Below are 485,952 nucleotides of genomic sequence, written 5' to 3'. Positions count from 1 at the left end.
GCAGAGCCCAGCAGATATTGCTGGCATGGGTTCCCTGGCTTATCAGCAACATCTGCATCACTGACTTGCTCTCTTGGGTGCTGTTCAGTAACGATGTAGATAATTGAAGCAGAGAGGCAAAACCACAGAGCCAGGCATGGTTGGCAGAGATATGGGCAGCAGGCTGAAGACCTCAAATAAGTGCTTGAACATCTCCACCTGGACCATCAGCCGGGGTTCTCCTCTCCCTGTGCTTCCCACCAGTACCCTGGCACAGTCTGGTGCTGTTGCGAGCACCTGGATCCCTTCTTACACCTCTCACAGCAGAGGAGCCCTGCCTCTGGCCACAGCTTCCCCTTCCCAGGGTGTGCTGGCACTCAGGTGCTACCCGGAGAAAGTGAAGGGCCACTGGGGGCTGAATCCCCACTGGTGCCCTCCAGTAGGGAGGCAGCACTATAGGGGAGAGGGTGCCAGCAATGGAGGAGGGGCAAAAGGAGGCTTTGCTCACATGAGGATCTCAGAAATTGCTTTGACATATGTCAAAGAAAATGAAAAGGGAGGAGGAAGAGCAGGACAAGAAGGAGGAGGAGGAGAAGATGGAGGAAGAGGAGGAAGAAAAGAAAGAAGAGAAGGGTAAGGAAGAGATGGGGGAGGAGAAAGAGGAGGATAAAGAAGAAAGGGGAGAAGTCTCTTTTATTGTGGTCCCCGAGTGGGACATGTCAAGATAAATGACAAACCGATTTCCACAAAAGTGGAAAGGTTCCCAGGGCAAAAAAGCCCTGTGTGCTTTTGGGGGCATTTGGGCTTTTGGGGCTTTGCCCTCCACATGCACTTCAAGCAGCAAGGCCTCAACTTCAAGTCCCATCCTGCAAGTCAAAGGCCTCAGCTCTGTGGGTCTGTGCAGCCCACACAGCTCACACTCCACTCTGGAGCGGAGACAACCCCGGGAGCAGGCAGCGGAGAAGCAGATCTGCTCCCTAGGGGGAGTGGCCATGTTGGTGGCCTTGCAGAAGGCATTGACAGGAAGGAAGCTCTCAGCAGCGCGAACGGCCAGGGATTTCTGTAGTCCCCTGAAAAACGTGCTCGAGAGGGTGGCTTGGGGCACAGCCAGGCTACGCCCAGTGCCACCGCCCTGCAGTGAGAACTAGCTCCAAAGCAAGGCAAAGCCTCGTACGCCTCCCAGGCAAACACTTGCTTCTCTCCCCAAACAAATGCTTCCCTGCTCCATGGCCTTCCTGCACCTGAGGAGCTCTTCTCCCACACCTGTCTACTTTCTCCTGCAGGATCTCCTGGCCATATTATACAGGGAAGGACCTGCCACGGAGGGCATATTCCACAAAGCTGCCAGCGAGAAGGCCCCCAGGGACTTGAGGAAGGCCCTCAACAAAGGAGGGGCCGTAGATTTGCAAAGCAAGCCTGTGCACCTCTTGGCAGGAGTCTTGAAGGTGAATTTCTTCTGACTTGCAGCTCAGAGAGCACCCTGCCCACCTGCAGGCGGGCACCACGCGAGTGCCTAGCTGGGCCCAGGGGGCACTCCAAGCTGAATCCATAGGGAAGCCAAACGACAGCTTTTCAGGGGGAGGAAAGTTTGGCCTTTGGGTTTATCATCTGATTTTCCGTTCCCCTGCTTCCGCCCCTGATTTCCTGCCTGCCCGGGGAAAGTCACCTCCGCCTCCTCCGCCTCCTCTTCCGCCTCCTCTTCCTCCTCCTCCTGCTCATCCTCTTTCGCCCCAGCCCCCTCCTCAGGGAGGAAGGCTGAGGTTTCTGGGTGGACTCGAGGCTGATAGGCCCTAGGGCCTCTTCGTGCACTCCCACAAGTGTGCCCAAGCGGGGCAGTACTCGCGCAGCCCACTGCTCGCTCTGTCAGCAGCCAGGAGCTCCTTTGAGAGCGGGGAGCTCCAAGCAATCTGCCTCCTGGGGAGCCCAAGGGCCGCTGGATGCACCCTCTGGCCTCAGGGCTCGTGTCCAAAGCCTCATCTCTGGATCTCGGCCTTGCAGGACTTCCTGCGAAATATCCCCTCCAGGCTCCTCTCGGCAGCCCTGTTCGAGAGCTGGATGCTGGCTCTGGAGAAGCCAAGCAGGCAGGAGAAGATCGAAGATCGGAAAGAGTGAGTGTTGTGGCCAGTCCCACCATTACAGAGTGGCTGAAAGAGGCCCGGCCTGCCCTGGACATGAGGAGACTCATGCAAAAGCCTGTCCTTTCGATCAGCTGACTAGTGCTGATACTCTGCCACACAGCCACAGGCTTTCACGGGCCTTTGCAAAGCCTGCTGGCACATCTCCTGACAAGCTCACCTTTATTCAGGCTGTCGAACTCCTGGAAAACAGGGATTGCGCTGAAAGGCTCGCCTTTCCATCATGGTCTGGTAACTCCAGCTCTTGTACTTAACCACATGCGCAGCTGCCCTTGGGAATTTCTCCATAGCGCTTGTATAAAGTAGTGAAAGCAAGCTCAGCGATCCTCTCTTTGGAGGATGCCCCATCCATGCGAGGTTACTGCAGGCTTGCTCACAGTAAGAGGCAGTAGCCGCTGCCCCTGGAATTCATGACACATTTTGTTTGTGTGCACTTAGGGTGGCTGGCCGACTGCCCAGGCCAAATCTCCTCCTGCTCAAGCCCTTGCTCGCAGCGCTCCACCGCATCAGCCAAAACGTGGAGAACGCCAAGATGGGCTCCAGAAACCTGTCCATCTGCTTCGGTACCTGCATGCTGAGCCCAGGCACGGACAGCACGCTCCTGCTGCAAGTGCTGGAAGAGATCAACGACGAGGTATATTGAACTCAGCAGCTGGCTACCTCTTTCGGGGCACGGCCAAACCACCCCCACACATCCCACAGCCATCGCAAAAGCAAAACACCTGGGAGCACCTGGGAGCATCGGGGGCGCCCCTCAGCTGGGCTAGCCCCAAGGTCACAGGCCAGTCTCTTAGTGGAGCTGCAGCCACGCAGCTACAGCTTTCCGGACAGAAAAAACAATGAGGAGCAGGAAAGACTACTAAGCAGGTTCTCAGCCCCTTGCCCTGATGTCCCTGGTTTTCTGTGTGCAGGTGATGAGGCTGGTGGAGTTCCTCATTGACAACTGGGCAGCGATATTTGGGGAGGACATGGCCTTGGCCGGCAGCCCCTGGGCCGAGGAGGCCCCCAAGCACGCAGGCAGCTCCGCAGGTAGGACGATGCACTGAGGATTGGCATCGCCCAGGGCTGTTGGTTCCAATTCACGAGCTGCCTATCGGAAGACATCTGTGGTGCAGAGGGCTCAATACCTTATGGCAGTGCTTTCCTCCCGCCACACTTTCCAGAAGCTCAGAATGACAATGCCTGCTCAACAAAAGGCATCCCACATGTTAAACAGCTGTACACCTACCTCTGCACCTCACAGCACTGCTCAATATGCACTGGACCTGCACTCTCCCCACGCAGGATTTTGCCCCCAGCGGTAGCTGTGTTGCCTGATTGGCTGCTTACATCCAGAGGTGCTAAGGCTGCACCTTGCCATGTGCCCGGGCTGCGCGCTCCCACCAGGAAAGTCCCCTTGTTCCCCTTCAGAGGCCAGAAACAACTAGCTAACAGGCTCTTTCTCCCCACAGCACAGCCTAGTGCTGCTCAGGAGGACGCTGCTGCCCACCACAGCCCAGAGGTAGAAGGTGCCTCCGGCCCCCCAGCCTCTGAGATACAGCAGCCCCCAGGCAGAAGCTCCAGCGGGAGCCACAGATAGGCCACATGCCACTCTGCCCCTCCCCTGCTTCATGGGGAAAGGCATCTCAGCTGCATTAGGATGCACAGGAGCTACTCAGAGCCAGCCCTGTCCTTCCAGGAGTGCCAGAAAACCTGCAGAAGGGACCACAAATGGAGCCCAAGTGCAGGCAGTTTTCCTGTTGGGCAGCAACAGCTGAGCTTGGAGAAGGAGGCACTGGAAACACCACCTGCCCTTGTGCCTGCACAGTCCTCAAGTGGCTCTGCACCCCAAATGCCCTGCAGGTGCTGCCTGGAGAGCTCCCATCCTGCTTCACAGGGTCCCTGCCTGCTCCCCCTGGGACCCGCTGCCGTTGCCCCTTCCTGCTTGCAGACCATGAGAACCCTCTGACCAGCCAGCAGCGTTACTATTGCAGGCTGAACTGGGCTCGAGAGCCATCAGAGCCCCACAAGGTGGTTGTGGGCAGGGGTCAGGGAAGAGTTGCCTGGCCAGAGGTGCTTTTAGCCTCCAAAGAGGGGACAGGCTGTGGGGAAGGAATCAGGAGCTTCAGGCTTCTTTGGATGAGCAAAAAAGCCATCACACCGGTGCGGAAATTTTGTGAATTCCTGTTTGAAACAGCTAAACCAGGACCTAATCAGTAAAAAGAGGAAAGAGAAGAAAAAAAAAAGGAAAGGGAAAAGAAAGAAAGAGAAAAAGGGAAAGAGAAAAGCAAGAAAAAAGGAAAGAAAAGAGAAAAAAGAAAAAAGAAAGAAAAGAGGGAAGAGAAGAAAGTAAACTGAAATAAAAGAAAAGGAAAAAAGGGAAGCAAAAAAAGGAAAGTGAAAAAGGAGGAAACGAAAAAGGGAAGTGAAAAAAGGAAAGAAAAGCAATGAAAGAAGGGGAAAAGCAATAAAAAAGAGGAAAGAAAAGAGATAAAAGACGAGGAAAAAGGAAACCGGCAAAAAGGAAAGACAAAAGTGAAAAGGGGAGGAGAAAAAGGGAGGAGAAAAGGGGAAAGGAAAGGGGGAGGAGAAAGGAAAGAGACGAAGAAGGAAAGAGATAAAAAAGAAAAAACAAAGTAAAAAGGAAAAAGATAGGAAAGAGGAAAAAGATGTAAAGAGAAAAAAGGAAAGGAAAAAGTAGAGAAAAGGAAATTGAAAAAAGGAAGGAGAAAAAATAGAAAAAAGGAAATTGAAAAAGGAAAGAAAAGAAATGAACAAAGAGAAAAGGGGAAAGAAAAGGAAAGAATGAAAATAGAGAAAATGAAAGAGAAGGAAAGAAAAAAGAAAAAGAAAAGGGAATTGAGAAAAGGAAAGAAGACAGGAAACAAGACATGAAAGAGAGAATAGGGAAGAGAAAATAGGGAAGACAAAACAGGGAAGAGAAGGAAAGAGAAAAAGAGAAAAAAGGGAAAGATAAGAAATGCAAGAGAAAAAAGGAAAGTGAAAATGGGAAGAGAAAGAGGAAAGAAAAAAGAACAAAAGGAAAGAAAAAAGGAAAGAAGGCAAGAGAAAAAAGAAAGGAAAAGGAAAAAGGGAAAGAAAAAAAGGAAAGAAGAACAGAAAAGGAAAGAGGAAAATGGGAAGAGAAAGAAGGAAACAGAAAAAAGGACAGAAGGAAAGAAAAAGAAAGAAGGAAAAAGAAAAAAGGAAAGAAAAAGGTAAGAAAAGGGATAGGAGGAAAGAGAAAAAGGGACAAAAGGGAAGGAAAAGGAAAGAAGGAAAGAGAAAAAAGGGACAAAAGGAAAGAGAAAGGAAAGAGAAAGAAGGAAAGAAAAAAGGACAAAGGAAAGAGAAAGGAAAGAGAAAGGAGGAAAGAGAAAGGAAAGAAAGAAGGAAAGATCACAAATCACAGAATGGTTGAGGTTGGAAGGGACCTCTGGAGATCATCTAGTCCAACCCCCCTGCTCAAGCAGGGTCCTCTAGAGCATATTGCCCAGGATCGCGTCCAGACGGGTTTTGAATATCTCCAGGGAAGGAGACTCCACAACCTCCCCGGGCAGCCTGCTCCAGTGCTCTGTCACCCTCACATGAAAGAAGTTTTTCCTCATCTTCAGATGCAACTGCCTGTGGTTCAGTTTGTGCCCGTTGCCTCTTGTCCTGTCACTGGGCACCACGGAGATGGAACTGCCTGTGGTTCAGTTTCTGCCCGTTGCCTCTTGTCCTGTCGCTGGGCACCAAGGAGAAGAGACTAGCCTCATCCTCTTGAAACCCCCCCTTCAGATACTTGTACACGTTGATCAGATCCCCTCTCAGTCTTCTCTTCTCCAGGCTCAGCAGGCCCAGCTCTCGCAGCCTTTCTTCACAGGAGAGATGCTCCAGTCCCCTCTTCCTCTTTGTAGCCCTCCGCTGGACTCTCTCCAGGAGCGCCATGCCTCTCTTGCACTGGGGAGCCCGCAGCTGGACACAGTACTCCAGGTGAGGCCTCCCCAGGGCTGAGGAGAGGGGCAGCATCACCTCCCTCCACCTGCTGGCAACACTCTGCCTAATGCACCCCAGAAGACCATTGGCCTTCTTGGCCACAAGGGCACACTGCTGGCTCATGCTCAACTCATTGTCCACCAGCACTCCCAGGTCCTTCTCTGCAGAGCTGCTTTCCAGCAGGTCAGCCCCCAGCCTGTCCTGGGGCATCGAGGTGAGGCTGACAGGCCTGTAGTTTCCTGGCTCCTCCTTCTGGTCCTTTTTGAAGACTGGCGTGACATTGGCTTTCTTCCAGTCCTCAGGCACTTCTCCTGTTCTCCAGGACCTTTCAAAGATGATGGAGAGTGGCCTAACGATAACATCCGCCAGCTCCCTCAGCACTCGGGGGTGCATCCCGTCAGGGCCCATGGAATTGTGGATGTCAAGTTTGGACAAAAGATCTCTAACCCGATCCTCCTCCACCAAGGGAGAGTCTTCCTTTCTCCAGACTTCCTCCCTTGTCCCCAAGGTCTGGAATTCCTGAGGACTGGCCTTAGCAGTGAAGACTGAAGCAAAGGCAGCATTCAATAACTCTGCCTTCTCTGTATCCTTTGTCACCAGGGCACCTGCCCCATTCAGCAGCGGGCCCACATTTTCCCTAGTCTTCCTTTTGCTATTGATGTATTTGAAGAACCCCTTCTTGTTGTCCTTGACATCTCTTGCCAGGTTGAATTCCAAATGGGCCTTAGCCTTCCTTGTCACATCCCTGCACACTCTGACAACGTCCCTGTATTCCTCCCAAGTGGCCTGTCCCCTTTTCCACATTCTGTAGACTTCCTTCTTCTGTTGGAGTTTTGCCAGGAGTTCCTTGCACATCCATGCAGGTCTCCTGCCCGCTTTGCTCGACTTCTTACTCGGAGGGATGCACCTGTCTTGAGCCTGGAGGAGGTGATGCTTGAATATTAACCAGCTTTCTTGGACCTCTCTTCCTTCTAGGACCCTACCCCATGAGATTCCTCCAAGTAGGTCCCTGAAGAGGCCAAAGTTTGCTCTCCTGAAGTCCAGGGTTGTGATCCTATTTATTGCCCTGCTTCCTCCTCGCAGGATCCTGGACTCCACCATCTCATGATGATCTCAAGATAAAAAAGGACAAAAGGAAAAAGAAAGCAGGAAAGAGAAAAAAGGACAAAAGGAAAGAGAAAGGAAAAAGAAAGCAGGAAAGAAAAAAGGACAAAAGGAAAGAGAAAGGAAAGAGAAAGAAGGAAAGATAAAGGGCAAAAAGAAAGAAAAAGGAAAGAAAAAAGGAAATAACTAAAAGGAAAGAAAAATGAGGAAAAATAGAAAATCAAAAAAAGGGAAAGAGAAAAGGGAAGAGAAATGGAGAAAGAAAATGGAGAAAGAGAAAATGGAGAAAGAGCAAATTGAAAGAGAAAATGAAAAGAGAGAAAAAAGACAAAGAAAGACAAAAGACAAAGAAAAAGAAAAAAGGAAAAAATGACATAAAGAAAAGAAAAAAGGTAAGAAAAATGAGGAAAGAGAAACAATGAGAAGGACAGAAGAAAAGAGAAAAAAAGAAAGAGAAAAAGGAAAGAGGAAAAAAGGAAGACTAGGAAAGGAAAGAGAGAAAAAAAAGCCTTGTGGCGTTGTAGTGACCGTGCCCCTGCCAGGACGTGCTGTGTGGCTTTACGTGTTGGAAGTTGTCTGTGGTGAGCGCTTAACTGCCCGCTTAGGGCTCAGGCTAGCCTGGCACCAGGAGCAGGGGGACTTGTGATTTGCGCCCACCTAACTTCCCTACAATAAAGCACTTTTCTGCAGGACTATTGGACTGCTCCTTGTCTCTCTTCCAAACCCTCCGGCACCACATGGCTGACAGCGACTTTTCCACAGCTCTGCAGGCCCAGCAGGGCTCTGGGAGCGACCTGGCGTACCGACCTAGCAGGAGGGGAGGTGACTGAGCAGCCGCAGCAGTTCTGCTTGTGCTGTTGTGGGAGACTGCAAGCTAGATTTGGGGGAGAAATGCCTCTCTGTCGGGGAATCCAGGGCCACCCCCAGAGAGCAGCAGGTTCCTGTGCTGGGGGCAGAGCAGTTACACAGAGGTGAGGCTGCTCCCAGAGAGGCTAACGAGAAAGGCAGCATGCAGACACGGCAGGTGTGCTGTTTCCCTAATGCACTTTTGTCCCTATTGTATTTCTCCCTAATGCACACAGATGTGATGTTAAATAGTACATTTCTGTCATTCTGATAAATCAAAAGATAAAAAATTTATGTATCCAGAACTATAGAGCCACAGTATTGTGTTAGAACCTCCATATTGCAACAGTTCCATTTAGCTATTGAGATTGTAAGGTATTGTATCTGTTTTCAACCATAACACTGTCACACAGAGAAAAGCTAAGTATTTCCACCTATTAAAAAGTTTTGGCAAAATTAAGTATCCATCTGTTTTTTCAGAGGGACTTCACAAAACACCATGGACGTAAAATAAAAATATTTTGTCTTCAATTGAATAGCCGTGTCATTTGCTGCCTTCTGGTGCAGTAAAAAAGAAAAGTAATTTATAATAAAAACTTTTAGGATCTAGAATAAAGGAACTAAGTAAACTGCTAAGTTTTCTTAATTTTGAAAAATACTCAGTAACCCTCACATTTATGCTAGCCAGTGCATAAGGCATCCACATTAGCAAGAGAACGGTAACAATCATAATTAAAAATGAAGGTGCCCTTTTATGGTAATATTTTCTAGATCAAGTGTATCCTGTTTATAAGTAAAATAAACCATCTTAACATCAAGCTTTGCATACTTTTCCTATAAAAGTCAAGTCTGGTTCTTCCTGTCTTGAATGATCCGTAACTAAGATATTGGAAGCAAACCTTTCCCATTATCTATACCTGCCATCCTCATAATTCTCAATGTATTTGTAAATCTTATCTTAGTCATTTGGGTACCCTATGTTTAGGTAAGCAGACACAATACACTATATATAACATCTGTTAGAATTTTGTAAATCAATGTGTCAACAAAATAGTGCATATAACAACTGTTAGAAGCTATCTGAACTTTGTCTCTTGAAAACTAGACAGTAAGGAGAGTTTAGTGAAAAAACTTTCCGAAATTTTGTAGATCAAGATCATGCTATGGATTTGAAACGGGTAATGAAGAGTTATTTTGCAATAATAGCATATACACAATAACCATAGCTTAATTCAGGGAGGCATCTATGCTGATTTTGTTATAATGGTTGGAGCTTGGAATTGGAAGATTTAGATTAGTGAGACTGTGTATGGGAAAATGCAGAAGAATGTCAAGGAGATGGGCTGTGGAAGCTACTCAGACTGTTCCATGGGAAAAGGAACATCTACAGGGCACGTTGACCCATAGTCACATGGCTGAGCCTGTGCCAGTGTGGCGCTACACCTGGGCTTTGAATTGAGATTAGCGATGAGCTCAATAGGCTTACTGCACATGTGTATAGCCCATAAAAACCTCATATTGTGCCTCCCCCAGCATTCCTCATCATGGACTTATGCTCAGCAGTGCCAGGGACTCTCCTGCTCCATTATTGCCTCGATTGGGAAACCACCAGGGAACCTCTGCTCAGACACAAGGTAATAAATGCTCAGTATTGACCGTACTGTGTCTTCTGTTTGTGTTTGTGTATGTGGCTTACATACCAGAAGGCTGTGCTGCCGTTCAGAGGGACCTGGACAGGCTGGAGAGTTGGGCGGAGAGGAACCTCATGAAGTTGAACAAAGGCAAGGGCAGGGTCCTGCACCTGGGGAGGAATAACCCCATGCCCCAGGACAGGCTGCGGGCTGACCTGCTGGAAAGCAGCTCTGCAGAGAAGGACCTGGGAGTGCTGGTGGACAACGAGTTAAGCATGAGCCAGCAGTGTGCCCTTGTGGCCAAGAAGGCCAATGGTCTCCTGGGGTGCATTAGGCAAGAGTGTTGCCAGCAGGTGGAGGGAGGTGATGCTGCCCCTCTCCTCAGCCCTGGGGAGGCCTCACCTGGAGTACTGTGTCCAGCTGTGGGCTCCCCAGTGCAAGAGAGACATGGCACCCCTGGAGAGAGTCCAGCGGAGGGCTACAAAGAGGAAGAGGGGACTGGAGCATCTCTCCTGTGAAGAAAGGCTGCGAGAGCTGGGCCTGCTGAGCCTGGAGAAGAAAAGACTGAGAGGGGATCTCATCAACATGTACAAGTATCTGAAAAGGGGGTGTCGAGAGGATGAGGCTAGTCTCTTCTCCGTGGTGCCCAGTGACAGGACAAGAGGCAACGGGCACAAACTGAACCACAGGCAGTTGCATCTGAAGATGAGGGAAAACTTCTTTCGTGTGAGGGTGACAGAGCACTGGAGCAGGCTGCCCGGGGAGGTTGTGGAGTCTCCTTCCCTGGAGATATTCAAAACCCGTCTGGACGTGATCCTGGGAAATATGCTCTAGAGGACCCTGCTTGAGCAGGGAGGTTGGACTAGATGATCTCCAGAGGTCCCTTCCAACCTCAACCATTCTGTGATTCGGTGATCTGTCCCTGCCAGGAGTCCAGGCGTTGCTCCCACCTTACCCTGACTGTGTGTGAATTATACAAGTTTTTTAAACTTTTTTCTGAAAACGAGAAAAAAATATGGGAGCTAGAAAATTAACAGAGATTAGCAGCCCAAGATTGGGTGAATTCTTATTTTGGAAATAGTTTATATTTCTCACACTTCACTCTACTTGAAATTGAGCTCTAAAGATTCAGGAAAATGCATCAGGGATCATGGTGGGAAGCCCAATTAAAACCATACTGCTTGGATGTAGAGAGCACGTAACACTGCAAATGTTATGCCAATTTGTAAATGAATAGTACCCTTCATCTATGCATCAGGATAGAGGTAAAAAACAGATGCATCCCAGTGGGACTGATCACAACCTCTATTCTTAGGATGCTTTACACCTTCCAAAATGAAAATCCTAAGAGCTCACCAGCTTCATTGTTTTTAAACACGTTTTTAAATTTAGGAATACCATACGCCAGAAATACCCTGTTCTGTGTCTCCCAACTCTATCCAAGTTTGACTGCAATTTCTGTGAAATTTAACTTCTTTTATTTGCATTCCTTAATAAAATGTTTGCAATGTTTCACAACCAGAACTCTAAAAGCCTTGACTGGCCATGCTAAAACAAAGGCATGCACTTAATTGAGATTCCAGTGAGTAGACACAACAAAAGGACAAATTTACTCACCGTGTAACACTCGCTTACCCCTGAAGGCTGTCCGGCCTTTTAAATGAAGAGGCGGCCTGCAAGAGGGAGTCAGCCTTTACTTGCGTATCATATACCTGCTGTTCACATAAGAGGGTAACAACACACTGTAAATGCAATCTTAATCTGCATTTCTCATCTTTAAAAGACATGACTTTGCAACAAAAGCACTATTCTCAACATTTTAAAACACACTATGAAAAATCAGAATATTCAGGGTTAGAACTAATTGTTAGCAGTTCATATTCAAAATCTCCCTTGAAAATTATTTAGGTCAAAATTTATCCAGGAGTGGGTATAAGTTGCATAGGCTCTGTTTTTCCCTCAGAGTAAGCAAATCTAGACTTGTTTTCCCAAACAGTGCAACTGCAATTTCTAACTCGTTACAAAAGCTTCTCTGTTCTCACTCCATATCTTCTAGTTTCTGAATCCAAGCACTGAGGCCCAAGGTCCTTTGTCAACAGTAAATTAACCACAGTATTGCTGTCTGTTGCACACGTATTATATACCAATTGCATATTGACTTCCAGCAGACATGACACCTGATGAAATTTGTCACAGGATAATGTAATATAATGACTCCTGCTTCTATTTTTTTTTTTCTGGATGGACTAGCTGCAGCGTATACAAGGCAGGAGAAACAGGAACAACAGCTCTCCCAACGTGATTCTCCCATGCAACCCTTTTTCATGAAGCATGCAGCTTATCCACCCAAACTTGCACAGTTAAGATTTTAGTCGTAGAACAAATTAGTGACAAGAAACATCCTTGATTTACATATGACTTTTGCAAGACTGCACTGCTGGATTCAGTTACAGAAAGCCTTTTTCAAATAAGGTTCCTCAGTTTGTGAGGAACAGATGCTCTTCAAATGAACTTTTAATTTACACATGTATTTCATGTCATTCTGCTAGGAGATAAGTTTGATGTACCAAAGGCTCCAAAGAATACCACTTTCAAAGATGGATTCCTGAAAAATGCCTAACAACAGTAGCTTTCTACAAATGGCCCTCATTTCTCGCAAACTGCCGCAGTTCCTCACAAATCTTGCAGGTAACGTTTAGCTAGGATCACTTCATCCTTGCCTCCGTCTTACTGTGTGCAATAGTCAAAAGTGCTGTCTTTGAATTCTTTAGAAGATGGATCTACTGGTACCAGGAACTGACATACTTTTTCCTAAATTATTACAGTATTATGGGTGACAGTTTTATAGGGCTCAGTAAAGAGTATGAGAAATTTTTCACTCAAAAGTTTTGAGACGAGTGATTTAAGAAAACATTATTATTAAGCTTGCATACAGTTTTAACAGGATCAGACAATACTAATGTTTCCTCTCCAGTGTAAAAATACGCACTTAGACTGCTCCAGGTTTGAAATGGGGCTTTAAAATTACACCTTAACTTCCCTAAGCAATCTAAGTTTTAGCCCAAGGTCTTGCCATTCATTAGAAGTCAAAATTTATTCCTACTCTGACAAATGAGGAGAAAGAACATTTTAGGTGAAAAACCAAAAAATCAGTTCTGATTGCAAACTGACCTGACATTTTGTCACCTCAAGATGATTTAGGTTGCTAAGCACTTTACTTCAAAACAGTAACAAGTAACCTCTATTTTCCTTTTGGGGAGGGGAGGCTTAATTCTTGCCTTTGGGAAGGAAAAATAACTTTGGAGAAATCATCTGACAAAATGGTTTAGTTTGTCCCTGGCCTCATCACCTAGTCCATGTTTACAGGGCTCAGCATCCACATTCACACACTTGATTAGTGTACTCTTAAGAGAAGTTTTTAGCACTAGAGGCCTAGATAGCATTAGTAAAAAAGCAACAGTAATTTGGAACAGAGATATTCAAGATTTGGAAAATTCAAAGCACAGATGAGAAGATAATGTAAAAAAGTTATTTAAAGCAAAGACATTTTGGAGTTTTAGGGCACTGGAGCAATCATCTTATGTTGTGCAACAAATCACTCTAAATAATAAATGCTAATTACAAGTCAAGCCTTTTGAGTGCCAGCAAGCTTCCCCCAACCCTCCCTAAAACTGTTTTGGTAAGCAGGTATCAGCCAACTAGGCTGAGGAAAATGCTACCTTTAGAATATCTAAAACTTAGATTAAGAAAGGTTGCATGGAAATATTTAACATATCAATAAGCACTGCCTTTCAAACAAGAGATCTAATTCTAATCAGCATATTAGCAGACGAAACATTAAAAATGCCCAGTACGTTTTAATTCCACATTAAAAAAAAAAAGTTATACAATTAAGAGAAATGAAGCTGTCCAAAAGTAGACATGTTACAAAAGCGGTCCCTGTGAAAGTCCTTTGATGCAACATAATAAGGACACAAAAGGACCACGAGCACTGAAGGACAGGAGACCCATGCGTTCCCCACTGCACTGAGAGGCGGTTACAGGAGCAGCTCCTACGGTCTCTCTCCACAGGAGCAATCACAGTTCAGCGGTGCCGGCCTCGTTCTCATAGTTCACAGGCAAGAGATTTCAGCGGAGTCTTGCTCGGAGACCTACCGCACCCCGCAAAAAGGGAAGGGCCTTCACGCACCTCCCGCTCGCTCCGGCGAAGGCGCACCCACCGCGCGGTGCCTCGGGGCCTCCGCCGACCCCGCTCCCCTCCTCCCCGGGGCCAGGCGGCGGCCGACCCCAGGGCAGGGAGCCTGGTGGGGCGGGTTAAGACTCGTCGGGCTTGTCGGCAGGCGGCCCGCAGGGCTGCAGCATCTTCTCCATGAGGTTGAAGCGCACGCGCGCCTTGCTCTCGTTCTCGGCGATGGCGAAGTAGTTGAGCAGGTCGAAGTGGCCCATGTAGGAGCAGTACGAGTCCCGGTGCTGGTTCACCAGCCACTCCCACTTCGTGGTGTCGGCATGGCCCGTCCCGATGTACTTGGACTGCAGGTGCTCCAGCTGGCTGTGGATGGTGTAACGGTCCGTCATGGCGGCACCGGCGGCAAGAACGCAGCGAGCCCCGAGCCTCCCCGCAGCGCGAAATGGCGAGCGGAAGTGACGTTCCCTCGCGCCCTTTACCCCTTCCGCTCTCCCTCACTACAGGAGAAAAGCTACTTTTTTAGCTTACTCTTTGAGTCTCAAGCGTTCATTTCTTACTCTAGCGTTTGCTTTAAGCAGGGGGGGGGAAAAAAAAAACCCTCCAGCTAGCTATTTACTTTCGTGCCGCGGGGCATGATGGGAGGGCGCCTACCGACGGAAGGAAGTGCGCGTGCGCACGCCCGCCAAGGCATGCTGGGAGCTGTAGTGCGCCGGGTCCCCGCCCGCACGGGGCGGCGGCAGCGGGGCGGGCCCGGCGGCGGGGCGGGGCGGGGCGGAGCCCGGCGCGGCCCGGCGGCCCTCGGAGGCGGCGGAGCGGCGCCTGCGGCAGTGCGGTGGTTTCCCAGCGGGCTGGCTGCACGGGCTGATAACCCCTCCGGGCAGTAGTGAATGAATATCGCGTGCATTTGGGCGTCAATACTGCGTCAGATACGTGCAGAAATTCGAGCGGTAAAGTTGCTTTCGTAGCGGAAGCATTTAAATAAGGGAGGAAAAGGAGAGGGTTTTGCAGAGCTTCTTAGTTTACTCCCTGGAATCTAAATTAAGCAGCAGAAGGCAAGGCAAGCCCTGAGGTGGTGAGGGAGTTAAAAAGTCTCCTAAAGTTATCTGAAATCCATCGAGCCATTAGCTACCTGGTGTAATAGCGTATCACTTAAAGGGAATGACTGAAGCCTCAAATTTCAACAAATGTTCGGTTAGGTAGATTCCTTGAAGAATTCTAGTCAAAGCTGGGATAAATTTTAGCCTCTGAAATAATTAAATATTAATACACTGTGTAATGAAATCATTTACTGCTGTTTTAATTACTTTAATTGAATAATCTAGTAGTAAGCCAAATTATAGAGCTCCAGGCCAAGATCTGTAATACATCAGTGTTTGGAAAATACATGCTTGAGGATCTCCTATTCTCAAGCCAGATACCAGGCTGCGTAGCTTTGATATTGTAGTTATTCCTTAGTTCACCTATCGGAGAATCAGATAAGCAAAACTCTATAAAATCTGACTATAAAATATCTCAGTAATAGGTTTTTGGGAACAAAACTAGAAAGTCTTTATTTGTCAGGAGACTTTAGGAAACAGGAAAGCAAAACCAGTGAAGTGGTTCTTAAAGCTAGTGCTGTAGGGCACAGTTTCTCTCTGTAAAATTGCATCTCTTTTTTGCTTTCTAAGCAAGTGATACAGGAAGACTGACTTGGAAGAGACAAGCTACAACAAAAATAGCCATGAGGAGCCAAGAGCAAGCCAAAACTCTCTTTTTCATTAGCTCTTTACTCAATTAAAACATAGCACAGCACTTTTTGTGGTAGGTCTCATGTAGGGACTCCATATAGAGAAAGACTTTTAAAAATGCACAGAATTTGAGGGTCCTCCCAAAATAAGTGTTTGGTAAGGTTAGTTCTGTTACATGAACTGAGAAAAACTACTATAGGTTTCACACCATTTTCTTGGCGCAGTGCAGAGTTCTTGCCTAGTTCTTCCCAGGTAGGCTTTGCAGCTGAGCAGGGTCGAGGGTAGATTCAAGCCAAAATTACGTGCTGCTGTTGAACAAGATTTTTGTGACAGCACAGGTAATACTTTAATATTCACTTCACAAGCAGATGTAAAAATACAGAAATTACAAATGGTATTGTCTATCTTAGTCAAACTACAGCTTGAAATAAATATTATCCATCAAAAGCAGTTTTTCTTCTCCATCTCTCTTAAAGCGTTCACATAATGTTAAATTTGAAATGTCTGAAATTATATATGCTTTCATATGATAGTAATAGTTATAATTACTTGTCTTAAGATAGGAAAGGCACGTTGTCAGAAATTTTCCAATAGGGCAGGCTATTTTGTGATCTGTTCCTTCCTGCCCTTGTAGGCACCTTTACACCTGCCAGTTGGATTTCAAAGGAAATCCAAAGAAATGTTTTATGAAAACCTAGACGATTCAAAACCCTGTATTTAAAATTGAGCACCATATGAAATGAAGGACACAGCAGTCTCAAAGCAATATCCTAAAGTGTAAGGGAGTGCAAAGATCTAAATGAGGACTATAAATTTCTTTACTAGGATCTGCTGAGTTATTGTTCTCAAGGCTTACTTAGCAGGAAGCAGTTTTACACACGTGGAAACAGCAATAGTATTCTGTAGTTGCCTCCAGAGAGACCAAGAGAAAAAAAAAATCTCCTGCAGGAAAATGCAGAGGCATTTCAGATTTGGGAGCTTGACAACATTAGGACAAACTTTACTTGATTTCCAGATTTTACAGATCAAAGTGCATCACGGAGGTAACTCACTGAAGTAACAGAGAATAAGAAGTGAGGTATGCATTTAGAGGCTAGCACACAGCAGGGCTGAGAGGAAGCAAATTGGTTTAATTTTCCTGAAGAAAAACTGAGGTTAAGCAAATGAAAGAATTCTGTGGAAAGCGCAGTAAGCACTTAAGATACCAACAGAACTAGAGAGACTGAACCATTCAGATACTCATCAAGACTTCAGAGAGATGATGTAATATACATGAGAAAAGAATTACATTTAGAGGTAGCAGAATCACAGAATCACAGAATCGTTGAGGTTGGAAGGGACCTCTGGAGATCATCTAGTCCAACCTCCCTGCTCAGGCAGGGACCTCTAGAGCATATTGCCCAGGATCACATCCAGACGGGTTTTGAATATCTCCAGGGAAGGAGACTCCACTACCTAAGAGGAGCAGATAGCTCCTCTTTCAGAAGTCTGCTCCAAACTTTCAAATATTTGAAAGTCTCCAGTTTCATCAAAAAATGTTTATTTTTTTAACATGATTTTGTGGTTTACAACTTGTTTTAAAATGTCTTCATTCTCATTACAGCCTCAACCTTAATCCTACAAGTACTGCAGTTTAAAACACTGCAGTTTAATACACAGAGACTGTGTATGTGGTTATGGAGGGTGAATAGGGATGATCTTTGTCAGGCAAAAGCAAAATGTTGTTTTATTTTGCTAGAATAAACTACTTTGGAATGTTTGAGAGAAACCTGTTTTGTAGTGAAGGGATGTGCCAGATGCTGAGGGAAGGACAGAGAAGGACATTTTCTGGCTATAGGAAAGCTTTCATTTCTTTGTAAAATGGTACCTTTATAAAGAGCAGGGCTGTATTGGGGCACTAACTTTTGATAGGTATTCAGGGACAACACAATGACACGTAGGGCTGATCTCAGAGTTCCTTTCCGATTGCCATCTTTGATGCTCTAAGCTGGGAGATTTATTGATTAAAATCATCAGTCAGTCTTCAGAATAGAAAAGATGCCCGGAAGCATGTCCATTTCTTGCAGCTACTGCAGGAGTTTGTAAAAGTAATAGTTAAACTAAACCAAGCAAACGTTAGAATTCTAGTTCAAAACAAACATCCGAAAAGGGAAGTTTCGTCCTGAAGTTTGCAGCAAGATTGATAGTGGGCCAGACCAGAACACTGAATTCAGACATTTAGAACCCTGGGAAAAAGTGGGCAAAAACTACATAGTACGTTGGCTTTGTTCAAAAACACATTGGAAAACAGGACAAGCTAGCCAACACTAGGAAGAAAGAATAGATAATAAAATTACTAGTTAACAGGCAAGTTAAAATTCTATATAAGCAGTTGCCTAAATGTAAGTTTCATGTGAAAAATACAGAGTTTCAGCTCCTGGTTTTGAAGGATTGCATTAAATTATACTCAGTTAATCTTCATTTCTTCTTCCACCGAAAAATAAAATCTATTGTAAGGCTATGGTTTTCTTGTTAGGCAGATCCTGTGCAAAGCAGATTGCTGGAGCTAGGTACTTACATTTTTACGATCAGAAGCTTAGAAAATTACAGGGCCGAGTAGGGGGATATATGTATGTATGCATGCATGCATAGATGTAGAGGGATATAGAGAGAATTATCACTGAGATGTAACCAGCGTGTGTGCTTAATATTTCTCAATAATTTAGTATTCTAGGATATTTCAAGTTTTTTCTACTGAATATTATCAAATATAATTATCAAAATATTGTGTATTTGTCTTGGTCTCTGAAGTCATTATATGTTGATAAATAATTAGTGTCTGAAACAACTGATGTTTACATATGGAAATTTCATAAATGTATTTACTTACATGCTGAAATACTCTATCTGGAAATGAAAGCCAAATCATTTCAAACCAAGCGTCAAATGCTCGGGAAAACAGGAGATTGGATGCATGCAATGAATAGCAGTTGCCACTGGATGTCAGAATTGGACCCTGCATGAACTCAATTACCTCTAAAACGTTAGTGCTTGGCTGCTACTGCAAAGTTAAGGGAAATAGTGGTGAGGCAGCTGAACCAACAAAGTGAGTGATGGTGACTGTCCACTTCAAGATATACCTGAGTTTTTAAATTTTGCCCTAGTCTTTCTGTAGTAGGCATGAATAACACCCTGTTTCTTCAATAGACCGCATTATTCACACTTAGGCATAAATACCACAAAACAAGGGAATGGAATAATTTTCATATATAAATGCAACATACACACAGAATGTGTGTGATAAGATGGAGATGAGAAGGTGGAGAAGAGGGGGATGTCATTTTTTTCAGAAATTCCTCTATTCTTTGCTATATTTATTTATCTTACAAAAATAATTTAATGGTGAAAAAATTATTCGAGATTGCTTTAGCTGGAAAGAATGGTGATTCTGTCTGTTAGAATTAAATATTGATAAGAAAATCGTGCCTTTATGCAGAAAATGATCATATTTGTAAATATATATATATATTTTCTATATATAATATGCATTTTCTTTAGAAATACGTAGCTTCTGCTGTAGCAGCGTTCTTTAACCATTGCTTGCAGAAGTCATATTACCACTTAGCAATTTTAGGCTGCAAAAATTACCTTTCTTTAGTTGTATTGTCTTTTTTTTTTTCTCAAGCTTCCCATGTCATCCCATACACTGTGGCAGTCTCTTTGTAATTTAAAGAGTTTGTCAAATGCTATTATAGCCTACAAACATTAGTAGCCTTAGGATGTCCGTGCTTTGGCCCTGTAACAGGTGAAAGATCTTTTTACTGCTTTCCTGAGAGATCCCATGAAACCCTTTTCATAGGCAAGTATCTTTCTCCATCTTGATTTGCATAAGCAGCTTCAATTTTTTCTTTCTTCAGAATTTTGATTCTGCTTCTGTAAAAGAATATGCCTTAACACCACAACTGCTTGCCGTCTTCAGGACTGATTCTGAAGTGGAGGAAATACAGTCAGTAGAAGCATGGTAAATTTTAAACATTGTTTTCTAGACTACTTGCTGTAATTATTGCTTTGAAATACAATTTTGTAGTGTGTAAATACCTGATTTTTGAAAGCTTTTCATAAGGTTGTCCCACAGTCAAAGCTGTAAGATAGAAGAACATAGAATAAACAGTAGGAAAAGAAACAATACCGTGTATCCTACCATTCGGAGCATGCTCTTCAAGCTGCTCTCTGTGTATCGATGTTCCTTTCTGGAGAAGGAAGTCATGTTATTTTAAATCAGCCTGCAACTGGAGTGTTTCTTTTCTCACTCAGATATGAAAATCTCTGCTGAAAAATAATCTTGGCCTGAGGCTCAGGACAGGCATCACTTAGTACTGGGCAGTGGCACGCTTAGGATTTGATATGTCATCGTGCATCAAGACTTGGAACAGGAGGCTTTTGTACGGTAACAGTGATTTGCAACTTCATGGACGTGAAAGTTTGGACTCAAAATCATGAACTACTTTTTCTAATGTCAGTTTCAAAGTTTTTAGGATATTTTTGTTTTGTCTTCATTGCATCCTATACTGCCAAGACTTACGGACTAAGCTTTATTAAAATTCCCTAAAGCATTCCAAAATAATGTTGCTTAGAACATTATTCCAGAATAATGTTACGCACTGTTACTGCGTGATGGCAGAGTGAAAACATACAGGTCCTGATCATGTTAACAAGCCCTGTGTTGCCCACTTCCTCATTGAACTGTGTAGATCTGTGGATGGCTGTGACTATCTCTTGCCTAGGAGCAGTTTTTAGAATGCAAGGATTCCTTCTAATAGCTTCACGCTGCATTGCTTACCCGTGAATATTACCATGTTACAGTATCCCTTGTTCCACATATGTTTGCATAACAGCTATGTGCCTTAGGTGTGCACTCAAGTTTATTTAGGTTAATTTAGAGGTCACAGATAATTTCCTAGTGTGGTGCAGGAGTACCTGACAAGTAGAGTCACAGTAGGGGGTCACTGGTACAGCACTTATAGACAGGACCTTGAAATAAAGTGATCTGAGAAGTGTAGAGCAAACTGAGAAAACAGAGCACCTCTACCAAGAGCACATCAGACCTCTGGGAGAGGTAGCTATCACTTGCTATTTAGAAGGAAGTTCTGTATTCCAAGGCCATCACTTTGAAAATAAAAGTCCCTCTGCTAATGTGATTAGTTACTGCTTCACGCTAAAAATAGAGCTAATAGTCTGTCAGGTGAATTGAAACTGCTTGTGTCCGTATACATTTTTGTAATGGCAAAGGTTTGTTCTCTTCCTGCATTTTGGAATAAAGTGAAGTAGTGACAGTAAACGCAAAAAAACTAGGGAAGACTACAGGATTATCTAAGATGCAACTATACTCTGTCCACCTTTTTTCAGGGTGTCTTTGTGTCATTCATCCCAGATAAAATGTTGCAGCTAATACAAAACTGAGGAAAAAAAGATTTGTGTTCAATAAGTAATAGAGAGGTAGGGATGCTAAAAGGTAAATCTTTGAAAAAGCCCTAGAGAAGGTATCAGAGGTGTATGTTAGCTTAAATTAGAAAAAATCGATTTGACCAATGAGTAGCTCTGTGTGTCATATCACTATCTTTCTGTGTACAGGGCACAGGACACAGGAGGTGACGTTCATTTTTTAAGTTTGACTTGGGAAGCTGCTTAATGCAGCTGTTTCTTTTTTATCTGCCTTTTTAAGTATCACATTTTTATAATACTGATTTTTTTCAGAGCAGTACTTAACGTTCTCTGCAAAGAAGCCTATCTTAACTAGCCTTTTTCGCCAACAACTTCCGCTCTCCACACATGTGCACAAGTATTTATCACATGTCCACAAGTATTTATCATTTCACCTCCCTTTCTGCAGTAAGCACTGAGAACAGTCGTGTCATAATCCTTATCTTGACAGAACTCTAACGTCTGTATTTTGCAGAGGGCAAAACTCATCTATAAACATTCAGCAAGTCAATAGGTAAGAGTGAAAAGAGCAGGAGAAGCATGGAGATACTGATACCAGGGAGTCATCAAATGATCTATTTGATGCTCGCATAATGTATTATACTAAGTCACGTTATGGAATTTCAATCTGTGGATTGCTGACATAGCAGACAGCAGAGGAAGGAGGGAGCAGCAGTGGATATTTAGGAAATTAGCATAATTAATGAAGAAAGAATATAACTGTGTGCATCTCTAGGAACAGGCACATCCGTAACTGCCAGTTAACCACTTATTTCTCAACTTGGGTTGGGAACTTCCTTGTTTGAAATGTGAAATGTACCTGACCCTCTTGTATTTGCTGTAAAAGTAAAACTTAAGATTTTGGTAATAAGGCTATACAATGTATCCCACTTGCAGCTTTATTACGTTAATCCTATTTATTAAATTTAAGATAGATGTGTCATTACTTTTCACAATATCAAGCACCATCAACAAATACACGTGCTCAAAGCACAGCTCTTGATAATTCAAGATAAACATCTTCTTGCTTGCTGGTTTCATTCTTAGGAATGTCTTACTTGTCACAAGCTGAACATTTTGGAATGCAACCTAGATTGGCAAGGAATAAGCCACTGAAATCAAGGTATTTATAATCAGGATTGGGCAGTATTAGTAATGGATGATGATATCTACCTCACCTATGCATTTTGATGTGTGATTTGAGAGCTTGAAAGAGATTTGTTTATTTTGAAATGCAACATATACAAGGAGTACAGCAGAAAGATTTTACCTGTTTTAAATTGTTAGAATTTTCCACACCTCCACAGCATCATGCAGACTGAGAAACCTTGAACTGGACAAAATCCAAAACATGCTGGACAAAGTATTGTCAGACCAGGGCACTCACAAATCATCTGCGCCTGGAAAATCTTAAGTAAGCTTTTAAAATCATGATTTTTTGTTATTGTTTTTTAAGTAACATATATTCTCTTCTCTCTCTTTTTTTTTTTTTTTTTTTTACATTTCAAGCTTCCAGGTTTCACGTAGTTCGCTTAGTTTGTTTTTCTCCATAAATATGATATTTAAAAGTATTTATTTTTAAAAAATAAAAGCTGAGATTTTCACGTGCTCAAATAGTTGCAGGGACAGAGGATTTAAGAAAAGCACCAATTATTGTGAAAATTGTCAACACTAGGGTTGTGATCTAGAGACCTAACTGTATGTACATAAATTATATAAAGACAGTTGATATATTGCTCAGAATAATCTTTGTGAAGAATAGGTAATTGTGTATTCACATGTAACAGCCACTATATCCACCTGAGTATTTAAACCCTTTTTTGATGTTTTAGAAAAGCCACTAGTACCAAATTACAACATTTGCAAACCATAACTCTGTTCTCTTTTCCCTATCTTTTTCAGTCTCTTGGAGCTTAACTATTAACTCTCCTTGGCTAAAATGTTGTCTTACAGTTTGTTACAGTGTTTGTACTGTAATTCACCAGGTGGGGTCTCATTCCTGGCTCCACTGTAGGATTATTATAATAAAAACTGATGTGGCTGTTGGTGAAATTCACTTCTGGGCTTGGGGCATAAAGATTCCTTTTTTAAACAAGACCAATGGGATACGCTTTCTCAAAAGCAGAGGGAGCGAAGTAGTGGCCAATCTGCCTAGTGTGTTCTTAGTTTTCTGCTGCAAAAAAAAAGGCCTAAAAGTTCTGCCACTTGGCATTAAGCGTTAGATATTTCAAGTGCTAAGACGACTGGTAACAGTCATTCATACGTGGCACCTCAAAAGGATCGAGTCTGAAGGGTGAGGAAAGATTAATGTTAGTTCCAGATGTGCCAGAAAGCAATCAGCATTCCAAGAACAGAATGGGATAGAAATTGCCGTGACAAAGCGTATATCAGTTTATAATTGCCTTTTTGATAAAATATTTGTACTCAGTCCATGTGACACTAAAATGTAGGAAATTATTTTTGACCCTTGCAAGAAAAATCAAAGACAATTAAAGAAATTACATCCAGACTACAATTACAATTACAGCAAATTGCCAGTTGATTTATAAACAAGGGATGAATGCACATTAGTACTAATGGAAAATGCTGCTGGCAAGAAAACTTAATCTGTTTTAGTTAAAGGATCACAAGCACTAATCAGTCTAATCCCATGACAGCTTTTTCCCCCATGCACTTAGTTTCTTGTGTGAAGATGAATTCAGATCTTTCTCCTTTAAAATGTATTTGCCCTAGTTCACATAAGAAACTGCACCCAGAATAAAGGATCCACAGTCTTTTCCATACCTCAGCTGCTTGCTGAATTTAGCGCTGTGAAAAGGGTAGCTCTGACTAACTCTACTGCAGAACTAATTTGTCTTTTCATCAGAGAATAGACTTGTGTAGATGCCGAGTCATAAATTTGCTTGCATAATTGAAAGGGTGAAACAAGCTTGTGCAGTGACTCAATGTGCAGTTTGATACTAGTCTCATTCCCAAAAGCACATGCACCTGTATTTTGGAACAGCAATGGTAGTTCATTACAATTTGAATCATTTCACTGGTATCCATGGAATGTCTCCTTCAGAAATGCTCTTGTCCAATTTTCTCTTCCACAGTCCTTGATGTCTTCTTAAGTATTTTTTCTTTCATACAAGAGAAAAAAATCTGTATTTTCCTTTACTTCTTAAAACAATAAACATTACTATCTTAACTGATCGTAAAGCAGAACTTAAAAAAACAACATCTATGCTTTTCACTTTTTTAAGGGACTATTACTATCCTATTTAAGGAACTCAGAAAGCAATAAGCTATTTCCAGGGCTAAGGGAGATTTATTCCAAAACAATGGCATAGAAATCATAGGCCAAAATCCACCCACAAATATGAGTATGTAGTTTCCACTGCTTTTAGCAGAAGAAAAAATTGACTGTATAGCTCAGATCTGCTGCTCAAGAGAAATTTAGGAAAAACTTCTTTTCATTAAGAGACTGTAGTTTGTCCAATGCTCCGTTAATCAAAGAAATAGTAGCATGTAACTACGCTTTTAAAAAGCTAGCCATAAATATAGAGGAAAAAATAGTTTTGAGGGCAGTCATCTACTTCATGGATGCCATAGCTTCCTTCATAAAACATATTTGTAAGTTTTTTCAGCTGAAAACCTTATAGTATCCTATGAGCACTAACTCTTGACAGCTTTACTAAGAAAGGAAAATAGTATTCGCCTTACTGTAGATTAGGAAGTTGATGGAAGTAGTAATGAAATTACTTGCCAGAAGTCCTATGCTGAACTAGTGACAGAGCAGGCCCCTCCACTGTGCTAATCATCCAGCTGTGCCTCCAGTTCTCTATGAAGATTTCTCTCTGAGTCAGCGCATCATATCTAGATGAGACTTGTTTATGACTGATTGTAACGGTTTGCTTTGAGTAAATTAGCCCTTCGGAAAATTTCATTGTCGGTTAAGTTTCTGTTTCCTCCTACGTTCTTGAGTAGACTCTGAGCTGAGCTCACGCTAACATTCATACCTTTCTCACACTTTCACACAGTAAACCGTGGAGCTTCTCTGAAAGCTGCATTTTGATCTGTATGCAGAGATAGTCATTTGTTGAATTCCACCAAGTTCTAACACTGTTATAGAAATCTGAAAAGTGTCACTTTCTTGCCCAAACAGAAATGTAGCTTTATTTGCCCAGGAGAGGGGGTTCATTGAATACACTTTTAAAGTACTTCTACCGGTATGCTGTGTGCAAACAGCGACTTGTGTGTACTGGCGATGACAATACATTTTCAGCAGCTTGAATGAAACCTCTATCTCAGAAATCCTGCAACTACCGCTTATTAGTGGACTATATCAAGACAAAGATCACATTGTTCAGCGTGTTTCTTATGCTCTTCTCCTGAGTGTTGTTAATGGCTTATGAAAGACACATACTTTGGTCTTGGGCAGTCCTTTGGTAGTAGTTCTCTTCTAAGGAATGACGGTACTCTGGTGCAAAGCATTTATTATAGATGTGTAGTAGTAAGGGGTTTGGATTGCTACACCTGGATCCGGGTGTGGACCCATACTTCCTCAAGGTTTGGGGCATCAGAGTTGGGATTTTGGATCACTGGTTAGGAAGATGGGACAGTCATGAAACTCTGGCTGTGATCTGCAGTTTTATAGGCATCTGACTCCTAGATGCTAGTTTGGACTTGTCTTCAGTATCTGAGAAGCATTTCATTAAGAGTACATGCTGTTACTGCCAAAGCCAGCTGCTAGAGCATTTGTAGAATTAATTTCAAATTGCTTTCTGGTTCTTGTCTTAAGGACGTTGGCTAGAGGACATATATGGTCTATTCGTGTATCTAAATCACTTACCTGGACACGACTGTTACGTTTTGATTCTCCTCTAAACTAGTATCAAAACAGTCCACTGCTTATCCTCCATCTCAGGCTTCCTATGTTTTATAACTTCCATTGATTTTACTGAAAGAAGAATATGTCAGTTAATTTTAACTAGCATATCCTTCTTATTAAGTAGCACACAATATTTTCTATGCCAACTGTATAGTATTCTCATTTAGGAAATTACTTAAGAAGTAAAAAGATGCCTGTATAGAGGCATAAGCATAAGCTTTATGAGAAACAAAATTCTATGGGAAAGGGCGCAGAGACAAGAGGAGACAGGCACTCTTTTGGTGAAAGGAGAGGGCTAACATTCATGGGATTTGGATGCGACTTCTAGGTAGATCAGGGCTTCCTGTACACCTGTAGGCACTTTGACACTTCCTATGATTTCTTTCTGATCTATAAAGTAGATGTACAGTGATGTACAAGTTTTTAAAGTAATTGCTTGCAAATTGCTTCAGAAAGGCTGAAATGGAACATGGTTTTTAAATAAAATGTACTGTTATTTTTGTTGTCATATTAATTGAAAACCTGGCTTAGTCCCTCAGCTTAATTTAACTGTCACCAAAGCCACATGTATGGCAAGTTTTCTAACATTACTTGGAAAACGTGCTTGCAGTGAAAACGTTTTCCTTCAAGAAATGGCACATCTATCTCCTTTCTTCTGTAGGGAGTAAGAATTTGGAATTTTCCACACAGTACAGGTTTGAAGGCTGATGGGCCTGTTACTGCGTGTGTAACATAATTTGGAGAGAGTTTCTATGCATCTAATCAATCTGTCTTTATGACTTGTAGCACACTGCAAATACTTGTTACAGTTTTAAACTGCCTGCTAAAATTCTATGACCAAAACAAAACCAGCTTAAATACACCTTAGCACCTAATAAGACACTATCAGTTTTGCAACATACACTGACAGGCCACAAACTGGTGCCAGATATGAGTGTTTCATGTCTTGCACAAACATATAAGAGTGTAGGGAGTTCCAGCCAGGCACCTAAATTAAGATACAGTTGTTTTCAAAGAAAGCCATACACTGTTGAACTGCAGATATGTACGATTAGAAACAACAGATCTCTGGAAAATAAACTCAATGAATTCGTAACCAAGATGAAAACAAAGTTTAAGTGTGTGGCAGTGAGAATGCTGACTAATGAAGAATTGGCCCTGCTGTAGTGGCTAATGAGTCTATCTTAGACTCTACTCTGGCAGTAGCAGGCGCTAGATTGTGAGTCTGGCTGCTCTTGCACTGGGGAATGTGAGATTGAAAGGCTTCCTATTTAGAGGCATCTTTCAGAGCCGAGATTTGGACTGTACAACTGTTGATTTTGGACTACCTTAGAATCACAGTCATTCAGGTCAGAAGAGACCTCAGGAGGTTATCTTGTTCAACCTTCCGCACAAAGCAGATGATTTCTGACTAGGTAGATCAGGGCTTTGTCCAGCTGGGTCTTGAAAATCTCCAAGGACAGAGATTGCACAGCCTCTCTAGGCAACCTGTTCCAATGCTTAATTATCCTCATAATGTTTTTTTTTTTTCTTTATATCCTGTTGAAAGCTCCCCTGTTTTGATTTATAAGCATTATCTCTCATTCTTCTGCTTGCACTTGAGCAACTTGATGTTCTCAGTAACGTCTTCTTCAGTACCGTGAGGCTCCTGTTAGGTCTCCCAAATCTTATCTTTCCTAGACTAAAGAAGCCCAGTGCCCTCAGCTTCTCCTCATAGTTCATGTGCTCCAGTTGTCTGACCATCTTGGTGGCTCTCTGCTGGACTTGCTCAAGTTCACCTACATCCTTCTCATGCTTCCCAAAACTGTTTACTGTGTTCCACACAAGGAAAGGAAAGAGAGTAAGAACTCTTCTTTTACCTGTAATGAACAGGTAATATCTGAGTCATATCGCTCTGCAGCAGGAGGGAGGGTTATTTATCTGCTTCTCTTTCCCAAGAGCAGACAAATTGTAAAAGAGCAGAAAGGACACTACTAAGGTTTCCAAACCTTACTCCTGTACATTCTCACTGACCGGAGTAACCCCATACTTTGGCTGGGATTTTGAATTGCGAGAGTAATTACAGTCTTCTCAGTGTTCCACGAGAAGCTAAATTCTATGTAGAGAATCCAGTCAGAGGGAGACACAGGAGTAGAGGCATATAGGGGGGGAAAAAAAAAGATAACTGTATATTCCAGGGTGGCTGGAGATCAAAAAGTACAGAACCTCTCGTGTCTGTGCAGTCTTTTGGCCCTTCATGTTTGCTCTAAGATTTAAAGGAAAGGACTGCACACCATCAGTTGGGCAGCTGACCTGACCCTCTTGAGGAATGGAGGAGGAGAAAATGCCAGTATAAAGAAGGATTGCCTTATATATAGTTCATTTAACTGTCAATAAGCTGCAGATATGGCAGTATTTCAAATATTACTTGGAAATTTTTCTTGCCAAATCATGTAAAAGAAACATTTTTGTTTCATGTTTTCATGTACTATTAATTTTTCTTTTCTTATAGCTAAAACACTGCTCTGTAAAATGCAAACATAAAAATGACTTTGTTTCATTAAAAGTGATCCATGGAAATCTGCCATGCTATTATTTTGCCATCTATAAACTACTTATATACCATCTACTTTCCCATTCTGTGAGACAGCAATTGGTCATGGATGGGCTGTGAAATATATTGCTCTCTGGTTGTATGTTCCCAGCTTAATTATACCAAATGATTCTTCCTTCACCTTCAGCTAACCAAAAAACTGTTCTTTTTCTTTTAGATGCACAGCACACCACTGCCATGTTCCTGTTAGATAAGACTGTTACAGAGCATTTAGGTCTAGCCACAAAGCCACCTCAATGGTTTCCATTTGTGTAGCATGCCTTCTGAGGAAGGCAGCCTGCATGGTAAAGAAACATGCTGTGCAGTTTGTGCAGGCTTCCAACTCCTTTCTGGATGAGTATTGTTATGCTGCTTGTGGAAAAGTACTGTCAGCATGAATAAGATGATCCGTCGACATGGCTCTGTAAAACATACACTTACACAATTCTAGTATAGAATTGTTCTGTTTCATTGAAACTTGTTTTTAGAATATAATTGTTTCTCTGAAAGACTGATTGTTTGAAAAGGATGCTCCAAGAATCCATGGAAACATTCTAATTTTCTGATGGCTATTTCTGTAAAGGTGTGGCTATTCTCTACAGCACTCTTAGCAGGCCATCCATGCTCTTAACCCCTTGCAACTTCTCCCTTCAGTCCTGATATACAGCCTGGCTCTTTCCTGCTTAGAGTGTTGTTGAGGGAAGAAAGAGGCATGGAATTTTTCGTAATACAAACTTGCCTCTAGACTCTGCTAGTTACTAAAACTATACCCAAATCTGAACTCCTGGTATGTGTCTTCATGTCCAGGCTTTTTGTTCCATCTTGACTGTTACAAAGATTTCTTTGTCTCTGCGCTGTGAAGTTACAAAGTGTTGCATCCTCTATATTTCAGAGACTAACTGGTGTTAATCTAAAGGCACGCAAATGTACAGAATAGATGCCTCATTCTTACCTGATAGAGGTTTTAGATTAAATGTCTTTATTATAGTTTAGAAATAGGATTCGGTAATACCTCTCATTAGGCCAGCTCATGTGACTAGAAAACAAACAAACAAACAGAAATAATCCAGATGATAGAATCTCTGTCATATTGTATATATGGGCGGTACTCGTGCATTCAAAGGTTATGACAACAGCATAGCCATTCAGTGGCTTATTTCATAATGAGCCAGGCCTTCAGCTCATGGAAATCAGTATTGCTTCATTGGCTTCAGCTGAACTATACTTATTTAGGTCTATTATGTGAAAATATTTTGAATTTGTTCATTTATCAGTTACTAGGTTAATAAAACATGCTGGCAGCTGCCATCATCATCTGCATCAACACAAGACCCAGGGCTATTGTCTTTCCATCCAATCTGACCTTTAATACAATCTTAACTATATTTGCAGCTCTTTAAGAACTCAAGTATGTGTAATGAACCTTCAAAGCCATGCATGAGTGCCAAGTTGTTCACAAGGAATTCAGAGGCATTAAACCTGGGGCTGGCTTCACATGCCTTTCAGGCATAATTGGAAAAGGATAAATTCTTTCCTAAGTAAGCAAGAGAAAAGGCCCTAAGGTGGGGACATTCTCTAACACTGGAGCATTTATCTCTGTATAGCTTTCAGCAGTGCATTCTTTTCTGACAACTTTCTTCATTCCTAATGATTGAGAGAAAAGAGGCAAGTGAAAATAAAAACATCTGTAGGGCTGAATATTGCTTTCTGTTATCACTTGTAAATCCAAATAACTCCACAGGCTTCGACAAAGAATTAAGCTGGATTGAGCTAGCTGCAGAAATATTTGGCTTCTGAATTCTTTTCAATAGTCCGTTCCTCATACAACCAACTAGGATTTTTTTACATCATCAAAGTTTAGTGAGGAGGTTGTTCAGTCATGTCAGTAGATTTTGCCAGAGGCTAAAAGAAAATGTGAAAGACTCAGTGTAGGAGTGCTTGCTGGTCCTTACTCAAGGTGGAAATATGGAAGTTTTGTAGCTGAAGACTCACTTTCCCTGGCAAACTAATAAATGAAAGAATTTCATAGCACGAGTCTCTTATTGTATCCCTCCACTAATCTTGGCAATTAATAAATCATTCAATTTCAGGAACATTTAAAGGCTCATGAGGTTAAAAAGTAAAAAGTTGGTATTAGTATAAAGCTATTTGTCCAGGACTATGAAATGGTAATTTCATTGATATGATGCATGCTAGATTCTAGCTTAAAAGAGGCAAGTGTCTTTCATGTGTAGGATGACATGACAGTCTTTGTTATATGACTTAGCTGCTTTTTTTTTTCTCGTAACACTGCAAATAGCCAGCCTTTGTAGGATCTAGCAACATGTGTTCAAGCACTTCAGATTCTTTGTTTGTCAATGGTGAACTTTTTTAGCTAGCTATTCAGGTTTCTTAATTAGTTAGCTATCTCTGAAATTTTTCAACCTTCTTTAATTTTGGTAACTGTAAGTGACAGAATTTATAGAAATAAAGTCCTCTCACTCTTCACATCTTTCTTGCATGGTTAATGATTTAACAGTAGTGCTACCTTGCACCTACTCAGCTGTTGAGGAAGTAACAAAAAGTTTCTCCCATAGAAGAGGAGGCTCGCTGCTCATTTATTTGGTCTTCCATACCCTCTTCACAAACTATATAGCAGATACCAGATGTTCCGAGACAAGCATTTTGTTCTTGAATGGATCATTGGGCACATCAACTAATACACTGACAACTGCTTTTGCTGGAACAGCAGCAGGTTAATTTGCAATTGTTGTTCTGCGTCATACAAAGTAGAATATATCTTTGATTACCCATGAAGTTGCATTAACATGCAGTTCTATTTTCAGCTCTGATTGCGTTAACAACGCTGAGGTCCCATTTGTTTTCTGCAGTCCAGTGGCAAGGAGAAAGCTATCTGCCTGGAAGTTTGGAATGCTGTAGTCAATCTTACAGAGCAGCACCTTGGAAAAGAAGAGAAAAAACCAAAAATGCTTCAATGCCTTCCAGTAGTTTTAGAGGACTGATGGAACCCACTAACTTCAGTTCCAGAATCAAGGACGAAGAGAAAAATTCCAGCAAAGACTCCAAATGCAAAGAATACATACATACATACATATATATATATGAAATACCAAAAGGGTAAGACTCAGAATCAGCTTAGCTGCATAAGAATATAGCCATTTTGAGCTGTAAAAATGAACATCCGCTGATAAGCAAAGATTGTTGTATTAATTCAAAGCCTTCTAATTTGCTTAGATTTTTGTAGGAATGGTGTGGCTTAAAGGGCGCTCTCCAAGTCTTGCAGTTTGCCCCATTCCAAAGTGAATAGTAGTTAGAACTATCTGGAAGGGCACCACAGTTTTGTTTTGTTTTTGGTAGGTGAAGAATGTACTTTTTCCCAGCTGTATTCCCAGAAATGCCTGGACTGCTCTGCTGAAATCTGCCCCAAAACATGCAAAGAAACAACAGAAGGCACACTTGGTACTTTTTGGCAAAGTTATAAACAGAGAAATTCTTCATGCTTGCAGAGAAGAGGATTCCCTTGCCAGAGGAAGGGGTTGGAAATGTATATTAAAAAAAAAAAAGTGCCTATGGATTACAGGTAAAAAATGAGTGACTATTTTACAAATGGAGAAACGCACAACTTGAGCTATGGCTTTGGGTTTTTTCCCTTTTTTTCAGGAAGAAAGAGTCACTGTGTCAAATATATTTTTTAACTGATCATCAACCATAAAACCTCAAATCTTCCCAAAGTTTTTTTCCTGAAACAAGAGCAACAATAGAAAATAAGGAGGGAGGAAGTTTTGTACCTCTTTGCAACAGTCTCCATCATCAATACCTTTTCTCTTGTCATGCCCAGGATTGGATTGATGCTATTAAAAAGAAATTTTGGAGCCCTGTTATTTATAAATGAGAATGGTCCTGGAAAGCACAGATGCTCTTTCAGTTACTCTTTGGCACCAATAAAAACCTAACTTCTTTATTTTAAATTTTCCAGATTGAAATTATCTCTAACTTTTGTGGTGAATGGGAGAAAAAAAATACACATAAAAAAATGGGTCTTAAAGAAAGGAAAAGCTTCATTTCACAGAAAGATTTAAACAACCTCTTTAGCTAGTTTTAATAGCTTTGTGGCTTCACGAGAGTTTTTGTACTAATATTGGGGAAAATGTCTTTCAGGAAGGGCCGGAGTTATCAGAGATCAAATCACCACCCCAAAATGGGCTAAATTTGACCCCTACTCTTTGAAGGATTGTGCAAAGAGCACATCTTCTTTTTCACACACTGAACAGAGAAGTAATTTGTTTGATGTACGTTCCCAGATGCTCCTTTGACATCGTATTTCAGCACGCACACACTGAAGCCAGCGGGACCCGACAGGCCTTGCCGTGCCAGGACAGCCATGGGGGCGATTCTGGCAGACTGTCCTCGCAGGTGAGGGTGAGCGTGGAGGCGGCCGGTGCGCCGGGGTGGCGCAGAGCATGGTGAGCCGCGCAGGCTAAGGCCTGACAGAGCAAGCAGCACCGCCTGGAAGACGGCGTTAGGGCTGCCCGTCCAGACGGGAGAAAAGCCAAGCAGGTTACATGCGGGCAGCGCGCGTCAGGGCAGGGCTCCACCTGAGGCTAAACGCTGCGACAGGAACCCACTTATTAGCCGGAGTGAGTGTGTGCGGACCTGTGCCGTGCCCCACGTTATGACGGTGACCACAGTGCATGGGTTACCGAGCAGCTCCCTGCCACATAGTCCGGGCTTGAGAAGCGCCCAGGGCTGTGGCGGCTGGAGGGTCTGGGAGGCAGCTGCGCCGCCCAGTTTGCCCCACAGGCCCCAGGACGCCCCGTCGGCACTGGCTCCTCCTCATCCCGGGGAGCCACCGCTTGTCCGTGGGGGCAGGAAAGGGCAGGCTCGCTCCGTGTGAGGGTTGGCCACAAGGGCTAGGCAGGCCCACCCACGCTTCCCAGCACCGACGGGGCGGGCTCCCCCCACCCCCTCGCGAGGAGGAGGAGGAGGAGGAGGCAGGGGTTAGCGCCGCTCCGCGGCCGCCCGCCCCTCGACTCGACGGCCCTGATGGACAGCCCGCGGGGCGGGCCGAACCGGCCGCTATGCAAATCGCCCCGCCCTCGCAGCCAATGGGCGGGCGAGGCGAGCGGCGGAGGCGGGGCGCCCCGCGGAGATTAGCGCTGCCCTGACGGCGCGGGCTCTCCGGCGGCACCGGCACCTTTGGGAGCACCGCGGGCCGAGCCGAGCCGAGCCGAGCCGAGCCGAGCCGAGCCGAGCCGTCCCGTCCTGCCTGGGCGGTGAGTACCTGCTGGGCAACAGGGGTTGCGGGGGAGACGGCGCCTTCTTCGGGGGCGGGGAGCGGGTTGCGGCTGAGCTCCTTCACCCGACGGGCGCGCCTCCGTCAGCAGCGGGGAGATGCTGCCGGATCCCAGCACCGGAGCCCTTTTCGCACCCCCGAGCCCCGCTCAACATCGGCCGGCGCCCCTGGCCGGCCCGGCCCGCCCCGTCGGGGCAGAGGGTGACTGAGGGCCGTGCCGGGGCCCGGACGCCGCGGCGGCGGCGGTCAGTCCCATCCCTTTCTGTCGGGGAGGGAGCCGCAGCTCCTGCCGTCACTTGCGCCTAGTCTAGCCAGTAAGCGAGGAGGAAACGTGGTTTTCGGAGCGCTTTGCAATACGGTTTTGCGTAAGAGTAAGCGAAACTGCCCCATTTCAGCACGGTCGCCCGGCCGTCGCGGAGGGGAAGTTGCAGGGGAGCGCGGTTGCTGTCTGAAGCCCCGCAGCTTTAGCTACCGTGTTACAGCTGTAGTCTCTCCTAAGGAGAAAAAGGGATTGCTGTTGGTTTTTCATGGTGTAGCAGGACGAGCAAAAACCAAAGGCGTTTGTAATGCCGAGCCCCTGAGGGTCTCTTCATGCCGGCTGAACGCTTGTCTGAATTTCCAGCTGCCTTGATTGTCTGACTCAAAAGTCAAACTTATTCATAGTTCTCATATGTCATTACGAATAGCTGCAGAGCAGACTTTATAGATAGTTGGTTTTATACGCAAAATATAATAGCTTTTACGCCTTTCTTCTGCATCAGAATGGCCAGATCTGCGAGTGACTGCAGAAGTTAGCATTCTTTGATTGTTTCCTAGTAATTGATACTAATTTTCTTTCCTGCGAAGTACTCGTGTATGCCTGAGATAACTGCATGCAAGCAACTGTGTGGTACCAGGAAAGGAAATGACTAGAATAACAGCATTGGCCTAAAATGGACATTCAAAGTTCTTGTTCCTGTTTTTAGATAGTATTTTTTGAACTATTGTGAAGCTTTTAAAAAGGGATTCAAATGGGAATATGTAGCTCTTTAAGGTGAGAGTACAATTTAAGGGATACTGTTTTCCTAATAATAGTGTTACTTGCTATTTAAATAGTTTTATATGGAAGTGGTATAGACGACTACAATTTTTCTTCATTCAGAAGAACAGACTGAAGTTAGACACCTAAAAAAAGGGAGGCTGAGATGCCCCACACCCCAACGTGTGAACACCATTTTCTCACCTCTGTTTTTTTCACTAACTACATGGAATCACCACTACTCTGAAACTGAAATTGCATGTTAAGTCATATGGCACATACATCTGCTTTTTGGCTGAGACTAAAACTGTAAGTTAACCTCTGTTGTCGTAAGACAGCCTTATCACGAAAACAAGCATTTTCTGAAGATCTCGTGACATGTTACAAGAGGGATAGTGCGATAACATTGACTTCTGGGCACTGCAAATAAACATAATGAGTTGCATATTATATCACATAGCCATGGAGATTTCTGATGTTGTGGGGTTAGGCTCCATATCTAAGGCATTTTAAAATTTTTTGAAATCGTTTTCTGTTTTGCACTATGCTGTTTTTGGAAAGTGAGAGGGAACGTTTTGTGAGACAAAATGCAATGATAATATAACAATAACTAAGACCTGCTCTAAAAGGAGGAATGCTAGTTGCCATTGGTACAAAAATAGTAGGGAGTAGGGTAAAGAGTAGGATACTGGGTAAAATAAATTACCAGAATTCTTCCCTAGCATAGGCACGCACTTACACTATGCTAGACGTGCAATGAGACAGGGACTAAGAGGGAGTTTAGCGTTAAAGCAGAAAATCATGCAAACATAGGGTCACAAAGAGATTTTAAGACATTACTTAATCCATTCTGGTGCATTGTAGCAGTGCATGTAAACCAGACCTGAAAGAGATTTTTTTAGCCTGTCTTCATTCTCTAAGGAAGAGAGTTCCACAATGTTCCCATGGAGAACTGGTCCAATTTTCAGCTCCTCTCCCAGTAAGAAAGTGTTTCCTGCTAAATGTCATATGTGAATCAAATTGATTGCTTCGTGTGTTTCTGATGGGAACAGGGATCCAGGGAAAAAACTGATCATTTCTCTTTTGGTAAACCTCTTTAACATACTGGAGTACTGTGTCTCTCTCCCTGGTTGTCTACATAAAGTCATTTGTAGACAGTTTCTAGTTATTTTGCAATGTTCCTAGTTTGGTGCTGGATGTAGTCTTCCAGTTGAGGCCTTGCCTATGCCAAGCAGTGCAGAATCAGTACTTTCCTTGCTATCGGTTATATAAGGCACATCAGCCCAGATGTGATTTTTTTTTTTTTTTAAGCAGCATGGTATCGTGAACTTATTTTTTAGCTTGCAATCTGCCGTAGCCCCACTGATGCTTTCCTGCTACCAAACTAGGTATTCCCTATTTCCTATCTGTGCAAATAATATCTTCTAAATAGGCCATCCCAGGTTTGTCTCTCTACTGAATTTCCTTTTATTTTTGTAATCGCTTTTCACGCTTGCCAAGATCATCTGAATTCTAATTATTTCTCCTCTCTGTCACCAAATGCTTGTTTATTTCCCTTTCCAGTTCAGTGTGCAGACTGTACAGGTTTATGCTTGGTTTCATCCTCCAAGTTGCTAATAAAAAATATGGATAACCTCCTAGTTTGACAGAAAATCATCATAATATTGGCATATTCAAAAACAGTCATGATAGTTCGAAGATAACTGGTGTGTCAAATATGAAAGTGCTTGACCAGATAGCCCCTCTATTATCTTTTATCTGGTCCATTTGCTTTCTTTGACTCTTTGGTCATCTCTGTAGTGCTGAGATGACAAAACATGATGCAGAAATTGCTAAGGTAGTGTTAATTTAGTCCAACAAACTCATCTCAGCACCAAATGCAGGATTTGCATACACTTTTATGCATTTTTGCAAAGAAGCTATTCCTGGTTACACTTGCGTGTTGGGCTGCTCCCTGAGACTTTGCCTTTGCGTGAGCCATTTCTAGTCAGAAACAGCATTATTGAAGAGTGACTGTGCTGCTCCTGACTAGAGCTGGCTCATGGGAGCCACTTCTTGGGAACAGTATGTGAAACTATTACCATGGTGCATTTTTACATCTATTTTGATAGCTTTTGCTGACTGTGTCAAACATCATGATATCTCATCTAGCCTGCCAAACAAAGTGTTTGGCACTTCTGGTCTAGACCATATTTCTGTAGTTTATCACAGAGGGAATGATATCACATATCTTGACTTTAGTAAGGCTTATCATGTGTGCAGCTTTTGCCTTATCTACTGTGTCAGTCAACCTGTCAGAAAAAAAAGTTGAGTTGGTTTGATGTGAGAGTATTCGTGACAAACGCATATTGACTAAAGCCAAGAAAGCACTGAATGCTTCAGCTTTTTCTGCTGTCTTTCTTTTGTGCCGTATCTGTGTTAGTAACAAATCACTTCTTTTTTGCAAACAAGAATAAAGTCTGCTTGAGCTTTGTATATGCCCAGTTAGGAAAAGAATCTCCAAGTACCACTGGCCAGCATATCTGTAATTACATTTGTACTTTGTCTCAACTTCACTGGTACTTTGAACAGGCCTGTAAACACCAATGGGCTGCTAAGCAGTGTAGGATAATTGTCTAAAGTCTTCCAGTGCCTGGCATGTCCCTGGGGCTGAGGATGTGGGTACGTATGTGTGCTGTGGGGATTATCTCCTGGCTGAAACTGTTTTGGTCCAGTTACAGTTGTGTAGATTTTGCAGTAGAACCCAGAACTAAGCCTCAAGTGTACTGCTCCTCTTGACCAAATACCAATTAAAATAACCCTTTTTAATCTGAAAGGGATTTTTCTGAGTAGAGTACTAGATCTCAGATTGTAACACTATATTATGAGCTGAAGATACATGTATATTTACGAAAATAAACGCTGTTGTGCTAATTTAAGATGTCTGTGGAACATGTGGCTTCTGACTGATGATCATATGCAACCTCATATTTCTATTCAGATGCCAATATAATGTCTTAACCACTTCTACATACCATTGCGTACTAGCAATAGTCGTTACACAAATGCGGTACGTACATAGCTATTCAGTTGCGCCAATGTGCTTCAGGGAAGCCGAGGTGATTAATTGGAGAATGTATATACTCAAAGCGCTGGAGCAGCAGCACCACGTGTGAGTGAGTAGTCTGATTTCCTTGCCTAATGACTCATAATGATACTGAACCGTAGTAATTGCCAATAAATGCATGGATGGCTGTCTCACTGTTTATGCTAGTGTTATGTTTCTGTGTTACTATTTGCAACGCTATAATGTGCCTGATGAGGTTTAGTATACACTCCCCTTGTTTCTATCGAGGCCAATTTTACCTGAAGATTTTAATTTTGCCTATCAATCACAGGAAGAAAGGATATACTGGTAACCTACGTACACTAAATAAGATATCAGAGTACTGAATGGAGAACTATGGTGGGATTTTTTTCTTTCTCTCTGGTAAAATACAATCACAAGCATGTTCATCTCTTCTTTATAATACCATTCGGTTTTTAAAAAGCTGTGCACATTAAAATTGATCAGAATGAGTTTGCAGGTCTCAGCAAACTCTTTGCAGGTTTTCAAAACTTAAAGTTGCTAACTATGTTCTGTGTCTAGTACCCTTTGGAAATTGAAGTGGGTAAATTTGGGATATGCATTAGACTTTCCTGTCCTTAATGTCTGCTTGAATAGAAAAGCATGATCGCTGTTCAAGAGAGTTAGCAATTTCAGGAAGGGATTCAAATAGTATGTGTGAAGATTAACACTTTTTAATGGACCATGCAGAGAAAACAGAGAAAGCTTTCTGGCTTCCTGGTACTGACCCCCACAAACCAAAGAGAAACAAATGTAGTTGCAGTTTTTCATCAGTATGACTTATGAGAGAAATGCAAGAGAAGATACCGAGAATTACTGACTATCCAGGACTGAAAACTCGCAGTGGTCATGTACAGCTTGCCCAAGGAAATCTAGACAACTCAGTAAATAGGAGCAGTCCACCTGTATACAAGAGACCATGCTTTCCAGGGCAATAGCATCTACTTAGTATGTGCTATTGTGTAGTAACAAGAAGCTTAAAACTTCAGGGGTTTTGCCTGTCTCTTAAATGAATATGTGGATAATGAGATGGCTTTCCTTTGTGCATGTAATGTATGCCAGCAGCTTCTCCTAGTTTTGTTACTGGTATCTGGAAAAACTGATAACCAGTCTATGGAAAGTACCAGGATAGGTAACCTTCTGCAGTAAGTCTGGAGATTATGAGATGCATACTAGATTCTGAAATATATAATATGCTATGGTGCAGCAATTGAGAGTTGCTTTGTGTTGAAGAGATCCAACACTGTTAAAGAAAACTTGGACAAGTCAAAAGGAAATCACAAAAGCAGTCAATATTCAAGAAATTATTGCCTTATTACGAGAAGTTAGAGGCAACAAACTATTTGCATGTTATTTTTTTTTGTAGGCCTTTTTAACTAGCCTTCTTTGTAGAAAAGAAACCAATGGATACATAGAGATTCAGACAACTGTATAAACAGTCTCCAAAGAATGGAGCTATCACTAGTTCTCTGAATATATCCGCTTGTAGTAAACAACTTGTTCTAGTACGAAAAGCATGTCGCTGGGATCCTAGCTGAGCTGATGGACTAAAATACATGACTGAGAGTAGTTATGTGTATGGCCTTTAAAAGGCTGCTCTGTAAGAAAAAAACTAAATAGAATCATGCTCTTGAAGAAGAGAAAAGAGAAGTTGACAATTCATTTAAGCTTTTGAAAGAAACTGCCCTGAGACATTTGCAATTGTATATGCTTTCCACTAGTGTGATTGAAAGTATAAAAGAGGTATTCTGCTGTAAACGGGCTTTGACTACAATATGAAGGAGATAATGTCTAATATTCTTCAGATACATTTGTTACTTCTTGCTAGATTTCTGTAGCTTTTTAACTGGTGCTTCAGTGTTAACAGATATCTTTTCACTCCTGAATACATTCTGTATATTTTTAAACATTGTCAAATACAGGAAACTGTAGAGAAAATGATAGCCTCTTTTCTGTGAGGCTAGAAAAAGATTTTGATGTGCTGATCTCTGTCTGTTAATCCAGATGTTAATATTGGAGCAGAATATGCAGTTCTTAAAGCAGCTTCAGAAGGCACGGTGTCCTATTCACTAGATTAGGATTTTTGGGGTTGCCTAAAGCTCTTGTAGATGAGAAGCAAGAAACAGAGAAGCGATTTGAAGGATTCAAGCCTACAGTTCCAGCAGTGACAGACATGATGAAGGGGGTAATTTGTCTGAAAAGATGATGATCATTGCGCTGTAAGAGTCAATTAGAACCTCCTCCTTTGTCAAGAGGAAAACACATTGCAAATAATAGTGAGTTCTCCAAGTCAATATCGTCTGAATTGTTATTGGAAAATAGATACCAGGCAAAATGGTTCAATCTGCAAAATATAGTTATTTCCAAAACAGAAATATGCTAGAAAATAATGAGTGTGTCTGAGACTCCATCTCTTAAATGAAAGCCTTTAGTTATATTTAACACTTCTTTTTTCCTATAAACGATTCAGACTTCTGTGCAGTGTCAGCAGATTATTTGATTATTTGTCTTGTAATGGAATGTACTAGGCTCAGCCAACCTATCTCAGTTAATGTCCATCAGTACTGCGTGGTCCATAAACAGTACGGAAAACTACTGGAATGTGATGATACACAGTTGACTATGAGGTAATTCTGCCTATGAGCAGGTTATTTCCTAATTGTTCAGTGTCACATCTGTCATGTGTCATGCAACCAATAGCACCTGTCACTCCAGAGAGAGGATATTAGCCCAGGTGATCCGTGTGGGTTCATAGTGGAACAAGTATTGCTTTTTACCTTTGGAGGGAGAGGGGAACTGCAGGTGAAAGAAATGAGTTATAAATGACTGGTTTTGAATTATCTGTTGCTCCTCAAATAGACTATTTCAATGGAAGTAAATTTCATTTTGTAAGTCTTATTCAAGAATGAGAAGATTACAGCCTAGACTTAATCCACAAATTGATATTAACTAGCAACTGCCTTAAATGAAGGCTGTAAGAAGAAACATACACTGGCTACCTTCCCTGCTGCCTGTGTTACAAATCTGGACGCTGTGCTGAAAATCCTGGGTTATTTCACCCTGTTCCCAAACTCAGTGATGTGGACATACAGATGTTAATGCTGAAACAAATGTAGCTGTGCAACTAGCTTGTTTCTATAGAAATAATTCTACTCAGACAGCAGGATGCAAAACATCAGTGCAGTGGAAATAAATGCAATAATGTGCATAACATGTCCTTACTGCTAAATTCTGTTACTGCAAATGGCTTGTTACGTCAGGCATCTTATATTACAGGAGTTCAGGACTCCTCTTGGTATGTGGAAAGGGTTGCTTGGCTATTGGAAAGGGTTTTTATGTGTATGTAAAGTTTTTGACTTTCAAAATGGAGCTCCTTTTCTGTGTGAAGTCAGATGTTACATAGAGTTGCATGTGGCTGCAGTCTTATTGCAACAAGATTGTCTGCATCCTTCTCATGCGTCGGAGGAAAGCTATTTGTAGTGATGATTAATACCAAGCAGTAGCATGCTAACATGAAGAAATAAATACTGAACATATCCTCAGCTGACTATACCTGGTGGCTGTCTGACTTCAAAGTTGTAATCCTTGCTGTCATAACCTAGCCCATGTTTTCTGTCTCTGTGTGTGTGTGCGTGTGCATGTGTATACACAGTGATGAACTGCATAAGGAACTTGATTTTTTACAAGGACAGATTTATGTTGCTAAAAAACACAAATATGGAAGTACATGTTCCAGTTCAAATATCCACAGTATTTTAGAAGAAAATCAAACTGACACCTTTTCTATCAAAATACACCCTCTCAGAGTTAAGGTATACATACTCTCCAGGCTATTATGCCAGAATACAGAGTAGCTGGTGCTCTGAAATTGCGATGTGGGAGATGCATCTTAAATAACCCTGTGCAAGTAGTTAAATATGTTTAGCTCTTATGTTCCAATCATCTAACTTTTAACCTAAGGCTGAATCACGGAATCATAGAATAACTAGAAGAGACCTCTGGAAATCATTTGGTCCAACAATGCCCCTTCAAAGCACATCCTGTTAGATCAGGTTGCTGAGGGCTGTGTCCACCTGAGTTTTGAATATGTCCAAAGATGCAGATTCCACAGCTTCTCTGGGCCTCTGTTCCAGTGTTTGTAAAAGGTGTTTGTGTTTGTTTCTTTTCCTCGACTATTTAGTCAGAATTTTTCTTATTCTCACTTGGATCCATTGCCTCTCATGCTGTCACTGTGCCTCCATGAAGAGTCTATACCCTCACATTAAGTAGCTGCAGTCAGCAGTAAGGTCTCCCCTGAGCCTTCTGTTTTCCAGGCTGAACAATGCCAGCTCTCAGCCTCTCCCCACATTGCAGGTGCTCCAACCCCCTGACCAGCTCGGTGGCCTTTGCTGGATGCACTCCAGTGTGTCCACGTCTCTCCTGCTCTGGGGAGCCACAGAGTGGACACAGCACTCCAGATGCAGTTTCTCAAGTGTCAGGTAGAAGGGAGGGAATCATTTCTCTCGACCTGCTGCTAATGCAGCCCAGGATGCTGTGGGCCTTCTTCGCCCCAAGGGCGCATTGCTGGCTTATGTTCAACTTGGTGTCCACTAGCAACCCCAGGTCCTTTTCTGCCAGGTTGTTTTCCAATCAGTGGGCCCCAGTTTGTACTGCGGCATGGGGCCCTGTATTAGGAAGGGCATTGCCATTGATTTTAAAGAATGAGTGCTGAGCCTATTCCTAGCAAATAGTGATGTCTTATGTATTCATAAGTTACTGTTTTAATTACAAGTGGCATTTTCAACATATAAATAAATGTAATTACACGTGCCTGACTGACAACAGCATCTAACAAAGGAGATAAACTATTCTAAATACTGAACAGTTAAGCTGAATTTTTTCAGCTGCCTGGTCCCCCCTGCTTTTCCATTGTTGTTTGTTCATTTGTTTTGGTATATAGTACCGATTCTGTCACAGACACTGGGAATGCCCAGAAGTCCTTGTCTTTTTCTGGGAAGATCTAGTTCCCCTTTGCTTGAAACAGGAATTTGAGACGGAAGAAGACTGCTGTACTAGTATTGCATTAGAGTCTGGTTTTTTTTCCTATATGAAAATTTAGCGAAATTTTGCCAAATTCTAAGTTTCTGGATGCTGCAGTTTGCAAATGCCCAAAATAAGTTTAACGTGTTCCTTGAGCAAAAGGTGTTGTCAGAAGATTGAACTCTAAACATGTTCTGTTCCGTCACAGGTCCCGTACTTTGGCCCAATATTGCACATGCCAACCTCGAGAGCAGCTGAACGTGCTCTAGTATGAAGCTGAATAGGTCTCCTCTGCAATTTGTGCTTTGTGGCCTGATACGGTCCTGAAATACAGGTAAAAAGTCATTTCTTTCCTGTTCTCCATTCTATTCAAGCACTGTATGTCGATAAGGAAGAGCATCTTACTTGAAAATGTGAGGATAAGATGGGAAGCAGGCTTGGGGATGCTCTTTAGAAGCAGAAAGGGACAGACTCGGGGAGAATGGAAGAGGCAGCTTATAAAAAGTCACTGATTGTCCAGGGCTCTGAAGTGAGGCTTGAAGAGAAGGCATCTATTTGTTAAGACAAAAGGGTGGTCACTTTACCTGTAGAGCCATTACCCTGACTGATGCAGGTCTTCAAGGCAGAGTTAAAAGATCCTAATCACCTTGAATGTAATTTTTGGTATGTATTTTCAAATAATGTATGCTTTTAGAGCTAAGCATTCAGAAGCTGGGAAATCCCAGGCCGAAGATTGTCTGTGCAACTTTAAATTGATCCCTTTGTGCATATTTAGAATTGGATCGTGTTGGATCACAGAGTTCCTGAGCGATGCTGTTTGCATCATTGGAGCCAAACTTGTCACAAGTTCCTTAGAGTCTTGTGTTCATCTGCTGATGTCCAGCCTCTTTCTTTGGGATCTTACTCAGCAAAGTGCCTGAGGCTTGCAACAATGACTGAAGTCAGAGGGAGCTGACTTCTGAACTTACGAGGTACAAAGAACTATGCTGCAGGTGTCTTAAACTGGCATCATAACTCATCGAGAGAAATGGTTTTATCCTCAGTCATTCTGTCCTGAAATCCCTGTCTGTAAAATGGGCTGTTGGCACTGCCTTTCTCCACAAGATTATTCAGAGTTTATGAAGCATTCCAAAGATATCGGAGAGAGCCCCGAGGAAACGAACAGTAGTAACTTAGTAAATGAGCTATCTGACCATAAACTGAATGGCAAATATTAAATTTTACCTTGTACAGCTTATATTCAGTGCATACAGACCATAGGCAGAGACTTAGTGGAAGTGATAGTACGTAGGCCAGTGCTTAATTACATCATCTTCGTGGGTGTACACAACATCACAGTGCAATCTGAGACTACACTTGACTGCTCCTTACTCGTCTTCTAACACTTGACCTTTTAATCTTCATGCTGCATTAAAAAAATATTATAGGTAATTTTACAAGGATGTTCTAGAATTAGTAGACACATTAACTTACTACAGCACTGGTATTTTCATTCTGTGATTTACCATACTTTTGCTTCTCTATATCTGCTTATCTTTATTTTATCTAACCTCTTAAAATAATTGTGGGTGAGGAAGACAAATTGCAAGGTTACTCTTCTGGGAGTGGGGGAAAGGAAGTGTAGACCTTTTCCTACAAAACTGAGGTTATTGTGCAGGAGTTCTCACTCAGTGTGGTTTTCTATTTAAATGTAAACTTTCCCCGCTCTTGTCGTAGAACTCTTGCTTCAATAATTAACAAACAAAAATGATTTATTACATTTGTACCAAGCTCTCCATATGAGTTTTATACATACTTGAGCATCTCTGCATTAAAATTGTTGGAAGTTTTAGATGCCTATAATCCCTGGAGTTTGGAAGAACAAGATGCAATACAGTACCTCTTAGATCTAAACATTCCTCACACATTTTTCCAGAGCAGTGCACCATCTTTGTCAAGCACATAAAAAAAAAAAAAACATAATTATTGATAAGCCAGTTGTCAGACTGCTCTCCATGGAGGTTTTTTTTAGAGGGTCTGATGAAATTTCTTTTCCTTCAAGTTCTGGGAATGGTAAGCACAGAGGCAACACAGGCCTGTACACAAACTGTTTTGAAATGATTTTGTTCTACATGAATGGCATTTTGCTGCTGTGGATTGTCATTTTAAGGTTTGGTCATAACAAACACTGGCTGTTGTTTCCAAATGTAGATGCAAAACATAAAAAGAATGAACTGCTGAACACAACGCATGGCATTTCCAAGGGAGGATCATAAACTCTAAGGGTCAGGAATGCAGCCAGGTTAGGGGCTGTGCTAGGTTTTCAGAACCACATCTATATTTCAGGTGAAAAGCATCTGAGAAACAATTGGTGATCAGAAGAGATAGAAATAATCCTGTGATTGCTAGATGCCTCTTTGCTTGTTGCTTTTCTTCCATGCTTTCTAGAACATGTCCCATTAAGTATTCCAGACATGAAATGCAGATGTTCTTGCAGCAGTGTCTCTAAGTCAACTTGGCTGTGCAGCTTTAAAGTCCAGTAAACCTGTCTTTAGCACTCACCCCCACATTTTTGTTTACTTTTTAGATGGGGATTTTTGTCTTGGTGTTTTTGCAGCATTAATCAAAAAAATCTTGATTTTTATTAATGCTGAGGGAGGAGATGGAAAATTTTTCGTTTTCTAAAGCTTTCTCTGTATGATTGAGTTGCAGCTATGTGGCTTATGGTTTGGAGTCCAACAGACCTATTTTACAGGTATAGATTCCTACATGAATGTTCCTCTCTCAGGAGAGTAATGAACTTTCTTGGCTTGTGTTGCTTGGAAAAGTGTTGGTTAAAGTTTAAATTCACTTTTTGCACAAGTGTAAATGCGATCATAATCAGGATACTTCCCAGAACCAATATACCTAGCCCGATTAACTATGTCCGCCCAAGATGCTGTGTGTGATGGAATCTTTTTTTCTGGCTCCTCCACAACCTCTTTAATACATCCATCCAACCATCCCATGAAGCAGATCATAAACTTGCATCCTTAATTCACATTGGATCTAGGTATATTATGCTGGGTATGTTCACATGGGATTTTCCTAACCTGGAGATCCTATGAGTTGATGCATTCACAGTGGATGGCATGTTTGTAAAGGCTTGTGAGGTTACTTAAATCCTTGAAAAACAAAAATGAATCTCCCAGATACAGAGATCTAGGGGGTGTCATGCTTGATGTTGCTTCTTAATTTAGTTCTCTTTCTTAATAATTTAAATGATGTCATGGGATGTACGGGTTTGTGATGGGAAATTTTTAGCTTCCTGCTTGCTGTAACAGTTAATACAAGATTCTTGCTGAAGTTTTCAGATTTCACTTTCTACCAAGTTTTTAAGTCTAGAGTTTCAAGTAAACAGCATGCTTGAAGGAGATTTATGTTTCATTACCATGTAACTGGTCTGTACAAATTACTCATTCTGTTGCTGTTGTAGTGAAATCTGTAATCCAGGATGTCTGAGGCAAATGCAGAAAACAGATCTTAATCTATAACAACTGTGGTACTTGATTTCTTCAGTGGGGTGTTTCCATGGTACAAAAATGAAGAAGGGGTTGGTTGGATGGTTTTACTTACAAAAATGCTGTTACTACTGTGTTGTTTTGCTTGATGCCTAGTGCACCGTGATCAATGATAGCATCTGGGGACCCTAAACTTGTTTGTTTGTTTTTCTAAAATACTATCTGGTTGCTTTCTACACCTTTCCACACTTTTCTTTCCAAACTATACTGGTAAATGGTATTTCTGTTCCTGAGAGACTTCTACCCTTCTTCCAGGAAAAGCAAGCGTAGTATGAAAGGACCTGTAATCATTTGTGGTAGTTGACATAAGGAAGGGCTGGCTACGCATAATGATAACTGAATGCTTCCTATCAATTTGCTCACAAGTATTTTTTTTTTTTCTCTAAGTGAAAAACTGGAATTTTTAGGGGTTGTAGATTGTCTTACTACTCTTTTGGATTTGTCTCCAGGATTGCTTGTCTTCTGTCTTGCATTTTTTAAGTTCCTAAGCTTTGTAGTTTCTAGAAGGGTACTCTAGCACCACAGTTTTGCATCAGAGAGTCATCACTATATGAAATACTGTGAACAAATTTAAAATCTGATATTCTCCATTTCTTTCATGTAGGATTAGCTGTGAACTTTCAACTCCTGTAAACCAATGTTTTATTCACTTTTTTCCTCCTTTTCTCATTCCTCTGTTTACAGGCAGGATGAAAGACCGGCTAAACGAGCTGTATGAATTTGCCAGGTTACATAATGAAGAGTTTCCTGACAGTGAGAATGATGAAAATTCACCCCATGACACTCTCCTTTATGAGACTGATTATGCCTTGGCAACTCTTCATAAAGACATACAGAGCATCCGAACAGAAAATAGCCACCTAAAAGAAGATGTCAAGAGGCTCCGAAAACAAAACAGCCGCTTCCTTACTTCCATGCGTCGTCTTAGTAGCATCAAACGAGACACTAATAGTATTGCCAGAGACATCAAGGCCCGTGGAGAAGGCATCCATAGGAAACTCCAAATAATGAGAGATTTCAGTGAAGATGCAGTAACAAAATATGGTGCCACATCTGTCATTGCCAGGGTAGCAAAGAACCATTATGTTGACCTCATGCACACCTTTCAGGAAGCCATGTTTGAGTACAACGCGGCAGAGATGAACCAACGGGAGAACTGCAAGATTCGGATTCAGCGGCAGCTAGAGATTATGGGCAAAGATGTTTCTGGCAACCAGATTGAGGAGATGATCGAGCAAGGCAAGTGGGATGTCTTCTCTGAGAATCTCCTGTCGGATGTTAAGGGGGCTCGCTCAGCCTTGAATGAGATAGAGACGCGTCATAAAGAGCTGGTGAAGTTAGAAAGTCGCATCAAGGAAGTTCACGAGCTCTTTCTGCAGGTGGCTCTGCTAGTGGAGGAACAGGCAGACACCTTCAACATCATTGAGCTAAATATGCAAAATGTTGAAGACTATGTAGGAGAAGCCAAAGAACAAGTTAAAAAAGCTTTAGAATACAGAAGAAAACACCCTCTCAGAACAATCCTCTGCTGCTGCTTATCATGTTGCAGAAGGTGATTATCCTACTGAAGCTATCGTGGACCAACTTGAATGTCTTCAAAATCTTTCCAGCGATTTTTCTTTAATGACAACCCCTAGAACTTTGAGGGGTTGTTGTGTGGTGGTACTGAAGGTACTTCTATTTATGGGCTACTAGAAATGATGGTAAAACTGTTTTGTATTTGTTTTTATTTGAGATGTATTCTGTTGCTGTAACTAGAGGTGCAAGTGTTAGGAAGCTCTCTGTGCAATGATACTTGTTTCAGATGGGCACTAAAGAAGAATGAATGATGGGCTGCTAGCTTGGCCCAGGGAAAATGAGAAATTCCAGAGAAGTAACTTTATTCTTATTTGTCAAAGTGAGATTGCAGGCAGTGCAGACATACTGCCTGTGGTGACACAATACAGCACAGAATCAGAAGTTTTGAATTTTAACTAGTTTGGAGCTTGCTTGATGCAAATGCTGGAGCAGATTTTGCTCTGTTCCTTTGACAAAATATTGAACCTGCTAGCAATTTAGCAGAAGACACAGAACTAGTTACAATTTCAACCTGATTTCCATCTTTCCCTGGCCTTAACGAGAGTAAACCGCACATTAAATTATAAGTACCTTTTGCTCTGTTTGTGTGTAAATGATTGATTTACTCCATTTTAAAGCCCACAGCCTTGCTAGAAGCACTGCAACATTGTCGCATCTCACTGACTCTTTTTTAAATTGAGCCACTGTCTGATACTCTTAATTTCACAACTGCTAAGCCTTTAAGCTTCTAATATATTTTTCTGCCAAGTAACACATCAGCCAGTAGAAGACATGCATGCGGTAGCCTTCTATAGAAGCACCCATAAAAATACAACAGTTTAGAGTCTTTTGTGCTGGCACATACACGCTTGCAGTTTAGTGGAAGGCTTCCCCTGTCAATAGACTTTTTTTTATAAGCATTGATTTAATATTTTTATATATTTTAAATAATGTGAAGGATTAAATTTATTAACATTCAATTTCACTGATGTACAAAAGTTAAGGTTTTTCTCCCATTGCTAGGAAATTTCTGTGTGCGAAAGCAAACAGGCATGTTTCTTCAGTATACCTGAAGAAGGCAACATTTTAACGTCATTTCAATCATTTTTTCAAGCTTAAAAATAATCTTTTTTCCTCCAAGGGGAGTCTGGCCACGGTAGGTTTGGAATGCAAGGAGGAAAAAGAAAATATTTGCAGCTGTAGAAACCACTGAGCATTGTCAGTGAAGCACGTATTCATAAGTTCTTGGGAGTGATTTTAGCTCCCACTTCAGGAGGTTCTCCAACTATTACTAGGTGGCTTCCTGATACACTGTGATCTATTGCTATCCTTTGAATTAATGCAGGTCATTTTTTCAAAAGTAGTGACTTTTATTTTAACTGCTCCTGTTTGTATGTATTGTAATAAATATATTTAAACATTTCAAATATTTTGTATTTGAGAGTTTTCATCAGGAGATGTGCATTGCCATCTTCCTGCACCAGTCACAATTAAACTTCTCTCTTTTGGTCTTTTGCACGCTAATTTTATATGTAAAAAAAACCAAACCCCCACCATTTCTTACTATTTATATTAATGTAACAAAACAGTGAAATAATTTCAACTTCCAAGTTTTCCTATCCTAGTAGGAAATGCTTTTGTGCTAGACAGGCCTTTTCACACAAATAGAAGCTAAATAGATACAGAACACTTCTCAGAAACTGAAAGCCTTTTTAGTTGAAGCACCTGTCTGTGATAACATGGAAGAGTGAGAAATACTGATCTTCTAAACTAGAAGATATTTGGATATTCAATGCTGTCCTAATGACATCAGTATTACACTTGCTTGAGGACTTCTCAAACAACTCAAAATCCATACTTGAAGTGGGAGAAAGGAGGGTATTGAGCTGGCACCATTACTATTGTTGTGGTGCTACTCAGGAAGAGTCATTTTACTCCATAGGTACTGACATGCAAGTCGGTCGAACTGTGCATTTGAAGAGAATATCCTGAACATCAGGGGGTCAGAACGTGGGCCTAAATCAATGCAGCATAAATTATGTATTTTATTTAGTCTGTATATTCTTGGCACTCACCAATGCTTTTGATAAGGATGTGTAAATTTTTTTTTGTTCATGTCTTTTTTGCACATACGTATGTCAACAAATGCAATAAAATATTTAATTACAACACTGCATTTTCAGTTCTTCATTGAAGCAACAATTCTGAAGGGTTTCTTACATTGTGAGTTTCGTTTAAAAGGTGCAGGACTAAACTGTTAAGTTGGTGAAAGGAAGTTAGACAGTTTGTGAGGAAAATGTCCTCCTAATATTTGCTGCCACAGTAAATCAAGTGTATTGCATATTGAGACAGACTTAGCATAATTTTGTCCTGTAAAAAAACATGAAAAAGGTTTCATATATTCTTAAATGATTCTCTACTGCAAGAAAAAAATGCAAATTTACTGTTGTAGTTCTGAGAAATCTTAATTATTTCATTATTAGAGGCGTGAAGCTTATATTCAAATCTTGTGTCCAACCTGGGGCACATGGAGAGAGTGGAAGCATGAGGAGAAAGCTAATTAGAGGCCGTATCTCTTTAGGCTCTTGCTGTGGAGAAGAAACTAGATCTAGGAATCATTGATACACCAGCTTGGAACCCTTTAAAACCATTTTTCTGTCCTGTTGTAGAAACACTTGAAAAATTACTTCTAGAAACTAAAGAAACCATTCTCTTCCTTTTAAGCATGTGTTCATTGCTTAATACTCTGGGGGTTTTTTCTACTGCTGAGTCGTGTAAGAACTCAAGTTTTACCAGGCAATGAACTTGCCTAGTCACAGTTAAACAGACTTTTTAAAAAAACTGATCACATTATAGTCGCAAAGAATAATGCCACACAGGATGAGTGGAAGAAGATGATAAAAGTAGCTCGATAAAACATTTACATACTAATAAAAGAAGTAACAAAATGGTTGGCTTTGTGCTTGCTAAGGAAAGCAGCCTTTTCATTCTTGAAGTCAACACTATTCCTATGGAGATGCACGGAGCATATTGTATGGATTTTTTTTTCCAGTCTACATTGTAACAAATCACGTAGCTGAATTTGAAGAAGGAAGTCATTCAAAAGTGAAAGGCGCTGCTGTAGCTTTTAGGGCTGCTATTATTTTTTTTTTCCTACTTAAAGCAACAGAAGCTTCAGGAAAAAACAAGAATATCAGATCTTTCTGATGATGAGAAAGGAGAACTGGCAACCAGGCACACCCTGCTCCTTGAAACGTAAGAGAGCATTGCATAAATATAAAGAGCAAGAAATCCCTTATTACAAAGCGTAATGGTTAGCGTATAATGCTGAACTGCCTGAGTAAGTGGATAATGTGTATGTGCATGCGTGTCCACTTCACCTTACAGGATTTCAGCATTACTTTTCTTTTGAAACATAGGAATTATTTTAGAGAAATGGTAGTGGAACCCTTGTTACTCTCACATGAGGAACTCAGGCTACGGACACACTTGACTGGGCATCTTGCTGGCAAGTGACTTTGGGAAAACTTCTTGAAGTAAAGGTACAGCTCTTAGTTCATGTCACAGATAACCGTTTAAAATTTTAGAGAAGAAAACCTGAGGTTGAACTGAGTTGCTAAGCCAAACGGTTGCTGATCAAATGTGAGGAAGACAACCTGCATTACAAACATTCTCTTTTGAAAGCACAGCCTGAGTTATATTTCACAATTTTTTGAAAATAAAATAGGTTCTCTTGATTTTTGAACCATAGCAGATATTTGGAAGTGGTTTGACAGAGGAAAGAGCTACACGTGGTTGTGTTTATATCTTTAGGAAAACACTGAACATATGATTAAGACAGGAGACATAGTCATTTAATATATACTGTTTGTGGTGACTACAGTTAATGTATTTCGTATGTAATATGATTTTCACATGAAGCCATTGTATTTGTTTCTTTTGTTCAGCTATGTAAGAAGGCAGTCATAGATATATCTTCCAGCTTTCTATCATATTATGTAGTGTTTTAATAATAGCTGAGTGTGTTAAAGCCAATAACAGCCAGTGGAATCATGAGGGCTTTTTTGACCTTTGGTCAATTCTGTGGCAGGACCAGCATGCTGGGATAGATGCTTATACCCTTATAGATGCTTATACCCTTATAGATGCTTATACCCTTATAGATGCTTGACTAACAATTTGTTCTTAAAAATTCCTTCGGATCAGGATTCCACAGTCTTCTTGGATAATACATTCCATATCTGTGGTTGTTAGGAAGTTTGTCGTCACTCCTATTGAAGCCTCTCTTAAACCAAGTGAACCATGACATGCTGTGCTGTTGTCCTCTTTGTAAAAACTTCCCTTCTCCGACATAGTCCTCAACATTTTATACAGTTAGTTCAATGATGCTATTGCCTTGACAAGAGGTTAGAAATGATCATGGCCTGGGCCAGAAGTCTTTTCAACGCAGCTGCTTTCTGAAGAGCATCTGATCTCGGAAGCAGAAAACTCTTCTGGCAGAGGATGCCTCGCAGCATGGTTTATAGCATAACCGGTCATCAAAACACGGGCCGGCTCACCCTGTAAGAGAAGTAGTTTCCTCTTAGCCAAGAAAGAGCATACAGAAAGTCTTAACAGGAAAAAGTAACAGTTTACTATGTGTCTTGGAAATAAATTTAGCCATGAATATAGAATGAGACAACCTAACTAATGACATTTCTCTCCTGTACGTTTGCTCAAAGGCGTGACCATACTGAACAGAGGGCAGTAATATCCCATTTCCAGCAAATAATATAGGCTAGTAAATTTTAGTCAGTTGTTCTTTCATCAATGAGCTCCAGAGCATGGATAAACTTAAGAAAAAAGAGGGTGTTAGCATCTGTTTTTCATGCAGGTAAAATGTTAACAATCTGCTTTTATTTTATGTGTGAACTATTTCATTTAATAGCATAGCTAACTTACGGCAGGGCTCTGAGCACTAATAGCTCAAGAGGTTAGGCACCTGAGCACGTCTGTATTCCTCAAATTTAAGGCCCAGATCCCTTTGCTAAAGAAAGCTACCTACAACCAGGGTATAAAACAACCAAGCACTTTATGTACTCACATTTCACTTATTCCGATTCCATGCAAAAGGGAGATTGCCTTTACCTACCTGCTGTAAATTGCTGGAAGTCATCGTGGTTCAATATCCTTAGTCTATGTAGTATCCAGCATTTGTCTCTCAGCACGCAGGAGTAGATCCAAACATTATAAGGTTTGGTGGGACGGAGCGTGTCCACTTTCTCATCTGGAAGAAGGACAGCAAAGGAGGCAGGAACAGGAGCCAGCGAGGAGGGAAGGGCAGAGAGGGTTCATTTTTCCATCCCCCTTCTGAAGCTGGGCAGTTCTAACCAGGGATGTCATTAATATGCACTTTCGTAGATTTTGCATCCAGTGGTAATTGGGAAGGAATTTTTCCTCTGCATTATTTTCCTCCTAATGAGGCATAATTAACAGCTTCGGGTTTTGTTGTTTAATTTTTTTCTTCTATTAGCAAGGGAGGATATATTCTAGAAGACAACTGGAGAGGAATAAGCAAAACTTCATTACGTTAACACTGATTTTCCCTAAGGTCATTCGTTAGTTGACAGTTCAACAGGTAGTATTGTTGATTGAAAAAAGAAAGAAAATTAAAAAGGAGAATTGTTTTCCTCTTTGGTGGTCTCACACTCTCTTCATCACTGAGCATTACTGGGGCAATTTCTCAACAGCTTTTTTATTTCATTTGCACCACAGAGCTTCCTTTGCCTTGGCGCAGCCGACAGGCCGCCGGTTCAGTTTTAGAGCACTCCTAAAACGCGCGAAGCACAAACGAAACGTGAACTTGCTCGGATGCGGAGCAACGACGGGCGAGTTTCCTGCTCTTTAACCTTTTCCCCCGTTGATGGCGGTGCCCTTTCGGAGCCAGGGCCGCCAAGGCAGCGCGCTCGGGCGCCCACCAGACCTCAGGACGCCGCTTCAGCCGCGACGCGGCCACGGGCCTCCTCCCGCCCCGCAGCGCCGCCCGCTCTGCACGAAGCGCCTCGGCGTGGCGGTGGGTGTGCCCACGCAGGTGCCCGCCACGCCGCGCGCCCCCACAGCGCGTGTCCGCGTGGGGGGGGAGTCGCCCCCTCCCTCGGGCACCGCCCTCGCCGCTCGGGGGCGGGTCCGCGCCGGCCCCGCGCACCTCCGCCCGCTCCCCCGCCGGGAGAGCCGCCGGCCGCCCCCTGCCCGCGCCGGGGCCAGGCGGGCGGGCGGGCGCGGGGTGCGGGAGCGCGGCGCCGAGGCGGGGCCTGGGCCTGGCTCCCCACCGGCCTCCGCCCGCTTCCCTCTGCCGCCGAGCGAGGTCGCCCGCGCTTGTCGCCCGCGCGCGCTCGGCGCCCCCCCGCGCCGGAAACAGAAATAAAGGCGGGAGGGCGCGGCGCGGCGGGAGCGGGGGTGGTTGGGGCTGGGGAGGGGGCGGTTGCGGCGCCAGGCTGAGGGTCGCCGGTGCTCGGGAGCCGCTGCTGTATGTAGGGGTGGCTGCGTGCGCTACCTGTATCTGCACCAGGATGGCCGAGTGGTTAAGGCGTTGGACTTAAGATCCAATGGACGTATGTCCGCGTGGGTTCGAACCCCACTCCTGGTAAGTAGCCTTTTTTTTCCGGAGCCCCGTTAAATTGCCGGGGAGGGCGTAGGGCCGAGGCGGAAGCTGGCCCGGCTCGGTTGGGCCCGGCCCGGCCGCAGGGAGCCGGGCGCCGCGGGAGGGGGCGGCGCGGCGCGGCGGCAGGGGCCCTTCGCGGAGTGCGGCGCAGCGCAGCTTCGGCCGATCCTGCCAGGCGGCGGCAGCGGCGTAAACCGGCTCGGGAGGAAGCCGGCTTGCAGGGCCGGAGGCTCCGTTCAGCGGTGCTGGCAGCGGCGGCGCTACCGGCTGCTTTAAACGAGATCCGCAGCTTGAAGTCGTTCCCGGCGTTGGCGAGGCCGCGGGGAGAGCCGGGCCCGGCAGGCAGCCCTGCCGAGGACGCTTTCCGTGGGGCCGGGCGCCGGCGCCCGTTGCGGCCTGGGCGGCCGCCGCCGGGAGCCCCGGTGACTCGAGGTGGCGCGGGCGGGCGGCGGCGCGGGCCCGAGGAGAGGCGGAGGCGGGCGGCCGCCGCAGCGCCGGGCCGTCGTCGTGGCGCTGCTCTTCGGCCCGGCCTCCCGGGGGCTCCGGCGGCTGCTCGGGGCTCGGCAGGCCCTTTTTGTGTCCCCTCCCCCCCCCCTTCCAAGTCCCTTAATTAATTTGAGGGCAGTATCACAGCTATGCCCGTGTATTTATAGCGGGATACTGAGGGCGAGTGCTGCGTGCGTTAGGGCTTGGGGTAAGGGACGCCGGAGGGTGTCAGGCCTGCTGCGATGTCACTGGGGGACCCCGAAGGACGGCGGGAAGACAAACCTGGTCCTTCCTGGGAATGGTCCCCAGTGCTGGCTGTAGCCTAACCGCTGCCAGGGGCCGAGCTAACAGCTAAGCAGAACGGATGAGCAGTGTTTTCCAACTAACCTCTTGGCTTTGTTTTGTTTAGTGGGGCAGATGTAGCTGTTGTTGTGCGTGTTGGAGTGTTTAATTTGCTATAACATAATTTTGCTTTTTTGACAGGGCAATATGTTGCGGTATATCTGAAGTGTCAGAAGTACCAATCGAGCACAGACTGACACGTTTTAAAATATCAGTGTTTGCCAGAGCTTCCTCACCAAATGCTCATAAAGGTAAATGTAGTTTTTCTTAGCCACAGTTCTCCCTATGATTTGAGATGAAAAAATGATTCTAAACTTTCAGTCCAAAAATATTGTATGATACAGAGAATAAGGAAATAAAGGATAAACTGCCAAGAGACGACAGAGATTGATATGTGCTTTCAATGCTATCTGAAATCCAAGATGAAACAGACAGGATATTTTATTATGTGCTACATAAGAAGATCTGGTATCACAAACATGGGCATGGTATAAACACAGAAATATGGTAGCCAGGGGGGAGTTAAGAAGAGGAAAGTGGTATGCTGGTGATTTCTAAGAAATGTAAGCACCTATATTGTCATCTCTTCTGACTCTTCTCACAGACAAATTGCAAATGCAAAACATTCTGTGCTTTCTAGAATTGTTCATTAAAAAGCAGTAATGACAGGTTCAAATCTTTTGTTAAAGAAACTTTAGTTCCTATTATTCATTAAGGTACAAATAAGTAAAAAAGGTGCATATTTGAATATACATTTTACTGGTTATATCATAATGGAAATCGTCTGCCTTCAGAAACCCACATCTTTGCATACAAATTGGGTAATTCTGCCAATGTGCCTGTTCACATGCCTGTGTATATACAATTAGTGCTCATGTAGATTTTGTGGATGCATTGTTGATCCTGATGAAAAGTTGGTCCCAACTATGTCAGCCACAAAATGAATTAGTGGCAGCTATTCAGTGTCGTAAGAAAGAAAAACGAAAAGTAAAAGTGATTTCAGTTTCTGCAAGAACACTGATTTAAAAAAAAAAAAAAAAGAACCTTTTATGTTAAAGCAATATAGAAGAACCAGAGCTCCTGGTTAGAAGTGCTTCTGTTACAGGCTGAACCATTCCCGTAAGAAATTTCCTTTGCAGTAAATTTAACTCAGCCCTTTGGTGAAACTGTGTTCCTGACTTTTTATCGAAACGTGTTAGAGCATATGCAGATATAGATTCCCCTGCTGGAACACGAGATTCTTGAACTTTACCATTTTCCTGCTCTCAAGAAAAATTTATAAAAAACTGCTGGCAACAAATATGTCCCAACATATGGGACATATGTCTTTACATGCACCTGTAAAGAAAAGGATAAGCTATTAGGGGTACTGCTTTCTATTTTAGGTGAAGTGACAGAGTGGTGTGATGTGAATATACCTTTCAGCTCTGGAGCTGGCCATGACTGTGATTAAAGATTTTTATTTTATCAAGCAAGCTGTTTGTTTCTTTGTTTTTAGTAGTTTCCTTGTGAAAATCATGAATTACTGGTGGTTGCCTTTGCAGTTTGACGTTCTGGTATACAGGCATTATGCTCCAGCCTTTACTTCATACACTTTTGCTTTCCATAGGATTCCATTCTCTGGAGGAGTTGTTTTCCTAAGGAGGTCATTATCTACAGGGTACTTGCCTCATTTGTTGAAGAAACTGGAAAATGTATAGCAAATAATAGTAGAAACTTTGCAATGAGAGAAGAGCTTCATATGAAGACAGCTGAATGCTGCTCTAGAGAGCTACAAGCTTTGCTTTTGCCACTGGTTGTCTTCCTCCTGATGAGGAACAAGTCGTTAAAATGGATGTTTTTCATAAGCAATCACTTATGTACTGCTCACTTTGTGGAATCCATCTTGAGAACCTCAGTCTAGTTTGTAGAAATGTAGAGCTTTCACAGACACAGGTGAAATCAGTAGACCTGTATTTTGATGTGATATTATATGTTTCTGAATGAGCAGCCAAATTTACTGGACCTATTTAATATTAATCTTTCTGTTTCTCAGTTTCCCATCATGGAAAATGGGGATAATAGAAGTACACCATCTGCAGAATAGGTTGCTATGACATAAATTCATTCTTGTTTGTGAAGCGATCAGATACTTAATCTGGTCATGCCCCTGAGTAGACTATCAATGAATTCAGAAAATAACATGAAATAAATCAAGTGTGGAGCCACACTTCAAACTGTGAAGCTCTCACAAAATACTGAACAGCTGGTTAGCTAGCAAGCACTGCACAATGTGTGTGCTGAACAAGGCAGGAAAACGTTAAGCCATGAATTAACTCGGAATTGTGTCTTACTTTGATCCCTTACTTAAAGGGACCAAATCCATAAGAAGAAGACGCGTTGGTGGAATAGTATTGAGGCCACACTTCAATATATTTTAATTCTTTTCAAAAACTTCCAGCAGCTATCTCTCTTTCAGTTACTTCTCATGTATGAGAGAGGCACATCATTTGCTTCTTTAGGTCAGACCATTTTTCCATCGTTCCCAGTGACCAGAACCTTGTGTTGAGGAAAATGGTGTAAAAAAATATGAAGTTTTTGATCTTTTGTATAATGCTGTATTTAGGATGAAAAATATTTCCTCTAATTCTCGTGGGAGACCAATTTAAAGTCCGAAAAGTAAGATGTGTGTAAGTTATACTTGCTAATATAATGTTACTGGTTGTAAAACAGTCTGACCTGTTTTAAGTCTATCTACAGTTTTGACTTTGTGACCTACAGAGAGTATCACGGATTGACCTTCCAAAACGTGAAGTATTTTCCTTCATTCTGGAGTTGTTCTCATTGTAGTGTCTGTGTGGAAAAAGAGGGATTTGTCCTTTTTCCTCAGGTGTTCAGAATGCCCCCCTACTTAGCCCATGCCGTCCAAGTCTTTTGGCTTGTTTCAGCTCTAATAACTGTCATTTCCCTTGTTTGGATAGTGTTGCTGGCTAAAAACTTCACTCACTTTTCAAAAGGCTGCATGCTATTGGCCAAAATCCTGCTATGATACCATGCTATTGCTGCAGCTCTTGCCTTATTTTATATCGCTCATGAATTACATCTTTCTTTTTTCTTGCTGTTGCACAAGGCCTGGCATCTTTAAAGACTACCACTTTTTTCTCACCATTCTCACAACACTTGTGCAAAGATTACCACTGTAAGAGTATAGACAATTTTGTTAGTGTGTATACACATTTCTTCGTACAAGTTCACTGTCAACAGTTGCCGTGTTGATCATCTGCTGACAGTGTCTGATCTAATCAGCAGTTTCTTAAAATTGTTTCTAAAGGACTTGAGCGCTACAGCAAGCGAGTGTCATTAGCAATGTTAGCCAATTCTTTTCTGCCTCTTCCTCCAAGGTATTACAACACAAACTTCCAAACAGATCCTTGCAACATTGATTGCTTAACTGTTTTTCTTGGTTTTGATGAGCAAAGAGGAAAGTTTTTCAGTTATATTCGTTCAGTCTTTTCAATTATGTTCATTCAATCCAAGCAGCAAATTCTGAGGAATCTTGCTGCAGTGGTGTAGGGAGCTCAGCTGCTCTGACTGCAAAGTTGGTAACACAGAGCAAGGGTCTATGTATTGCTGCAGTGCAAAACCCAGCAACTTAAACTGCTGAGGGAGATAGGTTTCCTCTGACAGGTGAGCCCTGGCAAGTCTTTGCACTCGAGTACCAAGGTGGGGACACACTTTCCCTTCTGTCAGTCCTTCTTATTAGAAGGAATATCTGCTTTTGAGAACACTTCACATCAGCACAGCATTATTACCAATGGATGTTTCTGGAAGTCTTAAAAGACAGTACTCGATTGTCATCAGTTTGGGTCCGTTTTCCCTTGTGCTGGTTTTGCTACAGTAGCAGTAGCCTCTAGGAGAATAGAGCAGTCAAGTGATCATTTACATCACAACGTTAAGATTTACATCACAGTACCTCTGTTAGTGCCCTAAAACCAAAGTGGCAAAATGTGGAACATCTGGTAGCTTAAAATCTCTGGGAATTCCTGCCTTGGCTTAAAGCGTGTTAACATATGTTTTACTGGGATTTTTTTTTTTGCTTACATTAAACAGATCTGAATGAATTAATTTTTTTTTCCTATCAGGAAAGAGCTTTTGTTTTTAAGACAGCAGAAAATGTGCACAGTCTTCTGGAGATGGTCTGGTTAAATATGCAATTACAAAAATGTCTTCCTTTAATGAATTTGAGGAGAAGAATTCACTTTCAAGATTTCTTTACTTTCCTTGATTGCTGCTTCTCCTTCACCATCTGCTCGACTGTGACCCTCTTTCTTTTGGAAGTGCTACGAGCTCTTTCCTTCAGACCTCATCTGCCTCATTTCTAACTGTTGGCTAAAGTGGTTCATACAGTTCTTGGGAAGAGATTACTCCCTGAATGTGTGACCTCAATGGATTTCTAACACTTGTCTCTTACTATTTCATTATTTCTTGCAGAATTTTTCATGTGAGCGGAATGACTGGTAGAAAGTATAGATTGCATTAATGAGTTCTGTCTTGCAGCTAATACCTGTTTAATGGTTGACCTGCATATATGTTTTAGTTTCACATGTCTCACCTTTTGCTTTTTATATGCTTATCAAGAAACACATCAGTTGGTCTAGCAGCTAGCTGCTGCTGAAAGCTGCAGACATACTGTCTCTTCCCTGCCCTGGCTGTACATTCCCACTGCTTCCCTCATGTGTCCCTCAATCTTGAATTGTAAAGAAATGTGTAACAAAACCTAAATAATTTCCCATTACTTGGATCTAAACTTAATCTCTGAGATTGTTTCTGGTTCCTTGTTTCTTTGCAGAAAAATTCGATTCTTATGATGAGATAATTTCTTATGTGTTCTAGGCTCCCTAACACGCACAATACAGATCAGTTAACTGTTTTTAATCGTCACAAATTCATAGAAGAGTTGGCATTGGAAGGGACCTCTGGAGATCATCTGGTCCAACCCTCCTGCTCAAGTAGGGTCACCTAGAGTAGGTTACTCAGGGCTGTGTCCAGCAGGGGTTTGAATATCTCCAAGGACGGAGACCACAACCTCTCTGAGCAACTGGTTCAGTTTTTGATCCACCCTTAAAGGAAAAAAGTGAAAAATCCAGTAAAGACATGACACAGTAAAAAAGTTTTTACTTTGTTTAATTTTTTCCTTATGTTTAAGCTTATCTCAGGCTTACAGATCCTGACTATACCCGCTTGTAAACCTCAAATTATTATGTGTTTTCTGTGTGCTTAAATTTTTGTTGCTAAACATGGTGAGATAAAAACGAAGAAACTACATATGCCACCGCTCATACTAGAACATCCCCTGGATACGTGGGTTTGCTGCCATGTACATTTTACTAACAGCTCTTTTGAGAGAAAAACAAAGCCTATGCAAAGATCTAAGCAGATGCCACTGAAAGCTGTTCTTTGTGTTTTATTTTGTTCACATAAAGGCCAAGGGAATGCAATTTTTTTTAAATAATATGTGCAATTTCTTTCCTATAAGAAATGGGGACCTGTGTTTGGCCTGAGCTTATTGAAAGCCAAAGTCCTGTTAGAGCGTTGATTATTGGAAGACCATTGCTGTATCGTGATTAAAGTTCGTGATCTACCAGGTTAACCTACTGTAATTTGATACGAGTTTTCCTTTAAAATGGTACCTGGGAGCTGGCGTATTAACAAATAGTGTTTGTCCATTGAGTAGAGATAAGGTAAGGTTAACTGAGCGCTCTCACCTTCATCCGGTGCTCTTTTCTGGTAACCCAACAGCTACAGGTAAAAATTTTTACTTCTGTATTTACAAAGGTGTTAATGGTCTCTCTCTCCTGAAGAACCTTTGCTTACTGGCTGTAGCTAATTATTCCTTGCCCTATATCTGGAGGCTCCCTGGGAATGAGGAAGCAGGAAGAACCAATATAGTTCAGAAATCCCATTTATTTAATGCTTTCCAAATCCTTTTGTTAGTATCTTCAGCACACAAGTAATTGATTAATTTAATTACCGTGACTGCTATCATAATCTTTTGGTTTACTTTTGAATGTTTTACAGAATGTTTTGCTTTGCTATGAGGATAGCTGATTTCTCTGGAAACTTGGCTAAATCCAGTTTTAGTTTTTATGAGCTAGCTTAGTAGCCAAGGTTTCCACAATCTGTGCTTTGACAGAACTATGACAGTGCAGAATGTATGTATGCCAGATAACAAATCCTGTAGTGTTCTGTGACTGAAAACAAACAGACATGCCCAACCTGTTGTACTGCATTCGTTCAGCTGACCTGCCCCAAAAGATATTTCACACATCAGTAAAGAAGAGATACTGAAAGTAACTGGATCCAGTTTCTGTGATATTTCTGCCTGCCCAGCCTCCCTGAGCAAAATATTTTTTCTACAAAAAATAATATCAGGTAGGTTCATTCCAATCTCAACCGTTCTGTGATTCTATGATAGGGTAAGAAATTTATGGTATGAATCCATGGATCAAAGAATTTAAGAGGAGAAAGCGGTTGATGCCTCCCAATATATAGCACAGAGAGACGTCATGTATGAGAAGTTTCTGCACTGTATGAAGTTGTTAAGGGGAGAGCTCAGCCATTGACACATGAAGGACTTGTGTGACAAAGAAGGTAGGATGACTGTATCCAGTTGAAATATAAATAAACCTCAGAGTGATAGGAAATTTGAGATAAGAATAGGTTGGGATTGAGCATCTCAGAACTGTAGTTAAAATGCCCTGAAAGCTTTTTTTTTTTTCTGTGGTTAGAAATTCTTTTCCTATGCCTGTTTCAGTTGCTTTTTTTGGTGTGTTGTCTTAAGCATTTAAGTAGCGTTTCAGAGTGCTCCTGTTTTACATTGGGCTCTGCAGAGAATGTGTCAGGAGCTCTTAAGGTGCAGGGTGGCACCCATGTTCCCCACAAAGGGCATCTTTTGAGCCAGAGTTAGAAACATGACTAACATTCATCTGGAATTACTTGTTTTGGTCATATATGGGACTAAGCAGCTGTGTCCTTGACAGACTGTTGCCTCAATAACCAGGAACGGGCCTAGAGTGTAATATTAACAGCCTCAGATTTTTTTTATTATTATTATTTTTAACCAAAATTACTAGACTAAGGTAGTCTTAACTGTCGTACTGGGATGTGTGTGCCTTACAGTATACGTTGTTTCCTTTTCTGTTACTGCTTTACAGTACTGATATTACTGTTTCCCAGATGGTTAGTGTATTCTGGTATAATTAAAGTAGTTTAACACCTTTTGTGGACAAAGCCTTAGAGCTGATACCTCTGGAGGGAGACACTGGGAGCTAAACTAACTGTAAACTTGTACATTTGGAAGCATCTTTCTGTATCAGCATCCCTGACCACTATTGTATTCACATTTACCGTGACCTGCTCGGGTATGTATAGGTCATTACTTTGGCAATTACTTCGTAAAAGTTCTGGTGACAAACAGCAGGCAATGTAATTTTGAATGATGCCCTGACCATTGGTTTAAAATGAACAGTGTCCTTCACAGACAGACACTTTAGTAGACCATAATTCAGTCTATTAGTTTGTTGATCCCATTCCTTCTTGGAGACCTGCAACTACATACAAAAGATAAATTGAGAGAGTTGCAAAAAATGACTGTGTTTTACCAGGTTATTTTGCCAGCTAATTATGTATGCTCAGCTAAAAAGAAGTGAGAGAGAAAACGCATGGACTTTGAAAACTTGTATGTCTTTCATGAAAAAATCCACGTAAACTCAATGTGACTCAGTTCACTCTTGAAAAGATAGCTGACTTCCCTTAGCAACTAGCCATAGGGGATGCACTTCTGAGAATGCACATAATAAACATTGGCCGCAGCAGCAGAAATAACAGACATAAATTCCCACAGCTGACTCTGTGTAAGTAGATTTTTTTTATCACTGAGATGTTGAACAGTCACAGAAACCTGCTGGTATAAAGAAAGTAGTAGGGTCTGCACAATAGTTATACACTTGTAATTATTGTGCACCTCCCTCTATTGATCTTCAAACCAGCACAAAACAAAATATAAAATACAAACAGTTCCAGGAAAAAAACTCTATTAGGGCTCTTAATGAGGATAGGATTCTGCAGTGTACCTAGTGCAGGAGTGAGGCTACAATATTTTTCCTTTCTCACAGGAATGTCATAAGAGGTGTCTGAATATTATGTGATGGGAAGGGAAATAAATGTATATGGATAAAATAAATATATCCCTAAGCAGTCAGCCTCTGCAGAAGAAGAGACATAGGTTGTAAACTCCTTGGAAAGCCCTTCTCAGATGCCACCAAATCATTTAAATTACTGAATATTCTGCTGGTAACTTTAGATCTGCAAAACTAGCATGTTCATAACTTTATGTAAGGATGTATAACTTTTGACTTTTTGAAAAAGGCCCTGTTTGCCTAATAAGCTTGAGTGGGACCTGACTCCTTTTGGAAAAGACTAAAACACTTGGGTTTTTTTTTCCTGTATTTAACAAAAAAAAAAAAAGAGAGATTTCAGGTCACTTTTTACTGCATTCTCTATTTGAGCCTTTATTTGACAAAATATTCGGGGATGTGAAATTCAAATACAAATGTTTAGAGATTTTTTTTTTTTTTTATTTCCAAGACAAATATTATTAAATGAATTTGAAAGAGAGCCATCCAGAGGTGAATTACCAATAACGGAAAACCTTTCAAAATGGAGTGCCGCTTATCATGCGTAATCAGTATGCCTAAACAGATGCTATTTAGAGAGATGTCTGAGCTTATAACTAACGATAACAGAAATTTGTATTCCTCAGTTATCCAGATGAAATGTAGATTTGATTTGACTTCTCATTTTATTTATGTTAAACTCCTTTAGGAGTGAAATAGCATTCTGCATTGCCTCTTTCTCATGTATTCTGTTAAGCGGCAGTGTCCATTTTATGACTGGTGTGGCTATTGCAGCTGAAAATGAGGCTGGAGCCCTAAAATATTGACTCCTCTTTAAGAGCCTAATGCAAGGACTTGGGGTGTGGTGGGGCTCAGCCCACTTGGGAAGCGGTGGGTGGGCAGGCAAGTGGTGCCCTGCCCTGGCAGTGGCAGGTCCACTGCTGCCCTCCCGAAGGGTGCATGAAGGTTGGTGCTGGGTGGGCCAACTGCAGGAAAGCTCAAACTCTGAGTGTGCGAACAAATCCACATTCCCTAGCGCTTCAATACACACTAACTTTTGAGATGGGATTCTTCTCCTCCCCGTTTCTTTCTTTGTCTTTCCAAGGATTGATTTAGCCATTTTGATACTGTGTGCTAAAACCAAAATTGTTGTTCTACAGGGCCAGAGACACTTCCTGAAGGGAATGAAGTGGCTTACAGGCAGCAACCTCCTCCACAGATAAATAACCATTTCCTATGTAAAAAGTAGAACAGAGCAGTGGAGAGGAGAGGCAGGCTGGATGATGTGACTCTTCATTTTAGAAGCCGCACGTCTGGTTAGATGACTGAATCATTCCACTATTTCTCTGTTAGGTGGCAGAAGTGTATTTCTCTCAGGGTTTGCATCATGAAACAAATACTGTGGCTTGTTTATCATGTCTGGGGAGAGCTTTCCAAGCAGGCTAGCTTGGGAGGTGAGATTAAACCCCTAATGTGCTTTTATCAGTGTTTCATTTTTTGTATGTTCCTGCTCTTAGAAAAGTCGGTGGGAGAATTCTCCATTTAAATGGTGCTTTCATTGCCATGGCTCGCATTAATTTTTATCATGTTGATTTACCTTTCTTTTTGCCCAGAGGTCACCTGATTGATGGCTAGTGGACGTCCTCAGCTGCAGGAAGCAGACAGTGTGGAAGTTTAAAGGGACCTCCGATAATCCAACAGTTTCACGGTTAGCCCAGAAAGCTTCAGAGAAGAGGAAGAGGGAAATCAGGGTCAAGCTGCCAGGCTTACTGAGCAGTTTACATGTTCTAGCCATTTGATAGGAGAAATGATCAGGGTGTAGTTTAAAGTGCGAAGCTGATACCGGCACGATTCCCCAAGATTTAGGGTTGTGTGGCCATACTTCAAAGGGGGTCCGAAGGCTGCTTGTGTATTAAGAATATTGGCACAAAGTTTGGGAATCACTCAAAGCTTTAGGCATGTTCTGCATTACACAGAAGCAGAGAGCCACCCCTGGGACTAAAACAAACCGATCAAACTCAGCTGAACACTGTTTATGGGAAGCTTTCTGTGCTCTCTTGTGACTTGTGGATGTTGTCTCGTGTTCACCAAGGCTTTTAGCCCTATTTACAATTAAATATAGCTTTCCCAGGTTTTCAAATCTGCTATTTTCTCAAGGGGATGTTCGCTCCTGGCACATAGCCCTCCTTCTCTTTTATCGTACTAAAAAAATCTCGCTCTCTGAGTGTGGGTGCCTTTTGGTAGGTGACCAGCAGCTTAAAGATTGCCAGCTACTAAACTCCCTACTCTCTGCTGTCACATCAACGGCATCAAGGTGCATTGATCCTACCTTTTCTAATGCTCTGTGTCTCCTTGTTTCCTCCTCCTAGCCTTTGCCATGATCCTGAAATATCTTGCCGAGTACAGAGCGATGGAGGAGGTATGCCTTCCTTACAGCCTGAGGCAGTTGGTGTTAGGGATCACAGAAGTAAGTGTGTGCAGAAAGTGCATTGTTGTGGTGTGTGATGCCTACATCTATCCAGTTTTCATATGCCTAATTGTCAAGGACAGTGCCTAAGAGCACGTGCCAAAGCTGTCAAGAACAAGTACTGTTTTTATATATGCTCGGCAACTTATCTAAATACTGCACTCCCAGGAAAGCTTTCTCAAGAGTGTAGACTAAATAATGTCCATAAATGGCACCTTGAATACAGATATACAGCATTTTGTGTAACCTCGTAATTAATAAGTGATGTGGGTACTAGAAAAAACATCTTTTTGCATGCTGTTCTTTCAATGGTGGTAAATTAAATTCCTATGAACAACTTGATTCCGTATGATTCAGGTCTCGCATCAAGCCTTAACACTTGCATAATTTTTTGAATCATTCAGAACTGTAATACGCTTATACATTTGTTATTGTAAATTTACCATGGCTAATGACATTTAACTATTGTCTCCTGAGGTCTGTTGTTGTCACTTGAAGCCAGAGAGATCAAAGGTCTGAAGGACCTTTGAGGAATTTGCCACATTTACATAAAACACTTTGCATTCCAGGAATGTCTAGTCTCTAAAGATAAGGAGGGAGCAATACAGTAAAACCCTGATATCCCTATAGAAAGGATAGTCAGAATTTAAATTGCCTAAGTACCTTGTATGGTAGTTGTTTGCATTCTTCAGTGTACTTTTTTTCCCCCTACTTCTTATAAAGCGTTTTGCACTTATATTTGTACTGATTACATTAACATTTGATGCTTGCTGCTGTGAAGATTTTGTCATTAAAACAATTGCTTCTGGAGCATTTCAATTCTTCTGACAGATTCCTATCAATGGTTATAGGTTTCAGGGCTTTAAACTGGTGTTATTTTAACATATGGTAATGGTATTTGCTGGTTTCCTTTGGGAATCCCACCCACTGTGTTAGCTGCAAGCAGCTATATGAAGAATGCTGTTCTCATGGTTTAAACACTTGTAATACTATCCCACCAGCCTAACCTCAGTTTGAGAATGACTTCTAATCCATAAACTAAATAAGCAGTGGAACTATATGCTACTCCGTCTCTGATTTAAAGGTATTTCTTCCAAGCAAGTTAGTATTTAACTTTCTTTATTCTAGTCTAACAACTTGTATATACAATACAATTAATATGATTATAAATAAGACAGGTGTTCAGTCTGTTGTTGTACAAAAGAAATCTACCACTTTAATTTGCTGAGGAAGGGCAATATAGAATTCTGTCAGTGCAATCAAATAAAATGTGGAGTATAAAAGTATACATAAGTAAAATAGGAAATTGGCTTACGTAAGGCTAAACATCAGTGACAATGTCACTAAAGTGAAATGTTCTTAGTGCTGGAATTCTTTGCATCTGCACTGTGATTTAAAACTAGAAACCATCTAGCAATTCATCCTAGCATGATAGCAGGCCTATTTTTAAGAAGCATTAGTTTTGTCGTGCATGTACGTGGATGGCCAAATTCCAGAAGTATCCTAAGTTATCCCATCATGATAATGCAAGATTTTTTTGTTTGATGAGAATCTTTGGATGATTTATTCCTTGATGCTTTTTCCCCTCATTTTCATACTGCTGCTGCCAGCGTTTTGTGCCATAGGTAGGCTGTTCTGTCATGAAAGCATCTGTTTCTTGAGTTCTCGCACTTGAAAACTTGTCCGCTTTTTCCAGTGTGTGAGTTGGTCCAATAAAATCTACTCATCTCTTCAGATTTTGCTCTTTTTCTATCATTAGGCCATCCCAACTACAGCATTACTGTTACAAGTACCTTTTATTGCTCCACAACTGAAATAATCCGTTATTATTTTTGCTTAAAGATGGTACTATCCTTATGCATGCCAAATGTGGCTAATTGAGGTGTGGCATAGATCCAGCACTATTTTATTAATTTGCTATCTCCAGGTGTTAGGAATATAAATACAAACAGACCCCCCATCTTAAAAATTTGTTAAAGTGGAGCATGATAATATAAGAGGGTAGCTGGCCCCATTACCTACAGATCTCTAAACAGAGAGAGAAAGAACCTGTTCCAGATCAAAGAAATAATGAACTTCTGCTTTCTCGGTAGAATTAGAGAGAAACTATTCCATGATATGTAACAAAAATATGAACTTGTTATCAGCTGATAATATTGCCCTTTATCTCCCCTTGCCTATAGCAGCAAGTAGATGGATGGAGGCTGTGGGCGTTCGTCTGTTTGCCAGGTGACTTTCCTCTCTCCTGGGCAATCCAGGTGTTTAACAAATCCAGGTTGGTATCTGAAGCTTCAGGTGGGACTCTACTGCCTGCACGTAGTCATTTGGTGCTATCTGAGATGCCCTGGGGTAGTCTGCCTACTAAATGCCTGCAGTATGCCCTACCAGAAGGGCTTGGGTGCCTACAGGTCCAGCATCTCATCATCCTTGTGTTCAGCTCTTCTTGGGTGGCTGAGACAGGACTAGGTACCCATGTTTAGGTAACCAAATCCTTTTCCTTTGTCTGAAAACAATACCAAAAAAAAGTCCAAGGTCACCTCCACTAGTTTTGTTGCCTGGATCCATTCACCCATCTGCTTTGGGCTCTCTTCTGGCTCTCATCCTACTTCCATGGTGCGTTTTACATTACAGTTGACAAGGCTTAATGGTGGCTAAAAGGGTCATTCCTTTTTTGTTCTTTGCCCTTGGCCTCGCTCTCCCCCTGCTTCTCTTTGTGCCCATTTAGGGAGCTAAAATAGTTTACTACAGAGTCAGCTGAACAACAGTATTAGAACAACAGACTCGGTGGGAACATGCAAGTGAGAAAGAACAGTGTCCATTTAACTGGCAGCTACCCTTTCGCCGAGCCACATCACAGAACTGTCTGTTTAGGTGACTGACCTGGCCTTGTATGTTATCTACTCTTTGGTTCTACGGTTCCTAAATAATTGAGCTCTTCAGGAGTAATGTGGATCACAAGGGCCAAAAAAGGAAAATGTCACCTGAAGTTGAAGCATGTGCAGTTAAAGGAATTGCAGCTGTGGAGTTAATTTTCAGACTAAAAGAATCGGGGAATCAAACCATTTTGAAGATAGCCTACAACATGTGTTCTTTCATAAAATGCTTCAGCTAGAGCTCTGGCAATCTGCAGAACTCCCCAGACTGAACCAAAGGACTTTCCTTTAAATAAAGAAGGGACAGGCTCTGGAGGCTATCTGGATGTCTGTGAAAAGCCTCGTTGCGCCAGTATATGAAGGCTGGAAACTTCTTAGGTAGCAGAATTATGGATGTTAATAGGAATTCCTCCAGCTGGTTAGAAATAGAGGAAACAGAAACACAGTTTGGCTTCTGATGAAAGAGAGAGTGGCTTGCCCTTGTGGTGATTCTGAGACCCCATACCCCTCAGCTTAGGGATATTGGCAAAGCTACAAGGGCATGTGGGAAATACAAAGCCTTACATAATGTTTGGGGCTGTTTCTCCCTAACCACTTTCTGCCTTTGCTGGTGCAGAAAAGTGGATGGTTTCCAGCTGAAATAGCTGCTGGAAAATTCCCTCTAGGGAAGAAAAAGTAGAGGCTGGTTAAAGGCTTTAATGATGAGCTGGAGTCGAACCTAGTAAGAAGTTGGTGGGCCAGAGCACAGGGTGGTGCCATCCTGCTGCTGTCGATGAAAGATGCAGAGATGTTTCTGCTGCCATCAGGCAGGTGGGTGCTGAATCATTGATCTTCACTGTTTCCCTGGTAGCTCTCTTGACGTTGCACCAAGTGCAGCTGAGAAACAAGTCAGAACTCACCACGGAGGCCAAGCTGAGAATGGTTAGTATTTGAAGGACAGGCCCCTTGAGGAGAAAGTAGAGAATGTCTGAATCACTTCAACAACCACTGAAATACTCTAAAAATAAAGATTTGTTGTTTGATTATAAAATGCGTGCTGGAGTGGTATAATTCTGAATGTATATGAGGAGAGCACCCAAAAAGCATTATTACATTGGAGTAATCATCCGTGACAGCTTTGCCTGAAATTGAAAGGGCATCCTAGAGGTGAAAAGCAATCCTTGGATTAACAGGGTTTCTGAACGAGCTCTAGGTTTGTAGGCCTACTCAGTCATTGTTGAAAAGGTTTTGTTTTTCTTCATTTTTCATATTCTAATTTGGTAAAGTTTCTTTCCCGTTGCTAGTGTTACCATGCTTCTGTTTACTGCTTGCTATTCCTAAAAACAAATCCAGGCTTAAATAGAGGTTCGTGGGAAAAAGATGTAAAGTAGGGAAGTAGAGGAAGGCCCTTTGGAAGATTTGTGGTATTTGATAATGTTGCAAATGAGGCCAATGTCTATTTTAAAAACAACTATTCAAGTGATTTATTTATGGCAGAAGTGGGGGAGGCCAAAGAAACACTCTTACTCACTTCATTCTAAGGCTCAGGATATTCCTCCTGTTGTACTTACTCTTCTGCTGCATACTTTATCTTCTGCTTCACACTGTTTATTTCACTCTGTTGCTCTGAGATCTTCGTGCAGCTTTGCACTTTGAATATTTATAAATAAATCATTAGCTTTCTCAAATGTATCATCTATTGTTTGAGGTGAACAGAATATTTTAATAGCATGTAAGTTAAGATGATTTCTAAATGTTTGTTTTATATTTTGGAGCTACTCTTGTTACAATTTATGTCCAAGGTGGTTATTATAAAGAAGAAATATGACAAAAAGCCTCACTGACCTGCAGTCATAACTGAGACACATGCATCCTCATTATTGTTATTCATGACTCCTGGTGTAACTGTAGCACAGAGGAGTGACATTCTTTGGCAGCTGAGGTGCTAGGCGCTGCTTAAATACAGATCTGAAATGGCCCAAAGCTTTTACCTGACCACAAATAACAAGCAGAGATAGATAGTAGAGCACAAGGAAACGGTGAGATGTCATGACTTGAAGAGCCACTTATGTACCTAGTGCTTACCTGTTTTTCTAGCTGTATCAACTCATCCTCTGAAAGCTGTTCCTGTTCCCTAAAAATCTTGTCTCAAGCATATCCAGAGGCAATCTCACTTGCAACACATCTACCTCGATATTTGTCAGTGTGGTGGGCTATGGACATCTCAACATATATCTCAGAACTTACTGTGATATTCCTATCTAAAATATTTTAGTAGCTTTCTCTGTGTTGTATGAAGAACACATAATTGAGGGCTTCCTGATTCTTTTTAGCAACAACAACAACAACAAAAAAAAACTTAAAAAGATTCACAGGGCTCAAGCACTGGACTGGGGAGACATCCAGGGTTTTGCTTTATGCTCTTGTTAAGAGTGGGGCCTACAGGAACAGTCATACACATTCTTCCACACTCAAAATAGCAAAGCTCTTTGTGTGGAAAAGCGAACTCCCAGTTTCTGAGGAAAAGAAATACTACTAAAAACTATTATGCGGACTTTAATACAGTGCATATGACAGTGAGGACAAGCTTCAAGATACAAAAGAAAGAATTTAAATATTGTTTTAGAATAATTGATAAATGGGATAGATTAAGCATGAGTAAAAACATTGTGCTAATAAGAAACAAGGTGCAGAGGTCTTCCATCTCCATTCTGTGCTTTCTCTCGATTCTTCTCTCACTGTTGCAGAAACAACTTAGTCCTGCTTCAACCCCTCATTCTTAGGGCAGCAAAATTCAATAATGCCCTTTTTTTCCTTTCCTATATCTGCTACTGCCATACCAGTGTCTTTTCTTCAAACCACATCCTTCTTCTCCTGTGCAGCACCACCGTGTTGGCTGAGGGTGAGCTAAGAGGCAGGATCGGCTGCACAGGAAAGGCAGAAACAAACACAAGTATTGGAAATGGGGACGTGTGGGCCCATAGGGTCACAGATTCAGTGTCTATGTGGTCACTGAATCCCACCCAGAGAGTCCAAAGAATGTGTCTCAGTGAATTTAATATTTATATGAATAATATGCATTTATAGGAATTAATAAATTACATGAACATAATGCAAATGCATTAAGCAAGCATTGTGAGGAAAACGGAGGGTTTGATCCTGCATCTTTGCTGAGAACTTGTCTGTTGTATTTAGCAGGATCAGTGATTTCAGAAAAATTTTGCCATGAACATTTGCTACCGTAGCACACTATATAGTCTCTTAAATCTGTTTTCTGCTGTGCTCCCCTGCTTCACATCCCTTGTCAGGACCGTTTCTGTTCTGATGCTGACAAAATGTTGCCAGCTGGTGATTGCTACTTTAGGGCAAGGAAAGATCATTTTGTATTTCCAAACAAATATTTCACAAGATCTAATAAAATTAAGTTTTGTTCCCAGCTAGCTTTCATAATCATACAATTCTGGTTTACTCTTAAATATCTTTTTTTTTTGTATGTTTCCTGCATCATGTTTCAGACTAGATTTAATCTCTTAATTTGCCAGGCTTTGATATATGTGCATTTTAAGTATATATTTGTCCTTTCACCAGTAGTTACAACATTTGTTAGATTACATTAACAAAACAAAGTTTTAAAACGTACCTTCTGTCCCAGCCCAGACACAAACTCTTTGGGTGAGGGACTTCATTGCTCAGTGTTTACGTACTGTCTAGCTCAGTGGCACCTGATCCTGACTAAGGCCTTTGATACTACTGTGCTATAAATATACAATCTTTGTGTACTTTGTAAATGTTTTTAAGATCAGTCTGTAAGTGCTTGAAGTATAAGTGCTTAAATATTATGTTATGATTATGTTATAATGACATTCCGAGTAGACTCTTGCTCATATGCTTAGAAAATTCTTTTACTATGTTAGTAAGGTCTTATTTTCTGAAATGCATTACTAGTGTGAGTTCTTTCCTAGCAAGAACAAATCGCAACATTGTTCCCTTTTCAAGCACTTGGCCTCTGTGTGTCACCTCCAGTTAGATACATCAGTGATGTATTAAGGTTCTTTGTTGTTCCCTCCTTTTTGTCTGACAGTACCTCCAAAAAAGGCTTTTCCAGAGTAGGAAAATTGTTTCAATCATCTTTTCATTCAGTTTTGTGGTCTCTTTCTTCATTTCAATGATTAAGTACTTGGCAGGGCTGGACTTTTCTGGGTTGTAGGATAGCTTTGGTTTGGAACATCCCAAAGTAAATGACGTCCAAAAGTTTCCTCTTTGTCTGCTATGAGTTCAAAGCAATTTTCATGGCTCAGTTCAGGGCTGCTTAATAGAAAAAAATTGAACAATAATTACTCCCTGCAGAAATTCTAGCACAGCAGTTACTTGAATTATTTTGCAGCTAGTTATTTAACCATGAAATGTCTCTTAGAAAACTTCTTGTTCCCTTAAGAAATATATACTTTGAGCCAAACACTTTTCCTTGAATTGGGCATGTAATTCTCATTGCAGTCAGACAGCAGTAGCGGGCCCAGCATGCCAAGGGAAGGAAGAGCAAGCACACCCTTCAAGAATCTGCTTTTCTGGAGTGTGAAGCTCATGCCCGTTAATATTGCCTGGAGTGCTGGGTGTTGTGGATTCCCATCGCTTCTGAAAATTTTAACACCGTACACCCATTTCAAACACTCCCAACAGCATAAATTAGACTACTCATCTACTGTGAAACCCACAGTACTTACTAGGTTCAAACCTCAGTCTTGGCCCCAGCTGTGTAAAGCAGACAGCAAGCTGCCCGAAAGGAGCAGCCAAGATTTCCCTCAAGGAAATCTTTCTTTTTGCCCTTTCACACAAGGGCAAATTTCCATTTCATAAGAAACACAGCTAGCCAGGCATCAGCATGGTGGGGGCAGGGCAAAGCAGCTCCTCTGGGTCTTCCTGTGGGCAGTGTAACTGATGCCTGTTGTAAGATTAAATTTGGGAGGGGGATGAGAGACTTCAGTCAAGATGGTTTGGACCACTAATTGAAATAGGTTTAATTATATCTTAAGTTAATTGACTTCATTCAGGCTGAATTTTCATAAAAGAAATGTGAAAAGGTGAACCAATGCAGAGTCAGATTAAATATGCAGTGCAGAGATCTACAAATGCACTTTGTTAAATGCCACTGCTTGTAGAACATCTTGTTTCATTTTACAGATATATCAACAGAAAACCAAGACACTGCAAAATAAACCTGTATGTAAATTCTTTTGTGGGTATATAACTTTACTTGTGTAATTTATTTCACTGACTGAAAAGTGCCATTCATTTGCTCAAAATTAAAAATGTATACAAGCATTTGTAGTGCTCAGGTCTAATGTGATCAGGATGACTTTATTTATTTTAGTTAAAAGCCTAAATCCTTATCATTTCAAAACAAAACACTCAGTGATAGTAATTAAAAGTTACTCAGGCTTTCAGTACATTAACAGAATTATACACGTTTTGAAAACAGGAGGCTAACGGTAGTCTTATAAACCCATATTGAGTCACTTAAGAGTGGGGATTTCTAAAGTGTCCAAGAGCATGCTCACAGTAGCAGGTATGGAAAAACCTAATCAAACATCATCCTTACTATATATTCTGCCCAGCCGTGGTCTAGAAGCAGAATATGTGAATATTTGATCAGGACTGTGAGAGCACTGCTTACATAGCTTCTTGACTGCAGCTATCTTGCATCTAGACAGATTAGTGCAAAAGAATTTCTAGCCTAGCTCTTGTCTCACACATGGTAAACTACCTAGTTCCACCTTATTTAGGTGCGTAAAACCCACAGACTACAAACTGTAAACCCTAGCGTAAGAGCATGAGCTGATGGAGAATGGTCAGTAGGTAGGAAACTGGGACACATCATCCATAGCATGGGCTTTTTGCTTATATGCTTAGTGTTTCATGGTGTGCTGCTATCCCAATAAAGAAGTTAATGAATGGTATTTCTCAGCAGAGATGGATGTTACTAACACTTGTGCAACTCTGTATTTAAAATCTTACATTCTGCTTTAATCACGTTGTTGCATAAAGGGCCAAGTGCAAAACATCCACTTTGATCATTTAACAGGTAACAGCAAAGAAGTACTGACGTGTACCTAATTGTCTGATCGAAAATGAGGCAAATAAATGTAAAAAAAAAAAAAAAAACAACTGTGAAAATACGATTTTATTTCATTTTTCTTTTTTAAGTTGTTTTCTATTCTTTCCATGTTGGGAAGGTTCACAGAGTAGGAAAGAGTTACTTCTAAAGTCAGATAAGAATAAACTTCTTCCACTGCTCACCCTTAAAATAAAAAGACTTGCAAAGAAACACCCTGTGTTTTATGAACTTTCCACTGATAACTATTTTTTGCAAAGAGTGGTGAATGCTTTCATTTTTTAAATGTTTCCAAATTGTCTTTGTGCTGCTATCATATTATTTCACTGAATTATTGATGCCCCCGAGATGGAAGATGTTATTTTTTTCCTACTGCAAAGAATGAATTAAGTTACTAAAAAATCAAGTTATTCAAGTTTATGTATTGTGTTAATGCAGGAACCCATTTCCCTATTCTAACCACTAACTAATAAACTTGTTTAAAAGTGTACTTATACTGGAATTGTCCAAGCATTATGTATTTATGTGTCGAGCCACTAAACAAATCTACTTTGATATATAGCATAGGTTATTCAAGTGAGAGCAGAAGAGCACTGAAAAAATAGAGGTGAGTGAATGAAATAAATAAATAAATGACAAACAAAAACAATTTGTACTAAGAGTGACTTTAACTAACAACTTACACCTGCCCTTGCAGATTATTGCATCAGTGTTGACCAAAGGTTCCTGTCTTGCAAAAGCATTTTTTGTCGTTGATGGTTTTCTTTTTTCTAATTCCTGCTGCAGCTAAGAAAGAGAGTTATGCTGGGAGGGTAAAATTGCTTACTATAATTGTTCAGTAATGCACTCTTATTTAATGTACTTTTAGGGGTTATAATCTTCAAAATGATGATAAATTATGGTAGCTTCAATTAATGTCACTGTAGTTAAGGGGATGTCAGCATTTCTATTAAAACAGTGCAATTTTCTGGGGTTTTATAATGAAGCTATAAAAAATGGCTCAAAGTTAAGCTACAAGGTTCCAGCATATTTTATGCACACAATATTTCCTTGAACCTAAACTAATCAATAGATATATTGAATCTAATGAGATAAAAATAGAGTGAAGAGAATCTACTCAAACTACAAATCCTACCTCATAGAAATGAAAATATATTATTGTGAAAATACTGCTTTCTGTTTGGATTAAAAAGAAGGAGAACGAGCAGATGCAGAGACAATCAAATAGAATTGAAGTGTCACAGGTGACAGGCATTTTCCTTGTGGTACTTCATATTCTTAGGCCTTGTCTATTTATTATGATTCCCTGTTAACTCTCTCCCCCAGTCCATCTCTCTCATTTTTCTATATCTGATGCCTCTTGACATATGGTTAATTGTGTGTGGCAAAAAAGCCTTAGATTTCTTGAGATATTTTACAGTGCCTACTACAATGGGACTCTGATTCTTGATGGAAGGCTTTGCAAGTAGAAGATGGGTAATAAACACTTATCTTTCAGAGTGGTGACTTTGGGTCATTGCCTGGTTTTATGTTACTGTGCAGCAAGGGTCTGTGGAAATGCTAGTGGGTTTGAGGAAGGTGAAAGCCATTTGGTCAGAAGCCTTTCACCTGTGCCAAAGCTGTGTTCTGAGGTTGCTTTCCCCTTGCCTTGAGTTTCCAATGGGACCAGACTGAGATTTCTCCTAGGGCCTGTCTCTGCATTCAGGTCCTCATCACAGAAGACAGCTACAGAAAGATGGACTGGGCAGCACGGGTGCTGTCTGGTGGATAGGACATCTACCGGGCAAAGAGAGAAGTGGACGTGCCTTTCTTACTCCAGCCTCTTTGCTGGGCAGCAAAGTCTCTTAGCACTTGAGAGGAGAGGCAGTGTGGGAAGTGCTTGCTCCTGTGAGGCGCGCAGGAGAGTGGAAGGTGCAGAGTGCTCCCTCTCATACATGTCCCAGGTGGCCCAACCTCGGCCACCCAGTCTGGCCATGGCCCAGCCACGGTGAAAGCACCAGCAGAAAGAGGTGGGGGCTTGCTGGACTGCGACCAAGTGAAGGGAATGGTTTAGAATAATGTGCATTATTGAAACTAAATAATTTCTTTGTATCAAACTAACAAAAAAATATTTTGCAGGTTCCTACCTCAGACCTTTTCTTTGCTGATAGTAAAGGTGAGGCACTAGCAGGAACAGTGGAAAAAGTGATGGAACAAAAATACATTAAATATTAACAAGACGGGTGATACATGGAGGAGTTTTGAAGGAGCTTACAGACAAAGGTGGCTGAGCTTTGAATAAAAATATATACTCTAACATTAAAATCAGATACCAAACTAAGGAGTTGAGGGCAGAAAATGCTGTGTCCACCTCTAAAAATTGTGCTAGGGCTGATGCTGAATATTTTAGTTCCAGATAATTTAGCTATCAATAAAGAGAACTCTAAAGCACTTAGACTACAGCAAATGAAAGGAAAAGAAATGGCTAAATCTGTTTATGCAGTGTACTAAATTCTTATAAAGATATCGACAGAGGAGGAGTAGATAAAATTGACTCAAACTTTTAGAAAAACTTGATCAATTTCCTCACAAGAGAAACATACAGGAAGATAATTCTATTTATTATGTCTTGTCACGTATTTTTTCTCCTCAGATAAGAGATTATGAAAATAGTAAGGGACTTGTACTAACAGGTTTTTGCAATACACGAGCATAGAAGCACTAAATAATGGTGTTAGCTGAATTCAGATTTCTGAAAGGAAAGGAAGTTCTGCAGGAAAAAAAAGTCTGCTGAGTAACAGTCTGTCAGATATGTTAACTGAAAGTGACAACATGATGTGATCTGCAGAAAGAGACAATAAAGACATTCTACTTGCAAAGCAATCCATTTGGTATCCCATGTCGTTACAGAATGGTTTCCTGAAATCATGACAAAACATTGATGAATAGGTATTTGCATTATTATAGCAGTCAATCAAAAGGTAATGAGATACATGAAACTCTTGGTTATATTGTGATCCTATCAATTATGAGTATATTCTAAAAATAGAAATACCAAGACAAAGACAAGACAAGGAGACAAGGTAAGATGAGCTCAGAGTCATGCAACTGCATTGTTTTCTTGCATTAAGGAATGAAGTATTTATTTACTTGGGCCAAAGTTCAAGGACTCTGCATCTTCTCAGCCAATTTCTTTGTAGTTTCTTTTTCTGTATTCTCCTTATCTTTCCTTTCTTATCTTTGTGTAAGGGCTTCATGGACTTTTCCTTTATTTTCCTAATTTCGCATTATACAGAAAGGTAAGCTGTGTCGCACAGTCCACATCATATTAACGGTCTGCAGCAACCAAGACATTTGAATAACCCTTCTGCTGGCGCTCTGCAGTTCAGCTACTTCTGTCTAAAACAGAAAAAAAAAAATCAGGAAAAAAAATCCTGTCAGGTTAAACTAAAATGTGTTTCTTTTTGGAGAAATCATTTTTAGGTGGTTTCAGAATCAGATTATAAAAAATCAGGACCTCAGGCTGATACACAGGGATTTGAAATGGGATATAGCAGCTTTGTACTCTAGCTTATCAGGTTGACTGCAGCTTTCAGTGATCAAAGTTATTGTTATCTGATAGCATCCTTCAGTAACCTCTGTGAAATGACTAATCCTGTCAGCGCAGTTTACAAAAGAAACGCCTTTCTTCCACTTAGTATTTGCTTTCATGAGTCAAGGCAATACAGAATTTTGGAATTACCGGGCCCAACACTAGTGCTAAATAACTATTTTGCAGCAGTAGTGAAAATGGCATTTGCATTCTGTGCTGACTGTTGAATACTGGGGTCATATGTTTGTCGTCTTCAGTCTTCATATTCATGGAAATTCTGTTTTAAAAGCAGCTGTGTTACATCTGGATTCTGATATTCCATTCTTTGGGTACGTTTGGTGACTACGCATGATCTAGTATGCACTATGGATCCATGGTGGAAATGCCATCTATTCAGTCAAGAGCAGCAAGGCAAAAGGCAACAAATTGTGCTCCTTTTAACCACAGAGGTTATGTTTGTAGTACAAGTTTATCAGTATAACATAAACAAGCCGACATAAACACACACCATACTTACCCAGCAAAAAGTCTACTGCTTAGTATTACATTACAATCAGACACTGACTTATATTGCTGGTTTTAGTGTTTGTCATCTGTGATTTGCAATTTCTCAAGAGATTCACAGTTTAAGTCATCACAGCACTCAGGAGATGTACTTTATTATTATTTACACGTAAGAGCCACTAATGAATTCATGTGGTTTGGATGAAGCAGATCGAGGATGAATTAATTAATTTGGACCAGATCACACAGGAAATCTATTGAATAATCAGGAATAGGAGTCTTCATTTTCTGCATTCATTCTAAGTGCAAAAATATATAGGGCTATCTGTGAGGACCTCCTCCTGTGATGCACAACAATGACGTTAAGACCCAGTCCCTGTTATACACAGATAAAACAGCCTAAGGATGAGGATGATTGTAAAATACAGGGAGAACTATGATGATCATAATTTACAGATAGCTTTTTTGTTTGTTTCAGGTATCTCTTTTTTACTGTGTAGAGGAGGCATTAAGATATGAGTAAGTACCAAAGTTAGCTCAAGTTAAAATAGACATGTTAGAAGTTTATTATTATCTGTACTCCCTAGTAAATTTGTAAGGTAAGCAAAATGACTTTCAAAGACAAATCTTCCTCAGTTCATTGCCACCGATTTCTGTTCACGTGAAGATACAGAATAAATATGCTGCCAAGCCTGGTCTCTCTCCTTCCTTCCAGTTAATAAATTCTGTGCTTTCATTTCTGCAAACTGTTGGCCAGTATCTTTTTTATCATTAAGGCACAAAGATACCTGATGTTGCGAGTATATTTACCCCTGAAAACATTCAGGGCCAGATGGCTGAGCATTGACAGGTAACGCTGAGGAATTACTCACCTAGATTGTCCCTCTGACACCAGTGAAACTTCAGACTAATGCTTACCAAGGTAAATAAGGGCCACATGTTAAGCAACTTTGCAATATAAAAGAGTAAAATTACTTGCCTTGAGCAAATATGAGGACGTCCATTCCCAGATTGCAAATATGGTAATAAATTAATTAGTGCTATCTAAATTACATTTACTAATATATGTCTGTTCCTACATAAAAAATGACTGCAGGTACCCAGTGTCCAGTGTGGCATATTTTTACTTACACATATTGTTCTTTTGCTGTGTGACTCAAACCCTCATCCAGGGTCTTCTGTCAAGCAACTCCGTGCAATACGGCTAGAACAACCGACCAAAAATCCGTCAAATTTCGAGAGAACAATCTCCGGCTCATAGTATATGCACTTCCTGAATCCCCGCCCACCCCCAAGTTTCGTTTCAATCCCTTGCCACACAACCCCGACATGAATTGTAAACCACACAGAAAAGCAAGTGATCGAAAGGCGCCCTGGGGGGCTGCCGGCCTGCCAGGCAGCCCCCTCCGCCCCACGTCCTGCGGCAGCCCGCCGGCGGCACTACTACCTTAGCGCCTCCTCTCGCATTTCATTGCTTTTCTAAAATGGTGCCATCAGTCCTTACGCGCGTCTTTTGGCCGGGGGAAACGTCCACCATGAACTACCCCCTCTCTAGCAGCCGCGGGCTGGTATTTGTGTGTGTGGCGGGGCGGAGGCAGAGAGGGGCAGCGCACAGGTGGGGAGGGGAGAGGCCCCGGCCCCCCCCCCCGGGTCCCCCCCCGGGCCACCAGTCCCCCTGCCGCGACGGCCGCCGCTTTCCCTGCGGAGGCGCCCCCGCCTTTGCCCTGACAGCAGCTCCCGCGGGGCGCTGGGTCGGGCCGGGAGCCCCGGGGCGCGGGGCGGCGCCAGGCCGCGCTCCGCTGCGCACCGGCCGGGCCCAGGTGGGCGGCGGGCGGGCGCAGCCCCCGCCGCGCCGCGCCGCCTCTCCCGCCCCCTGGGAGACCCGGGGCCGGCGCTGGCCGCAGCCCCGCCGCGGCTAACAAAGGGGGCTCGAGGGGCCGGGGGAGGAGCCGCGGCCGGCAGGGCAGGGAGGAGGAGGAGGAGGAGGAGGAGGGACGGCAACGGCTCGCACAAAAAGTTGTGGGTCGGCCAGCGCTGGGGAGTTGCCGCCGGGGGACGGAGCGCGGGGAGGAGCCGGCGGGCGGGCCGGGGCGCCGCGGAGAAGCGGGTCCGCCTCCCGGCCGCGGCTTGCCAGGGGTGAGTAACCGCGGCGGCGGGGTGCTGCCGCCGGGGGCGAGGGGCTGCCCGGCGCGGGCCCGGACGAGCGAAGTTTGTTCCCCAGCTCCGCGGGGCAGGGGGAAGGGAGGTGCGTAAAATGCGCGGCGCACCTGCGGGCTAGGACGGGCGGGCGGGCTGCTTCCTCTGCCCGGCGCGCCGGGAGGAAGTTGGTGCCGGCGCTCCCAGTGCGCCCGCCGGGTCAAAATCCCGGGGGGGAGGGGGCGTGCGCCGCCGGCCGGGAGCCGTTGCCGCGGGAGCGCGCGGCGAGCCGTTGGCGCCCGTTGGGCCGGCCGTTAGGTGGGTCCCCGCGGCGCGGCTCGGGGCGGGCTGGGGTCCCCAGGGGGGACACGTTCGCGTCCCGCGTGACTTTTATGCGGCTCAGACGTGAAACACCTCTTGTATGTAGTTCGTGCTGTTACAGTTACGCCCACGCACTCTTTAACTGGGCAAAGAATTTCTTGTTTGTTTGTTTGTTTGTTTTGCCACCCGTCCTGGAGCAACGCTGCAGCGTTGCGCGCCGCTGGGGTGACCGGAGGGACGGTGGTGTCAGGCCCGGGTGGGGTGGAGGCCGGGGTGGCCTGTCACGCCGCAAGCCAGCAGGAACTGCTGAAGCTTCGTTTTCATAGCTAGGGTTAAATCGCTGGTACCGTCTCGCTCTTCCGCCGCCCGAGGTGGCCCTAGTGTAGCGGGAGGCGTGCGGGGCGGGCGGGCTGCCCGGCCACGCGTGGGCATCGCGCGCCGGCAGCTGTCGTGGCGTGCCTGCCCAGGACTGAGTCACTTTTGGTGTAGCCTGAGGAGTTACTCTGCTGCTTTGCTTTTTTGGCTTTAGGTGCTGATGCTGACCCAAGCTCGCCTATGGAAACCTTTCCTGTGAGGGTTTAGGGTGTACCAGAGGGGAGTTCTCGAGTTGTGCGAGGATGGCCCGAGTTTCGGACCAAGAGGAAGGACCCGGAGGGGGGCACAGTGAATTCAGTGACATCATCAAGTCCAGATCAGGTAAGCTGTAGAGAAAAGCAGCATTTTATGGTTTTCTGTTCTTTCTGTAGCTTCTGACATGAGATGGTAATTTTAAACAGCACGTTTTTGCAACTTTTTTTCTTGACGTTTATTGTTAGTACAGTGAGTGACTGAGGCTGTTGATGCAGCCATTGTACAATTAAATAATAGTAATTGTATGTGTCTCTTTTTCTCAGTGTTAGTCAAGTGTATTTGTTTAGGATCCACTGCCTGCATTATAATTACCTCAGCTTTTGTAAATAAGCATGCACTTAAAGTGCTCTTATGCAACCCAGTGCTGGCGGCTTCTTTTGTGTTTATGTGCAAACTTTTAAAATGGCAACTGTGACTGTAATACTGCACTTACCAAAAAAAAAGTGTCTGAACAGTACTTTTGCAGTAAATTAATCTCTTTCCTTCCTAATGTAAAACAGTTGTCTAAAGCTCAAGCGTTTCCTTTGCCAAAACATTGATGTAACAGCCTTTAAGGTTATTGAAAAAATATATTTTCTGTTGCATACCACAGAAAGACTCAAACATACAAGTATTTCACAAAAGTTGCTTCTGACAGATGCTAGAGGGTTAAGGAGCTATTCTTATTTTAGAAATAGGAAAGCTGGTGCTTGGTAAGGGTGGAAATAAGTTGTTTAAACCTTGATAGAAATTTGTGTTGCATCCAGAGCCTGAATGCTCACTTATTCTTTAGCCTAAAAGACTGTCTTTTCTCTCTTACATGCAAAATGTTCCTGTTGTCACAAGAAGACTTTTCTTTAATATCTGAAACCTAACAGCATATGTTCTTCCCTCCCCCCCCCCCCCACCAAATATTCCATACAGTGGTAGAACTGTTGCTCTTCAGTTGGTGGTGATTTTTATATGCCAGATTAAGTAGGGTGTGGGTTTGGATCTGGATCATGTTGATCTTTGAATAGTTTGTTTCCTAGAAATATTTTTCTTTATAATGAATGAAATCTTTGGTGGATGGAATGCTTCTCTTAACTTGCAAAAGTGTAACTGGTAAAGCAAAGGGCTTGTGCTTTTAAATCTTGAATTCTGTAGTGGTTCTCCCCCCCCCCCCCCCCCATTATTTTGAAACCTCTGGACCTGACTTTATTGGTTTATAAGCAGGTAGTCAGAAATGCCAAGGGCTTGATTTGTGGGATAGCTTGCAGACAGTTTATATGTATATGTGTACACAAGTGCTATGCTTTCAGAGGCTGTATGAGGAAACATGGCTGTATTTGAAGTTTTTCTTGGATGAACAGATTATGCAGCTACTTTTGTTGTTTTGGATAGGGCAGAAAACTAATTTTTATGACAGTCATTTTAATTTTCTTCTTTTCTGTTAATGAGGGAAATTACGTATATTCTAGAATTTAGAAGACTAAAAGACTTGTGCATTAAATTAAGAACAATGAATAAGGGTTGATCTAAACTGAAAAGCAAAAAAAGTGTTTTCTAAATAATAAACTAGTTTAGATTTGGATCTAGATGTGTAATTTTCTAAACTTAATTATTATACTACGTAGCTCATACTGAACCATTCCCTGCAAGCGAACCTGTGGGAGCGATTCCCTGATGAAAGGGCTGAAGTTCACCAGTGTACAGACGGCAGCAAATTAAAGGCTAGCTCTCAGGACTGGAGCAAAAAAAAATCCCGTACCCTATGCTTCTATTTTTTGATGGGCATTTGAGAAAGAGAATGTTTATGTTGATGTGGAAGAATGATCATTTTGATACTTGAAGAGAAAGCTGAGTTGTTGATTGGTAGGAAGATTTCTCCCACATAAGGTGATCTTCACAGTGTAAGTGATTGGAGTACCGTAGAAGTGTTACCATAGAACTTTTTAATACTTGGTGTAGTTAGGAGTCTGTTTTGTTTTTGAGAGTACATAGAGGAGAACAAGCTGAGTTTTGTAATTTATACTTTCTTTTGTAATAGAAAATGGGTTAATTTTCTGTGTCTTGCTACTCTGCAAGTTCATCACCAGTGGTATGGGTGTCTCTAATGCTTTCATCCAAGAGCTTGTGAATAAAAATTTGATTTTTTTCCACCCTTAACAAATAAAAGCAAAAACAGCCTCTAGTGGGTGAAAATCCTTAAGTGATATAATATGTCATAACATTTTAAAGTGCATGTTATTCCTATGCATTTTTTTTAGAACCAATTATTTCCAATGTTCTTATTTTATGTTTGTAAATAAAGGAAGACAATATGTAGTGTCCTGTGTAAAGATCCTTTCCTCTCTCTCAGTGCTCTTTTAGGCAATCTTCTTTCTTTTTCAGTATGTTTTCTTGAACTTTTCGGAACAGATCACCAAGCTGTTGGGATATAATGATTATTTAAAACTATTCATGATCTAAGAACAGTTGTTAAGACATATGACTAAATCTTATATTTTACTGTATTTTGTAAATTTTATAATTTGGAATACAAGAATCTTTCAAAGTTCAGCCTTTAATAAAGATTGGAACTAGTAATGATATTCATATCATTTAGCTATAACTGGAAACTTCATCCTTTAGTAGCCAATCAAACTGAATATATTATCTCTCCTTGTAGTATGTGCTGCTCAGCTAGAAAGTCTTGAAGATGGAAATATTTCTAACAGAGTGATTGGTTATTGAAAAATTTTGATCTAAAATTGTACTTATAAGTACAAGTCACATGAAGTTTTACTGCTCCTCAGGGCTGTGTGGTGCTTATCTATGTCTGTTCTTATAAGCAGAACTAGCTGTGTGATTTTTTTTTTCTTCCTTTTTTTGTTTCCTTTCTTTTATTAACTTGCAATTGGAAAGCTAACATACCGTATGAGGGATATTGGAGAATTGCAGCAAATTATTTTTTGTAGAGCAACCAAAATAATAAAAAAACTCCAACCTATTGATAGTGTCACTTGCGCAAAGAAAAAGAATCTATGTCACAAGACAACTGTGGTAGCTGTTGTAGGTCATGAACACTTGATTATCCAAAGTAAAACAGTGGGGTTTATTCAGTGATCTTTCTTTTGTGAAGTATGATATTTTAAAAAAAAAAAAAAAAGAGCTAGACTTTTCTTGGTTCAATTAGCATTTATTATTTTCTGTTTTTGATTTGACTCTAATTATATAACTTATTAATGTTGTTCTGTCCCTTAGAATATGGGTGATCAAAGCTGCCTTTAAAATAACTGTTGGCTATGATAATGGTGAATGAGGCTACTTTTCATTCACAGAAGAACTAAGTTTACTTTTTACCTCTCTGTTGCTGGACCAGTAATGGCTGTTGATGGTTCTGTTTAAATCTGCTGTTTAGGTGATAGGATACTTGCTAATTTATGGTTTCTGTGAGTTTGTAAGTAAAATATTTAGCATTTATGTAGTCTGTGCTATACTGGTGCGTCCATATAACTTCTTGCTATGAAAACCAGTTTCCCCTTTCTGCTTCCCTATGTATGAAGTTATGTGTGCATGTTTGTGTGTATATATATACACATATAAAAACTTTAGTTTATATGTGTGAAAGGCATCTTGTGCAAATAGGTGATCTTTTTTCTCTGCAGTAGCTTTCAGGAAGGAATGCTGTGGGATGACTACATTACGGTGGTGAAAACAGTGCTGTCATCACTCTGCTTGAAGAACAGATGAATCTTTGCCATGATTAATCATGGAAAAAAGAAAACTCGCTTGAAATCTGTCATGGTAGTTTGGAATGGTAATATATAATTAAACAGTAAGACATGACAGGAAAAACATTTCTTGAAGATTACTCTATGCCTCTGATGCATTTTTAGATATGAGTTCCTGTCGAAATTGAGGGGAACTTAATTCTCCTGATCTACCTTTGATTGCATTGAATGTGTTTGGCTGACAGAGTGTTTTAAGAAATTGTAACTTATTTTGAGAATTCTTGGGCAAGGCTTGTTTGAGAAATGCTGCTGTTGTCTCTCCCCATGAAGCAATGTTTAGCTGGTCAACAGCTCCCTTGCTCTGGGATCTCCCTGCCCTGAGGCATGTGTTGCGTTTGGAACCATGTGTTGCGTTTGGAACCAGTTCCTTAAGTAATGTGTCTTTGCCATCAAAGAGCTGTGGGCCAAATATAGTATTTCTCATTTGTCATTGTGGCTCCATCAGTGTGAAATGGACAGAAATAATTATAGTTGCAGGCAGACCTTTAGGATTTGTCAAATGGACACAAATTGGCATACCCGGTTTTGCACCATGTGAACCTTTCAGGGGTATTTGTGCAGAGTGTGCACAAGGTGTTAAAAGACAAATGACTAATTTGCTGCTCCTTGTTCCTAGCCATTAAAATGACTGTTTTTGAAAACAAACCTTTTGTTTGATTGCTTTAGCCTGGCTCCTTTCAGTTGATCTTATCACCTCCTTCTCTTGGGTTGTCTGCTGAGGGCAGTTTGGATGCTGTGATGAAGACAGTTCTAGGGTATTGCCTGGCATTTATGAAATGGCAACTTTGTAAGTAGTAAGCTAGTTTCCTCTAGTCTCTTGATTGGTAGGTGCAAAAATAACATAGGCTGTTCCATTTGTTTGAAGTATGACTCCGCTTTGGAATAGAAATCAAGGCTCCCTGCGGGAAGAAAAGTCCCCAAACCATTAAAAGCAACCCATTGATTTGAGAGTGCTTTGCCAGGAAATTAAAAAAAAAAAAAAAAACAACAGTGGACAAGCGCTGTTACAGGAGGTGTTCCATATACTGTTTTAAGAGCTCCTGAAGAGCTTCTAAAAAAATTGTGGGAGGAGAAGCAGCTGATGAGTGTAACTGCTGATGTAAGAACACCCTACTGATGATGCCCCTTGGAGAAGAAGCTCCTAAATGACAGGCAGATGTGAAGGAATGTAAAACTTGGAAGTGTGGCCAGGGTATCTGGGTGCACCTCTGATGTTCTTTGTTATTCTCCTGTCCGCTACTCTGCCCGTGGATCTGGATTAAGAAGGAAGAATCTCAGTGGAAAGAAGATGTTTTGAAGTGCAAAGAAATTCTCAGAGTTCAGAGCATCAAGCAGTTTAGCAAAGAATTAGCTGTGTTGTCCTAATGCCTGTTAGAAAATTGCTCATAATTATCCTGCCTCTCCTTGAACATTCCTCCTAAAAGACACAAATGTGTGTTTCTGTGGCATATGTATGATTGGGCTGATTCTTATAAACAGGTAAGAGTGGAATAGTGTTTTTATTAATATCTTTGACTATGAAGGAGTGCAGAGAAAAACTGGAAAAACCACTTCTTCCCATTGTGTATGGAAGAAGTGGTGAAGAACTGCTGAGTCTCATAGGCCCCTTCAGTTGACAGGAGATAAGGTGATTGTGAGTTTTGAGAAAACTGACTTCTGTGTTAAAAATCCAAGGTACCTATTAGTAGCAAAAGCTATGTCTAAATCACATGCAGGTTGAATATGTATCCTTAACGTTTCTTTTGCTGGTGGCTATGGGAAATGTGCAGCAATACTTTTCAGTCAGGAGTTACTGCTAGTGAAGGTTCTTTCTGGACTTCAACAACTTTTCCCCTTACCTTAGAGATAACAGAGAGAGGACCCAACAACCAAAAACTTAGAAAGCTTCCTAATGATTTTGGTGACAAATATGGACAGTGACTGGCTCATTCTATTTAACTGTGGAGAAACATACGCTTAGACCATGAAACAAAATGCTTTGAAGAGTCTATGTAATTCATTTCAAAAAAAAAAAAAATTAGTTCTTTTATACTCTGTTTTTGTTGTCTAGCATCAGTTGTGGTTTTTACTCCTCTCCCAGTTTAGTTTGTGGGAGAGAACCAAAGGTAGAACATGCTCCTAAAATGATATATTGCAAATTATTGATCAGAGAAAAGTGATGAGATGGATAACTTTAAAATATTTTGCTTGATCTCACTAGATTTTATTTGTATTATTATTAAATTACCATGCTACCTTGGATGAATGAAGTACTGTGTGCATGAATAACAAATGGGAGAGATTTATTTGAAATTTTATGAGAAGGTACTGGGAAGAAGGTGCAACCTTTTGGTATTTGTCTTATTTTAATAGTTTTAATGTAATCATATTTTGGAATATAAAAAGAGAATGAGTAAAGTAGTATTTAAATGCCAACAGACCTTTCTGTTCCCTCCTTCTGGGCTTTTACTTCTGTTATAACTTAATAATGAACAACAGCTATGGTCAGCATAAATCACTTCCAGAGAGAGTTCATTGCTCTCCTTTTGGTTTCTAGATGTACATCTTGTTCTTGGATGAGTCTTTTTGCGGAACTTCGTGGAAACAGATTTTGTTAACGGGAGACCTCTTTCTTGAGAAAAAGACTTTTTTTTTTTTTAATTTAAAGTTGCAAGTCTATCTGGTAGTTTTTTTCTGACTATAGTTTTGCTCTCTCTGGGAAGGCAGTATGCAATCCTGCTTTGAAAGTTTTTCCTCTGTGCTTGGGAATTTTTCTTTTGGACCTGGCTGTAGTGCCCATTTTAGAGCTTGTTAGTTTGATTATTGAGCTATACTTTTCTAAATCTACTTTTAGCTAATTTAAAGTACTACTTATTAGGAATAGAGTTTATTGAACTTAGTCTGAGGGTAACTAAATGTTGCAATATGAATGTGAAGTATTCACTGTGGTCTTTCTGTTCAAAAAAGATATTCATGCACTCTAGGATGCTGGATAATTATCTGGGTCAAAGTAGTAGTTTTAGTGGTGTGTCAAACTTGTGCAATGTGCAGGTACTCACTGGTGAAGATGCAGTTTATTCCTTGGGACACCTGAGGATGGAAGCAAACGCTCCAGATTCGCTGCAGGTTCCCAGCAGATTGAGAAGTTATGATCCTGTTGTAGTCTTTGTACTCCCTGTGCTGCCTCTTGCTGAGTATTGACTGGTACCTCAGGAGAAGCTGTGCATCAGGGATTTCCTCTGCTTTAGTTTTTGTCTCTGTTGTTCTTGTGCCCCCCCCTTCTTTTTTTTTTTAAATTTGCCCTTTAGTGTATGAATATTGAGATAATTCATGACAAAAGGACTCTATTTTTTAAAAACAAAAACAGTCAAAACATCTATTCTGGGTTCACTGAGCATTTGAGAACTTATTGAAGCTATTAAACTTGCCATAATTTTCAAAAGATTATACTGCTACCTTGAAATGCAAAGTCAAGTGTTAATCATCGTATTAATGTGTAACTGAGTTTTGTACTGACCTACTATAACCAGCACTTCCAAGACTGAACAGGGGAAAGAGGAAGGAGTAGTTCCAGTTAGAGTTGCTCTCATTGTAACAAATGGCTATTCGTTGGTGCAAAAAAAAAAAAAAAGTAACAGAAGGTGTAATTACAGTTCATTATTTGCACTCTGAATATAAACAGAAAGTTCCCTCTTGATTACAGAAAAATAAGGTTGAAAGGAAAGGGAAATTATGGATAGCAAAGAAAACTTAATCTACTGAGGTGCTTTACAGGCTTTCTGTAGATTCCAGGCTCCATACCTGGTATTCTGTGCTGCTGCCTCAACAAATCCATCTTTCCCTGTTCTTTTCAAAATGAGCTGACCTTCTCCAGAGCAAGGCTAGAGATGTATTTCTAGCAAACATAGTCCAGCTCTAGTGAGACAGAGCTTCAAATGCCTTGAAATCATGACTGGGAAAAATTTTTCTTACCTTTTATAGGCATGATTGCATCTATTTGCAGCATATTTCTATGTGGATTTTTTTTTCTTTTTCTGTCCTCTCTGATCTAAAGATGATTGGGTCAGTTGAGACTTCTGGTGATCTGCTGATGTTGGAGAAGAGTAACTACTGCCCAAATTGTGGTGGTGGTTATTAGAGTTCTACAGCAGAGCCTCCCTTTTGAACAAGACCTCTTCAGAGTTGTATAAAATGCCTTTTTTTCTTTCTTTTTTTTTTTTAAACTTGCCAAAAGGATTAGTGCACTGAGTGCATCTTTCTTCCATGTTTGTTTGTGCATGTCACAAGATCCTGCCATGAAGTGTCAGAACTGACTTCTTAGTGACTTTACATAGACCCTAATTTAGAGAAGGAGTGAGATATGGCCCTGAGAGGAATCAAACTTAAGATTTTTATTGATCTAGTACAGCTCTTTAGAAACATTTTCATTTAGCCAGTAAAGAAAGAAGTAGTTCTAGAATTTAGGAATCTTGATGAATTCCATGTGAATTTTTATTCATTTAAGAGGGAAATAGTTTCCATGTTAGGTCATGAAGGCTATTTGTCTTTCCAGATGTTTCTGAGCAAAAATTACATGACAATTCTTTGAGGCCTTTTTCACCTGTAAACTGTTGGAGAAGGTTTTCTATCACTGTATAGTAATCCATCCTCTTATCAGCAGATAGCATTAAATAGTTAATCATTTGTTTAAGGACAGCAATACTAACCATAGTGACTAAATGTACTGGGTGTGTTCATCTGCAGAAAGAAGATACAGAGACAAAACCACCCTTCTTGATTTGAAAAACAAACAAACAAACAAAAAATCCCTACCTTCTAATTGAAAACCTCAAAATTCTTTGGTTTTAAAAAAAACACTTAATTTTGAGCGAAGCGCGCAAAACAGTTGCTGCGTGATAGAGCATTTTGCATGTCAGAGGGTTCAAGAATTGTAAAGAAAGGAATTTGTGTTATTTTAAACATTTTTGCTACTCTTAAGTAAGCAGATGGAATGGGAGGAAAGAAAAGTAGAGGTTCTTATGAAATGGGTTGCTTTTTGGGAATGATTACCCACAGATTGCCTGCGGTTAGAGTAAGCTGGAATCTTACTCCCTCTCAGAGAAATGATGATGATGAACAGTGGACTTAATGCCAGAAATGCAGTGGGAAAAGTGAAGTTCTGTGGTCTGGCTGATCTGATTCCTTAAGTGAAACACAATCTTGGTGGTAATGTATGTTGTTTTCACATGTGTGTCACAATATAAAACAAGCAGGCCCCAGAATGGGAGGACCAAATTAAAAGAACATAATCTGGACAGAAGAGAACTCTATTAGTAATATTTTCTCATCCTGCTCCTATTGTTCTGTTGCCAGTCTATGATCAGTTGTCGAAGCTGAGATATTTATATTTATACAGTTTCATTTTAGCCTCCATGTTTCAAAAATAAAATATGATAGCCTTTTCTCTGCCTGAGTGTTTAAATATGCCTCACTATATATGTCTGGTATTTTTGGCTGGGCTAACAGAATTTGGACTTGAAAGAAGACATAAAAAATATTTTGGAGTAACTAAAGTTGAGATGTGATTTCTTGAGTCTGATGTGATATAGTCCGTTTTACGCGAGAAAGGTATTGTAGAATATACAAACCAAGAATTGGTAGGCTTACATAAAAATTGATTTCGGCGTAGAATGGTCAAACAAACTAATTTATAGACAGGGTGACTTTGTAATTGTTTGTAACACACTTGATCTGCATTGGTTTGTCTTGTCTCTATGGATGATTTGAGACCAATGAATAATATTTAAAAATAGATGTCCTGTTGATTCAAGTATGAGGATAATTATTTCTGAACATGATATGCAGCTAAAAATAATTACTCAAAGGAAACTGAAAAGTCCCAAACATTGCTTTTTGAAAACCGTTATTTCCATTATTCCCAGCAGTTGCTCAGTTTATTCTGTGTTCTGTTCCTTCTGCATCTTATTCAGCGTCATGGTCCTCCTTTCAGTTGGAGAACAATAGTAGTGACTGCATCACTGTTTGCTGCATGGTGTATGTATGAAGAGTTAAAAGAACCGGAGATGCTTCTTTCCTTCCTACTCATCCCAATTTGAGGGAAGGGTGAGAGGACTAATGCGGCATTGCTGGCTCCTCTTGCCCTGGGACGTGGAACTACAGACTCTGTCCCTGTGCATGGCAGGGATATGTTCATGTGGTCTGACACCTGGGGACCTCTGTGCTGGTATTTTTCAGGCAGCATCTCTTCAATGCTCTGAACAACAAGCAGTGCAGTGAGGTAGTCTAAAAATCCAGTGAAATGGGTGGAAAATGTCCTGATGTTTTTTTCGCGCTGAGCTCTGCCTCTCTCACTTCACCTCCTTGACCTGACAGGTGTTTACGGAAGGAAAAGAAAAAGTGTTCCTTGAGGATTTAGTCACTGCTCTAATTATTTTCACTGTAGCTGTCTTCTCTGCAAGCAATTTTATCATCACAGATGCTTGCATGAATACATGTACTGAGAAGACCTGATGGAAAATGGGCTTTGAGGACAATAACTACTCAGGCCTAGATTAGGAAATGTTTTAGGTATTTGATGACAAACTCAAGGATGTGGTGTTGGCAGAGCAATTAAGGGGGGGATAGTACTTAGCTCTCTACAATGGCACCTAGATATATTGAGGTATTTTCCTCAAAACTTAGTTTAGTTGCTACAGTTTGCTGCTAAAGTGTAATAGTTTCCTGCAGTGCTTGTTCAGAAATGCTCAGGAGCTAGGGTGAGCCTCTTGGTGTCTATTCTAGTTGAAGTCTATGCAACACCCCTATTTCTATGTCATTTCAAGAGCCTAATTTGTCAGGCTTAACCAAAAACGTGCAGATGTCACTTCTTCCAAAACGCAGTCATAGGAGGGGGGATTTGCCCCTTAAATAGGGCTTTCCTACAGACCTGCTAGTCTTGAAGTGCCACTTCAAATTTAAAGGATTCAAACCACTGACCATTACCCTGAACAGCCTGCTGGAGCATAGGGCAGGACATGGTCTATTCTTCATGCATTCTTTCTAACATGTCTTGAGTCTTCACAGTGTGCAATGTAAGAGATCAGAGAACGATATCAACATTTCTTAATAAGTCAGGCACCAAATCCCAACAGATTCTGGGGGGGAAACAAGGTTTGTAAGTATTTCTGCAGTAGAAATGTATTGCTTGATGACCATGTCCAAGACCTTAAAGTCAAAAAAGATGTTAAGAAGCTTGTCCGTGTGCCAAAGTTTACATCGACACATCAGTACCAAAGCTTGGCACTGAGAGATGCTGATCTAAGCTGAAGAGCAGTCTTGCAGTGAGTTTTGATCTTTTTCTCAGAAGAAAGACATTATAACGTCAGTAATCAAGACCTGGAAAGAAGGAGCTGTTGCATTGCACTCCCTCTCCCTTCTAAAAATAAACAACCGACTCAAACTCTTGTGTTACTGGTATTAGCAACCATGCAGCCACCGTTATCTGGTTGATGGTTGCAAGAATTTTACATTAGTATGATAAACAGCCATTGTATTGCAAGGGTAGCTGGCTTGTGTACAGGGATGTTTCTAATGAAGTTTTGAACCAAAACTTACTGCAGGAGAAAGAGGGATTTATTTGGTCACCATAGTCCATTACCTCATATGAGATTATGGTCCATAAGGGTATGTCAGTGTAAGTGTCCAAATAACTGAGATGCCTACAAGGAAAGGACCATAGGCAGGGCTATATGTAGAAGAGAGTTAAGTCACCACATAAATAACTGTGGATCCTTTTAAGAAGAAATTGCTTGACTGGAAAAAACATGAGGGAAATGATGGGAGAGCTGTTTCCTTTAAGTTCCTGGGTGCTGATCTAAGAGCACTAACTCTGATGCAGGATATGCAAGATACAGAGCTTGTTAGCTCAGGCATGTGGTGCTTTTGTACCTGACCTTGAGCTGGGAAGTGTCCTCACTGATGCCTTATGCAGGCTTATCTTGGTTTTATGCCTCCTGACTTTGTTCACTGCTTCATATTTGTTTATATATTTGTGTATGTATATATAATTGTGTGTGTGTATGTATATATATAGATAGATATATATGTACTCAGTCATACAAAATGAACAACGTGGCATGTTGTAGTTGGAGCAGTAAAGGTCTGATTCTTACTGACTTGCTGGATGGGGTTGCTGTCATTCTGTACTCCTAAATTCCTGCAAGAATCATATGCTACTTATGTGTTGCATCAGTAAATGCAGTTGAGAAAGGTACCTGCTGTGTGGAGGACTGTATGAGGGGAACTTATGCTCCAGGGCACCTCTGCGTTGCTGTAGCTACTGCTTCTTGCAGCTACTTTTTGTGTTCTCCTTGAAACTTTCTCTTATTGGTTCACTTGATGCTACATATAATTTAGGGTTCGCAGGGGTTACTAGGTTATGTCAAGGGTCATGCTAGCATATAATTCCATTTTTGAGGCAGAATAAACTTTCTCCCACAGGAACTGGGGTAGAAGAGGAGCATATAACACCTAGTGAATCTCACAGTTTGCTGATTTATGAAAAGAACACAGTTCAAGTCTTGATACATGTATTTTCTTCTGGACATAATATCACATGGGATGGAGTGGTTGCACTGTCTACTGACTGAATTGTACCACTGGACATGAAGCCTTCAGCTCTGAGGAAGCTAGTATGAAAGCAATAAAGGGCCCTAGAGCCCTGACCTCTTGTAAATCCATCAAGTCTGCTCTTGCTTTGTCATCTCCCAATAGGATACTGAAATTCTGGACTGTTGTCTTGATCCTTAAGGAATTCAGTGGCCTTGGCTTAGGCAACTGAAGTCTCAGGATGAAGAGGACTTTGCTGTCAGCCACAGACTAAGAGCTAATCTGAATCTGTTGAATAGGCCCTTGGAGAAAGTAGGAGCCATTGCAAACCTTTGGCTATGAAAAGGTAATTCAGATTGGGTAATGTATTTGTATGGAGATTTTGGTTTTAGTCTGAGGCAGAAAAAAAGCCTTGGAATTTGGTGTGGAATATTGCCTTGGAAGTTTTGAGGGGTCCTTTCCTCCATAGTGCTGCCTCAGCTGCCAACAGGGGGAGAGGATAGGGAGAGAGAGGGAACTGCCAGGTGTCTCACAGAAGCTGTTAGCCAGGTGGTTTAAAAATTGTGCCTGGCTTGTATCAGTGCTGTTGAAAATGAACTTTGTCTATGTAACGTTTAGATAAATAGAGTAACTGCTGAGAAAAGTCTTACTTTTCTTCCCTCCCCCCCCCCCCCCCCCCCCGACACCTTGCCACCTCTTGCCGCCTCTTGTTACAGAACCTTGTTTTGGCCCTACTGCCTCTCTAACTTACCTTTGTGTGCCCGTACAATAAATACATTTGAAAATGTAACGTTCCATTGTAGTCACTTTTGCCGTCTTAGGAAAGAAGGAAACAATTAAAGAGCATGAGTTTTTGTGATGTAATGCACTACTGAAAGGTGCTCACATACTGTAGTGGTCATCTGGGACAAAAATCAGTGTGGTCTAGGACTAGCATAACCTGATTTTGAAAATAATTGGTGTAATTTGTGTGGGTACGAGAAGGAGGAGAAAAATAATGAAATGACTTGTAACTCTTCATACTTTTAATTCCTTACAGCTTAAAAAAAGGTGGCCTGTCTTATGGCTTTGGGTCCTTGTGTCCACTAACCCACTAACCTGACTTTTTTTTTCTCCTTTCTGCCAAAATGTATGCTTTTTTTTTTGTCCACCTACTGATTGGAAGAGAAAAGGCAGAAAAAGGGTTTTTTGTTCTTTACAAGCTGTTATGTCTGCCTGATATTCTCATTTCCAATAAGGCTCCTGTCATACTATTCCAGTACTCTAAAAGGACCTTAACTCACTGTCTTATTAAGATCCTCTTGTGCTGCCAGAAAAATGTAAAGAAGCTGTAGACATTTGGAGCTCAACTCTCACTTAAAATACAATGAAGAAAAGGTAATAATATATTCTTGGCTATCCTGAATTTAGCGGAGCCAAAAGGTTATCGGATGACAGACTAAATGAGTTGTGATTATCATTACTTATTTTATTGGAAGTATTTGAAAAGCAATTGAATTAATCATGTTTAATCTTGATGAGAATCTATGGCTTTTGTGATGGATTTCAATTTGGATCTATTAATTGGGATGCAGTACACTAGTAAGTAGGGAAAAAAGTAGTGTGTGTGTGAATTGTATGGGGACTCTATATGCTTTGCGTCTGTGTTGTGGCATACTTTAATAAAGAATATTCTCCCCTCCCCTCCCCTCCTCTTTTTTTTTTGGTCTTATTTCTCTCTTTGGATGAATAAATTGAACTGCAGTTTGGCATCTGCAAAATATCAGTGATAGCTTTTTTTCCTCAAAGTCTGGCAAACTGTAAAATCTAGTTTCAGTGAGGATTACATTATTTGATATAGAATTTGCCTCTTGCTGTACGAGATGGATGTAATTTAAAACGTGTCTAAAAATTTTTATAACTAAGTATTCCATTAATGCACAAAGTGAAATAGGAACAAAAAAGAATTTCTAGTTAAACTGCTATTTTAAGTAGGGTAATCTTTCTCTATTTTAGTCAAGAAGGACAAGATAAAATATTTATTTTATATAACATTATTTCCTGGTTCCTCTAGACATTTTTAAAAAAACTCCTTTTGCAGGAGTTAAGAGAAAAGATGGAGTCTGAGAAGAGTGAGTTGGTCAGCCAGATTACATCTTCAAGGGTCACCCAGCTCATATTACAAATAATAATCTGCTTTTTGTTTAAATACTGGTAGCATAAGTATTTAACCTACTGTTATACAATTCCAATGCAGAAAGCACCCTGCACTCTTTGCAAAGTAAGAGCAGGCAGGTTTAATTATAACCCTGTAATGAAAGATGGTGTAATAGTACAAGGTGACTGAATTTTTTTTTTTTTTGCTAACAACTTAAAGAGAGCTGATCCTGTGATTATAATTTATCTTTTTTTATAGTAAGCAGAACTAGTTAAACAAGTCCTTTCTCTTTAAATTTTTCAAGTCCTTTCTCAGTTTTCCTTTATTGTAGAATAAACAACTAAATTCAGTGTGAATAACCACATATTTAATTTTGAAAAGGATAAATTGTGTTAAATACCTATTCAAATAACAACAAATATGTAAGAGAGACTACTCCTACTTTGACATCCACAAAGCGAATAAATTTATTAACTGTAAAAGCTAAATGAAATAATGGTGGAAAAATCACCTTGGCCTTGAGGTTTCTTTAATCTATAAAATGTAAAGGTTTAACTCTCAACAGTAGATGAAAAATACGAAGAGAATAGCATCTGTTCTCCTTTTTTTTTTTTTCTCCTCCTTTAATGCCTACAACTGTCTCAGATTCTCTGTATTAGCATAAAACAAGTCCATCTGTTCCCAAACTGGTTTTTACTCTGAGCTGATGTGTATGGTGTTTGACCAGGCAGTCAGCTGCAGAGAATGAGGATGGCTACCTTGAGCCTTGTTTAGCATCTCTACTTTGCTGTGATGTCACGTTGTAAGCTCTTGTGATGGTCTTTTTGTCAGTATTTGAAGTATCCTAAAAGTACAGGGTGACAACCTTTCCCTCTGTTCCCTTGCAACTATTTATGATGGTTGTACTGACCTGTGTTTTTCAGGTGTGTTTTTGATACTTTGTTGGCTAAAAAAATGTGGAAGCCCTAGCTACTTTGTACTAAATGGAGATTTATGCTCAATCTACAAGGAAAATTAGGCAGTTCTTGCTTTACTCTAGGTAGCTAAATTACTTAGGCTAACAGTGCCCTGTGCTGGCCAACATCACCTACCTTTTATTGTTTTTCTGTCCTAATGGAGCTTTCCTGAATTCTCAGAAGTTTTCTTAGAACCTGACTTTGCACTTCCACCATGGGTGGAGCCACAGTGCACAAGTTAAGCAGTGATGTGGCTGTATAGCTACAGAACGAGAGTATTCCTATGTGGCAGTTACTCAAGAATATGCTTGAACAGTTATATGGTGAGCTAACACCATAGCATAGGGGAGGTTTAGCAGAGAATCAGGATCTTGCAAGCTGCTCCATGCAAAGTTAATAGTTTCTTTGCAAAAGCATGTACCTGTTCTATTATTTAAACACAAATAAAGGACATTTAGATTTAAATCCTGCAGTGACTGATTCTGCAAAAGCATCTTGTGTTATGAATTGTTTGATCAGCTCTTTAGTTTGAAAACCACTTATGTGGTCAAAAGCCTTGTACTTCCTCAGGTGGATATCTCCGTTTCATTAAAATTGTAATAGTTATATTTAATAAATCTTTAAAAATAAGAAGTATTTCTAAAGACTCTTCATAAATTGCAAGCTGATCTCAGCTTTGATAGCTGTCCATTAGTCTGTTCTGAGTTGTTCTTCTGCTATTCTGTGTTGTTGGAAGAGGAAGTCGATGAGACCTTCTACAGACAGCTGGAAGTAGCCTCACGATCACAGGCCCTGGTTCTCATGGGAGACTTCAACCACCCTCACATCTGCTGGGAAGACAGCACAGCTAGGCACAAACAGTCAAAGAGGTTCCTGCAGAGCACTGAGGATAATTTATTGACACAGGTGGTGGAGAAGCCAAGGAGAGGTGTGCTACTGGACCTTGCACTAAGAAACAAAGAAGGTCTAGTTGGAGATGTGAAGGTTGGAGGCAGCCTTGGCTGCAGTGACCATGAGATGGTGGAGTTCAGGATCCTGCGAGGAGGGAGCAGGGCAATGAGTGGGATCGCAACGCTGGACTTCAGGAGAGCTAACTTTGGCCTCTTCAGGGACCTACTTGGAGGAATCTCATGGGGTAGGGCCCTAGAAGGAAGAGGGGGGTCCAGGAGAGCTGGTTAATATTCAAGCATCACCTCCTCCAGGCTCACAATCGGTGCATCCCTCCGAGTAAGAAGTCGAGCAAAGCGGGCAGGAGACCTGCCTGGATGTGCAAGGAACTCCCGGCAAGACTCCAACAGAAGAAGGAAGTCTACAGAATGTGGAAAAGGGGACAGGCCACTTGGGAGGAATACAGGGACGTTGTCAGAGTGTGCAGGGATGTGACAAGGAAGGCTAAGGCCCATTTGGAATTCTACCTGGCAAGGGATGTCAAGGACAACAAGAAGGGGTTCTTCAAATACATCAATAGCAAAAGGAAGACTAGGGAAAATGTGGGCCCGCTGCTGAATGGGGCGGGTGCCCTGGTAACAAAGGATACAGAGAAAGCAGAGTTATTGAACGCCACCTTTGCCTCAGTCTTCACTGCTAAGGCCAGTCCTCAGGAATGCCAAATCCTGGGGACAAGAGAGGAAGGTTGGAGAAAGGAAGACTCTCCCTTGGTGGAGGAGGATCGGGTTAGAGATCTTTTGTCCAAACTTGACATCCACAATTCCATGGGCCCTGACAGGATGCACCCCCGAGTGCTGAGGGAGCTGGTGGATGTCATTGCTAGGCCACTCTCCATCATCTTGGAAAGGTCCTGGAGATCAGGAGAGGTGCCTGAGGACTGGAAGAAAGCCAATGTCACCCCAGTCTTCAAAAAGGGCAAGAAGGAGGAGCCAGGAAACTACAGACCTGTCAGCCTCACCTCCATCCCGGGAAAGGTGATGGAGCAGCTCCTCCTGGAGGTCCTCACTAAGCATGTGGAGGACAAGAAGGTGGTCAGGAGTAGTCAGCATGGATTCACCACAGGGAAATCATGCTTGACCAACCTGATAGCCTTCTGTGATGGGATGACTGGCTGGGTAGAGGAGGGGAGAGCAGTGGATGTTGTCTCCCCGGACTTCAGCAAGGCTTTGGACACTGTCTCCCCTCAAATCCTTGTAGGGAAACTCAGGAAGTGTGGATTGGATGAGTGGACAGTGAGGTGGATTGAGAACTGGCTGGATGGCAGAGCTCAGAGGGTTGTGGTCAGTGGCACAGAGTCTGGCTGGAGGCCTGTAGCTAGCGGTGTCCCCCAGGGGTCAGTCCTGGGTCCAGTCTTGTTCAATATATTCATCAATGACCTGGAGGAAGGGACAGAGTGCACCCTCAGCAAGTTTGCTGAGGATACTAAACTGGGGGGGAGTGGCTGACATACGTACCAGAAGGCTGTGTTGCCATTCAGAGGGACCTGGACAGGCTGGAGAGCTGGGCGGAGAGGCACCTCCTGAAGTGGAACAAAGGCAAGGGCAGGGTCCTGCACCTGGGGAGAAATAATCCCATGCACCAGGACAGGCTGAGGGTTGACCTGCTGGAAAGTAGCTCTACAGAGAAGGACCTGGGAGTGCTGGTGGACAATGAGTTGAGCATGAGCCAGCAGTGTGCCCTTGTGGCCAAGAAGGCCAATGGTCTCCTGGGGTGCATTAGGCAGAGTGTTGCCAGCAGGTGGAGGGAGGTGATGCTGCCCCTCTCCTCAGCCCTGGGGAGGCCTCACCTGGAGTACTGTGTCCAATTGTGGGCTCCCCAGTGCAAGAGAGGCATGGCCCTACTGGAGAGAGTCCAGCGGAGGGCTACAAAGAGGAAGAGGGGACTGGAGCATCTCTCCTGTGAAGAAAGGCTGTGGGAGCTGGGCCTGCTGAGCCTGGAGAAGAGAAGACTGAGAGGGGATCTCATCAACGTGTACAAGTATCTGAAGGGAGGGTGTCAAGAGGATGGGGCCAGTCTCTTCTCCATGGTGCCCAGCGACAGGACAAGAGGCAATGGGCAGAAACTGAACCACAGGCATTTCTGTCTGGAACCTGAGGAAAAACTTCTTTCATGTGAGGGTGACAGAGCACTGGAGCAGGCTGCCCGGGGAGGTTGTGGAGTCTCCTTCCCTGGAGATATTCAAAACCCGTCTGGACACAATCCTGGAAAACATGGTTTAGATGACCCTGCTCGAGCAGGGGGATTGGACTAGTCCAGAGGTCCCTTCCAACCTCAGACATTCTGTGATTCTGTGATACTGAAGAAGGAAAGATTCTCTTTTCCAGTTAAGAGTAAAATTCTTAATCTCGTGGAGAGATTTAAAGAGAGCTTGTACTTGCTTGCTTTACTTAATTTTTTTCAAGCTGACTTTCTTTTCAAAATGACCTTGTTCTTTCGTGGCAACGTGCCCAGACTGAAGGGAGCCAACATTAGGAGTGAAAAATAACTCATTTTGGAGAATAAAGGTTGACAAATCTAGAAGAGCAATAAACATCATAAAAGTCAGAAGAACAGAGCTGGTTAAAACAGCTTTATTTGTAGTGAATGCAGTGTTGCTGAGTGGAAGTCTTCAACTTCATATCTACAGAATAATTCCGACTTAACATGTATCTCTGTTTCTTTGCCTGTGCATGTGAGTTACACTTGACCCACTGCTCTGCTTAACCTGATACAGGATGTGTAGCAGGTAAAACATTGGCACAGCAGCAGGATGAATGAAATACCAGAGACACTTCTTACCCATGTTATGTAAGGCTGAGAGAGAGATTATTCATGCGTATCCTTTTAAGTGGAAAGGTAGGACTAAATTTAACAGTGTATATGCAATTAAAATTCATGACTGAAGATCAGGATATTATACCCTCTGTCAGTCATTGTTTCATTAACCAAACCTGTACAAATATAACCTGATCTGTTAAAATTTAACCTGAAGTGATGACTTCTCCACGAGCTTCGAAGTTTGCAAGTATCAGTGGTGATGCATAAAAACAGGCAATAGGTGGAAATGCCTGAAATGCTTTAGAAAACTCTTCCAATTATAACATGGCTGCAAAAGCTCAGTAGCTGAAAGAATGTACTTTTTGCACATAACATCTCAAGTGTTTAGTATGCAGTTTTTGTATCTGGCAGGTACTGGGCAGTGGAACTGGCTGAGAGACACATCACGTGCATATAGTGCCTTTATATATTTTTAATGAATTTGGATCTCCTTTGTTAGATCATACAAACATTTTTAGAATCATCTTGTTTTACTTAGTATTTAAACCTAATCTAGATGCTGACTTCTAATACAGATTATTTTTCCCTTGTGTGTGTTGTTTCTTTGGTCCCTCTCCTGTTTTGCGTCTTTTTTTTTTTCTTGTTATTTCCTATAGTTACTTCTGCTGCTAGATGGTGACTGTGAAGCTGTTGTTATGTTTTATTTTTATTTATTTTCTGCCTTTGCCTGTGTGTGTTTGTTTTTGTTTGTTTGTTTTTTGAACTTGGTTCCTAGCTGATGGAATTTCTTGGACCACTGAACAGTTCGGTGCAATCTGTCAGTATGGCTGACTGCTTGTTCATCTCTTGTGATCAGTCTGATATGTGCTTTCATTCCTTAAATGAAGAATGCAGTGTGTGTTAAAGGGTTAATAATTTGAAAAACACAGTAAGTCAAGAAAAACGTTATGTAGCTCCTAAAGATTGATGATATTAGAAGGCTTTGATATTACTCTATGAGGGAAGGGTGTTCTCTATGACACATCCAGCTGAAATTTGAAATACTAAAGGCCTCTTGATGCTGTAATTATATTTTTGGGACACTTTATTACAGTGTTAGCTGTCAATTTGTAAAGAATTATTTTCTCTGCAGATGAGACTTGTTTATATTGCAGAATAGTGTTTTCGCCATCTCTCTTAATTGGAAAGGAAGACTAAGAAATAATTTTCCTCTTTCTCTTTCTTCTGCAGTATTGATTGTCACAGACCTTGGACTTGATGGCCACATGTAATGTTCATGTCTTTGTCAGGTGAAATATCAAGAACATCTAGGAAGATCGCTGTAGATTGGTTTTCCTTTATAAGTACAATAAAGAAAAAACTAATAAACAGAAAAAGCTTACTATGACTTCCTGCTGCTTTTCCTGTTCCCCCTTCCTCCCCCCCGCCCACTGCAGATGTTTGAATTCCTTGGCTCATGCATTTCAAAATTGAAAGAAAGTAGAGGCTTCAAAGATAACATACACACCAAAAATAAAGGAATGCAATTTTAAGCAGTAACAGGGTAGAGAAGAGTCTCTCACGATTGTAACCTCCTTTGGGGGAAAAGACAAGGAAATTTCTGCTGTCTGGCAGTAATGGACCCCGTAAAATACAGAATACTACATGTGTGAGTCCAGGACACGTCTGGTGTGTGTTATCTTGTACCCCCTAGAGTACTCATAGTGATAGTGGAATTGAGATGAGAGTGTTTTGGGAAAGAAAACAGTGATATTTTTGAAAAAGTAGGTTTCATGAGTTTCAGCCCTCAGGGGAAGATAGATTAAGACTTACAAAAACTCATACTCCTGCTCCCCTATTACTAAAGTAAAGAAAAGTCAACCTAGCTGCATCCTGATCCAGTACTTAGCCACAGAATAAGACCATATGTGTATTTTTTTAATACATCACAAAGAAACATCCAGACCGAAGAGGCATGTAGGTGTGTTTTTGTTGTCATCTTTATAATACATACTTAAACATAAGAGACAAAGATATATGTATATGCCTATGAATATATGTGTATGTATATATAAGTGTGTGTGTGTATATATATATATATATACAAATAAAAATAAAATTTCCTCTCTCTTCTGGGACTCCTATTTGGAAACGGTGAAATTCCTGAGAGTTATCCAATTCTTCCAAGTTGATGATAATTGTACAGCAATGTGGAGGATTTGAGATTTTCATTAGAAGTCTATTCTTTAAAATAATATGTCCAATTGTTTGCTTGGATGGACGATAAACCATCTCTTTCTGCACTTGTTTGTCTGTGATTCCTTCATATTTTACTGGGGTTTAAATTCTTAAGAGACCCTTCCTTAGCCACCAAACACACTCCGGCTAGAACTAGTGAAAGCTTTCCTACCTGACTGCCTCAGTAGTCCCCAGGTGACAAGGGTAACTCGTAACTCAGAGGCAGCCAGCCAAGGACATGTGTGTGTCCCCAAGAGAGAGCTCATGCTATCGATGATAACAGCTGTACCACTCTAAGGGGGTGGATTTATCTTCTTGTTGCATCCAGGCTGTGGCTTGATGCTGGGGGCTTCTGTGACTTAGCTATCTAAGAGATGTGACTGTTGAAAACCTCGAACCTAGTCAATTAATATAAACTTGGTGACTTATGTATTTTTTTCTCTTAGTAAACTATCTGAAATGATTTAATTAATGTATGCTATCCTAAAGTCCTCTAATTTTTGCAGAGCTTATCTTTGGTCTTGAGTGGTAATTTTGTAGGTTGACTGGAATTTTTTCTTTCATTCTTGAGGGGGGGAAAAATGCTGAGTGGAAAATATGTATTCTCTTTTATTCACTTTTTTTAAAAATGAGTTTTAAAAGTAGTACTTTAAAACTTATTTTTAAAAAGTAACACCATGACTAAGCTAAAATTAAATCTTCTGAAGCATCTAGAAAAAGATTTATAAGGAGGGAAAGATACAGGATAAAAGTGGCAGATAGAAGATGTTCTTGTTGCTAATTGCTAGCTGGAACATAGGTTTAGATCTTTATGTTACCAGATACTGTGGTGGAGATGCAGACAAGAAAAACTGTATCTCTTTAGAAAGAGACTTCAGACACCTGGCCTTCAATGGATAACCACTACTGACACTTTTTTTCCTGCCTTTGCTTTCCTAACCATTTCTGCTACCTAAAATGAAAAGTAATCTTGATCGTTTCTCCTAACTGCTTACGGATGTTGAGTTCAGCTACCTACAGACCTGTGAAGAGTCACTCTTAAGGTTTCTTGTGGTTCACTTTCTCACATCTATCAGCTTCTGTTTCATATATGTGATATCTGGATGTTGATGTCTGGATTTTAAGCCGCAGGTAGGTTCACTGTTTCCTTCTGCTTCTATGGGAGAAAATCTGGTAATTGGTTTTGTAATCTGTCTGAGAAATGCTCTTTCTCTTCCTGTGGTCTGGATCTGAATTTGTAAGTTCCTAGCTGTTTTTTCCAGTGCTTCTGCATGTTTCTGTCTCTTTTCTTGTCCATGTGCTTTCTTACTTGTGTGGTTGTGAAAGTTGTGATCCAGTTGCTCCAATGAATGAGCAGTGATCGGGGTGATTTCAAGAACCTGCTCAAATAACTTAGTTTTGGTCTTGAGGACCAGAGGTCTCAATGCTGCTAGGCAACCACTGAGAGGCCTGCACAGTTCTGTGGCAGTGGCTCGCTAGGCTTACCCCCATGAGTTTAATTTCATTGAAATGAAAACTTAACATAGCCTTTAAGCATCATTTATATAGTTTCCTTGCAGTTCCTGTCTGAACTCTGATATAAGCTTGCCAGGTCTACCGTGTGCTGTGCTTTTTAGACAGGAGGTAGTTGTTTTGGTGGTTCCCTCCCACCCCGTTTCCTGTATCTGTTCTTCCTAAGTCTTAGTCAAAGATCTGGCAATAACTTGTTAATACAGACATGAGCCATACTTGTTCTAGTATATGTAACTGCCTTTCCCATTGATAATGGATTTTGTACACAGACAGACATAAGGGATATTCAGTCTCTCCCCCTCCTTCCTTGTCCATCCTTTTCTGCTATTTGCACTGTTCTCTATGCTTAAAGAGAGGAGAGATTGACTCTGGACGCCTAAACTCCATACAGTGTTTAGTAGGAAGCTGCTTGAATTTTACAGTGGCAGCCATCTAGAAGACTTTTTTGATAAAGATCAACTTTGCAATGCGAGTTTCCTAACCTGCATTGTGTAACAAGACATGTCAGTTATTCCAAAATCATTTCGAGAAATTTCTGTTCGGGCTGACAGTGCTGAAATACTTCCATTATATTTCTGTGAAGCTGTGTCTGAGATCTCCATTATGCGCTTGCAAGGTTTACCCATCTTTTCTAACATTATCCTGATGCTCTTTAAGGGCAACATGACACTCTTTGGCGTGAAATTTAATATCCATCTATTTTCTAACAGGAAGTGAAGAATGTCTGTTAAAACTGAAGTGGCACAGGGGCTTTGGGTAGGAATTGCTGTGATTGTAGACTCCTGGCGATTGAACTGGGAACTCTGAGGGTAAAGCAAGTTGAAGCAAATGAAATGTGAACTTCTGTATTTTTATAGCAATTTTAGTCGTGAAGCTCAAGTTTGACCTTTCTCCCTTTGGAAAAACACCTTCCTGGAACTGTAGAACTCTTGGACTCCTGCAGGAGCCCAATTTAACTTCTGCAAGCAGCAGAATGGTTGACCTACTCCCTTTATGCTTGCCTGTCAAACCCTGCATCACTTTAGGGTTGCTGCTGCTGCTGCTTGAACCTTACTGCATCCCTGCAATGGAAGATGCAATCTGAATCTAACCATGCCTTGTATCTCCCCAAATCATAATTAATCTCTTGGCTCTTCTGCTTTGTAACAGAAGGTAGAATTCAGGATGAAGGAAGACGTAAGAATAAGCTCAAAGCATGTCTGTGATCCATCTCTGGGTGTTGAGAGACAAGTAGGCATTAAGATCAGTCACAGCCAGATGCCGTGGCTCAAAAGTAAAAAATGTCAGGAATTCCTTCCCGTCGGCACTACTGCTCTGACATGACTTTTAAGCAGACTTCCTCGTTGTAGTGGTGGTTTTAATTTGCCCAGCCTTTTTGGAAGTAGGCTGTTGCTGAAACAGTGGAACAAATGGCAAACTCGCTCAGAATGTTCTTCCCCCTTGTGTTTGCCCTTACCTATTTTTATTTGCTATTGGGGAGTTCTGTGGTCCTGAGCTGATGCTGTCTTCAAAGGCATATGCTGTTCTCTGTTGCTTCTCAATGTCAGCTTTCTGGTCTTTTTGCGTGAGAGAGGCAAAGCCAGAGGGACATGCAATATTTACCTTGAACATTGAGAAGGATTTATACCCACTTAAGTGGGACTGTGCTGGGGTGCAATGAACTTGTCTGCCTCATTGATTATGACCCTAATGATGGAGGGTGAAAGTCATTTAACAACCATATATTCCAGTGGTAGAACAAGACAAGGATGACAAAGTTTATTGTGGTTCAATGGGAGGTGCAAGATTGTTAGTGTGACCGCAACTGATGATGATGATATGGGAATGGGGAGACCAAATGAACTGTCTCATCAGCTCTGAGAGCTGATGGTGTCCTTTTTTAAGTTGTAGTGAGTTTTTTTTTTTTCTTTTGCAGAAAGAGTAATTGAGTGTATGGAGGGAAGTGGGAAGAAAGAAGAGACTGTTAGAAGACAGCAGGATTGGGGCCTATTTAGTTGAATGTAAAGGATTTAGAGTCAAAGTAGATATCTAAAAACTGTCACGTAACAGTTGCAATTTCCTGACTCTTTGTGGTCATTTGACTGTATCTGTGCTAGATCTGCTGTTAAATGACCTAAGGCCTCACAAACACTCGGTAGCATAAGTTTTACCAAAGGCCTGTTGGTTTTTGGCATTATTAAGCAACATCACCAACACTTTCACTAAATCTGCACAAAGTTCCTCTGATCTGCCACAAACCTGGCCAGTCTTGTCCTAAACTGCTTTCTTGTCATCTTGTACTTACCTTGCAATCTAAACTGACAAGGTCTTTATTGTGTAAGCACCCCCACTTTTGTTTATTAATGTGTTTATGAAGAATACACTTTTTTTTTTTTTTTCCTTCCCTCTTGTGGCTGTTCTGGGGTACTCGTGTGATTAGGGATTTTTATACAAACTTATGTTACAGAAAGTGGGATATGTCAGAGGTCAAAGTGATAACAAAAACTATAAGCAGATTAAACAAAACCAAAAAACATTGGGTTTGTTCTATGGTCATGACAAGAAGTGAAAAAACAAAGTAGCATAATGCAGTAAAATTTTGAAATGCTTCATTCATATGACTATCTTAAAAACTAACAGCTAGCTGGAATGATGGAAACTGCGTATAAATAATACAGAAGCTTATGTGAAAGTATAAATGTGAATGGGAACACCACAGTTAACGTAGTAAATTATTGGTAATGAATGCTGTCTGACATTTTACTGAGTATAAGTATCGTACTGAAATGCTCAGACCTAAGGCGAGTTGAAAGCAGAGTAACAAAGAACCTAGAGGGCTACACACTTGTGTGTGCGTGTTTGGGTGGGGGGGAACGTGTGTTTTTATTTTGTTTTTTATTTTTTTGTGTGTGTGTGAATTACAGATGGCATGCACTTTGTTTCTGTGCTTTAGTCTCTTTCTCCCCGCCCTCCCATCCTCTCTTTGTATTGAGATTTTACCAACATATAAATAACTGAGAAGTATACCTCTAAATGACTGTATGTTACTTTCTAATATGCAGCTTGCCTCATCATTAGCTTTGTCTGTTTCAAGAAAATGTGGCTTTGCCTGTATACATTGACAAACTTGTGGGGGAAAGTGCAGTGCACTTGGCAGTATCCTATTGCTGTTGAAGAAAGCTGGTTATAATAAAATAAGTCTATCTGAGCACCTACTCAGTGCTTGGTAGCAGCCAGTAAGGCAAGCAGGGTGGTAGAAAAGATCACATGAAGTAAGGAGCACCAGCAACATCGTTACGGCATTAAGAATACTTTACTTTGCGCTCTCAGGTGATTGTTATAAAATGGAATGGAAGGAGAGTCTTGAAATACAAGAGAGTATGTGATATTTCAGAATCTTAATAGTATCAGTGTTGTGTTTGTATCAGTAAAGCATTTTCTTCAGAGTTACTATTTCATGTAGTCGTATATTACTTACTCATGTATTCATTAAAAATGTATATAGTGAGTGTACTCATAATTAAAATACGTTAAAGTCATCAGTGTTCTAGTCAAGCAAGGGAGGGCTAAGCTACTTAAAGATTTGCTTTTTGCTTTGAATTTAAAGGTTTCCGCTTCAAAATGTTTTCGTAAAAGCAAGGTAAAATTTTACTTAGCTGTTGTAAGGTTAATTTCAGTAGATGTCGGGTGGGATTCGTAACAAATAGTACAAAATGGATGAGAGAGAATGACTAGCAGTAAACATTGATTAGAATGTTTTTTTGCTAACATTTGAAGTTTAGGGTGTGATCCTTCAGTTAAGGTGATCAATAATGTTGCTAGTATAGTGTGTGCATTTTTTATATAACCCTCTGAGGGTTGAAATTAGGCAGTAAATATGTATATTGTTGACATTAAATATTTGTCAGAGTGCTGTATTGCATCACAGTAATTCTGAAGCAGAAATTATATTTTGAGGCTCTGTCTCTCTGACTTGGAGATGTGTGTGATTTGTATGACAATGTCTTGTGCAGGAGGACTTTTGGGAACTCGTACCTTTGGCTTGTATCTCGAACTTTGCATTCAGTTTAAGCTTTTAATTCAACTAATATCCAGTTCTGTTGGTGACAAAACCAAACTGATGACAATACTAGCAGTGTTCAAGTATCATTGTACCATAGTAATTTTGAGAGGGATAGATGGCGTGTTGTGGAAAAGGTACTGTGTAAGTGCAGGCTACCTTCTGTATAGTGTACGGTAGGTTTGATGAGAGGGTTTCTGGGAGTTTAATTACACTTTCTTGGTGGGTGGTGGCATGTGGAGAATGAAAGTATGCAGTCCTTCTGTCCAGTGAAGCTTTGGTAATTACTCCTCCACACACTTGAGCTTAAATAACTGAGCCTAGTGTTTTCCATTAGACCCGATAGAAGCATGCAAAGGATATGCACAAAAAGCTTGCTGATAATTCTTATTGAAAAAAAACCTGAGGGTGTAAATGACTGTTCTTTTGCTGGCTTGCAACTCTGCTGATTGGATTGGTTGTTGCTCCTTAGCTGCTTACCTTTGCCCTCCATATCTCTGCTGGTGGTACAGTTTGTGTGAGCTTTCCTTGACTAGCGTTGAGCCAAATGAGGTGTCTTCTAACTCAGCTATTATTTAAACAGTTCAGCTGATGTGCTGGATGGGGCAGTCCCCAACCTCTGTGTGGGTACCAAGGCAAGTGGTTTCAGGTAGTAGACTGCACTTGGAAAAGGATGAGAACCTATCTTTCACTGCTTTTGGAACTCTCCTCGTGATGTTGTGTACACTGATGTTTGAAGAGACTTGATTTCCATCTTTAAGTTCCACCTGAACCTGAGAAAAAACTTCTTCCTGTGAGGGTGACAGAGCACTGGCACAGGTTGCCCAGAGAGGTGGTGGAGTCTCCTTTGCTGGAGTTATTCAAAACCTGTCTGGACACGATCCTGTGCAATGTGCTCTAGCTGACCCTGCTTGAGCAGGGGGGTTGGACTAGATGATCTCCAGAGGTCCCTTCCAACCTAAACGATTCTGTGATTCTGTGATTTCTTTCCAGATAATAGTTCAGTTGCCTCATATGCTTCAACTTTTGTCTCTTTTACCCCTCTTTCCTTCCTTAATGCATTGATGCATGTAAATGCTGTGCTAGACTGAAGAGCTCTCTCTCTGAGAGCTTTAATTCTGCTTTGTGACCCTTAAAAAATGAGTTGATGATATTTGTTGCTTTGCTGTATGTTTTTATTTGTTGGCAGTGCAGCATGTGGTGATTCTGTGTTGCCATAGCCGTTTAATGATGGTCCTCTGTAACTTGACCTTGGCTACAGATGAGTTTAATAATCAGTTATTTTGCAGGTTCCAGTAGACTCCATATTTAACCAAGAGCATGGTTTTACCTCACTGATTTTTCTTGCCGCACTGATTGTGGAAGGGAAGGAGGAAACACATTAATTCTAACAGTGGTTTTAATGATGCAGTTCTAGTACCTGACAACTGAGATGTACACGTTTTGTTCCTGCTCATTGCTGACACACAGCAACAATTATTATTATTTTTTCCTTAATATAAAGCCTTTGCAGAGTATTACACTTAGCAAAACACCTGATGTTGGAGTATCTGTTGAATTATGTTCTCTGGCTTTGTTGCAGTCTCCACAAACTTAAACAAGCACACGGTGATTTGCAGTTTGTGGTTGTTTTGAGATCAATGGCTGGCAGTTCTGAATTAGTGTGTAAGTTTTTAGCATTGAGGACTAAACTACTGGGACAAATTTAACAGGAGAGATAAGGTGTAGTAAATTTTCAGTTACCTAGAGCCTTTCTTAGAGAAGATTGAAATGGAGCATGTTTTGCACGTGGATTTTTGGGTGTGTGCACGTGTGTGTGTGTGTGAAAAGAGCCTGTTGTGAAATGAAAGCCTCTTATTGTGGCAGCAGGTTGGGACACTTTCAGATGGTTCTCTCTGGGTTTTAAAATTTTCAGGCAAGGCTCCATCATGCAGGAGAGTGAATTTGTGCTGAAAGTGGAGCAAGTGAACAGCATCTGAGCAGTGCAGCGCCTGCCCTTATCAGTTTGGGTGCAGTGCGGTCCCAGGTGCCTGGACTGTGCGTGTGCATCCGTGCTCTTGTTCTCAAGCTCTGTGCTCTGCAGCTGGACTGGGTCACTCAAACCTAGTGTGATATTTCCTCACTGAGCTGAGTAGGCATACTTCTTGACTCTGATAATAGCAGTGCTATTTTAGAAAGAGGGATGCTTTAGTTGGATTCTTGGCAGAATTGTGCTCCAGGGTATTGCGAGTGGACTCCAGAGCATAATGCAGCAGTTCAGCTGATTTGGGCTAGTTACTAACTAAGGAAATTACTTGAATGGGTTGGGAACTGTGTGTGTGTAAGAATACCTTTGTCTCTTCAGTTAATCAATCCTGCTCACCTTGTGATGAGAAGAGAATCACAAAATGAACATCAGCTTCCTGTAGACCGACTAGAAAAGAATCTTCCTGAACACATTGTTTACTTATACGTTTATTGTAGACTATGTAGTTAAAGTCCCACTCAGCATAAAAAGGTACTTTGTGGCTTGAAGAGGAGGAGTGATTCTTGGACAACAGTTTTTTTCTAGGATTCTCTTTTCTTCTCTGTAAACTAACCTATTCTTTGACTTCCATTGGAAACCTGGTGTGCTTGGAAACCTTATTTGGTTGCTAGATTTATTTTTATATGCATGTGTCTATATATATGTGTGTGTGTGTGTATATGTGTGTATAAAATAAAATTAGCAACCAGATACAGTTTAGAGGGGTGTGTTTGTGTGTATATACACACATATATAAAAACTGAGAACATTTTGGATTGAGAAAAAAGTTTGTCTCTCTCTCTCTCTCTCTGGTGTGCCTCATGGGTTCTAAAGAAGAAATTAACGAATCAAATGTAACATTTCATGTAACCTTTCTGTATGCTTCTTGTAGAGGTGTAAAGCATGAAAACTCAAATGCACTATAAATCTAAATTGAGGAAGCTGTTTACTAGGCATTTTATCTGCAGGAAAATCCCTTTGTTATTTTCGGAAGGGATATTCTTTCAGAGGTAGAAATCTGCAGATAGAAAATGAATCAAGTGGTATGTAGATAGTTGAGACAAGTCTGTCTTTTGGGGAGAGAAAAGTTGAACTGGAGATGTGTTTATGTAGACACGTTAACTCTGTCCTCTCTAATTGCAGTGTTTATTCTTAAAAAATTAACTCTGCTAGGCACAAACGAAACAAACTTTTCGTATGTGTTTGTCAGAATGTGCTAATGGACAAGAAGCTGCTTGTAGCACGGCTCTCCCTGAGCTGCATGTAATCAGCTATATAATCATAGTGTGCAGGTACTTTTTGAATAGTTTTGTGGTGCCTTTGATAGTTTCTTGCTGGCTTTTGGCTTTCTGGGCTAAGAAAAAACAGCCTGTTCAGTTTAGGGAGCTCTTTGCAATAATACTCTTGCTGTTCAAGGAAGGAATAGAGACATGAGGGGCGCCTAATTGCTTTCTGCATTTCTGTAGACCCTTATTTTCTTAGTTAACAAAACTCCCCATCCACGGCTTGGGTGACTGTGGGAAGTTCTAAATACTTTGATACTGGTTCCTATAGAAGACGAAAGAGCTTTGCACAATTTTGTTCTTCTGTTTGCCATGTGTATTTTTTTTCTTGGAAAGCAAAGAGTAAAATAGATTGTTGTAAGTGGGAAATGGATATAGACTGTCTGGGTGGGAGAAACTTAATACTCATTTTAAAAAGATTCAGAATAAATATGTATACTTATATTGTGACAGAGCTCAGTGGCAACACAGAAATAATTTTTTTTCTCTGAATCTTCCAGCTGAAGTTAATGGCCTACTGTAGGGACTCTCTGATCTTCTATGCGTAGTCACAGGACGTACTGAACAGACTTTTAGATATTTGATGCTGCAGTTGTTCATGGTACTTTGCTAATTGTACCAGTGATTGTGTTGCTGCTGAAATGTACCTGTGATAAATATACCTGTGATTTTCTTCCCTTCTTCCCCTTCTCCTTCAGCAGTAGAAGATGACAGTGTGTGGTTTTAGCTTTCAGGATAAAGGCTGTAGTTGCAGCCTTAGCTGATAGAGGCTCCTTAGCTAAGGCCTGAGCACTTTGACTAGTGGAGCGCCATTTGCTTGTTCCAGACTGATTCACTAGACTTTCTAGTGTGCCATCCTTCCCCTATTCCCCTGAGGCCAACCCTGCTTGGTTTGAGTGGGGAGAGCTGGGAGGGGTTGGCTGTTCCTGTCCACTGGAAACTGTTAATAAGGTCTATTCAGAGTGTGCCTACATATATATTTTATCCCATATTGTCATACCTAAATTTGGGAGTTAGGTAGCACCTTGCTGCTGTAGCTAGTGGAGAGGGAGGGAGAGATTCCTTCCGCATAGGATCTGTCTCCTTCAGGACCCTGGGTATTTTATATATCAACATACAGCCTTTGGAGTGCTTTTGATGTTGTTACTCTTTTTTACATTGCTTTCTCCCCAAACCCCAGAGTGTATGAGCAACTCCCAGAGACTTCTTTTTCTTTTATAGGAATATTCTATGAAGCCTCAATAGAATCTAATAGGAATGAAATCAGCAGGATCTTGCAAGTAGCTGTTACTCAGTGAAACACTGAAAAATGCCAAAATTCCCATTAACTTTGAACTTCTAAGATTCAGTGCATTGCTGTGTCAGTGTCTCTATCAGGTAACACAGAAACTGTTGTAGAACCCTGTAAAATATTAATAAATTCCTTTCTCTATCGATTTTTTTTTAATCAACCTGTAGAACTGCAAATAAGAATAACATTCAATAAGGTTCCCATTTGTCCACCTGTATATTCAAGACTGAAAAGATGCATATCAAAGGATACTTTCTGCTCAGTTTCATAGGGATTTTTCATAAAATAAATTCTGAGATGTTTCTCTTCTTGGAGAAGGAAACTCTCATTTGTGAAATGAGAGACAAAAAGGTACAAATGAAATTAATTATTATACATGTGAGTGTCTCAGCTACTGTTTCCCAGGTTTTTGGGTCGCTCCCTGGCCTAAAGGATAGGGTGCAGTGAGAAGTGTTTTGGAGATGGGGCATTGTCCTGTAGCAGTTCCCAAAGCTGCTGAGTGCTAGTAGGGCTGGGCTCTGAGCCTGTGTCTGTGCTGCTGCCCTGGTACCCGATGCCCCCTCTGGCCCTCACTGCTGTGTCTCTGCTGGCTGCTCTTGGTTGCCACTGGACACCTACTGCAGATCTTCAAGAAGCTGAGCTATGTAAGAGTGGAAACATCAGTGCAGGAGGTAATGACAGGACACTTCCTTGTGCATGCAGTACAGCGTTTAGGTGGCAGCGGAGGTGCATGTTTAGGTGGCATACCTGACTGTAGTAGCTTGTACAGGAGTGGCTGTTGAGCGTGTTCTGTGGTAACAGTGTTATTTCTGGAGTCCTGCCAGTAGGTGTTGGAACACCTCCTGTTTCGCTTGCAGCCAGATGAAGTCAGACTTGAAGTCAGATTGAAGTCAGACTGAGAATGGCTCCTCAGTCTGTCCCTCCAGCAACAGAACAATATGCACTATTAAAGTGGCTTAGATATTTGAAATTGTAAACAGCCAGCAAACCAGCAAGAACGGCTGCTCAGATGGCTTACAGACCCATCCCATCCTTCCCTCCGGGAAGTGGGCTTGACAAGGAAAGAGGAAGTGATTACTCCTATTCCTGCACCGTGGAATTTGGGTGCACTGCGACTTAGTGGCCGAGAGCAGGTGCAGGGCTCCCATGGAAATAAAAGTTCATCAGTATTACATCCTAGCATGCAAAACACTAATGTTAGGAAAAAGGTAGGTTAGAGCCATGCATCTGCTGTCTGTTCTCTATCCCGGATTCATCATGACTTAACATATTTCTGGAAGATTTTAATGTGCTCCAGAAGTTTTCTGATTATTTACATTTGAAATATTTCCCCCCCATCCCTGGATATAACAGAATAACTTTGAAAAAGCGTAACTAAAACTGTGGAGACTCTTGAAAGGTGTCATATTTTGTTTTCTATGATTACTGTTGTTATTTCTCTTGCAGATGAGTCAGTTGGTTAGTTGCTGCCGCACAGCCACATAGGTGCTATTTTAATAGAACCAAATCTGTCGAGCACAGTATTACTAAAACTCTTTGCATGCTGAGCCTTTTGTGCAAGCATTAAGATGATATTTGTATGTTATCCATAGAGCTCTAATAGCTGTAATACTTGAAACAATGTGTGTTCTTCTCCCCCCCACTCCACCCCACAGTAGCAAAGGCTTAACTATTACTATACTGTTAATTCACTTTTCAAAAGAATGTTTCATGCTGACACAAACCTGCTGTGTGAAAGAAGGTTTCGAAAGAGATGCTAGAAGTTCTTTGTTATCCATCCAAAGTTGTTGCTGCTCTGGGTTTTCTGGGAGTAGGGGGTTGAATTAATTACCAATTTCCACCAAAATTAGACAGGCACTTGAAACATTACTTTCTGTTTCAGTTCCTGTCGCTGCCTTTTCAGCATCCTTCTCTTTAACATTGTCCTCTAAGCTCTTTTATTTGCTTACTGAAGTTCCAGAATTGTTTGATCTGCTAATTCAAAACGTGTTTGTTGGGCCAGTGAAAAAAATCTTGTCATGTTGTTGTGGTGAAATAAAACCTTGTGAATAAAATTATGGGTTATTAATATCACACAGCATGAGAAATGCTTAACTAGAAGCTCATTATAGCAGTGTTATAAAGTGGAGGCCTAGAGAGGTAGTATAAAAACCTTGCAGAAGAGCATGCTCCTTCTCTAGGAAGGAACAAGTCCTTGGCTTTAGCATGACGAACAGGGGAGGAAGGTTATGGAGGAACTCTACATCTACTTGTTCTTCTCCTATAAGAAATCTTATACATTTTTTTTTGTTTGTTTTCTTCCTCGGTAAAACAAGCCTTTCTTTGCAGACTTGTCTGGATGGGTAGAAGTTCAGAGAAGGGTTAACCCAGGCCTACTTGGAATGAGGCTACAAGAAGGGAGGCGGTGAAAAAGTAGCCAATTTCCTCTTCACTGAGTCAAGGCATTAAAGGGACTTGGAAAGCTCCCAGGACCAGAAAGCAAAGAAGAGATGGAAACCAATCGTATTCAACACTGTATTGTTTACAGAGGATTTTATAATTAAAGGATGTTGCCTTCCACTCCCATTATTGTTTGCAACTGTGAACTTAATTTCGTTTTGGACCTGGTGCTGACTTCGTGTCTGCTGGGACCAGGATAGAGAAGTGATCTTATGTGTTTATGAACTCACCTTCAAATGACCAGATGCAATCGTTTTTCTGTTTTTCCTCTACTTTTTCTCACTTTCCTATTCCCTATTTTATGATCTGAGCTATTGATATATGATGTTTTCATGTATTAAGTTTATAATTCAGGTTCTTCTAGAAGAACTGAGGTGCCATTTAAGCTGCAGTCCTTCTGAAAACTTGAAGTGACTTTTGTTTTGTGTTGGCCCTAGCCTTGTTCTTCTCCATGCTTTGTAGTATGCAGGTGAATATTAAAACATATGATTTCTGCTCACTAGGCTTTTACTCAGCCTTCACTCTACTTTTATTTTTCCACTGTAGTTTCAGCTGGTCTGTTTGGCTGGTCTTTTTATCTTACATGACGGTAAGAAGGCTAGGGCAGGCAGCCAGTTGCTGTTGAGCTATAATAGAGGCAGTGGTATGTACAAAATTTCATTACTGCTGTCAACACCAGAGTGAATAAAAGAAAGCACATACTCTAGACAGAGAGCTGCTAAATAAATCGCCTATTGAATTCAGTAGTGGTAGGAATGAGACCGTCTTCCCCTAATGAATGAAGTGTTTTATGGATGGTATGTTGAACTCTTGCATTTGTTTAAAAAACTGAAAATCCTCTTTTGCCTTCTTCTAGGATTACTTTCCCCATGGCTACCACTTCTCTCTTGCTTATCAGTTCTTGTGGTTAACACATGGGTTTCACATCCAATACATTAGATTATGGCAGAGGCCCAAGCCTCACTATTAAAAAATATTTCTGCCATTCTAAAGCTAACTTCTTTATGGATGAGTTCTGATGTGAAACTAACTTATACCCATAATTCTGCCTCTATCTGAATAAGAAATTTATTTTGTTCAAAAAAAATCTTTCATAAAGCAGTAAATGTTCTCAATGTATATTATTATTAAAGTGTTGGATTTTTGAAGTAAAACTTGGTGTTGGATGAAACCAGTTTCACTAAGATGTGCTATCGAATTACTGCTGGTAAGAAAAACTCAAGAGTTCAGGTTCTGTGAAAGCTCTCTGGTGAATTAACGTTTTCCCCTCATCCCCTCCCTGCCCCCCCATGCCTTAATACTGAAATTCCAGGAGTAATGAAGGCTCAGAGGGGTACTCAGTGTTGCTCTAACTTCTCTTACTGACTGCACCATCCTTTATTAAGGAATGGAAAGGGTGAAAGTGTTGTACCAAAACAATTAATTCCTGAAACTTAAACAACATAACCTTTAGTCTTGGCAAGTATCCGATGAGCAGAGTCTTAATGTGTTTGTGTATGGGGCTTATTGTTCAGTAGGCAAGGGCTATGTGCGGTAGGTGAGATGAAACGTTGGATCAGCGGAAGGGCTGTCTCTTAAGGAACGCAAATCAGTCTCATTAGGACCTGAAGAAAGAGTTTAGGTGCTGTTTATAATGTTTAGCATATGTACCTGACCTCCTGCTAATTTTGATTCTATATTCCCTAGAATTGGCAACATCTTTTTGTTGTGTGCTTGTAAATTGCTTGAACCAACAAGGTTTGGATTTGTATTTGCCATTGCAAAATACATCATTGTTGCTTGTTCATAAATATCTTTATGTGAATCCTGGTTTTAATATTTTATTTCCCTTCCCTATTGCTCGTTTGTTGTACAGGCCACAGAAAAGTTTGGATACAAATGTCTGGTTTAGCCCTGTGTATGTATGGCTGTCTTTATTCATGGAAACAAGACGCTTTTGTGCAAATGTTTCAGGCTTCAACTATGAAGAATTGTTAAAATAGAAAAATCCAAAGTAAGACCAACTAACCGAAAGGGGTTAAAAGAAAAATCTTATCTTGAGCTCTTCCCCCCTCCCCCACCCCCCCCAACCTTGCCCTCAGTGTCTATCTGGTATGTGACACAGTAAACTTTCCCAGCTGAATATGCATAAAGAGATAAAAGCAGAATTTAGAACAGTTGCCTTACAACACAGTGCGCCAACACAGATAAACCAAATAGCATCCCTGTCTTACTGCTTTTGAAAAAATTCTATATGTAACTCTTCTCTGGTTGTAATGCTTGTACTTCCATGTTATTTTTATTCCTGCCTTGCATTACTTTTTTTGTGACTAGTGGAAATCTATACAGTTTAATATCCTAAAATGGATCATTTTGAATCGCATACACTTCACAACTACAGGATTAAAAAAAATCTCAATTTGATTCTAAAGTTGACAACAGGATATTGAAGGGGGAGGGATTGGTTTTGCCTTCTGTCATCATGGTCAAAGAAGTTTAAAGGCCTTCTTCTAAAATAACTGACATACCCTTACATTATGCAGCTTCTGCCTTACTGTACTGTGGCATGTTTTGTTTGCAATTACTGCACAATGGAAATTGCATACCGAATCAGAGTTTGTAACTGTTGCATTGGCATAGAGGTTTATCTGCAGATCTTGCTTTTTGTGCTGAAACCTTGCATTACAATTTCCATGTGCTTTGTTAAAATACCAGTAAAAGATGTGGATACTTACCAGGATTGATGTTCTGTCAAATGCGTAGAAAAAGTGTTGCAGTAATATTATAAGCTTTTTGCAGAGTTACTGTTAAATGCACAGGAAAATTGCTAATGTATTTCCTACTTTCTGTACATAGAAACTTGTGAATGCTTTGAAAGCCTAGAAGCACTCAATTTTCATAAAGATGGAGAAAGCGAAGTGAAATAGTCATCTGTGCATTTTTCTTTCTTTTCTTTTTTTTTTTTTGAAACTGTTAATTAGCCTTAAGTCTATTGTTGTTTATTTACAGTCTTTAACTGTAAAAAGTTTGTTTCCTGACTGGTTTGTCAGTCACTCTATGGCTGAATATGTCAAACTCTCTGAGGAAAACCAATGCTTCCCTCCCCCTCAAATCCCAGCATGCACTTCTTGTGTGGGTATTAGTGTGTACTTCCTCTACATCTTCATTTTCCTGTTTCTGAACAGTAAGCTTGGTCATGAATGTTCAAACAGCCAAAAAAGCTGTATGGAAAAAGCACAAGCTTGCTATGCCTTGGAATACTGTCACACAGACTTGTTATCCTCCACCGGGTGAGTGCATGTTTAAATATGTTTTCAAGGCTATGATGGATAAAGGGATCTAACCATGTGCGTCTGTTTTTGTCTTCTATACCTGATGCAAACTGCTTTTATTAACTTGATTCAAGTTTGCCGAACCTAATAGCAACAGGTTGTCAAAGACGTGGTAAGAAACAGTCCGAAGGAGAGACCGTTTGCAGTCTGTTTTTTGTGGCACTCCTCCATTGCGAGCTCTGTACTAATTGTGGCTGTTTAACATCTACAAGAGGCACTTGGTAGTGCTTTTGTCGTGGGTTTCCTTTTTACATAAAGGGTATTATTTTTTTTCCTCCACAGTGATTCTGCCTACTTCTTCATTTTTTTCTCCCTTTCTAAGAATAGGTTCTTAAACAATGGAAACATGATATGACAGCATTGGAAGCCTTAATGTCCCTACTTCTCTGAAACTGTACATCACGTCAGTGATTTCAATATTTAATTGTATTTATTCTCTGCAGTTCTGCTTACTATACTTCCTGAGACTGTTGGATGTACATACTTATAACAGTTCCAGCCCCCCTTACAGTACAGCATATGATCATGGTGGGATTTTTCTTTTGAGTCAAAACTGGGGAAAGGAGGGGTGTGTGTGTGTGTGTGTGTGTGTGTGTGTATCTGTTCTAAGTTTGGAATGTCCTGGGAGCAATATTTCCTGTAATTTGGAAAGAATTTTTGTGGGGCTTTGAGGAAGAAGAAATTGGGAATGTTTCTCTTTCCTTTTCTTCATTCCGTCCCTTCCTACTCACCCTGGTTGAAATTTCATGGGCTCAATATTCATCTGCTTCATGATGGCCAGGGCCAGATAAGCTAGATTGGCATGATGAACAGGATTTGAAGATTCTGAATACTTGTGAATATGCCTTAGAGACACAGTAATTGACAAATAGGGACTGATTATTTTGTGAATTGGTGTCAGGGCTTCATTGATGCAGAACCTACTGATCAGTAGATTTATTATTATTATTTTTTTTTTTGAAAAAGCTATAGTCTGAGTATAGGTTTATAGAGCAAGACAACAATTCACTTAAGCCTTAGAAGCAGAATTACTAATTTTAAATAGAACAAAATGATGCGCTGAGACTCTAGTCTTACTTATGCTTGCTTCTGGTAACGCTGAGGTGGATTTGGAGATATGCCAGTTTATATAAGATCAGAAACTTTTCCTTTAAGGGCCAATCCAAACGGTTAAAGTTGAGAAAAATGTCAAGAAAACTCATTACCATTAATGGATTTGCTTTTGTCAATGAGTTTGCAGTTTTCACTAAAAGTACAGGTCAGAGAGCCATTTGATGTTGTTCAGAATCTCTAGCATGCGTTCAGCCTGCTGGTGAGATGCAACTTATTTTAGTTGACTCTCTTTTTAGAAGGTTGGAACTAGGAAAATGTCAGTATGCTTTTTTTTGTGTGTTATTTTCTATTTTTGTTTTTAACCTGGGCACATGTTCAGAAGAAACATTTGATCTGTGGTGTATGTTGTTTCTTTTTGAGAACTATTTCTGGGATTTTCTTCTTCTTTTGTAGAAGTTTGTTTTTTAGGGGAACTTAATCTTGGGAGAGGAAAGTAAGTGTTTTAACCAACCATACAATTAATTGATGAACATTAGGGTTGTGAAACCTTTAAAAAGTTTGTCTGTGGAATAACAGGAGGTGTATCCTTCTGAGCCTTTCCTTTTCAGTCCTTCAGGTATTTCTAGTAGGTAAGTGTCAGTGGGTGTACACAGCTAAGGCTGTGATATTTGTTTGTGTGTGGATGATTTATTGTAAGGGTGCCTGTTAAAATTGGGGCCAGGCTAATATATAAATTTTCCTAGGTAAGTTGCAGCTACTTGCTTGTTCAAGTGCTTTATATGCATGTGCAGATAGCACTTAATGGCCAATTCTTAAGTCCTGTTTAATTCTCTCTGAGCTGAGAGCTCTCTGTTTAGAAAAAAAAGATTGCAATATATCAGCCACAATAGAAGTGCTTTTAAGCAAGTGGCAGGGTTTTTCTATGAAATTCCCTGCATTATAATGTTCCTAACTTATCATAAACTGTAGGACTATGATCTGCTTTTTGAGGGCACTCCCATGCTGTGGGAATGACTCTGTTCTTCCAGGCAAAACCTTTCCAGCATAGCAAGCATAGCAGTATTTGACTTGATTTGTGTGTGTGCTTTTCTTTTTTTTGATTTCTTTCTCCCTTAATTGCCTGATTGTTCAGATGGATGTCACCATGTCGCTTGAGGGGATGTTCCTTACCGTGCTTTAAGGGACTAGAAAAAGATGTCAGTTATATGAAACCTTCTGAAAGGGGCTGCCCTTACAGCACTGTTTCTATAAAATGCCAACTCTTGAAGCCAATTAGGCGCTCTACGGTAATCGAATAATCTTTGTTGGCATCTTAGCAGTATACCACTGCTTATTTATTTTGCTAATTTTTCACGTAATTTTCAGCAGAAGCAAAACAAAGCAATTCACATTGTATTGCAAGCAGATTATTGTACAAAATTCCCCTCTCAATTGATTAAAATTATTGCTATTTTTTATAGCAATAGGAAATAATGATAGTGACATGAGGCATTTTGCAAACTAATATTTTAACAACGTCTCTTTTGAATTTGTGCATTTAGCTTGTATTAGCATTTCCTTCTAGCTCAGATAGCCTTGCTTTGGAAATACCAGGAACATTAGACTATAAATTAAAAACTTCCTTTCAGGTGGGAAGTAATTTATCTGTTCCCACAAGATATATGCAGTGAAAGCAGGTTGGAGTTATTTTGTCATGAGGCAAAAAGCTATTATAAAAATAAATATATTGTTTGTGTTCTTGTAAGCAATTGTGAAGCCCTGAGTCGGCTGATTTGCTTAGTAGAGCTGTGCTTGGAGTATCAGTTTCAAATGTGCTTTTTGAAACAGCTCTGGCACTTAACAACACACAAAAATGTATGTTTCCCTTTTGGCAGCAGGTGATGATGAGTCTGTTTTGAAATAGCATAGTTTTAGATGAAATGCACAAGAACAGATAGTTTTCTCATTGCATAGTTACCCTTTGAGCCTTCCCACGAACTGTGGTTAAGGTTCTGCGTTACTTTTTTTCCTCCTAACTGTTTCCTCTCTCAATGTGTAGTATATTATTAAATACAAGTACTGAAAAAGTCTTATAGTAGAGTAATTTTTGTACATAGCAGGGTTTTGGTATGGAGGATGTTCTTTGCTTTTGGTTTTGTTTTTGTGTGTTTTTTGTTTTTTGGAAGTAAACTGTGCCCCTTTGCATTGTGTTGCATACAGCGGTGTCTGTGACTCACTTTTGCCATGTGGAGAAACTGCATTTTCTCTAGCGGGTGAATAATGTGATGTCGGTTCACTATTATGTTTTCACTGAAATGTTCTGACCCTTAACTTGAGGGTGCCATATGCTTCCTGTTCTAGTCCCTTATGAATAGGACAGGAATTGGCAGGAATGTGGTCTGTTATGTGAACTAATTTATATGGCGTCTGTATGGAGCACATTGTAATCTTCCCTAAGCAAGTGACTGAGAAAGTGAGTTGGAGTAGTTCCCTAGTTGATCCTTCCAGGAGGTAAAAAATGCAGTTGTTTCATGGGGGATGGAGTTGCATTGTAGTTTCACAGTTAGTATGTGCTGAGGTGAATTTTTATCTGAACATTCAGAAAAGCAGCAAAGTAAATGATGAAAGGGAATTTTCTTTAAAAATTCTTAGATGGTCTTTGTGGGGTGGAATCAGGACTCCTCACACCCCTCTGCTTCATGTATTATAAATAATGGTAGGTGTATACTGCCATGTATTTTTTTTTTTAACCTTTGGTTTGTCTTCTGAAAAAAATCAGTTATTGAAACTTCAATTTTTCTGTATATCTAAGCTGATTTGGTTGAGTTAGGGGAAAGCCATTTGAATAATGTAATTTCTGTATGATAAATGAGATAAGTAGCTGGGGAACGCGTTATTTAGCTTGAGAAAGATTAAGTTTCTCAGATTAATTTGTTCAATGGTAGTAATTCATTTTGTAAGGCTGACATCCTAGTTTTTTTCACTTGTGTCTACCCTGATCAAACCTAGCATCAAACCTACTTGTTAGTATTCACTAACAAGTTTGTTCTGCTTGGCAGTTAAAAGAGCATTTAGCATCATTTGTACAGATGCTACCAGAATGGTTGTAACTATCTTGCTAAGTTTTGCTAAAGCATAGATTTCCTGCTGCAGCTATGAAATATATCTCCTTTTTTACTGAGGTGAAATATTGTCCAGCCTGGCTTAACTGTTCTGGATCTGACTTGACTTGAAGTTAGGGCCTGAGACATACTAATTTCTAACATTGTAGGTGCAATGTTAAATTTTATGCCTGGAATAGGAAGTGGGCTGGGCAGATATTTGAATTGTGAACATGTTAGTAAAAGATCATGTATTTCCTGTTGTTCTAGTAAACTGTCTAAAACGAGGACGATTATTCGTCTCTCTGCACCTCTTTGTCCCCTCTCTCTTTCTGTGCTTCTCTGTCTGTCTGTCTCTCTCTGCACTTCTAACTCGCTTCGTAAACACATAGCGTGTGCTGACTAGGCAGGTCATGTACCCCATCTGTTACCTCTAGTGCTGGTGGCTCGTTCCAGCTCAAGTGCTTTTGTGGGACTGAGTCTGAGTGTCTGACATCTGAACAAACACCTCAGGACCACCTTCCGCAAGCAGAAACGGAGAATCATGCTTTGTCAGATGGACTGGTGAAATGATGTAGCCTTTAAATGCCACTTTTCTTCTTCCTCTCAGATACACCTTTCCCCCTATTAGAACTGCAGAGCTCAATCATTTAAGCTTCAGCTTATTTTGAAAGGTTCTTATCAGGTTTAATACATTGTAAAATACGATAATTTGAAAGCAATTTACAAAACACTTTGTGCAGACCATTGAAATTAGCTTCTGCTTTAAGCTCAGCTATAATAAAATCAATGTTTATTTGGCCTCTGTGACCATAGTCTTTTTATGTATAAGGAAAACAAATATTTCCGCTGCTGCATTTAAGGTAGTGGAGAGATAATAAAATCCGTAGTTCTTGAAAGTGGAACAGTAGATCCCTTCTAAATAGAGGACTCTCTAAGCTACATTATCGCTCATACAGACAGTCCATATACAGCATTTTGTCAAACTTCTGTCAGGCATACAGTTTTCTACAGACAAGGTTAGTTGCTGCTTCCCCAGTCCTACCCAGGAAGCGACTAAATAAGATTACAGTCTTTCTAGTTCCTGAAATATAAACATAGATTTTATTTAATTATATTGATTAGTTTTCAAATATTTAATTATGTTTTCTTTTCTCTGCTTTTTCTGTAATAAAGATTTTAAATTGTTTGATCATACATTTAAATATCATGTGTCTCAATTCTTGTTGCAACTTTCCTTTCAATGTATATGTTTTAAGCTTCAGCCTGCTCACAATAAAGTGTTTGAGGCTGACGATTATGTAGTGGAGTTCTTAGAACTTGTAAAAAGTAAAATGCAGTCACTTGATGTCTCATCATTCCCTTAACTGTTATCTTAACATTTCATGTGAGCCTTCTTTATCTAATCTACAGAAACTCTAGTACCTTTAAAAAAATAAATACATACAATCAAATGTGGGTTACACAGATAATTTTCCTGTAGGGACATGCCTCAACCTTTCATTTAGCAATCTTGCGTGCATACGGAGTCTCCCATACTAACAAAAGTCACTTGACAGTTTAAGAAATATGAGAGGAAATGTTATTAATAAACTTCATTATCGAATGATGACTTACTGATGGTATATTTTGCTGTAGTAAGCAGTAAACGAGATGGACTGTTAAATGGAAGTGAATATACTTTCTCCTCCTTTTTCTTTTGACCTGTAGACAACACTAATTATATCGAAGTTAATGTGAGCAGTATGAGTTGCAAATGCTGATACATAGACAGGATTAAACCATTTGGAATATACCTTGTGCATTTTTAGTTAATTCTAGTATATATTCATTGCTGTCTTGAAAATAATCAAACAGTATATTATTGAAAGTAATAAAACAGTGTATTTTCCCATTTCAACATGGAACTAACCTGCTATTGAAAATATTTTGGTATTTGAAAGACTTAATAACTAAGGAGAAAAACATGCCTGCTTTAACTCTTTATTGTTTTTTATGATTAAAAGATAAACTTAAAATTTTGCTGGCAGCACAACAAATGTTGCCGGTCTGAGATGTATCATTTTAGCAATGAATGCATATTAGAAAACAATCTTATTTAATTCGGTTAGGATCAAATGATTTATATGAATGATTGTGTGCAATACTATATGCTTTCCTTGCACATAGAGCATCCATTGTGAATCTGTGTTTTTTTTTTTTTAAAGTCCATAGCAGTAAAAATACCTTCAAGAGTTTTGTTGTCAGAAGTTATGCTGATTTTTTTTCTTTTTTTTTAAAATGGCCTGCTAAATTAGCTTGCTATCTTATCTGATATTCTGCCCTGAGCTATAAGGGAACACTTTTCTGCATTAACTTCAGTAAGGAATCCTTATGGTAGTTAGTACAGTCACCACTGACTTTACCACTCAACTTGCAGCAGGGCAGGTGCAGTGTGGTTTGGTTTGAGGGGTGAGGGCGGGTTATAGTTTGGCTTGCAGATGGTCTCTGTGGGAATATAACTTGACCAGCTAAAATACGTAAGTGCTGCTTGAATTTGACCTTTGCCTCTGATCATTCTGCCTCTTCTGCTGTACAGAGGGCTAAGAGCAGCTTTGCCTCATGCCTGTAGTAAACACAGGGAGTAAAATCCTTTTTAGACATTTAACCTTTTGGCACACAAGGTAATCATAGCTGTTCTTCTTCTAGGTAGATTAGAGCTACCATGAAAATGTATCTTTTTGCATTTTAGTGGTAAATGGAGTTTTTTCCAACATAGTTTGTAAAGAATTTTTATAGTATTTATATTAAATACACAGTATAAAAGTCAGCTGTGGCTTTTAGACTGGAGACCTAGGAACTGAACTCAAACCACTGGTGTGAAGAAATGAAGCAGCCAAAGCAAGGCAGCGCAGGTTAGTCAGGACTTCATAGAGGCATCAGTGTGGGTTGTGACAGTGTTTGCGATGTGCTGGGTGCCTGTGGCTTTTGGAGTCGGGAGGAAGCAGGCAGGGCAGAAGAGTCTCAAACCCCAGTTACTCTCTGAAGCACCCATATCTTGTTCTGAATGCAAAAGGATCTATGCTTCTCTTTTCCAGTGACATCTTAAGACCTTATCTGCAGCTATGTTAATATATTGTAACATTTTGAAGCTAATTTTGGTCATCTGGTTTGCAGTGTAGCAGCTTGAACTGTGATGTAGGGATGAAAAGAAATGGCAAAAAGGAGGAGAGGAGATCATCTTAAAGGAGACTGGCTATAAAAAGTGGTGTGCTAGACCTGACAGAAAGTGGGCTGATCAGTAAAGCTAGAATCCCCCCTTCCCCGTCCCAAAAAACCTAGTGTCTCTTTCCAGATAAGACCCAAAGGTTTAAAATTTACAAAGTAAACATTAGGAAAAAGTGCAGAGAAAGGAGACAAAACCACAACTTGTAACCTTTTTTTCCAGGTTACTTGCAAGCTTACTAGCCAACTATAGATGATACCTCTAGCAGGAGTTGAATAAAGCATGAAGGGAAATGTAGGGAGTGTTGATCCCAGGGCAGTGCATCTGAATAGTATCTGGGTCAGATTATCACAGGCCTTGTACGTTCAGGTGAATTAAAGCAGAAATCTTCTTTTCCGTTTTAGGCTTAACTCCTGTTCCTGTTCACAATGTAAACTATATTTCATGCTGCTGGTCTTGCAGAGTTGTTGTTGTGGAGTATGTATATACGGTTGAGATGTGTATGTGCATGGAGAAACCTTTTTTTGTATTAGCTTTTGATTGACTCTGTAGCAACAACTTTTGCTTGCATAGAAATAGTGAATTTTTAAGCAGGCTGTGCTCATTTGGTTTATCTTGATAGCAGAAGGTATTTTAGGAGTTTGTCCTGTAAGGGATTTAGGGAATTAGAAAGTCAGTGAGAATTAAAGAGCTTATTTAAATAAAAATCTTTAAATACAGTTGTTCTTATGTTTTTTTTTTTAACTTCAGAAAAGCTGTCTTTTTTTACTCTGCTAATGTGTGCAGTCAACCCTCAGCAAAGTGCCTGAGCTTAAAAACCCAAGGTCTGAAAATTTCCATCTGATAAAAATGGGCTCTTGCTCTGAAATGAACCTGATTTAAGTAGATCTGAAAGGAATTCAAAAATGTTTTTTAACAGCTTCACCGAAGTAGCCTGCAGGAGCAGTAGGACTGCTATACAGTAAGCATGTACAGAAGAAATAGATGTTTTCTAACCCTTCTTGCTAAAGTCCCAACATGGCATTCCTTATTCCTTCTCACTCCCGGTTTCCAGTCCCTACTGCAGCACGCACAAGCCTGCATACCTGAAAAAATAGCACATTCCGGGGAGACAGGGAGCGGGTCAGGTCATGTTGGCAAAATTTTTGTATTCTAATAATGACATTATCCTAGAGAATATCCTTGAACATTATACACAGCAGAGTCTTCACCAGTAAATAACTAGCCATTGTTTTGAGAGCATTACAGCGCTCTTCATCTGTAAGGTAGGAGACGGTTTGGCTAGTCTAAAAAAATTCACTCTAGCCATTTAAAAAGCATATCCTTCTGTATTACGTAACACACATTATCGATGTCTGGAGGATTTGAGAAAAAGACATTTTCTTCATCACCTCAGTAGTTTAGCATCCAGTCCTGCTTCAGCTGCTCATCCTAGTTCAGTTACTAATTGGATGTTGCACTATGAATCACTTTTCATAGTGTAGTCCGTGGGAGCGCAACAAAGATGATACTAGTGTTAGCAGAAGTTTCGGTACAACAGCTCAGGCAGCTCAGAGAGCAGTAGGTTTCCTTGGAAAAGTTCTATTGGCTTAGTTCTTCCTTAAAACAGTAGGGCTTAGTGGCTTTTGGGGCAACTAGATCAACTAGTTGACTTATATTATTACTGATTGTTTTACAATGGAAGTGTTACCTGTATATATTTATATATATATGTGTGTGTGTGTATGTATATATAATGGAAGCTTTTTTCCTTGTTTCTACATCTTTGTACATTCATTCTTCTGTAGTGTTTTGCTGCCAGCGTAAGTGAATTCTTGAGCCTTCATCTTTGTGATAAACATATACCAAATATGTGATGGAGAAAGTCAAAATGTGAAGTTCTGTTGTCAAATAAATTTTTGGGGAGAGATAGCTCCCTGATGTGATTAATTGATGGTTTTCTTAACTGTCCTCAAATATGACATTACCACTAGCTTGATGGAGTGTGTTTTAGAGGGGGCAGATTTTTTTGGCTTCGTCTCTTTCCTTTCCTTTATCTTATGTTGAAGTACTTTGAAGTGCTTTGATAAATAACTTAAATTTTGCAGGCCCTTATTTCCTTTACTCCTTTTTGATATTGGAGTAATATGACATTTATGTATTTCTATCTTAACTGTGTAAGGTTTTGTGTCTTAATTTGTGTCTGTTCCCCACATCTGTCTTAATTCCTTGCTGCTGTTCTGTGATTTGGAGGCTGACGTATTCCAGAAGCCAGATGATGAATTTTAGTCAGAAGATTGGAGAATACATGGTCATCTAAACGTGAACGTCATACTTCACTTTTGCTCCCCCTTAACCTTTTGTAAATAATGTGTGCATACACTCCCATACTGCTAATATACTGCTCTGTTGTATGACTTTTTGTCCTCACTGCTAGTGGGTATGGAATAAAAGGTAGAAATTTATTCTTTTTGGAAGACCTTCAACTTTTCCATAATAATTGCCAGAAGGTGCAGGTACTGCAGCTTGGTGGGTGGAGTTCTGTGTCATCTTCTAATGCTCCCTTATTGAACCCAAATTACATCCTCCATTTGAAGGGCAAGAGGTTAATAGTCACCCTTTGTAATTCTTTTCTTCCTACGGCTGTGTAGAGACTTGAGGAATTATAATGGAGCATCATGGTGTGAATAGAAAGACTGGAGAAATGTGACTCTGATTATAGGCAAGGCTGAAGCTTCTGAGTTGTCAGTTGTTTATTTTTTGGCAATTTTTTTTCATTGTATACTTCTCTCTGCAGGAGAGTATACTGTAGACAAGCCTCCTGCATGTAGAAGGCTGTAATTAAGTATACCAAAATTCAAACCAGTATAATAGGTTAAGTCAGTGCTTAGTCACACTAATTCTATTGAGAGCAAAAAATCTTGATGTTGTCTTCTTTCTCCTAGCCTTCCTGGCAGTGTTCTCTTCAACACTCTGGTGATCCCTCCTTACATTCTTTCTTTTCACTGAGTTTTTGCCTGTTACCCTAAAAATCTGAGGCTTCTATATTTGAATAAACAGAGGTCTGCAAAAGTCTTTGTGAAGCCAGTTATGTCAGCCTGCAGTTGGACTGAAAAGATGCTGTAGGATAGTTCCAGGAAGCCTTATTCCAGCCCATATTGCCTTTTTAGCATTCTCCAAGCCCTTGTAAACTGAGCCATGTAATTTTGAGGGGGACTTATAGCAGTGGTTAGTAGCATAACTGTATAAAAAAAGGAAAGACTTTTTAGCTTCTGGCCATCTCAGTTATCCTTCAAACATAAATTCTCCTTTCCAGAAATGTTGAACAATGATGATCTTAATGTTCCTCATGCTATTTGAGCAAATAGCAGGTAGGTGACTGTGATATTTAAAGTGCTTTTGGTCCTGCTAAGGTCACCTTGTAAACTAAAAGTGCAGTTGCAGGAATTCCTTCCTTTTGACTTTGATGTGGTAGGTTTCATGAATACTTGGATTTTGTAACTCATCCTCCTTCTGTCACAGGTTGGTCATGTGTTAGCACTGGAGAATTTGAAATATGCACAGAATATTGCAGCTTGCTTTGTGGTATTTCAGCCAGCCTTGTGCATGAGTTCATGTGTTCTTCCATGTATTGTTAATACTGTTTCCCAGTTCCTTGCTTCTTCCAGATTATTAAATTTTATATTCTTTTCTGTCCGACAGCTTTGTTTGTATATTAGGGCTCACAAAATATTATGTATTTAAAGAGTAGCCTTAGAATAGAAGCAGCAATGTGGAAAACTACAAATGGTAGGGAACATCAAATTAGAGAGATGTTCAAATGTAAAGATCTCATCAGCGTTATGTGAGTTAAACTTTTTATGCCATTGTTATAGACCAGAGAGATTTTGTTTTTTAAAATCTATGTGATTTTATGATTTCCTTTTGGGACTGTTGTCCAAAGTAACAAACAGCTGAAGAGAAATCTTGGTTTTGGCTGTTTAATATTAAGATGTTTAAGGTATTCGTAACATGATAGTTTAAGAAGTTACTGTGTGGTAAAGAGGGCCAATTTAAAAGAGCTGTAGAGGTAGAAAATGGAATTTGGCTGAATTACAGGTATGATTACATTGTTAGTGGTGTAAGTATCAGGCAAGTTTACTGATGATACTAAACTGGGAGGAGTGGCTGATACACCAGAAGGCTGTGCTGCCATTCAGAGGGACCTGGACAGGCTGGAGAGCTGGGCGGAGAGGCACCTCCTGAAGTTCAACAAAGGCAAGGGCAGGGTCCTGTACCTGGGGAGGAATAACCCCATGCCCCAGGACAGGCTGGGGGCTGACCTGCTGGAAAGCAGCTCTACAGAGAAGGACCTGGGAGTGCTGGTGGACAACGAGTTGAGCATGAGCCAGCAGTGTGGCCTTGTGGCCAAGAAGGCCAATGGTCTCCTGGGGTGCATTAGGCAGAGTGTTGCCAGCAGGTGGAGGGAGGTGATGCTGCCCCTCTCCTCAGCCCTGGGGAGGCCTCACCTGGGAGTACTGTGTCCAGCTGTGGGCTCCCCAGTGCAAGAGAGGCATGGCCCTACTGGAGAGAGTCCAGCGGAGGGCTACAAAGAGGAAGAGGGGACTGGAGCATCTCTCCTGTGAAGAAAGGCTGCGAGAGCTGGGCCTGTTGAGGCTGGAGAAGAGAAGACTGAGAGGGGATCTGATCAACGTGTACAAGTATCTGAAGGGAGGTTGTCGAGAGGATGAGGCTAGTCTCTTCTCCGTGGTGCCCAGCGACAGGACAAGAGGCAACGAGCAGAAACTGAACCACAGGCAGTTGCATCTGAAGATGAGGAAAAACTTCTTCACTGTGAGGGTGACAGAGCACTGGCACAGGTTTCCCAGAGAGGTTGTGGAGTCTCCATCCTTGGATGGATTCCCAAGGCATCTGGACACAATCCTGGGCAAAGTGCTCCAGATGACCCTGCTTGAGCAGGGAGGTTGGACTAGATGATCTCCAGAGGTCCCTTTCAACCTCAACCACTCTGTGATTCTGTAATTATTAAGCAGTCGGGGACTAGCTCTGTTCTTGAATGTCACATCTTCCTCTCCACTTCATTTTGAAGGCAGAAGTGCCAACTGTCCCCTGCCAGTTTAGCATACCTAATTTTTTCCCAGTATGCACATCTTTGTGTCAGCACAGCTTCACATTGCTGTGAATTTGTGGGTGGAATTAAAACAAAAAACAACAAAAAACACCCCTGCTTTCTGGTGAACTAAAGAAGATGCAGAGTGCTCCTCATTCATTGTACTGCCCTCATTAGTTTAGGCAGGAGGAGAAACCTTGGTGAGAGCAGTAAGCAACAGTATGCATTGCCTAATTCAGGACAACTATATCATGTGTTTAGTCAAGGTTCTCTGACCTGTTATTGCTGTCTCTCTTGACCCATTAGGAAGACACATAAAGGTATTTCTCTTTTCTTTGATGGACAGCTGGTCTTTTTGGTATGTTTCTAGGATTGTATCTGTGCTTTATCCCTTGTCCTTTCCCTCCCTTTTTGACCCTTCACCTCCAAACAAAGAAACATTAATCCAGACTCTTTGCAACCTACTCACGTATGCCTGAATAATCTGGTTCATCCTCAGCAGAGCTGGTCGATACTTGGGGGTATTTATCAGCAGGTCTGAAGAGATTGTAGCCTCTGGCTGGCTCTAGGTAGAGCCAGAGATGTGCAGATAAGGTACTAATCTCCTATCTTAGTCTAAGATGTGATTTTTAACCATGTCTTTAAGCACAGTGCTTGCTTTAGATGTGCTTGTATCGTATATTTGTTTTGGGAGGTCTACTGGAAATACTTATTCAGTATTAGCTGCTTATGGTTAAGAACCATTGTTTAATGCTACTAGCAATTACTTTCCCTTTCGGAGGGAGAGGGCAGGTAGGTAAAAGCTTCTGAAGAAACTTCTCCCACTGTATTAGAAAAGCATGTGTGACCTAGCAATGGTGATACTGTCCAATGGCTTTTTGTTTATTTAAGTGCTGTTTGAGTGATTTTAGTCCAATACTACACTGAAAAAGTGTAAATATTTTTGTTTCTAAAGTACCTCAGGTCAAATGCTCTGAAGTTCCTGTATAAACCTTTACATTGAGAAATTAATCAAGTTTACTATTACATTTCATGCTTTTGTCAGCTACAGAGATTGTATTTTGTGTTCTTCTGTTGCTCTGCTGTATAGCCTCCCTTCTCTACTGGGAGAAAGAATTGATTTGCATGTGGTTATGCTCTTTTGCCCAGAATACATGAATTAAGCCAGCAAAAGTGCTTTCTTCTTGACACAGCTGTGGCTATGCCAGAGGTTTTGTTGAATAGTGATGTCCGTGCAAAATTTTCACATACCAAGATAATGTAGTTGTGCCAGCAAAACTTAGTAGCGTACATCCGCTCTTAGATACTGACTTTTGCCCTTTGGTGGTAAAACTTTTTCAGACCAAATCTCACAATGTTTTTTCTTTTGATGCAAGCTAGTTTTCATTATAGACTATTCAAGACACAAAGGCCTGTACAGGGAGAAATTACTAAGCAGCGTTTAAAACGTTACTATCTAGTCAAATCAAAATTGCTATGCAGGTCTAATTTTAAAGGATCTTGACCACTGTTTACTGAAGTAGTCTCAAGATAATCTGTGTTAGCTGTTTTAACTTTGAAATTGGTCTGATGAACTGTTTATGCTACTTAAATCTCTTCAAAATGTATGTTCTGATTAACAGTTCCTGTTGGATTTAGTTTTGGTGCCTGAGCAAAGAAGGTCCCAGAAGCAGAGCAGCACTGGGTCAGATAAAAGGTCTGTGTAGCCCAGCGTGAAGCCTTTGATAGTATCCACAGCTAGATACCAGGTCTCCAGTGTCGCTTCCTCTAACGTACCTTACTTTGCTGTGGTTCACAGTACGGGGATTTCTTCAGCCAGAAATTATCCACCTTTTTGTGGACTTTTAACTCCGTAAACTTATGTAACTGCTTTTTCAGCCCATGTATACTCGCACCCTCATTTGTCTTGCTTTCACTGTTGATTACTGTCATTAATTTTGATATTCAAGCTACCAGTATTCAGGCTGCAGACCTCAGTCATTGAGGCATAGACACCACCTGCTATGTTGCAGGAACATTAGCCTTTGGCAAAGGACGAAGTGGAAAGTGGGGGGCTTTAAATTCTTTGCTTGCCTCAGCTGAGCAGTCAAGGACTGTGAATCCTGAGCCTACATGGCATGCAACTTTAAAATTTGGGAAGATGTGTCAGAACAAATTCAGAAAATGTACCCAGGAAAGGATTGTGTCTCTTACATCTGAGGTGTTGCTGGAGGCAGCTGCAATTATCTGACTTGTAATTACTTGCTTTCGTTAGGTGATTTTTCTTTCTGTGTAACCAATTTCTATGTAGGTAAAGGTGATGTCTCTATTCAAATTTCATATGCCCTCAGAAAACCTTTCCAGTATTAGAGTGGCAGTATTCAAACTCCATATTTGTTCTGGTTTCATCACAGTCCTAACGGAAGTTGGTAATGAAATAATAAAAGCACAAGGTATGTGTACACACAATTCTTTATCTCCTGAAACCTCTTGGTTCAGGATCTGCAAAAGTCTTGATGCACTTCAGTGAACCTTGTTTGCTCTGCTTTTGACTGTTCTGTTTCTATATCTTGTTTGTCTGTTCTGGGGCCGCCAGTTTGGAATGGTATGTCCTGATGAGAGAAGGCTGCTGCAGTGAAATGAGATGTCGTCTGTGGGCTCACACTGATTAGATGCTCAGTGACTTGTTTGATTGCATAAATACCTGTTTCAGTGCATTCCAGATATTTATTCTGCAATTGTGAGAACAGAATTTATGTACTCTCAAAGCAGTTAATCATGGAGGGCGTTCAACTTTGGGGTCTAATTAATGACTAAGCCAAGGAAGGAAATGGGAGCTTAATTAGGATATAGGACTAGCTCTGTCTAGACCTACAGCTATTCTGAACAAATGACAAAGAAAAATTCTTGTCTTTGCCAGAAGCCATAAGAAGGGACATCCGTAATACTTTACTCCAATTTCTCTTTTATTCTTTCCTCATTATAAGGAAAGTCTCACTAAATACATGAATTGGATAAAGCACACTTGTATGAATGTGTTACTTCTTGCCTCTAGAGAAAGAACAGTAATTTCTGCATAGACCGAGTGTTCAAAGCTTTGTTTAGGATCACATTTTTTCTGCACAAGGGTTCTTTCTCCCCCAGTGGTACTTTTCCTTGGCCAGTAAAGGGATGTGACTGAGAAATGTATTATTCATTGTCTCAAGACACAGACATGCCTTCTTGATATTCCTGACTATTACTTAGTAACAATACGAAACACTTAAAATATTTTGGTTAGGTGATGCAGAGACAGGAGCTGGTTAATTTGTAGTGGTGATTTTTGTGTTGGACTTGCTGGAACATTTTAGGGATAGAAATAAGTGTTTGTTTTACCAAATATTTTGGATTTTAATTCATCAGTGTCTGGCTGATAGTGGTTACTTAATCTCTTCTACTTTTTTTTTTTTTTTTTTTTTAAACTCCTTCTTCTTTAGAGCACCACTAGAGCAAATTAATTTTATGGACTTACTTTAAACCTTCCACATTCCAGGTTCCTTCTTAGTAATTTCAAAGGTTAATAGGCTGAGGTAAATAATTTACAGGCATCAGCATGATTCTGATCCTTGACAAAATAATGGGATAGCTGTTGAAGCTCAGACTTAGCCTGTCTGGAAACAAAATAAAAAACTTTTTAAATTTGTCCATGTGATTTGTGTGTTAACATGGGGCTTAGCTTTGTTGCTTAGTTGAGTATGTAACAGTTTGAGCTGAGAAATATTTTCTCTTTGGGCTTTGCTTATCTGTTTCCATTTTTTATTCTGTCTTCCAAGCGTTGCCTGCCCCGGGATTTGTAAAAGTAACAGAGTTTGGTGCAAGTCTTGGATTGTGCAGAATATAAACATGTTAGTGTATGAATAAATGGTTATAATCTGGTCACAAAACAATATAGAAGCGTTCTAATACCTAGTCTGTCAAGAGAAACTGTGTAAATGAACAGTTTTCCAGCAAGTGATTGAATTAGCTCTACGGTAGATGCTGGCAAGTTTGTGAAAGAGAACCGTGCAACATACTGGTCTGCAGTAACAGAAACAGTACTCAGTGAACCAGTAGGTTGCTTCCATCCTTCTTCTTTCATTCATTCCTTTTCTTTACTATGAGCATGTGGCATCATCTTAGACATACTCCCATCTACTAAGCCCTGGTGAGGACATAGCTAGAGTGCTGGGTCCAGTTCTGGGCTCCTCAGTACAAAAGAGACAGGAATTTACTGGAGTGAGTCCAGCAGAGGGCCACAAAGGTAATGAAGGTCCTGGAGCGTCTCTGATATGAGGACAGGCCGAGAGAGCTGGAGCTGTTCAGCCTGGAAAAGAGAAGGCTCGAGGGAACCTGATCAATGTATATAAATATCTGAAAGGGGAATGTAAAGAAGATGAGGCCAGACTCTTCTCAGCGGTGCCCAGTGGCAGGGCAAGAGGCAATGTGCGCAAATTGAAATACTGGAATTTTAATTTAAGCACAAGAAAAAGCTTTTTTACTGTAAGGCTGGTTGAACACTGGAGCAGGTTGTCCAGAGAGGTTGGAGTCTCCATCCTTGGAGCTATTTAGAAGCTGTCTAGACACAGTGCTGGGCAGCCTGCTCTAGGTGACCCTGCTCTGAGCAGGGGGCTTGGTCCAGACGATCTCTAGAGATCCCTTCCAACTTCAGCTGTTTGAGCCTGTGAAAACACTTTAATGCAAAAGTTTATTAATCTTCCCGGTAGCAAAATGAGCAGTGTTGTGTTCATGTGAGTGGTCAAGCTTGCGACACTTGTGGGATGGCTTGAGGTGTTCATATGAGAGTGCTAGAAGTCGTTTACTGTTGTTGCAGTGGTTATAACATTTATGAAGTTTATAAGGGATATATTGAATACGATCTGTTGTCTATTTTTTGTCTAGAAATTTAGTTCGAAGTGGGAAAAAGTTTATTGTTTTCTAATACAATTCTTTATTGTATTAGATGTATTAGATACGTTTTCTAAATCCATGAGTTAGTACTGGAAGATAAAGCTTATATTACGTTTTATGGAGGAGACCCAGGTATATGTATGTTATTCCTTCTCTTAAAATGAGACTTCTAAATAACGTCAGAAATCTGATATTTAAACATAGCAAACCTACACCTTTACTTAGCAACTTTGGCAATTGAGTTATAGTAAGTTATGAGTGTCTTATACCAGACTACTAGGAAAGATTTAAATTCCATGTGGTTATAAATTCCATTTGTTTTTGAATAACTCTAGTCTGTATGTTGCTGTTGCTGAAATGACACTGTATCAGGTGATAGTTAGCTCATTTGCAGGTGAATTTAAATAGTATTTTTGTAACTTTTTAAAACAGTTTTTGCTGTTTTTGGTTAATAACGTATAACTTTTTCCTTTAAATCCATTAATTAATCTCATTTCCTGAGGAAAAGATGACACTGATTATGCTTGTTTTTCCTTTTCTTCCTGCAAAATCTGGTCAAAACTGGACTAACTAGTTGGGCATTTGATACAATTTTCATGTCACAAAGCCTATTAAATAGCTACAGGTTCTGTGAAAACCAGTAGCTGGAGGAAGAAGAGGCACCCAACACAGTACCTCCACTGTAGAAGAGATGTTTTATAGTATCTGTAGTTATCGTTTCTATTGTCTGGTGGCTTACTAGTCAGCCTGTGTGTGTGTACCATGTAGTGCATAACCAGCTCTGCACCACCTGTACCTTGCAGGCTGGGGAAGATGGGAGGTTGCACTGAGAGGTCAGAGAAGGCACAGGGAGGAGCTGAGGTCACTCCTGTGGCACATACGCATATGTAAGAAGCCAAGCATTATTAATTTACTTCTCAGGAAATTGGAGTGCATAGTAATATGTAGGAGCCAAGCATTATTAGCCTGTTTCTCAGGAAATGACTTTTATTTGTATGGAAAAGCTATTGACCTAGAGCAGTTTAGAGCAGTAGCGATGAAGGACTGTGGGGAAAGGAGATTTTGGGCAAGGTGGAAAGCAATGTATGGAAGAGCCTAGAAAAAAGATAGGCAGCTCTGAAGGGATGTGTCAGGAAAGGTTTCAGGATTTTGGAGTGAGAAGATCATGGAATTAAGGGACTTTGGGTTTACGGTCTTTGGGTTTTGGGAAAAGTAATGTAGAAAAACCAACAGAGTTGGTCTGTCTGCTGCAACAGAGTTGGGACGAAAGACTCTGGAATATGAGTGGGGGAGACTCTGATTCAATGTTTTTAATGAGAATCTTAGAGTACTACTTTCTTTACTTGCTTGGCATAGAGAAGGATATAATCTGTCTGATCAGTTTGTTTTTATTATATGAAATGTGACTATCTTGTCCATATTGCATATAGCAACTCAGCCTTTGTCTTACTCAGATATTCCGGGCCCTGGGAAGAACTTCAGAACTATGCAGAGCAGTGCATGGATTATATTATGTCCCTAGTTTGTTGAGATGTTACTTTATCTCCTTCTGCTGTATCAGATCTGTTTTTCTAGTCAGTTACTAAAACTTCTGAAAAGTTGACTCCTGTGTAAATTTTCTTTTGTTTCAAGAAAGTTGGCCATGCAGTACTACATAGTAGCATGTGGAAAATAATGCAAATCTTTTGAACTCTTAACACTGTTTCCTGAAGATGTTGAACAATGTTGTTTGCCATGTCTTTCTGTTTTGAAACTTTGTTACCATAAGAGATTTGCAAATATGTTGTTTATGGCTGGGTTTCCATCTATGCTCTGGCGATGTTGCTTACCCTGTTCTGTACAGAGTTTCTAACATCTGTTGTGTGTGTCTGCTTCTGGTATGCAGCTGGGCTGTATGTGGGAAATACTTTATGTGATTCTACGGCCTGTGTTTTGCAGGAGATTAGACCAGATAATCACAATGATTCCTCTGGCCTTATATCCCGTGAATCATCTCCACAAATGCAAGTGAGCCTAATAGAAGTTTTGATTTGGAAAGAGAAAGAAGAGCAGATGGCTAACACGAACTTGTGGAAAGCAATTCTGTTTTCTTTGTAACTAGTCAGAAATGCAAAGACCTAATTGTTGTAACAAAAGTTGTAGCAAGTTTAGTTTGTAATTGTTACTCAGACTAAATCTTAGATAAAAGGTATCTCTTTAAGTGCCCTGCTGTTTGCCTGCTTATGAACAGGATAAATGACCAGATTTTGGAGAAGAATCCTTCCCACTCCACACCTCTCTTTCCACTTGCCAGTCTTGTTGGTTGGGATCTTGGAGATGGGGAGAGGGAACTTGTCTTCCTGTCCACTGTGAGTGAGGTTTTTCCTTTCTTATCTACTGGGCACGTATCACACATGACAGAATGGATTGGATAATAACTTAATTTCTCTCATTCTTCTGTAGTGCACTTTCCTGATAGTGGAAATGCTTTGCTGTAATTAAATATTTTGGTAAAAACTTTTCCAGCTTGAAGCACTAGTGTGTGATGACTGGCAGTTTGTGAAGTACATGTCAAAATGTAATTTTGTTACGCACTAAGGCTTAGCAAGGCTGTCTTGCACTCCCTGAGAAGTGCTGAATGTAGATTGTGGTTGATTTGCCCAAAAGGTTTAGAAGTTGTCATTACTGGTTATTGGAGTGAAATGAGGAGCCTGTGATTAGAGAGATCTGGCTGAATGATCTGGGGCTTCCTTGTGGCCTTAGTGCTGCCTGTGGTGCTGTTTCTGCCGACCTAGTATCTCTGTTTTCTCTATTACATCTGGGTTACCACAGGCAGTCTGTATGAGTTTCTAAAGCTGTGACAAGAGTTTGACTTGGGAGGCGTAGCTGCAGTAGGAGAGAGCCAGAACTGCAGGTCTTTCCTTTCTCCATCTCCTTTGCCCTTCCTCGGTACTTCTGCCCATTCTTTGTTTAGCATCTCTCTGTTCCTGTCAGTTGTCTGGAACCTTGGGGGCCGTGGTGACTCACAGCAGCCCTATATGCTTGAATGTTGACCTGTCACTCAGACAATAGGTATGCTGGAGGTGTTGTGACACTTGGTCTGGAATTTTTAGTTTTGCAATGTCATTATGTGAAAACAGTACAGTAGTTGACTGATAAATGTGGGTGTTGGAGAAGGCCTATTGTGTGGTGTCACAGCGTTATTTCTGTGTCCGAGAGCTTTTGTTCTCTATAGTTTCCTTTTAAATATCATTCCAATGTGCTGAGGCTGGCGGCATAGTATGTTGGATTGTGTTTGCTGGGAGGTATGGAAACGGCTATTTTAATATTGTCTCAGCTGTGAGCATGCCTTCTCCTAAGTTATCAGTTACTGGGGGATTTTTTTTATTGTGAAGTAAATACAGTTTAGTCTTGACTCACAGCAAGCTTTAGTGAGAACCGGAGGGGTTCCTCGTTACTCTTCTGTGGTGCTGTGTTTCAGATGACGTCTGCTGGTGGGAAACACCAGTGATTGAGGTTCAGGGCTCTCTCTAGAGAAAATATTATGCTGGTTTTATTTTTGTCCAGCTGAACTTTGGAGAGGGAGGGGAAGAGAATGGAGGAAAACGTTGTACTTGCCACTAATTGCAGGAATTAAAATTGCAATATGAAAATGAAAGCTTACAAAAAGCCAGTTGCTTGTTGCTGGAACCATTTGTTCTGATCATAACATTGCAAGAGAAGAGGTGATCTGTAGAACAATCTTAAATTTTACTTTGTTTCTTTTTGATAAAATGGAGCTGCTAATTGAATTTGTTTTGTTAGTACGAAACAAATTGTTAGTCATGGCCCAGTACTCATGATAAGCATCAGAGGTTGTTCTGTGAACTGAGCAGGCACGAACTCTATGCTTTGTAGTTTATTTGGCTTTATGCCTCTTGCTAAGAGGGAGAAATACTACACTGGTGTCCATCCTCAAATTTTGGACACTAATTTTGTGCCATTTTATATGTGAATTAGTCTTTGAATTTGGAGGTGGGGGGAAGAAAAAAAAGGTATCTACTTACTGAATGCTTTTTCTATCCAGAAAAGCCTGCACACAAAAACTCGCTCCCCTCTCCTTACTGTTGACAGGCTCCCGGGTGCAGGCGAGGCCTGGGTGGGGCGATGTCTGTCATAGATGCACTTTTGCTTGCCTAAAGGCTTAGGCAAAGGGATGTTTCTAACTTTGTTGCATTCCTGGTGTCTTAATTGAAGCCCACAGGCTAATTCCTTTGCTACGGAAAAAGAGAACTTACACTTGCCTTCCCCACGTCTTTATTTACACCTGAAAATGTAAGATGACCCTTGGTAGTTTCTGCTAGAACTGTTGGCAGACAGAGCACAGGAATTACCCAGTCCAGTCCGTAAACTTCTCCAGGGCATTCTCACTATAGTGCTCTCTGCCAGCTCTTCTGGGTGTGATAACTTTTGTCTTTCAAAAACTAAATAACATAGTTCTGTCAAGTAAGCATGTAATGCGTTTTGGGAAAATGAGAAAGCTGGCTCTCAATATGATGCAGAGGTTAAGTGAAGGGCAAACCACAGCCCAGTTTGGTTTTTGTCTTTTATTTCTCTTCTATATTTAGATCAGTTAAATTTCTTCCTGCTCCTGAACACTCTAATCACAAACCAATAGGTTGGAACTGAACTGCAGTTTGACAGTGCCCTAATATAATTAGGGGACCGTGTTCAGGGTGGAGGAGGTACGTAAGGCTGTAGAAGTGACTAGTGGTAGTGTCTGAATGCCAGGACAAAGTTTGGGCGTTTAGTCACAAGCGATGTTTGTTTTGAGTATACTCTTGTTTTCTAGACATGCATCATGTTGTACAACAGAAACAAGCAAGATTGAACAAACAGGATTCCAGAACAGGAAGCTTTTCTTTTCTCTGTTGTCATCACAAGAGTTTGTGTGTTTGTTTTTTGTTTGCTTTTTTTAAAATTTCCTCTTAAAGGAACAAACTGTTCTGACTGTCAGCCATTATAAGTCCATTAAATGACTTGAGGGCAGATGATACCATACTTCTCAGAAGAAACAATCTGTGTAACGATGAAGCAGAATTTGGCTCATGGTCAGTCCTCTGCCTTTATGCAGCCCTACGCACTTTGAGGCTGCAGCAGTGTGAAAGGAAGCACAGATATTTTAGTGACTGTGAATTTTTCTCGCTTGTCTATGACTTGCTGACATTTTTAATGTCTTGCTTGAGAAGTTGTATGTGTGTAGTGCCACATACTCTACTGAATGGTAATACTGTTTTTTGACTGCAATCTGAATTTGCATTCAGATTTATTTATCTAAATCATTATTCAGATAAATAATTATTCAGATAAATCTAAATCATTTTTGGCCTCCAGGGGTTACCTTTATAGACTCACAGAATTCTAGGGAAAATTAATTTGATGCATAAAAAGTACTTATCACTGTTGTTAACAAGGTATCGGCGTTTCATTTGCAAACTTCACTTTCCAGGGGTGTGTAACAGAAAGTTTGACTAGCTGTAATGGCCAATCACTAAAATTGTAGTTTCAGGGACTTATAAAGCAAACACGAAAGTGTAGCCTGACTGGAGAAGTAGTCTGTAAGTCTTACAACCAAATAGAATTCTTTGGGAAGACTTGGAACAATAACTGTATGGCCTCTGTTTGTTTATTTGTTTAATTGAAGTAGAAAGGATGCTCTGATACTGAAGAGATGATATGTGTGTATAAATTCATAATGTCTTTCTGTTTCCCACAAAGACTAAGTAGACCTGCTCACTTTTTCTGCTGCACCAGTAGCCCTGTGTGAGAGAGATACGTGGCTAGTTATATCAGATGAGGCATGGTGGCATCAGTTTCATATGCAAATTTGACATGAAAGAGCAAGCTTTTGAGATCTCCTACTTGAGGCAACTTCTGGTAGAATTTAGGGATTTTTGTAAATGCAGTCTGAATTTTGTAGGCAAACCTTCACTGTAAAACAGTCTCAACTGCTGCTGTTCGAGGCCTATAGTCTTTTCAGCAATGCCTTTTGATTATAATCTGATTTCTCTGCAGACTTGTATAAATTTTTTTCCTTTTCATGATTTCATTAAATGGAACACTTGCAAGTTGCAACCCAGGTTTTTGTGGCTTCGTCCCAATGAAGGGACAGATGGTCTGAATACTGTGCTGGTGTTTGTTGTGGTAAGGGGCTTGGACAAATGGATGCCAGCTGACACTAAAGAGGTTCTGCAAGACAGCATCCAGGGCAGCAGCTTGCTGTGGCACCTGAACCGTATCTCAGAACTGACCTGTCAAGAAATTTATGAAGTCTTGAAGGTCTTTGTGGAGATTATGTTCTAGGATGTAACTGTCAAATTAAGTTTGCCAAATGGAAGATTGCCTGCTATGGATATGGTCTGCCACATGGGCTTGGAGGTTAAATCCTTTGACAGGCCACATGTATCCAATTCCTTTCTGGTTGGCTGCAGCAAGCATGTCTGAAAATCCACGGTAGGTGAATTTCCTTTGCCTAATGTCTTGTCAGCAGGTAGTCTACTGCCATTCATGGGCAGATGATGAGGCGTAGCCTGGCCTGTAGCTCAGTGCAGTTCACCTGAGAGGTGACCTATGATAAGGACAGGGTTGTGCTGGAGGTGATCCAGCCAGTTGTGCTGGAGGTGGTTCAGATATTTCTTATAATAGTGAGATAGGCTTTATAAAATTGCAGTTGACTGGCAAACGGCTGTCTCAAAAGAGCATGAGATGCAGATTTTACTCTGTTTAGCTGGTGGCCGCTGCTTTTTCCCCGTGCTTTAACCTGGAAGTGCTCTCCCATAATCCTTCATTGTACCTCCTGGGTCCATCTGGCTGATGCCTGGACCCTAGGTAATATTTCTTTGGTGCCATACCCGTAGTGCCTGTCTGGGTGCCCAGCCCTTCCCATATGTTCAGTCTGTGACTGATCACTGACGTGGTTCCTAACCAAGGAGTAAAGCCAGACTGAGGGTGGTTAAAAATGCAAGTGCTTTGAAGGTTGTTCCAGCAGCTTTGGTAGTGCAGTTGTGCTCTTTCCTGAAGGAAGCAAGCAATTACTTGCATCAGAAGTTCGAATAAGGATCTCGACAACTTTTGCAGTAATACATCTAGGCAAAGAGATGCTGAGAAAGTCTGTTGATTAAGAGCCCATGATCTCCTATGCTGATTTTTAGCAGGAAGCCTGTAAATCTGATGTATAGGTGTCCTTCCTAGAAAGTGCTGAGAGAGGCTGATTCAAATGCAAAGGAGACTGCATGCTTGCTATCAAAGTTGAAACCTTTGTGTGGCTCTGCAAACCTATACAAAACTCTGGTATCTGAACAGCTTTATTGATAGATTAGGCAAAAATTTCCTCTCACTGAGACTGAGTACTGCTTGAAATGATCTGTTTTGAACAATCTAGGATTAAGAAGATTGCATTGTCACTCATTCTTTTCCTATTTTATCTTTTCAGATGAACATAATGACGTACAGAAAAAGACCTTTACAAAATGGATAAATGCTCGTTTTTCCAAGGTAACACTGTTTTGAAAACATTTCTGTATTTTCTTTCTGATTCGTCATTCAAAAGAGTACTGGCAAAATATACTTTACTCCTAATTTTGCAGAATACTTCTAGTAAAACATGTCAGAATATATAACAAAAACACGTCTCTCCTAGATAAAACGCTGTAATCTTTCCTCCTTCCTGTCTTTCCTTTCCCCATACACACGAACACTTTTTCCTAAGAAGAAAAACACTACATTAGTGTCTTGTTTAAGAACTCAAAATGAAAGATTCCATTTATTGTTATGTTGAAACATACAGTTATCTGTGTGATGGTGTCTGTTTGATTTTTACTCCTTACTTTATACAGTTTTTTCTACATGCTGTTTTCTCAGTGTATTAAAACAGATTCTGAATGTTAGTGACTTTATTTGATCTCGGTAGTGCTGAGTCAGCTTTACTCATCCAAAGTATTCAGCAAGCGTCCAGTTGAAGCCGCCTAGTGTTGTCATCTTGAGTCTTGACTGTAGAATTTTGAATAGTTACATGTTCATTTTGTATTTTCCTAGGCTCTTCTGCTGTGCGTTTCTTGTTTTAACTCTCTTTACTAACTTAAAGCTTACTGAGGATATAGTTTTGGGATGGGAAAGGAAGCAGAAGGTGCTGTAATATGTGGTTTAAAACTTACTGTTATGATGTTTTGCTGATGGCACCTTACCCGCAAGTGCTGTGGCTGCGGGAAGTTTCCTCGATTTGCAGTCTGAATGTGCAAAGGAACCCCGACTAGTATCAGAGGAAATTCATGTCTTTTCTGTCCAGAATGGTGCTGAAAGTGGGATAAGCCAGTGACCATACTGTGGCAATGGATGGCTGCCTCTGGAACATTGCCCTTCTGAAGTTCTTGGTCAGCAGAATAAGGAAGTTCTACCTTCCTTCCCTTCCTGTGCAATAGGACACTGAGCAATGCAAGGCTTGTGGCCTTGACTGATTCATCTTGGCTTAGATTTGTTTTGCTTGAAAGCTGATATTCCTCATATTTTTCTCGAATGCATTCTCGGCTAGTTTCCCCTCCAGGGGAAGAATGTGTATACGTAACTGGTTATTCTGCACTCTGACTGCTGCTGAATGGAAAAATGGTGATTGGGGGTGGAGAAGAAATAGGCAGGGGGAGGATCAAGTACGGAGTGAAAACTTGGTGAGGAAAAACAGGCCTATTATGAGGAGGCATAAAGATGGTATGAATATGGAAATGACAGTGACACTGAGAATATGTTTGTACAAGTTACGTACTTTGTATTTTATATTGAAACAGATAAAATCACTTTCAGTTTTTGTGTTTGGACACCTATGTGTAAAGTCGCTTTTCCTTTCATAGTATGTATTCAATGCAAGACCTGCTCAATCCCTGGAATTCCCTGCTGCAGGGTATATAGTCTGATGCTAGTTGGATTTGAAATAACTTGGTAAATTCATGGCCCTTTAAACCACCTGAAGCTATACAAGCCGTGTTAATGATTGAAAAGACTCAGACTCAGGGACGTACTCCTTACTAGTGCACTTCCGGTTCTATCTTGAGCATGGCTACTTTGCCATGACAAGATCTAGATTTATGAAGACTAGCGTGTTCAGATCCCATGGAAATTGCTGTTAGGCGTGAAGTTACGTCTTATTTGAGCTTTTGCATTTATCAAGTCATTTGAGTTACCTAAAATTCCTTTTCTCTGAAGTAGATTGATTCAGCTGTTTAGTAGGATACTGGTGCGTTAGAAATAGGGTAAAGGTATGTGAGCTATGTTGCAGAAAACAAAATAGTAAAGCTGAGGAACTGTGCACACAGTTGCAGTGTTCACTCTAAGAATTTTAACTGTTCTTCCACATTAATTATACTGTAGTTCATCTTCATTTAAATGTGTAAATAAAAATTAATCAGCTGAGGCTGTATAAACTACTCTAGCGTACAAAACCCCCAACGTTTTGGTTGTGTATGCACTCAAAATTGTTTGAACTTGATTTAAATCAATTCAGTCTGGGTTTGCAAAGGATCTAGAAACAAAAATTTCCCTTCTCTCATCAGAAAATAGGTAGAGAAATGAAATGGTTGAGTTTTGAGTGTGCTGTGATGTGCTGCTATCTGCCTTGGACAGTTACTCAATGAGCTGTAAGTTCTCGCTGTAGGTTTCAGTATAGTAACTTGTTTTTTTGAACTGTTCTGGAACTTGCATTTTATTTGCACTTGTATTCGAAATTAAGGTAAGTACATTTAAAATGGCTTGAGTCATAAGGCCAATAAATGTTCTCAGTCAAGCCTCTGCTTGCTGTAGAAATCTTTAGCAGAGTAATATATACTACAGCTCACAAGCCTACGATGCTTGTGTAGTAGGGACGTAGAGGATACTCAGTTAAAATGAAAGAGAATCCATCTGTTCTTAAATTATAGCTACTCTAAAATTGTTAAATACCTCTTTTACTTGATTTCAACAAACAGGAAAGCGAACATTCAAACAGTTCTAAGTACAGAGCACTTGAGCATACTTTTATAGTAAGCCACATGCAGTTTTTTCCTTGTTATAGGCTTTTCTATTGCTCTCTCCAGTCTAATTTTGAGAGAGAGATTTAGCAGTTTTTCCTGTGGTATAGCCCCTCAGTTACTGCTTCTAGTTGTATGGAGAGTTCAAGTTGTATGCTCTTCAAACACTGTAAAACTTTATTTTCTATCCCTTTTTCATTCCTATGTCACCTCCTATATTAGCTTTTTTTTGTAGATGTGTATTTATAGGCATAGATTGAAAAAAGGCTATTCAGTTTTCAAAGTCAAGAATGAAGGAGTGTTACAGTTAATGTTCCTGACCTGTATGCTTTATTTATTATGTTTTTTCTAAGTGGTAGGAATTATGTACTCCTTCTCCTACTGGACTCTGGTCTCATTCAGCATACAGAATGGATTATAGTCAATAAATTATCTGTTTTTTTCCTCCTTGCTGAGTATATGGCCACATGCCTTCTTTTACTAAACACTGCATTACCAGACCTTGTTCTGATGATGAAGGTAGATTTTCTTCCAAATTTTCTTTGTGCGAGGACTTCAGGGTTTACTAGTTCTCAAGTATTAATGGATTTATTATCCATACCTTTTTGCAATCCAAGAGTATTTTCTGCTGTGTTTACAGCCACTGCAAATAAAGGTTAATATCGGAAGAATCTACTAATTTTGAGTGCTCAGTGTGAGACTTTTGTAGAGTTAAATTTCTGAGAGCATTTGACCTTTCTGCAATATATTTATATGATACAGAGCTCTCATTGAGTCTGTTGTGGTTCAGAGGACTCCTGTCTTCTGCGAACCCAAACAAACTGTCTAAAATATTTAATAGGACTTCAGATGGAGCTTGATCCGTGTAGAGATGGGACTTCAAGAAGGTGATGCCTATGTCAGCCAGGACTGGTCTTAGTGATCTAGTGGGGTCTCTTAGTCTTATATACTGTTAGTGATCAGCTATAAAATGCTGCTTTAAAAAACTTTGGTTAGCACTACAGGAGAACTCTTTGGAAAAAGTAGATTTGGAATCCAGTTTCCCTGGAGAGCTTTCTGTTCCATTAACCTTGGTACCAGTCCTTTCCTTTTCTTGCAATCTTCACCTACACTTAATAGGTACTTTTTAACTTCTGCTACCAGGCAGAATGAAGCAGGTTCTTCAGATATTTCTTCCTCTGCACAGTACTGACCTATTCCATTAGCTGATGCAATCTGTGCACAGATTAAGTCGGGTATCCCAGGACAAGGTAGAAGATCTGTTTGATAATGTGAATAGATACAGTATTGTCATATGTAGGTAAAAGGATGTTGAGTAAAAATTTTTGCAATCAACCTTAATTTTGATTTTTCTAGACTTCTGGTTACTTTTAATCTGTGTCTACTTGGACGACTTATGAGCAGGCCTGTGGTTTTTAGATCCATCATACAGACCTCTGGCATTTCAAGTGATGATTAAATAGCATAGTGGTAGTATGTTTGCATTTTCAGTGTAGACAGCTCTAGAAGGACTCTAGAAGGTTTCTAGAAGACTTTATAGACATGTTAAGAGTTTCAGGAGTCTTGTGTCCTGTTCTAGATCCAGACCCTGCAAGTACCTATCTGCCCTGTTTCTTCACAGCTTCTGCCTGGTTTCTGTACTTACTGTCTTCTCCTCATTTACTATCATAGTCTTTCTTCTCTTTAGATCTGGTGTCTCCATCCCTCTGCCTCTCTCTTTACCGTTTCTGTCCTTGTCACTTAGTTGCTTACTCGGCCAGACATGTTCTTTCTTTTCATAGCTCCAAATGTGGTTTGTCTTTCCTTCCTTTCCTTTTCTCCTAATATGGTATCTACTCACTTTCCTCTTACAGGATCTGATCCTTGTATGAACTGCTCTGGTTTTGCAAGTCTTTGTCTAAGTAGTCCTAGTCTTAGCCTCTCCTTATCTGCTTGCAAGAATCGATCTTTGCTGTCTTTCATGTTCCCATTTTCCAGTGTGTTTCAAGTTTACTTTCCAGCTGGGTACTCTGCTTCTCTGCTGTTCCTGAACTTGGCAGGTAGGGATCAGGGTCAGCTTGAAAAATATACCTCCCTTTTTCTTCACTTAACTCCATGGAGTCAGGCCTGGCACAGCCTGTAGCAGCTTAGTGCTGTCACTGCAGAGAAAGTTGTCAGATCCAGCATAGGCAAAACAGGACTCTTTCTTTTCCCCAAAGAATCAAATCCTCATTACCTTTGGGAAGTTTTCCTACAAGGATCGTAAAAACACTTTAAAGCTAGATTCATTGAAAAGGATAGCAGATTGTTTTTTCTGAGATGAACAAAAACATATACTTTCCCTAGCCTTAGGTACGGCTAAATGTTGAATCCTTATATGAAAAGGAGACTGCCGTGGTCATTTTTCCAAGGTGTCAGAATGGCATCCAAAGCCTCTACCTGCCTGAGAGCAGGTGCCTCTCTCTGCTTTTTGTCATGTACTCCCATTTCTTTCTAAACTAAGCTCCCTATTTCATTCTACTTATATACTGAAGCCTATCTCATTCCTGCATCTGGTGTTCTTGTTGCATGTGTTTCTGTGATCCTGACCCTGCAGGTCCTCTGCCAGAGCTTTGGTGTTTGCATTGGTCAGCACCTGCAGCACTGGCTGGGCTGGGAGCTGGGACCTACTAACATGGGTAGATCCAGACCTGCCATGCTTCGAGTATCTGTAATCCTGTGAAATGCATTACAGTATAGGCCCCAAGAGTAAAGAAAAGGCTGAGATGTAGCTTGGGAGCTGGCTGCATCCAGCGGGATGAAGCTCAGATGAAGCCTGCTAGAAGGCGAATGTTCAGTGCTGGGGCCCCTATGCATTTCACTCCACTAGAGGTACACCGAATAAAGTAAAAATGAGAGAAGACAGGGGTATAGAAACTGATAAGCTGTGCCTGCAGTGTTTTGTCACATGATGATTTTATATAGGTGTCTTAAAATGGCTCTGTGCCCTCCCCATGGCCTCAGGCATTTTTTAATGTGACAACTGTAAAGTCTTATCTAGTTTTCTAGGCAGTGTGATGTACAGATTTTTTTTTCAGCATTTGCTCGTTTATTTTTTTTTTCCTTCTCTCTGAGTTTGTTTTATTGTATAGTAAATGTCAGATCCCATACTTATGAAGACATTTTACCACTGCATTGCTGTCTCTTAGCAAATCTGATAAAATCTTTGTAGTTATCTTGAATAGGCCTGTTTTTTGTCTTTAATTTCACATGACCTAGGATACCTGAAGCCAAAGACATTTCAGAAGCCATTTTCTGGGCAGGAGAATTATGGAGTTTAATATATTAGTCATGCAAGAAGAAAGCAAAAATATTCACTGGATAATTTTATCTGTCCAAGGCAACATCACCTAAGATGCTCTGTAGTCCTTTTTCCAATTCAGTTTTTGAGCGCCATGAGCAAGGAAACATTTGTAAAGTATTCTACAGTGTAATTCTTCTGTCTTCCTTTGCTAAATTAAGCTGTAAGATATAGTCTCACTCAGAAAAGATTGCCAGAGCTTATAAAATATTTGGCATTAACCTGAGGAACAACCTGTATGGAAAATGATCCATGTTTGTCTCAAAGGCCTTGAAAAATTCCATTTGTTTTCAATCTGCTTTTTTTATTTCTTAACTGGGTTACTTAGCTCTTCTCTCTTAGAAGAGCTCAAATAGTACATGAATTAACCAAGACACAGGAAAATAAATATTTTCTGTTTTAACAGGTTATGAGATATAACGAGGATAACTAATATATAACATAAAAGCGATAAAAACAATGCAGTTCATGATGTCTCCTGGATTTGAGACATTGCCGGTTGTCTCCTCTCCTCTTCACTGCTCTTGGTTTCTTCTCTTGGAACAGAGCGCAGGCGGCATGTTCCTGGCCAGACTCCGAAGCCTGGTAGAGTAACATGAACTGTAAACACTGCTTCTAGTTAGTGCTCTGGGCTCTGAATTAGAGATGTGGGTTCTGATTCATGGTCTCAATTGGTTGCTGTTCTAGTTGGTTTGGGGGAGGGAGATGACCTTCTCAGTACTACGACTGACGCTGGTAGAGGCACTGAGGCAAAGCTCTCCTTTTACCTGTTAATCGGTAATGAAAACAATAGCTGACCTGGTCAGCAGGGGTGTGTTATTTTTCTTTGTTTGTTTTGGTTTTGCTTGTTTAAGGAACCAAATTATGATATGATGGTTTAGCTGATTTAAAAAAAAAAAAAACAAAACAAAACTTATTCCAATCGTATAGCTGAAATAACCCTATGATAATATGAAATATGGCCACCACTGCCCCTGCTAGCAGTGATATATGGGGAGGTCTACTTGTAAGCTGGGGTTAGTACTGTTATGTTAATACGTTTATATAAGCTTATACTAATACATTTAATAGATATGGTGCAGGGGGGAAGACCCACAGAGCTACTGATGCCTTGAGATTTTTTGCCAGCTTGCTATGTCTAATATTTGCTTTTATGTGTTTCCCTGTTTATAACATTGCCAATAAAGTATTTCAGGTGTTCTGTGAATTGAATTATCCTTAGCTTTTCAGCTCTGCAGCTACTTAACCTCATGTCTGTTTTCTATTAGAATTAAGCTTACCACTGTACCTCAGTGATGAATCTTCTTTTTCTTCCCTCTTTGTTTATATGGAGTTTTAGATAGCTATTTTATTGCTTGTAATTATTTTATTTTTAAGCATTGATAGTGATATTTAATTCGGTCTATAAGGTGCTGTCCTCCTGTGACTGTTTCTTTTACTTCTGGTAATGTGAATTTTTGGTTTTGGTGCTAGTGTTGTGTACTGATTCCGCAAGAACTTGGACATATTCAGCAAAGAAATACTGAACGTGATAGGGCATGCTCAGTTACTGGCTGAACTGTGACCTGGAAAACATATTTTATTTATGTATGCGGTTCTGTAATTCCTCCATGTAGATGAAAGGAAAATGGAAAAAAGTAGTTTTCACATTTTAATAGTATTTCTGTAAACTATGATTGTGGTCTGAAGTTAGAAGTTGGCAAGTTCAGTTTTTATTTGTTGATGCAGTTGTTTACTTTGTTCAATGACCTTTTTGCTTTCTGAATTATTTCCCACATTGAGTTCCCATGTACTGGTCTCATGATGTGGCAGCACTTGACATGTTTCTTAATTTGTATTGGTCATGATCAACTGTAGTTCTTACTGTTTTTGTTTGTAACTAAGTTTAAACTAAGTAGGTGGTTACCATGAATTCTTAGGAAAGTATTTGGATGTGACAAATGGTTCATGTTCTAGTTTAAGTGCCCAACTTGCTCAGCATTCCTCTGTTATCAAGAAAGGGGAAAGGTGGTCTTTGCATTCCTACTACTATTTTCACCTATTTGCTGCGTATCTTACTAGGCATTGAGTCATCTCAATTAAAGTTAATAAAAATCAACTGTGACCTCCTGCAAATGACGCTGAAAGATCAGGAGAATCTGATGGAAAATCCAGGCATACTACTTTCTGTATCCTTTCAGGGTGTTTTGTTATTTCTGGGGTAGCAGATGATCTAAATGGTGACTAGAGGTTTTCCCAGCACTGCTCTGAACAGCTAGAACACATCTGCAGAACTCATCCCTCAATGGCTATTGATGATCATATGTGTGCTTTTTACAATGTGCATTACCTCCCTGGTGACCACCAGCGTGTGTTAGCGTGGAAAGTGAAAGAACCTTTCATCTTGTTCTTAATGTTGCCATAGATCTGAATCAGTATCACTGAAGAGGATTTAGAATTAAGCTGGTGTACCTTTTACTGCTTCGCTCCAATATTTTTGGCATTCATTTATTGGAAAAGAGCTAGTTCTAATAATATACCTTCAGTAATTATTGATTAGAAGAAAATGTAAATTCTCTGCTGCAGATAACTATGATGCCGTAAGAGAAGCTGCATGTTTCTGGTTGAAAAACTAGAGGGACATTCAATTTTTTTAATTGGTGGTTAACTTTGCATGTAATCTCATATTCAAGAATATATAAAAAGCATCCATAGTTATGATAAATAACAGCTTGTATGTTATAAAACCTTGGAAACAGCATTCAAAAAAATGAGGCTACATCTTATTGAGAATGTGTGACTCTCCTTAATTCTTTGTAACTTGACTCAATTTGGTATAGTTCCACATAAATAATAAAAGGAAAGTTAAGAACGTTCTATTGTGAAGCGTAGTCAAGGAAGAGTGTTACCTTGCAGTTGTGCATGGTTTTTATTAGAACAGAAACGGTAAATGTTGATGGTATATCTTAGTACTGTAAGTAGTATGGCATGACTTCTTAAAAAAAAAAAATCTGGTCCAGATTTTGTTTATATCTTCCGTATGTTTCATGGAAACATTTTCTGGCAAAGAGGAGGCATGATTTCTGCGCGGTCTTGTTGGTTGGCCTGGATGACCCCTTCTTTGCAATTCCATCACACAGCAAGTAATTCTAGATACATGCAAGAAAGTGTGAGTCACCATCCTAAACCTGATCCGGGTGGTTAGGCTGAAAGATGGCCAACAGGCTTATTAGGACTGCTTCTGTGAGGAAAAGATCGTTGTGCCTGTACTCTTTCCCGAATCGTGCAGTTGTCTCACCGGTACGTGCGAAGCTGATGCCTAGCGAGATGCCACTATGACTAGCATCTGATCTCCATTTTTAAGATCCTTAAGAAACTGCTGCTGCTCCCCTCTGGGAGATGAATCAACATCAGTTGTGCTTTCCGCTGTGGAAAACGAGCAAACCTTTCTGTTCTGCCCTTCCCCCCCCCCCCCCATCAGCACTGGGACTGACGCTGAAGTGTTGCTTGGAGTAAATGCAGGGGGCTGGTTTGCTTCTGATCCTTGCAATCCTGAGCCTTGCAATGGATAACACATGTGACCTCAAGCCAAGGTTATAGGAGCACAAGCAGACCTGTCCCCAGCTTACCTTTCCCTCTCTCCCTCTCTCCCTCTCTCCCTCTCTCCCTCTCTCCCTCTCTCCCTCTCTCCCTCTCTCCCTCTCTCCCTCTCTCCCTCTCTCCCTCTCTCCCTCTCTCCCTCTCTCCCTCTCTCCCTCTCTCCCTCTCTCCCTCTCTCCCTCTCTCCCTCTCTCCCTCTCTCCCTCTCTCCCTCTCTCCCTCTCTCCCTCTCTCCCTCTCTCCCTCTCTCCCTCTCTCCCTCTCTCCCTCTCTCCCTCTCTCCCTCTCTCCCTCTCTCCCTCTCTCCCTCTCTCCCTCTCTCCCTCTCTCCCTCTCTCCCTCTCTCCCTCTCTCCCTCTCTCCCTCTCTCCCTCTCTCCCTCTCTCCCTCTCTCCCTCTCTCCCTCTCTCCCTCTCTCCCTCTCTCCCTCTCTCCCTCTCTCCCTCTCTCCCTCTCTCCCTCTCTCCCTCCCTTCCTTTCTTTTTCCTTTTCCCTCTCTCTCTTTCCCTTTAAACTTGTCCCTGTTTAAGGAACTCAACTCCTTTCCTGCTCTCAATGCCAATTTAAAGCATTTGGGAACCAACACAGCCTTTTCTGTTAAGTCTGTTAATTATATTATTTTCTTTTGTCTGTTTTTATCAAGCCCACGTCTCTGCTGCCGAAACTGTCTGCGATTCTGCTGGCAAAGCTCTCTGAGGCGGGCTGAGTGAAAGAGGTTTTCTGCCGTGTTGTATTGCTGTCACTGCGAACATAAACTAAGCTGAGAAAAACCTTCTTCTTTTAACTGCTCTGAGTGTTCAGTGAGGGGGGCGTGTGAATGTTTTACAGCCCAAACCAGCACAGTTCTCCTGGTACTCAGAGTGTCCCTGTCTATCTTTTACACTGCTATCTTTGTAGTGTAAACTGCACCCTATTTTGTCTTTGAGAAAGGACCCATTATCGGCCTTGTATTTGTACAGTGCTTAGCACAATGTAGGCTGATTCCTTAAGTACTTAACAACATAACCATGACTAGCAATTTGCCCTTGCTTAAGGGCTTAGTATGGTTTGTCACTGTCACTCTTATAAAGCAAGTACTTAAATTTCTTAAACTGTTCCATTCAGCGGTGGAATGCTTCTCCTTACTGCATGTTGGCAGAGCCTGAACTGCCTTATAGTTTTGTAGTGTTTTAAGTAGGTAGAAAGTGAGTAAAATATTGTTCTCAAAAGGAGAGATTTAGATTGGCTTAACTCTACAGAGATACACATACATTTTATATAGTGCAGATATATGTGTGTTTGTATGTGCATTTGTGTATATGTACGTGTGTGTGTGTGTATCTATATCTGCCCATACACACTTTTTTCAGAAGGCCAGATTGCCCAAAGGTTAGGAGTCAGCTGGACAGTTGTACGAACGTAGGCAGGGACTGTAGGAGAAAGCAATCTGCAGAGCCCTAGGCACCTAACCCTGTAGGGTAGGAGCAAACTTCGTCCCTCCCCCAAAGCCCTGGCTCTAACTGCAGTGTGCCAGTCTGCCCCAGCACAGACCTGACCGGGGCCATGTGCGTCACCCCAGTGTGGCTCAGGGCCGTGCTGCCTGTGCATTGCCTGACTGATGCCCTGCAGGGGGGAGTAGCGGGGGCAGGGCTGTAGGACAGAGCTAAGGCTCTCAGGGTTCCTGGTCCCACTGTATCTGCCTCCCTCAATTACACTCATTTGTGGAATGGTTCCTGGTGCACAGACCTGACAAAAGATTTACTCTAAGGAACAAGTTGAAAAGGCTTGGAAAGTATGCTGGTGGTTTAAGGTGTTTACCTGTTATATGAGGTCTGATTCAGAGTCTGTTGAATCCCCTGGAAATCCATTCACTCCATTCGCTTACTGAGCTTAGTTTGGATTGTGCTCCCTAATGAGTAGGAAGAGGAGTCCAGCCTATGCTGTGGCTCCCTACCTGCTATGAGCGCTCTCTGCATAGCCACAGTCGCATCCCCCAGTTGGCTCTGTGGAAGGTCCTGCACATGAGGAAATGCAGCTGCAGATCCCTTTTTCTCATAAGGAGATGGTGGTACTTGCAGCAGCATGTCCCAGTGCAGGGCTGGATAGTGCATGGGTACAGGAGGGCATGCTTAGCTGCCTGCTGGCATTGCCCCAAAAGCTATACCTTGTCTTTTCTACGGAAATGACTGTATGGAAGCATCTCTTGGGCTGCCATTTTCTACATATATAAAAAAAAGGTTCTGTCTCCTTTCCAAGCTGGGAAAATTTGTGAATCATACAGCTGTCACAAACTGGGATATGCAGCTGTCCTTCCTGGAGAAGGAAGGAAAAAGATTTCCTAAAGTACACTGGATTGCTGTCTAACTGCATCAAAGGAGATCAGGACTGGACCCGGCTCTACTATAAGCTAGAGGACAGAGCAGTGATGTTCCTGACTCTGCACTACACGTCTCAGATTGCAGATCATGCATGGAAATGTGTGCCCAGATGTGGGGAAAACGAAGAAGTGGGAGGCACCGTAACCAGAGGAGTGCAGGGTATGAGGTCTCCATTGCGACCGCAGTGCTGTGGGCCATCTCTTGCTCTGTGCGTTGAGGCAGCAGCCATGGCTGCCTAGGTGGTTGCTGTGGACAGGTATCTGGGTCCCTTGGAGAGGAAGAGTGGGAAGCTGGAGGAGCAGACTTCTTAACTGCTATGCTGCAGTGGAGGTGGTGATGAGGGTGGCCAGGTGGGTGCTGCAACCCCCTAGACAACTTTGGTCTGCTCATGCCTGTAGAAATCTTTCATGTGAACTGACTTCAGTCCCATAGAGCGTATTTTTCTAGATATTAATCTGCTAAATACAGAGGTTTTTAACATTGCTCTGTCTATATTTGTTTTGAGGATAATGGATACTGTAATAAACTGAAAATTAGTAGCTTAGATTGCAGAAATGATTTAATACTCTTCTAGTGACTCTTTAAACTGACAGCAAGATATGGTGCTCTGATGATCAGTGAAATGAAAAGTGATTCTCTTGAGAAAGTGAATCTAAATTATTTCCACCATCACAGTAGGGCATGTTGGTCATGTCTGGAATATACCGGGACCTATCAAAGTGAATGACTGAGAGCAGGAAGTTGCACTCATCTGAAGTGAGTGAATGGGAAGTGAAGAAAGAAGACTGTATATTCCCAACCCCCTTTGTTGTACTATATTAAGTGAGGGCCATCTTTCTGCTTTTTCAGTACATCCAAATCCTGTCTTGTGAAGTTCTAGAGCTAAAGCACCAAACTTGTTGAGATTACATAGCTTTAGTATTCTCAGCTTTGGTATTTTTGGTCTCTGGGTGCTTTATGTGTATATATGCATCTTTTTAATTGTGTTTAGCAGTCAGTTACAAGAAAAGATGACCGACCTAGGGGTCATATATGCCGAGTTGAGTTTAGTGCTATAAATACGTAGGTGGAATATTTTCAACTTTCTATAATTAAAAAAAAGAAGTATTAAGTGTAATGTCTATTAGATAACCTATTCCCAAGGGGAGGAAATTCACAGACTCTTGCCATGGAAGCTGTTCTCATTCCTCTTTTGCCTCGTGACTATGTATGTGGAGTGCTTTGACGCTACCTGGTTATGCTGGGTTGTACACAGCCACTTCTATGGTAGCAGGTATTTACTTTCACAATGACAGCTTGAGCTCCCTCGCATCTAGACCTCTATCAGCTTCATGTGTCCAGATAAGTGGAAATACGGAGTTAAATTTCTTCATGCCCATACCAACTTCCTTCTTATATTTTCTGTGTGATGAGGCAAACCAAATTTAAACCAGGCTTTGCTGGTGTCTGGGGTAGTGATCCTGCTGGTGTGGATCAGTTCCTCTCATTATACACCATAAACTATACAAGAGGTTTCCTTAGATGTGTCCTTATGTGTTCCTGTCCTACTGCTCCAGCATGCTTTTAAATTTGTTTCCTCCTAGCAACTTAAATCTAAAGCACCTGAAAAGTGCATGCACTAGGGTAAAAACCTGGTCCCTTACTGTACTAGGAAGGGAAGAGTTGAACTCAGAAAGTGGTGATATGTAATGGCTGGATATAACCAAATTTATTTAAATTTTCCTATACCTGCTATCAGTCTACCAGTTACACATATTTTTGCATCCTTTACTTGCATAGGTGTGTGTCTGTGTAAACAAATGCGTTTAAGCATGACTTGAGTTGGAGAATAACTTTGTGAAACTAATTTAATATCAGAAACTGGGGCTATCATCTGTGTATTCTAAAAAGTGACCTTGCAGTTATATGATCGTTCTTACAGCTAGTAGTCTAGCCAGTCTCTTTTGAAACACTGGGTTACAGTTTGGTATGTTTCTGTACAGGACATGGAAATGTTGCTCTGCAGCTATTAAACTCTGATTTCCTATGAATACTTTTAGTATTATCAAATCTTTCTAATAGTTACTATTTTTCATTAAATTTGACACTTAAACAAAACAAACCCTTATGGTGCTTGGAAAACAGCTATTTGCCAAAAGTGGGGTTCTGTGGGTAGTCGAGCTCTTTTTCTAATTTGTTAGCCAGCATTTTGCGGTTAGTAGTGGATGTCAGGGAAGTGGGAGGCAAGTGAAGGTGGAGAAGATGTATGTCAGCTAATTCATGTCATATCAGATGGGAGTTTGACAGCCTTCTTTCTGAAGAGCAATGTTATAAAACCAAGGTGATTAAAAATGACAATATTAGAGTTTTAGGAACTTTTGAGAAACTTTTTTTCTCTGCAGATTTGAACTTCGTAGTGACACTCAAAGAGGTAGCTTAATTGATCTATGGGCAGCCAGAAGATGAATATAACAAAGCAAATGTACTTATTTAGCTGCTGGCTGCCTGTCTTTTTTATTTTTATTTTTTCCCTCCCCCATAATGCTTTCCCGTGTTAACTTTCTTTGGATCCAGGAAGAAGTAAGATTAAAAGGGATAAGCGGAAAAGGTTAACATTATTCTATTGTCATGTACTACCACTCTTGTACAGCATCCCTCCACCCACAAAAATAGGAATGTTAGAAACACATAGTTTAGGGCAGCTCTGTTAGTCTCACATTTTGCTTATTTTTCCAGGGTAGAGGAAATGATTCATTTGTTTCAAAATATATTACACAGTTTGATCTCCTAGTCTGTGTAGAAGGGTGGCAGCTTCTTACATAGGGCTCAGTTCAAAGTTCCTTTTTAAAATTAATTATTTTTTTTATCTAGGAGAATTTGTCCAAATGGATCCTTTTCAAAAAGCCCCAGTTTCCTCTTCCTCTAGATATAATCAGACCAAAGCATTTTTTCTCAAATGAGTCTTCAGACTAGTGGAGTTCAGTTCTTTGCGCTCCTCGCGTGTTAAAGATCTGTGCTAATGAGGGCCAGGATAGGCACGCTCGGTTTCTCAGTACTGGGCTGCTGATACACAGAGCTGTGGAACGGGGAGAAACAAAACACTGAAGAAGGCAACGGTGCCTCCTTGATCGCTGTTCACAGTTCCTATGTTCAATGTAAAATAATAGTAAATTGAAGTATAAAATCGAAACGAGAAAAGTGCCTTTTTCAGGAAGTTTCTGCTTAAAATTAGTTTTACTACTGTTTGTGTTTCTTCTGCAGAGTGGGAATCCCCCAATTAAGGACATGTTCACAGACCTAAAAGATGGAAGGAAGCTTTTGGATCTTTTGGAGGGTCTGACAGGGAAACCTCTGGTAAGAGAAATGTGTATGAATTGTATTTCCATCCATTTAAAAAAAAACAAACAAACAAACCCCCACACAAAAACAAAACAGCAACAATGGCATGTTTTTTTTTTCCTTTTTTAAAAAATGGTTTTACAACTGTTTTGCTTGCAACATATAGTCTGACTTCGCATTACAATTCCAATGAAATTCTGAGAGCTCCACTCATATGGGATTTAGGGTCAGGTTGAAATTTATTTTGTGACCCTTTCTTGAGGGTCAGCATACTATTTAGCAAAGCATGTAAAGCCAGTGGTATTATTCACGTGCTATGTATTTTAAATAATGACCTTTCAAAGGTCTGATTCTAGGTGACCTGAAACAGTGGCTTTTAGCCAAATACCTGTGGACTTTTTCTAATGAGCTTATGAAAGAGCCCTTATACTTAAAAATGTATTTATATATATATACATATATATGCACACACACACAATAATGCATGGCTACTCTCAGTAGGTAATACAAAAATCTGCACTTCCATAGAATAATACTTTGAGATCTACAGATCGGAAAGGGTTGAAAGCCACTCTTAAGTCTTGTTTAGATTTGATAAAGTGTGTGAGGAGTTGGATACTCTCCCTCTGCTATTGTTTGTGCCTCTTCAGTGAGATGAATTAGTTGTGGTGAAACATGTACCATCACTTGGGATTAAACTCTTGATTTTGCTATTTATAATAACTCTCAGACTGATTTCTTGCCATTATATTGGAACCTTCAGGCATTTAAAGTTCTCATCCTGCAAGTTTGTCTTGTTTTCTAGAGAGATGTATTTCACTAGTACCCTAATGTTTGGGGGTTTGAACTGAAGCCCATTGAAGACAATGGAAGTCTTTTGTTTTCTCGCTTGTTGATTACTAAGTTCCAAGTTCAGCTCCATATGCCACTGAAATTAAATTGTGGTGGTGAAGGTAAATGGAGTAGCAGGTATTGTCATGAGTTGCAGTGCTTTTTTTCCCTCATGATACTAAAGGAAGGGGAAGTCAGGAAGTGTAACTTCTTCCCAGTATGCAAAGATTTAACAGACTTTTGGTGCCAGAAAAACAAATTGCTGCTTGTTCCCTATCAGGAGCCAAAAAATTTCAACTACTCTGGCGGACGCTCAAACCCCTCAGATTTTCCCCAGGAACTCCCACTATGCTGTTGTATTGCCAGTATGTAATCCTGCGGATGCTGGGAACAAAAGTTGTGAGCTTGCTTAAGATAAACTGAAACATGTTTTGAATCCAGGGCTTGGACTCTGCCTTTAATAGAGGAATATTTTTCTGACCGGTTTTCATGCTGATGTTTATTTTCAAAATTGCTTTGGGTGATCTTGTTTTGGTTTTGTTCCTAGTTTTCTCTGAATTTGTTTTTCTTTTTAAATAAGACAAATTTCCTGTTGTTTGCTGTACCATTTATTTGCCTTGATCTCTTGATATCAGAATGAACTTGACAGATTGTGATTTCTTTTTTTCCCCAGCCTAAAGAACGAGGCTCAACAAGAGTACATGCCTTAAATAATGTCAACCGAGTACTGCAAGTCTTGCATCAGAACAACGTGAGCATGTTTTCCACAGTTGCTCTTGGTAGATTCTTTAATTTAAGTCTGTGTATAAATAAGTTCAAAGTGTAGAGAATAAGGTGATTTTTAGCACCTAAAATGAGAATTCTGTGAGGTGGTGAAAATTGAGAACAGTTTACCTAGCTGATGTTGAAAGTCAGTGTCTGGCAACACTTTTTTCTGAGATGTGTTCAGCTCAGTAAACAAATCTATGTACACAGTTTCAATTTGCAAGAAGTTGAATTGAAACTCTATTATGTATAGCTCCTGAACCTGGCAGGAGAAATAGCTTATTTCCAGTGAAGATGCAGGCCTTGTGCAAAAATCTGTAAGGGCATGACAGGTTTTGTATCTCTGTTTTTCATGGCCTGCTTTCCGTCTTCATCAGCATCTGTCAGTTCTGTGTCAAATCTCTACTATGTGTTCCTAGTTTGTAACTGTTGTAATTTATTGGAAAAGAAAATATTTCTTTAGAAAAATGAGAATAATTATTTATTTACTTTTTTTTCCCAGTACCTTGAAATTAGTAGCACTGTGGTAAAGTGATTTTATTTTTTCCCCTGAACAATTCCTGATTAGCATAGATCTCTGTAATTAGAATTTCTATTTGCAAGCGTCATGGCACTAAAATAGTTTAAGAGTAACACTCTGGCAATAAAATGCATTGAAGCGAGCTATCTTGTTTAATGCAAAAAGGCTCTGGCATATTTATGTAAACTAGTAGTTGTTATGAAAATACTATATAATACTATATTTTCCCCTCCATGTTAGGAGACTAGTGTCACGTTTCTAGGAAGTAGCCAAAGTTTAGTGGTGGATTGTGTTTTTTTTTTTCTTTTTTTTTTTTCTTAGGTACTGTAAATATTGATTACTTTTTCTAAGGATAGGTAAGGGATCTTCCCAGCTTGAAACTGATTTATTATATGAAGATAATACAATGATATTTAATTGCAATAATTTATCAGTTTTCCGTAAGGTGGCAGGAGCTGCGATTCTAGAAACAGAAGAGAAGTGTTAATAAGCTGAAGGTTAAGGTCATATATATGATTTATATCTACTGCTTAACTTTATTAGAAAGTGTGTGTTTGTCAAGACAAAGGGGAATGACACCCACTGAGAAGCAGTTTCATTCTATTGTCTGAGAGTTTATGGGCCGTACAATGTTCATAACTTGTGGAATAATTTATAAAAGAGAGTTTAAATGTATATTGCAAGGAACAGAAAAGCGTGCAGTGTAGTAACTGATTGAGTGACCGTATCCATTTGATGAGCAGAATGATTCTGTTTAATAAATTTCAACTTTTCTTGATTTGAGGACTAAGGAGAAAAAAATTCCACTGGAAATCATTCCATATAGCCAATTTTCTACTATCAGTTATACTGGCAGTCTGCTATCATCTCTCTTTTCTTGGTTGCCTTTGATTAAGTCTTAGAAGTCCACTGACCATCATAGCAGCTTGCTGGCTCCCTGTTGCAAAATATTGATTTAATTTAGGATCATTAAAATACAGAAGTGGGCCTATTTTTAAAATAGGTACCAAGCTGTATATAGATTGTACAGAGGAGTGCACTGTTTATGATAATAACAAGTCTCATTAAAAAACATTCAGTGTTTTTTGTTACGCGTTCTCAGGAATGTTTTTCTTCTGTTGCAGGTGAACAAAAGCTCTTGCAATGTAATTGTTTTCTTTTTGTTCCCTTGACTTTTAGCCTGGCTTTCTGCTTTCTGCTACTTGCATTCTAGAGTGCTTTCCAGGGCAGTTGTTTAGTGACTGGCACTGGTGATTCTTTTGGCCTGTTTTTTTGCCTGTTAAATGTTAAATTTACAGATGTTTTAAGCAAGCATATGCCAAGTACTGGCAAGAGGATTATAGTAAGATTCTGGTCTAACTGCTGTAGAAATCAAGGGAGGACAATTCACAAATCCACAGACTTCTCTAGTACTTCCCATAGTACTTGGAAGTGTAATTTGTGACTCTGTATTAATCTCTAACACAGTCTCCTAACCAAAATACCTATGTGGAACTGGGAAATTGTCTAGATGCTGTCTGAAAGAGATGCTATCCATGACAGGGTGATAAGAGGAAAAATGTTCACTTGTATACCATTATATTTTTATATACCAGAAAATTCTAAAGCAGAATGAAATTTCATTTGCTCTTGTTGATTCTGCTGCTGAAGGCTATGTCCACTGAGAGCCAGAGCGTGGGTTCAACCACTGTCCTGTGGTTGTCCGTATCATTGAATTGCTAGTCAGATGCTTGACACAGTTTTGTCCAGCTGCTACTGACTACTGTTTTCCCAAGCAAAGCCCAGATATGGTAGCTAGGGGGAGTGTAGGCCAGGAACTGTTTCTGGTGGGCACTGTGGGCAACACCACCTTATTTTGGGCTGAGGGAGAGAATGGGAGGAGAAAGTTTCACTGCATAACTGAAATATGCTGTGGCGCTTGCTCTTGGGTAAGTTGGCTCCTGGCTTAGGTTATTTAGGAGCATGAAGCATCACCACCCACACCATATAGCTGCACCCATACACGCAGGGGAGTATTTGTGTCATCTGCAATAAGCAGCTATTCCTAGCCCAGTTTCCATAGGCATGGTTGTGACTAATTCAGTGCACTGCTCTTAGGTTCCTTCAAAAGGTAGTTCAGAGCGGGTGCGTCTTTCTCTCTGGATAAAGACGAGATGCTCTGTAGACTCAGAGTCTACAGTAGCATCTGGTGAGCATCTCCTGTAGCGTGCCTCAAACTTCTCTGCTTTGCAGTGCCGAGTACTTGATGCAGGACTGGGTAGCCTCTTCTGCCCTCCTGCATACTGAAGTTTAATCTCCCTGTCTCTTTTCATGTTTTTATTTTATTAGTTTTTTTTTATTTTTATTTTTAGTGACCTCCATTATTTGGTTGCTGGTATATAGGAAACTTGAAAGTTTTAATTTTCCCTTGGGCTTTTTGTCCCCTTGTGTAAACTTGTGTCTCATTTGGATGCTGATTCTTGTGGAGGACAGACCTATTTTTAATTATGGAGTTTTTATGGTTCTGTAACATCTCTGAGAGGCTTTAGGAACAAGACTGCTTCCTAACTCTTTAAGAAAAAAAAAAGAAAAAAAAGGCAGATGCTTCGTATTTGCATATCTATCAATCGGTTTTGCCTGCTGGTACATATGTATATAGCAAAAGAGAAAATAAAACTTTTCCAATAGAATATCTCTTTTACGGCCATCTCTTTTGTGGTGCTGTTTCAGCCATTGTCATGACAAATTAAGCTGCAGTGCTCTGTTGTAATCTCAGCTTCTCTCTTTCTACCTGATCAGTGGCTCAGAACATTTGATAATATATGGCTGGACAGCTAGGAATATGGGGTGGAGTTGCAACTTGAGGCTTTGATAACGTTGTTTGACAGAAAGTTGATTTAACATCTCCAGGTGGAGTTGGTGAATATTGGAGGTACTGACATCGTTGATGGGAACCACAAGCTGACGCTGGGATTGCTATGGAGCATTATATTGCATTGGCAGGTGAGAAAGCTGTTGCAAGATCTCTTCCTTTCCAGGAATCATGTACGTCGATCTTCTGGAATTCTTACAGAACTTCCTGTGTTTTTTGCAGCGGAAAATACTGCTTCTATTTTGAGCTGGTAAATAGAAGTAGGCCAGTGTTTGGTTTCTGATCTCTGTGTATTGGCTGTATCCCATAGTATGTATTCTAGTTATGTGCTCAGTCACTCAGGTCAGTTCCTAGTACTGTTAATACCAGGAAAGCTTTCCAGGCCAAAGCATTGTATTTGTATTCCTTTCTCAAGACTTTTATGCATTTCTGTTTGCAGGTGTTTTTAGTATCTCAGTAGCAGTGCTGAGCTTACTTTTCCGATACTGCTCTGTGGATTTGTTTTTCAGCCTCATAGGTTGAATTGTTACTAATTTATCCACATATGTGAGAGGATCACTGAATTCACTTGGAGCGAATTCCTGTGTGGGCAAAGCAGAAACACTATTCTTACAGGAAAACCTCTGCAAGTCCTGTTGTCAGGGTATGCTTACTTCGTGGAACCTGCAGCACGAGGCAGTGGGGCATATGTACCCCATGCTTAACTTAGGCAGCCCTGAGAAGCAGGGGAGGTCTATGACTTATGAATAATGTGTTTTTTATTACATGGAGCACTACTGGTTCTTATAATCAGGAGAATGCAAAGATGGCTTTAAGACTTCTGTTTCCAAATTTTCTGTAAGCTTGACACACAGCTTTTCACAGAAGGGAGCCTTTCTAGTTTTGTGAAACAGCTTGGTTCAAAGGTTTTGTGTGGTGGAAAAGTGGAGAATGTGTGTATAAGGTCTAGTTGCTGCTGTTTTGCAGGTGAAGGATGTCATGAAGAACATCATGTCAGATTTGCAGCAGACCAACAGTGAAAAAATCCTGTTGAGCTGGGTTCGGCAGTCCACAAGACCTTACAGTCAAGTCAACGTTCTGAATTTCACCACGAGCTGGGCAGACGGGCTTGCTTTTAACGCTGTCATCCACCGACACAAGTAGGTAACAAATGTTGGTTTATCTTGCACCTAATGAAATAAGCAGCTTCCTTTTTTTTTTTTTTTTGCATGTCACCTGTTTCAGTGAGTCGTGTTTTTTTTTTGTTGTTGTTGTGGTAAGAACAATGGAGGAATGTTTGCTAGAGCAGCAGTTACTTGCAGATGATAGTCAAGGCAGCAGTGTAACTCTCTGTTTTTACACATACACATGCACACACACTCACTACTTGAGGTCTATTTAAATTCCACTTAGTATGCATTAAACAGGAAATAAGATGAATGGGTCTTTGCAGAGGGATTGGACCATCTCCTTCCCCCATACCTGCCTTTCTCCTTCCTCCCAACCTCCCTCTCCTGAGAAAGGAAAGATATCTTCAGTCTGAATTTGCCATATCTCTTCAATATGGAGATAAAGAGAAGCTTCAGAATGAAGGAATAAGAAAGATAGGCTCTGTAGCTCTTGGTTTTTGAACATATATTGCCTGAAAGACAATATATTCAGCTCTTTCAGATTGTGCTTTGTGTTCAATGCTGAGCAGAAGAATCAAATGGTAATAAGATACTTCAGATATGTGTAGCGTATTTGATTGTTTGTTCATTATACAAACCACGTCAAAAGCTCATATCTTCTTTGGGAAGATCTTTTGTATTCTTTCCGATTTAGGAGAACTCTTTGTAATGATCATTTCTTTTGACTACCAGACTCTGATGAAGCTTGCATGCCTTTCCCCCCCCCCCCCTTTTTTTTTTTGAGATGTGTTTCTGCGCAATCCGTTGGCATACTTCAAATGAAGTCAGATTATTGCTTTGCAAGGATGTTGCCTAATGTAATCAACCATGTTAACATGTTAATGACATGATAATGTACGGAATACCTTGTGACCAGGAAGTCTGGCTGAATCTGTCATATTAAATGCTGTGCATCACACAATATTTATACCCAGAAGCACAGTGTATTTTTACCCAGCAGATACAAGAGTATTCACAAAAGCCTACGTTCACTCTGAGTTTGCTGCTCTCTACTCTAAAGCCCCTATTGAATCTGTGCTGACTGAGCTAACAGGATCTATCACAGGGCTCGCTGACTTCAGCGCAGGTCTGCCCTGATGCATCTGTGTGCCTTCCAGCCTGGAGCTGCCTCGTGTTCAGCCTGTGCGAATGCTTTGGGAGCACCTGCAGGACCCTGTGGGCTCCTGAATGCATATAAGAACTGCTCCCCAAAGGCAGAGCAATACTGGCAAAGGTCTCGGTGGAGCTTATACTACCAAGGGAAGTAATAACAAGTCGCCTCTCTGGATAATGTGAGCTGCACTGCAGTGTGTGAGGTTCCCTACCTCCCCCCCACCACTACCGTAATCATCTCTAATGACAGAACTGCTGGTGAACATGTGAAGCTTTATGATGGAGAGAGAGCAAGCTTTAGACACAGGTGAAGAGCTGTGCTTTCCTGAAGCTCTGTAAGGTTTCCAGTAGTTGCCTGACACTGCTGATCTGAGCCTTTGATTCCCTCTTGTAGCCATTTCTTCTCTTTCGTTTTTCTTCCTTCTGTCCCAACAGCTTCTGCCCTGTTGCTGCTCTGTTCCCTGACCCTTTTTTACCTTCGGGCGGGTACTCTCGGAGCATAACACCTGAGAGCATGTCAGCTTCCAGTGCTTCAGAATTCAGCTTCACTATCCCTAAGGATCAGTTTTTTAGCCAGTGAAGCACCATTTTACCGCTTTTCTGAGAAATCTTGAGCTGGCTTCAAATGTAGGCTAACTTTAAAAGAGAAGCTATAAAAGGCACTTCTGAGGAACAAGGGGGTTGAGGCAGGTTGCAGAAGCGGTAAGACAACAAAACTCTTTAGCTTACTATGGACAGCAATGCATCCTTTCCTAACAGATATTTCCAATATTACATTTTTTTATTTAACTTTGTCCGGTGACATTTAAATATAGGGGATTTTTTATAGGTTCTATTAAGAGATTTAATAGCTCATTTTTTCTCCTTTTTCTGTATCTATCGGCAATTTTTAATAAATGCTATATCTCAGCTATAATATATAGTAATTTTGTAACACTGGCAGTACTTAACAAAGTTATATGAGATAATGGAACGTTTAACATTGTATTTTGTTTGTTTCTTTCATTCCCTAATATTAGCTTACTTCGTCCTTGAATTGAATTCTGCTCTTTGGTACAGTTTTCTTGCCCTTAGGTAATACCTAGACTGTGTTTTATTAAAATTTGTATTGTTGTGGCAATGTGTGTGGTGTGTATACGATACATTTATTACAATATGTTTTTCAAATTAAAAAATTTCTGTTAAAACTTTGAACCTGTGTGGGTATCCTGGCTGCTTCTTGCCTGACATTAGAGTATTCCATTAGCTTATGTCAGGATTTTTTTTTACTCTCCCCCCACCCCCCTTTCTTCTTGGCTCTTTGCTTCTCAGCCTCTGATGTAATAATTATGGCTTTCCTGTTTCAAAAAGTGTAATGACTCAACAGATGTTAAAAGCGTACTCTTGGGTCAATTTAAGACCGAATTAAGTATTAAAAAGAATTAAAAGCAAGCCCTTCTTTTCCTCCCAAAGTTCTATAAAAAACACACGATCAATAGCAGCGTTTTAATGAGAAGCCACTGTTACAGGGGAATGGAAAATATTTTCAATAGCTGTGTAGTTTTATAGCTGTACTGTTGCAGCTCCAGGCTAATGATGCCGTGTAGGTCTAGATACGCTGCCACTGCCTCTAGGAGAGGTGCCTGTTTGCTGGCTCTGCTTCCCACTCCATGCTCTGCTCTTTTCTGCTTAGACCTGCTGGTAGGTTTGGAGTGCAGAACTCAATTGGAGATTTGATTCAGTTAATGCTAACCCAAGATCAGGGGTAGCAGGGTTGTAAAATAGATCGACTCCTTGGTGTGATTCACACTGAGTCACACAGGCACTTGTGATCTTAGCAGTGGAAAAGGACCAAGGGGCAGGTGAGTGGTAGACAGCGGTAATCCGCTGCTCTTTCTGGCTGTGGCAGCCTGCAGTGATTACTGAGCCACATCATGAACCTGGAATGAGGATTTCTGGAGAGAGTGTCTCTTCATTACCTGACTGAGTGTCATGCAAAAAGACTGTAGTAATAGTAGTACTGTAGAAAGAAACATTTGAAGAAAACTGGTTCTGGAACAAATTTTAAAAGAATGGTTTATTTTCTGCTTAGTCATACTTAATCTGCAGTTGTAGTTATGTAATAGCTACAGAATATATAGAATGGAAGGTGGATTTTGCTGTGAGCACATGATCGTGAAGTCAGTTATTTGATTTATGGTTGCAAAATTCTCACTAGCAAGAAAAAGCATATATTTTTATTTCTGTATATTTGTGTATAAGCACATATTTATATTTTATAAATATGCAGATCTTTATATTACTTACACAATTACCTTCTTATTCATAACTTCTAATTCTATGAATTTGTTTTGTTTTTCAATTTAAATTGACTACTTTCTTTCCTGTGTTGTCTTTGCTTTTAGACCTGAGCTTTTCAGCTGGGATAAAGTTATAAAGATGTCCCCAGTTGAGAGACTGGAACACGCTTTCAGCATAGCCAAAAACCACTTGGGAATTGAAAAACTGTTGGATCCTGAAGGTATGATGCAATTGTTTTTGCTTGATTAGAAGTTTTGCTTTTGAGCTATTTTGGAAAAAAAGATATTGACGTTTACTATGAATACCAATTCCAGTAGTCTGGTGCAGTGATATGTTGTTTCAAGCTATTGAATTTGGGATAAAAAGAATGTGAATTTGTTGTTTTGAAGGTACCTGTGTGCATGTGTATGCTTTAGCTTCCTGAATATTGAGATTCAGGTTGACTTGCCATTCAGAGGCAGTATACAGGAAGGTGCAGTTGGTACCCTGTAGGCTGGGGTTTTTGTTTGTTTGCTTTTTAAATTGCAGATGTCTGTGCTTTTTAGATGAAATGACGCAGTGTAGAATGGGGTAGCTTAAGAGGTCAACATCTTTTGTTCTTTATATCCACTGTATAGCTGTGAGCGCTTACCTTGTTGGAATGCTTGCTGGGAAACTCTTATGGCCCCTTTTTAAAACCCTGAGCTGTCACTCTGCTTTGAAGTGAGCCTCCAAAGATTCATTCTGTACCAGAGGCTCTCAAACTACAGATTCAAGTACTACCTTCTTAAAAATTAGTGTCCGCTGAATGGGTAGAACTCGTAATCCCCATGGTATATGTACCTGAGTTTGTGAAACTCTCTTCCGTATCATAAGCCAGAAAGCGACCTGAACAATGCTAGGAGTAAGGATAGAGCATATGCTGAAGTGTTTGTTTATGGGGGATACTGTCCCAGAACTGCATTTCTTCTTGTAGGATGCTCAAGAGTAGTTTTTTCCAGAATATTTATTATTCCTCACTAACTTCAGCTTTGGGCTCTTAATCCAAAAAATCATGCGTTCTGATGTGAATTCACTTTCAATATAGAAAATGATTTTATATTTCTTCGGTTGCTAGTGCTGCTTTGCACATCAGTTATTCCAGTCAAACCTCACCTTTTAGCTTAAAGCTTACTAGAGGCTACTTAACAGGACAGCTGATTGTTTATATCAGTGTATGTGAAATCTTAACTGTATTTTAGGTAATGATGTAATGATTTAGAAAAGCAGTCTCTTGATTTAATATTCCCCCTTTTTTTTTTTTTTTGATGCAGATGTTGCTGTACAACTTCCAGACAAAAAGTCTATTATCATGTATTTAACCTCTTTGTTTGAGGTCCTTCCTAAGCAAGTCACCATGGAAGACATCCGTGAGGTGGAGACCCTTCCAAGGAGATACAAACAGGAATGTGAGGATGGAGAATTCAGTATACAGCAGGTGCGTTTGTCATCAAAGTTTGGCTAGCTTTTCTTGAGTTGTAATTTTAGCTGGTCTTTGGTCTTATTGGTTATATCTGGAACATGCTTTCTATCCTGTACAACACAGTAGGGAAGATAACAAAAATCACAACGTTTTCTTCAAGGTTGACTTCCATGGTTTTATCTTCCTTTTCCTGCTCTTCTGATTCCTGTTAAAGATCCTACCTAAGGTAGAAAGTTCCGTCTGTTTTATTCTTCTTGCTGCAGCCTTTCTCATTTATCTTGATGAGCTGCACAGGCTGGCCCAAAATCTTCAACTGAGTTTGCAATAGGACTCTTACGTTTTGCTGCTCCTGTTGCGGTGGAAGTGTGGTGCATTTTGTATGCTTTCCTTTGTGTATGATCCGCTGTTCCGTTTATTAAGCGCAATTAAAGTCAACTTTTCTATCTAGGTTCCTTTATTGATTGATTGATTGATTTATTTGTTTAATGAAAGTTAACTGGTAGTAACTGCTGGCGCCTCTTGTTAAAAATGCGCGTACCAATCAGTTTTAATGTCATATAAAGTATTGAAAGGGATCTCAATTGTTCTATTTTTAGTACCATTTGGGAAAGCATCATCTTTGCATTTCTAAGGTCTGACTTTTCTCTTTGCTGCCTAGGCTGTAGGACTTGAACAGGAGCAGGGTGGTTCTAGAGCAGAGACTCCTAGCACAGTGACAGAAGTGGATATGGACTTGGATAGCTACCAAGTTGCTCTGGAAGAAGTCCTCACATGGTTGCTGTCAGCTGAGGATACATTTCAGGAACAAGAGGAAATATCTAGTGATGTTGAGGAAGTCAAAGAACAATTTTCTACCCATGAAGTAAGATTTTCCTGGAAATCCTTTTGGTTATGGGGCAGGGGAGCATGGGACAGGGCTGTAGTACTTCCATTTCTTATCCAAAACCTTCCACTTTGTTTCTTTTATCATCCTTTTCCTAAATTAAAAGCAGCTCTAACTGAATGTTGAAAATTGAATTTAGTTTATCAGCTTTCCATGGCCAGCTCACTGGTTTCCTTGTGAGAATCAGCCTGTATCATAATACTTTTCTGCTGCCAAACACTAAAAAGCCCAATCAGCCCTGTGTCACTTGCTGTTAAATGATAGCAGTGCTAAAACTGATAATCATGTCAGTTTAGTTCAGTGGTCTCTCTCTCGTGATTAGCATAGTTTAGTCCAGTAACATGATGTGTTATTGTTTCCAAGTTATTTTATTTTTATTCTATTCCGAATGTAAACAAATGTTCTAGTGTTTCTAAAAGTTTCAAATGTCATGTTAGATGTTTTAGTTTTTGCCTTTGTCAGCCCACTGTATATAATTCCATTTAAAAACTGAATGATGACTGGTATGAAGAATATTTCTTTTGTGCTAGGGTTATAAAACCATAAACAAAAGGAAGAGGTGTCTGAATTGTTGTTAAATACGTGGATTTTTAACATTATTAACTCACAGCATTCTATTTGCTTTCTTGCAGTACATATTCAATCTTGTTTTACATGCTGTTGGCCACAGATAAATTTCGTTTTAATTTTCTTGGTGTGTTTGTTCCAAGGTTGTCTTTTAACCAAAACCGTTTTGTCTGAGGCAAAGTCAGTTTGTATTCCTCAATTAGCTATTTGTTTTACCGGCTCTAGAACTTTTGTAGCTCATAGGGAGTCTTCTAACAGAGAAATGGGTCTGCCACACTTGCACATTTGATGATGTTGCCTCATTCTGCAACACTGGCATTTTAAACACTGACAGTCAGTTTATTAAGACTCTTACCAATTCATAAACTCCAGATAGGACCTCACAGATCATGGTGATGTGGCTGGTTGTACTTTTTCTAGGCTTTTATGATGGAGCTTACTGAGCACCAGAGCAGTGTAGGCAATGTCCTGCAGGCTGGGAACCAACTGGTAGCACAGGGCAATCTGTCGCCCGAAGAGGAGTTTGAAATCCAGGAACAAATGCAGCTGCTGAACAGTCGATGGGAGGAACTCAGGGTGGAGAGCATGGACAGGCAATCCCGGTGAGTCATGCCATGCAACCTCTCCTAGAGTTGCAGGACCAGCCTCTGGCACTTACTGTGTCTCTGAGGAATTAGTTCGCATCTGTTTGTAAGATTTTTTTTCAGAATTTATAGTATCTACATAGTAGTTACATAAATGTGTTTTAATATTGTTTCAGTAATCTAAGTTTTTAAATAAAACATTCAGTAGAAGTGAATAGCTATATTTGTTTACACAGCTAAGGAGTACTTTGAAGAATTTTTCCCCACATGTGGGTTATCAAGGTCAGAGCCGCACGTCAAGGGAGAAGATATGTTTCATTGCAGCTCTTGGCAGAGCTTCTATTAGCAGTAAATCCCTGTTGCAAGAAACAATCCTTATTTATAAATTGCATAATTCATTAACTTTTGTTGAGAAGGAAACAGGCAAACTTAACTATATTCCTTATGTTAATGGTGAACAATTTGTTTGGTTATTCCTAACTGGTTTATGAATGGCTTTTTTTTTGTCTGTCTTTCCTTTAGTAACTACAGCTTAGTCTTTTTCTTTGGGAAAATACTTTCTGAAATGACTCTGTTTTGCTTCCCCTTCTTCCCTGCAGTCTCCATGACGTGCTGATGGAGCTACAGAAGAAGCAGTTGCAGCAGCTGTCTGACTGGCTGACAGTCACAGAAGAACGCATTCAGAAGATGGAGTCTCAGTTCTTAGCTGAAGATTTAGAATCGCTTCAAAAACAGCTGGAAGAACACAAAGTAAAGCTTTTTCTGTGTTCTACACTACCTCTTATATGGGAGAAATACTTGGAAGATCTGTAGGTTGGTGGGTTCCTTTAGCAGAAAAACTCGATTGTGTCAGAATTTGAATATGGCTGTGTTTTGAGTGGCTGCCTTTGATGTTTGGAAAGGGAGAATGGTGGGAAAGAAGAGAATTGGACATTTCTGGAAGTACTTTCTTAACTAAACACTGGAGCACTGATACCTATAGTAGAAGCTTTTTTTTTTTTTTTTATCTTCACCTCATGCAGGAAATGAGGCCTTTTCAAGTGAATTGTTGGTGTGAGGGAGAGTATGAAACACCTGGTGTACAAATTTGCCTCTAATGTCTGGCTGGCGTTGTTAAAGCATACTTGAATGTTTGCTGCTTAAAATAATGTGGGAGCTGAAAATAACAGGAAGGACCTCCCAAGTCACTGAATCTACTCCTTGCTAGTACAGGGATTGCATCCTGGATGGGGGTGCGTAGGTGTTGCTTTCTGTTATACACAACACTTTGGAATTGGCTTGACTTTCGGTTAAATTTCTGGATGGGAGTCCAGTCTTTCCAGCCTGCTCTGTTTTTGAAGAAGAAAGATGGCCTTTTGATGCTTGTCACAGTTGCAGCTTTGATTATTTTAGTCAGCACTGAGGTTTGACCTTCTCCCCAGCATGGGACATACCTCACAGGGCAAGAACTGCTAAGTATTTTTAGTCTGTGTAATTTCCTGTCCCACATTTGCGTTCTTTTGTCAGTCTTCAAAGTCCGGAGAGCTTGAGGTGTGGTGTTCGTGGAGTGATTTAGGATATTCTGGGTTGAAAAGTGATATTTTTAGTAGTATAGAGGTATATTTGTGTTGCAAAGATCTTTTGGAGGTAACTTGAACTATGGAATCTGTTCTTCTAGAAGTTGTATGAATATTTAAGTGTATAAATTACTGCAAAATGATAGGAGCTGTATATCCTTTTGCAGTTGCTGTATATCCTTTTGCGACTATTGTCTTTGAATGTTGTAACTGATATACCAGCACTTATGCTTAGGTTTTAAGAGAATTGTAATGTCATCTATTAAAAGACAAATGTTCGTAGTGGTTATTTTTTCCCCTTTCTGGCATGCCCTATGATACTTGCTTATAGACAATTATATCTTTTTATAGAAACACTTAAGCTGTTTTACCTATAGCAGTAGACATAGAAAGTCAATGCAGTTGTTGTATGATTCTCCTAGAGAGGTATATTACCAACATCTTAAAGCATTCCTTCCCGTTTTCCAACATTTAAACAGAATGGATTTAGGTTCATTTCTAGCAGTCTTTTGCTTTCATTTATTTGAATTGTCTAGTGATCCGCAGCGGTAAAATATATGCTGAATTATTGAACCTTAAGTGCTTTGCCACAGCAGTTCTTTTAGTTACTGTGGCCAAAATAGCAGATTTGTGAAGTATTTAAAGTTCATAACCATTGATGTCATCATCTAGAGCCTCCAAAGTGACCTAGAGACAGAACAAGTGAAGGTAAACTCCCTGACACACATGGTTGTCATTGTTGATGAAAGCAGTGGGGAAAGTGCAACAGCTGTCTTGGAGGAACAGTTGCAGGTAAGATATTAGAGCTTTCTTTGAACTGTAATAGCAGGCACTCAAAATGTTTGCCTGAAGTTGTTAAGCAACAGTTTAATGTACATAAAAAAAATCTTAGAAAGGATTTTTAAAGTGATATTAACATAAAGAATTATTCAACTTCCTAAGGATAAAACCTGCAAAAGTGCCTCGGTGACTTTCAAGCCCAATTGCTGATGTGTCAGACTTTCTGTATTCTTAGCGACTTTGGCGCTTTGCAGAGCTTCCTTTCAGCAGTTTTGTTAAAATGGGAAGATACACAGTGCTTTTTTACTTTTATTTGTATAGGTAATTTTCAGTGGTTGTTAAATGTGATGGAAAAGTATCAGAGTACCCTGTAACCTGAAATAAAGCGTAGTGTCTGTGAAACAGAATTTTTTGAAACAGAATTCATACTAGTTTGTTTGCTCCTTTTGAAATTAATGAAAAATTTCACTGTCTTCCGTGAGAGCAGAGTCAAGACTAATAGGTGAATGTTCTTGAAAGTTTTAACCTTAAGCTTTGAGCAATACAACAATGGCAATTACTGGCAATGAGGTAATTGCAATGTAGAAGGAGGTGATGATGAGGTAGAAATCGTGCTTTTGAATATCTGATTTTGAGTTTCCTTGTGAGGCTCATGAATATCTCTTGCTTTTCCTAGAGGCTTGGTGAGCGGTGGACAGCAGTTTGCCGTTGGACTGAGGAACGACGGCTCAAGTTGCAAGAAATTCAGCTTTTATGGCAGGAACTGCTGGAAGAGCAGGTTAGTAGCTCTTCAGTTACCCAGGATGACGAACTGATCTGGAAGCTGAAATTGCTCTCTGCACTTCTTGTTCTGTGGAAACTCTGAAGCCAATGTAGTTGCTAGACCTGCAATAACATACTGTTGGGTGCAGCCACAAAAGATGAGTCCTATCTCAGCTGAGATCTGACTGATGTCTGATGAGTCAGGTTTCTCTGTGGTTTCAGGTCTTGCCCGGAGAAGTGAAGGATAGAATAAAAATTTTTGCTTTGTGAAACAAAGGATGTTAGGATCTCAGTTGAGCCTAGAGCAGAGAAAGGGCAGGGAGCTGAGTGGATGAACTCTCTCATCTAATGTGGAAGAAAAGCTGAAGTCTGGGTAAAAGCACCCTGGCTTTCTCCTTTAGTGTCCCTGATACCAGGAGAATCTGAACTCTTTAGTGACCCTACAAAGATTTGTATATTTAGTAACTCTTGTTAGAGATTAACAGTTCTCAATAAGAAAATAGCCATAAAATACTAGATTTTGTATAAAAGTTTGGGTTCGCCTCATTTCTTGCAGAGTTCAGTAGTTGTACAGCCCAAGAAAAAGAATTTTCCTAATTTTAAGCAAGAATGTTTATAACTCCTTACAAAATCATTTCCAAAGCAGCTATTTAGTATTTTTATGGACATAGTTCTTTGAAAGTCCTCTTTTTTTTTTTTTTTTTATCTTATGTCACTGAATTCCACAGGTTGTATTATTTTTAAAATAATTTATTTAATTTACCCCGACTGTTTGTCTAACAAATTAATTTGTAATGAACCCTGTGACCTTTCTTGGAAAATTTAATGGAGAAGTAATTGTATGAAAATGCAGGTATGATCATCTTGCCTTATGGAACTCACTTATGGAATGAGATTCTCTCGAATCTCTTGTCATAAAAATCTTCCTATCTTTGAACCACTGTATCCAATTTCTATTTGAACTCCAGTTTCTCTGAGGCAATCAAAAAATAACAAAATAATATTATTTGGTTTAAGATCAGTGAAGATTTGCAAAATGACAAAGTAGTAAGAACATCCATAATACCAAAATGACAATGAATAAGTAAGTAATTGATGCCTTGGTAATTACAGAATTTTTACCTAAGTGAGCCATAAGTTCTTCCATTGTGAACACATGTACGCTATTTTGCAGTAAACTAATCAATTGATACTATTTTCAAAATCAGTAACATAGATATTTACTCTGTGTAGTGAAGCATGCAGTTCATGTCTCATTTTGCTGAGTTTTGGCAGTTGAATTGCAAAGAAGATGGCATTCTGAGTTGTATATGCCTTGGTCTAATATTACACATTTTAAGATGACCTTGAATACACTTCTCAAGCACACATTGGCATACGAAAATATGATTCAGCTGTATTAGATTTGTGTGCCTTGTTGTAGACCTTGTTTGGTCACTCAGCTTAAGATGTTTAATGGCTATCTTCTGAAAGTTTTACTTAAATTGTTCTGTTTTCTTAAATGATGGTATTTTTTACTGTAAACCTTTGTTAAAACTCTGTAGTATACACAGATTGTTTAGATGCTTGAGATGAGAGAAATAGAACAGCACCTGTATAGTAGTTACTGCCTAGATTCTTTGACAGGGATGTTTTTTCTGCTTTTGTTGTTGTTGTTTTTCCTCTCCAATAAGTATGTGCAGAATACTGACAAGCCAAACTTGTGGCTAGTGTGTCCTTGCTATTATTATAGACAATGAGGTTCAGATTCTGTTTTATCCAATGCTATATATCTATCTATATATATTTCTTACATAATTGCCAAGGCATTATTTTAAAGTATATACATACAGAAAGTTGCATGCTAACACACGCTTTCTGGCAACCCTGGACCAAGGTAAGACTTTGAGCTGAGAAATAAGGACTCTGACATACAGCAAGGCTTTGTTCAAAGTACATACTGTGCTCAGGTTCGAGGACCCTGTATGATTGTGTACGTCCTTCTGATTTCCTAGGAAAATATGATCCTCAGCCATTCATTGTCTGAGAGTTTATTATAAAACTATTGCAAATGTTGTCTTCTGTTGAAGTTATTTTGCCTTCTGATATGTTTTAAGTGGTCTGTAATTGTGTTGCTTTGAAAAAGTGAAAAAGCTTCACTGGGGTTTATTGTTTATCGTAGAATGTCAGGTATCAAGTGATGAGGAATTAGAAGCCTGTTTTAGGTGATTCAGGTCAGCCTATGATTGCATTTGTTGTTCAACTCTGAACAATACGTTTACTGCTATCGGCTTTGACTTACAGGTCTCTGCCTTATTATCGCTGAATTATCAAATGAACTAAAAAAAATTATAATGTGGAACTAATTAAAAACTTTAATGCAAACACTTTAATTACATTTAGATGTTCTCACTTTTTCATTCCACTCAACCAAATGGAGAGTTGAGCAATAGCGATGTATCAGCCTTCTTGTGGATGCCTAGAAAATTTTTGGAAGCCACACTGCCAAGTCAACATAATTCCTATGACTCAAGAAACAAATTCCTCAATCAGTGCCAGATATTTCTTAGTGCTGTAATAATTAGGTTTCATTTTCCTACAGAGAGTTCTCTTTGACAGCTGGGTTGGCAGAAATCAGTTGTATACACTGAAGGGTTTTTAAGCTCCTCTCTTAAGCAAAAATATGCTGGTCGAGATGTCAACTTGATTTTTCCAGTGAGTATGTGGTGTTGTAATTTTGTTCTTCCAGCCTTATGGCATTTCCATCACCATCATATTTTACTGTCTGTACATTTTACTTATTGGAAAACTTTGCTAGCCTTAGGACCAGAAGTTGCTGTAGCCACTTCTGGGACAATGCCAAAAATACGCAGCTAGACTGAGGAGCTGGTAACTCTTATAAAATATGTTCTTTTGCTGAACATGAAGGTCTGACTTCCCATGTCATTTTATATTTTGTCTTTATTCTTTCAAACAAGGAGGAGTAGCACTGTGCTGGTGACCACACATTTGAGCTTGACTGGGGGGAGGTTAGTTGTGTATTATTGTCTATGGGGGGTTAGATGGCTGTGCAACAGCAGCAATTTGTTTTAACTTTGTTTGATGCAGTGTAATGTAAAAAACACACTAAATGCTTCCCGACGTTTCATGCCAGTTGTTGCTGGAGTTGCCATAGGAGTGCTGCCTGACTGAAAAGAAGTAAGACTCAGGACAGATTTCCCAGAAGAAGGGAAACCTGAACTGGTACTACCCAAAGCTGACTATCCCAGCTTTCAGAAGTTCATGAGACAGTGTTTCCTAAAGTTATTTTCCATTTGGAAGTAGGTGTAATAAACAGGGTGGTAATTAATAACCATCTGGGTCTGTGACTGACCGAGTGGACTAAAAGAACTCAGAATTAACATTGCTGCAGCTTCTGCAAGAAAACAGTTTGCAACAGCTGGTTCTGAATCACAGAGGGAAGAAGGGAGGAGAACGAAAGAAGGCATACAGACCATTTTGCTGCATTTATAAGTTCGAGGTCAGCTTTTGGTGGATACCTGGACTATGTTAATAACTTTGGGGAGTTTGGGGGCTGAGGAAGGGCTTTGAAATTTTGCAAAATGGCTTACTGAAATTTTTGTGATGAAAAGTATTATTTGGCTCTCCTCTGATCTGAATTTTTTTTGTCTCCATTTATTTAGTGGTCTTGTTAATGCCAACTGACATTTCTTCATGTAAGGATTGCAGAACCATGCTTTAATTAAATGTAAAGATCCTAAAGAAGAAATTAATCATAAGCTGTTTGAGAAACTTGTTATGTTCTTGTGCTGTTTCCCTTATGATCTGCAGTGCTTGTTGAAAGCTTGGTTAACAGAGAAAGAAGAGGCTTTAAATAAGGTCCAAACAGGCAACTTCAAAGATCAAACAGACCTGAGCGTGAATGTTCGAAAACTAGCAGTAAGTATTCCTATTCTGGTTGACTCTGTCTAATTCGAGAGAATGCATGAATAGCAAGTTGTCAATTTGACTCCAGTAAGAGCTGTGAATACACTGCATTTTTGGAAGGCAGGCCCAAATTCTCTCCTTGCTAGATTCTCTGACTTGAATTTTTAAAATTTGTATGAGACTGGCTCCGTGACCATTCTAGGTTGGTGTGCCGTTCTTCGGATAGCTACCCCGTGCGTTTGACAGGGTTTGGAGTTTCCTGAAGACTGCCAATCAGCTGTATTTTTCAGAGCTTTTGGTACGTTAGGGCAGCTTCTACCTACACTGATCGTTTGTAGCTGTTACTCAGAAATTACTGCTGATTGCTCTAGCAGCTGATTTAGGGATGTGCTCTTTTTGAGAGTTTCTCTTAGTGCTTTGTTATATGAGAAAACTGTTTTGAAACCTATGATGCATCTAGCTCAGGTAGTACGTTTTTTCATGGAAATAAAGGCTAAAAGGTGGCAGACTACTTTATCTTCTTTATTTTTTAAATATTTTCTTTTAATTTCAGATTTTGAAAGAGGACATGGGCATGAAGCGGCAAACGTTAGACCAACTGAATGAGATAGGTCAGGATGTGATCCAAATCCTTGGGAACAACAGAGCGTCCAAGAAAATCGACCATGATCAAGAGGAACTAACTCAGAGGTGGGACGGTTTGGTTCAGAAGTTAGAGGATTACTCCAACCAGGTACCTAACAATGTTCTATTACTTTTTAGTTGTTTAGATGTCTGTCTGTATTTACATAAACTTCATCGATACTATCAGCAAAATTGCCCAGGCAAATTTTTGGCAACAGACTAGGGATAAGCAAGTTTGTTCACGTGAGGCTGACTCTATTCGCCAAGAAAGCTGTCTGGGCTTTTTGGTCTTCAAAACAGCAAATTATTAACCTAGCTAGTTCTCTTACTCCTTTCTCCGAAAGATTACGCCTCACCTTTCTGATGACCATGTGTTATTAATCAATGCAAATGCTGTAAATGTTTTAAGAGAAAAAAAACACGCGCACGCACACGCACGCACACACACGCACGCACACACACACACGCACACACACACACACACACACAGAGAGAGAGAGAGAGAGAGAGACACTCAAAAACAGAGGTGTGGAGGATCCACCAGCACCAAAACCCAGAATGGATAAATATAGGGGAATCATACGAGCATTTATGCTCTGTTTTCTCATATATTTTCTCATCTGTTGAAAATAAAGTAATTTTTTGTTTGACCTGCAATGATGATAGCCAGGCTGGATTGTTAAATGTTAATGAGTAAGTTGTCAATGAGTAGGAGGGGTCTGTTTCAGCAATCCAGCTTTAATGTTTTTCTTGCATTTGAGTTAAAGCACTGAGGGTACCAAAGCCTGTTTTCATCCTTTTACTCCCCCTAAGTTTCAAGTCTCTAGTTGAACTGAGAATTTTAATGCTTTTTTTGCATTTGTAAAATGAGAATAACAGTGTTTTTCTTTAGAGTGCTTTAGCGTCTGTGAAAAACATGCTACATGAGGGCTGGCTGTGTTCACTTGTATAAGTGACTGAATGGGCTTTTATGTCTGATGAGTAAAAGTAATTAAGCAAAAGCAATTCGCAGATAGTGTGTTACCTTTAATACCATTAGAAATGGTATTTAACCTCTTTTGGTAAATCATTTTGTATAGGTAACTCAAGCAGTAGGAAGTATGGGGATGTCGCAAGTTTCACAGAGGACTGCTGCAGAAACAGTGCTACCGAAGGAACAGGCAGTGGTTAAACAATCCAGACAGGAATTGCCCCCACCACCGCTCCCAAGGAAGAGGCAAATCCCAGGGGACAGCGAAGCAAAGAAAAAGTGAGTAGTTGCCATTGCCGTTTTTTCTCTTCCTCACCGGATACTACATGGACTTACTTCTGTTAGTTTTTTGGTTTGAATCTGCTTTTATGCAAGTGAGGCATACTTAAGTTGCCACTGTGAGGTAGGAGAACACACACCTCCTTTGGGGAGGGAGAAGGGGATGTTGCATGCAGCCTTGTTTTCAGAGCAACAGAAAACTTGCATCTACCATTAATTTCAAAGGAAACTAGATATTCTGTGTCTCAAAAAAAGCAGTTCTTCAGTTCTTTGTACCTCAGTTCCTTTGTTGAAGGATAGAATTAATTATTTTTACTTTGTTTTGGAAAGGCATACTTTGCATCTTTGGATAAAAAGTAGTGTGAATGTGCCAAGTATTTTGATTTATTTATTATTCCCTTCTATCGCCCGTAAAATATATGGGAGAAACTGTCTGCCCAAAAAGGCTCAGAAGCCTATCCCATGTCCTTGGTATTTTGTAATAACGCATTAATAATAACGCATTTTACAGCATTACACAGTGTTACAGTGATGTCTCCTTTCACAGGTATTTCTGGAGTGGCTGTTGTTTTTTTTTTCCTTATATATAATTTAATAAAATGTATGTGCCTTTATTAAATATCATACCTAAATAATTCCTAAAGGAATTACTGTCAAGATAAATGAAGAAAGCAAATGCTGTATGCTCATCATTTTGCTTTTTGTGTTTGTCTGAGAAAATCAGTATTTCTTTGACATGTCAGTAGTTCAAACCATTGGTATATTGTTCAGGGAGATCGAAGGCAGCACAGCAACCTCCTGCTCTTCATGCAGTCGTGTGATGTGTATTTGCACAGTGAAGAGTTGCTCTTCTCACTTTTTTTCAGAGAAGGAATGGAGGTTCAAAGGGAGGAGGAACTTGAGCAAAGTCTTGTGAGCAGTTTGGAGAAGCAGAACCCTGTTAAGAACCTCTGAGCCCTGGGGGTACCATTGTAGTAACACAGGCAGCAGCCTGTCGGTCCTCTCCTTATCACTCATGAGTTGTAGAAACTATTATAGATTTTTTGAAAGCAAAAGTGATTTTGATCATTATCTTTTCCTAATGCTCAAACTGTATTGTAATACAGAGTCAGGTAGAATAGGTTGAACTTTAATCTGTTGTTTTTGCTTCTTCTGTGTAACTCATGTTGAAACCAACAAATGAAAAGTAACTGGAGTCTGGCAGGTTTTCCCTTGACATTTTTCTGTGTTACTAACAGTAACTTCTGTATCTGTTGGCAGGCTGTTATTCTGTGTTAGGGTTTAGACTGTGTTAAGCATTCTAATTCTAATATGGCCTGACTTCTAGTTCATGTAGTCTATCTGCTTTGCCCTTCTGTCCAAAGCTTTGAGTAGTATTGATTAATTCTAGAATGTGTGATTGTGTTTTGGTTTTTTTGCTTTTTAGTTTTTTTTTTGTTTGATTTGTTTGTTTGGTGGTGGAGAGTTTTGGTTTAAAAGAAGTTTTAAGCGTGAGAAAGTTATATTAGACTAGGTAAGCCCAACTATAGTCAAAAACCTTAAGCTATAAGTTAGTTCTCAGTCAGCTAAGCGTTCAGAAAAGTTTGTCTGCTGTCATTAGCATGAGTACTTAAGCTGGTAGCTCTTTCTTCAGACTAAATAGTGTTGCAGATATTTACAAAATCTAAAAGCAAAAAAATCTAATCCTTATTTATCTTGTTGTTGAGGTTTAGTTTATTACTTTAAAAATACTCAGCATTGAGAGATATGTTTTGTGATATGTTAAAAGAAACAGTGATCATTTGCATGAAGATTTAAACATGGAAAAAAAAAAAGAATAGGAATCGCCTCAGGTCCTCTCAGTTTGTTCAGAGAGGCTAGTGCTACTAACATAATTTTTTGCTATGGCAGCTTATCGAAAGTCTGTCCATGTCCTGCAGCCTATGAGTAGTAATCTGAGAAACGTGAACGTTCTATGTGCACCCTTGCCTTTTTGGTATTGAGGAATGTGTTGAACTTTGACTTTTGATTTTTAAGACAGAGTGACTGAGTAGGGGAAGATCACCAAAAGAAAAAAAACAAATTGTCTGACCTTTTAAACTAGGTTTGATGCTGAAAGTGCTGAGCTGTTGAACTGGATCTCAAAATCAAGAGCTGCCATTCAGAGCACAGACATCAAAGAGTACAAGAAGATGAGAGAGACTTCAAGCACAAAAGAAAAGTTGAAGGTAAATGGGGAGATAGAGGATGTTCCAGTGAATAGTATATTTTGTCACTGTAAGCTGGCAGTCAGCTGGAGGTGTGGGCTGATCCAAATGCTTTGTGGGGAGTAAGTCCCTTTTGTTAAATAGCGTCAAAACTGGGCAGACGTGGAAGACTCTGACCAGCTGGTCACAGCCTTTTGTCAGTGTTGGGCTGCACAATGCACAGAAAACTTTAAAAACATATATTGCTAATATCACTTTTGGAGTTCTAATGAATGCGTGTTTTGACGATTATTGTATTTTCCACAAAGCAGCATTATTTGGCTTCATGTTTCACAGGATCCCTCATGTATTTGGAGATGGATCTGACTGAAACCACCTTTATAGAATTTTGACAGAGATGGGCCAAGGTACTGCTCAGAAACTCCTTGCATCATGCAGTGACACTCTGTAAACCCTATAGCACCCAGGCTCTAAGGTGGTCTCTTACTGTAATGCTTGGGCGCCTTGTTGCCTACTGTTAATTTCAGAGAAAACCCTGATAGTTAGAACCATGCACAGTATTAGTTACCTGCAATTTTTGCAGGATTCTGTGGGAGCTATGAAATAACCACTTCCGTCTTGGATTCCTTCTGTTTCAGGAATGCATTCTTACCTTTTTTTGGTCCTTGAGTATGCTTTGTTAGTAAAGGCTTATGGGACCATTACCAGGTCCTGAATCTGCTTTTGAAATCAATGGCAATATTTAAAAATATCTTTAAAGAGACTTCTCAGTGCTCTAGTGCGCAGTGATGCCAGTAGGAATGCTTGGAACGATAATGCTCTTGGATATAAAAACCAAAACAATACAATAATTTATTTATAGAGCTGTATGAATGTTTGTAGCTCTTTATAAAACAGGCTCCAAGACAAGACTTCAACACCAGGTTCCCATGTACAGCACTATTTTTAAATGGTTGGAGCAAAAGGGAACTTTTCTTTCCCATAGGTGTGTGTTCTCCCTCTTGGCTCACACAGGAGTATTCACTAATACATATGTCTTGAGGGGGAATTTGTTCCTCTGAAAATCTTGATAGGCGCATAAGATTTTCCTCATCAGTTCTTTGTCATGAAGAATAGTGAAGCACTAGATCTGAGCAAAGTGGAGTACTAGTGGGCTATAGTTCTTGCTAGCTGGCCTTTTAGATAACAGGCAGTTGTTTGCTTCTGCTGGAAATCACTGTAGAGAACGCAGGTGAAGGTATGAGGGTGAAAAAAAAAGGCCCATTCTCAAGTGGTTTATATAATAAAATTAGAATTTTTGGTCACAAGTGACATGTTTGAATAAAAGTCCCGATATCTGACTTCATCTAGCAGCATCTCTAATGTTCTTAATTGTTTTTTTTTTTTCCAAATTCCTGGTGTCACTGTACTAACGTCTTGCTTGGTTTTTGAGAGAGCTGGTTCCTTGCGCTCTGTTTTCCAAGCAAGCAGAGGGCTAACACACATTTTAGAAAGTGCTTTATCCAAGAAACCTAGAATGTGGTTTTGGATGGTAGTGGGATATATATGTTACTGGAAAGAAAAGTCAAGAAAAATGGCACTGTCTTAAAACTGTTCTTTTGGGTTTCAATTTGTAGGTAATAGAAAAAGAAAGGATTGAGAAAAGCCCGAAATTAGATGAACTGAAGCGAAGTGGACAGATTCTTTTGGATCAAATGGGAAAAGGTAAGAGACTTGAGGTTTTCCTGTTTTATGATTTTAATTACATGAGTTACTGGGGAAAAAATAATGAAATACACTATCTGCAGTGAAGCATTCTGATATATTCCTTCCCTTTTCCTCCATTTTTTTTTCTATTAGAGGAAAGAAAACATGTTATTTACTGGTAAGGTTTATGGAAAAACAATATTAATTGTCTTTGTTTAGTGTGTGTTTGTTCATTCATTTGCAAACTAAGGGTTAATTTCATTGAAACAGAAATAATTGTTTGAAATAATAATTGTATGCTTTTGAGGGGAGGAGTTGGTTTTATTTTAAATCACACAGAGAATTTAGGTCTAAGACTTTCAAATGTAACTGCCTTAAAGATGTGGAAATTTTGAAACCAAACATAAGTTGGACAATGTGTGTATACCTCGCTCACTCTTTTTTTTTTCTCCTTAGTTTTCTCTATTTTTGTAAAAACTGTCAGTATGTTTTGATGATACAGTCACAACTTGTGGTACAAAGGCAGGAGAAGCCTACGTGCTTGAGCAAATGATTGGCTGTTAGTTAAAACACCTATCCTTGGAAACTTAAAATTAACATCAGTGAAAGTTGGATCTTTAAGCTTTGCCAAAATTTGATTCCAAAATATGATAAAAGTCTGTCAGTGAAATGCAACATTCTCTGTAGCAGAGCTGTAGAGATAATGTGCAGACAGTCTTCTAGATCTGTTTTGCCTTTGGCTTCTGGTGAAGTCACTGCAACTGACTTTTTAGCCAGGTGTAAAGGTGATGTCTCTTTATCCAGTGTACTGACTAGCACACCTTTTAGAAAATGTGGACTGCTATTGGATTTCCCAACTGTGAGATTTTTCTTCTTGCCAGCACCTATGCTGGGATACCTTGATCTGCAGAGCTTCTCCAATCCTTTCCTCCTTGTCTGCTATAGCTGAAATTTTTTACTTTACTACTGGCCTGGATCTCTGTTCACAGTGCGTGCTATTGCCCTAAACCTGATGACTGGAATACACTGATTTGACCTGGAGTTTGGATTATAACTTTTTTTTTCCTCTCCCCTCCAGCTCTGATATGTTATGGCTATATACGCAGTATCTGACTACAGAAATCACTTTCTAATGTTTTATGTCTTGGGATCCATAGAAAATAAGGCATAGAAAACTGATCTACAGCCTGCGGCTTTGTTAGGGTCTACTAGTATGTTTTCTCCAACTCAGAGCAGCAATCTTTCTATCTAAAATCAGGGCCAGCTATACATGTGTGGAATAAGGCACAGCACAGGCATATACGTGTATACATTCGTTCATGTCACGGGACATATACAGGCTGTGCAGTTATGGCAATTGACCTATTGTATGCATGCTCTTGTTACGTGGCTAGTTGGTTGCAAGGCTGTTGTGCTTCTTTTCTGTAGATGTGGCAAACATATGGGCTGCGTACATCGCATAGGGGAGGATCAGTGGAGCAGAGCCTTTAAGTGTTCTTACAGAAGCTGGCTGACTACCAAAAATACTGGGCTCCACTTGTGCTAAAGCAGTACAAAAAACAAACTCCATATGAATCTCCTCCCAGTCTAAAGGACAGAGCTGATAAATTCAAAAGAAGTGGTAGCTTGAAACAGAATCTTCATCAGAAATGTGCAACAGCAAGAATGTACTGTTTAATTTCTTCACATAGGCAAAATCATCAGTTACTTTTGCCACCTGAGGGAATAAAAGAGCAAGGAATGCATGTGGTTGGGAAATCTGTTCACTTACACTGCTACGTTCTCAAGTATGGCATTGACTAGTCAAAAAGATGGTATAGGAAGTTCTTCTTGTAGTCTCTGTAAGCTGGTAATAGCCTTGTGTTTTTGTCATGTTGCTTTTGTAGCTATTCATATTACCTCATTTTTAATCATGTCTGCATACAGTGTGGTATTGTTAGGCATTATTCCCTCTCTCCCAGGCTGGCCCTGCAGGATTTCCATCCACCTTTTTGATAAACTTATTGATGCTTTCCAATTTGCTGCTTCTCTCCTTTTTTTTATTTCTTTTTTCTTTTTTTTTTTTTTTTTTTTTAACGATTGTAGACTCGGCAAAGAAAATAATTCACTGGAAGTCTGCTACTAGAATAAAGCTTGTTTGACTTATATCTATGTATCAACATTCAAACACAAATCATGATGGTGAAGAGAATCATGATGGTGAAGAAAGTCAGCTCATCATTAAGAACTGAAAGTTTTCAAAGGGATAGAAAGAAAATGGAATGTTTCACTTGCTCTTCCTTCCACTAATAGTGTGGAAATAAAAAACTGAAATACTGCTAGTAATAAGTACAGTTTGATGGATGGCTAACTTGGAAGTAAAACATTTTGCGTGTTAGTGCAAATATGTGCCTGTATCTGGAGAACGGAATGGTTGCGTTCTTGTTAATCAAAATATGTTGCAGTTAAGGTAACAATTTATATAATCTTTTTAGAGGGACTTTCTACAGAGGATATAAGAAGCACAATGGAGAAAGTATTGTCAGGGTGGAAAGAAGTGATTCAGCATCTGGAGGAATTGGCCAGAAAGATAAAATACCAGGAAGACATAAATGCTTACTTTAGGGAAATGGATGAACTTGAAAAGATTGTAATTGAAAAGGAGATCTGGCTTAAAAATAACACTTCTTCAGCATCCCAGCCTTCAACAGTCCTAAAGGATTTATGTCAGGTAAGTCTGGCAAAACTTGTTAATTTTGATAGGAAGCTATTGGCAGCACAGAATACCCCGGAGGAGCTTAGCCTGATCAGTAAGGAAACTTAGAATTCCCGAAGTGTCTGTGCACCAAATTTCACTGGAGGTTTTTGATGCCTGTGTCTCAGAAGAACTTTTAAATTGTTGGCCTAGTAATATAGAATAGCTTAGCTGTGATACCTTACCTTGTTAATAGAAAGATTTCGGTGAGTATGTGGTTTGGTTTTGTTTTTAATTTTTCACAGCGGGAGTTGACTCATCTCGTAAGCTTGAGCCCTCGATTGGAACACCTGAAAGTCACCTGCAAGGTGCTCACCTCTCAGCCTGAGCCTCCAAATTTTATTCAGGAGAGCTTGAATGGTTTTCTTGATTGCTTCAGCCTGACTACTCAGAAACTGGAGGAACGTCACCGGCAACTGAAGAAAGGTAAATGTTCTTTTGCATAAGTTAGCCTGATGATTGTGTTCTGATTTTTCTTCCCTCTAAAAATGATTTTGTTATCTCAATGAACAGTCTTATGATCTCAGAGTGTCTGCACACTAGAGGTGCTTGGTATTGACCTTTGATGACAGACACATGGGAAATCACATAGAGAGTGTTGTCCAGAGTTTATAGCTGGTATATAAGATGCTAACTTCCTTGAGTTTTTTATTTTATATTCAATTTTTCCCTTTTAGCCACAGTATGTAGTGGCCTTTTTTGAAAATGTATTTAGATCATTAATTTGTATCATTCAGTTATGATAGATTGTCAAAGTCTTACTATCAGAGATTTCCAAATGTGGCTGGGAATGAAGTTGTAAGGAGGGAGTGCAAAAATGTGGCTAAAAAAGTAGTGCAAGTAAGTTAGAGGGATTTTTTTCTTTTCTAAGTATACTTGTAATGTTCAGTGACGGAGTATTTTCAAACACTATTTTTTTTTTTTTTTTATTGAGGGCTTTTCATCCCAGTTTTCAACTGAGATTCTCCTGGAAAAAAAATAATAATAGTTGAAACAAAAGTGGCAAATCTGGAGCGGTTCTTTCTAGCACCGTTTTTGTTGACTAGTGGGAAGTGTCTGTTGCATGAAAATAATAAAGTCAGAATTAGAGCTGTCAGCTACACTGGAAGACACAAGTCCATTTACAATTTCTATTAAGGACATTACAAATGAAAAGAGAGATGAATTGTTTAGTAAACAATATAATTTTATTTTAGATAATTGGTTAGTAAAATAATAATTCTCAAATATTCCTAAACTGTAAACTAATGCATAAATTATAATATTCTCACCCCAAAAAAAAAATATGAATATGAAAGTGATGCTATCAAGTTACTTGTTTTTTTTTTTTTTTTTAAATTCTTCATTTACCTTGTGCATCTCTGTCTTTGCTTTCTTGCCTTTTGCTTTTTCTGGCAAGCGCTGTCATGCTTTTATGTTTATTGCACTTGTGATATCCTGATCAAGTGCGATCAAGAAAGTGCAAGTTGAGAAAACTTGATGTTGGCCAGACTGGCAAACTTGGTCTCAGGACCTGGAGCAAAAACTTCTTGTGCATTTTATATCTATGTGACCTATATATCAGTGTTGTCTTGTTTTGATGTTCAGAGCTTATATTTTTACACGCATATCCATGTTTTTGTATGAGTAATAATAAGTATATTTATTATGTAAAATACCTTCAGCATTTGAAGGGAAGGAGGAACTGCAGGTATTTCTATATTAAATGTGGTCCAAAGCCAACTGCATCTTTTTCATTTTGCTCCTCAGGGAGTGATCCAATGTCTGCTGAAGTTAACAGAAACACTTCAGTCAGCTTCCGTAGGCATTGGTGCCAGCCTTAGGGATTCAATCTGCAATACTTCCCCACTCAGCTAACTAATTACCAAACGTCCTAAGTATGAGATGAGAAATGAGTAAAGTAATAAAAAAACTCTGAGATGAACTGCAGTTTAGTTGAATTTAAATACTATATTTTGCATGGACTTTGTTATTACTGAAAATGGAAGTTTGAAATCCTTTGAAAATACTCTAGGTAATACAGGTGTGAGAGGGTTACAGAATGATTTCTCTATATGCTGCTATTAAAAAGTTGTTCAGATAGTGCTGGACTGAAAACTCCTTGAATTCCTGTAGAGTTTTGCCATTGATTCCACTAGGCTTTGGATCGGGCGGACAAAAGCTTTTTATTCACCTAAAAGAAACTGGTATCTCATTACTTCCTCTGTGCACATTGCAAAACATACTGTTCCCTGGAGTTAAGTGATTGTGCAAGGATGCAGCATACCTGAAACTGCACTTAATGGATTAGCAAAACATATCTAAGGTGGATGATAGAGGTTGAAGAGCTATGTGCACCTTGGGCGCTACAGAAAAAATAATACTAGTAATAAAAAATGGCAGAGGAATAGAACCTTGTAAAATTGAAATGGGCATGTGAAACATTTTCTTTTTCACAGCTTTGTTGAGCTCATTGGTCATATGTAATTCCTTTTGGAAATTTCATCTTTGAAGTTATTTGGAATTTGGCTTGCCTTTCAGGCACGTTCTGCTAGCCTTTTTGTTACGTTAACATTTCATTATGAACATCCAAACCAGGCATGCTAGCTTCTGACGGATTTTAAATGTCGTGCATGAAATATGTAGCTCTGTTAATATTTTACAGCTGAGCATCAAGAGCACAGACCTATAAGGACACTCTTTTTCCTTAGTTTTCATTTTATGTTTCTTAGGAATTAGAGGAAGCATTTTGCTAACAGTCCCAGATGGAGGGGCAATAACACTTTTTTTTTTTTTAAATCTTCTTTTTTATATATGATAGAAATAGCTTCAATTACTAATTATTAGGCCATCTATGTAATGCAGTGCACAAGGCCTGAGTGCTTCAATTATATCAGTACAGGAAACTGTATGAGTGGCATATCTGCTTGCCATGCTCAAATTACAGGTTATACTTTCGTTCCTGCCATTAGGAATAATTATTTTATGTCTGTTTTGACTTAGTTCATGTATTTTGATTAAATTTATTGGTATTGTGTATTTCAGTCAATTGTTAAGTGATGTGATTAAAATATTCATTATTTTATTTCATGCCACGCGTCACATGAGGCAGCATTAATATATTTGAACCACTTATTACTTGATAAAAACATCTTGCATATCTTAGTATGTGTGGCACGTCACAGTGTGTTAGATATGTGTTTGTATAGCTTTTTTGAATGATAGTTTGTCTACAGATTGCATATACAGTCTTTTCAAAAAAAGTGTGTTTTTGTCAGAAGAACTTGGTATTGTTGAAGAGTAGAGGGAAATGGAAACGTCAATACAGAATTTTTTTTTCTTTTATTTACAACATAGTTTGAATTGCTGTTGGTAAAAAGGACTTGCAAAGCCCTGTAATGGGGAGGAACAACTAGTGGTAGCAATCTAACTAACTTATAAACTTGTCAGGCTTTTTTAGTGACAGAAGTTTAGCTATTTAATGGTTGTTCTTTGCACCTCTGAAACCCCTCTATGTATCAAGACTGGTGCTTAATCTTAGTACAGTCTCTGTTGGCATTTTTGATGGATATTGTGACTTAATTTTTTTTTCTTTTAAATCAATGGGGAGCCTATTTTTTCCTATTAACTATTCGGTTCTCCTTCAGGATTTGTTCTGTTTTAGTGACCATGCTATTACTTGCTTTAAACCAAACTTTTTTTTCCCTTTAAATTGATATTGGCTTTTTAAGAAAGGGAACTAGTTAGCTATAGTTGTCTCTAGAAATGTCAGCTCATTCCGTAGTTATAAATGGTATGGCAGCTTTGACAGTAAGCTGTTGAAAAGCTACGTGGTGAGTCACAACAAGGCTTAGCTTAAATCTCACTTGTGTCTTCACTTGTGTCAGTAAAGAAACTGCTTAGGTATCCAAGGCCAGAGAAAGTACATGCCACAATGTTGTTTTTATTTAAAAAAAAAAAAAGTTTGCTATAGTTTCTTAAAATTTAAAATTTTCATTCTGAAGTTCCAGAATGAATGTGCTGCATCCTGTGTGGGATTCCAGAGAAGACAGACTTAATCAAAATCAGAGGTGCAAACAAATGTTTCTAAGCATAAACTCCATCCAAAATTTAACTCTCTCTTCAGCGTGCCCAGAGAGTGTCTCTGTATCCTGGCAATAGAATGAAAGCTGATACATGTATGTGTGTGTGTGTGTGTGTGTGTGTGTGTGTATAAACATAAATTTTTAACTTAAAAAATACAAAATTTTAGGGATTTAGGCATGTAAAAGCCCAAATTCTATTGATTTCCCTCCTCCCACCCCAAGTGGTTTAGATGCTTAAATGTATAAGAAACTTCTAAAAATGAGACTGAGCTTGGTTGAGGGTGGGAGGATAGTCATTTTTAAGTCTGTCTTTCTGTGTATATGAAAGATGAATTACCAATACAGGGAGCAGCTTTTTTAAAAAAAAAAAAAAAAAGAAGAAGAAGAAGAAAGAGAAGACTCCTCCCTCCCACAGCGTTTTTCCTCCCTACTAGTTTCTTTATTTTGGAAAGAATGGCATGTAGATATGTTTTGTTATGTTTTGTTTTTTTTCTTTCTTTCTTTCTTTCTTTTTTTAAAGGAAAAACTACTGTCATCAGCAAAATATATTTTGGTACAGTTTTAGCTCTTGGAAAGACTCAGTAGAATTAAATTTACAAGTATCTCTAATGAATTTTATCACGAATCTGATTGATTTGATTATATTCTCATCTCTTCTAATTTGGTTCTTGTGTCTGTTTCCTTACCTTTTTGTTTTAACTTCCTAACAGAGAGAGACTGTCAGCCTAGCCAGGATTATTTGGACTCTTTGAAGAGACTGAAGGATATGCTGAGTGAAGTGGAATGCAAGCAACAGTCCATCATGAGTGGAGTGAATGACCCTAGTAAGGTGGAAAAAGCCTTGCAGCAGACAAAGGTAATTATATTTGCTCTTGAAGCTAGAAAGCTGCTTATCTGAAATGCCATAGTGAATTCTCATTCTATTCAAGCCAGAAGAGTACCTTTCAGAACTGAAGTGTCCAAATCTTTTCTTGCAGCTAAATGTTATAACAATTTTGCTTTATAAGACTGAGGAGAAAGGGCATTCTCAGCCTATTTAAAGCAAACAAACAAACAAACCAAAAAAAAAAACTGCAGAGAGGAGAAAACTGAGCTCCTGTTTATGTCTACACTGCCGTGTGTTTTACAACTGCAGAGTAGTGTAGACATGGCTTTGCTAACTTGAGTGCAAGAGATAAAGAGCACAGCAGAGGCTTGGGTGCCCAGGTGAGTTTATCAGCTTAGCCAGACTTTAGAGCCCATTCTGTGTTCTCTACTCCTGTGCTAGTATAGCAGCTGAAGCTTTTGCTACTTAAAAGCTCATTCAGACATCGTTATGCTGCAACAGCAGCAGTAACTGGAAAATGTATCTGTATCTTCACTGTATCTGTGCTCTGTGACCTGTGATGTACTTGCACTTGTATGTGAATGTGCACCCGTTGTACAGCTGATACTGTATGAAGACATGCCTGTTTGTTCCCCTCCACCATAGACTATTTGTGAGACACTAGACGCCCAGAAGCCCAGGATAGATAAACTTGCTGAAGAAACAAAGGCTTTGGAGAAACAGGCTGCTTCTGACATAGCAAAGGTCTACAAGCAAGAATTCAGGCATGTGCAGGGACATTGGGACAAGTTAAAGCTCAAGATAGCTAAAGAAGTTCAACTACTGGAAGAAATTACATCCAAATTCAGAATATTTGAGGTAAAGTGGAAGGATTTTGTTTTATATAGCTCAGCTGTTTCGGAGCCCTTTCTTTCTCTGTCCTTCTGCAGAACCAGGCATGCAGGTGAGGCTAATTGATAAGAAATGAAATGTTGACAGACTACTAGTCTGACAGAGTGTGCAAGTACGTAGTGTAGTGCTAGTGGGGTAGCTTAGGGCTTTTAACATGCCCAATATATTATTTCATCTTCTAATGCAATTATTTTTTACTTAAAATGAGCATTCCTTTTCTTTCAATACCAGGGGGGAAAAAAGCAAAGGCTACTCCAGAAGTGAGGGGTACGTGAGCTGTGCTGTTAATGGCTTAGTCCTGCGAGGGACTGGGTGCCCTCTACTGCAGTTGATGTCAAACATGCCCGCTGCCTGCTAGTTTGACATCTAAAATTGAAATTCCATACCTGCTATAAGAAATCTCCTTCAAGCTGGGTTTCTGTCAACAGAAACCCAGATTAGTACAGCATGTTGAAAAGCAAAGTGAAGACAGTGTTTAGGAACAGTGAAGAATTTTCCAGTTCCCACAAATGGCCTCTAAAGTGTGAGGAAGGTGAGTGAAGGCATTAAAAGTAATGAGCACACAAGAAAAAAAAATACATGTATCGGCAAATTCTGAACGACGGGAAATGCTGTTGCTTTAAAATGGGAGGGATTAAATGCAAGAGTTTTGAAATGTTTAACCTATTGTTATCAAGGGGAGAGGTAGGTGCTTAAATAACTTTTTTTGGTGAGGTTGACCTAGCGTGATTTACTAGTTAGACAGGTTTCTTTATATTTTCTTAAGTCCCTGTCCCTTCTCTAGACTATTTATTTATGTTCTTCTATGGAGAGGAAAAAATAGTATAAATTAAATATATTGTGTTACTGAAATATTATTGTGACCCAGAAGTTCTAAATAGGCACTGACTGTTGTTCCTCAGTATCAACTAGAGAATGTAAACTAATCAGAGCAGTATAAGTGCCCAAATGTAGCGTAATTTTTGTGCATTTTTGCTAGAGTAATGCTTAATTAGACTTTGAATAAGTTTCACATGTTTTTCATTTTTCAATTGTGTATTAAACTTCAGAAAGCAAGAATGTGCTTTTAGAGATGCTTCTAATCTCTCTCTCTTTCTCTCATTATGCCAGAGGTGGTAGTTCTGAGTATCAAGTTTGCTTTGCCACTTTTTACAGCCAGAAATTGCTGATACAAGGATGTTGAATTCCCAAACTGCATTACACATGCGTTAGCTAGTAGAAATCTGTATTTTTACATGCCTTAAACGTATCTAAATATATAGAATTTTCTGTATTCTTCTCATTTAACAGAGTATGTTTCATGTGCTTTATAAACAAGCAACTTCCTATATGAACCCTTCACAAAACGTGGTATCTTATATGCCCCCCGCCACTTTTTCCCAAAGATCTCTTTTGATCTTGCTCTCCCCATTCCTCCTCCGTGAAGTGGAAAAGTGTATTATTTTACTTTGACAGTGGATTTAAACTGCAAACTAAGTTTTTATTCAAGTAGGAGCTTTAATGACTATTTAAGTATAGACATGTGGTGGCCAGGTAATTGACTTGCATGACAAAATGTGGCTGATTACGGCTGGAAAATAGTAAAAGCCTCAAGCCTTACTTTCTTTAACCACAAGTCTGAAAAAACCACCGTAGGGATAACATTTTAATTAAACTTCAGTTAAGAGCAGAGTACACACGCATGCACTCATGAAAAATTTTGTTGCGGAGAAGGCTGGATGGAGAAACTTATTCCTGCACATCAAGCTTTTTTCACTGATTATTAGTTTTAGGACTTAAGCTGCCATTTTACTGGTGAGTTGCTAGCAGAGCATCTTCTGTATATGGAAGGGCATGAATAGCATAGGTATGGCAGTTCAGTCTAGTCTAGTGAACTTGTAAATGGAAACCACAAACCAACCTATGGAGAGTTGCAGGTTTTCAGAGGAAAAATGTTCATTTCATTTCTATAACCTTTTCATTTATTATGGGTAGGCTATATTACCTGAAGCATTGAGATAAATAAAAAGCTTATCTCTTTACACATGCAGGAATATGTGTCCTTTTGCACATACTTTTGAAAGATTTCCTGCTTTTAGTCTGGTTCCTTTGGACCCGTTCTGCAGCAGCCTGGGGGATGACTTGGAGCTCCAGAGAAGCTGATGCAGGTGGTCAGCAGGAGCTGACTGTGCAAAGTGATCCAGCTTATGTTGGAGCCTCATGTAAAGAATGAACATCGAAGGCATAGGCAAGCCCTTTGTGATTATTCCCCAGCAACCTCCCTCTCATTAATTTTTCTACAGCCTTTGACATAAACGTACAATTTCTCACAATGTCTTATTCTCTTCCCTTCCTTTTCCTTCTAGTTACTGTTTTGCTAAATAGCTGATAAAGCTGAGTGCATGTAAGCCTGTCTCAACATCCTTTGTACAGCAGCTTCTTGCTACTTTTACTCTTCCAATGATTGTTCTTTTCTAGTAGCCTTGATTATGTCTTCCACTGAGCAGGACCTATTTACTTTCTTGGTTTAATGTTATTTTTGCAGCATTTTTTTGCTCCCTCTAATTTCTTGCAAGTGCCTTCTTGTTCAGAATGATGTATTCAGTTGAGTAAGGTGCACGTGCACTTGCTTTTTTTTTTAAGCATGGCTTTAACTAGGTCAAGAATAGCTCCTGATAATGCATATTCTTTCTCATGTTTTAACTGAGGGGAGAGTGCTTTTTGTTCAGTACTAGCATGGTACTTTCAGTCATCCGTTAATCAGTTATTTGTCTGTTCTGGTCTAAGTTAAAATGGCCTGTTCTGCACAGCTGTCTGAAGTGATGTTAGTCCCACTGTGTATATGAATCACTCACGGGTGAAGCGCATGGTTTTTTTTCCCGTAGGAGTTCTGAAGAGCTGCAGAGAGCAGAGTGCTGAAGTTTACCTGCTGCCATATAGGTCTGAGAATGGAATTTTGTCTTAAGTGTGAAGTTAGAAACTTGCTTATTACCTTAAATCATATACAAATGTTGAAAAAGACATCTAAACAGAAAAAATAATGAAAGTAACAGTTAAATAACTGATAATGGAAGAAATATGCACTAGTGATATTTGTAGAAACATACCTTAAGGGGCTTACAATGTGGATGTTTTCTCATACATTGATTTTATTATTTGTTTGTTTTAGTAGTAATTCCTGCATTTTCTAAATGTTTTATAAAGCTATCAGTAGATGGACAGTCATATATGTATATACTGTGGGTTCCCCATTTGCGGAGCAGTACTGCTACAGAGGTGTTAGTAGTCAGGCACTCTATGAATAGAAATGAGAATAAGGAGCAGGCTAAATAAAAACATCTTGGTCAGCACAGGACATATCAGGGTGGAAGTTGGTCTGCAAGAAAGGTTGATACAGGAGGCTAGTTATATGGTCATAAGGAGACATATGCTATGGATCAGTACTGGAGAAGGATACTGGAGAGATGAGGTTAGTCTCATGGAGAATGGCTGTGCAATATTTTCTTGGTTAAGAGAGGAGACGGAGTGTCTGCCTATTACAAGGGGAAAAAAAAAAGAAAAAAGGAATGAGTGTAAGAGTGTGGCAATCTCTGTAGAATATCTGGTCTCTTGCATCCGTGTACAAGTGTTGGTTTATTTTTAATTCTTTCCCCCCAATTCAGCTTTAAAAACTGGAGTTTCCCAAAGCGGCATTGCTCATGTTTAGGCTTTTGAAAAGAAACTAAGTATAAGTATTCCCATTTTAATATTGAGCAGACAGGTGAACAGTACTTAAAATGGCCTATTTAGTTTAATAAGCAAGGCTGTGTTAGAGTTCATACAGGGTCCGAGTCTCCCCACAAGGGTCTGGAGCTCTCAGACGAGCCTTCTGCAGTTGTGGTGCGATAGAGGCTTTCCCCCGCTGGCAGCGTGTGCATTACTGATGTGATCCGTTTTAGTGCCTTACTGGTTTTACTCTGAGACTGTCTATAATAGTCAAATGAAGTGAAAAGTAGACAAGGCTTATTTCATCTGTGTTTTATTTTTTTTTAGCATTTTCTAGATTAGAATTTATATATTTTGTTTTCTATATTATCATACTTCTAATAATTTGTGGCTTACTTTCAATGTTTTTGATTATATGTTGCCTTAATTTCTCTTAAAGTATAGCAAAAAATAAAGCTATGTATGATATGGCTCTTCTAAGAGTGAACAAGTTAATATTCAGCACACTTGATATTTTTCTCTGGATGAAATAAACTTTAGAAATTGATCCAGTGTTTTAATTCCTCTCTAATTGTGGTTTATGAACTCTTGTACATCCACAGTTCACATTAGATTGTTCTCCTCTGATAGTTCTTCACTTGTGTGGTGCGGGAGCATTTGCTATATTAAACTCCTGTAGACTTGGCCTGTGATTCAGCAAGTTATTTAAATAAATTAATTTTAATTCCTAACATTGTGTGTAATCCTATTTAATTCAGTTCATCTACTTATGTAAGTAACTTACTATAAGTAAACTAAATTAGGTATATGCTAAAACGTTTTGTCAAATGGCAGCCTTTATAAATATGTACTTTTGCATCAAGCTGTGTTTAACTGTTATAGCCTCCTGGGGTCTGTTTTTGGGAAACGAGTTTCAGGCTAATCAGCTGCAGAAAATTCTGAAAAATGGAAGAGGAATGAAGAAAATTTTATGACTTTCACCTTAACAGCAGTGTTAGGCTAAAAATAAACACAAGCATGGTCTAATGGGTTTCCATTAGTGTTTTTCTGAAAAGCAGTGTGTAATATATTGATCTTGAAAGAACTGTCATTGCAAGGTTTTCAGAGAAACAAAGTGTACACTTTTTTTCTTGGTGACATGCAGAATACAGTGTGGAAGTCATCAGCTTTGACTCAGCTTCCCAAGGAGCAGTGCAGCATCTGTTGTGATGACTGTGTCAAAAACTGAGATGCCATCAATTAAAAAAACCCAACCAAACACAGTTCAGAAAATGTTAATTATAAAAGTCCAGCCATATTATTAATGATGACAGTCGCATAACCCCGCAGAACTAGGACAAAATAAATCTTTCTCCCTTTTCTAGTATTTGTGTTTGTTTTGAAGGGTGAGTGAAAACTTCTACAATTGCATGGGAAGGGCATATAATTTCTTCTCCCTGTCTCCCAGATATAAGGCAATTGCCACATGTTAGGTCAGACAATTCTGCAGTTGTATATATTTTTGTGTGTGTGTTGCTCTAGTGAGCACCTAGCACTGGTTGCTGTTGGCCCCAAACAACTGGATTTGTTGAATGATTGGTCTAATCCCGTATGGTGTTTTCCTTCTGTGCTTGTGTTTCTCTGTAAGGCTAGTGGCTTCCCAGTATACCTTCTGCCTCCAGTTCTCTCCACAAATACTTGTAGATCAACAAAGCAGTTGGCCCTCTCTCCTCCTTGGAGTGCAGTATGCCCTCAAAAGAGTGTAAAGGAAGCAGCTGTGCGTGTTTGCCGTTGGTAGGAAAACGCTGTTTCCAGCATTCAGCCAGGCCCTGTGTGTTAAGGGTAGCAAAATACTGATTGAACCCATGGTTGCCTCCTAATCTAGTGTTTCGGTGTGATAGCCTGGGGAAGGGTGGTGTCGACTAAACTGTTCTGTGGCACGGATGTAAAAATAACACTACTGCAAATTTACCTCTCATGCGTTTGAGAACAAACATGTATTAAAAAGTGGTCTGAAACAAAATCTAGGCAATGCTAGCTGCTTCTAAAATATTATTTTAACATTGCTAGCAGTTGTTGAAATGCGGCAGCTGTATACTCTTCATCACAGCGTTATATCAACTCTTCGTTACAATTTTCTTTTTAGGTTGATTCAAAAATCGTTCAGAAGTGGATGGATGGGGTGAAGGACTTCTTAATGACAGAAAAGGCTGTTCAAGGAGATAGTGAAGGACTTCAAAGACAACTTGACCAGTGCACAGTGAGTTTTACTGTTCTAGGATATCTTCTGAAATAAACGGTATGATTAGCATCTCTTCCTTTATTATTTTACTACTATTATTAAATATTGTCCAAGGCTCATACAGTGAAGCCTGCCAGAAAATTTGTCTTATCTTTTTTCAGACAATGTTTTAATCAGTTCTTCATGTGTTTAGCCATAACACTTTGTACTTTTCAGAGGCCTTCACTGTATTTACAGAGAGTCATCTACAAATTGACCTTAACTCCTCTATAAAAGACATATATTTTTCCCTATTTTATCATAAGGGAGGTGAATCTCAGGGAAAAGTGCTATCTTCATTAAACTTTCAAGGGCAGTAAAAATAACAAGAAAATAATTCTGATCATGGAACTCCTAAGGCTGAGGAGTTGTTTATGCCTTACCTTTAAGACCGTTCTTTCTTCCAAACTGGTGGCACATAGTGATCACTACAAATGGGTAGAATTTCATCTGACAGCAAATGATTAAAGTTGTACCCTCAAATGTTTGTTTTCTGAGGAATATTAGCAGTCTAAGGCATGCCAGAAACATCAGAGTATTTAATGCACATCATCTTCAAACTTGCACTGTTCCAGTGTAGACATTTGGCGTGTGAGAATGTTGGCACTGTGTACGGCAAGCTGTATTTTGTGGCTTTTAGTTGCATAGTTTCGATGTTTTAAGCAACTGAGTGAGTTGTTCTAAACAGTATGGTATTGAACACAGCATCACTCTGCTTTTTATTAAAGTTTCTCTGAAATAATTAAAAACTACAAAATTATTGTTATCCTGAAATGTATGTAATGCCTTACTGAAGAAGAGGGTATTGTAGTGTGCTTCCATAACGCTTTTCTCTGATGTGTGCTTAGAAATTTGTTAATGAAATGGAGAAGACTGAACTATCATTGAAAGAGATGAAAGAAGTAGAGTCTGCTCTAAGAAGTCAGCCTATTGCAGGCATAAGTACTTGGGCAAAATCTAGGCTAGTAGACTGCCAGTCACAATGGGAGAAGCTGAGCAAACAGGTGAGTTCCCCATTTGTTGCAAATGTTGTTACTACTATGTTTGCCCAGTTTGGGGGGAATTGGTGGGATGGTGAAGCAGTGGAACAGCTAGATGATAAGTCTTCAGCTATGACAACTTTTTCAATGAAAACGAAAATTGATAGTTTAATTTTTGTAGCAGTCGCATCACACTAATTTCAGTATATTTTACATATTCCACTGTCCAAGTGGCTGAAATCCAACTTGGCCCGGTAAATCCTTCTGAAGTGTGAATATATTAATGAATATCTGTTCAGTAGTAATTTTGTTTGAATATGTGCACTTCTTTGTATCTAAGAGTTCACTGCACTCTTTCCTATTTAATTGTAACTAAAAATTAACTTGTTGACTTTATGTGCTGTTACCTCTTTACTGAAAAGCAGCCTGGCCTTTTTCTTCTGTTGTCCCTAAAATCCGTAATATTCCTCTGACCCTATGTAATTTCTGGCTCCTTCATAGCAGCTCTGAAAAAATAAATGGCTGTAAATAGATTACCACTTCAGTCTAGAGTATGTGAGTCTCTCTTCTGAGTGGAAGCTTTCTTCTGTCTAGAGAAAGATGCTTCAGTTGCAATGCCTGGGGAAGGTCTGTGTTAGAGACCCTGGCTGTTGATGTAAAATTCAGAATGACTGGAATGTTGAGTGAGGCCTGAAAGATGTTTACGTGCTCTATTTAAAGATGCATCTAGCTATGATACTTGTGATCAGAAGGGTTTTTTGTCGGACTGGTTTCTCGAGGATTGTCACCAGTTTACAAACAGTAAGAAAAGAATCCCCCCCCCCCCCCAATTGGTTGATCCACTGATTCATGGGCTTGGTTTATTTAGAATTTGTGCGTGTGTAAAAGTGATATCTTTCTTTAAATAAAAAGCTCTGAGAAATGCTTTGATAGAAATTGTTTCAACACAAACCTGTGGTTTTCCACATACACAGAAATGTTCAAGTAACAAAAACACTGTTTCTTTCTCCCACCTCACGTTCTAGATTGTTAGTCAGAAAAAACATTTGTCTGAAAGTCAGGAAAAAGCTGTAAATCTGAAGAAGGATTTGGCAGAGATGCAAGAATGGATGACCCAAGCCGAAGAAGAATATCTGGAGAAAGATTTTGAATACAAGTCCCCTGAAGAACTAGAGAATGCAGTGGAGGAAATGAAGGTCAGGAATGTATTTTTTCAGCTTCACTTCATGGAATTTTTATTTTTAAGACACAAATGGAAAAGCAGATGTTCAACTTGAGATGTTCTACTTTCACTTTCATGAGTTACCCTGATTCTGCTCTCATCTGAATGGAGAGTGAAACTCTCACTAGCATTTGCAGGAGCAGAGTTAAGATGAGGCTGGATATTTTTGATAGTCCTATCCTAAGAGAGCATGAAGTTGTGTTCCATACTTCACACTTCCATTAACTAGCGTTTTCTTGATTACAGAATGACTTACATTTAAAAGACGTCTCAACAGTGTCCAACAATAATGCTATCATGTAGAAAATTCTAGCACAAAATGCTGTACTTCACATAGCAGAGGTACTTGAATTTCATAAAACTGTCTCTGAAGCCTGAACAAAAACAGTTGTGGGACAGTCTCTATTTTTGGAGCCTCTGGGTTGTTTCTGTGCAGACTAGTTCACATCTGTGTTTATCCATCTCCCAGCCATCCTCCTAGCTGAAGGTTCGTTAGGGCAAAATTCAACAACTGGTAACATGATTTCTCTGGACCTGACCACTGGGAGCTGCTCTGTACTTATCCTGTATGCTACCAAGCTCCTATGAATCCAATTGGATTGAAGGATTTTTTTTGGCTGTCCCTTTTGCATGTTTCTCCAGCCCAACCACGGGTGTGCCTACTGTGGGAGAGGTCCCAAATCTATATTCACACATCCTTTGTAATTCCATCCTTTTTGCTAAATAACTTTAGAGATAATTATTGAGCTCTGAGACTTGCAACTTTTTGTAAATTCACCCTACCTTTCTACCTTTTCTTCCCTGATATATTTATTTTTAAAAACATCTAAGCTCTGGTTTCTACTTTGGTACATTTCTATCTCAGGTCACTGAATCATGGATTTTTCAGTGAGCAGACCTTAAGTGGAAAATATGTCTGTATGGTTATGATTGTTTAATAGAACGTGCATATTTGTTAACATCATTTGAATTCTATGTGAGTTAATGCTGAATTTTTTGTGTTCAGACTCAATACTGGAATAAAGATGAGCCTTGGAATAATATTCAGCAAACACACCTGTGTGATTAAACCACTGATTTTTGGTTTGGATGGTTAATAGTTGAACACATGGGCTGACCGTGTAATACGTTTCTTTGGGCAGAGAGCAAAGGAGGATGTATTGCAGAAAGAGGTGCGAGTGAAGATTCTCAAAGACAACATCAAGATGTTGGCCACCAAAATGCCATCTGGTGGTCAGGACCTGACAACTGAGCTGAATGTCGTACTGGAGAACTACCAGTTACTGTGCAATCGAATCCGCGGGAAATGCCACACTTTGGAGGTATGAGTGATAGCTCTCAGCTTAGTAAAATGGAGGTAGGTGGCACAAGAGGAATGGAGGAGAACGCTGAAGATGTCAGATTGTGTCATTAAATAAAATAACTTCTGCATAAACATGTTTTGCTATAGGAAAATCATGCTTTCCAGGATTTCTTTTCCTTAGGACTATGTCCCTAGAATCCACAAGAAACCACCCAGTTTTACTTTGATTGTCTGTGTGTGTGCTGTAATAAGCACTTCTGTGAATAAGTAACCTTGTTCCACAGCTCTGTTCTCCATCCATGTCTCTTCCAAAAAGACAAAAAAAATCTTCCAGAGTAAAGGCTGAAATACACTAACGATGGTGCTAATTAGAATGGATTGATTATGGTTTTGGGCAGGCTGTGTATGTCCTACCTTTCAGGAGGAGTGTCTGAACTTTGTTATATATTGCTCTGTAGTTACAGATTTTTCTGGCTAGAACTTACCATGGCATGGCATATTTTTGAAGATGTTCTACCTGTGTGTTTTAGGTGAATATATCTATAACACAGAGTATACGAGCTTTTCACAATATATGAACTCTCCCCGCCATTCTGTATTAATGTGAATTTCGCTGTTACTTTTAGGAGGTATGGTCCTGTTGGATTGAGCTGCTTCAATATCTTGATCTAGAAACAGCTTGGCTAAATACTCTGGAAGAAAGGGTACAAATGACAGAAAATCTATCTGATAAGTTGGATGCTGTCAATGATGCTCTTGAGGTATTGTAGTAATTCTATTGGATTAGCAATTTTTCAGATAGCCCTATTTTAAAAACAACGAAAGAAATCTACACTTTAGTGGCATTCTGGAATGTGTACTGAATGTTCTGATTCTTTATGTCAAATGAACACATTACTCTGAATCTGGAAAGGATAGCTGTAAGATCCAAAAAGAGAAGATGAGCTCAGCTGTTCATAACAATTGTGCCAGACTTGCTATCATGCAGAGATAAAATTGTGTGCTGTCTCCTGCCCTATGTGAATTGATTAATTCCTTCTAGCTCTATAATATGAAATAATGGTGAATACGTGAGAAGTGCTGTGAAATTTAATTATCTAAAATAAAATGACCACTGTATTTGCCTGGTGCAGTCATGGATTAAGCCATAACTAATTCATGCTTTTAGATTACTGCCAAGATATTTGAAGTGTAAAAACTTCTGTCCATGCAGGCAAGTTTTCACCTCTGAAAAAGCAGTAATGTCCAGTGTCTTGATCTTTATAACTTTCTCTGCTAATTAGTCCCTGGAATCAGTCCTGCGTCATCCAGCTGATAATCGAACCCAGATTCGAGAACTTGGGCAGACACTGATTGATGGAGGGATTCTTGATGATATCATCAGTGAAAAATTGGAGGCTTTCAATGCTCGCTATGAGGAATTGAGTCACTTGGTAAGAATTTGGGGGCAGGGTTCAAGGAGACTTAGAGTTTTTCAGCTCAGTGGTCTGAAATGATTCCTGTTAGATTGTTGAATTCACGGTTGCAGGATTGCAATGCAGGAAGAGAGGAAAAACCTTCACAATGTTAGCCACTTTGAATTTGGAATAATGTCCTAAGCAAGATACATTTTTTTTTTCACCTGATTCGATTCCTGTTTTGTTTTGCACGCATATGTGCACTCCCACGCATCCTCGATCTCGTGTCCGCTTGCATGTTCTCTCTCTCTCTCTCTCTCTCTCTCTCTCTCTCTCTCTCCCTCCCTCCTTCCTCCTCCTCTCCCCCCTTTTTTTTCCTTCTCCTCTCTCCTCTACATACCAGTATTTTTCTGGATAATTTTGGCATGGGGGGGGGGGGCAAAAGGGGGATTTCAATCTCAAGAGGACGGCAGTTTACTAACCAGGTTAATCTTCCTTTCCTATTACCATAAATACTGGTGAGCTACTCACTAAACTTAAAACTGAAGAACATGAATAGTTGATGTTTTTACTTTTGGAAATGGTTACAAAAAAGGAAATAAGGGGGGAAAAAAAGCTTTCTTTTCATTCCTCATCTCCTTTTATATTGTCTCCTTCTCCTGCTTTGGTCTCGTCTCTCCTAGATTTACTAGGAAGAGGAAGGCTAGCTGTATTTGAGGTTGCGTAAGTTTATATAATTCATGGTCTGTGTCCTGGTAATAGAGGCCCCTTCCAAACTGTGGGACTGGAGATTTTTTTGAAGTTACCAAAGTGTAGTAGGAGGAGAGAGTTTCAGTTTATCATCATTATAAGTCAGATACATGGATGCAGTGCCCTCGGCTAGGGGCTGCATGCTGCCATTGAAGATACGGTTTGATGGCTTTTTTTTTTTTTCAAGTACTTTGTTCCTATATTGGAAAAAAAACCAGCAAAAAAATGTCAAATCCTCCCCCAAAACTAAAACTATCTGCTTTGGTACTGATAGATTAGGTTGCTTATTATGTGCTGCATCTGTATGTGTGTTCCTATGAGTGTGCATGCACGTTGAATGTGTGGAGAACTTGCACTCTCATGCGAGAAGCAAGGTTTCAGAGGAACGTCAAAGTTCTGATATTGAAGGGAGTGATGGAGGAAGGAAGGAACTGTGACCCTCTGCTTTCACATTTTAACGCAGAGAGAGAATTTATTGGTCTGAAAGAAAGTGTACAGGTTTACACATCAAACAATATTAAGTTGTAGTGTGTCATAAAGTCCCTGATTCCCATAGAATAGCTATTTTTTGAAACACGGCTGTTTTTAATAGGATACTTTCTTCCTGTTGACTGAAGTGATAAGAGAAAGACTTGTCTTCAGCATCTCAGATGTAGCAGCAGCGCTCTCTTCCCTGTTTGTTTATTATCAGTTACTGGAATACATCCCACAGGAGGCTTCAAAAGTGCTACCTTTGGGGCTTGCTTTTGCTCTTTTTCTAGACAGTCCTTATGGTGTAGGTTCCCCTGCACTTCCACCTTGTTTTGAGAAAGACTTTCATATTCTTTTTACTGAACAACTGCTCTATCTCATGTTACCTTTCTGTCCTGCTCAGGCGGTGAGCCGGCAGATCACCTTGGAACAGCAGCTTCAGACTATGCGGGAAACTGACCACATGCTGCAGGTCTTGCAAGAAAATTTAGCAGAGCTGGACAGACAGCTGACGTCTTACCTGACTGATAGGGTAGATGCCTTTCAGATGCCCCAGGAGGCCCAGGTAACGCAGTAGAGCTTTTCACTGCAAAGCATTTTGAAATGTCTCTTGACATTGCTCAGCCTAGATCTAATTATGAATGCTCCCTTTCAATCCTACACTGACGTGCTAGGTGACATCTTCGGTAACCTGAATTGTTCACCTGTTTTAAGAAGGATGTACTGAATAACCATCTCAATGGCTTTCAGTTTAGCAAGCTGTCGCTGGAGCTAGTGTACTTCAAATAAACCTGGTAGTGTTTGGTTTTACACAGCAAATTTACTTCTGCTGGGTAATAAGTAGTAACTAAACTCTTCTTCCCTCCGTGCAAGACTATGTAACTTTTTTTTTCCCTTTCCTCTATTTTTCTGACATGGCAGAAAATTCAGGCTGAGATTGCAGCTCATGAATCCACGTTAGAGGAGCTCAAGAGAAATGCTCGCTCTTTCCCTCCTGCTTCCCCTGAGTGCAGATCTCCCCGTGGTGGAACTCAGCTGGATGCTTTGCAGGTGAAAACACTCAAGTCATACTAAGAATTTAAGTTTTAAGAACTTAAATGTCAGTGTTTTCAATTACACACTGCTATTGTCAGCCTGTACATTGTTTGGTGTGGTCAACTGAATCTTGAAAACAAATAGCATGCACACATTCATCCTTTCGTTAGGAAGCAAGCAGCACTAGATAAATTACCTAAGGAAGCTGAAATCCATCAGTATCGTGGGTGAAGTGCTGAAAGTCAGAAAGACTCTTTATTTTACTAGAATGGATACTTTGAAAGTGTATGATGCAGAATTACAGCTTTGTTGCACCATAAGCGGAGTGAAATGAGTACTGAATTGTGGTGGCGTGAGAGATAAAATAGAATCTGAGTGCAGGTGCTTTCAATTTTTTTATTTTCCAAAGTGCAGATACTAATTTAAAACAAACTTTTAACATAATATTCATTAAAACAGAGAAAACTCCGGGAAGTATCTACAAAATACCAGCTTTTCCAGAAACCAGCCAATTTTGAGCAGCGCATGTTGGATTGCAAGAGGGTGTTGGATGGTGTAAAAGCAGAACTTCATGTCTTGGATGTGAAGGATACTGACCCAGATGTAATCCAAGCTCATTTGGACAAATGCATGGTAAGTATGCAGTGTTCTCAACTCAAGTTTGGGGTTGTTTTTTTCTTGTGTGATTCTGTCTAAGTTTTCTCTCCTCAGGAAATTTTTGCTTAGTTTTAAGTCCAGATGGAAAAGGAAACACTGTTATAACTTGTCACAAAACACTAACAGGACAGTTGCTAATTAAAAGCCTGTAATGCTTTTGGATGAGAATGTGACTATAAAAGTAATGGATTGTTAATCACAAGACATATGGGATGCAGCAGCCGATTTTATAAAAATTCATCTCTCTGGCTCATCGTTATGTTATGGAAAAGCATTGCTCTAGGGGCAAGTTTGCTTGGTTCTTCGTATTTGTTTTGCTAAAATACTGCACGTAAGATCAAGCACAAATCACAGGGTCAGCACTGACAACTGTTGTGATGTTATGGAGCAAACACTGCTAAACTATTGGGATAAAATTTATATGTTGTTATAAACATTTTAAAATAGAATAAAATATGGAACATCAGGATACTGAAGTCTACTTGGCAGGTATTTTTCTCATTACCCACTGTTGCCTGTTTTGCTTTGCTCTTGATCCACAGCTCAGAACTCAAGTGCATGCTAAGCATCAGGTGCCTTGTAGGCCCCCAAATCAAGCAAAATAGGAAAATCTGAACTGTGAACTATGAAGTAATCACTAATATAAATATTTGTTTTTTAGAAGCTCTATAAAACCCTCAGTGAGGTGAAATTGGAGGTTGAAACTGTAATCAAGACAGGAAGGCAAATTGTACAGAAACAACAGACAGATAATCCCAAAGGAATGGATGAACAACTAACAGCACTGAAATTTCTTTACAATGACTTGGGGGCACAGGTGAGAGAAATTATATATATGTGCATAAAAATTCCCTTCTTTATTATTTTAATGTCAGGTGCTGTTTAAGTTTCTGATTCTGCAGCTGATACTGTGTAGGCTAGTTGCTGTATCCAGGATCAATCAGTTCAGAGGTTAGAGACTGTGCATAGCAGTCTTGCAGCTATGCAAGATGCCTGTGATCACAGCGTGTTCTTGAAGATAGGTGGCCTTGAAGGTAGTGTTTGTGCGCTGTAGCATTTTCATGTTGTCTGTGAACGAATTTAAAACTGCTTCCCTGATGCCAAGTTGTCCTCGGTGTGAAATTTGAAAATGCGGGTAACCCTACATTTCCCAAGAATTGCATTAAATATGAGTTTGGATAATTTTCTTAGTAATAGAATAATTATTTATCCAAGTTACATAATTAAATCCCCCCTACAAGGGTTTACGCTCCCCCTCCCCTCCAATACCTAAATTGAGACAGAAGTCCAAGCAGACTCAAGGTTATTAAGTGTTTTGTGAGTGAAGCTGTGAAGTGGCCAAATGACGTTGTAAGAGTATCTTGAAATGGGCCCTAGGAAACGTTTTATTGTTATAAAGTGGAGAGCATTCAAAAAGGTGTGGATTCCAGTGGAACCTGTATATCTATAGCTCATAAAGCATGCAGACAAAAAATTGCGGAGACAGAAAGGTAAAGTTGGTTGTGGTATAATGTTATGATTGTGTATGTGTGTCTGAATTTTATTTTTTACAAAGAGTGTATTATTTTGAATAAATACATGCAAACACTAAGGTGGAGGATAATTTTTGGAAATATCAGTTGATTCTGACTTTCATGGTTGGATTAATTCTCAAGTCCATGCTCAAGTTAGACCAGACTAATTGTGTAGTCAGTGTGAGATAGAATTGATTATACTGCAACAAACATGAAATTCTGTGTTCTCTTTACTGACATCTTTTCAAGGGCAGACTAGATTTTCAGTGAAATTTTTTCTTTACATCTTCCTGCTATGAGGTCTGTTAAAATACACCAAAAGAAACTGAATTTTATATACATAACAGTAACTGACTGGATTCCATGTCCTTTTAGTTTAAGGCTCATAATGGATGTAATTTAAATTGGTGATAGTTACTAAGTATAAATAATTGGCATGTATGCGTCTATGTCTCTTTTTAGTGAGTCTTAATTTAAAATTATTCTAGTTCTAAATACTCTATTTTATAACCAATTTTTCTTTTCAGGGTTCTTCCCTAGTACAAGATAGTTTTAGAATACCAGGTTTTTAATCTACTTGAGTAGATATTTTAGCTGGCTAGTGTTTTTATTTATTAATTAATTAATTTATTTTAAATCAATTTCTGTTGTCTCTTTTTGTAGGTGACAGAAGGGAAACAAGACCTCGAAAGAGCATCCCAGCTGGCACGCAAAATGAAGAAAGAGACTGCCTCTTTGTCAGAGTGGCTAGCTGCCACTGAGGCTGAGCTAGTGCAAAAGTCCACTTCAGAGAGTTTGCTTTCTGATCTGGATTCAGAAATTGCCTGGGCTAAGGTGAGTATGCTTTAAAAATATATAGAATAAATTAATATTTTCATTTTTTAACATTAAGGTAAAGCTATCTGGAAGAGACTGTGAATTTAAATCCCTGTAGGTTCTTCCAAAATATCTTGCATGATGAAATTTTAGTATTTTCAGTAGATCACATGCAGTACTTCATTGAAGCTACTCTGTTTCATCTCAGGCATCTTAATTCAGAAACTTGAAGGACCAGTGAAATACTAAAGATATTACTGCATATTTGGTATTAATAGATATCTCAGTAACTGACTGTATCTCTAACAGAGTTCATAGGTACAATTTTATTAATTCTCAGTAAATATAATTTTCTGCTATATCAAAAATTCTATTAGTAGCGTGAACTGAAACTGTATTAACTTTTTAATGAAAAGGGGAGTTTGTAACTTTTCATTGAAACAATCTACTTTGTCTTCAAAATTGTGAGTCTGCAAAACAGAGCTCCAATGGTTCCTTATTTTATTTTTTATCTTTAATTTGGAGCTTTTCATAGAAGTAGAAGAATGTGTTCTAATTATTCTAAAGCAAAGTGCATATTTGCTCACACTGTGGAAACTTGTGCATGTAATAGTTGCAGTTAGCAGCAAGTGTCAGTTGATACACTGCAGCAGTACTGATCTTTCCAGTCTCTGTTTTCTGTTACCTTTTTTCTTTTGCAGTAGCATGTACAATATTAATAAAACAACAAAGCATACAAAATTAAACGATTATCTGATTATAAGCTATTCTCACCTAGTTCACTCTGACTTAAAAATTATTAACACTACGCTTCTGCCCTGGTAGTCTCCCTGAAATTTCTTTCCAAATGGGCACATAAATAGTTACTTAAGCATATTCACTATACCTTTGTAAGCAATGCAAATAATTCGTGAACTGTTATACTGCACCACCAGGAGGCCAAACCCTTTACGTTACATATAAAGATGTCCTTCCTGTCATGAGGTTTTCCAGAGGCAAGTCTGAAATGTAGTAACTTGAGTATTACTCTCTCTAAGATATTGCAGTTAATGAATTATTTACTTAATGGATAACAGGATGTTCAAGGAGCTCCAGACACTATTTGTGCTTGTATGGTGTGTGGAAGAATGCAGTTATTGATATCAAAGAGCTTTTTAAAGGGTCAGGTAGTATCAATGGTTATCATTGATCTTGAATCACAAGAGATTTTATTTTCCATGTGATAATCAATTACTAATATTCAAGAGATAGTGTGTTATTTGAATTCTATGTTAAGCATGCATTCCTGCACAGAAGGTCACTTTTCTAGATAAATAAAACTTTTTGAATTAGAGATGACTTAGAAAAAAATACTTGAGCTAAATATCCTTCCCTGCATATGTAAGCACAGCTAATATAACAATTGTGCTTTTGTAATATCTAGTAAGCAAATCAAACATACCCGGTAACAGGTGTTGGGTGTTTTCAAAAGCATTCAGGCTCGGCCTACCACTTTTCTCATTATTTCCAACTATAAGAGTGCATCAACGGGGGAAGGTATGGACAAATGCAAAGCATCTCTGATAATCGAAATCTCTGTGGCACCTGACTGTGATAAAGGACTTCTTAAAACGACACCTATAGTCTGATGTATTTGCTTAAAATACTTATGTAACGAATAGGGACTGTGAAGATGGTGTAAATCAACAAAACAAAAAGGTCTCAAGCTGTGTTGTTCAGGACACTTACCTGCATTATGCTTTTAGAAAGAGAAATTTATGTCTACTGAGAGCGAGTATAAATAGAAGCTGATTTTACTTACCTTGGATTTTCTCCTGGGAAGATCATCTGTTGCACTATTTATTTCCCATGGAAATAAAATCTGGCTCCTTTGGGTTTGTGATCTAGAGCAATTTGCAGTGTGCTGTTAATGGTTCCTCTTGTTTCAGAATGTGCTGAGAGAGCTGGAGAGAAGGAAAGCTGACCTGAAGAGCATCACGGAAAGCTGTACCGCGCTCCAGGCTTTGGTGGAAGGGAGTGAGACTTCCCTGGAGGAGAAGCTTTGCGTCCTTAATGCTGGCTGGAGCAGAGTTCGAACCTGGACCGAAGACTGGTGTGACACCTTGTTGGTGAGTTGCGTTCGTGACAAAAACATTCAGGGTAGTTCTCCCTCCTCAGCCTTGGAGGAGCTGCGGCTTTTATTTGGCTTACTTTTCCATGATGTGAAGCTTCCATGGTGCCTCACATACTTTAAGGAATGTAGAATGGATTTATGGTTGCTATGTAGATGGAGAGTTGAGTTGCGAGGATATGTGAAATGAGGAAGGTGAGAAATTGTTCTATGAGTGTTTCATGCTTGCTAATAGGCATCAGTACACACTATTGTGTGCTCAGTAGTAGTAGTGGGTAGTGCTCAGTGCATAGGAGATAAAAACTCCCACCTGGATGCTGCAGTGATGAAACTATGTAAATATCGCAAGCAGGCAGTTAACTTGACCGAGAGAGAAATAACCTGCCTAATTGTAGAAAATAAAACTGTTAGTTTAATTTTATTTTCTGTTGTCTTTATTATTATTATTATTTTTTCCTCTCCCTCTCCTGGCTTCAGTGCTAGGACTCTTCTGGGTTCTTACACTCCCTAGACTCTGTGGTGTGACTTCCTCTTTTCCATGTGCATGTGTCATCTCTCTTCCCCCTTCAAGAAAATCCAGAATACATTCAGTGAGCACCTTTCTTATCTGTCACTTTAACCTCCTCACCTTTCCCTTTCCCCCTCCCTTTTTATGTCATCACATTACATTTTAATCTTTTGTCCTTAGTTGCAAGTGTATCTCCTTTTCCCTCGTGCCTGTTAATGTTTTATTGCTTTCCCTTTAGCTATACCAGTAGCGCTAGCCTTGTTTGTCTGGTTGTTAACGTTTAGTTTTTAACTGCTGCTGCCTATTTTCTACTGTTCTCCCAAACCTATTGCATAGAAGTCACTTCCTAAATTATCCTGAAAAAGCATTTAGCATTACACACAGCCTGGATGGATTATGGCTTGTAACACAAGTTCAGACAACTGCTAGGAGGGGGTTTAGTCGTTACTTGGTAATCACTGACTCTGCAAAATTAAAAAAAAGAAAAAAAGAAAAAAAACGCATTATGGAGGCGTTATTTCTTTCAGTAGCAGGTTAACCAAGAGCTCAGAAGTTGGATCTCATGTTGACATAATCTGCAACTTCTTATAAGCTCATGAAATTTTTATTTCAGAGTAAAAAATAAAAGGAACTAGCCCAAAAAGATTAGTTTCCATGGGGTTGCTTCTCCTTATTCAGCCTGGAAGAATCCTCTGTGCCAGTTCGCACATAAACAGAGCATTTTTCTGTGTCGATAGCCTTCCTCATGGCCCACACAATGGCTATTTAATGGACATTTGATAACTTCCTAGTCCTGTTCAGCAAAGCACTTGGGACTGTCAGCCTATTGCTGTATTGGACAGTGTTCAAGTGTTGAAGCATATGCTAACTGTGACTTGAGGCCAACAGCGTCGGTTTGGCTGAGTAAATGGAAGACTGAGCATATTACAGCATAAGGCTGTAAGTTTTGCTAAACAAACATGAAACGAACTTCAATTGATACTGGTATCAAACTGATGTTTTCCATATACTTAGGGTATTTCTTCATTGTTGAAGTAGTTATGATATTCCACCATCAGAAGCTGCTGATATGGGCTGAAGCTGCAGAAACTTCAATGTAAACCTAGAAGATGAGCCCTGTGTTATCCCACCCATTTCCTTTTGCAGATCATGTAAGCAATTTCATAATCTGGTGATGTCCATTTTAGGAATAGTCAGCTTTACCCTTGTTTGTAAGTGCTCTAAGACTGTTCCACAATTAAAACCATTCTGGTTATAAGTATTTGTTCTTGCACTGACTTTTTCTGTTATATTAAGTTGTTCTTTCTGTAGGTGAGGATAAAAATTTCTTGATGTTGATATAGAGAGCAATCAGCCTACCTCTTTCCCCTTCTTCGCCTTCTTTTGGTTTGTTAAGCTAAAAAAGCAAAGCAGAGCAATTCTTTATTTGTGTAATAAGATCTGTGCTCAAGTGATCATCCTGGTAGTTCTCTAAATCTGATAGCTCTGCTCCATCTGTTGTCAGTATGGATAACCAGAAATGTGCCGTAGTCGTCCTGATGCCCTTTCATGGAGGTGCTAACGGAACTGCCTCTACAACTATCTGAAGTCTCTCTGGTCGTGTATCCTATGGCTGTACCTCCTTTTTTGATAGCTGTGTCACTTTGTTAGCTAAATATAGCTGCTACTTCAGCTTTCTACCTTTATTCATTTTTTTCCCAAGCTGATCAAGTTTCACATGTGGACAGCATTCTTGCAAATTAATCTTCAAGTTCTAACTTCACCTTTTTGTGTTATGTCTTTCATTCTATTTCTACCGTTAACTTAGGTATAATAGAAAAAGCAAAGCAAAATTCATTTGTTCTTTTTTTTCTTTCTTTTTTTTTTCCTAGGCTTTATTTTCTTTATTTCCTCATTTCTGTTTCTGAATTCTTCTAGCCCTATTAAGGCACTTTTTTTTTTTTTATATATTATTGGTTTTTTTGTTAATACCTTCTCTGTGTGAGAGTTTTGGAATTTCCCTGTATCAGGTAGAGAGAATAATGTATTATTTCTGTTGGTAACACATAACCTTACAATTTTTGACATGATATGAAAGCAGACCTAGTTAATGTGTCTATAATGTGGATGTTTTTGTTAAAAGGAAGAAATATTTTAGTGGAATAAGTAAAATATAATTGTAATTTGTGGGTTTGGTATATTCCCCCAGAAAAACCACCCATACATAATGGGTACTGTTGTATCTGCTAGTAATAACTAGAAAACAGTATGTTCTGTGAATGCTTTTTGTTAAATTGACTGTGAGTACAGATGGTTTCTCTGTTTCTTTTGAAAAGCTAGCTACTGATCTTCTCTGATTTTGGTGCATGTTTTGATGAGTTTTTTTTTTACAGAAACAAGAGAAAAAGGCAAACAAAAAATACAAGAGAGTTGCTGTGGTCTGATGGTAATGCTGTAATACATTGGCTAGCTGTAATTTATTGGACAAGCGGTGTCAGTTACTTCTTTGTTTCCCCTCCCTGTTATTTAGGAACAAAATATTGAAGGATCTAGAGTGAAAATTGAAATCTTGTAAATATTTATTGATGGTGAAACGTACAATATAATTTTCGTTATTTCTTCCCAAGGTATATCCGTAATGCTTTCTATTCCATTGTTCCCCTTTTTACTCAGAATGTTAAAAGCAGGGGTTTTTTTTCTCACATAGAGGCACCTTCCCCCCACCCCCAATCCTTTTCCAGAATCATCAGAGCCAACTGGAGATCTTTGATGAAAATGTTGCCCACATAAGTACTTGGCTGTATCAGGCTGAAGCCTTGCTGGATGAGATTGAGAAAAAGCCAGCAAGCAAAAAGGAAGAAACTGTGAAGGTAGGAAGTGTTTTTTAAGGAGGAAGTTGTTAAATGACCACTTTTGTATTCTAAACAAAATCAAGTCAGGTTTACTTTACTTTACCCCTGCCCCCCTTCCATAACATAACCATTTGCTTTTTCTTCCACTTCTTAGCGTTTAACGTCTGAATTAGATGATGTTAGTCTGCGAGTATATAATGTGCGTGATCAGGCCGTTATCCTTATGAATGGTCGAGGGATGTCATGTCGTGAACTTGTTGAACCCAAGCTGGCAGAACTAAACCGTAACTTTGAGAAGGTCTCTCAGCACATCAAAAGTGCCAAGGTGAGGAGAAGAGAGCCACAAAATATGCCTGGGATATCTATACCAAAATAAGGAAAAATAGCTTTGGGGACAGAGATGATCTCCAGAGGTCCCTTCCAACCTAAACGATTCTGTGATTCTGTGTGATCCTTATATGTTAAGACAGCATTTTATTGTTTTCGATCCTGAATTAGTAGTAGAACTTTATATACTAAAAATGGATTGACTCATTTTTGAGAATTGTATTCTGAAGTTACCTAAGCAGCAGGTGCTGCCTCGAGTTGCAAAGGAAAGTTTACAAATAATTGGCTGTTATCCAGGTTGAGAAAAATGTAATATTGCAATACATATTTATTGAACATCAGACCAAACACCTTAAGCTAATGTGACTGGAGATCGTTTGATTGGTTTTGTTTTTCCTTTTTGTTTTAAGGCCAATATGTAGAGATCGGGGTTTGAAGGTAGAAACTTGGCAGTACCTATCAACGCTTTGTCTAAGCTAACTTTCAGTGTTATATCAAACAACTCTTGCAGTTTTATTATACAGATATCCAGTGTCCCTACAAACTGGAATGTTAACAATTGAAACCAATACTCCATTGAAATGTGTATGACATCTCAGACTAAATTCTCATTTTGAAAAACTTTTTATTTTGTTTTGCAGATGCTTGTAGGACAAGAACGACTTCCTGTCATGTTAGAGCCCCGTGAAGTTAGGATGGCTTTTCCAGACCTGGACAAATTTGAGAGTGACATACAGAACATGCTAAAGGTTGTGGAAAAGCATCTGGAGTTGAGTGAAGAAGATGAAAAGGTTTGTGAGTCCTGCAAGAAAGAAAACTGGCTAAATCTTTCTTTTGTGTTCAGTTCAATGTCACATTTCTCTTCACTTCCAGAGGAAATTCTTTTGAGAAAATTATTTTAAGCTAGGAATCAAAAATGAAGGGAATTTCTAGGCTACTGGAAATATTGCACAATTTCTGCATGCTTTTCCCATAGTTGCTTCCTCTCCTTGGCTGGTGCCAAGTGGTAACCAGTACTGTTTCAGTCTATATGTTCATCTCTGAAATGCCTGTACACCAATGCACGCAGCATGGGGAATAAACAGGAAGAGTTAGAGATCTGTGTGCGGTCTCAGGGCCGTGATCTCATTGCGGTTACAGAGACATGGTGGGATAGTTCACGTGACTGGGATGCTGTCATGGATGGCTACGTGCTTTTTAGGAAGGCGAGGTGGTGGAGTTGCTCTTTATGTGAGGGAGCAACTAGAATGTATGGAGCTCTGCCTCGGGATGGATGAAGAGCAAGTGGAGAGCCTATGGGTAAGGATTAAAGGGCAGGGTAACATGGGCGACACTGTTGTGGGGGTTTACTACAGGCCACCTGATCAGGAGGAAGTTGTTGATGAGGCCTTCTACAGACAGCTGGAAGTAGCCTCACGATCACAGGCCCTGGTTCTCATGGGAGACTTCAACCACCCTCACATCTGCTGGGAAGACAGCACAGCTAGGCACAAACAGTCAAAGAGGCTCCTGCAGAGCACTGAGGATAATTTCTGGACCCAGGTGGTGGAGACGCCAATGAGGAGAGGTGCATTGCTAGACCTTGTACTAACGAACAAAGAAGGTCTAGTTGGAGATGTGAAGGTTGGAGGCAGCCTTGGCTGCAATGACCATGAGATGGTGGAGTTCAGGATCCTGCGAGGAGGGAGCAGGGCAATGAGTGGGATCGCAACGCTGGACTGCAGGAGAGCAAACTTTGGCCTCTTCAGGGACCTACTTGGAGGAATCTCATGGGGTAGGGCCCTAGAAGGAAGGGAGGGGTCCAGGAGAGCTGGTTAATATTCAAGCATCACCAATTCCAGGCTCAAGATCGGTGCACCCCTCTGAGGAAGAAGTTGAGCAAAGCGGGCAGGAGACCTGCCTGGATGAGCAAGGAACTCCCGGCAAGACTCCAGCAGAAGAAGGAAGTCTACAGAATGTGGAAAAGGGGACAGGCCACTTGGGAGGAATACAGGGACGTTGTCAGAGTGTGCAGGGATGTGACAAGGAAGGCTAAGGCCCAGTTGGAATTCTACCTGGCAAGGGATGTCAAGGACAACAAGAAGGGGCTCTTCAAATACATCAATAGCAAAAGGAAGACTAGGGAAAATGTGGGCCCGCTGCTGAATGGGGTGGGTGCCCTGGTAACAAAGGATACAGAGAAGGCAGAGTTATTGAATGCTGCCTTTGCCTCAGTCTTCACTGCTAAGGCCAGTCCTCAGGAATGCCAAATCCTGGGGACAAGAGAGGAAGTCTGGAGAAAGGAAGACTCTCCCTTGGTGGAGGAGGATCGGGTTAGAGATCTTTTGTCCAAACTTGACATCCACAATTCCATGGGCCCTGACAGGATGCACCCCCGAGTGCTGAGGGAACTGGTGGATGTCATTGCTAGGCCACTCTCCATCATCTTGGAAAGGTCCTGGAGATAGGAGAGGTGCCTGAGGACTGGAAGAAAGCCAATGTCACGCCAGTCTTCAAAAAGGGCAAGAAGGAGGAGCCAGGAAACTACAGACCTGTCAGCCTCACCTGAATCCCGGGAAAGGTGATGGAGAAGCTCCTCCTGGAGGTCCTCACTAAGCATGTGGAGGACAAGAAGGTGATCAGGAGTAGTCAGCATGGATTCACCACAGGGAAATCATGCTTGACCAACCTGATAGCCTTCTGTGATGGGATGACTGGCTGGGTAGAGGAGGGGAGAGCAGTGGATGTTGTCTCCCCGGACTTCAGCAAGGCTTTGGACACTGTCTCCCCTCACATCCTTGTAGGGAAACTCAGGAAGTGTGGATTGGATGAGTGGACAGTGAGGTGGATTGAGAACTGGCTGGATGGCAGAGCTCAGAGGGTTGTGGTCAGTGGCACAGAGTCTGGTTGGAGGCCTGTAGCTAGCGGTGTCCCCCAGGGGTCAGTCCTGGGTCCAGTCTTGTTCAATATATTCATCAATGACCTGGAGGAAGGGACAGAGTGCACCCTCAGCAAGTTTGCTGATGATACTAAACTGGAGGGAGAGGCTAACACACCAGAAGGCTGTGCTGCCATTCAGAGGGACCTGGACAGGCTGGAGAGCTGGGTGGAGAGGCACCTCCTGAAGTTCAACAAAGGCAAGGGCAGGGTCCTGCACCTGGGGAGGAATAACTCCATGCCCCAGGACAGGCTGAGGGTTGACCTGCTGGAAAGTAGCTCTGCAGAGAAGGACCTGGGAGTGCTGGTGGACAACGAGTTGAGCATGAGCCAGCAGTGTGCCCTTGTGGCCAAGAAGGCCAAGGGTCTCCTGGGGTGCATTAGGCAGAGTGTTGCCAGCAGGTGGAGGGAGGTGATGCTGCCCCTCTCCTCAGCCCTGGGGAGGCCTCACCTGGAATACTGTGTCCAGCTGCGGGCTCCCCAGTACAAGAGAGGCATGGCCCTACTGGAGAGAGTCCAGCGGAGGGCTACAAAGAGGAAGAGGGGACTGGAGCATCTCTCCTGTGAAGAAAGGCTGTGGGAGCTGGGCCTGTTGAGCCTGGAGAAGAGAAGACTGAGAGGGGATCTCATCAACGTGTACAAGTATCTGAAAGGGATATGTCGAGAGGATGGGGCAGACTCTTCTCCGTGGTGCCCAGCGACAGGACAAGAGGCAATGGGCAGAAACTGAACCACAGGAAGTTCCATCTGAACCTGAGAAAAAACTTCTTCACTGTGAGGGTGACAGAGCACTGGAGCAGGTTGCCCGGGGAGGTTGTGGAGTCTCCTTCCCTGGAGATATTCAAAACCCATCTGGATGTGATCCTGGGCAATATGTTCTAGGTGACCCTGCTTGAGCAGGGAGGTTGGACTAGATGATCTCCAGAGGTCCCTTCCAACCTAAACAATTCTGTGATTCTGTGATCATGGTTTTATAAAAACTGCCATACGTAGGGAGCTTTGGTTTTCATTCCTCTTCTCTCCTTCTACTTAAAGCAGCTGTTTGTAAGGTATTGTTCCTGTAAAAATAATAGAGTACAAATCATTTTCTTTTGGTATTCAGCTGTCTTCTATTGCAATGATTACTTAATACAGCTGAGATTTTACTGTGTAGTTGACAGTTATTTTAGTCCTCTAATCTGGTGTCTTGTGTAGACATCTTTTTTTTTAAATCTAAATTTTAATTAATATTAGATATTGAATCACAGTACATAGATCAGCTCAATGTGATGGTACTGTTTGTGAGATGAGGTGCAAATAAGAATACTGTAATATGGCTCATGGAGATGGGAACTTGGATTAAAATTTGTGTTTTTACAGATTCTAATCTGGGCTCTGCTATTCACCTGTATAAAACTCACATACTTTTGTTTGCATCTTGACCACAATAGACGTATTGGCTACCAGCTTTGGTAAAGTCCTTCTAGGTTATCTTGTCTGCCTTTTTATGTATAAGCTGAATAAACTGTAAAACTGAGTCTAAAACTGTAAAAGTCTACTGAAAATAGTATATATATTACACAAAATAATTTTTAAAAGCCCTCCAGGGGACAACCAATTGTTGTAGAACTTGTGTTTCTACAACATGTTGTACCATTTTATTACTTTCTTGCTGGTCTACTTTTACATTTTATTATTCTCGAGGAGTATTTTGAATAATTTAGAAGTCATAAATGGAGCTGAAGTCATAGTACGCTCCTGTTGTGGATGGCTGCTGCTGCCTGTCCGAGTGAGCTTCCTTCAGGGCCTCTCTTTGTGAATTTTATAGAATGACTGAGGAGGATTTTAGGGTTTGGTAGTTTTGGAGGAGAAGAATGTCTCTGCTTGAATTTATTTAGTTGACATTTGGATTAAAAAAAACCTTTTTGGTACTGTTGTTATTAATAAATAACATCTGGGCAGTGATAAATTCATTTTGGAAACCATAGCTGAGCTTTCTGTAGATGACTACAGACTCTTGTAATTGTAGCTGGATCAAGAAAGAGCTCAGATTGAAGAGGTATTACAGAGAGGAGGGCAGCTGTTACAGCAGCCTATGGAGGACAGTAGGAGAGAGAAGATCCGCATACAGCTGTTGCTTCTGCAGACTAAGTACAACAATGTACAGGTATGATTAATTTTGAAATTATTATGGAAATTTTTAGTTACACCTCATTCCTGATACAGTCTTTCTTTTAGTAGCCCATTTACAATCTGTGTATGACTTTCTTTAGCTTATAAAATTCTCTAGGAAAAGTAAAATAGGCATATGCACATTCTGACTCTTTGAATCTCTGCAGTTCCAAAATATGAATTCTGTCATTCCATTCTTTTTAAAATTTATTTGTTCTAAAGTCCTTTTCAACACTTCACAGAAAGCTACCTATGTGTATTTACTAAACATGTGAGTGCAGATAATTGGGCATTTGCTTCACTTCGTCTTTACCAGTCTTCCTGCAAAGCTTTATCTCAGGCATACAGGGATGTGGAACAGTGGCTGCTCAGACACATGTGCGAACATATGCATGGAATTCTTGGCAGGAGAGGTAGAAATGAATGCGAGTCTTGTGATGAATTCCCCTCATCTTTTATAGCGGGTGTTATCAACAATTGCTAACTCTGGTATGTTGTGGTGCTTCCATACACATGCTATATTTAATATGTTTGTGAAGAACAAAGGGGATCCATATCCTCTACTTCTTTCACTTCACCTATACGATTTGTATTCAAGCTGGAAAGATGAGGTGCTGCTCAAAGGCAGGGTAAAACTATTAGATTGGCCTTTGTAACTATTTTGATACGCTTGCTGTAGATAGAGGAATAGACGTTCTTTTTTTCTTAAATGGCTTCTATCATTGCATGTTTTGGAATTTGCTTCTTCAAGTGAATCCCTCAGATATTTTTGTTTTTTCGAACAAATAAGACCTATCTATCTCTACGTTAATTCTCTCTCCTCATACTGTATTTTCCTAATACATTGGGTTGTAGGAGTGTAGGTCATTTCAAAGGAGGCAGGTGGTGGAACTCTCTCCAGTGTTTTCACAGTATAAGAAGGAACATGATAGTCTAATTAAATGGCTAGATGAGGCCGAGCACAGTTTCTCAGGGCTGCAAGGACTGGAAGATGAACAAAAACTACAGGTAAATGAGATTTTTATTATTATTACCTTTTATTTTCTTCTCATAAAGCAAATGGAATGAAGGTTATATATGAGTTTGAGAGATGGATATATTAGGGCTTTTGGCTGTTCTTTTGATACTTCCTTGGGAAGAAGTGTCTTCAAAGTGACTGCATTAATTTTTCATTTGGAAATGAACTGCATATACCGGTTTGGGATTTCTACATAGTAGTCATAGGTCCAAAAGATCCCAGCCATCAAGCTCGAGCCCTGGACTGTGGTCTGGGCAGTATGGTTGAATAAGGGCAGCTTCTGTTGTCAGTTGTGCACACAGGGATTATGCTCAGTTTTTTTTCAGTGCCCCTGGCCTGAATAGCATGATTCAGTTTCGAATTGGTGCAGGTATGATTAAAAGCCTGGTTTGAGCCCCAAACTCGGTGTCTCTGGATCCTATGGTAAGGGTAAGACATCTTAACTATTCTAATGCTTCCTTTCACTGCCTCAGCTGCTTACCCACGTGTGTTTAATATTACTGTACATAAGAAAGATTAATTTAAAAAATACAAAGTTGAAGTATTTCTGAGTTATGTGTCATAGTGTGCGTGTATGGGGGGGCGGGAAGGAACGAACTGAATTTCACAACTGATTTATTAGAATGTCAGGGTCTGATAAAAGTCGCCCAGAATTTGCCCTGAAAGCTGTATGTCTTAGTTGCTGATGATACAGATACATTCCATTCTTTTTAATATATATATATATTTTATTTAATTTCTCACTTCCATCCTGCAAAATACTTTGGCTGCATGGTAATTACTTTAATATTTTAAGCAATAAAAGCGAGGAATCTTGTGAAACAGTAAGTAATTTCTTGGACAAGCTTAGGGTTAGGCAATCTGTCAAGTACTTCTTAGTTTCTGGTTTTGAAGCTTTGTAATTAAACCAATCAATCTCTTTATGATTACTTTTTAACTTGGGACCAATTAATCGGGAGGCAGGGGTGGAATGTGGAATGCTCTGGCTCCTAGTGAGACCCATGCACTGCGAAAAACTAATGTGATGCTCTTCATTCACAGCTGCCGTGCTACATTACTTCAGCTGCCAATGACAGCCATAGACCTGTAGCAGACAGTCTGCTCTCCTCAGTCACATTGACTGTTCAGCGCCAGCTATCAAAATGAACCTTCTTTAACCTTCTCTTTAGAGAGACTTTTTTTAATTGTAAGCTTCCCATGTACAGCTTGGGAGACAGCTGGCCAGCAGAGATGGCCACAGGGTCTGATTACTCACCTTACATCTAACTGATGTGTCGGGTCTCCAGTAGTTGCTCCTGCTTGTTCATTGTGATACTTGCACATGATCTCCTTGGGACCTGACTGACGCCAGGAAATTTGGTTGAAGTTTGGTTGGTGGATCCATATATATTTAAAGTAAAACAACCTAATTCAGTTTTTTGTGTGACCATCAGCTGCTTAGAGTGACTCAATCACCAGCTTAAAAAGAAGAAAAGTGCACCTGAATGGTTCTTTGTTCACAGGTGCGAACAAGTTGTGCCATAGACTGGCCCTCCTGTAATCCATAAGTAATCCGTAACTTTTCCCCAAAAAGCATAATAGACAAATAAACATGTTTTCTTTACTATGGGAATAATACTTCTGGAATGATCTCACTGCAGGTTAACTGATCTTTCCTTACTTCCTGTAAAGTCCTTTTTGTTTAATGATATTGAGTCCTGCAGCTAATCCCTGATGTTGCTGGATAATGCAAATCCTAAATTATTGCATCTTGGTGTCTGGGCACTGAATGGAAAATACTGTGTACATTGGATTATAATAGCAATTACAAGGCTGTAGGTGGAGAAATGTTATCATTGCTCAGCATCAGTTATGCTGCGTAAAAACATCCTTACGCCTTCAGATGTAGTTTCCAATCTGGCTGAATCAGCTGAGTTTTCAGAAAGAGATCAGAGCAGTTTTTGTTACTGCTGTGAAACTCTGAAACTGCTGCTTTTGCTTCGTGTATCTGCACCTCCAGTCTTCTAATATTTGGGGAGTAAGCCAGTGTCCCTCAGATGACCTTATTTTACTTTTGTGGCTTGTTCTCTCGTCTGCTTTACTAAATGATCTTGAATGCTTGTGCTCGGAGGTGCTGCTCCTCCCCTGCCCCTGCAAAAGGAGAGATTGTTTTGGATGGACCCAATTGCTCAAGAATTCCTCTAGAGCCAACAGCCTGATTCCCCTATATCACTAGGAAGAATGCTAAATTTCCTTAAAATGACACCCCCTCCCAGTTTTTAACCTTCTAAGCGGTGCCTGAAGGACTGCCTCCCCTTCCCCGCCCCTCAAATTGAGTTTGGTCAGTAGGGATATCTAATGAATGATGGGGAAGAGGAAGCCGTGGAAGTATCCGCAGGGATCCCAGGCTGCCAAAAAGCAAATTGCAGTGCTTCCTACTCATGTCATCTTGTGGCTGAGAAACATTAAGTGAAATCCTGGCCTGCTGGTGTATAGCTGGCTCAACACCTCACCTTTATGTAAGGAAGGCATGGGGAGCACGGGAGGAGACGCTAGCATTTGAAGTGAACAAAACTGGCAAGGAATGAATTCTTCTCCCCAGTTTGGCTGCTGAAGATTTTCAATTAAGATTTTGTGTAATATTATTATTATTATTATTTTTTTTTCATAAATGAGTGCGGAGGAGAGGACTTGTTTATGGTGCTTAAAGATCCTACATATCCATATATGCGTTTGCTACAAGTAGGCAGATGAGGAATGTTCCGGATCGTGTATACTTCTGGGGATTATGAAGTTAGGTGTGTTTGAAATATTGGTAACTGTTCCACTTTGCAGGTACTTTTTGAATAATCTTTACTTTTCTAGCTATTGCATGGGTTGCAAAGCCTGCATCAGAAGTTTGTAGTGATGTAGTGGATCTCCTTGAGTTCTTTCTTTTCTAACATTGCTTTAGTATTTATTTAAATTGCTCTGATCTGACTTAGCTGGGAATGAAGGGAAGGAAAAATTAAATTGCAGAAGTAATTAGTTGACTTAGGTTCCTGAGAGACTTCTCCCTGATTTTAGGAAACTGTTTTGATGTGAAAATTATCATTTTGCAGATGGTGAGTGAATATGCTCCTGCACACAGTGCTATTTTTCTTATGCACTGGAACAGGAGACATCATCTTGAAGGCTCTTAAAGTATTATTCCCCTAGCAAAGAAAACATGTTTATTTGTCTGTTATGCTTCTTGTTGGGAAAGTTATGGATTACTTGGATTATGAACCATTAATTATGTTCTCAAATAGATTGCTTACTAACTGCATTAACACAGAAGAACAGAAAATTGGACATGAGATTTTGGCTTTGGAAAAGTTTTTTCTAGAAATCTGGTTAGGAAATACTTTGAGTATTGAGAGAGAAGGAGCAAGCGATAGCTTAAAATGTGGGCATTTTTGAACCAAAATTATTTGTAAACAGCACAACTAATGTGTGATGGTCTGAGATTAGATTGGATAAACACTTTTGGTTAAAATTTTTCTTAAAATTGTAGGGTAAACGATGAAATTTCATCTAAATTTTAGGACAGTATCTTCAAAAATGTACTTAAAATGAAGTTAGAATGTCTGCCTGAGTTGAATCTTTGTTTCTTAGGTTTTGCTTCAAAATGTGTAAAATATAAGTATAAACTGGGAAAGGAGAAGGAAAACCTGAAATCAAATGCTGAATTGCAGGTCAGACTAGATGGGAGAGAGTGGATTTTTTTATTTGGCTACTGAAATAAAACTATTTCTAGCAGCATTAGTTGAGAGTTCCTGTTTTTAGAATGTGCACTTGCAACTGAATATTCCCCAGTCCTACTTTTTCCTAGGATTTTTTTTGGAAGGAGAAAGCAAATTTACCTGCTCTCTCCTCAATAAAATTAAAATAGAGCAAGGCTGTTAGGTGATCCAGTCAGATTTTCTCATGAATAATCCTTGATTAACTCTTTATTTGTGGGTGCTTACAAGCATCAAGTTTTGCTTTCTTATGTTTTAAAAAGTGCCAGGTTCTATGAGGTTGAGGTGTACGCATTGCAGGAGACACTACTGTGTCAAAAATTTCTGCTCCTCCACTGGTCATGTTTATGTTGTGTTTCAGAAGCTGCCAGCCTGCAATGAAAGGTAAAGAACAGCTGAACACTTAACTCAGCTGTAATAAGGCAGTAAAACGTGCTTACAACACTTCCATATGTTCAGCCTGAGAAGAAGGGTTGCGAAAGGAGGAAATAGCATTTCAATGACTGGAGGCAGCTGGAGCAAATTAGTAATTAGGTGTGCTCTGCAGGAGCTGCATTGGGGCTAGAACAGCATCACAAGGAATTCATTGCTTTGAAGAGCAGCAACCTGGCCCGCTATGGTGCTATTGACAAAGCAAAGTTTCAATGTATTTCAGTATTGGCAACAAGTGGAAAGCCAGTTTGCACGCTAGCAGGTGCTGTTTAAACTTCCTGTGAGTTTTTTCATAAGGAGTGGGTGAAGCAACGTGTATGAAATAGAATAATAAAATAACTCCCAAGACCTATTTATTTGGGTGAAGTCCAGATTCTGGACTGCTGCCTGTGTGCGAATGAGTGTTCTGGCATATTGGAGTATTAGAAAAAACACTTTGTGAAGACATTGCAAGCTGCTGAGCTGCAACAGACATGCTGGTGTTTGTTCTAACCCAGTCTTGTCCAACACTATCTGTGCTGCTGCGGGAAAAGGTGTTTTCCATTGCGTGCACTTTGCATGATATATTTGGAACTAGGGCCTCTCCTTCTACAGGAGAATCACAGCAGTGTCTGAGCCTTGGGCTTTTGGTCCAAGTTTCGGTGATGAAAGCTGGCAAAATATATAGATGGCACATCAAGAAAATGTTTGTTTGGAGGGCATCAGGGAGCCTGATGCTAGACTCATAACTAAAGCACATGTGGTAGTGGATGATTTTTATTGCAGCTTGCTTGCTGTAGTGGTGCTGAATCAGAAGTTAATGCTGATTATTTTTAGGTGTTTGTGTTTCTGTATGCAATACTTGATTTCGTTAGACTCTGTTTGATACTTATGTGCGTATATATCATATTTCTTTGGTGTGCAATGAATGACTCAAGCACAGTATATTTTGTGGTAAAGGTCTCGTGGAAGTACAACTGTGTCCCTATTTTCAGTTACAGGGCGATGACTATACCTTTTAAAAAAAAAAAAAAAACCCTTTAGGAGTGCTCAATGCATGAAATGAAGGCCTGAATGGTGAAATCAGTTCAGTTGATTTTTTGCTGCAATGCTTTTTGCTTTTGAACTGCACGTGCTATGTATTTAGATTCCAGTTAATTTGAATGACATATTTGAAATGCTCAGAAACATGTGGAAGATGAAGATATAGAAAGGTGCTTGCAAACAGCTTTGTTAGGGGGGCTTAATAATTTCCTGGTTATCAGCTGTGCTAGCTGTCCGCATGTGTCCGCAGCCCAAACTAATTTCAAAGTAGAACGCACTGGCTGATTTATACTGTGAACATGCATTTAATCTTAACACCTTCACGTATATTCTCAGCCACTGCTTTTAGTAAGTCATACAAAAAGAAGAGTACCTCTGTCACTCTGTCTTGCTGATAACTCAGATTCGCTGAGTACAGGGCAGTGACTGGGTCAGATGTGGTGTGAATTCTTCAGTAGTTGGAGGTGGGTTTACTTTTTATTGTTGCTTTTAAAAACTGTGCTGTTTTCAGAGATGGTAACAGGATCCTGTCAGACAAGAAGACTTTTCAGGAAGAAACTCTCTTCAGTCTGTGGAGTGTCTGCTTCACCTGTCTCTCCCTGCTACCTTTGCCAGGCATGGCAACAGTATAGCTTCTTAAAGCAAGCTGCACAGTGCGTTTGTCAGATCTAGTGCAGCATATATAATCGAAGAAAAAGCTGCATTAAATTACTGTTCTTTCTCTCTTATCTGCTAACGTAGTACTTAGCTAGGTGATTGCTAAGATCTTAAGGAGTTAGTACATCTTACTACTGCAAAATGAATGTTTTAATACCAGTGGAGCGGTAATTTACTTAAAAATTGGTTTTGGGAAATGTGGGTGGGGATGCCTGCTAAGAAGAACATGGAAAGAAAATGAGTTTGCTTCAGTCAATTGATAACTTGTGGAAGTTCTTGATAGCCAAGGAAGCATACAAAGGCATTTGAAAGGCAGCGGTAGAAATAGGCCCAGTCAAGAAGTGTAACTTCTGTAAAAGGGGAAGAATCAAGGTGAGAGGAAACAAAGCAGCCGACGTCCTTTCCGCTGTCCAAAGTTACTGTGAACCGTTATATATAGTGTTTTCTAACTTATTTTTTATAAATATAGAACCACTCTAGTGCTTTGTAGGTCTTGCAGCTTTCTGCAATTATGTAAGTTTGTTTACTAGAAAGCCTTTGTTTTGTCTTATAATGTAGAAAAGTACTTATTCAGAATATAGTCTTTTGATCTGGGATTTTTTATATAAAATTATTTGTTCTTTGAAATATAAAACTAACTTTCATATTTCTTTAGGCAATCCCTGTCCAACAGAGGTTAAAAGGCCACTTTGCCTCAGGAGTTAGGGCCTTGCCTTTTTCAACTGAGTACTTGGTTGAGATCAACAAAGTCTTGTTAGCCATGGCTGATGTTGAACTGTTGCTGAATGCACCAGAGCTAAATACTGGCGTCTATGAGGATTTTTCAACTCAGGAAGACGCGCTGAAGGTACTGCACATCTTAAGCATAAGATTGGGAGGGCAGAAGGAAATAACAAAACTGTTTGGTCAAACAGTTTGTTTGACCAAACCAGCCAAACAAAAACCCCCCTAAAGGATTAGTAATAGCTATCTTTTCGCTCAGTATATGCGGGATCACTATAAGTTGTCAATTACATAATGTAGTGGTTGGGGGGGAAGAGTTTGTCTCTTTTATTGTAGAAGTTGTCATTGTTATTGTCATGTAGCCTGCATATTATATACATGAGCGCTAAAGATCTCCAAATACTCCTTAGTCTCCTTAATATGGCTATTCTTCTTTGTGTCATGTTCAAACAGTTGCTTACCTGGGAAGAGGGAGAAAGGGATATTCTTGACTTTAATAAGAAACTATGAATAAGGCCACAAGACAATAGTGCTCATTTGGTTCTGATTAGCAAAACACCAATATGTGCTCAATTTTAAACTCCCAGCACTCCTCATTTCTGAGCGATTAGCAATGAGGAAGTTGTTAAGAATTTGCACTTCAAAAGGGGATGATAAAAGTATGTTTGAAAATTGTGAATCCTGCTGTTAAATGTGAGTTAAGTATGCAGAAGTCTGAGTCTTGCGTGCCTGAAGTCAGCCACAGAGGAGCATGACACAGAGGTTTCCATAGAAAACATCCGTTTAAGCTGGAAATTTGATGTAGTGTGGTGCAGTGTGGATGTACCTACAGTCTTCTCTTCCCACCTGTTCTTTATGCTTTGTGCATACCTTCTGGTGCCCATGTGCTCTGCATATGTTTCCCTGATACCTTATTCTTCCTTCTGGTTACCTCTCCTTACTTGGCCTGGTCCCCTGACAGAGGGGACATTTGTTCCTGAATGCGTTTATGTATGTCCTGATACTGTGCAATTCCTTTGCAAGTGACTATAAAAGCAGCCAAAAGACAGGAGGAGCAGCTAGCAGCCTTTCACTTATTGGCTTCCCGTGTGCTACATGCTAAGCGTTTTCCTGAACTTTTACTATTTAGTAGCCCAGGAACAGGAGAGAGCGTTTACATTTCATAATTGGCTGCTCTGTGAAGGAGTTATATTACATGTTTGGCTTTTCGCATAGTTTTCAAAAACAAGTAGGGAAATGATGCCAGCCTTTGTCAAAGTGAGCGATTCTTCTGTTTTGCTGATGAGATTCTCTTTTCTGTTTACTCTATTTCTGTGCTCCCTTAAGTATATTTAGGAGTGTTTATGCTAGGATAGGTTTAAAAGACTTCATTTTGGTGCAGGTCTAATATCACTATGATTTGGAAATTTTGGTGTATTCTGAAAACATTTTCAGAAAAAGCTAATAGTAGAACATAAAACATCATTTCTAAAAATTCTGCATTCAAAAAGGTGATAAATGTTGCTGTTTGCACCATGGTTTGCTAGGGAATTCTCAAAATGGTGTCTGGTTTTATGTAAGGTATTGCCACATTCTGATTAAACCATATTTGAGGTAGATTGCTTAACTTTGTCATTTGTGATATCCTTTATCATTTAAACTAAAACTTATATGTAGTTTTTGCTTTTTTAGTAATGTATATGAGAGTTTATATAAACAATAATGATGTCACACATCTTATGACTCATTTTTTAAGTGAGGAAGGAATATGTGAAATGTCTTCATGTCACAGGTGGTTTTATCTAATAACCAAATTAAGATCATGCTATTTTGAGAAATACAGTATCCATTTTATCTCAGAAATAATCAGCTGCATAAAATATTTTATCTTCTTCATAAAGAAGCAAAGACACATGCTTGAAAAGGTATGATGGGCTGTTATGCTGGAGTGTTAAAGCTGATGAAATCTATAAACAGCTGGTGCTTCTGGTGGTCAAGGTCTTATTGCAGATAAGTTTTGGAACAGTGTTTCGCAGAGATTTTTTTTTGGTCTTTTTTTCCTGCTGGTATTGACTTTATCAATGGCTTATGTCATTATTGTGCTTGTAGAACATAAAAGACATTTTGGACAAACTTGGGGATCAGATTGCGGTCATACATGAGAAGCAGCCTGATGTTATACTAGAAGCATCTGGACCTGAGGCTATACAAATAGGAGATGCGCTAACCCAGTTAAATGCAGAATGGGACAGAATTAATAGGATGTACAATGATCGTAAGTGGTAAGTCAAGGATTTCTGGTTTGTGTGACCAAGTGGTAAATGTTTTATGTACTTTAAGAATGTAAATGTTTTACAGAAATACCCTAATAGTATAGTTTGAGAGTTTGGAAATAATCAGTTCTTTTAATATTTCAGTCTTACAGAGTAGTTGCCAGAATTATTGAACGTTGAAACAGTTAGCATGCAAATTCTAGTCTGGGTGCTTTCATGAAGCTAATTGCTTTACATTATAGTACAGGATATTTTTTTTTATAAAAATAAAACTTCCTTTCCACAAGACTATAAAAAACCCTGCAATTTCAGTTGTATCCAAAAGTGAAGGAAAACCAAGCTAAACTGAGTATTAATTTTTCACTAAATCCTATACAGAAGATACTCTAAACTGAAAACATGTTTTCATCTGAAACATCTTTAAATGTTAAAGAATAAACTCAATAGCACTTTATCGCACTCGAGAAAGTGGCTCAGAAATCAGCATAGGCTGATTATGGAAGTGTTTTAGGCTGGTAATGGTGAAAGTATGTAATGTGATTCAGGGAGTTACCATTAAGTAAGCTAAAGGTACTCAAACTGCAGATAGTTGTAGATGATATGATCGCTGCTATATGAGAAACTGAATTACTGAAAATGATTGTACGAAATTTTGAAATTAAATGAAAGGTTCATACTGTACTTACATTTTTCTTCTACAGTATTTGCTTTTCAAAGGTAATGTAAATAAAATGGTGGTTAATGCAAATATTCTGTAGAGTGTAATGTCTAGCCACGTTCATTTTTTTTATAGCACTGGAATTCTGATATCAAGCGTATTTGGTAGCATATTTTGAAGAGATGCTTTTAGGAAGAGCATATCACACAAGCCGATGTTTTCAGTTGTTTAACAGAATACTAGTGTATGTGTAGGTATACAAGTCAGCTGGTGGTATTGTCTAAGCAGAGACTGTTGCCTGTCAGTGGTCACTTGCCGTATTTGGAGATGACTGCTCCGGAATCTGGTGCCTGTCTACATGTCCATAGCACAGCAATCTTGTTTTCTTTGTAGATATGAGGCACACCAAGCTTTGGCTTCCTCTGCCAACTTGAAAGCTTTAACTAATTTTATCCTTTTGTAAGTGTCAGTAAAATCTCTTTTACTTAACAATTGAGCAGAGTTGACCAGAAACCTAGAAGATAGGGTCAGGAAAGTTTAAATATAGATTCTTCAGGCTTTCTTGTTTTTTTTTTTTATAGAGTTAAACCACATGAATAGTTATAACAAAAAACCTTGTGTGCAGTAAATGTGGACAAGCCTTGATTAAGAATGAGACATAATTTGAATGAAAATAATCTCTCTAGAAACTCTGTGATTGCTGAATTTGATTAGTGAAGAAAATAGATATAATGGTAACTCTTTAAAGTTTGGTTTCAGATAACTTTGATGTTATGCTGCTAATTTCAGATTGCATCTGTATATATGCAGTAATGCTGATCTCTCTGTTAGAATTAAGATAAAAATGATGGGCCACAGATGGGATCTTCCCTCTTGTTACATCAGTGGGGGTCCTTTGATTAGCAGGAGACCTGGTCTCCTATATCTTTACAGATGACCATTTTTATTAATTCAGAATGAGGTGCTATCCAGCCCACTGGAGTTGATGTTAGCAATCAAGAAATTGAAAACAAGTCACTTTGTATGCCTTTCTGACATGCTTTTCTTACTTAACATTCATGTGTTGCTCTTATTAGTTTGGTAACCGTGAAACTCTGTCTCTTCAGCTGGTTAAAAACAACCATTTAACTTTCCTACTGTAATAATTCAGCCTTTTCCCTGCTAGAAAATGTTACACTTTAAGTTAAGCTACACGTTAATTTGAGGATCCAAATATGGCAATAATAGCAAAAGGTATGGGAAGTTACAGTGTGTTTAAACTGAATAAGACCTACTTATGTGTGTCCACTGGTAACACAGTCAATTCTATATAATCAAAATCACCTTCACTTTATTAGATTCCAGACAGCCGCAACCCGTGGTTTTATGAACAAAAAAAACCATGCGCAATTAATCATATTTCATATTTCACGCTATCTGATATCTGAACTGTTTTATAATGAAGAAAAAAGGGTTCTGCAGACCAACTTGATACAGCTAATCAATCTTTATTTAGCTTAGTGATAGAAAGAAAAGTTTGCCTAGGACTGCCTATTTTTTTTCCTTCAGCTAGAAGTTAATGAGAGTCTGTGCTGCTGGCTTTTACCAGCTACTGAAGTGTCAGGAAACATTCAGTACAGGGACTTTGTTCATCAGGATACATTAGGTCTTTCTGTTTTGCAAGGCAAGTAGTATGCATTAGCAGTTCTTAAATATCAATAGTATACAAATTTTAGCCTTTTCTCTGTACTGCTTTGGATACGTTTTTAAACTTTTTTTGTTTGCAAACAGTTGTTTTGATAGAGCGATTGAGGCGTGGAGGCAGTTCCACTGTGATCTCAGCGACCTCTCCCAGTGGATAACCGAAGCTGAAGGGTTATTAGCTGATGCCCGTGGTCCAGATGGTGGCCTGGAGCTGGAGATAGCTGGGTTGCATCAGCAGGTATGCAGAAAAGAGGCAAGCTGGGAAAAGTCTAGATTTCTGTGTAACATTCTGGTTTTGGATGTAGACACAGGATATAGATTTGAGACTAGTCTGTATAATTATCCTGCAAAAAGTTGCAACCTAAAATTTACTTTTCAAATGTAGCTTATAGTCATTCTGGGGAGAAGATCACAACTCCTGCTTATACTATGTGGTTTCATGATGACTCCTTGTATGGAAGGGTTTGAGTTAATTTCATAATTCATATGGTGGCACCATTTTTATAATTCTAAAAGTTTCAGAGTGTTACAGCTTTAAAAATATGTATGTTCATCAGTTAAGAAATACAGCATGTTATTTCATTTACTTTCTACTCCTAACAGAAAATTGAAACCAAACATTACTGATTATAATTTCTGAAATTATTTTAAATGATTTTATAAGATGGTGGTTTGAATAGAGAACCTAAAAGAAGAGATCAACACACACACAGTTATAGTTTTCTTAGGCTTTAAATTTGACTGTTTCTGACTTCAATTCTGGAATTTAATTCTGTGATGTTTTTCTGGATAAACATTTTGAAAGCACACTTTTCTGCTTAGCTGAAACTACTTTACTTTCTTTTTAAATAAGGAAATGAAAACATGACTTTGAGGATCAAATTTTTTGTTCTTTTTTTGCTTTGTGAGGAATGGTTATCTAGGTGTTAGATATCTGTTGCAAAAGAAATGTATGGTCTACCTAATGTGCAGTTTATATCTTATTGTCAGAGCTGCTTGGAGTTTTCTTCTAGGGCATTTTCCTTCTCTTTTGTGAATCATCTTTTTTCTGGTCTAGCTGCAAAGAAATTTGTACTAACGATGTAAGCTTTTTCTGGTTGTTAGCGATACTTCAAGGTTTGATTCTGACGTTTTCTGACTTCTCTTAGTTTCATGGGTTTTCTGTGATGTCTGGAGACCAGGGTAACGTAGCCATAATTATCATTGCTAAAATACTGTTAAGTTACAAAAATAGTCAGGGGCATGAGTTATGAGAAAAACTGGTTAAGAAGTCATACCATCTGCTATCAATATTCGAAAGCATTACACATTAAGAGGAAAGAAATCAAAAATGAGTGTGGATTCTAATACTGATGGTTTAAACGACTACTTTTGATACTAAGTGGTATTCGGCAGCCTATTCTGTATCATTATCTCCTGTTATGACACTCATTAGGAAATTGAACTTGATTCAACCACAGTCTCTTAACTTGCAATTAAGTCTCTTAACTGCATCCAGTTTTAGGCAAGATGACTCTTAAGTGCCCTTTTTAGCAAAATAATATGCACTTGGCATTCGTCCTCAATATTACGAGCCACAGATCAAAGTCGCTTTAGGTCAGTAAAAAAATTTTGTAAAAAAAAATTCTGTACAGCTTTAATATTTCTGACAGGAACTTGAAGAGGGAATCAGCAGCCATCAGACCAGTGTCTCGGCATTGAACAGAACTGGGCAAGGAATTATACAGAAACTCTCTGCTACAGATGGAAGCTTCCTGCAGGAGAAGCTGGCAGGACTGAATAGGCGCTGGAAAGCAATCGCTTCAGAGGTCATGGACAGACAACAGAGGTAATAAGTTAATCAGAAATGTGTGTGTCTGACCAGATGTGATGAGAGAATCTCATTTAGAAGACTGTGGGAGAGAGGTTCTCTTGCACGCTGTCATTAATCTGAATTTTTCTGACGTTCAGACCTCTGTATCTGAAACTAATTTCTCATAAATGCACCTGCAATTGGCTGCTTAGTGAGTCTTGTGTTTTATACAACCAACCGAATGACAGCTGCAAGAACTTTTTTTTTTAAATAAATTTCCTTTGTTTTTAAAATCACTTCATTGCTAAGCTAGACTTTATTGGGGGGAGGGGAAGGGGAAACGAACTAGTTCCTCTGGCTGAAGAAGCTGAACTGTAAACAAGTTACCTTGGTTTTTTAATTTTCTATTGCCTTGGAGATACTGTTTGAAACTCTTTCATTGTGGAAATTCGAGAATGATACTATTAAAAAAAAAAAAGAGGTTTAGCTCTGCATTTGCAATTATTTTATCTGTTTGGCCAGGTAAATTCTAAACAAAAGGAAAATCCATTGTGAAACAGTCTTAAATTTCCTTCAAGAGATCAAAGTGCAAGGTTGTCTTAGATAAATACACAAATTTTCAGTGCATCTGAGGATGTAAAGTTTCCTCTTAATGTTAATGAAACTTACAAGGATAAATCCCTGGAATGAATAGTTATTTTTTGAGGTTGTTGATATAATTATACCTTAAGTCTTCCAATACATTTAGAAAAATGAAGCAACATTTTTCTTAATTTAGTTTGAGAAGTTACATTAAGGACTTGCATGATTTAAGCAATATTTCCTTTGCAGAGTTTAGGGGCACTTCTAGTATTTTCACAAACAATGATTGTGTAGTGGCTTACCTTGATTAGGCCTGAGGATGTTGCCATTACTGTCGCTTTTGTTTAATGTTTTCTACAGAGTTTTTAAAGTCTATTTTATACTTTTGAACTGAAATTTATCTATTTTTAAGTGGTAGTATTAATTTGAAAGTATCTTGCATTTTAATGAGAGAAGAATCTTTGGAATACTAAAATTAACCCTTTAAATGCTCTTGCCACTGGAAAAACATGCCACTGTGTCGCATCAGTAGTAGTGTAAGACTGGTATGCCATGTTCCCTGCAGAAGTGTATGTAGGTTTTTTGACTTTGTTTTTAAGGCTGAGAGGCGAGAATCAGCAGCTGATAGACTACAGAAAGAAGCTTGCTGAGCTGCGTGGCTGGTTGGAAAATGTAGAAAATGCTCTGGATGCAAGATTTACATTCAACCATGAAGAAAACTTGCGAGAATTAAAGGCAAGAGGCATTAGTGTGTGCACATGTGTGTTTCATGTAAAGTGTCAGTATGTGACTTTCGGGTGGGGGACTCTTCACAATGAGAAGTAGCCCAAGAAAAATTATGACTGCACGAAACAGTTCTGTAAGATTACTTACCTAAGCAAGGAGCATCTCATAATGAAGTCAGCTTGATTGATAACTATGTTATCTAGTCAGAAGATGATGGCTGTATTTCAGAAAGAGAAAAATAAATTTACAATCAATACAACTTAGTAAGTTGAAATTTTAGTCAAGCTAGTGTCACCACATGATCTAATTTAGAATTGCTGAAATTGTACCAAAAGGCCAATAATTTTTAAATGGTGCTAATAAGATCTAACTATAGGAGTAAAAGTCAATATTTCAGTTCACTTTTAGTAGAATAGATTAGAAATTTCATAACTCTTGAGAAATTCTTGCCTGCAAAATAAGTTAATAAAAGAGGGGTAAGTAAACACTATTGTGCTGTTTGTTGGGCAGCTTAATACCCTGTGTTACGTCTATAATATTTTATTTAACCTTCCATCAAACTGTAGAGGCTTTGGTCATTTTAAGTAATGTGGGTGCGTGTGCATGCCTATGTGTATATTTTCCCTAAGCGTTTTGCGTTTGACTTTGACAGCAAAATATTTTACGTTCTAGGATGTGTAAAAGAAAGAACACTTCTAGAATTTTAAAAGACTGGAAGGAGCAGTGAATCAAAAAAATGTGCTTATTCATTTTTAAAAAGACAGTTTTAGCAAAAAGTCTACTGCCAGACCAAATCAGATGGAAAAACTTGAACTTCCAACAAATCTGTATAAGTGATGTAAAGTAGCTGGAGTTGTATTTGTCTAATCAAATTCAGCCTGGTTTACAGTAATTGAGTGTTGGTGGCTTGGCTGCTATGAAGGTTTAATTTTTGTTGTCATCTATCTGAAGTGGGAAGTGGGATTGGGGTAAAGCAAAAAGCAGAATTTGCTGGAAAAAGAGGTAGGGCGTTATTAAGTACCATATTTGATGGCCCTGCTAAAGCTCTGCAGGACAAGCATGTACAATTATGGCTATACTTATTAAGGAAAAAGTATAGTAGAACATCTACAGAGTAAGATTATTGGGCTTTTCAGGAGAATGAAGAGCTTCCACTATGCAAGGAAACTAGGAGAGCTTACCTTTTTTTATCTAGTCAAAGAACAATGAGAAGGGGTAGGACAGTAACAAACAGGAAAATATTGGGGCAATGAGCCGTTGTTAGAGGCTGGTAACTGATGTAAACTTAACAGTCAGGAATAAATATAGCTTGGGAAGGAGAATGAGATTTCTAAATGGAGATTCTGAAGCGGCCTCCCATTAAAGAAGATATAGAGTGTAAAAAATGAAAAATTGTTTTCTCTTAAGACCCTTGTAAATTTATGAAAGGCATTTTTTTTGGCATAGTGCTTGTTGTAACAAGGCACTGAACTCCCTTCCAGAATCACATAAATACAGAATAGTTGAGGTTGGAAGGGACCCCTGGAGATCATCTAGTCCAAACCCCCAGCTCAGGGAGGGTCGCCTACAGCAGGTTGCCCATGACCATATCTAGTTGGGTTTTGAATATCTCCAAGGATGGAGCTTCCACAACTTCTCTGGGCAACCTACAACGGTGTTTGACCACCCTCACAGTGAAAGAAGTGTTTTCTTATGTTTAAATGGAATTTCCAGTGTTTCAGTTTGTGCCCATTGTCTCTTGTCCTGTCACTGGACACCCCTGAAAAGAGTCTGGCTCCATCTTTTTTTTACATACTCCCTTCAGATACTTAGCATTGATCAGATTCCCCCTAAGCCTTCTCTTCTCCAGGCCTAAACAGTACCAGCTCTCTCATCCTTTCCTCCGATGAGGAGGTCTAGTCCCTTAATAATCTTTGTGGCTCTTTGCTGGACTCACTCCAGTCTATGTCTGTCTTAAGTGGACCCAGCACTCCACGTGCAGCCTCACCAGGGCTGAGGAGAGAAGGATCACCTCCCTTGCCCCGCTGATATCACCCAAATGCAGCCCAGGATACTGTTGGCCTTAGCCACGAGGGTACGTTGCTTGCTTGAGTTCAACTTGTCCACCAGGACTCTTAGACTCTACCCTGCAGAGCTGCTTTCCTGCTGGTCAGCCCCCAGCCTGTTCTGGTGCATGGGGTTATTCCACCCCAGGGGCAGGACTTGACATTTCCCTTTGAACTTCATGAGGTTCCTGTCTGCCCAGCTCTCCAGCCTGTCAAGGACCCTCCGAATGGCAGCACAGCCCTCTTGCTGCACCAGCCTCTCCTCCCAGCTGTGTACTGTCTGCAAGCTTGCTGAGGGTGCACTCTGTCTCTTCATCCAGGTCACTAATGGATAAGTTGAACAGTACTGGCACATGTATCAACCCCTGGGGTGCTCCACTAGTGACTGGCTTCAAATTAGACTTTGAGCCACTGATCACAAGCCTTGGAGCCTGGCAGTTCAGCTGCTTTTCAGTCCACCTCACTGTCCACTTATCTAGCCCGTAGTTCATCAGCCTGTCTGTGAGGATGTTATGGGAGACAGTGTCAAAAGCCTTCCTAAAGTCGAGGTAAACAGCATCCATTGCTTTCCCTTCATCCACCGTCTACCTTCCAGGCCTGTATTCCTGTCATTTTACTATGTACACCTTTATAGTACTTGGGTACCAGATATTAGTATAAAAATTGGGATGGATAAATATGACGCATGCTTACTGTTGTCATTTATTTATTTTTTCTAGTGCTTTAAAAACAAAATTCTTGATTTCTGTTCTGCAGTGCTTGTGCGCTTGCAAATGATAGCACGATTACTGGAAAGTCAATGGAATGTCCAAATGTAACCTTCTTTTTGCAGGATCTGACCTACACTTTCATATTTAAAAAGAAAAAAGGCTGTCAGAGATGGATCAAAATAAAGTTGCAAGGTCATGTTTAGTTTCTAAATGTCTTTAGAATGCAATTCCTTATGAATAAAGCACCTTGTAGACATTTAATGTAATGATCTATTATCTACTTGTATTAAACTATCGTCAGGGTTGGGCCCTTAGTTTTTAGGGTTTTTTTTTTTTTTCAGATTAAGCCAGGCTGTAAGTTTAATTGGCATTGTGTTGCCTTTTGGATACACAGGGTACATCCAGAGGGGATCAAACAGTAGCATCTTGTGAGATGAGTATCAGTGTGCATGATATAAGGCTTTAGGCACCTTGGCTATTATGTTTATACTTTTGTGCGTGGTTTTTTTTCTTTCTTCTAATTAAAAATAAATATTGATATTTAAATAAATGTTTTAATAATTTCTGGATCTATATATAGATCTATACATAGATCTTCTACATAGAAGCTCTTCTGTTATATATTTCCAGCACGCTTTCCAAATCTTGAAGTTAAGGGAAAACTTTTTTTTTTCCCCCAGCGTTACTGCTTGAGCATATACGCATTCAGCTTCAGCCCAAAACTGTTCTGTCCCTTTTAGGTTTTCACTGAAGAAATGGAAGTACAGGGAGACAAGTTGGAATGGCTGAACAGAACTGAACCTGAAGTGCTTTTGGATAAAAATGTCGGTCTTCAGGAAAAAGATAAACTTTCTGATAGCCTGCAGTCTGTCAACATGAGGTGGAATAAGGTGTGCATTTTTGCAACGTTGGTTACCTATGGTTGGAAAATAGAGTGGTGTACTTGAAATGGTTGTTTTCCTTGCTATGTGTGTGCGACATTCAGAAAATGTCTTGGAAGCCAGGAATGCATGTGCATGTTGAAGAAATGTGACCGCAGGCATGAATTTCTAACCCATGTCCACCTGAAAACCTTGGTGGACGTTTATCCATCAGCATGAGTTCTCCACTGCTTTAGATATTTTCTTTTATATCAGCTTTCTTTTAAAGAGACTGATTGAAAATATTTCACTGTTTTTTTTTTTTTTGAGTCAAACCATAAGACAGCAATTTGAAATTGACAATGTCAAATTAAGTATTTGCTTTATAAGAAAATGGAATTGTTACAACTGCTAAGAAAGAAAACAAATGAAGCTGCGGTATGATTATATGAGGAAAATTTTTGGTCAGTTCTCTGGGATTCTTCCTGAATGTAAGTAGTGGAAATTAGAAACTGTAGTGAACTCCTTGGTCTCATTGACAGCTATGTGAAAAGAAAATATCTCATTGGTTGGAGAGAAACTAATTTTTTTTCAAGGAGAGCCTGGAGAGTCACATGAAAAAGGAACTGGAATTATTTGGGATTACTTGTATTGCTAAAGTTTGCTTCCGGGGGGTAAGATTTAGTCAGAAAAAGGGGCTATTGATAGCTCAGGGAAAGAAAAATATCTGTTTCTTACCCGCTCAGCCATGAAAATGGGGTGTTTTTTCCTTTGTATTTTACATTTTCATCACTGCCTCTTCAAAATTGCAGGCAAACTTGTTCCCATTACATTAGGGATTAGTGGGAACTCTTTAGGGATAGGGAACTCTTTTCTTAGTTTAATTCCCTATTTCTCTACCTTCTTGCCACTGATGATCACAAATCATGCTATGTATCTTATATTCCTTCAAAAAGCATTCAAATAATGAGTCATGGCTTCAGTACTTAGGCAGTAAAAAAACATATAGGCAGAAACCTGTCTACAAAAGTTCATTTTTTTGACTCCAGTATTTAGGTAAGACACTGGAAAGTATTGAAATGACACTCTTGAGTACCTCTTGGCATTTTTAATATTGTTAAATGATACCTTGAAAAGCTTCAGTGAAATATAGCTGAAGCTTTCCACTGCAGCAAACATAATGGAGAATATTTTGCATATTCTAGTAAATTATTCTTTTTTGCTGTTAATGTAGGATTTCTTACTGGTTTTGTTCCCCTCTCTGCTGGGCTGTAGGTGTTCAAAGAAGTGCCTGACAGACTGAGAGAACTAGAGGTATTTGTTCAGCAGCCTCATCTTGTAACACAGAAAAAGCATTCTGGTGAGTGTTGAACAGATAGGTGCTTCTGCTGTGCTTCAGTTGAATCCTATTTGCAGTCCAAAACAATTAAAAAAAACTTTTGTGAACTCAAAGTGGAAATAAGAAATGTAACATGAAGGTAGCCCCATAACGAGGGAAAAGAGAGAGGAGATGTGATTGAGGAAGAAGTCACTCTGCAGTTCAGGGGTGGGTGTTCTTTGGGGTTACCCTAAGTTTTTGAAATAGAGGAGTGCTTTAGTAAAGCTCAGGTGTCTTCATCAGGAGCTGTCGGACCAGGTGCAAAATAAAAGCCAGAGTAGCTCTTTTATGACATCCTGCTTTCCTATGGGTTTGTGCCTTGTAGTCAGGCTTTTTAGTAAATGAAATCTGATTGAACTTTTCCTGCAGCTAAGTGTTTGTAAAGTGTCTCCTGAATACAGATTCTCTGCAGTTCTATATAAATAAAAGGTCATTCTGTATCTTCTGGGTCAGCAGGGGCACGTATAAAGTCTTTCTCATCTACTAGCTAACGTATTTTCCTGAACCTTGTCAGAACACAGTATCTTTGAGGAATCTTTCCTTGCATCAGATGCTGAAATTGGCTATTTTTGCAAAAGGTACTGGAGGCAGACCAGATACAGATTTTTTTTTTTTTTTTTCAAGAAAACCAGGTAAAAAAGGGCAGGTCTTATCTGAAAGAATTTACAGCTTGAACTCTAGTAAACTGACTATTTTTTTTTTCCAAATTCAGTAATGACAGACTAAATTTAAAGGAGAAGAATAGCTTTTGTTATAGTATTAGCCTTTCAAAACTCTATTTCATCTTGGTTTTCGTTCATACAGGCTGTTTGCTAAGTGAAGCTACTGTCTTTTATTGCTTGAGGCAATTGTATTGTGTTTGTGCTCCAGCTTGATTTAACTTAGTGTTTTCTTGGAGTGAGAACACTATCAAGAACAGCTTCTAGAGAAAATCCTACTGCTTAACTTTCTTAAGCTTTGCAGTGTCAGGTTAATTGGACAGAAAGAAAGCGTAGGCTGAGCTTCAGAGGCCTTACAAGGGGCACTGATGTTGTGAAGTCTGGGAAGCGTCTATTGCAGTAGTTTGCTTTGTTGTGCTTAAGGTAACTGTGGGCCAAGAATGGGAAAATATTTCCACCAAACAATGCTAGAGGGAGACAATGTTAGACATTTATCTTAAGTTAAATAGTTACTTTGTATTCCCAGTAGGGATCAGGTGTTACCTTTTACTCAGAGTGTTTAGCTTCACTTCATTGGATGTGAAAGCTGCTTTGCCCTTGGAAACTGTGTTTTCTTCTTGTTTGATTTTGAATACACCTGAATCATTTAGATGACTCTTTGGCATGAAATGAAATAATTACTAGCTTAAAAAAAAAAAAAAAGAGGAGAGATAGGGGAGAGAGAAGGAGTGGGGAGAAGCAGTTTCTGGTGACTTAGTTCCTAGTGGTTGAAGAGTCTCAAATAATAATTTTGCTGTGCTTGTTCGGTAGATGCTGCTGCATATTTTTAGAAGTTAAAACCCCCCTCTTCACCACCAAATTATGGTTCTTGTAAATCCTGTGACTACTCCTTTGACCGTGATTATATTTTTCTTCTTTTTTTTTTTTTTTCCCCTCCCCTCACATTACACAAATCCCCAAACTCTATTTATTGTTTCAGATGTCCAAAAGGTGGTGCTAGTATCTTCTTCATTCGAAATTCCTGTTCAGACTCAGCAGGCTTTGGAAATTTCTGCACCTGCTGATCTGGATAAAACTACAACTGAGCTGGCTGACTGGTTGGTATTGATTGACCAGATGCTCAAGTCAAACATCGTCACTGTGGGAAACGCTGAAGACATAAGTCGGACTATTGCACGAATGAAAGTATGTGTTCTTGAGAAGACGAGTGGCTTGGAAAATTGTGAGATAGCTGTAACTTCTTTATTTAAAATACAAGCTAATAACATTTTAAAAAATGGAGAAGAGAAAAAAAATAATGGGAACTGACTGCAGTACATGCATAATTTGAAAATTACACTTTAAGTTCTGTAGCTGTTTTTACATCTTCTTCCTCTCTACTCTTTTCTGTTAATATCTTGTCTCCCTATGTGGTCTATGCAATGCTATTTTTTCAGTTTAACCATATAAAGAAGAGCTTCTGCAAGTATCATTTGCTAGGGATGCTTTTAGGGATGTTTAGAGATGTCTATGTAACTTATGCTGAAGACTTCTGAGCAACTTCAGATTTGTTTGGAAGGTGACCTTTGCCATACAGACTGTAGTGATTTCTAATTTTGTTGTCTTATAACTAGAATACATTGATTTACAGAGACATGCTAAAGTGCTTGCAAGTTGTAACATAAATACTCGTGATGTAAATACTTATTTCTGTTAGTAGCTCATGCTATGCTTAGCCATGACTAAGGGCTTATCGTGAGATGTACGCTACCATTGAAGTTCATTTTATTTGATTTGTTACCAATTAACATGACTTAAACTATAAGTAAAAGCTGCAGCCTAAAGAAGTTCTAAACTCTTCCTGTGGGTGTCTAACCTGATGTGGAATTTGAAACTAATTCAAATTCCATTTGGTGTGCAGTAACTTTGGAAACTTTTTTTCTTTTAACTGTATAGTACTTGTAATATGGGGTTCTGATACATTGCCATAATGAAGTAATACCCAAGTTTTGTATGCAATGCATACTGTCTAACAGACAGTTCCTCCCCCTTCCAACATTTTTTTTTCTGTATAGTGATTAAAACTTAGCAATGGCCTTGGTAACAGGAAAATAAGTTATGGAAGAGGGGAAAGGAGGTATTAGAAAATGTCATGCAATGATTCCACTAACTGGGTAGTTTGTACAGTTTAACCGGTGCATCTCGATTTTCAGTAACTTGTTCAGAGTACCCTTGCATTTTAAGGTATTGCTAGAATATTATAATCATTCAAGGGCTGCATTTGTAAAATAGGAATGGGAACAGCCATTATCTACAATGACACATATACGTTTTGTATATAATATATAATATAAATATATATATATAATATAAATGTATATAATATAAAACAAATATTGTGTTAGTTAAATTCTGCTTTTTGTACTTAAAAATCACACTCTAATTCTCAACAGATAACAAAGGCAGATTTGGACCATCGACACCCTCAGCTTGATTCTGTTTTTACATTGGCTCAGAATTTGAAAAATAAAACTTCCAGTTCGGACATTAGGACAGTGATCACAGAAAAATGTAAGTTCCTCCATTCTATGGAATGTATTCAGGAATACAATGTTTCTGTGGTGGTAAAATAAGCTATACATCTTAAACTTTTGATTTTGAGCCTAAATGAAGTTATCTTCCTTGAATGCACTGAAAATGTAGCATTTAAATGGCTGCATGTGTAAATAGATACATGAGAGTAAATGTTTTGACTAAGGTTTGTGAGTTGCTTGAAATCTTATCACTTGATCTACATCTGTTATTTATTCATATAAAAAACCTATTTTTTTATATTTTACTTTGAGCTGTGGTATACTGAAGAGTTTATTATGTGAAATGGATGAATGCATGAACTCAGACTAACTTGATGTTCATACTTTTTTTTTAAAATCTTGACTGAGAGTTAGTGCATTTTTAAGTCACTGATAAGTACTTTAAAATTGAATTTCCAGTTTAAAGGTCTGCACCCTGTTTTAAAATTTCTTTTCCTGATACTTAGGGAAAGAAAAGATGCAGCTGACACAATTAGAAATCAAGGGGCAGCATATTCTTTGAACCCCTAAACTTTACCAGTTCTTAAGATTAGAAAATTCATGCAGCAGGAAATTTCACAGTTAGAAGCAGAGAGAATCTGTGGAAAAATGAAAAGATATATTTCCTTATGTTCTCCTTCTCTGCAAGGTAGTTTTCCTTTACTTCTACCTGAGCTGTCTTGGTGTCCATAAGTCTTTGCTGCAGGCAATAATGGGGTAAGCCTATGCCTATGTTAAAGGATTTGATGAGACAGCACCCGAAATCAGAGAGTCAGAAAAAGTATGGATTGGTGGGGGAGTAAGATCCAAAGAAGCTAAAGCAACTTGTAGGGTCTTAGTTTCACAGCCTCAAAAAATTAGGGGTCGGATGGAAACTTACGGGAGGACAGTAGCTCTGTGTAGTCTATAGGAGTCACTCAAGAAAGTGAAGATTCAGGCCGAAAACCTTCTTATTTTTTTTTACAAAAGGTGAAGAGAAATAAAGGGACTATATTTAGAAAATTTACTTTTTTGAGGTCCCCAATAGTCATGCCCATACAAGGGGGGAACAGAGAAGAGTGGTGGGCGCTGCCATGGACAAAGCTTCCAAAACATACCCTCTATGTATGTGAAGATTTTGCTGCCTGTCATGGAACGTGAAAAAGGTGAAGGTTTTGTTGTCCCGAACATTTGCAAAGAAAATGATGATTGTGCTATAAGGACTCAGTAGCAGTTTGCTTTCCTTTGTAGAGGAGTGAAAGTCAGGACTGCTTTATGTACCTTGTTGCTTTAAGCACTGAGGACTACACATATGTCCTACAAACTCTTAGTAGTCTGCTGTATGTTAGTAGATGAAATCTGATTACTCAGAGAGCTAGGATCAGAGAAATGAAGGAAAATTTCCTTCCTGGAAACTTCCTTCCCAATTATTATGTGGACATTGGGAATTAAAAACGCCTTGTCATCAAGAATTCTTTCAAATCTTTCTGGCTTTGATACCAGGCTAGTGCTCTCGACTGCTTTTTTAGGGACCAACTATTGAACCCAAGGTTAGATTCTTCAGTTTACTGAGAATTTCACTGTGTTTTGTCCTGTTTTGCTGGAGACCGAAGAGCAGGGAAATATGTCAGTGGTAGATAATTCTGTTATGAACTCTGAGTGGAAAACAGTTTTAATGGAGGCAGGGTTAACCTGGGCTTTCCAAGGGAAAAATATGCAACAGAATCCAGCAATAATCTTTCCATAACAATAGGAATGCTGTATAAACTTCAAATATCTATCCATTTCAACCAAGCTGCTATTGTAGACAGCTGTTTCTCAGGGATAGCTTCTTCTTTCCAGGTTTGCAGGGAGAATCCGAACACTTGGGAGATTTTTCTCCGTGCTTCGTCAGCCAGCTTAGTGTTACAGCCTTTATTCATTCCTGCTGTTTTTGCTTTTTCTTTTGTGAAATCACTGATCTCTTGCAGCAGCTGCTAATTTCCTTTGAACATACTATTTGTCCAGTGTAGTAACGTGTTAAAAAAAAATATATATATATATTTTATGTTTATATATTTGCTCTTAGGGGTACTGAAGCTCTCTCTTCTGAATTTTTATATTCAGTATGACCTACATCATACCTGAAAATTAATCCAGAAGTTGGCTGTGGGTTGAAATTGCATCTGTGTTACACAGTTCTGTTCACCAATAATACAGTTGTTCTGGCCAATGAACTTCACTGCCACAGTGTGAGAGCACTGTGAAACTAAGAAATACATTTAGCAGCATTCCCTTTAAAGACAGGAGATCTTCCTAAGCAGATAAAGCGTAAAGACTTTTGAATATTTGTCAACGTTTTTTATTTAAAAAAAAAAAAAAAAAAAAAAGAGCGACAAAGAGAGAGAGAATGGAAAGGGTAAAGTCCCTTTAAGTGATTTTTACCTTAAGCACTATCTTTTACCTGTTTACTTTATGGAAGGTTAAAGTGCCCAGAGTATCAAGTATGTTAGTTTTCAAATAAACAAAGTAAGATAACATTGATAAAATAAACATGAGATATTTTACATGTTGCCTACCAATTGCTGTTAGCCATACAGGTATTTAAGATGGACATAAAAGTACGTGACACTGATTTCTAGATCAACAAATGTAATTAATACTATCCACAGTTGATAAAAATACTAACTTTTTAGTCCTGGAAATTGAATGGGAAGGAACTAACAATTACCATAGCGCTGGGAATTTGTGGCGATACTGTCACATTTCTTGAAAATCGCTAGGTTACCCATGGTAGTGACTTTCATCTCTGTATTTGTGAAGTTTTTAAATACAAAAGTCCATGTTTGTCTGTAAGGAACTTTCTTATTGTTTTTAAAACAGTAAGTGTCTTATATGGATGAATAAATGAGGCTTGTATTTTCCTGTCAGTAACAAGTAAAGCTGCCATTAATTTAATTTAAAAATTCCGTTAAAAAATCAATAGTGTAATATGTCCTAATGTTGAGGTTAAAATCGTACAACAGGTTGGTAAAAATGACATAAACTGACTTGAGCAGACTTTCTTGCCTGAGCAGCGTGAACAGGATTTGAATCTCTGCTAAAAAGCTGCGTTTCTTCCCAATGGGTGGTGCAGAAGACCGCAGAGCCTTAATCGTATGGCCTGCTTGTAACTGTTGAAATTGAGTTGTAAGGAATATTATTTTACTAAAGTTTCTTTATGTATATTAGGATAAGATATTAAAATCAAAATGGTGCTTGTTTTGAGAACTAGGTCATTCAACAGCTGTACTCCAGAAATTCAACTTGGGATTTTTGGTTTTTTTTTTTTTTCCTTATGTTTCCTTTTTTACTCTCTTCGTTCTTCTTTGTTGCTGCTAACTGTCATGGCAGGTAATAGGAAAGACCTTTTTCCGCCTTCTCGAGACTGTGAAATAACTTTCCTCCCCTTATTTTTAATGGTCTGTAAGTATTAGGAAAAAAGTATAATACTGTTTAGCTCTCTGTGGCAGGCAGACTTGGTACTTTTCCTGACACATTATTCCCCCCACAGGCTCTCATCACGTTTCCTTTTTCACCTCTTGTTTATTAAAGGTTAAAGGCTATTGACTGATCATGTAATGTAACTCCAGTTATTGAGAAATAAATGTGGTACTTAAAGGAAATGGGATGTGATCAATAACTTCTCTGTTGTGTTGTAAAATCTACTTAACTTCAGCCTATAAAAACTCGTGGTGGAATAAAAGTATTAAAGCAGTTTGTTGCTTGAATGTTTTTACCTTAGCAAAAGCTTTAGTGCAGGTGCTACTATAGTGGCTTCAACACACAGGTCAGTAAAGCTTATTTCACTCCATGTAAACTATAGGAGTCTAAACAGAATTTATTTATTTGTTCATTTATACTGGTTTCAGCTACAGCTATGCAAAGATTTGCTGCTATAGGCATCACCTTGAACTCGTGCTCCTTGAAACCCTGCTTTTTCGTATCTTCGTAGGGGAACTGCGGTTGACTGGCCACCCAAATGTGCCTCCTTAAAAAGTAAAAAACCATGACTTTGAAATCTTCCAAATATTTGCCACCTTGTGCTGGCCTGCTTAAACACGAAACAGCCAAACACCTGCGTTTTTGTTTGCTTCTGTGAATGCATAAACTACATAGGGAACTGAAACACGGAATACTGAAAAAGCTGTCTTGCGAATGAGTTGTATTACTGCCTGTTGTCCTGCGAAGTAACTGCTAGGTACGGCTGCTTGGTGGTTTGCCTCAGGTTTTTGATTTCCTGCATTGTCCTCTGCAGTGGAGAAGGTCAAGAACCAATGGGACAGTACTCAGCATGGGGTGGAGGTCCGGCAGCAGCAGCTGAAGTACATGCTGGCTGACAGCATGCAGTGGGAGGAGCAGAGGCAAGAAATGGAGCACCTCATGGAGCAGTCCGAGATCCGTCTCCGCGTGCTCCTGCAGGCCCCCAAAGAGATGCTTGCTAAACAGATTGCAGATAACAAAGTAAGGCTGTCTATGGGGGTTCCCCCCTTTCTTTTTTCCCTCCCCACCACCTCCGTGATCTGTGTAATGCTACTGGATCTATTTGTCCTCTGAATATAAGATTTAATTGTAAAACTGTTGTGGCAATTCTTTCTCCCGTGGATGATATGCTCTAAATTCTCTCTCTCCTCCTTTCTTCCACTCCCTCCTCCCCACCCCCCCCCCACACTTAACCCCTTAATCAGACTTCCTGAGAATCGTTTTATTGGGGGGGGGGGGGCAACAAGTGGCATGTGTGCATGTTGTGTGTCTTATAAGAAGTGTAATTTAAGTCAATACAGTACAGCAACAAATAAATTATCTTTCACAGAAAATGAGCTTGAACTTCAGACTGTTAAAACTTTATCCATGCAATCACAGAAAATAGCATATGTCACTGTTAGGTTTCTATGAAGTAGTAGTTAGTAAATCCAGGGATGGACCAAGATATCTAAAAATTATCCTGAATTTCACTTCTGATGGGTCCCCTGGACATATTTGACACTTTTTTTCAATCTCATGCAATCTTTGCTTTTTATATCACAGCAAACCTGCTGTGATAAATCAATAAGTCTGTTGTCCTTTGTTTTGAGGGCTATCAGAAAAAGGGCAAGCTATAGGAGACACAGGAGAAGAACTGAGGAGAGAAGTCGGTGAGGAGGGGCTCTTATCAGTGGTACAAGGAACAGCGCTGTAATAGAATGAAAAAAAATGTATATGTATTCATGGAGGGACAAGATAGGGGTGCAGACAGGTATGGGAAGAAGCAGAGGAATATGATCATGAGAATCCCTCGCTGAACTATTGCCCTGTTTTAGTAAATACTAAAACTGCTTACTTTTCGTTGTCTGTCTGTATTTGAGCAGGAGATTGGAAGTGGGCTATTAGGACTGTCTTCTTGCTTTCTTAAGTGAAAGCTAACCTGTGCCCAAACATACAGTACAGAGAACAATAGATATAACTGAATGAACACACACACAAACACAAACACACAGGTGCACACGCATACATATTTTTTTCCAGAGTTAGAGATATCTCAAGAATTTTTATGATGTGGTCATGTTATGAATATCTTGCCACAATAAGTGAATGTTTGATGTATTTCTTAATTTAAAAAATACCTGCTGCACACTTCATTTATGTCACATTAAGCTGATGATTGTATCACCATTCATAGAATTTAAATTTATTCATGCTACTAGAAATATGAAACACTTTTACTTCTGTTGCCAGTAAAACATAAAAAGGGATTTTTCTAGCCTTTGGCAATTTTTAAGAACATTATTCTCATTTATTTGTGTTTTACTTGATTCACTATCGGACACTGGTTTCTAATAGTTTATTTGTTTTAAGAAGGATTACATTCTAGAGGAGATATATGCATATGATATATGTAAAAAGTTTTAATAATATGATAAAATGCACAATATGTGAAATAGTCCAATTTTAATTTTACTCGTGTCTCATTCTGAAATTGGTTTTTAGGTGTTAGTTCAGGATTTGCATAGAGGTGACATCACGGTAGCTGCATTCAATGATCTTTCTAATAAACTTCTTCGAGAGTATCGAGATGATGACACAAGGAGGGTGAAGGAAACCACTGACCAAATGAATACTTGTTGGGTTAATCTGAACCAAAGGTAACTGAGTTTTTACACTATGTGTAGCTGTTTCTTAAATGATAGAAATAGAGGATACAAGTTAATGTATATTAGCATCTCTTCTCTATATTATAAAAAATTTTCTGCAGCATTTAGGGTTAGTGCAGATCAATAGTCAATTATAGTGAAGCTATTCTGGATTTTGCTGATGGTGGAAATTGCCATGATTCACTATGGAATTCTTCTAATATGACTTCCAATTCCTGTTTAAAAAGCAAAAAAACAAAACAAAAAAGTGATACCTTTGTAGTTTTGTGCTTTTCATGTGACAGTGAATTTTATATGAAGGATTTCCTGGCTATTACCATTGAGAGATGAGAAACAAAAGAAACGAAACTTTATTTGTATAATGATTTGAGATAGAGATCAATACCTTTTTATTCTAAATGTTGTGAGATATCTAACATGGGATTTTCAAGGAGTAAATAACTTCATCGTTATTCAATGAGATGTGGACACCTACTTTCCATATTTTTTCAGAAAACTTTCAGTAGACTTTGGGAAAGAGTTTGGCATATGGTAAGCCTTCCTTAGCTTTTCACTTTTGCTCTCTGAAGTGGGTCATGTGGATGCACTCGTCTCCTGAACTGGCTCTTCCTGGTCATACATTTGTATTAAGACTGGGGATTGGAGCGTGTTCTGCATCAGATCCTCTTCCCTTTCATCAGGGTACTGTAATGATTTTTCCAAAATGCCATTAACTTTATCTGGATTTCTGTCACAATGGCATTTGGGGATGAAGAGGGAATTGGACGGTGAGGGGAAACCGCTACTTTTTGGGTTAGTAGTAACAGTAGACTACAGTCATTTAAATCCAAACTTTTCAGTGTTTTTGTTAGAGCTAGCACACAACTGCCCACCCAGCTCAGCAAAGGGGATCAGAAAGAGCTCTGAAGACTCCTACCTGGAATCCTCTAATTACTTTTGAATCTGCCTAAGAAAATCTGGAATAATAAGCACTTTCTTTCTGCTGTGTATATTTGAAGCTCCTCAGTTATTACTGGGGCTGCAATTTTGCAATCTATAGTGTTAGGAGGATTCATTCCTGTGTGTACGTGTGTGGATGTGTTTTGTTTTTTAAAACTAAGGGCAGATCTTAAAAGAGAGATTGGAGTACTTGTGGGTAGCTGGAGCATGTAGCTGCTCAACCTAACCTCGTGAAGCATTGTAGAATTTAAAGGGGAGATTGTGTATTAGAGACACCTTTTCAGGGGACTGAAAGTTTTATCACAGAATCACAGAATCGTTTAGGTTGGAAGAGACCTCTGGAGATCATCTAGTCCAACCCCCCTGCTCAAGCAGGGTCCTCTAGAGCATATTGCCCAGGATCACATCCAGATGGGTTTTGAATATCTCCAGGGAAGGAGACTCCACAACCTCCCCGGGCAACCTGCTCCAGTGCTCTGTCACCCTCACAGTGAAGAAGTTTTTTCTCAGGTTCAGATGGAACTTCCTGTGGTTCAGTTTCTGCCCATTGCCTCTTGTCCTGTCGCTGGGCACCACGGAGAAGAGTCTGCCCCATCCTCTCGACATATCCCTTTCAGATACTTGTACACGTTGATGAGATCCCCTCTCAGTCTTCTCTTCTCCAGCCTCAACAGGCCCAGCTCTCGCAGCCTTTCTTCACAGGAGAGATGCTCCAGTCCCCTCTTCCTCTTTGTAGCCCTCCGCTGGACTCTCTCCAGTAGGGCCATGCCTCTCTTGCACTGGGGAGCCCACAGCTGGACACAGTACTCCAGGTGAGGCCTCCCCAGGGCTGAGGAGAGGGGCAGCATCACCTCCCTCCACCTGCTGGCAACACTCTGCCTAATGCAGCCCAGGAGACCATTGGCCTTCTTGGCCACAAGGCCACACTGCTGGCTCATGCTCAACTCGTTGTCCACCAGCACTCCCAGGTCCTTCTCTGCAGAGCTGCTTTCCAGCAGGTCAACCCTCAGCCTGTCCTGGTGCATGGGGTTATTCCTCCCCAGGTACAGGACCCTGCCCTTGCCTTTGTTGAACTTCAGGAGGTGCCTCTCCGCCCAGCTCTCCAGCCTGTCCAGGTCCCTCGGAATGGCAGCACAGCCTTCTGGTGTGTTACCCTCTCCTCCCAGTTTAGTATCATCAACAAACTTGCTGAGGGTGCACTCTGTCCCTTCCTCCAGGTCATTGATGAATATATTGAACAAGACCGGACCTGGGACTGACCCCTGGGGGACACTGCTAGCTACAGGCCTCCAACCAGACTCTGTGCCACTGACCACAACCCTCTGAGCTCTGCCATCCAGCCAGTTCTCAATCCACCTCACTGTCCACTCATCCAATCCACACTTCCTGAGTTTCCCTACAAGGATGTGAGGGGAGACAGTGTCCAAAGCCTTGCTGAAGTCCGGGGAGACAACATCCACTGCTCTCCCCTCCTCTACCCAGCCAGTCATCCCATCATAGAAGGCTATCAGGTTGGTCAAGCATGATTTCCCTGTGGTGAATCCATGCTGACAACTCCTGATCACCTTCTTGTCCTCCACATGCTTAGTGAGGACCTCCAGGAGGAGCTGCTCCATCACCTTTCCCGGGATGGAGGTGAGGCTGACAGGCCTGTAGTTTCCTGGCTCCTCCTTCTGGCCCTTTTTGAAGACTGGCGTGACATTGGCTTTCTTCCAGTCCTCAGGCACCTCTCCTGATCTCCAGGACCTTTCCAAGATGATGGAAGTGGCCTAGCAATGACATCCACCAGTTCCCTCAGCACTCGGGGGTGCATCCCGTCAGGGCCCATGGAATTGTGGATGTCAAGTTTGGACAAAAGATCTCTAACCCGATCCTCCTCCACCAAGGGAGAGTCTTCCTTTCTCCAGACTTCCTCTCTTGTCCCCAGGATTTGGCATTCCTGAGGACTGGCCTTAGCAGTGAAGACTGAGGCAAAGGCAGCATTCAATAACTCTGCCTTCTCTGTATCCTTTGTTACCAGGGCACCCGCCCCATTCAGCAGCAGGCCCACGTTTTCCCTAGCCTTCCTTTTGCTATTGATGTATTTGAAGAACCCCTTCTTGTTGTCCTTGACATCCCTTGCCAGGTAGAATTCTAAATGGGCCTTAGCCTTCCTTGTCGCATCCCTGCACACTCTGACAATGTCCCTGTATTCCTCCCAAGTGGCCTGTCCCCTTTTCCACATTCTGTAGACTTCCTTCTTCTGCTGGAGTCTTGCCGGGAGTTCCTTGCACATCCAGGCAGGTCTCCTGCCCGCTTTGCTCAACTTCTTACTCAGAGGGGTGCACCGATCTTGAGCCTGGAATTGGTGATGCTTGAATATTAACCAGCTCTCCTGGACCCCCCCCCCCCCTTCCTTCTAGGGCCCTACCCCATGAGATTCCTCCAAGTAGGTCCCTGAAGAGGCCAAAGTTTGCTCTCCTGCAGTCCAGCGTTGCGATCCCACTCATTGCCCTGCTCCCTCCTCGCAGGATCCTGAACTCCACCATCTCATGGTCATTGCAGCCAAGGCTGCCTCCAACCTTCACATCTCCAACTAGACCTTCTTTGTTCGTTAGTACAAGGTCTAGCAATGCACCTCTCCTCATTGGCGTCTCCACCACCTGGGTCCAGAAATTATCCTCAGTGCTCTGCAGGAGCCTCTTTGACTGTTTGTGCCTAGCTGTGCTGTCTTCCCAGCAGATGTGAGGGTGGTTGAAGTCTCCCATGAGAACCAGGGCCTGTGATCGTGAGGCTACTTCCAGCTATCTGTAGAAGGCCTCATCGACAGCTTCCTCCTGGTCAGGTGGCCTGTAGTAAACCCCCACAACAGTGTCGCCCATGTTACCCTGCCCTTTAATCCTTACCCATAGGCTCTCCACTTGCTCTTCATCCATCCCGAGGCAGAGCTCCATACATTCTAGTTGCTCCCTCACATAAAGAGTAACTCCACCACCTCGCCTTCCTGGCCTGTCTTTCCTAAAAAGCACATAGCCATCCATGACAGCATCCCAGTTCATTTTAAAAACATTGGCATTAAGGAGATTAAGCTCCCCTACTTGATGCAGTATACATTAGATATGCTGTTCAGTGGCTATTTGTATTCCATTTTTATATTTTAGGAATGAAACTACAGTAATTCCCCTCTACTTTTGGAGCTTCAGAAGTGGATTACAGTTGTTGTCAGGATTGTCTCAAACGTTGTTTTTGATTTTCCCTTGATCGCACGCTTGTGTGTATTTCAGATTTTTAGTTTACATCTGGAAAATAATTGAGTCGAACTAAAAGCTGAAACAGTGCTAGGAAAACTTAAATGCCAGAGGTACAGTTTTTGTTTTTCTTGGACATGTCTTTGCTAACAGAATCTGCTTAGATTTTCTTACCTGTAACTGCGTTAAGTGAAGTTGGCTGCACTTGGCTGAGATTCTGCAGGTTCTCCTCATGTTATTTCTTACATCCTGGAAAGACCTTCTCTCCTTTGAGAGTGTTCTATTTGTAACAGATTTATTTGAGAATTTGAATCATCATTGTTGGCATGGGAGGTAGTTTGTCTACAGTATAGAATTCTCCATCATTCCATCATTTATTTTATATTTGTGGCCTTTACTGGAATGAAATAAAAGTATTTGAGTCTACTCTGTAGAAATGTTGCTCACTACTGCTATACAGATCCTTTTTTTACAGCATCCATGTAATCTAGAACATTAGTTGCAAGTCTGGTAAAGTATGCTGCTGGAATACAAATTTACTGAACGGAATGATTTTTAGCTTTCGTGTCATGACAGCAGTGGGGCTGTTGATAAGATTTACTTCTTTCTTTTAATTTTGACCAAGTGCAAAGTTGAGAAATTAAAACTTTAAGGCCAAAGACAACATTCTTCAGTGAATGTTGTTAGGTATGAAGTTCAGGTTGTCTCAATTCTTGTCTAGTACATCATACTTACACTTAGAGATCTGGGTCACTTTTACTGTGTTTCATCCTTTGGGACTTCTGTTTCTTTGAAGGTCACCTTTATTTTCAGCCTGTTCTTCCTGTTGTCAGTCCTGTTATTCCACCTTTGGCCTTAACCCCCTGCTAGGGAAGAGAATCCCTGCAGAGGGAGAGGGTTTTGAAGTCAGAGCTCCTAACTGCTTTTACTTTATGGTGGTAGTGTGTTTTTTCTTTCCTTTTTTTTTTTTTTCCCCCCTTTCCCTTTTCTTTTCTTTCCCTTCTGTTTTGGTAAGTTAGAATACTCTAATTTTTGAACTGCTGCTATGTTATTCTTCATCAATATATTTATCAGACAATTTGTCATCCTCAGCATGCTATTTCTCTTTTTCCCTCAAGAGTGAGGAAAGCATTCCAGAGCTTCAGGTCAGAGGCAAAAATGAAGGAAGGCTTCCTGCCCTGCCAGTCATTTACCAGTGGCCAAAACTTGGGGAGTATGAAGTCAGGAATGATTTAAGCAATCTCACTTTGGATGAAGCAATGATTAAAAAGTAGCATAAGCCCAATAGTTTCGAAATTTAGGTTTGCAATGCTATGTTGTTGCAAGAAGTTTCTTGAAAAATCAGTTGGTTATGTTAATATTCAGGAATGTAAGCCTGGCAGAATTGGGTTGCATCAAATTTCCTCACTGCCCTTGAAGGAAAACAGCTTTTCCTTACATCTGCCTTACATCTTCCTTACAACTAAACTACCAGCTTAGAAAGTTCCTCTTGAATGGTACTGAACACCTGCAGCTTCTTTTTTTTTTATTTTAGAGAATATTTGAACTACTGTTGAAAGTCTTGATACTAAATGCAGTGAGTCCATAATACTGGTGAGCCATGCTGTCACCACACTGTGGCAACTAGAAAAGAAAACCTAAGGAGAATAGGAGAAGGCAGAATACAAATAAGTCGAGCTTGTCTGGAGAAACCTGTTCAATTTTTTTCAAAAGTATCAAATGCTGAGTGTTCTGGCTTTGTCTTAGTTGAAAATAAGTATCACTTTACCACTGAAATCTTATAATATGGTTAGTGACTGAACTCCAAACAAAATTGAACTTCCTAGTGTAATGCAACAGCATTCCAGACAGTAGCCCTAATAGGGGTTTCTGTACAGTGTGCTGGTGGGACAACTTGCTGCTTTTGCCCTGGTTTTGGAAAAAGGGATACTGCTGAATTGTAGCCTCAAATGGATGAAAACCAGCTGGTCACATTTCAATTAACTTTTAAAATTGCTGACTGTAACAATTTTCTGTATATTTCGCTTCAAGGAAGCAGAGGTATAATCTGATCTTTTTTAGGAAGCTGGTTACTAATAATGAAAGACTTAGATCTCTAAAAATCCTATACCAGACAAAGTCTTTTGTGATCATCTAGCTGGAGATCTTTTGACTGAAACTCCTTTAAGAATGTTCATTTTGGACTAGGTCGTGTTGACTGGTATGGTGGTAGCGTATTATTTAGTATGAGTGCTAGTGTCAAAAGTCCTTACTTTTAGCAGAGAGAACCAGGGATGACTTTTCGTTGCTTAGCACTTTAACTTATACATTACATACTAATTTAGGGAAATGTTTCTGCTAACTATAAAAGAAAAAAAGCTCCAATCCCTCAATCCTTCTATTCCATATGATGTTTGTTGATGAAGAAAAGCATTCACACGTGGGAATAATGCTTCTAGCAGTTGGAGTAGCATAAGTCCGTGATCATAGCACTCAAAAAGCTAGATTTTTAATGAGTAACTTATTTTCTTCCACATGCTTTTTTAAAAGGTCTGTGAAATATATGTCTAGTTAAGAACATCTGTGGAAAGCTATAGATATAACAATCAGAGAATTAGTGATATAAATAGTGATAAAACAAGCTGTGACAGATGTGTAGTTTCTTAACGAAGAGAACTTTCAGATTTATCTTTCAGTAGCTCCATTTATGATATGTGTAATATTGGATGTTACGGGGAAAAATTCTGAAACTTGTTGTCATCTTGTTTTCAGAGCTGTTGACAGGCAGAATTTCTTGGAGGCTGAGCTGAAGATAGTACAGGCCTTGCACAAGGATCTGGAGAGCTTCCTCAAGTGGCTTCAAGAGGCAGAGACGACAGTAAATGTTCTTGCAGATGCGTCCCAGCGTGAGACCTCTGCTCAGGACAGTGCCTGCATAAGGGAGCTCAGAAAACAAATTCAGGTAAAAATTAAGTAAGGCTACTGTTGTTGTTTGTACTTTTCCTCTATGACAAATCTTACAAAAGAAAGCCATCTAGTAGTGGGGAGACCTGCAGCCTATTTAAAGGTATTTGAAAACAGTATTTTGAAATTCAGGAGTGTGGAGGTAGCAGCTTTTTCTAAGGTTTGAAATCCATATTCCATGGACATCTCTGGCCATCAGGGCTTTTAAAAATCCCTGGAGAGGGACTCTGTTCAGGAAATGTATCTGATTAAACCAAATCATACCATGTGATTGTCCAGCTGAACAATTTAATCTAATTTCCTCTAGGGAAGTACAGGCCTCAGAGGTGCTGTGTCCTTGTCTTTGTTATCTTTACCTGCTTTCCTCCCCCTACTTTGCCAGTAGCCCAAGAAGTTGTGGTGCTCAGATCACCTTTTCACCTTTTCCTGCTACTGCTGCCCAGCAGCTCCTGAGCTGTGCCTTAGTCGGTATACAGGCCACAGACTGTGGAAACCCTAGAAATGACTGAGCAGGGCGTTAAATGTCGCCGCTTACGATCCTTTCTCATATGTGGACACCCTGGCTCATCTAAAATCTAGAAGGCAATTCCCTTCTCCCAGCCTAAGAAGCGTAGGCAGTGAGAATAGCTGGAGTATAACATCAGCTACCTTTTCTTTCCTTTCCAATATGCCTCTTTGGGGAGGTAGAAGGGGAGAGAGAGAGAGGAGCTGGGTTTAGTCTGCCTTATTGAGGCTAGGCAGCAGTAAAGAATGTAGGGACCTGACAGCTCTTCTTTTTTAAGTTAATATATTTGGACCTGTGACAGAACAAGACTGAACATCACTGGCTAAGAGGATTTTTGGTGTTTTTCTGATGTATGAATGCCCTGTTTACATGATGTGAATGCTGTTCATAACGCTTTCTCCTGAATGTTTTAATGCATTTTTTCCCCTTTAATTAGTTTGCCTCATTATTTAGCATAGTTATTCTCTTTCAATATACACAAATTGGAAGGCTGGATCAGCTACAGAAACCTTGCACTCTAAATTTGGAGTAATGTCTTCCGTGGTCTAAATTCATGGAGTTTGAGTGGCTTTTAATGAAAAAGTGTGGTACTGTCGGTAGTGCTGTTAATCTGAACATGTCTGCATTAAACATCTCGTTTCATTTAAATTCAAAGTTTCTAATCAAGCAGTCCACTGTGATTGTAAAGGAAGGACAGTGTATTGTGGAGACTTGAGTCTGTAGAAGATGTCACTCACCAACCTTTACATGGTTATTGTCAGCCAGGTAGCTCATCTGTAGAGATGATACTGAGACCAGTCTGTAATGGCAACACCTAGAAGTTAATGCGATACTTTCTGTCGGCAACAATAAAAGTAGGGATGCTGGCAGGGCTAAAATGGAACCGCGGAAAGCTGAAAGTTTATAAACAGACTTATTTTTGCATTACCTTGCATTTTGTATAGTCAATTACTGGGATAAAGCTGTGACTTTGTAAAATGCTACTGTCCAGTGTATGAAGCTGTGAAGGACTTGGGCAATTTGGTCGTAGAAGATTGATTTTCTCATTTGCTGTGCTGCAACTTGGTTTAAATTGTTAGATTTGTGCTATGTGAAGGGAGAACAACCGGGGAAGAGTCCCAGAGTCCCCGCTGCTCTGTGGAGAGGTCTGCAAGTCAATTGTTGACCATGCCTGTTACCCTGGCTTGTTACTGCTGAGAAGGTAGAGATAGGTGCTTGGGCATCGCTAAAATGAACTACCTGTCTGTCTCCCCTTGTTCAACATCTTTACCTGATATTCCCCATCTTCCCTGTGACTGTATGCTCTTCTCTACGTCATGAGGCAGATGAAGTGTTGTAATCACTTAATTTACCTATGAATTTAAATAATAATGTGAGCTTTCTTTGATTACCAAAGAAGTTGTTACGAGAGCACATGTCAGGCTGTCATAGCTCAATGGCTTCTGAAATGAACATTTTTTCCTGTACCAACTTTTATTATCATTTTAAATCTAACCAGAGACTTTCAAATCATTGCACTGACAAGCTCTCAAAAAATCAACATTTCTGTTTTCAAATATTTGTTGGAATGAAGTTTTGAAAACAAAGTATAGCAAGTTGTAAGAAAATTCAAGCTCTCCCCTCTGCAAGGTCTTAAACTGACTAAAGAAAGAAAATTTCCTGTTCTTCCCCCCTCTTCAGCAAGTATATAATAGCAATGTTCTTTGTTTTGCTTTGCTAAAAACCTGAAGAAATATTTCTTCTAAATTGAACTGGTTGCAAGAACAGTGCAGGGCTTGGAACTTCCTTGGTGCTGTATGAAGGCATGCCTGTCTCTCAAGGCCTATGTGTTGAGGAAAAAGTTTATTTACCATAATTTCAGGCTATGATTACATTGTAGGTGAAATATCTGCTGCACGTAGACAAAACATGATGGATTGTGTTTTGTTGTTGCACATCATGCGTTTTCAAAATAGGATCATCTGTTAAACTGACGTCTTTGTGTGTTGGGGTTGGGGGACTATCTTCCATTACATTGTTGAGGCTAACTTGTTTGGCTGCGGCTCAAGTTACTCTACAGAATCAGTGATCTGGGAATTGTTGAAGCCTTGTTTTGGCTTCTGTTGCCACGTCCAAGAGTAACAACAGTACGATGCAAATAATCCCAACTTTGAGTTGGGTAGAAGGTAAAGTGGTTTGTTTTTAAGGGAGGAAATTCCTGAGTGTAGCATCAATCTTTCTTAATTTGTTTGATATGTAATTATTGCAGAGGACTCCCTTTCAGGTTACTGTCAAAACACTCCAGTCCGTGTTGGTCGCCATGTGCAAAATATGTAGCAACAACCTACAAGAGGTTAAAAACTAATTTGAAAAAAGATGCAGAAAAGAACTAAGAAATAGTAGAAAGTAGTGCTAGGATAACATGAGTGAGGTTCTCTGCCTGCAGGTGTAAATATATTATTCAAAATAATTTGAAGCTTTGTTTTAGCGTAAATTAAAATCAAGATGACTAGTCACGGACTGCTTACTTCTGTTTGTCTTGCTGCTTGATTCATACTTATATATTGGCAAGGAGAAAGAGCAGAATTGAAAGAAGAGAGCAGGAGGGAACTAGACCCTATCTTACACAACAGAAGTTTGAGCTCTCGCACACTTATTTCTGAATGCCCTGGCATTCACTGACCTCTTCTGTCTCCTAGGTTTTCTCCAAGAACGTTTATTAACAGGACATTAGCTAATGCTACTAGGCCAGGGTTGGAGGGAAAGGAATATACTTGTAGTGGGAGAGTAGGTAAGCCAAAAGCAGTTGAGTACAGGGAAACAGTTCAAAGAGATGGTGGAGATGAGGAAAGAAGCTGAGGCTGTGGAGGTCAAGGATACACAAGGTGAGATATTTAGATACAGAATGAAGTGAATGCCCTGTTTCCTTGAAATGAAGTTATGTTTGGTGCTGGAATGGTCAGGGAAAGAACAGTGTACAAGGAAAACAAGTTTGGTTCAGGAAGTAGTAGAAAAATTGACTCAGTTCTAAAAATGAAGCAGGAAGATAAGGATGAGAAGGTTGTGTTAACAGAAATGGGGTGGTAACAACTTTTAAATCAGTGTCTTTTCTGAAGAACTTGTGGCCAGGACTCATCCACCTCAGATGCAAACTGCCAGATAATAGTCATACCAGCATACAAAGCACTGGTCTCTAAGCTGTGAAGTGTCCAGGGACCTATGAATTTGTTAGGCTTCATGTTACTTGTAGCTGGTGCCTCCATTACAGTGCTGATAGATGTGCTAGAAATGCGTGAATACGTATTATTTAAAGTGTATATTGCTACATAAATATGATTACTTGTAATAGTCTCTTCAGATTCCAAACTTGCTCAAAAGAGGCCAAAAACCTCTTATGTTTTAACTTTACGGTACTATTAAGGAAAAGTGTTTAACTTAGGAGTAAACAGGTAGAATTTTATTTAGATCTTTATTCAGCTGATGCCTTAAAGTAAACCTGCAAAAAAAATCATCAGTATATTCTCTGTCTTGTGCAATGTATTTGTTTCTTTTTGTGAAAACAGTGATTTGCATCCTCTACTGCAGGATGTTCAATCATGGAAAATAGCTCACAGATGTTCCTGTGTGTTCCTGTCTGTCCAGAGATGCACAGTGTTGCAGATCTATTAGCAGCTGTAGGAGAGGGGAAAGGGATCAAAGCCCCAGGTTGAGAACACAAATAATAACTTCATGTTTGTCTTAATACCTGTTGATATATCTTACTCCAGGGTGGAATTTTTTTTTAATTTAGTTTTACGTTCTATTAGAGAAAGATTATCAGATTTGATGTTGTTTTCTTTATTTTTCCTTTGGGATCTTGGTAGCTAGAAGCTATGTTAATGTACCTAATTCATTTATATGGTGAACGTGTTTCCTTCTTCATGGAACTGTCTTTAAGATGGCTTTGAGAAGACCCAGTGGTCTTGGTTTTAATTGATATCCACTAATACTGTGTTGTATCTGATCCGTATTGAGACAGTCATCCTCTTTTACTCTTCCTTCCTACTGCCTACTCTGTTGATAATAGCCTCCCTGAATGTTTGCTCTAGCAGCCCCTCTAATACAGATTAAAATATATTCATCATTAGCACCTTCGGAAGTAGTAAGAAATAACTGTCTCTGGTTTTGCTGCAGTATCACCACACCTAGAGGTATGTTGGCTGTATTGCATTGAGAGAGCGTAGCTGGTAACGAAATGCTTCCATGCTCTTGAATGTCCTGTTGCAATCCTTAGATGATTTAAAAAATACTGCTCTGTCATGGGAAAAACGTCAAAATGATGTGAACTCTCTGAATTCAAAGCTGGCTAGAAAAAGGGATGGCACAATTGGATGCTTTAAATCTGTCAAAATGCAGTTCTTTCCTAATGAGTCATTTAGGAGAGATTCTAATTGGAAACAGCTCCTGAAAAACATTCCTACTTTCTGGTGTGAGTGAGAATCCTTTGAGATCTCTTTGGCTAAATTGGCTTTAAGAGAGTTTTCATAAGAGAGAGAGGTTGACCCCCTGCAGTTTTTCCTTTTGAATTGGATAATCTAGCTTTGAGAAGCGCCTGTGTGCAATTTATTAGCCTTTAATGTATGGCTGATATAATTAGGGCAGGTATCCCTCTGCTCCTCTCTCAAGATTTATAACACAGTCTGTTATTCACTCACTCTACAGCTCTGCCAGAGCTGCATTTAGTCTGAGAGCGAGAGCATCCTTTTCCAGAGTGAAGGCGCAAATGCTCAGTCTCTCGATACAAAGCAGCTACTACTAGGGAAGAACAACGATTTGATACATTGGAGCTGTCTTCCTGAAGGAATTCCTTTTTCGTTTCTGCAGCTTTAATGCTTAAATTAATAACCTTTTCTGGCTATTTAGTGTACTCCTGAATGGTGGCAGACACTCGGCTGCTCAACAACTTCATTTACTCTCTGCACAGGCAGAGCCGAGCAGTACTGGCTCAGGAAAATCTGTGAAGGCTTATTTATTTGTATTTGTTTCTTGGGGTTATTTTGTAAGAGAAACTTATGCTATATCAGCCTCCTTTGCCTTTGAATCATATAAAGCCTATAGCTCTCAAAAGCAGTCCTGGAAGAGAGCATGCTCAGAAAGCTGGCAAATCACTGTCCAGTGACTGGGAGGAAATGATAGTTGCTCTTCATTTATAATGCAAATTCTGAGGTGTCTTCAGAAGTGTGGCAAACTTAAAATGATGGCTGTGGTGAGAACGTCTCTGCAGAAAGTTGTGGTGTTGTTGCATCGTTTACAGAGGATGGCAGTTTCTTCTCCACGTTACCAGAAGCTTTGTAAGGTAAGAAATGCAAGACCAGAATCTTGAGAGTACCTAAAGCTGACTCTCTTTATCTTTTTCAGATAAAAAGACAAAAGTCAAAGAGTAGGATGGGTGTCATAAGTGTGTAAGCTATAATTGTGTGTTTTGTAAAGCTGAAATTTTCTCTAGTGCATGTTTTGTTAAAGAATGCAATATATTACGTATTTAAAAAAATCCTTTTAAAATATATCCCTGTGTAATTGAGAAAATGCTACATTGTCTACCCTTTAAGTATATCTGGAAGAAAACTTAATATTCAGTTATCTTGGGTAAAATATTTGTATTTCCTTTTTTGAAAGGAATTGATTAATTCTTAATAAATACATTTCTTTAACTCCTAAGTACCCATTGTGCAGAATGAGTTGTTTTTTTTTCTTCAATACACAGTGATTTTGCTTTCGAATTAATGGAACTTTTTATCAGTAGTTCAGTATACTTAATATACAGCTGTGTAATTTTGACTTTGCCTGCCTATATCTATAAAGTTCTTCCATAAATAAAAGTAAGAAAAAGTTGCATGAAAAATGTGTTGACATAGTCTACTACTCATCTTAATATTTCTGCTGTTATCTTTTCTGAAGCTGATTGTTTCTGATTCCACCAGTACTGTATTACTGTTTTGTATCTTGTGCAGGTACAGTAGTTGAAAACATAATTACTGTGGTAATGATCTAAGCTACTTAACGAAAATAATTTTTTTTAACTAGGCTGATCACTTGTCAGATATAAAATTCAACTGAGATCTAGCAAGTGAGTTAATACTGTCACTCATGTTGGTGCCTGTGTGAAATGGTCATGCTGTAGTGTATTGTTGGACCTTAGTATATGGATCCTACTTGTTAACTTTGAGAAATATAAAATTGAAGAGGTTCAGCTTATGCTGAACATTACCTTATAAACTGTATGAACTATATGCTGACATTACCTTATGAAAAAAATCTATCTGGCTGTCCTGGAACTTGTTTTTTATTCTTGCTGCTTCCAATACTTTAAAGCTGCCTGTGTTTTTTGGTGAAACTATGCCTGAGTTTGTGTACAAGATATGTAAACCAAAATGCATGACCATGCTCAGGAATCCATTCTTTGTTGCATGGAAAAGCACATGCCTTTGTAACTAATCATGTTTGCATCGGTCTGAAATATGTTTTCTATTATGAGCAATATGAAAATGAAACAAAATAAAAGAATCCCCATCTTTATGGTAGAGTTTGAAAGTAAGAAAAGGGTGTAATATAGTATCTGGTTTATACTAGTGAAGTTTATAGAGGAGGTTATGGCATGTTGGGAAAAATCATTGTTTTCAGATGATTGTTTTAATGTGCTGCTGTTTACAAAGCTACAGTAAGAGGTGTATCTTCATTACAAAAAGTAATTGAGAATAGCTAGTTTGATGTGCACATACAAGCTACTTTAACAAGCATGCCTCAGTGGTTCTTGTCTTTGTCAATTCTATCAGTAAATAACCCTGTTTGCTTTTGTGAGTAAGGCAAATCTTTTTTTTAATAGTGTAAAGACATGGTCGTTTTTATTTCTTTTCAAAAATGCTAGTAAAGTATAAGTGCATGAAAACCCCTTTAGTTACATTTTTGTATATAAACTCATTTGTAGCAATGATTGTCCAACAAGAACTATTTAGTGATTCTTGCAGTAATAATTATCTACTAATTAGAGTGATAGCCTAGTAAATGGTTGAATACATAATTTGGTGAGTTTAAATCTACCCGAAGGACAGTAAAAATCAGCTTAAAAGCTGTTATTAATATATATTTTCTAACTGAGAATCCATGCAGTGATAGCCTTGGGGAACTTTATGTAGCTTACAATTGCACTTTTTTTTTTCTTTCTTCTTAAAAAGTCATGCTGCTTAGTGTTCTCAGAGGTAGTCTCCTGCTCAGTTTAACTGGAGGTAGCAGTGTTCATCTGCCTGTGGAGTTAAGTCAGACACTCCAAAAAAAGGAATATTTTACAATCCCAGCCACTTCCAGCAGGTGTCAATGTAAGGCAATGATATATGGGAGTCTACTATTGGAAATGTTAATGCTTAGAAGAGAAAATGTTATGAAAATTACAAATTATAAGCAACTCTAAAAGAAATCCTTACTTGCGCTCTATTTCAGTGTTGTATATACTTGTGAGTTTTGTCATTTCACAAGTTTGTACTTGTGAGCTTTGTTTGTACATAAACATAGTTCATTTCTTTGTAAGAGAAGTTATTTATTCACTGTTTGGGATGTCAATTGTCACATCAGGTACAGAGTAGTTGCTTCATGAACTGCCATCTAAATGTTTCATGTGAAGCGTCTTCTGAAGCGTAACACTGCCAATGAAATAAACATTAAAAAAGTGCCAATGAAATATATGCAAACAAATTCTTGAGGTTGGCGTGTTTGCCTTTTAAAGTGCATGATTTATAAAAGAATAAATTGGGCTTTATTATAAACTGTAGTGGGGGAAAGTCGTAATTGTTCCTTTTATTAGCAGTGTAGTGTAACAGTAACCCAAGATTCAAAGTGTTCCTGTCACAAATTTGTTAAAAGCAGGAACAGAAATAAAACTTTTGTTGAAATACGTTTACCGCGTTGCTGCAAAACAGGAAAACCAAGGTTTAGGATATTATTTTTGTTATTTTTTCTTTCACTAGTCTCTTCATACCAAGTTTTTGCCAGATGTAACTTTTTTTTTTTTTTACTGAGGGTGCCATATGATTCTTTTCTGCTGAAATCAGTGGCACATCAGGACAAAATTTGTACACTTAGCATGTTATCAGGACAGTGTATATATGTATTTTTTGCTTTATCAATAACAGCTCTTAACTCTTGTAATATTCTATGATTCTCAAAAGAAAGAACCATGAAAATGCTGTGTTGTCAGGGTTGTCATCCACTCTGGTAATGTGCAATTGTCCTTTAAGGAATATTTTCTATTTCGTATATCCAGATAGCTTGGATAAGAATTCATTTAGATGTTACTGGGAACAGAAAAAATCGTGGTAAGGTACAAATCGACAGATCTCTTCAGAGTGACCAGAACTACAATATTACTTAGGAAAATGAAGTAGGAAATTGGTAGGCTTTCTTGAATTTCCCTGACCTAAGCGAAAGAATAGTACATTTCTCTCAGATAGATAAATGGTAAAGTTGAAGTGTGTATCCTGTGCAAGGAACTTGATCATGATATTTTTGAAATAAACTGCTAGAATGCAGGGTAAACTGTTGGAGGACAGAATGAGAAAGATAGCTAGTAGCTAGCAGAATATTTCCTCATTTCCCTTGTGAGGACTTCTTCAGAAGAATGCTCTCTTTGGGGGCAGGAGTGAGCGGGAAACCAAGGCCACACAAAACTCTTCATATAAAATACCTGAAATCTCAAACCTGATGCATGGTAACTTAGGTGAGTTATTGACTTCCTCAGCTGTGAAGAGAAATGATGTGTCAGAAACAAGTATCTTGTGTTTTGTTTTTTTTTTTTAAATGAACACATGGAAAAACAAAAGATTTTTGAACTGCTATTTTATTTTTATCACTAGTGTTGCGTATAGAAAGCCATAGAAAGTTAAAAGCACAGTGACTACTTAGATCAGCCAAACTCCTCTTTCACTGTGATACTGGTGATTGCCTTTTGAATGACATTAAAATAACGATTTTTCAAAGTAGTAACAAAAATTTGTTCCTATGAAATTTTGAAAAATGTGAAGGTGATTGGAAGGAAACAGCGTGGAGGGCTGTGTTGAAATATCAGTAGAATAAATACTGGTCCCACTGAATTTTACAACAACACGTGTTCTAATATCTATAATATTTTTACTTTCAACTTGATTTAGAAAATAAATTATTCACACTTGATCAAGTTCAGGTATGAATGCAGATAATCAAATAGGATGAAGAAGAGGTGTGGCAGCAGCAATAATATATATTTATTGGACAGTAGGACTGAGAACAAATCTATTTTTGGAAGCAGCTTCTGAAGTAGGATGCTATATTAAGTTGCTTGTTGGTTGGAAAAATGAAGCAGTGCCTGTGTCATCAAAAGCATTGCCAAATTAGGCAAATTCTTGTAGATGAAAGTTAGTCTGGACTGCTTGATACTGTTCTAGTAGCTTAAGGGACATTACAATCATTGTATAAATAGTTGGAGATTCTTCTGCTATCGCATCTTTTCCCAAGAAGCCGTATGTCTTCAGTCCATGAGGAAAGTTATTTAAGTAAATCCCCATGAAAGCCATTTCCAAGCATGAAGGACAAGAAGCTGACTGTGCATAGCCAGTATGGGTTTAACAAGCATGAATTGTGCCAGCTAACCTGATTGCTTTCCATGACAAAATGGCTGTCTTTTTGGACGAGGGGAGAGCAGTGGAGATCCTTGATCTTGACTTTAGCAAGGTATTTGACACTATCTCTGATAGCTGAATTAGGGAAATACAGACAGGGTGGATGAACCAAAAGGTGAGTAGAAAACTGCCAGGACCACTGGTGTTTCTCAGGGTTGATTCTGAGGCCTATATTGTTCAATATTGTCATCAGTGACCTGCTGGACAGGAAGCTGAATGTGAGCTGGCAGTTTACGCTTGAAGTGATGAAGACTAACCACATACTGGGCTGCATGACCAAGATCAGAGCCAGCAGGTTAGGGGAAGTGACCGTTCGCCTCTCTTTGGTGCTCGTGAGGTCGTAACTGGAATGCTGCAGTCAGTTTTGGGCCCGCAGTTTGAGAGAGGCTGACAAACTGGAGCGAGTCCGGTGCACAGCCACCAGTGTGCTGAGACTGGAGCCCATGGCACAGGAGGAGAGAGTGAAGGAACTGGCTTTGTTTGGCTTGGTGAAGAGAAGGCTCGTGGGTTTCCAAATGTCGTCGCCATCTACCTGGTGGGTTGTCACTAGAGAAGATGGAGCCAGACGTTTCTCAGAGGTGCACTATGAAAGGATAAGAGACAGCGGAAACAAGTGGCAACAGGAGAACTGGACATAAGGAAACTAGTTGTGCGCTGTGAGAGTAATTCAGCACTGGAACAGGCTGCCCAAAGAGGTGGTTGTATTTCCATCTCTAAAGACAATCAGAGGTCCTCAGCAGCTAGACCTGGCTTTGAAATTGGCTGCTGAAATTGGCAGGAGGTCTGACTGAATGGCCTCCAGAGGTTTTCCAGCTTGCGTTTTTCTGTAGTTCTCTGTGCTACTGCCCTATTACCTTCTGTATGAAGATTAAAATAGTTAAAACTAAGGTGCGGCAGTTTTTAGCTGTGACTGTGTTGCCTGCTTTCTATCAAAAGCAAGTTCGCATGTTTATCCCTATGTGAAAAATTCTTAGTACTCTATTGAGTTGTGATCTAAATTTGGGCTTGCTATGAATTTGCTGTACAACCACAGCAAGTATTAATTTGAGAGTCATTTTGCTATAGTGTAACTGCAGTGGGGAAACAGTGTGGTATAATCAGGCATTGGGTGTCTATCTGAATTTTGTGGTTATGGTGAGAAGACATTTTAATATACTATTTAAAAAAAATCGTCTGATCTCATCCCTCCCCTCCCCAATTACTTATTCTTGGATTTTCAGACATTATTTCCAAAACCCCTAAAGTGGGGAGTGTGCCAACAGCCCCTTTTGGAGGAAGACTGTGCAGGTCTTGAGCGAGGAAGCTGATCTAAAATTAACCATATTGTTTTGCCTTGTGTCTAGTTGTGATCAGTACGAAATGAAACTGTGTAATAAATGAATACTTTATTGTAAATTCTTTTTTTATGGTAGACTGTGCTCTTTAGTGCTCTGTGTACATATCAGGCGTCTGTAGATATGAAATTATTTTGCTAAGGAGAGAGAGAACAGGGAGAAACAAAATGGGAGAGGACATAAAGCTTTGTAAGTTGTATTTTTTTTAACTGCTGCACCAATCATTCCTATTTGTGAGCAGAATGCAGCTTAAAAAGAGAGAAGATTGATTCTAGGATGTAATTTTTTTTTTAATAGCATTTCAGTAGTATTTTAGAAGGGAGGAAAGGAAGAAAGAGAGGAGGTGAGTGAAATATTTCAGGATATCCTTTTAGAATCCTTTAAGTTTAAAGGCAAGTCTGTTTTCTGAGCTGAAAATATTTTGCTATTGCAGCAAGAATGAAAATGGGTATAAAATATGGGGTAGTTTTATTAACGCATGAATGTAGGATTAATGGGAAAAGTGACTTTCATGAACTTCATGTGTTTACAGGAGCTGGATCAATATTTGATATATGAGACCATCTTACAGTAGTATTTTACCACAGTGCTTTTTGATTGCTGCCATTTTTCAGGAAGTGATTTTTTTTTTCCCCTCTCTTTCCCATAGGGCTTAATTACTCTACCCAAATTCATGAAGTCCTGAAGCCCTAGATGCCTAAAACAGTGTAGTGCTTCACCCATTCCTTTCTTGAGAGTTGAATGTCATTCAACTGTCTTCTGCCGTGCGCAGATCATTAGAGCTTATTTTTGAGAAAACTACACTCACTACCTAACTGGAAAAGCACACAGTTTGGTTTGAAGCTGCTCTATAGCTAGTCATCGGTAACTTCTGCAGTCCCTTTTGCCTTCCCCTCTATTTTTAATTGAGACAAAGTGTTATGAGACTTTATGTTGTAAAGCTCCTCAGGAAGCTCGCTATTGCATATCCACTTGCGTGGTTCTGGGGCTGTCATGTTATGTTTTCATGGTGGGCGTTCTCGATATAGTTTGCTGCAAAGCATTTTGCTTTATAACAGAAGTAACTGATGCAATACTGCGTAACTATGTAATTGAGTGTGGGTGGAAGATGTCAGTAGCTTTCCTGATAACTGATGTGCTATGTTGTGCTACAGAAAGTGATTCTTCATAGCGGTAGTGGAACTGTATTTACCAGTGTTTTCTGGGGCATGGTATATACTGTTGGTGCTGCAAGTGAGTTGACAAATCCAAATGCTGCTGATGCTGTAGAAGTTCTTTGGTTGCTGATGAGCACTGCATCTGTGGGCACAGAGTTGTGCTAGCAGGGGAAGGGCTGGCTCTTGTGTGTTCGTATTTCAAATCTCTGACCTGAGCAGATCGTCCTTCCAGGGGAGAGGCAGACACTTTGATTTTTTTCAGTGTTTTTTCCAATCTTGGCCTTTCTGCTGAGACTACTGACCAATTAGTGCTAATTGTGCCGGGTTTTGTGAATTGGTCCTGGAACAGTCATCTGAGGTCACTGTTTTCCATCATCATCTGCCATCTTTGGGCTCAGTTTGAACTATTTTTTTTTCCTTTTAGGGAAGAATGTGGTTAACCCTGAGCTAATTAATCACCTTTCATGTTTAATTTTGAATGTTCCATTTCAAACACTGTAACTGTCTTGGTTAATATTCTCTTTTATTGTTTACTACAAAGAGAAATATTTATTTGCTAAAGGTTCCAGCATTGCAAACTACTTGACAAAGATTTATTCCTCCTTTTTCTTTCTATTACTGAAACCACAATTTAAAACTCTTGTAGTTTTTTAGCATTTAAATGAAAGTTACCTACTTCTGCATATTGTTTGAGTTCCTCTGAGATTATTAGGATAGAGGCATAATAAAAGTGGTAGCTTACAGAAAGCATCCTGCCCTGCACTGCTCCCTCCCCCGCCGCCATGCACACATTAGTGTTGTTTGGAAGAGAGGAAAATGGGGCACAGAACAAAGAGAGGAAAGCAAAGCCCCTCTGACCAGAATTTTGCTTCTTTGCTATGTGTTTGCCTCAGGAGTTAGCAGCAGCCTGTCAGGTGCTGCCACTGAAACAGGTGTATGTCTGTTTGCAGGCCATTATCTTTCATTTCTGTCATCTCAATATTAGGTTATATAATTAGCTCTGAAATTTCCTCCCGTAGCCCTATATCTATCCTTAAGAAGGATACAGTCTGAAACAATTCAGTTGTTTATCTATAAGCAAACCGCTAGTTCAGATAACTAGATTGTAGAGGTCTATCATCCCTTGCAACAGAGGGCTGTGTTTTTCATATAAAGGCACTTGCAAACGGAAATGGGAGAAGTAGCAGAGAAGTTTTTGTTTAAGAACTTGGATGTGAACACGACCTTCTGTGATCTCTGTGTCTGCTCGTGGGAGTGTGACAAGTCCTTCAAGTGGACTGGGTTACAATCTTTAGAGTTAGGAAACAATTGGTTTCTATAACTTACCATCTAGGTTAAAAAAAAAGAGAGAAAGAACATTAAATTTCTAAAACCTCTCGTTCTTGCTGTGTGATGGAGTTCTGTATTACTGGTAGGAATGATACACTTTAAGACTTCAGCCTTGGGCCTTATGGGATGGGCAGAGCACAGCAATAGTCTTGGGGCAAAGGACGAGAATTTCCTCGCCTTTTACCCTTTGGAGGGGTGTAGGTCCCACCTCTTTAACAGAAAGATACTTGCCCTCTGCCAGCAAAATCCAGATATGCTGATATGCAGTTTGTATGTGTTTCTAATGACAATTATGTGGTTAAAACTGAGCGAAGAGCTTTAAAAATATGGACGTTATAGTCCATATATGGACTTTGAGTTATAGTGCCAACAATTATCGCTTTCTGTTAAGTGGAAAAGAAAGCAAAAAAAATTTGTGATTATATAGAAAACTTTGGAAATTGCAATCAAGTTTTTAGGCCCAGCAAGCTTTATCTTGTGGAAAAACCTCCCTTTTAAACCATCAATATCTGTCTAAGCAATTAATATCTTTGAGAGGAAAGGTCTAAAATGCAGACTAGTTTTCTGTACTTCAGTTGTGCTTTTCTTTTTGGAAAGTAGTCTAATAAATAAAAGGTACCGTCTAAAACTTATTTTAAGCTATGGATTAAAGAAGATGTGGTAAAGTATCAGGGAGGGTTAGTTAAAATTTAGGGCAGGGTTTTATTTTGATATTGCTGGTGATGACTGTCATATGCAAATAGAGCCATGGGCTGCTTGTATAATAGGTCAGCTAGCTGAGCTTGTCTGCGGCTATTGAGGTGTTCCTGTGGCATAAAAGATCGTTTGCATTTGGCAATGTGAGTAGCTTTTGGTACACTTGCTGATCTGCTCAGAGTGGTAATTACCAGTAGCGCTCTTCAGTAGCATGATTTTATACTGTGGCTGAAGAAAAGCACCCCCCCACACACACACACTCACACCTGTCCACAGCAAACCTCTGTTTGCAGCTTAACAGTCTGTTCATACTAGAAAAAGTGTAAAAGAATTGTTAGGTGGAGATTTCGTGCAATAAGTAAACAATGGAAAATGTGGAAACTGAATGAAATATGTTTTTGACTAATCTCTGATTAATACCTCAAAAGACAGATGAATTTAGGAGTAAGGCAGAGTTATGTTTCAGTTTAAGATGACTGCATTGGGTTAAGTATGTTAATCTTTAATATTCAATATCCTTAATGAAAATTTGAAGAGGCAATAAAGGTGCTGGTAGTGAGCAAATACAAATTTTAACACTGTTGAGGTGTAGTATATGGTTGAGAAGGTATATGTTCCCTGGGGGTTCAAGTTGTTTATGTTGAAATTTGAAATTCTTCTGAAGAATGAGAGGAATTATGGAATAAGCAAAAAATTAACAACTTAATTAACAAATTAAACCAGAAAAGTGAAACTTTCTGATTGTTGTGTTATGTTTGCATATTTAATACAACTTGCCTGTCAGCGTACTCGCAAGTCTCTTGCGCTATCACCTGGTAAGAGCTGCTAGAAATTCTGTCAGTCTAAATGTAAACGATGTATAGATGTTCCTTGAGATGAGGAGTAAGGACCTGTTAGTAAATAAAATTACTTGGATATTATGGAATTTTTAGGTTGCAAAAGGGTGAGAAAGACAAACATAAGATGAACAAAACCCACAGCCCAAAGTAAAGCTACTGAAAAAGCAGGATTTCTACAGAGGACCGGTACACGCAGCATAAAGTACATATGATTATACTCAAGCTTTTCGAAACACGCATCAAGGAAGACTGCAATATATGTAGAACTATCTGCTTTTTCTTGTATGAAATCAAGAGGAATGAAACTTAGTTGGTGGTTGCAATGACACTCTCTGAACGGCAGCTCTAAAAAAGGATACAATACACATTTTAAGCAGAAAATGGGGAAGGTACTGGAATGCTTTAAACTATATCTTTTTCAGGCTTAAGTCCAATTGCACAGGAGATGTGGAAGGGAACTGTGATATAGATCATCTTAGAAAGCTCAGGGTGTAAAGCTAAGTATGATCATTTGTCTTGTTTAGTATTGTTTAATTTGATTATAAAGTATGTTTAGGTTTTATGGCTCTTTGGTGCTGTCCCAGCCTCTTTATTAGAGGCAGGTCTTTGGCAATGGTATTTATATAATAAGTTGGGGTGGGGGAAGACACTTTGGAAAGAAAACAACTGGCTTACAGTTATACAGATGGAATGAACGTTGCCTCACCTAATGGTGATTTCTTGGGATGGTTTCTGTTGTTAGAATCAACGCCCTGGGTTACTGAGCATTGGCCACCAGTCAGTATCGTACTTGGAACTGTGAGGCTGCAGTCCTTGAAGGAGCCGGTAATGCTCTTGCAGACAACATGGCTGCTGTGAATGAAAATGTCAGAGACAGTAAGACATGTAAAATAACATGAGTAGGCACTGTGCTAGAGAACAGCAAAAGTTGATATGACCAGTCACTGTAGTACTGTCCATTTTGTTCTTGTGATGCAACATTATAGTAGATGCTCTTTATGTGGAAAAACAGTGGCTTTTTTGTTGTTTTGTTTTGTTTTTGTTTTTTCCTCTCTCTGCACAAAACTCTTCAGATAATAGACTGACTCTCTGCTGTAGAAATGTTCGTATTGCCGCTAGAGAGGAATGAGAGACCAGGCAGCATGAAGTAATTGAACTGTAGAATTTCTCAGCTGGGAAAGCCAATCTGCTGTGATCCATAATCAGGCATTAACATTTGTGTTCGTTTGTTGACCTCTCCCTTCCTCCTCCTCCTCCTCCTCCTCCTCCTCAGCCCTGGAGGGACTAAAATGAACTGTTCTATTTGTTTCTGATACAGCTCCATTTCAGACTTACTTAATACATCTGTGACTCTTTCAAGTAGCAAGGCTTGTATGAGTTTATACATATAGAGTAGTAAGTAAAAATGCTACACCTCCTTTTGTTCCCTGTTGCCTTATGCTGTAAATTTGTGCAGATGTAAAGGACAGCTTTGCTTGTGTGTGTAGGAAGTTTGAAATGAAGTTTCATACCTATCACAATGGAAAATGAAGTAATCTTCCTTTCCCTTTCTTAACCCTTCTCTCCTCCTGTCACCTTTACGACTGATTGCCTGGAAAGCCTTGCAAGTTCCAGATCTGCTAGCCTTTGTTTTTAGATCCTGTGGTTGTGGTTTTATTGATTTTACTCATTTTATTTATTTCTCTTTGGAGAAAGTGAAGAAAGTGGCAAATGAAAATTCCGGGGCTGTAGTGAAGGTTCTTTCAAGACCACCCATGGCCTCATAACTGGCATTCAGAGAAAGTTGAAGTGTACTGTAGTGGTTCTCATTTTAGGGAGGAATGTTATCTGCCCATGACCCTCCTGCCCACAGCTATTGAACTGACAAAAAGTGAGGTGTGGTGCTGGTAGATGTTCCTTAGGGGCACACAATAATTCCAAAGTAAAGATCTATACCTAGCAGAAGTCAAACCTGCAGGAAAATATCCCTGTTTCTCCACTAGATTTCCCTGAGGAAGTGTGGAAAAAGCAATTTTCAGTTTATTTCTTGCTGCCTCCCTTCAAGTAAAAATGTTAAGGATATATTGAAGGACAAGGAATCTTTAAACAGCTGTTTCCAGCAGACAGACAGTCATTACTGTCACCAGACTAGTGCTCTCTGTCTTGGGACACAGGTACAAAGCTTGAGCAAGGTTTTCACAGTGCCCATCTGGCTTCTGGTGTGCTTGCCTCAACCAGTGTCTACTGTTGGCTTCAGTCTCTTGGGTCTGTAACTGGAAAACAATTTGATGGATTCAGTTAAAACAAACCTTATAAATAAACCATGCTTATAAATATGCAAAAGAGAGGAGATGCTACGTGGGATGAAACAGCATCACTTGAAACAAAATACTTGACTATTAATCTAGTTATGATAACTAGTGGTATGCCAACTTTCTTCACATAATCCCAGAGGTCGCAGCTGTGCAACTGGAATTTCTTGCCATAAACAGAGCAAAAAGTAAAAAATGGTAGCAGAAGTAACTAGATAGACACACAGTCCCTTTTTTTTTTTTTTTTAAACATCACTACACATAAATTACTTTTTGGACTAGACTCTATATCGAGTATTGAATTGCACCATGTCTGTGATCACAGTGAGACCATAGAGAACATAAAGAGCAAAATTTCTTCCTTATCCAGTATTACCTGTCATGGTATACGTGAATGAGATCAGCTACATATTTCATTCTGAGCGATAAAATGGATTTGATTTTAAAAGGAGGGAGGTATATCATGTGACTGTACCCAAAAGGGCCTTCAAAGTTGCCAGTGGAACTTAGCAAGACACCTTCTGCAGGAACATCTGTTCCTGATGATAAGCAAATATGTGGTAAATTTGCTTCCTATATTCAGAAGAAAGTATAAAAGGTTGTGTGGTTGTGATTCTGGCTCAGCATTTCTTCTGACTTTTTTTAGTGCATCAAATATTTCTTTTTATTTAAGTGGAACCCCTAAATTACTAGCTTGTATGTAGAAAGATGAATCAGCTATACGTGTGTATAAGGGTCATATGATATTATGTATAGCGTTGGAGATGTACAGATTTAGGTTTCAAACGGGAGACGGACTCTTGAAGTTATTCCCTGTATATTTAGGGAATTCGTAGTTGGATTGCTCATGAGTTTATTTTCGTAGAGAGACCAAGCAGAGATTTAAGGTGATGTTGTATCTTCATGGTTCCTATGCATAAAGAATTAATTTGAGTGATAAGAAAGAGTACTGATAAAGCATAAAAATATAAAAAATATAAAGCAGGAGGAGATTACAAGGTCATCTAGACTAGACTCTTAGCCCAATACTGAGATCCTCTATAGATGTGTCACTTCTAATGGATGTTTCTCCAGTATGTCCTTAATGCCCTGTAATGGGTTTTACCACTAGTTTTAAGACAATTTGATGCAGGTTCTTCCTGTTTTCACTGTTTAAAAAAAAAAAAAAACTTTTTGTTGTTAGTATTTCTTTCTGATGTCTAACAGAAATTTTTCTTTCTAATTCAGAGCAATTTATTGTAGGGTCATTCATCAACCCCCCACATATCTATATTTACAGTAGGAGACTGTATTCCCTATCCTATGATAGTCAGCATTTCACAGAATCACAGAGTCACAGAATCGTTTCGGTTGGAAGGGACCTCTGGAGATCATCTAGTCCAACCTCCCTGCTCCAATTTATATATTTGAAGACTGTTACCATTTCTCCCGTCTCCAAACTTCATTACATGTTTACTTTTTAGATAAATGATCATTTCCTCTGCTCTCCTCCTGGATTATTTGCAGTTAATTTAATCTTATGAATGTTAGTGCCCAAACCTTGATGCTGTGTGCTTACTCAGACCTTTTTAGAGCTTAGCAGAATGAAGTAATTATTCAGGTGATATTGCTGTTCTGTATGTTTCCATTTAGCACTGTTGGTTTACGTTCAACGTAGGACCCAGTGGTATGGCACCCAGATCTTTTTCTACTGTATAACTCTTTTGATTGTCGCTTCTCACGTTGCATTTATGTTTGTTGTTGTTACTCAATTAGAGCTTTACATTTGTCTTACAAGTGCATCTAATTTCTTTGTCCTACAACAGCTCTGAAATTTGCCAAGTTTTATTTTTAATTCTTACCTTTTATACAGCATCTTTGTAGCTTCTCCCAGCTTGATGTCCTGTTTAAAAATTGATAAGTTGACTCTTCTATTATCCCATTGTTAATGAAAATATTCAAAAATGCTGGGCTCAAGACAAGTCCCTGTGAAACCTTTCTTTATATGAACCTTGACAGCGAACTATGCATTTCTAAGTGTAGTTTTTTAACGAAGCATGCTTGCATCTAGGACTTTCTTGTAGTGCTTTTAACAACTCAGTGAAGTCGAGATAAATGACGTTTACTACTATTCCCATATTCCCAAGGCTTGTTATCCTGTCGCTGAAAGAAATTAAGTTAATCTGACATGACTGATTCTTGACAAATCATGATGGCTGTTACTAATTTTCTTGTTATGTTTAAGGTACTTATGATGTGCTTACTATTTTTTTTTTCTTACAGAAATGTAAGAAAAGCTTTTGGACAGTTAATTCCTCAGCTGCTCCTTTTTCCCTAATTTAAAAAGAAAAATTATAGTTATCTTTTTCTGGAATCTTCTGTTGATACCCAGAGGTAGCTGCTACAGCCCAGAGACACTTACAGACTGTTATTTAGGTATTCCTTGGCAAATTTCATAAGGTCCACCCAATTTGAAAAAGTCAAACTTACCTGATTACGCTTTGACATCTTCTTTGACCGGTTGTAGCTCAAGTTTTTGCTACTGTGTCTGAAGTTGTGGATATTTAATTGTCTGAACTACAGTAATCCTTGTTAGTGAAGACTAAAGTGAAAAAGAGAGTATTAAACATTTCTTCTTTCTCAGTAGACTTGCTTAACAGCTTCCCCTCCCAGTCACGTTACTTAGTTGAATACAAAGTTACTGTTTAAAAAAAAAAAAAAAAAGACAGAATAAAAGAAACACACACACACATATAAATATAGTAATTAGGAAGTTGTTTATTGGCTTTGTAGCTATACAGGAAATTAGCCATTTCCATAGTATGACGTTTGATGTCAAAAATGAGGTAATAAAACTTTTTTGCCATGAAGATAACAGCTGGCCTCTGTGTTGTTAAGCAAGTAGCACCAGCAGAGTGGATTAAGACTTTGACACGACAGTATGAAAGTGACTCTAGAAATAAATGCAAACAGTCCATTCACCTACCTTAAACATTAATTATGTATTATTATATCATATTTTGAATTTTTGAATTTCTCAACGCTTATGAAAGCTATTAGGTGCAATTTTGTCTTCTGAAAATAAAAGTGTTTTCTGACACCTGTGGATTTGGGGTCTGTAATTTTTATTTTATTTTTTTTAATGCTAACAGGGTAGCTATTTGATAGTCACTGTTCCTGTTTCTTTTTACTTTTGTTTTTGTAAAGCATTGTTTTTTAGAACCTGGATTTAGCCTTTCTTAATGTTACTGTTTTGTATATGCACTTTTTACTGAGCAGATATCAATGCTTTAGAGTAGTCGTCATCACTCTCCCTGTTTTTATTTTCCCGAGCCAGAAAAAAATGAATTTTGCGTTTCACTTTTCAGTGTAATAACTTTTTTCTTTTTTAAAATCTAGACATATGCACATTATATATTCTAAGAAAAGATCTCATTTCATTTATCATATTCAGATGTAGGCCTCAGTACAGTCACTCAATTTGTTTGGATGGGCTTTTCAGTCCCAGTAGGACTGTGTGGGATATAAACTGGCCCAGTTGCAAGACTCGATTCAGTAAGTTTCTTCTAATTCAGCCTATTGCATATTGAGGGCCTGCAGTAATTGCTGTATGACTGTCTTGCTACGTGAGAAATCTGTTAGTTTTATTCTTGAGGCCAGACAGGTAGTTTTACTTCTAGGAACACACAGAAATACATGGTGATGGTTTTGAAAGCATTGTCAGTCTGTTTCTCTGTTCCTGTGTGGAAGGAAGAGGGGTGGGAAGTGGATGAGCACAGGAATAAAAATTAAGCTAAGCAGTTCTATCATGGGGTAACTTAAATGTAAAAATCTATTGATTGTGTGTATTTTGTTTGGTTTGAATTGCTACTTGCCATATAAGTTATTCTTTGGTGTTTTTTTTTTATTCAACTGCATAAACCACTGGACAATTTAACTTGGTTTAGTTGCTAAGCAGTACATATGCCCTACTATGATGTTCTAACATACAGACTTTTCTTCATTTAGTGTGAGTAATAGAACTAGAGTATAAGTGAGACACTTTTATCACTCATTGAAGTAGCAGCCTTAAAAAGAACTGCCTTTATGATGATAGAAAACAGAGATCTGTTTGGAACAAAATCCACTTATATTTTGAGTCAAAATACTGTGGCAATGTCTTAACTTACAGGTAAAGGTGGAAATGAATGATATCTCAGAGAAATGAGACTCACCTATTTGTCTTTCAAGAAAGGTCAGTGGAATAAGGATGTTTGTGTAGACCTTGTTACGTTGAAGTTGTAATCAGTGTCCAGTTGGCACTAAAATGTAGGCAGGGATTGTGCATCTTCTTTCTATGCACAGAGGGGTTACACTGTTGGAAGGACAGCACTTATGGAACATTTTTCAGTTGATCAGAAACAGAACACATCCTGGAGCATATGTGTTGACCGGGAATGATATATGGAAAATATGCATAAAGAAGAAAATAACCGCAACAAAAACTCTAGTTTGATCACTTTCAGCATGGAAAATTGAAGTGGAGGGAATTAAAAAGGATTATGAAATTGTTTTACATTTTTTCATTTAAAGACTGTGCTAGGCTTAGTAGTTCGAAGCAAATGGTTTAAGCAGAAGATAAATGTTGAAGGCACTATATCTTCTTTCAGGTCTGTTTAAAGAAATCTTCAGCAGAAAGCTGTGTGGTAATGTCACAGACTGGGTTATTCTGGAATATATAATACAAATTTGACATGCACAGCTATTTAAATTAGGAAATGATAAAAAGAAAAGTTTAGACAAAAACTACTTTTATATAGGGATCTAATGATAATAATAATAATAAAAGGCTGCTCTAATGATCTCTTAAACTAGGAATGCGCTTAAAGATGTATGGGGATTACCCACTTCCTCTAGCATAGGCAAGTTCTATCTTTGATATGTAACTCATTAACTATAATGGAAACCTGCAGTGAAACTAAGGGAAAATTACAGGGAAATGTGTTTATCAGAAAAAAATGGCAAAAACAAAAAAAATAAAGTTACTGAACTATGTGTACTTATACACTTAATTTCTATAAAAACGCTTTGCTACTCTTGCAGCTTCCTGTTGGGTGTTTTCTACTTCTTAATCAGACAGTGAGCTCCAAATTCTCCTCCATACAGGAGGAGAATTTTCTCCTCTGGAAAACAAAGGTTTTGGTATATCTCAAAGGCAGGTAGTCCTTGCTTTTTTGTTTTGAACAGGTATCAGTTTTTATAAAGTCACATGATATTTTAAAAAGCTTGTTTTGCTGAAGTATTGCTGCTAGCTCAAAAAGAAACCGTAGCGAAGCTACTGATGAACCTGAAACTATGTACTGCCTCCTCTCATGCCGACTGATATTCTCTCTCTTCTCACTTTCCCTGGTTCTCTGAAGCCATTTTTTGCTTTCTACTTGGGTTATAAACTGTCATCAGCCAAGGCTTTTTATTCTGTTTATGCAGTACTTAGCATGTTAAGTTCAGAGCCATGAGGCTCCTAGCTGTTAGGATAACGTGAGTAATTAATCATAGCAAAGCAAATCATGCACTGTTGAAGTCTTAGGCAAACCATTGAGTGGTACCCACAGCAAAAACCTACCAATGAACCTGGTGTTCTTTTCTCATGTCTGTTAGCACTCTCCCTCTTTTTTCTGGTGGGCAGATGCTTAGTGACTTGCCAGGTTTAAGGCAGAGCTTTTGTACTTTCATGTTTTCTGTGCTCTCCCTCCCATACATTTGCTCCTATAGCCATTCATATCCCAGTCATGTATGTTTTCTGGATTCTCAGTGGGAGTTGACATTTACCTGACTTGAGAAAAATACCTTTTTTTTCCAACTTGAGGTGAAGTACTCATTTTCTGCCTACCTTACTAATTTGCCTTGTTGGATTTTTGGCATCTCCTGATTTTAAAATTTGGGTCTATAAACTTCTGATCAAACAGCTCAGCATGCAACACTAACAATCCACTGAAAAGCTTAAGAGCTATTTAGCTCTCCTTTCACAACTTAAATTTCTTAATGTATGCCCAAGCTAAGAGTTATTTTATTGTTTTGTCTGTTTCAAAGTACAGTCTTTGTAGCTGGTAATTCTGTCTGAATTTGCTGAAATAAAAATAATAATAAAAAAAGTCCTAAGCATATGTATCTTAAAAATCAGCTCTGTGATAAGTGCCTTGGATATTTGCTATTAAATAGGGGAAGGTTATTTCTGTTTGGGGTATTGCTTAATTATACTGGGACGGGGATCGCTATTTAGCATCCCGTTAATACTCTACAGTTCCTATGGATATGTATTTTTTCGGACATCAGTGTGATCCTAAAGAAGGTGAGCTATCAATATAGGCATGTTCAGATTCTTAATTTTTTCCATTCTTTTTCTGGCCTAGAGCTCTTGGCTTGCGTAAGTAGATTTCTCCTGTTCTGGAGGCCTTTCTTGCAGCCAGTCAATGTCGTAAGACTTGTCCACATGGAAAAACTGTTGCTGCCTAAGCTAATGTGCAAGTTTTATACGTAAGAGCTATTCCGTCAGAGGCAATCTGCAAAAGGAGAATGTAGTGCAGAACAGGAACGGGGTAATGGTCGTGCCACGGTAGCTGTTCCACTAGTCCTTGTATGGAATATTGAGTCGCTTAAGAGATTTTGTTTGGCTTTCCCTTCTGATGTCTCAGTAAATGGAGTAGTTTTACAATCCTGAAAGGAGAGATCAGTAAGGTTTGTTCTGGGGTTCTTTTTGCTTATTTGTGGGAAGTCCAGAAAGGAAATTCCTCACAGTCATGAAATAATAACAATGACAGTTGTATAGGATCAAAGCAGATATTAAATAGAAAGACTGATAAAAATTATTTTCCCCCAAATGGCTGTGAAATTACAGTTTAGGCCCCTTTTTAAAATGAGGGCAATCATATCTTTAAAAAGATAAATGTGTAGGTGCACAGTATGTGTCGTGATACACAAGGCTGAGTTTAGTAAGGTATGACAGTAAATGACAAAAGAAAGGTTAGCCAGTGCCTAATTAAGCCTCTATATTCTGTACTATTTAAGGTGTAACTGTGCATCTTTCAGACCTCTGCGTTCTTCTATTTAATCTGTAAAAGCGTAAGGTAAATCTTGCTACTGTCATCCACCCACTGTGGCTATACCAGGGAATAATTTTGTTCTTGCTGATTGCTGGATAGTCTTAGTTTTCTAATAAGTTATCCATAATAGTGTCTTGTCATGTCTTTAATGAGTATTACTTATTTATGTTTCTCATGTGCTAGAAACCTTACCAGTGTTAAAAATAGAATTTTGTAAGACCTAGGGAAAACCAGACTGTCATAGATGTTCTGACTGTGCCTACTATGCTGTAAAGTTAAGTAGCATCAGCAAGTACTGATCCCTAGGGCTGCTTAGAATAATGAGATGATATTCCTGCTGTTAGAATTGAGTCAGACCACTGGGATAGGTGATGCTCTCAGGGGCTGGGAAAGGAGTTTTATAAAGTCCTTTCCATCCTTTGTATACAAATGATTTTTTTCTTCTCATTTAATAGAAGCTTATTTGTTAGTAGAGTATTTCTTAAAAACACGTTAGTGCTGATGGAGAAAGAATTCTCATCTGAAATGTGGACTCCTCTAAACAAAATGAAGATGCTTCTGCAACTTTAAACAAACGCTCTGTAGTTTGTATATGTATTTGTTTAGGTAAATAGCTTTTAGCAAATGTGTACTAGTTACTTTATGTAAATAAAAAGAGTTTCTGTCTAGAGATCTTTATTAAATAAATATCATCTCTGTGAAATGAAAACTGTCATTTTTTGGTTTTGTTTTTTTCCATGTTTAAAATCAAAATTTTAAAAGACCCAATTATTTATTTGAATCACAAAATTTACTTGGAAGTGAATGAAAGAAATGGCCTTTGTGTCAGTATGGGTTTAAAAATTACAGGCTTGTGGTTCATGAAGCACTTTTTGGGGAATCTGCCAGCTTTAAATTGAAACTTCCTTGCTGCTTTGCTTTATCAGAATTTTAATCGCTATCTAAATAGTAAGATTTGGTCTCTATGTTTATTTCTTAGGGTGAACAGCATATAAGTTTTAAATATCATTTTTAAGTTTAAAATGACCTCCTAGAATTGCATTATCAAGCAATTTTTTTTAATAGGGTATTGGTCCTCAGGAAGTATTTTTGTTGCAGTAGCACAGATAAAACAGTACTTCATCTGATTTATCATCTCTTTGTCTCTCTAGGAAGAAATAACTAGTCTTAGTGATTACCTCCACTTTTGAATGAAAGCTTGTAATCTGTCTAAAAAGCAATTTGTCTAATAAACAATTTGATTGTTGGCCCCTTTTTGCATAGTATAGTTGGAACTTGGAAATGACATGGAAAATTAAGGACTATCTGGTCTAAGACAGGTAAGTACAGAGGGTGAATTAAAGTTGATGCAGGAGCTATATTTAAACAACATATTGCATATCGTGATGGTGCTTAAAATGTATAAAGAACTTTTCGGACGGTAGATAACATTAGATTTCATATCCCAGACAGTGCTGATCATTATGGGTTTCAGAGCAGATAATGTGAATTTGCATGTCCTGATTTTGTCTGAGGAGATAAGACTAGCTTTTGGTCTTTTCATGTTTATGCTTTGTCTACTACATGTCAATATTTATTTTAAAAAAATATATTATATTATACATTCTTTAGGCCGATGAGTTGGTCCCTGTTAGAGCCTCCATAAAGCTTTAGTCACTTCTGTGTTTCCTGAAAAGTTACTAGTAGCTCTGAAATTTTCAAATTGTTGTTTGCTTCCAGTGCAGCAATATAACACTTTTAAAAGGAAAGTCATCCTCATAGGGAAACTCAGGAAGTGTGGGTTGGATGAGTGGACAGTGAGGTGGACTGAGAACTGGCTGGATGGCAGAGCTCAGAGGGTTGTGGTCAGTGGCACAGAGTCTGGTTGGAGGCCTGTAACTAGCGGTGTCCCCCAGGGGTCAGTCCTGGGTCCAGTCTCGTTCAAGATATTCATCAATGACCTGGAGGAAGGGACAGAGTGCACCCTCAGCAAGTTTGCTGAGGATACTAAACTGGGGGGGAGTGGCTGACATACGTACCAGAAGGCTGTGCTGCCATTCAGAGGGACCTGGACAGGCTGGAGAGCTGGGCAGAGAGGCACCTCCTGAAGTGGAACAAAGGCAAGGGCAGGGTCCTGCACCTGGGAAGGAATAACTCCATGCACCAGGACAGGCTGAGGGTTGACCTTCTGGAAAGCAGCTCTGCAGAGAAGGACCTGGGAGTGCTGGTGGACAACGAGTTGAGCATGAGCCAGCAGTGTGCCCTTGTGGCCAAGAAGGCCAATGGTCTCCTGGGGTGCATTAGGCAGAGTGTTGCCAGCAGGTGGAGGGAGGTGATGCTGCCCCTCTCCTCAGCCCTGGGGAGGCCTCACCTGGAGTACTGTGTCCAGCTGTGGGCTCCCCAGTGCAAGAGAAGCATGGCCCTACTGGAGAGAGTCCAGCGGAGGGCTACAAAGAGGAAGAGGGGACTGGAGCATCTCTCCTGTGAAGAAAGGCTGTGGGAGCTGGGCCGGTCCAGCCTGGAGAAGAGAAGACTGAGAGGGGATCTCATCAACGTGTACAAGTATCTGAAGGGGGAGTGTCAAGAGGATGAGGCTAGTCTCTTCTCCGTGGTGCCCAGCGACAGGACAAGAGGCAACGGGCAGAAACTGAACCACAGGCAGTTCCATCTGAAGATGAGGAAAAACTTCTTGACTGTGAGGGTGACAGAGCACTGGAGCAGGTTGCCCGGGGAGGTTGTGGAGTCTCCTTCCCTGGAGATATTCAAAACCCGTCTGGATGTGATCCTGTGCAATGTGCTCTAGGTGACCCTGCTTGAGCGGGGAGGTTGGACTAGATGATCTCCAGAGGTCCCTTCCAACCTCAACCATTCTGTGTGATTCTGTGTGAAATGTTTTTCTCCTGTTTTGTATTAACCAGTTGTAAAATTGCATCAATTGATTCTGGGTTTGGATATGACCTATAGCAGCTGTCAAATTGGTTCTCCTAAAACTTGTTGAAAATCATGAGCTGCCAGCGTTCATGTGGATTTTTCTGCATCTCTTATTAATGTATTAGAAAAACTGTTCCTGAATTGCGTGTTCTTTTCCTCATACCTAGTGAGAAAGCACCTCAAGTTGCGTACTTTTGCCATTATTTTTGTCTTGGCTTTTTATTTTCTTGGACCATTCCACTACTACTACTGTTTCTTCAGCTTTCTTTTAAAGACAAGACTAGTACACGAATCCTGTTCGTCCTTTGCACCATCCCACTGATCTGGGCAGTGGCGTAATTGTAGTCACCCTCTTTCTTGTGATTTTTCTCTTCATTCAGTGCCGCTTGGCTGAGTTTCTTCTCGTGTGGTTACAGATCAGCTGACAAATCAATCGTTGTTATCAGCGTTTTATGTTGAGAACAGTGTTATGAACCACAATATTTTGAGTTGCTGCAGCAAGTTCAAATGCCGCAGACATACCACAGGATGCTCTTCAGAGTCCTGTTCTCTGTAGAGACCAGCCGTGGAAGAAGCTATGATACTTGTCAAGAAAATGTGAATGAACATAAACAATTTTTTTAAATTATTACATTTACCTAAATATAAAGCAGTCTTTGATTTGTTCTCCATGTGTGTTCTGCAAGTCAGCTATACCAGGCATACCATAAGTCGGATCACAAGTCAGGAAGAGCTGTCGTGCTGAGAGGTACCCAGGTGCGTCACCTTTGCAGGGAGGCATTATGCTCAAGGAACCTCCAGTTAGTGGAAAGCTGCCTGGCAATGAGCTAGCGCTACAGCTTCTTGCATTAAGATTTGATGTTCCTGGGGGGCACCTTCTTTGTAACTCCAGCCATGTCTGTGATGTGACCTGTTTCAGAAAGTCTTGTGCACTGAGCTTGGTAGGTCTGACAATGCTAATAGTCCATTGTGAGCTGTTTTGTTACTATCAGTATAATGTGTTTTTCATCACTATGAGGAATAATATTATTCAGTGATGGGCTTATTATTTTGTAACTGTGGTCTTTTAATCTTTGGGGATGAGTTGAATTAAATACACAATTAGAATACAGTTACATATGTACTAACGTGTATGTCTCTGTAAGCCAAAGTGGTGAACCTGGGGTATGCGGTGGAGCAAAGTAATGTAGTCAAACACACCTGTACACTGGAAATTTGAGAACTCAGACTGTCCACGTCATTATTAGACATCCTTTTCTGCCTAATGATTTTGGTAGTTTGTCACTAAATACTTTAAAACAATTCCGTATGAAAAGATTTTGAAGGGGAAAAGTGACTGGAGAAGAATATGCCTTGAAGTTGGCTGTTGCAGGTGTAATGAGTTGGCAGCAGCAACTAAATGTGAGTTTGCAGGCTGTTTTCTGCTTGTGGATTTTACTACTGACTTTCTTTTCCGTCATGAATTAGCGGAAGCCCTATGGTGTGCTGTGGTGCTTCCCATGCTGGCGCCGGGGTGTGCTGCTGCCTACTGTTCTTTTTGAACCTGGACAAGACCTGATATAAAATCAGGATTGATTTTTTTGTTTCGTTGGTGTTTCAGTGAAGGTTTTGAAACACGCACTTGTGAAAATATTTATCTCTTTAGGAATGTTAATGTTGTTATATTGAGACGCTCACAAATAGTATATGCACATGGGTGTTTTATTGCTGGGCAGCTGTACCAAGTGATAGTTTTGTGTTTTGGCTTTTACCAGTGTGCATCTGTGGAAAGTGGTACAGGTAGTGAATTGTTGCTGAAGGTATAATGCTTAATTTGTTGGACAAACTACTGTTTCATAAGATAAGAGTTTTCATAAATATTGATTTTTTATGAAAGAAAACAAAGCATTGAGCTGTAAAAGTTAATCTATGGGGATAAGGAGGAGAAAACAATACAGAAGTACAGCAGGCATCTTAGCTTCTATTTTCCACCAAATAAACAGATTATGATGTTTAGAATGAATTAATCTACTTTAATCCAGTTGCAGTTTTGTGTTGGCAGTAGATTAATGGTTTTAATTATCATTTTGTAGCACTTATAGTGCATGATAAGCATGGCATTTTTGCAGAAATAGAAAGTAAAGCCTAAAGAACTTGTAGTCTTAATCAAAGAAAGTAATATAGCAAAAGGTGATGGGACAGGCTGGGTTTTATACAAGCAGCATATGATTGTTTATGCATCGTTGCAAATGCATCGTTGGCTGAATTTTTTGAAGCAATGTTTTGATTTTTTTGTTTTTCTGCTTGATCAAGAGAACAAAAATGAATTGTGCCAGTAGTAGAAAGCAACAAGCTGTAAGTAGGAAGACTTAGTGCACTGAAAGAGGAATCTTGTCCCAAAGAAGAAGGTGTAATGCATAAACAGGAGACTGAAGAGAGTCTCCAAACAGTATGTGAAAGTGCTTTGAAAAGAAAGTTGAGATATTGGATGGACATTTTAGTTTGAGCGCTAGAAGAAAGAAACTGTTTTCTGCATGGCATGTTGATTAGCTTAAAAGAGGTGAGATGGGAAGACCAGAAAGGAGGTTACAGTAGCTAACGTAAGAAAGTGTGGCGTGGGCTTGTTTTTTAGCAGTTGATGAGGAAGATACACACTTCATAAATCGCCTAGAGGGATGGAACACTACTCATTTAAAACATGTCATGGTATAGTCGCAGATAACAGAGCAGGTAATGAGATCACTGTTGTTTATGGAGCTGCAGGGTGGAAATAAGGTGGTTGCTCTATATAGTGTTACTGAAACAGCTTTTAGCCAGGGCTTTAACCTCTATGGTAACTTAAATACTGATGAACTGAATGGTTACTGAAGTAACCATTTAAACTATAGCAGTTATTTGGAGAAGCAGCGTGAAGAGTCTTACTGGAAAAATCTTTGTTACTGTGTTTTGTGCTTAAGAAAAGAAATTCAATCTGACAATATGGGTTTTTCCTATCCATGTTGGGGGTAACTTGTATCTTTCAGCATCATGTGGCACTCCTCTTTTTTTTTCATTCATTTTATATGAAGAAGAATTTCCCAGTAAGTTATCCATTATCCAAATACTTCTGCATGCTGCATGCACAAAGGAATTGTGCTGTGCTATAAATTAATGCGTTTTATCTATCTCCCTCAAAACCTCCAGAATTGATTACTTACAGTCCTGGTCAGCTAAATATCAAATTCAGAGCCATTCTGGGAGAAAACAACTTATTAACATTTAGAATAATATAGTTTCTACAGAAGTAAAACTGTTGTCTTTAAAATATACTGATGAAGTTAAATGTCTCCATTTTTGCTGCGCTGAGATAGGCTGGGTTTTTTTCTTTGGCTCCTATCTGTTTCATGTAAGTAAAACCACTCTTTCACTATTATCTCTGTTTTTGTTTCTCTTTTTTTGTAATAAAGCACCATCTGTTCAATTGGCAAAAACTTGAGGATTGCATATCAACATCTATCACGAAATTTGGGATGTAGGCAGTAATAAAGATAGCAAGAACCATTGTTACTGCAATTTTATTCATTATTCACGCAATACTTTTTTCCTCATTTAAAAATGACTGTGGCATTCAAATGGCTAATTTGACAAGTGCTGCAAAAACCACGTGAAAATTAATGAGTTATATATAATTGCTGCATATGCAATGAATAACTGCTCAGATGTATGTGGTATTTTCTGTAGGTGATTAGGCAATATTTAATTCAGGAACAAAAGTTTAATGAGTTTCATCTTATATAAAAGACTTTGTACTTTGCCTGCTTTATCTGTAGAGCAGCAGAATCATCGAAAACTGGTTCCATTAAGGGAGTGCTTCTGAAAAATGTAAAAAGTTGGAGCAAAGCACAGGGGTGGAGCTGGTAGCTGCCAGTTTGTGCCAGTAATTAGTGACTGTGTCTGCATTAGCAGTGCAGTTCAGATCGGAAGTGCCCTTTTGAGGAAAATACCTCCAAACAGGATTGTCTCTGTTTTCTCTCTCTGGCTGACATCGTGTGGCAACCTTAGTGTGCACAAAGTGGGTAACCTTCTGAAAGAAACTAATTTTGAATATGCACTGCCGGGGCACATGTAGTGTGCCTCGGTCTCTGGTTGGCATTCAGGCCATGGAACCAGATGCCAGCTGGTCCGAAGCACTGAGGTACCGCGTGGATGTGTGAAAGCATGAACGCTTTCATTCCACAAACCTGATCCTGCTGCACTTTAGTACTTGTTAATGTAAACATAGCCTGTATTTCACTCTGATCTTTCTATCAAATCAACATGTGAGAACGATTATTTTGGTAGGAGTAGTTTTAAGAACAGGGAAATCTGAGATGAGAAGCATTACTGTTACAATGTTTATATAATGAAAGCATCCAATAATCCCTGGCAAGGGACCGAGTTCTACTGTGGCAGGTGCTGTACAAACAGATTGAAAAAGAAGTTGCCTGCTTCCAGTAACGTAAAATACAAAGTAGGAGACAGGTGGATGTGGACAGACTTATGGACGAATTCAGAGTTACGGGAGACAGAGCAATCTTCCTACTTGTAAAAGTAGAGCTAGGATAGGTGCTCATGTAAAGATCTCATACAATGGAAGAGTGCCACTTTTCATAGTATTCCAATGGCACCTGAAATCTGAATACGAAGACTGTTACCTAATGGTTTGGCCTTAAGAAGACACATAAATAATCTGAGAGCTTGTGTCTGCTGTTCCTGGAATGTGTAATGAAACCAGGTGTAAGGACTAGTTTGAAAGTATTCCCTCTCTGGTGTCTATGCAGTGGTGGAAAAGCAGGCATTGCCCTACAGGTCTATATGGGAGACTGAGACTCCTCTTTTCAGACTGCCCCATTTTCTGTCATGCAGATCTAGGTAGTGAGTCTATGTTCTGGAGCTCGTGGTATTGTGCTCATACTGTGTCTGCAGTACAGAAACACCACCTCTCCTGGATCTTCTTTCTCTCCCCAGCCTGTACCCCTTGAAAAGTTTTCTGGCTGCTAAAACAGAATAAATTTAGTAGAGTGAATCTGAATAGCAGCTTCTCTTCTTTCAGCTTTGTGGTTGGGAGGAGGAGGCAATAGAAGTTGGATAACACTTTTTTTTTTTCCTTAGTGTATGTGTATGAACTTTTAGTTCAGACACACAAAAGTATTAAAAGAACATTAATAATGTTGCCAAGTTAAATATTCTAGTTAGGAGATGCTACAATTACGGTTACTTATGCAACCTTAATTTGATCCCCTTGTGTGTTTGCATTATGATTCAATCTTTAATTGGATGTTTCTGGTTTTTTTCCGTGCTTTCCCCTCGCTTCATTTAGTGCACAAAATCCAGTACTTGTCTAATAAATACCTGTTCAATGACTTTTATAATCTCCCTTGTTGTTCTACATGTGGCCCTGTTCCTTTTTAGCTCACACTATTAAAACTCAAACTGTTATGATTTTCCTCTTAGGCTTTTTTTTTTCTTTTTTAGCCAATGCTATAATACTTTTTATATGGCACTATAGTACCTGAGCGTTTCATGTAAACTGATGAATTTGTTTACTAAGCTAAGGAGTGGCTCTACTCTATTTTACAGACAGGAACAGAGAAATAAAGTAGATAAACAGTGTCCACCAGTTTTCCAGTACTCTATTTGAAGTGCTTGGGGTGTCTTTTTCCTTTATTTTTGTTGTAGGTGCTTAGCATCATTAGCTATTTCGTTTGTTCATGGTACAACTTTCATTCAGTTCATCTGCAACTGCAAGCCTGTCCTTCCTGTCCTCTCAGCGCAGCCAGGTTTTACCACGGTTGGTTCCTATCCCAGTCAGCACTGCGAATTCCTCAGTCAGTCTGTTTCTCTTCTAGTCATGCTTTTCTTCTCCCTCCTTGTCTCCTTACCCATCAGTTTTGGGTCCTAGCCTTTCTATAGACTCCTTACCCAGTTCTCATTCTCTGCACTTGCTTTCTGTTGAGATCTTTTCCACAGCGTGGTCCAGCCTTTCTTCTGCATGATGCATTCAGTTCCTTATTCTCTTTTTTGCTAGCCCTCTATGCTTGTTTTGACACTCTCCTGACTCCCACTTTCTTGTAATACCTCTTCCTCCCTTGAAGGATCCTGCTTTTGTATTTACACTTGTTGTGTGGTAGAAGATGCCCGACTCAAACTGGGCCCAGCAGATGCCATGGAGAGGTTGCAGAGGTGTCACTGAGAGCGCAGAAGTCCCCCAGTCTCAGTTCAGGTGCATAGACATTGCCTCAGTGCACCTCCAAATGGAAAGCCTGTGCCCAGGCTTGAAATATATACAGGGTGGAAATAAATTTCAGGGAATTTAGGCTGCTAAAACTCTTCTAGTTTCCAATGGCCGTGAGTGAACTGACTTTTACTCGGTCACTTATTTATTTATATTTGTTTAAATCCGCAGTGAAATAACCAAATTTTGGTGCATTTTAATGGTGATAGTGATTTTAGTTGTGTCAAAATGGAGCTATTCGTGATAGACGGAGAAGTCCCCACTTCTGAAGCATGATGCTATAGTTATTTTACAGCCTATTTTTTTAAATAAGAGGAAAATATTTTACTTTTCTTTTATTTCCTTGTGTTGGGGAGGGAAGAGGAGAGCAACCATGAAAAATGTATAATTTTAGCCTGACTGATGAAAGCTTCATGAAATGATGAGCAGAAATAAAGAATTTACAGTACTGTAGATAATGTTAATGGCAGTGCTGGTTTTATGGCCAGCCTCTCATATTAAAACTCTGTGGGAAAACTCTTCAGACAAAATAACTTGATGCAACTCTGTTGGAATTAGCTGTGTTATGTCTGTCTTCTTTACCTGGGGGTTTCATTCCAAAATTTGTATGACAATAACATTTTTAATTTTAAGGGGAAAAAAGGTATGGTTGTTTCGTTTAAGAGTTAATACTACATATTATTTCTGTGCACTGTAATTTTTAATCTACGTACACAGTATTTGTGATTTTACATTTTCCTTGAACATGCACATGCTGTCTTGTGAATCAGTAAAGCTATTGCAACTCTGTAAAACACAGCTTTTTAAAAAATACACTTTCCCATGCTAGAATGTTACTTGACCAGCCGTATTACTTCACCTCTGTTTATTTTTGCTTTCTGCTTTGTCAGTTCATCTGATGTAAGCTGTAATGGGCAATGGCTTTTATTTGCATGTAGCTATGTGAAGGTAGATAAGTCTAAATCATGTGTTGGAGAGATGAACTACATTATGAAGACAGTTATAGTTTATATGTTAAATGTTCCACCATGAATCTGTTTTTCTTATTGCAGGCTATACTGTGGTGTTTATCTGCGTGCTTTTCAAGTGTGCCTTTTTTTAGAAGGGGGTAAGAGACCATGAATATGATGAAATATTGTAACACTTCTGTTAGAATAGCAAATACCTTTATTGCTGTATACCATGAAATGCCTGAGGGAAGTATCTGATGGGAACACGGAATCTCAGTTTAATTTAAGCCTGAAGAAAATGCTTGTTAACTTTTTGTCCATTAAAATTGGTCACTTCTGTGTGGGTAATACATTGATGCTCTTGCTACCGTAGTGTTTCATATTTATCTTGATTATTGCCAAAAGTTTAGTTTTTATTTCTGCTGAAGCGTGAAGTGTTTCCATAGTCACGTGCTCCTGGTGAAAACATAATTCTTTTTGTCCTAGTCTTACTTAGATAAAACTTATAGCTAATTATTCAAGGTACCTTTTTAGAAAAGTAATTTCAGCAAACCGGATAATGTTTCTTTTGAATAATTATCCTTCTCTGTAAGGAAAGTGTGTTCATCTGTCCTTTAAAAAGAGTGCTATTTTGTTTTTTCTCTTTGGTCGTTTATTATTTTGGTATCTCAAACCTACTCTTTTCCCTGCAAAATGCATGTGTACCAGAGAACCCATAGTCTGGCTCTAACAAGTACACCACAAAATCTGTGATGTAATAAAGCCTCTTAATGGAGTATTTTATTATTTGCTGTAATGTTTTCAGTAAATGTTGTAAGGCAAAACAAATATGTATGTGTGTGTGCATATATATATATATAAACATAAAATAAAATTTACCCCCTTCCCCTCTATTATTTAGCTCAGATAGGCAGCATGCTTACGTTGTTGGCCCCCTGGTCAGCATAGCTTTTCTTCTTTGATCCCTGTAGGTGCCGTTTGCATAGCAAGAATTCATATAACACTGTACCTAGTGGCAATTAACTGTGAGAGCCATTCCAGGAAGGAAATGCAAGAGCAGAAGATGGTGGGATTTGGCCCTCTGGAATCTTAGGAGGTTTTTACTGTAGCTCATTATTTATCCTCTTAGCAAGTAGGAGACCTGGAAATAGACTAAGGCCCTGAGGTACTAAGTTCTGTGTAAAACAGATTGTGCCCCCTTTCACTTTTGATGCAATTACTGATAGCAGATTTGGGGAGTAAAAAAATGAGAAGTTTATCATTAGGTAATTCATAAATAAATTAGGTATAAGTTAGTGTGTACTTAAAGGTAAGCAAATACATTGAGCATCCAAATTTTGTAGACAAAGAAAGGTATATGTGAACGTGTATAAGCTGTGGTAGTGATCATATTTGAAAGTTGTGATGCATTACAGTAGAATAGTAATTATAGCCAAGAATGCTCTATTGTAAGTTCAAACAGTCTCTCTCGCGCGTATGCTGTATGTGTGTGTGTAATGCTTAAAGAAATTCCATCTATGTTAATATTTGAGCTTTTTTAGTTATGCTTGAGTACATGGGGCAAGTTATGTACACCATTCTATGTATTTGATGCAGTATTTATTCCTTCATATGGCTAAAGTATTAGTAAAAATAGGAGAAAGTGATGAATGGGAATCAGTACCAGACATCTGAGCCAGGAATAACCATAGACTCAAATGCAGTAAAATTATTTGACCTGAACTGTCTGCAAAATCTGCTAGCAGTATCTTGATTCTGTTCTGAAGAAATACCCTGAGAGGGGAATGTGAAATAGATGTGCAAAAGGTTTTTTTGGTTTTTTCCTTTCTTGTGCAAGCACTCTGTTTTTTTCTGGAGGTAAAAAGGAAGTTAATACCCCTCCTCTTGACACAGAGACTTTGAAATCAGCGCTGTCCATATTTCAGAAATATAAATCTAGTTGCGTCCAGTGTGACCCTATAAAAGTCACTAATTAAGAGATTAATTCAGGTACTTCTGCCTGAGGGCATATGGGCAAGACTGCTGTCTGGGAAGGCGTCCAAGAATACAGCTGCAATCGCTGCTCTGTCTGGAGGCTGGAGGAACAGCATTGCTACCCACAGGACAGCTGTCTTGTAGCTACTCGTAGCTGTATTTCAAAGTAAAAAATTTAAGATGGCTGAGCAGAGCTGTGTATCTACTAAATTGAAGGTCTTTCTTCCTTTAAACGAGAATTCTAAGGTTGAAGTTTATGTTCTAGGTGCAGTAGGATCCCATTGACTGTTTTTTGCTTAATTCCGGGCCCCCCTTCCCTCCCAAAGTTATTTGATATTAGCAAAGAAATCTCCTGGACCTCTTGCCAAACCTTCAGGTGAATTCAGAAAATAACAGAAAAGTAAAATCAATTCCTTGTGACTGTGTTCACTACTGACTTCCTGACAGATGTTTCTTCCATTAAAATCTTTCTTCATTCCGAGTCAGTCTAAAGGACTGTCTCAAACTCAAGTCTGAACAGAAGCAGTTTTAATGAGTAGGTACAGTAATTTAAAATCTTTAATAACCAGACTACTACAATGATGCATTTACCCAGTGATCTTCCTATAACTCTAATAAGAAATTATTGAAATGCTGCTTGTGATGTGCAATCTTTATCTTTCATTGGTCTGTGTATCCAACTGTTAGAAGGTGAAAAATGTAATTCCAGCTTTTAAAAAAGGGCGCAAGTGTCCTGGAAATTACAGACCAGGAAATCTAACTTGAATACCAAGACATCTGCTAAAAACTATAATAAAGAACAAAATTAGTAAATTTAGCATAACTGTTGTATATTGAGAAATAGGCAAAAATTTCTGAAAATGTCATACCACAGAAAACTATCAGAATTCTTTAAAGAGTCGGCAAGCCTCTTTATAAAGTGATTTAGGCAACACAGCATTCTTATATTGTCAAAAAACTTTTGATGGGTACCCTTTTAAAAAAAAAAAAAAAAAGGCCACAGTGATGGAGTTTTGTTTGAGGGGGAGGGAAACAATGACAAACCTTAAAACCTTAATCTTTCATGAAATAAGAAAGAAACATCTTTTGGATTAGATTTCTACATGAATCTTTATGGTTTAATCAACTAGTAAATGATTTGGAAAAGGTGATGAATAGTGGGATGGAGAAGTACTACTGGTACAAATATGTTAGCAAAACTAAAATGGACTGTGAAGAGTTATAACACTGTGAAGTGATTAAAATGGCGATGAAATTGTCAGATGTATCAGAAGAAACAGTCCTAATTATACATAAATGATAGCTGGTTCATAACTGGCTACACTTCAAAAAGATCTTCAGTGTTATTCTGGATTTGAGTTATGTCAGTTCAGGCACTGAGTTGTCAAAAAACAAACAAACAAGCAACCGAAAAAAAAAAAAAAACTAAAGTAAGTCTCAGGAACTTAAAAGTATTTAATTGAATAAAAGAGCAAGAGAACAAAATGGAAAGCCTTATCTATGTGACTGCGTGCCCTTTGTAAATGTCCTTATTGGATACTGTGTGATTTTTCTTGTCACGTCATCTCAGAAAGGATGTAGTTCAATGACAAAAAAAACTGAGAAGGGCAAGCAAAGCAGTCTGGGATGGCTTTTAAACAGGATGAAAGTAAATAAATTATGACTCTTCAACCTGGAAAATCATGCTCCCTCATTCATCTCATTGAAATCTTATAAACTCTTTGAATAGTAGGGAGAAGATGAAGAGGGAATGATTTGTTCCCTGTGTCTCCTAACATAGGAACGAGGAGGTGTCTAATGAGGCAGCAAGTTACTAAATAAGAGGAAGTACCTTGTCACATGACACACAACTAAATTGCAGAACTCATTTCTGCAGGATGATGTAGAGGCCAAAAATAAAAAGTGATTTAAAAAATATTGAGGTAAAATCAAGGCAACAAAGTCGTCTGTTGGTGCTATTAAAAACAATGTTTAGGTACAGCATATGATCATGAAGCCCACCACTCCGTAATAGTTGGAAACAGGGGAGGGTATGTCAAAGGAAGAATCCCTCCTTATATATCCTGTGTCTTATGCTCTTTGTCTTGACTTCCTGGCACGGTTATCAAGTTACACTCTTAGCTGCATATACTGTTCTTCGTCCTGAACTAGGAGGTAGAAACACTGCACACCAATTCGACCTGTATATAGGAGCAAAAGCAAAAAGCAGCTTCTTTCCGCTTTCAAAAAGGTGTTAGTCCTTCCGTGTGTAAAGTAAGTAGGAGTGCAGTGGGGACGTTGCTTACTTTAAGCAGTTGGCGAGAGGGGACTTGGTTGACCTTTTCAGGTGTCTTATTCTGTTTTTTTAATACTTTTAGTTGATAGTATAGCATTATTGTTAAGATGTCCCAGATAGTATAGCACTATTGTTAAAATGTCCCATTGTGAGATAATCAAAATATAAATTCTGGTTCAAAACAACTGGCTCAAAACAACTTACTGCCTTGAAATATTAATTAGTCAGTATTGAAATCTTCTGGATTTTATCTTTTTGCTGTGTTTCAGAAAGGGAAACTATTTTTGTCCTCCGAAGACAAAAGGTGTTTCAACTGATATCCATGAGTTACCCACCTGAAAACAGTTTATTACATAGGTGGGTAAGGAAGTGCAAGAATCTACAGCTGCATATACTGCATAGGTGTAGAGCATAAGATGCCTGCGCGCACGAACACATGCATAATGAGTTGTTCACTCCCAAGAACTGTCATTTGTTGTCCCTTACTCATTGGCTTATACCCTTAAAAGAAAGTAAAAAGAAAAGCTAACAAAAGTTCTTTGAACATGATTCACTGTTTGCTTTTGCTGCAGTGTTGTTTGTTTCTTTCTGAGAAGAAGTCAGCTTGATATCTGCTGGTCTCAGAGGACTATTTGGTACAGAAGGGAGGGAGACTGTATGCGTCTTTATTTTTTCAGTGCGTGCACTGATCATTTCAGTTAATCCCTTCGTAATTGGGTTTACTGCTGCAGCTCACTACTACCAAGTACCATCGTGAGCTTCAGAGCATTTGCTCTCTTCCTCTGGGATCATGTTATTAGATGACAATGTCAGTTTTAATTTTAAAAATGTAAGGAAAAAAATTGAAAAGGAAACAAAGCACATCCTAAAAAGCCCTTGAAACAGAAGACTATTAGACTTTTATGTTTGACGCATGGGCTTTGAATCTTTAGCAACATTTGACATTTGTAACCCTATAGAATAGCATGTATCTTTGAACTGCTGCAACTGAAAAGTGAATTGTTGCTGGTAAAAAGGATTTTTAAGACTGAGTTCTGGAAATGCGAGTTCTCTTAGGCATAACTTAGCCTTATATTAATTGTATTCCCTATTTTTTTTTGTTTTCAATAAGGTATCTGCTGTCTAAGCTGAGAAAGGCAAAGCAATGATTACTGATATGGCAATTTCCTAGCTATTGTTTCCTTGGTCTCAGTAGTTCAGACCTAGGATCTCATTTTCAGTGAACAAAAATTCTTCTGATAATTCTCCCATCACAGTTCAGTGCAGGATGAAAGCAGATATTAAGCTCCTCATTTTTCTAAGTGACAGCAGTTTAGCATTTGCCAAGCATACTGCAAAGGAAAGGAATAATGCAAATTAAGTAGATAATCTAAAGAGAAATTTTACCTTGGCGAGTGCTAACATGTAAATGAAAACAAAGCTAATTTTGTTTTGACTTTATGATGAAACACAGCAATGTTTTCAGTGTTTCCTCAACGCTAGATTGGAGTCAGGGACTCTGTAATAAAAGGCAGTTTCCCCAGTTCTATTATTTTTTAAAATATGAATATTTGAGTTAGCTGAGACTTGTGCAAAATGATGTAAGAGCTGCTAAGAGAATAAAAAGTATACTGCCACAGTGTAGAAGAGGATTCCTTGTGACTTGTTAGAATTGCTGCTTGGTGAAATAGTATCATATTTTGCTTGAATCATTTGTTCCTACCACTCCCAGCAGATGACTATCCTACAGTCTTATTCCTCTGATATTTAGGACCTGAATGCTCTATAAACCTTAGGTTCCCTTATGCAGTTAATAGAACAGAGCAAGCATCAGGAAAGGATAATTCATACCCAGTATTTAGGGTCCCAGCTGAGGTTTTCTGGATTGCATTTTGAAGGATTCTTTCCATCTCCATTGCTTAAATAAAGAGGCTACTGTTTCAGGTTTCCAATGTAAATCCCTTCTTTCTAGCCCAAATGTATTCATGGCCATTTTATGGAATTGCTGAAAACGGACCATGATTTCATCAAACAAGGTGTATTTATATTTATATTTGTGTTTATATTGAAGGAGTAAAAGAGAAAAGGGCAGGATTTAAACTTGGAGAATGTGATTTTTTTTTTCATCCTGCTAGACTACGGTAAATCACTTAGTTATTAGCAATTTCTTATGATAAATACATTATCTTCATTGCTTTAGATTACATTAAGGTAGAAAAGAATGACTCAGAAGTTAGGGATGAGGAGTTCTGCCAAAGAGGAAATTTGGGTTGCTATGATTATTAGGGAGATTCATCCAAGAACAACACTGGGACAGTAGGAAGAAATATTTTAATTTAGAACATGGCCCAAAAAGAAGGAATCCGCTAATTAAATTTGTTGATGAGACAACGCTAAGAGATACTATAAATATGAAACGATTTGGAATATTATACAGGAAAAATTGGGTGACTTTCAGGACTGGAGTAACTGCTGTGTCTTGGCGTTTAGTTGCACATGCTGCAAATTTTGTATGTTTGAGGACCAATAATTTTTGCTATAAACTGGATATTTGAGTTAGGAATGGCAGGATCATCAGGTTATTTTAACTGATCACGCAGCAGTGTGCCACCAGTGTGATGCAGCAAAGATGACTAGAACATTAAGAAGAATACATAAGAGTTAGAGAATAAGAAAAGTTAGAAATATGAATGTTTTAGTGTTGTTATGCTAGGTACTGGTAAGACTTCCTGTGTAGTTCTGCGGATAGTTCTGATCTTCCATGTTAAATAAAAATAAAATTATGGTAGTAGTAGTCAGATAAGGGTTACCAGGCATATGAAAGAATGGAGAACTTGCCTTAAAAATCTCTGCTTGTATTTAATGTTATAAGGACAACAATATTGGCATAAAAACAAGTGATCGTTACTTACTTGAGAAAAGTGGGTTTGCTTTTTTGTTTGTTTGTTTTTATAATAATAAACTGGCCTTTACTGAATAATGCTGATACATTTGACTCAAAAGTTTGAAGTCTATGACCCTAACCAAAGAAGAGTTTACTTTTGTTGCAAGGTCTTGCAACTGACATCTGTAAAATTTAAGTCAAGTTGAACGTGTGTTTCTGGTGACGAGTTTAAACTGATACTGTTTGTGCTCTCTTATTTACCTTGTTAAAGAACTGAGGTTGACTTTGAATGTGAGTATGGACTCTCTTAAAAGGAGATACATGTTACTGACTTAGCTACTTATGCTAGAATCTCATTCTTTTGCTGTTCCCAGCTCTTCCAGAAGCAATGGTAGGAGAAATGTGTGTTATGAAAAGGAGTGTCAATGTGTTGAATGCTGAACAGAAAAGACTGTATCAATAGAGCAGAAACCTTACCAGTAAGGTGTGTATTAAATTGAAAATATTCTGCACCTTAGTTTTATAATAGATACTAATTTTTTTTGCAGGGTCAAATGTTGTCACTTTAGACAACCTTTTATAGAAAAGTAGTACATCATTTGGTGGTTTTTAAAAATCTGCTTTCTTTGATGTTGTGAAACCAATTAAGAAAACATAAAATTCTACTGAATTAACTGCAGAGAAATCCAGGTATCTTTCATCATCTCCCACTGCAATATGAATGTAGGAAGTGCATTCAATGATAACATGAAATATGCTAATTTAAAGGTTAATGTAATAGCTAGATTTTGGCAATAAGTACATTGCAATGTAAAAAGCTTGTAAATTCAAAGGAATATTATGAATAGCTTGATTTTATATTTACTTTGAAACATATGTATGGAGTTCTTAATTATGTACATTACCATATTTTTTCCTTTTTAAAGAGACATTGCTTTATTAGCCAATAAATACCACTCTTATAAACTTACTACAAGTGTGATAAACATTTTTTTTCTGGAGTACATACTTCTGTAATCTAGTCTTATACTGAGTTCCAGAAATTCTTCTGCTGAAATAGATACTTGATACTGGTGAGGCATATACACCACAATCCAGAAATTAAACACCTAGAACTGAGTATAGTTCATTTGTTATGTTTAGCAGGCAGAATATTAATGTTACAAGTCCAACAGTGTGGTGATATAGTACTTTTGGCAATGAAACTATGACTTGTCCTTCAGACTGTGCAAGGGAGTCACACAGACGCAACAAAAAAGGAGTTGAATGCTTAATTACTGCAGTAAGAAATTGAATATCTACTAAAGACTCCCAAATTATTAAATGACTTTAGCTGACATTAATCATCCCTGCTAGACTATGACAATCTTTATAAATAGACTCATGGTCCCTCTAGGGGTTTTCTCCAAGTTAATTGCTGACGATATAGGGGACTAGTGAGGAAAAGGATGACTGTTTCAGGGATAATAACAAAGCCTTAGTGTTCACACATTGGCGCAAATACTTTGGGAATATTGTACCTCGGGATGGAACATGTATATGTTTCATTCTTTTAATTGTTATTTTGGGAAGTATTTTAAAATAATTTTCCAATCCTAGCATTTGAAAACTGACTATTCATAAGAGTCTCAGCAAAGTTTCTTTTCATGTTAATAATGCTTTTGCTTGTCTTCAGTAAAAGTCTACCTCTGTTGGAATTGCTTTAGTATGTTTAGAACAGGGGCTTCGCATAAAAAAAACTTCCTCTAATATAAGGCTACTGCAAAGTTATGTCAAAAGTTGATATATCAAAGGATGCTCCAGTTGACTGACTGGGTTTAAAGTAAATAAAAGCTTTATAGGATCATTAGTCTCTCTTTCTATTTTCTTCTCTGCTGCCTTGTAGTTAAGAGTCCACCATCTATCAACTCTTGTAGCTCCATTTACCAAAGAGTTATTCGATGGAAATGCTTTGGATACTGTCATCTAATATACTTCCTTGGTATTGATGAAGTACTGTATGTTCAAATAGATTTTTTGAATTACTTGATAGTATAGTGAATATTCAGTTATTACTAATAATGATTTTGAAAAATCTTTGGATAACTGATTATTTGTATTAGTAATTTTTTCAAGTGTGAAACCATGAGCTGTAGAAAATCAGTTATTGTAAAGGAGGAAGAAGTGAATGTATTTGTGATGAGCTACTGAAACAGCAAGCTAGCAGTGAATAATAAATACACAGGTTTTTTTGCAGAAGTAGTCTTATTTTCACCAGTTGAGTTTTTTCTCATAATTGCCATTTTGGTTTAGAAGAGATATGATTAAGATTTATGAGCCCACAAAAAGTGGACTTAGACTCAGAAGAATACTTAAGAAGTGAATAAATACAGATGCAGTGAAGTGAGCAAGGTTGTATTGACTTCTGGTTCTCTGCAGTGATGGTTCCCTGCTCAATGCTTTCTTGAGTAAGGAAGAGTTGGCATCTGTTTGAAGCCATGGCAACTATTTGGGTGTATCTCTACTGAGGAATTCTTTTGAGAATGAACCCTCTTACTGGGGAGTAGTTGGACTTGCTGGTAATGAAATGATTACTAAGGAGTAGGCTCTCACTGAAGGGCTGATTTATTGTCTCCCATCATCCTTGCAGGCTTTGCTGGGCACTGGGGGATTGCAGCAAACCCTTACTGAAGTTTTACATGCAGCCCTGTGTGGGTCCAAAGGGAAAGTAGCAGGCACAAAGTATGTGCTTGCCCCTGTGAGGAAGGTCGTATGATCCAGAAACATGCTGTTCTGGTTTATTCTGTACTGAGCCTTTTCTTGCAACATATTCTGCTTTATCAGAGCACCCTTTGTGTTTTATGGTAAGCAGTTTATGAATGTGAGTGCGTGGCAGCTGGAGCTAACCTGTTCATCAAGTTTTGATGAACCAGAAGCACTCAAGTGCTCTCTTGACTGAACGAGACCTTTTGACTACCTTATAATGCCTCAGATTTTTACCTTTTTTTTTCCTTCACATTAGTTTCCCAGTGAAAGAAGAGAGAGCATTAGCTGCCTGTGAACTGGAGTCAGTGAAGGAAGAATTTTAAAGAACTACCCATCATTGTATTATTCTCATTGCATCTAAATTGAAATGATACTAAATAGGAACTGCCAAGGATTTTAAGCCATCAATGATAAATTGGGATGTTTATTCAAATCTAAATCTCTTGCCAAATTGAATTTACTTTTATGTGATGGTAAGGGCCAAATGAATCACTGAAGGTTGCACTGTGCATAGTGGTTTCATTATAGAAACTCATGTAAAAGTCTCAGTCTGTGGACAGTTATGAATGCTGCTATAATCTAGAGGTCTGCAATGTGTAATGAAACAGATGCCTAATGGATGGTGTATTAATCGAAACTCTCCAAGGGCTGGTTTGGATCTTAGTCGCGTTCGTTTTGATTTTCATTAGGAAGCTGATTGTATGCGTGAGTGTCAGCATTGTGAAACAACACTGTAAATCTCATATGGGGAAAGCAGCAAATATATGTTTTTAGAAAAGTAATATGCAAGGACAAGAAATTCCCATGTGGAGGTATTTTGCTTCTTCTGAAGACTGCTTTTTGGGGGCAACATTGATACAGCCTAATTAAGGGGGAGGGAAATAAAACTCCTGGTATGACATGAATGAGTTAACATCTGTGTAAACCTCATTTTTGACTAAGCTGGTTCTGTTACTTGATTTAGAATTTTTTTTGATATATCAGAAAGAAATGAGGAAATTGAAGATATCTGCTAATATAACAGATGATGTATCTTCTAATTCATTAATGTAGCCTTACTAGACTTGCTTTCTTGGAAGTTATTACTGCTCATATATATATTTTTAATTAAAATGTCATCACTTCTTTATCTGAAATATAAAATTAATAACTGGCAAAGAATATGAAGTTGATTTCTTTTGTCCTCTTAAATGCATATTCCTTCTGTATTGAAGAGAAAGAAAAGAAACTGCATGAAATCTTTTCTAACCGATTGAGTTGATATTATAATTTAATACTTGTTACTTGCTTGTATTGTAATTACTGGAATTTGTGGTGGGTGGAAACTATTGTTGGACTATGTGAGAGAGGCAAGTAGGCAAAAGGGGTGAATAGATGGAGCAAGCTGCTTTCCCTTCTATTTTTCATTGGTGAGCAGGCTCTGGGCCTTAACTTGGGCCTACCCTGGGCACTGAGGGGAGCTGCCTGTCAGCTTTGTTGCTCTTTTGAAAAGAGGAGACGGGTTTTTATTTTTAGGGAGGAAATTTAAACAGCTGGCTTATCTTCCACATGCCTGTTTTTCTGAGAGAATCAAGCACTTGCCCAGCAAAGAAGTGTGCTGGAAGTCCTCTGTGAAGAGGGTTGTTGCTTTGTGTGTGTGTGTGTGTGTGCGCGCGCGCGCGTGTGTCTCTTGATGCCTTTTATTAAAACATCAGTCTTGGCTGCAGCACAGGTATTTTTGTTAGCTGTCATAGTAAGGTAGCCTGTTCTCAGTCAGTATCTAGGCAGCCAGTAGCTGTTGGTGCCAAGACTATTGATGTCTGAAAGGTATATATGGGGGTGTAAATGCACATGCTTCCTCAAAGTAGTAGCAAGGAAATAAGTAGATTTAGTGTATAGGCTGATGATGGGCTAAAGCATAGGCTGATGATGGGTCATTAGCAGAGTTCTGGTACTGAAGAATTCTGATTTTGAAATGACAGTAGTATATGCAAGTGATCAGTCACATGCAAGTCACGCCTGAGATCTTATATTTGCGTGTCGGTGACTTTTGTGTTGCTGGGTTTAACCTGTTGTTACTGTGTTTTGCTAAGGGGGAGCCAAACTGGTGCAGATGCACATAGGCAGACCTCCTGCACAGTGTTCCCCTCACCCCTTCCTGGCTTAGCCTTCATTTCTTGACCTGTCAAGATGAGGTCAAGAATCACGTCCTTCTCCTGCAGGATAATCCTTTAACATTTTCCCCAAATCTTTAAATTTTGATTCTCTCTAAAGATATAAAGTTTTGCATTTTATGAAGTATTTCATTAGAAGTATTGCCTCTCCACAACAAAAGGAGGAAAGTTTGTAGGAAACTAGTGAGAGAGAGAGCAGGCTGTTCTGCTCATTTGTGTTGCCTTTAGTTGATTCCTTCTCTAGTCTTGTGTGTATTTTTTAGCTTCTAATTTATTGAGGATCTCATTTCTGGTAGGTCATCTGTGATGACACATGTAAAGTATTTACTGTGCTTATATGTGTCAAAGTTTTGATATGCTGAAAGCTCTCATTCTAAGGTTTTCAATAGTTAATGTGATGCAAAGTCAGAATGCAGTTCTGTGTGTTTGCACGGTAAGCTTGAGGTACTAGATAATTTCATAAGAATAAGTTACTGTTTCAAAGCTTATATTTCTTTAGCCAAGCTATAGAAATATATATTTTTTTCAGTATCCTGGAAAAAATAAATGTTAAGCATTTTATACTTGAGTATTCATCTGTTTCTACTAGATTTTATTTCCCAAAGAACCAAAAAAGCTTTAATTTATAATGTTTTTCAAACAGTACGGAGCTCCTAGTTATATATATAATATAGATATGTTAATTGCTACTAGTTTTCATTTCTACTAGCATTTTTGGCCAGCTAACTTTGAAAGGAGAGTTATGTTGTGAGTAATATAGTTTCCACTAACGTTCACTAGGAAATATTGTAATTGCCAAAACCTACATATAAATATTGTATTGTTCTGTAGAAATGACAAATTCCACTTAATTTGGTGTTAGTGAATGATTTTCTCCAAAATTAAACTGTAATTATGCTTTTCTATAATGAACTGTTTTAATTTACTGCAAATACCAGATTGTTGCAAATGCAAATTGTTTGCACAATGCATGGTAGAAGTGGCAAGGCAACTAATTTACAGCCTAATAAGCTGCTGCGCTTTATTTTTTTGCAAAGATGATTTTGTGTATCTTGAAATTTCAATAATTCATATGTGACACGGTGATTTCACAAAAAGAACAACTTATCTCCATGTCATCATCATTAAAAGAATGACCACCTTGGTGCACATTAGCCGAGATTTTGATAACTTTCTTTTAATTTGACTTGTTCAGGATGCTGCTTTGCAAAAGACCACGTCTTTCAAATACCATTTTCCATGGCATTCATTTGTTAATTTCTTCCATATGCATGCTCATAATCTTTAATGTGCAGTATTTTCCATAATTAACATTTCTACAGTAATTCATGTGAATGTACTGCAAGGAGGGGAAGATGATAGTTAATGCCATTGAAAACATTTCTTTCTTAATTTTTTGCGTATTTTCAATGTGCGTTGTACTTAACATGCATTGGTGTATTCAAAGTCTTTGCATAAAATACAGAATGCAAACTGATCTGGAAAACTTGTCTCTTTCAGTGTCATTATAAACTGCAAATTAGAAATGAAGAGAAGGATGGGAGAAAAAACTTGACTGGGCAATGGCCTGAGCAATGTCTCATAGCTTTGAAATCAGCCCTGTTTTGAGCTGCAGATGACCTACCTGCAAGAAGTTTCTTCCAGCCTTCATGGTTGTGTCATTCTGTGAAAGCCGCATTTCTGTTCAGTTCTCCCCAGCACTGTAAGTGCTGTCCATAGGCAGCTTCATCACTAGAGCTGCAGAATCAAAGCTGTATCAGATGGAGTAGGTGAATAGTAAGGGTCACTTGGCTAAAGTTTACGGCACTGGTTAGCTGAATTTTTCCATGCAGTTCTGCATCCTGGCAGATAGATGCTGCAAAGCCTATATGGCAGGAGGAATGAAGGAACATAAAAAAATTAGGTACGGGGATACAAAAAGCAGCTTATTTTATTTATATCAATGTCATGATACAGCAGAGTGTTCCTTGCACAATTTTTTCTAGCTTGTGTGTTCTACTGCCCCCTACTTTTTTTTTTTTTTTTAAAAAAAACTATTGAGGTCCTTTCTATAGCGCCTGTGTGCTCTACTAATTTTTTTTTAACTATTGAGGTTCTTTGTGTAGAAAGTGAGTATTACTTTCAAGTGCTTATCCACATTTTTTCAAGAATGCCTTCAGAGACATTTCTAAAAATTAAGAGGTGCTAAATATGGAAAGCATTATGGTGGTTCACTGCCAGTGATGTACGCTACTAAAGATACAAAATTTTTGACTTTCTGTTACTGCTTCCAAATATCATCGCTTTGTCTCTTTGGAAGTCTATAGGCTACCTTACTAATGAGGATTATTAATCTGTTGTAGAGAGAAGGGTGAACTCCAAAATGCAGAGAACTGTGGATACTGCTTTTATTTTGAAAAAATGGCTTGGAGAAGTTGATATTTTAACCCCCATGAACAGAATAGCTTTTCATTTCTAATCAAAAAGCTGAATGAAATATAAAAGTAATTCTCTCTCTTTTTGCCTGTTACTGGAAAATTTCACAAGCCTGAACTTTTGTGGAACATTCTTCTTAACAAATGAAAGGAAAACGTATCTGTTAATGACGAGCAAAGCTTGGATGTGGTCTTTTTCTGCCCATCTGTACTCAGGTTTCATGAACTGTTTTACAATCACAATAAAAGTAAGGGTGGTCTTGTTTAGTTTCTATAGTATGTCTCTCATCCTAGCCGTTCCCTGTTTGCCTCAAAATAAAGAACAGAGTAGTGCACTGGTTTTGACTCCCCTCCCAGTATTTGGGAACTTTTTTTCCTAGTCCACTGCCCAGAGACTGATTGGTGTTCGTATTTTGATGTTGCTTATTTACTGTGAGAGCAGGCGCTCTAGTGAATATGTTGTGGGGGGAACCCAAGTGGTGATTAAAGTCTCAAAATTGTGACTCTGACTTATCTTTAAAAATCTTAAGATCAAGTGACAGCCTAAAGTTGGTCAAAATAATAGTCAAAACACCAACAAAGATGATATGCACAAGTAGAGATTGCTCATAACTGTGTGTTGGGGTTGTAATGCAGTCAGGCTGGAGGCTCTGGCTTGCTTTTAATGGGAATATATTTAAAACTGAGTCTCTACCTGAGTAAAGTAGTCTTCCTAACACTAGGACAATTTTTCCCTAGAAAAGAATCAAAAAGTATTGCTATTGCCTTGTAAGTTTAAAAAGGTAAGAAGTAGCTGTAGTTCTAACCAATTTCTCTTGCAGTCAAGGCTTAAAAAGATAGTGGTCAAGAAATGAAATCTGGATGCACAGAGAAGCTTGTAGCTAGATTTGAACATGTGTATTGATGTTTATTTCAGAATAAGCTGTGGAGCTGGTGTATTCTGAAGAGCTTACTTGCCCTGGAGGAGGCCAGGGCTATATTGCGCCAGTGGGAACATGGTTGTAGCCTAGCCTGAAATGACAGAGGAGTGGAGGCCGGTTGCCAGATCCAGAGGAGGAGAAACATTAGCAAGTTCCTGGCATTGTAAATCATTGCTGTTCCTATGTGATTTTCGAGCAGCAGCAGTGAATCAGGGAGGACTTAATGACTGCGAACACACTTTCAAGTATTTTTCCCAGATCTGTCTCATGTTGTTTATTCTGTTCTCAAAACACCCTTGTCTTGGTTACGTTGTAGCCTGTCAGTCTATGTGGAGGACTCTTACCTTGCCAGACTTGGGCTACGTCTTAGAGTGGAGCTCAATAGGATTGGATCTGTGGAGTGAGATGGTGATGGGGCCAGACATCCACAATATGTGTAATTTGGCAAGCTTACTGAAGAGTAACTCTAGTGTGGTCCCTTGTTAGTGGTTGGAACTCATTAGGTGTGGGTTAACCTCGTTCAAAAGGACTCTAGATCGTGCTAAGATCACTCTGCAGTGTGACCTGGAGCATGGTAAGTGGGAGTGATTCAGTGATTTGCTTCAAAAATGCTCTCATGAGAGCAAAAACACTATGCAGATGCACCTTCTCTGTATCTGGAATTCGTAGCGGGAAACGGAGACAAGTTGTAGTGACAGAACATACACTTTTTCTTTCTTTGTCCTCGTGTGTTGCACAGAAGGCAAGATGCTGTAAAAGTGTCACGGTCCTCTCAAAGAGGGGGCAAGAGAATTGTGTGACTGAGAGAATCAGTAACGTGTTAAGTAACGCAAGGACAATGATCAGCATTAGCACTTTTTTAAAGCGGGCTTACATGAAAACACAGTCTGTCTATATGTTCTTATCGGTGCCCAACTGGAAGGTTAGCAATGGTTTTATCATTGTATTCTGACCCTGATCTCGTAGATCCATTCTGTGATATCCTAGGGTATTGATTTTGTATGTTTTCTGATTTTAAATGAATATGGCCCTCTTCTAAATAGAATGAGCAGCTCTATTTTTCTGAAGAAGAGCCAGCTCCTTAGCTAACTTTGCCATTTCCATGGCAGTTTGTTAGCTAAGGATGTCTCAGATCTCTTAAACTGAGTGGGATTTGTTTTTACAGCCTGAGAGAGCGCAGCCCTCTCTCTCAGTGACCCAGCCTGGTGTGGCTTGGTCCAGTCCAACTGCTGTCGCACTCACTTGCAGCTGGGATGAAGTTGAGCCTGCAGTGCTCTGCATGCCATAGCTTGTCTTTCTCAAGTGGGGAGTACTGTCAGTAACCAAAGATGTGGTATAGAGTGCAAAGCGGGTTGGCTTGCTTCACACAACGAAAGACCTTGCTGTTGAGACTTTGTGTTGTTTGTTTCCAGCTCAGGGAACACCAAATATGTGTTCATTCATATTAGAGAGGTCAGCTTATGAGCTTTTGCCCCTGTTCTGCCACACACATACACCTTCCTTACTCCCTCCATCTTTGAATACTCATTGTGTGGAGGTGTCCATCTATTTGATGTTTCAGAAATAGTGATCATTAGATCCTGATTCAGAGAGAGTAATAAGAAATTGAGAGCCTAAGCTTATGCTGCTTTATTTTATAACTTGCTAGCTGTGTAGCAGAGTCGCATAGACTACTTATATTTTTACCCTCTGTCTCCTTCCCTCTCTTTTAAAGCAAGGTTATTTTCTAAAGTGCTGGTTGAAGAGATGCTTGTAGGTTGGTGCTAAGAGCAATGGAAGGTTGCAGCTGTTAATGGAAGCTATTCTGAAATCTGATCTCTTCTACAGAATTTTTTTTTCTGTCCAGCAGAGCACTCTTTCGAGTTTGATGATCAATACTGCCGCACTAGGCATAACAGCAGTGTGAATTTCGTGTCCTTCTGAAAGAGACAAAGAAACGGTTACTGAAACCTTAATTTGCTCCTTTCCAAGACAGTTTGCTGCTTGTGGGTGACCTAAAATAACGCATCACACTTCTATCAAAAAGCTATACTGTCTGTAGATCTTTCCTGGTGTAGTAGCAAACCTAACGTTGGAAGAATGGAATAAGCCTCTGTAGTACTGGAAGCAAATGTAGGGAGCGCCCAGTGGGTGAAAACAGCCCCTTATGTATATGGCAACAGATTATTAGAAGATACTGAATCCTGGCAGAGAAAACTTGAACAAAAGTGAGACTAAACTCTTAACATATTCTGAAGTTGTCAGAAACTTTTTTGTATAATTCAGAATTACTAATACTATTTATTGCCTAGAGAAAAGAATTAGGCAGTGCTTATCAGGCAGATACCGTTTGTAGTTCAGAAAAAAAGAGTAGCATACTGCCATTCGGATGTATGTAATGAGTTTTTTATTTTGCATGAGATGCATAAGTTCTGTTTAAATTTTAAACTGAAAATAGAGTAAAACATTGTAGTTATTGAAAACATAGCTTCTGTTTGATGTCATGACACATTTTGCATCTGATGTGCATGCTCTCTCTCTCTTTGCCCTGTTGGGAGGCTGTTAATCTAATGCTTTTAAAACATGCAGAGTATCAAAAATACCTTTCTGCCACTGATGATAGTAATGAAAGAAAAAGCTAGGTATACTTCCTGAGCCTGTAGGATCGAACCAGTTGACCTAGAAGATGGAAAGACTTTCCCTCTCGGTTACTGTATGGGGTCACTCTGAACTCTGCTGTGTTGCTCAGGTCTAAGTTGGGGGGGGGGGGGGGGGCGGGATATACTGCGAAGTTTGTTGTAGGAAGTGAACTGTGATAGAAAGAACAGGGAAGCCAGATGTAAAAGTTGAGAAGAAGGAAGAATCCAATTGAAAAGGCACCAATAAGGAACTAAATAGCAAATAACACTGTCCCATGAAGTGGAAAACCACTGAATGAATACTACATTAATCAGGAAACTTGAAAGATGTATATATTGTGTTGAGGCCATGTTTCACATTTGGAAGCCTCATACTGGCATTTGGGGAAATCTTTGGGTCAGCAGTATTACATAATCAGAGTATGTAGATAGATGTGATATACTGAAGTCATTCCTCTTCACAGAGTATGAAGTGATAGTCTAATAGTAATTGTTTAAAAATAAGTGGGAGGAGAAGCAACAAAATATATGAATCTTGCATATATTTTTAAATGCATAACAACTCAATAGTTTGAGTGCTATATTCATTTAACTGCACTTTCATGTATGCTGAAGGTGGATTTCAGGGATGGCACACTTAGTATCTGATGAGCTTCAGAAGATAACACATTTCAAACACTTGTGTATTCTGTGGAGTGATCTTCTAAAGCAGAAAATATTTTTTGTACAGCTGATGATGGTAGAAATATATTTTGTCTTCTGAAGGAGGTTTTTTTAATATTGTCCATAAGCTCATGCACAGAATTTCTATAGTGACAAGGATCAATTGTTTTTATTCAGTTTTTGCTGATAATATTGAATGCATTAGGACCGTTCAAAATAACCTTTTTCCTTCTCCTCTGCAATGCCAGCTCTCTTTTTCAAGTGTTGTATTCCTGCTATAAGTCTCCACACTTCTGTTGCTTCTTTGCTTGATCGCTGGCACAACTGTTTGACTGTTGCCTCTGCAGATGCTAGTTGCCTGAACTATACAAAGTGATTTTAACTGCAAATGGCATTTCCCCTACCTCCCCCAATATCAGTGATACACAGGAATGTAAAATAATCATTCTTAACAGTTTAGTTGTGCTTTAGTACTTTCATATTGGTCGTTTGCTCTTTTGCGTCATCATGTATGAAAGGGCCGAAGTGCTGGTGGGGTGAAGAATGGGCCAAAACTGAGTCACTAAGTTTGACCATGATCATGGTAAATAGAGAGGAAGGCTATTTTTAAGCTACTGCTCTTAACATCTTCCTGCCTCCCTCCCTTCCCCCCCCTCTAAGGGGAGGGGAACGTCTGGTTTTGTTTGATTATATTTTGTGCCATGCTGACACTTATTGATACTGCTCATTTCAGCAGGCAGCTAATATGTGTAGACTGTAATAATTACTTAATAACTGATTTTATCTTACTACAGCGAAACATCTCTACAATCTGTTTTTAACTTAGGTATTTCTTTCAAATGCTGATATATGATCAGTTGATTTGGCAATAGGCTAATGGTATTGACAAGATTCACTGTTTCTAACCAGCCTCTATAACAAAATTTTCCAGTAGTAAGTATAATAAAAAAGCATACTAGAGCAGGGTTGTAATTTTTTCTTCATATTTTCAACCTTTTAGATAAATCATTTTTATAGCCTCCCCCAACACAATAACTTGGGTTTATAGCATTTTGCAGTGTAGCATTTTGAGTGTGTGAGGGGGATGTGTGTGTGTGTGTGTTTCTTAACCAAGGGAAAAAGCAATGGGAAAATTTTGTTTTCCTTTGCTGATTTGGATTTCTTCCTTACCCTTGGTCTTCAATACGCAAAGCACTGTACTAGCTGTTTCTGTTACTTCATTTGTTTTAAACATCTGTAGTACTTCCATTTTGCTCATCTCTCTTTCTTATTTGCTACTGTCCTTTGTTGGGACTTTATAAAAGTGGCTTGCGAGTAAGATGTTTTCATGTTTAGTTCTTTGTTACCTGCAAAAGGTACTTTAGATGTCAGTAGTGTCCTGTGTGGCCTAGTTTTACATGGTAATAGCTTTGACTGTAGAATATAGCTCAATTAAATAATGAATTTTTTAAAAAATATATGGACAAGTTCTGAATTAGTTTTGAGTCATATAATATAATAATTAGATAAAATTAAATATGTATATATAATAATGTGTGTGTGTGTATATACACATACATAAATACATATACCTACGTGTATGTACACACACACATTTATAAAGTATGCCTAGACCGGGTGGTTAGGACTGAAGAATCTAAGATGAAGATATCCTTATATTCTCCATGTTTTATTTAAGAGTTGCATTTTAAGGTGTTTATTTTGTTTGTTTATTTTTTAATTGCTTCTACCTTTACAGAAGTAATCGGCAAAGCAGATCTGAAAACACCACAGCTCTGTTTTAAATTACTATATTTACTTATGTCATCATAATGAACACCAGTTAGGCTAGGATGCTCATCTGTAAAGGCAAACAACTGTATTTTCTGTAGTCCTTGGTTTAACTGGAGACCTTTAAAGCTGCTGCTTCTGCTTTTCTCTGCAATGAGTTTCAGAGGAAGTTTGTTTCTGAAGGGGTTCTGCATCACAAGATGATGCAGTTCTGCAAGGCTAGTAAGAAAACTTCCAGTGGTTTTCACTGTGCTATACAGGAATATAGTTCTGTAATAATTTAGAGAGTCTGAATACAAACTGTGATCTCTTGCTTCTTTTCAGTGGAAAATACAGATCTGGAACTTGTATAAATTGATAAACTGTTGGTAAGTCACCTTTTGTACTGGTCAGACTGAACAGAGACCGTTATTGTATGTCTGAGAAGTGTTAGGTGGAAATAGTTTCCTCTGAATTAGCTTACATCGTCATCGTCCTCTTTGTCTTTCTAGTTTGCATGTTCCCAGACCATACTGTTCACGTCAGCGAGAAACAGATTGCTATGCATAGGTATACTATATTTTTTAAATCTGCGGTAGTCAAAAGAGTGCAAAGTATTGTTGTATAGAAATTGGGGGGATAAACTGTTTTTTCTAAAACTCCTCTGAACAGTTGGTTACTTGATTTCACAAGTAACTTTTTCTTCTCATTTCAGTGCTGTTTATTGCTTTTCTTAATTCTGTTTTTTCCAGCTGGAATCGTTGCCTCACTTGCTGACTTGTTGGGCTTCTGCCATTTTATGCTTTTCCTTTCCCATTATAACTCTTTACATATCAGATCATGCTTCTTCTGGAGACGTGGAACAATATTCTCCAGAAACAGCGTTGCTATCAGTGGTACGAGGCCTTTGGCTTGGATTCAGTTGTATTTTGAATTCCTGATAATTGATTTCACCTCTTCTGCATTGTGTTTTGTTTCCAGCAGCTCTAAGTGGTGAAGCTTTCAGTCACTCTCTTAGCCCATACTGGACAGATGGCATTGCAAGGAATTACCGTAGGTCTCTTCAGATGCAGTCTTTCCAGTTTCGATCCAACATGACTTATATCATTAGTTTCTAAAGAGACATTTATATTACAGCCTGAGATCAATAACATTCCTCAGGTTCTGCAGGGTCTCTCTTCCAGCATCATCAATCACTGTGGCTGAACAATGAAAGGGAACCAGCCAAGAAAACTCTGATCAATGGACATTGCATGTAACGTTTATATGTCAGGGTAAATGAAATTTTAAAAATAAAGCCTTAAACAGAAAAGTTGGTGAGAGAGGCAGATGTTTCTCATTTCATTAGTAATTCTGAGGTTAGGTGAACTAATTCATATGTGCCGCTTAATCAGCCCTATGTCCTTCTGTCTATACCCATTCCATTGTCAGGAGGCCACATTTCCTGAACTTTCTCTCAGTTGCTTAGTTCTCAAATTTAGCTGAGTTTTGATGTGCTGCTTGCTTTCTTATTTTTTCAGTTATGATGTACTATGTTTTAGATATTAATGTCTCATAATTTTCACTTCCAAAGGTAAGACTGATCAGTGAAAGACTGTCAGCAAATGCTGCATTACTGTTAAAAACCCATCTTTAATAAATAAATAAATTTGCAGTACCACTGTTTGCATACCAGAGTGGATCTTAAACCGTATTTTGTACTTAAAATAAGCATAAAACTCTTTCCTCCCCAAAATGCCTTTTTTTTTTGTTTTGTGTTGAAAGCTCATGTGTTCAGTAGTTTGGGAAGCAAATATCTGAAAAGCGAGTCAAATGCAGCATCTGGTGTGGCATTTTATTTTTTATTATTTTCCGAGTAATACTGGTAGAATAATACAAATAATTAAATACAGTGAACACAACTTTAATTAAAAAGATTTTTTTATAATCAGTTTCAATGTTTCCCATATTCTTCCAGTCATTCTTTGCTGTAGAGAATTTCTACAGAGATTTCCAGTAAGAGCTTCTCTCTTTCAGTGTCTTTGGCAGCTTTTTTTGTTTTTTGTTTTTTCCTGCCCCCCAGAAACAAACGCTAGCAGCTGCTCACAAGCAACCACTAAGAAAAGCATTTTCTTCTTTTCTCTCATGGGATTAACCCATCATCTGTGCATTGTAGTAGTATAAGTCAGCAGGCTTCCCTAGCTTACTCTTGTTAGAGCCAATGGGAATTGGTGACCTTTTCACACCGGGACATTTCTTTCTGATAAACCTTTACAGAACTGGCGTTAAGATTGGGTGTATTTGTCAATCTAAGTATTCAAAGGAAAGTTTTACGGATCTCAGAATGAGAAACTAAGTTACAGTTAACATTTGATCCAAAAAAGCCTGATTTGATCCAAATGCACAGATATGAGTTCCTAAGAAAGCACAGTGACAGCTTGCAGGAGGAAGAGGAAATAAATAAAAATTTTAAATGTGGTCTACAGCCTTTAAGACCAAAATGTTCTTAATATCATATGATATGATTTCTAGGTGTGTAGCACTTAATCTGGGGTGTTATTAGCAGTTGTAGTGTGTATTTTGTATACACATTTCTACATACATTGTTCTCGGTAAGTTCACAATGAAGGAAGCGTCACATAGAGGAAACTTCTGTCAATGCAATCTAAAGCCAGAGACTTTGATCTTCCAGGATTCAGTGTGTGACTGGTATTAGTCACTATTAGTCTATTAGACTATTAGTCTAATAGGTGCAAATAAGCTTCTGTAAATTGCTAAAATTCTGTCTGTTACTGAAAGTAGCCTTAGTCCCATTAACTATTACTATGGAGTTATGAAGATAGTAAAACCTGCTACAAGTAATTCAAAAAGCACAGTTTGTATTCTTCAATTTGCGTTTCACTTATTTTGAAGCCCTAGTAAATACAGAGCCAAGTGCCACATTTGCCAAAAATCGAGAAACAGTTGTTAGATAAAACACATTGTAGAGGAGAAGGGAGAGGACTCCTTTCTCAATTTATACAGAGAGGGGAAGAAAAACTGTTCATTTGAGCTGTGATTTCACAGAATCACAGAATCGTTTAGGTTGGAAGGGACCTCTGGAGATCATCTAGTCCAACCTCCCTGCTCAAGCAGGGTCACCTAGAGCATATTGCCCAGGATCACATCCAGACGGGTTTTGAATATCTCCACCAAAGGAGACTCCACCACCTCTCTGGGCAACCTGTGCCAATGCTCTGTCACCCTCACAGTGAAGAAGTTTTTTCTCAGGTTTAGATGGAACTTCCTGTGGTTCAGTTTGTGCCCGTTGCCTCTTGTCCTGTCGCTGGGCACCACGGAGAAGAGGCTGGCCTCATCCTCTTGACACTCCCCCTTCAGATACTTGTACACATTTATGAGATCCCCTCTCAGTCTTCTCTTCTCCAGGCTGGACCGGCCCAGCTCCCACAGCCTTTCTTCACAGGAGAGATGCTCCAGTCCCCTCTTCCTCTTTGTAGCCCTCCGCTGGACTCTCTCCAGTAGGGCCATGCCTCTCTTGTACTGGGGAGCCCAGAACTGGACACAGTACTCCAGATGAGGCCTCCCCAGGGCTGAGGAGAGGGGCAGGATCACCTCCCTCCACCTGCTGGCAACACTCTGCCTAATGCACCCCAGGAGACCCTTGGCCTTCTTGGCCACAAGGGCACACTGCTGGCTCATGCTTAACTCGTCCACCAGGACTCCCAGGTCCTTCTCTGCAGAGCTGCTTTCCAGCAGGTCAACCCCCAGCCTGTCCTGGGGCATGGGATTATTCCTGCCTAGGTGCAGGACCCTGCCCTTGCCTTTGTTCAACTTCATGAGGTTCCTCTCTGCCCAGCTCTCCAGCCTGTCCAGGTCCCTCTGAATGGCAGCACAGCCCTCTGGTGTGTTATCCTCTCCCCCCAGTTTAGTATCATCAGCAAACTTGCTTCAAGAGCAGTTTTTGAGGTTCCTGGTTCTGTATTGATACAAGACCCTAACTTCAGTAAGTGACAATTCTGAATAAGTCCCAAATGATGAAAACGGTGTTAAGATGGTGCAAGAAGTTGGACTGGAAAGATTGCAAAGTAGTTTGTGAACAAATTTTGTGATGATCAACTGCAATGCAGCTATATTTTCACTTCCATAGCTGTGCAACCTTTTAAAGTTAGGAGCATCCTATATATTTGAATATTTTATAATCAAAAAATTCAATTAACTTAAAGCAATGAGGAGTTGTGTATTAGAAGTACATTTTTGCTGCCCGTCTAACTAGTGTTGAATAATACCAGTATAAGTCTATTGTGGCCACACCAAAGTCTGCACGAATGAAGCAACGATTATTAATTTTTTAAACAGAAGAAAAAAAAGCTAGAGTTGGTCAGAGAGAGATACTTGTAAGTGGTAATTTAACCTCAAGCTTTTGGGATGTAGCATCTAAACTGGACAAAAGACTTTTTAACAGATACAGTCTTAATCCTCTTTAGAATCTGTAGGTTGGTGCAGTAGATTGAAAGAGTGCATTTCTTATTCAAAAATAGCAATAATTACCTGATGTTTGGTTTATGCAAGAATACTGCATAGAAATGAATCCTCACAACTTGCGTTAGTCATATGCCAAGTAATATTGTGGTTGTTTCCTGCCTTTGATTCACTGCAGATATTTGCTGGGATGATACTTTTCCACAATAATTGTAATTATACTGTAAGAATTGTAAATACCGAAAGTTGTCAGTCAAATTAAATCACAGACGATGCTCAGCAGAGGTTATTTGGTCACTCTGGTTCTGAATAAATGTGTAGATGCTGTAGGTGCAATGGTTCGGTTTAGAGGTTAAAGGGTCTGCCAGCTGAATCATACTGCTTTAAAACCTAAACTTTTGGTGGATCTGATCTGCTTTTCCAGTCCTTGTGTGGCGTGCTCACCCTAGTTATTAAAGACAGGATTGCATTTTTCTGGAAATTCAATATGCTTACTTTTTAGTGTTTAACTTGCAACATCTCAGTTCCAGTAACCCAGCAATTAGTGAGAAGTTTCTTGTTGAAATTGTTTCAACAGCTTTTTCATCGCAAGACCTGCTTTCTGCTAAAGCTATCATACCATGCATAGATGAATCTGTAAAGGTGAAGAATTGTCTAAGCTGATTTCCACTGTTTCTAAACATGTTCCTACCTTCCTGCACATGGGCTTTCATTTAGAAAGCAGTACCAATTCTTCATTTTTGTGCATTTTTTGAAGGGAAATTTTTTGGTGCTGATGCTGCTGGGCCTACAGTTTTTTTTCAGATGGATATTTGGAGAACCATGTAAAAAGAAAAAAAATCTTAGTGGTATTTTTGAAAGGCCAAACATTTATCTAGGCGCCACTGAACGCTTCTCTCTATCTAGTAATACATCAACAGGTGGTGGCAAGGGAAGCATGGTGTTCGTTGACTGAGGTTTATGTAGCATGAGTGTGATGTTTGAACGTTTTATTTTCGTTGTGACAGGACAGCTGCGTATCAGTATATCCATCTTTTCCATCCTGAAACAAACCAAAACAGACAAAAGGTTTTTGTGTGTGTTCAGCAGCTATTGACTTTTAGCAGCCTAACAGTCAGTACTCTGATTGTGCAATGTTGTGTAATACTTACAAAAGTATTAAAACATAAAACAAATGAATATCACAACAAACTGAATGCTCCTGGCTTTTAAGAGTCTGGGTGCTAAGTGTTTGGTTTGATAGTTTTTTTCACAGAATTTCATTCTTGAAAAATATAAACCTTAATAAATCTGTATTATTTATGCTTGATATAGCTAAAACTAGGGGATGAGGGACTGACCTGGGACTTCACAAGATCTAACAATATTGCAATGGCAAGAAATGAAAAAGTAGGTATCATTTGTACTTGCATGTCATCTCTCCTTCATTTCTCTTCTGTATTTCTCCAATTAATGCCTTGTTTAACTTTTTTTCAAATTGACATAGCTGTTTGGTATTTGTTGTTGTTGTTGCAATTTATACTTCCATCTCCTCAAAAACAAGTGAGCTTGTCTGGTGCTCATTTACCTTCGTAACCCCCTCCCCACCAACCATTATGTTTCATTTGTTATTGTAGACTGAAATGTTCCATAACTGCATATTTTTTTCAGACCTGAATGATTTTGAGCTAACTGTAAACACTGCTTTTCCTGACAACCGGAAGATTTTTTATTTTTATTTTTTATTACTACTACGTTAACTGGTCTGAGAGCACGTTTTGGGGGGGCCTTTTTAAAGAATGTTAAGAGGCAATAATTAAATATAACATCGCAAAGCGTCCCTAAATGTACTTCACAGAACAATGATGGTGCTTTTTTTTTTTTTCCTGAGAAGTATTCTGGTTCTGCCACCTTTCCTTTTATCAATTTCAACCTATACTGCTACACTAACAAAAAATCCAAACTAATTTTAGGTATGGTAGTACTTGGCTTGTCATTTTCCTCACTAGAAAAAGGGTGTACTTAATCAGTAGAAAGAAATGTCAATGAAATAAGCAAAACAGAACCCAGTTACTGTATTAAAACAAAAAAAAAGAAAGAGAGACAAAAAGTGGCTAAGTGGTGTGGGTGGTGGTTTTGTCCTTTTTTAACTTGTGAATGTAGCCCCTTGAATAGATACTGATCTTTTTTGGTTTATTAAGAATCCTATTGCTTAGAGACCCAGCTATAGAAAATGCAGGTGTTAATTTCTGTAGAGAGAAAATTAGGTAGAGTTTTAACTCTGTTCTGTGCAAGTTTAAAGGCTAGTTTAGCGTTAGGCGAAACTTAAGATACCAAATTTGTTTGAAGGAAAAGTGGCTGGCAATCTGGAGATGTTCTAAATAAGAAAAGTGTTTAAAGTACTCTGTTCAGTTGGGGTGTGCTTTCCATTGATGCGTTTTTACATGCATTTGGAAGATAGCACCCACATTTTGTGCAAGGTCACTTTGACAACTTTCCAGAAGTTGGAGGAATTTCAGACCCAGGAAATAGATATATTCCTATTCTGAAGCCAAATAATTTCTGATAGGTGCTAGCGAGTCTGCATACGGACTGTCCAGAGAGGATGTCAGCTATACAACCTAAGGCTCAAGTTTAGTAGTGAGTACTTTTGATCTTGGGGTACCCATAGCATGTCACAGAAAGGTGGTTGCTGCCTTAGCATATAATAACCATGTCTTGATAAGGAAGACTCCTGGTTGGGCTACTTTAATATAATTGGAGCACTGGTAGTGTTGTCAAGGCCACGCTGAAATAGAAAAGACTAGTAAAAAAAATTCTGTGCATGTAGGACAAAAGGTTAAAGAAAATTCACGCCTGTGTCACTAAAAAGCTGCAAGAACTGAGCTCCAATAAGACCTTAGAGAGACCATGTGGAAGCTTAGCTTGAGACAAATTTATCAGGAGCCATGCGTCACTGGTTCCATTGCTCACGTATCACCTTTGTTTTAAATGATCTCGTCTGTAGACAAAAAGAAATTTCATAAATTCTTTTTCTGGCAGATTTAGGCTGCTGTTGACCCTGTCAGACCATGAGATTTCAAACCTATTGCTTAGACCACCAAACTTCTCCCCCATCTTTCACTGAAAGTTTATTGTGTGGTTGCAGGTGACATTGTAGAATAGAGTTTAATAATGGAGAACTGTCCTAGCTCCATTTTCCTTTCTCCTTTTCCCTCTGCCCAAGGTGATTTTAAATGCCTTTCTGAGTACAATGTGTAAGGGACAAGGCAGCAATTATTCCTTGTCAAATTTGTGGTTACTTGATTATTTATGTCAGCTGAGAGAGGCCAAAATCAATGAGAGTTCTTTTGTGCTAGTAGTGGAACTTCATTTTATCCCTGTCAAAGAGCTAATTTGCCTCAGCAACTGCTATTGTCAAAGTAGGGCATAGCCACTCTCCCTGAAGACCTTAGGCCAAAATTGCTAACATTGCTCTCCAGTCTTCTGTGCCTATACAGACAGATGGATGGTTTTACAGAGGAAACTAACTTAAAAAATTTACTATTCATGAATTATATCTCTTATTTTCCTGTTCAGTCCTCTGGAAGATAGCCGTCTCCAAGCAAGTGTGTGAGTTTTAAAGTTGAACGTTTTAACTCTGTTGTCCCTCCAAATCCTCTTCCAAGAAATGAGCATTTTTGTTTTCATCATTGATCTTTCTCTTCTGCTACTCTGTAGGTTATGTTAAGCATTAGACGAAGGTCAGAAAGGTGTGTATTGAAGGTGTCTGGCTTTTCTTGAGGCTATTCTTGAGGAAGTTATTTTGTATCTTGTGCTTGGTGAACAATGTGTGAAGGTACTGCAGTTCAATTCTGTAAGCATGTAATGTAGCTCTGAATTAAAGTGTTTATGAGTATATCTGATGATATGGCCTACATACTACTTAAGTTTTTAATATTTAAAAATATTTTAAAATTGCTGAACATGGTGCTGCTAATGAATTTTTCCGTGCAGCAGGGCTTCAGTAGGACCCTAGTGCCAGCTCAAAACTTCTTCAACTTCAAATTCATAAGTTTCTTAAACTGTGATGGCAGCCAAAGCGGTGCCCATTCCCTGAGGGAGCTGTGAGATTCAAATGTATAGCTTTTACCAAGTGCCAGAGGAAAACATACAACCTATTACAGGGGAGGGATTCCTTTAGCAGGTGTTAGGTTGCAGTAATAACAGTGAAGGCTTCTTTGTTTTTGGAAGTGTCTGACACAATAAAAAGAGCCATTTGTCATTTATAGTGACTTTTTGGAGCTATAGAATGCTGTTCTTTGATGGGCTTTAGCTCCTTCCAGGTGGACTTTCACTTGTGTTTGTTTTCGCTTTAGTTGCATAAACAGCAGACTTCGCTGAGATGCTTATTGCCTTTAAGGCCCATGGTCTCAAGGGGAGCTGCAGCTACTCAGCACCCTTGACAGATGATCCAGGGTTGTAGTAACAAATCTATTCCCTTTACAAATCTATTCCCTCTTTGTATACCACCCTTTATTTAAGGGTAAGAAGCAATGGAGGAGAGAAAAAAAGTGTATATGTAAAGGTGTGGATATTGTTTTTTACTTAGTAGCTAAGGGGGAGTGTCAGAGAGTAGTTTAGTTTTGGTCTGTGCTGACAATAAGCACCTTTTGGAAATGCCAGCAACCTGAAGAAGGTATTCTGGGCTGATATGTCGGAACATCCTTTGTTTGCTTTTCTTTTTAAAGAAAGAATGGCTCAGCCTGAAAGGTCATAATTTCCATCTTGCTAGTAAGCATACAGTCTGCTTTTTGTTTTGTTTTTTTGTAACTAACCAAAGACCAGTGTTAAAGCGAAATATGTTAAAGTCGCTTCCATTGGCAAAGCCCATGTTCTTTGTAGGTGAATGCTGATATGGTAAGTAAGTGTTTTAGAAATAAATGCAGCTTGCACATTTGCCTCAATCTTCCTGACTGAATGTTTATAGCTTGCTTTTAGTTAAACGTACTAAAGAGACAGAGCTATCCTTCAGCTGACTAGGCTTACTTTTTTTGCATTTCTTCCTTTCTGGTATTTCTTCATTTTGCATATTTTATAATGAAAGTTACCTTTTATCATGTTGACCTTTTTCACATATTAGTGAATGACTGATTAAGTGTCAACTTCTTAAGAGGAACTTATAGCAGCAGAAAAGGTTTGTTCTAATGGAAATACGTATGGCTCTGAACAGTTCAGTTCTCAGCATTCATCCACAGTGACTTTCAGCTGCGTGCCACAGATAGGGGAAATGCAAAAAGCCAGGTCCCCTGTCTTTACTGCTGTTTGGTTCAGTTTATTTGCAAGATGTGTCTTCATCGTGGGTACTTACTGCCACATCTCACTGGCCCCTCTCACTCCTCTTCTTCCCTGGTGACATTCCTTTAGTCTATCTTAGTGCTTATTTCTTCTGCATGGAGCTGAATATGTGGCAGGTTTCCCCCCCTGGTTTAATGGAAAGTCTGTTTCTGTTCTGTTCTTGTTTTGTTTGTGTTTCCTCTTCCTTCCCCCCCCCACCTCTGCCTCCCTGCGATGGGGACTTCAAACATGAAGGCCAGCAGGATTTGATCCTACGTGGTTGGTGTGAGTAAAAGGGACTGGTGTATTTCTTTCTCATCAGCATGACTTCTAAGTCTATATTTTTTTTTTTTATTCATACCTGCAGTTAAACAGTTTTTATCTGAACCCTTCTCACCAAGTCCTAATCTCTCTTTAAGTCTTCAGGGTTCTAGCACTATTTCTTACACAATATTAGTGTTGTTTTTTAAAACAAGGTATGAATGAATGCAAGCTGGGATTATTTTTACTGTTTTCTTGTAAGTTTCCTCAAATGTTACTGTATGCTGCCCAAAATGGGTTATTTTTCAGTGCCAGTCATTTTTTAATGAAGATTTAAAAGGTAAAACAACCTTCAAGAAGCTGCATACTTGATTAATGCCAATGTGGCTTGAGTTGTAAATGCTGTAAGGTGACCTAATGTGCTGTGTCCTGGAGAAGCTAACTCTAACCTTCATTCTACGCTTCTATCTGCAAATCCTAAGCTTCCTTCCTCTGACACAACAACACGTAGCAAGAGCGTGTAGATTCCTTGGCTTTAAATGAGACTTAAATGAGAATGGAAATATACAGTAATTTGATGGAAGTGGAGCTTATGAACAATGTTAAACAAAGAAAGCTCTTCCTGAATAAATTTGGAAAACCTCTTTATTTCTTGTAAAGTAACCGGTAATAAAATGGGGCTAGAGAAGCCTTAGGCACACTATATTTAAATAAGGTTCTTGTTTGAGCCACATCTAGAGCTGCAGTTATGGATAACGCAGCTTACAAGCTGCTCTTATTTCAAGAGTAAAGATTATATTATCATAATTTCAATTGTAAATGCTCTTTATTTTTGTCAACAGGCCACTGATAAGATCTCAGTGTGAGGCTCTTAGTTGACAAAATGGCACAGCATGCAAAAAGGTAATAAACCTACTCTGGTGAGGAAATTCTATTCAGCCTTTAATAACTTTAGTCAGACTGGGTATTTTGACTGAAAAGCGTGCTTGCTGCAGTATCGTTGAGAAATGCAGTGACAGGGTGCACGTTCATCTGCTGGGCTGGGGGAAGGAATAGGCTGGAAGCTCCTCTCCGACATTATCAACTCTAGCAGCTCTAGACAACCTCTCTTTACATTGATGCCCTGTCCTCTGAGCAGCTCAGCAGAGACTGATTTGCTGGCTTTTCTTGCCTCAGATTGCCATTCACAGTATCATCTGAGAGCAAGGCAGCAACATTTGTAGCACACTTGAACATACTACAGAAGGCTGGCTTTGAAGCCTGGAAAGATGGCAGACACAGTGTATTTTGGCATTTCCTCTTCACTCCCATTTTGTACAAGAGAATGATTTTAGCTTTCTGGTTCCCTCTGTTCCATCTCTCCTCTTTTGAATAAATAGACTTGCTCCAGCTTCTAAACCTTTTGTGGGTGTATCCTTGGAAACATTAATTACTGCCAAAGACTTGTTGAATTTAGGGACGTATTAGGAATATTTGTCTTAGTTCTCCTCTCATCCTTTAACATGCTTTGGTTTCCCAGGAATTATACCCTGGGACTTGAACAAGCCTCCAGTAGCTGTGTTGCACTTTTTTTCTGGGCTGACTTCAGAAGTGCTGAAAATGCCACAGACTTCTGGGTTCTGCACTGAGTAACCTTTAGCCAGAAAATGAGTCCAATAAGCTGGCTGTAGTTACTGGAGTAAGTTATTGAAGAGAAAGCCTGGTTATAAACCAGGCTTTAATGCAGACGTTCTGTGTGGATAAAGCCTAACGCTGCTGAGCTCACATATATCTCCTGAGTGTAATTAAGGGTGGAGTTTGGCCAAGCACCTTTCCGTCTCTCCTTTGTGTGCTGCTGAGAAAAATTAGACTGAAGGCTACACAGTAAGCCTAGAAGGTAAGAGCAAACAAAAAAAAAAGTAACAGTAAAATAGAAAGAATGTTTAATAAAAAAAACCCCCACAAATTCAGTACTAACGATCAAATATAGCAACTGTAAAAAGAACTAGATGGGAGCTCATCAGTAGTATGGCTTTGGAAGGTGCAGTTGAACAGGTGCTTCTCTCTGAGGCTGTGTCAGCGTTTCTTACTCTAGTAAACGCTTGGAAACATTTTCAGGATCTGAATTACTGAACTGAAAAAAAAGGTGGGGTGAGGGGAGCAAAACAGCCCATCTAAAGCAAAGATGATAGAATAGTTATTCAGCCATTGCAATGGAGAATAGCTCTTTCTGTGAGAGATGCCATGCTGATCTGCAGCATGACAGGGAAGGCTGCTCTCAACTGTGCCCTTTTCCTGAGGAGTATATGATATTCTCTTGGAAACCATTAGATAATGGCTGTTGGAAGTTTTAATGTGGGAGTAATGCTTAAAATCCAGCAACAATAAAATGTACAGTGTCTTGATACTTTCTGAAAAGTGAAGCCCTTTATTTACTGTTCTGGATTTTTAAGGTTTTTCTCTGAATGAGGCTTGTCTGTGCTTGCATTTTATAACTGCTGTGCAAGCTTATTTTCATTTAAAAACAAAATTGTTTTTAATATGATCTGAGCAATCCGGACTTTGCCTTTTTTTATTTAACCTGAGACGTTGCATTACATTTTTTGGTTTTGCTTCACGGATTAATACACGATTAGCTTATTTCTGATTCATGCATATATTAAAAGATATGGATAGCAGAACTGTCATTCCTGCTTTGGAAATCTGTCATGTTCCTTCCATATGTTTGAGCCAATGAACATGTGAAAGATTGTGCCCGTTTTTTGCAACAGTTAAAAATTATTCTAACTTCACCTCTCAACAGCACTGAGCATTAGATCTCTAAGGCTTTTTACATGAGCTGTTGGGAACACACACTCAAACTCATTTCAGTATTTTTGCACCATAACTTCTATTTTCAAAAAACAATAGAGCATTTTATATAATCAAACATTTTTGTCTTTTTGTGTTCAGTGCAGATGGAGGTAAGGAAATGAGAAATGATATAAAGCAGACAAGCTAATTGGAAAAATCCAATTACTTAAACGTTCAAAAGTCAAAAACCCAATGAGCCCCAAACCATTTAACTTTCCTCCTTCTTTTGATGCACAGAACAGTTTGTGAAGGTCTACTTGATAGTCGTACTTACTTTATTTGCCTGTTAGCTATGGGAGAAAAAAAGAAAAACATGATTTTATGTAATGTGCCTTTTCTGATAGCGGTAGGTACTGTTCTTAACTGCCAAACAACTAATTTTAGATCAGCCCTATAATGGGTATTTATGATTATGTACTTTAATAAACCTATCTGCTTTATATATCTTCTAATTATTTACTAGCATGGATTATTATTAGGAATATATTTTCTTACCTTTCTATTCTGCTTTTGAGACTGACGTTGGGGAGCTGATGCTGATGAGTCAAAAATGAAAAGGTGACAAATGAACCTGAAAATGTGTTGCAGTTTGAAAGCAGAAGTAGTGTACTTGTTATAAGCATATTTGGGCAGTAAGATTGCCTTCATTTTTATGAGGTGGCTTAGAAAATGTTTGAATTAGCACTTGTCCTCTTCCTTCAGGAGTTTCTGTAACCAAAGCTACAAGACTTATAGCTTTGTGAGTTACCTAGAAACCGTGTGTTTCTTAGAAATCATAATGTGAGTTTCCTACAAATCATAAAATGTGTATTTCTCAGTCAGTCTTTTTAATTCTGAGAAAGTATTTGAAGTGCTGGTGATGTTATGCATTACGCCTCTAGAGGCAAATGTTGCTGCCCTGTGCAGTGTATTTATGGTGCCAAGTCTAACTTCAGTAGCAGTTTGAGGAAAAGTCATGAGATGCCTCTGTTGTTACAGAAGAAGTTTTTACAGAAAGAAAGGAATAAAGTTGCTAAGAAGATGCAGAGTTCTTCTCTGCCTAATCACAGGTCTGCTGTGCTGATTTCTGTTTCTGGCCCATGACAATTATATGGGACTTTTATGTCCTAATTGCTGGATGGCAGCTTGATTAATGAAACTTAGTTTACCTATTCTCCTTGTCAATGAAACAATTATTGACTTTGGTAGTGATCAGCTGAGTTACTTCCTCTTTATATGGCTTAATCTTGAAAGGAGATAAGATTCTTCTGAGATAAGTGTGATTAAGAGCATTGATATTGGCTTCCATATGGGTATAATGGGCAGAATGTAGCTGTAAAGGTAAACTGAGACATAGATATATGCTAGGAAGCAAATCAAGTGGAATAATTTCAAGTTAGTTGGTTGAAAATGTTTGAGTATTTCAACTGTCTCTTCTTAGTTTTGTAATTGTATTTCTTTGTAATCCTTGATAGCTAGATGATGGGTGTCAACTACCTGAGCAGTCCCTGGGAGCTTACTCCAGGGAAAAGATGTGCCAAATATGCTTGATATGATAAAGTTCAAAGAGGAGCTGGGCTCAGTTATGTCTCTCCTAAGGCAGAACTGCCATAGGTGTAGGGCATACAGTGAAGAAGCATACAGTGAAACACAGGTGCCTGGAGGCAATTAAAACTTTGAAAATCACCATGCCTGCCAGGTACTGAGGGGCAGGCAGCTGAACGGAGGATAGAATTTGCTATAACTTTTAAAAGACACGATAAGTCTTCTTCCTCATTTGTCCTGTGCATAGGAAGAAGGTGATTTTCTACCCTGTCCTTCTCTATTTAGAAGTGCTTGTTATTAGCAGCTTAGGGCTTTCAGCAGTGCCTACCAGCCCTGTATTACTTGCATGCAGGGATGATGGGAGCTGTGCTCTTGTCCCTCTTCTCAGTCTTGGTGTGTGTGGTACGTTCTCCCTTTCTGACACATTTTGCACAGCTTCCCTGAAGCACCTCACTTCAGAAAAGCCACAACTGCATTTTAGAGGGTTGCTGTAAAGGGAAGGGAAACTTTGATTTGTTTCTCTTCTCACTTGAGGTTTTGCTGAACAATAATTAGATGTACCTGGCAGCCTCAGTTCTATCACTGTAACCTAGAAGTAGGAGAAAGGAATATCGTTTATTTTGTTTAAATTACATACCTACAGAGGCGGCTTACGGGATCATTACACAGATAGTAAAAATAATCAGTACTCTTTCTGAGCAGCAACATTTAAACTCTACTCACAGGATGAATTTTTAGGATTTAATCCTATGGTTTGAAAAAGAATTTAATGAAGGCAAGGTTGTGCTATGGTATCTGTCATGATCTTTTAAAATAAACCTTCCATCAGACTTAATTTTTCTTTATCCACTCCCAGAAAAAAGTATAGTTCATTTTGGTTGGTGAAGCTTTGTGGGTTGTCCATTTGGTGCAGTGCCCACAGCACTGAAATGATTTAATGATATTTTTAAATGTTAATAGGACATCTCTGTAATCAATGGCATCGATCTTTATTAAGAAACTTAAAAAAACAAAACAAAACAAAAAGACTTACTTTTGTAAATTAGAATGTCCTTGCTTGATTGGAGTGTGGTACCCTGCAGTTTGATAAAACTGTTTAGTAGGTGTCCATTTACTGTGTTCAAAGATTAATTTCTAATGGCTGTTCCACTATGGCCTGTTAAATTTGATATAAGCACACTTCCTATGCATGTGTTGTGAAGATTTTAACTACAAAGATGAAAAGTTACTTGGAATAATACAAATAATATATTTTATATTTATCTTAAACACAGAAGATCATTTGCTACTGACTTTGCTACATTTCAAAACTCATTTCTTTTTATATAGCAAATGCTCGACCAGTATTCAACTATAGAATTAGAAGTTCATGGCTGAATTAAAGTTTGTGGCAAAGTAAGTTTTTTACTGCTGAGGTTATTCGATTGAAAACTGACTGTGGCTTAAAAAAGAACTAGATACAGGAGATACTTCTGCTTCCTGAGAGAGAAGTCCACTTAGTTAAATGAGTATGTAAAACAAAATATAGGTAGACTGAGTCAATAGTTTGTGCCGGGTGGCCTGTCCTTGGCATGTGGTAAAATGATAAATTATGCAGAAATAGTGGCACTATATCCTTGCCCATTACTTCAGTAAAATGCCTTTGTTTGGCATTGCAACGGGAAAAGATTGCAGTATGCATTTTGAATGAGACTTTAATCTACAGATACGGAGGTAGTGCTGTAGAACTTAAGGCGTTACATCGATGATTAATGATGAATGCTAAAATTAAAATAATATTTTCATGGTCTTTCTATGGGGTGGGTTAAGGACTTGTCTGAAAACTTTAAACTTTTAAATTACTAATCAGCTTTTTATTGGTCAGTTTTAAAATCTTGAGAGAAGGATATTCTTTACCATGTAATGAATTATTGATGAGCCCTATAAATGTTCTTATAGCAAATAATGTACAAGATGCTTATTTAATTGTGCTTGCATTGTATGTGGGCATAATGAGACTTTCCTCAAATTATGAGCTGTCAGGGAGATAAAAAAAAAAAACAGTTCTCCTCACAGTCATGAAAATTTTATGTAAAACTCCAATTTTCAAGGTAGACTGGAAAGTTGAAAGTTCCGTATTTTTGACTTGGGCAAGTTGACATTTATTCTGGGGCTGGGTTAATACAAGCTCTAAGATCTTTGCCTTGGATATGCCGCTTTGGAAGTCTGTCATGTTACGTTGCCACTGGAATGTTGCCCTGTTTTCAGTTTAAACCTTTTAATAAAAATGTTAGCAACTACATGCAAGAGAACTTGGCTTATTTCATTTCTGTTCAAGGAGAGCAAAGTTAAAGATACCATGAAAGCCAGAATGATGCAAAGTGCCGAATGGCTTGCTGATTTCCATGTGATTATTGCAGGCAAGCTCAGGTATCTTATATCTCAGGAGGGAAAATCAGAAGGAAAGACAAGTAACAGTCTTAGCAGGAGCCTTTCTCCTTTAACTCTTTATAGACTGTTGATCCATAGGAACATTTTACCACTAATAACTAGGATAAAACAACCTGGTGATGAAATTCCTGCCTGGCATAAAAGCCAGTTTTCCTTCATACTCTGTTGCCTTCCTCTTTTTGTCAAATAGGGTCGGAATTAAAAACTTCATGTTCTGGTCACCCATAGGTGCGATTTAAATCTTATTTATTCCCCTGTTTAGTAAATTTCTTCCTTGCATATGTCCCTTTAACATATATTCTTCTTTAGATATATGCCATATATGGAAAATTTCTGTGGTTGGTTTTTGTTTTTTTTTTTTTCTTTTGAGTACATTTGAAATGCTGTATCATTAGGGATGATTACTTCTGGGAAGTTCAAAGAAATTTAAAACACACAGCTGATGTGTATTTAGTTCCAAAAATTAGAATGTCATAGTTGATTCATAAAGCTGAAGGCCATGTGTTGTGCAAACACTCCCACTCACAAATAAGGGGAAAAACCCTTCACCAAACCACCAAATCCTTTTACTGATCTTTCTGGCAATGCAGCATGGCCTGTCCCCAGAACAATGTTATCCCAGCTGTAATTCGAGCAGATTTTATTCTTGAGATCTAACGTCCTGTCTCATACCTCATTTTCTGAGGAAGGCCACAGTCTGTCTGTGCTTACCTTAAAAAAAAAAAAAAATAGAATTTTATGTCGCTGAATATGACAGATATTGCAGAGGGCTGGCCACTGCACATGACTTGCTGATTCATGTAAAATGTCTTCCTAAGGCAAACTGATACTCTTTTCTCTTTAAGAAAAGAAAGGTGCAGCCAACCAAGGAAATACCTTGGCTCTAAGCTCTAGGGATTTAAAAGGAGCTTTGCAAACCCTTTCCTGTAACTCATAATCATTGTGGCGATCACTGCTCTAGTAGCTACCAAAATTAAGAAGTTATCCAGGGTATTATATTTAAATGACTTTTTATTGTCTTATCCTGCCATTTGTTTCTTTGTGGTAAGAGCTGGTTTGTCCCTCTGTCTTCATGAATTCTTGGTCCTTCAAGGCAATATGTCACTTTGGTGTTTTGGCTTCTGGCAGTAGTTGTCAGGGAGAACTGTGCTGTTCTGATAGAGCTCTCTTAAGCGCAACTCTAGTGTTGTATTCAATTGATAGTGAACCTCCAGTGCCGGAAAGACCTTACTGGAGCTATGTATTAACTGTACTGTAATTGCTGATCTGCTGCAGAAATGAGATCCCAGCTCTCCTTCCTGTTCTGATCAAATTGACACCATGTGTTTGTCATGCAGAAATGCAGAATTTCTCCAAATACCAAAGTGTTTTTTCATGTGAAAAGGCCAAAGGAACAGTTGTTATTTAGTACAGTTTTCAAAGCCATTTTACTGGAAGCATTAATCCAACAATATATATGTTTGAATAACTTCTATAGAATTCTGCAAAATGGTACCCATGCACCTCAGAGGGCATTTACCTTTACATCTGATAGTATTGAATGATCTGGAACGTATGGCGGTTTTTTATTTTGGGATTTTTTTTAAGGGTAACATAGAAAATTGAGAAACAAATATTACTATTACCTAAGCATGAAGCCTGAGAGTAAACATAAAATTAATGTGAATATTTGGATGCAGTCTGGAGTCATGCAGCCTCATTATAGTCCAGCCTAACATCCATTTTCATTTCGTGTGTAGTGGCACCTCTGAAGTGGATTTAAATGCAGTTTTCTTCCTGTTTCACAACTATTATTTTTACTGCCAGAGAAGCAGAAAGAAGCCTTAGTGTGGATGAGAGTTTTGTATCTGTCTTGTAAGAAAATAAAAGAGAGATTCTAAAATAGAGATTCTAGTTAAATCTTTGCAGGACACTTACTCTCCTATCCTAATAGGTTTTTTGCTTCTGTAAATGGTTAATTTAGAAAAGAAGAAAATGACCTTTGATAATTCACTGTAGTAGTCTGGTGTCCATTTTAAATCTAGTGTGCATTACAGATCATTAATGAATTTAAAATGAGCCTTTATTTGAAAAGGAGGGGAAACTCCTGATATTTTACAGAAATGGCTTTGTGACTTTAATTTTTAATGCACGCTTTTCTTACTGACTGTGGTAGGGCAACATGAAGACTGGGAGGACTAAAAAATTTTTGTGAGGTGTGATACAAGACTGTATGTTGCACTCTGCTTCTGTGCATTTTTAGTCTTGTTTTGGCTTCCTGTGTCTATAAGATTATGAATTCATGAGAAGGAGCAGCTCCTCAACTGGCCACAGTGCCAGGGCTTGGTGGGTGTACAAGCTGCCTTGCACACCGGGGCTCTGCGCTGAGGTTATTACGTTGCTCTGCAAAATTTATAAAAATCATCATGAAAAAAAATGTGCCCGAAGGATCATCCTCTGGAGAAGAGTGCAGACTACTATGCTCAGTTTAATTGAGAAGTATTTCCCAATGATGTGTTTTTTTAGCACCTCTAATTAGCGTGATAGGAGGGGACAGACTGCGACAGCCTTTTACCGATAAAGTAGGTAAAACTGCAGCACCATGGCATGCGTTCCCAGATGCCCTGCCAGTGTGGATGGATTTTGAGTAGTTTAGACACCATTTGTATTTTTTCCTACTGTTTGCTGCAAATACTAGTTAACCATTGCTGGTCAGTGTTTTTTTCTGTGATACAGAGACTTGTGTATTTACATTCTGCTTGAAGATGCTCTAGCAAGATTTTGAAGAGCTGCAACTCTTTACTTGCTCCCATCATTAACATATGAACCTTGGCAAACTACTTTATGGTGAAGTACCAGTCCTACAAGATTCCTAATCACTTGGTAGTCACTGTGTAGGTTTTGTTTTTGAGTAGAGGTAACGATGGATTTCTTTGGATTGCAGAAAGATTTTAATGGATGATAATTTTGAGATGCTTTCCTTTAGATAGGATTTTTAAATCTTCTGAGAAATATAAATCTTAAGGGAAGTACAGAAGAGAGAAAAGAAAAATACATTGGAAATTGCAGCTGCATGGAGCAGTAGCTGTTGTTAGTAACTAGCTGGAGGTTTTTGGGGAGGAATCAGTGAATGAGCATCTCGCAAATGCTGGAAGTGAAGTTTGTGAGTGAGAGATGAAACCTAAGAGAGAAGTTATATATGGAGTAGGGCAAGTAAAATTATCTATGATTGTTGCGAAATTACTTACTGTTGTACTAATAATTGGGCTGTTTCCTTCCATAAGCAGTGGAATAAATTCAGACAATTTGTGATTGCCTGTCAGCTATGCAGTAAAATTATTCTAGTTTGCCACCTTTATTCGGAAAACTTTTCTCAGTTTATCTTGCAAGCACACTTGCAGTCTGTGTAAGATGCCTGCACAAAGCATACAGACATGCTGCAAAGTACAGCTTACGAAAGTAAAATCCTGCTGCTGCCGATATATTTTTTTCAAAATTTATTCTTAAAGTCACAACTTATAGTGGCTGTGTAGGTGTAATCCACTAACTGAGAACAATTTTAAAGATAGTTTTGTCATTAGTGACTTTATTGGTCCTTCAGATAACAGCTTAGTGAATTGCAAAGCAGTAGAAGCAACACATGGTTCCCCAAATGGTCATATGAGTAACAGTTGTGACAGATTTTACAAGCAATAGGTTGCTTTGTTTGTTTTTAACTATACGTTCTCTGACTTGCTGGCAACTGGTAGTGAAACATTTGCTAGCGGAGTGATGTGTGGTTGTACGGAAAGCATTAATAATAGCTAAAATAGGCCTTCACATGCACATACTGTTTCAAGTGGGAATGATTTGAAATTGAATTATTTCCTAGTAGCCAATGTTAAGGTGTCAGGTTTCCTGCTGAAATGAGAGCAAAGGCCTCATATGAAAACAATCTGCATATGTTGAGTCTAGAGTAATGAGCCGGAGCATGTGTGTGTGTCTGTGTGCGTGTAGACTCTGCGGAGCACTAGTTACTTTTACAGCTTAAAAATCTGTTTAGTGACTAAATATCCCAGTTTCCTTTTGAGGGGAAGGAAGTAGGACGAGTGACTGGAGACGTGTGTCAGGATTTTTGGTCCAGGCTTTCTGCTGTCTTAGAGGAGTGGTGGTGGTTTTTCAGTGAGGGAGGCCTCCAGGAAGTGGGAGTGTGCTTGGCTTCAGAGCAGCACGAGGGGTGGTGGAAGGGAGGATGCTGATTAAAATAATAAACAAATGCTGGGAATAGATGACCGCGTGGCTGTCAGAGCAGCAAGGACCAAAGGATGAGATCCCCAGCGAAGATTTCGGAGGTGGCGGTGGGAAGCTTTGCTGGAGATTTTTGCCCGAACAAAGGAAGGGACTTTTAAAATTTCTTTTAACGGGCCTTAGTTCTCCTGTGCTTGCAGCATCCCCTAGGCTAAGCCTAGGAGCTTCCCTTTCCCGAGGGAAAAGGGTTGGAAGTGGCTTGGTTATTACCATAGCAACACCAGCCTGCTGGTGGCCGGGAGTGAGAAAGGGAGAGAGAGGAGAGGTGGCCTCCTGTCCGGGGACACTGCCTTGTTTTCTAGGCTGGAGTGTGCCCCATCCAGTTTGGGCTTCTCTGAAAAGCTGGCTTTTGGAGCTTTCTATATACAGAAGTTTCTTTGGGGATTTTTTTTTCCGTTTTTTTTCCCTTGAATGGAGCAAGCATGGAACAAGCAGCTCCTCCTCCCCACCCCCTGCGACTTCCACACACCAGGAGAATATAGCTTGTCTTACGCAGGGTAATTGAGACCAAACGTTGAGCTTGGGGCCTGCAAGAAAACACTTAGAGCCAGCAGGCCATCACTGAGGTGCGCTTGAGAGAGTCCTGATTGTGCGCAGAGACGAGAAGATCCCTGCAGTGCCATGGGACCAGGTTAATGCCACAATGAGCGTCTACCGGCATTAGCTCACCCCGAAGTGCCCAACCCATGGAAGCAAGCGGGGACGGGAAGGCTGCTAAAATGGTGCTGCATGAATTACCGCTGGGGGAAGACGGCAGTAGAGAGATGCGTGTGCAGGGATTTTCAGAGGGTTTCAAGCAAATATAGCTGGAAAAAAGCTAAACCTCTTGAAGGCTCTAGACCTGGCTTGGAGAACATACCTGGAAAATGTAGGCTTCGGGGGACCTTTAATCATGATTGGCCTGAACTTCAGCTTACGGGAGCTGCTGACAAAATTTGAAAAGGTATGAGAAGAGCAGTTTCATATACAATAAATAGGGCAGGCCGTGATAAAAATTAGGAATTTTTCTGTATTGCTGTGAAGGTCCTCATGTAATCCTTGTTTGATTGCCTCTCAAGCGGCAATGGAAGGCTAATGCTTCTTTCCTTCCCCATTTCAGGTCCTGCAGGATTAGTTCTACAGCACTTAGGCTGACTGTGGTTGTCTGGTCTTTCCTTATAGGAAGTAATAGAAGGTTTGAGGCTTTGCTAAGTCGTGAGTATTAAGGGGGCTTTCCAGGGTGCTTGTGATCTTACTTCACACAGAGAAAGTGCTCCCTAATTTGCTGGTAAATTTAGTTGAAAGGTATCTTAGTCAAGTTGGAAGATCTCCTGATGGCTTTTGTTAGTAGAATTGCTTCCCATGAGTGTGCCACTTCTCCACTTCTTTCCTTTATTCTTGTTTTATTCAGTCTAGTTATTCTTTCTCTTACCAGGAAATTTGGCAACAGTAATGCTGCGAGGCAGGAGGCTTGACTTTGCAGCGATTGCATTGATTAGAATGACTGAGAAATGAAACTTCTCAAACACGTTGCTTTCATCTAATTGTCAGCACTTCTGATGAGACCTGAATCATATATTTGCAACACTCTTTAGCTTGACTTCCCATACTATGTTTTCTTTTTTCTTTTGCAGTACACTTCTCTTAAAAAAAAAAAAAAAAAAATCTTGTGCCATTCAAAACCAGAGTCAGTAAACAATCTGTTATGTTTTTTTTTTTACAGATTAAGATTAAAAATACTACTTGTGATCACAAAGATCACAAGTAGAAGAATAGATTGTACAGCATGATTCTGTTGTTTTAATCTTAAAGTTTTTGATACCAATCAGTACTGATCACCTGAACAACGATATAAAAGATATTACTAAATGAACCTAAATAGCTCCTAAAATAAAATTAAGGTAGTTTTTTTTTTTCTTTTGGGGTTTGTATAATGGTTTTGGTTAATCTCAAAATCATAATAATTCTAGGTGTTCAGAAGACTTCCTTTTTTTTTTTTTTTTACTTTCAAACACTAGCAAACTTTGGCGCTAATGAGACAGATACTCTTCAGCCATCCCACTAATATCTTCCAAAAGTAGCTAGTAGCAGCAGGTGAAAACATCTGCGACGTGAATTCCTCACTGTGGAAAACACTTTCTCCTCTCTCCTCCCCAGTCTGTCAGCTGGGCGTCAGTGTTCTCTTGTAATTGCTACTGTTAGTCTTTGAAGATCAGGTCAGATACCAGAGGAGAGTGTGCTTGCTTTTGCTTCTTGAAGCCTCAGCCTTTGAGATGTTTCACAATACTGGTTAAGGAAGAAGTTCTGCTACCAGCGTTTTTAATTTCTTTGTACCATACCAAGCCCTGGCGTTTGCAAATTTCATGCTCTCCTCTATGATTTTGAAAATGCCAGTGTCTTATTTTGTGTCAAAGGAACCTGATTGTAACAATTCTCGACAAAAGCACAGCTTAAAAATCTCACAGCTGCCGTATTTTTTAGCCTAAAGCTTACTGTCATTTTGTCTATTGTGTTGAAGTTTGTAACATGATGTAGGAGAATGCTTTGGTGCTGGAGAAGAACGTTAACATTTTCATTGTTGAACTTTGATCAGAAACTGCTTATTGAGCAAGTTTTTTGTTTTGTTTTGTTTTGTTTTTAGCAAGTTCCACTCTCCCATGCATCATGTCCCTCACATGATTTCCCACACACCCATCCTGTTCCTTCTTACTGAGGAGTTTGCTGGCAGTAGAAACAGCATTATGACAGTGATTCTGGTTTTCAAGCTCCTTTAACTTTTTGTATCCATTAACATATGTTGTAAGGAGAATTACAAGGGCTGTTACTGTGGTTGTTAACGCAGAAGCCAGATGGCATTTGCAGGAGCTTGCACGACACTCCCTTCCTACTCCCTTCCTATGCAAAAGTAGAGTCATGTTACACTCGAGTGGGCTGAGCTGCTTTGGCTTTGTTCAGTCCCAATTATGTGACTGCTGGAATTAGTATTAATGGATTTCTGATGCCATTCAGATGTTCGGTTACTGCCACGTGACTGAGCCACAAAAGTTGTCAAATACAGGCTGGCATTCTCAGCCTTAAGTGCATCATTATTCTTGTGATTAAAAGAATCCTTAGCCACACCATATGTCACCTTTTAAGGTATTATCTATTGAGTTTGAGTGCAAGTTGAGACAACTTTTTGGAAACTTGAAGCTGCGGTGCAAGACTTGTGGTAATACAAGAGTGTGAAAATCAGACATGAAAAATATCCAAAGGCTTTTTTCCCCAAAAAAGTGTTTTTTTCCCCTGAATTATCTAAGAACTTAAGTAGTAGTTGAGTTTGTCACATCTAAACTCAATTGCTTTGATCCTTCTTATTCTGTAGTCACACTGGCTATACTGAGAGGCATATGACATTTTAGAGAGGGTTATGTCTTTATATACGGTTCTGCCAGTGGTGGATTTTTGATCTTGGCAGTTCTACCCAGGGGTTTTGCATGTGTACCATTCTTCCAAGTGTGAGTTCTTTATAAGCTGATTGCCTAACAGCGGACAGCCACTGCAGGCCTATGTGATACAGCAGATGGGGTGAGCTTTTCTAAAGCTATGACTGTCAAGTTATGGGTGTCCTCTGAAACCTGAGGGGCAGACTTCCTGGCTGAGATGAGTACCTGGATTCTCCAGAGACTGGAGAATTCCTTTTAACTGTCTCTTTTGGCAACAGCTTCCCTCTTTCCCTCCCACCCCTTGCATTTGCAAAGAGGAGAGCAATAAAAGTCCCGTTTCCCTGTCGCAATGGCCACCTTCACATGCCCCAATTCTTACTTCCTCCTTGACGGTGATCAAAAAGTGAAAGCTTCAAGTGAAGTGTAGGCTAAAGGGAACATCTGACACAGCAGTGTACTCAAAGGCAGTTGGCAGCAGCAGGTAAAATGTATCTGATTCAAAACAGAATAAACAACATGCTATAAAAAGTTTCCATTGCCTTGCTACCTGCTATGAGACCTCAAAGAAAGATATTCTGCCTGATATCTGTGGCATATAGCTATGACCTTTAGTTGCCACTGACATTTGCTGTTCTAGCTGTTTCAGTGGAAAAGTTTCTGCAGACGCTTTCGTGGGCAGTCATTACCACGAGAGGTCAGGAATAAAGGGGGCAAAAGCCATACCTCCATAATTTAAGCCTTTGCTGGCTTGGATGTTGTCAGTGAAGGAAATGGGCGGTCATTCTTGAGGGACTTGCATTTCCTTTTACCAAGTCTGCTGCCCTATTCCAGTCAGGGGGCGTGATTGGTATTGGATGTGAGAAATACAAAACCGTCCAGGCAATGTAGCTTGGGGTACCTTCGTTAGGGCATATGCAGTTCTTCAAGCTATTTTACATTTATGAGTAGTTGACCACAGTCCTATTCACTCCTACCAAAATCTTCACTTGGGTCAAAAGCCACAACAGTTTGCCTGTTCTGTAGTTTGTAGCTGGGATTCCAATTACCTAGCAGTCTGCGTGCCAACACAAGTCTGTGGCTAATCCTGTGGCACAGTGTCAGCCTCCGACGTGCATGGCTGTTTCTTTGAAGCTGCATGTAGTTTATATGCTATAACTTGCCATCCCTGCTCTGTGGTCAGCTCTTTATAGAAATTCAATGGAGTTCTGTTTGCTTGGAAACATAAAACAATTTAAATGCTGTAGATCTTTTCCATAAAAGGGTAAGTTGTGTTTTGCTTAGTGTCGAATATAGTAGAAGCTTGATTATAGAATCTGTAACGTGATGGGAACATCTTGTTGTTCGCTTTGTGTAGTAGAATATCTTTTCTGTGTTATATCTTTGTTTCAGAAACCTCAAGTATTCTTTATAGTGAAAATGGAGTCGTGCAAAATTTTGTGTTTTAAAATGCACGTTGTTTGTTCCACTTTAATTTTGAGGTAGGGATATGGAGTTTTCTTCAACCAATCATGTTTTTATCTTCAACAGAAGGGCTTAGGGCCTTTTAATGGGAAAATATTTTGCCTGTGATAATCGTAATATATCATCAAATAAAATCTGAAAAAACATGAGTAGAAATGAATGTAGTGACTGCTTAGGGCATTACAGGGCCCTCTGGATTCTGCCCCCCCCCCCCCCCAAAAAAAAAAAAAAAGCATTAGAATACTGCTTTCATGGGAATGCTTTTATGAATTCTTTTTGTCTTGAGTTTGTCTTCATAAAAAATTAAATAAGTTCCAAAGGACAATTATCTATTGCTGTAACTGTTTAAAATATCTTTGCACTTGGCAGCAGGGGGAGTTTGACAGCTGATTGACCTTGTGCATGGAGTCACTTAAGTTAGGCTTTATTCAAACCTTTGTCCTACACTTCCTTTTTCCCTGGGCAACTTGATTTAGTCTGACTTTGGGCTGTTCTAGTAGCAACACCAGCTGCAATTGGTGATGTCTTCTGGTGATTTTCAGTTTGCAGTCTGTAATGTTATTGAGTCTCACGTATCATATTTATATATTCTTTAAAGCCACCAGGCTCTTGAGTTGCCTAGGCAGCATATATGCAGCAGTTTGATTTTAAATCTTAAATAGAGCGTAAGAAAAGTAGCAATCTTCTAATATCCTCACTAGGGTAAAGTAGATAAAAATGCCAGGCTAGTTAGCTCTTCTCCCTTCTATCTTTTGAAACTTTGAAACTTGCAGCTCGTTTTAAATATAAGATGAACTTTTTCCTCAATGAGATCTTTTAGTTTAGGACACTAATCCTGCATACACTTGTGCATGTAAATATATCTGCTGACCTCATATCAATAATCAGTCAATCCCATGTAATAAATATGTGTACACAAACATTTTCAGAATTAGCAAAATATAACCTTAAGGCATCTCTGTAGCCATATCCCAAAAAATAAAGCTGATGTAATGACAGTTCAGGGACTCTGAGTTCTCTTCTTCCTCTTCACTTGTATCCTTCAGTGTGTTGTCCCTGTGACTCTGGATTTAGGATCGTCTGTATAATTATAGAGAGATGTTTATAATTATTTTTAAAGCACTGAAAAATTTTAATTGTCTTACCCTTAGTAGAGTTGATGCCAGTTGGAGCCTGAGCAGGGATAATCAACTTTTTTCATCTTATTTGTCACAGAGAAGATGATGCAGAATATGAAGAATCATGATCAAGAAAAAGGCAGGAGACAGAGAAATAATAAGATTGGATGAACATGAATTGGCATGTGTACAAGATGGATAGAGCTCTTCTCCCTACTTTGAAATAAGAAGTTTTAAGGGAAGGCAAGCACAATGTGGTTACAAAATTCAGGAGAATCAAGGGAAAGGTTACGATTACACAGTGAGCAAGAAGAATTACTGAGGGAACTAGGAGCAGTCTTGGGACAAGATGGGAGCCCTTCATCTTTGCTGGTCTTCCAGCACAGGAAAATATCTTAAAAAAATCTTGAAGACTTTTTATAATCATCATTGGGGCATAACTTGCTTCTCCTATGTCTATCTGTTGCTATTAGCCAGCTTTGACATCACACCTGCCTGCTATACTTCTTCCATATACATGCTGAATTGAGATGCCTTGTTTGGATTTTTCTCCTGCTTCTTTTGAAGGCTCTGATGCAGTGGCACCGATTGACTTTAATAGCAGTTCTATTTTGTTTATCCATCAACTGAAAGTACTTCCTCTTTCTGGAAAATGGAAATCAGAAAAGAGGTAGAGAAGTTGATTAGCAAAGTTGATTCTTTGAACTAAGCTGTCACAATATGGCCTTCACAGATGGGTCTTAAGAATGCAAACAGAAGATTTACCATGCCTTATTCAATGTAACATGACAACTGTCAAATGCAAGAATCAAACCCATTTTAAAGTGAAACTCTGTTTTGAAGTTTTAAGCATGCATACTTACAACTGTCTCTCTCAAAAGTAATCAAAGATAAAATATTTGGTGAAGGTTCTCAACAGCCTTAAAATGAGCACTGTTACTGTAGAATGGAAGACTAGAGATCAGTTTGCAAACTCTTGTTTTATAGCTCTGAAGAGGCATGGAAATGGATATGACCTGGGCAGATTTCTGTAGTACAGATTAGTGTGTACTTACAACAGTATAAAGCAGAGTTCAATTTTATCTCCTGCCATTTGGACTCAAGCTGGTTTTCAGAGGATCTGCTTGCGTATCAGAGTTGGAAGGTCAGGATCTGCAAATGTTTTCATACAAGCATGTGCTTTAATTGGTGACTATGCTGTCTTATTGGGGTTTGTTGATTATTAGACACATCCGTTTTAAATGTCACTTGATGTATTTGTTTTCAGAATGATGGGGTTTATTAAAGTAGGTTAAAGGCAGCAAAAGTGTCGTCTTACCCATTTAAGGTGGTGAAACTGAGGGCAAAGAAGAGAGTTCTCTGAGGTAATGTCGTAGCTCAGTTGGAGAGCCAGAGCTTCGCTGTTTCCCCGCCCTCTCTCCCTGCTTCCCAATCCCTCCAGCTGTATATTTACTTACTTTATTTAGGGAAGGAAAAACAAAGTTTTAATGCTATTATGGCTACAGTTTCCAGCCATCAATTGTGGACATATATAGCATCCGTTCTTAGATGCAGGGCTAAATTTTGAGGGTGGAGGTGAAAGAACCCCCTCCTTTGCCTTCTCCTGCCCCTGGGAATAGCTAGAGTGCACTGAGGGGCTGCCTGCCAGAATACAACCTTTAAGGGATGTCAGGGTTATTGAATTTCTTCCTTGCAAAAGAAGCTTGTTTACATCTGCCTCAGGTTTCTGTCACAATCTTTGCTGATTAATCCCATTGAGACAGGCAATACACCTCCTGGCTCTTCACACATTTATGTTTCTCTGTTAGAGTATACATTGAGGTACAGATGCTAGAAAGCATTGGCAATGATACGGGAGATTTCATTTGCTGGTCTTATGTTACGTTTTAAGAATAATACTGTGCTTAGTTAAATGAAGATAGCTACTGTAATGTGCTTTTTGAGGCAGAAATGAGATCAGAGAATAAAAAGTTTACGTTCAAAGGGGAGAAGAAAATGAGTAACTTGAAATGAAACTGCAAGTACTTTTCAGTTTTTCTACAAAATGCAGACCTTTTTATGTCTACCTCTCTACATAATGCAGCAGATGGTATCTGATAACTGAATTGTAAAAATGGGTTTTGTGGTAGCTATGGTTATTTACTTGCAGTTTAGGGACATAGATTTTAGTTAGAAACATTCGTTATGTATGTCATAAAACACTATACCATGTGAATTGAACAGGATGGTTGTGTAAAGTTTCTGCAATGTTTTATTTCAAAGAGGAACGAGACAACATTGCTAAGGCTGAGTCTGTGTGATCTCTGAGCAGGGAAAAGTTTCTAGTGCATTTGCAAATACAGTACTGTGCGGAGGAAACATGTGGGAAACAAGTAGGGAATTATTTACTGTAAGTGATTTAAATAATTTAAAAAAATAGTGTTCATAGTTGTAAGTACTGTTTCACAGTTAAGGGTGATTTTCAAACTCCTTTTCTCATGCTTAAGAAAGGTGAACCTTTTATAATGATGTTAATGGGGTACAGGTCTTTGTCTCTGCATCTCTTTCTAGAGACACACAAGAAAGATGATGTGCTCTGGCCTAATGGTTTAAGAATTGCAGTAGGAATAACATCTTCCTTGCTTTAAACAGAGAACTAAGATGTCTGGGCTTTTCTTGTTGATATTCCAGGACATCCAAGCTGAGATTGATGCCCACAATGACATCTTTAAAAGCATTGATGGAAACAGACAGAAGATGGTGAAAGCCCTGGGGAACGCTGAGGAAGCTGCTCTGCTCCAGCACCGACTTGATGACATGAACCAGCGCTGGAATGACCTGAAGGCGAAGTCAGCTAACATCAGGTGAGTAATGAAAACATCAAGACATGAGGGGGGCACAATTGCTGTCTTCTAAAAGGCTCCAGAAGCATGTCTGTGGCATTGAGGTAAAATCTCAGTTTTCTTCTGTAAGAGACCTTGAGCACTTATATGAAAACTTGGTGCACTTGCTGACGATGGACGCTTAACTACTTGTTTTGCTCTCTGCAAAGCTGTACAGTTTTGACTTGCCTATTTGTACTGAATTTTCCAGAAAGTGCGTTGAATCTTTCCTTACTGTAAATCAAAAGCAACGTCAGTGAAGTAATTCTGTGAAGTTAAAATTACTGAGGAGAAATCAGGGTTTTTTTGTTGTTGTTTGTTTGTTTTTACCACTGAAATGATTACTTTGATAGCGCTGGCATCTTGAGTGTCTACATCCCTATTGGCAGCAGAATTTTTTGACAGGTATTCAGTAAAAAATGTTTTAAAGTACATATTGATAAAGAAAAGCCTTTAAATTTTTTGATCCTAGTAGTGCTAAGTGAAAAGCTCACTGTCTATCCAAGCGCAGTTGGTATTAAAATCTTTATGATGTCATTTTGTAGTAGATATTATCACATATTCATTAATGTGAATAAAATTTCACATTAAATTTAATTACACAGAAAAGCATGTATAGAGCTTTTAATTGCTACTGCTTTTCTGTTGATTAAAGGAAATTGTACTTTTAATAGAACAGAACAATGTTAAGCATTCATACTAATTTTCCAAAGACCAGAAAAATGACTGGAGCTTGGAATTCAGGCACAAGAGTTTGAGAGCGTGAGACGGAGGGGAAAAATGTGATGCTTGCTTTTCATCTCCACTTACCCCATCACCAACCTGCTAGATAGCTAAGTGTAGTTGGAAGAATTGGCTCAGCAAAAGCACGTAGGCAGAGCTCGGACCAGAAGAACCAAGCAGTTTGGCGAGGGAACGTGTAAAGAATGGCACCACCACACCACAGGTAAAAGTATGGTTAAGCTTGGGTTTTTATGAGCTGTATCGGCAAATAAATCAACCCGTGAGTGACACTAAAGCATGTTCATATGTTAATAGTTTAATCAGCAACTATAAAGTTCCAAAAATAACAATTCAGTTGTTCTGTCCTCCCTGGGGTTAATTATAATTTAGGAGGAATTACTGGTTAAATTGCCTTCAAGCCGTTTACTCTAGCAGTTGTTAATTCTGAGGCAGCAATACAGAGACTGCTGTTGTGCAGTGAATGCTCATTTCTTTTTGTGTAGATCTGGAACATGTCAATGCTGTGCAGCGGACCACGTGTTTGTGCTACTCTGCTGATGTGTGTAATACTGCTGAGCCACATGACTCACTGAGCTACAAGACAGAGGCAGGCAGGGAAGATAATACTGGAACAAACATAAGAGAAATAAATTAACCTTTTGAATCTCAGATGCCTCTGAACAGAGGATAGTATTTTTGAGGTCATGTTTTTTGCCCTGTTTCTTGATTGCAGTTCAGTTCTCCAATTTGCACAAGAATGGTGAAAACGTCTGTTGGGAAATAACAAGCAGTACAACTGGTGTGAAGTTGGTGTGTTAATCTGGCTGTTCACCTTAAGCTTTTTAATTGCTACTAGTTGACCTTCAACTTTTTCTTTGTATACGTTATTTCAAGGAAGAATTGTGGAAAGCAAAAATATATGGATGAATTGTGAGAACAGCACAATGTCCTAGCCTGACGACTGAAAAATCTGATTGTTTGGAGTTTAGCTGGGGTAGTGCTTCTAAACTGGGGTTATTCTGTGTGTGTGTGTGTGTGTGTGTCAGGGGGGATTGTTTGTTTGTGTTTAATATTTGCAGCTATGTTTATATTCTGATTATTTTGATATAGTTGCTGAAAGCACTGTTCTCCCATAGGGAGACAGCATGAGGCTTTCTTCACTATTTCAGTCCTTAGAGCTGATCATGCTAGTTACTGCATGGACTGTACTTTCTTGCTGCTATAACTAGAGAGTTTCAAACTGAAAAAGCAGCACTTTTAGGACTTATTTTAAAATGCATGGAAACTACTTAAAACTGCACTTGTAGAGATTATGGCTTCAATTTGAGAGGACTGTACCTCTTGCTGAAATATTCCTAGATTTATTCACACTTCTTTCTTTTTCTTACTGCGTTATCTTATTTCTAGGAAGAAAACAAATCAGCAAGTTGATATTCCTGAAATAAATATGTATATATATATTTTTTTCCTCTTACAGATATGTCTTTTAAAGCCAGATATTTAGGACATACTCTTTTCCCCTCTGGGTAGGGATGGGGGGTTAGTATTTGGAGGACAACAGAGGTAAAAGTACAGGGGGAGACAGAAAAGGAGTCTCTAAATTTAGACCACCCACTAACCTTTTTCTGTTCCATGTGTTTCCTTGTTGCTCCGCAGGAAAAGTGTTACCTAAATAGCAGAAGCAAAATCTGAGTAGGTCACCAGCTGTGAAGAGAGCCTCCCAGGGTCAGCTGAAGGGGAGCTATGTCAGTGTTGCTCTTCTGCATTATCTTATTCTCCCTGAGCACAGGGAGGGAAGGAGAGAGGGTGCTCTGAGTCTGTTGAGCTTCATGGAGAGCCTATGTTTTTCCTGCTCTGCCAAGATTGCTTGAGGAGTTCTTCTAAATACAGGGTGGTGGATGCTGGGGAATATTGTTGCTCCAACCAGTGCTCAAAACATAATCATATATACCTGACCTGTATTTTTATCCGAATGTATTCTTAAACCACCACTTCACGCGGCAAGTCTCTGAAAATTGCCAATTCATTTATCACATGGACACAAACACTTGAAGCTTTGCTTGCAGACTCTGCATTGGTAGAAGGCCCAATTCCTAAACAAGGGCAGAAGTCCTCTTTTTCAGAGCAAAGCAGCTCAAGGAATATTTCCGAACTTCAATATATTTTATTGACTCTAACTCTTCGATAATGTCTGTATCACAAATGTAAACATGATACTAAAACTTTGCACTGAAAAGCAAATTGGAACATATCTAGGTCCCTTTCCCTATAGGTAGCATTTGCTCTGAGTGAGGTTTACTGAATGCATGTCTCTCTGCTCCTCGGGAGGATGAATGCTTGTGTCTGCTCATCAGCTGCTATTGTGTCCTCTCACTTTTATTTTCACTGTTGCGTCTGATAAGATTAGAAGGATAACATTCAGGAAAGGTGCAGATTGATGTTGATAGAGAGAGTAGCTCTGTGTTCAAGGAGAGATTTTAATGTGTCTGTTAGTATACTCTTCTTCCCTCCCCTGCACCCCCTCTCTGCCCCCTGAAGTCTGCCTTGCAATGGACTTTGAAATCATATGCTAGTGATGTTTTGCTGCTCTCATTAATCTGGCATGTACATGGACACTCATTAGTGGTAAATTACAATGAATTTAATCTTGTATTATATGCCACATCATTCACATTAATACTAAATTAGTTTGTTCACTGTTAACGTTGTTGCAGTGAATGTTAAATTAACAGTGAACCACCGTTAAAGGGCCCTTTAAATACCTAACTACTGACAGTTTTGCCCTTCCCCCCTCCCTTGCAAAATCCTAATTAATTTTGTGTACAAGAATTCAACTAAATAATTAGAGCGGAATCCTGAAGCCTCAAACGGTGCCAGTTTTTAGAGGTGAGAGCTGCTTACCCTTACTAGAGACAGTAATAAGTCATGATGAATAGAGATTTCACTTTCAGATGAATGCAAAACTATGGATCTAAACATTTGAGTTGTGATTTGTTCTTAAAGATCTATAAAGATTCTTTATTTTTGTAAAATCTGTGGGCTTGATAGCAAAACTGTGAATTCATACCTGAACCACCTTGGCTTAGATGAGAGGAAAATTTTTCCTCTCTGCCAGATTCATAGGAAAGTTTACTCTGTTTTCACTTCCAGAAAGGAGGTTGGTTCTGTTGAATACCTAACACATGGGGGTAAAGTGTTGCACTGGCAACACTTGACAACTTGATATTTCTGATGGCTTTTTGACAGGAAGTCAAACTAGTTGTGCAAAGGAGAAGGCAGACGTGGTACATGGGCCACTCCATGCTGTCAGGATGTGTAGCAGGGGGCTGGAGGGACTAATTATTGTGAATGCTCAAGGGTAAATTTTCAGTGGAGTAGGCACCTTGTGTAGCAACTTGCTGTATGGATGAGGTTAACAGCACAGCAAGAAAGTTAGTTGCCTTGAAAGTAGTTCTGGTTAGTGAGTCCTGAAGAGCTGAAAAGAGATGAAGAGAGCTGAGAAAGTATATTTTAACTCGGAAACTGTGACAACGTGGACCAAAACTGTGCAGAAGACGCAAAAGTCATTCGTCCTATATGCATGTAACTGTAAATGCAGTAGGTCACTTATAACTCATTGTAAGGGAGGATGCTGGCTCAGCTGTTTTTAGACCCAGGCTTACCAGCAGCTGGTTTGAACTGAGAGAAAGGTGTTAGTGACAGGAATAAGGGAAGACAGAAACACTGATGCAGGAAACTGTATAGAGAAGAACATCACTTCTAGCATGTACTTGTAAAATCTTTTTCAAGTAGCTACCTACTGTTTTCCTGAACAGAGCAGAGGAGGAGAATAGGTTCTTCTTCCAGAAGCTAGTTAGTTTACCCTTACAGAGATGGGATGTTTCTCTATATGTCCTTCCCCCATCCCCCATGCACTCTTACTGACTGTTTTTTGGTTCATCTATCCCAGTATCCCTGGAAGATCCCAGCCTACCCGAACTTAAGTTTTCCTTTAAGTAAACCTGGCAGCACATCACCCTTTCAGTCCAACTCTTGTCAGATCAGTACTAATAATTCATTGGAACAGCTATTTAAAATGATAATACAATAGACAGCAGGTGAAAGTGTCAAGATGCAAGGTACAGTGATTCAGAAAAAGAATAAAAAACTATGTGCAAAACATAAAGAGAAAACCTAGGACACAGGATAGCGAAGTTCAGTTCAGGACCAGGAAGGTGCAGAGCTAGTGTCAGACTACACTGAAAAAGACTTAGCTCTACTCCATCACCTGTGTGGTAAAATAAATTGTTATGTGCTGGTATAAGCTAACTATATGTATGTTGGTCTCAGAATGGAATCCATAAGAACACAGAATAACTGGACTAAAAGTAGAATAGCTGGACTGAGTCAAAGATGGCACTTCAGGGAAGCCATCAAATCAAGGTAATTTTGAATGTGATAGAAAAGAGTGTACTAGAATTTGGAGGTGCTGTAGACTTCACTGGGGGACAGATGCACGCTGCTTTAATTCTTCAGTAACTCATCATCGACTAAAGTGATGTATTAAATAATTGGTCACTGATGTTTTCAGCAGCACAGTTAACTTCCTGCTGATGACTCGTTCCTTTCAGCACTGGAGATTCAGGTCCTGGCACGAAAGAGCTCAGTGTTGTGAAGCTTTAGCTCACAAAATGATGCTCATGCTTTATGCATTGCAGGGGTAGATTCATAAAAAAAAAAAAGGCGAGCACTTTGTGTTGCTCAGATGTGCAGGCTTGCAAGATTTTAGGTAGATCCAAACATCAGTTACATACTAGTCCATGTTATCCTGGTTTTTCTTCCTCTCCCTGCTTATTTTGTTTTGCTGTAGAAAGTGTTTTGAAGTGGAGGATTTTTAAAGCATCAAAGTTACTTTGCAGTTAAATATTTGAAACGTTCCTACCTTGATAATTTTTTTTAAGTACAATCCCATGCTTTTTATGCTATTCAAGGCTTTAAAAATGCTTTTATGTTCTTTCACAGGGCTCACTTGGAGGCAAGTGCGGAGAAATGGAACAGGTTGCTGACATCCCTGGAAGAGTTAATCAAATGGCTGAATGCAAAAGATGAAGAGCTAAAAAAGCAAATGCCCATTGGAGGGGATGTTCCAACCTTACAGCAACAATATGACCACTGCAAAGTGAGTTGCTTAAATTTTATCGATAAATGTGCTACTCTAAAGAATAGAATGAGGCAGATTTGAAGATGGGAGAAATGATGAACGGTTTCTGTGTCGTGCCAGATATGAACCATTATCATGTGGTGTTTCATGAATGGAATGTTATTCTATGAAATGTTGCTGATTGGTGATTCCCAGAGGAAGGAAAATGGATTAAATTTATCCATTGATTTGATTTTCCATAGCAGCTTTTCACTGCTGTTTCCTAACAGAAGTTTTCCTCAGGTTCCAGACAGAAATGCCTGTGGTTCAGTTTGTGCCCGTTGCCTCTTGTCCTGTTGCTGGGCACCACGGAGAAGAGACTGGCCCCGTCCTCTTGACACTCCCCCTTCAGATACTTGTATGCATTGATCAGATCCCCTCTCAGTCTCCAGGCTGAACAGGCCCAGCTCTCAGCCTTTCCTCATAGGAGAGATGCTCCAGTCCGCTCATCGTCTTTGTAGCCCTCCGCTGGACTCTCTCCAGTAGGGCCATGCCTCTCTTGTACTGGGGAGCCCACAGCTGGACACAGTACTCCAGGTGAGGCCTCCCCAGGGCTGAGGAGAGGGGGCAGCATCACCTCCCTCCACCTGCTGGCAACACTCTGCCTAATGCACCCCAGGAGACCCTTGGCCTTCTTGGCCACAAGGGCACACTGCTGGCTCATGCTCAACTCGTTGTCCACCAGGACTCCCAGGTCCTTCTCTGCAGAGCTGCTTTCCAGCAGGTCAGTCCCCAGCCTGTCCTGGGGCATGGGGTTATTCCTCCCCAGGTGCAGCACCCTGCCCTTGCCTTTGTAAAGGCACTGTTCATTACTTCACTAAAGCTTGCAGTTTGCTAGTAAACTGTATGAAGTTGAAAAACTGTATTCTCAGGGGGAAAGTGAAAACTGGAAGGAAGAGCGGCGAGGGGCGGTGCCCAATCCCTTTGCAGATCCCTCCTGCCCTTCCTCTTCATACTTAAGTGATTGGTTTGGATAGGATTTGGAGTAAAGATGTCCTTTTGGGGGGGGGAACGCTGTACATCTTATGCCTGTGATTCCCCCACCCCTTCAAAATTTTATGCTAAATATGCTCTTTTGGCAAATTTTTTTTATAAAAGAATTTGATGTGATTCCACGCTGCCAGTCCTTCCGTGCCTGGTGTTGGTATCACTGGTCAGTGTAGTGTGCTTCACGTTTAAGCTGCTCCTTTCAGAATATATGCATCCTGTGTTAAGCTGGAAGTTCTACATGGAGATTTGAGATGTGACTATTCCATACAAAATGTTTCGATGTTGTTATTTTAGAAATCCCAGACTGAAGCTGTTCAGTAAAACATCTCAGTATATACAGATAAGTGTATGTGTGCTGCAGAACACGTGTACATGGACCATGGAGCTTTCTTTAACCTTTCCTTTGATCCTGTTCCTGCTTCGGAGAAATAAGCTATTTAAATAGCTGACTAATATATTGGTTAAATATTACAAAGATATGACTTGATTTCTCTCATGTTACTCCCTTTATTCCACTTATCATCACTGGCTATCCTGAAACTATATAAAAACCACGTTTCTTTCCCCATAGTACTTCAGATGTTAAGCTTTCTAAGTGTTTCATATTCCCTGTAAGATGACTATCACCCCTGTTGAACTGTCTGCAGAGCCACGTCAGCTTCTCCTCAGGCCTGTCTGTGTGAGTGGTTGTGTGTCTCTGCTTTCCTCTTTCCTTCAGCTTCACATCTTCTGAGGGTGTTGCCTTGAAATTGTCCTCTTACACACTGAGCGGATTGTTCCTCCCCATTACCTTCTTTCCATTTTTGCTTCTCTGCGATTCCTTTGCTCTTGTTTCTAGCTTGCTTATCTGAGCTTGCTCCCTCGCAGGTACTTTGTGCTGCACATGGTGAAATTCTGGCTCAGCTCATTCAGATGTGGGCTCGTGTCAGTCTCGTTTCCTGTCCTTTACTTTTCTAGATCTGAATCCTTCTCATCTTAATTTGCTTTTGACTTCTAGTTACTTGATAACTGTTCTCCCTGTTAACATAGATTTCCTCCCCCCACCCCCACATAAACTGTTGACTGGTTTGCTTCTGCTAAATAGCACTAATTTTATTGATCTTTCCCCCTGTTAGTATCTCCCAACTCAGTGCTTGGCTTTGGTAGTGTTATATTAAGTACGGTATTATGTGACAGAGAGTTTAAGTTAACTCACATTGTAGGCTACTGAGGTCTGTTTGGAAAGGAGGAAAGAAATGGTTTGCCAGTTAATTTTAAACTTGTTTTTGTTTTAAATATCAATGATACTTCTATTCTTTAAAAACAAACATTACCCACAGCAATGTTATTCATGTGAATTAGGGTTACGGATTTAGCCCAGATTTTCCAGATTAGCAGGAATCTTTCAGGACACATCAATACTTAACAACATTTGTACTGATCATTGTGGTGTTCTTATCATGTACTAAATGCCAAGCATAGTCAAACACAGGGAAAATTCTGTCTGGGTGTTGAGTTATGCTCCGTATCTTGGAAGGGGCAGGGCAAGAAGGAGGGTCTCATTGAAATAAGGGACCTTGAATTTCCGATTTTAACTGTTCTCAAAATGTCTTTGGGCTGAAGCCCAAAGAGTGGGATAGCCCAAAGAGTGGGATAACCCCAAGAGTGAAACTCAGAAATGCTTTGTAGAAAGGTGTATCAGGAAACAGAGAGGAAATTTTAAAATACTTGAATTAAAAATCAGCTTTATGAAATGTACCTGAACCTAAGGCTGTATTCAAACTCACAAAGTATGGAAAATTCAACAACAAAGAAACTGATGAAGCAAACAGCTGTAGGGAAAAGAAAGTGAAGGCAGCTGCCATTTCAGTCTCTAGTGCTAGCTTTTTCCCTAATTCCGTGTTTCACACTGATGCCCATCCTCATGAGCTCAGGTTTTGCATTTCATTGTATTCTTCACCAGCCTTCCGTATGAATATTCAATAAGGATTTTGAAGAGTATGATGTAAAACTGCTTATCTATTGGCTGCATAGATCATGCTAAAGAATATTTACATAGATATTTTATGCAGCCAAAAAAGAAATGATGCAAAAGTACTGTGAAGAATCAGTGGGCTGGGGTTGCGGATATGGAAGTATCTGGAGTTGTGCCTGTATGCAAGCGCAGGAGATGCGGATGGTGACCTCCTGGTCTCTGCAAACGTGCTGAGAACCTTGCACTGGGCATCTGTCTGCTCTCTGAAGGAAAACCTGATTTAAGCTATTTGAAAGTGTTCCTTTACTAGTACAAAGTGTACCTAATATAAATCACTGTGGTTTAGGTTTAAGAAAGAACAGGACATTTCAAAATAAACAGGAGTGGGTACTGGATACTCTCTCGTACAAATCCTTTCAGCATCTGTCTGCATAAATGAACAAGTGTCTAGCTAATACTAAATAATGCATGCATCTTGAATCACAGAGATGCTTAAGTTCATTCAAGTCCAAACTGAACTGGGCAGAGACCTATGAGTGTTTCCTCAGTAATTTCATGACTATGGATGGATCATTAATATTTCAGATTCTCATCAGACTTTTTGGGGTTGCTGTCAATGTACTTAATGTTTCAAAGTTGGTTTGTTGAAGCAGTCAAACACTGGAAGTTGCAAGTATTTCTTTCGAGTTTAGTTAGCTTTTGTCACTTCTATCAAAAGCGTTAGCTTAGCCAACTGGAAACTACTTTGTTGTTATCCCTTCAGGGTGCCTCTAATTCCATTGTTTACTTTACGGGCAGGAAAAGACTATGAGAAAAAACATTTTTCCAGCCCTAAATTCTCTGTGCTCTTTTGATATGTGTGACTGACTTTGGGCAATGGACTTATTCTTAAATCCTTGTTCTTACTTAATTATTCTAGATTTTATTTCTTTTTTACCATCTTAAAGTCTGTTTCTGTCATTCTTACAGTTGTATGTCTAACAAAAAAATGAGTAGTGTCTGACGATTTCAGTGCTACCTTAGTCTGTGCTCTTAAAATTTAGTCTAGAAAGGGTTTTATTAATTTGTTATTCATCTCATCACTTAGATGTGCAACATCTGTATTGAGTAGACCTGGTCAGCTATGTTGCTGAAATATTAATTTTGACCAAAATTTGAGCGATGAAGGGGTGACAATAGGGAGAGTTAAACAGCCTGTGGCTGGGAGAGGAGGATCTACAGAGGTTTTTGCTGAGAACAACAACTGCAATTTGGTCCTGTAGACTAAAGTGTGAATGAAGCAGGAGCTTTAACATTCTGTACCACACTACTGTGAAGTAGCTCTTCAAAGTAAGGATGTGTTTTCAAAATCTGTATACTCTCTGAAGAGGAGGAATAACCTTCCCACTAGTCAGTCAGCATTACTGAACAGTTTGAGAGCTGCTTAAGTAAGCTTGCAATGTATGAGGAGTTTTTTAAGGACTGTTGAAGTTTTATGTGCTTTGCATATTTGAGAATCCTGAATGCTGATTACTCATGAAAAAGAAAGGTTTCACAAATGCAGTACAATTTTTTTAGCTTTAAGTGAGACTTTTTTTTCTTTCTGAGATATGCTTAAGAAAAGAGGTTGAAATGATGAGTAGGAATCTTTTGTTAAAGGAAAGGAAGGATGTAGTTAATGCCTGAAGTTAAATGAGAGTTCTCACAATGAATCTGACTGACTTAAAGCCATTGCTTATTAAGGATTTACTGTAATTGATTTGTCTTACATGAATGATTCAGGTGTGTATCACTAACTGTGCTCTCCTGAACAATTTCTCCGAAAGAATGATATGTAAACAAAAGCATGTCACAAAGAATGAACTGTTAAATTAAACTGTCAGTGTAGTGTATTTTTAATGTTAATAAAAAAAAAAAAAGTTACTTCTGGCTGTATTTCAACTTGTTCCCAAAAGTGCAATTGTCTTGTGATAAGTCAGGAAAGGTGCAATGGATCAGTACTTAAAAAACAACCTGGATAATGAAAGAACCAAACATTCTGTCACTACTGCAGAGTAAAGCAAGTTGTCCTGCTGTGGTGAAGGCAATTGATAGGCACTTCTTTCAGTACAATACAACATTTCTGTGGGATTGTCTTTTTAATGTTATCTTTTCAGTATAGAAATGAGTATATTCATCTCGTGTTCTGTTTTCCAGTAATCCAATATCTAGGCTGTTTTAATCAAAGACTGCTATATAAACTTTGAAAACCTTACTGGCTCTCAACCCACCTATTAAAACCTATGTTTTTGAAGGTTTATAGTTAGCATCAAATATCAAAGAGGATATTCTGACATTGTTTTGGAGTGAAATGCGTGTGAAAGCAGGCTGACACTGTTGAAAAAGCACAGTGATTCAGAATTTCTGGTCTGTCTCTTGAAATACTGTGATAAGTTCAGTGCTTCTCTTTGATATTTTCTTGTCTCATATCCCAAAAGTAAGTCTACTGCATCTCCATATCTTCTCTGCAGTAGTCCTTGACTTACCTGAAACCTTAGGGTGTCTTAATGCAGTTGGATGCACCAGACCAGGAGCTCACTCTTCTATTATCTTGAGCTGCAAGACATGACCTGCACCCAGTTTGAATATTGTTAAGGCATGTAACTGGTGTTGGATGCTGTAACTCATAAATGTGACCCGTAGGCATAGGCCTCACCTACAGCAAAGTGCTTAGCCAAATGAAGGTGAGAACATGCAAGCACATCAGTGACACCACCTGAAATCCCATCCAGGCTTTGTAGTTTTGGATACTGCCCTGCCAGCTTGTAACTAAACGGCTTCCAAATGGGAGCTGCTTCATGTCTTGCTGGTTCAGAGAAGTCAGAAATGGTTCCTGATTGTCCTGATTCTTAACGTGCTCTAAGCTGTATTAAAATTCAAACGTTAGACATCATGTTAACAAGTGGGATCACAGTTTTGAATTTTAAGGACCTTACGTAATCTTTTGAGGCTTGATTACAGGGTTCCTTCCTGCACCTTTACATGACTTGGTTATAGCTTATGGTAATGTTAGAAATGACTGGCTCCTGTCTGCTGTGTTACAGAATCACAGAATCGTTTAGGTTGGAAGGGACCTCTGGAGATCATCTAGTCCAACCTCCCTGCTCAAGCAGGGTCACCTAGAGCATATTGCCCAGGATCACATCCAGACGGGTTTTGAATATCTCCAGGGAAGGAGACTCCACAACCTCCCCGGGCAACCTGCTCCAATGCTCTGTCACCCTCACAGTGAAGAAGTTTTTTCTCAGGTTTAGATGGAACTTCCTGTGGTTCAGTTTCTGCCCGTTGCCTCTTGTCCTGTTGCTGGGCACCACGGAGAAGAGGCTGGCCTCATCCTCTTGACACTCCCCCTTCAGATACTTATACACGTTGATGAGATCAACGTGTTCTTATACCTCAGACTCTGCCTGTGCCATTTGGAGTGTGTTGTGTGTGAAGAAAAAAGAAAAAAAATATATCTATATGTATGTGTGTAAATATATATATATATATATATATATACACACATTTATTTATTTATTTGTGTGTATGTATATAATTTGTTAACTCCAAGTCCCATTTCACTGGGGACAAATGGATGTAAACATGTAAGAAATGTCTTTCTGGACCAGTGGTCCATCTATCTCAGTATAACAGTGACACTAGGAGGTGCTGTCTTGGGAGACTATGTTTGAGCCTGGCCACTATGTGTAATCTGTTCCTCTTCTACTCCCTAAGCATCTGCCATCATGGGATAAAGGAGAATAAAGAATATAACCCTACTCTGCTCTTATAGTGTGTGTTTTGGACCTGTTTCCAATTAATTTGTCTAATTTCTTTTCATATTTGCTGATATTTGCTGCCTCAACAACCTCCCACGGCCATATAGATGCCAGATGCTCATCATCAATTGTGTTTAAAATCTCTCCCCCCGCCCTAAACAAACCACTTAACAGTAAAAAAACAAAATAAAACCACACCTCTACCATTTATATTCTTATCTCCCTCTTTTTTTAACTGTAAATGCCCATTGTTTTAGTACTGTGGAATTCAGCATGTAACAGTTCTTCACTTGCTTTGTCCAATCTCTTCATAATTTGGAAACATTTATCGTGCCTCCTTTGAACCTTCTCCTCTGCCGAACCGAAGAGTCCCAGCCTTTTAATCTCTCCCCATAAGACTGCTGCAGTATTCCCTTAACCACCTCTGTTGTTCTTCGCTGTGCGTTTTCCAATTCCGCTGCGTCCTTCTTGAGCTGTGGTGACCAGTGTTGCACACAGTATTTAAGATGGGATTGCATCGGCAGTTTGTACTGTACGCAGTAACAGCTTTGTGTCTTGTCCTCGGCAACTTTCTGATGATGCTCAGTATTTTATTGGCTTTTTTAGTTGCTGCTACATATTGAGCCAATGATTTCAGAGAACTGTCAGTGAGACTCCAATGTCTTTTTTTTTCTAAGCTGTAACTGCTAGAAAGTGTTCAGGAACTTCAGTCTAGCTGGTGTATGCTTTTTTAAGATCAGATTGTGTTTCAGCTGTGTTAGAAAATGCTAGATGTTATCTGAAACCTGAGAGATAAGCTCCCACTTTTGGTTGCAGAAATATAGACAGGTACAAGGAAATGGGGCAGGGCATTTCTCTGAATGCAAATATTTTTTACTGAAAACTGTTTTTCCAACTGCAGATCCAGGGGAAAAAACAAAACAAAACAAAAGCCAACAGCACAGCGACAGAGAATCTGTTTTTCCAACTGCAGAGAACCACTAGGATTCAGTGGCTACTGCCATATTTTTTAGGAGCTTTAATAGCCTGTATCGGGTAGAGTTGAAAACTGTCTTGCTCATGCCTTTCCTATACTGAAACAAGCTTGAGATGGTTGCTGTATAATTCCAGAATCTTCTCAGGGCTCCTTATTGCTCTGTGACTTCTTCTGATAAACTGGAGCAATAAGAAGAGAGAGACTGTGTTTAGCAAAGCTGTTCACCTGTCATTTGGACAGCGCGTGCAGGGTTTACTCCAAATCTTAGGAAAGCCTGTTTACAGAACTGACGCTTTTCCTTATGAATGTTGTGCAAGCGCTAGAGAGTTTTATCTTCTTTCATTGTGTGTTCTCACAGGATAGACTTCCACCTCCATCTTTGTTATTGGATAAAACAGAGCCAGGAGTTAATGATACGCTCCATATTCTTAAATACACAATAGAAGAAATGCTGCTATCACATTAAAAGCTCTCTGAAACTTTAAGTGCAAGGCTGAACTGCAATTGCAGGCATGGACTGTCAAAGAATCCGTTTTATGTTTTTTGTTAAGGGTATTTTTATCTAGGCAGACTCTTTAGAGAAGAATATTTATTCTAGTGCTAAATCCTGAACTATTGGATCCTCAATCCCTTGTTATTACAGCCAGTAATCCACCCTAGGAACATCCACAATAGATTGGAAAAATTGTGTTGCCATGGCAGCCGCTCACTCCTTTTTCATTTAGATTGTTGAGATTAAAGCTCAGACTTGGAAATGGAGAGGGAGTTAGGTTTCTTCTTTTTTCTGTTCTTATAGTCATTTTTGCTTGTTTTTTAGAATGCTGATGAAATGAAAGAGTAGATATTACTTGGCTAATGGGCAAGGTAACCGTACAAGTTTTGTTTTGTTTTGCTTTTAAGAAACTCCTAATCTCAGCCCTTAGCTGTTCCCAGAAGGTTACCATACATCTCTATCTTCTGACCTAGACTAAGTGGATTTCTCTCATCCATGCTGGTTAGCCTGAGGCATTGGGAAACTATCAGGAATATTTCTAGAAGACGCTTTATTTTCTGAGGTTCTGGTCTTTCAACTTAGCCAAAAGGCATCTAAATTTATGATGGTACGTTGGAGCTTCCTTTTTTGGAAAAAATGCTGAAAGTTATGTCTGTGCTAATAAATACTCACTGCAAAGCAAGTTCAGTGTTGCGCTTCAAAAAGATATCCTACTGTATTTAGGATTCCCACTTGTACAGTTTCAGCTGCTAGAAATACTTACTACCTCTACCTGTAGAAGAGAATGTTATTTTTCTTTTGAGACTCTGATATCATACAATTCTGCTTTAATCTGACCTGCCTTTTGGATTTCATGTGCATGCGCTTCCCTTATTTGAATCTTTCAGCAAAATTAGCTTAAGCTAACTTTACTTCTTATCTTGGTGAGAAGTCTGGAATTCTATACGAAAAGTCCACTTTTTCTTCAGCTCTGACTAAATCTATAGTCTGCTTCTTTCTAGCAGAGTACTTTCTAATCTGGATGAAAAATGTATGGGGAAAGTTTGAATGGTCATCAAATAATGGCAGTGTAGGACTCATGTCAGTGTTGAGGAGTGAATAATTCAACTTTTTAACGGGCCATAAAATTTATCTGGAGCTGGTTAATTGTTATTAATTAAATAGAAAAGCAGAAAAGAGATGGTTTATTTTTTTAATCAGATTTTCTATGACACCCTGAGGTATCATGAGCAGGTTGTCCACATCAGAGGATTCAGGGTTATGTATGCATGACAGTAGTGTATGAGTACGATTCAGCCATGTAGAGCAGTGCCTGATAAGTCTGCAATGTCTTAAGTCATTCCTCATAGATTTACTGAGAAAGGATTGTTTTAACAGATGGTTTACTGAATTCTTATTCTGCAAATTCTATTCAGTAAAATTTGGGTAGAATGTCTTTGCTTTTCCAGGATGGCTTGTCTGTTGTTTGCTTCTGCGCTTTTAGGCAGCTCTTTCTGGAAAGAGTGCAATGTTCTCATAACCAGCCATTTATTACTAAAAAGCTATTTTATGTGCTTGCTTGATATTCTTGCTTATAATTTACTCTCTCTGTAATGTGACAGGAAGTTTTAGAAGTATCTTGTAGAAAGGACCTTCAAGAAATCTCCAGTTTTCTATCTTCTTACTTGATAATGATGTAATGTGATATCAAGGCTGGTGGTAGTGAAGTGGCTGTCTTCTAAAGCGATTGCAAGTACTGTGTATTAACTGGCTGAAAAGCTTTGTAGCCTGCTCTGCCAAATAGAGAATGCCTGTATGGTAACTTCTGTGACATGAGCAGCCTCTTCTGGTTCCTCAGTGTATGAATATTAGCCTTAATTGTAGTTTACGGTTGTTGGAAAAGCTGTATGATTACTGACGCATCATTGTGCTGAAGACAAATGGCTGTTTGGGCACCCCTGTGTCCTGTTTCTGTGCAGGAAGGGTTAAAGAGGTGCATGTATAGGAAGTTGCACAGGAATAGAACTTGTAGTCAGTATAGGCTGTTACTTAAGTACATAGGCACAGCCTGTTCAACAGAAAACATTTTATAGGTCTTATCGAAGACTGTTTCTTAATAGCTTACCGGTAATTACTGGTAATTTATATATTTTACAATATGATTCTTATTTTTTTGCACCTTTCTTGTTAAATGAATGTATAAATTTGGAAAGAATGATTTGGGCCAGTGTTTGATGGCATAAACAGTAAAACCACTTTTTTTTTTTTTTTTTAAATTTTAAACAGAAGCCCTCCCCCACCGAAACAGCTGTTTTGGAACTTACATGCTTGAAGAACATTTCTGAAAGATAAAATAAGGCATTTTGGTTAATGAAAGGACTGTGCTTATGATTTTACGGTCATTTAAAAAAAGTTACTATATAAATGTGTGATTCACTTGGATGTAAATTAAATTTTTTTGTACCAACAGAGACTTCAGAGATTCAATAACATCATTATTTTTAATGGCATCTTTTCCTTAAATGAGTGAAACAGGTCAGCAAGAATTGAAGATTAGCAGTAAACAAAGAGAAAATAGTAAATGAGGTTGTTTCAAGGAAATTACTGGAAAGAGTACATTATTTTTCAGTTAAATATTGCTCTGTCTCTTTTAATAATTTTATTTTTTTCTGTTGTTCTGGCTTTTATACACTCTACATTCATTCACTTTGGGAGTAGCCTGATATATGAAGGCTTGTTTTGTTTTATTTTTTTAATGATTGGTACATTTTTGCTTTGCCATATCCTTTCTGAGTGATGAACTATCTCAAAGGCAATAGGCCAGAAGGTCCGGTAACCATTCACAGCCTTAAAGGGCTCACACTCTAATCAGTGAGGAAACACCCCAAGTGAAAAAATGGTAAAAATGTGACAATTCGGTGTCCTGAATGGAGAGAGGGAAGACTGATAGGAAGATGTGGCAGTGTCAAATAGATGTGTTAGGTATTCATCAAGCATGATGCTAATCACATGCATAACTACAAGGCTGTAACAAAATCTGTGGACAAATTCTGCGTGGTTTTGATTTTCTCTGATTCCTTTGCTAGGTAAGGATTAAGTTTATTTAGTACCTTATAAGATGAGCTCGTAGTGAAGAGCTGCTTTGATAAATCTCTCTGGAAGCTGGGTTCCTAAGAGAAATCTGAAAAAAACTTGCAGAAAGATAAACCACTGCAAGCAAAAAAGCCATGCAGAGACTGGGACTTCTTTCATTTTTTTAGCTTTATTCTTTGTAGTGCCCTAGAGATCTCAAGGAAGTACATACAACTGGTAGTATAAAATACAAGCAAGGCACTACACAGTGGTATGTAGCTTGATTTCTACTGAGTCAGTCATTCATGGTCAGCAGTGTGTGTGTAGAGGATGTAATTTTTAAATAGTTACTGATGGTGTGTGATGGTTGTGCCCGTACATTCTGCGCTCGTTATTTTCCAGATAGGATTTCGAAGCCGAGGACCACTCTGCGGTGTTTCGTGCTGATGCCTGTGCTGGGGTTGGTGTGTGCCATCGCACCCGGTTGGTGTGCTTTCAGAGGCCTTGCTGCCAGATGATCTAGAAGCAGGTCCCTGTGCTCTGACTAAAAAGATGATTTCAAGTAACTTTTTTTCTTGTTTTCCCCTGCTGCAGCAGTGACTCAGTACGCTCTCAATTTAGAAGAAAAGTTATTATTGCAAAGTTATAATGTAAATATTGTATCTTAGAAGTTGTATCTTCTAAGCTTATTATATTTTTTCCAGAGTTAGGTCCTTGGTAATCCTGGCTGCTTTTCTGTATGAATAAAAATGAATGAAAATGTGCGACAGATATGTATTTCTTCTAATTGTGAGGATTTAGAAAGCAGTTAGGCTTGAGACATTAAAACAAGCAGTGTTTGTGTTTCTCATGTAGAGGACTATTGATCTGTTGGTTCGTTGTGAGCAGCACTTAAAAATTCATGCATTTTTCTGCTTAAATGCACAAGGAAGGGAGTCGTGTATATTCATCGTAGTGATCCCACAGTTCTCTTTCGATATTTAAATTTTAAAGTCTGTCATGCTTTTGAGAGAGAATTTAGCTTCAAACTGCTAATGATCTCAAGGTTGAGACAAAAAATGTAGGCAACAAAAGCATTATGTGGTTACTTCACAAAAGTAGCTGGAGCTAATTTACTCCTGTGAAGCTGACAGAAAATACCATTTTAATTTTATTTTTTTCCTGTAGCTTTTTAACGCCTGGTGATGCTCTTTTAGCTGTTGGAAGAAATAGAAAGCTGAGGCCATTCTGAGCATTATATAGGTAGCTAGAGAGGGAATTGAAACTATGCAGGGTTTCAGGATTTCTTTAGGGAGCGTTGCTCGAATAGTGCAAACTGGGATGTGTCAAAACTGTACACTTGCTATTTATAAATGTAAGGCTGTATTTACAAATTATAACAAAGTCTGGAATTTATAAATGTAAAAAGTGAGGGAAGAGGGAGGAAAACAAAAAGCTAAAAATAGTTGCAGACAAAATGTGACAAAATCCCTTATATGGCCTTGGAAGAATGAATGTGTTCATAATATCTGTGCAGAGTGAGCTTGAACTGGTGTGTGGTTGCAGGTTGGATTAGTTGAATAATGTGCTTTTTCAGTCTCCTGGATTCTGGATAGGAGAATACATAGAACTTCTTTTTGTATTTTGGCCTGTTTTCTCATAGTTTAATCCCTGGTGTCTCACCAGGGCCTGGCTGCTGACTGTTAGTTAGCACTGCTTAGCCTGCATTTAAACGACAAGTGTAGCTTCTCCCTTAGGCAGATATCCGAGTAGCTTTCTTCACTTTGGCCCATAGGTGTTGTGCCAAGGGACGTGCCCACATCCAGAAGCTGCTTATTTCTATCCTCACCATTACTTCTGTGAACTGCATTGAAAGGTGTAAATGCTGGATTAGGCATATGAGGCCTTGAGGGACTTCTACAAGTCATATACAGTCATATACAGCTTTGTAGTTTCATGTAATGCATGATCGGCATCTGTGCATTGTGTTTTGCCTCTGTGATTGTTCCCAGAGCTACAAGGTAGCCATGCTCTCCTCTCTTCACATGCACACCAAACCCACGCAGCAGCCTTCTTCCCCAGGGATGTACATGAGCAGGAGTGGGAAGCACAGAAAGTAAGTGTGATAAGCTTTCCTGTGGCAAGGCAAATCTGTAAAGCTCCATGCAGCCGAGACTTTGAAAACAGTTATGAGCTCCTGAATCCAGAACAAAGAAGGAACAATGTCTTGCTGGTGAAGGTTATTTCCTTTGCTGAGGAGTGTGAAAAAGCCTTTCCTTATTTGTTCCCCCTTTTCTGTGAGTTTCTGGTGATCAAAGTCTTTCCACTTTTCCCTTCCCTGTCTGTTACAGGGCATGTCCCCCCAGCAGTGCAGCATAGACACGTTCACTAGTAATAAATTAGTTTTTCAGTAAGGTAAATTAGTCCATGCAGAGCTCCAGCTGATAGCAGTTATATTGCTCTCACAGCATAAATCAACAGGGCAGCTTCAGACTGCATCACGCTTTTGGGTTTAAAGTTTCTCAAGTTGGTTCATTTTTTGGATAGAAGAAGGAGGATTACTTCTGTGTGGAGGTAATCTCAAATTCAGTGCTCCCTTATCTGAGTTACTGTTACACTCCCGGCTGTAGAAAGCTGGAAGTGAGGCATGTAAGGATACTTATGTTGGTAAGGCACATGAACCCCAGTTATTAAGATAAATATTGGGATTTTTTCCTTCCCCAACTCAGGACTTTTTCTCATGGCATGTGCACTTCATTATTCCTCACTTCCGTACCATATTTGTAGACTGAGCATAACGTTTTTGTTATTTTTGCTGATCTCTTGAAAGGAATTTTTTTTTTTTTTTAAGAAGCAGGTCTTTAATACATACGAGATAGATACTAAATAGATGAGCCTACAAAACTGAAAAGCCGTGGTGATTTTCACCCATTCCATGTTACATATGTGTTTGGCTTGTCTTCTGAATGATGAGGGGGAAAAGATACGTAGAACTAACCTTTCTGTTGGTTGCATTTAATTGACGTTAGTCCTTCAAAGTATGAAGGGCATTGCGGGGAGAGGAAGCATATACAACCTTGTGAAAAGGCTATCATTGCCACTGGAGCAAAGCTGCACTAACGCCTTGATTTATGATTAACTTGTGCAGCCTTAATATTTTCGAGTATCCTTTAACTGAGATCACTACTTTAGTAGTGACAACGTGGTCAATTTTGGGCCTATACAATCAAATATAAGCAAGCTGAAAAGGTGCTTATAGAGTAACAAATACCTAGAATACTTATCTGAAGCTCATGCAGAACTTATGTCTAATTTCCCATGTGAAAGACAGACTACATTGAGAAACTGAGCTAAAAGATGAACTATTATTCACAGTAATAAATGGCCAACCCTTACACTTATGAAAAAATAGTCCTAAACTCTTCTACAGCTTTTCTTCTATGAGCGTTAGTAGAGGTGCCAAGTAATGTACTTTGGTATTAGCCTTTCTTGGAGAGGGGAGCCCAATAAATGTTTCCTTGAAAATTGCATCTCTAATACTTAACACTTCAATTTTGTCATTCCACAAAGACGAATTCATTCTGCAGTTCTCTTTAATGTCTGCATGGAGCTGCTACAAGAGCTGATGAGGCAGCAGCTTCTCCACCATCAGTGAGGTGCAGGTGATCTGCAGTTCTCAGTCGGACTGTTTGCTCAGCTGAGATAGCTCAGAGCTTGGTGCGGTGGATAGAGGTGAGCAGAGAGGAGGTGACGCATATGGAGGGAGAGGAAAGTTTTGAAGAGTCTGCAGCCTCAAAGCAGTCATTCTTCACTGAAATTACTCATTTCCAATAGGTCGTCTTTGTTTGAGGTGATTTTCTGATGATCTTGTGCTCTTCTGTATCAGCATGGACATAATACCTTCTGACATTTCTAGCTTGCTTAGGGATTCTTACTCTGAGCATAATTTAGCTTCAGCTGTTCAAACCATTTGTTCACCCGTGTCTTCGTATTCCTGCTTTTCATGGTGGTGATGCAGCAGCACTGGCAGAGAGAAAGTTATTTTTGTTAACAGTGGGTCTAAAATTGTGAAGCCAGTGTACATGAAGGAAAAAACCAATGGTGAACACAGCACCGTATGCAAAAAAAAAAAAACAATCAATCCCCCCCCCACCTCCCCCCAAAAAGAAGCAGCCAAACACAAAGGTACTTACCAAACAGACTGAAAGTGAAGAAACAGGGAGTAGATGTGAATCGTACAGCTTAATGCTGTTCTGGAAAGCGTTTAGAGACGATGCAAGTGGTGTAAGAATCTGTATAGAACAGGTAAACATGCTTACCTGATTTTGATTATACTTGTTAAAAGTGAAGAGATTCCTGAGAAAGCAATGATGTCTCTCCTGCATGGTGAGGTTAGAGAACTCCATTAGTAAATACAATATAAATTAAATATGCAAATAAGTGATATTCCTTTGCTACTTTTAAAATCTGTATTTATGGTGCAGACTTTTCATTACAGCTCTCTGGGGTAAATCACCAGTGTATAGGTCTTTTGACCTGTTTGCATGGTTATTTTTTTCAATGGCTATAAATTGATTTTACATTTCTGGGAAATATTGTGCATATATGTGAGGATATTCTCTATTTCCTGTAATAGCATCTAATAACAATTAGCACTAATAGCACTAATAACAATTTCAGTTTTTAGTTTTAAGACTTGTCTTTCCATGTGTGGTCTATTAGTATTATTGTTACATCTTCAGCATTTTATTTCCCGTTGCTTTAATTTCTCTAGATACCTTGACTAGATATCTTTGCCATGGCATATGGCTTCTGCCCAAGTACGCAGGACTAAAAATTTGTTTTATGCATTACTTGCTTTTTTTATATGTTTATGGCTTCAAATTCTTAGTTTCTAAAGAAAACACAGTGCTATTTTAAAAGTATTGGTTTTATTACATGGAAAAATGCACCAATTCTTTGCCTGAATACTGTAAAAAAAAAAAAAAATACTTTTCATACTGGGAAATCAAAGCAGAGAAAGGAAATGAAGCATATAAACATAGGTTAAAAAAGTGTTGTAGTCTGGCTGATGGGGCTGCCTTTTGCAGGAAAGAGTTTGTATAGCTAAGTTAGCTTAATATTGCCCTGCTTCATGGAAGTATGCTTTTTAAGCACTAGTCTTTTGCCCTAAGTCAGTACAGTCGATCCCAAATTAGTACAAGTTGTATCGAATGGTTTCTTATTTGTAAGTGGAAAAGCGCTGTGTGGGTTTAATGACAACTTTTGCAACATGGTTCTATGGAGCTTTTTCTCAAACTTGTAATAAATCATCTTCACAGAATTACTTTTGAACAAAGAATATGGTGTATGTGAACGGCTATTATAAAAACTCATGACAGGGAAAAATAAAGCAATGATTTCTCTTAGCGTTCATTTTTTAAAATGTTTTTGTTTTATTTACATTTCAAATTTTGTATTGAAAAAACCAAATTAAGTTAAAATAATCAAATAACAAACTCTGTTATATATTAAGAGGGCTTGACCCTTTAATGGGATGATCCAACACAATTTGCAAAGTACTGGTGAGACTTTTCAATCGCATTTACTCAGTGTTTTTTTAAAAATATATATAATTTTATATATATATATGTATTTAAAATATATAATAATACTGAATGACAAGCAGTGGTTTATTCTTAGTTTCTTATTGGTAGGATTAGCTGAAAGTGGTCACATTTTTTATGTAATTTTAGGATTTCTATTTTTGTTTAGCTGCTTCGTTTAACTTACAGATGCAGATGGATTTTCTGTTATTTTGTGAGATACCATTAGCTTACCTGTTGGAAAATTCAAAGACCTGGCAAGGCTGTTGTCCTTGACAAGTTCAGTTTGCAGAGGCAGAAGCAGAACTAATAAAGCAGTACAGGCTTGTGTTGTAACGAGTTTGGTCGTACCCTGTTTAAGCAGGCGCAAAGCTCCTAGTTCTGTTTGTATTTTAAGTGTGATTCATGATGAGGGAAAACCCTCTGCCACTCCTTTTTTGTTTTTTTGTTGTTGTTTCTAAACTATGCTGTGACATATGCTGCATTGCTGCTGTGCTGTAGAATATGTGACATACCACAGCTGGGTCTTGCTTTTTTCTTTCTTTCTTTCCTTCTTTCTTTTTTTTTTCTTCATTTAATGCAATTTGCTTGTACGGACATGGCACAGGTTCCAAACTCTGCTTTTTTGGTTTCCTGTAACTTCTGATGGCAACTAGAACCAGCTTGAGAGAGTTGTACCCAGTGGGAAAAACTTACTGTCTTACTGCCCTTACGGCATTCCTTCCTCGTATGCTAATATACCTGGAATATTTAAACTAGTAATTTGTCTAGAGTAGCATATTTTCCATCTCAAACATAATTTATTTTTTGCAGTGGTTGTTTTACAATGGCTTTTCATGCTGAGCAGATGCTAGAAATACTAGCAAGTCATGCAGAGACAAAAAATTTTGGAGAAGCAGTCAATACTGCAGCGCTGGTGTAATTTATCATGTCACAGTAACCAGCTGTGTGGTATAAGCTTTATGAAGCCTCCTTCAGCTTAGAAAGCTTTGAAAACAAGAAGCTATAGGAGAAAAGTGAAGAGTAGAAAGGCACTGGGAGGAGATGTAGACCTTGGTGATGTAGAATAGCTGAGAGAAACGTTTGGGGAATTAGGGAGAGGAGCTTGTAATTCAAAAACATGAAATGGATCCTGGGGCAAACATAGTAAGGAATTCTGTTTGATAGAGGAAAGTGATTTTTTTATTTTAATTTTGTTTTGTTTTTTGTTTAGGTCCCCCCCGTCCCGATTGAGCTTTGGATGATAATCTTGAGTCTTTGATTTCCACTTTGAGTATCATAATCATATGATTGACCCTGCTTTTGCAGTCAACTCTGGTTGATGGGTTACGGGACCTTGTTCTGACCCAGTGTAGCTGCTGTTGTTTCATCTGTCCCTTAACTGTCTTGTACTCACTGCCAAGGGAGAATCCATCAGTAGAAGGCAGGATTAATTTTGAGAGAAATAAATGATTTTTATGGCAAATCAATATGTAAATAATGTTTTCTCTGAGCTTGTCAGAAGTAAGCCTTGAGGCAGTTAGACTAAACCCTGCGTAAGACTATCACTGACTTAAAGATTTTAGTTTTTTTTTTTTTTTCATAAGTAGTATTCTACTTATGAAGTAGTATTCTACTTATGTCTACATAAGACATAGTATTCTCTGCCACGTATGTGGGACATGGACATGCTCACACAGCACCTTCTATCTTCATACATTGAATAACTATCCATAGAGCTGCGTGTTGTAAAGTTGTTCTGGAGCGTGTAGAATTTGAACTGCAGCTGTGAAACCTTTTTCCAAAGAACTTTGCAGTAATATAATGGGTATCACTTCATAGTAAAATAGTTTATGAGAACAAACAGAATAAACCCTTATCCTTCAAAGTAACTTTTGCACTCTAGCACAAACTTTTTTCAGGATTCCTTTTCATTGACGGTTGTTTGTTTATTTGAAGAAACGCAGAGGAAATTTTAATCCCCTGAAAGAGCAAAAGGTGATCCGAATTTAATTGCTCCTAAGAACAACAGTGCCACATCCAGCTTGTTAATGGTATTGCTATCGCAGTGTGAAGCTGGACCCTTATGGCCTGTTAATGCTGACTTGTCAGGGCTCAGTAATAATGTAGACTAAACAAACCCAAGCCTTTCTCTTCTGGCAAGCAGAAAAAGAGGAAGTATTTACCTCTCTTGCACTGGAGAGGCAGATGGTTACTATTGCATGGTGAAGGAAAACAACGTGAGACATGTATGGTTACTGGTGCTAATAGAATATTTGAGTGTCATTGCTAAATTAAGTAATAGTCTGTTTAGTATGCAGTAGATGTTTTATGCGTCTTCTGTCTGCCTGGAGACATTGCTTGTTTAGAATACAAAAAAAGCACAAGTTGTACCATTACTGCCTGTAAAGAAGAGAGGTGAATTTGACACCATGTCAGCATTTCCACTATAGTCCGATTAGCAATTTATATAACGGAGTAGTAAAACTTTTCCCAAGTTATGGTAGTCTGTATTTTGCATAGTGCAGTTTCACAGTTTGAAGCTAATTAGATTTAGGCCATGCAATTTTCTTTGTTTCTTCTTCAAAGGAGGTAAAACGTTGTCTTTGAGAAAGACTGAGAAAGAAATGTAACTTCTGTTTCTCTGATGGCGCTACAAAACTTTCATCTGAAATGGAAGGATCCTTGTTTTGATGTTACACTGGGTCATCTTGAAGGATGAATTTAAAGTATGTGATCTCTTAAAATGCCATTGTGATGGACCCGCTGCAGGGCTTTGCTTGGTGCTGTATGGTTTTGTTGGTTTTGTGTATGGGGGAGGGAGGGGGGGGGCAGTGGGTGATAGGGCAGGCAGAATTTTACCTGCCAGTCCTACATTGCATTTTGGCTGTTTTCTTAGTATCAATCCCCTTTGTCTGGACTACAGTTCTTACATTATTACACATTAGAATAAAGGGTCTCCTTTGTCCATACATTTAATATAACCTGTTGTCCTCTTTCTGAGTGCAGCCAGTAGCAGATGCTGGGGCACGTGCAAAACAAAAAGTGGTAAGTGGGTAGGGTTACTGCTCTCCCTACTGTCTGTCAGAGGTTTATGTGAATGCCTCTGCTGTTTTCAGAGTACATAATCCTCAGGAACTGAATATTCAAGAACTGATTTGAAGATATGAAATTGTGAAAATCCATGATCTGTTTACCCTAGAGTTACTTGTTTGGTGGAGTTTATTCTAGTTCTATATGTTTAGAGAATGAAGAATTCTCTTAAGAATTACTGACATCATTCATTTTCATGCTGATTCCATGGGTATTATCAAATTGCTTTTGTTTTCTACTGTATTGGAACGTGCCTTCAGTTTATATACACTTCCAGTATTCATCATTAAACAAAAACTTTGTACAAATAGGAATGATAGATATTTTTCACGTACTTGAGTCACCCATTAAATGGCAGAAAGTCTGTCATTATTTCTTTTGGCATACATATCTAAACTGTCATGGTTGGTGAACTTTTGTTTTCTTTAAAACAACATTTTAGTTTAAAAAATCAGTGCAGTTCACAGCTAGGTCAAAGACTGCTGTCGTTTCTCTCTCTCTCTCTCTCTCTCTCTCTCTCTCTCTCTCTCTCTCTCAAAAAGATTGCAGGTCGTAAAATACTTTTTTTGGACAAATAGTGGGCTTTTTGTCTAGCCCCTTTGAATACTTGTGGTAGCAATAGAAGCCAGCAAATCTTCCTTAACAGAAGAGGCTACTTTGAAGATGGAGGAATGAGGAGATACTGGGGTTTCTTGTATATGTTGTTTCTGTTTCGTTGATTTATTTATTTTCCAGAAGTGCTTTCAAGGGTTTGTAGATCACATGCTTATATTAAAAGTGTAATAGTGATTAGAGGGGCTCTGAGCTTTTTTTAAAGCCTTTACATCTCATGTCAGATTTTTAGATCCCTTCTGTCATCCAGTGACTTGTCAAGGAGAGGGCCTTTTTAAAGCTGTTGCCTGTGTCCCGCTCAAGTGATTGAGACAGAGTAGCTGGTATAAATTGATCTAGCCCTGCATCTTCTGTCTTTTCAGCTAACTGTAAAAGTAATAAATTACAAAGTAATTCTAAAGTGATTGCTACATCCTAACTTGCCATCTTTCTAGTCTGCCGATATTAGTCAATGACAAGGCAGTACCCGAAGGCCTGAAAGGAGCAGGAAAGATATTATTTTTGTTATACTGTTCATTTTTTTAAATTATTGGGTTATTATGGCAACATACCTAGTCGGTGGCATTTCTAAAACCAATAATGAAGTCAAGAATAAGATGGGAAGCTTCCAATTGCTGCTCAGTTTTCCTTATCTGCGGGATGGTGCTTAGGTGCCCCTTTTCTGAAGTAAGGAGCATATGAATACCAATAACCTGTTCTTCCATCCCAGATGCAGAACACTTGCTGCCTGTCCTGTGTGTAAAGTGAGAATTGTAGGACTCATATTGTTGAGTATGCTCCTGTTCATAATTCATCAAGAGTAGGGCACAGTGAACTGTTTTACAACTGTATATGAGTACGTTTATCTTAAATATATATATACACATATATATATGTGTGTGTGTGTGTGTGTGTGTATGTATGTATATGTATTAGGTAGATGATGTAGTGGATGGCATTTTCTTCCTAAATTTGTTTTGCACCTTGGCCTGCTGTTCAAGGGTATTTCACTTTCAAAGTGCTGCTGTTTGGGTCTGCTCTAAAATGGGAGATTTGATCACCTGTGATTGTTAAAACAAGTATATATTAACGTTATAACTTGCTGGTTAATCATTTTAATATAATCTATGTTATCTTCTGTTTTGGATTTTTCCTGGAGAAGCTGCATGCTCTTTTTTCTTTCTGTACTGCAAGCCTAGTCCAGACTTTCTTTCAAAATTGGAGGGGAAAAAAAAGGAAAAAAAAAGTTTAAAAGTTTTATCTTTTCAGGGTTGTTAATGCAGGATTGGTCTTATGTTTTCATAGTAAAGGCTGGTGGCATTAATTGTCCTTTACAAAATCACATTGTACTGCTTTGCTGTAAAACTGAATGTGTATTTATAAGCAGTTTCTTACTTGCAAATTGGTTCCACTGCTAGTTGTAGGGTTACTGCTGTTGGGTAGAAGTAAATACTTTTTTTCTTCACCCTAAGAACAAACAGATTGAAGAGCTTCTCTTTCTCTACAGTCATTTGTCTAGCTTAACGAAGACAGAACAGCACAGACCTATGGAAAGCCGATGAAGGCATAACATCCTTTTCTCTGTAACAGTGTGTGTTTTTTAAAATCCACTGGAGACATGATTTACCGCCTGTAATAGAGACTATGGATATTTCTTCTTCAATTTTTAACATGCGCACTCTGCACTCTGACTTCTGTGGAGTGGAGCCTATATGAATTTGGGATGTTTAACAGATTTTTTTTAAGGTACTGTTAAAAAAGCTTTTTGTTTTTGTTTTTTTTTTTTTAAATTTTCTGTGTGTGGCAATGTAAAGCAAGCTTATTTTCATCCCCTCCTTTAATGTAGTTTTATTAGAGCCATCAGATTTAATGTTTCTTCTGCCCCTTTTTTTTAGCTGTCATGTTATAATGACTTTGGACCGGTATATACTGAGTTAGCTTAGGCACTAGCTGGATGAGCAAATGATGCATTCTGCTATAGCAGATTTTGTTCTTCTTTATTCTTATCGTTCTTTTGCTCATTTTTTCCATTAAAGAACTAAAGCGTGTGGGACAGCAATCTTGTTTTCTTTCATTAATAGTTCTATGTCAATATTGTCAAGGATAGAGAGAAAACTTAGTCATAGAAGGTACATACAGACATAGGTACAGACAAACGTGAAGTATGTATTGACTGTTCCACAACTAGCTTTCTTGAAGAAGAAGAAAACGAAGAAGGTAAGATCAGAGGATGTGTGTTAAGTATGTAGCACACCCAAGACCCATCATAGTAGGGTCTTCGCTAACTTTTTTGGATAAAGCCAGAATGGGTGTGCTTCTGAGGACTTGAGTGGCTCATTCATCTGGAAAATTGTGCTAAGACTGAGATCTTTGTTCAGTTTACTTTTATGTAAAAAACAAACAAACAAAAACCTTAGGAAAACTTCTTCAGAGATAATGATGTCTTTGGCAGCAACTCAGGGCTGCAGAGGGTTTTGTTTCGTTTTTTGAAAATATAATTAGTTCCAAGTCTTGTAAATAAGTAGTTATAAGACTTTCACGCTTTCCAGTGTCTAAGACTTCACGTTCTGTAGAGCCCTCCAAACTTCTCAGGGTAACCAGAGCTTGGTTATCATTGACCTAGAAACACAAGTTAATAAAATCTCCTTTCAGTGGGCTAGGAAATACAAAAGTCGGTTACATAAGATTATTGGTACTGGAATGCATATTAGTGCACATCATTGTGCCTCTTTTCTCTGTAACTTCTGCTCGATTAAGTAGTGTCTTTCTTCATCACAAGTTGGATTTAGATCCTGCAGCATCTCTAGGGAAGGCAGGGCTTACAGCAGTTCTTCCTGTAGAGGTGAGACGTTCTCTTTGGGCAAACAACTTTATGTGGATTTTATTTATTTTATTTTATTTATTTTATTCTTTAAGAAAAAGTGTACCCTCAAGCTCTGTGATGCAATAAATGCATTCAGTCATGTCCTATTTTTAGTGCAATCTGTATTCAAATGAAGCTTCTATCTACCATTATGATATAGTATGAGATTCTCCTTTAGTGCCCAAAGAGTCCTTTCAAAGGCTCTGCAAGGTTATTGTAAGTGCATACTTTCCAAAAGAGGTTTCAAAATACCTTTTTATGCTTTTGGAATACTGTTAAAAGAAATGTAGAAAATAGCCATTCAGTTTTTTAGCTACTTCAGCAAGTTCAGGAAGAAGTCAGTTACCTTTTCTTAGTTAAGGGATCACCGTATAAATATCTAAATAGATGCAGTTTGAGATTGTCACTTTCCTAGACTTTTAAAAATACTAATAAAAGCTTTATATATCGTATCCCTAAGTCTCAACAGGAGATGATGAAGCAGAGTGAAATATTGCTCTTTATTTGAATGCACGCTATATCAGCTGGGGTAAATGCATTAGAAAACTGATTTTCACATGGAGAAATGTGCAGAGATCAAAATATTTACTTTTGAATTTGTATGCATGTATATTACATTAAATACCATCTGAAATGAAGGAACAATTTTTAAACATTGCTACATATTTCTTTCTAGTTCCTTCTTCAGTGATGCGGTCAACTGGCACAGATTCAGATAGTCACAACCTTGATTTTTGAGTGATCTTTATAAACAACCTTTTTCTGGTTCTCTTAAGTTCTTTCAGTTAGCCTACTCATTCTCCGCATCCTACTATATGCCATGGATGATTTTCCCGTTTCTGTTCGGAGTATGAAAGTAACAGAAGTTTTTTAAGCACTTGATGCAGAATAAAGATGACTGAGTAATTAAATGCTATTGGAGCTGCTGACTGGCACACAGAGGTACAATGTGATTAAACAGAAATGAGTTACAATAACGCATCTTCTCTTCCTTGAAAGAGTGCATGATGAAACTCAATTCAAATATGTTCTGGTTTTAAGAAACATCTTGTATATTTTCTTTGAAATTAGCTCTGCCTTTGTCTGTTGGAACCATTAAGCTGATCTGCTCCTCTAATTACTCTGTACAAGCCTGTGCAATTCAAAAGGGGAAAAAAGAGTCTGTAAATTGACAATGCATAATCTTGGAAGCCCACTTACTATACTTGAAATATAGTTTTAAGACTCTAATTGAAGGATATATGTGAAAATTCATGAATAGCCAGACTTTTTCTAGCATTGTAGTTTCTCAAGAGTGGAAAAGCTCCGACTACATTCCCAACAGAAATCTTAGAAGGCCTTGGTTTAGCAAATTCTTTGCTCATAAATTCAGACAGTAAGTTAGAAAATAGCTTGAAAGAAGAGTTAATTTAATATGAGAAATCATAGGCTTCTATAATGAAGAGAGGGCATACAGATTAGATTATCTTGGTGTAATAATAAGTAATATATAATTTCCCAAGTCATAATGGGAAAAATGTGAGTTTCGTAGTTACTGAAAGAGGACCAAATCAAAACGAACAGCAAATCGTTGACTAATGATGGCAATAAATCAGGGAAATAACGCTTTTGTTCATTTTCTGCCCTAAGAGAATCAACAATAGATGACCAAAGGATTATGAGCAGTATGATCATGGATTGCTCTTTGTCATCTTCAAGTCACCTGAAAGATGTCCCTCCTGTCTGCAAAGTGAATGCTGTGATACTGTTGATCAGTTGTTGCTTAGTGTGATGCTGCATAAAACATTTTTCAAGAGAGTTTTGTGAGCCCTTGTCTGTTTTTCAGTAGAAGATTATTTTTCAAGGCTAAAAGGAGGATTTTCTGAATTGTCATTCTTGGTTAGTGTTATTAAAGATCAGCTCTGAAAACTGCTTGTGTGATACTGCTTCAGCATGGAACGTGTTTAAGGTTTTAGGGTTTTTTTTTTTCTTTGTTTTTCAAGATTCAGGAACCTCTAAAATTAGTGATCATTTCTCCAAGAGTCTTTAAAAATCTGTGACCTGGCTTATGGAGGATTTAAGAGTGAATTTACAAATGAAATAAAACTGTTGAAAGGATAGACATCTAACTTGAAAATCTGTCACCAGTCTTTCCGTAAGGCAAGTAAAACTTGCATTTTAAACCGCTGCCTAAAGTATACTGTAGTTGTGCACTTTAAGGTCATAGTATGAAATACGGTGGTATAAATTACTACTAAAATTGCATCAAGCCTTTTTTTGTATGCCCAGTATGTCTTTATGATGTCACTGTATTTTTAAATAAATAAAGGAGCATCATATGCGCTCAGAGTTTGCATTTTCATTTTGTGTTCGCATCTGCATACTTATTGTGGCTCTCAAAATATTTGCATCCATGTGTTTACCTTGTTAGCGGACAGCTAGGGTGCGAAGTTTTGAGCTGCCACTTCAGAAGGCACAAAATGAAGACAAGCATCCTAAGTCTTGAAAGCCTTTTGCCATAACTTTATTATTTATTTAATCTGTACCCAAACTTTAGTGCTAATATTCTTCTGCTTTCCTCTATGTAGAGTATAGCTAGCTACAGAGAAAGAATTCTCCCTCAAGCACAGCCTGTGCAATGTTCAAAGCCCTGGGAGTACCTTTAGTCCTGGATGACAAACAAGAGGGAATGAAGGCACATAGTAGTAAAACTCTCTATGGAAAGAGGACTATCCATTCTGAGTAGCCATTTGGGAGGTATCTTTTGCAAAACTAAATAAAACTTCAAAATACATTATTACACTTCTTGAGTATTGCATAAAAATCTTTAATACAGTAATAAAATTCAGTACTGCAGCCTTTATGTTCCTTGCTGGTTTTTTTATGACTCATTTTTACTCTCTGTAGTGTTCTTGTAGATCTGATTTTCCCAATGAAATCCTATCTTCAGTCCACTCAAGACTGATGAAATTTATGCTAGATATTAGATTTAAGTGGATTTTTTTATTATGTTCTTGAAGAGAGGTTTCTCTGCAAGGACAAGAGGGTACTATTGATATATTTGATTATTCTTGCCACATGTTCTATCCTTGCTATTCTTTTTTTTTACTGACGGGGGGAAAAACAGGGAAATAAATTGGGTATTGCTGAAGAAACAAGAAATGAAGATATGTAAGCCTGGCTGTTTCTGACACTGTATGTGTCTGTAGCTTTTGAAAAGGTTTGGACAATCTGTAGTGGGAAAGCCTGTGGTTTTCTCAAGATACTCTTGCCCTTACTGCTAAATTATGTCAATATTAATATTGAATATGCAAAGTTCCTTTCATGCTAAAAGATTTCTTTGTCAAGAAGTATTAATGATGAGGAATGCCACAGGTGATTTAGAGTTGATGATACAAACAGGCCAACTATATGTTTTCAAAGTCCTTAAATTGTTCATTGTTATGGTAGTCTTAAAATCTTTGTGTTGTCATCCTCTATTTGAACAGCTCCAGGTGTGGGGATGGGGGACAGAATTAAATACAAGGCCACTTAGTTCAATGAGTTTGAGGTTTGATTGAAAAGAGGCAGCAGAAGAGATCTTTCTCTAGATCATTTCTAACTGGTAGAATTTCTGAGCATGTTCAAAATCTCATGGCCCTCTTTTTCTTGTATGCTTTGCAAATATTTGGGAAGCTACATGGAGTAAAAAACCTAAGTGGTAATTCTAAGGAGAAGTATCTCCTTCACAAGTAGTAGTGCTTCTTTCTGGCAAAATCTTTGAAATTAAAAATTAAGAGTGCATTTTAATTATGTATCTAGATAAGTTCTAATAACCAAAATCATCAAAATAGAGAATTAAATTCAAAAATTACCCACGCAGCCTTACTTTGCGGTAGTGATAACATCCTTCTGTCTTCCTTCTTAACCTGGAACAAACTACTGTGTACAGAAAGCTTTCTGGATTTTTAAAATATGGATGATTTTGAAGAGCTTTATTCTGGTGTTTGTTATGTGAAATTAAAATATTGACTGTACTGCTTGAAATTTCTCCAGGAAATTTGCTTTTAGAATACTTCATTTTCTCAAAAAAAAAAAAAAACACCTTATGACAAAGTAGGACTTTGTTTGTAAATTGCATAATTTTTATGGTCATTGTTAAATATAGTGTATATTGAATCCTACAAAGAATAGTAAGGCTGATTCTGCTTATTGCTATTAAAAAATGTAGACACTATTCTGAAGAGTTTGTTGTATAAAAAAAAATGTAGTTAATGGTGAGTTTTTGAAGATGAGACTACATGATGCAATTTTCTAAACATAATAAAGGTTAACATGTTTTCATTGTTTAGTTTTTGCAATATTTTTTAATTGGACCAGAAGTAGAGTGAGAAGGAAAGGAAGGATTTGGGGAGATGATGAGGATAAAGGAATAAGTTTGTGTTGGGGGAAGATTAATATCTTTCTTCCTGCTCACCCAAAGTCAAGAAGCAGGAATTTGGGGGTTTGTGGCAGCAAGAGACTTGCTAATCAGCAGGATAACGTGGAATCTGTGAGATTTTTGTGGCAACTGTTTTCAGGGCATATGGGACGCTGAAAGAATGCGCATGACGGTCAGGCTAGACAGTTGGTGGCACAGCATGGGAAAGCTGAAAGAGTGTGTGTGGCAGTATATAGGATTTTCAAATTACAAAAGGAGTTTAGAGTATTTAGACTAAATTATGGAAGTTGAAAGCTTGTGTTTATTGCACAAGAACAGAGCTTCAGAGAGCAGGCAGTCCTAGTCAGAGCATTGACCCAGAAGTATAGCTGCATAGCTTTGAACTGCAAGCTCACAAGGTCGTTCAGGCTGGAACGACCATCAGGAGCTTCTGCAGTCCAACCTCCCCCTGCTCAATACCGGTCTCAGCTGGGAGCTCAGCCCGGCTTGCTCAGGGCTTTGCTCAGTCAATGTCTTGAAACCCTGCATGGATAACCTCCCTATAGGAACCAGAAGGCAACTGTTGATTCCCCCCCCAAACTGTCTCTTCTTCGGCCTGAACATGCCCATCACTGAGGCAGTGCTAGTGATGCGAGAAAGGAATGGAAAAACAGTGAAAGGAGTGCGGTAGCATTTCGTTGTGTTTCACTCCAGCTGAAATGCGTAGTCTTCCTATGTTTGGGTGAGAAATTAGAAGATAACCTGGGCAGGAAATCAGGGAAGGATTATCTGACTTTAATTGTCAGTGCTTTGAAACAACTTCAAAGTATGGAACTGTTTGTAATGGAAAAATCTTGTAGCGAAAATCCCCTTGCAAGTTCTGTTGGATCCACATGGAGCTTTCCGTGCTCTAAAAACTTCCTCTTCAATGAAAAAGTTCGTGGTGATGCTCTGTTGTCACCTTAACAATTCTGAAAAATGCCTCTGAGGAGCCTCTGTTCAGAAGAATCTTTTTCCTTTTGCACAAAGAAATGTGCAGTTGCCTGAGAAAATCTTGAGCAAGGAGTTGGGAGGAAAACAAGAATTTAACTTCTAGAGGAAGTGCTAGTTCAACGTGTTTTGTAGACAGCAGAGCATGAATAACTTCAGCCATCCAGAACTTCTCCTCCTCCTTCCAGTTAGTGCTGGCTAACGGCTCCAGGAGCCTTGACAGGATTGTGGCTGTAACACTTTTACACCATAGGCTGGAATCTGGGGATTCCAACCCAGTGCCTGGGAAGCCTTTTCTACTCTCAGTTCTTATTTTCCTCTAGGAACTATTTTCTCTGGTGGAAAGCATTCATCTTGTTATACAGTTGTGAACTCCATTGACTAACTGTTTTTGTTGAGCTGGAATAGGGACTGACTGCATTTTTGTCACTAAATGATCCTTACTTTTTATATTAGAGATAAAAAGTGTATGGAAAAAATTTAAGCACATCATTTTAATAATATTCCAATATCTTCTTTTGTATTTGAACTAGTAGAAAGTAATACAAATAACTCAGGCAGAGCAGCTTCCTTCTATCTGGGATTGATTTATACTTTTAAAAAATTGTATGGAACAAAATGCTTTGTAGAAAGCATTATTACAGCTGACTACTCACGAATTTTTTTTTGTTTGTTTTTAATAGGATGATTACACTTAATTCTTTAAAAAAAAAATCGTAAGCACTGAAGAACAAAATATCCTGAAATACATTTTTATTAGCATGAAAAATATCTTTAAGAAAAATTGAAATTGCTTCTGTGTGCAAGGCTCAAAATATTTTATGCTGATTTGAAGAATATCTTTTCCTAATGTGTTCTCAGCATCCCAGTTCTGACTACATATGTTCAAATAATAAAAATATTATTAGAAAAGAAACAGAATAAGAGGCAGCATTTTCTAAGGAATGTAAAGTGCTTTTGCAATTCTCATTAGCAGTTATGAAATTACTTTTTGAAATCTCAGTGGATCAATTTTCTGTTACCCCAGCTACCAAAAAAGAAAAAAAATCTGTTGTAGCAATCTATATCAGCAATCCGACTAATAATGAAACTTGTAAAGTTTTTTTTCTGTAAGGTCAGTATAATACTTTCCTTGAGGTGAATGTTTTAAAAACCTATCATCGTCATCTTTCTTGTATTCACTTCCTCAAGTTAATTTTAGAAAAATCTCTACCCTTTATTCATTTTTGCCATTTCTGTTTTGTAAAATGTAAATTTTATGTTGCAGTCTGAATTAAGCATTGGCTATTACTCACTCAGTAGACAGGTCTGGTCAGAGAGGTGAAAATGAAGAAAATGTTACGATGTCTGTTGTTAACAATATTGGGTTACAAATGGCATTCTTTTTTCCTTTTGCAAAAGGCACTGAGGCGTGAACTGAAAGATAAGGAGCAAACTATTCTTAATGCTGTGGACCAGGCACGAGTTTTCCTTGCTGACCAACCCATTGAGGGTCCTGAGGAACCAAGAAGGAGCTTGCATTCAAAAACAGGTCAGAAAATATTTTCTTCCTCTCTGAAATGGTCAAAAGGAAAGAAAAAGTACTTACATGTCCCTTGTACGTGTTTTGTGTCCCACTTGCTTGTTTAGGCTTTAGGATTTTCCACACCTTGTACTGATTGCTTTTATTTCAAGGTTTTGTCTCAAATATGGTTACCCTTGCTTTAGATATACCCAAGTTTTTAATGTAGCAAGAAGGAAAATCTCCTGTATTTCCTTCTTCAGTTATTGATTCATAACACTGGTGTAATCAGTTCTGTTATTTTTTCTTTCATTTTTTTGTTACAGAATCAAACATACACGACTTAAGTACAGCCAGAATGGTAGTTCAAGGACGCACATTCAAATGTATTATTAAAATTTGTATATGTTCCTATTGCAAAATTTTACCCCACAAATCAAAATAGAATGTATTTTGTGTTGCATGTTGTTAGAAGTAAATGGAATCAGCTTTAGGAAAGCAATCATTAAAGACTCTTAAAGATTCAAACTTCAGCTGAATTATTGCTGAGGAATGAAAGACACCTATCCTGGAGATGATATTAGCATAATGTTGAGATATTTCGCTATATCAGGGATCAGCATCAATTCAGTCTCATGTATATTGTAATAAATTAAGATGATCTGAGTGACCTCTTCACGTCCCTCTGAAGTGCACCATCATTACTTAACTGAAGAAAGCATTGCCTTGCTAGAACATGCCATAGCTATTCATAATATTTAAAAATAGATCCTATCATATCTTTTCAGACATCATCTTTGAAGCTTTCTCTGCTCCTTTATAAAACACACACTACAAATCAAACTGAATCATACTGTAGTTTAGTCTTTGTATCAGTTGTCTGATTTCACCTAATTTGCACTTGACCTGTTATGTAAAAAGTAATTCTGTCTAGGCATAAGTACTCAACAATATCTTAATTTACTCCTTATTCCAAGGAGATTGGCCATGGAGAATTCTCTATGTTCAGTCCTTGACTGATGCACACTTACTTGCTGATTCTGAATCTCTTTCCTCTGTCTTTGCCCTTGTCCATTTTTTTCTGAGATTTTTTTCATGCTCGGAAATTACGTTGTTGCTACAGGGCAAGCGGTGAGAGAGATTTAGGAGAAAATTGATGAGAATCAGTTTTGAACTTGGTCATACAAGACCTATTTTAAGGACTTTTGCATAGAGACACTTTGTTACTTCCCAAGAGGACGGAGTATAATATTTGTTATAGGATGCCTCATTATATCCTGTTACTGCCTGTAGCATTCTTGTGACGTAACTGAAGTTAGCACATAAGTTAAGTCAGGTCATGAAATAGCCCTGGTTTCATGTTCTTTCCTCTGTTGGCCTTCTGCTGTACCATATAGTAACTGGAACATTCACAAACAGTCCCTTGGCCAAGAAACTTCCTTTGGAGTTAATTTTATCCCTCATCTGTTTTCGCTTCTGATCCCCTTCCCTCCTCCCCCACCACCCTGTATTTCCTCAGGGAGCCTCATCATAAAAAACATGCTTTACCATTTTCTTGCCTTTGAACTTCAGAAACTAAATGGAGCTGACTGATAAACCATCAGACCAACTGAATTTTATAGATGAACAGGATAAGGAAATGGGAAATGTTCACGTTTTTAGCTTTGTTGTGACTTGTCTGTGGTATAGTAGAAAACAGAGAGAATTATAATTAGCTGCTTGCACATCTTTAGATCTATGGCACAGCTACAGTTGGCTTCTCAGATCCCTGAACCGTTAGTGAATTTAGAGGCCATGGGAAACACAAAAGAAACCAGATATAATATTTTCACTCCCTGGGGTTCAACAGATCAATGATACAGCTTTAATGAAATTCTGTCCTTAAAATTCTATTGATGTAGTGAGGGAGTGGAGCTAATTTTTTTAGAAGATAATATAAATTAACATCTCAGCAGATTAGGCCACTACATTGATTCCCGCTAAAGTAGTGAATATTTCCAGGAGTCTCCAGTATTATTAATTTGCTTTAGTAACTTCTAGTCTTGTTAAGGCAATCAGATTCCTAGCCTTGAAGGCTGTTATTTGGTTGTGAAGGTGGTTGTGAAGGTGATAAATGCGTCATTTAAAATTAATTATTTACCATCTGTTATCTCCTTTTCTTTATAACTACAGAAAAACTCATAAATCACATTTGTGTCACAAGAGAAATGTATTAATATGTATCAGTGAATTGCATACATGTACTTCATTTAAACTAGCAGGAACACAACCTAGTCTCCTGTATCAGGCATAGATAAAGGTGGAACCTCTTATTTTCCTCAGTGAACACATTCAGATACTTTCTCTGGCACATTTTTTCGTCTTAGCAAGGAAGAACTTACAGAAATAGGCAATTTATCTTTTTCTAATATATATATCAGGCTGTATTTCCATTCCCAACCACCCGTGTGAGTCCACATAGCTGTTGCACAGTGCTGGAATAATTCTTTATTTTCTGCTGCCCACCTGGACTGAGTGTGAAGTCTCTGAGCATGAAGATAAGAGGAAGTGCTTAAGAGAATGAACAGCATACAGGACACTGAAAGTCAGTGGAGTTGCCCTCCTAAATCGCTTACGTTTTGTTGAACATCTCTGCCTGTGTTACAGTTTCAGAGCTCATTCGCTTGTGACTCTTAAGAGTGGTGGGGTTTCTATTTATTTATTTATTTATTTTTAAGAAACTCTCAGAAAGCGAAGACTGGAGAAAGATGCAGCTATCCATGACATAAGCCTAAACTGACTAAATATCCCTTTCTCTTTCATCTAGATCTATTAGTCACCATTTAAGTTTCATCTATAGAAATCCCTTTCTTCAGTAGAGCCCTAAAATTCTTTTTGTGGTGTCTATGTGGTTGCCTGCTTGAAGTCATATCAATAAAGTTTAAGAACATTTTTACCATTTGAGTGGCATGGAGTGCAAACTTAAAGAAGTGTTAAGGCTGAATTTTGAACAGCTGAGCCTTGGAAACACACTAAGCCTGAGGCCTCGGTGGTTAATTTTGTTACTGTCTTTCTTAATCCTTTCAGAGGACCTGAGGATGTAACCAGAGCAGTATTCATTCTTGACCCATATGCTATGTTATGGCCGTGTTTTATTTGAAATACCAGATGCTTCCCAGGTGGAAGCCACGTTCTTAAGCTTGTAACTGTTGTCTTGTTTCAAAGACTCCAGAAACCATCAAAGCCTTGTCTGTAAGAGGTCTCTCAGTTATGCTACTAATAACGCAGCTCACTAACGGATGTCAAAGGTTAGGACCTTGTTTGAAAGAAAATTCCTTTTAAAGCAAACATAGCTAAATGATGTTGTAAATGAGCTTCAATATAGCAAATTGGAAACTGCAGAGTATTAAACAATGTAAAGTATACAGAGGAGAAGACATGCTGAGGGAACTTGCTTAGAAGGTTGGTGAGCAATTCAAAAAAGTTCAGAATATGGGTGTTTCCTTAAAATCCAGTGCTGTTAAAGGACATCATCAAGCCAAGGAGCACTATCTATTATTTTGCTGTAGCTTTTCTTTTTATTTTCTATTTTTGCTTTGTTTTGCAGTAAAATAGATTGTTTTGTTTTTGTTTGAAATGCATTTAGGAGTGTGTATCTATTTCCTTCAGTCTTGTTTCAGTCTACCTGCCGTATGTGCTGTGCCAAAAAAAATCTTTAGTGGTCTTTGGAAGAATAAAAGACCTCTTACAATCTGCAGCTGCAGTGCTTTGAAGAGGAACATAGAATTGCTTCCTTGGTTGCCCAGAATAACTAGAATACAATGGCGATGATATGCCTGTCTTCAATTCCTGTTGAAGGGAGAGTACTAATGGAAGAAGACATAATAGTTTGGTGATTCTATAACACTACTGTTATCCTCAGTATTTTTTTTTTTCTCTTGTGTTCTGGCAGGCCCAGACTGAAACTGAGTTTATACCTGCTTTATGGTCCTGGAGCAACACTAGCGTCAGACTTCTGTGCAAAAATATATGATCTTGCTTTGAATCATACCATTTATAACAAAATGGCAGCTAATTTTTGGTGAAAGCATGTATTTTGATTATACTGATGAATTACACTGGTTATACTGAAAAAATATACTGTTCTTAGGTTTACTGTACTCTTTTTTTAACTTTCTGGAGGTAGATGCTATGGGAAGACTTGATTATCTCTTTTAACTAGGAGATATTTTCTCTTTGTTTCAGCCATCCTTTTGCATCCTTCCCACCAGTACCCAGTGGGAAACCTCACTGACCATTATTTAAGGGATATGTATGTTTGCTAGTATTGTTCTGATTTCTCTGTATCTGAAGACCATATTCCAGACTCTTTCCAGAAATACCCACATGAAGATAACAGCTGTGGGTATTCATTTTCTCTGCTTTTGCAATTTTGTCTTCTACAGACCAGAAGTAATTTGCCTTTTATCCTACAGAGACTTCCCTCCTTCACTCTTAATTATATTTCTCTGATTTCTGATTGCATTTTTTCTGTTTTGGTAAGAGAAAACCCAAATAGATGAAAATGACTGTACTTCTTGTTTATTTTAACTGTATGTGCAATAGGTATTTGAAGTAGAAGAAAAAAGGTGACATACCGGAACGTTGCATGGTTGGATGCTGATTAATTGCCACATTTCCAAAATAACCAGTTGTTACTTGTTCTTTAGACTTTGTATACCTTTAATACTTTGTCGTAAGTAAGTTTTCTGTTGGGGTCGTTAGACACTCAGAGAATGCTTTCATTGGCGTGATGCTGAAGACTTCATTATGTGATGATGATAGTACTTTTGGTTCTTCTGCTTACAAGTTTGACAATATGACAATTTGACAATTTTACCTGCTTAAATGCTCTGAAACTGTACATAATGATTACAGTGCCGTTTCATCCATTGTTTTTTGCCAGAAAGATTCACTGAACCAAGGAAGAGAAAATGTTTGGCATAATTGGAGAAGGAGGGGGCATTACATCAGCTCCAGTTCTAGCATGCTTTATTAAGAATATAGTAAAAATAAGGGAAATTAGCTTAAATATGACAACAGGGAAAGAGATCACTAACTCAGGTCAGAACATCAGAGTCAAAGAAAGTTACTTTAAAATCAGAACTGCTAGAGGCAGGAATAGCTTAATTCATCTGAAATAAATTCTTAAAGAAGAACTTTCTTCATCCTTGACTTTGCAGGGTAAGTATACTCCATATATGTAAGCGTGCAAAGAAACTACATGCTGTAAAGTTCAGTCTTGAAAGTTTTTCTCCCGTGGCAGTCTGTCTCTGCTAGAGACTCAGGAAAACTCTCAGTGCTTTCATCGCTTTCTGACAAAAGATGTTTATTAAAATCAAGTTGTTGCTGTACAAAGCAGTACTTTTTTAGTTCTTTTCCTCCCTGACTCCAAGGTCAGTTAATATCTTTCCTTTTTGGTAAACAGATGGTCCAGTGAATATAGGCTTTTCTTTTCTTACTTTCTGAGCAGCTGCTGAAGTGGAGATAATGTAATAAGTGCCATTAAAAAAAAAAAGGCTGATCAGTCAGAAGACTTCGCACTAAGTAGAGACAAAAAAGCAACAATGACTGGTATGTAGTGTTTTTTTTCCCAGCATAAAGGAACTGTGTTTGTCTGCCAGTGTGTATAATGACAGATTGATGAAAAGAATTCCAAACTCACAGGAGAAAATTCTTTCTGTTAAGACATTTTTTTATGAGGTCAGGTATACAATTCTACCCTATGGAACCAACATCTTGGTGAATGTGATCTCTGCTTGAAAAACGTAGTGTGTTGCTCATTAATAAGTTGAGCTTTCATGACTGAAAACATGAAATCATGCAGGATGTATTTATCTGTTAAGTGAATAGATGCTGAATGATTTAAAGCTTGTGAAAGCATCTGTCAGGCTTTAGTTCCACAGTAAATACCTTTTTAAGGCAAGCTTACAAGCATTCTCAAGGCTTTTGTAAAATAAAGCAATCTTGCAATGAATTAATATTTTTCAAATAAAATTTGCAGCAGATGTCCTTGCACAATGACACTGATTTGACAAACCGTCTTCAAATATTTTTCCACAAATTCAAAAGAACGTGTGTGTTTTCTTCTCTGTTCTGTTGGGATTCTTATATCGCCCTAGTTGACCTCAGTCTTCCCTTCCAAAAGATGTAAATAGCCTGTCAAGAGCTGCGTTCTTTTAGCTGGCCAAATGAAATCAGCTCATCCTTCCCCTTGTCTGTCCCTGCTTACTGCTGCAACCACTTGTTTGTTTGTTTTTATTACTTCTATCTTATTAATGGAGAGAGAAGCACCCATGGAGTCTCAGGTGTCAGTACCGTTATAGAAAACAAAGTTTTGCAGGAAGATGTTCAGCTCTTACTAAAGATTTTAGATGCTCCTTGTCAAGGGACTGTTCATCTCAAATGACCTGCTAATCTTCCGGTTTAGAACTATTAAACCCTTCTAACTTGCTACTCTTTTATACAAAACTGATAGTTTTGGGGTCTGATAGCAGGTAAAGGATGATGCAAGTACCTGACATTGGATAAAATTGCTAGATTGCAGCTTTGCATCCTGTAACTTTTACTTACACAAACAACAGTGTCCAGTTTCTGGGTCTGATGCCCCTTACTCTCACAGTTTCAAGATGCCAGTAGAAGAGACTTCTTCCACTGGCTCTGCAGCTTTCTGTTCCCTTTATACAGAGCTCAGTATTCCTTTTCCTTGTGTAAAGCTTTCCAGTTTCAGGCTTAGACCTCATTTAGGGTCCTGCAGTTTTTACTCCTGTAGCCTGATTGTCCATCCTACTATACTGAAAACTGCCACTGGGTAAAGCTTGCCTGCACACTACATTTGAGCTTCTAAAGTATTTGCAGTCCCTTTGTCACTGGACTGTAGCTGATTATCATTAATTTATAAATGGCATATTATTATTCTTGACTGTGAATAATTCCAAAAGTAATTCTAGTGATAACTTCTTTGATATCTCTAAGAAAATTTGTAGCTGTTGTTCTTTGTCTAAAACAATAGTTTTTGTCTGTAAGAGCTTTTTGTTTCTTTAGAATTTAAGCTTTCTTTATCTTCATTTTTCCAAAATATGCAAAATTTTGCAAAGCTTGGGGTAAAGATTATCCCAGAGCTGTGTTGTCCTGTGGTATAGTTTATCGTATTGTGAATTACTAGAATTCAAGAGACATGGCACGATTTGTCATAGCCTATCTTTGGTCTTAGTCTTTACTCTGGTCTGTCAATGTCACATATTGTGGTTTATTTTCATATCTCTGAACTCTAGAACTACATACATAATTTATATCCCTCTGCATCCAGTTAAGCATCACAGCTTTCTGTCACAGCTGTTTCTCCCAAATTCCTCTTCTGAAACATCATTTTGGCATTGCAGTGTCGCTGAGCTCGGCTACCTTCAGTGAGCACAGTGCACGAGAGTTCTTTTTTAAAGAGCTTTTCCAATTCTAGAACTCAAAGCGTTCTCTGCGACCTACAGCCTAGGTATTTGTCTGTATGTTGTCAGTAGTGTTCACTCTTGTTGATGGTCCTTGCCTCCCATTCTCATCTGGTTACTGTAGGCAGAACTTTTTCTTTTAACTAACTCACTTCCTAACAAGTTGCTTTGTGCTTTCAGGCAACACTTGGTCATTAAGTAGCGTCTTCTCACAACACACCTCCAACTAAAATATAAAAAAATGCATGACTTGGGGATTTTTTCCTTCCTTCAGACTGCTTCCAGATTCTGTTACTGAATACTCTGCTAATATTTGTCATCTAGCATGTATCAATACAGTGACGGCTAACAAGATTTGAAAAAGCTGAGAAAAATTAAACGTGGAATTAGTTGACAGAAATTCTGTTTTTATCCAAATAAATTCATGTTACTTCTGCATTTAGAAGAGCCCCTGCCTTCCTCAACTAAAAATTATAAATGTATTTCTAAAGATTTATTTTGTATTAACTATTTGCGTGCATTTTCTGGTATTGGGAACCATGGAACAATAGTTTCATCATCAGAGGAATAGTAATACAATTTTTATAATCACAACAGTATATTTTTTACTTTGACGTTCTCTTATCCTTCCAAAAGCACAAAGTTTCTATTTTCCCCTGTTTGTTTGTGGGTTTTTTCCCTCGACAGGTGAGCTAGTCGAAGCTGTGTCAGTTATAATGATAGCTTTAAAGACTACAAATCAGTATATAGAAGGTTGTATGACTCATTTGACTTCTAACAAAAGTGGTGCTTTCATTTTTGTATTACGTACATAATTTATTCATAGACAACATTTGAATTTTAACCACAGAAAATACTGTGATAAACCATTTCTAAAGTGCTGCTAACTTCATTTAAGAATGAATAGAAGGCTACTTGGCATAGTTCTGGTATATGCCATATCTCTCCCCCTCCTTTATTCTCCGGTTTCTCCACTCTGTCATGTTTTCACTACTTTTTTTCTCTGCCTGCAGAAACTGCAAGGTTGTTATGTAGAAGGGGAATCCTCTGGGACAGGTTTGGTTTGTTTGTCACTACTGAAGTGACCCTTCCCTAATGAAGGAGGCTCTCTGACTTTTTTCGTCTAGGCCACCCTGAGTATCAGTCAGCAGGGCCTTCTGGGGATCTTCTAGGGTTTTCTTTTTTCTTTCTGACTGACTGGGTCTTGCTCAGTCTCAAATTAAAGACCTAGGAAAGGCAGTGGCAGCGTGTCATGTTACTGATGGATTGCCTGACTGGTGGAACTGGTGTCCCAAAACCATCTGTTGTGGAGAAGAGAGAAGCTACTGGCTTACTCAGTGCTCGTTGTCAGAGAGGGCTGAAGCGGGTCTGTAATGTGGAGTGCTGTCCAATGTCTTCCAGGCTCACTGGGGAATAGGGATTACTGAAATAATCAGTATCCTCACCTGTGGCTATGTCTCGAGGTTGTGTGCATGCCTACTTTGGCTTTGTTTACTCAGTGGCAGCTGGTCTTTGCTGATGTGAATGGGATTTTCCAGGTATAGCTGCTGAGTTGTCCCAGGGGCATTTAAGCACCTAAGCTTGAAATTAGTGAGAAATAGTGCATTGTAAGCTCAGTGCTTTCTAAGGCAGCAGGTTCATAAAACAACGTTGGATTAGGAATACCTGTTTAAAAAGCCTTTTAAAACGTCAGCTAACACAAGAATGGATGTGGAGTTGCAGAACTACTCCCCATGTGGTACCCAGAGTGCCACACTTGTGTTTTGCTAGCAAGTGGAAGAGGAGACATTCTGGAGATAGTGATAACTGATCCAGAAAACTGGTGGTGGTAACTGATCCAGGAAAAAAGCACTATTTTTGTTCTCTCTACATGAAATGGCCCCAGACTGTTACTGCAGTTTCCAGTAGAGAAGAATGATTTTTTTATTTCATTCCCCCTATCCTTCCTAAAGTAACAAACACCACAGTAAGCTGCATTTGTTTGGTGCATATCATAATACGTGGAAATGGGGAATATTTTTTCTATCTGCTGACCTAAACGTATTTTATCATTAAGAATAATTAAGGCTTACTTTATTTATGACAATGTGGACTTTCTGCTACCCTGTTCCCTTTGAAATAAATTAACAATTGACTCTGGACTCATCAGATATGGACTTTTTTGAACGTACACCCCAGGCAACATAAATCTGTTTCACTAGACATGAATGAGAGAAAAAATTAACAGCAAAACTCTTTTTGTCCTCTGCAGAGTTGACACCTGAGGAGAAAGCCCTGAGGATTGCCAAAGCTATGCGTAAGCAGTCCTCAGAGGTAAAAGAGAAATGGGAGAACCTAAACGCCAGTGCCAACATCTGGCAGAAGCAAGTGGACAAAGCATTAGAAAAACTGAAAGACTTGCAGTGTGCCATGGATGACCTTGATGCTGACTTGAAGGAGGCTGAAAACGTGAGGAATGGCTGGAAACCTGTGGGAGACTTGCTCATAGATTCATTACAGGATCACATTGAGAAAACTGCAGTAAGTGTGGAACTTCTGGGGAATATTTAGTCTATGTGAAAGTCAGACTTCTCCGTTCTATTGCACCTAATCTTGTGAAATATTCAAATACCATATACTTAAATTCTCATGTACAGTGCCTAGTTTATGGACAAGATCACTGTGACAATGGTCTTTAAAGACTAGAGTTGAGGTCAATTCACTCTTAACCCTATTATCACTGTGCAATTTCTGGTCTCAAAGAAAGTTCAGTGCTATGTTGCATTCACATGTCAGCTGAGATTGCATAAGGACGTGTGATTAGCCAGCTACAGATTTCTATGGCATATAATATTCGTTATATGTGGAAAAAAATGTATTCTGGTATTTAGATGTTTTCCACCTAGAAAAACTGTCTAACCCACGCTTAGGCCATGGGTTTGTTTGGAGCTTTGCCCAAGCACTGAAGTTTGAGTGAGCTGAGTCAGTTTATCGTCCAGGTAGATGACAGCAGGCTCCTCTCCTTTTTTGTAGTGGTGAGCTATCAGCTCTGTTAAACAATCTTGGGCAACTTTGTCTTAGAAAACTTTTAGAGCCAGTTTTAGTAGTACAGAGCTATATTTGGAGCTTTAATTTCTGTTCATCAGCTTTCGCAAACAGCATGTATGTTGTCTATTTTAGCTTGCATAAATGAAAAATTGTATTTACTTTTACATTAGCCCGATGTCTCTTAAGGGTTATTTCAAAGGGAAGAACAATCATTAGAGTGTAATGTTCTCATGGGCATAACGTTTTTTGCCACCAGGGCTCTGGAATACCCATGCAGGGCTCAGCACTGCTGCCAACAATGGGTAATAGAGTCCTCCTCCACTTAGTTGCACAGGTGGAACTGGGACGTTAGTCAGGAAAGCTGTCTAGAAAGAGCCCAATGGAGCGCCTGATTATCGGGGATTCCAGGAGACTATGTGGCTGTGTACTTTTCTATCAATATAGTACAGGAAATTGCTGTTTTAAGCAACTTAGCAATTATCACCAAGCTTCTTTTGCATTTCTTAGCACACAGGAGTTATATCCAAGATCTGTAACTCCTTAGTTTTGCATGGATGCACTTTTCAGTTTTCTAACTCAAGAATAACTGGCTGAATCACAGAGCTCAGAGGGTTGTGGTCAGCGGTGCAAAGTCTAATCGGAGGCCAATAGCTAGCGGTGTACACCAGGGGTCAATGCTGGGTCCAGTCCTGCTGGACTTCTCCATCGGTGACCTGGATGATGGGGCAGAGTGCACCCTCAGCAAGCTTGCTGATGATACAGAACTGGGAGGAGAGGCTGACAGAGCAGAGGGCTGTGCTGCCATTCAGAGGGACTTCAACAGGCTGGAGAAATGGGCAGAGAGGAAGTTCAGTAAAGGGAAGTGCCAGGTCCTGCCCTGGGGGAGGAATAATCCCATGCAGCAGTACATGCTGTGGTCCAGCCAGCTGGCAAGTAGCTCTGCAGAGAAGGCCCTGGGGGTCCCGGTGGAAAACAAGTTGACCATGAGCCAGTAACGCGCCCTTGTGGCCGAGAAGGCCTACGCGACCCTGGGCTGCCTTAGGAGAAGTATTGCCAGCAGGTCAGGGGAGGTGACTCTTTCCTCCCTGCTCAACCCTGGTGAGGCCACAGCTGGAGTGCTGCGTCCAGTGCTGGGCTCCCCAGTACAAGAGACATGAGGAGCTCCTGGAGCGAGTCCAGTAAAGGGCTCCTAAGCTGATGAAGGGACTGGAGCATCTCTCCTGTGAGGACAATCTGTGAGAGCCGGGCCTGGAGGAGAGAAGACTGAGAGGCGATCTAATCAATGTGTATAAGTCTCTGAAGGGAGGCTGTAAAGAAGATGGGGTCAGGCTCTTTTCAGTGGTGCCCAGTGAGAGGACGAGAGGCAACGGGCACAAACTGAAGCACAGGCCGTTTCGTTTGAATCTAAGAAACACTGCCCTGCTGTGAGGATGACTGAGCGCTGGCACAGATTGCTCATAGGGGTTATGGAATCTCCATCCTTGGAGATACTCCATAGTGTCTGGACGCAGTCCTGGGCAACCTGCTGTAGGTGACCCTGCTGGAGCAGGGGGGTTGGGCTAGGTGATCTCCAGAGGTCCCTTCCAACCTGGGCCCTCTATGATTCTGATCTGTGAATGAATATGGTAAAATAATAGAAGACCCTGGGGTCAATGTACCTGAGTATCCATGACTTCAGCCTGGAAAGCTAGTGAGGAAAGGATGAAGGGTCATAGACTGCAAGCACTTTGCTACAATTACTCTATTATGCATACATAGTCTGTAAATTCAATTTATTAAATTAACACTCAGGGCTGTGTTAGTTCACATGTACCTGTGTAAGCATCCTCATTCTCCAAATTTTGTTGCTACTTTCAGGCTTAATGGAATCTAAAATCTTTAAGCTAAAGACAGTCACAGCTGATTTATTTCTAGATCGCTGTTGATTCAGGAAGAGTAATGCGTCTCTTCCTCCCCTCTTTACATTTTAATATAGATGCTAAAGAAAGTGCTAACATGCTGATGCTGAATAGCTCTTTGTTCTCATGATAGGAAGCAATTTGTCATATCTTGATGGCCTTTCTGTAAAGGAGAATAAAGCAAAGTCTTTTAGATTTTCATTGACGTGGGAAAACTGAAACATCTGCTAAAGTAATAGGGACCTGCTGGCTCTCCAGAAGCCAGCTGCTTCTTCCTTACCAGTAGGTTATTGGACCTGATTAGAGAGAGTTTGAAGGGAGGTAAATAATTGAGATGTCCAAAGAGAAACCTTTTTCTAGTTGTTTTTGGCTGATTTATTAGTTTTAGTCAAGCCATTTATAGGACTGAACAATTAATTGCTCACAGCAAGAAAGATATTTGATGCATCTTCTCAGCTGCAACTCAGACTACATCAATTTTGTTTTTAATGCTCTATTTAGTTCCATTTGATTCAATAAACCTTTTTTCTTTGTTTTAATCGTCGTAATAGTTTTAACTCTCCAATTCTAATTAGGTGAAATGTTGTACTCCTTTTCCTTAGAAGATCTGTTTCTTCATGCTTTGCTAATTCAGTAGTAGTTTTTAAATTGAATTTTTGTCAGCTTCTTTGTAGTGGAAAACTGTAGTTATTCTTATTAAATATATTTTGTTTTTAGAGTGCTGGACAGAGACTAAAGCTCCTAATACAGCATTGCGTTTTTCTACTAAATACCTTATTTAAATTATAGTACTCTGGTTTAAGGGCATAATTTGGATGTGGGCCGTTGGGTAAACTTCATACTGTCTCTGACTCCAAAGATGGATATGCAGTAGTTGATAAGAGTACTGAAGTAAATGAACTTTCTTTGCTGGAAGACTTGGAGTTGCATACAGTTGTTTAGCATAAGCAGCCACATTAGTCACCACTATGCTGAGTTTAATTTGGCTTTCTTGCTGCTTAGGAGATGTCTGTCAAGCATAAATGTATGTTTACTTTTACAGGCTTTTGGAGAAGAAATTGCTCCCATCAACTTGAAAGTTAAAACAGTAAATGATTTGTCCAGTCAGCTGTCTCCACTTGATCTTTATCCATCATTAAAGATGTCTCGTCAATTAGATGATCTTAATATGCGGTGGAAACTTTTACAGGTATGCTTCTGAGTGCTTATGGTGGGAGGCGGGGAACGCTCCTCTCTTGCTCTTCTGTTGTGTTAATAGCTATACTAATATCATGTTTCCATTATTTCTCTCTTCAAGATGTTACTTTGGTGGTACAAAAGCAACACAGGGAACTGTCTTTCCTTCACTATCTTGACAGATAGCTTTCCTTTTCAGCTGTCTCAGCAGTTTACTCACTCAAGAGACTGCATTAATCTTTGAAGACTAGCGGGGACTTTTGCCGCATACTTTTAGCAGTATTTTTACTCCATAAATCATTGTTAATGAAAACTAGTCTGCACATTTCTGTTGTTTCCAACCCATGTGAAAGTTATTTTGTTTTGTTCTTGACTGTTCAATTTCTGCCAGGAATTTCACTTGAAATGACTTAAGTATTAGTAGAGCTAAGACGTGAGCAATAGCATATTTAGTGTTATAAAGCAGAAGAGGGGCTGATATAAGTGAGATTCATACTACTTAGTTATGACTTTTGGTGCTTAAATGATCTGAGGAAGGTGAATTAAAATGTATCTGATTACAGTTAAAACTCATTTACACTTTCATATTGAACGATTTAATAAAGTTTCTTACATTAGTTAAAGTTCATTTAGCAATCTTTTCGCTTCCTCACTCCCTTTTTTTGTAGTAAATATTTGGTGTAAATCAACTTCTGCATATTCTTTCCCGGGCTCCTAAGGGGAATATGAAGTGTTGGAAAGAACTGGGGGAAGGCTGGAGGGTCACTTGCCTCTCTAGCTGAGGGTGGTGGAGCAGAATTCACAAAACTCAGGTGTCAGCTTCTGAGCTAGTAGCTTTGAATCAGTTTCTCCTGAGAGTCAAAATTATTAATGTATCATATCTGTCCTTCCCTTTCTTTAATATAATTTGATATTGGATTTTTTTTTCCTTAAAGAGAGTTAACTAAGCAGCCAAACCCCTGCATGTTCTAGTGCAGTTTTAATTAGTAAACAGGAGGAAGTCGTATCAGCCTGTAAAGCGATATCTTCCAAAATCGTTCTATGTTGGAAAGGCAACTGTGAGATCAATCCAATCAAAGGGAGACCTGCTGACTATAGACATTTGGACAAGGGAAGGGTTGGGAGGGAGTCAGAAATGTCAGTGGTCAGCTGTAGTCACCCGTTCATTATTGATCTGCGCTACTTGTATCTTGCAATGTTCTTGTACTTTTATCAAGCAAAAAAAAAAGTAGCCTTAAATGACTAGGTGGTAGATAAGTGACACAAAGTCAACTTTAATTTATTTAACCAAAATGAATGTAAACCACTGTTTTTGTTATTGTGGCCATGTTGTTGCAAAGTCACTGCGATGTAAATTTTATGTATGTATGTTAATGTGTAGGTGTCTGTAGAGGATCGCCTTAAACAGCTACAGGAGGCACACCGAGATTTTGGGCCTGCATCACAGCACTTTCTTTCCAGTAAGTTCTTTGAATGAATCGATATATTTGAGAAAGCCTTGGGTGCAGTCATATCTCAAACACTGCCTGCCTTTTACTAACTGCCCTCCAGGTTTCACTCGGCTGGAACACAAAAAGTTCGTCTTCCTCGTTGTTTCATGCCTGCCTGTTTCTGCAGGGGTGGTTCATTCTCAGGCTTTATAACTTCAGTGAAGTCCTCACTGATGTGCTTCCCTCCGGGATTACCTCACTATGTCCCTGATTCTGCCCCGGTTGCTTTCTTGGTTGTTCTTTGTCATTGTTTCCTGCAAGGTCTGACCGATGGCCATTCTAGAGTTGTCATGTGTTTGTAACTATATCTTCTCATTCCTTGCTGCCTTTGTCTTCAGCTTTCTCTTCCGTGCTTACTGGGATGTCACAAGAGAAGGGTTGTCTAGGTTTTTGCACACTAGAACTTTTTAAAGGGCTTCATGTTGTGTATTCCTAGAACGCTAAGTGAAGAGGATGGAAAGGCACGCTTCTCCTTGAGACAAATTCATGCTTTTTTTTCTTTTCAGTGAAATTCGTAGACATATAAGCCTATAATTTCCAAATATTCCTAGGAGAGGGCAAAAACAGATGCTTAACTCCCTCATTCTCATTTTGACTTATTCATTACAGATGGTGATATCAAGATTCATGTTGATTTTCTGACCTTCTAGTCCAACTACCATCATCAAAGTTTATGACACACAGTGTTAACTCTGGAAGCTCTCCAATTTTTAACTGAGTGCTTCAATAATAATGATAAAACAATTTCAAGAGTTATGAAAAATGAACATAAAAATGAGCAGCTTTGTCCCAGAGATATTAAAGCACCGTATGTGCTATATTAGCTAAATAGCTAATATTTTTTAACACATTGAATAAATCTTGATTTCTTATGTGGCAGCAATGTTCTTACTTCACACTGACAAGCAGTTTCTGAGTGAACAACATGGTAAATGAGGTGCAGTGTATTTAAAATATTACAGGTCTTATGCGAAACAATTCTTGGAGCCACTATTCCCTTGTTTAAATTGACAGAACAAACTGAAAACTTCAAAAGTACGTTTTTTTGTTTCTTTGTTCAGTTGGGTGTTTTGCTGTATGAATCTCATTTGAAGTGTAGTGCTGCTACTGTGGGTTTGTGGCACTTCCACTCTCAACTATAACCTTGACCTGGAAAGTACAGCTATCTAATAAGTTCCAATAAGAGTATACAGAGACACCTTAGGCACTGTTAAAAATGCCAGTGTAATGCTTTGGGAGACTAGTTAGTCTAGTTTATGTAATTAAAAGAGATTAGGAAGCAACATAGTGAAGTTGTAGTTTCCCTTACCCTAGTTGGTTTAAGCTGTTCCTGACTTCAGTCCTATGCCCGGGTAATCTCTCCACACCCAGACCAATGCAACTGTTTAGATGACTGGTCTGATCCATGAAAGGATCCTTATGTAAAACTAGGAAGCGTGCCAGGCATGACTGGCTGGTTTTTGTTTGCCTTGACCTGGATCACTTCCTTAATTTGGCTTACAGCATGCCACCACAAATAATTGTATTCGCAAGACTGAGCGAAGTGGTAAACTGCAGTTGGGAGAAGTTGGAATGAGTAGCTGGAACTTCTCAAACTGGCTTCGTTGCTGGATAAAATGTTCATAGAATTACAGCCAAAGAGACTGTACAGTGCCTTATCAGCATGCCTCAGCCTCGCTTAGGACATCTTTGGGGCTTGAAAGGACATTGTTTTTTATATTACGTGCAAAGGTCAGGAAGGGAAAGTTTCCAGAATGCACATTGGTAGATAGTGCAAAGAACCACAGACAAATACTACCAAATGCCTTCAAATACCCTGTTCAAAGCATCTCTGAATGACGTCTAGCCTTTTATTAATATCTGCAGTGCTCCTAGTGAGTGCCAGAATCGATAACTACTCTATTCAGTTTTCATCAAGAAACTGATTTTCAAAAAAGAATGGGAATTTCATTTTGCAGAGGTTCATGCAGCACAGAAAACTGACAATGTTTTGGAAAGATTTTTCCCAAATAAGTATAATATCACTTGACCTATAATAATTAACATTTGACATAAATTTATTAGATTGTTTAATTCATATCTCTGTCAGTGCAGAGTATCTATAGTCTCATAAAAAGTAAGTCAACTGCAAGCAAGCTGTGGCCACGTTTTCCTTCTTAGTTAGCTGACGTAATTTTAGTGTAGTAGTACCTCAGCAGCCATAGATGCCAAATTGCAGCATTCAAGAACGAAACTCCAGAGCTTATGTCCTCTTTCACCCATTTGCTTGATTTTCATGTCGATCTTCAGCATTATGAGTACCTGAGAGACTATTTTTTTGTTTCCTGCCTATATTTGAGCATTTAGCTGTTACTATATTTTTCTCTTGCCATGTAAATAACTAATTTGTATTGTAAATGACATTTTTTCTGTTTTTTTTTTTTTCCAGTGAATAATGTTTTTACTTAGTTTCCCAAATATACTTCAGAGTAATCTGTTTTTCAGTAGGTTAATCTAATGCTGCTTAAACTATAAAGCATCCAACTTCATGAGGTCCAGGTAGCAGTCACAACTGCTGAGGGAACAGCATGTCTGGGAAGAGGGTGAGACTTCCTATCTTTGCAACAGTACCAGCTTAGACTGACTCACGCTGTTTGTTAAGTGTGCCCTGCAGCGTAAGAGGTTTTGGAAGGCAAAAGAGCAAGTTACTCTCAAATCGGTTCCTCAGAGAAGGATGTGCTCAAAAGTGGGCCATGCTTGCAGAAAGTTAGGTAATCAAGAGTGTATTTAATTACTTTAGTTGAATGAATGTTGCATCTGATTTTTTAGGTATTTAAATTAGAGGAATTAGTCCCTCAGAGTAGGCATTCTGTTGTGGAAGTGTTGGCATACATGTTCAATATAAATTCATCCTGATCAGTTGTTCTTATATATTCTCTCAAACTCTGCTTCTGCAGTGAATCTAGTGAAGTGAATTTCTTCTGTGCCAAAACTCTTAATTAACCAGGCATCAGTTTGGTAATGTCCTGTAGGATGTATATGCACCTACAGTCCTTCAGTCAGTAGCCACTTTTAAGCTGTACACCAGCTGTCCTGTAGGCCTGAACATTTCTTCCTCATATATGTCCTGAAATCTTTAGATAAGCAGGTTGTATTGTGGCGTATGACTTTGTGCCTTTTATAGCTCAGTATATAGAAGGCTTGCTGGTGTTATGGATGGTATCTGTTGATGTATCAGACTCGCATATATCCTGGAAAGATTGCTGCTGTTCAGCAAGGAGTACAAAGGCAGGTTATAACGCTTTTTTATCTTTTATACAGTGTTAATCAATATTGATCTGAGTTGCAAATAGGAGCTAGGGGCTGTAACTAATAATAAAGTAGATACTTTTCTTTTTTGTTTTGTTGCCAGTATTTAGTTAAAGTAGTGAAGACATTTCTGAAAACTGGTGTCTCAGTGTGCTCTGGATGGATAGCGTGCTTGTTCAGAATTTATTATCCTTCTTTGGAGTAGAAGCACTACATTCATTTTTTTCCACCTTGGCATCAAATGTATGGCTAAAATCATCTTGATATAGCCTTTGTTTTCTCCAGCTGAATTTCTAATTACTATAAGCTTGTCTGCGAAATTTAGTTGTTCCCACCTAATTTATTATATAACCGCGTTAATTGTACAAAGAGAACAATAATAGTTGAATATCTTCTATCTGACAGGTGTTTTCTAATAATTACTTTCTGTTTGTTTCCTCAGCTTCAGTACAGTTTCCATGGCAGAGATCTGTTTCACATAACAAAGTACCCTACTATATCAAGTAAGTTTGCCTTGATTCTTAAGTTTCACATAAGCAAAACAAAGGGGTCTTATTACCATAAGTGACAGAAAAAAACAGGTGGTAATAAGTAACTAGAAATGTTAACAGGCTGATCTCTCTGCATAGTGTTATGCTGCGTGTACTAAATGTTTTCATGTTTATTGTTTTGTATATTGTCTCATTCAGAAATAGGCAGTAATAATATCAGTTACAAAAAGACTGCACTCAGATAAAAACAAAAACAAAACAAAGATGCTCCAGGGTAATAAGATACTGGGCTTTGTTCAGGACTTCAGACTGAGCACAAACTTACAAGTATGGTTTGGCCAGAATATAAGCTATACAATAAAGGGGAGAAGACTGAGTACATAATATATTTAAAAACACCAAATTCATAGCCTGTAGTAGTACTGTGGTGACTAATATCTGTAGAGCCCATTTTTTCTTTTGTGCAAAGTTCCTACTGAAAGAGGCACGCATTGATTCTCCTTTTTCTTTAGTTTTAGATAGTTTTTGTAGTGTATAATGTTAGCATAAATGTAAAATTAATGTAAAAGGTGAGTAAAATTGCACAACTGTATTTTATTGGGGGAGAACATGGACAATCCGTAATTTTGGTTTTCCCATTCCATAAGCATTTATTTATGTACTGTTTGTCTATCATTTAAAGAGAGAAGGATAGCTATTTGTCAGAGAAGTAAATGTAGCTATAAGAAGGTACAATGTACAGTAAACCAGGCCCAGAGTACTTCAGTTTGAGTTTGGCAAAAAGTACATTTTTCAAGACTGTTGGATAACTATGAATAGGATCTGCAAATAATTCATTCTAAAGAAGTATCAGCAAAGATTTTGTACTCTTGCATATTGCACTGTCATAAATTTGGGCGCGCCACATTTTGTGCTTAAAACAGTTTACGAGTATTTGATGTTTCTCAAGTAGGTGGGTAGTGGTAAATTTTTGTGTTTATCTGTGTCAATCAAACCTGTTGTCATCATTCTGGAGGTATGGCAGTTGTTTTTACAGTGTTGTGTGAAAATTATTTTTAGATGTCCAAGATAAGTAACTAGAAAAAGAAAAAAATCTGCTGTGAATAGCCTTGAGAGCTCTATGAAAGAGTTTGTGCCTGTGCTGAAAGGTTTTGTAGGGCGCTACAGAAGGCTGAGGTCTGCTGGAAGAGAGGTTCTTTCCTTTACCCTGACGTGGAAGAGGAGGGGACAGAGTTTAGACCAGAAGGGACAGTGACTGTCCTGCTTGAGACAGCAGTAAAATTGAACTGATACATCTACAGCATAATAGAAAGAAAACTTTGTAGCATAAAAGTGCAGAGAGTCAGAGGAAAACGACTGAACAGTCCTTTCTCTTGTTGCTAAGTCTTTTGCGAAGTATGAAGGATGACGATTCATATTCCTGCTCTACCTGATCGTAGCCAGTAGCTTAAATGTGAATTGTTTATAGGGTCTAAGTGCCTTTAAGGTCAGGTCTGTGGAGGCCTAGGAATGTTCGGAGACGGGAGAGATTGATATGGGGTAGGATAAGTAGTCCTAGAGCAAGTGACAGTTGGGTCCTCAGAGCACTACCTGTGATTGAATAGACGAAGGTTGAAATTCCTGGTTCATACTGAGCATAGCAAAGATTTTTAACTTGAATATTTCACATGCATATCCTTTTCTCATGTTTCAGGAGAAATTTGGAGGTTTTCTGAAGTTAGTGGGCATCTCCCCTGCCCCCATCCATGTCTTAAGTTCAATTTTTGATAAATCAGTTTTTTACCATGACAAATTCAATAGAGAGTAAGTCTTTCCAGTAGGCACGTTGGGTGCAGTCCTGCAAATGCAGAACTCGGTGGCAAAGTATCCACTGAAACTCGGGGCCTACTCTGACAGTAGTGCGCTGGCTGCCCTGTGTCTGGTGAGTGAGGCCAGCGAGGGTGGAGAAACAAAGTCCCGGTGTCTTTCGATAACTGGTTTAGTGGTCTTACACAGGAAATCTGATAAAGAGACAGAAGTGTAGGGCAAGTTCTCTGATGGTCAAGGTCTTTTTAGAAAGAGAGACTACTACGTGTTTTTTAAGGACTGTTTTAATGAAGTCAGCAGAATTAACTGCTGCATCTCAAAGAAGACTTTTCCAGTAGATTTTTCTCTGTTTTCAACACGATAGATGCTGCTGAAGCAATGTCTTGATAGTTATATCTTGAAAGAGGAGAATGATGTTACATGTAACCAGTAGGTGGTGTGTGGTATTTTTGAATGTTGGGGGATGGGGGGAAGAGGGGAGGGTTGGTTGGTTGGTTGTTTTTTTTTTTTTTAAAGCACAGGGAGGAATGCTGAATTTCTGCCTGTCAGACTGTGAAGCTGCAGACTGACCTTGGCAGAACCTTTGTTTCTTATTGTATGCTAATCCAAACTTCAGAGTTGGCAGGTAGGCAACCCAGATAGGCAAAATACTGAGTTATGGAAAATAAAACAGAAAAGAGCTGATTTTGAACTTCATTTGTTTTTACTATCATCAGGCTGGAGAGTACTCTTAGCTTTAAATATTATTTCTCATCTTTGCCCGTTCCCTAATTTTGAATGTAGTTGAGAGAAGAGAGGAAAAAACATACTGACATAAAAAACATATTTGGTTGGAGAGATTAAATGAGCTTTAGCAATACAGTTCAAGAGAGCAGTCAACAGGATCCAGTGGAGTTTGTTTATGCAGAGAGAATCTCTTGGAAAGATGTACAGATTAAGTTGTTATTTAATGTTTTTGCTGATATTTTTAATTGTTCTAACATCTTTGAATGAGGTGCTGATGATATAAAACACAACTTGAATAGAAAGAAAATTTATGATGAATCTCAATAACTCATATCCTTTGAGACCAGTTATGGTTACTGTTTTTGTGGTAAGATTCGTGTATTGAGGAATAAAGTTTAAGGTACCAGTTGCTCGTTTTACAGGATAGGAAGAAAAACAGCCGAACAGGGAGAATAAAAGTGTGATTCAGTGATGGATGGCTGCAAACTTTAATTCATTTTGAAAGGGAAGTAAAATGCTAATTGAAATCAGGCTAATTGAATTCTGAATAAGAACATACACTCTGTTTAGTCAACCATAAATTCATATGTTTAGTTCCTTTCATTTGCTTTTCTAGACTGTCCTTGTATGAGAAATATAAGGTGTTCCAAAAGTGACATAGCTGCAGATGATTTTGCAGCTGTACCTCTGTTAAGATGAGTATTTAAACAAATATTACAATCTTCCTAGTTTTATTGCATGCAGAGGGCAAAGTTTAAAAAAATTAGGGAACTGAAGATGAGAAGGCAAGAAGGAGTACTCTAGGGTGGCAATGAATCTATAAGGAGAATGTCAGAATGGTGCAAGATGTCTGTGTCTTCAGATAAGCAACATTTATTCTGTTTCTTTCCTGATGCCAGTGATAAAGGGCTTCAGAGTGTAGATCACTCTCCCCTCTCCATTTACTAACCATCAGCATGTCTATCCCTTCTGGAGTTGTATTTAATCAGGTACCACAAGTATGTGAGAGACTTAAAGCCAGCATCCAAACTCCTCTGCCCCATAAGTTCAGGCAGAGATAATCTGGGTTTGCAGCCTTTTGAAAAGGAGTGACTGTTCTGCATTGTTGGAAGAGGGACTCATAATTCTTTGAGCCCGAGTTTATTAACGTGTCTGTGCCCTGCGCTGTGGCAGATATTTAATTGAACTTAGCTTTATAGACATGATTTAGCCTGTCTCTTTCCTTCTCTCTGAATCTCTCGTTATATAAACCAAATTTGCTAAATGACTTTGCATCTTTAGAGGTGGCTTTATGTAGTCCCGTTTGTGTCCTATCTGGTTTTTTCTTAATGATACTTGGTAAAAATTTTTGTATTTCTCTAGTCTGATTCTTCTCTGCTGCAGTAAAATTCAATCAATGATGAGTGAAATAAAGTGCTTGAGAAAAAAAAAAAAACCAAACCTGTAAAATCTAGATGCTTCTGAAAAAAGTTGAGTCTTTCAGACTTTACAAAAGAGAACGAGACTAATGAGCAGTGTGGCGAGGGATGCAAAACAGCACATGCAGTATTTACTAATCCACTCCTGGTAATAAAAGTGGTAAGTTTGGACAAATGCTTTCAAGGGACAAAAATTGATTTTCTTCAGGCAAGCATGCCATTGAACCATTCATAGGTTGCTTTGCAAAGGTTTTGAGGTTTCATAATGAGTGTTTTCTATCATTTCTCATTCCTAACTATTTGAAATACACAAATAAAACATGCTTGACCTCTGTAACAGAAAATGCAAAAAATAGAGCCTATGTTTTTCAGTACTTCCATAAAAGTATTTTGAAAAGAAACAGAAAAATAAAGCAAACAATATGTATGATCTGTAAACGTGTTTGAAGAATAAATGATTCACTGAAAAGAATGCAAAGAAAACATAATTAACCTGGCATTTCTCACTGTTGTTCTTTTAACTGTAATTTAAATGTACTTCAGCTGTGTGCCTTTCACTGCTGTAAATTATTAGATATTTGTACTTCACTGAAGAAAAGAGAGGGAAATACAAAAGGGTCTAAGTGTGTTTAATTTCATGCAGAGCCTGTCCTGGTGTGATCATCAAATTGATCAATATAAAGTCCGTAATCACCCTGGTTACATTTCTGTTGTCCTGCAAAGAACCCAGCATCATCAGCATTGTAAAAGCCCATTTTATTGCCTCCTGTACCACTCTTTACTTTAGAGGGCAAAGGAGATAAGATGCTTTCTGCTTCTAGATCTTTCAAGGCTCTTCAGGAAGTCTTTCCTCTTGTTCATTTTATGCCTGTATGAGGAAGAGAGGAACTATAAATGGAACTGGGAACTTAAACTTTTTTCTTATTCTATTTATACCCATAATCCCACTCTTAGAATTATTAAACAGAAAATAAAATATAACTTGCAAAAAAAGATAATACAGATTTCAATTTTGAGCGTTTCCTCAATTACCAGTTGCTTTGCTGGTCTTCATTTTCTATTAAGGAAATGAGGTAGTACATTTTCTGTGGAGGGATTTCAAAATATCTGCATGTAAATTGCTTCACCAGCCTCTAAAATACATTACCCTTGCAATGCATCATGCTAACTCTTTTCCACCACCAAACAGTATTTTCTAATGACCTTTATAAAAAAAAGGAAAAGTACGGTGTGTAGATAAAACAGCATGACACATTTATACAGTGGAGACGTTGTTATCCCATTTGAAATTTGGCAAGGGCAACAAAAACACTGTTCTGAGTGCTGTAGATTCATTAGTCATCAGTAAAGATCCTGATCTCACTTCATGTTTTGTGCAAATGACCTCGTCTCCATGAACACAAAGCTTCTTAACACAATGCCGTAGTACTGGTCCAGTGTGTCTGTTCTCTTGTTGTGTGCCAATGATTATCAACACAGGCGTAGACCTGGTCCATGCTAAGAACTTATGCAAAAATATCCATGTCTCTGATTTTCTTTCTTGTAGGAAAAAAAGCTTAGAAGTACGAATTGAATTATTTTTCCCAAGTCCACAGACAGCTTGAAACCCTATGAGATGTGCAACTTGCTCTGTTCATTTCAGCTGCGGTATTCATTTATTTCCAGAGATTGTAATTTGAACCACACATTACTTACCTGCTCTTTATTTACAACCAGCAAGTGTTTTTAACAGGGATTATCTCTGACAATTAATAATTAGAAAGCTGCTGATAAACATAATGGATAAGAAGCAGGTTGTAAGGTGAAGTGTATTTATCATTTAAGCTTTAGAACAGTTTGTTAATATGTAGTTTTTAAAAATTAGGATATTTTTTGGTTACAACTTCTATTTTTAGTTATTTAAATGTACACAAATACATATAGACTCATAGCTGTTTTTTTTTTTAATTACATTGCCTTGTTATACAGTCTGTTCATGGATGTGTATTTTACTGCATGGCTTATGTTGTGTCAGTAGTTTTTGGCAGAAGCGAGGTGTCTCTTTTTCTGAATAACTAAATCTTGCGATACTAACAGAAAAATAGCACCAAATGAACTAACTCTCTTCTGGGTCACTCAGGGAAACACTTTCAGTAGTTCCCTGCCTGATCCATGTGGGAAGACATACCATGTCCACAGTACTTGTGATGTTATTCTGTAGACCGTCTTGCTTGCCCGGTAGCAGAAATGTAATCTTATGCCACCCAGTACATGTGGGATGAAATCTCATATCCTGAGCTCCCGTAGATCTTGGAAAGTCTGTTTTTCCTAGTGCCGTTTATATGCAAGATGAATAATAGCGTAGCTATTATTTACTCTTAACTAAGCTAAATATCATCTCATTCTGCAAGTAGTCCTGCTGAGTACTTGCAAGAGAAGGTGCTTCTTGGTGTGACTGTCACAGCAGCATCCAGCCTTACATTCTCATCATAGTAATATTGCTTTCTGCTGATGAAGCTTAACCTTTATGAAACAGTTCTGTGTCATCTCAATGTGCCTTTTAGTTTATATGAGTAATTGAGATGCCATCTGCACAAAGGGATTTACTCTCAAAGAACCAATGGAGATACTACTGTAAATGTCCTTTGACAAAATAATGAATCATTTCATTATTAAACGGGGAATAATAGACATAAATATATAAATAAATAAAATATATGGATAAAATAATGAATGAAATATATAAATATGAATATAATGAATAAAATATATAAATACATATGTGCACGTGCACACACACACGCACACACATATGTATATATTGTTTTCATTACAGGCTGTAAATGTGAACTGAGTATGTAGTCATGCCACCACACTGCACACACTCTGCTGAATTGCTGTAGTTTGTATGCTAGATTTGCCTGTGGTGTAATAGTGTTGTTGCAGCCAGCGAGAATTATTTCATTATGTTCTAGTAACCACTTCTAAGGCCTTAAAAATCACTAGAAGTGATAGTGATATCTAATGAATCAGGTGAGGATGGTTTAAGGAAAAGAGTTAGAAAAACAAGTTTTTATACTTGTCCCTATGTTTGAGCAATTTTTCTTTAAATCTGCGCCAGACTTAAAATGAGCACATGCACATTCACATGCCAGGTTTAAGTCATGGAGATACAGTATTTATGTTGAAAATCTCAGTATATCTAAGCAAAACTACACCTTTATTTCTTCAATTTGTGTATGTTGTTTAAAATATTGCCAAGAATATTTCAATTGATCTTGTAAAGGGTTCTGCAAAGCTGTTGAGTAATGTTCAGATGGCAATAAAATAAATCTAATTGCTAAAATATCTTCTGATAGGCAAAAAAGTTACAACTTCAGACTGAAATTTCTTGGGAAATTTATAGCTCAAAGATCAACTCCAGTGGAAAACAATGAATCTTCACTTTGTCTAAAGACTCTGTTTCTAATTCTGCAAGCTGAATAGGTATCAGACTTTACTCTGTGAAGACAGGAAAAAATGTGATTACTCTTTTAACGCTGCAGTGAAACCTGGGACAGAACTGTCACAGTATTTGGGATAGTGAGGGAAGACTATGTATATTTGTTTAGTGTCCATTTTTCTTTTCATAAGGTTGGTGAAATGACTACAATTATAAACTTTTAATATAATAAAATACCATAGAAAATTCAGGGGCATTCCAAATTTAGATTTTTGATCAGCTTCTGCCTTGCAGATTTCCCAGGTTTTCTGCAAGCTCAGCTTTCTGTCATTCAGGGCTCCAGATTGTTTTCTATAGGAAAATACAGAAAATGACATTTCTTCACGCTCTTAGCAGATAGTTTTCTTTCAGCGCTGAACTTTCGGAAGACTCCCTGTCATGTTTGTGTGGTGAAAACAATCCATCCAATCTGCATTAATTGCCTTCTGGACTTAGCAGAAGTTATGGACTACAGAGGAATGAAGTTGGAGCTCTGTCTTCGTGAGCTAGTACAAGCATTTTCTGCTGGCACTCTTCAGAAAATGACAAGAGCACTTTTGTTCCTGTAGTGAGAAGTGCACACAGCTTTAGTTACTTTACCTTGCTTTAGCTATTTCTGGTTCTTTGATGTTGTCACAATGACACCTTTCACACATATATGTAAAATACATATAAGGAAAGCAAGTAATAGTTTGTTACCTTATTTTTTAATGTTCTTGTAGGTCTGATTTCTTGTATGCTCTTTGTATTTACTGAGCAAGCTGCGGACAAGCAGGGGAGCATCCAAAGCTGCTTTTAGTCTTTGGATAGTAACGGACAGGCGATTGTTAACTACTGCAGTGCGTATCTTAGAATAGGTTGCTATGTTGTGAACCTGCATAAAAGGAGCTATGAGATCCCCATCAGAAAGATCTCCACCAACTTCAGCAAGCCCATGTCATCTGTTAGAGATCATCCAGTACTATGAACTTTCTAAGCGTGTTTTTTAGAGGTTAATCTGTTTGCATTTGTCTTGCATCAGTGGCACAAAAGCTACTGTAGCTACAATAGAGAAAGATGGATCACATTTCATAGAGCTGCTTTACAAACCAAATCACCAGAAAGCACTTTGTCTTGCCTGCCTACTGTTTGGAGCTCCTAACAAAATGATTTCTTAGTCTGACAATTTTATTTGTAATATAGGAAGGTTATCTGCACACCCATTTTTTTCTTCCTGTGAAGTCAATTTGTGTGTACGTAAAAGCCCCTGCGTATTATGAAACTGTAATCAAGCAAAAGTATTGCATTAAGAAATGTCACTGTGGAGACTGATTTCTCCCCCTGCCCTGGGTTTTTTTTATACTAAGTCTAGTCCATGGATTATATTCAGCGGAGGTAGTGGCACTGCCAAAAGCAGTAGGGTTAAGGTGCTGCCTCCTTTTATCTGAACAGATTATTCACTCGTTGGTTCATTTGTTCTTGGTCCATTTCTGTTCTTTGTTTGACGAATCCACTTGCAGGATTGCTCAGCTGTTATGGATAAGTTTCTTGTTAGGTGTTTTGGGATAAGGCTGGCACAATCACAATGACCTCATATAGCCATTTAGCAGCTATCAGGTAGTACTGACTTTTGCGTAATTATAAACAAGCCTTGATGAAGGGATGCTTTGTCCCCTTTTTTCAGTTCCACAGGAGGATGTTCCTTGGGCCTCCTTCTCTTGTGATTCCTAGTGGCAGGTAGTTATCATATATGGAATACAAAGGAACTGAATGATGAGTTTTAAAAACCCATTAGTACACAGCCTTGTATTTCTGTTTCTAATGGAAATAAAAATGTAAAAATATTTTCTGGTCGTTATTTTTAGGTATGAGTTTCATGTTGTGTTTTGTGCCGTTCTGTACAAGAAGAAAATTTAATTGTTGAGGTTCTTATTAAATTAAAAACAGAAACTGGATGCTAGAGCAGGATACAGAGATTTGGGATGGCCGCTTCACTTTTATGCATGCTTAACTTGAAGCAGAGAAAAATATTAAAAAATAACATTTTTGCGTGGCATGTTGTCATTAATCTTTTAGATAAAATTGTCTTTGAAAATACATACTTAAAGCATACAATTTTAATAATGAGACTGTTATTTGAGAGACATTTTAAGTGAAAATTGTTCTTAAATCCTTGAAAGCTGACTTAGGGAAAAGGTTTGATTGGTAATGTCAGCTCTTCAGGATTTTATAAATTGATTAGAAGCTGGAATCTAAATTGCAATTAGTTTTGCCTCCAGCCCAAATTAAACATTACTGAGGTGTACTGCAGTACATAGGTATATTTCTGGAAAAAAAAAAAGTAAGGATTTATTCGAATATTTTTTTTCTGTAAATAAGAAGACAGAAGGTCTTTTTGGACCTAGAAGAATTTAACAGTTTGTTTTCAGAAAGGAAAAATTTTGACCCAGCTTTTGCTGTGAGTCAGTTGTTGTTTGTATAGGGATGACATTTGCTGCTAATAAACCTTTGCAGATCTGCAGCAGTTCTTAGGTGGGATTTTTGCAACATGTCACAAATACAAAATAGGTTTCTTCCTGGCAGCATATTTTTTCATTTCAGAAAATGGTAAATTGTGAAGCAGAGGCTGTGATTTGGAAAAATTCTTATGTTGATGGCTAACTTTAACATGAATAGTTTTTTTTTGAAGGTAGTTGAATTTCTGAAGCAATAGCAAAATTTGATTCAGCTAATTTTTGTGTGTATTTACATATAGCATGTGCACTAATGTTTTAGCGTTTAAAATAGGGCAAACTATATAATTTTTTTAAAGTATCTTTCACAGTGCTGTCATTCACCTTTTCTTTTAACACAGAAATTTGAAGGTCTCTTAGGTAAGAGCCTATTATCAGGAGCTAAGAAATCCTTTTTGCTTATGATGTTGACAGTAAATTCACCAGGATATGTGGGTTTTTTCTTTTCTTCCTCCCTTCTTCCCTTCCTCCCTCCCTGGTTGGGGGAATCGAGATGAAGGCATAACCTTAAAACAAGCTTTATTGAACTGATTACATATTGGAACAAGTACAGTGGACACTTGCAGCTTGGTTGTGTTGACACAAATCAATTGTAAACAGTTAAGATGATAATGACAGCATCCCAGTTAACATAGTAGTGGAGCTGTTCGGCAGCTTCAGTTGCTTCAGCAACTTATATCCACACTATGAGAGCTTCAGGGATTGGTTTTGAGGTTATTTAATAGGTTGATCAATACAAGCCATTATATTATATTTTCTGTTTTTGTTTACAGAGGCTATATATGTCTTTCTTTCTAATATACTGTAATTTGTTGTTATACCAGCGTTTTGAGAATGCTGGACAGTCAGTTGCCTTAATACTGGCACAGCACCAAACCTAAATACAGCCTCTTCTTTTTTTTTTCTTTTTGGTTGCTTTCTTGATATTTTCTTGGTATGTACCTGTTAGGGAAATAAGTGTTTTCCAGGTGACTTTTCTGGACAAGTAGACACAGTGGTGTTTTAAACTGTCTTTTAGAAACTTTTAGTATAAAAACACTGATGATTAGATACAGGAGTACCTTGACTTTGGACTTCTGTTCTACTCTTGAACATACCAAGGCCTCAATTACCCTATTCAGAACTTGAGATATGAATAGAGTTCCTGTGATGGTATTATGAAATTGAAACCAAGGTGCTGAAAAGTTGCAGCTCGGGGAAGCAGATCTCCTCAGAAAAGCATTTAGATACATACTTAATTTTAAGAATGTGTTCAAAGGCAAGTATATACCTGAGTGTGAATTGGGAAGAACTCTAAGGAAATATTTCAAGTTCAGTCAACACCTAACAGAAAATACTATTTATACGTACTGAACTAATAGGAAGTAGATATTTGTCTATGAGCTTTGTAAAAAGCACATCACAAAGGCATGTTGATGCCAGATATACATGGCAGAGAGAGTTAGGCCTAGCAAAGATGGAGAGAAGCCGACTGTGGAGACCTAGGTCAGGCTCAAAGCTGGAACCGTCGCCGATGTGAAATGGGGCTTATATGACCCAGCACGTGTGCTTTCAGATAGAGCATCTTAAAGTGTAATGCGAAGAAGGGCCCCAGGCTCTCACTTTGGAGACACCGGTCGCCCTGCAGAAAAGCTGCAGCCAGCAAGGAGCCAGGGCAGCAGCGATCTTCCACCGCACAGAGAACTCCTCTGGTTTTCACGGGGCTTGGGCAGCCCCTGTCCCTCGCTGCCCACCCCCTCGCTCTCCACCTTAGGCCCAGCCATCCCTTCCTTTCCCTTTCAGCCTTTTCTCTGCTCTCCTGCTTCACCTTCTTTCCTCCCTTTCCACCAAGTCTTGTCTTTTCTCTTTCTCTCTCAGTGCATGGGCAAGGCTTCCTCCCCCTCATGGTACCCGTCCCATCTGTTTGCCTCTTTGGAGCAGGGACCTTCTGTCCTGTGTTTTTACACCACTTAGTGAAACAGGGCTTGTTCTTAGCTGATCCTAAAAAGAGGATAAATCATCACAAAACTGAAAAACTGAAGATAGCCTGCTCCTTTTAGTGAAAAATGTCATTTAGAGTCATTATTTGTGAGCATGTACATCTGCATGTGAAAAAGTGTGTGTTAACTTTATTTTTCTTTAATAAAAACAAAGATGAAATGAGATGTATTCTGTGCTCATTATTGTTTAATTTGCTAACGTGACATCGTTTTGTTTTCATTATTAACTTTATAATTCTTAAGAGGAATGTGGTGATCTTTTCCACACAACTTCTCTAATTAATTTTCTCACTAATCCAATTCAAATTTAAATATTTTGTGAAGCAAGAATGTACAATCATTCTGACAAATGATGTGCAGAAATAGAAGCAAAACGTAGCTCATAGAAAGGAGTCTGAGATTTCAGCAGACGTAAGGGAATGTGCCTTTTGACTTACATGGTGGATTAAATGATATTGCCTATTGAATCTCCCTATTATGTGAGTGCTAGTGTAGAACGTGGTCTAAAATCAGAGACCTATTGGATGAGTGCTTGAAAAGTGATTAGGTTTTTCATTTAATGTTTACCTGTAACACATTTAGATCATTGTATATATTCTGAGATGTGTTCAGAGTATGCAGTGAAGCCTGAAATAAAAGCTCTAAGGCTTTTAACTTTTGAAGTGTTTTTGCAATATTTTTACTGTGCTATAGCAGCAAGAAATTTTGCATTTTTACCTTATTAGTGTACCTCTTAGCTTCAGAATCAGAGTGAACTGATACCCATCACACTTAGAGAAAATCAAAAGTAAGTATTTCTAGAGTGTTAAATATAAGTGGACTATTGTCTAAGCTGCTTAGTGATTTTAAAATGTCAGGGATCTGAATAGCAAAAATCATGTATTTTGATATAAGAGCTGAGGAACTTTTTTTGTCTTAAACCCTGGTTTGTTTTATTTTTTGTTCTTACCGTGTTTATATATTTGTTTCCTTAAACTTTGATTGTCTTGTTCTTCTGTAGTCACCAGACACAGACAACCTGTTGGGATCATCCTAAAATGATTGAACTCTTCCAGTCCTTAGGTGAGTGCATTTCTTAACATTAACTGTTATGATATATACGGTGTTCACTCTGAGCTGTCTAAAGCTTGCGTGTGTCTGCAAACCATGTCTGAGTTGCCATGGACTGTATATATCAAAGCATTTCTCGCTTTGTGATCAGACATGCTTTGCAAGAAACCTACTGCCTTAATCATGTGATTTATATTCTCTTTCAGTAATTTTAATTCTGGATGCTATGCTGTGACTGTACACGTCAATGTTGTATCTTGTTTATTTATTTTAAATCCACGTGGGATTGTCCAAGGATGTAGGCTCTGTATATATTTAAAGCAGGATACACAGCCTGCAGGGAACTAAGTTTGGTAATATATCACAGCAGCTACGCTATCAATAAAGGCTAGATCGTATTATGGTACAGCTAGTTCAACATGCCCTGCTAACATCTACGTTTACTGTGAAACTCCCTCTCTAGGGAGTGGAAGGATAAAATGCTATTAAGTGAGGGAAAATATTACTATACCTATCAGTTTCTAAAATAGATTGTTTATGGCTGTCCTTTCTGTCCTTTCATCTGTCTGTCCTTGCCAAAGCATTGTTAACAAAATAGTGGCATAGAAGTCTCGGGTTAAAGAGCCAACTTACAACTTTTTTCTCACTTACTGTCACCTCTGTTGTCCCCTTCTCAGGCATGATGTCTGATGGATTTGTAAACTCTCTGAGAAACACACTTTATTCTAACACTTTCCAGAATCTAACTCTCTACGCTATATAATATGTATGTGCATTACATGTGCCACGATAGTAGTGTTATCGTTTCTATTGTGGCAGTCTCTGGAGGCCCTGGCCTGTCAGAGCTGGGAAGCTTTCCCTGCAGAGGGGGATTTTTAGAATGGGTCCCAACTTCTCAGTTTTTTTTATTTCTTCAAATATGTTGTATCCTGTCTCTCCTCTTCTTTGCAGTGAACTAATTTTCCAATGTGTAGGAATGTGAAAATTCGTATGTAAAGTAAATTTATGGCCTCCGTTTAGGGCTGCTCACCTTTCTGTTCTGTTATTTCAGCTGACTTGAACAATGTACGCTTCTCTGCCTACCGAACGGCCATCAAAATCCGAAGACTGCAGAAAGCACTGTGCTGTGAGTTTGGCCTTCAAGGCAGATTAATCACTTTTGAACAGTACTTAGGGAAGGGAGGGTCAGCTTAAGCCAAAATACGTTAATGTTGAGCAAGGGACCTGATATATCCTTGACAGATTATCAGTAAGTAAAATGACAGGAAGAATTCCCAATAACAGGTATCCTTGTCACACACAAAATCAGTGGATGAAAAGAAGGAGTGGGATAGGTAAAATGAAATGATATGCTCATTGATAATATTTTGAGAAGTGATGGGAAAACAAATATTGACCCTCTGTCTGTCATATGCTGTTCCTGATACAAGCTGATACAATCCGGTGTGAGATGGTTTGAGCTAAAAATCTTCATCTCTGACAAACTTCAGTAGTAGGCTATTTTATGATTCTTAGATAATAAAACCCTTGCTGGGGTGGGGAGGAAGAGGTGGATGGGAGGGGCAGGTTGTACAGAGAAAGGTGCCTGCATGTTCAGTTCTCCTGCTCCGCCAGCATGACTACCTCACCCTGGTGCTGCCACGTTGCCTGCAAACTTCAGCTGTCTGGGAGGCTACACGATGTGAGATGCATACAAAAAAAACCTGTGTTTTGTTCAGTTAGTTGTAGCTCTGTAACTTTTGTCTGTAGTTTTTTGAAGAGACGTTAGCTGCAGCTTCAGCATCTAACTCACTAAAAGTCTTTGGACTTAGTATTTTAGACTTCTTAGTTTTGTGAAGATACAGTTGAAAATATTTCTTGTCATTGTTTGGCTCATATCTATGTGCAGCACATCCTCTCTCCTCTTTCTGTAATGTGAAACATTTTTGTATTACGTGAAACTGTGTTTGAATGGCTCCAGTCTTCTGGAAAAAATCCAAATCTAAATATGAAAAGTTAGGAGGCAGAGTATGCCATCGGTTTAAGATACTTGACAACAATGGGTTAATTCAGGTTGCAGGTTATGGCTTTCTCACTAATGCATATGTGCTCACTTAGCAGTGTTCACAGGTGAAGTTTCCCCTAGCTCCAGGGGGCTTGATTTCCTTCCAGCCTTGGAGGCAGCAGCTTAACCTTGGTGGTAGCTTCTTGGCTGGTCTTCAGCTATGCATTATACCAAATGAAGCTGTGCTGGAGATACTAGCTAGTTATTCCAGAAAGCTGGAGCACAGCTATGCAACAACACACAAGCTTTCTGGAGTACCTCTCACCAGTGCTTCATACTCTGTGCAGGCTTCTCACAGAATTTGAAATCAAGTTTGAGGTCTTCAGTTCAAGTCCTTACATTTTAGAAAAAACAGAGCTTGCAATTTGAAAGTCTGTGTGGTGATACTAGATGAAAAATTTGTGGTTTTTTGGTGCAGCACAAAAGCCTAACACTTCCTTGTGCAAGAGTTAAGGCTTGTGATCCCACTTAAGGCTACATTTTTACCTCCCAGCAGACCTACAGAGCATTATGGACTTTCCATTTATCAGTGCACAAAGCATAAAGTATGTATCAACATGTACCTAAAAACAAGAAAAAATGAGAACAAAAAAAATGCAGAAAACCAAGTTCTCCTTGTGCATGCAACTCTCCAGGGAAGAGTGAAAAAAGAAACTGCCTGTGATGGATGCTAATCGTGCTGCCTATTGTGTTCCTGACAGGCATACAGATATTCTAGTGACCTGTATAGAGCAAACTTTGCGTTCATTACTTCTAAGAAGCTTTCAGAAAGAACATACTTCCTTTCCTTGCTTTTTCTGCAAAATGGATCAATTTTTGTAATAACAGCATTCACAGGTTTCTAAGTGCTCTCCTGTTGAAGTGAGCGTTGTCTCCAGTTTACAGGGGAGGGAGGGAGGAGTAGGAAAGAGAGAAGCAGTAAGAGGCAAAGAGAAGATTCCAGTTGAAAAGAGCCAGGAGTAAAACTGTAGTCTCCCCAGCTCCAACCCGCTTTGCTGTTTATGAAGCTGCTCACTTGTTCTCTGCTTCTCTTGCTCTCTCTCTCGCTCTCTGCCTCTGCCCCTCGCTCTCTGCCTCTGCTCCTTGCTCTCTTTCGTGGGAGGAAGACTGAGAACTTGCTTTCCTTCAGCATAGCAGCCAAAAAACCTTCATGTGCATATTTAATCGAGGGTTGGTTTAATCTGTATGAACACAACAGTGTGGGTTTTAATGAAAGACATTACGGACTATCCACAAAGCAAAAATGCTACAAAATTTTCCTGTCTTTGAGCACAAACTCTGTATGTTCTGGCACAATTTTAAGACCATTTTAAAAAACATAATAAATGCTGTTTGCTTAGCAGATAGTTTCTTGCCAAGGAATAAGTGAAATTCTCTGACTGCAATGATTCTCAGCCTCCCTCTGTTCCATGAATGGGTGCTGAGATAGCCAAAAGATAACATCTGCTAACATTGCCCCCTTGAGGAAAGGGAGAATGATTAAGCTCTATCTAGAATTCTTTTGTTGATTTTTTTTCTTGTTTTTGGTTGTTTCTTTTAATGTAGGGACAGAGTTGTCTTCTGTGCCTGTCGTTCATTCTCTGGTCAGAGTTACTTTAGTAATCTTCCATTGCATTTCCCGTAATTTTGACCATGGATGACTTTTAAACGTGTTTAGATGCAAAATACTTCAGAAGGGCTTATGTGCTAAGGCAAAGAGAGTGTCAAAACAGATCACTAGAAAATGAGGTCATCGTAAATTGTAAAATGTGACAAATTGCTGTCACAGCTGCAGTATGTATATGACTGAAAAGGCCATTTTGGTGCGGGACTGCAAGGGCAAGGCTGAAGCAGGGTACACAGTCCCAGTTGCACTTGATAGGTTTTGACTTTGCAGTAAGGACTGGTAACACAGTATTAGTACTATATATTAGCAGATTCAGGAATATATCATTTCAGAGCTATGCTTTGGAAAACTTCACTGATGCAAAAATCTCTCTTGTAAGTCTTTACTGTCAGTAAGTGTCAAAAAAATTATGATTTTGAAATTCTTCTTCCCCTCCCTTTAGAAGCAGGCAAGTAGAGCCATGTTTCATCTTGTTCTGATTCCTTCTGAAGGTAGATTCTTGCAGAGACGGATACATGTGCGTATGTATGTACATGTATTTATTTTGTAGAAATCCAAGAAAGCTTGCAGGTTGGAAAGAACAAATACTTGAATAGCTTTTCTGTCTCAGGTTATGTGGAGCGCACGTACCAAGAGCATTTTTGTGCTGTAGCATAGGAAGAGTGGGGCCAGAGAGAATTTTATGCTGCAGGTGTACTCAGCAGTCATGTAACACCAGGCTCTGAGTATAATATTTTATTCTTGCGCAGCAAGACCTGAGCTCATTTTCAAGAAATTATTTTGCCCCAGACACTGAAGTGTAGCACTGGAAGGAAAAAAGGGAACAAAAATGCTATATATGTTCAGAATTCTGTCACTGAGCTTCTTTAAGTGATGTAAAATTTAAGAATGCTGATAAGAACAGCAACTGCACAAATCCAAGGAGTGAACACTGAGGCACACTGCGCTGAAAGGAATAGCTGGGTAGACTTTCGTCTGTCAGCAAGTCTTTTGCAGGAGCTGCTATCATTCACAAGGTCTTTCTAATACTAAAGCTTCACAGCAATGCGTACCTAGTTTCTGTGCAGCTTACAGCAGCCTCAGATTTGCCATTAGCAGCTGCATGTCATTACTCCCTCCTGAGTCACTCACATACACCTGCTTGAACCATGCTGAATGACGTGGTTTCTGTTTATAGCTTTCCTTTGGGAAAGTCTCCTCGCTATAGAAGGGAAAGACGTGACCCTAATGTTCATCCATTTGGATAACTGGAGAGTTGGTCATTCGGCGTATTTGAGCAGATGCAGACTGATACTACAAAAACGCACTAAAAGCTGTATGCAGTGGGTTTTGAGCCAACAAGGGCATGTGAGTCTCAGATTAGCTTTTCCCCATCTGCATAAAGATAGTTCAGTTAAAAACTTTCAGAAATTCAAGTGTAATGAGAAAATAATGCCTCTTTACACCAGACCAATGAAGTGGCTCTGCTAGTGGGTAGACCCTACCACAGTAACCTTCCATATCCAGAATTCATTCAGCTTAGCCAGGTGAGCACTGAAATAAGAAAGCGAAGAAATAGTTCCCTTAGGCTGCTCTCCATCAGTGCCGTCATCCAAAAGTATCAAGCTTGCTTAATTGTATAAGTATAGCAGCAGAGTTCCCTTTTAGGAAGAAAGTTACTGAAAGTATCTTTTCCTACTGCCTATTGATTCCTTTGGCATCATTAGAATGTGAATGTGGGATCCTAATAGTGCAGATTAAGTCATGAAGTTTGGCTTGCTCTACGATCTGCTTGTATTGCAGTTTTAATGCAAGGGTGAATGTGCTAAGCTAAGCCAAAAGGCTACAATAGCCTGGCATGCCAAAGCAATGGAAGGTTGTACTGGCTTTAAAAAGAAGGGCAAGTCATCAGTGATACCAATCTGTTTTAGGAAGCTATTTTTAGCAAATGTTAAGTATATTACAAAAACAGGTTGAAAAAAGAAAACTGGTTATAGTCAGAGTTGTTTTCCCTGAAAAGTGGCTTGTTCTTCTGTCTCTCCTGAATGCAGTATTTATGTGATTTAATAGCGTGTTACAGCTTTGCACCTGGTTCCCCAAAATAAAATAGTCTGTGTTCCACTCTATATGTTTTAAATATGCTTGTGAGCTATTTCCAGTATATATATTTTTTTCCAGCTGCTGTAGAGCATTACACAGCAGTGCACTGCAAAATACTTTTGCTACCTCAGGTCACAGAATCACAGAATGGCTGAAGTTGGAAGGGACCTCTGGAGATCACCTAGCCCAACCCCCCTGCTCCAGCAGGGTCACCTACAGCAGGTTGCCCAGGACTGCGTCCAGACACTATGGAGTATCTCCAAGGATGGAGATTCCATAACCCCTATGAGCAATCTGTGCCAGCGCTCAGTCATCCTCACAGCAGGGCAGTGTTTCTTAGATTCAAACGAAACGGCCTGTGCTTCAGTTTGTGCCCGTTGCCTCTCGTCCTCTCACTGGGCACCACTGAAAAGAGCCTGACCCCATCTTCTTTACAGCCTCCCTTCAGAGACTTATACACATTGATTAGATCGCCTCTCAGTCTTCTCTCCTCCAGGCCCGGCTCTCACAGATTGTCCTCACAGGAGAGATGCTCCAGTCCCTTCATCAGCTTAGGAGCCCTTTACTGGACTCGCTCCAGGAGCTCCTCATGTCTCTTGTACTGGGGAGCCCAGCACTGGACGCAGCACTCCAGCTGTGGCCTCACCAGGGTTGAGCAGGGAGGAAAGAGTCACCTCCCCTGACCTGCTGGCAATACTTCTCCTAAGGCAGCCCAGGGTCGCGTAGGCCTTCTCGGCCACAAGGGCGCGTTACTGGCTCATGGTCAACTTGTTTTCCACCGGGACCCCCAGGGCCTTCTCTGCAGAGCTACTTGCCAGCTGGCTGGACCACAGCATGTACTGCTGCATGGCATTATTCCTCCCCCGGGGCAGGACTTGGCACTTCCCTTTAGGGAGGGAGTTTTCCCATTGGGTCAAATGAATGGCAAGGTAACCACAGTTTGCTGCAATCAGCAGTCTGCCTTGTTTGATAAGTACATATCTGGCATTCATTTGCAAGCCCAAGAGATGGGACAACACTTTAAAAGAAAAAAAGTAAACAAACAAAACAACCACAAAACCTCCTCCAGGTCTGATGCTGTAAAGGTGTCAATGAGGGAGACCAAGGAATGTGAGGGACTGCTTCTCATTTTACAATGATGTTAGGAATGGTAGATTGGGGAAACGGGATTGGGAATGTATCCTCCTTTTGGCCTATAACCTTATGTTACAGTAGATGCTCGCTGACTTCTTGGCAGAATTGGTCATGGTGGTTAGCCTCGCCTTGCTGCTGCTTTTTTCCCCTGTACTTATTTTCCAAGTCAAGCTAGACTTACCTGATTTCCACAGACTGCCCTTCTGTGGTCCTTATTTAACATTATTGGTGTAGAGCAATTTACAACACATCTGAGATTGTCATGTTTCATTTCCTGTAGGAAATGACATTCATAGAGTAAATGCATTACTGCCTACCCAGAAACAGCTCAGAATGTATTTCAGCTTCTTATTATATACACTGTAGCAAGCATACTGATATATTGCAGCTTTTTTTTTTACTAAAATCCTCACTTTTTCAGTCAAAAAAAGTCACTAAGTATTATACCAGCCTTTTTATTCATCCTTCCTTTACATCAAAATAAGTCCCCTTTTCATTATGTTTTGCAAATGAATTAGAAGAGCTCATTAACAGCTTTTTATTTTCACCGTACAATAACCATATTTTCACAGTTACAGTCACTCTTTTTTATGGTTTTAGGGGCAAAACCATCAGAAGTGAATAGCACCAGTAACTGGTTATAGAAGCACACGGGAACACTTTCAGCTTGAATCTTGAAGATGAGAAAGGAAATGTAAATATTTTGCGTGAAAGCATAGCATTTAGTGTTCTGGAAAACTTCCATACGCAAATTCCCTCTGTCCCTCTCCCCAGTTTCTTTTAAGTCTTCATTTAGCAACCACTGTTCAGTTAATCAGGCCTCAGTACCTTCTTACTGCATTTTAGAGAATGTTGTTACCCAAGAATTTGCTTTGCTTTACATTTGATCAAAAGTGGTAGTTATTTGATGTAATTCTGCTTTTTGGTAAATGCAGAGAGTTCTCTAAACTCAGTGGACTCCCAGTGTGTACATCTGAAGTGAGAATTCTCTAATTATACAGGCTACTTCAGTAGCTTTTTAAATGTTCTGCTGAGCTCTACAGTGTCATTATGGTTTTCTTGCTTATTCATTTTTTAAAAATATAGTACCAAAATGCTGTTGACTCCTTGTAACAGAGAGCAATTCTTCACCGTAATGTTCCTGAAGGGAAGCTACTTCTTGGCTAATAGCCTGTCTGCAGTGTTTGCTGCGATAAAGTGAGAAGTCAGGGAGCAAGCATTGTGAATCCCAGATGCTCAGGCATCTGTATTCATCCATCTTTTTTTAATTCTTTTTTTTTTTAATTATTATTATCTCTTATTAGTGGACCTGTTGGACCTGAACATAACAAGTGAAATTTTCAAACAACACAAGCTGAATCAAAATGACCAGCTCGTTGGTGTCCAGGATCTGATCAGCTGTCTCACCACCATCTACAGTGGACTTGAAGAGAAACACAAAGATCTGGTGAACGTTCCTCTCTGTGTAGACATGTGTCTTAACTGGCTGCTCAATGTATATGATAGGTAAGTAACACGTTTTTATTCACAGTGTGTTCCCCAGGAATTTAATGTAGTATTAACAAAGTATGTATTATGGAGACAGAGCTGGTAAGGTTTGCACGTGTGACATGTGAAAAGTGCCAGACTTGCAGGACTGCGGTATATTTTTTTCTGAGTTACTTTCTGGAGGAATTATTCATAATGATAGAAAAAGGATAGAACTTCAAGTTCTTTAATAAAAAAAAAATCATATCTCTTGATAATTTTGATTTAGTAAAGAAAGTGCAGTTGCTTGAATGAGCTGTTTCTTATGCTGTCCTGCTCAGATACACTGCGGTGCTAAATGTTATGCAGGATTTACACTGTTACCATAGAAACATGAAATAGTATCAGGAGATGTATAGGTGGGTAGAGCACTTGATATGCCTGTTTGGTGTTTGCTGCTTAAGTTCTTTTCCTAGTGTAAATGTCCCAAACTGCCCAGAATGTTTTCCAGTCAAAACAGATCTTTTCCTGCCACAAGCAGTGACAGTTTTGTTATTTATTTTACACTTAGTTACCTGCATGCTGTAGTCTTGGCTGAGGTCCCTGTGCAGAATCCTGCTCCTGATGGTTGTTTAGGTCTCAGCACTGGAGCCTCCTGTGATTCTGGAGGCTGAACAGTGTCCTGGCCCCAGCTTGCTTCCAGTATATGCAATTCCCATCTCGTACCATTTCTCAGCACTGATGCTACATGATCCACCTGCCCTGGTCCTGGGAGCAAAGCTGTATTTCCCTGGTGGTTTGAGAATCACCTCAGGAGTGTTTGGGGATGCTTGCAAGGAACTCATGGCTTTACCTAAGCAAGCATCCTCTATTTTTAAAAAGAGCACCAAATCTCAGAGGACATGAGAAATTCCACTCCGACAGCCCCTTGCATTTTTGGCCAGTCCTTTCTGAGCAGGCGGACACTCCTTTCTTCTACTGCATGTTCAGCTCTGCCCTCCCTATCCTGTCACACAGTATGTCAAACTCTATGGACCTACAATCAATACATCTTTCCCTGGTTGTGTTTCTGCAGTCTTGAGTTTTTCACACGTTTCTCTTAGTTAATTATGTTTACTCTTCTGATCCCCCTCTGAGGAATCTTTTCCCAAATTGGAAAAAGATCTGATTTCCATCATCTCCTCCAATCCCTGTAATATATATTCTTATATCTCCTTATTTCAATCATTTCAGATTAATGACACCCAGACTATTCCATAGTTGCTTGAAGACATGGCAGTGCTATAGGTGGGGTGGTCACCTCAATCTTTCTAGTAAAATACATGCTGTGGTTCAGAGATATACACAGAAATCGAATCAGAACTTCTAAGATGCATGTTTGATGTCCAAAATTTTTTCCTTTCTTCCTATTTGAAGATGAAAGAGTTATCAGGGAAATTCTTGTAGTCAGCCTTGCAAAAGAGAGCCGTTACATCTTGAGCTATGTGTAATATGGTCACTGTATTCACTCACTCAGTCACTGCCAAATTCTAACAGTCGTAGTGGGTTGGTTGGTTGGTTTGTTTTAGAATTACAGGCCAGTACTCCCATACTGTGTAGGGTGTTTTGTTTTGTTTTGTTTTTATATTGGGGGTGGAGAGGGAAGGGAGTACCCATGACCATTCACCACTTAAGTGGTGACTGCCTGGTGTGCTTTGCTATTACAATACTTGTTTTTAATATTGTGACATTTCTATTAATTGGACTTTTTATCATTACTACTGGAAGTTTGGAGACCCCATCAAATAATGACTGGGGCTTTTTCCAGCAAGTATTTCTATTTTCCAGTGCTTTGTATTGTAGATGAAAAAACAACATATCACTAGCAAATACAGTGGTAGATCAAACGTGTTGCTTGACTTAAATTTTGTTGGACGTTTAGAATAAGAGACTTCATAGTGTCAGAGAATTTTTGTGCTTACTAGAGATTTTGTTTTGTTTTGTTTTAAATTGATCACTCATCCATTGTTTTTTCTTCTGCTTACCCTTGTTTCCCAACTTCAGTTACAAGTCAGTGGTTTATCTGTCCATATTTAAAATGCAGGTAGTAAGCAACAAACGTTTCTCCCATTCAGTAATTTTCTTGTTATCCCCATTCCTTATTGATTATTATTTTGAAAGCATTAGTAGAGATAGTTCTTCAAGCTGATGAAAAAGACTTTAATCTTCTTGCAAACTTTGAAAAATGGAAGATGAATGGTTCTTGCAATAAAATTACTTTTTACAGTATGTTTCCTTGCTGCCTTTCAAATCTACCCTACCAAAAAAAAAAAAAAAGCTGAAAGAACAGGCACCAATTTTAAACTGCCACTTATTTTAAATTGGCCTTTAGAAGAGAACTAATTTGTCTCCTGGCATTTCCATTGTTTATTGCCTTGGTGTTACACATACACATATACGGTGTTTCAAATCATTAAACTGCCTGTATAAAGCATCTGTTAGTTGCATGCTATTAACCTGAGATCTAATTAGTAATTCACAGATTGAAGGCGAACCAGGAAGTTCTTCAGACTTACCTACAGATGTCTTTGGCACTAAAAAGAACCAATTTATTTTTAGAAATAGTAGAACAGCAACAAGATCTGTTGTGTTCTGGTATTTTCTGACATATCAAGAATGATTCATTCTTCAAGCTGAATAGAAGAGAGAAACAGATTAAATTTACTGAGTGACTTTTATTTCCTCAAGGACTTAAAGGTTGTCCCAGGCAGCAGCATCTGCCTTATAAACGTTTTTCAAATTTATAGTTAGTTCTTTGTTTTGATTAGTCCAGTGGGTTATTTTTAATACAGCTAATACAAACAATTAATAGAAATTAGTACAAACAGCAAGAGCTATGAGAGAAATTGGTAGCTCTATTAAATCATTTGGCCAGGCTATGTTTAAATCATCCAGAATCAATAACCAGCTGTTATTGTTCTGGACTATATTACAAATTTTCTAAAACCTCCAAAAATCATTTATGTTAAAATGGGATGAATAGCTTTCAGGGCTAACAGTATAACTTAACACCCCTTGAAATCAGTTGTTTCACATATTTTAAAGTCTGTCATAGGTAATATAGAGTACCTGCACTAACTGTGAGTGATAACTTAACTTTATGCTGATGGTAGCTGATGGAAATTTTCTACGCGCACTCCAGTTGCGTTCACTGTGTTGATGATAGGTGTCTTGATTCGTGGGGGAGTTTGTGGGAGCAGCTTGGCAGACTATGATAGTAATAAGAAGGCCCTGTATAGGGAAGGAAAATGAGCTCTTTAGCCGACTCCTCCACGTTTGATCAAGGGAAGACATCTGTGGGGACCTTCAGAGATCTAATAATATGCTGCCTCCTGTTTCTACATTATGTAGATTTTTGTCCATAGCACAGCACACAAGTCATCTTGTCGCAGCAAATTTTCTGTGGTGGTGTTGCAAATGAATGTAGGGAATCGGATATCACTATGATGGGAGTGTTTGGAAGACCAACAAATCAGACTAGTTTTGAACTTTAAAGCTAAAATTTACTAAATCCATTCATTAACTGCACGCTGCTTGCTAACGGTTAGTTTTTACATATTATTACTCATTGTCACAATGTATACAAACTGTTAGTCTTAACACTTAACATTCTGAATTAGCTGTGAATATACGATACCACAAAACTAGTGTTGTATAGTTAACGCTGGCAGCTGCAGTCCTTGCTGGTCCTTAATTGCAGAGTCAACATGATCAGACTCGAGAGCTCTTGGATGAGAGGAGTCATAGCCAAAGTGGGATTGTCGTCTTTCTTCTCCAATTTTTTTTGCTTATGCATGATGTTTTTATGCTGTTGCCATCCCTCTTCCCTTGAGGGGTTTCCTCTGCTCTTGATAACTGTTTATCTGTTTTTCTGTTGACTTGCCAGTCATCTTTCTAGTGTATTAGTATCTGCAGTCTCTTGTACTTAATCTTGTCTTCTATCTGGCAGCTTTTGTTGCTTGGATGCCTCCTATGTGCAACTATTCCCATCATTGTTTGCCCCTCTGGTCACATTGTTCACATAGTTATATAAAATGTTTATATATTATGTTTGACTATACCATCATAATGTTACGGAATACCTGCACACCATTGTTGGTAACAATATTATTTGTATCCTGATTAGTATAGTTGTAATTTATAGGTGTCACAGGCCTCTGTTTTGACTATGGCATAGACTGTGTTTGACTGTCAAATTAAGTTTTGTTCCCATTCAGTGCTGCTGAAAAGCAGTATGAAATTCTGTGTTAGAGTGTTACTTAGAGAATGGAATAAAGTTTGCATATGAGGGTTGCATAACTATGAAAAGGTTTTGGAAAGTTTGCTAAACTCATTTTCCTAGAAAGATGTATCTTCAGGTAATTTAACCCAGTATTAATTTCCTAAGTTTTTGAGCAGAAACAGAAATGTTAGTTTTAGGATTTAACAATCTGTTCTGCAGCTGAGGCCTTGCTGTGGCCAGTCAGTGCTAAAGCATGTTATATGATTTCGGAGTACTCCTCCCAGCTCTAGTCCTGTGTTATAGTGAGGTTGGGATTATAGTTTGTATTTCGTTTGTTTGGAGCTCAGCTGCTATAGGATCGGAAGGGGAACTCATAAGACATGGTGACAAGACATCATGTCTCAGATCTTCATGGCTCTGTTGCCTGTATTACCTGTGTGATAGAAGACCTTTCTTCTCCTCTCTCCTCTTCTGCTTCCTTTAATTCCAGTATCTCCTGTAATAAGATATAGGATAAAAGTCCTTTCCCTTTCTCTCTGGATACCATGGCCATTTCTTGCTCACCTTCTTTTTCTCACTCGTTTATGTTATTGTAAGGCAGTGACAGTCATCAATTATAGTATAAAGTAGTTCTCATTCCCTGCATCTGGGAATCCCTGCGTCTGGGTCTCTGAGGCAGCCAAATGGTTGCTGTCTGCTTGGATGGGGAGTCCAAACTATTCAACAAAGTTGAACGTGCTCGACTCCTACTCCAGCCTCTCTACCCATGCAGCATGGTACACTCCCATTCCCTTGACCATGACCTCTCTCCTTGACCAAAGAGCCTAGATTAATGATCCCCCGCTAAGCTGGTCCTCTCTGTGTTGTATGCCTTCATCCTGTTCTCCTATTTATCATGCCTGGAAATGATATGCACCTTAATTTTTTATTTTTATTTTTTGATGAAAGTGCAGTGGGGAGAGTTGTAGCACACTGAGGTAGAGCCTGCCTGGTTCATGCAGATACAACAGAATCACCTAGAAAATCACCTAGAGAAATGGGACTTTTTTTTCTCTTCCCCTTTACCTCCCTTTTTCCTCCTTCCCTCCAATTCCAAAATGCTTTTGTTTGGTGAAGGAGAGGAATGGCAGCAGCACGCTGTAAGGGCGAAAGGGCAATGGATCCTTAAATTTTATATTGCCTGGAGAGAGAGAGGGCCTCAGATATATCCAGTGGGACAGACAGACTGTTGAGAACATGAAAAATGCTTCAGTCAAGCAGCTATAATTGTTTTACCATTTTTTTTCTTGAAGATAGGTCAAAGGCCAGTAATGCTGGATTCTTATACTGCTTTTCACTTTTTCATTGACCAATAACTGTGCTCTAAACTAGTTAATAGAGATGTAATGATTTGGGTTCCTCTTCATCAAGATCATAGTGAATAATACCTGAGCTGTTAAAGTGATCTCATCAATTGACTTTGCAATGATAAGCATGCTTGTATTGCTGCATAGTTTATCTTAATAGTGTCCTGGCACTTCACTCTAGATACTTGACCCCTGCATTTTGTATGAGTTCAAGTTTTAGGAAGCTGCCTGATACTTCCCACTTTAAGGCCTTGATTTTAGGTGTTTCTACACAAAGCACAACTAGATGGTTATGCTGCCATTCAGAGGCACCTTTACAGAACTAGATAATCTTCAGAGGTCCCTTCCAGCATGAGTTATTCTGTGATTCTGTAAGCTGGATTAATTTAAATCGCTGAATTGGAAATGTCCATGCCACAAAGCCTATCTATAGATTTTTTTTTTTTATTCTTAATGTACATGTGATTTTTGCCATAACAGTTAGCTGTTTCCAAGGTAAAGGCTGAGGAGAAGTACGTTACTCTTTAGAAAAACTTCATATTGCAGGCTTTTAAACTCTGGTTTGTAATTTAATGAGGGAATACTCTTTGTGCAGAGGAAGTCTCTGTAACAGCCTGCTCAAATCCGGAGGAGTTTGAGGCCTTTACATACATGTCCTGACTTTAAGCTACACAGTTCTCCTGAGTTTCCACCCTTAATAAGCAAATGCTGTAGTCAGTCCTGAGTTAAATCGAACCCAACTGAGTATTCTACTTTGTTTTTCATTTGAATACAAAGTTAAAACCTAGACAATCCTGCACAGAGAAAAATGGCGAAAGAACTTTATCAAGATTGCAAAATGAGCCATTTATGAGTCAGGATATGCCAGAATGATGTCATGTCTGTGATTGAAAGAGGTAATTTGAAGCTAAGCTTGAATGTATAAAATAGTTGGCACTTTTATAACATTCTGGAAAATTGGCTCCTGATTTTCAAACTAGGTAGTAAAAGTAATGAATGCTTTTGATTAATTTGGCAATAATTTCTCTCTACCTCTATTTCAACTTGTGAAATAGAGAAGATAATACTGCCTAGTCTCACAAGATTAGATGATGGTTGTGAAGACAAATGCATTAATATTTGTAAGGCACTTGACTAATTTACTGAGATCCCAGGAGTAAATTAATAATTTTGTATTCAGCACAGCATTTGTGGAGTAAATTAGACAGCACACCATACATTGAATGGGGAGGACAGAAAAAGATGCCTAATAACTACTCCAGAAGTAATTAAAGGATATATCACTGTGCATGACAAAAGGGAAATAATGTGTGGATGATGTTAGTTCTAGCATTATCTTACTTGCTGGTGAAGGACCCAGCTAACCTTTAAGTACAGGGATTTCTGTGTAATTACATACAGTTTAACTACCCTTTTTATGATCTGTTTGCCGTGTCTGATCTGAAGACAAATTGCATGGTGTTTTTCAGCCTTTGAGGGCGGAAATTATCAGATAAGAATCTGTTTCTCACATTGAGCTTTTGAACTTTAAGATTGTCCTTTTCCATGTGTCCTGGTTTTATTGCTTTAGTATCTGTTTGAATAGTGTTTTCCTTGCAGGCTTAAAGTCACATACTTTAGAACCCATTTATTTGTTTTGAAGTTGCTTAGATTTCTGGGTTTTTGAATTTGGTTTTTTTTTGTTTTTTTTTTTTTCCATTTGAGCAACATGAGCCTGAAGTCACACTGTTTGGAAAGAAGAACAACTGCACATCTTCTGATTACTGCATGCATTTGGCTGTTTACATTCGTGTGGGTGCACATGTACGTTGTAGCATTTCAAACATAAAAAAATAAAGTGAACAAAAAGAATGAATTTCCATGGTATGAGAATTCAGTTTTATTTTGCAGTCCTTTTTTCACACTGCGAAATAGGCTTTCTTGATGTGTACTCCTGTGTACTCCTGTGTACTCTTTTTTATGTGTAAATCACATTATCAAATCATGCTATGAGTTTTACAGGGCTAAATCTCAACCCTTTTGGAGTAATGTGAATTGTTCTGACATGTAAACATGTAATAAGCGAGTTGGACTTTTTTAAAGGAAGCATTCTTGACGTGATTTGCAATGTTAATTTGTTTTGAGATTTGAAGTACAATTGAAGAACTCATCAATGGCTTTCCATTTGGAACAGACTTGAGTAGGAATGTAATAAAATTAAACTGTATTAAATTGCCTACTCTTTGTAATTTCAGTGGCCGAACTGGAAAAATTCGAGTGCAGTCCCTGAAGATTGGTTTGATGTCCCTTTCTAAGGGCCTTCTGGAAGAGAAGTACAGATGTAAGCAAGAAAATATTTTATAAAATGTTTAATTTATATAGTTGTCATGTGTAATAATAATGCACATCATAACAAAATTTGTAGTTTACCATTTCTTATGCCTATGTCAAGATTTGTGTCTTGGCTGGAAAGTATTGATGTCAATTATGTACCATCATAATGCACAGTATTGCACTCCGTGCAAAGCAAAGGAGAATGTTGCTATATAGAAGCTAGAGAAGTGTTCTATTTTACTATCTCTGCTTGAGTCTGTGTTGTTCAAAACAAAACAGTGCTTTGTGTGTGTGTGTATACCTCTCTCTCTATATATATATATATGTGTGTGTGTGTGTATATAACTGTGTGTGTGTGTGTGTGTGTGTATATATATATATATATATGTAAGTATGTATATGTGTGTGTGTGTGTGTATTCAGTTTATGGAAACAATCAAAGAGGTAGAAGTTGATTTGAGCAGATTGGTATGTCTGATAAAGCACAGAAATAAACCTAAATTACTAAACTGCATTTCGTGATCTATGACAAAGTTGAGGTGCGCTTTGAAAATACTCTTCTAGTACCTTTCTGCCAGAATTGTACAAGGAAAGTTTAAATTATGATGATTTAAATAATCTCACAAGTTTGAGAAATTCTGAGTAATATAAAGCGGTTTGACAAAAATAATTGCAGGAACAGAAGAGAATCAAGTTTTGTGGCAAAGCCTCATGACAAATATAGAACAAGAGACAAAGTATATTAGAGCATCCTAGGTGATGGACGGTTACATATTACGCACATAGTCTTAAAATTACTTTTCTTCGCAGTAGTTCCTCGACACATTCAGAAAAAGCATATAAAATGTGTAGAGACAGTATTATCATATACTTCTGGAGCTCTGCAACAATTTCTGCTTTCATTAAATGCATTTTCAGGTAATCCTGTTGTAATCAAGCCAAAGTGCCAGGTATCTTATGCATTGAGGCATAATTCAAGATCTGAAGCACAGCCCTTCCCAAAACTTCATTCTTTAATTTTTTAATGTAATTTGACATACCTGTGAATTTAGTCTGTAGCTGTAGGGGTTTGGGGGCATACCTTTGTTCAGTAATGACAATTCAGGAGGTAATGTGCCATTTGGTGCTGTTGCAGATGAGCGTGGAGAGTGATGCACTTCCTTCATAGGAGAGAAGCAGCAGTATGTTTATTGATATAAGACAGTGGTTTAACAAAGATCAAAGGTGAATAAGACAGTGATTTATTTAGGTTCGATGGCAAGGTTCACTTGGTTATTTACCTCACAGAGCACGGGCTCAGACAAAATTATCAAGGAGATCCTCCCGTTGAGTCACGGGGCTCAGGGTGGAATCCCTTGCTTTCTGAATTCCTGCCCAGTCCCAGGCTTAGTCAATGGTTCACAGCCAACCCTAGATACACTTAGCAGACCTTGCAAAGTCTCAGCATGCTATTAGTCACTAACCGAGGATCTGTCACAGGTACAGAGTCTCTCGACCTCAAGAAGTAACCTTGAGAGGCGTCCCAACTCAAGGGGACGCTCACGGCCATACAGCCAGCTGCCGTGCAGGAGAGCTCAATGGGCTCTAGACTGCTGCACTATTTATGGGCACGGAGTTTGACTCATGGTCATACAATATTTGGTGTGGAGGTATACTTTTTTGTTGTTCTCATGCCAGGTGTGGCAAAAGATACCTTTCTGCTGATCTCATGCTATGTAAGGAAAAATACCTTTTTGCTGATCTCATGCCACATAGGGGAAAATATACCCCCTTCTGCTGTTCTTAGGCCCATTTCTTGCCTCACCATCTGCAACCAGTATCACCTAGTTCCTCCAGGTCGGCCCTGGGCACTGTCAGCTATTAGTGGTCAGCTGGAACCCAAGATAATGGAGTTGCACTCCACCACACCTTGGGCTTGAGACTGGGGTGAGGGGGAAGCGGTAGGTACTTCCACCACAGGTACAAAATAAAAATGTTTTGTAAAATACAGGAATTAGGATAATACAATGATAAGCCTACTAAAAGATAGGAAAAAACAGAACTGGGAATAAACCTCACTTAAAATTGCTATCAGTAATCAGTTAGTATCCTTATGTTACCAATTCAGACATTCAAGCAGAATGAAGAAATGACTGGGTCAGATTATTTTTTGTCATTGCTTTATGTCTTGTCATAAAACCAAAGCGGCATCTGACAGTCAGTGCAGAGTTGCATAACCCATGTTAACAGGGTTAGCTTTTTCCTGAAGATTGCTGTGAAGAGCTCCAGAAATTGAGTGCAAAGTCTCAGGAGATTTTTTTTATCAGAATGAACATGACTTCAACTTGAAATACATCTGAAACAGAAATAGTTTTGCAGTCTCTTAAAGCAGAGAATTAATAGTCAGTTTACACATCCGTTTTTTGTTTCCTAGTCTTGCTCTCATCAATGGGCCAGACTTTGATATTTTTAATTTTTTCTTAGCTTTATTGCCCCCTTCCCAGTGAACTACAGAATTGTCGCAAAGCAAAACACTTCTGCAGGAGAAGAAAGGAAATGACAGTGTCACATACTAGCCATCATTATGCAGTGGAAATGTAGTCAGGATTTTGGGTTCTCTGGCACCAGCTCTGCCATGGACTAATTTTGGCTGTGAACTCTCTTGCATGTTGTCATTTTATAACACCCTATTATACCCAAACTGTCCACTGTTGGGAGCGAGGGTTGAGCACTTAACATTTCCATTATGTCTATCATCTGAGGATCTCTAAGAGTTTTCAAGAAATTAAGGAGAAGTTGCTTGAAAGGAAGAACAGTATCCCAAATATGGCCGTCTGGTTTTTCTTTTTTCAGGTCGGCTCCTGACATTTGCCTCTTCTTTTTGGCAATATTTCTTCTAGTGATTTTTGAGGCATTGGAAATGTTAGGCTTCTCGGAGCATGGCAGATATCGCATAGTTGCAGTTGAAGTCTTTAGCAGAGCGCAGACCATGCTGACCATGTGTTAAATGTTGTATTGTTAGAGAAGCATTTCTTGTCAGAATTTTTGGTTGTAAAATAGGCAAGTTTCATGTCATAAAAACTTTTGGATGAAACCTTAAATCTTTTGTTGGATGCTTAAGCAGACTATCTACTCAAGTATGTTCTAGCTAGCTTTCCCAGAGATTAACCTTTGAGGATCAACTGGAAGAAACATAATTGCTGGGCTGTTGAGACACAGGGTTTATGAAGTTGTATAATAATCTGACTAGGGGTGACAATGTAAGTTTACCAGTACAGGTCATCTGTGTCTTTCTTGCTTACACTTTTTGGGAAATCAGGCTTTTTTTTTTTTTTTTATGAAGCTTTATTCTATCTGCATTATTTTTTAACAGCTACCTTTAATCACATTCATTTCCAAAATTACTAGGAATTTTGTTGATTGCACGTTCGTTTCCAATAGAGGTGAGATCTTTTCAATTGATACCTTTTTAGATAAGTTTTGCCAGAGAAATTTCTCTGATTTTTTTTTCATTAAACTTCTTTAAGATGCTAGGCTGCAGGGTTGACATGAGAGCAAATCTTTAATTTAAAATTCCAGTTACTTTAGAAAAAATATTGAAGCCTCATTAAAGAATGCCTATTCTAGAAAACGTTTAAAGATGTGATTAATTTTAAGCACATTTGTGTGTATTTGCTCTTACCTGGAGCTCATTTCTAACATGAAGCCCAGACTGAGCAGCAGTTGAAACAGAAAACAGTCATGAAATGTTTTATTTAGTCTGCAGACTTTGGGTCATATCATTTAATGCATAAAAACTATAGCATCTTAGGTGAACGAGAAGGACTGCTTAAATCTCTACTGTGAAACAGTTCAGTTTTCAGGTGATGTGCAATATCCTTGCAATGTCTGAGGTTTTTTTCTTTTTCTTCCTGTGTCAGAATCATTCCTTGGTATATGTTGCAAATCTTCAAACCATTTGGAAATAACACTGAGATACTTTAAAAAATGTGCATCCTGTTTATACAGCATGCATGTGAACAAATGATGACACATTTTCTCTTTTGTATGTTTCTGATTAAATCCATATTCAGTGTAATTAGGGAATCTTTATCGCTAGATTCCTTGCAGCTGCTTGGATGGTTCAGGTTTGACAATGCTAGGTTTGTGATTTGATGGCTCAGCAACCTCAGCAAAAGAGACAAAATGTGTGTGTAGTGGACATTTTACTACTATTTCAGTAGGAACTGGATAAACTTTTCCACACTTTGCAATGTCTTGTATACCAGCCAGTAACTGCATTTTTTTCAGGTTGTTAGCTATGTTATAGTTTGAGTCCTGCTGACTCTCATCCCCCAAATATTAGTATGTGGCTGTGTTTTAATTTTAGATTAACTGATCTTTTATTTTGCTGCTGTTGTTGTTTTTTCCTATGGCTCAAGTCTGAATAAGCTTGTCGTATGCTTCCACAGTCATCCTTCTTGTCCTTTTGACAGAGTCCCTTGATACAGGTTAATGTTATATACCTACATATTTATTTCATGCGTACATATATATATAAACTCACTTAATATGTATGCATACGTCTGGCATTGCTGGTGGGTGTTGTATGGGGCGCCCTTCTCCAGTGGCGGGTACAATGTCTGGGTGCACCCTGTCAGAGCTAAGACAAGCTCACCTCCTCTATGTTTGCCATTTCAGAGCTGCTGCCAGCGTGCCTCCTTTGCCACGGTATATCTTGTGGCTTAATTTGAGGCTGCTGGCTGGACAGCGAGAGTATTCAGATTTTCCATGCCTTTAGCTGAGGAGCTTCTCCTCCAGTGTGGCATACTGGTGGTACTGAGTGTTTGGGGGAAAGGGGATACTGCCTGTGAACACCTTGCACTTGGATAGTCACTGGTAATGGCATAGCCACCAATCTTGTGTTGGGTTTTACTTTTTTTTTTTTTTTTTTTTTAAAGTGGTGCATTTTGAAGGAGTTTAAACTCTTCAGTGATATCTGCTGATTTCCTACTTGTATCAACCCTAGCTGATCACTCTCCCTCTTCTCTCTCCTGCCACATAGTTTTTCCTCTCTTTATTAGCTTACCAATCAGTCAAAGGTTTAGGGCTTAGGAAAGTACTTCATCTCCCTCCCAGCCACAGTGATTAGTGAATTGTTCTTTTTTTAGAGCCAGTTTCCACTGTAGACAGATGCAAACAGAAACAACAAACAGTAAGAGAGGCAGTTCTTAATCCTATCGGTTCTTAAAATCTGGCTCTTAGTTACTGAGAAACTGTTCCAACTGCAACGGGAAAAAATAGCCAGGATTTAGAACTGCCAAAACAAGTTTGCGACCATACCGTACTAGTTCTGTGAATACTGCTACCAGTGTATTTTTTCCTCACCACTAAGTGCTGAAGATGCTATAGCATCTGTTTAAATAGACAGGAGTGGGTCAAGAAAAATGTAAGAAACTATTTGGTCATCAGGACTTTTATTTTATTAAAATCCTTTCCTCTGCCTCAGCCACTTTTGCGAAGAAAAAAATTTTAACCAGTCTTTCTGCAGCACGCGACGAAGCTTGACCGTTACTCCAAATGAAGGACAAAACAATTTACAGAGTGTAATAAAAGAGTTTCTCTTAGATATTTCTGAAGAAAGCTTGTCTGTTTCTCAATCAGGCATGCAGTCAGACTGAATTTTAAAGTTACATTTATTTCTAATCTATTAACGGCTGTCCTGGTAGGAGAGGTGAAAAGTAGTGGAATTGTCCAAATGGGTTTTTTTTTTTCTTTTAAGACTGCTGGGACCTTTAATTAAAGCCAACCACTGAGTGCAAAAGAAAAATGTAAGAGCCAATTGGAAAGAATACAGAGCATTCACTTCCATTTCTTTGGTAGTTTATACCAACCATAGAACGTAAAACAAATTTCTAAGAGATGAGCTCAGTGTTAGGATATTTTCAGGAGAGATTAATCTTGCGATTAAATATGAATGTACAGAACTATAGAGATCATGAATAAATCAAGGATTACTGGCAGACTTGCTTTAATTTGTGTTTTTGCCATTTTAAAAATGTTTAAGAAAGTCAGTATTGAAATGCTTCCTGTACTGCAGTGCAGTCAGGCCTATTAGTTCATACTGTACTGTAGCTTGTAATTGGATAGAGCCACAGAAGCATCATTATAGTACTTCTGCAGAAGTGGACTCCTCCATTTCTACTTAATACGTTTCTTTCTTATCTTACAAATATTAAAATCTTGGGATCATAACTCCTGGGTCTGCTTGAAACAATGTTAAATCACTTCTTGATATGACCACCTACCGATTTCTCCTAAATTTCTTTACCCCTTGAATGCCTTTTGAATGAGGATGAACTACTTCAGTGCTGTCTTTCTGGCTTTGAATTCAAAAACCTTGGAAATATAGTATATATGCACCTGAAGTGGGTATACTTTCCATTCCGTTCTTCTGAACAGGTTTCAACTGCAAAGATTTAATAAACATTTTGAATGTAGTCTTGTTAGTCTTTATGCAACTGAACATTTAGGCAGAAACATTCAACAAATGCTGCAGAGAAAGGAGAAATGAAAATTCTGTGAGGATGTTGGGATCTGTCATCCATCCCCAGTAATCAGTACGAAATCATTTCCCCAAAATGACTAGACATTGCATGCATTTGTTGATTTTAAATGATTCAAGTGGTATGCCATCCGGCATTCCCCTTGAGCAGCTACTGTACTTCCCAGCAAGTCTCTGGATCTGAAACAGTTTTCTTGATTTTTTCAACCTCAATTTTTTCATTTGTTGCAATCATCCCAGTACTTCCAGTTATGCTCCAGAGCTTGACATGTACCTTAGGAAAAGGGAATCAGTGAAGGGAAAGTACGTGGAAGTAGATGTGGATATCCAGGAAAGAAATGTGATTAATACTAAGCATGACTTATGTCTTCGCTGCTGCTCTTGCTTTAAGCTGTTTCGTATGGCCAGCTCTGACTTGTGCTGTTTCTGGTCTCAGTTCAGAGCTTGTGTACTTTTGTCCCTAATCAACCCAAGGATGGCTTAGATTTTAGCATAAAATAGGAGTTCCTGAAATACCATTTTTTTTTCTTTTCTAGTGATAGCAAAGAAAACCTAATAAATATTAGGTCAAAAATTACTTAATGTTGGATTAAAACAAAAAGCTATTCTGGTTTTCTGATATTTCTCTTATTGTGTCACATAGCTGCTTCTAAGTAAATCAAGAACTAGAATAGGTTACACTTATTGTATAATTTTATTAGGAGATACTGTAAGAAGCCATATAGTTTAATTAATTTGGCCTGACACTCCTGATTTGTTTACAGATCAAAAAAAAGTAGTCAAAATAGTAAAGATAAATAAAACTATTGTAAATGTTGTAAATGGACAGCTGGCCATCTGTAACTCCGTTTGGATTACAAAAATTACAAAATTCCAGCTGCAGTGTTAGAACCTAAAAGGAGAGTAGATGGAAACGAAAGGAGCTAGTGCCTCTCATCTGTGTTGCAGATCTCTTCAAGGAAGTGGCAGGCCCCACAGAAATGTGTGATCAGAGGCAACTTGGTCTGCTGCTTCACGATGCTATCCAGATCCCAAGGCAGCTGGGCGAAGTGGCAGCATTTGGTGGCAGTAATATTGAACCCAGTGTCCGGAGCTGCTTCCAACAGGTAAGACAGTAAAAAGCTTCATGTGGAAAAACCTATTTCTGACGTCCTAGGATTTACTCTTAAGTGATACAAAAAGAAGAGAGGAATTTAAAAACATCCATTAAGTTTTTGGACAGAAATGAATACGCACCTGCAAGTAAATGTGGGAGGTTATTGTTAAAATGCAGCTGTAAAAGATGATTTATTGTTCAGGAGAAGATCAAACAAATTACTTTCTAGTAGAAAGAATTTATAAATCCTTATGGTTATTGGCAGCTCCAAATGCTCTTAAAACTTTTTGTAGCAGCCAATTATCCTGCTTTGCATCTTTCAGAGCAACCTGATACTATGAGAACAAACAACATGCTTTTTCCTGCTGGAACAAGATAAGATCTCAACAGAACAAGAAAATGATATTGATACTGATTTTTGACCCTGCACATCAGGAAATTATTTAGCATTATTTTTCTCATGAAAGAGCTTGCAGAGGTACAAAATTTCAAGCATAGTCATTTATATATCATAAGCCTTTCTGCAGCAGACCAGAACATGGAATAAAGCTATCTTACAGCCTGCTGTTCAGCTCCATACTACATGCAGGGGGTTAATGAGCCTGCAAGGAACATCTATCTTTTTAAAGAAGATGGAAAGAAAAAAGAGGATATTGTAATGGAACACAACCTTAATGCAGAATTTGTCAAGGATGCCTGAGGCTCTGACTGTTTGATAGTGATAACTATACTGCCTAAGTGTATTATTTCTGAGGAAATGACTGCTTTGAGCATTGTCAGCAGCTATATATGGGTTAAAAATTCACTATACCATGTATAAAACTCCTGACTTTAAATAATATTTATGATTTTATTAAATCCAACAGATTGAATGTTAGAGGAAACTTTTAGAGCACTTTTCTTTCACCATTATTTTATAGCCACTTCTATGGTTTCATCCAGTGCTGTGAAAAATGCAGTTGTTAGCTTTTTTTTTCAGAACTATTAGATTCGTTTCTGGACTGGATGACTGGAATTGAAAGAATGCTTGTCCCAGTCATGAATAAATTTGCTGGATCCATATGGAAGTTAGTTGACCAATTAACCATATAAGATTCTCCTTGAGGTTTTAATATTGTTTCTTCAGACAGAGACAGTAGGCCTCAAGTGGTACAAGTCATGGTGAAATAAATTATTCATTTGTTGTGGCAGATATTGTGTCCCTTGATGATGATTATGTCCCTTGAGGATCTGCCCCTTCTCCAATGCTGTTCAGTTATGGATGAGGCATACTAGCAAGATAGTATTTAAATACAGCGTATGGCATTATGATTATACCAATGAGGCAGTTACATCCTTCATCTCAAATGAGTGCTACAAATTCAATTCCTGGTCTGTAGGAGAGCATAGATGAAGTAAGCAACTGTATGTCAGAGCTATCTCAAGCTTAGCCTTGTGAAAACAAGTAATTTGCTGGTGGGTAAAGCAGGTAATTGCTTATTCCTTTCTTCTTTGCTACTCCCGAAATGGCAAAGGTCTGCTTGGTTTATGAACAGGCTGAGAATACTGGTGTTGTTCTTGGTCATGTCTGTTCAAGAGCAACTTTCAAGTTGTGTTCTATGTACTTGCTGTGAGCTCAGAACGACAACCTCTGTCTTACTGCTGTAAAATATGATTAACATAATACCTTTTTAGCCAGGCTTCTCTGTTGATTACAGCTTAAAGAGAATGTGGAAACATGTTTGTTTGCTTCTTAGAACAATCATGTTAATATTTTAGCTGAACTGTACTCTCACAGTGTTTGCCTATACAGGGCAGATTTATTTTCCTCTTTTTATATTTATTTGTTTGTTTGTTTGTTTATTTGGCACGCTAACTTGACTTAGAATATAACGAAGAAATTTTTCTCAAGTCTCTTGGCACTTAGCAGACCCATGCAGGCAGTACTGACTTCTAGTGATCTGGCATCCATATGTCAAAAGACAGCCATGTTTTTAGTGTGTCAAAAATGCAGAATATTCTTCCCCTTAGTGTTCTGTTCCTTGTTTCTCAAGTCCTTTTGCTTTGAGGGTGGTTTTATTATGCACTGCTCCTTCTTTATTACCTTCTATCTCCTCTATTCCAGTTGTTCACCCCTATGTATTCTTACTGACCAACTTCCCATTGTTTTCTTTCTTTGCATTTTAATAAAAATTGTTTCTTGTATCTTTTAATTGGTTTTACATTAATCTGGCATGGAAAAAATTGACATAGGAGTTGTTTTGTTTTGGGGAATTGAATTCCAAGGAAAATATGTTTGTTTGTTTGTTTTTTGCTCACCAGAACCACAATAAGCCAGAAATTACTGTAAAGCAATTTATAGATTGGATGCGGTTAGAGCCACAGTCTATGGTATGGCTTCCAGTTCTACACAGAGTGGCAGCTGCAGAAACAGCAAAACATCAGGCCAAGTGCAACATTTGCAAAGAATGTCCGATTGTTGGCTTCAGGTAAGAGGAGAGTTGGGTACAGGGTTTTTCTGAAAATTAGTTTACAATTGATTTACATCTTCCAACAAAAACAGTTTTTTTCTGTTTACTTTTCCACTATTTTCCTGCTTTAAGATGGGATCTGTCTCCTGTAGTCTGCTTATACTGTGGATCGCACTGCAGGAGCACATGAGCCACTCCATTTCTATCTCTTGCAGAACTGCTGTTAGACACTAAGTGGTTTTGTGCCAGACAGGTGTGCAGAGAGTGCTCTCGTCAGGTATTTTGGCATTGGTGGATCCTATAAATAGCAAACGAAGTATAAATACACCTGTGTATTCAGTGGGCATGACACCAACAGGAGCTGATCAGTGAGAAAAATGAGGTATCATTTCATATCTACGTCTCATATCTACGTTCATATCTACGTCTTACACAGAGTGAGAGAACTCAAGACAGGCAGAATGGCTGTCTCTGCGCTGTGCTGCAAATAATTCTTGTGAAATAAACTAGCTCATACTAGCCAATATTAAATCACCCTTCAGCAGCAATCTTTCCTTGCTTGGCACAAATGTTAATATATTACTGTGATGAGATTTGCACAATTCCTGTCTGGAAGCACTGACCATAATCCAACTTTGGTCTGTTCAAAGGAAGCCTGTGAATTCTGAAAGAAAAACAGTTCTGGGAATTTTCTTTGTTTTTCTCCTAAACTATGATTTTACTATAAAGTACTATCGCTGGGCATTGGATGGCTGGTACCTTTGTGTGTTCTGTTACAATTTGCATGCGTTTGTATATTGATTGCTCCAGTGCATAAAATTGTACGGAACAAACTAAGGGAGAAGAGCTAAACGTAATAGGCTCTTTGCTCTGTTGCGATCTGTTGTGTAAGGTGTGTGTATTATTTGGGAACTATGTGGGGCAGTCTCCTTTTCAAGTGATTCTAAGGCTTTTTTAGGGTGTCTGGGCAGATGAGTCACTTTTGTTCCCCATGCTTTCTGTTCCTCCTTCCCTCTGTTGTGTTAAAGGACAATAAGAGGAAGAGGAAGTCGATGAGGCCTTCTACAGACAGCTGGAAGTAGCCTCACGATCACAGGCCCTGGTTCTCATGGGAGACTTCAACCACCCTCACATCTGCTGGGAAGACAGCACAGCTAGGCACAAACAGTCAAAGAGGCTCCTGCAGAGCACTGAGGATAATTTCTGGACCCAGGTGGTGGAGACGCCAATGAGGAGAGGTGCATTGCTAGACCTTGTACTAACGAACAAAGAAGGTCTAGTTGGAGATGTGAAGGTTGGAGGCAGCCTTGGCTGCAATGACCATGAGATGGTGGAGTTCAGGATCCTGCGAGGAGGGAGCAGGGCAATAAGTAGGATCACAACCCTGGACTTCAGGAGAGCAAACTTTGGCCTCTTCAGGGACCTACTTAGGGGAATCTCATGGGGTAGGGCCCTAGAAGGAAGGCAGGTCCAGGAGAGCTGGTTAATATTCAAGTATCACCTCTTCCAGGCTCAAGACAGGTGCACCCCTCTGAGGAAGAAGTCGAGCAAAGCGGGCAGGAGACCTGCATGGATGAGCAAGGAACTCCCGGCAAGACTCCAACAGAAGAAGGAAGTCTACAGAATGTGGAAAAGGGGACAGGACAGGCCACTTGGGAGGAATACAGGGACATTGTCAGAGTATGCAGGGATGCGACAAGGAAGGCTAAGGCCCATTTGGAATTCAACCTGGCAAGGGATGTCAAGGACAACAAGAAAGGGTTCTTCAAATACATCAAGAGCAAAAGGAAGACTAGGGAAAATGTGGGCCTGCTGCTGAATGGGGCGGGTGCCCTGGTAACAAAGGCTACAGAGAAGGCAGAGTTATTGAACGCCACCTTTGCCTCAGTCTTCACTGCTAAGGCCAGTCCTCAGGAATGCCAAATCCTGGGGACAAGAGAGGAAGTCTGGAGAAAGGAAGACTCTCCCTTGGTGGAGGAGGATCGGGTTAGAGATCTTTTGTCCAAACTTGACATCCACAATTCCATGGGCCCCGATGGGATGCATCCCTGAGTGCTGAGGGAGCTGGCGGATGTTATTGCTAGGCCACTTCCATCATCTTGGAGATGGAGGAAAGGTCCTGGAGATCAGGAGAGGTGCCTGAGGACTGGAAGAAAGCCAATGTCACGCCAGTCTTCAAAAAGGGCCAGAAGGAGGAGCCAGGAAACTACAGGCCTGTCAGCCTCACCTGAATCCCAGGAAAGGTGATGGAGCAGCTCCTCCTGGAGGTCCTCACTAAGCATGTGGAGGACAAGAAGGTGATCAGGAGTAGTCAGCATGGATTCACCACAGGGAAATCATGCTTGACCAACCTGATAGCCTTCTGTGATGGGATGACTGGCTGGGTAGAGGAGGGGAGAGCAGTGGATGTTGTCTCCCCGGACTTCAGCAAGGCTTTGGACACTGTCTCCCCTCGCATCCTTGTAGGGAAACTCAGGAAGTGTGGGCTGGATGAGTGGACGGTGAGGTGGACTGAGAACTGGCTGGATGACAGAGCTCAGAGGGTTGTGGTCAGTGGCACAGAGTCTGGCTGGAGGCCTGTAACTAGCGGTGTCCCCCAGGGGTCAGTACTGTTCAATGTATTCATCGATGACCTGGAGGAAGGGACAGAGTGCACCCTCAGCAAGTTTGCTGATGATACTAAACTGGGGGGAGTGGCTGACACACCAGAAGGCTGTGCTGCCATTCCGAGGGACCTGGACAGGCTGGAGAGCTGGGCAGAGAGGAACCTCCTGAAGTTGAACAAAGGCAAGGGCAGGGTGCTGCACCTGGGGAGGAATAACCCCATGCCCCAGGACAGGCTGGGGGCTGACCTGCTGGAAAGCAGCTCTGCAGAGAAGGACCTGGGAGTGCTGGTGGACAACGAGTTGAGCATGAGCCAGCAGTGTGCCCTTGTGGCCAAGAAGGCCAATGGTCTCCTGGGGTGCATTAGGCAGAGTGTTGCCAGCAGGTGGAGGGAGGTGATGCTGCCCCCTCTCCTCAGCCCTGGTGAGGCCTCACCTGGGAGTACTGTGTCCAGCTGTGGGCTCCCCAGTGCAAGAGAGGCATGGCCCTACTGGAGAGAGTCCAGCGGAGGGCTACAAAGAGGAAGAGGGGACTGGAGCATCTCTCCTGTGAAGAAAGGCTGCGAGAGCTGGGCCTGTTGAGGCTGGAGAAGAGAAGACTGAGAGGGGATCTCATCAACGTGTACAAGTATCTGAAGGGGGAGTGTCGAGAGGATGGGGCAGACTCTTCTCCGTGGTGCCCAGCAACAGGACAAGACATAACAGGCGCAAACTGAACCACAGGAAGTTCCAGCTGAACATGAGGAAAAACTTTTTCCTGTGAGGGTGACAGAGCACTGGAGCAGGTTGCCCAGAGAGGTAGTGGAGTCTCCTTCGCTGGAGATATTCAAAACCCACTTGGACGCGGTCCTGTGTAGTGTGCTCTAGCTGACCCTGCTTGAGTGGAGGGGTTCGACTGGATGATCTCCAGAGGTCCCTTCCAACTTCAGCCATTCTATATGATTCTGTAGTAGCATAGGAATCTTGGGGTCAGATTCATCTTACCTAGTCTTGGACATACTAGCTTTAGTCAGATTTCTAAGACTGAGCTGGTAACCCTCTTCTTCTCTATCAATATAGAGATGTAAGTACTTCCAGAAGGAATTAATTTAATCCAACTTTGTTGCTTGTGTTAAGGTGAGATGAAAATTCCTCTAAGTATTTCTGTTTTTCTGAATTAAGGCTTGAGGGAGCCTAGGGTGACTAAGCCCCAGTGTAGATCTCTAACTTTCAGATGCCAAAGTTAAGGCTGATGAATCTTTTCTATACTGACCTTTCTTGTGCAGAGAAGAAACAGAAGGGCATAGAGCCAGAAGACAAAAGGGCAGGAGTGTGCATGGAGGAGAAGGGAGGACAAAAGAATGACTCAAATCGAAATCATTTCTATGTTGAAGCTAGAGATCTGCAACAGCAAAAGTATCTCACATCTTAGCAGAAGGTGGATGTGGCCATTTAACACACAGACTCTAAATAAAGATTCTGAACAGTTGCATCAGCATCCTTAAAAGTGAACCTTGGCATTAATACATACATATCGTCTTGCAAAACAAAACATAAAACTCTGCAGGAGAAAAATGTGGATTGGTGCTGAAAACTGTTCTCAGAAAGCAATTTAACTTAAACTTTAACTATTCAGTCGCTATTCAGTTTGCTTCGTTTAGCTCGTTTTAGTTTCATACTAATGATATAGCCTCTATAGCCTCACCCAATCAGAACGGCATGCTATAAAAAACAGTAGGTGGAGTATCGAATTCTTGCTTTAGTCAACTTTAGTGGGGAAAAAAAACTTTTTAAAAGTACTTAATTTTTAAACTTAATTTTATATTATTTTATATTTCATGAACTTTAAGCAAGTTTCAAGAGTTTTAGGGTCTGATTCATGGGTTTAGAATTTCTGAGCATCAAAAGGATGTAAAAAATGTAAATATAAAAATATATAAACTTAAGGCACTCTGGTTCATAAACTTTTTTTCTGAGATACCAACTGATGACTAAAAAACAGAAAAAACTAATGTAACATAATTTTAAGTCATTTTAAACTCTGAAATTTTAAACTCTTTGCATTTCATCTGTAGAGCTGACCCCTTTCTAGATTTTATCTGTAAGTTTGTATTGTGTAAGACTTTATATTTCAAAGTGACTTGGACAACAGATGATTCACACTGGTTCTCTCTGTGGCATTAAAGGCTGAAATTTTTTTTTAATTGTTCCATGAAGTGACCTTTGCAATGTAGGAAGGTCATACAAAGTACTAAGAGGTCTGTGGGTTTCCTGTTGCTGTTCGAGCTGCTGCAGTGGCACAGGTGCCTCTGGTTATGCAGCTGTGACAAATCTTTGCAGCGGCTTGTCCTCTTCATGCACATCCACACACCAAGGTGCTGTCCAAGATAATCCTGATAAACCCACTATGCCCTTGTGCTGCTGGAAAGCAGAGGACACCATTTCAAAGGGTAATTTGCCTCCTGAAGCTTAATAACAAGTCAATGTTAGACTTACACCTAGGAAGCTCTAATCACTTTGTTTAATGTCTTCATAGGTACCGGAGCTTAAAACATTTCAACTATGATGTCTGCCAGAGCTGTTTCTTTTCTGGTCGTACAGCTAAGGGGCATAAATTGCATTACCCAATGGTGGAGTATTGTATACCTGTGAGTACCTATTTACTGACCATTTCTAAGAGATTATTTTTACATTATTTGTGGTCTAGAATTTCTTCTTAGTCTTATGACACCTAGCTATTCTTCCAGGACTTTTTTTTTTTTAATATATGTATGTGTGAATGTGCGTATGTATATATACATATACACAAAATACCTAGGGCCTAGTCTTCTGCGTTTCTCTCAGAAATTCATTAAGGACTTGGCTAGTGCTGTTGATTTATGGGAGCATATTGTAGAAATAGGGTAGCAGTATCCACTGCTCAGATAACTTCATTTTTGATCTTTGAAACAAAGCTGGAATACTGAATATAATTGTAGCATGTACACACGAACACACATATGCATTTGTAAGGGCGAGAGCATGTCAAGGAAAATGGACTTGTTTTACCATTGCCATATTATAGCAAAGAATATTTTAATATTTTAGTAATGTAATCTAGTATTTTTAAAGGTGCACAGTTGTTGCTTTCAGATCTAACATTTTGCTTGCTTCATCAAAATGTGTTTGGAAATTCATGTCACAATTTATTCCCCTAAATAATTGCCATTTATTGGGATATTTACAAATTAGTGTGTGGCTGGAAAAAAAATATATATTTTTTTTTTTAGCCAGAAATGGTTTGGATTTTGCCTTTGTGAGTTTTGACTAAGAAAAATTAACTTCATAATTCAACATTTTCTTGATGACGTGTTTAAACAAGATTTTTCTAAGAGATTTTCTAGGAGACTTTCTTAAGTGAAGTAGTGGGCAACCTTGTATAATTATTTCAATTTTCTGGATTTTTACTTGATAATCTCTTACATTCATAGGAATTTTAACTCAGGCACAGAATAATTAATAAGATAATCTGTCTATAACTTAAACAACAGTGGTCAAAGTTCTGTATACTGAGAATAAATTCAGGTCAGAATGTAATTTTCTTTTATAAAGCTTATTTCAAATACAGTTGCAAGATCCTATGGGTTCTTTTACTAGCAAAAAATCATTGAGTTATTCGGCTGTCTTTTGCTGTAGTAGGTGGAATTACTAACTGTGTTTTCCCACTCTTTTTCATCTTACATATGCCTTCAATAATGGAATTCAAATTCTGTCAAGTAGCGTTTTTCACTTCATTATAATCAGAAGGAACAGTGACTTAACGTTAATTTAGTTTCATTAATTCTATAACCTAATGTTAGAATTGGATTGATAAATTGGCACGTCAGATACTGTAGCTATATAAATGAAACTAGTCTGAAGAAATACTTGTAGTAGATTACAACTTTATTGTTTTTCAACCAGTTTTAATGCTCATTGTATTTTGTGATTATTTTTCTCTTTCCATCTTTTCTTTTCCCTTCTCACCTTCCTGAAAACTTACTGGCTGATTAAGGGATATGGTTTGAAAATTATAGCACTTAGTTGGAGGTAGAGGTGTGTTATGTGCAAATACATGATTGTATTTAACAGAATGGATGGACATGTGCTGGATATAAAACAATTTATAATATTTTTATGCATTACAGATATTCTTTATCTGCTTTGGCAACAGTTTTTCACATGTTTCTTTATGTAGAGCCTAGGATTTTCTTAGTGCAATTGAAAGACTAAAGTTCTTAGACTGAAACCGCTTTTGTCAAAGTGAAGCAGTTTGTACGGGCAAAGAGATGTTCTTTTTGTGCTGCTGCCTGGGCCTAGAGATGTCCTGGGCATAAATCAGTCTTGCGGCATTGCTTAGCCCATAACTGCATTTATACAACAGGATTTTTTTGATCATCAGTCTATATTTGTTTGGCTTTCTTTATTTCTGATTTCTCCTTTTTGAAAAGATTTGTTTTGTGGTAGTTTTTCTTCTTCCTATATGAAGTGAGTTTGAAGTTCAGTTTCACCAGTTTTATTGACTCTAGTCGAGAATATGTATCTGATGCAGACCATATTCATGACTTTGCATTTTCCCTTAAAAACATTAATTGCATTGTTTCCCAAACGCATGACTGATTTATAGGTCAGTCACAAATACGGGGAAAAATGCAAACTTAAAATCAACTAATCTGTAATACTTTCTTTTTTATCATTATTGTATTTGTAGTTACTATTTCATAGTTGCAGATCAGGAATCTATAGAAATATAAACAGGCATCAGTTCAGAATTTAGGCCACCCTGTGCTGGGGATCTGGAAGCATCTAATTCTTTCTGGGCACACCTAGATGTCAGGCTTCAAGGTATAACCAACTAACAGTGGACTAACAACGGACTAACATTGTGTAAGCTTATCTGCATAGTCATCTCACACTAGTAGTATGAAGTATTATCTCTAACATTAGCAGCTGTGGGATTAGTTTATAAATGGACCTAGTAAGAAAAAGCTCCCTATTTTTCTGACTTCTAATGTTTATTCCTAAGATCTGTAACGTCTGAAATTGGTTTGGGATGAAGTTTTTTTTTCCCCTCTTCTTTCACATAGTTATATCCTTTTCTGTTTTTCCTTTATACTGTTTTCCTAGTATGACATCAAAGCTTGGTTTTGCCTGTGTTCAGATGAAAGATTTTTTACCTTCAGGATAGAGAGGAGGTCTAGGGTGATTTCTTTCAGTTGCTCATTAAAAATACCGTGTTTTTAATGAGTATTTTAATACGATGTGGTTAAAGAAATACTCTTTCTATTTGGTTAATGCTATGGATTTTTGTTTTCCTCCCAAATATTAAAAAAAAAAAAAAGATGCTGAATGAACCACTGATTTGTTGTTTGTTTACCTCCTTAGCCAATATAACTAGAAAAATCTGAACACATTTACTATGTATTTTTCATAGATCCACGATCTTTTTCCTGATCAGGGTTCCTCATCTTCTTCAGTTGATGTCATGGAACAGAAACATTCATTGTTTATGTCTGTGATTTACAGAAAATTCAGAAATGAAGGCATAAGGCGTGTTATGATAGATGAGGGGTCCACCTAATAAGATATCCTTCCTGTTGCATTAGTCAAAAACACATTGGGTAATAGAAAGGGAATGAAGAATACATCTAGTGTGGGATGTGGTACTATCCCTAGAGCAAGATGGGTTATTTTTTTCCTGATGACTTCCAGGTTTTGGCAGAAGCAGCAGATGTGATATCGGAGAGAAATTTTTGGTTCTTGTTAAACTTCTTCGCATTATGTGAGTGTGACACATTTCATTTAAGTAATGACTGTCATACAGAAAAAGATATTACAGAAATGACTGGAATCCCCACTGTCCTTGGAACCAGTGACGTCTTGTATTATATTCAAGATTTCTGTTCCCACTACAAAGAGCCTATAGTTCTAAAAGAATATTAAGTGCAAAATAAGGTAACCTAGGTTAAAAATTGGTGAAGAGGTCCTTTCCATGGCATATAGGAGGAATGAATTGAATCCAGTATGGGATAATTATAAGGGGAATAAGATGACATTCTTGATTAGGGGGAGTGAAGGACAGGAAGTAGATAAGAGGTAGGAGGAGAGAATAAATTGGGACGGTTTCAAGTAGAGCAGAATAAAGGGGATGGCATATAGTGTAGGAGATGCATCAAATCAGGTGTCTAGTATTGACAGCCGTTCATTTGGAAGCTGAACCTGGGGTTAGAATTTTTCTTAGGTCTTTCTATGAGTTCACTCTATTAGCTCTAGTTCCGTAAGAAAACAGGCACAACTTGCGAGCCCACTCTAAAGGAGAGGCAATGAGAAGAACTAGTAAGGTGTGTAATCACTTTTCTCCATTCTGATTCTTTTTCCCAATGCCAATGAGTTGGATAGGAGCCTTTTCGTAGGCTTGAGAATTTGAAACGGAAGAAATGGCATACTACATGAACAAAGTTAAGGTATACCTCTTTGACTTGTGTAATCGGTGTGTACATGCAGTTGATTTCAGCTCTTCTTATGTGAGTTGAACCAGAAATAAAGAATTGATTTCACAAAAAGAATCCAGTATTATTTTTGTTATTATTTATAGTAATATACTATGGTTCATGTACTAACCTATTGTTAAACCTCTCTACATGCTGAATTCGTTTAATACAACATAATGTTCGAGGAACTTGCAAAATTCTTTTCAATAGGTTAGTAGAATTGTGTATGTGTTTAAATGGAAAAAGCAGTAGTGGTGATCTGGGTCTCTGAGATTTAAAATACATCCATATATATATAGATATATATAGATATATATAAAAGCACCAAACACCAATGAATTATGCTGTAGAATCCATTATATTACAATATACATAGCCGGAATAGAAAAAATGTCTACTCTACTAAGGTTTTGCACTTGTTAGAGCCTTTTCAACCTAATTCAAAGGCTGCTGGTGCTAAAATGAGAGTTTTGTGTCCTGTGAGGCAAAGCAGGGTACAAATACATGCATTCCTCAAACTGCCTTAAGAAAACTGTGCTCATCTCTCCTACTGTTTAACATATACTACTGTATAAATATCAAGAGTGCTAGCAATAATTAGGAAAAAAAAGGCTTAATTCCATTAACAGAGTTCACCTAGCTTGCGATTAAATTTCCTTGAAGCTGAAAGTATAACAATTCACAATAACTGCTCTAGTTATGTATTTTTTCTTTCATGCAGGATTTAGAGATGGATAAAATAAGGAATTGAACATATTTAGCAAATAACACTGTTTGTAAGTAGTAGAAGTGCAAAGCTACTGTAGTTACTTGCTCATATCTAAATATAGTCTTTTTAGAAAAAGGAGGAGACATGATTTCTAATGCAGATTTTTACAGAGATGTTTAACAATTTGCAAGATTTTCCTATAGTTAAAGTCTGGCATCTGATTCAGGAGTACTCTTAAAGAAGTATCTACATATTTTTGGGTTTTTTTTTTTTTTGGAATGGGAATTCTCTCAGTAGTGGCATATGCATTACATCGATGTGGCTTTCTGTACCAATGGGTCCTTTGATATGCAGAGGACTGCATCAGGCCTCTTTATCCAAACTGTTTCCCTTTTCAGTTCCTATATTCCACAATAAAACTCTGAAAGCAGCTTTTCTGAAGAACTGTAAAGATATCATATCAGCAGTTCTGAAATTTTTCTCGTTGCAAGCCTTATATCCGTCAAGGTCGTGACCTCAATAAAAGTACCAACAATTGCATTATTGTAGGTCTCCCCCTTCACACTTAACTGCCACAATCCCTAATTCTGGAAACTGTTTCTTGTAGACTGTACAAAATGATAGCAGCAAAGAGTAGACACTTTTATCTTCAGGGTGAAAAAATGAATAAATAATGAAGATGAAATGGATTCTGTGCACTGGCAGGAGTTAAGGTAAGATAATGCTTGGCACATTTTGAATACAATTATTATCAGTTGACTCTGTGTTTTGGCTCATGAGATTTCTTTCTCCTGCTCGGAGATGTTTTATCTAGTTTGTGAGTTGTCGTCCATTACTTTTTGCTTGCAAGCCGAGCTACTGGAAACTCTGCAAGACTCCTTAGGATTGGGTCTTTTCAGGGATTTCATGTGGTATTTAACATCCAAGATACATATTTCCCTGAGGATTGCTTTTTTATTTTAGTAATTCTTGTTGACAATTTACCTTGCAAGAAAACTGACCAGTATCTTATTTCCTTAAAGAAGGTCAGAAAACATGACAGGCAAGATGTCAGAAATTATTAGTCAAATTACAGTTGTACCCTAAAGTGAAAATTTGTTTCAGATATGATAAAGCTTATCTGCAGTGGTGCCTGTTAAGACTCCTCCTCTAGGTAACTCATCTGAAAACCTAATTGCTACTGGCATGCACAGAAGACAGTTGCATTCCTGAACATAAGCAGCCTTAGCAGTTTATAAGCAGCAAACTGACACAAGAAAGTCAGTGGTTGCATCTTGACAAGCTTATCAAGGCATGAAGCTTGGCGCTTCTCTGTTGCCAAAGCTAGATCCTTCTGTGGGGAAAGGGAGAGAAAGCAGCAAGAATAGTTGAATTGAGCTGTTTCACATGCAGAACATTATTTCCAACTGTGGAGCTGAACGATTACTCTGCCCTGAGATGAAAGGCTATCTGCTCGGAGTAGTCTTTGATAGCTAGATGCTGGATCAATATGCTTTTTGGTCCCTTCTTCGAGGTCTTTCTGTAACAGTTGCTCACATAGCTGGCTTATGGGATCTGCTACTGTTTTCCTACTTAATTTGTTAAATTCTGAGGTAAGGTAGTTACTCTTGAAATCGCAGCTTGATTTCAGTGCAGAATACTAAATTACACACGCACACATGTGCACCCCCCACAAGTTAGCCGTTTCACACCAAGAGGAGAGATTCATTCTATGAAATGCTGATATTTGAAAGTAATCACAGAAAAATGTGATCTTCACAATGCAAATGTCACTCATGTGGTAGTGATAGCCATAGATACATTTGTTATATAGCTTTGAGAAGCTAATTTTTATGGCGTCCTGTTTCATGCCTCTATCAGGACTAGTTACTCTTTAAAAATAATTTTTAAAGGTCTAAGTGCTTTGTTGAGTAGTATTGAATATATACGCTTAGAGTTAAACACACATTATTGGTTAATTGGTTTTAAGTGTCTATACAAACAAATTTAGAGAAATTAAGTCTGTCTGTCTGTCTGTCTGTCTCTCTCTGTCTCTCTCCCCTGCTTGCTACCCTGGGGAGTTTCCAAGCCTTCCAGTGTTACACAGCTGACGGCCATTTAGAGTTGGCAGCTATCGTCATATCTGCATGTACCTTAACTGTTATCGTAGATGGGTGTTACAGTTTTATTCTCTATCAAGTATTGTCAGTCTGAAGTTACAGAATTTCCTTGATTTAAGATAGCTAAAATGTTGAGAAATAAAAGCATGGAGCTTTTTTGTTTAAAGGCTTTAGAATTTACAAAAGTGTTTGGCAAGTACTTCAAGTATTTCTCATGCGGCTCCTACTAAGGAGGAGCTAGAGTGCTTCTGAACAACATAGATGCTCTTTCGTGCTGGAGATTTTCCGTCACTGGGCGCATCTTATTATAAACAAAAATTTACTTGAAACGTGCTTGATAATTCTGTGTAGTGGGTGTGTGTGCACGTTTCCTTTCAGCCGCCTGAACCCAACCCATGAATGTCTAGCTCGGGTTAATGAAAGCATTCATTAGTGAGGACCACATCTTTTCCGGGAATCAGTTTTTGCATGTATATTATACCAGCTATTTGGTTTGGCGTTAGACATTATATAAGTAATAAAGAGAATGATGAAGGCTTAGGTGTAGACTAGTCTTTTTAGCTAGTCAGGAGGTGCAGGGAAAGGAATGGGAAGTCGTCTGGGCTTTTGTTATCACTGTATTATTGTTTCTTTCAAAAAAGAATAGTTTATATGTGTGTGTGTGTGTGTAAAATACATATATACACACACAATTATTTAGTCTATTATAATGTTCTCTGTGTGTGTGTACATATATATATATCTTAGAACTCTCCTGACTGGATTATCATATTCTTGGTAGTACTCTTAACCAGTTAAGTTTTCCTAGTTCTGATAAATTAAAAATATATCACAACTGCTTTCTAAACCTACATATGAAAACTGTGCCTCAAGATCTTCTGTTTTTTTCTACTACTTTCCATATAAATCCTGCTGTGTCTTAAGTTTATGTTGTTTTATAAGGAATTTTACTTATTTTTAGTTTGTGACTTGTTATTCCTTTTTTTCCTGGCTGTATGTTGAAGAGTTCTAACGCCAGTTGGTCACTTGTTCCATATTTTCTCCGTGAGACTTTCAGCTACAGAGATTTTATTTTTTTAAGTTTTTTATATGTGCCAGTTATGGAAAGGATTTTCTGTTTGCTTTTCAAGTGGTTTTGTAACTACTTTGTGGTCTCTGTGCTATTAACTTGTGTGGAAATAGCTAAGATGTCATGATGTAAAGAAGTATACAAGTCAGCTACTGTTTTTCATGTGCAATATAGCCTGGCTATTATTTTTCAAAAGTATAATGTTAAAATACATCTCTTCTGGCATGATTTTTCCTTGTTCTGTGTCATATGGGTATATACAAAAAGCACAGGAAAAATGCTTTTACAGGTTGTGACTTAGTCACATTTAAACTTAAATTTAAATGGTTCTTCCAAATCTGCTCAAATTTAACTGGCTAGAATGTACTGTCTTTGCTCACTACACAGTCGAATTAGTCTTTCCAAGGAACTGGGTCAGGCTGTCATGCCAGGTAAAGAGTACCCGAGAGCAAGAGTTTGGCAGCTCAATAGACATTTATTTCTATAATGTGTAGGTATTAAAACTTTCATTCATTGGCCTTGGGACAGCGTTCCATCTGTTAGAGTTTTTGTTGCATGAAAATAAGCAGCCTTTTGGACTTCATGTTCTTTGTTTAGATGAATCAGTGAGTGTAACAGATGCTTTTTGGTAATGATTTTGTGAGCCCTTCCTGAATTTGCTTAAATTAAAACCTGGGTGTTCATACACCTCTCAATCCCAAATTTGCTCAGTTGTTAAAGCTAGACCAGAAAAACTCTTACCAATGTAAGTTTGATAACCTACTGGTTTTTTACAGTTAGACCAGTTTGCATTTGTAAATGCACGTACTAAGCAAACATTAAGATACATAGGCAAATAGAGAAATATTTTTATTTTGACAAAAGAGAATAAAATGAGAGAATAGGTTGCCTACTTGGTTGCCTACTTGTTGTAGGTCTTTTCATAGTACCTAAGAGAAAAAATATAACTGGAAAACCTTTGACTCTGTTTTTCCTGTGGATGTCCATAAGCTTTGGCATTATATTATGTTGATATGTTTCTCCCAAAATGGAGCGTACAGAAAGACAATCTATAGTTTCTTATAGGGCTTGGGTTGGGGATAGCATTGCAGAAGCGCTCATATGTAGATCTGTAGAAGCCATTGCAGCCTTCAGCTAATAGAGGAGGTGAATGTCCACGCTATCTATACTACAGTTAGAAGAAAAAAACACTGAATAGTAACCACTACGTGAGATGGGGACCATTCTGTTTAAGTGTGCAGTGCAGTTTGTAAGCATATATACTTTAAAGGCATACTGTGTGCTACTGTTTCTTCCTGCAGGTCTCTCTGTTACAGCCTTTTTCACCTACTATATTAAGCCTGCATTTTCTTGCTTGTATTCCTGCTTTTGTAGCAGAAGTTAATTGCATAGTATTATCAAAGCAGTGCTGTCATTACTGATGTGATTAGTTCCAATTAAACTGATTCTTAAAAGCAGCTGCATCAATTTTAACTTTATTCTAAAGACAGGGTATGGGGGTGAGAGATAGGGCTGAGTGTTGCCAGTTTTGGAAAAGATTGCATCAGTATGGACCATGGATAAGCTTCTGTGGGGTGGAGGTGGGGATTTGGGGCAGGGGGCTAGGAGGGTGCTGCTGGTTAAAACTTGTACACTTAGGCTTGCAGAATCTTGTGGCTAATTCTCCTAGCAGTCTCCCACTGTGATAATAAGGAGGCTACTGGATCAGTCAGTGAATTTGTTACTTTAGGCACAGATTGTTCTTGTCAGGGTTGCATCTGACTGCGCCTTTGACCTGGGCACGTACAATGACTGTAATTTAATCTGTGGGCCTTTTTGGCTCTGGAAAGATTCAAATAATAGCAGGAAACTGTAGGAAGAGGTCTGGTAACTTGAGAAAGTGCTCATAGAAAAGCTTGGCCGTTGCAGGAGAGACTTGTTTAGCACGTACTGCGTCTGTCTCATGGTACCAGTTCTCAGTTTGTTTCTATAATGGGAGGCACTGAGTGTTTTGTGGCACTCTGTGAATATAGAGGGCTGTTAGCTGTATTTTTTTCCAACATATCCATTATCGTGAGCTGTATTTTTTCAACAAACCCATTACAAGGTTTTCACGCTCCCTTCTGTCTATGGGATGAGTCACGCTTCATGTGTATGAGTATATACTCAAGATTGCTTCCAATGGCTAAGGGTATCGCTTAGTATATGGAAAACTGAGCTGCGTTTTTTCCTGAAAAATTAGATGTTTGCCTTCTGTAAAACTGGTTATATTTTTAGCTTGAGACTTGAGCCTCTTTCAGTTTTTACCAATTACTTTATAAATTAGAGGAATCTAGTGCATTATTGCTAGGAATTTGAAGCCTTGCTGTTTTTTCTAGTAGAATAGAATTTGTAGATGCGTTACCGTTATTGCTTTATCATATTTCAGTACACTAGAAAGCCAGTTGTAAAATCACTAACATTTTGGAGTTGTCTTTGTATCCTCTTCCAGGATAGTAGCAGCACTATTATCTCAGTGCTAGTTAGCAATGTTCAATTTAATTCCTTTTAACTTTTTAAGACAACGTCTGGGGAAGATGTACGGGACTTCACCAAGGTGCTGAAGAATAAGTTCCGGTCAAAGAAGTATTTTGCAAAGCATCCCCGGCTTGGCTACTTACCTGTGCAAACGGTTTTGGAAGGTGACAACCTAGAGACGTAAGTTTGATCATAATATAATCCCTGCTGGGCTCACTGGCCTATTTCATTAAAAACAAAAACGTAAAACCCAAGAAACAATCAAATTCAGTTGTAGAGCCTTTTGCTGGATTGTTTTCCATGAATATTTGCAGATCTTGCCTGCTTTCCAAAAAGTAATGTGTTTTATACTTTGATTTTATAAGCGATGGATATTAGTGGGTAATAATATTGAAGGTGGTGTTAACAGCTGTTTTACAAAGAACATTTTTATAACCTTGGGGAGACCAGGTTTTTGGAATCACACTGCTTATTTGGTTGACTTGAAGTCCCTCTCTTTAATGACTTTGGAGTCCACTGACCAATTTCAGATGCATTGTAGTTGGAAATCTCCAAGATAATTAGGTTCCTACAAACTTTAGAAATCTAGATGGCCTCATAAGAGAGCCCTGTGAGTGTCTCCACAGTATTACTTATGGTGCTGTCAGAAATATTTTGCTTTATGTATTTACTTTCTTGCCAGTTGTCAGCAAAGGACACTCTTAAAAGAACAAAATTAAGATATGTTGACAGGGTACTAGAAGTAGTTCAGCTGATTGACTGTCCTTGACATCCTAGAGTCTGCGGTGCTACTGTATAGTCTAAACACAGTGCCACTTAAAGTTAGCAAAAATATCAATTGTAAAGGTTCATATACAGTAGACCTGTGCTATTGTCTGTGCTCTGCTTTCATGAGCAGAAGATTGTACATTTTATTCACAATAAACAAACCTTGCTCATTATTGGCTTAAGAAGCAGGATGAAGGAACCTGAAGTTTGGCCTGAGTTCTAGGCAAGGATTTGAAATGGAGCACACATTCAAAATTTAAAATATTACTCACCAGAGCAGTCTTAAACTGATCTATATTTAAAAACAAACATGTCGACAGCAAAGGAAATCAAAACTGCTTTGATGTGATGAGAAGTTGCCAATGGTGCCAGAACTGGAATGTCAAAACTGTAAATGCAGGTCAGGATAAAAGTCTCTTGGTCCAGTCATGTGGGAAATATACAGATGAACTGCCAGCATCATGCTGAGAAAACTATTGGTATTGGTTCTCTCCTCTACAGGTGACAAAAGAAGTTTATTTTCTGTGAAAACAAACAAAAAAAACACTGGAGTGGAATTTAAGCAAACTATTCGTGATTTTAAAATAGGAGTTCAGTCAGTAATACTCTTTGGCATTTTTTTAGTGATTTGATTTTTATTTAACAAAATGAAGCATTTAAGTGACTCTCCTGTCTCCACTGTAGGCTACAGTGTCTGTTGATGTTTCTTTTTCTGTGTTGGTTGTTGCTAGTGCAAATGATCCGGGTGGGTTACTGCTTAAAATAATGTGTTTTTTCAGCTTTCTCTTGCTTAAATAGTACTAAAGTTTTTTTGTTTTGTTTTGTTTTGTTTTGTTTTTTCTCCCCTTCCTTGCAGTCCTATCACTCTCATCAGTATGTGGCCAGAGCAATATGAGTGAGTATGCAGAACCCCTCTGTCTGGAAAGCTCAGTATGCTAGTTGTTTTCTTTAAGCTGAATGGCTGCTAATGTGATGTCTGTGCTATAGGATATGGTTGACAGAAAAAAAACCCAAAGGAGCACATCTTCCCCAGCAATATTGTGAATTTAATTTATCATCAGTGTAACTTATTTTTTAAGTAACTTTGGTATTTTTGGATTGCTTTAGACGTTATTAATTTTTTGTTCTGTTTTAACTAGTCCTTCCCAGTCTCCACAGCTATTTCATGATGACACACACTCCAAGATAGAGCAGTATGCTACAAGGTAAGAAATGCACAGACTGCTTCTCATGCTATACCACATGTTGTGATAGATTCCTGCTGATTTTAATATACTCCACTGGCTGGACATTATACTCAGATGCAAGTCAAATGTTTGCAAATCAGCAGCTTCTGAGTACAGTGCATATTAAATGACATAGATGCATTAAATATGTCATCTGTCATAGAGAATGGAAACTGTTGTAGAATTACCGTGTGTTATTTCTAAAAAATACAGTTTTCCTTTGGCTTCCTCATTTTTAACCTTTGGAAATACGCTCAACTTGTTGGTATATAATTTTTCCCAGTAGGATTTTAGGCCCAGGTTTTCGTTTTCTTTTATAATAGGTTGACACTAACCATTACCATTGAGTTTTAGCAGAGGATATAACAACTACAAATGTTTTATATTCTAACTTTTATGGGGTCACCCCAAACCATCCTCTTAGGATAAAATGCCTGTGGTGCTAATACCTTCTCAATGCTTCAGTGTTTTGTTGAACTCCTTTCTGACCATTCAGAACTGGTGACAGTTAATCAGTAACCAGAGGCGCCCTCTGAAGAATAAGTAACTACTTTATAAGTAACTACTTTTAACAAAGAAACTGATCCATATTACCCTGGGAGCTAACTTGCTTTTACTTTAGAGGTTTTTACTGTTTCATCTGATCTCCACAACTTTAAAAACGAAAAAGTTAAGATTGTAAATAAAACTTCACAACGTGTGTTTATCAAGTTAACTGTTTGCTACTGAATTCTTGTTACAGGCACCATAAAGCAAGTTCTGAAACACTTTGTTAAATACCCAGCTTACCCAATGCACACAATCTTTGCAGCAAGGAGAAAATGGGCATAAACTAATGCAGAAGGGCTTGCCTATTGTCAGCCTCAACTTCCTTGTTTTATTCAACAGTGAATGTTTCCATCCTTTGCTAGTAACATAGTACGTTGTTAAAGGCAAAATCATACTGCTTTTCAGTTATTTGGAGTATGTCATTCATATAAATTTGATGTCATTGATATGATTTCTGAATATAAGACTTAGGCCATGTTGTAATCAATTAAAACCAATGAGCTGGACTATAAACTATACAAAAGCAAAGAAATTAGACTTCACTAGAAAGCTGTCAGAATTCTTTGTCTCCCCCTGTCCTTTCTCTTCAGCCTGTGACACTCCAGTGCCATCGTTTATTGTGTCCAAGTAAAGTTCAAGTTCTGGACTCTTTATTAAGGCTCAATAAGAGATCCCAGGTGTAATACCTGCTTTTTTTCCCTTCACCTTCAGCTCTTACTAGTTCTGCTTAAGACCAGACTTGCAAAAAGGTGGACCTTGCACTGCTCAGACAGGTTTCTTTCAGAATACAAATCCAAATCTATACCTACCTACTATGTGTGGAAGTTGATTAGAAAGCAAAAAGCACCCACTGAAAAAATGCTAATTACTGTATAAAGAAGCTATCTAAAATTAGTCAAGATTTTTTTCCTCTAGTATACAGATTAAAAGGTGAAAACTCATTCAGTATCTTTCATCTTTTTTTTTTTTTTTGTATATTTTCTAGTTGGATCTGTAATCATGCATTTTTCACATACAAATTAGTGAATGTTTTTTATTGTCCTGATCTTTTCAGCCAAAATTCTGTAAAGAAATATTATACTGATGGAAAACTGACTTGTTAGCCTCTTAGTGAAGAATTTCAGTGTTTTAAAAATGTTTTTGAATAATGTTCATAATGTAAACAGTTGCACGTATTGCAGGTATAGCTGGTGGAGAACCTTACGTCTAAATGACTTCCTATTAGAGGAGATTAACAAGTGTCAAAAGACACCTCACAGTAGAAATAGTATATTAGGGCTTAATGCCCTTTGAGGGTGACAGAGTACTGGAACAGTTTGCCAGAGAGGTTGTGGAGTCTCCTTTGCTGGAGATATTCAAAACCACGTGGACGCGATCCTGGGCAGTGTGCTCTAGCTGACCCTACTTGAGCAGGGAGGTTGGACTAGATCTCCAGAGGTCCCTTCCAACCTTATCCATTCTGCGATTCTGTCGTTCTGTGAATGCCCGTATCTGAATAACGAACATTCAACTCTTGTTTTTCTGTTAGCAAAGCTAGAAATCTTTTTTGCGATTTTAGCAAAATCCTTCTTGTATGCAGTACCCAAATGCAATCAATTACCATCATCTCATCCTATTGTTCTCTTTCATCTCTAAATTGCTTCTAATTCTCTTCCTAGGCTTTCACCTTGAAAGCTCTGTGTAACTCCACAGTCCCTGCCCTGTTCCCCTCTGCTCTACAGTCAGAGCTGTCTCCTGGTTCCACATGCTACTCCAAGCAATTCTTCACTAAGTGATGGAGACTGAAAAGATGCTGCTGATGACAGAGCACATTTGCAAGACAGAGTATTTCTTACTCACTCACTAAGAGATTTGGGGCAAATTATCAAAATTTCTGTGCCTCAATCACTCTTCTGAAAAATCCTGGTTATTGTACTGCTTCCCTTTACAGCAAAGGGGCTATGAACATTAATTTTGAAAATTAATTGTGTGTTTGTCAGGGACTTAAAGGTGCTGAGCTAAGAAACATTACAAAGGGGACTAGCATTATGAAAACTACCTGATATTATTCAGTATTAACTAGATCTGCTTGAAATCATCCGGAACAGAGGTGATCTGAATGTCGTCTCATCATTTCGAAGCTTTTCCTCTGAAAATGCGAAGCGTTAGCACACCACATTGCACCCAGTAGCCATGCTGGCATGAGATGGTCAGGGCAGTGCCATTCTGCATTTTCTTTTTTGTCCTCCTTTAAGTTGGAGGAGTACTAACAAATGTACAGATCGGAAAGTCTGTTCCATGAAAAAAAATACACCAAAGAGTTGTTATGTCTTTATGGACTTGCACATTGCTTTCTAAAAAAAAAGTTTGAAAGTATCTTTAATAATACATAGTGCATTTGCACAAATATGTGTGAAATTAAGATACCTTGTTAGTAAGGTAATAAGTAAAGGAAATACATTATCTCTGTTTGGAGTAGTCTAATATATGGACAGCACCGAGTGTTCCTAGATTTTTAGGTATGCATCTTATGTGTAGATAAGGTATATCTTTCCTAACAAACTGAATAGTTATTAAAAAAAAAAAAAATCCTGCTATGATTTTAAAGAACTGTGTGGTCATATAAATAAAATGTAATAATCTAATTCTCTTAGATTAATTATTTAAAGAATTGGAACTTTAGGAAATGACTGTAATTATACTGTTTTTGGGGTCACTTTCCAGGACATGTATGTCCACAGCGTGATGTTATTTGCCAAGCATAATTTCAGATGTTGCATGTGCTATATTTAAAAAGTATTTATCCTCTTTTGTTAATCCAGCTTTATAAAATTCAGACAAGAAAATCATCTGTGAAAACAGCTCTTTAACTAATTTTGCCATAAGAGTTGTGGTGGTGCTAACGATAATTATACTAGATATAGAAAATGTGTTTGTTCCGTGTTGCTTGGCCAGTGCAATTAGTTAATCATAGCAGAACTTCCTCATAAGAATCCTCTGGATTATAGGTTCTTGTTACAAAGTATAGGACTTGTAAAGTGTGTGGCAAGATTGCCATATCTGAGCAGTTTCTAGGTAATATTAATCTTCACAGTGCCATATTTAAATTGTGCAGCATAGTATCTGAAAGTCATGATTTTTCCTCATCTTTCAGGCTGGCCCAGATGGAAAGGACTAACGGCTCCTTCCTTACAGACAGTAGCTCCACCACAGGAAGTGTGTAAGTAATTCATACTCATTAAAGCTGCTGGGAAAAATTGATATATTTGCTTACAGCTGCATGATATAATCATTATAAACTGTAACACAGAATTTAGTTCTGGTGAAAGTAGCTAATAAGTATGATTCCAAGAATGCCGGCATAAATGTCATTCTTCCCAGCACTAATTATAGACATTGGTGAAGTTTATTTGTCAAATAAGTTATTTGGTGACATAAGGGAACTCATTTGTCAGCTGTTCTGCTTCAAGAAATTAATGTATTTCATGTGACTGAAAAAGATCACAGCTTTTACAGGCTCTAGTTTTTTATTGTTTTTCTGCTCATACTGTACTATAAAGTGTAGAAGTGGACAATGGAGTGTGCCAATAGCTTGTGCTAACCTCCAGAACAATTTTCTCATTTAAAAAAAAAAATCTGTGTTAGAAATTATGCAGATCCAGAACTATATTGTTGCTGCTTCTTGCTTAGATGTCCATTTGCTGGCTGCTGATCCATCTGTTTGTACTTGGAGATATAAACACAGCCCTATATTAATGTTATCAAAGCCATTGTGTATTTTGGAATTATGTTACAGCTTTATTGCAAAAGCCTTCTTTAGAATGTATCGGTGAACCTGGTAAAACATAAAACCCTTTGAATTACTAATGAATTGAATATGGGGTTTTTTTTCCGTGTTGAGATATATGAATGTTTTAACCTCATTGTATTATCAGTTCAGTTAGTTAATCAGTGTAGTAGCACACTGCCTCTTTTAAGTTATTAAAGGACATCATCCTATTACAGAGGAAACAGAATTTGTTATTGTTCAGCTCCGGTTAGTCAGAATAGGCTATTGTTCATAGTAATGCCTTTGTTTACTGTTTTAAAATCTAATCGTGAAATGATTTTACGAATGACTTTTACTAGCAGTTTGTGATTATAAATATCATCTTTCAAAGAAGCACTCATGATCACCTTTAAATTTGTTTCCTCTTTCCTGCTTGATTAACTCTTTTTACATAACTGCTAAAATTATTTTTAATGTATAAACTTAGTAGTAGGCTCACCAATGACAGAAACGCAGCCAAACTATTCCCTTTTGATTTCACTTCCAAAAAGAAACGCTGACGCGCTGCCATTTGGCAAGGAAAGCTGAAAACTTGAAAGCAGCTAAATGCTCATACACTTGATGAAGTGGTTTATTTTGCAGTTAATGATTCTACTTGTGTACAAAACTGAGCAGCCATCCATTCCAGCAGCAAAAGGGGTTGTATACATTTATTCTTTATTGGTAATTCATCTCTTGATTTTAATATGATTTTCCTTCTCACCTATAAAAAATAACCTTTCCTTTAAGAAAAAGAACAAACTTGGAGGATTTGTATACTCTTATGTTGGAGAGACTTTGGGTCTCAGTCCTGTTGTCAAATGGGGACCGTTACATAAGCAGCACATGCAGAGATTCAGAGATCAAGGAGGGCAAAAAAGCTGGGTTTTTTTAACCTTGTGGCACCTTTTTATTTGCAGTTAATATTACACTTTCACTAAGGTGCATGCTAAAGTACCCACAAAATTCTGAAGAACTGTGATTTAAAGTTTAGACTAGAACCACTACAGGGAAGTATTGATCTGTGAAATCTAGATCCCAGGTTGGATCATGAATCTCATATAGCTGTAACATTGGGAATCTAGGATTATAGTTTGCCAGTGTTTTTAATCTTTAAGTACGGTTTGACATAAAAATATGTATTGTAATCATGCTATGTAGACTGAATTAGATGGGGCAATTTGAAATTTGGATCCACATTTTTTCAGCTCAAGTGTATCTGCTTTAAACATGCCTGAGCAAAGTCTTGTTTTCTTATGGCATTCTTTTGAACCTTTAGGAGATGATTACTGATTTGGAAATCAAATTCTCTGCTTCTCATAATTGAAATTCTGTTCTACAATCTTATTTTTATTAGTCTTTGAATTCTTCAGCTTATTGCAAACTGTAATAGAGACAAAGTCACACTTGAAATTGGAGAATTACTACTTTTGCCTTGTCAACTTAGCCTTGTTATTAATGAACTTGTTAACACAGTTCGTGCTCCAAAGGACTTGCGTAAGAAGCCTTCTGCATTTGAATGATGTGAAAATATCTACCTTCAGTTAAACATCACAAATTTTTGCAGAATATGCCATTTGATTAAGAAAACATTCTTCAAAGAAATTTATCCTGTTTTTTACTTAACCTGTTTTCTTGAACTTCATTATGACTTCCTCTAATTCAGTTCTTCTAAACTCCCCAAAAGTGTGTGAATTCCATTAAACTACATTTTTCTTCAATTAAAAAAATAATTGTGGATAACAAAAAATCGTAGTCTACTGTAGTGTGTCCAGACTTCCAAGCAAATACTCTAATGTTCTCAAGATTGTGTTTTCTAATGTAAGTACTTTGAAGGAAAATATTTTTCCTTCATCTCATCTTCTCTATACATTATAGAGTTCTAAATGTTTAGGCTAGACTGTTGAGATCAATTTTCTTTGGCTTTGGTTCATGCAAATACATCAATATCCTAATAGCAGACTTTTCACAAGTGAAAACGAACATAAGGAAAAACTGACAACTTTGCAACGGAGAGTGATAAATAGCCTTCGTAACAGAAAGCTGTGCCTCACAATTTGACAAATCATAGTGTAGTAGAATGAAAAGCAAAAAGCATTAAGAAACTTAGACAAGAACCTAACTCTCTTATTCCTATAATATACAAACTATCCTGTTCAACCCATACTGAAGTTAATTGTATTGCACATAGTGTTTATGATTTCGTGTGAATGTTTTCATAGCTGTTTTCTGATTAACCGCTTTACTACTGGTTGTCATCATGTCTGCAGCACTGGCGATGCCACTTCATACTCAGCTGAAGGCAGAGTTGGAACGTGTCTGAAATTCTGCTTGTTAGGGAGGCCGTGTGCTGAGGTGCAGGGGCTGGAACAAGCAGTGAAGGCCAGCAGTACTTTCAGCTGCCACTGCCATGCAGCGTGTCGTTAAGTGCAACTGGAGTCCCAGTTGAATACTTTGACATAATTTAAGTGGTAAAAAGGCACCTTGTCACAATGAGAAATTAATTGCAGGTGATAATAAAATCAGGAGAAGAACAGAGAAGTTAAAGAGGATGGGAGCATTTTTGGATGCTTTGTTAAACCTTATTGTAGTATTTCTCATAGCATCATTAGGTCAAGATACACTTTCTTCGGACTAGAATACGTAGTGCTCAGTATTAGAGCCCTAGAAAAAAGTGAAAATGTTAGGGCAAATGGAATGATCACCGACTCATTTATCTTATTGTCTAAAATCTAATTTAGCAATCTGTTTTCTTAGTCAGATAAAATAATACACTGGGATGAAGAGTTACTATCAAGAAATGTGAGTTTGTCTTTTCACAACTCAGTCTTGATGCTAGGAAAGTTATGTGTAAATTTCTTTTGACTCTTGCTCCTCTCCCATGCTTAATGCATGTTTTTGAATAGGCCTGTTTTAAAATACATTCACAAAGAGAATAGGATATTTCAAATGCCATTTTCCATGATTTGGTTTGTTTTCCTTTGAGATATCCTTCTTTCAAGTCTGACCTTCTTTGGATGTCATTTTTACAGCTTTCTGGCATGGTGATAGTGCAAATGCTAAGAAGTAACTGCAGTTCCTGCTGTTGAAGGACTTTTTCTGTATATTTCTAACTTTTTCTCAAAGCACAGGATCTTCAGGAGAATAACCACTGAGAAAGAATAAGGAATTGATTCTGATCTTGTGCTTTTATTTTGTTTGCTGACTGCCATCTCTCTCACCAGTTCTGGAGAGGAGAACATCCTGAATTCTCAAAATGAGAATATTTGCATGTCAAAGAGTGTGTGTTGGAGGTCATCACGAAGGCCTGCACTTGGATATCTTTGCTACTACTAGATATGTCTTAATGACAGTCATGAGGTCTGTTGGTGCAGACAGATCAGTGGTAGAGTACGTACTAAAAATTCACTTTTTCTTTAACAGGTTTCTCCCTTTATCAGATGCTTCCCCTCTCATGTGAAAGAGTGCTATGAGTTACAGGGTGTGACAGTTACAGGGTGTAAAAAACGACCAGTCAATATTTGCCGTCTATCCTCTACAGACTCTGAGACACTGAATCAGTGAGAGAGGAGAGAAAATAAATTTGCTCTGGGTTGAATAACTGGAAGGAGTTTGAAATATAAAATATCTAGAATCCTTCTTGAGCAATTTAAATTTACCTCTTTGGGTCCTACCAACTGGTACAGTGAAATGTATGTAAGCAGTTCTTGTATAAACTTTTTATTTAAGTGGTTTAAAAGTTTCAGGAAAAAAGGAGATTACAACTGTAGTAAAATCTTGACAGAATTTCAACTTTAATACATTCAAATATATATAACAAATCCATCTTTACAGAACTATATTAAAAAAAATGCATTTCAGGTGACCTACATAGCAATTTATAAACTAATTTATCATCTTAAAATATAGATAGCAGCTTTTTGGTGCCTAATGAAAATGACCAAACTACTTCATCTTTGAACCTTTCCCAACAACACAACACCCTTGCACAAATGAAGCCTGTATATATAGTTGCACTGTATCATGTAAATTAATATTTAAACAGTGTTTTGAAACCTAGATGATAAAACTGCATTCTCTCTCTGTAGCCTACTTTCACAGTATTTCTGTACTCACTGTAGGTGTGACATTAAACTGCCAGCACTTCACTTCAAAAATGACTATTTCAGTTGAAGTGAGGCAATTCTGCAGGTTTTCCAGGACTTTAGAAGCCCTACTATATACTATAAAGTTCAAAGAAAAACTTAGTTATAAGTGGTGTTTTGCTTTATTAAGATGGTTAAAGAATAGAGATGTACCAGGTTTTCATTTTTATGCCAGGACCTGATCCAAACTCGATTAACTATACTAGCCTTTGTTTTAGTTTTAACTAAACTGGAAAAGAACAAAGGAAGTGATTATGACTTTCCCCTAAGATCATATGAGTGGCTTAGAAAAGAGAGCAGTTAAGGGCTTGTTTTTGTACTTAAGCAAAAACCAAACATTGTTCTATTTCTCTAGCCAGCTCTGTCCGTTATCCGCCATGCTTTTGAGAAGGCTTAAATGCACGTACAACCCCAGTGTTATTTAAATTGAATGAAAAATTCATTACAGTTATTGATTTGCATAGGAAGATCAATATTTCTTCTTATGAGCATAGTACTAACTACAGCCAAGATAAGAAATAAGGGAATGTGTATTATTTTCCTTTAAATTTCTCAACGTGTAATTAAAGGCAGAGGAACTTACTAATGAAGTTTCTTTTTCAGCTTTTCAGGTAAATTTGTTGTAAACTATTAGTTTATTGCAAAAGGTGTGCTGAAGGACAGCACTCTGTGGAAGAAACTTTTCATATATATTTTTAACCTATCATAAATGAACATATATGAAGCAGACTGCCAGGAACTTTAAAAATGGATAGACCTGCTAGGCTATAAATAGTTGGGGTCTTTTTCACTTTTATTGTTACTTGATGCATATTTGTTTGATCGTAATAGTCTAGACTTTCAAACTTCAAAAATGAGTCAAAAAGTGGAAGCTCACCTGACAGCTTTGGATACATAGTGAATAGTTAATTTCAAGTAGAAATAAGTCAATGTTATTCTAACATAGAAATCAGTTTCAGTAAGAAACTTGTTTTAATCAATAACACAAAGATGCATGACAGAAGTGGATTTCTAAGAGAAATAGTCTGTAATACTGGTGATGGTTTCAAATGGGTGTTAATATAGTGAGGTACCAAGAAATCTTGGTTCAACAGCATAGGACAGGGCCTTGCACATACACAAACAATATGTTTGCAATTCTCATTTGTTTGTCATGTGCATCTACTGAAGTTCAACAGTACAGCCATGCACTTTGAGAACAGAAGGCTCCCGTTATCACTAGGATTTAAATTTATTTCTGGGAAAAGCTCCAATCCATGTGTATGGCCTGTAATACACCTGATGTGTTTTACTTTTAGATACATTTATTTATAGGTTATTTGGCACCCCAGAGCTAATTTTTGTTTTATCCAGGGTTTACATTTCTGAGTAACTGTTTTTACAAATCATTCAAATGGACTGTATCTTCAGATATTTTACGATGTAGGATTTTTTTAATAAACTGAAAAGAAATAGAAAAGGCCCCTTGAAAAGCTCTATTGCATTTCTATATGAAAATTAAATATGTTGTCTATTATCAGCTTCCTATTTTTACTATGCCCATTCAAAGGTACTGCTTGGGGATACTTTTCGTTGTGTCACAGCACAATCAGTTGAACAGCAGAATGAATAGTTACTTCATTGCAACCATAGCAGAAAAAATATTAGTGCGGGATAGATTTTTTTTTTTAAATGCAGAAAAGTCTGTTTCATATTTTTTATTCTTTCTAAGTTTAAGCTCTAAAAAGCTATATATTTATTTTTTTAAGAGAAAATCATTCTAAGTTGCTTAAATTAGAAATTTAGAGTTAAAATATTTTTTTAATTCTGTTACAAGTGAGAGATTTTTCAATAAGTTATTTCAAAAGCCTCAGCGAGATGGGATCTCTTCTCTGAAAAAGCAGAGACTAGTTCTAACATCTTGCAAAAGTTTTTGCATGATTTTGCAAGACAGTTGTTAGCATAAAAGTTTTTGTGGCTGTAAAATTTTGTGGGATAACCATTCCATGCAATGATGGATAAGTTCTTATTTCTTGTAAATATCTAAATGTTCAACTATAATCTAAAGAAAATTGGAATCGTCTGATTTAAACAGATGAGTGTACCTTCAATAACAAATAATTTATCTGTTCTTCCCCTACTTTTTCCTTCGGCTACTGGTGCCCTAATCACCTAAAAAGTAGCTCAGCCATATCTCACACATCATCAAGACAGTGCACGTATATGTACAAGAACCTTTTAGACTTCAGATTCTCTTCTTGTGATAGAGCCCTTCGAGCAGAAACTGGTAGCAAAGGCCTTTTGCCTTTATTTGTCATGGATGATCTCTTCCAAGATTTAAATAGGCTACTTACTTGTCTCTTTACCTCACTCTGTCAGATGAGTTTCAGCCTATCTGATGTGCCTCTCCAGGCCTACTCTCTTTTCTCTTCCTTTATTCCTTGCAGTTTTCTGCTCTTTTATCTTTGTATATCCATTGCTCATCTAGTACATGAAGCGTCTCCTCTACGGCGTCTTACAATTGGATGTTTGCTCTCTCTCTCTTTCGCATATTAATCTGAATACGTGTGTTGCTCTCAATGTGATTTCCTTTTTGCTGTTGATCATACTTTAACTGCAGAAGATTTTTAGGATAAAGTTTTTATGGAAAATGTCTCACTGTATAGTAAGGTACATGGGCCCCTGTTTTGCAGTCAAGCAAAGAAAGGCATTTGGTGAAGAGAAGAGTGGGTTCTACAGCAGTCTTATTGCTATGATTCAACTTCCCTCTGCCATTGCTATGGAAAAAAGTCAGCAAGCATGTATAGAAAAGCAAAATCATTTGGATATTATAGCATAACTGAAAGTTTTAGGTCTTCTCTATCTCCTAACCAGAATGGAATTTCAGTGCTAGTCAAAGGAAGGTCAGTCTTATGCTTTTAGTTTTATACATGAATCTGTAGGGAGGAAGATAACTGCTACCCTTGAAGAGTTTCAATGTATCACATATATACTCCAACCAAAAAAAAAAAACTAAGGAAATACAAGACTAATTCAAAATCCACGTCACAATCTTTGCAGCATTGTCAATCCCCTTTGTGCAGCCCATACTGATTTATTTAGATACTTGATGATTCTTTGACCTATAACTTTTTGGAGTTGTGCAATTTTTTTTAATCTCTAATTTTTATTAAGTAGATTGAGCACACCAAAATTGTCTACTAAGGAATGCTAAAAGTTTATGGTCAAAACTTATTGTCAAAAATTTATGGTCGAAATAAAGGTACCACCAGGTGGTGGTTAATTTACAAGTAGTTCATTTGATTTTATTTATTTTTAAGCCACTTGAAAGTAATCATTTTTGGTTTATGTTATCTCAGATTCTTACTTTCTTTTGGAAGCATTAGCATCCTTTGATCTTCATGCAAACATTAAAATGAACTGGTCTTTTATACTAATATGGTTCAATTTTATTTTTGCAATGTGCTGTATGTTTGGTTTGTTTGCAGTATATTTTTTAGAAATAAGTTAGAAAAATGTTAATACAATTTGTTGAACCGCATGTATCTGACAGTTATACCCTAGATTCTTGCAAGCTTATTTCCTGCTCCAAGTACTTTGTTGTAAAAAAAACAAAAAAAACAAACAAACCCCCTCAGCTTGGCAAAGTTGTTAGCTCACGTAATAAATTCATTACTGCCTGTCTTTATCTATGTTTTTGATTACTCTAGAGAAGATGAACATGCCCTTATCCAACAGTACTGTCAGACTCTGGGAGGAGAGTCACCTGTGAGTCAGCCACAGAGTCCTGCTCAGATACTCAAGTCAGTGGAAAAGGAAGAGCGGGGAGAGTTGGAGCGCATCATCGCCGACCTCGAGGAAGAGCAAAGGTCTCGTAATCATGCCACCTGGTGTCTGAATTGTCACCTCACTGTCATTGTTTTAGTCTTGCATGTACTACATACAGTTCTTGTTTGAGAGGATGAGAAGAGATGGACCCAGGAGTCACAGTTTCAGCTAAGAGTCAGACAAAGCACTGTTCATAGCCTGACTCTTTGTTAGGTGAAAGGGTGTGGGGCTGTGACAAAATACTTGAGTTTCACCTCTACTTTGTTGTGTATGCTTTTTATCATAAACTGGGAGTCAGGAATGGATCTTTATATGAGCTACGTGTGTCCTGTAGTTGGAGTTGATAGCATAATTTGAAATAAGGAAAGTTTTTATTTTAAATTACTTGATTGTCATCACGCTCTTCTTCTCTTAATATACCAGGAGTCTGCAGATAGAATATGAGCAACTAAAGGAGCAACATCTTCGGAGAGGAATCAATCCTCTTGCATCACCGCCAGACTCTGTTGTGTCACCTCAGCATGCTTCTGAAGATGCCGAGCTTATTGCTGAAGCTAAACTCCTAAGGCAACATAAAGGTCGCCTGGAAGCAAGGATGCAAATATTGGAAGATCACAATAAACAGTTGGAGTCTCAGCTTCACCGGCTACGGCAGCTACTTGAGCAGGTAAATGTATAGTGGTGTCTTTCTCCAGCATTGTTTCTGTGTGATGGTGAATCAAAGGTATTGGAATTTTATTGCAGGTGTTTTCCCCAGTCATTTGCAGGATGAAGAGACCTTTTTTTTTTTTTTTTTTTTTTTTACCATCTATTATAAATGTATTTACCACCATAAAAGTCAAAATGAAAGCAAAATAATTACAAGTGCTGGAGTGATCGTGATAATTTGTGAAGTGAGTAACACGAAGCAAGCAAGTGCAACAGTTTTTCCCAAATTAAAGACGAGGGGGAAGAAAACATACACCTTTTTCTAATTACTGGTACCAGTCACACCCTGTATTTTACTTCAACTCTCCTGCCTTTCCTTAAAATGTCCTAGTTGTTGCCAAGGTTCCTGGACACTGCAACTTTTCTTGGCATGCCAAAGATACCTGTTTTATAAGCAGGGGAGAAATTAATTCCATTAAAAAAAAAAATCCTCTTGAGTAACACATTTAGACCGGTAAACAACAGCAGAATGGTCTACAGATAATCCACTGATGCAGGTAAGAGACTTCTAGTAATTTTCAGTAGCTAGCGGTTGGGTTTCTTTGTTGGAGGAGGAAGCGTTGAAGAAGGCAGAATATGCATGTCTAGATTATAAAAATAATAACAGTAACTTATACAAGGTATTGTCAGAGATGTTTGTTTGTACTGAATCTTACGTGGAAGCTTGAATGATGAAGAATATATGAATATTTTCTCCTGAATAATCAATACAGTTGGTCAGAGTCCTGTGAGGCAAACAATTCCTGGAGTCTATGAGCCAGGTGAATGGACATATTTCTTAGAGAATTTAACTAATTCTCTAATTCTTAGAGAATTTAACTAAGCTAAGAACTAGACCTCACGAAACCAGTATCACGGTGGCATAAGCTCCTGCTGTTGATGGTCAACTTATCGAAGTGATCAAGAATTTTTTTCAGTGAGTGGTTTTCCTGTTTTTCTAGGTAAACTTGACAGAACAGCGTTAAAATGCATCTGTTCCAGTGGCTTCCCTATCCCTCTGGCAGAATATTTTTGTTGATGTTACTGTCATTCTGACATCTTTCATCAGTGTTTGAGTAGCTTAAATATTTAAAAGGGAAGATAAGAATGGGTACAACTGTTCATATCAATCGTTCATAAAGTATATATCTTGATAACTGGCCACTGCGAGGTGTTTCAGAGAAAGGCTTAAAATCTGCTGAAACAGCTGATAGTAGAAAAGCAGAAGTTCTGCCAAACGTACAGTCAGTTTCAGCTTAGTTCTTAAAGCATGAAAATGTTCACCCTTTAAAACTTTCTTTTGTTCTAATGTGACTGTGGATGATCGTATTAATCATGTAATTGTGAAATCTTTTTAGAATTCTCGTAATGTCCTTAGTAAGGCCTTTAGGGTATAATGTGTGTGTTGAGCTAAAAGGAAAAAAAAAACAAATTTTTTTTTTAAATCAGTTTTGCCTCTTGATTTTTCTATGCATTCTGCAGCTCTTGGTCTCTAAGAGTCAGGTAGAACAGAGTCAACCTTTTTTCGTACTTCTGATTGTTTAAACCTGATTTACTATACTTTGCTCTTTTGCTTCCTCTCCAAAATCTCCCTTGTTTGAGGGAGTCACACTGCGCTTCTGATTGTTCCAAATGCCCTTCCCAAAGCTATTACTATTTCTCTCTGTCCTCCTTTAAAGAAGTGACTGGAGCTAAGTCCAGTATTGTAGATAGTCTACATTACTGTTTTTATAATATTTCTGTGATTTTTTTTCAATATGCCTTTCTAAATGCATCATTATTTTATTTGGTGTTGGGAGAATTTGTTTGTTTGTTTTTTACCATCACTGAGCAGATTTTTTGCAAGCTGTCTACCATGATGCCTACATTTTTATTCTGGAGGATTCATAGGGGATTCAAAATTGTAAATAATTCAAATTTTCAACATACTTATTTTGGAGCTTCTTTAGGTTGACATTAATACACTCATGAAACAGCACAGCATCCCATTACTGCCCTCTTAACATTCTTCCGTCTGGAAAAATAACAACTTTCTAAAAAGTTTATTTTTATCATCTAGGCCATTTACAATCTGTGAAAGTTTTTACCTTTCGCACTGCTTTAAGTGTAGGACTTTATCAGAAGCCAACTGGGCATCCAAGCGTATTTATTTATTTTCTTTATTTTTATTGGCTGCCCCAATTATCTTTTCAATGGATATAGGGAATTCTTTTTCTCATGAATGGGATTGGATGATTTGCATGGAAGATTCTCTTAAGTCCAAACGTCAAAATATTTAACAACTGTAAAATTCCTCTAATAATCAGTATTAAAGGACACAACTGACCTTTTTGTAGCAATTTCTTTGCCATGAGTGGCATCTCATGTCATCTTTGTTTCTCACTTCTATCAACAGCAAATTTCTCCTTTTCTCTTTTCTGTTCGGCCTCCTGATTGTTGCCTAGGTTAATAACTTGTCACTGAATCTAAAAGTACTGGAACTTTTTTTCCCTAAGAGATGTGGGATGAATCTGTCTATCCGTAGACATTTGGGGAGAAATTTAATGAAATTTAGAAGCATCCCTCTAGTAACTGTTTAATTTATATGAGTGAGCTTTCCAAGGCATTCTTTAGGGAACACGTTTATCAGAGGATGCATGCATCCTCACATATACACATTTGCCTACTTATGGTCATGATTCTGAGTTCACCATGCTATTTTTATTTTAGCAAGCCCAAAGGATTGGTAGCTGTCACACCAATGTCATTTTTGTCTGCCTGATTGATTATAGTGCCAAAGAGGAAGGTGAAAAAGAACTGGCATGTGATAGCTTTGATACAAACATATTAATCATACAGAGAAAAAAAAATTCCATTTTCACTTTTCTTTCTACAGCCCCATTAGACGTTGCATGTGTAAAATAGAAGTAAGACCTATTGTGAAGGGCATTTAAAGTCTATTTGGATTTTTTTCTGCTTGCCTGAGCTTCTGAATAGAGGTTTCATATTGGATTTGATATTGAAGTAAATGGATGCTAGCGTCATCTATCAATGGATATATCAGACTGTAAGACAGAGTAAATAGGGACAGCAGCTCCCTCTCCTGCTTGAAAGCAGAGGAGCTTTAGCGAAAGAGCAGAGCAGAGCTCTGTTTCTTTTGTGACTGGGAAAATAAGCTTGTAACAAGCAGAAACATCTGTAATGGGTATGCAAAAGGAGTTAGCTTTTTTTGAGATTTTCTGTGATTCAGAGATGTTTCCTCCCCCCAAAAGTGAATCAAGTGAAGAACAGGTATGTTTTATCTACCCCTTTAAGCCAGTCCACAGCCAGACCACTTCAAGGTCTTCTTTGGGAAAGACACCAACAGGAGGCACACTGTAATAAGACTCTGTAGATCAAAATTGGTTAAAATAACTTTTTAATTATCTCCTTTAAAATGCTTTTAAAACTGCTGTAATACAGAGAAATCCCTCGATTTCCAAGTTTTCTGGGGAAGAGCATCTCTGTCACTTCATATCTTTATTTATTTTTTCCTCAAAAGAAGTTTGCCACCTTCTAGAAAATGAGTTTGGAAACTTCCCCCTTATTCCCACGAAGGCATGATCTGTCCCTCTGCTTTTGTTTATTCAGAGACAAAGAACAAGATAAAATCTGGGGCTATTTTCCTGTGATTTTTGCCTAACAGTTGTTCGGTGGGTTGTTTTGAATAAGAATGCCTGAACTTCATAATATCTGAAGGGAGGTGGTGGTGGGAACGATTTGATTTTGTAGGTGTTAGGCAGCAGGGGTCAAGGAGAACAGGCTTTTAGTGAGTTTTGATTCTACAAGTTCTTGGTGCTCATTCTGTAGCCTTGGACAATACCTATGACTTCTCTGTGCCTCAGGTTCTTTCCCAGGAAAAAAACTGTTAAATGATGTAATTGCATGTAGTTTTATCCTGAATTATTTTTCACTTAATAGTGGTCAGTACCTGATTATGAAAGCATTTATTCCGCTGCTGGAACCCTTCCCTTGGCGCTCTGAAGTTCATCCACCTAGCTGTGGTGTTCTGCATTTGGAACAAGAGGATTTTGATTTTGCTTGGCTTTTTTTGTTGCAGGCATTGAAACGGTGTAGTGTAACATGAGTATGTTTAAATAAAGCATGAATTCAACAGACATTGTCCTCTGATCATAAAGGATGTGATTTTATTTTAAAAATCCAGCAGCACTATTTCATTCAGATTGTTGTTGCGATATATGCTACACCAGTGCAGAGTGCTCTAATACGTTTTATTTGCTCTTAGTTTATCCACTGAGTCCTCATGCTCTGTGTTGTTTTTTTCCTGTCATTTGCAATAGCATTGCTAAGCAGCACTAAATATCCTTTGCTACTAACTCTTCATTTAAGTTCATAGGCATCTCCTAATTAATCTTGACTTTGTAGTGCCTCACCATCCTTGATTTAGCCTATGTGTTGCTGTACTGCAGTTTTGTATCAAGTCCACCACAATTCTTTCTCCCTTAGTCATCTCTGCACTATTTGTCCACAGTTGCCACTTAAAGAGGGACAGAGATCCAGTCCAGGTGCCAGATTGCATTTTGGACGATTCCTGTTCTGTCAGTCTATTTGTGAGGTGGGCAAGCAGCCCCCCTGCCATTGAAGTTAGCTTTGTTCTATACTGAAGTAACTCTTAACCCTTGCAGCATTTGCTTCATCTCTGTACCATTATAGCTCTAAACTCTTCTTCAGCAGAGGTTGCTTGCATACAAAATTGTCTGGATTGTCAAAGGATTTTTGGCCTCTTTAACAGCAGCAAACTTATTTTAATTAGCCCCTGTAGCTCAGTTGAAGCCTGATGTTGAATAGCAAGTGGCAATAGGTATTCACTGTTCATATGAGTGTCTTGACAGTAAAATCTTTGGCATTTCCGTTTCTCTTTGTCTCCTGAATGCAGAGCAACTTCTTAGTCAAAGCTGGAAGTTGGTATTGTCATACTGAAAGAGATGAGATTTAGAGGAGAAAAACAGATTTGCTGAGTGCTCAAGGGAACGTTTTCTTCTATTTCTCTCCACTGTGTATGAAAGAAAATATCTTTCATTGGTCAACAATTTTCAGCTTTGTTTTCTTGAAAGGTGTTTTTTCGTCTGTAAGCTGAAATTGAGTGTTGCACTTAGAGCAGTGAGCTGCAAAAGAGCAAAGATGTGCATAAATTGACTTTTTTTTTTATTTTTCCTCTTTGCACGGAGTGAATCTCATTCGTAGCTGTTCTACTTTTTCAATCCATTAGTTTCCAAAAAGCTTAAAAGTATATTATTTTTGTATTTCTTCTGTGTCTGCTTTTATCAGATTTAGTTAAATATTCCACTCTAGACTATTTGGAAGTAATTTGGTGATTTGCATTCAAGAAGATAAATGATAGGGGCAACCATTTTGGCTAAGGTTACATAACTGCCTCAGATGTTAAATGCTGTTTCACATGCTTCTAGTTTTCCAGAATAGTCACTTTTGGAGCGTAAATACTGTATAACTCCTCTCTTCCTCAAAGGATTTCTTAGAGAAAAGAAGAGACAGAGGAGAAAATGCCTGAGCAAAATCCCTTCCAATATTTTTGAGATGTTGTAGTGAAGAAGCCTTTTGTTGTGTATCAACATGTGTGTGTGTGTGTGTGTACATGTATATTCTCAAGCACATACATGTTTACAAGTACATATAATACAACATTTTCTGTTGGATTCTTTGATGAATTTAGGAGTTAAGCGAGGCTTGCCTACAACGCAGTTTTCCAAGTATATGGGCTCTTCCTCATAGTTTTCTGTAAATTACATACTGCATAGGTTTTCTTCAAGTTCTGCATGCTATTAGGAAGCTGTTCCCACGAGAGTGATGGATAGCTCCCGCTTCTTAGATTTAACAGAGTTCTCCTGGAATCTAACGTGTTCACTTGGCTTGATTGTGAAGGAATTTTGCAAAACTCCTCAAGATTGAACAGTTGCTTTAGGGCATGATCCGCTGCCTTTGTTAAGCTTCTTAGGGAAGCTTAGTTGAATACCCCAACTCAGTCACAATATCATGGTGTAGTCCTAACATGTAGCTTGACTGAGGGCCCCTGGCAGAAAGGAGGGTAGCTACCATTTGGATTGCGTGTAACAACAGATTGTGCTTTTGTGGTGCACACTGACACCTGAACATTGGTTTTAATGAGAAGCTAACTGGAGTCTTATAACAAGTTGTTGGGTTTTCTTCCTACTAGTTGTATTGACCTAAGCCAATGTTCAATGGTTTGGAGAGAAAACGAGAAACAGCATGAAGAGGAGGAAAGGAGCAGGGTGACGACATACAAGCCCGCACTTCAATTCTGTTGATCTAATTTATCTAAATTTGCATATTATTATAACAGACCTTTTCTTTAACATAGCCTGAGTCGGACTCCAGAGTTAATGGCGCCTCTCCCTGTGCTTCGCCCCAGCATTCTGCGCTCAGCTACCCTCTCGATCAAGAGACGAGCTCACAGTTTCATCAGACAGGTGAGTGTTTTAGTCAGATATTGTGCTGGGTTGGTCCGCAAGTGATTACTAAATAATTTTATTTGTGTCTTTCTGAAGAGATTTACAAATAAAAAAAATGGAACTGATACTACTGGGAATAAGACTTGCCGGAGCTGTTAGTTACCCACTCTTGCAAACAGTTATTTTAACACAAGAATCCATGCAACTCTGAATTATGGATTTCTATCTATGCAGTCCTGCCTCCCATCCTTTTTCAACAACCAAATTTACTTGGACTAATCTGTCATTATGGAAGAGAGAACTGGATTTTATTAGAATGAAATAGCCAACAGCTGTTTGTCCTACAATGCGTGTATGCACCCAAGTAGTCTGTCACATAGAAGAAAAAATGTCCAAAAATATGTAATAGAAGTTTTCTGATAGCTGCTTGAGACATTGTTGTATATCCTCTGCTTGTCCTGGTATTTTGATAACCCTACCCCTCAAAGACTTCACATCTTTAGGAACTATTTAGAAACTTATGTACAGCCTATGTGCATAAAGGCTTTTCTCTCTTGAAAGATATTTTAAATTTTCTGTTAGCAGAACTCATTAATTCAAATAGGAATTAGCAGTAATAAGTATAATAAGCAGAAATGAGGGGATTTTTTTTACAAATATTATCTAAGTGCAGTTTCCTCTCTGTCTTTATTTCCAAGCTTTTGTGTTATAGGTAAAAATGATCTTATTTTTGTGGAAAACAGAAACAATACTGTCTTTCACACTGAAAAAATTTCATTCAGCATTGGCAAGTGTTTTTAATTTATCTGAAAAAAACATGGAATTTCTCTGACTCTATTTTAATGCACTGACTAGTAACACTGCCAAGAGTGGAGTCAGTTGTATTCCATAACCATTCACTTGGCTAATTTTAAGCAACATTGAAAAAAATTGTGGCAAGGAGAATTTTAACACTATTGAAATTGCTGTTGCATATTGAATAAAGACTATCTAAAAGATATTTTTTCCTCTTTTTCAGAAAATGAATGATGTATTTCCTTTGGAAGCTACATGGCAAATTATTTGAAAATAGACAGAATATTAAGTGAGCAGCTACTAAGTATAATTCCCTCATCTTGCAAAGCATTTTTTTATTTTAACTGTAGGTTCTTACATATTTGTGGGAAATTCCATCAGTTAAATCTTGGGTGCAGTGGTTAAGCTTTAATAACAGAGAAATGAATTCAGCTGCATATCAGTAATTTAACTTCTGCCTCCTCTCCCAAGGCTGGCAATTATCAATGGTTGTTCCTGCGCGTTAAGTTGCAAAGGCTTCAGGTACTGGTTCCCGTTGAAATATAAAGGAGCATTTAACTGGAAGGTTGGATGAGAGTGCCTTTCAGGATGTTGTTATCCTTTTTTAAATTTTCTCTTCTTGTTATTAAATTCATTGCTCTTTTTGTTGTCGTAGCTGCAGATGACTTGCTAGTCCCACCTCATGATACCAGCACAGATCTAACAGACGTTATGGAGCAAATTAACAGCACATTTCCAGCTTGCTGCTGTAAGTGTAACAGAATCTATCTATCTGTGAGAGTAGCATTGAATATAAGGCTGACTTCTGAAGAAGAAAGTCATTCACAGTGTATTGACTAGGAAAGAATCTTAACTCTGATAAGATTTCTTGCTAAGATATACAAGCAACATAATTCTGTTCTCTAAAGGTGATCAATATGCTGTATTTGTGAAGAGAAATAAACAAATATTCTTGTGTATTAAATGGAACTGATTAAGAAAAGGCTGTAGTTCCATAAAAAAATTTTCACTCTATGCAGAATTAAGTGAATGTAGATTCAGAAATTTTGAATGCTACTTCTCTACTAAAACTGGGGGAAAAGCCTCAGGCAGCAGGAGGGGCCATAGCCTGAGCCTAGCTCCCAGAACTAATTATTGAACTAGTTGTTGAACTAATTGACCAGAAGAAATGTGCTGTTAACACAGCACGTAACACCTTTCCCTGCTTAAATGCACTGAAAGTTAGTATCTTATGCAGTGTCTACTAAAGAGAGATCAAAAAGAAAACCAATTAGCTCCATATACTTGCTTTGTATCAGCTGACACACATTTCCACTGATTCTGTTCCTTCCAGAGTGTCCCTGCAGTTACAAAAATGAATAACTATCTTTTTGGTTCCATCAGTAAATCGTAGGGATTGTTGTCTTTGGCAGAGGGGTGAAGTGGAGACTTCATTATTTAATCTGTATTCTTTTAAATGTATACAGACATACATATTTTCAGCTTCAGCTCTTTTGCCTTAGCAAAACAGTACTGAAACTTTTATATGTAATTTCTTAAACTTTCAACAGTTTTTTTAAATGAAATGCAATAACAATGGCCATTTTTAAAAAGCGCAAGTGAGATGGAGAAGTTTTATGCCCAGTCCTTTAAGAAAGTTCAGATAGAACTGTGTTATATTCTATTTCCTAAATTCACTGAACCCTATTAAAATACTCCTTTTATCTTTTGCTCATACATTGGTTGGCTGTGAAGGACTGCATTAGAGAAGGTGAACTTTTCACATTTTGAGAAAACGAATTAGTATCCAGCAAAAGAAATTTTGTTTTAGCTGCCCCTTGGGGTTTTGAGCAAGTTCAGTAGCTCAGAGCCCATTGCTTTGCAAATTCAGGATTTGGGTCATCTCTCCTTCAAGTCAGTAGCTAATGGAGCTGCTCAGCACAAATCAAGATTTAGGTCATTGGTGTACGTATGTATATCTGGCTATTTTAATCAGTGGAAAATGCAAACAAAGTATCACTTATGGTTTTGTGAATTCCTATCTTGCATGTGTAAGCAGTAGAGCAGCTATTGGATATTTGGCCCATATCAATTTGCAGAAAACAGGATAATCTTTAACTCCCTTGCATTCCTGTGTCAGAGCCAACTTAATGATGCCTGCTCTCCCCAGGCAAGAAACATGGAAAAATTTAATATTCATGACACAATACCACAAACAAGGCAGGAGGGACTGAAGTTGAAAACCATGGCCGCATGGCAAGCATATCTGAGCACGTAAAAGGGGTACTACACTACTTAAAAGATGTCACAGTTTCAAATTTCATGCGACTCTTACCTTTGCCGCTGATATCCCGCTGCAGAATTCAAACCAAACTAGCATGCACCACTTCGTAGGTATTGGTTATGTTTGCCCTTGTTTGGTTATATGACAATATCTCTCCCTTAAGAGATTTGTTAACAGTTTTTTTTTTTTTTTAAATCCACCTCAGATTCATATACTAACATTTCAGAAGACTGGAATGGGAACTATCAGTCTGGCCTTTTCAACAGGATTACATTAATCCCTTTGAGTTTTGCTTGAGAAGGCTGTGACAGACCATCTAACCCATCAGCCTGTCCCGTGGGCACATCACATCTGTCATTCTTGATGGACAATTGCCTTGTTCTGTATCACTTGTTCTGTAAGACTGCCAGTGATGCAAACTCCACAAACTGCCAGTGATGCAGACTCCACAAACTGCTTAGGCAGTTTGTATTTAAGTGCATCACTATATTTCTAAGCTTAAAGAATAATGATATTCTTATCCTTCCTTCTATACCTAAAGTTAAGTTTTATTAGAACAGCCTTCTTGTTTTACATATCATGTCCATTTAAAAAAAAAAAAAAGCTATTCTTTTACATCCTCGTTACTACTGTTCTGTCCTACCTTGGCTGCAGCTTTCATTAAGAACAGTTATTAGGGTCTGAGCCATACTTAAATTATACAGTCCCATTCTTAGATTGTCCCACTCTGACAGTATAACGGTACCACTCTTCTTTTTTATGCTATTTGTTTTAATAGCCTTTCAAGTTGTAATTCATCTTGAAATCAGTATTTCTACTTATTCCAAATATTCCTTTTGAAGCAATTATTCATTGAGTTAGGCCAGCACTGCTCTGAATTGTTTCCTTCTTCTTTCCCCTGATTCTTTGATTAGGGGTATAATGCTTCTTTTTCTCTCCTTGCTTATGAGGTTGCTCCACAGGACTAGGCAGGTGCGCAGCAACATGCAGAATTCTTGCCTTTGTGGCCAAGTGAGTTCCAGAACAGAGCACGCATCTTGGAGCTTTGTGAGATTTAGACAGATGGAAATTTTTAGTATTAATATAACTCTCTCTATTATTCCCCTTGCTCTGTTCGGATGTTTCAGCATGTGTGACATGTAAGATGAAGCATTGTTACAGGGTGAGCTAAGGACAGAGTGCTGTCTGTCATTCTTATGGGAGTTCTAATGTTAGAGTACAACCAGTATTTAATATGTAATTTCCCTGCCTTGAGTTAAGGACATGAGGAGCCTTGCAACAAAAACATGATAGCTGCAGCTTCCAAAAAATAAAACCTAGTGGAAGCACAGTCCCTCAGGGAAGGCCTTCTGTAGCACAGTCTTGCAGCCCCCCAAAAAATCTATTGGGAAAGCTTTGCATCTTTTAATGACATTAACTGGTTCTTGGGACCATGATAAGGTTCCACTGTCCTTCACAACTAAGATACTTTTGACCTTTTTCAATAGTAAGGAATACTTGTTATGCCTAGCTATAAGGGGAAAAAGTTAACAACTTTGAAAAAAGTGAGAGTTCTTTCTGCTGGTAGACAAAACTTCCAAAACCAGATAAAAAAATCCAATTGTTTGAGAGGAGGAAGAATACTTTCTTGTGTACTGCCAGCATGTTTATTTCTTTTGTCTCCTGAATTAAAGGGAGTATAGTGCGGCAGAACAGAAAGGTTGTGGAGTCTTCATCCTTAGAGACTTTCAAGACTTGGCTAGTCAAAACTGTTGACAGTAGTCCTGTTTTCAGTGAGAGGTTGGGCTGGATGACCTCCAGAGGCCAAACATTTCTGTGCTCTATGAATCAACGTCCGTCACACAAATTTGAAGCTCACAATAGAAGGCTTTTTATGACTGATGTAATTCCAGGCCAATCTTTTCAATGTAGTCATAAATATCTATTAGAAATATTACCTGCCTCTCTTCTATGCTCCTGAGGCACTTCTACATGCTGTTCAGCACTGTCAGTTCCCTATGACTTCACAGAAATTTCGTAGAAAAAACAAGGACCAGGAGTTGGAGATTTCACTGCAAGAGGTATTGGGAGGAATGGAGAGCGCTGTCATTATGGGGTCTCCAGCTCAGGTGTGGGCTGTGGACGTGTCTCTGATGCCGTGAATTCTAAATCTTGAAGAATGACAGCTTCGAGAAGGTTTCCAGCCTAATGGTTAAGAACCTTTCCCAAAAGTTTAGAAATGTAATTTTGAGTTCTCACAGGCTGAATTAAGAAGGCAAAAGAATCTAACTGTACCAGCCCTGGGAATATACAGTGTTGAGTGGTTGTGCCCTGTGGTCTGATGAGCCCTGAGAATTGGTGGACTACTTCTAAAAGATGCTCAAAATAACATAGAAAAATTGTTATGCATATTCTGTGCAGATATTCCTTGTACTCTAACTTTTGTTTTCTGAAGAGTAGGTCAGAAGAAGAGAGTTGCTACTAGCTGTGCTGGACATTTCTGTAAAGTGTATTAAAAGAAATTAGAGGGAAGAAGTGTCATGAAATGACCTCATTTTCCCCTATGTTTACTGATGGATCACACTAAAATAAATAAGGAAGCAACTTGCAAACTTGATGCAATAAAATAAATGGCAGAGATGGCAACTATTTTATGTTAAATTTTAAGTTAACTTTTCCATTATCTCATGTTCTTTTGTTCTTACAGTATGACCCTATGCTCCTCTGTGCATTTCTTGTCTTAAATTGTGAACTAGATCAGGGACCTACTTCCTTTGTGTATGAAAAGAGTTTAAATTTTGTGGAGGTTATTGCTCAATAATATAATCTATTAATATTATTTAATAACATATCAAGCTATAGCATGATTCAAATTATTGAACAGACAGTATTGTAATCATACAGAACTATCAGGACTTCATTATAAGTGGTGAAAAAGGAACAATTCATATATGTATTCTAAATGCTATAAATTTGTTGTAAAAAAAAAAAAAAATTGTGAAGGAAGTCATGTACAGATGCATTATAACACCCTCCCAGTTAAATGTTGATTTTTTTGAGATTCAGAGTCTTCCTATTCTTTTGTGGCACAGATTACTCTGACGCTTTGTTTTTAAACTGCCAGGATACAGAATCATGCAAGTTTTTTAACTTTTTTTTTTTTCTTTCTATTTGCAGCAAGTTTCCCTGGCAGATCACAGGTATGAGACATGTTTACATCTTTGTATAGTCTTTAGAGGCAAAGTAAAGCAAGTGGAAAAGTTCCATTAAAGCAGAGCGGCCAGTTTTTGCCTCTGTTTTTCCCTTTCCAGCTGTTTGGAAGCTGGACCAATATAACAGAATTCTAGAATATCCCAACTGATAGAAAACTCCTGCTACAGCAGGCATTATGAAAGGTACTGTGGTGTGCACTTCTGGGATGCTGGCCATATGGAAGCAACTCTAATCCATCCTGTTAGTTTCAACCCAGCATCAGCTATGCAAGATCTGAGCTGGTTCTTGCAAAGACATCCATATGTCCTTGTGGCCTGGTCCCCACTGCTCAAGTTCCGGGAGGATCTATGGATCAAGAGTAGCACAGTACCCTAAGGCATTAGATTAAGCTGCCTTCTGCCGATAGGCAACCACTGTACAAATCTAAAGTAGAAGTTTCCCTAGTCTCAGAGTGTGCAAAAACATGGAAATCAATCTGATATTTAGATACTGTGGAATTCTTGGAAACCTAACCTACTGTGAATGGTCTGTTAAATTTCTGTTATAAGTAGCAGAAATAGGAGAAACACATGCTATAGATTTAGGCTCATATTAGAGCAAATGTGTTTGCATTATGACAAATAAGGAACTATATGGTCTTATGTTGCTGCAGAGTTCTGTGAAAGTTTCATTGTTAAATTTAATGGTAAGCACAAACTGCTGTCCAAGGCTTCAGAAGAAAGAAGTAGTAGAGTCCATTTATTTAATCCCCCAAATTGCTTCACTATGTGCAGTAATCCACAGTCTGCAAGGTCAGACCTGTCTGAAATGAGTATCTGAAAATGGAGAACTATTACTGTAAACTCTTACTTGGATTGTAGTATCTGGGATTGTAGGATTGCCCTCCTAGACAGGACTTTCTAAAGGGTATGAGATGAATTATGCCCTGCACTCAAACTTTGGGATTCAGTCCCTTGAGAAGTTGAATCAGAAGGGTTTTTTTTTTCCCCCCAGTCTTTCCTCTATGCAGGCATAGAGATATCTTTCAATGTGATCAGTGAATAAGATCCATCTTCCTGAAAAAGCATGATTCTTTAGATACAAGATGGTTCACAGATGACCTCACACTCCAAATCTACCATTCCAGAACCACTAAAGAAGGGATATTTGTCTTTTTGCAGAGAACAGGAGCCTGGAAATAAGCATCACATTTTAAAGGCCTGAGTCTTCAAATCCAAGTTATGTACACTCTCCATTTTTACCGCTTAGGCAAAGTACTTTGCTATCTGGCTTCCAAGCCTTTGTTGCTACAGGTATACGTTGTGGAAAGCCTACAACCTGCAGTTACAACTCTGTAGCCATCACATCCTTTGGGTCTTACTGAATAGGAATTTTAAATATTGCAGTACAGTAAAATTAAGGTTCTGTAAAATTACATGTCTCAGTGATTTGCTGAATCTTGAGCTAGTGCATCTAATGTTTTAAAATATAGGCTATTTGTAAAATTATGTCAGAGTCCTTAAACAAACCGAGTTCTGAGCATGTAGTGCTCTGTGAAGAGGACGTTAATGTTAATGTTGTACCGACACGGTTATCTCTCATCATTACAGGCAATGTGAAGTGTTCATTTGGATGGCAACCATGCTTCCTGATGTGCAGTACAGCCCTTTTCTACAAAACGCCAATCGCAAGTTCCACTTCATCAAAATGCTGCATGGGACCTTGGAACATGCTGTTCAGCTTTGACTGCGTGTTCTACTTGAAACAGTGAAACACTGAATACCCAAAGATGAGGATGTTGTTTTTATAGTATTGGATTTTTTTTCTTCTTTTTCTTCTTCTTCTTCCCTTTCTATGCAACTGTAAATTAATGAGCAGTGGAGTATTTGTCACTGATTTGTATAAATATACAGCCGCGGGAAAAGGGGCAGGGGCTTTATATACATTCTTTTGATAATCGTAAAGAGAACTGCATAAGGAGTTTAGAGCAAAATGTTACATTTATACATTCCTTTCAGCTCTTTGCTTTTACATTGTAAATTACCCTCAGTTACGTTCTGACACGTTTAATATTCTATACTGATTATTTATATGTTAACCATCCTACCACACAGGTTTCTGAAGATCCTTGAATTGTTTTCAGGATTGGCAAATGAAATTCCCATAACTTGCAGTATTGTTACTGTTTAACAAAAATTGCCATTGGGTGCAAGCTACAGTATTTTATCTCCGTTAAAAAAGGTAAACCTTCAGTTCAGGTCATAATAATCATCCTGCACCAAAATGGTATTTTTAGCTTTCTTTTAGTTATTTCCACCCAGCGCACTCCATTTGGAGGATTATTTTTTAAGCCTTACTTTACTTTGAATCAAGAGATAGCTAAAAAGAGGACTTAGATGATAGTTTAAGTTGTTTTTAGTAAGGTCTAAGTTAGTGTAATCTTCCCTAACTTTACTGAAAGACAAAGCTTTGCTGTTCCCTGCTGTGCCAAACTTGTTTCAAGTTTTGGAGTTTACAGTCTGGAGTAAAGCTCATTTCCATGAGATTCCCTTCTGATCCAAACACACCCTAGTCTTTTTGTCTGCCTCTTGGAAATGAAGAGACAATTAGGAAGCCCTTTCCAATACTATTAGTGATGGAACATTTTCTTCAAAACACTGCAGAGCACTTGGATATTATCATTTGGTCTTGTAATCTTACAGCTCATCTTTATCTTTGATGAATTCATTTACTTACGTGCTTTGAATAGGGATAATTATGGAAAGTTATGTCACTGATCATCTGATCGTTTGAAAATGATCAGATGTTTTAAAATGATCATAGTTTTAAAATTATCATAAGAGATTTTAATGCCTTCACTGAATTTACAATGTTGCATGGACACTTGCTTTAATTTCAGGACATACCTTTAGTTGGTAAAACTGCATGCAATATATTTCATATATAGTGGAGAGAAACTAAACTGGGTTCTTCTTAATTATTACTGAAGAAGAAAAGTCTCAAAATGGTATTGGAAGAGTTCTAAGTTCTGTGCTACTACAGAAAGGTGCTAGAGGACATATGCAAACCTACAGAAGGCCAGGAATTTCTAATATTTTAGCAAAGGGGTGTCAGCTAGGTAGTCCTGCATCCACAGTTCTCACCACTGGACTGCTGCTGCCCTAGGAATGGTTTGGACACATCATTGACCAAGTTCCAGCGCTGGCTCCAGTGCCAGTTCCTTCTGAACGCTTGGGCACGCTGTTTAACCGCTATGCCTCAGTTTTCCCATCTGTAAAATGGGCGTGATAATACTAACCTCCCCACCCCCCCCCCCCCGGCCCCAAGGTGTTGTAGGGCTTAATTAGTGTCTGAAAAGCTCTCTATAAAAGCTAAGCGTTATTTGTGGGTGGGGGGGTGGAGCAAGATTGTCAAAGTGGGGAGAGAAAAGGCTGGCTACTATAAAGCCTTCACTTATTAAAAAGGCAGTTTTGTTATTTTGAGGAAAAAAAAAAGAAGACATTTTACAGAAGAGGAAAGCCATGACCACCTTTCTACCTCAGACCTATCTTCATGAGTAGTATTGGAAATAGCTTTATACTCTGTTCTCTGCTCAAGCTACATAATTCTCTAAGCAAAGAGAATCCTTAAAAATAAACCCCTACATAAATAAAGGTCTCATCAATATAGTGGCTTTTATTTTTGTTCTGAAGATGAAGTTATGTATAAAGTTGTTTTTCTGCCCGTGTTTGTATGCATCCTTTGTCCTCTGCTGCCAAGTAAATGCTACTTCAAACACTACATTGTAACATTCTTCCTCTGAGACAATAATAAATAAAAGGAATATATTGCAGTAACATGAGAAAAAGTATGGAGTTCTTTGAGTTTTTCAGTCTTCAAGAACAGCACTTATCTGCTACATGCTGTAGATTTCATACTGAAGGAAATTGATGTTAACAAACAAACAGGAGCGTTGTGGTAGTCCACGCTTACTTTAACTTCTGTGCTTGTTAGCATTGTGGACTGTGGTGTGTGTTTTATAATGAGATTAAGCAGTATTTTCTCCCATAAGTCTGTACATATTTCTTGCAGTCTTCCATCCCTGGTGATGCAGTTTGGAATCCTTCTCAGCTGCACAGCAGCTTTTAAATTTGAGCAGCAGGCTGCTTTTGTTTTAAAAAAGGCAATGTATGGATAGATAAAACAGCAATAATACCTGAAGCACTGTCAACTATTAGACCTGTAAATTAGTCTTCAGGTTTCAGTGACATTCAGTCAGCATCCTCAGTTGAAACACGGCATTAGTTATGTGGTTAGGAAGTGCATACTTTTTAGTCCTGTGGGATAGTATCACATTCTGACTGAAGTATTGCATTAGGCTTGTGTTAATGAGCCTGTTTGTTTGTTAGAACTACTGTGCTTAAAGAAAAAAAATCCACAACCCCTGCAATTTTATATTGTTTCCTTATAACCGAGGGTGGCATTATTTTTATATTTAGTATCTATCTAGTAAAATAAATTCCTCTTTTTTTTAAAACAAACACTAAAAAAATACAAAAATGCATGTGTCAAAAAAAAGTACTGACGTTATTTTCCTCAGCTTGTGAAAGGCCATTTAAGGACTAAGTAAAAGTAAGTTGTAGGGCAGCTCAGCTTGCTTACATGGTGTTTAAATGATTCAGCAGTTAGCAAGGAACTTACTTACTTACTTACTTGATTATAGAAATAGCAATTATATTGACTCAAATATTACTGTTCTAAATGCAGAATTTAAATGTCTCAAAGAACAAAATTCTACTATGTATGTTAAAGAATATATTAAATTACAGACTCTTAAAAGAGAAGAATTTATACTTCACTTGTGTGTATTTGTAGAGTTGAAAGCAGCAGGAAAGGAGTGTGAATCAGTACCAGGGCCTGGTTTTGAAAAGAATTCATACATAGCTAAGTGCCCAGATCTACAGCTGGCACCTCCAGTACCTTGAGCACTAATGCAGGAAGTGGCAGAGCTTTGTAAAGCTTTCATGTGGCAGGAAGGTACCCTGGCAGCTAAATATCATGCCATAAAGGTCTTCAGGACATGCCATAAAGGTCCTTGCTCTCCTCAGAGACACCAGAGCAGCATCCCTTTCAGGCCAGTTTGCTGTGGGGCATTCCTGTGGCAGCCTTTCTCAAAGGGGGTGGTGGCTGGTGATTAGACACATTTGGCAGCTCCCTGGGCACCTTGCGCAGTCAGTGCCATGGACAACCCAATGCTAAGAATGCCCTGCTCATCTAGACAACATGGTTAGAGCACTCACCATTGCAACTTGAACAGGTTCATATGCAGCTCTCTTGTGTTCGAGCCATGCTATCATCTTGTGCCCTTTTGGTCAGTTATCATAGTGCCTTCTAGTGGCCTCACAGGGAATTTCCTCAAAGTTAAGATTATGGATTTGAACCTCCTAAACTAGCAGATTGTATGCAATCCAACACTATAAACGCTGGGCAAGCACCATTTGTCCACATAAAGAGTTGCTACTTCTACTGTGTGGTTTTAAGAATAAAAAAGTTATTTATTTATTTGATGAGGAAGTACCTGCCTTGATAAGTATGAATTTGGAAGGGGAATGGGGGGTGGGGAAGGTAGTATCTAAATAAACCCCTGGGAGTCAAATCAAACTGGAATATTTCCTTAGCAGCAAGTACTTCTTATAGGTATAATGAGGCAGTTTCCTTCTCAACATGGTAATATGGTCTGAACTTTATTTCAAAGGTGCTACTCGACTGTATTCAGATGCAGAGCCCATACCAAGATCTCCTGGTTCTACTTCAGGAACCTAAAATTAATGCTTATAGCAGCAAGCTTTAGGCAGAAAAAAAAAATCTCTGGTGTATCATCATTTGCATCACATCACTGGACAGTGCAAGGAAAAAAGAAAAAAAAAAAAAGGACAAATGACCCTACAGTTTGTATGTCATGCTTTACTGGTAGTGTCTCTACTCCAAACTCATGTTGACTTAAAGTAATCATTTTTTTTCCCCCACAAAGAAATCTGAAAAAAGTTTCTCTGAAAAGTTAAAGAGCAGCCCTGTAAAGAGCACTTCAAAATAAGCAAGGCTATTTTTCTCTCATTCTCAACTAGTTTCTGTTGTTGGCAGAAGTACTTCAGACTTCTGTGTCATAGTGGTTTTAATATTATGCA

At 39.1% G+C, this 485,952-nt stretch overlaps 4 protein-coding genes, 3 long non-coding RNA genes and 1 other non-coding gene across 28 annotated transcripts; 5 read left to right on the top strand and 3 right to left on the bottom strand.

Moving 5' to 3' along the window:
- Nucleotides 1-13,489: 13,489 nt before the first annotated feature.
- Nucleotides 13,490-14,465, bottom strand: SF3B5 (splicing factor 3b subunit 5). Its single transcript, XM_068938827.1, has one exon. The coding sequence runs from the start codon at nucleotides 14,225-14,227 to the stop codon at nucleotides 13,967-13,969; it is 261 nt and encodes an 86-aa protein (XP_068794928.1). The 5' UTR covers nucleotides 14,228-14,465; the 3' UTR covers nucleotides 13,490-13,966.
- Nucleotides 14,466-14,606: 141 nt separating this feature from the next.
- LOC138066778 (uncharacterized) lies at nucleotides 14,607-32,443 on the top strand. Of its 2 annotated transcripts, none has more exons than XR_011140264.1 (3): nucleotides 14,607-14,785; nucleotides 19,462-19,565; nucleotides 31,296-32,443. It is a non-coding gene; the product is annotated as an uncharacterized lncRNA (long non-coding RNA). The 2 variants fall into 2 exon arrangements; XR_011140265.1 differs by lacking the exon at nucleotides 31,296-32,443 and adding an exon at nucleotides 19,859-20,059 and having other exon boundaries at nucleotides 14,619-14,785.
- Nucleotides 32,444-33,593: 1,150 nt separating this feature from the next.
- Nucleotides 33,594-50,171, top strand: STX11 (syntaxin 11). 2 transcript variants are annotated; one of them, XM_068938831.1, is made up of 3 exons: nucleotides 33,594-33,743; nucleotides 43,115-43,240; nucleotides 47,130-50,171. In XM_068938831.1, exon 3 carries the CDS (start codon nucleotides 47,135-47,137, stop codon nucleotides 47,999-48,001), a length of 867 nt encoding a protein of 288 aa, XP_068794932.1. In that variant the 5' UTR covers nucleotides 33,594-33,743; nucleotides 43,115-43,240; nucleotides 47,130-47,134; the 3' UTR covers nucleotides 48,002-50,171. The 2 variants fall into 2 exon arrangements, with proteins under 2 accessions (XP_068794932.1, XP_068794933.1); XM_068938832.1 differs by lacking the exon at nucleotides 43,115-43,240 and having other exon boundaries at nucleotides 33,604-33,743.
- A 1,663-nt stretch (nucleotides 50,172-51,834) lies between these two features.
- LOC104152806 (uncharacterized) lies at nucleotides 51,835-54,157 on the bottom strand. Its single transcript, XR_696054.2, has 2 exons — nucleotides 53,134-54,157; nucleotides 51,835-52,562 (listed from the first exon to the last, which is right to left on the bottom strand). It is a non-coding gene; the product is annotated as an uncharacterized lncRNA (long non-coding RNA).
- Nucleotides 54,158-54,427: 270 nt separating this feature from the next.
- Nucleotides 54,428-75,541, top strand: LOC104152805 (uncharacterized). 12 transcript variants are annotated; one of them, XR_011140266.1, is made up of 6 exons: nucleotides 54,428-54,624; nucleotides 55,612-55,721; nucleotides 65,237-65,331; nucleotides 65,993-66,090; nucleotides 68,274-68,365; nucleotides 73,437-75,084. XR_011140266.1 is itself a non-coding variant. In XM_068938849.1 (5 exons), the coding sequence occupies exons 1-5, from the start codon at nucleotides 54,587-54,589 to the stop codon at nucleotides 73,516-73,518; spliced, it is 417 nt and encodes a 138-aa protein (XP_068794950.1). In that variant the 5' UTR covers nucleotides 54,428-54,586; the 3' UTR covers nucleotides 73,519-75,541. The 12 variants fall into 12 exon arrangements, 11 of the variants coding, with proteins under 11 accessions (XP_068794950.1, XP_068794949.1, XP_068794954.1 ...); XM_068938849.1 differs by lacking the exon at nucleotides 65,237-65,331 and having other exon boundaries at nucleotides 68,277-68,365; nucleotides 73,437-75,541; XM_068938848.1 differs by lacking the exon at nucleotides 65,237-65,331 and having other exon boundaries at nucleotides 73,437-75,541.
- On the top strand, nucleotides 54,545-54,627 carry TRNAL-UAA (transfer RNA leucine (anticodon UAA)). The gene has a single exon. It is a non-coding gene; the product is annotated as a tRNA-Leu (tRNA).
- A 2,090-nt stretch (nucleotides 75,542-77,631) lies between the features above and the next one.
- On the bottom strand, nucleotides 77,632-80,847 carry LOC138066779 (uncharacterized). Its single transcript, XR_011140267.1, has 3 exons — nucleotides 80,574-80,847; nucleotides 80,258-80,330; nucleotides 77,632-78,429 (listed from the first exon to the last, which is right to left on the bottom strand). It is a non-coding gene; the product is annotated as an uncharacterized lncRNA (long non-coding RNA).
- A 258-nt stretch (nucleotides 80,848-81,105) lies between these two features.
- UTRN (utrophin) lies at nucleotides 81,106-483,638 on the top strand. Of its 8 annotated transcripts, none has more exons than XM_068938835.1 (76): nucleotides 81,106-81,262; nucleotides 82,113-82,279; nucleotides 144,190-144,251; nucleotides 159,245-159,337; nucleotides 160,827-160,904; nucleotides 164,328-164,420; nucleotides 165,256-165,428; nucleotides 168,935-169,050; nucleotides 170,123-170,286; nucleotides 170,930-171,133; nucleotides 172,142-172,323; nucleotides 172,905-173,055; nucleotides 174,534-174,653; nucleotides 175,318-175,419; nucleotides 179,214-179,321; nucleotides 179,863-180,042; nucleotides 181,013-181,182; nucleotides 183,266-183,389; nucleotides 184,985-185,072; nucleotides 187,529-187,764; nucleotides 188,034-188,214; nucleotides 192,563-192,708; nucleotides 193,324-193,536; nucleotides 199,379-199,492; nucleotides 200,362-200,517; nucleotides 201,519-201,689; nucleotides 202,858-203,037; nucleotides 203,645-203,779; nucleotides 204,302-204,451; nucleotides 206,040-206,201; nucleotides 206,558-206,686; nucleotides 207,131-207,304; nucleotides 207,990-208,145; nucleotides 209,506-209,676; nucleotides 211,587-211,766; nucleotides 214,997-215,125; nucleotides 215,262-215,432; nucleotides 216,076-216,225; nucleotides 220,359-220,496; nucleotides 221,357-221,509; nucleotides 228,027-228,218; nucleotides 230,183-230,355; nucleotides 232,775-232,925; nucleotides 234,340-234,515; nucleotides 235,661-235,796; nucleotides 239,283-239,432; nucleotides 240,678-240,762; nucleotides 242,419-242,624; nucleotides 243,872-243,989; nucleotides 248,247-248,452; nucleotides 249,956-250,110; nucleotides 257,037-257,226; nucleotides 342,285-342,457; nucleotides 348,200-348,356; nucleotides 378,480-378,609; nucleotides 388,291-388,559; nucleotides 392,007-392,153; nucleotides 393,522-393,600; nucleotides 397,361-397,421; nucleotides 410,291-410,352; nucleotides 411,392-411,466; nucleotides 418,508-418,709; nucleotides 426,512-426,597; nucleotides 434,062-434,219; nucleotides 436,511-436,677; nucleotides 441,778-441,889; nucleotides 452,167-452,303; nucleotides 453,748-453,786; nucleotides 454,031-454,096; nucleotides 457,800-457,865; nucleotides 466,288-466,446; nucleotides 466,829-467,072; nucleotides 473,469-473,577; nucleotides 475,010-475,102; nucleotides 479,774-479,796; nucleotides 481,399-483,638. In XM_068938835.1, exons 2-76 carry the CDS (start codon nucleotides 82,201-82,203, stop codon nucleotides 481,405-481,407), a joined length of 10,443 nt encoding a protein of 3,480 aa, XP_068794936.1. In that variant the 5' UTR covers nucleotides 81,106-81,262; nucleotides 82,113-82,200; the 3' UTR covers nucleotides 481,408-483,638. The 8 variants fall into 8 exon arrangements, with proteins under 8 accessions (XP_068794936.1, XP_068794937.1, XP_068794938.1 ...); XM_068938836.1 differs by having other exon boundaries at nucleotides 81,240-81,371; XM_068938837.1 differs by lacking the exon at nucleotides 81,106-81,262 and adding an exon at nucleotides 81,463-81,580.
- The last annotated feature ends 2,314 nt before the right edge of the window (nucleotides 483,639-485,952 follow it).

Source organism: Struthio camelus, chromosome 3, assembly GCF_040807025.1.
Source record: "Struthio camelus isolate bStrCam1 chromosome 3, bStrCam1.hap1, whole genome shotgun sequence".
Taxonomy (NCBI): Eukaryota; Metazoa; Chordata; class Aves; order Struthioniformes; family Struthionidae; genus Struthio; species Struthio camelus.
The sequence above is the reverse complement of the archived record's forward strand: the minus strand, read 5'-3'. Positions and strand labels throughout refer to the sequence as shown.

Bases quoted from the DNA above. Each gene is read 5' to 3' on its own strand.
- LOC104152805 (XM_068938842.1), top strand. From the start codon at position 54,587: ATGGACGTATGTCCGCGTGGGTTCGAACCCCACTCCTG. The intron at 55,722-65,992 runs GTAAATGTAGTT...TCCTCCTCCTAG, and splicing joins CTCACCAAATGCTCATAAAG to CCTTTGCCATGATCCTGAAA. The intron at 66,091-73,436 runs GTAAGTGTGTGC...TTCTCATTGCAG, and splicing joins TGGTGTTAGGGATCACAGAA to TCAGACAGCAGTAGCGGGCC.
- SF3B5 (XM_068938827.1), bottom strand. From the start codon at position 14,227: ATGACGGACCGTTACACCATCCACAGCCAGCTGGAGCACCTGCAGTCC.
- UTRN (XM_068938834.1), top strand. From the start codon at position 119,272: ATGAATGTTCAAACAGCCAAAAAAGCTGTATGGAAAAAGCACAAGCTT. The intron at 199,493-200,361 runs GTGAGTTTTACT...ATGTGTGCTTAG, and splicing joins GACAACTTGACCAGTGCACA to AAATTTGTTAATGAAATGGA. The intron at 453,787-454,030 runs GTGAGTATGCAG...TGTTTTAACTAG, and splicing joins ATGTGGCCAGAGCAATATGA to TCCTTCCCAGTCTCCACAGC.
- STX11 (XM_068938831.1), top strand. From the start codon at position 47,135: ATGAAAGACCGGCTAAACGAGCTGTATGAATTTGCCAGGTTACATAAT.